General features: G+C 43.0%; 1 protein-coding gene, 6 long non-coding RNA genes and 1 pseudogene across 21 annotated transcripts; 4 read left to right on the top strand and 4 right to left on the bottom strand.

The window, feature by feature from the left end:
• The first annotated feature begins 183,838 nt into the window (after positions 1-183,838).
• Positions 183,839-192,593, top strand: Gm31096. 4 transcript variants are annotated; one of them, XR_375764.1, is made up of 3 exons: positions 183,839-184,060; positions 184,475-184,765; positions 189,011-189,363. It is a non-coding gene; the product is annotated as a predicted gene, 31096 (long non-coding RNA). The 4 variants fall into 4 exon arrangements; XR_867402.1 differs by having other exon boundaries at positions 184,472-184,765; XR_003954509.1 differs by lacking the exons at positions 183,839-184,060; positions 189,011-189,363 and adding an exon at positions 190,990-192,593 and having other exon boundaries at positions 184,352-184,765.
• A 5,854-nt stretch (positions 192,594-198,447) lies between these two features.
• On the bottom strand, positions 198,448-257,204 carry Gm30991. 4 transcript variants are annotated; one of them, XR_867400.2, is made up of 5 exons: positions 257,163-257,204; positions 256,780-257,058; positions 239,971-240,070; positions 223,907-225,439; positions 198,448-199,338 (listed from the first exon to the last, which is right to left on the bottom strand). It is a non-coding gene; the product is annotated as a predicted gene, 30991 (long non-coding RNA). The 4 variants fall into 4 exon arrangements; XR_375761.3 differs by having other exon boundaries at positions 256,780-257,191; XR_375762.3 differs by lacking the exons at positions 256,780-257,058; positions 257,163-257,204 and adding an exon at positions 247,677-247,799.
• A 20,565-nt stretch (positions 257,205-277,769) lies between these two features.
• Gm30944 lies at positions 277,770-283,428 on the bottom strand. Its single transcript, XR_375760.2, has 2 exons — positions 283,346-283,428; positions 277,770-278,149 (listed from the first exon to the last, which is right to left on the bottom strand). It is a non-coding gene; the product is annotated as a predicted gene, 30944 (long non-coding RNA).
• A 43,717-nt stretch (positions 283,429-327,145) lies between these two features.
• On the bottom strand, positions 327,146-491,354 carry Fbxw7 (F-box and WD-40 domain protein 7). Of its 7 annotated transcripts, XM_006501656.4 has the most exons (15): positions 490,575-491,354; positions 442,333-442,380; positions 442,144-442,207; positions 416,092-416,249; positions 402,265-402,843; positions 351,387-351,469; positions 347,699-347,840; positions 340,962-341,096; positions 338,781-338,904; positions 337,043-337,179; positions 335,435-335,548; positions 333,788-333,969; positions 331,716-331,941; positions 329,960-330,170; positions 327,146-329,071 (listed from the first exon to the last, which is right to left on the bottom strand). In XM_006501656.4, the coding sequence occupies exons 5-15, from the start codon at positions 402,772-402,774 to the stop codon at positions 328,803-328,805; spliced, it is 2,133 nt and encodes a 710-aa protein (XP_006501719.1). In that variant the 5' UTR covers positions 402,775-402,843; positions 416,092-416,249; positions 442,144-442,207; positions 442,333-442,380; positions 490,575-491,354; the 3' UTR covers positions 327,146-328,802. The 7 variants fall into 7 exon arrangements, with proteins under 7 accessions (XP_006501719.1, NP_001171244.1, XP_006501720.1 ...); NM_001177773.1 differs by lacking the exon at positions 416,092-416,249 and having other exon boundaries at positions 490,575-490,767; XM_006501657.4 differs by lacking the exons at positions 416,092-416,249; positions 442,144-442,207 and having other exon boundaries at positions 490,575-490,806.
• Positions 392,929-393,447, top strand: Gm46808 (annotated as a pseudogene).
• On the top strand, positions 427,886-464,371 carry Gm40080. 2 transcript variants are annotated; one of them, XR_003954508.1, is made up of 4 exons: positions 427,886-430,945; positions 452,244-452,425; positions 454,946-455,122; positions 464,267-464,371. It is a non-coding gene; the product is annotated as a predicted gene, 40080 (long non-coding RNA). The 2 variants fall into 2 exon arrangements; XR_003954507.1 differs by lacking the exon at positions 427,886-430,945 and having other exon boundaries at positions 448,799-452,425.
• A 556-nt stretch (positions 491,355-491,910) lies between the features above and the next one.
• Positions 491,911-496,559, top strand: Gm35486 (predicted gene, 35486). Its single transcript, NR_165832.1, has one exon. It is a non-coding gene; the product is annotated as a predicted gene, 35486 (long non-coding RNA).
• Positions 496,560-514,137: 17,578 nt separating this feature from the next.
• Positions 514,138-561,350, bottom strand: Gm40079. 2 transcript variants are annotated; one of them, XR_867395.2, is made up of 3 exons: positions 561,119-561,350; positions 560,947-561,014; positions 514,138-514,678 (listed from the first exon to the last, which is right to left on the bottom strand). It is a non-coding gene; the product is annotated as a predicted gene, 40079 (long non-coding RNA). The 2 variants fall into 2 exon arrangements; XR_867394.2 differs by lacking the exon at positions 514,138-514,678 and adding an exon at positions 527,856-528,054.
• Between the last annotated feature and the right edge of the window lie 15,366 nt (positions 561,351-576,716).

Genomic DNA, 576,716 nt, shown 5'->3' with positions numbered 1-576,716 from the left:
GAACAGACCCTTCGGGAATTGAGAATTGCCATCATTCAGGTCAACTCCACGCGCTTGGACCTGTCCCTGACCAAAGGATTACCCAACTGGATCTCCTCAGCATTTTCCTTCTTTAAAGAATGGGTGGGATTATTTGGAGATACACTTTGCTGTGGATTAGTGTTGCTTCTTTGGTTGGTCTGTAAGCTTAAGGCCCAAACTAGGAGAGACAAGGTGGTTATTGCCCAGGTACTTGCAGCACTAGAACATGGTGCTTCCCCTGATATATCTATGCTTAAGCAATAGGTCGCTGGCCATTCAGCTCTTGCACCCCACGAGGCTAGTCTCATTGCACGGGATAGAGTGAGTGCACTTCAGCAGCCTGAGAGAGTTGCACGGCTAAGCACTGCAGTAGAAGGGCTCTGCGGCACATATGAGCCTATTCTAGGGAGACATGTCATCTTTCAAGAAGGTTGAGTGTTCAAGTGTCCTTCCCCCAGGAAAAACGACACGGGAGCAGGTCAGGGTTGCTCTGGGTAAAAGCCTGTGAGCCTAAGAGCTAATCCTGTACATGGCTCCTTTACCTGCACACTGGGGATTTGACCTCTATCTCCACTCTCATTAATATGGGTGGCCTATTGCTCTTATTAAAAGAAAAGGGGGAGATGTTGGGAGCCGCCCTCACATTTGCCATTATAAGATGGCGCTGACAGCTGTGTTCTAAGTGGTAAACATAATCTGCACACGTGCAGGGGCAGTTTTCCCGCCATGTGTTCTGCCTTTCTCGTGATGACATCTGGGCCGATGGGCTGCAGCCAATCAGGGAGTAATACGTCCTAGGCGGAGGATAATTCTCCTTAAAAGGGACGGGGTTTTGCCATTCTCTCTCTCTCTCTTGTTCTTGCTTTCTCTCTCTCTTGTTCTTGCTTTTTCTCTCTCTTGCTCTTGCTTTCTTGTTCTTGTTCTTTCTCTTGCTTTCTTGTTCTTGTTCTTTCTCTTGCTTTCTTGCTCTTGCTCTTGCTCTCTTGCACTCTTGCTCTCTTGCTCTCTTGCTCCTGAAGATGTAAGCAATAAAGCTTTTGCCGCAGAAGATTCCGGTTTGTTGCGTCTTTCCTGGCCGGTCGTGAACGCGTGTAAGACCAACTGAGCTGTACCACCACCCAACTCATTGTCGTTGTCATTGTTGCTGTTGTTTTTGAGACAGGCTTTCTCTGTGTAGCACTGGCTATCCTACAACTAACTCACTAGTAGACCAGGCTGGCCCTAAACTCAGAGATCTGCCTGCCTCTTCCTCCCAACTTTTGGGATTCCTCTTTTTTTTTTTTTTAAATAGTACTCATGTTAGGCTTCTTGTTATAAAACCCTTAATATCTTCACATTGCCCCTTAAAGTCTGTTTACAAACTGCTTTGTTTCCCACACCATCCACAGTCTACCCCACCCACCCTACTGACCTACAGCTGCTGTCTTCCACATCATCTCTGTTTTGGGAATCTTCAAGCCTTTCTCATGGTCACACGCATCCTTGGCCCTTTGAACATGTGATTTTTGCTACCTGACTTTGGGGGTCCAGAATGACACTTTAGGGGTCCCCCTGGCAACCTGAATACTTTGAACCGTGGGAGATAGGAAGGCTGGGGAAGTAAGGTCTCTCTGTCCTTCCCCTGTCCTCTCTCTCCCCCTCCCTAGGGATCACCATGTAATATCTCTGTTTTCTCCTCTCTTCCTCAACTGGGTCATAGAAAAAAGAGCTCCTTGCCATAGAGCAAGGCCCAAAGCCCATGAAGGACACAGTCTGGGCAGCCCCTCCTCTGCCTTGAAGGTGTTAGAGTGACAAGGGTCTGTCCCACACCTCAGGAAGAAGAGTCTTGCAGAAACATAGATAAGAATCTGGACAAGTCTTCCTGAGTCTTCTGTAGCCACACTCTTTTTGTTGAATTAATTCCCCAAACTACCCATTCCTTTCATCACACTGAGCATAAAAGCCAGTTTTCCCTAGGTCTTCGAGTCTGTTTCTGAAGGCTCTGGTGCAGTGTGGAGTTTGTGTGCTGTGCTTTGCTCTTGTCAAGAGGATATAAGCTGTGGCCTCTGTGTTGGGTGAAGGCCTGATAGCTCAGCAGTTGGTGCGTTACTTTTGTTCCAAACAGAACTTAAGGAAGGAAGGAAGGGTTTGTTTGGGCTCACAGCTGGAGAGCAGAGAAGGCATGGACGCACGAGGCAGCTGGTCTCAGTGTGTCTTTAGCCAGACAGAAGCAGAGAGAAATGTATGCTGCTCACTGTCTGCTTTTCCTTCAGTCCCTGTGATGGTTTGTATATGCTAGGCCCTGGGAGTGGCGCTATTAGGAAGTGTGTCCCTGTTGGAGTAGGTGTGTCACTGTGGGTGTGGGTTATAAGACTCATCCTAACTGCCTGGAAGCCAGTATCCTCCTAGCAGTCATCAGATGAAGATGTAGAACTCTCAGCTCCACCTGTACCATGCCTGCCTGGATGCTGCCATGCTCTCACTTTGATGATAATGGACTGAACCTCTGAACCTCTAAGACAGCCCCAAATATATATTGTCCTTTATAAAACTTGCTTTGGTCATGGTGTCTGCTCACAGCAGTAAAACCCTAACTAAGACAGTCCTTGATGATGGATCCCACAGTGTGGGTCTTCTGTCTTCAGTTAAAACTTTCTGGGAAAACCATCTTGGGTGTCTTCCCAGGTGATTTGAAATTCAGCTGAGCTGGCAGTGATGATGAACAATCACAAAAGGGTAGGTCCGTTGTTGTTCCACGGTGTTCTGTAAGCTTGGTGCCATTTGCTAATAGACATTTAAAAGATTCCTCTCATTTGGCTTTTCATCGTTGTCACAAAAATGCTCGAGACAATCAGTTTAGAGAGTTCTGGCTCACAGTTTCAGAGTTCCAGCCCATAATGGCTTCACTCTTGCTTTGGGCCTGTGGCAGCACAGTGCATGGCAAAAGCATGTGGCAGAGGAAGGCTGTTAATCTCATGGTTGCCAAGCAATGAAGGATAAAAGACAAGAAAGGGCTGGGGTACCAATATCCTTTTGAAGGAAATGTTGCCAGTGATCTAACTTCTTCCCACTTAGACCTTAACTTTTAAAGGTCCCACTGCCTCCTACAAGTGCCACATGAGGGGTCTAAGCCTAAAAACACAGGCCTTTGGACCATTCAAGATCCAATTTACAGCATCTTCAACTAATCTCAGCTCCAAAAAGAAAAGTACTGCATCTTTCTTGGCAACCACTGTATCCCTTTGAACCCAGAGTTGATAGCAGGCACCTAGGAGATGCTCAAATATCTAAAGTTTGAATTGAAGATATTTTGGCAAAACTGCTCTGAAACTATAAGTTCTATATTGTGCTGGTGGCTTTTATTTCTGCTTTCTCAGAGCAAGTGGGACAGAATAGTTTATTATTACTTAAGCTTGAGTAGAATTTATTTATACCGGTGTGTCAAGGCTTTCAGGCGTTTGCACCTTGGGCTTTTACTTTATACCTGTAGAATGAAGGGTTCATGTCTCTAGGGACTTCTAGGCAGTAGCCAGCTGGTGGGTTCCTTGTGAGGCACCAGAATGTTCTGATCATTGTTTCTTTTTTATAGTTTAGAACTGAAAAACAAGGAGGCCGGCAGCAGAAGCTAAAGAAGGCAGACGAGGAGCTGTCCTGGCTCAGAAACTTTGCTTTCATTTCTTCAAGGGGAATCAGCCCAGGGACCCCCAAATGAAGGGGGCAGGGCTGCTTGCCAGAAGAAAATGGTGAAGGTAGAGCTCTGGGTAAGAAGTACCACGGCTTCTCTGAGATATCCTGAGTTCAAGGCCTCTATTGACCTTAGGACCTCGAATCCAGCCTCAGTTGCCTTATTTATAAAATGGAGATCAAGTCTCTTGTCTCTCAGGTTTATTGTGAGGATTAAGACAGATATGTATTGGGAGATTATAAACAATGAACTAAAGCAAAGGTTGTATGCTTTGAAGCTAGAGTCAAACTTCTCAGGCCATACCCAATATGCTCACAGAGATGAGTCCTAGCCAGATTGCTTTCCTAGTAGCCTACAGAGTGCCACTACCAATAAACTGACCACATGTTTGTCAGGTGACTATAAGGTGGGAAGCAAGGAGGGAAGGTCTGTTTTGTTTGTTTGTTTGTTTGTTTGTTTAAAAGAAAAAGAGGCAAGATTGAGAGAGGTTGCCTAGATCTCTAGGAAGATGTGTAAAATACGAGGACAAATAGAGGTGCCTTATTAACTAAAGTCTCACTCTTGGCTGAAACCCCAATTCCTAGGATTTATCGGGAATGGGGCCAACTAGTGGGACAGGGCCGGGGAGAGGAAGTGCTCTTGGTGAAGGTCTAATTCAGCTTCAGTGTCCTCTTCCTGGGGGGGGGGGTTCTGCAGAAGCCAGAGAGCAGCAGTGTGCACAGAATGTTAAACTGGGGGTCCTTTCAAGAGACACAGCAAAGAGAACCAAAACAGGAAGAAATGTTTCCTCCCAGTTCCCATAACAGACATAGACTCACACATTAGTGACTGGCGAGGGAGGGAGGGAGGGGGGGAGGGAGGGAGAGAGGGAGGGAGGGAGGGAGGGAGGGAGGGAGGGAGGGAGGGAGGGAGGGAGGGAGGGAGGGAGGGAGATAGCTCATCAGGAACTCTTGCTGCTCAAGCATGAGGACCTGGGTTCAAATCCTCAGGGAAGAAAGTTGGAGGTTTTTATTTTTGTCTTTTTGCTTTAAAGCTGGTGTGGCCACATGGGTTCCTGTAACTCCAGCATTGCTGGGAGAGACATAAAGCCTGCCAGGGCCTGCTGGCTGTCTGCCTAACTCTAGGTTCATTGAAAGATCTTGCTTCAAGGACTGAGGTAGACTAGAGAGCAGGACTCCAGATGTCTTCCTCTGGCTTTTGGCCCGCAGGAGTGAGCACGCCTACATACATAAGTATATACACACCACAACTTACTCATGCAATTGACTAACCTAGTGATCTCTCAGCTAGGACCCTGCTGTGTGGTTCCCTGAGTGTAGAATGATGTGAAGGTATCATACCTGGATCATCTCAGAACTCATTTCTCTTTAGGGGAACAACTCATAACAGAGGAGAAAGCAATGACCCAGGAGTTGGTGGGAGAGCCCGCAGCTTTTTGCCATGAACCTTTTGGCCTACCACCTCCCTGACAAGGACTCTAACTTCTCTCTGGCCCAGGAGTAGGAAAGGACCCCAGAGCAGGAGCACAAGAGAACTCTTTAACTCTGACCCTGACCCTGACCCTGGCCCTGACCCTGACCCTAACCCTGGCCCTGACCCTGACCCTAACCCTCTGGAAAGTTGCGAAGCACCAAACAGCATGCTTGTTTGGTCATGAAGCAAACCTTCAGAGCACAGGATAGCTTTCTGTTCCATTTCTTCCTGCACTTAACAAACATGGAACTAATTACTTTAGAAGAAAGTTAACTAACTAACTAACTAACTAACTAACTAACTAACTAACTCTCTTATTTGGTTGGGATTCAGTCCATTGGTTTGGGCTATGAGGCCTGGAAGATTATCAACCTCAGGACACATCTTTCGGTTGACCAGCCCAATACAGTGTCTCAGTCTTCAGATGTACAGCTGGAGTCTGAGAGAAGGCCCTAAATTGGACATGAGTGTTCTTCAGCTGATGGAAGGCCATTTCAGGGCCAGTGGCATTGGCACAGCCACCAAAGATGAAAGTGACAATTTCTCAATGGGTCCTGGACTTCACATTGAATCTGGCCCACTCTTCAGCTCTTTCTATACCTACAGCAAGAGGCTCTCTGTTACTGAAAAGAAGCCTCAGGACCAACAGGGCCTTCTCTATGGCACTTTCTCAATCTGTCTAACGAGCAGAGCTGCCAGCGTCTCTGGCCAGCCTCACACAGGCCTTTAAGATACCCAAGTGAGGTTTCCCCACACTTCCTGCCAAGCCCCTTCAAACTTCTTTTAAAATACGTGGCAGCCAAGTAGCTTTCAGCAAGCCCCTCTGAGCCCACCCCTGTGCTGGAAAGTAGACCCTCTGGGCCTACCCCCGTGCTGGGGAGTAGACCCTCCGAGACCACCCCCTTGTTGAGGGGGTAAACATCATCATCAAGATGCCTTTCTTTCCAGGCCTGGAAAGAAAACCCAAGACATGCGGCTTCCTTTTATGCATGAGGTATTTCTGAACAAAGGGGCCTGTGTATAGTGCCACAGCAGTGTGCCTGCATCCTGGGCATGGGCCTCACTTGCCGGCCTGGCTGGAGGGTCAGCAGTATGGCGAAGAGTGTGCAGTGGAATACAGATTGCCGCCGAGCTCTTGGGGCAGTGCCCACCGTGTGGCTGGACCTGGCATCGGCGATGGCCCGACGTTTGGCTGCCAACAGCTTGCAGGCCTGTTTGCTGCACAGCCAACATCCTGTTTGTTGATTTGACAGGAGTCTCAGGCTTACTTTGCATATCAGAACTCTGGTCTCTGGGCACTCAGCGTGGGACGATGCATCTGGACCACTGAGGCCTTCCTTACCATTGATCAGCCACTCAGCCAGCTCGGGAAGGACAGCTGTAAACTCTTGGGGAGCCCTCTGTGTGCTGCTTTCTCTCCACAGCCTCTGCCTGCAAAGCTGGCTTCATTATTCATGGGAACAAGATGCTAACCAGGAGAGCTCCCATCTTAACAAAGGCCCAACATTAGTCACAGGATTCTGATAAATATGAGGGGAAACCAATGACCTCTCTCTTATTCTCACAGCAGCGACCATCATCTCTGTAGTCCCTGATGTATGATCTACAAACCTCTTTAGAGCAGCTTTGCACTTTTTCTCAAGTGGTTTGCAAAGTAACATAGCCGTCTTCAAGGCAAGGTTGGGGGTCGCTTGGAATCCAGCCTCAGGAATACTGAAAGCAGAACAAGTAGGCCCATTCTGGTCACCATTGCTCTCTCCTCTGAGCTGTTCCCCTAAAGGGAAATGAGTCCTGAGATGATCCATGTATGATACCTTCATATCACTCCACACCTAGGGAACCACACAACAGTGTCCGCACTTGGCTAGCTCAGCTGTCTTGGGGTTCTCATCGCCCCAGATCCCTTCACATTCTCTGGTTCTCCCAGGTTTCTCTTCCTTCATACGCTTTCCTGAGTTAATGTCCCGGTAGGTTTTCTCAGACCCCTCAGTTCCTCTAGCACTCACTAAGCAAAACCCAATGAGGTACACAGGTGTCAGATTTTCGTTGGTACTTTCTGCATAATCAAGGCTGAGTTCTTTAGTCGGGGCTGCCATAGGTTCATGGCCTCTGACCTCACCTAGGTCTTTAGTGCTGTCTGTCTCTTGTTGACCTGCCCTCAGAGAGCCTTCTATCCTCAGACATTCCCCTAAGGCTCTGACTTGCTTTCCACCTCTCCCCCCTGAGCAGATGTGCCTGACTCTAACTTCAAGGCCACCAGGTCCAGCTTTCTCGGCTTCCCATCTCCACCTACAAACATCTCCTGTTCACGCCCACCCTCGCTTTCAGTCTCAGAGATGTGACCCTCTTAACCCTCGATGCCAACTGACACGTTCAGGCTGTCATCCCCTCTGCCTGCTTCATTTGTTTGTTTGTTTGTTTGTTTGTTTGTTTGTGAGTTGAGACAAGTCTCATTAAGTGGACTTAGCAGGCCTGGAACTCAACAGGTAGACCAGGCTGGCCTCAAGTGCTGGGATTAAAGACATGTGCTATCATACACAGCTACTTTTTGCCCTTTTTGGCAGTGCTGGGGATTGAACTCAGAGCTTTAAGTATGAAGGGCAAATACTGTACTTCAGAGCTATATTTCCACCTCCATGGGCTTTTTATAAAAGGTTCTTTCCTCTCCTGTTAGCCTGCGGACAGACTTGGATTTTATACCACTGTCTCTCTGGTTACAGCTAAGCCTCCCAGCACTTACCTTCCAAACTTCTGCTGCTTGCATGTCCATTCAGTTTTTTATAATCAGCTTTTACCCCTAATCATCACATGCACGCAACTGCTGTTACTGTGCTGACCAAAAAAACGTCCCCGACAATGCATTGAGGTTACTAAGTGATGTGGCATTTGGAAATATGAATCACCTCTGTTACAGTTTGGATATAAAATGTCCTCCACAGGCTCAAGTGTTTCAATGCTTGGTCCCCATCTGATGGTGCTGTTTCAGAACATTGTGGAAAATTCAGGAAGTGCAGCCTAGCTGGAGGAAGTGGAACACAGAGGCTTGGGGGTTCATAGCATGGTCCCTCTTTCTTCTCTCTCCCTCCCTATCCCCCCTCTCTCCCTCTCTTCCTCCCTTTCCCTCTCTCCCTCCCTCTCTCCCTCCCTCTCTCCCTCTCTCCCTCCCTCCCCCTCCCCTTCCCCCTCCTTCCCCCTCCCTCTCTCTCTCCTTCCTTTTCTGCCTTCACATAGGAGGTGAGAAAGTCCAGCCACATGTTCCTGCTACCACGGAGTCGTCTTCTCCACAGTGGTGACTTTATCTCCTCAAGTGATGAGCCCAAACCAATGCTTCTTTCCTTCTTTCAGATATTTTACCTCCATGACAACAAAAGTAATAAAGAAACTTAGTAGCTAGAAATAGGGCTGTTGTGATACACCTGACCTTGTGAAACTGGTTTATGGAAAGAATGTGGAAGAGCTTAGAACTGGGTGGTACAGAAGCAATCTATAAGCTCTGTTTACCTGGCCACTCTTACAGTAGCTGAAAGACCAGGATGCTAGTGTTTCTATTGCACAGTAAATATTAGTCTTGTGAAGTTTCAGAGGAGAATAAGGATTCTATAGAAAATTGAGCTAGAGGCCATTTTCTATTTTAACAAAGAATCTGGCTATTTTCTGAGCATTTGAGTGAGCTAGAAGTCAAAAGTAATAGAATGAAATGTTTGGCAGAGAGATTTTCAAGGCAGCACAACATTAAGACTGCGGTCTGGTTACTGCTTACTGCAGTTGCCTAGATTTATAGTGAAAGAGAGAATGGAGCAGAAAGATATAAACGTGCGCAGTTTCATCAGTTTCATGAGGATAAGAGCACAGATCTTTAGAACAGAACAAATGCAGACAAACTTACTGTAGTTGGTGAGCAGATAAAGTGCTTTTAAAGAAATTTTATTCTTTCAAATTTTCATGATGTATATGTAGTACTTGACACTGTTCTCTCTTAACTACTCCCAAACTCACATCAAACCCTCTTTCCCCATAGAGTTCCCTTTCTGTTAACATGTCCTTTATTTGTGGTTTCTCATTTAATTGGATTGCTTGCATGAACATGGGTAGGTATTATTTACTGGGGCATGGGCTACTTAATCAGTGGTGGCACCACTAAGGAAAATGACTCTTCTTCCTTCACCAGCCACTGCCTATAGCTTCTCAAGGAGAGGGGAGGCCTTATGAGCTCATCTCCATCCATGATGGAACATTGATAGGCCAAGTCTTGTGCAGGAAGCCACTGTTGATGTGAATCTATAGGTGTAGCAGCCATATCATGTCCAAAAGATAGCAGTCAAACAATCCTTCCCAAACTCTAGCTCTTAAATTCTTTCCACTGCTCCTTCCAGAATATTCCCTGAGCCTTAGGATAGGTGATATGGATGTTTTGATGGGATGTGTGATATGGATGTTCTGTTTGGGGCTGAGCACATATCAGTCACTCATTCTCAGTTCTTTGGCTGGTTATGAGTCTGTGTTAACACCAACTGCAAAGAGAAGCATCTCTGACTAAGGCTGGGAAGAATACTAAATCAGTGCTTTTCCGAAGAAACATTGGGCTTTACACTAGAACAGTACGAAATGGATCTTAGGAGGAAGACTTCCCCCAAAACACACATACACACACACACACACACACACACACACACACACACACACACACACCACAAAGACATGAGGATTGAATGCTCCAAAGTATAGCAATGCCAACTCATTTGAAAGTAGAGCATCTAAGGAAAGAGCCTTTGCGGTGCCCTGTTGGAAAATGGCTGCAAAGGGAATTGTTTTCCTAGGCTTTGCTGAAGCAAAGTCCTAGAAATTCTTATCTTAGGTTCAGCCATGAAGTCACAAGGATTGAAAGGGGCATCAGGCTACATCTCAAGTAACCAGAAGGCACCATTTACTTTTGAAGGCACTCAAATGCAAGAGTGAGGAGGTCATGAAGGGCTGTACCAAGGCTATAGAAAGCTTCACAAGCTAGGCAGTGTCCAGCAGGATTAGATTCCCTGCAAGGAGCTCCTGAGATGGCTCTGTAGGGAGCTGTGAAGGTGAAGCCTAAATTGCACTAGTGACCTTGGGATAGTAGAAATGTACTCACCAAGGTTAACTGTAAGAGTGAAGTAGGGCTGCCTTAAGAGAGAATGTTTGTGCCCTGGGGAACAAAGCTAGAGATGAGGGGCTACCCAAGCCTGTAGGAACCTACATGATACCACCACAGCCCAAGCTGCTTGGTGGGCAGCTCCAAGGTTTGCTGCTATTAGTCTTACAAGGTTTCAGTCTTAAACAAGAGATCTCTTGAGTCTCCGAAGAGACTTCTGAACCCTGCTGGAACTATAGAGATGTTTAAGGTTGGATCAATGGACTTTGCATTATGAAATGACCATGAGCTTATTGTGGCTGGGCTGTTATTGTTTGAATGTGAAAGATCTCCCCAGAGGATCATGTATTTGAATATTTAGTTCCCAGCTCTTGGTGAGGAGCTTGTGGAGCCTTCAGGAGAGGTGTAGGTGAAGCCTAAGCAGTAGGTCACTGGGGCTTAGGACTTGTGATTTGTTGCTTGCTCTTCTCACTTTCTGTGCCCTTCTTATTCTCCCGATCTGCGAGCAAACTCACTGCCAGCCGTGCCAGCTGCACCGTGCCAGACTGCTCTCTAAAACGTGAGTCAGAGCAAATCTTTCCTCCTTTATATTGCTTTTTGTCAGAGATTTGGTCACAGTGATGAGATGACACACTTTCACTGACGCTTCCTGATCCCTTAAATTTAATGTGCTGTGTTCTCTCTTCCCCATCACTGGTCTGAAACCATCCCTTCTCTCCCCACCTGTGATATGCCTGCTGATGTTCCCCACGATGCTGCTCTGACTCATTGCTTGTCTCGCTCCACCACACATGCTCCTCACAGCTTCTCCTGTCTCCCGGGACATGCAAATCACTCCCAGTTCCTTCTAGCCCAGCTCGTTGTCCCTAGCTCTCCCATGGGCACCACTAAGCATTTCCAAATTGACTTGGGGCCACTTCTCATTTCTCTGGGAAATTACTCCTTCCCCACCATCTATACTCTGATTAAGGGCACCATGGCTTCCATACAAGTTTAGGAGGGTTGTTACCCAAACTTTTTGCCCACTCAATCACTCTGCCTTCTCAAATATCTCTCTTATGTGAGTCTCAGGGTCCCCCTTAACTCCTTCCTAACTCTACTATCACTCTCTTTCCTGATCTAGTACATCATCCTGCTAATACAAAGCCCTCTGGACCAGAGATGTGACAGTACACATGATGTGGTTGTGAACGTCCTGATCCTGTGGCACCAGATGGCCTGTTTTGTTTCTCATCTCTCTCAGGCTTGGGATGAAAAGAGTATCCCCCTTTTCCTCTGACTACTTATCTCTTCACAGGGTTTACTCTTTTTTATCTTGTGACATCTTCTTCACTCTTGGGAGTGTTTCGAGATCCACCATTATGGGTTGAATTTTGTACCTAAAATTGATCTTTTCAATTTCTAGTCACAGTATCCATGGGTGATGCTTTATTTAGAAATGGGATCATTATAGGTGTAACTCATTAATATAAGGCCATATAGGAGTAAGGTGGGTTCCTTAATCCAATAGGACTGATGCGCCTTTAAAACAGGTAAACTTTGCATACACAGTTTCACATAGGGAGAATTACATGTAAGGTAAGGTAGAGATGCAGTCATGCTTTACAAACTAAGAACACCAAAGATTGCCAGCAACCAAAGGAGCCAGGCTGGATCGCTTCCTTGCTTCCCAGTTCTCTTAAAGAATCAACACCCTTGAGACCTTGGTAATGAGATTCCAGCCTCCAGAAGGAGACAACAGTTCCTGTTGTTAAGCTACCCAGACTGTCCCTCTGCTCTGTGCCTTTTGGAATATGTTCACCTGGACTATTGTGTCTTAAAAGTACATAATTTGCTTTTAGAGATTTTACAGGGGATTATAGATAAGAGATTGGCTTTGGCCACAAAGCAGATTTTTTATTTAGACTTTTAAGTAAGTTTTAATTCTGGAACTCTTACACCTTGGAAAGTCTTAGAAACAGATTTAATGTATTTTCCAAAAGGCACAGAATGAAGGAACAGGATCAAAGCAAGACCAAACATGGAAAGGCAAACATGAAACTCTACAGCTCCATGCCTGGCATTTGCAGCATGTTGTGGCATGAGGTAAACTCCAAAGGGTTTGGGCAGCCTACCCCTGACCTATATGCTGCATCCTTCATGTCCTTTAAGACATCCTACACCCACATCTTGCTCACTACCAAAGCCTTCCCCACTATACACTCCATGATTTTGGCATCTGTTGGTTCCTGAAACTTGCCTGGAAGCTGGAACTTTCTGCTGACTCCCTTTCTGATCAGATAGCGTGTTTTTCAAGTCTTTCTGTTCTGGGTTTTAAAATTTTCTTCTTCTCCTAATTCTCACTGCAAACCGGACTAAAATTAAGTAGCAAGAATAATGCCACTGTCTGGATGCTAAATTGCCTTGCGGTTTCTTCCCACCAGATGGATTAGTCTGTCATAGCTAAACCTCCTCACACAGTCAGATATAGACAAGGTCTTTTCGAACTTGTAACATACATGGCCTCGAGTCTAATCTTCATAGAGTCCCTATTTCCATCTGAAAACCTATCTGAGAGGTCTCTGGTGCCGACATTCCAGGCAGCACTCCAGACTTCTGATCATCCGACAGAGTGGCCAAGTAAGCTGTGTGTGAAGAGTTTTAGGGCTCCTATAGCCTGCTTATATCTCCAATCTCCCCTAACTCTCATCACAAATCGGTTCCAAGGGCCTTGGAATCACCTTGCCTGGGATAACCCCCTCAGAGACAGGATGCCCTGTGGGAAGCGGTTTCCGCTGTGCTTGCGTGGCCTAATTGGTAAACAAGCAATGTGCGCATGTGCGAGAGTGTTTTCATGCCAAGTCACGGCCCACCCCGGGGCATGGTGATGAGGCTCTGGGAGAGCAGCCAATCAGGTGTGGACACCTTTTGTATATAAGCAGCACCTTTTTGGTGCTTGGGGTCTTCCTCTTCATGTTGAAACTGGTGTAATAAAGTTGCTGCAGAAGGATCCGGTTTCTCACGCCTGTGTTCTTGCTGGCGAGACAATAGCGTGTGTGAGAATGCCCCACCCCCTCACATTAGTTTTTTTGTTGTTGTTGTTTTTGTTTTTTTTTAATCACAGTAACAGGATATCTAGGGAAAACAACTTGAAAGAGAAATGATTTATTTGGGCTTCTGGTTTCCGAGGTTTTGTCCACATGTCCTGCTTTCATTAGTTCTGGGCTGCAGTGAGACACAGCATCATAGCTAAAAGATGGGAACGTACCCTCTGACACACTCGCCTGGCTGCTCACTTCCTCCAACTAGATCCACCTTCTAAAACTCCGCCACCTCCTTGTGTCCATTCAAGTATTGAATCCATTGTTTAGAACAGAGGAGATCTAGCCCTACATGGAAATGTTCACCCACAAAGAGACTTCCAGAATGTGTTTACTGATCTCCTAGGCAGATCTCCATCTAAGCAAGTCGACAATAGAGACTGGCTATCACACCCACGTCTTACTATTTTGTTGGTAGTCAGCTGCTCAGTACTCTCCCCGCCTCCCTTAACTTTGTAAAAGCAGTAAAGGTGTCTTATCTCTCCTTTATCTCTGCTCAGTGACAATCCTTTTATCTATGCTCAGTGACAAGAATATAAAGACTAAATAAGCATTTTATGGCTGAATCAATGAAAGCTCATTTCAAACAAAGATCGTAAAAATTCAGACAACCTACAGAGATGTTTTAACTGATTTTGATTTATTTCATGATTTTTTTTTCCCCATACAGGTTACTTTTGAACTAGCTCATGTTTGCATGTTCATCTGGATGTTTGGGGTCCTTGCAGAAGAATTCTTTGTCTCCTTTGGCCCATTCTACCACCATGGTACAAGTCTTCTTGGGCAGCCCTCTCTAATCCTCAAACTCTAAGTTCTGACCACCTTGCTGTGCCCCTTCTTCCTTCAGGCTTGAGGATAGTTAGAGCATCTCACATTAGTAGTCCCAGGGGCTTCATTTCATGTCCTCTGGATTCTACCTATCCCTCTGTAAATAGTCTCTATATTCAGTGCAGGTGAACCATCTGTTTCCCGCTGGGACCCAGACAAATACTCTTGGTTGGCATGTGGGTGGGGACAGAGATGATAACCGTGGTTCAAAAATAATTACTTGCTTTTTCATGATCTTTTAAATCCCTCGCTTAATTCCCTTTGGGTTGTTTTCAAAGCTCCACACACCTAGCATTTTTACATAAAGCCTGCCATTTGACCTATGCATTTGACTAAACATAGAAAATGTTTCATTGCATTTAACATTTTATTGAACACCTGCAATATGTGAGGCGTGGTGGTGAGCTTTTGGGAATCCAAGAAGAAAAGAGAAGGACCCAGAAGCTATTAGGGAGACAGAAACCAAGAATGTGACTATGGTAACTTAGAGGAGGGCACTGTCCCTGGCTTTGGGTCAGACCCCACACCTCCATCAACATGAATATGTGTGTTAGTTCCTCCCTGAGCGAGGCCCTGCAGAGACATGTGGGTCTTTCCTTTTCTATTGTGTTTATAGAAAACCATCTTTGGCTTTTTTTTTTTAAATAGAGATGTTTCTTTTTTTATTATTATTAGATATTTTCTTTATATACATTTCAAATGCTATCCCAAGCTGGGCAGTGGTGGTGCATGCCTTTAATGCCAGCACTCGGGAGGCAGAGGCAGGTGGATTTCTGAGTTCGAGGCCATCCTGGTCTACAAAGTGAGTTACAGGACAGCCAGAGCTACACAGAGAAACCCTATCTCAACAAACAAACAAACAAACAAAAAACAAACAAACAAACAAAACAAATGCTATCCCAAAAGTTCCCTATACCCTCCCTCTGCCCTGCTCCCCTACCCATCCACTCCTGCTTCTTGGCCCTAGCATTCCCCTGAATTGGGACATATAAAGTTTGCAATACCAAGGGGCCTCTCTTCCCAGTGATGGCCGACTAGGCCATCTTCTGCTACTTATGCAGCTAGAGATATGAGCTCTGGGGGTACTGGTTGGTTCATATTGTTGTTCCACCTATAGGGTTGCAGACCCCTTCAGCTCCTTGGGTGCTTTCTCTAGCTTATAGAGATGTTTCTTATGGTCATCAGATACACAGAGCATGCTCAGTTAAAACATCTTGCTGCTAAATTCTGTTTTATTTTGTCCTCTCTTAACATGATAGATTGTTCATGTTAAAAGAACTTTAAATGATCAGTTGGCTAGCAGATCCCGGTTGGGATAATCACGAGTGTCTACTCAAAGTTTTCTGAGCCTCAGGACCACCTTCAGGAAGGTGGGGTGTTAGTGGTGGGGTGATGCCCAGAGGTGAGCGTCTCCTTCTCAAGAGAAGGGGAGTGGAATGGGGGGAGGACTTGTGTGAGGGGGTACTGTAAAGAGAGGAAGGGCTGATATTGGATTGTAAAGTAAATGAATAAAAACAAAACAAATGAACAAAAACCCCAACAAACCAAACAAAAATTTGAACACCAAAAGAAAATGACCACTTACAGACTGCAAATAATGTATCTGGTAAGCCACATTTACAATAGATAAAGAGCTCTTATAACTCAACAACTTGAATAAGAAATGAGAAAAGCACTTAAACAGACATTCCTTTCTAAAGATATATAAATGATCAATAATCACATGAAAAGATATGCAACTCGTTATGTTAGTGTTAGCTTTCCAGGGAAATAGAGCCATAGGATGGACAGGCAGACAGACAGACAGACAGATGAGAGGGTATTTATTATAGGAAGTGATTTAGGTGACTGTGGAGCTGAGAAATCCCATGATATTCTATCTGCGAGCAGGAGAATAAGGAAAGACAGTGACATAGCTCAGTCAAACTCCAAAGGCCTGAGAACCCATGATAGGAAGAATGGCTTACCAGTACTGGAATTCAAAGGCTGGAAAGCCTGAAGTGCTCTGCAAATGTGGGAGAAGATGCATGTTTCAGTTCCAGAAGACTAAATGGATTCACCTTTCCTATACCCAGTTGTTATATCTGGGTCCTCAACTGATTGGATGGTGGCCACTCACCGGGGCTGGTCTTGACTGACTTGAATGTCAGTCAGCATCTTCTGGAAACACCATCATAGACATATCCAGAAATAATGCAACTGTTTGTTAACCATCACGCAGATCACCGAGGAAATATCAACCAAGCACAGCAAAATGACTAATAAAAAAGACAAGCTAGACTAAGTGTTAGGAGAGAGTTAGGAAAGCAGAACTCTCAAGCATTGCTGGGGAAAGTGGGAAACCTTCCATCAGTTGTGGAAATCAATTCAGTTCATCTGGAAGTTAAACGGAATTACACATAGTCTAGCAATTCCATGGTCTTGCATTGTATACGTCGGTGAGTGTATGCCATGTAAGATGAGAAACGTGCACACAAATCTTCATATCAGCATATGCACAGGAGCTGGAAACGGAGACAAACCAAATATTCATGAAAGGAAGACCAAATCTCCCTCCCCGACCTCTGCACCTCCCCTCTCCAGTCCTACAGCAATGAAGCTCTGATACATGCTACCACAAAGATTAGCCTTGAAAACATTGTGTCAAGCAATAGGAGCCAGGCCCAATTCTGTGCCTTGTATGATTCTGTTGATAGAACATATTCAGAAGAGACAAATGAATAAAGATGAGAAAGGAGTTGGGTTGTTTCCAAGGGTTGGAGGACAAAGGTAATGGGTGATGACATCTAATGATTGTGGGTTTCTTACTAGGGTGATTATGTTTTAGAATTACTTGATATTGGTTACAATATCAAAGTATTAAGATTTTAAAATCCACTGAGTTGTATACTCAGAAGGGAAGTAAATTGTATCTGTAAATTATATCTCAGTTCTTAAAAATTAGGTAATTTTTAAAAATTACCCAGGCATTCAGGAACCTGGGACTCTATATCTGAAACAAGTTTTTAAGATGAATTGTAAACACAGTCACAGTGCTCTCACAGTAGCACTATATAGCTGCTGAAAACTGAAGAATATGAGACCTACTATAAAACAAAACAAATGAAAATTGGACAGCCTACGGCAGGGAAAGTGATTATTCATCAAAGAAATATTTATCTGCTGCCCGAATGCTGCAGGTAGCACGCTGGGCCCAATGAGCTGGCCACACACTCTGCCGTCAATGAGTTAGAGACAGATGAGACATAGACAAGAAGACAGCTGTGATGTTTGATTGAGTGGAGTTTTGAATAGAGTAGAGCGATTTCAATGAGGAACCCAGATGAGCCTGAAGGAGACAGGGGGAGGGACATCATCTGAGTCAAGGGTCAGGATCTTGGAAGATGAATTAGTGAGAGGTGTTGGGCCTTCCATGTAGAGGGGGCGATGTGTACAAAGTCACAAATGGCTGGGAGCCCAGTATAAAGCAACAGCAGGAGCCTGAAATAAAAGGTACAAGAGAAGAGAGCCAACAGAGGCCACTGTATTGAGAGAGAAGCAATGAGCAAGTACCTGACTAGAGTAGAGGGAGCCAGAGGGCTTTGTCCAGGGTGCTGAGGTCCAAACAAAGGCCACAGGAGGGAGGGAGAAGAGGCAAAAGTCATGTATCCTTTACTTAAAATTCTGGAGGAAGAAGAGGTTGAAGACAGGAGGACAAGACAGGGTGGAAAGAGAGGGTGTTTCATGATTGAGTGAACTTGTACTGTGCTCCAAGCTTTGTTCTGGGTGCTGAGGAGGAGACAGCCAAATGTAGAAGCATGTTCCAGGAAGGACAGCCTGGCAACAAACATCCACAGCTGGTGGTAGTGAGGGCTTTGAAGAAGAATAAAGTGGGGACCAGGACAAAGGATGACAGGGGTACTATTGTAGATAGGGTGATCAGAGGAGCTTTTGTGAGCAGCTGATAGTTTGCAGAAACTGGAGCCAAGTGAGGAAGGGAGTTAGAGTTTGTGGTTATCTGATCTAGGCCAATAGCATGTCAGGAGGGCCCAACACCAGCATAAACCTGGACAAGAGCATCTCCAACTTACTGCAGGGGCAGCAAGGGAGTCAGAGCTTTAGTAGATGGAGATGGTAAAGTGGATGAGGTAGAGGCACAATCACTCTGAATCCAGAACCTCAAAGACCAGGATAACAACTGTAGATCTTTTCTCAGTGTGTCCTGGGAAGCCATTGGGAAATGCTGGTTATGGCCCACTGCAATGGAGACGTGGGCTTAGCTGTGTGCAAGAGACTGGAGAAGGCTGTGCAGGTACTGGATGAGAGCCCCAAGAGGGGATGAGTCTTGTGATTCATCGACAAGAACCATCACTTCACTGGAGGCAGTGGGAGTCTGCATGAGTGTGGGTTTGCTTTGTGTCTTAGTCATGGTTTCTATTCCTGCACAAACACCATGACCAAGAAGCAAGTTGGGGTGGAAAGGGTTTATTGGGCTTACACTTCCATACTGCTGTTCATCACCAAGGAAGTCAGGACTGGAACTCAAGCAGGTCAGAAAGCAGGAGCTGATGCAGAGGCCATGGAGGGATGTTCTTTACTCGCTTGCTTGCTCTGGCTTGCTCAGCCTGTTCTCTTATAGAACCCAAGACTACCAGCCCAGAGATGGTTCCACCCACAAGGGGCCTTTCCCCCTTGGTCACTAATTGAGAAAATGCCTTACAGTTGGATCTCATGGAGGCATTTCCTCAACTGAAGCTCCTTTCTCTGTGATAACTACAGCTTGTGTCAAGTTGGCACAAAATTATCCAGTACTGCTTTGTAATGATGTGCAGTATGGTGCAAGGCACATGGAGACATCTGCAGATAAGGGGTAGAGAGAAGAGAAAGGGTTTGTGAAGAAGCTGAAAAGAATGTCCAGAAATGGAAGCAGAGAAGAAGGAAGGAGGAGTCACCCTGAGTGACCAGGGAGAAGGATTGAAGAACATCAATAGTTTCTGATCCTACAAATAAGAAAAGGACCAAAGAGATGCTTAGAACTGCACAGTATGTCAGGTGGTACAGGGGCTGGGAAGGCAACTGAGAAGGGGCCAATGAGTGTTTTCTCTATTTCAAATTGGTTAGCCTGTTCCAGACCCTTTACTGTCCTGCTTTCTGAGACTTACCCATGTTATTAGGGTAGAAACACACACACACACACACAATCATATATATGGTATATATACATATATGTATACATATGCATACACATATGATCATGCCAGGCAGAGAACAGATCAGAGATTGTAGTCCTGATATCTCTGCAGATACAGAGGAGGATTCTAATGAAGGCACTGACGGTCGCAGATCACTGGCTTTTTTAGGACACTTACAAAATGAGTGTAAGAAGATGTGGGGTGGGCAGCAGAAAGAGTAAAAGGCTGAGGTCTTGATGAGATAATAGAGATGACAAATTTAATGATAAACTGGAGAAAACCCAAAGTTGTGCTTTTAGGAGGTTTTACTTTGAATACGTAAAGCAAAGATGATATTCCCTGGGTTCTAAGGGAAAAGTCATTTTTGTATGTAGAGGTTAGTATCTACAGGTACTAGGAGCTTAGATATGACAGTGGTTTCTAGATGACTTAGCTAAATTGGAGGGTCTTCATAAAACAGTTATGTGTTGGTGTGTCAAGTTGACCAGGGCTCAGTTTACTAGCTGGTTCAGAGTCATCACAGAGGAAGAAGCCTCAGTTGAGGAAATGCCTCCATGGGATCCCCCTGTAAGGCGTTTTCTCAGTTAGTGATCTATGGGGGAGCCATCTCTGGCTGGTGGTCCTGTGTTCTATAAGAAAGCAAGCTGAACAAGCCAGGGGAAGCAAGTCAATAAACAACACTCCTCCATGGCCTCTGCATCAGCTCCTGCCTCCAGGTTCCTGCCCTGTTTGAGTGCCTGTCCAGACTTCCTTTGGTGATGAACACCAATATGGAAGTGTAAGCTGAATAAACACTTTCCTCCCCAACTTGCTTTTTGGTCATGGTATTTTTTCACAGCAACAAAAACCTTAACCAAGCCACCCAAGTAGTACTAGAAATCACAGTTTAAAGGTGACAAAGGCTTAGTGACTGGGGACTTGAATAATTCCATGGAGCAGAACTTTCTCTCCCCACACGGTGTGTGCCTAGCTTGCTGGACCCCATGTGAATGCCATGGAAACTCATGTTAATCCTCTGAGCTTTTGGAGTTTTGTTATAGCAACTTGGAGTGCATTAACTACCATCCCCTGCTTAGATGGCCAGCCCTGTGTAACAGCCAGCTAGTGTGTTCATTTACAGCTTGCTTTCAGCTGAAACAAGTTGTGATTTCATTTTCTCTCTTCACGGAGCCCTCACTGCATGCTTTAAAAAAATAAGCATGCTTAGTACACTCTTTATTATTTCCATTTTTGTTTCTTTCACTGCTATTGAAAAAGAGCAAGTTTCACAGAGCTCCTTCCAGTCCAGAGCGGTCGAGTGTCCGTGGCAGGGACTCAGTAAGTATGGCTCTGCTGGTGGCTGATTGTGCTGTAAGAAATGACTTCGTACTGTTGGAGATCCTCAGCTTAATTTCCAACAGAGACAGGCCAAATGTTATACAAACCTCTATCTTAAATAGACATAGCAGTTACTAGACATTGAGCGTTATGAGATACCCGGCCCCAAGAGGGCAGCTCACATGTGTTAATACTAATCTAATCACCCTGCAAGGGAGTTACCAGTATATCTTTCCAATGACTTTAAAACTGCCCCCCAGAGAAGGGCTGGAGTGCTTTCCAAGGTCATGTAGCCAGAGATTGGTGGGACCAAGGCTCTGACCCAGACAATGGGCTCCAGTGCTCACCTTTAATCTCCCTGCTGCTCCCTCCTTTTTGTGTGTTCCTTCTTTTTACTTCCTTCTTGGTTTTGCTCATTGACTTTCATGATGTACCTTAAGTTCAGCCAGGACCTCTTATTTTTATATAAGTGTGTGTGTGTGTGTGTGTGTGTGTGTGTGTGTGATAGTTTGTATATGCTCCATCCAAGGAGTGGCACTATTAGAAGGTGTGGCCTTTTGGAGTAGGTGTGTCACTGTGAGTGTGGGCTTTAAGACCCTCATCCTAGCTGCCTGGAAGTCAATCTTCTCCTATCAGCCTTTAGATGAAGATGTAGAACTCTCAGCTCCTCCAGCACCATGTCTGCCTACACACTGCCATGCTCCCGTCTTGATGATAATGGACTAAAACTCTGAACTTGTAAGGCAGCCCCAATTAAATGTTGTCCTTATGAGAGTTGCCTTGGTCATGGTGTCTGATCACAGCAGTAGAACCCAAACTAAGATAGTGTGTGTGTGTGTGTGTGTGTGTGTGTGTGTGTGTGTGTGAATGTTTGCCTACAAGTATGTATATATGCACCACATGTGTGACTCACAGCTGTAGAGTCCAAAAGAGGTGCACAGGATCCTCTGGAACTGAAGTTACAGATGTTGCGAGCAGCCATCTGGGTGTGGCTCCTGACCTCAGTGTGAGAAGTATAAGCATTATTCATCACTGAGTCATCTCTGCAGATGCAGAACCTTCTAAAGCAAAAACAGTGGAATTCAGTCCGTTCAGTGAGAAGGGCTTTAGGCTCACTTTGATAGACAGTAGAAAATACAATATTTTTGTCATTCTGGAAAACAGCTTCAGTAGTGCCCACCTTGATGTAGCAACAGCAAAAGCATTGCCTACCACCTCCTGAGAAGCCACCTGGTTCAAAGCTGAAGGCCTCTGGCATGTTTTAAGGCTCCTAAGGTCTGACACTGCATTGGAGAAGAATGTCACACTCAGTCATGTCTTGCCTTGCACAGGCCTGAAGCCTGGTATGCGTCTTATGAGTAACTGCTGAGAAGTGAGCACACCTTTAGTTACACATAACGCGTGTCTGTCGCAGGTAAAGCATACCTGGAGTGTGCTCCTCAGGGGTAACTGTTGGGAAGTTGGTGCCCAGCATAGTTCTCATAAGGGACACTGGGTTCTAGTGTGTGTGTGTAGGGGGGGTCATTAATGGCTCCTTCATGCTCTCTGCTTCCTGGCCCCAACCCGTGATCTCTCTCATACCTACCCCCACCATTGTGATCCCATCTGCCATGCAGTGGTCATCAGAGCTGAGTCCATGCCAGAGCCATGTAGAACTTCTGCAACTGTGGGATGCGTGGATCTCTTCTACGTTAGACAGCTTCAGGCATTTTAGTATAACAATAGACAATGGTTTCATATACCATATTGAGTAGGAGCAAGATGAAGACTGATAAAACCTGTTTTATACCTAGGTTTGGCTCTGAAGGAGAGAGAAAGAGAAGGAGGAAAGGGGAAAGGAGGGAAGAGGGGGGAAAGGTAGGTAGGGGAGGGAGGACAGCAGGATGGAGGAGGGAGAGTGGAATGGGGGAGGGAGAGGAGAGGGAGACCATCATTTTGCTTTCAGGCAGTGGCCATTTTAAGCTTCCTGGATCTTGGCTACATTTCAGGACTGTAGACACTTGGCATTCAGCGTTCCCATCTTACCCTGGGCATGTTTTTAAATCCTCTGAGAAGGAAAACTTTATTACCAGCCCTGAAGTCTAGGTTAAAAATCTTGGCCTGGCCACCAACTAGCTACACTACTTCTGCTCATTTTAATCAGTGTAGATATTAGACTGAGGCTATCACTTTTGCCACAGTATAAGAGGTTGCAGCAAGGCCTTTAGTGTCATTCTTGGTACGTAGAATCTCATGGGTAAGAGCTGCTTTTTCTAATGCTATGGGTTTTGTTTGGTTGTTTCAAGGTGCTGGACTAGAACACATGACCTCTTGCACACTGGACAAGTGTTGTATCGCTGAGCTACCTTCCCTGTCCACACTGTACAAAATGGCTTTCCAACCCTGAAGGTTTAACTCACCTAAGAGAAGAAGCACTTTGTCCTGAGTGCTGATATTGGTACAAAAAAACACATCAAGAGACTTGTGTCTGAAGACTTTAGAGTTCACATTCTACATCTAAATATTAAGGTTCATGAGTCTCTGAGCAAATGGCGTTAGCTCTCTGTGTCTGAGCTTGCACATACAGAAGGCGAGTGAACAGTAGAGCGCTTTCCTGTCTTCCAACTCAGTGTGCCATGAGCAAGCCTGTGTTGGCTGGAACTCACTGCTAGGCATTGGAAAGAGTGACTGGCTAGTCGTTAACCTGCTAAACATAGGAAGGTTACATCCTTTTATTAATAGACTGAGAGATACATGCCAAAAATCGGGGGCAGGGCTCCAAAGTTGAAACTCTTTGGATTTTAGTTTCTGTGGCATTTGATGAGCAGTGAACATCTTAGGTTAGGAATGAGTTTGGGGAAGCAACCTGACCTCCTGGTGCTAACCAATGTCATAGTAGTTTTATTTCCAAGGAAAGGAAAACATAATCCCGTGTCACTCCAGCCTTTTCCTTATCAGTTTAAAAGTATAGCGCTGGGACTTCAGAGGAAAATGATTACACTCATTTCTTCATTAGGAAAGGCCTCTCTACCACACTGTAAAAGATTTAAATGGGAAAAAGCGAAAAGTAAAATTCTTACGTGCTATCTGGCACCTGTTAGCGATTAAGTAGTCCATTTCCACCTTCTACTGCGCATTTTAAGATCCAAGCATGGCATTTTCATTAAACACCTTTACTGTATTCTGACACTGACTTTGCAATCATTTTAGTGGTAACATACTATTTTGTGAGGTGGATGCTGGTTGACTTTTACCATTTCCCTGCACTTCCCTTCCTTGTTAGAAGGCAGTGAAGACAGGAGTTAGGGCCACAAGTGCATAGACTGGCTCTGCTATTTCTTTTGTGGTCTCAATCCCACCATGTCACCTCTGCAGGCTTGGGCATCCTCCCTCTAAGTGCAGAAGCTATGTTTATCTAATCCCATCAGCATCCTGTCATGACCACGTGAGGTCATGTCTGTAGAAGGTACACTAGTATCTGGAACATGGTTGACTTCATTGAGCTTGGCTGCGGCTGCTCCTTAGCCTGCATTCCCCGTTGATGACCCTACTTGATTTTTATAAATATCCCACAAAGAAGTGCACAGGACTATCGGCGGTGTGACCTCACCTCTGAGGAACCTTGCTCCTCATTTGCAAAGGGTAGTAAGTGGTCAGACTTAAAGCATGACCTCAACCTGCCATCCCTGATGTGACACCATCTCTACTGTCATTACAGATGATATGGCCACTGCAGGGAAGGGACCTGTACACTGATGGAGATTGAGGGAGAGCCTGAGGGTTTGAGAATAGTGGCTTCTCCTTACAGCTAGAGAAACACTATCCATCTATCTGTCTATCTATCTATCTATCTATCTATCTATCTATCTATCTATCCATCTATACCTATCTATATACCTATCTCTATCTATCTATCTATCTATCTATCTATCTATCTATCTATCTATCTATCTATCTATCTATCTATCTATCATCTATCTATCTATCTATCTATCTATCTATCTTTCATCTATCATCTATCTATCTATCTATCTATCTATCTATCTATCTATCTATCTATCAAGGCTTAGCAGGTTTTGGTCTCAGCCAGGGTTTCATTTATCCATTTTGTGGTTCTAATGTCACTTTGTTGCTGTGATCATCTTCCTGCATGGTCACTGAAGAGTAATCTTCTGCAAAGGTCAAGAGGAGCCGCAGTGCCCTTAGGCGGTCCCTGAGGGACAGGGATTTTCTGCTCCACTCACCAATGTCGGCTTGTGATCCTCCATGACCTTCCACGGGGAGTTTTTAATTAAAAATAAGAAAGTTCTTCAGACTAATTGGATGCGTTGTCTCACTGATTCTCAAACTGTGCCCCAATACTTAGACTTCTGAGATCCCCCAACCAAGGGCCCTAAAGGGCCTCCAATGACCTCCCTTAGGATCAGAGGTGCCTCTGAGGGAAGGAGTCAGGTGCTCCTAGCACAGAACTGAAGGCTACAGAGTCAACCTGCCCTGCCTCTTCCAGCCTTGTGCTCTGAGGGGACATCAATGGAGCCAGCCTTTGCATCCATTCGCAGCGAGTCCTCAGTGGGCCCGCCTCTACACTGGGAAGGAAACAAGGTGAGAAGCCTGGGTCACATAGGTACCCACAGAGAGGCAGTGGGCTGACAAGGTCAAGCGTAGGGTCCTACCTGGTACGAAGCCTTTTTCTGCTCTTACTGTGCTGTGAGGTTTACATAAGTTACTTAGCCTCTCTGTGCCTCAGTATCCAAAGCTAGAAGAGAAGGCTCTCACAGAGGAACTATATAGAGTTGCGCATGGGAAGAGCGCACATCTCACAGAGGAACTATATAGAGTTGCGCATGGGAAGAGTGCACATCGGATATATTCTAAACGTTCAATGTTCTATAGGCTAAATGATGAGCAGCCGATACCACGACAATCGAGGGTGAGTAGATCTGGTCATCGGCATGGGAAGCCATCTGTAGCAGGGACTGTAGAACGAGACCTGACTTTGAATGTCGCCTGAGATCCGTCTTCAGTGCCGTGTCTGACTTCCCTCATCTGCTACGTGAGAACGAGTTCTCTGCCTTGAGGGTTGCTGTGAAGATGAACGGGAGGAGGCGCATGAAGGGCTGGGCACAGTGTCTGGCGTGTCACTCGTGTGTGGTTCTGTGAGCTCCTGACACAGGCCAGCTCTGCCAGAGCTGGGTTCTCACCAGGATCTTTTGAGGCGAGTGCTGCTTCTGGTGCTCCTGGGGTCTGCTTTGTGCTGCCAGGCTGCTCTTGGCAGCTGCTGGGCCTTTGTGGAAGTTTCTGTTTTCCTCCAGCAGCTCCCTCCTGTTGGAGGAACCCCTGCCTTTGCCCATGTAGCCTGTGTGTTTTTGGGTCACGCCGCAGGCTCCCTAGTGTTGGAGCTGCTAGGGTTGGAGTTGCTTTGTTTTTCCTGCAAGCCAATCAACAATAACCCTTCTGCTTCCCTACTCTGCCATGGCTTCTACCCTCTGCTTGCCTCTGTGGACGTTGGATGCTTCTTCTAGAAGCATCTCTACTACCTCCACTTTGTTAACTCTTTGTGTATGGATTGGGCCACCTTTCACCTAAAGAGCGTCCTTCTGTACCCCCTAACCCCGCTGACACCTCCTAGGTCCAGCCCAGTCTCATCATTCTCAACGAGACTAGCAGCTCACTGCAGGACCCAGAGAAATCTCACCTCTGTGTTTCAACCCCTCAGAGGAAGGAGGCTGCCTGAGTTTTTTGTGTGGTCCCTCTCCTTCTCTGGTGAGCAAGCTTTGTGAGGGCAAACAGAGAATTGTAGGCATGAACTTTTTGCAACCTATTTTTAATAAGGGTTCAACATCTCCTCTAGCCTACCACCCAGCAGAAGTAGTGGAAGCGAAACGTTTATTAAGATATTGGGGAAGTGGACCTGTTCGGTAGTTCTTCTGTGGGATTGAGCTTGATCTTCTTGGGCAGCAGTTCAGTCCCGTAACAAACACCAAATATGATTCAGCAGCTGCAGACCAGTCCTCGAGACAGGCAGACCCCAGGCAGCTGTAGTTCAACACTGAAGAAACTGCCAGACTGGACAACTGGCCTAAGGAGAGATCATGGAGGCAGCAAGCTGCCTCGGGAACCTCACAAGTTTTCTTATGCAAGTTTCTCTCAATGGCAGCGTTAGCACAAGTGGAGCTCAACAGTGCTATGTAAGGTGAAGCAATACATGCGTGCCTTTAGTGAAGAACACCGAGGCGGAGCAAACCAAAGCTCAGTGCTCACCTCCCATCATCTGCTGGGTCATATTTATACTCCTTCATCACTGGCTCTTTCACATGTCTGCTTCAGGAAACAGGAAGACAGTCTTTCCTGTGTTTGCTTTAGCAAGGCATCCTTTCACCTGTGGGCTCCAGCAAACTATCGTTTGATGTAACTGACATTCCAAAGAAACTAGAAGTTTCCACTTCATAAAAGCCCACAGATAAAAAGGGCTCTGGAAATAATGTGCTTTTAGTTGAGTTTTTATGCAATACATACATACATACATACATACATACATACATACATACATACATACATACATACAGGAGCCCAAGGAGTTGATATGAGATCTCCTGGATCTAGAATTACAGGCAGTTGTTATTGCCCGAGCTTTTGTCCCCGCCGGCAAGAACACACTCAGGACAACTGGAATCTTCTGCGGCAAAGCTTTTATTGCTTACTTCTCAGGAGGGAGACCCTGACCCCAAGAAATGTCTGTGACAGTGGACATAGCTGCTGGACCATTCCATCTTATGTGTAAGGAAATCTGGAATTATGTGATTATAATTTTCTTAGCATTTTCTTTGTAAAAAAAACTAAAATATGAACTAGTTGGTGTATAGTAAAAAGTAAAGAAATTCTGAGAGGAGTTTTATTTTAGGATAATACATATATACATATGCAGTGTGTGTGCCAGTGGTGTTAACAAAACTAATAGTGGAATTTGATCCTTAACAATGCCATTATTTAAGTTGAAGTGTTTATTAGCTCACCAAAATTGAACGTACTGTTAAAGGAAACTGGCTTCTGATGCATGAACATTTGTATGTACACTGAAAGTAGTCCCTAATACAAGTTAGATAAACCAAGCATAGACAGTATGTACCCCTGAGAAGTGTTGATGACTTATGAGGCAGGTTATACCATGGTGCCACACGGTCTATCTCCCTGACAAATCCCTCTATAGTCTTAGTGGCGATTCTCAGGCCACACTGCTTCAAGATTGACCATAACGCCACTACTACAGAGTGGGAGATTCCCATACTGCCGCTGTCCAGTCCTGACTGCAACTGAGAACCAGTCAGCAGTTCCAGCGGTGGAAGCAAAACTAAACTGAAAGGAAAAGTGCAATCTCCGTGCAAACAATCAAAAGGGCGTCTAACTCTGGAGAAATTTCAAGACTGTACGTACCTTGCAGAGCCTTACGTGTCCCGCACTTCTGGTTCCGTCCGCTCCCTTGCGCCAGTGTGATGGTAGTTGCCGGCAAGAACACACTCGGGACAACCGGAATCTTCTGCAGCAAAGCTTTTATTGCTTACTTCTCAGGAGGGAGACCCCGACTCCAGGAAATGGAGTCGCTTATATAGCCCTCAGCCATGGCATTTCAGCACCTGATATGGCATGTCAGCTCCTGATTTGTTGCTCGCCCATCACCCCACTACTACGCCCCGAGAATGGGCAGTGACTAGGAGTGAGTTCACTCTCGCACCTGCGTACAAGGCTTGTTTACTTATGATGGCGATTGCTCGCGGCACGGCTCTCCACAAGTTGTGAGCTGCCAACTGGGAACCTAACTCAGGTCATCCCTCTACAAGAGCACTAAATGTTCTTAACTGCAGAGCCATCTCTCCAGACACTCAAAAAATTGAGTTGAGTCCACAAGAAAGATGAAAAGATGGTTATAAAATGCAAACTTTAAATCTTTTAATTATTTGCTTCCAATGAACTATTCATGAGTGGTGCCCTCAGGATTTGAACCTTCCCACACACGTTAGAGACTAAGGCTCTTGTGCCTGTGTAGGGTGACTTCTCAGACTGGGGCCTATGTGAGATCTGTGGCCCCTTCTTTAGAAGGATTTCTTCTACCTGAGGCCAGGTCTACATCTGCTAGAGGCCTTCAGAGAAAAAGAGGTGTGATGGATGGTCCACCTCATCAAATCTGAAGGTCCTAAAACTCCTGCCATCAGGAATTTAGTCACCCCATGGAAGCCTTTGGCACAGACAGAGAGAATCTGTTTTTACAATGCTGCATTCATGGGGAAACATCTACATTGTTTAAAGGAAGAGAAAAATAAGGTGTTTAAGAAAAAAGAAAAAGACATGTTATTTCTCTTCCAGAAATAACAACGCTACCAGCTTCCTGGGGTCATGAAATAATGCTGTTGGCAATGACATTGAGGTGTCTGTCATAGTCTTCTGTAAACTTCCTCTCCCCCTGGGCCACACTTTAAAGTCACTGCTTCTACGCCCCGTTGACACAGACATAATGTATTATTTGTTTACATGTTTCACTTACTAGGCGAAGGTGGGAAACTAGTGAGCAGTGTTATGAGAGAGGAATGGAGTGTGTGTGTGTGTGTGTGTGTGTGTGTGTGTGTAAGACAGAGAGACAGAGACAGAGAGACAGACAGAGACATGGAGACAGGGATGTGGTAATACTATGTGACTGTAAACATTCATACTCTTTGAAAGGCTCAGGGGAATCTGATACACTCTGAGCCTCCAGCTTGTCCCAACCTAGGTGGCCTTTTTAGGAAAACCAGAGCCTCCTTGGGCTCTTGGCTTATACCCAACATGTCTGGAACCCCATAATTTCTTCTCTTTTTCTGGGAAGTGGGCTGAGCTCAGGGAGGTGCAGGCTCCTGGTGATCATGACTCCTCAACCCCTCCCCCTCCTCACCATCCTTTGGAAGGGTCCAGAAGGGGTCTGTAACAATGACCACAGTGCTTTCCTCCAGGTGACTGATCTTGTGAAAGAAATGAGGCAGATATTATTACTTGTTTTTTTATATTCACAGGAGGTCTAGAGGGGTTAAAGGGCATAAAGAGTGGATCCAGGTGTGGAGATATGGCTCATCTATTGAGAGGACTTGCTGCTCTTCCAGAGGACCTGGGTTCAATTCCCAGCACTCACATGGCAGCTTAGAGCTATGTGTAACTCCAGTTTCAGAGGATTGACTTCATAAGGCAATGCATGAGTGTGGTGCATACACATACATGCAGGCAAAACATATACACACACATACATACATACATACTTACATACATACATACATACATACATATAAAATCAAAGTAAATGTCAAGGAGTGATTCAGACATAAAGAGGCCTATAGCTTATTCAGTCACTCACAGCTCTTTGACCCTGGGACTTAAGCAAGTCACCAAAACTCAAGATGTTCACTGCTAAAGGACATAGGTACTTGCTTCCCAGGGCTGCTTCTGAAATTAGAAATTAAAAAAAAAATCAACAAGGGCTGGAATGCAACAAAAGAAAATGAACTTAGTCTCCACACTGAGACATACACACACACAAACACACACACACACACACACACACACACACACACACACACACACATGAGAGAGGGGGGGAGAGGAGAGAGAGAGAGAGAGAGAGAGAGAGAGAGAGAGAGAGAGAGAAATGGCAGGTAGCACACCTGGGAGGTAGCTCGGTGGCAGAGTGCTTCACTGGTATACACAGGACCTTAGGGTCAGTCCCTAGCACCACTAAATGAAGTTTTAAAAACGGATGTTGTCAATATTACTGGTGTTTTCAAAGCATTTTGCTCACCCCAGCTTTGGTATGTCGAAATAGGATTCAGTGGCTATTCTTTGGCAAGCTCAGAAGTAGGTGACCTCTGAGCATTAGAAACCACTGATGTCTTTTGCATCTTCACCCACATATTCAACTCCGCAGGCCTGTGTGGCACTTACTATAAATCTACATCACAGGCGAGGAGTACAGTAGGGCAGTCCATATAAGACAGACATTTTTGCGATTTCCTTGACTTGAGCTAGGGCCGGCCTTTCTCTCTCTGATAGTTGAGTTCGTGTATACTTTGGGTAAAGGCAATTAGGCCAAATGGGATTGGCAGCTTGTCCAAATTCACAAGTAGAGACAGACATTAAAGCCGATCTGAAGGCTGAATCTGTGTACTCACTATACAAAGGTGTCCCTGGGATGAGTGAGCAAAACACCTTTAGGGAGCGGGGGTTCTCTGAACCCAGCAGGTGCTAGACAAAGAAGCAAAAAATGTTCAGTAGGGGGCGGCCGAGAGCCCGGATGGTAACTCAGTGTCTGGCTAGGGGCCCGGCCGACAGGGAAGGGCTTGGAATTTAATCCTCAGCATTCCAGCCAGGGTTCCTGTGACATAATAAAGCCCAAGGAGGGATCTCCAGTGACTTGTCAGCAGAACCACTAGAGGGATGTTCTATAGATAGCCAGGGTGTGTCGCGGGCTCAGTCCCTTTAGTTCTTTCATGCCTGGGCTGGGCAGTGCGGTGTGCAGCAGGTGGAAGGGTGGGGACCCTCCAGGCGAGGACCCAGAGGACTGCAGGGCTGGGAAAAGTGTGCACTGGGTATGTGTGGAAGGAGCCCAGGCCTAAGAGGGAATTCCAAGTATGGCGTTTTGGAGAAAATGTTTTGTTATTTGCCCCAGATGACCCCACCCCACGTTAGGGAGCCGGCTGCAAAGGAGAAGTCCCAAATACTGAGCTTCACACAGCCTTTGATGTGGGCTCAGAAGATTCCGTGGACTGCGCCAGGCTCTCTTTTGGGGAGAGACGTGCCAGGAATGTTGGCGTGCCCCGTGCTGCGATTGGAAGTTGCTGGTTTTGCTGGAAGTGCGTCCAGTGCACTGTTTCCCACCATAGAGACCATTTACCTTTCCCACTTCCAAGCCAGCACCGGTCCTAGCAATAAAGTCCCATAAATACCAGCAGGGTAGCAGAGACTGTGGCCATTACTAATATATTTTTCCTGCCCTGTTTGCTGGAGGAGAGAAATTCTCAGAAGCCATGCATATATTTTACGTAAAATAATAGCTGAGCTGCCAAGGGTTTTAATGATATGACTTCATCATGGAATTATGGGCTTTTTGGTTTATTCTGCTGTCAGAACCCCAAGACAAAAATTAATTCATGTAACTGGTTCCAATTCAAGTCCTATTTTGTATCCTCCCTTATGGGTGAACTCAGCTACTCTGATTGCCCAGGCATAAATGGTTGGGGTGTAAGTTGCAGAAAAGCCTGCCTTGGTGTATTCATTAGCTCTAGAATCAATTCATTCACGAGGGGCCATATACTGTGGTCAAAAACATGCGCATTTGGGTCAAAGGGCTGGTATTTATTTGAATCCTGGGTTGGCAAAGCCGAGAAGACTAAATAAATTCTTATCTCTCACCTGTAGTAGTTGGCTATTGGCACCCGGCTCTCAGGGATGTTGGGATAAAATGTGTTTACAGCTGATGGGATGGTTGAGCTGAATACCCATAAAAGGTCCGTCCCAGGTACCAGGATGGACCGGAGATGGTTCCTGAGCCCTTTGAAGGTCCAGGAATCTTAGCCACTTCCATCTAGAAGCTTCTCTTTTTAGCCCCCAAATTCCTCAGATGCTCCACATATGTGAATTGTACTCTTCCCAGTCCCTACCCTGTCTGGAATCTCAGAATCCCCTGTGAGATTCTGACCTAGCACAGCTGCCTGTTGCAAACGATTTAGGGAACACGAAACAGAGCATACTGCAATTCCACAGCAAGGTTAAGGGTGAACTTGGATTTCGTGGATTCCTGGATCTGCTTTCTCCTGCAGTGGGACAGAGGCAAGGGTCTGACTGGAAGGATCCTGTCCTCCACATGCCTACCAGGCCCGAGACAGGGGTTCTTCACACAGCACGGTCCCGAGGCTTCCCCTTAAAGCCAGCTTACCTCTGTTCCTCTTCCAGGGGAGTGGGAGCACTTCTCTGCAGGTGTAAGTGTAGCTTTGCCTGTGAGCAGCTCTCCCGTCTGTTCATCTCTCAAAAGGACGGCTTAGGAGTTTCCCCACTCTGTTAGCTGTGACCCTGGCAAAGAATCAATGTTTCTGAACTTATTTATTTTGAAATCTGCAAGACGAGGAGAATAGAAAAAAAGTTCTGTAAAATCAATGAGTCTGTAGAGTATGAAATCCTCTCTCCAGCTTCTGGCATGGAGCACAGAGAAGCAATGCTGAGCTCAGAAGGTAGACATTGGCTAGGCAGTTGGGGTCAGGGTGGACCAAAGAAAAGGAACCACTTTCTTTCTGGGCCGAAACCAGCAAAGGTCACTGGGCTTCTTGGCAGCCTCACCCAATGTTTGGGGGCTCTGATCTGATTCCTAAATGGTTTTAGGGTTACCTCTTGTAGGTGATATTAGGGTAAAAAAAGTCTCAGTCAAGAAGTTGAGAAGTGGTGGCACATGCCTTTAATCCCAGCACTCGGGAGGCAGAGGCAGGCGGATTTCTGAGTTCGAGGCCAGCCTGGTCTACAGAGTGAGTTCCAGGACAGCCAGGGCTATACAGAGAAACCCTGTCTCAAAAAACAAAAACAAAACAAACAAAAAAACCCAAACAAAAAAACAAAAAAGTCAAGAAAAGAGAATCTCTGGCTTCAGTAGAGACCTAACATTTCAGCTGTGCCTGGTCCTACACTTGGCCAAAAGATCACTGATAGGAAAGTGGGTTCACCTTAAAACATGCTGAAGAGCATTGTCCTTTAATGATGGACTGGACTTCTGCTTCCCAGAACCCTGTGTTTTGCAGGGCTGAAGTAGTGTATGGGCCACAATCATAAAGGGTATAAGTTTTCCCACATTTCTGAATGGCTTTTTAAAGTGATTCAGAAAATTGTAACTTTTATCATTTTTTCTATGTTTTCTTAAGTACAGTTTCCCTAACACTTTAAACCCCCTACCTCCTATCCCCTCACTCCTACACCCCACTTCCATCCCCTACTCCCTAACCTACCCCCAACATTTTGTACTTCCTTGCTCTTTGTTTAAAGCCTCCCCCCACACCATGTGCCTGCTTATCTGCCACATTCCTGACCTTCCTGCTGACTTAAACTGCTCTGGGATTTTTATTTCTCACCTCCAATCTCTACCTCCAGGCAGATGCTGAGGTTTTCACAGGTTGCCTGCCTGAGGGTTTCTTTCACACTCTAACAAAATTTCTTGAGCTTGTATTTGAGTCAATTTCTAAATTCTTTTATTATTATCCAGAAGGAGAACCCCAACTTCCACTGTTTCATCAGGGCTGATGTATCAGGGCCCCAGACCTTAGCAAGGCTGACGCCATAATGGAAGTACCATCAGGCCTTGGAACCCAACAAGTAGGTCACCCCACCTGCCAAAACACGAATGAAGACCTAATCTATCACAGTCCATAGTTCTGGGAAAGTCCCTACATGTACTAACCTTTCTCTTTGGTTTCTGTAAGTCCTGCTTCTGGCTGAGTGCTTTCGATTCATGATGTGTTTTTTGAGCTTAAGAGTTCTCCCAAAGAAAGGCTCAGGATTACGCTGGGACTCCAAACACCCAGTGTAGCTGCTGGCTGCCTACTAGACAATGTAGACTTTCTATTGGCTTGAACTAGTGTCTGAGTAGTCTTCTCTGATGGCTACCTCACAATACTGAAACCACTTCAAAGGAATAAATTCCCTTGCAGGTCAAGTTCAAGCTGCAGGCCTCTCCCACCCCACCCCCACCTTCCATGCTTACCTCTCTCTTTCTGGGCCTTTCTTCCAGTGCACCAAATTAGATAATATGAGAAAAGATGTTTTCGAGTTCCTGAATATTGCCTTTAACAATCAAAAGGAGATTTTATTCTCAAAAAAAAAAAAAAAAGTTTTTTTTGGAGAGGCATGAAATGTCACAGTATTTCTCAGCTGGAACCCCCAAGATGCCAAAGTTACAGCTCATCAATATTAGAGTTCAGAGTTCCCAAATAGTCCTTGTGAAGCAATAGCTGCTTGAAATGAGGAAAGAGTGGCACATTCCACAGGTGCTGAAGGGCCTTGTATAAGATTGTTGAGACACTCAGCTGTAGCTGAGGGGCTGCAGCCTGTAATGGCGCTGATGGAGTTCTGCATGCAGCCTATAATGGTGCTGATGGAGTTCTGCAGTCTCCAGCTTTCCCTATTCATCTCACTCAGCTTTTTCCTAGGGCCATCTTCTCTCCTTGTAAATATTTTCCTCTCACCTGTGTGGGGGAACTGGGCACAGTCAGTTTTAGGAGCTGTGAATGGAGTTGAATTGATTTGCAGGTCAACTCTGCTGCTGCCAAAAGCCCAGAACAGATCTTTGGAAGGATAGAATGGCAGCTGCAGGGGGAAATAAACGGAAGCATGCTTGTTTTCATCTCTACGACAGGCACCATGCCTGGTAAACCCTGTGTGTTTCTCCATAGCACCCCATCTAGTTCTTCCCAGTGATTGACAGTCCATAAATAGTATGGTCCCATGTCAGCTTCAGGAAAAGACTGAGGGCTACAGCAAGTGGGGGCCTCTCTTTTTGGCAGTTTCTTGTTTGTAACTGACACTATCCACCACCCCCGAGGGCTAAGTATACAGAGGGCTAAGTATTCTGAGAATGTATCGATACAAAAGATGCTATATAAACTAGTCCCCAGATAGATAACTTGTTTAGACTGTGATCATCACAGAAGCTGAACCTCTATTTGATAAGCTTTGATTCATTCCCAGTACCAGAGAGACACTGACAATGATGCTGGATACCACTGGGCTGACTCTGCCTCCGTATTCTCAATGAACCGACATGCCTCTTCTAAGTCTCTTGACCTTTCTGGGTTTGCATTATATAACAGGTCTTTGCTCCTTTCATGACTTTTTCCTCCCCAAAACTCTCCCCTGAAAACCAAAACAACCGTTTTGTTCCTTTAATGGAGCAAGATTCCTATCCAATATTCAGCAATGCATTTACTATACAGAGACCTGAGCAGAGATTAGATTATCCATCTAGACAGTTTCTGGTTACACTCTGCCTGTTGATGGAATGGATTCACTTATTTAAAGTTGTATACACTGAGGTTTTGGATTTGGCCAGGCTATGCATTCGTCACCTCTAAAGCAATGGCTTTTAATTTCAGCTTCATTTGGAAGCATTAAGAAGTTTATGTGTTAGATTGCTTCTCGGAATGTTTTCTCTGCGTGATTACATTTCTCCACCCAACCAAGATTCACAGTGTTGCTTTTGAGAATTTTATGCTACAGCTTAAGATTCAAAGTTCCCTTCATCACCAGAATGGAGGTTTGCTTTGACAGCTCATCTTCTGGGGCTGCGTTTTTTTGCAGTACCAATGAACACTCGAGCAACTGTGCCACATACAGCTTGGCATAAGAGCGACAGAGCTGTGTGGTGTGGATGCCGGTGCTAATTCCTAGTTATCCAAAGGTGTCTAGGTTAACTAAAGGGCCATTTGAGGAAAGGCCAAAAGGCTACTGTTTTGAGTATCTAGCATCCTAAATGATACGGATTTTCAGAAACAAGTGATAGCTACTGTGTGTAAAATTAGCTTTTATTCACCTGATACAATTGTTGTCTCCAAGGCTTACTGCCTCAGTCTGCTAACCTAGTCCTAGTCCTGGAATCTTCTAGCCTCTGTACAGTCTTACCTAGGCCTAGAATGTTTTCAGCCTCTGAGACTTCCTGCCTCAATCAGCTCACCTAGTTCTTTCTGGGCTCTGGCTGGCTGGTTCAACTCAGCTGTCCTGGCTCAAACTCCTCTCTAAGCTGGCTGAGTCAGTCTGCCTTCTCTCTCTCTTGGACTCTCCAGAATTTCTCTGTTTGGCCTCATACTAACTTTGTCAATATGTTCTAATCTTCTGGATCCTCATTCTCTGGTTTGTTCTGCTTTAATCTATGTCTACCTTGTTCTCTGATGAGCCTGTCTCCGTAAAACTCTACCAGTAAAACTGCCTCCTTTCTTTCTCTCTATCTCTGCACTGCTCTCTCTTATAAGTATCCTCTATTTTCCTCTTATGAGAATTGAGCATATCCTAGTCTGTTAAATCTTTCTCTGATTCATCACTTTGTCTGCCACTCAATTAGACATCATCACTTTCAAACATGGATGCTTCCTTCTACAAACTAACTTTACCTTCATTGTTTGGGATTAAAGGTGTGTACTAAGAGTGTGTCTGTATTCATTGACTCGGATCCCTTTCCTCTAGCCACACAGCTGTGGCTTCCTGCAAAGTCCAGATCACAGCACGAAAGGTTAAGGAGGCAAAGTCTGACAGTCAGATTTGACCTTCAAATTTTTTAACCATTAGATAAATAAACACCCAAGTTAGGCATGGTGTCATAGGCCTGTAATCCCAGCACTCAGGAGGTCGAGACAGGAAAGGCCAGCCTGGGTTACATGGCAAAGTCCTGTCTACTCAGCTATTAAAAACAATGAATTTATGAAATTCCTAGGCATGGATGGACCTAGAGGGTATCATCCTGAGTGAGGTAACCCAATCACAAAAGAACTCATATGATATATACTCACTGATAAATGGATATTAGTCCAGAAACTTAGAATACCCAAGATACAATTTGCAAAACACATGAAACTTAAGAAGAACAAAGATCAAAGTGTAGACGCTTCGCCCCTTCTTAGAATTGGAAACAAAGATGAAACAAAAGGATGGACCATCTAGAGACTGCCACACCTGGGGATCCATCCCATAATCAGCCTCCAAACGCAGACACCATTGCATATGCCAGCAATATTTTGCTGAAAGGACCCTGATATAGCTGTCTCTTGTGAGGCTATGCCAGTGCCTGGCAAATGCAGAAGTGGATGCTCACAGTCAGCTATTGGATGGAACACAGGGCCCCCAATGGAGGAGCTAAAGAAAGTACCCAAGGAGCTAAAGGGGTCTGCAACCCTATAGGTGGAACAACAATATGAACTAATCAGTACCCCCAGAGCTCGTGTCTCTAGCTGCATAAGTAGCAGATGATGGCCTAGTCAGCCATCACTGGGAAGAGAGGCCCCTTGGTCTTGCAAACTTTTTATGCCCCAGTACAGGGGAACACCAGGGCCAAGAAGTGGGAGTGGGTGGGTAGGGGAGCAGGGGGGTATGGGGGACTATAGGAATAGCGTTTGAAATGTAATTGAAGAAAATACCTAATAAAAGATTTGAAAAAACAAAATACTCAAAAGGAAAAAAAAATATCCGGCAAGATATCTCAGTGGGGATAGATAATTGCTTTCAAGGCTGATTGGCTTAAGTTTGTCCCCAGGACCCACATGGTGGAAGGAGAGAACTACTGACTCCCACATGGCCCCACACTGGTGAGTACCACACTGGTGAAGTTTCTATGGTGACTGTAGGGTTGGAGAGGTTACCGGAGGCTGCTTCATGTGACACTTTACCTGCCACTGCCTTCTCCGGATAATTTCCTATCATATCTCCACTACCTCATTCATTGGTTTGAAGTTTTCTAGAACTTTTATGGTGCGTGAGGTGCTCTACTAGGAGTCAGAGATATTACTTCTGAGAAAACCTGAAGCTATGCTTGTTCTCACAGAGCTGATAATCTACTGGGAGAGACAGACATAAAATACGAAAAAAGCACTACACATAGAAATACAACCATAAATTGAGTTACATGCCCTGAAGAGAAGTTGAGATCTCTAGAAACGTAACCAAAGTGGGTTATGCAGAGAGAAAGCTATGGTTGTATTGTAAATGTTTATAATATTTTAATTAATTATTTGAAAATTCTCTTAATACATACAGTGTATTGTTACTGCATGATTATGTTTTTATGCCCTTGTCTCCACATGATTCTAGTTATTATCAACAGGACAATATGTTCAGATTATCTGTGCTTATTCACCAGACTAGTGTCTGCACACACGGAGACATTAAGCCATTTTTGTTTGTGTGCACCAGATTCTCATTCAGTCATGGATTCTTTGCATGCACAGACATCACAAATTCTGCTCCTCAAGGAACAGGAGTCCCTTAACCAGATCATTCCTCATCTCTGAGTGCTTCTAATAGCGACGGTGAGATTCCTCAGGAGCAATCTTCAAAACACCCAGCTTCCTGTTAGGATTCGTACGATGCTAGATAAATACCAGGTGCACTGTCCTCTGTACCCACTGATGGTCAGAAACCACTCTGCCTGAAGTAGCTTAGGTAAGCAGAAGAAAAAGAAAGAGGGGACAGTCTTCATGGTGACTGGTAGCTGAAGCATGCTCAGAGCATACCACAGCTGGACATCATGTGACCACTCAAACAGGCCCTAAGACCACTCCAAACCAGCTGGAACCAACATGGCTGATTGGGAGTACCACTGCTCACTTGCCTTTGCTTCATTGTAATGGCATGCCCACTAATAGCCTTCAGAAACAACTGTTCCCATCATACCCCTGATGCCATGACACATCAATGAAACAAACTCCCTCTCCCCCAAAGCAGCTTTATCAGAACAGCAAAGTGGGGCAGAGCAAATTGGAGAACAGTCTTTATTTCAAAAAATTCCTGAAATGTGTGAAAACACACACACACACACACACCCCATATCTTAACTCATAAATAATCTGGTCCACCATTCAAGTTTGTCCTTAAAAGGAACCATTCAAAGCCATTGAAACCCGGAAGGTGCACACCCACCTCCACACTCACTGTGAACACCTTTACTCCACAGTAAAACTCCTGCCTGATTGCTTACTTCATCTGTTCCTAAATATTTTTTATGACAGTGACAAGAACCTGAAAGGACTGGATAGAGGTCTCAGTCAGTGTCCCGTGTCACCCCCTACTCCTGCACAGTCCGTAGCACCCTGTCTGCAATTTAGACTTTCTCTCACTTTCTGGCAAGGATAACTTCCCTTTAAGCTTATCTGATGGAGATCAAACCCCATGTCCAAAGCTACAACAAGGTCCTTCCCACGTAGTCTCCGAGGAGAAGCCAGAAAGACCTTCTTCAGCCTGGTCCCCGTCGGCCCTGAGCTTGACATTATTGGTCTCTACTATTTTACCAACTCTCAACTAGATGAATGCATGTTATACCCCAGAAAGAGATGCGTATTTCTTCCGTAATGGCTTCTTGGCTATGGATATGGTCTATAGCTCTTTGATTTACATTCCCTGGTTATAGTCTTTTTATCAGGCTCCAACACTTGCAGTAGATAGTTCAATATTCTAATCCTTCTTATTTAACCAAGGAGTAATGTATTAAGGCAAGATGCTTTGTCAAAGATAGAAATGGTTTCATTTGATAGGCAGAACCACCTAAGGGGAAATGAAGAATGCAACTACCGACTGTCATGGCTTGTCTTCTCCAGGCAGTAAACAGATTTGGTTGGTGTGTTGTACAGGGCTGAGTGAGGTACTTCGGCTCCTTACCTAGGTTCAGTATGCAGTAAAGGAAGGTCTCTGCATGGTAAGTCCTCAGAGGGCAGAGATAGAGTGTTTTCAAACAGCCATAGCCCAGCAGCTACCCCAGTATGTTCACAATCACTCATAAAGGACAAGTAGTTTGCTTGTTTGCAGTACTAGGGGTCCCGCTCAGGACCTTATGCATGCTAGGCAAGTGTTCTAGCACTGAGCTGTAGCCCCAGACCTAGGAATCTGTAGCTCTGGGAGGAGGGGGGAGGGTTGAGGTCACCAAACCAGACAAGAGGATAAAAATAGGCTTCAAAAGAATCATGAAGGATCCAGAGGCTTAAGACAAAGGATGATGAGAACCAGGCCCAAGAGGATCCTGGGGCAGGACCTTCAGGGGCCTGATGTCTGTCTCTGCTCCATAGAACTAGATCCTTGTGGTGGGATGGGCCAAAGACACATCCAGAGAGCACAGTCCAAGCTCAATGGGTCTAAACACATTTGGCAAATGGACTACTCATTTTGCTAGAGAAAAAGCCTCCTGCTCATTCAAAATATTAGCACATGTTTCAATATCTTTTGCAGAGATGACACTGAACACAGTCCAAACATGTGCATCATACATTTGTCTGTCAGATGGCCTAGTTTCAGGCTAGTTCCATTTTTATTTAAATTTCATCAAGCTCTATCAGAGGATTGGAAGTAACTGAGTACTTGCTGGGGCAGATGCAGGCAAAGGACACAGGTGAAGAGACACAGCACATTTGCATAGTGGTCCACTGCCCACCAGTCACCCTCCCACCATCCTGCCCAAGGAAGTCCCTGTGAGCCATGTGCTTAATGTCGTTCATCAGCCAGAACTCGATGGTGTGAGCTAATTCACTTTTTCTATCCCCACTCCCTGTCCTGGATAATTTATGTATTTTGTCATTATGTTATTTTTATGACATGACAGTGAAATACCTTTCTAGAACTCACATTCAAATCGATTAAAGCAGTAACTACCCCGAGAATAGATTGTGTTCTTTATAATGTAAAGAGCACTCCCCTGCACCCAGTCCCACCCTCATTATGTTTCCCCACAGATGACAGCCTTGTAATTAGTTGCTGTTTTTAGTTCTTGTGGGTTTTTTCTCATCTCCAAATGGTATGTTTATGCTGCTGTGTCTTGATCACCCACCTTAGCAGACATCAGCTCTCTGCTTCCATCCATGGAGAAGTTGTGATTCATGGCTCCCACTCCCTCCAAGGTTTTCAAAGTCTTTGAAGAAAGAGAGAGACAGTTTTCTTTCTCTGTGGCTGCAGTAATGATAGAAAACCCTTTAAATTCTACCCCATCAACAGTCAATGATACCTCTGACTTATTTTCCTGCAAGACGAGAGTGTGGTGTCTGTGTTTCCTCTTCTCTTCTTTCCCTCCAAGCCCTACCTACTCTGTGACCACAGTAAAATTTCCCCGGCTTTGTTTATAGGCACATTCTAAAAACTGAAAGCCAGAGCACACTGCTTACTCCATCACAGCTATGTAAATATTGTTGATTACACAGCAAGTAGCGATAGGACCATGATTCCATGGCTGCTTCCCAGTTCCAATGTCACGACCTGCGTGCCACTCACAGCAAACTGTCCTTAGCGTCAAGCACAGCCTTCCTCACACTCATGTGGGTGCTCTGTGTAAGGCTTCATTTTAGTTACTATTTGGATTAGGACTTAGTTGTAGAACTTTCTGTTTTACCTGGAGTTTCTGATTGCTTCTTCTCCCCCCTTGTTGATAGATTTTTTTTTTCTTTATCTCCAGAACTTTTATTCATGTCCACTTATTTCTAGGAACGGAGTCCAGTCCTCTTAAAAAGTAATCCTCTTGTAATCTGCTGATAGTCTGCTTTAATTCAAACACATCTCTGCTAGCTGACAACCGGCATCCAGGAATTTCCTGGGTGAGCTTAATCCCATCTTATATTAAAAAGGCTTTCCTTTCCTGGGAGTTTTCATTTGTTTTTCTGGACTCTGTGCACTGAGCTTCTTGAGAAGGAAACCACACATAAGACTCTTTCTTAACCATTGGGGTCTGACCCTCCCATATGCTTACCTTTCAACGCTTGTTGTTTGGTTCGATAGAACATTCTAGTTTTCAAATGTTCTCTTCTGGGGACTTTCAAAGGCAACCCTCCTGCACGCTGTTATTATGGATTCTCTTTCCTTCCAGGGCCTTACTGCTTCTTCTCTTTCGACACTTGGAGTCTTCTGTCCTCCTTCTGTCCTCCTTCTGTCCTCCTTCTGTCCTCCTTCTGTCCTCCGATTCTGAAACTCCACAGTACATCAGACTGGACTTCCTTGATGAGGGTTTGGTAGGTTGGTGTTCCGAAAGCTTCCAGCCTCCTTTCTTCCCTATTCCCTCTGGTTTAGATTCCCATTGGTTTTTATGCCTTCTCTCTTTGGAATTCCTAATAGCCAGTGCCAGGATTAATTGTTGAGCGTCTCTCCATTCTCTTTCCACCGTCTTCTTTTCCCTGTGTGCTCTGAAAGTTCTTTCTCGCCTCTATATTCCATCATTTCTATTGCTTTCCTAAGTTTTCAATCATAATTTTGAAATGATTTGTATTATTTTTAATTATGGTGTGTGTGTGTGTGTGTGTGTGTGTGTGTGTGTGTGTGTGTGTATACGTACATAACTGCAGGTGTTCACAGAGGATAGGTACTTTGGCTCCACTTGAGCTGGAAGTATAGGCAGCTGTGAGCCAAACTGATAAGGTGCTGGGACCCAAACTGGAGTTCTCTGGAAGAGCAGCGGGTGTTCCTGTCCACTGAGCCATTTCTCCAGCCCTTCATCGTACAGTTTTTAATTTTTGAGGATTTCTTCCTGGTCTCTGATTAATGGAGGCCTCCCACCCGTTTCTCTCTCCCCACTCCCTCTAGGAGACAATTCCTATGGCCTTGAACTTGCTTTATCATTTCTTTCACTAGTGACCCTTTTTATCCCTCACTCCTGTAGAAATGTGCAGGGAACCAATCAGAACCAGAAGGCAATCTCAATATGGCAGCCAGGGTTTATGCCAGATGCTCTCCAATTCATATTATAGCATTGAAAGTACTAGCTAGTCTTGGGTATTCTACGTTTCTGGGCTAATATCCACTTATCAGTGAGTGCATATCATGTGTGTCCTTTTGTGATTGGGTTACCTCACTTAGTATGATATCCTCCAGATCCATCCATTTGTCTAAGAATTTCATGAATCCATTGTTTTTAATACCTGAGTAATACTCCATTGTGTAAATGTACTACATTTTCTGTATCCATTTCTCTGTTGATAGACATCAGGGTTCTTTCCAGCTTCTTGCTATTATAAATAAGTCTGCTATGAATATAGTAAAGCATGTGTCCTTATTACAAGTAGGAACATCTTCTGGGTGTATGCCCAGGAGTGGTATTGTTGGATCTTCTGGTAGAACTATGTCCAATTTTCTGAGGAACCACACCAAACTGATTTCCAGAGTGGTTGAACCAGCTTGTAATCCCACCAGCAATGGAGTAGTGTTCCTCTTTCTCCACATCCTCACCAGCATCTGCTGTCACCTAAGTTTTTAAATCTTAGCCGTCCTGACTGGTGTGAAGTGGAATCTCAGGGTTGTTTTCATTTGTGTTTCCCTGATGATTAAGGATGCTGAACATTTTTTTCAGGTGCTTCTCAGCCATTCAGTATTCCTCAGATGAGAATTCTTTGTTTAGCTCTGTGCACCATTTTTAATGGGGTTATTTGATTTTTTGGAATCCAGCTTCTTGAGTTCTTTGTATATATTGGATACTAGTCCCCTAACTGATTAAGGATTTGTAAAGACCCTTTCCCAATCTGTTGGTGGCCTTTTTGTTTTATTGACAGTGTCTTTTGCCTTACAGAAGCTTTGTAATTTTATGAGGTCCCATTTGTTGATTCTTGATCGTACAGCACAAGTCATTGCTGTTCTGTTCAGGAATTTTTCCTCTGTGTCTATATCTTCAAGGCTTTTCCCCACTTTCTCCTCCATAAGTTTCAGTGTCTCTGGTTTTATGTGGAGTTCCTTGATCCACTTAGACTTGAGCTTTGTACAAGGAGATAAGAATGGATCAATTCGCATTCTTCTACATGCTAACTGCCAGTTGAGCCAGCCCCTTTTGTTAAAAATGCTGTCTTTTTTCCACTGGATGGCTTTAGCTCTTTGTCAAAGATCAAGTGACCATAGATGTGTGTGGGGGTTCATTTCTGGGTCTTCAATTTTATTCCATTGATCTACCTGTCTGTCATTGTACCAATACCATTCAGATTGTATCACAATTGCTTTGTAGTACAGCTTAAGGTCAGGCATGGTGATTCCACCAGAGGTTCTTTTATTGTTGAGAATAGTTTTTGCTATCCTAGTTTTTTTTTTGTCATTCCAGATGAATTTGCAAATTTCCCTTTCTAACTCTGTGAAGAATTGAGTTGGAATTTTGATGGGTAGTGCATTGAATCTGTAGATTGCTTTCAACAAGATAGCCATTTTTACTATATTAATCCTGCCAATCCATGAGCATGGGAGATCTTTCCATCTTCTGAGATCTTCTTCGATTTCTGTCTTCAGAGACTTGAAGTTCTTATCATACAGATCTTTCATTTCCTTAGAGTCACACCATGGTATTTTATATTATTTGTGACTATTTTGAAGGGTGTTGTTTCCCTAATTTCTTTCTCAGCCTGTTTATCCTTTATGTAGAGAAATGCCACTGATTTGTCTGAGTTAATTTTATATCTAGCTACTTCACTGAAGTTGTTTATCAGATTTAGGAGTTCTCTGGTGGAATTTTTGGGGTCACTTAAATATACTATCATAACATCTACAAGTAGTGATATTTTGACTTCTTCCTTTCCAATTTGTATTCCTTTGATCTCCTTTTGTCTAATTGCTCTGGCTAGGACTTCAAGTACCATATTGAATAGGTAGGGAGAGAGTGAGCAGATTTGTCTAGTCCCTGATTTTAGTGGGATTGCTTCAAGTTTCTCTCCATTTAGTTTGATGTTGGCTACTGGTTTGCTGTATATTGCTTTTATTATGTTTAGATATAGACCTTGAATTCCTGATCTTTCCAAGACTTTTATCATGAGGGGGTGTTGGATTTTGTCAAATGCTTTCTCAGCATCTAATGAGATGATCATGTGTTTTTTGTCTTTGAGTTTGTTTATATAGTGGATTGCATTGATGGATTTCTATATATTGAACCATCCCTGGAATGAAGCTTGTTTGATCATGATGGATGACTGTTTTGATGTATTCTTGGATTCGGCTTGCAAGAATTTTATTGAGTATTTTTGCTTCGATATTCATAAGGAAATTGGTCTGAACTTCTTTTTCTTTGCTGGGTCTTGTGGGGAGCGGGTGTGGCGGCAGTCCCAAAGGCGCCAGGGACTGCAGCTAAGTCATATGACTTTCACCTGACTTCCTCATATAAGACACAAACATCTTGAGTGCTGCGCAGGTGTACCAGGATACAGGTGAATCCAATTTGGTGGAGATTTGCCCCTGCTGTCCTGATTAGCTGAAGCCTCGTGACTGGCGAGGGGGCGTGGCCTGCTGTGCGTGGATGGGAACTGAGAGTATAAAAGAGTGAGAGGCCCAGGGTTCGGGGGAGATATATAAACAGGGGAGATATATAAACAGGGGAGATATAAACAGGAGAGATATATAAACAAGGGAGAGATATAAACAAGGGAGATATAAACAGGGGAGATATAAAAACAAGGGAGATATAAACAAGGGAGATATAAACAAGAAGAATCAGAATTGAATAAACGTGTGCAGAAGGATCCTGTAGCAGCGTCGTTCTTCCTGGCCAGTTGAGCGCGCGCAACAGGGTCTTTTTGTGGTTTAGGTATCAGAGTAATTGTGGCTTCATAGAATGAGTTGGGTAGAGTACCTTCTGTTTCTATTTTGTAGAATAGTTTGAAGAGTATTGGAATTAGGTCCTCTTTGAAGGTCTGATAGAACTCTGCACTAAGCCCATCAGGTCCTGGGCTTTTTTTGGTTGGGAGTCTATTAATGACTGTTTCTATTTCATTAGAGGATATGGGACTGTTTAGATCGTTAATCTGATCCTAATTTAACTTTGGTGCCTGGTTATCTGTCTAGAAAATTGTCCATTTCATCCAGGTTTTCCAGTTTTGTTGAGTATAGCCTTTTGTAGTAAGATCTGATTTTTTTTTGGGGGGGGGGTTCTTAGTTTCTGTTGTTATGTCTCCCTTTTCAGTTTTGATTTTGGTAATTAGGATACTGTCTCTGTGTCTTCTAGTTAGTCTGGCTAGGGGTTTATCTATCTTGTTGATTTTTCTCACAGAATCAGCTCCTGTTTGGTTGATTCTTTGTATAGTTCTTTTTGTTTGTATTTGGTTGATTTCAGCCCCAAGTTTGATTATTTCCTGCCATCTACTCCTCTTGGGTGAACTTGTCTCCTTTTGTTCTAGAGCTTTTAGATGTGCTGTCAAGCTGCTCATGTATGCTCTCTCCAGATTCTTTTTGGAGGTACTCAGAACTATGAGTTTTCCTCTTAGGACTGCTTTCATGGTATCCCATAAGTTTGGATATGTTGTGGCTTCATTTTCATTAAGCTCTAAAAAAGTCTTTCTTTCTTTATTTCTTCCTTGACCAAGTTATCATTGAATAGAGTGTTGTTCAGCTTCCATGTGAATGTTGACTTTCTATTATTTATATTGATATTGAAGATCAGCCTTAGTCCGTGGTGATCTGATAGGATGCATGGGATTATTTCAATATTTTTGTATCTGTTAAAGCCTGTTTTTTGTGACCGATTATATGGTCAATTTTGGAGAAGGTACCATGAGGTGTTGAGAAGAAGGTATATCTTTTTGTTTTAGGATAAAATGTCCTATAGATATCAGTTAAATCCATTTGTTTCATAACTTCTGTTAGTTTCACTGTGTCCCTGTTTAGTTTCTGTTTCCAGGATCTGTCCATTGATGAGAGTAGGGTGTTAAAGTCTCCCACTAATATTGTGTGCAGCGCAGTGTGTGTTTTGAGCTTTATTAAAGTTTCTTTAATGAATGTGGATGCCCTTGCATTTGGAGCATAGATGTTCAGAATTGAGAGTTCATCTTTGTAAATTTTACCTTTGATGAGTATGAAATGTCCTTCCTTATGTTTTTTGATAACTTTAGGTTGAAAGCTAATTTTATTCAATATTAGAATGGCTACTCCAGCTTGTTTCTTGGGACCATTTGCTTGGAAAATTGTTTTCCAACCTTTTACTTTGAGGTAGTGTCTGTCTTTGTCACTGAGGTGGGTTTTCTGTATGCAGCAAAATGTTGGGTCCTGTTTATATAACCAACCTGTTAGTCTATGTCTTTTTATTCGAGAATTGAATCCATTGATAGTTAAGAGATATTAAGGAAAAGTCATTGTTGCTTCCTATTATTTTTGTTGTTAGAGTTGGAATTTTGTTCATGTGGCTATCTTCTTTTACGTTCTTTGAAAGATTACTTTTTTGCTTTGCCTAGAGTGTAGTTTCCCTCCTTGTATTGGAGTTTTCCCTGCTGGATTTGTGTAACGATATTGTGTAAATTTGGTTTTGTCATGGAATACCTTGGTTTTTCCATCTATGGTTATTGAGAGTTTTATTGGGTATAGTAGTTTGGGCTGGCATTTGTGCTCTCTTAGGGTCTGTATGACATCTGCCCAGGATCTTCTGGCTTTCATAGTCTCTGGTGATAAATCTGGTGTAATTCTGATAGGTCTGCCTTTATATGTTACTTGACCTTTTTCCCTTACTGCTTTTAAAATTCTTTGTTTTGTGCATTTGGTATTTTGATTATTATATGACAAGAGGAATTTCTTTTTTGGTCCAAACTATTTGGAGTTCTGGAGGCTCCCTGTATGTTCATGGGCATCTCTCTTTCTTTAGGTTGGGGAAGTTTTCCTCTATAATTTTGTTGATGATATTTACTGGCCCTTTAAGTTGGAAATCTTTCTTCTCGCCTATACTTAGTATCCTTAGGTTTGGTCTTCTCATTGTGTCCTGGATTTCCTGGATGTTTTTGGTTAAGATCTTTTTGCATTTTGCATTTTCTATTTTTATTATTTATTTTTTTATTTTAAATATTTTTTATTATGTATTTTCCTCAATTATATTTCCAATGCTATCCCAAAAGTCCCCCATACCCACCCACCCCCACTCCCCTACCCACCCATTCCCACTCTTTGGCCCTGGCGTTCCCCTGTACTGGGGCATATGAAGTTTGTGTGTCCAATGGGCCTCTCTTTCCAGTGATGGCCGACTAGGCATTCTTTTGATACATATGCAGCTAGAGTAAAGAGCTCCGGGGTACTGGTTAGTTCATAATGTTGTTGCACCTACAGGGTTGCAGATCTCTTTAGCTCCTTGGGTACTTTCTCTAGCTCCTCTATTGGGGGCCCTGTGATCCATCAAATAGCTGACTGTGAGCATCCACTTATGTGTTTGCTAGGCCCCGGCCTAGTCTCACAAGAGACAGCTATATCAGGGTCCTTTCAGCAAACACTTGCTAGTGTATGCAATGGTATCATTGTTTGGAGGCTAATTATGGGATGGATCCCTGGATATGGCAGTCGCTCGATGGTCCATCCTTTTGTCTCAGCTCCAAACTTTGTCTCTTCCATGGGTGATTGTTTCCAATTCTAAGAAGGGGCAAAGTGTCCACACTTTGGTCTTCATTCTTCTTGAGTTTCATGTGATTTGTAAATTGTATCTTATATCTCGGGTATACTAAGTTTCTCGGCTAATATCCACTTATCAGTGAGTACATATCATTTGAGTTCTTTTGTGATTGTGTTACCTCACTCAGGATGATGCGCTCCAGGTCCAACCATTTGCCTAGGAATTTCATAAATTCATTCTTTTTAATAGCTGAGTAGTACTTCATTGTGTAAATGTACCACATTTTTTGTATCCATTTCTCTGTTGAGGGGCATCTGGGTTCTTTCCAGCTTCTGGCTATTATAAATAAGGCTGCTATGAACATAGTGGAGCATGTGTCCTTCTTACCAGTTGGAACATCTTCTGGATATATGCCCAGGAGAAGTATTGCTGGATCCTCCGGTAGTACTATGTCCAATTTTCTGAGAAACCGCCAGACTGATTTCCAGAGTGGTTGTACAAGCTTGCAATCCCACCAACAATGGAGGAGTGTTCCTCTTTCTCCACATCCTCTCCAGCATCAGCTGTCACCTGAATTTTTAATCTTAGCCATTCTGACTGGTGTGAGATGGAATCTCAGGGTTGTTTTGATTTGCATTTCTCTGATGATTAAGGATGCTGAAGATTTTTTCAGGTGCTTCTCATCCATTCGGTATTCCTCAGGTGAGAATTCTTTGTTTAGCTCTGAGCCCATTTTTTAATGGAGTTATTTGGTTTTCTGGAGTCCACCTTCTTGAGTTCTTTATATATATTGGATATTAGTCCCCTATCTGATTTAGGATAGGTAAAGATCCTTTCTCAATCTGTTGGTGGCCTTTTTGTCTTATTGACAGTGTCTTTTGCCTTGCAGAAGCTTTGCAGTTTCATGAGGTCCCATTTGTCAATCCTCGATATTACAGCACAAGCCATTGCTGTTCTATTCAGGAATTTTTCCCCTGTGCCCATATCTTCAAGGCTTTCCCCCACTTTCTCCTCCATAAGTTTCACTGTCTCTGGTTTTATGTGGAGTTCTTTGATCCACTTAGATTTGACCTTAGTATAAGGAGATAGGAATGGATCAATTCACATTCTTCTACATGATAACCACCAGTTGTGCCAGCACCATTTGTTGAAAATGCTGTCTGTTTTCCACTGGATGGTTTTAGCTCCCTCGTCGAAGATCAAGTGACCATAGGTGTGTGGGTTCATTTCTGGGTCTTCAATTTTATTCCATTGGTCTACTTGTCTGTTGCTATACCAGTACCGTGTAGTTTTTATCACAATTGCTCTGTAGTACAGCTTTAGGTCAGGCATGGTGATTCTGCCAGAGGTTCTTTTACCCTTGAGAAGAGTTTTTGATATCCTAGGTTTTTTTTGTCATTCCAGATGAATTTGCAAATTTCCTTTTCTAACTCTGTGAAGAATTGAGTTGGAATTTTGATGGGGATTGCATTGAATCTGTAGATTGCTTTTGGCAAGATAGCCATTTTTACAATGTTGATCCTGCCAATCCATGAGCATGGGAGATCTTTCCATCTTCTGAGATCTTCTTTAATTTCTTTCTTCAGAGTCTTGAAGTTCTTATCATACAGATCTTTCACTTCCTTAGTTAGAGTCATGCCAAGATATTTTATATTATTTGTGACTATTGAGAAGGGTGTTGTTTCCCTAATTTCTTTTTCAGCCTGTTTATTCTTTGTGTAGAGAAAGGCCATTGACTTGTTTGAGTTAATTTTATATCCAGCTACTTCACAGAAGCTGTCTATTAGGTTTAGGAGTTCTCTGGTGGAATTTTTAGGGTCACTTATATATACTATCATATCATCTGCAAAAAGTGATATTTTGACTTCATCTTTTCCAATTTGTATCCCTTTGATCTCCTTTTGTTGTCGAATTGCTCTGGCTAGGACTCAAGTACTATGTTGAATAGGTAGGGAGAAAGTGGGCAGCCTTGTCTAGTTCCTGATTTTAGTGGGATTGCTTCCAGCTTCTCACCATTTACTTTGATGTTGTCTACTAGATTGCTTTTATCATGTTTAGGTATGGGCCTTGAATTCCTGCTCTTTCCAAGACTTTTATCATGAATGGGTGTTGGATCTTGTCCAGCATTTTGCATTTTCTTTGATTGTTGTGTCAATGTTTTCTATGGTATCGTCTACATCTGAGAGTCTCTCTTCTATCTCTTGTATTCTGTTTTTTATGCTTGCATCTATGACTCCTGATTTTTTTCCTAGGTTTTCTATTTCCAGAGTTGTCTCCCTTTGTGATTTCTTTATTGTTTCTACTTCCATTTTTAGATCCTGGATGGTTTTGTTCAATTCTTTCACCTGTTTGGATGTGTTCTTCTCTATTTCTTCAAGGGAGTTATTTATGTTCTTCTTATAGTCCTCCATCATCATCATGAGAAGTGACTTTATATCCATATCTTGCTTTTCTGGTGTTATAGTGTTTTCAGGACTTGCTATGGTGGGAGAGTTGGGTTCTGATGATGCTAAGTAACCTTGGTTTCTGTTGCTTCTGTTCTTATGATTGCCTCCTGCCATTTGATTATCTCAAGTGCTCCCTGCTCTCAATATATCTGATTGGAGCCTGTCCTTCCTGTAATCTCAATTGAGTCAGAACTTCTCAGATTCCAGCTTTCTTTGTGATCCTGTGATTCTGGGATCCTGTAATGCTGAGATTCTGGGTGTGTCAGAGTTCTTGCAGTCACGATTCCTCTGAGACCCTGAGATCCTGGTGTGACCAAGCACCTAGGATACTGGAGTCCTGGGATCCTGGGATCCTAAGATCCTGGGCATGTTAGAGTGTCTGGAAGAAGTACCTCCTCTACGGGCTGTGGGGCTGTCCACTGATTTTGAAACCAAGGTAGACCAGTGCCAAGGGAAGGAACCTGAGCCACTGGTCAAGTGAGGTTTCTGTGTCTGTACTCCAGCTGGCCTCAGGCACCCCTGGTTCTTTTGGAACAGATGTTGCATTCCACTCACCAGTGATCCTAAGATCCTGGGCGTACTAGGTTGCCTGTCGGGTGGAGAGTCCTCTGGAGACCTTAGGACTGTCCACTGAGTTCGGGGCCCAAGGTGGCCAGGTGCTCTCATCACAGTCTTAATCTGCCTTTCTCTCATGATTTGTGGCCTACCCTACCCCCAGCCTGAAGGCTGTTTATATGTCTGCTCTTGAGAAATATTTTTTCAGGGTGGTTTGAATATGTTTGGCCCATGGGAAATGGCACTATTAGGAGGTGGTCTTTTGGAAGATCTGTGTCACTGTGTAGGAAGGTTTTGAGATCTCCTAGTGCTCAAACTCTGTCTATTGAGGAAGAGATCCTTCTCCTGGCTGCCCACAGAAGAGAAGTTTCCTTCTGCTTGCTTGCCTTTGGATCAAGATGTAGAATTCTCAGAACTTCTTCCCACACCATGTCTGCGTGGGTGCATCCTTGCTTCCCACCATGATGATAATGGTCTGAACCTCTGAACCTATAAGCCAGCCCCAATTAAATGTTAGCCTTTGTAAGAGTTGATTGAGTCATGGTGTCTCTTCACAGTGGTAAAATGCTAAGATAGGTCCTTTGTGCACTTTTCATGCTTTCGTGTGTGTGTGTGTGTGTGTGTGTGTGTGTGTGTGTGTGTGTGTGTGAGATGTGGTGTGAGTGTATGTCACATATGTGTGGATGCCTGAGGAAGACAAAAAGGATATGGAGTGGAGCTGCAGTTACAGGCAGTCAGGAGTCTCCTAACATGAGTGCTGCAAAGTCTGGAAAAAGAGCAAGCCGGTTAACCACTAAGCCATCTCTCTAGCCTTCTTGATTCACTCTTAAATCAGATGATTTTAACTGATTTAAATGCTTATTCACTTGTTACTGAGTTACTTATCTTTTTGGCTACGGATTCAATATCAGGTGTATGACGCACGGTATTGCCTCCCAGTCTGTCTCTACTCTACTCATTGCTTCCTTAGCTACAGATTGATGGACATGGTCATGTCTATTTTCAATTTTATCAACCATGCTTTTGAGATTGTACTTAAAAACTTACCACTAAGACCAGCATCACTAAACTTTGCATTTTCTTCTAACGGTTTGTGTTTCAGGCCTTACATTTAAAGCATCACTCCCTTTGAGTTGACCCTGTATATAATATGAGACGTAGAGACCCTCTGTGTGGATGTGCAGTTAACATGGCACCATTATCAAACAGACCGCTCTTATGCCAGGCTCTGCTCTTGGCACCTTGGTTGAAAAATCTATGGACCATGCCTCTTCTGCTTCTGCTTCATTACCATAGCTCTTCTGGATATTTGGAAGTCAGGCAGTTTGGAAATGTTTCCTCTTCAGCTTTTAGAAGAGTTTGAGATGGCTTGATATTTATTCTTTAAATTTTTGGTAGATTCTTCTAGCTTTGTTCTTTTTGCTCGATCGCCTTTGGGTGGACTTTTGTGTTCATTTATGATTTCAAGATTTTTCTTTCTATTTCTCTGAAAAACACCCTTTTGATAAAAATTGCATTGAATCTGCACATTGTTGTGTTTACAATGGTAACTTTTATAATATTAAAAATGGCCTTTATTGTGCTATGGGATGTTTTTTATATATATGTAACTTCTTGGTGGTTTTATTTTTATTTGTGTATGTATGTGGCAAGTACATGTGTGTGTATGCAGATATACACACACATAAGGCCAGAGGAGGACATCAGCTGTTACTCTCTGCCTTGTTACTTTGAAGCTGGGTCCCAACTCGGTCCTCCCTTCTCCTCATCACTGGGTTACAGACACGTGTACCCATACCTGGCTCTGCCTTGGTGCTGGGGATTTAAATTCAGGGTCTCACACTTGCACAGGAAGAAGTCTATACCCACTGACACAAGTGTTTGTCATTATTGTTATGGATTTTAGTTGTGAAAGGATATCGAATTTTTCCAAGAGCATATACGCAAGCACACACCTCTAAAGGGGAGCATGTGGATTTTTGTCCATCACTTTGCTAAGCAGCATACCATATTTGTAGATTCCCTATGTTGAACCAACCTTGCATGCCTACGATAGTTATGGAAGACTCTCTGTGATGCCCTCTTTCGTTTAGCTTGACGGCTTTGTTAAGGAGTTCATCAGAGACAGTCACAAGTACGGTCTTGTTTGTTTGTCTGTCTGTTTGTTTCTAGTATCCTTGGCTCTGGTACAAGAGTGATTCTGGCATCACAGAATTAGTTCAACAATGTTGCGTCTTCATTTTCTGCAAGAGTTCGAGAAACTTGATATTCATTCTTTCAATTTTTGGTAGAATCCAGCAGTAAGCTGTGAGGTTGCATTGTTTCCTCTGTGGGAGACTTTGTTACTGTTTCGGTCTCCTTATTTATTATTGGTTTGTTCAGGTTTTCTGCTTCTTCCTGCAGAGGTCTTTGTAAATTAGGTGTTTCTCATAATTAACTTGCTTGTTTTAGACTATCCATTTTGTTGACCTAGAAATGTTCATAGCAGTGTTTTATGATCCTTGATATTTCTGTGATATTGAAATGTTCTACGTTCTGATTGGTCACCTTTTCTCTCTCTTTGTTAGGTAACTATTTTAGTCAAATTGAAACATTTCTTCCTGGGGAGGGAAAAAAATTCATAAGACTCAGGAAGTACACGGAAGTTACAAAGCTCAGAAAAGTTACACAAAAGAAGTCACAGAACTCAGGGAGACTGTCCACACGGTTGTGAGGCCACAGTGACCCCGAACAGAAGAGACTCTCTCTGACAGAATTGCATACAGATTGGCCGGGGAGTTCCAGGAATGCATCTTTCCTGAGTCAGCAAGATCCTCAAGGGAACCCCAACCCCACCCCTCTAGCCACCCCACCCCCGCCCTCTCACCCTTAGGCCAGTGAGTGACTCAGCAAACTCATTGGCTGACCCAATTGGACTTCAGTGAAGTTACTTCTCGGCTGTTTCTTGGTGCCCTAGCTGGGGTGAATATTTGTTCCCATTTTCCCAGGGAAAGTCATATAATGCCTCTTTTGACTTACAGCTACAGTTCTTTTTTTAACCCTTCTAGGGGACCCTGATCATATATCCAAGACAACAGAAGACATATGCTCAGCAGGCTGACTCCCTCCATGGTAAACCCCACCAAAATTTCTTTCATATACTTCTTGTTGGTCAGAAATTTGGTGAGGTTTGGGAAGATAGCTTAGTTGGTAAAGTATGGGATCTTTTAAAGCATGGGGCTTGGGTTCAAATCCCAGCACCCATGAAAAAAATGTTCAGGCATGGTACTGTATGCCTGTTACCCTATAACTGGGAAGTAGGATATAGAGAGATTCCTGGGGTTGCCTGGCCATAGCTTACTTGGTGAGTTCTAGGCTAGGGAAAGCACCTGTCTAAAAAAGGGTGGGTAGGGTGGACAGTCCCTGAGCAATGACATCTGAGGGCATGCTTCAGTGCATGTATAGCCCACCCATAGTTCCTGCTCTAAGAGGCCCTGTCACCCTCTACTTTACTTCTCAAGCACCTACAATCACATTCAGAGACTCTCCCTGCCTTCTGCACACACACACACACACACACACACACACACACACACACACACACACACTAAAACCTTTAAGTCATTGATGGAGCTTCTTCTCTGTGCTTTTAGCTATGCATTTATGCTGCTTTCTTCATTCTTCTGTTCTTTTTTCTTTGAGATGCCAGGAGCAAAGTAGAGTAGGCTGAACAGGAAATCGTTTTACCATTTCCCCCTTTATAATGTGTGCAACAATCACCTTTTCTGTTCATTTTTCCAGCAGAGACTTCTGGTTGAAGCTTAGCACCCGTTCTCCTGCATGTGTTCGAGACTGATCTTCTTCCCTGACAGTTTTCAGGGACATGACAACCTGAAAATGACTTAACCTCCCTTGTAGATGTAGTGAGCTCTAGCCTATAGGCATCAATGGAAGGCTCACATGGCAGCTGGAACTGTCTATCAGAGATGGTAAGTATCCAGCATTGTCTCTTCATCTTCCCTGTCCCTCTGCCAAGCCATGTCTGAAGTAGACATGAGGACTCTACATGTGCAAAGAGCTTATACTTCCAATACCGTGGAATCCAGCACTGGACTTACATGGCTCAGGAAAATTGTGGTTTTGCTTAAAGAAATACTACTTTAAGTTTTTTGTCCATAGAGCTAAGTCAAAACCTTACAAATATGATCTTTAAAAATATATCTGTGGTACCAAAAATAATCACCAGGAAAGTGATTTATAAATGATAAAGGGATATTCAAATGTCAGAGGCTATTTTTATTCCTCCTACCTAGCTAGAATTATAGCTGCCCCCTCTGCAAGGAACGTCCTTTAAATTATTCATTTTCACCATCAACAGCTGGCAGTGCATTTACTCTATTTACTTAGGGAGTGCATTTTAATATATTCAATATATTTATGTATCAAATGTATTCTAATATTTTCAGTATATTTACCAAGTAAATATATTTATAAGTAGAATTCAATATATTTACTTATTAAATAAATGACTTCAATAGTTATTAGTTCTTCTGCAAAAGAATTTCAAAATCATTTTTAAAAAAGACAAGAAAAAAAGGTAAGAATATTTTTCAGCTCATTAATCTCTGTGATAAGGAGCGTTAAAAAATTAATAGAAAAGAATGAGCCAAGGACATGGTATTGAAGGCAAAATGCAAATGATCCTTAAATACATGGACAGGTACTCAGCCTTGCTGGCAAGGAGACAAATGCAAATGAAAAGCCACAGTGACACAGAGTTCCAGAGTCCTCAGATGAGCTCACACCCTGAGGTCTGTCCCCATGCTGCCTTGGTGTGGCTGTGGGAAGCGGGTGTCCTCCCACCATGTCCTGAGAATGTAAAATGATGCTTCTTCATCATGCAGAGCCTGGCAAGAGCTCCCAAGATGCTAGAAGCATTATTCAACTCACCCAGCAATTCCCCTTCTGGGAGTCTGTTCAATTTGCCTAGTGTTTCTATGAGTGTATTTATCATAACCATGTCAAAGCAGCAGATTGGAAACGATCCAAATATTCATTGATGGAGCTATTTAAATAAATTATGGTACCATGTATAATGGAGTACTACACATCAGTGAAAGAGCATGTTTTCTTTGAATGCTAACATGAGAAGTGTTTTCTGAACTGAGAGAAGCAAGCAGATGACAGCATAGCCTGCATGCTGTGTTCTATAGAGGAAAGTAGAGACATTCAAAATATTATTGATAGTTTAAGTCTTAGTATACAGAAAATTCAAAAGGATAAAGCAGGGACTGATGAAAGTGGTTAACTATCAGAACAGAGAGGCTCGGGGTAGGAGGGAGAAGTAATATATATTACAAAACCAAACCTGTGTTGATGAAAAGGGAGCCATAATTAAAAAAAATAATAAATTAAAAACCTTGCAGGTGATTTCCTTGCTAGAGCAATGTGTAAGGACTGAACCTACTGAGTGCCTCCCTTGGCGTACAAGCACACTGAACAAGCTTGATCACACTGCTTCCAACTTAGAGAGTCAAGGACCTCAGACTGCATAAACAATCTGAACAGTCGCTTGTTTCAATTACCTCATTTTACAGATTAATAAACTGAGGCCCAGAGGCATTAATAGCCTGCCGAAGGCCACACAGTCATTCCTAAAAGCCAGATTTTATTCCAACCAGCTAGCTCCAGCCAACTCTTTTCTTTGTCCTGACTCTGTTCTCCCCCAAACTACGTCAGTCAAGAGCTATGTGATAGAAACATTCATATCATTTTGCTCAAACCTGAACTGGATGCACATACCCTGTACTAGCTGCAGCTACAGCCAAGGAGGTCTTGTCTTGTTATGCTACCCACATACCATCTCTCATGGACCCCTGTCCTCAAGGAGATAAGATCACTTAGTCCTTGTCTAATACTTTCCAGGTTCTTTCTTCTGCCTCCTAGGAAAATGCTAGTGCTTGCCTAGACTCTAGGTCAGTGTTGGGTCAACCCTTTCGGGGGTACCATATAAAATATCCTGCATATATATATATGTTATGATTCTTAACAGTAGCAAAATTATAGTTATAAAGAAGCAATGAAATAATCTTATGGGTGGGGTCACCACAGCATAAGCAACTGTATTAAAGAGTTGCAATATCTGGAAGATTGAGAACTCTAGGTCATCCAACTTGTAACCTTGGTGAAAGTTGGCCTTCAAGAAAGCACATGGTGGGTGTTATATTCTAGAGGTGCTGGTTCGGGCTCAGTAGTGATGGAGTTCAGGATATGTAGGCCCCAAATGAGACACTTTGGCATCGCAGAAAACAACAGAGAGGTCACAATCTGAAGACCCTCATGGGACAAATGTTCTATCCCTACACCTGGGGACATCCTATACCCGATAATCAAGATGAATATGAGGAAACAGAATTGCTCAGTTCCACCCAGGTTCACGTTGGTCCCCCAGTGCCCCCCCAATGGTCCCCCAGTCCTACTTCCTCATAAGCATCCATAAGAATGTAGATGACCCAGGCTGGAAGATGGCTCCATGACTAAGAGTGCCAAATGGCTCCTGCAGAGGACAATAGGTCCTAATGTCCTAGTGTCCACTTCAGGCAGATCACAACTGCCTGTAACTCTAGCTCCAGAGGAACTGCCACCTTCTTCTGGCCTCCACAGATAGCCCACACATGATTCAAGCATACACTTATACACATAAATAAAAACCAATAAATTTTAAAATAATGAATTTTCATTGAAAACAAATACAGGTGACTATGGAGCAATATGGGCTAGAATTGCTCATGTCTACTTAAAGGCAGATGAGTTTGAGGGAAGACTAGACTAAAAATCTTACAGAGAAGCCACATAACCTAGAAATACAAAATAATAATAATAATAATAATAATAATAATAAAGATGGATATCTCATGAACACATATATAGATAATAGCCTATTGTACCATTTATTTGCAAAATATGTTCACAAATATAAAAAATAAAAATGTCTTGGGGGTTCAGCAGTAGCTCAGTGATGGGGTGCTTTCATGAGATCTTGGATTGAAATTTCAGAACAACAAAACCAATGGTAATAATAGAAATCTATCAGAATTTATACACACAAATGGTAACAGATCATAATGATCACATACTTCATAGTCAAAAAAGAAACATAAGCAGACGAAAAAATGCAGGATTGTTACAGATGTGAGGGAAAGCACGGAAATCACTTTGTGGCCCCCTCTTGTTGCTATTGCTAGAAGTCAGAGATTTCCCGTTCTACGGCAGACGGTGCTGTAAGCCCTGTTCAGGTGTCACCACACCCAGGTTCCTCGTTTTCCTTGGTTCCTGATTTCTGAAGATCTCAATGCAGCATCAGGCCTACATGGAACAGCTTGCATGCTTTCATTTTGTTGGTGGTCATCGGTTCAAGAGAGTCTCAGCCAAAGCCTTGTGACGGGTGAGAAAATGAACCCACAGCAAGGCCCAGATCTGCTGGCTTTCTGCATCTGGGGGCCAAAGAAACTAAAGGCTGGATTTAGAGTGAGAAGTCATCAAGAAGATAGGGATGCAGCAGAAAGGAGGATGGGAACCATGGTTGAGTTGGGTCTGTGTCCATCAGGTAGGCCAGGGTAACAGATAGCTCCCCTGATGTCTCTTGCCTAGAACAACACATATTTTCTTTCTTGGTTGTGAAAAGCTTTCCCCAACTTTAAGTCACTCTTTGCCATGAACTTCAAGAGATAAAAACAGCTGGAGACAGCTGAACTTCTACTGCTATCTGCTTATGAGATGCATGGCAGTGAATGCCTGCAAGAAGTTTATCGAGCAGATTCTCATTACAACATCTCGAGGCTAGGTTGTAGAGAGCCTGCTGTCATCTGTGTCCTAACGTCTTCTCCCCTGGTTCCATGTTTGCCCTGAGTTGGCAGCTCAGTGGAGTGACAGGGGACCTTGCGCACCAATACTGTGGAATTCTGTGACTTTCATGAAGTGGGTGTCAGGACTCCTAAAAGATGCTTAAGGACCCGAGAAAACAGTATACCACTGCTCCGGACATTTGCCAAGAGAGAATCAAGTCCTACATGATTCAATTCTGCTGGATAATTTGGGTGGAAAGTCTGTCTTTAATCACCCCAGCCTACAACCACAATGCAAAGTTTGAGGTTTTGTTTGTTCAGGAAGTTAAGTTTATTTTTGAGTTAACATATAACCACTCTATAAATCAAGGAAAGGCAGTCTTTATTTGGTTTGAAACTTTATGGGGGATCTTTTACTGCTATGCTGTGCTCATTTATATTCATGGCTGTCACATTCACCGGTGGCGGTGGGGGTGTCACTTGGATGTGAGCATATGAGCACTTCTGCAGGCCTAGGAATGTGGTTGTGTGTGCATTGAAATCTGTGCCGTTTCCCCAGAAGTTACTGCCCTCCCTGTTCTCTGAATCAGAGCTTGGGAAGTTACTGGCTTACTTGAATCATAAATGCATATGTGGATTTCACATAGGAAAGATTAAAGAGTGTCTTAGTTAATTTTCTATTGCTGTGAAAAGACACCACAACCAAGGAAACTTACAGAAGAATGAGATTGTTTGGGGTTTATGGCTTCAGAGGGTGAGTCATGTTGGGGATCATAGCAGCAGGCAGGCTTGGTACTGGAGCAGTAGCTGAGAGCTCACATCCTCATCTACAACATCAAGCAGAGAGAATTAACTAGGAATGGCAAGGGCTTTTGAAACTTCAAAGCCTTCCCCTAGTAACACACCTCTTCCAAGAAGGCCACGCCTCCTAATCCTTCATTAACAGTTCCACCAACTGGGACTATGTAGTCAAACATATAAGAACATGGGGGGGTGCATTCTCATTCAAATCACAGGGAGCATAGTAGGTTTTTGTTTGGGAAAGAGCCATTGGGTCTGATGGCCTCAGGGTTATTCTTTATGTGCATGGTTAGAAAGTGACAGTGTGCACAGCAAGCCCACAGCTAGACAAAGCCAGCCCCAATCACAACCCAGCTTAATCACTACGATGATCAGGCTTGGGTGCCCTCGGAGCAGCTGCAGGAGATCAGGCTGGCTGCAGGCATGCACTACTCCCTGCCCTAGCGTCAGCTTTGGCTGCAATTTAAAGAGCTGGCAACTGCAATAAGTCTATAACAGATCAACTGAAGTCATTCCATTTGCAAAACACCTGGGAGAACTTCCTAATAGGCCACCATATGATTGGCACCTAACGAATATGTGTAACAGAAGTACAATTGGATAGGAGTTAGGAGACTCTGGCTAGCTCGCCTGTATTTTAGCTGGATGCAGATAGAATTACATACCTCTGGCTCAATTTCCCAACTTGAGACCTATTCCCACTCAGATATATCATCACCACCATCATCATGGTCATTGCCACTGTCATCATCATCATCAAGCACACTCTGGCTGAGTGTTTAATCACCATCTCCAGCAACAGTGCGAGAGACTGATAACTGTGAATAGGATAACTGTGAATATGAAAGTGACTATTTTTATTATCCAACTTGCTTATTCAAAGTTCAACAAATGTCTACCAAGCACCTAAACTGCACTGTGCCAGGGACTGAGCCAGGAAGGGACAGAAAGATGTGTCTGCTCAAAGGGCTTCAGATTCAGGGAAGAGGTGGACACTAATAAATAAGCACACAGTTATGAAGCCAGCTGCTTTTGCTATGGAAACAGACCAGCATTTCTTGGATACCCTGAGGGGCCCTGAACCCCTCATTTTGCATCCCCCCAAGCTTGCTGCTCCTCAGATATTCTGTCTGCATTATCTGCACAGAAGCCTGAGTCATCCTACCAATTATGTCTCTGTTGCTTCCCATCCCTGACATCCAATTAATCACCAACCACTGCTAATTTTACCTCCCGAGTGCTTTCCTAATGTGGCCCCTCTTCTCTCCACACACCCCTCTCTGTCATACCGAGAGAGCTCTGGATGGCTTCTAGCAGGCCCCTCTCTCCATCTTTGTTCCGATCAGGGCCCAACTCTACTCTCTCCACGTAAGTGGAAGGTGGTGTGGTAAGGGGTTAAATAGCTTGTGCAGTTGTTCAAAAGGCCAGAGAAGCAGGTTGAGACTTCCAAAGTGGCTTTGAAAGCCACATTGCAGGACATGGTCGCAAAGGGCCCACTACCCCTTGCTCAGCAGGTAGCTTCTGGTCAACAAGAGAAGCTATGCTTTTGCTGTCAGCTCCGGGATCACACTTCCCCCCAGAGTTAGGATGTCAGGGTGATTGGAACATTATGGCATTTAGGAAACAGACACAATTAGAAAGAAAAAAAGGCAACAGGGTTCAGCACCTTCATGAGCCAGCACAGCAGCAGCAGGAGCTCAGCGCTGCTGGCCTTGCTCTAATGTTGGGCAGGTTCTTCTGCTGGGTCTGCTGGTCTGAAGCACACACTGCACCATGCTTCTCCTCACCACAGACAACCCAGTCAAGGACTTGTTGAATTCTCTCTTACTGTATCATCCCGGCCCTTCATTTGTAACTACCTCATGACACCAAGATGTACCGTCCGTGCTCATTTAGGACCTTGACCTCTGTTCTTAATTCATCCTATACCTCTGTCTAGAGATCATCTTAACTTGACTAGTGAATATTTACTCATTTGAGTCTTGGGAAAGCCAGGAAATTAAATGTTTTTATGGTTAAATAATGTCACTGCAACCTCCTGGGTACTCCGGGGCCTTGCCACCACTGGCCCAGAGCCACACCAATGATATGACGAAGTATCTCTACTTCAGCATCTGTATAATATTCAGCCCCAAGCACATGCCAGGTAAGTTTGTCAAATAAATGACACTGAGCTGTGCCTCAGATTCCCCAAGAATGAGACCCAGAGATGGTGTGAGTTCCCTGGGGATCCATCCCTGTCAACGTAAAGGTAAAGGGGCACATGAAACAGGATAAACTATACAGAGATGTGGGTCCACAGTCCACGCTGTTGTTGGAGTGTGGGCAATACAGCTGGGCAAATGAAATGCTGAGACATTAGACTGCTTTTCCTCTGTGCCACAGATGGTGGGCTTTATGGAAGCAACAAGACACCACTCAGGGGGTGAGAAAAAGCAGCCTAGGATGTGGGAGGCCAAATCTGGGCTTCCCAAGCTCCTGGGCACCCAGTTGCCACTGGAAAACCACACAGAGGAGTTTAGAACAAAGTTGGGGACCCACAGACTGAAGGTGACGACTAGTCCAGGGCTGGGAGAATGGGAATCTCTGCTTTAGCTCACTGGCGATTGTCCTTAGCTTAGTGATGGCTGTGAGAGCGGAGGCCTTCTGTGAGCACATCCCAGCAGGTGAAGGCTTTCTCCAAGCTCTTCATGGCGGCTCTTGAAGAGACAGTCCTTGGTTCCAAAGTGTTTATTGCTTGTTCATCCTGGAAAAACAAGAGCATACCACCTCCTCAGGGTGGACCAGAGCTTAAATACCTTTTGCAGGAAGGAATGTCTGGAAAGGGAAGTGTATTGGCTAAACCCTCAGGGCCTCTAGGTACCTCGTTGACATGAAGAACACTGTTCTAGGTTATATGACCACAGGTCACATTTCCTATGTGGGAAGTGTGGCATGTATTCCAGGCCAGGAATCTGGCAGGGAGCAGGGAGGTGCCTACTGTCTCAGGTGGGTACCTGGTTGCTAGGGTCTCTGAACTTGTCCAACCTTACCAAGTATCCTGGCACGGTCTACTGTTACACAGGGAGAAAGATGTTGGACTGTGGCAGCCACGAAGAGACCTCCACCGGCAATGCAGAGAACTCAAGAAATGGTAAATTTCTTTGAAAATTTCTTGAAAATGTCTTCTTGGCTTCCTTTGGGCTGGATAGAGTCTTTCTAGCACACACAAAGCTAATCTAATTTAATCAGGTTCAAGGCTAATCTAGAGAGCATGCCAGAGTGGCACACCTGAAATTCCAGAACTCTGTAGGTGGAGGCGAGAAGTTCAGAAGTTCAAGACCATTCTCAAGGAAGGCTGAAGAGGGTGGAGGGTAAGGAGGTTACATATTCAAGGCAAAAGGGCCAGGTCTTTATACCCTTATGTAAACCAGTCACTGGGTATGGATCTGGATGTCTAGCTTCCAAAGTTGGAGGCAAAGATGACAGCATCAATCAGTTTGGTCATTAAAGAAAAACTGTGCAGACAGGCAGTGGATAAAAGGGATAGGTGGAAGACAGACAGATAAACAGATGATAGATAGATAGATAGATAGATAGATAGATAGATAGATAGATAGGCAGGTAGGCAAATAGATAAGAAGCAGGCAAATAGATAATAGACTGTTTGGGTTTAAATATAAAATGTCACCTAAAAGGCTCAGTGCCAAAGGCAATGGCAGATGTAGACTGCAGTGTCAGGAGGTGGAGCTTTTGAAAAGTGATTAGAACCCCGGGGACTCTGACTTCATGAAAACATTGATGATCAATTGATTTGAGTTTGATGGCTCTCTTGGAGGTGATGGACACATGAGGACATACGTCACTGGGCACGGGCCTTTCATGTTATGTGTCCCTGCCTCTGTCTCTCAGCTTCCTGGCTGCCATAGGTGAGCAGACTTTGTTGCACGCTGCTGCCACCAGGAAGTTCCTTCCCACCTCAAGTCAGAGTAAGGCAGCCAGTCAACTCTGGCCCCAAACTTAGGACACCACAAGTCAAAACAAATCTATCTTTAAATTGGTTCTCTTAGGGATTTATCATAGCAACAGAAATCGGAGATGACAGGTGAATGGGTGAACTGATTGATTATTGATAGATTATGGATTGGTGATATATGATTTATAGATGACAGATGATAGTTTGATAGATGATAGACAGATAAATAGGTGGCAGATGGTAGTTATTTGCTGAGACAAGAACTTACTTTGTAGCTGTCTGGCCTGAGACTCTCTACGCAGATCAAACAGGTCTCCAACTCACGAAGATCTGTTTGCCTCTGCATCCCAAGTGCTAAAATTAAGGTTTTCATCTTTGAGCCCAGCTTGGTATTTATTTTTTTAAAGAGATCTCACTAGCTGTGCATATCTAATGTGAAGCTGTTGTTTCTGTTTTGTGCCTGAACATAAAATCTGCAAGATACAAGTCAGAAAGCAAGATGGATGTGAACTGGGGAAGAACAACCTGAAGTCCATGAGGCTGAGCTGGAACCTAGGGCATGAACTAGGATCTAGACTCACATCTCTTCTAGCCACCACCTCGGGCAATGGATATGGAGCCCGGCATCACTGGAGCTGAGAGTTGTCAGTGCAAGAGCCCCAGGAAGATGAGGGAGCCATCGGCAGAGTACCGAAAGGGTATCGCAAGCGCTCCATGCAGAAGAACACAGAGCACGGCCCATTCCCTTGAAGACTCACTACACAAGAACCACGAAATCCTAACATACACATAACACAGTCAGTCTGTGCACATCAGATGATGAAATCAACTCCTACACCTGCACTTACCATGAAGTTTGTGATAGGAAGGAAGCAAACAAAGGCCATCCAGGGCTGGGGTTTTAAAGAAAGTTCCAAATGAATGACAGAAGGAAAGCCAAACTGTGAGGAAAAGGCAAAGGAAATAGATATGCAACAGAGACTGTTGGAAGTGTGCTTTAAAGGTTCAAAGACCTGCACAGACTCATTTAAAACAGCCAGCAACGTGTGTCACCTGCAAGATCTATTTGCTCTTCTTTTATTTCACTCTTAACCATTGTTTCCATGGTGGGGGACACCTCCACCATTTTTATCCTTCGTCCCCATGGTGGACATCACTAATCAAGCATGACACTCTTTCCTGAAGTGCACAAATGAGGCTCTAAGATCCTTCTTAACATTGCATTCCAGGTAGCCCAGGATAGTCCTTCATATCTTTTCCATTCCTTTATACTTATCTTATAACTTCCTCTAAAAATACCCATATCTCAGACCATCTTTACCATAGCAACATGAATGCCTGGGAACAAGGATTTTGGTTTACTCTTCTGGCCTGACCACAAGGAGGCAAGGTGAAAGGACTGGGGACTTCTATGCCTATTACTCTGGTTTCTGCACAGCAACATGTCTATCTTAGTTAGAGTATCATTGCTGTGAAGAGACACCATGACCACAACAACTCCTATAAAGGCAAGCATTTAATTGGAGCTGGCTTACAGTTTCAGAGCTTTAGTCAACTATCATCATGGCAGGAAGCCTGGCAGTGTACAGGTACACATGGTGCTGGAAGAGCCAAGAATTCTACAACTTGATTTGAAGGCAGCCAAGCTATCCAAGACTATCTTCCACACTGGGTGAAGCCTGAGCATAGGAGACCTCAAACCCCACCTACACAGTGACACACTTCCTCCAACAAGGCCACACCTCCTCATAGTGCCACTCCCTATGACCAAGCATACAAGTACATGAATCTATAAGGGCCAAACCTACTCAAGGCATCACAATGGGTCTACTTCCAAGGGATGTATTTGGGATCCAGGGCCAGCACTAGTGAGAACAATAGAGTCTGGGGAGTAAACCCATGTATGACTTCTGAACAGACACTCTTTCTTAAAGCAGATTTTGGAGAGAAGCAAAAATGAAATAACTCTATACCCCAGAACAATAACGGGAAGATGTCTGGTTTTATTTATAAGCCCCATGAAGAAGATACACTGAGAGCTGTCACTTGCTTTCAGCAGTGGGTAGATGGAATTGAGTTGGAAAACAATCTATTGGCTCTGATGTTCATCTTAGAAACCGCCACCTCTAATTTTCCCTTGAACCCTTTAATCATGCGTTCCTCTGGCCTTACTCCCAATTAATCTTCTGTAAGTAAGCACTTAAGTGTTAAGAATGTTAAGAACTCTCTTTGTAAAGGCAAATGATCCCTTTGAAGTGTAAATATCCCTCTCAGTTTATAATATTGATATTACCTGCTGCTGTCACAGACATTTATATTTTCAAAGTGCTCCCATGCATAATGGTATTTGATCATTCTTCTCGATGACTCCAAGCAAGGGGCTGCTGTTCTTCCCAAGTTCTGAAGTGGAAACAGTGAGTGTGTTTTACTTTAACCAAGTTCACTTGGCATTTCACAGGCACTTGGCACTTGACAGATAAGACACTTGGTGGCCAAAGCAGACTGTGGTTTCCATTGGAATGCACCAGGTACCCTCATGTATCTGTTTGCTTAGTATTTAAGGTGACATCAGCTGCGTCCAGTTCTCTGAGTTCAATAGAGTCCAAAATGAGCTCCTTCTTGAGGAGCCTGGCAGAGGTCATAGTGTCCTCTGTCATTGTTATCTGTCAGTCAGAACAATCTAAGATGCTTCTTTTAAAATGCAGGGACTAACCCAGGCATACTGGCTTACTCCTCTGTCCCCAGCAATTGGGAGGTTGGGGCAGGAAGATTGCTATGTGGTCAAGACCAACCTCGGTTACACACAGTGTCCTAGAATGTCTGTGCTACAGTGTGAAATGCTGATTGTCTCAATCTCCTCCCCAGAATCTATGAAGTTAGATCTAATGACACACCCCTGTAATCCCAGTCCTTAAGAAGTAGAGGCAGGAGGATAATGAGTTTGAGGTCCTCCAAGACTACAAATTGTGCTCAAGACCATTCTGGGCTATACAGTAAACCCTTATAAACCCTTATTTCAAAAGGAAAACATAAAAGAATCTCAGAGCCACCTGACATAGGATGGACCTGAATCTCAGGATGGTGGGAAAGAAGACAGGTATGTCTGCAAACTATCCAGCTAATCCAAAAACACACTAATGTTTAAGGCCCATGTGGCTACAGGACTTTGGATGAGTACATATTACTGTCATCTGCTTCCATTCCATGGCATAGGAGCCAGACTCACACCGTTCCCAGGAAGCTACATGGTTCGCTAACTACATCATTTGTTTCCAATCCATACAGTGATGGAGTGTTTGTCTACAGGAGGACAACTGCCAAGTGGATGGGATTTTACAGAAATGGGATTTTACTGCTTGCTTCCACAAAACCCAGAATGGCTTCCCTAATGCCCTCCCTTGGACACTAGCCAAGAGAAAAGGACACTGTCTTTCACTGAGCCTTGCTCCTGACCTATGAGCATTTTGAGGAAGGGCTTAGAGATCAACTTTTGCAGACTTCAGCAGTTCCATGTGGTAGGGACAATGCCAGGGCTGGCAGCTCTGTTTGTCTGTCTTGAAGCATCACTAGGTAAACTACCCACTTGCTTGCAAACTTCATGTCCTGCCAGAGAACAGAGGTCTGGAGGGCTAGCTTGGCAGGATAGCATGGCTGTCCTCTTTGTGTCACTTCTCCCCTCCTTTGCAGGAGGCCCGGGGCACAGGGAGGGACTTGTGCTATAGCCATGAGCGGAAGGAACCCAGGTCCCTAAATGGCTAGACTACCCTACAATGTAAGCTAGGCCCACCATAATTGCATACTTCATCTTCAGCCTAATTTCCTCATGGCCCCAGGTAGTTCTTGTGATCAGAGAAAATATTTTTACTGTCTGATACGCACTGTCTAGCCCATCCCCCTTCCATACTTAGCAAGCCACTTTTCCTCTTTGATTCCTGGTCCCTGAAATCTATGCTAGTTTCTACCCCACAATTAAATTTTTCTTGGAAAATGTTGACCACAATTAGCCATCAATTGAAAACCATCAATCCAATCCTATTTCTTTTTCGCCTACCCGATGACATTTAAGCTTGGCACATAATCAAACGGAAGGAAGTGGGGGGGGGGGGGGTACAGTTCTCCAGTATGAGTCCCAAGATCTGGCTCCCAAGATGCCTAACAGTAGAAGCTGGATGGAAACTTGAATGATGACACTGGTCTGTTTGGGCAACTGTTCTCTCAGTATGGCCCTGTCATTTCAGAAACCCACCTCTGTCCCTTCCGCAGGACTGTCCCAAGTCCTTACAGGAAGTCTTCAGAGACTAAGCATTGACAACCAACTGCTGGTGCCAAGGATGTTCTGCTAAACACTCAATTCCGTCCTTGCTGAAACTCTTGTGTCAAGGGAAGGAGGCCTGGTTTCAGTAGACAAGGCAGGGGGAGGGCCTCTGGCTCCATCACTCATGAGCTGTGTGACCCACCTTCACAATATGGATGCTGTTAGTGTTTTCTGTGCTTAGCTCAGTTATGAGAGTTAAATAAAGCATTGTGTGTAAAGGGCTTGGAGCCCAGACACCTAGCAAGTGTCAACAATAAATGAACTGTGAGCAGCAGTTGGACTCAAGGCAGCTGTTGTCACATCTAGAGTTCTTCTGTTCTTGTGTGTGCGTGTGCGTGTGCGTGTGCGTGTGCGTGCGTGTGTGTGTGCGTGTGTATTGACAAGGACTCACTATGTAGTTCAGGCTGACCTCAAGTTTTCAAGCTCCTGGGCTCAAGAACTCCATCTTCCTTAGTTCTTGCTGTATGTTGTTAGAGTCATAGGTGCACATCACCACGCCTGACTTGCTCATCAGATTTTGGTGACGATCCAGTTGCTACCTCTTCAGACTTGAGAGATAGGAGAGGCGTTTGCAAAGGTCTTCAACGTGCATCTCAGAGAGGTAAGACTGAGTCTCGGGCCTCTCAGTTTCACATTTCCACTGTAACATTCTCCCTGCCCCTCTCTTCTGTAGGGCTTTTCTTAAAGCCCCCAGGCTCTAAAATTGGACTTCTGGGTTCAAATTTTGATTTTGCCAAATACTATCAGGAGAGTCACAAGAAAGACCCCTGCCCTTCATGTGCCCGATGTGTCCTGGCAGACAGAGGTAAGCAGCAGTGGATACTGCCCAGAGCTATGCAGAGGACTGAAGTAATCTGTCAGTAGGGTTGTATTTAGCACACTGCCATGGCTGTCCTCACTTTGGGGATATTAGGAACTTCAGGGTGCCTCGTACCATAGCTCTGCTGATTGTGTGAGGCTCAGTGAGACAGACTGACCATGACCTCACAGTCTTTAGTGTTTCCAATGAGTTTCCCCTAGCCAATCCCGAGCAGCGTGGCCCAATCCTGCCTGCCAGTGTCATGCAATCAATCTAAAATGACTGAAAGGGGGTGAGTTAACCAGGGCTTAGCAGTTATTTCTGAGAATGGAGACAGAGAGGGGGAAAGAAAGAGAGACAGAGAGACAGAGACAGACAGAGACAGAGACAGAGAGAGGTGGGGGAAGAAGTGTATGTGGGTGGGTGTGTGTGTGTGTCTGTCTGTCTGTCAGTCTATCTATGTGAAGGCCTCTGGGTTCAAGATCTGTTCCCGTGAGGCCCCTGCACACATATCCCAGCTCTCTGATCTTCAACTTTGATCAGTCTGAAGAATTGGAACTAGAACTCCAAGGACCTTGACTTGCTCTGATTGATCACATGCAAAAAGTATTTGCCCTCTTGCCGTCAAAATATCCTGCTCCGTGCAGAAGACAGAGGGGAAGGAGTGACAGCGGGGAGAGAAAAGCCTTCCTCCATGTCTAAGACACTATTTGATGAAGGTGGGAAGGCATTGAGATACTGGGGCTAAATCCTCTTTCGTTCCCCGGAGCCCCGGGACCTGAATTTGATCCCTGCTTAAGACAAGCTGCCAGTCTTAGCCCAACTGCCTGGGTCACACAGGCAATCCCTCGGCAGCCACTCTCTGGGTTTCCTTAGAGAAAACCTTAGTCCCCACTTCTCATTGCTCTTCTGGCTCTCAGCACCACAGAGGAGTGACTTGTGACAGTTTAAATTACTCTAGCTGCCCTGCAGACTGGCAGACAGGCTATGAACCCCACAGTCCTGCCCACATTAACACCCCAAAACTGAGGCAATTGGGGGGGGCTTCTGAGCCACTGTCCTCTCAGTGGTCTGTGGCCTATGGCAGGGGCAGGAACTACCAGCGCATGTATGGCAGCCCATAGAACTGAAACAAGGCCAGCACAGGCCACCAAGGTCTCTAGCAAATGAGGCCATCCACTGTCAGTTTGGAAAGTGGAAACATCTGCTTTCGACTAGGGTGAGGTTTTCTACATGATACCTCAGCGCTGTACACAGGCCTGTGCCTGTGCAACACTCAAGTAGTTGCCCTGCTCCCCTCTGAAGCGAATACAGGTGGGATTCTGGGTGCCTGAATGTGGTCCTTTGGCATATGTGTACTTTATTGGGCCTGCCCCTGGTGACCCCAAGTCCCATCTTTTTACTCAGTGGGACAGCATCCTGATTCTGCTGAGGATACTAAGCTACATGGTCAGGCGTCAACTTTTCACCATGACTGGGGGACATAAAGACGACTGTGCTTCAGTATGTAATCTACGGAGCAGGCTCTTGCCCAGTTATCTCCCAGCTCCAGGAATCACCAGAGATTTGTAAAAAAGAAAGGGCTGACAAAGCTCAGGACACCGCCACGATCATCGCAGCATTGTTTGCCGCAGAGAGACAAGGGAAACAATCTCTCTAAAATTCAATTCATTTTTTTTCTTTACTAATTTGTTTAGCCTTGTTTATCACAGAGGCTAGGACATCAGGTCTCAGGGGACCAGGCTGTCCCCACAGAGAAATGTCATACAACGAGAAAACAAGCATCTAGACCAAGGTTACCGTCAGTCATGTGATGCATTGAGAACCCCTTGAGAAAGTGAGGACAGGCCTGCGCTGCTGCAGGGGTGCTCTCATACCCATGCAGAGCCTGTGGGGGTTATCTCAACCCCCTACAGACACCCATTTCCCCGACCCCTGCTGGGCTTCCTTACCCCACCCCCTTTTAACAGAGCACTTTGGCAATTGGAAAGCTAGAATCTCTGTCCATAGAATTTTCTGAGAATATTGTAGCATGGAATCTCTAGCCCAAAGCAGGCGAATGTTAAAGACATTAGTTAATTAAGTCTCAGAACACTCTCCATGCTGTCGATTCCCTCCAGAGGCCAAGGCACTAAAGAATGACGAAGCCAGCCAAGGACAGAGGAAGACTGGAGAACAGAACCCTCCTATCCTAGCCGTTCAGAAAAATGAAATTCCATATCAGTGCCTGAGAGTGGGCCTACCTTGGGGAGCAGCAGACTGTATACAAGACTCCAGCTGTTGCTGTGTGACCTTTTGTGAGGACCTCAACTTCTCTGATCCTCTGGTATGAAGAATGGCACCCTGAGAACTGACTGCAGAGAGCTGCAGGAAGAATAATCTCTAGGAATATCTATGGACCTGCCATTGTCATGTTTGTACCCAGAGGATGGAACCTCACAGGGGCAGGCAATCACGTTTACTATGGCATTGTTCATGAAAATCAACTTAAGGGATCAGCCCAGGGGTCCACTGACAGATGAGTGGATAGAAAAACAAACAAACAAACAAACAAACCAATGTGTTACACATGCATAATGAAGTACTAGTCACCAATAAGAAGAGCAAAATGATGTTACTCACAGGAGAATGGACAAAACTAAAGATGTTGTGTTAAGCAAAATAAGCCAGACTCAGAGAGTTAGAAAGACAAGCATGTCTCATTTGCAAAACCTAGATTTTAAGAAGTGTTCTTGGAGAGAGCTCTGTGGGTAGTGCTTTCTGTGAGGCAATGAAGACCCAGGTTCAGCCCCCAGAATCCAGCTAACAGTCTGGGCATAGTGGAGCATGGTTGTGACCACATCACTGAGGCTGAAATGGGAGGACTGGCTGGCCAACAAGTCCAGCTAATTTAGTAAGCTCAGATCACATGTCTCAAGCTTCCATAAAACAAGGCAGAGAGCCTCTGAGGAACAACACTGAAGATTATTCTCTGACCTCCAAATAGACACACAGGTGCACACATATAAACGTGCACATGTATATTCCCACATATATATGTATATACACATATATGCATACCCATATATACATGATTATACATATTTGTACATATATACATACCCACATATACATGTATATACACACATATGCATATATACATACCCATATATACATGTATAGACATATATGTACATAACACACATATATGTGCATATATATGTTTTTATATATTCCTATATGTATGTGTGTATATGTGTATGTATGTATATGTGTATACACACACACATATATATACATATATATACATACATATACACATATATACATATACATGAAAATAAAGTGAGGCTATTTGGGAAGAGGAAATAAACCAACAGGAGAGAAAGTGGAGACAGGTTAACAGGTTGATATGCTCAAGCCCATGATATACATACATGAAAACTTCATGATAAAGTCCATTATTTTGTACAATGGATGTGCTCTGGTATAGATAGATAGATGGATGGATGGATGGATAGATGGATGGATGGATGGATGGATGGATGGATAGATAGATAGATAGATAGATAGATAGATAGATAGATAGATAGATAGATGATAGACAGAGAAACCAAAGTAAGGGCGACAGACAAATGGCTTCCTGAGACTTAGTTGCCTGAATCTGTATCCTAGCCTGGAGTTCAAGATCCCACCCTATAGGAATGAACATGGCAATTGTCCCTTTAGGGGAGAAAAGAAAGTTTATTTGTCTGCCATTAAAGATAACTCTAGAGTCTGGCAAGGGTGCAAAAGTGCTCATCATTTTACATTATCAAAAGCCTGATTTCTGTCCCCCAGTGAGTTGGTGCCCCAGGGGCTTTGATGTGCCTCCCTGCAGCTGGGGACGCCATTCCCACTGGCTTGTGTCAGCAAGCTCTCTGCTCCAGAGAACAAGCCAGTGACCTGAGAGAGCACTCAAGGGGCGCTAAATGAGAAAAGTGCCATTTAGAGGAGCATTCGTGTGTGTGAATGCAGCCTGAGGACTGCAGGAGCCACCGCAGCAGTCGCAGGAAATTGATGTCCCTCTGGCTATTCACCTTCAGAGATTGGCTGTGGAAGAGGGGCCAGAGCAGTTGCTCAGGGGACGAATGAGGAGAGGAGAGTCTCTGTGACCCTGGGCTTTTGGGACTCTTTTGTGGTAACCTGCTTCTGGCAACTTTGCTGGGACCATTGCCCCAAACTGAACCACGTTCCCTCTTGGGAACAGAAGTTGTAGAGGAGTTTGCAAAGGGACACAGGACACTCAGCTGAGATTCAGCTCTCTCTCCCAGAATCCGAGAGCTGGGATTGGTGCTTGTCCCTGGAACTCCTGGAAGTGGAGGAGGTTCAGAATCTGAGGTCAGGGGAAAGGCCCCTTGCAGCACCTAATAATTTCCTGTTCCTCCTGGATTCCACCATAGAATACAAGCAGGCCCAGTAATTCAGAGGCCAAAGATGAGGCGTTTCCATAGATACAGCTGTCACATGAGTTTCTGCCTTCCCCAAACTTCAAATGAAGAACCCCTACTTGAAACTTTTGTAACTTGAATTGTTTGTAAGTGTAGGCAGGAACCAGATTTCTGCCACTGTGTTCCATAGAGACATTTGGAAACCTCTGGAAGACCCTGGCTCTCCACAGCCAAGCTCCATAACCCGGCCAGCCTACCTAAGATGCTTAAGGCTATAGGAGAGCTTTCCAAAAGATGGGATGTGTACAGCATTTCTTTCCTTCAGAACCCTTTGTCAAGACTGAGACATGAACGCCATGCTTGGATGGACGGCAGCCAGCTTACAACCATGAGTATAAAAACAGAGCCTACCACTGGATTATAATGAAATGGACAAAATGACTAATTTTGAAATCATTTCATCAGAAAGATAAAGCTTTGATGACTTCAGCGAATACTGTTACCCTTTTTGTCATCACTGTCTTGATATTCTGTTGCCTTGATCTTGGCCACATATGTCACATTTACTCCTAATGTCTATGTTATAAGTTCTATGTCCTCATAAGATTTAGATGCATTCCTGTCCTTGGATTGTGTAAGGTAGCCTTCACAATTAATTAATTAGTTAATTAATTAATTAACACTCACTAGTACTTCTCATTGGCCAGCTATATCTGGTTTCTGTCTCCTGTAATTAAACCACCCCTTGCCAAAGATAAGGATGCTTGAGCTAAGGGTACAGAGAAGAATTTTATAAGGACCAAGGCTCTGCTGAAGTCCAAGCTCTTCTGAAGCAAGAATCGGGAATATGAGCGGCTGAAAGACTGGCCAAGGGTCTAGGAATGATCGTCTTTCTCAGACAATTTTCAGATAGTGGTCGCTGCTCTAGGGGACAAAGGTGTGACACAAGTGACTTTGGATGCACAGCACCCAGCCTGTTTGGATAACCATACAGGAAGTCTTCAGAGAGTTCAAAGTACCCCAGCCTCTGCTGTAATGTTGATGAAGCTTCAGAAGGGACACAGAACTGAAAACAGCGCATGTCTACTCTTCCTTGCCCTCCTCTGAGGGCTCTGCATAGTGGCATAGAGCAGAATGGGGCCCGTTCATTGGCTTCGAGGTCTTGGAACATCTTCTGCAAGCCCTGAGCCGCAGGTCCCATCTTCGTGGTGTAATGAACCATCAGCTGAGGTTATCAACTGATGGTACTCAGGTATGACTGTCACCTGCTGGGAGCTTGGCTCAGAGAGGCAATACTGACTTGCTGCTGGAGGCACAGCTATTTGGATGTGACCCCAGTAGTAACCAGCAGCTTTTTGTATTAATACCCCTAGTCAGCCTGGCTGTGGTGGCGTATGCCTTTAATCTTAGCACTCAGGAGGCAGAGACAGGTGGAGATGGATCTCTTGTGAGTTTGAGGCCAGCCTTGTGTTCAAAATGAGTCTAGGACAGTCAGGGCTGCTTACACTGAGAAACCCTGTCTCAAGAAACCTAAATAAACAAACAACAACAACAACCCTGGCCAAGCTCCTTTGATGTGGCTCATTGTTAACAAGTTCCTACAGGTCCTGGAGAGGGGAGAACAGCTTTCCTGATACTGAAGCTTTCCAATGAAGAAAAGGTCTTTGTAGGGTGGGGGTAGGGTGGGGGTGGGGGTGGGGGAAGCACGCCTGCCATAGAGCAGTGCAGACCAACCTTCCTCCCAGGAAATTCCTTCCAGGAGAATCACTGACATTTAAATATGTCATCCCAATTTTCTGTTTGCAGCAAGATCCAACTTCTCAGCTATTTGGAAAGGGAGGTGGGAACGAAGGAAATTTGATCGTTCTCTTTTAAATGCTGTCTGTGAAAGCATTTCCTAAAAGCCATGGGTTTGTTAACGATACAGTATTTGACCCCGAAGAGAAAATTGCATTCTGATGAAAAACTAGAAATTCATTCCAAAACACTAAATTGTAGACATTTAACCAGAAAGATGTTCAGAATATATTTTTAAATGAAAAAAGTATGGCTTGCCAAACTATGCATGGAATGATCTTAATTTTTACCTAAATAGAGATAGAGGAAGAAAAATGTAAAAATGGGAAGGAGAGGAAAACGAGAAGGTGGGCGGGGCTAAAGAAGGAGCAAGAAGAAAGGGGGCGGGGAACAGGATGAGGAAGAGGGGAGGGGAGACAGGAGGGGAAGTGTAAGCTTTCATTTTAAGATTTGTTTTTATTTTTATTTATGTGTATTGTGTGTATGTGCATGTGAGCATGTGCACATGTGTGTGGGAATCCATGGCAGAGAGTGCTAGAGTCCTCGAAGCTGGAGTTCCAGATGAGCCACCTGTTGTGGGTGCTGGGAACCAAACTCAGATCCTCTGCAAGAACAGCAAGTACTGTTAATGGTTCAGCCATCTCCCCCTAAGAAACCACTTTCAATACATATTTATGTATTTACAGAAAGAATGCAAGTTTTAAATGTCAAAGACCATAGAATGTTTGTCTGGAGAAGAATCACTGTGGCTTCCAGCTCCTTCACTTTATTCTATTTTTGAAAGGTGAACAAACATCAATTTTATTAGAAGTATTATGTTAGCTGACACTTTGACATTTCTGAAGACCTCATAGTGTTGGTTTCTCAGAACATCAGCACCTACATGGGTTAGGGGCCTATCTTCCAACAACTATAATTAGTGTGCTGATAGATTTTGGTTAATTTCATACAAACCCCACAAATCTGAGAAGAGGGAATCTCAGCTGAGAGCATGCCTCCCTGATTGGCCTGTAGGCAAGTCAGTAGGGCACCTTCTTCTTCAAGGACTGATAGGAGAGGGCCCAGCTCAGCACCGCCCCCGGACAGGCAGTCAAAGGAGGCATGAGAACGCAGGCTGAGCAAGCCATGGGGCAAGCTGGTGCAGGCTTCTTGCTTCAGTTCCTGCCTTGAGTTCCTGCCCTGGCTTCCTTTTGTGTTTGGCCCATAACTGTAAGCAGAGCAAACCATCTCCTCCTCACGCTGCTGTTGCTCGTGGTATTTATCACAGCAATGGAACGACAGACATTGGTGCCAGGTCATGAGAAGTTGCTGGGACAGACCTGACCATGGGTGTCCGGGAGGATTGCGGTGGCATTTGGACTTGGGATTGGAAAAGTCATTGAGTTCACAGGGCTCAGTGGACTGCCCTGTGGGAGCTCAGAAGACGAGAGTAATGAGAACAGCATAGACAATGGAGGCTTGGCTTGTGCACTTTCAGATGGGAGTAGAGATTCCACCAGCTGTCCAGATGCTATTTTGCATTATGATTCTTGTTCTCATCAGTTGGGGCTGATTCTTAATCACAGAATTGGCTATGATTAAGAAGAGAACGAAGCCATCAGAGAAGGACCTTTGCTCTCCCAGGACAACAGATGCTGGTCAGCTGGAGCTGGGAAATGCATGGTGGGTGATTAAGAAGACACTGGCATCATAGAGGCAACATCTTTTAGGAAGTGTTTCCTCAGGGTCAGCACATGTAAGTTGTGGTCCAGAGGGGACCAAGGCTTTACTCGGTGCTGGCAGCTGGACATGATGAAGTGTAAGAGCTTCTTGGGTGATACTGGTTTCGAAGGTATGAAACAGTCATGGAAGGTCCCTGAGGCTTAGCTATGTAAGAGCCCAAGGGAGGCTATTGATGAAGGTGAAGCCTAGGTGCAGTGGAGATCCCAACATTTTTGGAGATGCCAGTGCCAGGGGATAACTATTAAGAAGTGCAGCGGGTGTAGAGTAAAGCTGGCCTGAACCTACAAGACAAGCTATGTGTGCTGTGAACGACAGAGGCCGAGAAGGAGGCTTGCCCAAATCCTTTGTCATGAGTGGATCCCAGATGTCCAACACTGAGTTTGTTATACTGTTAGACTTTGGGTTTGCTTTGATCTGATTGTAACTGTGCCCTGGTTCTTCTCTTTTGAAAAAGAAACATATAACTTATTTTTGGTTTTCTTAGGCGCCCACAGTTAAGAAACTTGAGAATTTTAAAAAGACTTTGGGTGGTTTAGAAAGGCTTTGCTTTGAAAGAGACTTTAGACATTTTAAAGAGACCAAGTTTTTAAAGTCTTTGAATTGTTAAAGACTGTGGGACTTTTTAAAGTTCAACTATTTTATATTGTGATATTGATATTAATGTGGCAACTTGGGAGTAATTAAGGAAGAAAGGGTTATGGTTTAATCATAATATGTTGTTATGACAAATTGACAAGGAGTCAGTTGTCCTGATGGTTATTAGTGTTGTGTGTCAATTTGACACAGGCTAGAGTTATCTGGGGAAAGGAACCTCGTTGAGAAATTGGGAAAACGCCTCCATTGACTGCCTGTGAACAAGATAGTAGGACATTTTCTCCATTAATGATTGACTTAAGAGAGCCCAACCCACTGGAGATGGTGTCACCCGTGGGCAGGTGATCCTGAGTTGCATAAGAAAGCAAGGTGTGCAAGCCATGGAAAACAAGCCTGTTTGAGGTGTGCTGTGGTCTCTACTCCAGCTCCTGCCTCCAGGATCCTGTCCTGCTTGAGTTCTTGTCCCAGCTCTCTGCAGTGATGTATTGTTACCTAGAAGTAGAAGAGGAAATAAACCCTTTCCTCCCTAGGTCACTGTTGGCCATGTTGCTTTATCATAGTAGTAGAAACTCTAGCAAATGCGCTTAGTCACTTGGTGCTCTGGTTTGAATTCATGGGGATGATGATTGACCAGATCAAAGCACACGAGGCATTTAAACATGTTTTTAGAGCCATGCTGCCCCTCCTCTGTGTTGTTCCTACATTTCCAGCTGGGTGAACCATAGTTCTGCTTCTCACCACTTCCCTTCCTTTTTTTAAAATTAGGTATTTTCTTCATTTACATTTCAAATGCTATCCCAAAAGTCTTCCATACCCTCCCCTACCAACTCCCCTACCCACCCACTCCCACTTCTTGGCCCTGGCTTTCCCCTGTACTGAGGCATATAAAGTTTTCAAGACCAAGGGGCCTCTCTTCCCAATGATGGCCTAGGCCATCTTCTGATACATATGCAGCTAGAGACACAAGCTCCAGGGGTACTGATTAGTTCATAATGTTGTTCAACCTATAGGGCTGCAGATCCCTTTAGCTCCTTGGGTACTTTCTCTAGCTCCACCATTGGGGGCCCTGTGTTCCATCCAATAGCTGACTGTGAGCATCCACTTCTGTGTTTGCCAGGCCCTGGCATAGCCTCACAAGAGACAGCTATATCAAGGTCCTTTCAGCAAAATCTTGCTCGTGTATGCAATGGTGTCAGCGTTTGGAGACTGATTATGGGATGGACCCTGGGTATGGCAGTCTCTAGATGGTCCATTCTTTCATCTCAGCTCCAAACTTTGTCACTGTAACTACTTCCATGGGTGTTTTGTTCCCAATTCTAAGAAGGGGCAAAGTGTCCACACTTTGGTCTTCGTTCTTCTTGAATTTCATGTGTTTTGCAAATTGTACCTTGTATCTTGGGTATTCTAAGTTTCTGGGCTAATATCCACTTATCAGTGAGTACATATCATGTGAGTTCTTTTGTGATTGGGTTACCTCACTCAGGATGATACCCTCCATGTCCATCCATTTGCCTAGGAATTTCATAAATTCGTTCTTTTTAATAGCTGAGTAGTACTCCATTGTGTAAATGTACCACATTTTCTGTATCCATTCCTCTATTGAGGGACATATGCATTCTTTCCAGCTTCTGGCTATTATAAATAAGGCTGCTATGAACATAGTGGAGCATGTGTCCTTCTTACCAGTTGGAACATCTTCTGGATATATGCCCAGGAGAGGTATTGTGGGATCCTCCGGTAATACTATGTCCAGTTTTCTGAGGAACAGCCAGACTGATATCCAGAGTGGTTGTACAAGCTTGCAATCCCACCAACAATGGAGGAGTGTTCCTCTTTCTCCACATCCTCGCCAGCATCTGCTGTCACCTGAGATTTTATCTTAGCCATTCTGACTGGTGTGAGGTGGAATCTCAGGGTTGTTTTGATTTGCATTTCCCTGATGATTAGGGATGCTGAACATTTTTTTCAGGTGCTTCTCAGCCATTCGATATTCCTCAGTTGAGAATTCTTTGTTTAACTCTGAGCCCCCTTTTTTAATGGGGTTATTTGATCTTCTGGAGTCTACCTTCTTGAATTCTTTATATATATTGGATATTAGTCCCCTATCTGATTTAGAATTGGTAAAGATCTTTTCCCAATCTATTGGTGGCCTTTTTGTCTTACTGACAGTGTCTTTTGCCTTACAGAAGCTTTGCAATTTTATGAGGTCCCATTTGTCGATTCTCAATCTTACAGCACAAGCCATTGCTGTTCTATTCAGGAATTGTTCCCCTGTGCCCATATCTTCGAGGCTTTTCCCCACTTTCTCCTCTATAAGTTTCACTGTCTCTGGTTTTATGTGGAGTTCTTTGATCCACTTAAATTTGACCTTAGTTCAAGGAGATAGGAATGAATCAATTTGCATTCTTCTACATGATAACCACCAGTTGTGCCAGCACCACTTGTTGAAAATGCTGTCTTTTTTCCACTGGATGGTTTTAGCTCCCTTGTCAAAGATCAAGTGACCATAGGTGTGTGGGTTCATTTCTGGGTCTTCAATTCTATTCCATTGGACTACTTGTCTGTTGCTATACCAGTACCATGCAGTTTTTTTTTTCTTTTTTTTATCACAATTGCTCTGTAGTAAAGTTTAGGTCAGGCATGGTGATTCCACCAGAGGTTCTTTTATCATTGAGAAGAGTTTTTGTTATCCTAGTTTTTTTGTTATTCCAGATGAATTTGCAAATTGCACTTTCTAATTCATTGAAGAATTGAGTTGGAATTTTGAGGGGGATTGCATTGAACCTGCAGATTGCTTTTGGCAAGATAGCCATTTTTACTATATTGATCCTGCCAATCCATGAGCATGGGAGATCTTTCCATCTTCTGAGATCTTCTTTAATTTCTTTCTTCAGAGTCTTGAAGTTCTTATCATACAGATCTTTCACTTCCTTAGTTAGAGTCACGCCAAGATATTTTATATTATTTGTGACTATTGAGAAGTGTGTTGTTTCCCTAATTTCTTTCTCAGCCTGTTTATTCTTTGTGTAGAGAAAGGCCATTGACTTGTTTGAGTTAATTTTATATCCAGCTACTTCACAGAAGCTGTTTATCAGGTTTAGGAGTTCTCTGGTGGAATTTTTGGGGTCACTTATGTATACTATCATATCATCTGCAAAAAGTGATATTTTGACTTCTTCCTTTCCAATTTGTATCCCCTTGATCTCCTTTTGTTGTCGAATTGCTCTGGCTAGAACTTCAAGTACTATGTTGAATAGGTAGGGAGAGAGTGAGCAGACTTGTCTAGTCCCTGATTTTAGTGGGATTGTTTCCAGCTTCTCACCATTTACTTTGATGTTGGCTACTGGTTTGCTGTAGATTACTTTTATCATGTTTAGGTATGAGCCTTGAATTCCTGATCTTTCCAAGACTTTTATCCTGAATGGGTGTTGGATTTTGTCCAATGCTTTCTCCACATCTAACGAGATGATCATGTGGTTTTTGTCTTTGAGTTTGTTTATATAATGGATTACGTTGATGGATTTCCGTATATTAAACCATCCCTGCATCCCTGGAATGAAACCTACTTGGTCCGGATGGATGATTGTTTTGATTGGATTCGGTTAGCGAAAATTTTATTGAGTATTTTTGCATCGATATTCATAAGGGAAATTGAAAAGCTCTAGTCCTGAAATGCTTCCCAAAGGTCCATGATTCAAAGACACGGCCCCAGACTAAGGTGCTGCTTCAAGGTTGTGGAACCTTTAAGACGTAGGACTTCATGGGAAGAAGTTAGGTGACCAAGGGCGTGGCCTTCAAGGTAATGTTGGGACCTAGCCATGTTTTTTAAATTTTTTTCTTAGCTGCTACCTGGTGCTCGGTCTTGTATATACCATGTGTCTCCACGGGCCCCAAAGCAATAGAGCAACTGACTGTACATTGAAACCATTCAAAACCCTGAGCTAAGTGTGTCTTCCCGCCTTGAAGTTGACTTTCTCAGGTGTTTTTTCACCGCAATAGTAACCAGCATACCAGTTACTAACACTGCTGTGGCCAGCACAAGCACCAATGTGTGTGTGAGACAAAGAGAAAATGTGGCTAACAAAGGCCTGGCTTTTCTGGTGTTTCTCTGAGAGGTAAATGAGTTCCATTCTGAAGGTCGGCTTCCACTGACCATAGAGGTTGCAGGAGTGCATAGATATTTCAAGGGAGAGAGCCTTGTGCCCAGGCCAGATATGCTAAGAAAAAGTGGCAGTAGGCACACTGGAGGTTGGCCAACCCTGTTGGATGTTCACAATCAGAGAAAGAAAGAAAAGCAGGAAAGAAATGAAATCCTAGGCCAGAGCCCTGATGGACTCATCTAAGAGACACTCAAATTCGTCCAACTGCCTTGAGACTTTTCCATGTCCCTTTTCTCAGACTCTGAAGTTCTACAGGGAGGCTAGAGCCAGGCCTGGCTAAATCATTTGTTCTTCCAGTCCCTTTTCTCCCATCGGGAAGGCATACCTTCAAAAGCAATGATCCTAGCAGGATCCAGGCCCACTGCTGCCCTGCTAACGTCCCATCTACACCCCGAAAGAGTGACCGCACACTGGACGCTGAGCTCGTTCTCGTTCCAGAAAGCAAAGATTAAAGGCTCCATTTTGACAAGGTAAAATAAATGTGAAAATGCCAGGACGTGTGGACTGCTGCTTCACCTTTCTGGCTTCACCGTTTACACATCTTTGTAATGTTTGGTCAGCATGTGGATCCAGCAGTGCCTGACCGTCATGCAGAGATGCCTATAATGGCTATTTGTGCTCCTGGAGAGTTTGTTCCCCGATTCTGCTGGGGTTGTTTATTCCCACGGGAGAAGGAGACACACAATATTGGTTCTCATGAGGTGCTACACACTGACATTTCTGTACTGCAGAAGTGTTAGGGCTCGGACAGGCACAATGAGTTCAGGAACAGCTTAGACCCAGACAAGACCTGAGGGATCTGAAATTCCCATGCATTGTTTCATCCAAGAAGTCTCTATGGTTTTCTCTGTGGTCATGGGAGTGGTGTGGTAAACTCTAAGCACTGATTTCTTACTTTTCTTTTCAAGTCATTTGGGCACTGAGACTGAAGTCCCATAAGTGCCTACCTCCATGCTGGGCTCCCCTCACCTCCATGCTGGGCTCCCCTCAGCCTTGAATCCTTCCCTGGATTTCAGACAGCTGCCAGTCTCAGAGCAAAGGGAAAGCCTGTGAGAAAATTAACTCAAGTTTCTTTGGAGAAAGTGAAAAGGCCACAGAGCTTAGGAGAATTGAGACCAGGAGCATTGCTCAGCAGTTGGATACACCCAAGGGTTCGATTCACCTCAGTCTTATTCTCTGAAAACCGGGCTGCCTTAGGAGACAAATCTCCTGCAGAGCACATATCCAGCATAGGTGGCTGTTTGATGGTTCGTGTGACATGCCCAGAAGTCTTAGGGCATTAAACAGTACAGTAAAGGTCTCCAGTCACCATTACCTTGTTGTGAGGAAACAAAGTGTAAACTATTGTGAGGAATTTGAGAGACTTACTCTTCCCAGGCTAAGCATCAGTCAGAGCAGAAACTTCAGAAGTAGATGGAGAAGCCCCTTCGAACACCAGGTTCTCATCCCCCCAAGTTGGGATTCAACCTGCAGGTACTGAAGGCCTTGGGGACTCTACAACCATCCTGCCTAAGTACAGGTCAACTTTGCCCATTCCGTGCTGGGGAAATAAGCTACCTCAGAGAAGCTCTTAGCAGGCAGATCAAATGAGCCCTTTTAGTCAAAGGTTGACACAGATCATCGTGGGGCATTTTGCCTCCAATGACAGTCAAGTGTAAGCACAGAGAACTCATAGGAGAAAACGATGGTTATTTTGTATAAGCATCTATGGTATTCCCATAGCATTGGAGGATGAAGGCATGAATGAGGACTCTACATTCAGCGAAATGAAACTCTGAGCAAAGACATGCTAAAAAGCATCCAGGAGGTAGCTGGGTATGTACAAGAAAGTAACCCTTGACCCAGAAGTCTTAGAGCTTCCAGGGATAAAGGGACAATGTACTAGATTGAATGTTGACAATGGCGATCCCTGAGAGCAGCAGCCCCCTTGGCTGACTTTCTTTCTTCCCCACTTCTGCAGGAGTATGACTAATAATACACTGTGTACAGAGATGTTTCCATGCAGATGGTCTCTGTCCACCAGCCTGCTGACAGCTCATATAGAAAGAATGCATCTCCCCGTTACAATAGAGTCTTGATATTACCCCGGTGGCAGGAACACGGTGGCTTCATTGTGCTGTCCCCTCTTACTCTAATTTCTTCAATAAAGGACCAACTATGATTCTGCCAGCTCCTCTGACCTAGTTTGATGGAATGAAATCGAGTTCACATTGGAAGTCCCCCCCTCCCCAAACCAGGCAAATCCTGCTCAGGGGAAATACTAGTCTGTGGCTAAGCTTCCTATGTTTTCCATGCTAGGATATATAGTCAGTCTTGTAAATTAAATATGATTCCATATAAGACACATGCATCTGGACATAGCTTTCACTCTGCCTCAGTTTCCTCTCCATTTTTTCTAGTGTGCTTTCTTGCCTGTCTCAGATATTTCCCCAAAGGAACAACATAGCTTGTTTTGAGAATGTGGATTTTGAAACTCAATCACTTCGTGATGTGGCACAGCTAAGTGACTTGTCCAATCACTTGACCTGAAAGAGCCTAGCTCAACTATACATAAATTACCAATTACTCCTACCTCCGTGTGCCATTGCCAGGAATATATGAGATATGCATCTCAAGTATTATACATTTAATTGGTCATCAGTGTCCAGTACCACTGCCTTGTTTCTATAGCAACCCCGGGGCCCAGGACTCGGTTCATCTTCTTTACCTGATTTTATCTCCATCAATCATTTTCTTTTACTTTCTCTTTAATGAAGAGATACTTTAAAGAATGTGAAGGAGAGGTCTTATATAGTGGTAGACACCTTTAATCCCAGCACTTGGGGGACAGAGGCAAGAGGATCTGAGTTTGAGTTCAGCCTGGTCTACAGAGTGAGTTCCAGGGCAGCTCAGACTTCACAGAGAAACCTTGTCTCAAAAATAAAGATAGATAGATAGATAGATAGATAGATAGATAGATAGATAGATAGATACAGAGATACAGAGATACAGAGATACATAGACAAATACATAGACAGATACATAGACAGATACATAGATAGATGATAGATAGATAGATAGATAGATAGATAGATAGATAGATAGATAGATGGCGTAAAGAAAACAGTGTATAAAAGCTGAGTGTTATCAGGTTTTTTCTACTTTGAAATATTAACATACTCAGTTCCCATCTATGAAAAGGTGAGTTTAGAAGGTGGCTGAACATTAAGTGACATGCTTTTAACACAAAGTTTGGATACTGAGATAAAACTGAAATAAATGATATTTCCAAATATTACACGCAGCGTTTTTTTTGATGCCATATGATCAAAGAGGGAAGTTACAAACTGGTTCATAGCAGCTTGTCATCTTTAGCATGCCTGGGAATTACATGATGCTCATAGCCAGCATGGTGCTTAACAAGGCTGCCCCAAGACTGATGACATGAGACGTTGGAGCCCTCTTTGATAAGCATCCACTTAGAAGCCTGTGGTTACATAGCCTCCTGCCCCCTTTTCGTCCTCCTCCTTCCTCATCTCCCTCCCAACCTCTGCCTCTGTCTCTTTCTCCTCAGTCTGGCTCAGCTAGGAAGCAGGTGAGGGAGAGGAGTATAATTGTTTTCCTCTTGTAAACAGTCAAGGTGAAAGTTGCGGTAGAGGAAGAAGGATTGCAGAGCATTGCTAGCTCAAATGAGAAAACCTCTGACAATCAAATGGTTTCTTTCCTGGAACAGGCTCAATCTGCAGCAGCAGACCGTCTTGGGAAACCCATTATTGAGAATCCCTGGGTCTCAGACAAACCCAGAGGCTAAGCATGGGGATGTGGGGGAGAGACACTAATCCCATTCCAAAAGGGGCCACACAAAGTAGAACTCATTCAAGCAATGGTTCAGCAGAGTTAAGGGTTTGAAAGACTTGGTGGTATCTCACTAATCTCCCAAGGCCACACTTGACACCTTTGTGTATCAGTCAGGATATGCTGGGCCACACTGCACTGACAAATGATCCCTAAAGCTCAGTAGCTTCAGACAGCAAAGGTGGATTCTCTCTACTTCATGCTGGTCTGAACACTCAGCTGGGTCATTTTCATCTTGTCACCCTAGCAAACAGGTTATAGAGTGGCCACTGCAGAAACATTGCCGGTGACCTTGAGATGAGAAAATAGAGGACTCTGAGCAAATGGTTGGACTGGTAATGTGCTTGCTACGCAAGTGTGAGGACTTGAGTTTGGATCCCTCAGCCCTCACATAAAAAGCCAGGCCTGATCACACATGCTTGTAATTCTAGTGCTGTGGAGAGATAACTGGATCCATGAAACTCATTGGCTGGCCAGCCTAACTGAACCAGTAAGTTCAGTAAGAAATCAGGGGCCAAAAGGAAAGCAGAGAGTGATAGAGGAAGACACTGACGTCAAACTCTAGGACACACATGCATCTGTGTACACATCTGGAGAAGCACACGTACACATATGCCACACATGCACACACACCCTGCACAACAGAGGAAAGGGGAGAGAGAGAGAGAGAGAGAGAGAGAGAGAGAGAGAGAGAGAGGGAGAGAGAGAGAGAGAGAGAGAGAGAGAGAGAGAGAGAGAGAGTTGAAAGTGGCCAGGAGGGTCTTGTATTATCAATTAAACTTATCATAGAACAGTATGCTCATTGGCCAGAATAAGTCATAGGATCATTGGAGTCAGAATGTAAAACACTACACAGTGTCTGTGAGAGGCATAAAGCTGTATTTAATAAGTAAACATTCCAATCGTGGGTAAAACACTGTGAGCCTTATTTTAAATTGGAGTAAAATCATGAAGCACTATTCACAGTGTAAGATGGTAACTGGAACCAGCCCGGTTAAAGCTAGGACAGAGTGAGATCAGAATTCCCCCACCCCGCCACCTCTCCTCGGTGGCCCTGACATGTTCCTGAGGACCCTGGATTCCTGGAGACAGCCTGACAACCACAGCTTCCACACTCACCAACCTGCTGCCTTACTTGATGCTGTTCTCCATTTGTGGGTAATTAACAGTTTTAATAAATGATTTTATTCTAATGGAAAGGGTATAATTAAATAGAAGAGCATCACTCTGTGACAAGCCTCACTGAGCAGAGTGGCTGTGAACAAAGCGTTCTTTGAAATATCATAAATGCAGACAAACTGATTATGAGAAAATAAACAACTTTTAAAACACCCCCTTGCTGCCACACACCCAACTCTGTCAAATGAAGCATATGCAGAAGTCAGTTTTCACAAGAAGCCAATGTTATGACTTGCATGACACTCCAGTACACTACACTGAGAGGAATAGAGCAATCACAGAAAGATATATAGTGTGAGGGTGCTCAGACCCAGAGAGATAGCCAGTGGAACAGCAGCTGTGTGTCCTGGAGGAGGAGATGGAGTGTTGGTGTAATGGTACGGAGAGGCACTGTTGCCAAATGAGAAAGTCCTGAGCATCAACTGCACAGCCAAGAGAAGATACTTTATGCTACTGCTCTGTATACTTTAAGATGGTTACAACGGCACTCCTAGGAGACACAGTCTCACAGAAAACTCCTTGCTCTCCTGGCTTTTACAGTCTTCCGCAATGATTCCTGAACTTTAGGTACAGGAATTGTGCTGTAGATGGATCAGATGAGACTAGACGTTACAACTCTGCATTTTGATTGGTTGTGGTTTTCTAAAATGATCTCCATGTTTTACAAACAGAGGTTTCTTGATGAGGAATGAAGACTACATTTACTTGTATAAAATCGATATTTAGAATGTAGTTAGGGATTATCCCAGTACATCCATAAAAATCTCACCTAAGCATGGGCTGAACAAGAGCAAAAACAATGGGAAAAGTAATGTGAATGGGGGAAAGCCTAGGAGGCCTCAACCCTACACATGACCAGTAGCGAAGGAATGCTGAGAGCAGGAGAAACAGACTTCTCCAGAGAAGAGCACACCAACTGGGCGTCCAGGACCAGATGCTCAGCCCTGAAAGGATACATACAAGCAACATTATACAAACTAAACAGGTTGTATTTCTGTGCAGGAATTTGTGTGTGCATGTATGTGTGTTTGTATACATATATGTGTATATATGTATATATGTGTAATAAATATTAATTAAAAAGAGGCAATGAATTTGAAAGAGCAAGGAGATATGGAAGCTTTGGAGGGAGGAAAGGGAAGGGGGAGTGATGTAATCAAAATCTTAAAAAAATAAAAAGAAATAATTTTTAAAACATAGGTACATTTACTGAATAACTCATTCCTAATAGGATACACATAATACAGCTTATTATCTTTGGGAGATATCCATTACTATATTCCAAAGCATCAGTTGAAGCATTTGATGTTTGCATGAAAAAGTGTTCATCATGAAAACATTGACACTGGGCTAGAAGGTGAAATCAGTGTAATAAATGCACTAATTTAATATTTTAAAAGTTTGCAATGGTGAGGCTGGGAAGATGGCTCCAGGGTTAAAGTCCTTGTCCCACAAGCACGAGGAGCAGAGTTCAAATCTCCATCATGCACATAAAATGTTGGGTAGGTGCAGCAGTCTGCCTGTAATCCCAGCACACAGGGGGATGTAGTATGATCACCAGAGCAAGCCGGCTGGCCAACCTAGCTGAATCAGCAAGCTCTGGGTTCAACCAGCCATCCTGCCTCAATACAGAAGGTGAGGTGCAACAGAGGAAGACACCCTGAGTCAGTGTCTGATATCTGCACACGTGTGGACACTGCTGCATTCTAATCATGACATATGAGCATACACCAGAAGTCCAGTCTTTCTTTGTTAGCATCTTCTCCTTTCCTCTAAGTCAAAGCGAAAGGCACAATTGGTCATTCTCACTTCATCCGGCAGGGCAGTTTCTTAGCCTAGAAATGGTTACTTTTATCATTCTGTGACCAAAGTCCCTGACAGAAACCGATTATGAGAGGAGGGTTTTATTTTGGTTCTCAGGATCAGGGGATTTCATTCTGTGCTGGCAGGGAAGGCAGAGCAAGCAGAGCAGCTTCTGTGATTGCATGTGTTTGGGTCAGGGCTTGTTCACACCAGAAAACAGAAACAGTGGGAGTCAGAAACAGGAAGGGCATATGACCCTCAAAGACCTGCCTCCCTTGGCCTGTTCCCACCAGGAAGGCTCCAAGCCCTAAAGATTCCACACCCTCCAGATGTGCACAGTGACCTACACAGCATTTCTGATTCAGGTTATAGCTCCCGGTTACCCTCCCCAAGTCTGCCCTGACTGCTTCTGGGACTTGAGAGAATCTGTGATTTCTGAGTTTTTATGGCCCATGTGGGAAGGAGACACTATTCCTTCTAGAAATGCTGGAGGTAGCCAGGAACCTTGGGTGGATTGCTTTGATGGTGGCCGGCATTCTCAGAAGCCTTGCACCTGAGAACAGCAGTAGGCTGCAGGACACGTGACAAATGATGGGTCTGGGGCACTCTGCAGAGGATGCTAAGCTATGTGGTGGCTACTGCTGTGAATGGGAGCATGAATTAGGTGATGCACAGGAGATGGGAGGGAACAGTTGTGTGATCTCAGGCAATGGCACTTACTTAGCCTTCAACCTCACTTTCCCACCCATAAAGCAGGAACTGCCTATGATCTAAGGACCTGTTAGAACTGTTCACTTGTGTCCCCTGTCTCCCCCAAATGTGGATTGAGCTGGACATTGTGCTCAGTGCTGGAAACTTACCAGCAAATCCAACAGACAAAAGTCCCTATCCTCAGAGTCAGAAGTTTTGTTTAGGGCAGAATGTTGATTGATAAATAAGAGCTGGTGAGCTGGCTCAGTGGTTAAGAACATTTGCTGCTCTGGCAGAGGACCTGAGTTGGAGTCCCAGCACCCACATGGCAGATCACAACTCTCTGTAACTCCAGTTCCAGAGGATCTGAAGTCTCTTCTGGCTCCACAAGGACACTAGGCACATAGGTAGTGCACAGGTATACATGCAGGCAAAAACACTCACAAGCATAACAAAAAAAAAATCCTAAAGTAAACAAAGAAATGAAATATATAACATGTTAATGCTGCTCTGTAGACACACTGTGTGTTAGTGTTGCTCTGTAGACACACTGTGTGCTCATGCATTGGTATAGTTTTAAATGAGGTAACCAAAGAAATCTCTAAAGAAGCAACTCTAAGTGCAAACTTGAAGGAGGCAGAGGCAAGCACACAGGCAGAGAGAAGAGAGCGGTGGCTCTGTGGGTAAGGTGCTTGCTGTGTAAGCAAGAGGACTTGCATTCAGATCACCAGTATCCATGGAAAAGCCAAGGAAGGTGTGGCAATGGTGGCTGGCCTAACTCTAGAGGGAGGTGGGAGAAGGCGAATCTTGGGGCTCACTGGCTGACAAGCCTTGCAGAAATGGAAAACTCCAAGTTCTGTATGGGACACATGTCAGAAAATAGTGATGGAGGAAGACACCCAATGTCTATCTCTAGCCACCACACAGCCACGTGTGGTAGAATACCCATGCACCCACATGTGTGTACAACACACACACACATGTCAGTGTGGATGAATTGCAGTATAGAACGTGTAGGGGGTAAGTGTTGGTAAGAAATGGAGTTACCATGACGTCAGCAGGCAGAGCAGATTGCATTGAGTATCAAAGACTTCAATAAAAGCTTGGCTTCTTACTGAGTCAGAAGAGAGGATGCTGAGGCAGGGGGAAGAGCATGACCTAGTTCCCATTTTAATAGAATCTTTCTGGCCTCATTGTGGAAAATAGAAGAAAGGGGACGGAGCAGAAGAAAGACCTGTCAGGCAGCTCCTGCGATGGTCTAGGTGAGAGACGAGAGACGACGGCAGTTTGAGGCAAGGTGGCAGTTGTGGAGTGGAGTAGGTTGGTTCTAGGCAACACCTATAAAGCACTCTGCATTTTCTGGGTCTTGGGAAGAACTCAGTGGGTGGTGATTGTGATGATATTATTAAAAATATATGTGAGGAAAAGTGAAGTTGGAGGCAAAAGACAGATATAACCTTCTGTGTGCCAGGCTTATCTGAATGGGAGAGAAGGGGGGAACAGAGCCAGGAACCTAGGATAATAACAGCCTGGGCATCAGGGGTAATCTCAGAGGAACTATTTTGGGACCAGGAAAAGAGATTGTTGTAAGCTTCAAAGGTACCACATGGGTGCCTCAGTGAAGGAGCTGTCCCTGAGCCAGCGCCTCCAGAGAAGCAGAGAAGGAAGTCAAGGTCAGCTAGGAGACTCTGGATCCAGGGACTGGGAGAGATAACCACGGGAACATCTTGTATTTTTGTATGATCCAAGATCCATCGAGCAGAAACTCCCTGGCAGCTGCAGCACTGCAGCAACACTTAATGCCATCTTTTTTATGCAGCCGTCTCTCCCAGTCGGTTTTCGAACAGGCAAGCACAGAGCCAGCCTGGCCTTTGAGGAGCCTGATGACTCCTTGTCCCTCCACCACGGAAGCAGATCCTGGACTACTGTATGAGAGGATTGGAACGTGAGCTGGGCACACACCAGAACAGCAGGGCTGTGGCAGGGCACCTACTGGAACCCCAGCCGAATGTCAGTCCCCTACAAGGAAGAGAACATAATGCTTGTGCACATCCTATATATACAAACATGTGCATACATGTACACACATGCACATATGAACATTCACAACTCCCTTGAGTTGTAAGGACTGACTGGCCTGTAGTCATGCCTTTACTTTGCCTCAGGCTCCATTCAGGTAGGAAAACAATGCTCTAAAGCAACAATGTAAGATAGACTTTGTAAAGAACACAGTCTACCTCTGAGATGAACCACACACACAGCCTCACTAGCTGCAAGTGACTGCTGAGCTTTTGAAAGGTGGCCAGTACAGCCGGTGGGCTGCATTTTAACATCATATTTGCATCAACTACATTTTCAATTTACAGAACCTCCTGAAGCCAGGAGTGACTCAAATGGACAGTATAGCTCTAATATGTTTACCAGCGTTAACCCTAATCTTCTCTACTAGATAAATAATGCCACCATTTGGCCAGGGGACATAGTTCAGTAGGAAAACATGCTTCCTTCACAAGTTTGAGGACCTGAGTTCAAATCTCTATTTCCATATAAGTGCTGGGTGCAATGGCCAGAGCATCTGTATTCACATCCCCTTGTGGGGATATAGGAGGTGAACATGAGAGAAACGAGAAGCTCCCAAGCTAGCTGACCTGGCAAATGGAGCAAAACAAGAAAGGGATCCTGTCATGGTGTGTATATGCTCAGCCCAGGGAGAGGCACTATTAGGAGATGTGACCTTGTTGGAGTAGGTGTGTCACTGTGGACATTGGCTTTAAAACCCTCATCCTAACTGTCCTGAAGTCAGTATCCTGCTAGTAGCATTCAGATGAAGATGTAGAACTCTCAGCTCCTCCTGCACCATGCTTGCCTGGATGCTGCTATGCTCCTGCCTTGATGATAATGGACTGAACCTCTGAACCTGTAAGCCAGCCTCAATTAAATGTTGTTCTTGGTCATGGTGTCTGTTCACAGCAGTAAAACTCTGAGACAGATCCTGTCTAAGAAGGAAGGTGAGAACCAGCAAACCGGAGATTGTCCTCTGCCTCTGCAAGTGTGTCAGTGGCACACACACACACATTCACAATCATAATGCTTGTACATATCCTATATATACAAACCTGAGCACACATGTACACACATGCACATATGTACATTCACAAGAATGTACATATACATATCTCTGGGTTTGGGGTCCTTGTTTTAGCATCCTATTGAACAGGCAAAGAGCTTAACCCAGTGAGCACTGAGCCAGCCTTTGGGACACCAGTCATTCTAATTGATGGTACCCCTATGAGCCTCGGGTCTTCCATCTTCCTCTCAGGACAATGAGAGACTCGAAGTACTCTAACATTTTTGAGATTCTTTGCAAATAAGACTGGCCTCTTACGTTGACTTTCTCTCAAGCCTCAAATCTTCTGAATAAAAGCAAATCATTTTACGAAAAAGATACAGAACATTCCAAGTCCTCCGTTCATTTCTAAATCCATGGGCAAAAAGAAAAAGCAAGTTGGCTTTTTGCCCATATTCTTTAGATTTACAATGGAAAACCTCAAGGCCAACCATAGACGAAAGTGGCAGAAGCTATCCCAGTGCCAAGCTCTGAAAATAGCAGTTGTAGCAGCCAATCCAAGGCCGGCAGTGCTACCCCACAAGGTGGAATGTTTTGCTGTTGTTTATATAACTTACCTAGGCAATTAAAATCACAGGAAGAGCGAATGACAGCTTTGGTTAGGTTGCCTTGCCTCTAGAGGGGAAGGCAGCCAGGAGCTGCAAGAATCCCCCTTAAAGTAAAAATGCTGCTCTGTTTCTCAAAACTGGCTGCTGAAGGCACTGGTCAGAACCAAAATCATGCTGCGGACTTCAGAGGCCAAGCTGGTGTTGGGATGGAAAGCGTCTCTCTTATGTAGCTGATAAAAAGGTGCCTGCCCTGACTGCTATGTCATCTCTCATTTTATCCCTTCAACGACCCTGTGATACGGCTATAAAGATTTCCTGAGTTTAAGAAACAGAGCCAAGGTCACACAGATGACAAATGACAGAGCCATAGTCCCAGGCCAGCTCACCTCCACCAGAGCTTTGGTCCTGCCTGCCCACAGATGCCTGGGCAAAACAAACAGCAGCAGGATTTGGGGGTGGGGGAGTATTTGTTCTTTAGTTAAGATTTGTGTCCTACCTACTTCCAAAGGACTTGCGGTGGCTTGGAGATGAAGCACGGTACAGGAGAAGGTGTCTAAGGACAGCGCTCTTGCTAATGAAAGGGAAAGAAGCAGAGCTTCAGACACCTGAATGAAGCAGATCCTCGCACTTGGGCATTTCATTTTGTCTCTAACTTTCCTGGCAGCTAAACCGAAAAAGAGAAACATATTGGATTGCATAGATTTGTGGTTTCTGACAGCATAGAGAATACATATTCATCTCTAGAGACAAAATGTTTCCCTGGAATTAAACCTAGGTAGGGATTCATCCTGTGGATCCTGGGCTAAAGAGCAAGGAGTGACACGGAGAGCAATTCATCTCATTTGTGAAATGAGGGGTGGCGTTAAGGTCACCTTGTAGTGTCACAAGTGCATGGACTCTTGCTAACCAGAGTTCCACAAAAGGGTCAGAGACATAGTGACAGAGTACTACTTTTGTTGGCCCTCTATAAAGACAAAAGATGTAATGTAAGCATAGCTTAGTGAAGGGCTTTCTGAGCATCCCAGACACTATGATCTGGGACTTTGCTTTCTGGAGTGAAGCAGAGCCTCCGAGAATACCAAGGATAAAGGATTCCATGGGCCATCCACCCTGAGAGACACGGTGTGTGATGGCTAATGGGAAATACAAGTAGCAAAGCCAATGAGGTAGCACTGAGGCAATAGGCTTCCATATACAGGCTTGAACCAAGATCTATGGATGTTTAGTGTATGTAGCCAGTCATTTAGAATGTTCAAAGTAGATGCTATTTCAAAGCTGTGTACTATGTGGAATGGGAAGAACAAGAAGCGTGCTTTCACATCTTGAGGCTTCAGACCTAATCCAGGGTGTCTTGACTGTGGGTCATTGGTGTTTAGAATTGATTATTTCTTTGCATTGAGAGGCTGTCCTGTGCATTGTGGAATATTGATAGCAGCATCCTTGACCTCTACCTACAACAGTAGTGGCATCCAAGAATATCTGCAAACACTGCCAAATATGTCCTGCCTGGGTTGAGAATCATTGCTCTATTATATAAGTGAAAGGGTAAAAAATACACATGGAGTAGAGAATTCTAATGATTGCATTGCAGTGAATATAAATGGTCACAGCCATCCAAATGCAGGGAACCTCTCTCTTATCAAGGAAGGCAATAAAGAAGCATGGAGATTAAAAGAAAGGGAGGGGACACTTAAGCTGAGCTTTGATGGATTTGCTTAGGTTAGCACACACACTCCTGTGAGGGAGAAATCAAGGTTGATCTGGAGATGGTGGGGGAAGGGCACTGAAGACCAGGCAGCAGGTTCAGAGCCTGATCCAAAAATCCTGGCAGAGCTCTGAAAGTTTTGAAAAGAAGGAAAGTGTCCAATCTGACCAAAGGAAACAGCAGACTGTTACATTAAGACTGAGTACTGCAGTCTGGAAGCATGAGTCTATCCACTTACTACCTATGTCAAATGTCAGTCCCTAGTGGGAATGGGACCCTTTGGAGGATTCTTAAAATGCAGAAGTAGAGCCCTCATGGATAGCATTGATGCCCTTAAAAGAGGAGCCGGGAAATCTAGCTTCCCTAGCACCCTATAAGAATACAGAAAAATGGTACCCTTTGCAAGGAAGAGGGCCTTCACCAAACATGGACCCTGTGGTACCTTGACCCGTGACTCCTCAGGATCCAGAGCTGTCTGGAATAAATCACAGATGCTCAGTTTTAAATATTTTCTTAGAGTCATTGGAATAGACTGAGACATGGAGTAAGAGTGAGAGGGGGAAAACGGGGAGATGCGAAGGAACACAGCAGTCCAGAGGAGAGGCTCAAACGTGGAGAGGCAAAACCCCACAGAGCAGGAGGTGATACACAGCAGGGAACAGCGTGGGATGAAAGAGAAGACAGGAAAGGAGCCTGCCATCGCCTGTGCGCATCACCTGCATGCATGAACCTATCAGAGCAGGGCACACATCACCTGTCTGCATGCACACATAACTCCGGCACCCACGCACCTCGAGAGACTTGATAAAACCCCCACAGTTGCTGCCTTTATAACTGTGGACTCTGCCATGAGATTGCCTAAGGGAAGAGACAAATGGGGCACGTTTCTTGCCCTGCCTTTGAGATAAGCCACCTGTGACCAAGACTGCCAGAAAAATGCCTGGAGGACTCTGAGTTTCTATGTGTGCTAGGTTGGCTTTTATGCTCTCAGTGTTGACCAGCCCTAGCTCCTCCTTCCCCAGGTCTTCCATTCTCGACTCTGCTGAGCATCGCAGAGCAGGGAGAAGCCTCTTAGGCCACAGGACCTCAGGCCTCAGTATCAGAGACATTTTAGGATCTTCCTTCCTGTGCATTGCTCTGTCAGGCTGAATAAATATTGACTATCCTATAAAACGCAAAGCCTCGTGTTTATACACCCCACGCCCCAGAGGCTGCTGACGCCCTGCCTCAGACAACACAGTGCCTGTGGAGGGCTGGGAGCCCCACTTCAGAGCACACCCAGCCTCCAGCTGTCAGGGTGGGGTCTGCTCTCCTGGGAGACAGCCTACAATAACAGCAGGCACAGAGTTGACAGGTGCTAAGCAAGCATGGTGCTTCTGTGTCCTTGGGAATGGTACAATGCACTGTACCCAGTGGGAACACTTTCGTTACAAACAGCCAAGACTAGGCCTGTGGAATGCCATAAAGAATTCTGACTCTCTCTCTCTCTCTCTCTCTCTCTCTCTCTCTCTCTCTCTGTGTGTGTGTGTGTGTGTGTGTGTGTGTGTGTGTGTGTGTGTGTCTTTGCTGCCCTGAGCTACAGACTTTGAATCTTCAGAATTGTCATCTCATGGTTCCAAGATGGCTGCTGGAGCACCAACCTAGAGGGAAGGGCTAGGGTGGTAACTTCTTTCTCCCTGATGGAAGCCCTTGTAGATTCACTTGATATTTTTCTGGCTATAGCATAGTCCCATGAGGAATCACAGGCATAGAGGGGAAGGAAACAACTATGACTGGCTTAGACCACCCATGGCTTATCCCCTGGACACTGGGAGGGAAAGCCCCTTGATCTGAGACCAGGATATCTTTGCCTGATGCAAATACTAGTTGTAGGATAGGTTCTGAGTGGACTCTGCCACCTGCTGCCATTAGCAGGGCCATGGGAAGGCAAGGTACCACTGTAAAGAATTAATATTTTCAGCAAGTGACCCTCTATGGAGTGTAATCACACTGTCTTTCTTCTCTCTCCTGAAAAACAGGGTGCCAGGCCTCTGAGGGGGCCTGGGGATCATAGGGAAACCCAGCTCCCACTCATCTATAGGAGGCAGATGCCGTTAATGAATGAAGATAAGGCTGTAGAGCCATCTGGGCCAATGTCAGAGTCTAGCTCTGCCATTTTCTCAGCTGTGTAGCCATAGGTGTCATCAAGTAAGGTCCAGACAGCAGACAGGGATCACTGCACACACGTTATCCAAAAGGACTTTGAATAAAAACACAGTTGAAGGGAATCAAGAACAAGAACACTGAGACAGCATGAAGACCTCTGCTTCAGAAGATGGCTGTCCCTAAGAGAGTGGAAGCTTATGAAGCCAATCCAGACCTCCAAGGGGAGAATGCTCACCAGGGCTGGAGTCTCCCAAGAGGCTCAGAAAAGCCGACTCAGTCTCTGCACCAAGCTGGTGTGTTGCTCATAGAGATCAGAAGCACAGAGAGATCCCTCAGGCTCCAGAGGAAGTCAGCCCATTCTCTTATGGTCTCCTAGCCTCCCTTTAGCACTCACTATGGGCAGTGCCTTCCAGAGAAGATAGGTTTACATTTAGAGGCAATAGTCACAGGAGTGTCACCTAGTTTGAAAGGTGGACCTTCATTGCCTCAGCTGTAAAGTGGGGGATGCATGACCTGACATATGAACTACTGCTAAATTCCGTCTGCTAAAGACGAAACTGTCCTCCTCATGCAAAATGCACACCTTCTCCCATTGCGAAATTTGTTTAAGTTCCTGAGAAATTCTCTTTGATGACAGAAATGAAAAGACTACTCTAGGATGGTCACCAAGACAAGATTATGCCAATATTCCCTACTCTATATAAACAGTGAAATACTTCTTGCAGGGGGGGTGTCTCTTAGCATTAGCTAAGGTCATTCTGTATGCCAACAGAAAAATAAAGACTTTCTCCTGATGTCTCTGAGTGCTTGATTGAATTCTCAGCTGGGGGTGGGGGGTGGTGGTGAATACTTCCCATAACCCTACAAGAAATGTGCACATTTTGTTTAATTGCCTAACATTACTCTTTAGATCCTAGGACAGGCCTGAACTACAGTGGACACTAACAAACAGAAATTGTAAATCAAGGGAATTTTTTTATTCAAATTTTTTAAAAAGGTGGAGAGGACTTGGCTAAGATAACTAAGTCTACCTATAAATGAGTACCAGGACCCAAAGTGGAGCACTGGAACCTGTTTTGTTCCCTGACAAGGACAAAGTGTGGGGTATTGGGTTTATTCTGTAGCACAGTGGAGTGTGTGCTATGAAATCGATGCAGCCATGGATGGGGAGAGGTGATATCTATTTTTCCATTGATGTTTGTTCTTGATTATCCTCACTGGCATCCCACTCCTGAGGCATCCCGGTAGTGCCAGGGTGGGGACTCAGATGCATTCCATCTGGCTCATCCCCTTTTGCCTCTGTGTCCTTCATGGCTGTCCCTAACTTCCTGTCCACTACCAGCATCAGTCTGAAGGCTGAGCCCCAACTCCTTAGGGAGATATATGTAGCTGCCTAAGAACTCTACCCACCAAACATCTCAAACCTTCCCTGTTGGCTTGGGGACAGGGTTGGGAATAAGCGAAGGGCTGAAACATTCAGAGCCTCTTCCTAGACACAGCAGTGGTATTTGTCTTTATGGAAAAGATGGGGAGCCAAGTTGCAGGGACTCACAACTAAGTCCAGTCCGGGCCAGCCCAGGCTAGCCCAGAGTCTCTGACCTGCCAGTATTGCTTCTTCCCTGGGACCAGAAGCATCACCTGAGTGGTATCTACTGGAATTCTATTCTGCCTTTTCCTCCTAGGTTCAAAATAAGGCTTTCTTGGTCCTATCAGGCTCCAACCTGCCTGTGTTTTCCCAGGCAAAGGAGCTGGAGACCTGGGGTTCACAGATAGCCTTGTATGGCTGTTTCTACCAAAATTATACATGAAACCAGAGAGGTTCATGAAACACATATGAAACCAAAAAGTAGTGTGGGTGTGGAAGGAACTGGGAAAGACTAGAAAAGAGCAAACAGACTTTAAATACATGTGTGTGTATGTGCACGTGTGTGCGTGTGCACGTGCATGCATAAGCTTAACCACCTCTGTCACCTGCTTTGACCTGGAATCCGGAAGTGCTCTTTATGACCTTATAGCTTAGAAGCAATGATATCCTAAGTAGAGGCTACAGGTGGAAGCAAGAGTCTGAGGAGAGGGGTCCTGGGCAGAATGTGATTTTAGGTCAGGCTTGAGAGACAAGGGGACATGGGAAGGGGTGGTTTAAGAGAAGAGTCAGTGCCAAGGGTGATATTTTGGACATAATATGATTGAGAAACCTATTAGATACCCAAGCAGATCTGCCTGACAGACAAATGACTGAGCATATTGAGAGTGGGGAGGGAGGGAAGATGAAAAGGAGGGAGGGAGGGGAAAAGGGAGGAAGGAGGAAGAGAGAAAAAAGGGAGAGGGAGAGAGAGGAAGAGGAGGAGGAGGAGGAGGAGGAGGAGGAGGAGGAGGAGGAGGAGGAGGAGGAGGAGGAGAGAAGAGAAGAGAGAAATCGCTGTATCATGCTGTCCTGCCTATAGTTGAAATTCCACATGCTGCGGAGATTCAGCCAGCAGGCCTGTGGAAAACTACTGAAGACTCCCTTGCACCACAGACTCTAAGTTTGAACGAAGGATTGGCTGGCTGCTTCCAAGAAGTATTTTGTGAGGACGTTGAGCGCTTCTTTCTTTTAGCTGAAGCACTTGACTTTGTCAGCAAGCCCAGATTGCATTTCTCTCACTGGGGTGAGCTCGCACCGATCACTATGAGCAGGCTCCCAAGAGGCTGAAGAGGAGACTCTCTGTTGGCCCCAAGGAGCAGAATCATCTTCCAGTCACCTCCTTGTGTCCTTCATAGATGTCCCTGCCTCCCAGACCCCAGCCAGGCTATCCTTTCTTCAGACAGACACATAAGGGAGACAGCACTCAAACTCGGGGTGTTTGGGTGAACTGCAATCAGAGAGGGGGTGGACTGAAAGGCTTAAAAGTGTTTCATTATTGAAGTATTAAACCTCTCTGAGCTGATCGGAAACTGATAGCTGACAGCCTCTATCCTGAGCTTCCCACTGGGTTTATACAGACCTCCCCATCCAGGCTGGAGGCCCCACACTTCTCAGACTATAGAAGGTAAGTGTTGGCTACAGTGAATGCCCTGAGTTTCCATTCCAGCTGTAGCTGACACCCCTTTTCCTGGGTTGGTGCCCACACTAGATGGATTGTCGGTTAAATATAGTGAGTCGTGTCAGTGGCATGGGGCATCAAGTCATGACAGTCTACTGCCAGTCTGTAACAGAGACACAGCTGGGAAAGTGCCCCAGACCCACTAATATCCCAATCTTGTCAGAGCCAGGACAGATCAAGACACCGTCCCCAGTGTCCTCTTCTTGCTTCCGTGGTGCTCCATCTCTCAGACAGGACACTCTGACCCTAGATATGTTTGGATTATCAAGTCCAGACAGTTCTGGTCTGAAATCTATCCTGTCCATTTAAGGAGACTTTGAATATATCTTCTTTGATCTAGTGTTGGCTGCCTTTAAAGTTTTACTCTCCAAGGGAAATTGTATTTCCCATTTCGAAGTTCTTAGGGATACCTCACTCTGGCAAGCCCCATAGACTGTCTACTCACAGGAGGTTAATCTTCATGAAATCCATCAGAGTTAAAGCTGCAGGGACCTTAATAATCATTTAATTCAGCCCTCTGGTTTTATAGGCCAGGTAACCAAGGACCACAGGAAAAAATGGCATGTTGGATCATTATTTATAACGGACATAATATTTACAACCAGTACAAATCACAAAGAAGACATTAATAAACTGAGCACACTGGAAAGCTGCTCACTCTGATTTTTTATAGTGACACAGACTAGTGACCTTCCTGGGCAGACGGAGACCCCTGTTCACTGAGAGGACATGGAGAACAAATATAGCAGCAAAACTCCATGAGCAGAAATCTCTGTTCTCGTCTGATAAAAAGAAGCAAAGAACTCAAAAAAGGAGTGAGAGAAGGCCTGTGAAGGCAGTATCACACAGCATCAGAGATGGTTTGGTTTAGACATGGCTCAATTCAGAGACAGTACAGTTCAAATATGGTCCAGCTCGGATATGGTCCTTCTCAGAATCTTCTTTCTAAAGCAAAGAGATAACTATGTGACAACTATTTGTCATAGTGTGGGTCTCCTGATATCTACTTTTCTTTCATAGCTGCCCATCTTCTGTTGAACAATCATCTCTGTGTTTCTGGATGATGATCTAGGAGATATGAGAACCCTGGTCCCTGACTTCCCTTACCATGTGTTTTCCATATCACCCTATTCAATTCCATCGATGCTCAGGTGAGCCTAGATTATTCTCTGTTTCTGAGAACCCAATTCCCCAACCCACAGTCCTCCCAAAGGCCCCTACTCAGAGACAGAGTCAAAACGGGCATCTGAAATATCCCTGAAGCAGTCTTCAGGGTTGAATTGATCCCCACTTATTCATTGCCAACCCCACGCCATCAGATCACAGCCACACTAGGCGTCAGGGTCTTTATAGAACTAAGGTTGAACGTGGCTATTGGGTAGGCCTCTCTCCGACTCTGTCCTTGTAAGAGTTGAAATCTGACACAGAAGGAGGGAAAATAGTATGTAAGAAATGCAAGAAGATGGCCATGTGTAAGCCAAGGAAGAGGCCTCGGGACGAACAGCCAGCCTCTTTACCTTGGACCTCTTCATCCTTCAGAACCAGGAGGAAACAGAGCTCTGTTGTTGAGTCCAGGTGCTTTGTTATGGTCACCCCAGCAGCTTGATGGATCCACATCCACAGTTGCTGCACCACCGTTTAGGGCATTGTGCCAACCAGCTTTATCAAACCAGTCGGCCATGAAGCAGCTCAGATGAGCGTGCTGTTCTTAAAATCACATTTCCTAATCAGACTCTAAAAGAAAAATCTCCCTGGTGATAAAGACATTGAAGAGGCACCAAAAAAAATTCCATGGCCAAAAACTGCCCAGCCTTCCCTCCCTTTGTCTCGTTACTAATGGACAGTGCCCAGAAAAGCAAGACAGATGGCTTCTTGGAGAAAACCATCATTTCCTAATAAATGAATGAGAACTTAGGGCCCCAGATGACAAGGAATTTTATCTTGTTCTCCCAGCATCTGCTTGGAGGAGGGAGAACAGACAAATGCAAAAGACAGTTCTCTTGTCTCCCCCTCCACACAACTTACTCTAGTACAGGGTTGGAGGGGGGGATGGTGGGAGGAGCTTCTTTCACCTTTGAGCCTCCCTCCTGTTCGTGCTTCAAGCAAAGCATCACGGGGGTTTCCCCTGACACAGGCAAGCCATTACAGAGGCCTCCTGGGGAGAATAACTCCGATGTTACCTCTTGGAAGGTCACTGGGAAGTGCTTAGGGCAGAGGGACTAGGAGCCAGTGGAGGCCAAAGGGCGGAATAGTAATGGAGCCTATCACCACTAGCTCTTAGCATAATGGAAAAGCCGTTTTCAGGGCAATGCTGGGGCAGCCTCACACAGCAATGCAATCTTCTGGAACGCTGGGTGGGCAGTGACAAGCAGTTTATCTTCCATTACTCAAAGGCCTTAAATCACCCTCCACCCCAATGTCAGCATCCACAACCAGACCCTGACTCCCACGCTGCAGGAGCGCCTAAGATGCTCCCTACCGTCCCTGGTGAATGTAACGAGGTGTGGCACCGAGGTACAGGTTGTACTGTATCCCGGAATAAAGATGCCGAAGTTCTAACTCCCAAGCAGCACGGAGTGAAACCTTATTTGGAAACCAAGTCTTAACAGAAGTAACCAGATTTTAAAAAGGTCCTGGGAGTTATTGAATATGACTTATGTCTTTATAAAAAGAGGAAGCAGAGCACAGAGCCATGCAGAGAAAGGGGCATGTAGAGATTAAGTCAGGGGTAGAGGTGGTTCTCTCTATGTTGATGAACATGAAAGATCACTAGGGAACAATCAGAAGCTTAAGGGGACCAGACTGTCCCTCACAGCCTCAGAAGGAATCTACTTTACCTGTACTGTAAGCTCAGAAATGGAAGACAAGGGCTTTTTGTTATTTAAGCCTCTTCTGTTGAGGTAGTGCTTTGCTAAGGCGGCCCTAGGGAAGGACTACACATAAAATTCTACCCGAAGAAGGAAGAAAAAGGTCTCCTCTCAGCAGAAAATAATCTCCTGGCCTGTGGAGATAGGGATGAGGGAAGAGAACGCTGACATGTTCTGTCAGTGTCTGGAACACAGGGTGGGCAGTGACTTTATCTTCCATTACTCTAAGCCCTCTAATCACCCTCCACCCCAATGTCAGCATCCACAACCAGACCCTGACTCCCACGCTGCAGGAGCGCCTAAGATGCTCCCTACAGTTCCTGGTGAATGTAACTAGGTGTGGCCTATTTACCTAGTGTCTAGACCATGAGTCTGCAAGATAGCAGTTAGCCAGGCAAGGGGAGGTACCAACTAAAATCTATCTTTCAAAAGACTTCCTGCTTTTGTTTTTAGACAGTAATGATCTGTTCCAGTCCTGTGAGAGTTACTCATGGTGTCGGGGGGTGGGGGTGGGGGGTGGGGGGGTGGGGGGGTGGGGAGGTGGGGGGTGGGGGTGGGGGGGGTGCTTCTGAATTGACTATAGATTTCCTTAGTATGGTTTCCTGGCTTAAGACATGAAATATTAGACGCCTAGGTAAACTTGAGTTTCAGACAAATGTGATGAGTAAGACTTTAGTGTATGTACGTGGATCCTCCCCGCAGAGGCAAGGGTCTGCAATTCAAGATTCTATTTTATGTGACTCTTCTCATAGAGGCCCAAAGATCAACCTTCATAGCTGAGGGTGAGCATGGGGCAAAGATGAAAGGAAGAGGAGAGTGGGTAAAGCAAGGGGCTCTTGTACTGTCAGGCAAAGCTGGCCCTACCAGACCACCAGTGGAGATGGCTTGTCAACCATGCTCGAACTCAAATGTTCATGTATGTGTGTGGACTTCCTAGTGAGAACTGCATTTGCACATTGCATAGGCTGACCAATTTTATGTGCCTTTTGTCTGCTCCTGGCCATGTAGCTGAGGAGCATGCTAGTAGGCCCTGCACACCGCCTGGCCCATGAGAGCAGTTGTTGGTGATTAAATGAATGGTCGCCTCCATAGACAGTATCTCTGATCTCCAGCCCTTGTAGGTGGAAATCCAGAAGAGCAAACAGTGGTCCTACTTATCCTAGGTGTGCTGGAATTGTCAGCCCTCTGAGAGCCAAGAACTTGAAGCAGTCTGGAGCTGCAGGTGGGTGTGCAAGCTGAGACAAAGCTGGATGGGGTGCGAGGCTGAATAAGCATTGCAATATTCATGAACAGCAATATCTGTGCGGCTTGGGAGGCTAATTTGCATGCCCAAATGGCCAAGACTTGGCATCGGCCAGGAACAGTGAATTGATGGGCCCTTTTCTCCACTGAAGAAGACTGTCGGGACAGGGAAATACCAAGAGGTTTTGAAAGCCAAACAAGCTGCCTAGGTGATGATTTCCCTTTGCATTTTTTATGAGTGGAGCACAGAGCCATTGATCTGGGGCAAGCTGCAAAAAAAATGGCAGGGAAGGTGGCTCTGCCTCAGAGGCAGCATGTGTGTGGAGGGCAGCAGCAGTTTAGACTATGACAAAAAAGGAAACGGGGAAGGGGAGAGGGGAGAAACAAGAAAGAGGATATAAGTGCAAGTTTTATCTGACCGATGCCCAAACCTGCTCTTTCCCCTGTCAACACCAAACGCCCTGCTTGGGCCCAGAAGTTCATTGTGAACCTTTTCAAACTGGTTGGTTTCTTTTGAAAGAACAAGACTGTATCTGACTACCTGGAGAAGGAAGCCTGGATAATGGAGGGAATGGGACAACCAGAGGCCGGTTGAGCGGAAACTGCTGCCCCAGTGTGCTCCGCAGGTGTTTGAATTTGTTGATTGGCTAATAAATCTTAAGATTGTGAAACACAGTTTGGACTAAGTCTACAGTGTCCCCAAGGGGCCATAGTGTTGAAGGCTTGTTGCCCAGCTGATGGCACCATCAGGATACTGTGAAGCCTTGAAGGGGTTGTGCCTAGAGGTAGGAAGTTAGGTCCTTGAGAAGAGGAAGTTAAATCTTTTGAAGGGGATTCTGGGATCTCGGTCACTTTCTTTTCTCTCTGTTTCCCGGGGTGAGCAGTTTCTCTGCCGCAGGCTCCAAAAGCCACAGGGATAACGAATCATGGGCTGAAGCTATGAGCTGAATACATCTTTCCTTCTTTTGTTTGTCTAAGGTATTTTGTCACAGTGATGGAAAACTGACTAACACAGCCCATTTTAATAAAGGCAGCTCGCTCAGCCGTGCACAGGGACCACCACCCTGTGCGCACGGGAAGTGGGTGGGGCAGTCCATGGTATGATTCCAAACTGTCAGCTATTGCCACCTCTTTAGGAGCTTGAGTTATAGATGGCAGCCTCCTGAGCAGACGCTTGCCCGGTCTAGATCAGCTTGTGTTGTCTTTCTGTTCGGCTCTGCCCGTGGTGACAGGCCAATAAAGATGTTATTTTACTCCTCGTTTTGATGTATGCGGGAACTCCCCTGGTGTACATATTATGTATGCTTCCAGACTCCTCTGTACTAGCAAAATTAAAATGATAAGATTCCTGACATGTGGAGCACCATGTCCTGTGCATCTCACTTAAGTGGGGGAGGACTAACTTCTCATTTACGGAGTGGGGAGGACCATTTTTCCATTTTGTATCCCTCAAGGTCACTACCTTGCTTGCATCCAGCCATCCAGCGAACCATCCTGGTTTCTTCGTGTTCCATTTTGTGTGTTGGGCCAACGGCTCAAAGTCATAGGATATAGATATGGATCTTCTTCCCAGCGTGTAGTGGCTTAAAGGCCACTGTGCATTACCATTACCTAGGGAACTTCTTTAAAAGTTCAGATGCCCAAGCTTGCTCTTGGGAAATTTGATGGAACTAACTGGTACCCTAGGATATTAGAATAATGGGCCCTTGGCATCAAGACAGGGTAGTGTGATAATCCAGTGATTGGTTACAGGGCATAAAAGTCCTCAAGAATTTGGGCATGGATTAAAACAGGCTGTCAGTGTGTGCTGTAGGCATTCTGTCACAACAGAAACACCCAGAAATGCAGTGACACACGATGCCAGGATTACCCCAACTCCAGAGTCCCTTCGCCTGATTATTATTCCATTTTGTCTAATTGCATTTTAAAATGCTCAGTGGGAGAAAAAAATGCCAAGGCTTTTAATAAATTGAAGGCAGGTCTGCTTTTTAACCTGCAGCAGGTTTTTCAAGAGTCCTGCTGTGGCCCGCTACTCCAAGGCCCCGGCTCTTTGCAGATGAAGGTAATTAGACCACACTTGCCTCTGGAGTTGAGGGCGGCCGAGGCGGCTGGTTGCAGGGTAAGTTCTAACTCCCTGGGAGGACACTGGTCATTACGAAGGATACCTCATGATTCAGACACTGCTTTCTTTTCAGACAACAAGAATGTGCAATAATTCACAACTTAGGGAACAACGGCATGCAGGGTTTCTGAGTGCTGCGGCAGCCTCTATGATGTACCATGATCAGGACTACTTGGCTGTCCAGCAAAGCTGGATTTAGGTACAGAGGATCTGAGCAGCTGTCTCAGTTACCCATCTATGAGGAATGCCAAGAGATTATGGGAATAAACACAAACGCAAAGTCAGTAAACTCGGGCATCAGCACATGGCTGTTGATAAGATTAGAGACATGAAAACTCCACCATGTGTCTTTGGTGAAGGGTTCAGAAATGTCTCTGGAGTTTGGAACCTGTTTTGGTGTCAACCTGCAGGATTCAGAATGTTAATCTGCTAACTCACAGGACCTGTGACAAGTTCTTTCACTTCTGTGCTTAATGAGGAAATGAGGATTTAACAAAGCTAGGTTGTACTCATGTAAGTGTGGGGTGTGTGTGTGTGTGATTGAACCCAGGACATCATGTGTGCTAAGCACTCTCACCACTGAGCTACACCCCTGTGCCGGTTAATTTTTGTCAACTGGACACAAACAAGAGCCACCTAGAAGAAGGAACTTCATTGAAGGAATGGCCTGTCTGGGGGGCATTATGGGTTCTTTGGAAAGCCAGATGCGTTGGATGGTGTTGTGCTGTGGCAGACACAGGTGAAAGGATGTTTTGCTGAAGTAAGTACGTGAAAGGACGCATGTATTGGTTCACTTTACATTGTGTTGCTGAGGTCCTTTTGTTGTGACTACATAGAGAGAAACGCACCAAAAACAAACAAACAAACAAACAAACAAAAAACCAAAACCAAACAAACAAACAAAAACTTCTGGTGGTGCTGTGGTGACTTGTAGCTCCTTCTGAGAACTCAGGCAGATTCAGACTCACATTGAGTTTTGCTAAGACAGACTCACGTGGTAAGGCAAGACCCGTGAGTAGACACATGATGTTTGAAGGGAGTATAATGACCCAGTGAAGAGTAAGGGGGCTTGCATAGCCAGCTTTGCAATGCTTCTTGGTCTCATGTCTTTGTCTTTGCTGATCTTCATTTTGTTGATGGCAGAGAACTTCTCCTGGTGTCCTTGCTGGTCTTGGTCCCTCCTGCTGACTCATGATGATTCAGTGGAGGCCTGGCTGTCTCTGCTAGGTTGTGTCACACTGCTGATTTGTGTTTGCTAACCCAACACTACGGAACGCATTGTATTTTTGTGAAATGTTTGTGAGTGGATCAAGCTGCCGCTGTTGATTTTCTGTCAACTGAACTGCTGATTTCCTGACAACACAGACTAGATTTGCTCCAAGGAACAATTCTAAACAGGTTCACTTTCCCTGTATCCTAATAACCCTTCTTTTCCACTACCTCTGGTGGGTGGTGGGCTAGAAGAGAGGTTAAAACTTTTAAGAACCATTATTAAAAATAGGGTTTGAAAAAAAACTAAGCTACAGGCATTTTGTTTTTTTTTTCCTTTTAAAAAAGGTTATTTTCATTGTGTGTATATGAGTGTTTTGCTTGCATATATGTACCATGTACATACGTAGTGTGTGTGGAAGCCAGAAGAAGGCATTGGCTCCTGGAGGAGGCATGGAGGTCCCTGTACACTAGAGGAACCAGGAATGTTAAACACACAGGTTTGTTTCTGCAAAAGAAGGGATGCATAGCTTTTTATCTGCCCAGAAGACTAAGAGCCAGGATGGTTAATAGCATGGTGGCCTTTGCATTGTCCATGTGGCTCCCAGACCCTTAGGGTGAGCTTGTTTTTCTTCTCATCATCAGTCTAAAGACCCCGTCTTTATGGAAGGCATCACAGGTAGTTCACAAAGTTTCAATGTAGTCACAGCTGCTTTTTAGTTAGTTTACGTTGTGCTTTATTGTGAACACAAGATTGAGTTAATTATCACCAGGAAGTTTTCACCAAAATATACTATGCTTAAGTGTATCTAAAATAAACTACTCGGGGGTCAGATTTTCGAAGTTTGAGCCAACACTGGCCACTTAGTTGTGTTGAACAGAACTACCTTCTTGTCTCCTGTGGATCATTGCTCCGATGGCCATGGTGGTCACACAAACTTCTCCCCTCATTCCCTGCAAATGCTGTTGACCACTGAACCATCTCTCTCTAGCCCTATGAGGTATTTTCTTAATTGCTAATTGGCAAGCCACTGTGAGCCTTTTCACCACTGGCCAGGTGGTCCTGGGTTGTGTAAGACAGCAGGCTGGGTAAGCCTCAAGAACAAGCCAGTGAGCAGCTCCTCCATGGCTCCTGCTCCTGCTTCCCCTCCCGCTCCTGTCCTGTCCTGATTGCCCTCAGTGACTGCGACTGGGATGTGTAAGCCAACTAAACCTTTTCCTCTCCCCGAGTTGGTTTTGGTCACTGTCACAGCAATGAAAAACCAATGGGGACACTCCCCAACTCAAGTGCCAGTTAGGAAGATAAAGTGGGTGTAGAAAGTTCTTGGAAAACAGCCTTGCGCATTGTAATGGTCATATCAGGGTTCAAGGTCCCTTATAATCTTTGTTACTAGCTCAGACGGTAGTCTGGTGCTTTGCCAGGCCAGGGCTCTACCTGCGGCCTGAAAGGCTGGCCCCAGAGCTGAAGCTGGCAAAGCAACCACTGCATGGCGAGTGCTGCTTATGCTTAAGGAATTGATTTTCTTTTTTTTTTTTTTAAATAATGTAAGCTTCTCATATTACCTCTAACTCAGTGGTTCTCACCCTTCCTAATGCTGACACTCTTTAATGCAGTTCCTCATGATGTGGTGACCCTCAGCCACAAAATTACTTCCATTGCTACTTCCTAACTGTAAGTTTGCTACTGTTGTGAACCGTAATGTAAATATCTGATATACAGGATACCTGATACTCAACCCCTGAGAAAGAGGCATTCGACCTCCAAACGGGTTGTGACCCACAGGTTGAGAAGCATAGGGATAAAGGATTCAGAAGATACAAAAGAAATCGGAACAAAATCAAATCCCTGCTAGAAATGATCTGTTGATGTGAGGTTTCTCCTCCAACTCTGCCTGCCCAAGCCAAATCAAACAAACAAAAAACTTTGAACCTTGACCACCTCTGTTCAATTTTTAGAACATTCTGAATAAACCTTTATAACCATGCCCAAATATGTACTGCTTTTATCCTACATGAGTAGGTAGCGGGGTATCTCTAGGGGTACTGAAAAAACTGTGACTGAAAGACTATTTTGAGCCTGGTGTGGTGTCATACACCTTTGATGCCACACTTGGAAGACAGAAGCAGGTGGATTCCTCTGAGTTTGAGACTAGCCTGGTTCTCATAGCAAGTTCCAGGTTAGCCAAAGCTATACACTGAGACCCTGTATAAATACATACATACATAAATACATATACATATATAAATTAATAAACAGATGAATAATTATTAATAAGTCTGAATGTTAATTTTAATAAGTTAACTGCTGTTCGGTATTTGTAGCAGGTTTCTGATTCCAAGCACAGTGACATGATATTTGCTAATAGAGACCTAAGATCACTTAGTATATCCACCAACTAGCATAAAGTGATAGCCAAGGATATACTCCAGAGAGTTGTCAACACACTACTGGCTTGCTCAGACTGACCTATCGGCTGCACTGAGGCCCCTTCTCCCTTCTCCCCTCCCTGACCACCAGGCACAGCTGAGCACCAGGCCAAAGCCAGAGCTGAAAGAAGTGAAGCCTCTGAAAAGGCTGCCCCACAGAAGTTATATTAGGCACTGGGCAGGCTTAAGGAGCAGTCCCAGTAATGGGTGAGATGTAAATGATAATAGTTAAGGCTCAGCAAAAAATACTTATATTTCTTTCTATACTACAATATCCTATATACTATGATATATTATCATATATTCACTAAAAAAAATCTATGATCTATTATTTACAAAAAAACCAATTTCACTTTCAGTTTTGTTTAAATATATATATATATATATATATATATATATATATATATATATATTCCACTTTAAAGGTGATACATGGTTACTTCTAAGAATGTGCACAATAGACTAGAATCTAAGTAGAAGAAGATTGACAAGTTCTAGGCCAGCCTGGGCTACATAGCAAGATCACGTCTCAAAATAAACAAATACACAAAGTGTACAATATAGAGTTGTATAGAGACGAGAAAAATCACCTGTAACCTTGTAGCCCAGACACTGTGACAGATCCTCCCATGTTTCTTTCTAGTCTTTCCTCTCTCTGTGCACAAATGTTTTCTTTTTTCTAAATATATTTATTTGTATGCAGGCTGAGATTGTTCTAGCCTGATTCTGTCACTTCACCTTATATTGTAAACTTTTTTTTCCTGCATTGCATCATGTAGAGTCCTAGCAGAAACTACATTTTGTTTTCTGTTGGTCTCCTGAGGCACAGCTGAGGGACGGAGAACTGCCGAAAGGAACCCTGGGAAGCTTCCCGTGGCTAACCCCGAGGGTGGAGAAGGAGAGCAGTTCCTGGAGCCCTGTGGGGCTCAGGAGTGAGGAAAGGTTGTTAACAAAATCTCAACTGTTCAATTTACCAGATGCTGGTGTGAAAGCCTGCTAGCTCGGAGAGGCAGAGAAAGCACCCAGCTGACCTTCTTCCTCAGCCGACCTCCCAACGGCAGAGCAAGCTCTCCTTCTTCACATTGTCTCCAAAACCCTTCAAACTGAATGGCCCTCCCTTCTACTTCCTGTGTGCCTCTCTATCCGCCCTCCTGACTTCCTCTCACACTCTGTGGTTCTTTTCCTGTGTTTACTCCCTGTCAGCTGGTTGCTTGCTCTGACCTATGGCTGGTGTTATTTAATCATGTTTACAATAAACAAAAAGCTCTTGGATTAAAGGCATGTGACACAGCACAACTAAAAACAGGTTTTTCCAGTAAACAGCATACTCTCAGAGTTCCCAGTGTGATCAAATATTCTGCAACAGCGAGTCCTGGTAGAATCCACAGCCATGAGTGGAAAAGCAGCCGGGAATGAGGAGCCTAACTTTTTTGCCTCCTTGCTGGGCCCCTCATTGGAAAAACTAAAAATGGAGGTCAGAGGGTTGAGTTCTGGAGAGTGGGGAATGATCTAAAATGGCAAAAGAGAGATTTAGATTGCGTCCCAAGGACCTATGAGTTGAAAGTTTTGTCCCAACTTGGCACTATTGGGAGATGGTAGAAACCTTTAGAGGTGGGGCCCATCAGGATCTAGTCATTGACCTATGTGAGGCAGGGGAGAAAAGGGGATGATTATGGGAACATGTGAAAGGGAGGGAGCCCCTTACTCTGGGAATCTAATCAAAGACTCTCTGGGAGTCAAGCATTTCGGCACAACTAGCATCTGTTGTAAGCGTACTGGCATAGAGACCATATTCCTTTCGTAGAGAGATATTTTAAAGTAAGAATGTTAAAATAGCAATGAACTGTGCATAGGGCCTTAGTATATATGACCTTGAGTTTGCCCTGCATCCTTCCCATACATCTCCCGAGAATCTCACAAACTAGATTATTGACGTTTGATTATGAATGAAACGTCTTCACTTCCTGGAGCCGTCCTCGGGTGGCACCTTATCAGCTGTAACCCCAGTGCACTCAGGAGCCAGCCTAAGATCTCATTTAAATTCCATAGCAGACCATCTCTGTCACTGGTGGTCTGAGGTCAGGATGGGGTTGGGTGTTTCCAAGTTCTCAGCCTCTTTCCCAGAAAACTGAAAATAAGGGCTACACAGATTTACAAAAGGAGCAAGAGAACTTTATTTGAGGGACACACTGTCAAGATTGACAGCAGGCCACATGAATGAAGGTACCCAGAACCCCAGGCTTTTTATGGAATCTAAGGCAGGAGAAGCTGTGGTCAGAGAGTCCTCTATTTTGATTGATAGATTAATTTATATATTCATTTATCTGTGAATGTCCCTCCCCATAATGTATCTCATTTTAACCACATGTATGCCTAACTATACATGCATAGGCATAATGTGGTAAAAGTAGAGGTTCTGCCCTAGAAATTCACTTAAATAGGCTGGACATGCCCTTTAATTCTTTAACATTTAGGATACATTGTGGGTACTCTTGAATAGAAACCATCTAATTCGATCATTTTAGAGGAACTTAGGGGACTGTTCAGAGAGAGGTATATGTAGTCCAATGCATATAAGGGTTAAAGAGGTTCTGAGCTTGCTAGATGCCTTATTGGGAAGGGTGTATGGGTATAATATGTGCAGGGAAAGGAACTAGACTGTCGGGTGCTTTATTACAAGAAGGGGAGAGCGGTGTACACAGCTAAAACCAACAGAGTTCCACATCCCTAAACATCTCCTATACTTGCCTGCCTCACAATTTCAGAACCCCCAAACTTATATAAATGGCTATTTATATAAAGATAACTACCTAAGCACAGCCCTCTCGTGGGTGTGGCCTATCCTTTCCCTAAATACTTCCCTTCCCTCAAGCTCAGATATGCATTAAAATCTCTCTAATATCTGCTAATTTGCTTCATATCCATCCATCTTGAAATTCTTTTCTTCGGTGAAGCCATTAATTCAGTCCTTACCCGAGTGAAGGTAGCTTAGGTTTTCTGTTGCCATGATAAAACACCATGACCAAAAGCAACTCGGCGAGGAAAGAGGTTATTTCAGCTTTTTGTTGTACTCTACCACATAGGGAAACCAGGGCAGGAAGCTGGAGGCAGGAAGGGAAGCCGAAGCTATGGAAGAACACTGCTTAACAACTTGCTCTTCATGGCTTTCTCAGAATGTTTTCTTATACCACCCAGGGCAACCTGCCCAGGTTTGGTACCTTCCACAGTGAGCTGAGCCTTCCCACGTCAATCAATATTCAGGAAAATGCTCCAAAGGCTTGCTAAAGGCCAACCTTGTGAAGGCATTTTCTCAGTTGGGGGTCCCTCCTTTTAGATGACTATAGCTCGTGTCAAACTGACACAAGCCAAGCTAGCACAGGAGGTCTCTGAGAAGAACTCCTTATACTGTTGCTGTTGTAGATTTGGTCTAATGCTGCTTATATTATGTTAATTTTGGCCCCCGAATTGCACGAGAATCCCCCCTGTCCACACATCAGATTTTGAGGGACCCTTTCCCCAGTTGGTTTTGACTGGTAAATAAAGTTGCCGGTGGCCAATGACTGGAGAGGGAGCCAGAGGCAGGACTTTAGGATTCCTGGACAAGGGGCTGAGGAGGAACAGGAAGAGACAGTCATCATGCCAGGAAAGGAGAGGAGGCCACACCTGAGAGGTGCCAAACAGAGAACATAACTGTCATGTAGGTGCACTCGGTCCAAGAGGGCTGGGTCCAGCGCAGCCAAGATGAAATATAGGTTTTAGTGAGTAAGTAATAACTCAGAAATATTGGAGGGGAGAGTGTTAGCTACATGGAGTTTTGGAAGTGGCCCAACCACTGAGCTGTTTAAGGAATATGCGCACACTCGCGCACGCACACACACACACTTCATTTGAGAACCCAGAACGTTGGGGCAGGTAGCGAGGACCTCCGTGATGCTGCCAGATCGATTTGGAAACTGCAACAGCCACTCTCACTCAGCCTTGACGAGGATTGTGGGACCCCAGCCCCCTCATCTCCCCTCTTTCCACATCCTAAGCATGAGGTGAATGGTTTTACTCTATCACTGGCTCTGGCTGTGATGTGCCATCCACAGGCAAAGCAACAGTCATGACTCAAAACCTCTCAAGCCACGAACCAAAGGAATGTTAGAGATTGACTTTTTTTGAGTCCATGTTGCAGTCACAGAAAGCCGAGCCACACATATCAAGCATGCTCTAAGTGCAAACACACACACACACACACAGAGGGAGAGAGAGAGGGAGAGATGGCTGCCTAGTGTTGCCATAAATTATTTAACCAAGTGCCTATGGATTGTTTCTTTATGTCCTTTACCATTATAACTAGCACTGAAATAAATATTCTTATACAAACTTTTGGCTGTGTCTCTGATTATTTTCTAAAAACATTTCCCAGGGTTGGCATTATTGGGTCAAGGGAATCTACATTTTAAGTTTTTCATCCACAGCCCCAAAAAGCCCTCTGAAATTATATTGTGCCAACTTAAATGATTGCAAACAACTCTGGAAGAGCCAACCTGGGAAGGCTGTACAAGTCATTCCAAAGAGAAAACATGGCCATTGGCACTGGAGGAGACTGGGAAAGCAGAAATAGCTGCTCCATGCTGGCCGGGGACACCAGGTGTGGGAATCACACCTCCCAAGCTGTGAGAACTGATCTGTTGTCTAGAGAGAAGGAGTTTCAGAGTCAGTTTACTTGAGGGTCATCTGACAAAGGCAAGCGAGGTCAAGGCCTCTAGGGTAGGGAGTTTGTTTTCACCTGACCTTCTTTACCCAAGGCCAAGTGTGAGGTGAGCAACACGGAAGGTCAGTCAAGGCTCCTCTATGCGCCGTTTCCTTGGGAGATGGTTCCAACCAATCAAGTGAGGTACATGGCAGGAGAGAGAGGGACAGAAAAGTTGGGGTACCAATGTGAGAGAAAGAAGAGGAGGAAAGGGAGGAAGAAGACAAGAAAGAAAAAGGATAGCAATGAAGGGATCAGAGAGGAGGAGCCTAGAACCAGGGCCCGAGTAGTTTCATTCCAAGCGGAGTCCCTAGCCCTAGCCCTAATGACCAGGAACAGTGAGTAAGTGCAGGAAGTGAACAAATGCCAGAGACCAACTTCTCCCTCATGGGCCAAGGAAACTAGCCAAAAGTTCAAGAATCCCACCACAGAACCAACAACAGAACCAAATGGTGAAGAGCAGCCGGCCTGCATTCATACCTTGGCAGAAATGTAACATGAGTATCTGCCTAGGGGTTCATAAATTCAATACAAGGAAATGATAGGCAAAATCCAAGAGGCCGTAGGGTATAGACTTTCAATTGATTATTGATTGATAAGAACGGTCACATTAGTGACAGCTAACTTCCAGCTCTCCCTCTGCCCCTGTGGTGCTAAATAACCTAATCCTCTTGACATATGCATGCAGCTCATATTGGGTGTCAAGAGATGGCTAGGGTGACCCACTCTGTCCTCTAGGGCCCCAATGCTAACCCCACTCCCTATGAGGTTGTTCCCATCCTGCCTCCAACTGCAGATGACAAGCCTCACACCCACGGTGCAGGCATGCAGTAACCAAAGCTTGGGCAGAGTCCTGGAAACCAGAAGGCCAAGAGAAGTACCTTTACTCTTAGTTTGCCTCTGGATCTTTCAACTTAGGGATTCCATCAGCCTGGAAGACTCCTCCAAGCTTCAACACTCCAGGCTCTCCCCACTGCTGCCTTCTCAGGGTGATCTTCCCTTTGACCCTGTATTCCCATTAGATCTCTTCTCTCGGTATCCTCTGCTACCCTCTGATGTGTACGTGTGTGTGTGTGTGTGTGTGTGTGTGTGTGTGTGTGTGTGTGTGTCTGGTGTATGCACTGATGTCTTTACTCTCTGCCTCCCCCATCACAAGAGAGGCATTGAGTCAAGAGTATGCCCTGTTTGTTTCCTGGATCTGGTTGCACCCATTCCTCAGGTCCTATCATTTAGCTTCTCTATATTTAAGAGGTTCCAAGCTCCAGCATGCAGTTTGACTTAAGTAAAAGATAAATTCCCGCATGAGGGGCCTGGGGGAGAGGCAGGCAGAGAGTCTGGAGAGTCAGCCTGGGATGGTAAGGCACGGAGCTGGCCCCAGACCCTGGTCAGCATGGGAAGAAGTGATACTATGGCAAGATATCCCTGTGCTGGACACTCTATGCTCTCCTGGAAGCTTCAATAACTCAATAATTTATAAACTTCGCCAACTGCTCTCTGCCTCTCCTGCAATATTCAGTGCCCCGGGGGATGAACTGAGGCTGAGTCACGAGTTCCCAAGTCAGCTTTCACTTCCATAGGAGGAAGGAACATTGGGAACTTTAAAACTAGACAGACAGGGAATTCCTCCAGAATTGCCGAAGGACTGGATGCTAGAAACAAACACTGGCTGGGAGCAGCTAAACAGTGCATCGCTGGAAGCCGCCCCTTTCCCAGATACTGATGGAGGCTCTGTAACACGATCTGACAGCAGGTAACATCTATACTCCGCAAGGGACTCTGGACATTCACTCTTCTGCCAGGCCTGGTACACAGCTAGTACATGTTTTTTAAACCACAAATAGGTAAAAACAAAACAAAAACAAAAACCAAACAAACAAACAAACATCTTCAAATCACAGCCACTTTTTAAAAAAAATTCTAAGCCTACAAAGAATATTCATTCCTTTTGAGACTGGAGAGATGACTCAGAGGTTAAGAGCACTGAATGGTCTTCCAGAGGTCCTGAGTTCAATTCCTAGCAACCACATGGTGGCTCACAACTATTATAATAATGGGATCCAATGTCCTCTTTCACAACCATTTGTGATGAGATCTGATGTCCTCTTCTGATATGTCTGAGGACAGCTACAGTGCACTCATATACATTAAATAAATAAATCTTTAAACACACACAAAAGTAGCCAACACCTGGAGGTCCAGCTGTCAAAGGTGACGGATGGAGAGGCCTGGGATGGTGGCTCATGAGGGTCACCTGTGAGAAATTCATGTGTGGGAGTGGAGGGATTGCCACCGGAGCCAGGAGGCAGCCAAAGCCCAGCTTTCCACTGGGAGGCTGTCACCCGGAGGGCTCTGCCTTCCTAAACCAGAGTAACCAGCTGCTTTCCTGAACACTGTCACAGTGCTTATGGGATTTGTTTCTCTTTGGCAGCCTCTCCTGAGGAGAGATCAATGAGCCCGAGTCTGCCTTCAAAAGGACGGGCTCTGTTTTCTTCTGAGGAACGGAGAAGAGACGCTGGTACATTCTTCATGCTCCTCCTGTCAAGGTTGTAGAGAATTAATGTTTCCTTCAACAGTCACCCTAGGGTAGTCCCTAAAATAAGGCGCAGGGCAATGCAGAAAACGCCACAACCCGTTTGTGGGCCTTAGTGAAAAAGAAGTCAAGTCTGTGACATTAACACACATGTCGTTATATGAACGCAGCCAGTTCCTCACCTGCTGCTCTGAGGAGTTGCTGGCATTTCTGGCTGCCACAGAAAACAGGTGATCACTGACAGAGAGCACCAGCCTAGCCTTTGGCCCCTTGCTGCCTCCATAGCCCCGCTCCAGGATGCCAGACCAAAGACCCTTAAGCCATCCTCAAAGGATAAGCCTCCACCCTTTTTTTTAAGCTCTCAGGATACAGGCTCGCCTACTCTTCCTCTCCACCACCCACTCTTCTCCGTGCAGGCTTCTGGTTCCACCCACCTCTGTCCTGAGGGAGCCTCAGGAAAGAGCCCTGGGGCCTCCTCAGCCACCTCAGCACGTGACAGGAATCTATCCTCCCTCAGCTTCCTGGCAAGAAGCTCTTAGTGGCAGTTTCTCTCTTTTTCAGGTGTCTGTCTCTCTCCCTGGGAGTCTGCTCTCAGCTCCCCTCCCTTCCACATTGCCCTCACTCTGTCTCCTCACGACTGGTGGCTCCAGGAAGAGGGTCCTCACAGCCACTACCTTTCCATCATTATCAGCCCCGACCTTAGCTCCCCAGGGACATCCTGACTCAGGTATCTCCTGCAAAGCTACAAATCAGCTGTTCTCTCTGTCCCTCCTCCACTCTCAGAGTTAGCGATGTCCCTGGTAGAGCTGTTGGCCTTATTTTTCAAATCCAACCACTTGCCAAATCTTTGCAACACCACCTTCCTTCCATCCTTATCAAATGTGCAATGTCTGCTCTTGCAGACCGTTGCCAGGTCATCTAATACCCTCTGGGGTGCTCACATCACCCCTATACTCTATATTCTGTAGTCTATTGAGGGTACTCTCGAAGTTTGCTTGGGAGACACTAATTTATCTCTCCCTGGCTCTAAAACCTGCAATGGCTCCCATGACTGATAAATTTCCTGCTGCTGAGCAGGGAATTTAAACTCTTTGTAATCCAAGGTTCTCTTTTATTTTGTCTTTCTGGAGCTGTTCTTCAGTGTCATTTAAATTCCCACTAGTCTTCCCATCTTTTGCCAAACAGGCAGTTTCTCTTATTTGCATCTATCAGCATCCTGCCTTTTCTTTAAGGCGCACCTCAAAATGCCACTTCTACCTGGAAGCCTTCCTGGGTTCTCCTAACCAAGTCCCCTTTCCCTGGTTCACTAGGTTTCGCTAGCCACGGCCACTATACACTGGCTCACCACGTCTGCTACCACGAGTGCTGGGAAACACCAGTTCAAAGCAGATACTCAGAAGCTATGGAAATGTGTTTTCTTCACACCAGGAGCACAGATCACGGGTCGAAAAAATTCAAGGGGCTTAGGAAAGCTGGCGAAGGGGGAGGCAGACTGAAGCTAGGCAGAGTGGCTGCTGTCAGCAAGGCTGTCTTCCTGTAACTGTATCCCCAGGGACCACAGGTACCTCTGCTCAATCTCTCTCTCTCTCTCTCTCTCTCTCTCTCTCTCTCTCTCTCTCTCTCTCTCTCTGTGGTCACTCAGGATATGATTACTGGCATTAGATGCAAGCACATGTTTCTGATCCATTAGTCTGAGTGAGGCTGAGAAACTGAAAAGGGGGCCACCAGGGTATTGCTGTGATTGCTGGCTGGGTTGGTCTAGTTACCACCTCAAAGAGGAGTGAGGTGGAGGAGAGGAAGGATCTAGCAGATGGGGGGGGGGGGTTACGGAAGCAGAGGGAGATGAGAAAAACACAGGGCACCATCCTGGAGGCAGGAGGACGTTCCCTTAAACTGTTATAATTGTTATAATATGGAGGGTGGAGGTGGGGTGCACATGGGTCCCGGACACACATAGGCACCCACCCACAAAGCAACCCGGAGGCTCAGGCTTCTTCTCCCCCACAGGGGGTTGGCCATCAGCCTGACAACCCTAGCGAGCATTGTTGCTCCGGTATACAGTAGCCCACGCAGCATAAATCTGTCTCCCACGCAGGAACAGCCTGAACAGGAGGCTACAGCCCGGTAATGAAGACGTGAACCGCTGAAATGCCGTGTCAGATGGCGGCGGTGACATCTGAAAGCCGTAATTTGCTGCTCGGCATATTTTTGTTCCAGGTACCAGAGCCTGCACAAACGCTGTCGCGTCTCTCCCGAGGCAGCCGCTCTGCTCTCCAGCCTGGCTCTGGGCCAGGTGGTCTTGGCCTTGCCAACAGGTTTCTTTGGTGGAGAGCTCAAGAAGTCTTTGCTTGGATCGTCTGACCAAGCAGAAACCGGGGAGTACCATGAGGTTAAAAGCACCCCTTACTCCCCAAAGTGCAGGTCGCTTGAACCGCCCGTATCCCCTCACCCCAATCTAGTGACCTGACTTCTTAAAGGGTGACTTATAAGGGATCAAAATAATTTTAGCCATGCCAAGGCTGGAGGGCTCTTAAAAAGGAAAGATTACTACAAGCAAGGCACAAGAAACACAGATCTGTTGTTCAGAGCGGCTCGCTCCTTTTTCAATCAGCAGCTTCTCCATTCTTTCTTTCTCTCTTGGTTGATACCTTCCCAGAAGCCCAGCCAAGCAGACAAGCAATTTCTATAAGTATAGGCCTTCAAATGAAAGGTTGTCCTTTGAGCCCTCACTGGCTACCTGGCACTTCAGTGGAATCAGTACCCGTGTTCTAGCCTCTGTCTGTAAGCGAAGAGGGATCTCCCACGGGCACACTCAGGCTATGCTTAAACCACAGGAACTGGGAGATTCACGGTCTGGGCCTAGAGTGGGGCCTTTCACAGCTTAATCCTCCCAGCTGGGCCTCAGCTCCGCAAGCCGCGCATACATCTGTTGACCCGCTGCTCTCTGGATGGCCTCCCTGCCAGGCTCGCTGGAGTGGGCGGAGAGGATAAAGTGACAGTGAACAACAGGAGTCTCAGCTCCTGGCCTGGGTTCCTGAGAGCACAGGCTGCAAAGCAGGCTTAACAGCCTCCAGAAACGCCCGCCCGGAGGGGCAGGGGCAGGACAAGACCTCTTTCACTTAAGTGGAGGGTTTACCTCAAGGACAGGATCTCAAGGACTCCTAGGTGCTCGGTGTAGAATCACCCTGAGACTGGGAGGCACTCTGTAAATGCTTCCCTGGAAAACTTCCGTTGGGCAAACTACTGGGACCAGCAGGTTATTCATCTCCCACAGCATGGTGGTCCAAAGGCAACAGGGAGCAGGCAACAGACTTCTCCACACCCAGAAAAGCCCGCTGTCACCTTCGCTGCTCACGGGCACACTGTCCAACACTGGCTCTTTGAACCACAAACATTTTCTCACCTAGCCAACAGCATAACCCACTTCATAAACTGTGATCATGGGGTCACGCGGAGAGATGATAGAAGACTCGCTTGTTAAATGCAACGTTTTAGGGTTGTTTTTTCCCACTCCTGTATCATTGAGATTAAATTTATGTGTTTTGCTGAAATTCACCTTTTTTATACCTCATTCTTCCACTCCTATGAACGCATGCTTTCATGTAAATTGCATTACAATCAAGATAGAAAACATTTCTACAGTCCCCAGAAGTTCCCGCACGCCCCTTTCTAATCAATCCTGACCCCTCAGCCCCAGCTCCAGGCAGCACTGATCTATTTTCTGTCCCTATGGTTTCCGCTTCTTTCCAGAATGGCACATAAATAGAACCGTACAGTATGTGTACGGCTTCCTGAGTCAGGCTTCGTTCACTTAGCATGATCCATGACTGTGTTAGTAACGTGTTTTCTCTCATCGCTAAGAAGCATGCAGGTATCTGTCACCCATTAACCAGCTGAAGGACGTCTGGATTGCTTCCAGTTTGGGGTGATTATGAGCAAAGTCAGAGTGAACACCCAAACTCGGGGGTTGGTGCGATTGGAAGTTATCATTTCAGTAAATAGCCTGAGCCAGATTGGCTGGTATCAGTGCATTCATAGCTTTGAAAAGTAACTGCCAAACTGTTTTCCAAAACAATCGCAATTTATTCCCACCGGCAGCATAGCTATGATTGTTCCATGGTCCCGTGTTTTTCTGACATGGTTGCAGCTTCTTGTTTGATTGCTATTTTCATGGGTAACTAGCTGTAATTAATTGTAGTGGTATTTTAGTTGTATATCAACAGCGATGCCAAACCCTTTTGTGTGCATACTTACCATCTATATGGCTTCTCTGATAACACATCTGTTAAGATGGTTTGCCTGCATTTTATAGAGCAGTCTGGTTTTTACTTACTACCAAACTGTGAGATTTCCATCTACACACAAGCTCTTTCCCAGATATGTGATTTACAGATGTTTTCTCCACATGTTATTTTTCTTATTCTCTTTATTTTTGGTGTTGTTTTCCATTTCCTTTATTTTTTATTTCTTGAAGAAAAAAAAAGTAAGTTTTTATCAAATCAAGTCTAGTTTATCAGTTAGATAATCTCTTTGGTTTGTATCCAAGAACTCACTGCTTAAGTCAGAACCACGGAGATTTTTCTCCTGAGTGTTTTATAGCAGTCTGTGTCAATGCTGTCTTCTCCTCTGTTTATGTTTATGTAACCCCGCCCACACCACGCTCAACAGTCTGTCCTTCCCTGTATCCAGAGTCTGCTGCCAGTGTGTGCATAGCATTCTCTGGGACTCCCTGCCCTGTTCAATTGATCTAAATGCCTGTCCTTTCTACAGCCTATCCTTTCTGCAGCATGGTTCTCATCATTCCTGTGATAAACGCCTCGGAGTTAAGAGAACGGACTCTTCACCATGAGCCTGTCTCTCATTGGTTGCTTCCTTAAGCTAATTTCCATAATGGTCTCCCAACCATCTTCATGATTTCTATTGGAGAAATGATTTGCTCCCAGGTTGGAGGAGAGCATCTTCGTCCAAGGGGAGTTCACAGTGGGTAGACACGGTGGATCTCTATTTGTATCAGTTTTTTTTTTCACCAAAATCTTATACTTAAAGCAATACAGATCTTTAACACTTTTAAAAACTTTTAATGTGTATCCAGTGCTCTGAGGGGTGCTATTGTAAATGGCACTTTAACTGCAATCGCATTTACTGAATTTCACCGGGTGAGTGTTGGGTGCTTTTGCAGAGAAATGTAGCTGCTTCGCTGGGTCGCTCCTCGATCCAGAGCTGATTACCTCCATTAGTAATTCTATCAGCATTGAAAATCGATGACTCGAAGGTTTCCGAGATCGATTGGTATGATATTACAAGAAGAGACTTTAAAAACTACGCGCAATTTTTTTTCTTGTCTTATCACACACTGCCTAGAACTTCCACAGCTGTTCGGATTTAACTTGTAGGAAGGATTCCCTCCCACCCTGTGTGTGTCTTGAGGGACCTTGCTTAGCTGCTCACCTCTGAGCATCCTGATGGCTGCAGGCATTTTCAACATGCCTTTACAGATGGGGAAGCCTAGTTTGCTGGCCATTTTACTTGTCCTTCTGGTTGTTTGCTTGCTTGTTTGTTTGTTTGTTTGTTTATCATGAATGGATTTTAAATCTATCTGCTGAGATGATCACAGAGTTCTTCCTCTGTAGTCTGTTTATAATGGAGAATTACACTGACCAGTTCTTAAAATGCTTAATCACCACTATATCCCAGATTACAATGCCTACATTCTAAGTGTTCTTGATGAGAATATATAATGTGCTATTTTAGGGGATCAGCCTGCGGAGATCACTCGGGACAGGTTAGGTTGGTAGAGAGGGTCGTCCCATCATGTCTCCTCACTGATTTTGCTCTATGTTCATTAGGCTGATCTAGTTAGTGCTGAGATGGGAGTGTTGAAATCTCTGATTACAATTACCTATCTCTTTTCATCTTTGTTAGTTTTTGTTTCTGTGTTTTGAAGTGTTGATATTAAGTTGGAGCTGCTGTCTTGTGTCTATTTCCCCTTGTTCCATCTGCTGCATCTTTGTTCTCTTCTCCCTGACACTGCATAGCTTGTCCTCCATCTTATTATCTAGCATTGACATCATTTTACTTTTGAAATTTATAGCACCGACTGGAACTAATTACAGCCTATACTCAAATAATAGAAAGCATTGCACCTAAGTGTCACAACTGTAAATATCCAGTCCCTTCAGACCTTTGTCCCATTGTTGTATGTATTGGGTTTTCTGTTTGTTTGTTTGTTTGTTTGTTTGTAATATATTAAACACACACCACAGTCCTACTGTTCAGTTTTAGGTGGCTATCTTTTGTTTAACAGAGTGACTAAAGATGATGTTTTAGATGCCTTGATCTGCACCCACCTTAACCATTTCCAGGGAGGCTTAATTTCTGTGTGCAGATCTAACTGTCTGCAGACATCCCACCCCTCCGCTGAGGAGCTCTTTAAGGCCTCTCTGGGTCTACAGTTGTGGTTGTGGATTCTCTCAGCTCTCGCTCTCTCCAGCGGCCTTTGCTTCACCTCCGTTTGTAAAGCTGTCCTGGATGAGCCGGAGCTTTGAGTTACACAGTTCCCTTTACTGTCTTCTAGAAGACACAGACTCGGAGTGGAAATCGGTTACTCTGTCTGCTGTTTCCTCTCGGGTCTCCGTCTCGTTGGGTTACAGAGGTGTGGGGTGTGAATGCCCCTCTCCTCATCTCCTTACCTTATTCATAAGTTTCCTCCCTGCCCCATCCCCATTCTCTCCTCTGCCCTGTGGGATTTCAACTCCAGGTATATTCAGCCTTTTGATATCAAGCCACACCTCTGGATTTCCTTTCTCTCTCTCTCTCTTTCCCTTCTTTTAGCATTTCATTTGTAGTACTTTTCCTGTGTTGGTAAAACAAACAAACACCAAACAAAAAACACATAGGTAAGTGCTTTATTACTGAGCTACATCCTCTGCCCCTCAGTTTTGAATTTCTGTATTGACCTGTTTCCAGGTTCACTGATTCTCAGTGGTGTTAGTTCCACTTATGAGACCTCCTATCTCTCTTCCCTTCCTCTCCTCCTTTCCTCTCCTCTCCTCTCCTCTCCTCTCCTCTCCTCTCCTCTCCTCTCCTCTCCTCTCCTCTCCTCTCCTCTCCTCTCCTCTCCTCTCTCTTCTCCATTCTTCTTACTTTCCTTCTCTTCTCTCTCCACTTCTTGTCTTTTGACAGAGGATTTTGCTCACTATGTAGCCCAGGCTGGCCTCAGATTTGATTCTCCCTCCTCCACTTCCTGAGAAGCAGGGCCACCACTCTGCCTCTGTTGCCTTGTCCTTGTTGAACTCCTGGTGGTTTTGTTTGTGGCTTACTTATGGTTTCAACTTTCTGATCAGATTCCCATCTCTCCACAGACATTGCCCACTGACTCTAATGCTTTGACACTCCCAATAGCCACTCACTGTGTGTTTCCACAACACTGTGTATTTCCAGGTCCTCTCTGAGTTTGCTTATGTTCCTAACTTCACCCGTTTTTCTTTTCCTTTTTTCCTCCTAGTGCGAAGGACTGCTTGCCTTGAACCCACAACCCTCCTCCCTCATCCTCTCAAGTAGCTGAGGTTAAGGACTGCAGGACCACACCACCCCTTTAACAATGAGTTTACTTCTCTTGCTTCTTTGTTAGTATGTATGTATGTATGTATGTATGTATGTATGTATGTATGTATTTAATAGAGCAGTAGGCGTTGTGTGAAGAATAGTAGAGTCTAAGGCAAATATTATTGATGACTGGAAACAAACACATCAAGCCTTCAATGTAGAGATTTATTTGATCAAATTAGAATTTGAGGGTTGTTTTTGGTTTTTGTTTGTTTGTTTGCTTGCTTGTTTTTGAGTCAAGGTTTCTCTGTGAAGCCCTAACTCTCCTGGAACTCACTCTGTAGATCAGGCTGGCCTTGAACCCAGAGATGTGCGTGCCTCTGCTTCCCTAACGCTGGGTTAAAAGTGTGCACAACCATTACCCAGTTGTTTTTACTATTCTTACAACTTTGTTTAGTTCACAACTGTCTTCAAATTCCTATAACACAGCAGTGTTAACCTATCTGGGCATTTCACAATGACTGAAGACATTTTTTGTTTGTTGGTTCACAACTAAGAGAAAGAGAAGAGAATAATACTAGAATTTACTGAGAAAAGATAGGAGTATAAGGGTCACTGTTGGTCATATTATAATGTACAGGGTGCCTTATACTAGAAATTCACATGATATGAAGCATTAGCATGGCAAGGTTGAGAAATCAGAGTCTAACTTTGAAGTCTATGAGCATAAGGGGTCAGCTAATAGAAGGTTGATTCTCAGTAACCCGCCCTCCGTCATTTCTTAGCCTGTGTATCCGGGGATATATTTAAGCAGTAACTATCTATGAAAAGGAAGTGATCAGTGGTTGTTGGGGACAGAGAAACTTACTCTATTGTTAGGAATGGGATGTACATATAGTGCTTCGGACTGGACTCGGTCAGTCTCTCAACCCTTGGGGAACCAGGATTTTGGTAGTCAGGTGGACAAGGAGTTGGCAGGATGATAAACAGATCTGAATGTAATTTTCAAAGCGAGCATCAGACTTATATTACAGAAGAAAAAAAAAGGAAGCTAGGTGACACATCAGCCAAGGTACATTGAAGTTATCTTATACATAATGACACAAAACAGAGAAATGCATACACAAAGACTAGCAGGAACCAGGCAGTGTTTACAAATGAGATAAGGTCAGCCCTATTTAAAGTTAGCTATTCACAGGAGCCAGGTAAAAGGGCTAAGATGCCCAGATGCAATTTTAGTCTATTGTTTGACCCACCACCAGGGGTCCCTTAGTAAATACCTAATTATGCTATTCCTCTGGGCCTAGAGAAAAACATGCACCAGAGAAGTTCTCTTCTACTAACCCTTACATGAACAATACAATACTCTAATTCCTCCTTAGACCACAACCCAATTTTCTTCTTAAACCATTGTAAATTCCTGTATATGGGAGTGACTCGGCTGTTATTCTAAGTGATTTTGTGGCAGATTTTCTTCTATTAATTAATGTAGTCTGCCATACATAACTATAATAAGAATTCTAAACTTACTTTTCTAAGCTTGCCCTGAGATTTCTAGCTCCTATCCAGTAAAATACTGCAAGAAAGCATGCAAGACCCTCCTCCACACTATCGAAAGGATAAATTTGGAGCATTCATGCTATGGATGCCAAGGATCCAGGAGACTAAGTTTCCATGAAACTTTTTGCCTCAGGACTAAGTCCAAGCTTTTGGGCCTGCCACAAAGTCTTCACTGGAGTGAGTGTGGCACATATAGCTTCATGCAGCTGTGTGTGTGTGTGTGTGTGTGTGTGTGTAGTCAGTCTTAGGTTTCTTGATGAATTGTTAGGAAAGAGTAAACCTATAGTACATAAAGATGGGGGGAGCAGGTCTTAGTTTGCCAAGTACTTATTAAATGAGGGGAGTGTGCATGTCTCAAAACAAGTAGAATCCCAGATTGCTGAACTGTTCATTATGCTTGTCTGCCTCATCTGTACCTTCAATTGGTCTCTTGCAATGTTCCTGAGTTTGTTTCTTGGGATCTAACAGTCTCAGGGTGGAGGGTAAGAAGGCACAGTGTCTTTTTTCTGGCTTCTCTTCAGTCATAGGCAAGCAAGCTCTAAATAGTGGATCTGTGCTGGACTTTTTCAGGGCTCCTCCCTTCCACCACCCCCCCACTATGGCAACCAAATTCTGTTTTGCATCTTCTGTGGATCTTGAGAAAGGGACTTCCTGCTCTCTCCTAGCATTAGGAATTCCCTGTGAGTATTGGAGAGGGCTCAGCAGTGAGTGCACTATGCCACTACTAAGGAGGTAGATGGTTTTGGGGGTTCCCTTTTCACTGATCCTTGTGGGTCACTGCTCCAAAATCCCAATCCCACTTGTCAGCACCTATAAAGGAGACTGGAGAAGAACCTAGGAGTATGTACTAGGCCTTGTGTCTGTGTGTTCTCTGTGGTCACTCTGGCCTGACCTAGTTTGCAGTTCATTTCAGGGAACTCTGCATCCATGAGAGCATTGTCTTGCCTCTCCTGATATGCTGCCATTATTGAGTCCATGTTCAGTTTACCTCTCCAGAAAAAGCATAGTTTTCCTTACATTCCAGACTACATGGATACTCTTACAATCTCAGCTCCTCGCCAGTTCAAGAAAATATTTAATTTTATAGTTCACTGTGGTTTTTTTTTCTTTTTTCTTTTTTCTTTTTTCTTTTTTCTTTTTTTTTTTTTTTTTTTTTTTTTTTTTTTTTTGCTGTTTTCAGCTGTGCATGTTCTAGACACCTTAACTGGCCCTAGGCCTATAAGACAGCATGTTCTATGGCCACAAAATAGCTCACAATGATCAGCAACAACGGAAGAGGTCAGCATCAGGCACAGTGTGCTGTCTAATGCAGCTCCTCCAGCAAAATTCCCAGAATCAGGCAAGGATTCCTAGAGCCTCAACTCTTAAAACATACGGAAAACATCAAGGAAAAAAACCAGAAAGTACTTTATATAGATTTGTAAGCAGTATTGGGTTTAGTGGCTTTTGTTCCTTGGTTTGTTTGTTTGTTTGTTTGTTTTCGATAAAACATTGACCAAAGGCAACTTTGGGACAGAAACGGTTTATTTGGTTTATACTTTTATGTCACAGTACAGAAAGGGAAGTCAGGGCAGGAGCTCACACCAGGAACCTGGAGGCAGGAACTGAAGCAGAGACAATGGAGGAACCCTGCTTATTGGCTTGCTTTCCGTGTTTTGCTCAATCTGCTTCTTATATAAACCAGGACCACCTGCCCTGCCAGAGGTTGCCATGCCTACAGAGGGCTGAGCCTAGCACTAACTCTAAATGGGGAGAAAAAAGGATAGAGGGGAAAGGAGCAACATTATTGTTAGACTACTTTCTGCTGATTAGGGGCATTGAGTTCCTTGGGCAAGTTTGATCTTTGTCATCAGGATGTCTAATTTCTTCATGTCATTTCTTCTTTGTGCATAACTACTTAACAAACCAAAATCAACAGCAATCAACTGCAACCAATCAACAACCAACAACAACTCAGCAGCCTTTCAGGAGTCCTAGCATTTATATACCCTCTGAGAGTCCCCAGAATTCCAAATGTCACACTCTAGCAGAAACTATGTGCATCTGGTAAAATCACTCCCCTGCTAGAGCACAAGGCAAATCATAGTCAGTTGCTGTGGACAGTCTGAGGCAGCCCCATATCTCATACCTGGGGAAAAAAACCATATGCTTATAATATTTCTGTTTTTTTTTTTTTTTTAGAAATGAAAATTCTCACTACATTGCTATTTTGCAAGTCGGTAAAAATAGAATAAAATCCAGTGGCTCTGTTTGAGTGCAAGACCCCAGAAATGGGTTGCAGGAAAGACAGGGGCTACTGGTACAATTCTCAGAGTCAGAAGGCCTAGCATCCCCACCTCTGGTGCTGGAAGGCAGGAGAATATGGAGGGACATCTAAGCTCAAGAACAGAGTTTTGCAAATCCGGATGTCTTGACATTTTGGACTTCTAAATTGTAAAGGAATACACATTTATGACTCATGCAGAATCAACTAAAACTTTTTTGGCATAGATATTTTGGAACATAATCCATAATGCAGACTTCTAGTACAGTTGCAACATCCTCTGGGTAGTTATATGTGAACAGGGACTATCTTGTTGAGTCTGCTGGAAGAATGGCCTACAATACTCTCTACTCTCCATCCTCGGCCATGGGAATCCTGCAAACATCCAGGAAGAAATGATCTGGGCAAAATATCCGAGATCATTCAGTAAAGTAGAGTGGGAACATAGGAATGGTCCTTCTGTGGCAAATCAGCCTTTACGATGGCCCATTACGCAGAGAAAGAGCCTCCCTGTCCCCTGTCAAGGAGAAGGTTCTCAGAGCAAAAGCAAATGCTCTGGAAACTGACCACCGAATGAAGGCTAATGATGCTTTCCTTTCTTGGTCAAGAAAATGATCTTCAGAGCCAAGTGCAGTGGCTCACACCTGTCATCCCAGCACTTACTTGGGAGGCCAAGGCAGGAAGGAGGGTGCAGTGAGGTCAAGGCAAGCTTGGGCTACATCCAGAGTTCCAGGCCAAACTTGGTGATCCAGGGCATCACTGTTAGGCTGCCTCACACACAGTACACAGGAGCTCTTCAGGCTCAGTGCCCACAACAGCACTCAGCATACACACAGGCACATAGACACATGTACACAGTTGCTTCTGGGAAAAGAAAAGCTGTCATTGAGCTTAGAAAAAAAGCCACTAACTCAGAGACCTAAGGGCAAATGCTGTGGTAGATATGAATAACATAGCACCACTAGACCTAAAGAGTCTATGTCTGATTGCATTTCTAATTTACTTTGATTTACTAGAACTAATTTGCAATAGTGACTGGCAATCTGCCCCTGGTAAGGGTGCTTCTAAATTTAAAATTCAATTTTAATTCATTTCAGCAAATGCTTATTGAGCCCTTCTAAGTGCCAGGCATTATGCAAGGGTCTGGGGACAGAGACTTGCCCAGGGAACATCGTGGTCCTCCTACAACTTAGCAAAAAGCAGATTACCTACTGACCTACGTTCCTCATTTAGTGTCACCCTCCAGACATTTTGTAGTGTTCCAACCAATGCCTTATACTTGGTTAGGTAGCTCAGGCTGTGCAATAAGGCCCAAGGGTCGTGGTGCATGACCACTGCTAGCTACAGAAAGATGCTATTTCTAAGCTAGCCAAGATGTCCTCTCACCTCCTATAGTTGAATATGACCAACACAGCATCAAAGGCTCAGGGACAACCTGCTAATGCACATTCGGTGACCAGGCAAGCTCTGCAGTTAATGTCGCAGTGGGATATTGTTCCAAAGGTGCAGATCTGTAAGGCCCTAGCAAGCACGTGACCTAAGTTTTATCCTTTTAATATATCTTTTTTTTTTCTGCTAAAATTCCTCTTTTTGTTGCTGGCAGACCCAAATTCTGACTGATATACATAGTTAGACTTCCATCCAAAGAGAGTATGTTGTACAATCCGAAATCACATAGCTTTTGGGGGTGGGAAGGGCTAGATTATGTCTGTATGGAAAGGACATAGAGTCCAATTAAGAAAGTCCTTTTAGGGGCCAAAGGGATGGCTTGTGGGTAAGAGCACTTGTTGCTCTTCCAGAGGACCCAGCCTTGATTCCCAGCACTCACATGGGTGATTCATATGGTGACACAACTCCAGTTCCTGATGGATCCCATGCCCTCAAACTGGCCTCCGCAGACATCAGACATGCACATGGTACACAGATCTACATGTAAGCACTCGCAGATACACACATAACAAAGTAAAATACATAACTAAATAAGGAAATAAAATAAAGTCCTGTTAGTCATTGGTGCTCAGCTGTAGGACAAATTCACATTGCCTCTACCAGCTTGTCACAAAGAAAGAAAAGAAATTTTCATTTTTTTCTATCATATTTGATACACGGCATTGTATCACTCATTTGCATTCATATATGTTCTTTGGAGGGGGGAGGGGGGAGGGGGGAGAGAAGTAGCCTGAGGTTGCTGAACGGTGCTTCGTGGATGAGGGCTTATTCTGTTTGGGCTGTAACTGGAGACAGGTCATGGTGTGGCTAGCATCTGCATCGAAGCTTTTGGAATCTTTCCACGTCGGGAGGGGCGAGAACTCCCAGCATGCACCGCGCCAACTATGCATTGGGAGGGCTATTTTGCAGAGCTCTGTCCCCTCAGGGTGCACGTGTCCCTGCAGGTGCCTGCCACCAGCTTTGGTGGCCACAGTATCAACACATCCATCAGCAGCCTTTCATATTAAGTTACAGAACACATACCATGGGGCCCAATTTAACTGGAGGACAAGGAAATGTTTTAAATTCTAGCGCTGCCCTGAGCCATACGAGACCAGTCACGTTGTGTAACCTTTCTTTACTATCTACCCTTCCTCTGCACCCAGCTGCTGCAAGGTACAATATTATACTTCGCCCAGACTCCGGGCACCTGTTGTAGGCGATTTGAAATAAAAACAAGTTGGTGGAGAACTCGAGAAGGTACCCGGGAGCACATTTCATTCGCTCCGAATACCCCTGCGGACTATTCCATTTCAGCAGATTCTGCAACCATTCTTCTTTGTCATCATTTGGCAGGGGGTGGGGGGATGATCGGGGAAAGGGGCAGGCAATAACACATCTCTCTTTAGAGAGAACAAATCAGCACTCTGCTGGTCCAGGGGCTGCAGAGAGCCTTGCTCATTCTCCTCCGGTCCACTCTGGTTCTCAGCTGTGCGCTAATATTTCCTTTCTGCCTTTCAATTTGTCACAGCCGCCTTTCCCCCAAAGAGCTTTCATTTCCTCTTGTTTGTCCACCCTGTACTCCCTCCCTCCTTGTTTCCATGAGACGACACCAACATTCCTGGAAGATTACAGAACGTTCGCAAATTAATGGCAGGGGTCCAGCAAAGTCAGACCCGGATGGCCCATACACAGAAAGGAGAGTCAGTATGCGCATCCTTGTAACCCTTGAGGCGTCTTGCTCTGGGCTCACCTGTGTGTTTTTCATCAGTGTGTACCTTTGGTCATGAGATTGCTTAGGGAGGTCAGTAATTTCTACTAGGAACAAAGAGAGATGTGGAGGGGCAAGAACATGCAGTTCACCCCACAAGCTTTCCAGAATCATTTACCAAGATGCAGGCTGCTTTTTTATCTGTTTGTTTCTGTTCTTAAAATGGTTGCCTGTATCTAAATCCTTCATCAGGCCACCATTAGAAGGTAGGGATGTACGGCCTTGCTTGGCCCAGAGCACACAAAAGCAAGAGCAGAACACAGCCTTACCCAGGGAGTGGGGGTGGGGCATGGAGCTGTGTAGGATTGCAAGAGAGAGAGAGAGAGAGAGTGTGTGTGTGTGTTTTGAGCTTGGCATACCTAGATTCAAATCTTAGTAGCTGGACTTAACAGTTACTGGGTTTGGGGAGGTCACTCTGCTCCCAAGGGCTCCATAGAATGTGACTCCAACTTTCTTACAGGATGCAGTGTGGATGATGTGTGTGAAATGCCCACCTCAGTGTTAAGACTGTTAAGAGCCCCTCCATGAGGCCCTGCAGGTCCTTTCAATGCATAAATCACCGTTGGAGCCGCCACCAGGCAGGCACGGTCAAACTTCAGTTGAGAAGTCAGCCCCTTCCTTCCTGTTCTCCCTCTCTTGTCTTCCTCTGCAGCTTTACAGAAGCAAGGTTCAGTGATGCTGGCTATGATTTCTAGTCTCCCTGAGGCACAAATGTCTGCTGCTCTTCAGATATTACAGTAACTGATGTCTTTCTCCTAGCCCAAAGAACACAGTCTCCCCTTATCTGAGGGGTATGCATTCTACAACGCCCACTGGATCCTAAAACTGTTATCAACACCACACCAAACCAAATATGCTGTCTTCCCCGTATATACTATCCCTGTGATGGTGCCTAACTCATAAATGAGTCCCGCAAGAGCTAGACAACAATAGCTCAGAATAAAAGAATAACTGTAACAGAGTTTGGCACCATGTGATTGACAAGCACACTAAACAGCTGTTTTGATAACTGAAAGAGTGACCAAGTGACTAGCATGCAATGTGGACCCCATGAGTGGCTCACATCCGGGATGGGAATTATAAAATCTCATCATGGACTGAGTAGGCATGGTAGCACATACACAGAATCCCAGTGCTCAGCAGCTGAGACAGGAGGATCATGAGTTTGAGGCCATCCTAGAATACAGAGGAAGGAAGATCCTGTCTCAAAAACAAAATATTTCATCACGTTCCTCCAAACAGTATGCAATTTAAAGCTTATGAATTGTTTATTTCTGGAATTTTCCGTTTAGTACTTCTGATCTGTTGGTCACTGGTACCTTAACTATGGACAGAAACCTCCGAAAGGCAGGGACTACTCTAGGTGAACCCTGAGTTCAGCACTGAGCAGGGTTGCTCCCCCATATTCAAAGCACCACTACTGCAGATGCCCAAAGTAATGTCTACCAGTGGAAAGCAGGCAAAGACAAGGAAAAAGGGGGGGTCCCTGAACTCCGCCTCCACCTGCCTGCCTGCCTGCCCTCTGACGCAGCCCTCTCCCTGCAGGCTGCATGTGGACACCCCTCCTTGATCTGGTTTGTGATTCCCTTCGGCTGAAGCCTTGCTCTGCCTGCAGCTTTCTCTCTTTGCTGAGGAGCTCCGTCTCCTCCCCATCATCTGAACTCTTGCTGGCTCTCTCCCCATTGCCACTGTCAGCTGATCTATTCCACAGATCTTCAAGCACTGGAGGAAGGAGAAAGGGCAGAAGAGAGGGCAGCTAGATGTGGCGCAGCGCAGGCGGAGAGAGGCACCCCTGCGTTAAACGCTGGCACCGGGGCTGGAATAGCTCCAAGGAGAACCGAGCCACACAGAAAAGATGAATTTCACACCTTTTTTCTGCCCGTGCCTCTGGAAGCTTTGTAATGCCCAAATGTCTGGTAAACAGAACCTCTTGATGTGACTTTACAGGGTTAGCCTGGAAACTGAAACCTGCAAAACTAGCTGTAAAGTGACCGAGAAACATTGCTCTTGAGGTAATTAGTCTATGTTGAAAGTTTCCGTTGAAAAAGGATCAATCTCTTTTTCTTCTCCTATTTCTTTTTATTTACATAGAGTCAAAGCGTGCAGTAAGTTGCCCCATAAGATGAGGTTTGGCATATAGACACTCTTGTGAAACTGTCACTGCACTCAGCTTCGGAGCGTGTGACACACACACAGGAAGACGGTTGGACTCTCCGATTGCTTTCTTGACTGCTCAGATTTATTCCATTACGTTGTCATCTTGGAAAGAACGCTTCTGGGGGTGGGGCAGGGAAAGGTAATTCTATCAGTATTTCCTGGGTCGTGTCTTCAATCCCCAACGTTCTTGGACTTCACGGATTTTTCATTTGAACCTCCTCTACTGATCACTGGGTACCCATTAGTGTTTTACTAAAACATCAGAATTCATTTTACATAGGATACAACGTAATGAAATAAATCTGAGCAGTCAAGAAAGCGATCGGAGAGTCCAACCGTCTTCCTCACTATGCATTTCTCTTGATTTTCTTCATTTAATCATAAACATCTTATTCAAGCCCTACCCAGCTGGACGGAGCTCTCTCCTCACCGGGGATGTTCCCCTCCAGATCCATTGGCTTGCTTTATTCCTCTTCCCAGCAGACAGAAACTGTCAGGTCAAGTTCCAGGAGAAGCCTGGTTATTTATGACAGGGCTGCTCTGGTGATAAGTGAACTGCCAGGTTGAACCGGAGCAGCAGGGAAGGCAGGCTGGGAAAAGACAAGGGCAGGTGAGCTTGGAAAGTTCGAGAACAGAGGGCACAAGGAAGGGATAGAAGAACAAGTTAGTTAAAGGCAACTTGGCTGGACAAGGGGAGCCACCTTACTCAAGTCAGAATACCATGACAGAAGGTGGCCTGCTGAGGGACAATCACCCAAGGTAGACACCTAGGAAGCTCTTCAGATCTGTCGTTTGACTTAATTAGAAACCAAGTCCTGTTCCTTGCCTCTCTTGGCCTCTCTACTATTCTGTCCACTCTTCTATCCCAGCTGCTCTGGATTAACTCCCGTCACCTGTCCATCAACTGTGGTTTTTGTTGTTTTGTATTGTTTTGTTTTTGTTTTTTGAGACAGGGTTTCTCTGTGTTGCCCTGGTTGCCCTGGAACTCACTTTGTAGACCAGGCTGGCCTCAAACTTAGAAATCTGCCTGCCTCTGCCTCCCAAGTGCTGGGATTAAAGGGCCACCACACCGGGCCCATCAACTGTGTTTTAGCAAAACAATTACAACAGTGCTGGTCTGTTGGTTTCTCTTCAGGACAAAGTCCAAGTCTTAAACCTGGCACCCGCCCACATCTACAGCCTTATCTTCAGCACTGACAAACTGCCACAGCTTCCTGAAAGCAAGCAAGACCATCCAAGTCACTTTTTGAAGAACTAAATCCCTATACCCTACCAGTGGCCAGGGTCACACCATTTTGTAAAGCTCCTCTGCTTTGGTTGAACTGTGGCAATTCTAGAAACTGAAGAAAAAATGGTTTGCGGAACTAAAGTGAATTTATATCTCTAGAGTTTTGCTTCCCCTGCAAGGTGACTCCCAGGAAGGCCAGCAAGGAGAGATGCTCAGCCATTACCTGACCGCCTTCATCCCACCATCCCATGGTCACTCCTAGCAACAGACAACCATGGGTCAAAAAAATAACAAACTTCTCAGACTGAAGCCCCTCCTTTCTCTGAAACCTCAAAGGAATGGCCCCTCATTCTGTCACATTGGCCTGAGCTCTCCTCAGAGTCCACCCCACACTGCTGTTCTGTCCATCTGAGGCATTAATAACTTGCCTAAGAAATTTTCCACCCAAAAGGACAGACAACGCATCTCGGTGTCCATCTTGAACCCCAACCTGGAAACCTTTTAGCCACTGCAGGAGATTCCAGGTCAGGGAGTCCAGGACGACATCTATGACTGACTGTTTTTCTAAAGATATTTGCCTGATGACCAAGGAGCAATGAGATTTTGCAGCCCAAGACAATCCTGTAGTTTGAGGAGTGTATGGGTTTGTGTACACAAAAGCAAGCCTTCATGCTTAGCCTTAGCCCAAACTGCCTTCATTCTGCCCTGACCAGAGGCTAGAAATGCTGAGGGTGGGGTGTGGAAACAAGGAGGATGGGACAAGGGTTCTGTTTCCTGCCATCTTTCTTCTCTGTTTCCACCTAAGAGAACCCCACGGTCTAGAAGCTGTGGTGCAGACATGATTGACACGAAGGGGCACCTGGAGCTCAGAGTTGAGCCACTGGACTAATGACTCCACAGGCCATTCTTCAGATTCTACCATAAGCCTTATAAAATACCCTAGACTAGCAGCCTGAAGTTACCCCATCTTCTGGGACCTGCTCCTGCCTGCTTTCTTCCTCCTGCTTACAATCCTGCAATGGACTCCTTTCTAAACTCCCCTTCTTGTCGTCTCTGAAGTTCATTCTTCAAATTCTCAAGACAGGAATCCAGAAGCTACTTACTTTGGGTGCTGGTGGCTGCTGACAGGACCAGCTCCTTAGCTCTCAGAGGTGTGCACACTTGAGGCAAGAGAACTCTGTCATTCTCAAAGACTCCCCGGCACACTCTCAAGCTGTTTCATCAGCCCATGGGGCCAGCAGCCAAACAGCAATTATTCTGTAAAGATTTAGTTTTTTGTGCTAATGTATATGCACATGGGGACTGTATGTACACATGTCTCAGGTGCCTGTGTAAGAGAGGAAATAATGTCAGGACCTCTGGAGTCAAGTTGGAGGTCGTTATGAGCTCAATATATTTGCTAGGAACTGGAGTTCTCTGGACATGCTCTGAGCCATCACTCCAACCCTCCAACCATTTATTTATTTATTTATTTATTTATTTATTTATTTATTTATTTATTTATTTTAAGAAGCAAAATGGTCACTGGGCATGGTAGTACATGCCTTTAGTCCCAGCACTCAGGAGGCAGAGACAGGCAGATATACATAAGTTCGAGCCCAGCCTGCTCTACAGAGTGAATTCCAGGACAGCCAGGGCTACACAGAGAACCCCTGTCTCAAACAGTCAAACAAACAAACAAACAAACAGAAGCAAAATGGTTTCGTTGATTCATACAAGGAACCCAAATTCTAGTAACTGATGAGCATAGCATGGCATGTCGTGGCGTTCTTTCTCCCTATATTCCTGTTGGCAGAGCCTGGGGTTTAAGGTGGTTTTCTACCCGAGTGTAGGAACACATGGACTGGAACGTGAAACACCTGGAGACACTTGCTTAAAGAACTTCTGGGAAAATTGCTGTTAAAAAGAAATACATTTGGGTTTCTTTCATTGACTGTTCCCAGGCTTTTACAGGATACTGGGAATTGTGGTGGCCATCTTGCCATCTTGCTAGTAATGCAAAAGGCAAAAGGCAAGAAAGGTGAACTAGGAATTGTGAGAGGATATTGCTGAACCAGCAAATTTACCAGCTTTGGTATTTCCTTTCGTGAGCCATGACAAACTCTTATTCAGCCATTTGAGATGGGCTGCCTGAAGTTTGAAGCAGTAAGCGTTCTGATGTAGTGACACACAGATGGACTAACATTGACAAATTATTTTAAATACTTATTTTTGTAGGCTTTAATTTGTAACTTTTATTTATGAGGCACCAAAGGCAATAATAGTAGAGAATCGCAGAGACCCACGATTTGAAATGGGGATTTAGATGTAAATCTAAGTTGTATCAGTGTAAGCATCCAATTTAGTTTATATTTAGATATGATTGTATAATACCGAGGGAAGTCTCATTCCCACAGATGAGTAACTATAAACGTAATAGTTTAAAGCTTTTTCATTTTTTGCTTTTCATTCTTAAGATAATTTTCCCTTACTAGTGATAGCAGGGACAACTTTATTCCAGTATTCAGGCTCACACACATAAAACTAGAGTGATAACTAAAGCCAATGCACTGATTGTTAAATATACATTATTCGATTACATTTAGTAACATATAGCATTTTAAACCAAGGATTCTCAAACCCAAAAGATCTTCATTGTCTCTTAGATTCCTCAGAACACACTTTTAAAACCTCTGCCTTAAGTATGATTAACTTACATTAATTGCATCCAATTAATTTAAAATCCACATTTAAAATGTGACAAACAAGATTATTTTTCTCCCGCTGTGACTCTAATTCCCAAGAATTCAAATCCAGATTTTATCTGATATCAATTGAACCTGGCAATAAGAACAACAATATTCTCTCACCCAAAGCAATGCTCCCTGGTCTGAAGGAATGATTTCCAAGATCCACCAAGGCTGTGTGAAACTGCAAGTAATGCTGAACCCTACAAATACTGTGCGTTTTTCTCTTCATGCATACCTGTAACAAAGTTCAATTTGCAAATTAATCACAGTAAGAGATTAGCAGTGATAACTAGTGATAAAGCAGATACTATGCTGTAGATCCTGTGTGCAGGCTTCTCTCTTTTGAAAGATTTAAGGTAAGCGGAAGTATGAGAAGCCAGCTCCTGTCACAAGCTACCTGAGATGCTTAGCTTGTACGAGAAAACATTTGTGTGCCCTACACTTGGAGGGGTTTTAGTTATGGCTGTGTTCATTTGAGTGTGGCAGTATATTATGGTAGGAGCACATAGGGGGCTAAACCACTCACCTCATGGCCAAGAGGCAAAAGATGAAGGGACCCAGAATGTCATAATGTCCTCCAAGGACACACCCCTAGTGAAAAATTCAACTTATTAGGGGTTCCATTGCTTCTCAGTACTCCTAGCTGGATATCAAGCCTTTTGCTGTCAACTCAGTTTTCTGTCAACTTGACACAAGCCAGAGTCATTGGAGAATAGGGACTTTCAACTGAGAAGATGTTTCCTGCCAGGGACTCCGGTATTGGCCTTACAGGCAAGTCTGTGGGAGGTCTCTGCCCATGGTGGGTGGTGAGACCCCTAGGCTGTTGGTCCTGGTTGCTATAAGAAAGCAGGCTGAGCAAACCATGAGGAGCAGTCCTGTAAGCATCGGGCTATAGCAGAAAACTTAGCATCAGATTGAAAAAGAGAGAGAGTTGAGATAGAGGCACTAGCCCGGCAGTCACTGTGTGCCGGCTTTGCATGCAGCATCATGGTACACCTTGGCACGTGGAGCAAAGTCCACTAGGAAAGTCACGATTTTCGATTTTCGGATACTCTTTGTAATCTATCATGGGAATTTTGGTTTCTTTAAAAACAAAGGAATGTCCACTTTTAAATTTGGGAAGTTTTCTTCAATAATTTTGTTGAAGATGTTTGCTGGACCTTTGTAAACACATGAAACTCAAGAAAAATGAAGACTGAAGTGTGGACACTATGCCCCTCCTTAGAAGTGGGAACAAAACACCCATGGAAGGAGTTACAGAAACAAAGTTTGGAGCTGAGATGAAAGGATGGACCATGTAGAGACTGCCATATCCAGGGATCCACCCCATAATCAGCATCCAAACGCTGACACCATTGCATATACTAGCAAGATTTTATCGAAAGGACCCAGATGTAGCTGTCTCTTGTGAGACTATGCCGGGGCCTAGCAAACACAGAAGTGGATGCTCACAGTCAGCTAATGGATGGATCACAGGGCTCCCAATGGAGGAGCTAGAGAAAGTACCCAAGGAGCTAAAGGGATCTTCAACCCTATAGGTGGAACAACATTATGAACTAACCAGTACCCCTGAGCTCTTGACTCTAGCTGCATATGTATCAAAAGATGGCCTAGTCGGCCATCACTGGAAAGAGAGGCCCATTGGACACGCAGACTTTGTGTGCCCCGGTACAGGGGAACGCCAGGGCCAAAGGGGGGGAGTGGGTGGGTAGGGGAGTGGGGGTGGGTGAGTAAGGGGGACTTTTGGTATAGCATTGGAAATGTAAATGAGCTAAATACCTAATAAAAAATGGAAAAAAAAAAAAACAAAGGAATGTTATAGGAATATGCTTTTGTTTTGACCCTAGGTATGGGATATGGGGCTGGTTCAGATTGTCCACAGCAGCTGACTGTGATTTGCCTCATGCTCTAGCAGGGTTGTGATTTTGCCAGTTGCAGATAGATTCTGCAAGCATATGATGTCTGGGATTCTGGGGACTCTTGAAAGGGTTATATAAATGCTAGAGCCCTGGAAGGGGTATGGCCTCTGCTGCTCCTCCTGCTGCTGCTGCTGATGGCTGCTGGTTGCTGTGTAGCAGTGTGTCAAGTGGTCTTACATAAAGAAACTAGAAAAAGAAATTGGATATCCTGACTGTGAAGATCAAAGTTGCCTCAGAAGATCTCCACACCTGCTTTCCCCTCCAGCCTTCTTTCTTTCCTACTTAGTATGGGGGATTGAAAGGATGGAACGGGTGGAGAATGGTAGAAAGAGGAACCCAGAAAGTAGTCAAAAGGTCCCACTATGGTGACAATTTTTTAATAGGTCCACAAATTCTTTGCTTGCCTCTCCTTTTAGAAGGTAGGATCTGCTTCTCTTCTCATTAGTTGGGCTGCATCCAGTGACTTATTTCTATAGAAATGAATGAGGCAGGGGCTACTGCGACAGAGTGACACACTACATAGACATTGAGAATCAGAACAGCAAGAGCAACATGACTTCCTTCTTTCGTTCTCTTCCACAGTCTCCTCCAGGAAAGCCAGCTGCCATGTCATGAACAGCATGCCTGCGAAAGGGAGGAACCAAATCTTCCTGGCAATAGCTAAGTACATAATCTGTCCTGGAAATGTACACTCCAAGTCCTGTGTCATTGAGCCTTCTCATGTCTTCAATCTGGAAAGCAAAAAATTAGGTCCAGAAGGGATTGGCCAAAGGGTCGGGATGTAATAACAATAATTAATGGTGGTTGACTCCAGTTAGGCCATAGAAAGTTGAGTGGCAGTCTCTCCAGCTGGACCAGCTTAGGGCTTCCAAAACAGGACATAAAGAAAAATAGGTCATACTGGTTGACTCTCTAGCGTGTCAGCTGGATCAGGTATGGGGAGCATGCACAGAATGCTTTTCCCCTTTCCCCTTTCATAAACTTTTAAACACGAGGGATACTTGAACTCTATACGTATTCTCGCATCTTATATATCTGCTTACTTACAACAGACTGAATTCTGGGTAAAATATTCTTCTAAGAAAATTGTGTCCTTTTCTCCAAAGTACCCACTCTGGGGAGGTAGGGAGGGAGATAACAAGGTGAGGAAATACAAGTCCAATGCCTGCCAGGATCAAGGGCATTGCTGCTTGCTTTCTGAATGCTCTAATTTATCTCTTGACTACTGTGTCTGTTGCTATGGACTGTTTGATTTCTTCTCCTTCAGGAGCCAAGGCTGCTGCTGGGCTGGAGACCAGAAAAAACTCAAGGCCTCCCAGTAATACAACTAGATAGGTTCTGATCCAGAACCTCCCTGCAAGGCAGCCCCCACGACTCTGGTTAAGTTACTAAGTAGGAGGTCATTTGTCATGTCATGATAGATAACTAATCACCCAGGCTCTCAGATACTTCCAGACCACAAGTGAAGGACTGGGAGGAACCAAAGCCCTTCCTGAGAATCCACATGTGAGGTGCAAGACACACTATGTTTTACTGTGGGCTCACACCTCCCTTCATAAAAACAGGTGGACCAGTCTATTGCATTCAAAGTAAATGTGGTGTGGATATGAGCTCAAAATGGAGCTACACAAGGATCTTTAAGAGATATGCCACTGAGCCCCTCCCCCATTCCACTTTAATAGTTCTGGAAGTTCTCTGAGCACTGAGATTTTTAAAATCTCTCAGGTACGCCTCGCACTGCCTAAAGTAAGGACCTGAGTTATCGCCAGGCCGGGCCCACCACCACTTCCCCTCATCAAAAATGTTCCTTCCCTCACACAGACTACCCAACAGAGCTGAGCTAGAACCTGGCAAGCTCTTATTAGTGAGGTCCATGAGGGATGAAAACACCTGTCCATTGCTTAAGTAGCCCATGGTTTCCTTAACAAAGTAAGAACAGAAGCAAAGAAGAAAGCAGAAAAGGAAGGAGGCATTTGGAAGTCCCCAGAAGTCCTCTCAGCACTGGTCAGTCTCCAGTAATCTGCAGATGTTTAGTGTGCAAAAGGACACCTACTGTTCAAGAACTAGTTTAATTAGAATATCAGCTTTGGGTGTTGATGGTAGGGGTATGTTCCTTCTTCTTGAAACCTGACCCCTGGGGTTAGGAGACAAGGAAAAGGAGGAGCCACAAAAGCAAGTGTGTTTCCCACCAGCAGCGCCATCCCTGGACAACCACTACCTCCTCTCTAAGAGCTTGTGTGCTAAGCTCTGGAACCCAATGAAGAGAAACAGGAGCTCCAGTGGAGAAGTCTCCAAGAAGTGATGTAACCAAGCAGATTTACTCAAGAACCATGGAAGCCAGTACTGTGACCAGCACGGGTTCAGCTTCTTGGGTTTAAATCCCTATTCTTCTGGTGTAGAAGCTCCACCTCAGTTTCTTCACTTTTATTATAGGATAATAATCATAGACTGAAGGAGAGTCAAAGATCAGTTTTTTCACCACTGTAATGAGTGAAGACAATATAAGCATACACGGTGGTATGTGGAGCCTATGCATCCTCAATGGAGAGCCATGGCACGCACCTCGAGAGAACCTGTGGGAAGCATAGACCTGTGCTTACCCACTTCACCACTTGTCAGAAACCAACAAGCTGTAGATGCTTCATAGCTTGGCTAGAGTCCCCCTCCTTTGTATGATTGAAGACAGTGGTGAGCATATAGAGCACTCAGGGTAACGTGTCTCACAAGGTCTTGCCGTTGTGCTGGTACCTCGAATACCAGCCACAAAGAGGTGGTCAGATCCCAATGGGATTCTTCCACTCAGCGGCTGACTCATGCTGCTGAGATGGACTGTTGCCTAGACCTCCAGATCTCATTACTCAGATGTAGACAGGAACGTTCTGGTTTTAAGAAGAGCCACTAAAAATACAGTTCAGAAGGCACATCACTGTGGGAAGTCTCCTCCATCACTGTCAAAAGGCCTCTGGATTCCAGGAGGACAATGGCCTTCTCTGAACTTCAAATTCCCAGCAAATGTCACATGAGCAGTCCATGGGCCGTCAGGGCTATGGCAACCTCTGAGAGTCTTCTCCCCCCCAAAAAATGGCTATCTTCTCATCATCTCTACCCAAGAAGGTGAAAGGTCCTTAGGTGATGTGTGGCTCTGGTGGGTGCTAGGAAAGGACACAGCAGGCTTTGAGGAAGCTGTGTGGATTACAGATGATCACATGAGCAGGCAGACAGAGGTGTGCCTCAACCCAGTCTCCATCACTAGAAACTGGTCCTCCATGACCTGTGCACATCTGGCCCCTTCCCACCCAGGCAGAGCTCTCAGGGCAGATCCACAGCAAACATGCCTTGGCCTGGGATCTCCATGTCTTTTCCTACCTACCTAGATGTCTACACTCCTTTCTTAAAGCCTCTTCCCCAAGTGTCACCTTCTTCTTGAGGTTTCTGGTCCTTTCTGGCATCCAAACTCTTTCTCTGCCACTGACGTGTACATCACTGCATAAGCACTGGACATTTTTCTGTAGGTGTCTGTCTTGCCACAATACTACATAGTCTAGGAAGTGAACATCGTCCATCTTGATTCGTCATGTGTTTTGCACAGTGCCTGGCACATAGTAGTCACTTAAAAATCCTGGTGTGTAGGGTACCTCATACACAAATCCCAAAGGGGTCACGACCCATAGGTTGAGAACAGCCGCAAAGATTCTTTTCTGCCTTTTCTCTGTTCCACTAGAGCCCCACTCTCTAGCACCTAGGCCTCTGATGGACTAGCCACACCAAAACCACAGCACATGACACTTCTGCAATGATCCCCCTCCTCCTGGGCCCAGAGGGCGAATGAATCTACTGTCTGTGAGAAGCAGGAAATCACTTCTCCCAGGTCAAGAGAAGGCTTCACTCTGGGTTCCAGTTCTAAACTTCAAGGCCATGTCTCACAACTCCTGAACATGATTTAGAAGCCTTGTGAGTTGGGAGAGTCCAGGCAAGGCTCTAGAGAAAAGGAAGACGGGGTGGCAGGAAGGCAGGAAGTAGAGCGAGCACCTCGATGAACACTGTCTGCATTTGCCACCACACACTTCTCCCGTTAGCCACACACATACTTACTGGTGCTGATGTTTCTTTTTGCCTATTTTTTAATTATTATTTTTTCCTTTTTGTCTTCATTTTCTTATTATTTTATTTTTCCTTTTGATAATGAAAGGTGTCTATCCTAGGAGAGGGAAGGGTGTCCTTAATTTAACTCTCTAAAATTCCATTTAATGCATGGTTATTCAAAGTTAATTTTACTCAAATAAGGGACTCTAGTAAGCCCTAGGTTAATCAACAAGAAAGATGTGGTTTATTAAATCACATGATTTTTTTTTCTTCAGTACAGAAAGATGTCCTTTGCAAGGCAGTATAGACAAGAATTCCAAAAGCTTATGGTAGTTTAACCAAGTGTTCAAACCAGTCCCAAGTGAAATAAATGGCTTGTTGGTATCTGAAAGAAAAGGAGGGGGAGGAGGAAGAGGAAGAAGAAGAGGAGGAGGAAGAGAAGGAAGAAAGGAAGTAAAGGAAACCTGGCATTGCCAAGAGACAGTTGTTCAATCTAACAGAGCAACGATCTGTACAAACTCTAATTTTTGTATTTGCAAAACAATGCGTGTATAATTTGTGGACTCCCCCCCCCCCTTTCTAACACAATAAAGGATTCATCTTATTTAAAAAAAAAAAAAAACTTTTGTGTTTTCTTTAGAAAATTTAGGACCAAAATGATAACACATCTCGAGCTCTGCAAACCAAAGAATGGGTCTCTGGGAGATTTATCTGGAATCAAAAGCACTTGTCATTCTATATTGATCATCTCTGTTATTCATTATCATATCCGGCCGTCATTTATATGCAGATGACACTGTCACTTACGGCAGTAGATTATGCTGGGAGAAAGCTTAATATCGTCTTCAAGCTGATTTAAATGAGCTTTAAGATCATCTGGCACAATCTAAATTACTCTTAAATATTAATGAAACAAAGATCATGTTATCTGGCTCAAAACAAAAGTTGGGGAAACTGCAAAGCTGGCAGGCAGCATGACCTGGTGAGGGCACATGCACCTCAGATTCCCCCAGACTCGGGATCTGTCCTATTTTCACCTGTGACAGATAGCGCATTTGATTGACACTGGAGGATAGAAAAATCTCAACTTCTTATTCAAGCACACATAGTTCTTTTCTTTCTTTCAAAGAAAAACTGTTTTCCTATCTCTGCAAAGCTGCAATTATGTGCCTTGGGTTCTGCTGGTTTTATTTATCTGGATGCCGCTCGACATTTGTTAGGCGAGTTAAAGACGTTTATCCTCTCTATCTGGACAGATTTGCCTTGAATTATACATCTCATAAACATTACCGTCTGTCGTCTTTTAAACAATTGGCTAAAAATTAGAAGACTCAACACTATGTTGCCATAATAGCTCCTTCCCACCAGAGCACTTAACTCTTTCTTGCAGTCACCCGCATTTTCTCAGCAAAATTTACTGAATGGGGAAAGGGGAAAAAAATGCTGCTGTGAGAAGAGCTCCTTTGACAACCAAGTACATGTGCTGTGCGAGCGTGAGAGCATGCGTGTGTGTAAAACTGTGTGCATATGTGTGTACTTCAGTGAGGAATTGTCCCACACTATGCAGATGACCTTTGACTCCCAAATAATCTCATTAGTCAATGAGAACGCCCTCACTGTGGGCCAGGAGAATGATCGTCTTGTAGGAGAGAGGAACATGTGCCATTTCCCTGGTCAGCTTCTACTAAAAATTGACACAGGATCCCTGCGAGGCTGAGCGCCCTAAAGAGGCAGCCCCAGTGAGTCATGGGATGGAGAATTCCCGAGACAGGAGCTGGAAGGAAGAACATTATGGTAGACACCATTATAGCTGCTGTTCTTGGTATTCCTTTCCTGTATCTTCCTGACTCACCAAGTGTTGGCTTGAGCCATGTCCATGGAGCTGTCATGGATTATCAAGGACCATGAGAGGGCATCGGGTCTTGGATAAGATGAGTGCTTGTGTCCCAGCTCTCATGTTTATTCTGCAAACTGCCTCTCACACAGAATGTTTCCATCTGGCCTTCTGGGAGAAGTTAGATAAAGCAGAGAAGGTCTAAGTGTGTAGGGTAGGTGGCTTGTTTGAAAGATGGTGGCAGAACAGAGCAAAGAGGAGTGAGTGCCTCAATAGACCTCACCTCTTATTAGGGGAGAGAGGAGGAAGAAAAGTTACAGCTAGCTTGAGGAAGCAGCAGAGATGATACAGGCATGGCAGCCTGAAGAGTTCCACATGTGCTAGAGCAATCTGTAAAACATGCTCATTCACAAGCAAAGCTGTGTGTGTGTGTGTGTGTGTGTGTGTGTGTGTGTGTGTGACTGCTGTTCTTAATCCTTTTCTCCAAGGCTCTGCTCAAAGCCTCTGTTTTCTCTGACACTTCTAATTCTCCCAAGAAGATTTTTCTCACTCCCTGCTCGGCACTCTCGTAGCCCTTTCATTCACACCTCTGCTATAGCCTTATGTTTTCCATGTGTTAGAATTGCATACATGTTGGAATCCCTGCTGGTCTGATTCTGCTGCTGTCTACTTAACACCCCCCGGTACTCCCTTCTTCTTGGCAGCACAAGCCAACTTGGTTCAGCATCAGCTCTCATGCTTCGGGAGAGCTCAGCCTTCGCATACTGAAGGGTGAGCCTCACTCGCCTTGTCAGGACAATATGTGCTTTGCTTTCAAGCATAAAGACTTCCATGAGACAGAAAGTATGTGGGGGAAGGGGTAGTGGGGCTTCTAAGAAGTGTTTTATGCTTTGACTATGAATGCCTCAGGCTAGAACAGGTCAAAATTACGGAAGTTAAAAAGCCCTATACACACAGAACACATCTGAATCCTCCAGGGTGGCACTGGACCGACCCAGCACCACACATCTCTGGACGTGCTCATAGGGATTGGGTCTTCTGAGGCTCTCAGTCCAAAGCATGCTGATATTTCCCTAAACCTGTATTTTCAAATTTAGTGACAGCATGGGGCTGTTCAGATGATAATCAATTTTGATTTTATCATAGCACATATAATTAAAAGTTTATGTGTTTCCAGTGTGACACTCTTTTCCGCAGACTGAGTGTTCCACAGCCCCTGTGGTGAGCCTCTACAATACAGAATTGTGGAAAAGCTACGGCCCTCAACAAGTGTACTGGTCAGCAGTGCTTCAAATTGCAAAAGTCCTCGATGATGGAACCAGATTGCTTGCTTCCATCGCTATGTCTGGTTCCTAGCAAATCACCAGGACAATCAATCAATCAATCAATCAATCAATAATGAAATGAAAAGGTTCTTTTTGGAAGAGCATGGCCCTCCTGGGTTGTGTCTACTTTCGAACGAGTGGAATACACCTCTCCATTGAAGTGATTCCTGAGTTCAGGCACATGACAATGACAATGTCTGTGGTCACAGATACTCCCTGGCTATCCCCTCCATCCTCCTGTTGTACTCACCTTCACATAGTTCCATTTTTCTTTCTACCACGTCCAAGAATCTGACTTTTTCGGACCTTACTCCAGGCCTTCACCTGCCTTGCCTCTCCACCTCTGAAAGTAAACTGAGGTGCATAAAAGGCCGTTTGAGCCAACACCTGCTCTGTTCTTCTGGACATTTTATATAAACAGAGGCCCACATACATAAGGACTCTAGAATGACATTCCAGCTTTGCCTGACATACCCAGAGGCTCACAGGGGAGTGCTCTTCACGGGTATCTGCCATTTGTCCTTTAGCCAAACATGCTTCATCAAGCCAAGAGCCAGGCAATGCTACCTCCCAGGGTGAGAGTGTGAGCTTGGACCAGCCTCCTCACACTTCCTAGGATGAGTGTGAACTTGGACCAGCCTCCTCACACCCAGGATGAGTGTGATCTTGGACTAGCTTCCTGTGCTGAGGGAAAGGTCAGAGACCAGGCAAACTTCTGCAGAACTCCCAGCCGTTCCTCCAGAGCTCCAAGTGGGGACTTGGGCCATGCTTGTGTGCTAAGCTGACAAAGTCAGCAGGTGAGCTCTGTCCTTCTGTCTCATGTCTCTGGAGGCACACTCTGCCTTGTCCCATGGCAGAAATACACCTTCCTGAGGAAGCCATAAACTGGGGTTTCTACTGTTTTCTTCATTCTGTACCTTTTTCTGATGAGGTGCCTGCACACTTGAAACAACAACTGTCTTTAGAGATTTGACTGTCATGGCTTCTGAAAAATCTCCAGACATGGGACAGCCCAACACAGCAGGCTGAGACACACACACACACACACACACACACACACACACACACACACACACACCATGGATTTTTCCCCAGCCTTTTAAACAGCTTTCTAGAGATCTTTTCCCCAACAGAATGCTCATATCTCATCGTAAACTTTGCACTAAATTCCCCAACTCTAATTATACCCACACTTCTCAGATGCACGTGAATGGCTTAGATAGGGAGGTTTAGATTCCCACTTTAGGGGGATGCTAGTGTCATATTTGGGCCCCATGGTCATCCAGAGATTGCGGATGTATTGTTCTCTCTGGGGAGTTCATGGCAACTCTGTGAAAGAGGCCTGGGATAGAGGGCTGGTATTGCTCACATCGGAGCTGCACAACCACGTGTGCATCAGAGCCCTAACCCCACTTCAACTGAAGGTTGAAGGGATGCATCATTAAAAAGTGTCCAAGAATCAGTTTCAGTTGTCCTTCCTGGAGCATGGATTATATGAGCTAGATCTTATGAATGGAGACTTTAAACTGTAAAATGTCATATGTGGAAAAAGATTTTAATTCAGAGAAGGCAGGAATAAAGTACTCATTGTGAAGAGAGCTAAATGAGGTTAGAGGAAGCACTCCCTGCCAGCCCAGCCCTCTGTAGAGATGGCCTGGCCACTGAGGTTGGGGCTGGTCTACAAGGTCCAACAGAAGCAAGGCCCCACAGCCACCTCAAATACCAGAAAGGAGCTGTGAAACTCAGCCCCAGTCAGACTTCTGGGGCCCCACAGATCCTAGGCTCGTTCACTATCTAAGGGCATGCAGTGGCCTGGCATTTTGAGCTTCTGTTTCCTCGATTCTTACAATTTAAATATGATAACAGAATCTCCCTGAAAGCTACTGCATAGATTTGACAGGAGAGTTTATGTGTGCTATTCAGCATAATTCCTGACATCATCCCAAGTGATCAATAAGTTAAGACAAAGCTCTTTCAAAATATGTCAGAGCCAGAGAGATGGCTTTGTGGCTAAATACGCTATGCAAACCTGGTGGTCTGAGCTCAATTCCCAGAACCCATGGAAAGGTGGGAGAAAACTGATTTAACAAAGTATTCCTCTCACCTTCTTACACATGCTATGGGATGCCCCCCCACACACACACAGAGAGAGAGAGAGAGAGAGAGAGAGAGAGAGAGAGAGAAATAACAATAAAGAATGATAATAAATGAATAAAATTTAAGTATACTTATATGTCAGATTACATCATTTGTCTGTGCAAACCCAAACGTTGGCTCCTGATCCTTCTCAGAGCTTCAGACGTTACGATACCCATAGCACCTTCCACAACCTGGAACCTTCCATTATCTCTTTGCTGTACCTCCAGGTGTTCAGTTTCAGGCATGTTGGCTTCTTTACTATTCCTTGCACACCTAAAGGCCTTTGCAAAGGACGACATATCTGCCCAGGACATTCTTGCCTGTTCTAAATGTCTGATGAGATCACTACCTTCTTTCCTTGAAGTCATTTAGATGAACTCATCTCCAAGAGGTCTTTCCTGACCTCCTCCTTTAAGTGTGCAGCCTGCCCCTCCAGGTACTATCATCGCTGTCTGCTCTGTTGATGTCCCTTGCATTCTCCTTCCTGTATACCAATCAATCTCCTCGTTAGTCATACTCATTGTCTATTCACTCCCACTAGATTATCAGCTCCATGAAAACAGAGACTCTGCTGTACCACCCATAAATCCTGTGCCCCAGAACTCACAGCACCCAAAACATTTCCATCGCTCAATAAGCAACTGTTGTTATAATTATTCGTAAACATGTATTGCTCAAATAGCCCACTTTGGTTTTCTGTAGGTTCCCCATTCTTTGTACCTTTATAAACTTATATTTTGTTTTTGTTTTTGTTTTTGTTTTTTTCTTGAACAGTGTTGATGCTCAAACCCAGAGCTTTTGTGCATTCAAGGCAAGTTCTTTACCACTGAACTACACTCCCGGCCCTAAACTTATAACGCTTTTGATTTAAGCTGGGAGGAGATGTGTGTTAGTATAACAATGTCTTAGGGTTTCCACTACTGTGAAGAGACACCATGACCAAGGTGACTCTTATAAAAGACAACATTAAATTAGGGCTGGCTTACAGTTTCAGAGGTTCAGTCCATCATCATCATGATGAGAAACATGGCAGCATCCAGGCAGGTATGGTGCTGAAGGAGCTGAGAATTCTACATCTTGTTCCAAAGGCAAACAGAAGACTGCCTCCCATGTGGCTAGAGAGGATTTCAAAGCCTACCCCCACAGTGACATACTTCCTCCAATAAGGCTGCACGTACTCCAACAAGGCCACACCTCCTAATAGTGCCAATCCCTGGGCCAAGCATATTCAAACCACTACATTCCACTCCCTGGCCCCCATGGGCTTGTTCAAACACATAAGTCTATCGGGACCATACCTAAACATAGCATAGTGCAAAATTTAGTCCAACTTCAAAAGTCCCCATAATCTATAGCAGTCTCAACAATGTTAAAAGTCCAAAGTTCAAAGTCTTTCCTGAGATTCATCCAATCACTTAACTGTAATCCCCTATAAAATCAAAATTAGAAAGGCAGATCACATATCTCCAAGGTCTCATGGCACAGAATATATATTATCCTTCCAAAATGTAACAGCGAGGAAATACTGGATCATAGCAAGTCCAAAAGCCAGCTGGTCAAACTCCAAACTCTGCATCTCCATGTCCAATGTTAAAGTGCTCTTCAAATCTCTAACTCCTTTCATCCTTGTTGACTGCTGTTGGCAGATCTGGTGTCCAGCAGCAACAAACTTCATTCTCTTGGGCTGGTACCACTGATAGGAGCTTTCCAAAGGCCAACAGGAGAAGACTTTCTCCTACATGGATAAGGGGAGGGTCTCAAAACCTACCTCCATAGTGACACACTTACTCCAACAAGGTCACACTTATTCCAACAGGGCCACACCTCCTAATAGTGCCGCTCCCTAGGGCCAAGCAAACCATCACAAATACAGAGCTCTATGAATAGTTCCTAACAGCATGTTTCTTCACACTCTCTCTTCACTATCATCACAAAGCCAGCAGAGTCCTGAGCCTGGACTACAGCTTGGGAAGAGTTTTTAACATTAAGCTCCTTTAGAGAGTCAAGGTCACAGACCAAATTTAGTCAGACATGAACTAGGTTGCCAAAGGAACAAGAAGCAAAGTCAAAGAATCAGAGCCTCAGAGTGGACAGGGGAGGTGGCTGGCCCTAGACTCCTAGGTTGCAGGAATGGTGTGCCAGGAGCTAAAGCATCGTGCATAGCAATAGGGACAGGGCCACACCAGAGGAGCATTTGAGTGCAACTTTGGTTTGCTGTGGACCCAGACTAAAGAAGAAGAAGCTACTGCCAAGTGGGCCCCATAAGGAGAATGGGACCTTCAAACTCAATAATGGAGCAGCTATCAGAGGTGATGAGATACCAAGTCCTCAAGCAGAGAAAGGGGTCCTGTCAGTGAGAGACAGCTTAGCTCACCCCACTCGAGGGAGCAGATGGACACATGGCTGGGGAGATAACCTCTTTAGGTCCCCCACCCTCTTCTCATTACAGTTTTGGACCACCTACATGATTTGGGGGGTACTTAATAGTGTATTCCTTTAAGTTTACCTTAGCTTTAAAGCCATTTTCCCTTTGAAAACTGTGAAGAAAAGGAGAGAGATGTGGGCTTTGTGCATGGGACCCAGTAAGGATTGGGGTATTGTCTTAGCCAGGATTTCTATTCCTGCACAAACATCATGACCAAGAAGCAAGTTGGGGAGGAAGTGGCTTATTTGGCTTACATTCCACATTGCTGTTCATCACAAAAGGAAGTCAGGACTGGAACTCAAGCGGGTCAGAAAGCAGGAGCTGATGGAGAGGCCATGGAGGGATGTTCTTTACTGGCTTGCCTCCCCTGGCTTGCTCAGCCTGCTCTCTTATAGAACCCAAGACTACCAACCCAGAGATGGTCCCACCCACAAGGAGCCCTTCCCCCTTGATCACCAATTGAGAAAATGCCACACAGCTGGATCTCATGGAGGCATTTCCTCAACTGAAGCTCCTTTCTCTGTGATAACTCCAGCCTCTGTCAAGTTGACACACAAAACCAGCCAGTACAGGTATCAACAGCAGAAGACACCCAGCTCCACTCACATCCTAGGTCTGTCCCCCAGATCTCAGTCTGCATAAAAATTGAATGGTCCTATGTACTTCTTTAGTTGGCCTTTGTGGGCCCAGGTCAGTAGAAATTATTCTGAGGGTTGGGAGAGGACCAAGCCTGGGAGTCAGGACCGCTGACATTAACCAGACACTCTCTTTTGTGAGTAACAAATTGGACACACTGACCATCCCAATGAGTCCCTGCATCACTAATGCCTCCTCATCTTCATCTATCCATTTAACCTAAACGTCCAAATTAACCTGGGAAAGCAGGGGATAACAGGAGACAGAGCAGGTGCAAAGCCAATAGACCCCTCCTTTGCACCACACTTGCTGAGCTCTAGAACATGGTGAGACATGAACCCCAGGGGTTTGGGTGACCCAGGAAGCAGAATGAAGCAGATTGGAGGAGGTTAAACACTGACATGCTCAGGAGTCAGCTTCCTCCATCAGACATGCCTGCTCTAGCTCTTTTCACAGTCATACAGGCCTGGGCAGACGGTTGGTACAAGACAGAGTGGCAGAGGCTGATGGAAGAGTTGTGCAAAGGACCATTCCACCGTGCTGAGAAGAGTGGGACTAAGTCCCCAATGCCATAGTAAATTCATAGATATTTCCTTCTAGAAGGGTTGTATTTAAAAAGAAGACACTGAGATTTTTTTCTAGTTCCTGCAAATATTCCTTCAAAAACCCAGTTGATAATTGCATAGCCTTGAAAATCTGCTGTACCCTCTCTTTCTTGTAGGTTCACCAGTTAACACCAGCAACTTAACAGCTGAGACATGAACCCAAACTGAGAACTTCTAATTTAAACCTTCATTAGTTAATCCATGGTTCCCCAAGTGCTTCCTGCAAGAAACTCTTTCTCCTTTTCAAATGGAATTAGCATCCCAAGCTCTGAAGACTCTTGGTCCCTGGAATGAAGATAATATTGGGGTGGGTTTTTTTATTTTTTATTTTTGGTTGTTTATTGGTGGGCAGTAGGACTTGGCACTGCCGTGATGCATTACACTGGAGAGAATTCAGACATCAAATAAAAAAGGAATATCATTGTCACACGGACACCTTCCTTTCCACATTAATCAATTCACTTGCCACCAAACCAAACTACTTGGGTTCAATTCGCAGGGCCCATAGGGTAGAGGAAGAGAACTGGCTCCAACACATTGTTCTCTGACTTCTGCCTGCACACCATGGGGCCACATTGCCACCACCAACACACATACACAAAGTAAATTTAATTAAAAGAAAAATGTTTAAAGGTAGCTCTCTACTCCTTTCCATCCCAGAGACAGCTTTATCTTCTCGTGAAGGTCAGGGAAGATGGATTTGGCTTTTTGAGGTGCCTCGTTATCAGAATTGCCTTCAACTCTTCTATGGCCTCTTTGACCTCAACTACATGGCCTACATGTTCTGGTATGATTCTACCCATGGTGAGTTCCACAGCACAATTAAGGCTGAGAATAGAAAATTTGTCATCATCAGGAAGGCCATTTCCATCTTCCAGACATGAGATCCTACCAACATCAAATTGGGTGATGCTGCTGTCAAATACGTTGTAGAGTCTACTGTTGTCTTCACCATCATTTAGAAGGCTGGGGCTTACTTGAAGGGTGAATCCAAAAGGATCATAATCTTGGACCCTTCTGCTGATGTTCCTCATTTGTGATGGGTGTGAACCATAAGAAGTATGACAACTCATTCAAGATTGTCACCAATGCTCACTGCACTACCAAATGCTTAGCTCCTCTGACCAAGGTCATCCTTGACAACTCTGGCATCATGGAAAGACCCATGACCACAGCCCATGCCATCACTGCCACCAAAAGACTGTGGATGGTTCCTCTGGAAAATTGTGGTGTGATGGCCATGGGGCCTCCAAGAACATCATCCCTGCATCCATTGGCACTACCAAGGCTATGGGCAAGGTCATCTCAGAACTGAAAGGAAAGCTCCCTGGCATAGCTTTCCATGCAGAGATGGGTATAGTAGCAGGCTCAGTGCAAAAATATGATACAAGTTCATGGATAGAAGTGGAGTGTTTGGCCCTAGGGTGCCTTAAGCACAGCACATGGCCTTTGCAATTGGTGCTCCCCCAAGTGTACCAGGAAACCACTCTTGTAAATATCATATTTGGTTGAGCAAATGACCTGAAATAAGCAGATGAGTCTAGATGCTCCAACATCTCTGTTCATGATACAGAACTGTTGTTCAGATTTCAGTGACAGAAAACAAACCAACACTCACAGATCACAAGGCAGTGACTGTCACATGGACCTGGGTCACATTGGTCAGTAATACAAGGAATGGTACAGTTCGCCTGTCTCAGTTGGGGTTTCTATTGCTGTGATAAAAGTCTGTGACCAAAAGCAACTTGGAAAGGGTTTACTTCATCTTACAGCTGGCAGTCCATTGTCAAAGTCAGAATCTGGAGGCAGGAGCTGAAGCCAGAGGTCACATAGAATGGAGAAATGCTGCTTACTGGCTTGTTCCTCATGGCTGCTCAGCCTTTCCTCTTAATCCAGAAACATCTGCCCAGAATTAGCCCCACCTACAATGGACTGGGTCCTCTCATGTCAATCAAGAAGAAGGTCCATGGGCTTGTCCACAGATTGATCTAGTGGGCACATTTTCTAAATTGAGGTTCCCTCTTTCCAAACAGTTCAAGTGCATGTCATGTTGACAAAACAACCAACCAGGAAATCCTACCTCTCCAGATTTGCAATGCAGAATAAAGAAGCCAGTTGACCAATCAAGATCAAGTTGCATCCAATATAGACTTTGGGTGGCACAGACCTGCCAGGAAGAGAAAGTAAGCTGTCAGTTGCATTTGCAGGAACCTCTCGAGGGTGGAGAGGGTGAATGCATTTCCACATATTTTCCAATAATAGAGCCATTATTGAATGGTCACCCTGCAGCAAGTACTTGGCTAAGCACTTTACCGGGATTATTTTATTTAATCCTCACAGCAGCTCCATGGAGGTTAAGTAGCTAACCCATAGCTCAGGGTAGCTTGAAGGGATAGAACAGCCATTCAGTACTGGTAGTCTGTCTCCAGGGTCCATGCCTGCTGTCTTTACATTCCCTCTAGAGAATTACCTTCTCATGTCTCTCCCCCAAATACTAGCTCATCTCCACCTGACTGTCCTAAAGCATTGCTTCCTGATAGACCTACCTATAATGCTCTGTAGGTGAGCTGGCAATGTGATACCTCTCAGCACCCTTCAGCTCCCAGAGTGACAATGGGGTTGGATCTAACATTGGCAGAAGACACGTTGGGCTGACAATCTCAGGTCCCAACTAGTCTTTTATGGCATCCCAGCCACAGGCCCATCTCTGAAGTCAGTGTTAGAGAGCCTCATGTGCATTTCTCTTTCTATAGAGGACCCGCCCAAAAGTCTTCTGGTAAGGGCATAAAAGGACTGGAGGCAGGCAGAGGAAGAAGGACTTGTTGCTTCCTGATTACTGATCCTTCAGCCCTACAGTAGCATGGGTCCTAGTTTCCGGCTTTTTGCCACCTTCCAAACAACGTACTTCCAAAACTGGATGCCAGAGTGCCAGGGCACCCTGCTCCAAATTCTGATGGCCCCATCAGTCCCCAGTCAGCAAGTTTCCCCAGAAGACTTCCCACAGGTCCTTATAACACCCTACCAGGCTCCCATTCGTTTCCTTTTCTCTTTCCCCAGATTAGAAATAGCAACGGCAAGGCCTTTCATTAATGAACTTCCGAGTCCCACACACTCTCAGTTCTAATGCCTATTAACCAAGTCCTTATATTTAACTCTCTGCATTACAATAATTCGAGTGATTTCTGATTGACATATCCAGTCATTGCACTGCTCCATAGAAAGATCTTTTTTTTTAATGTGTTACAACAGTCAACTTTGTGGAAGCAAAAGGTCCCAACCCCATCTTGCAAAAAGACCCTGGGACAGCACTCAGAACTGCCCAGACTCATTCGCTGATGAACACTTAGAGTCAGAAGGGGAGCTAGGCAGTGTTTAATCGATGTAGACACATATCTGACACCTAGGACTGGACAGGCAAGCTGTCCATGCTTGTTACTAACTCTGAGTCTCTGTTCATTTTGAATCCCTTCCAGAGTGGCAAGAAGTATCATCCCCCACTCCAGAGTTAAGCTGCCGCCACGCTGGAAGATTTAACTTCAGGCTTCTTTAAATATTAAAAACAAAAGTCTGGGATGACAGTTCTAGGTTCAGCTTCTCTCTTTCCTAGTAATCAATCACCCGGTATTTATGGAGCTCAGGTAGTTGCCACCCCAAAAAGCACTTCACTCACAAATGAATGTGGAAGGTCGCTTCTAGATGGACATTCGCTTCCCTTTATGGCCCTACAGGGTCTCTGCAATCGCTCAGTAGGCACTTTCCATAATCCCCATTGTGTCGAGCTATTTTTATCTTTCCTGTCTGGCTCCAAATGTGACATACTGTCCCACTGTTAAAATCCTGTTCCTGCATAGGCATGATTGCTTATTTGGTAGCTTTTTTTAAAAAAGAAAGTTTCCCTACCTCAAAACAAAATCAAAATGGTCTCATCATTAAACACTTTATACCAAAATGCCCAGAGTTGTTCAGTACATGGAGGACATATAAAACCTTCCCAAGAAGGTTGTGTCCAACATGTCCTCACAACCGAGACACACTGAAACACCCTGAGTCCCCAGCTCTGGCCACAGTTAGCCAGCTCTGTGCAGGAACACAGTAAAAGTAAACACAGGAAAAGTGAAGAGAGGCATTTCAGATGGCCTGATGAGAAATTAATCATGAGGAGAGAAGTGCTTGCCAAGTCGTGATAACTAATGATAATAATAGTGTTATTAAGTTCAGCTCAAAATCTCCCATCTTTATTAGCACAGTTATGAGCTAAATTGTGCCCTCCCACAAATTCACATGGGAAAGTCCTAATACCAGGACCTCAGAGTGTGACTATACTTAATTGAGTTAAAATGAGGTCAGTGGGCTGTATCCTAATCTAATTTGATTGCTGTCCTTATAAGAAGAGGTGATTAGGACAAACAGACAGAGGCAAGGCAGATACTGGTACATAGGCACTATACGAAGACATGGAAGAAATGGCAGCCTGCAACACGTAGAGGGGTATCAGACGAGAGTAGCCTCATCTTAGTCTGCTTGCCCTGCAAATGATGAGAAGATAAACTTCTGTTCTTTGAACCACATGGTCAGTAGTACTTTGCTGTGGCAACTTATGGGTTCTCAAAATACTTCCTAACATGGGCTGTACTTAGTCACAGCTCTTTGTGTCTCTAGGGAGTATACTGCCTTTGCCTAGCTGCCTCAACTCAACCCTGAATAAGTGGTCTCTAGACTAGTCCTCTCCCTCTGGAAGGATGAGGTGTCTGTGTGGTAAGACAGAAAAACAGTTCTGCGCCAGATATTCTCAATGAGCAATGAACTCTTAATTGCCCTTCATTAATATGGAAGAGCCCAGGCAGGAGATATAAGGCCATATAGATTCCAAACTCCGACACCATCCTTGTCGGCTTGCTCACAGCCCCGCCTTATCCGCCCCTACTGCTTTTCTCAGGGCAAGATCCTAAGAGTGTTAGGGATCCGTCTATTGCTGCTATCTATTCCTAAAACCTCCCAGCCTGGGAAAACCCAAACTTCTGTTTGATAGAAGCATTCTAAAGTTTATATATGCTCCTTATGGGCCAAAGGGAACTTCTCTCCTTGACTTATTTTTAAACTGCAAATGTTAAATTAGCATTTTGTAAGACAGCTCTGACACACAAAAGAGTTGATGTAGTCTTACACAAGTCTGTTTTAAAGAGAGGAAAATGTGTTTTCCTCAGCAAGCCACTAAAAAAAAAAAAAAAAAAGTGATCTTGAAATCTCAGTGCCGAGAGCATCCTTATAGAACATCCAGTCTAATGTTTGTCTTTGTTTTGTCTCCATTTTAAGCATCAGATCCAGGTTTCAAAAAGCAACCCTTTTGTGATGTTTGAGTAGGCAAGAGATGGAAGCTGAGCCTCTTTGAAGTGGGCAGGCAGGCCTTGAACTGCTCTCCTGGGCTCCTCCAGGAGGCCTGGGGCTCCAACGAAATCTAGAATGAAAACCACCCGCCCTCCCCAGTTGTTTACTTCCCAGATTTATCTGACAAACTGCCACGGTGAAGGTTGAGCATTTCCTAATGATATGGCCAAATCTCCTGCTCTGTGACCCATAAACTCTGTGTGTGTCAGCAAGCGGGTCATGCTAACCTCCTTTCTCTGGCTGACTCGTTGGGCTTCAGCACAGCTTCTCGCTTAACCAGCTCTCAGTGTACGATGCCGGGAACACCTGCATCAGCGTAAGCGTAAGTTATGCTAAGCAAATTCCAGGATTTTAAGTCAGACCCATGGATCAGGACAAAAGTTCTAGAGCTAAGGTTATTGGCTTTGCCAAATATCCATATATTTTGAGTTGCTCACGAGTCTCGGTGTGCTTTGGGAAGATTTCCTACGAAGTCTGGTGCAACCGAGTCAAGTACAATAGGCTGGGGAATGGTTCCTTTGTCTGTTTTGTTAAGGGTGTGTGTGAGGGGGTGCATGTTCACGCACTCTCTGACATAAAGGTGGCTCAAGGCTCAAACTTCTGGAAAACTGTCCTATCAAGCCCCACCATACACTCACCCTATCACATCCTAGACAGGAATCTCTCACAGAAGCATCCTAATAAATGCCAAAGTGGCCCGGGTGGCTCTCCTAGGAGGCTTTATGGAGAGAAGCAAGAGACAGATATGAGCAACCAAACTCCAGGTTTGTAAATATGGTTTTGCTAGAAACAAATGTGAGCTTTCTTTTTAATTTCTAACCTGGCTTGGCTTTGCAGCTCCTTGGACTCACTGCCATACTCTTTGAGCACATACCCTTGGAAGTTGGTATTGTATCTGTATCTGTATTTACTGCTTTACAAAGCAGTAAAGACACACAAAAATGGTACTGTGTACAACAATAGTTGTCTCTTAAGATAGATCATCCAAATTTGAAACAGATACAATACCAACTTCCAAGGGTATGTGCTCAAAGAGTATGGCAGTGAGTCCAAGGAGCTGCAAAGCCAAGCCAGGTTAGAAATAAAAAGAAAGCTCACATTTTACACTGAGAAGTTTCTGGATCAATCTGTGCCCAAACCAGATGTTTTGACTGGTAATTATTATGATGATAATTCATTTACTAGAAACAAAATGGGGCATGACTGTTTACTGATGCCTGCCTCCCCAGACATACAGAGAAGTAAGAAGAAAAATCTCAAAGGTTTTACTTGTGGCTAAAAGGAATAATTTTCACAATTAACCAGAAATAGGCATAGCAGTAAAATGGTTTGCCTTTACATTCCACACTAGTTGTAAACAGGGCTCCCTGCATCTCCTTGCATAGAAACATCAAGGTGTAGATAGCTGCCAGGGACCTGAAAATGCCTTCAGTTTGGGTTTCCATCTGAAAAAACAACAACAAAACAAAAACAAACAAACAAACAAACAAACAAAAAAACCACTGTTCTCAGAAATCCCTCAGGCTGTCAGTGTGGCATGAGACTTCTGGGTGCTATTCTTGTCTTCTGTCTTTCATGAGGAGCCCTTTCCAAGACTAAGAGATTATGGTGAAATGAAAGATACTTTCAGAAACTTACGTGGAGGCTTTACTGGAACAGAAGGGAACAGAGAGTTCATATCTCAGAGGACATATATAGCATGGCTGAAGCTCTTAATATGGCTAAGAATTGGCACTGATTGGTAAACATTGTGTTTGCAGCAAGTCACACCAACCAACACAAGGGGAGTCTTCAACCATTGCTGACTTGGGTTAATAGAGCCCAATGGATGGGGTGGGGCACACTTACCTGTGACACCCTCACACACACCCCAGAAAATCTATTTGTACCTAGATTTGTGACAAATATACACAAACTTAGCAAATATTATATAACATACGCCACACTGTACAGCTTAAGTCACAGCTGTATTTCTTCAACAGCAAAGCTGAAACTGTATTTTTTCATTTTAAACTTCGCTCTTTAGAAAGAGAAACTATGAGGTCTGTCAAATCAAAACCTTTATATTGTCTTAAAAAATGTTTTCTCCACTGATACCTCTTTGGACCTCCCTCATTGTCTGCCGTCTCTGCCCTTCCTTCGGGGTGGACATGCCTTTCCTGGGAGTTCCCCCGGAGTTGGAGTCTCAGCATTCCATCCGACAGGACGTTTGAATTCAGGACCAAGGACAGTGGTTCCTGCTCTCAGCTGCTCTTCCTTCAGACACATGACCTGCTCCAACAGGAGACATACAGACCCTATCCTTCCTTCAAAAACAGTAGCTCAGATGAACTTGCAGGAAGGGCTGCTTTCCGAGTGATGGTCTTCCTTCATTGTGTTTAACCAGAAAAGAACACATCCAAAGCCAGGGTCGGGGCCAGTAAAAGGGGGAGTTAATTCTACAGATGCAACAGCAGATCTGGGAAACAGGTTCTTGAGGACCTTTGTCAGAGTCTCACAGCCACGGTGACAGCCCACTGAGCGTGTCTCTAAAATCAGCTCATCAAGGCAATAAAGACCAACAACACAGCCCATCTGGACACATCTGGGCCAAGTGATGTCTCAGCAGTGGGCATCCAACTCTAGGTCGTCCTCAATGCTAGGAAACCTCTTTTTTTCACGTTCTGGAGCAACATGGGAGCACAGGCATCTCCTGGAATAATGTGCTCTTGTGAGATAGAACAGAAGCTAGAGAGGATATAAATACCCTGCAATTCTCTTAAATGCCCTTATTTATAGAAGTGAAAGTTGGAAACCAGGATTCTTGCTGCAATACGAAGAAAGTAGAAACTAAATAAAAATGAACATTTAGCATGTTATGGAAGGGTCAGAGCTCTCTTAGAAGGTGCTCTTTGCAACCACAAAGAAAGGAACTGTGTTCCAGTTTACTCCCCCACCTTCTCACACATGTGCACACATGTGCACACATGCACACACATGCCTGTATTCTTCAGCATCCTGAGGTCAAAGGAAAACAATAAGAGATTGCAACCGCTAGGTCACAACAGTTCCCTAGATTTATCTTCTTTATTTTATAGTGTTGGGGGGTTTCATGCACGTGCGTGTGTGTGTACAGGTACAGTGCACATGTATGCACTGGGAGGAGGGGTAAAGTTTGACCTCAAGAATCCTTCTTCAGGTCTTATCTATCTTTATTTTTTTTTTTTGAGCCAGGGTCTCTCACTGGCTGGGACCTCAATATATAGGGTAGACTCTTTGGCCAGCAAACTTAGGGATCTATCCATCTCTGTCTTCCCCAAGCTGAAACTAAAAATGTATGCTTCTATACTGCCTTCAGAGGTGGAGGAGGGGTGTCAGCATGTCCTCATTCTTAAGAAGCAAGAATTTCACAGTCCAAGCTCCTGCCCCCGTTTTCTCTGTTTAAGATGAAATGAGAACTGGATCTCAAGGGAATCTAGGATCTGCACCAAACCTGCCAGGGCTCAGGGACCGAGGTTCACGTTCCAGGTCTAGACAGGGTAATACAAAACCAAATAGAAAATGGTCATGCCTCAGCAGTACATGGAAGAGATTCCATACAGAAGGAACATGGTGACCTGGCCCTGTGACCCAGATAGGAATCTGCCCTAGCTTCCACATAACTGCTAAAGGCAGCCATTTGCCTCTTGGCTGGCCTCAGTGAACTCTATCTTCTTTTTCTTTCAACCAGGTTTCCCTGAGCACTTCATATGTTTAGCACCCAGGTCGTGCACTAAGAATGCAGGCAAATAAGAAGGGAGGCAGACCAGGACAACTGCATGTCACCATGTTTTGATTGTTACTTTAATAAAGAAAATAAAGAGGCTGCAAGATAGCTCAGTGAGTAAAGCCACTCGCAGGGTCTGATGATCAGAGTTTGAGCCCCAGAACCCACATAAAGTTGGAAGGATAGAGCCAACTCTATAAAGTTGACCTCTGACCTTCATAATATACTTATGGTATGAGTGCATATGGACCCAGAATCAACATGCTCCGAGCTAGATCAGGGACAGAAGCAATGGCCTTTGTCCAGACTGAGCCTCATCTATTTCTACACTCAGAAGGTCTGCCTGCTCTTATCAAGCCCACCATACTGAAGGGAGTCAGATTTTGAGCAGCATGCTGTCTGCATGAAGGGACAGCCAAGTAAGCAGGGCTGCTATGCATTGCCCGGGCCCATGATGCACAATAGCCCTTGGATTTCAGTATCGTCATAGAAAGCTGTGTTCTTGTGCCTAATAGATTCTGACCACCCCGACAGAAGAAGACCCTGTCATTCCCTTGGATTTGCTTGGAGTGATTTCTCTCAGGCTGCAAAAGGAACCCTAGGAACCGTCTCCTAGGGATGGATTGAATCAAAGCCCAATCATACTTACTTTTCCCTTCCAAAAGAAGATGTCCCCCTTGGGTCGCTTAAGGCACGATTCCCGTGCTTATTTACAGAGAGAATGTTCTGTTTCAGATAGCCAGGCGTTTTCTCTCCGAGTTGCAAAGCTGATTTCAGCCACCCAAGAAGTGTTATGAATATACAAACAATATATAAAGCTTAAAGAGCAGGCAAGGCGGTACCACACACCTCCCAACAAAGCTGGCTGTGTTGCAGAGGGGAGAGATGTGATCTTGCTCTCGGATAAAGCCCTCTTCTGCCATTTCACGAGACCTATTTCCCTAAGAACTCTCCAAAATTCCCTGTGTGGCATCACCTCTCACCTCTGACCTCAGAAGTCAGCAATACCCCTTAGTATAAAGACAGAAATTCTTTTCAGCCGTGCTGGCTAAATCCTAGGAGATTCTGGGTTGGGTGAGACCTCCTTCCAATCCCAGAGGGAATTGAATGAAGTCCTGTAGAAAAAAATTAAAATCCTGGACGGTCTCTATGGGGGCTGAAATGAACCATCCTATTCCCCAGCACCTCTCTGACGGTGAGGGTTAATTTATCACACGAAATCCAATCACTTCTTATAAAAGCAGTGCAGGTTTCATTTAGTTTGATGAGGTATATTGCAAGATTTCAGAAAATCAATTTTACTGAGAGCCATATTAAGCCCCAGGGAATATAACACTACATGTACCTCACATAAGTTTTTGTTATTACTCAGAGGATCACTGGGGAAATTATATACTTAGCCTGACGAAAGGTAATGGCTACCTTCATTGTCTTGGGTAACTCCTACCCTGCTTACCTCTGTGAAGTAACAAATAAAAATGGTTGGCCTACCTGAGCTTCCCAGAGCCTGGGGCATGATAACCACTGTGAGCAAGAGCGACTTGATTCTCCACAGAACTTAACTGCTCATAGTATGGGGCTTTACGAAGCAATGCTAAAAACAATGAGTAAGGAATAAGGAACGTAGACTGCATCTATTTTAACCCAAGCCCCGAGTTCTCTAGCTTGCACTCTCAGCAAAGCTCCTGAAAAGGGGTCCATGGTGGGCTCAAAATTGCTATCAACCAATATTCCAGGTTAATATTTCCACAGGCACACCTTTCATAGTCAGGAACTTTTCCACTGTGGCTAAGAACATTCCTAGCTATGCTCATCTGGTCTCTTGGAGACTTTTGTATCCAAGGCAATAAACCAAGCCATCTCTTTATGGGCACCCCAACTTGAAGCTAGTGGCAGGGACTGAATACTTGAGCCAACGTTTGTGATAGCTTCTTTCTCCAAAGGCCACTTCAAGCTAATAGAGGATGTAGAGTGGCTGTCGTAGGAGGGGTGGTGCTCTGGTGCCCCAGTTCTACAGAATCGGCAAGTACCAGGGCTGTGCCTATTTATCCTTGCCCTTGGACTATGTCGTCCAAGACGATAACATCTATCCATGTATAGCCATTGATTTGGCAATGGCTTAAAATCAGAAATCCAGCCCCATGGATACTCTAGTGATACAGGGTGAGTAGCCACTGTGTGGGACAGATATGAACATTCTCACCACCACACAGTGTTCTATTTGACATAGCTGTGTGACAATTCAGGTTGCCATCCTGTTCTAGGAACCTGGGAGCCATCACACAGGCGTGCTAGTCTGGTTCAGGTTGGAGTTATTTACCATTGATTCAGTGAAACATTTTCTAGCTCCTTCATCACTAGCATGAATGGAGGCCAGATATGACCTCTTTATGGTCTTTAGGTCAGGGTCGTTCTCTCCCATCCCACCAGAGACAGCCATGGGGAAAACTGAAAACTGGCTTTGGAAAGTAAATGAAGATGAAAAATATAAGCTTCGGGATAAAGTTCATAGTTTGGAAACTACAAAGGAGGTTTTCATCAACTGGACAGATACCCTATGCCAAGGGCCAGCCCCACTGTTATGGACTGGATTATGTCCCTCAATGTGTATGTTAGCTTTTTTTGGTACTGTAACAAATACCTGTGACAAATAAAATTATAAAGCAAAAAGGGAATTAGGAATATAATGATTAGGTAGGGCATGTGCTTGACATGCTCAAAGTACAGGATTCCAATATAACACACACATATTCATTCTCTCTCTCTCTCTCTCTCTCTCACACACACACACACATACACACACACACAGAGAGAGAGAGAGAGAGAGAAGAGGGAGGGAGAGGGAGAGATTTACTCAGGTTTACAATCTTGAAACTTTCTGGCTATGGTCAGTTGGTTTTTAGGCTTAGTGAAATTAGCATATAATGAGGAAGACTTTGGTAAAGTAAGGTGCTTGTCTCCTAGCCATGGAGAGAGAGAGAGAGAGAGAGAGAGAGAGAGAGAGATCATTATATCAACTAATGGATTTTCACCATTGTTAAATAATATCAAGTAAAAGGTCCTTTGGGGGACATTTCAGATCCAAATACAAAATCCTATATTAGGTCCTAATTCCCAGAACTTTGAATGTGACTATATTTGAAGTTTTTTTTTTTTTTTTAAGAAGTAACCAAGTAAACCAAGGTCATCTAGGTAAGCCACAGCCCCAAGTGACCACTGTGGCCATAAGAGGAGAGTGGGACACAGGGACACACACCAAGGGATGGCCATGAGAAGAGACAAGAGAAGCAACTAGAACACCCCACTAGCCAAAGAGAGAGGCCCTGGAGGAGTCCAGCCCTGCTGACCCCGAGATCCTGGCGTTCCAGCCTTCAGAACTAGGCTGCAATACATCCCCATCACGTGAGTCCCCAGACAGGGACACTTTCCCAGGGACCCAATATGTTTGCACCACGAGTTCTTCACAGTGTGGATTCTTCAAGGAACAAAACAGAGACCTGTGAGACTCGAGCTGTCAAGATCTCTTCAAATGCAGCGGGAGAGTTGTTTAGTTTACATTGCCCATCAACACAATTCCTACCTCAAGCATAACAAAGCAGCTGTTGCCGTGCAGAACTATTGTTCTATGCCTTTGCCTGCAGGGAAATTTGGGCTTTGAAGCAGCTCAAGGAGCCAGTAGGGCAAAAGAACGTCAGAAAGTGACAGACAAATTACCCATGAGGAAGGACAGAACATTTCAGAAAACTGTTTAAAAAATCATTCTGCCTCCATGGATACTATGCGGTGACATCTATTACCAGTTGGGGACATCAACTTTAAATTAGATCCGTTTGTTTGTTTACACATGCCGAGTAGAACTACATACAAACATAATTCACCAATTTAGCAGCTTGTATGTATAGTTGGCTCCCTTGGGGGTATTTAACAAAAATTAATTAATACTACATGCAGCCTCCCGTATATGTGGTATGACATGTGAAAGCCCAGAGAATGTGTGAGCTCTGTGTGTGTGTGTGTGTGTGTGTGTGTGTGTGTGTGTACATGCATTTGTTGCTAAGAATCAAACCTAGGGTCCCATGCACGCTACATAAGCACTTTTCCACTGAACTGCATCTCCAGTCCTCTTTTGATAATTACATTTATTTATTCATTCATTTATTCACTTTATGTGTGTCTGTGTATGTGCATACACACACACACAAACACACACACGCACACACACACACACTCAGTCCATGGTACAAGTGTAAAGGGCCGAAGATATCTTGAAAGAATTAGTTCTTACTTCTTCCATGTGGTTCTAAGGAATTGAACTTAGGTCATCAGGCTTGGCAGCCAGGACCTTAACCCACGATGCCATCTCGCCATACCCATTCCCAGACCTTTTAACATTTAATTTTTGAAACAAGTTCTTATCCAGTTGTTCAAACGGCTTTTGAATTTGTGATTCTCCCATCTCAGCCTTCCAAGAAGCTGAGATCATAGGCATATGACACTAGGCCCAGCTATGATGCAAACTTTAAAACAAAATTATGTCCTTATCATAGTATTTTCTGTTTGATAAGTTTCGTGAGAAGCTACTTTGTATTCTTACACATGATATTTAGGCAAGAGAGGAGATGAATATTGTCTATGTAGTTATACCTATGTTTTTAAATCTGTAATAGGATTTTCAACCTTAATCTCCCCCCCCCCCCATTTCTTCTGACAGTTTGGTGGTCTTGTGTTCCTGAATCCATAGAAAGATACAGAGGCAGAGGTGAGGACGGCGGGGCCATGTACCTCTGTTATATTACCTGCAGTCCGTCCCCCCTGGCTAGCTCATCCTGAGTCAAAATAACATGTTGTTCACAAAGCTTGCCCACCATAACACCTGGCGATCACAGAAGCACATGTATGTACATGGCATAGCTCCCATGTTCTAGACCTCTACCGAAAACTGCTGACAGAACAGTGCATGTCTCCCATCTGTGACTCTATTTAATTGACTTGTCAGGCTATGGGGTAACAGCAGGTTGTACTCAGCATTGATGCCCTTCCAATAATACAAGGATGGCCAGCCACTTCAGCACCTCCTTACCCCAGTAGAGCTGTTTGATACCATAGAGTGAAAAGGCTGACTCCATCAGATATCTGTCCTTGCGCACATATATGCTAGCATGTGGACTCAAGTTCTGTTCCACACGATTTGCACTCCCTACACTCATCTCCACTGACTGTGCAGAGACTTAGCATGCCTGTGACTCTGAGGAAAGATGTCCTACTTTGCTCCTGTCCTCTGCATAGTGGAAAAAGCCACTCACCAAGGGAATCTGGGCAGGTGCTTTCTTGGAAGCTCTAAATAACCCAGCTGATTATGAGTTGTTCAATCACTCAGAGAGGAGTCCCAGGGGACACGCATAAGCAACATCATCAGCTCAGAAGAGGGACACTGTGCTGGACATCAATCGTTAAGCTAGACTTTCCACAATTTTGTTTTGTGTTTCCTGCATCATTGGGCAGTGAGAAAAAAAAAAGATACTGAATATTCTCCCCTAAAGGCTCCTGTAGAAAGCAGCAAGAAACTGTCAGGACAGATAAGGCAAAGGTTATTGGTTTCTTTAAGGTCTAGTGGCTGATTTCCCTTAGGGCCCCTGCTGTGGACAGTGGGGGTCTGCCTAGAAGTCAGGCATGTGTTAATTTGCATGATTGTGTTAACTAAGCATCCGCCACTCCATCCCAGCCCCAGTATAACCTAAATTAATTCAACAGGAGCAGGTGGCTTCATTTGTACATTATTCACATTTGCTAATAAACAAGCAATTTGGGTTGTAGAGAGAATTTCCTCTTGGGGACAGAGGCCAAAAATGTTTGCTCAGGCTTTGACCAAGGGAATTCCATGCTAAGTGTGTGACCCTCATCAGAGTCCTGCATTACTTTTTACACTGAGCTGGTGTGTGTGGTTGGGGCTCATTTCAAGTTCCTCTACATGATCAACCCTGACCATGAGGGGAAGCACTGTCCTGGGTTCCAGGGTTAATATCCATCCTTACTGCTGGTGGGACCAGGCTATGCTTCTCTGTGAAAGAGAGGGACTTCTGATGACCCAAGTCCTAGGATCCTGGAGTCCTAGAGTTTGAATGAGATTTCTGATCATCAGTTTGCTTGGGATCCTTTCTGCTAAGCTTGAATGAGGCCTTGTGGTTCGACTCTGCCCATCTTTTTTTTTTTTTTTCCCCCTGAGACTGATGTCTCATGGTGAACTTATTCCTGGAGCTGAGCTCTGGGTACCAATACATCTAAGAAGGAAGTCTGCCTGCTTGGCCATGGAGATCCACCACTGCACTTCACTCCCCCATTGTAGGCAGTAACAGTGGTAAGGCTAGAGTTTGTCTATGCCTTGGAAACCTTACAGATGTTACTTTGGAGAAAACAGAAAAGCTGAGTGTCTTTTCTAAAGTCAGAGAGGAGCCACTCACAGCCATGTTTGTGCTGCTTTGTCCCCTTTGCCTATTTTATTACAGTCCAGTCTAGTGTCACCTCTTGACACCACTTCGAGATAGAGAAAATCTACCACATGGCTGGCTGGGCTGTGAACCAGGATGGATGTGAAGGAAAATGACATTGGAGAATTCTTCATGTAGCACAACTGTGAAGAACAAGGGATGGATGCTAAAGCTGGAGAGGAAGAGAGACAAGAGATCCAAGTGCCAATGATAGAGAAGTGTGCTCGCTGGACAAAATGCCTGAGAGCATTTCCCTTCCCTTATGTAGAAGGCTTAAAACCCCAGTGACATCGGTAGCTATACTCTTGGCCATGGCTCCCAGTCTTAAATGACCCGTTGAATGGATTATTGTCTGATGCCAGATAGAGAAGCAATAACATTCTTGCTATAACTTGGAGCTGCAGAGTCCCCTCAATGTTAAAGACTTAGTCATGGCTTGACACTATTGGAGGATGGTAGAGGCATTAAACAGTGGAGCCTGGTAGAAGATCTTCTAATACCTGGTTGTGTGCCTTTGAAGGGGAACAGTGAGACTTCACGTCTTCACTTGCTCAGTTCCTGGCTATAAGGTAAGCTGCTTGGCTCACACACATTCCCAACAAGTCTTTCCTCACTATTGGCCTGAAAGAAATGAGGAAACTGACCATGGACTGAAATCTCTAAATGTCTGAGCTGTAGTAAACCTTCCATCTTTATAAAGTTGATTGTCTCAGGATGTTCATCAACTTACAGTAACATAGAACTGACTAACACAATCCAACTTCCTATTAAGGATCACATCCAATGATCAAAACATGTAAGGAGACAGTTCTGAAGATGTCTTAGGAACAGTTTCAGGATCTGTTCTCTGCATATTAGTAATAAATGCAAGGTGGTGCTTATAGTGACCGCCTCTTTCAAAAGGAGCCTGAGAGCTCTGCACAACCAAATAACTTTGGGGCTTTTCAGCCTGATCTATGGCCTTGAGTTTTCATACCTTCGATATATTTATTGATTGAAGATTTATTTTTACTTATTTGGGTATTAAGGGGTATATATACTTGAACATGCATAGGGGCTAGAAAACAGTGTGAGATCTCTAGAAGTTGGAATTATAGGTGTTTGTGGCATGTTATATAGGTGCTCCAAACCCTGTGTTATGATTGTGTAGCAAGCACTCATAAACACTGAACTATCTTTCTAGATCCTACCTTCATTTTAGATATAGACAAGAGACAAGGAGGACTGCTCCATCTGACAAGCCTACATGAACTGTCCTGATATGTCTCTAAGAGAAAAATGGAGCCTCCATTGTAGTACCCTCTGCCCCTGGGTTCTTCTTAGCAATTCCTTGTAGCCTCCCTGAACCTTGAAGCAGGCTGATCCAGACTTTGACCTTGCTGCCACTAAGAAGGAGATTACCTAGGGTAGAGCCTTCTGACCTTGATGGCTCTATTTGCACTTCTCCAAGACTCTGCTTCCTGCTGAAAGGTCCTTGAGATGTTCCGGAGACACACCCTGTAGATCGCCTATGGGCTGGCTCCAGGCACCAAGAATGGGCTGGCAGAGGATGGGCCTACCCTCTTTATAAGCGCGGACTCTTCAGAGGCTTTGAACAGAAAGGTTTGTCTTGGCCTCGTTCTTTTCTTGCCATCTGATCTTTTTCAGTGTCACTGAGACAAAGAAGCTTCTGGGGGTGGGGACCGAATGTCTCTTTCCCAGAGTGACAGCATCAAGACATGGAGCTTTGTAGGTTAATTAGATCATCATTGTAGGACCCTTGTCTGACAGAATTAGTGTCATAAAAGAAGAGGCATCACAGAGTTAATTTCTGCCTCAACCCTTGCTTCCTCTAGAGGACACAGTGAGAAGGCAGTCACCTGTATGTCAGGACAATCCTCACAAGGAACCGAGTCCTCCAAACCTACCAGCACCTTGATCCTGGACTTCCCAACCTCTTGAATTGTGAGGAAATTACTTCTTGTATTTTAAGGGAACTCAGTCTATGGTATTATGTTATATGTCACCTAAAAAGACCTATACAGGAATAGAAAAACATGAAGAAAGGCAGATGACCATCATGCATCAACATGTCCTGTCTCCTCAGGAGATGGCAAAGTTCTGGTATCTCCTTCATGAGGCACATCTTCAGGAAAGACCTGTCATAGCTACAGACAGATGTAGCCACCTTTGTTTGGGGACCTAAAGAGCTCTGGTAATTCTACCTGCTGTGCATAGTCTGTAGAACCAGGTCCACCTCCTCCCTCAGCTGACTGTGAAATCTTTCCTTTGACCTGGCTAATAGGTTTGGAGAAAGAATGCCCGCTGAGATGGGTGAGCCTCATCTTTGATACTTCCCATGCTTCTTCTAGTCTATGAGGACTTTCCTCTGAACGATTCAGCCGAGACTGTAACTGGTTGGCTGGTGTCTTGACAAGGTCATGGATGTCTTCAGATCTTAGGGATCAGGAGCTCAATTTCGTGAACTCATTGAGGTTCTAGGTGATTGGTTCAAACTAATCAAACTCACGAGACACTGGCAGCTGACGAACACGTTTTTTTCTAAAGTATAAAGTATTTTTGAAAAGCCAAATTACTGGCTCCAGGCAAGGTCACAGAGCAGGGCATGGGTGGATTTTTTAATGGCTGGTGTCATCAAGCTGTAACAATTCTCTGCCCTGCTGAGTGGCACCCACCAAATGTGCCAGAGGACCCCTGGAGCCCGTGAAGACAGCCACCCATTCAGACAGAACCAGAGATGACTCTTCAACACAGACTTCTCATTTTTATTTTTAATACCTCAGGTTGAGCACAGACTCATTTCTATCATAAATCAGATGCTGTTTCCATGATTACTATTTACCTTAGATTAAATTGTGTTCAGATGAGGTCTTTGTGGTGAGTCTGGGGAGACTCTCTAAGCTTATCTGTCCTCTATTTTAAGTTGTCTCTGCAGCAGATGGCTGACACCATCCATGAGATATTAAGGCTTTGAGGCTTCAACTTCAGATGGTGCCATTTCCCAACCCTGCCTGCGTTCCACCCTCCTGGGTCACAGTGTTGAAACAGTGAAAAGTTTAATGAATCAGATTGACAGGAAAGAGACCAGTGGATGAAGATTTTCGCTGGGATTGGAGCTGACTGAGCTTACTTCACTGTGCTGTAGCTTCCAACTGGGATCTAGAAGCTCCCACGGGTCAGGACAAGTTGCTGATGGGTCTTATAGGAATATTGTTAGGGTGCCCATTTCCCACCTCAGCAGCCGCATCTACCTTGTCAGCCACTTTCTACTGTGGCAGAGAGGAGACTAAAGCAAACACACAGGTGAAGTAAGAAACCCCGCCCATTTCCTGAAGCTAAACAACAGCTACCTTCCTAGAACAGCCAATGTGTAAAAGCCCTGGGTAGATCAATAAGAGTTTTAGCTTCTGTAGGGGAGTGACCCTACTCTGGTTTCATGGACAGATGAAACCCACCTGTCTATCCCTTGCTCAAAGATTAAGCAATTACCATGTTTCCCCATTTTCTTTTTCTCTTTTTTCAAACTAGTGTTCATAGCTCCTCCCACCCCAACAATCAAATGACCTCAGCTAGGAGTTCTAGGTGGCTTACAGGAGGCCAAGTTTTAGTGGACCAGGAAGGTACCAGTTTGACTAGCTAACATCCAAAGTAAGGGTAAGATATAGGTAGAGAAGTTTATAAAAAGGAAACAGTCTAAGGACCAGATACAAGTAAGGAGTCTGTAAGAATGATCTAGAATGAGAGGGCTTATGGGAAAAGACTTGAAGTACTCAAGTTCAACCTAATATAACTCATAACACAATCAGATCCCCAGAAATGAGCATCATTAAGGGAACTGAAAGCTCTGTCATGATAGCCCTGTTCTGGCTTATTCCAGGAAAAGGTGGACATCTAGGAGTCCAAATACCTGGACTGGCACTCAGCACTAATCCTACTCCTTTGGTAGTTGCTCAGCAACCCACTCTGCTGAGCCTGCACAGCTTGCTTACAGAGATGTTAAACACCCATGCTTTCGCCATTCTGGTATTGAATGAGAGCCAAAGCGATTTCTTTCTCACCCCAGTCATCCCTGCCTCTAAAAGCCTGTCTATTCTCTGAAAGTTTAAACAGATTGAAGGATTTCTGCTCTACCATAGCTTGGAGAAAAACTCAATATTTGTTATTCTCAGATCTTAATGCCTGCTCGTGGTGACTTTCGTGTTGCTCTTTGAAACGACCATGGTGTTTTAATAATACAACATTCTTCCCGGTATTGTTGAAATAGCACATTATTCAGTGTATCCAATTGCAATGCTTTTTCCCTGCTCTTGTAGTGTGTTACAGCTGTGTACCCTTCTGCAGAAGTATGTATAATTGGAGGAGGAATTTTCCAGCCAGCCATTGAAGGCGTTTGGAGTCCAAATGTGAGGTGATGTGCCACTCTGCTCGTGGGACTGCATTAGAGGGCTGAAAGAGCCTTCCTCGGGGGTAAATACAGGTTTGGCCCAGTGAGCCCAGGGGCTCCCACCCTCCCACCTTGCCTACCCCAGTTAGCCTTACCCCATCTCTGCTGTCTGACTTCCATGTCCAACCTCTTCTTACTCAGATGTGTTGCCACACGAGACCTCGTTTGATGATGGAGTCACATTCTTCCTGAAATTTCTCCATCCTTGGAGCTTGATTCCTCAGGCCAGGACATGTTTACTACTGCATTTAACTGGATTTGTCCTTCCCTAAAACTGAACACATGCCAACCAGTGATCAACGGGTCATTTTGCTTCTGACCCAAACTGGCAGGGGCTTAATTTTTTAGTTAAAACACTAACTTTTATAGAGACATTTTGGGTTTAGCACACATGCAAGTTAAAGAGAGTTTCCCATACCCCACAGCCACAAAACATACCCAGCTTTCCCCAGTATCAGCACCTCCCACTAGTATTGTATAGAGGCTCCAACCTACACTCACAAGCATTCTGACCTAAGGTTCATAGTTTACATTAAATTCACTCTTGGTCCATGGTGTGATTTGGATACATGTATAATAAACTGCGTCTACTATCATATTACATAGTTCCACTGTCCCCAGACACTCTCTTCATTCATTTTTTTTTAATTATGGAATTTAAAACTGCTGTTCTCACATGAAAATTAGAACTTCCAGAATATATTGGCAGTTCCCCAGCTTGATGGAGGTTATTCCTATCAGAGATCACATTTCTAGCACAGGTCACCATAAGCCCCAGTGCTCCCTACTGCTGACTTCCTGGGCTTCTCTGGGTCATTATGTCTGTTGATCCTGGTAGGTATTGAGACTGTGACTCCTGTCTTCAAAGCTGAGTGAGGTAGAATCCTGAGAACCCTGACCCCAGAGTCCCTTTTATCTGAGATACACACTTAGAGAATCTTCTACCCTTGAGAGCAGACGAGACCTGTGAACACAAGAGTCTTTTTCTGATTTATGGCATATGTCATCAAGGTTCCAAATCAGTGGACACTGAGTTAATTAAAGGTGACTTTTTTTTTTCTGGGTGAGCCTGACCTAAGCAGAGGGCCATTCGAGAGAAGTAGCAGCAACGGCAGATGCTCCATGCTGGGTGGAAAAAGTAAGCTGTCTGCTCTGCCAGGGCCATTTGCTAGGACCTAGGGGCACTTCTAAGAGAGGGATTCCAGGCTGAGGGCCGATAAGAAAGTAGAAGCCACAGTCCAGCTCTCAGAGGTTGCATAGCCTGTTCCTGCTGCCAAAACAAACTATCCTGTCAAAGAACAAAATTCCAGATAATTTCATTGAGAGGACTGACTGTTACTAGAAATTCACAACTGGGCAGCATCGTATCCCTTGAGGCGAGCCGAGGAAACCGGATATGGAAACTGGAAACTTTCCTGAGTTTTAAAGTTTTGGTTTGATTTTTAAGTACACTTAACATAAATGACTCCATTATGGTTTGGTCTGATCTATTGGGATTGGGGGCAAGAGCTCAACCCACAAACAATGGGTGCCCATACATTTAAATGACAACTTATACTGAGTAATGTGTAAATAGAAATTTCTTGTTCAGAGATTTCTGGAGACTGGGAAGTTTAAGATCTACAAATTCAGTGTCTAGTGAGGGCCTAAGGGAGCCTGTTTACATTTTCCATCATAAGAGGACTTAACGATAGCTACCCTCTGTGGACCACACAGGGAGCCTTCACCAGACATTCAATCTGCTGGCCCCTTGATCTTGGACTTGCCACCTTCCAGTATGGAGAAATTGTAAGTCCCATATTTTGTTACAGCAGCCAGAACTAAGACACAATGCTGCCTCAAATGAAAGAAAGAGAGAAATTGCATACTCAAATGTCTCAGATAGATAGATAGATAGATAGATAGATAGATAGATAGATAGTGTACTGGCTAGTTTTGTGTCAACTTGACACAGCTGGAGTTATCACAGAGCAAGGAATTTCAGTTGAGGAAATGCCTCCATGAGATACAACTGTAAGGCATTTCCTCAATTAGTGATCAAGGGGGAAGGGCCCCTTGTGGGTGGGACCATCTCTGGGCTGGTAGTCTTGGTTCTATAGGAGAGCAGGATGAGCAAGCCAGGGGAAGCAAGCCAGTAAAGAACATCCCTCCATGGCCTCTGCATCAGCTCCTGCTTCCTGACCTGTTTGAGTTCCAGTCCTAACTTCCTTGGTGATAAACAGCAGTATGGAATTGTAAGCTGAATAAACCCTTTCCTCCCCAACTTGCTTCTTGGTCATGATGTTTGTGCAGGAATAGAAACCCTGACTAAGACAGATAGATAGATAGATAATTGAACCCAATAATAATTAAAAAAAAACAAAAAAAGAAAATATCTAATAAAAAAATAAAAAGCAAAAAAGATAGATAATTGATAGGTGTGTAGATGTATAGATGATAGATAGATAGATAGATAGATAGATAGATAGATAGATAGATAGATGAATGATAGGTGTGTAGATTTATAGATGATAGATAGATAATAGATAGTTGATAGATGTGTAGATGTATAGATGATAGATAGATAGATAGTGGATAGATAGATAGATAGATAGATAGATAGATAGATAGATAGATAGATAGCTGATAGATATATGGGCAAATAGATGATAGCTAGATAATAGATGTATAGATGTATAGATGTATAGATGATAGATAGATAGTGGATAGATAGATAGATAGATAGCTGATAGATATGATAGATATATGGGCAAATAGATGATAGCTAGATAATAGATGTGTAGATGTATAGATGATAGCTAGATAGTTGATAGATATGTAGGTAAGTAGATGATAGAGGGACAGATAAATAGATGTGAGAGAGAGAATGCTTTAGGGAATGAGCTACTTGACCTGAGTAAGAATGATGGACCATTATATGATAAGATGTTAGATAACATTTCATTCAATTCCACTCTCATAGTCAGATGAGGAAACTAAGGCTCAAAGAAGTTAAAAGAGTCAAAGGAAGCCCTGTACCTTGAATCATTCTTCCCCATGTGACGATCAGTCAACAATCTTGACTTATACAAAGAACCTTCACACGTGATGGGGGTGAGGATGGGAAGGTCCCCTTGTACTTCACATGTGATGGGGTGAGGATGGGAAGGTCCCCTTGTACTTCACATGTGATGGGGTGAGGATGGGAAGGTCCCCTTGTACTTCACATGTGATGGGGTGAGGGTGGGAAGGTCCACTTGTTCTTCACATGTGATGGGGTGAGGATGGGAAGGTCCCCTTGTACTTCACATGTGATGGGGTGAGGGTGGGAAGGTCCCCTTGTTCTTCACATGTGATGGGGTGAGGATGGGAAGGTCCCCTTGTACTTCACATGTGATGGGGTGAGGATGGGAAGGTCCCCTGTACTTCACATGTGATGGGGTGAGGATGGGAAGGTCCCCTTGTACTTCACATGTGATGGGGTGAGGATGGGAAGGTCCACTTGTTCTTCACATGTGATGGGGTGAGGATGGGAAGGTCCCCTTGTACTTCACATGTGATGGGGTGAGGGTGGGAAGGTCCCCTTGTTCTTCACATGTGATGGGGTGAGGATGGGAAGGTCCCCTTGTACTTCACATGTGATGGGGTGAGGATGGGAAGGTCCCCTGTACTTCACATGTGATGGGGGGAGGATGAGAAGGTCCCCTTGTACTTCACATGTGATGGGGGGAGGATGAGAAGGTCCCCTTGTACTTCACATGTGATGGGGTGAGGATGGGAAGGTCCCCTTGTACTTGAGACCTGAATATGCAGCTCATGCTCATTGCACTAGGCTTAAATGGTTATGAACTTAACAAGTATCAGTCTTGGGATATAGCTCAATGGTAGACTGCTTGCCTAATATGGGCAAGGTCTTGGGTTCCATCTCCAGAACCAAGGGGGAGAAGTGGAAGCAATTATCTGTCACCTGGGCAGCTGAGAAAACCTGACATAGGCTGCGTGGCCACTGTGCTCAGAACTCCTGCCCTTTAGGTGCACTGCTCTCAACAAGAACCCGTTGGCAATTCCGGACTCAAAAGCCACAGCCCCCATGGCTTTGCCTCTCACCACTCTGCCAGAGGCTCAGGCTCTCAGCTATCTCCACAACCAGTTCTCTCCACTCCTCACAGTGCCTAGAAGACACTCAACCCCTCCAGGTCTTTCCATCTGCTGTTTTGCAAGGACCACATTTTATACTGCAAGACAGAAGCTGGTAGAGGTCACAGAGTGGTTGTGCTCAGCAGTTGATATTTAGGAAAAGGAGAGGAGGGTCCTACTAAAAGGTGGGCAGGGGAAAGCCTGCAACAGACACTGAAGGTGTCAGAGTCCAGTGGAGGGAGTTGCAGGCATTGCGGGATCAAGGGAGGCTGGATTGCTTCTCATCACTCTCTCTCAGCCTCTCACTCTTGCTCAATTTTGCCTCCAAACTATTCACCTTATGCTCAGGGAGAACTGTTCACTAAGCACCCCAGTTGCAGACGGAGGCACACCCTGACCAACAGCAGCTGTTGCCTCCTCTATTATTAAACATCTCCAGGGTGGAGGCACTGAGGTTCCCTGGTCCACCTTTGCCCTCCGCCCCACCCGCATGCCAGCTGTCTTTCCCAGTTTCCCCAACGTTGTCATGATCTCAACGTTTCTGACCCCACCCCTCTCCAAACTTGTGACTCTCCTTAGACGCAAACAGCAATGCAACTGAGTCCATCCCATCCCCGAATGACTCCGTAGGACACTTCTCTACAGTTCCATGGTTTTCATGGACCATGAACCATCATGATCGCTTCAGGAAGCAAGACTCCCCAGCTCTCTCCAGCATCCTTCTTCCATTGATTGCTTCCACAGTGGACTCCATCCACAGAGTTCCAGCTGGTGACATGCCTTTTGTATCTAGCTTGTATTTCTTGGTGTTTCTGTAGCTTTGTGATTCAGCCTGTAGCATCTGAATGGAAGAGAGGTGTCAAATCCAAGTTAGCTTTAACCTTCCAACAAATCTCTTAGCCTGGGATCCAGCATCTTCTTCCTTCTCTTTCCTAGAGATGGAGTTGATGAACTGACAGGTCACAAAGCAGAACTGTCACCTACGCACACGTCTTTGGAGTATTTCGTGGGAAGGAAAGGGTGACTGTTTTAAGGTGTAATTAACACTCCCCCCTCCGGCCAAATGCACAGAACTTAGATATTTCCTTCACTAAGTTTTGACAGTTGTATTTTTGACAATTGGAAGAGAAGCAAGCACACCAAACGAGGAACATCCATGTTATACAAACCACTGCATTTAGGACCCTGTCTGTTACGATAACTTAACCTATAAATCTAGCTAGTGTGCCTCATACCTGCCTCTCTGCCTCCAGCCCTCTTAATCCACCAAGACCTTCCTCATCAGCCAGAGTAGGTGTTCTGCATTCCCGATGGAGGCCTAAGCCTTCCTCTAAAATCAACCCACCGGACACTTCATACATATGTCCCTTTTCTGTCCTAGTGAGAACTGTCTTTCTTTATGCAGGGGTGATGGCTTCTGACTTGTCTCACTCACAGGTTGTGGGTTTTTTGTAGGCCAAAGGAAGTGCCCTTGACACTGGGCATTTCTAGTTTCTCTTAGTCAGACATGAAAGGTAACTGAAATAACTGGCTGACTCTTTCAGCCATTACTCAGAAGTCACACCAAAATTTGTTACATCTCTTTCTTTTGTATAATTAATATTTTAAAGTATTGCTTAACAACTTCGCACAAGTATACAATGTATCTTGATCATATCTATCCTCAACTCCCTCTGGATTCCAGACACATATGCCTCTCCCACCTTTCCTGCCTGTATCACTGTCACTTCCTCCTGCCTCTTCCTCTTCCCCCTGCTGTTCCCCCTCCTCCTTCCCCTCCTCTCCTTTTTCCCCACTGAGGTCAACAGTACTACCTGCATAAGCGCAGGCAACCTACAAGCAGCCATATCATGAAGAAGACTCCTCCCGCTCCAGCAGCCAACAATGGCCCATAGCCTCTAGGTTAAGGACGGGGCCTCATGAGCCCCTCCCTACCCACATCTCTATCTATGCAGTTATTGGCTGGCTTGATCTTGTGGAAACTTCTTGGGTGCAGCTATGTTTGAAGTCTGTCTCTGTGTTACTGCAGTGAATGGTGCATACAAGGGCTTATGAATCTGAGGTGAAAAATCGCACTGCGGGGGGAAAAAACCGCTTTCTGTTTAATGTTGCTACAAAAGAACCGGAAGTGACCTGCCCAGGAAACCCTTAACTGAAAGTAATGGGTTTTGACTGAATGCCACACCTGCCGATTATGTCACCCTTTAAGATGAAAAGCTGGGTGGCTGTCATATGCTATGGACCTGACTTCCCATTGTGACTGTAATCTCTGGGTACACATCTCCAAGAGAAAGGGACCTGTTAAAATTTGCTGTGACTTGGCTGAAAATTTTTGGTTTACAAATAGAAGGGTGAAGGGTGGGACTGGGAAAGAGGAGGGAGGAGGGCTGCGATCAGGATGTAAAGTGAATAAATATATAAATAAATAAATGAAAAATTAGAAACACAAATAGAAGGTTGAGACAAATACACTAATATCTAAATAATGCTATCAGTTTGTTTTGCTAGAAGATAAAGGGACAGGAAGTCTACCCCATAGGTCTCCTAGAGTCTTAAAATCTCATAATTAGGACTTAGTAGAAAAAGAACTGATTACTGCAGAGACAGAATCACTCCTGATTTTAGCAACTGTCTAATCCTGCAGGGCTGCAGAGGGCCCTAGGGACGAGTGCATTCTGTCTTCCTGGGCCAGCCTAAGTCTCTCCTCGGGCTTCACCCCACAGCAGCCTCTGCTTTCCACCCTCCACCTGCCAGTCTACTGCTGCAAGCATTTGCTAAGAAAGGCTCCGTTCCGGTCCTTACATGATAGCCTTGGGCTGGAACCTATCTCAGCCTTGCTTCTCAGGCTCCCTTCCTGGACAGGAAGCTGCCTGAGGACTGATGGAGGGAAGTGGGGGACAGGAAGGGAAGGACAATCCTGCATGACTAGAGTTGTGCATTAGTATGGGCCCCGCTACCTTGAGCCTCCACCATGCAGCACCTGGGTGATGCGCCTAGGAAACTTCCGTTAGCCGGAAGTTTCCTATCATGCTGAGTTCCAGAGAAGGGAAGCAAAGGGTGGGGGGTGAGAAAGTAGGTGAGCATCCCCAGAACTGCCTGATTGCCTGCCAAGAGACTTACACATACCATTCTTGCTTTGCAAGAGAAAATAGATCATTGTAGTTGTTTGAGACAGGATCCATGTAGCCCAAGCTGCCCTTGAACTTGCTATATAGCCAAGGATGGCCTCAAGCTCCCAGTGATCCTTTGGCCACCTCCCTGATGCTGGAATTGCAGGCTTGTGTCACCATAGTCAGCTTATGAGGAGCTGGGGATTGCACTCAGAACTTTGGGAAAAGTAGGCAGGCAGCGACCCAGCCACACCCCTGGTCTCAGAAAAAAAAAAAAAGATAATTTCTCAAACCTCTTCTTACTAAGGATGTCAGGCTTCTGTCCCCAAGTCCTCCATCCTGTCCTCTCAGTCCTACAGTCTGACTCGGTATGTGGCTTCCACTCCGGGCTTGGTCCTTGCCCAGGCTCTAGATGGGTGATGACTTCAGCCAAGAGAGATCAGGGGAGCCTGGGCCAGACTTTACAACCCAGCTGTGTCACCTGAGATGCCCCCTTGTTCTTACAATCACGTCACCCTGTAAACTCCTGTCCTGGACTTAGGATCCTAGTCTCACTCCTATCAGATCTTCTGCGGTAGTCTATGCAGGTGAGGGTAGATTCTTTCCATGTGCACCCACTTCAGAAACCAGCCAAGACTTGAGCACTAAAACGGAGCCTATGTGTGCACTTATGTACACACACACACACACACACACACACACACACACACACACACACACACATTCACATACTTCTCCATAGTCAGACCCTGGATTTCCAAAATCTAGAGGAATTTCCAAAATTTACAAGCCCCACCAAAACCATTGAGCCCAGTGACCAAAAGGCTAGGACTCGGAGAAACACCAAACACCGACCACAGCAAGCAGAGTCCCAGGAGGGCTCCATTGTAGGAGCAATGTCATCTGGGACCACAGAAGATGCCAAGAAATAGTTCTGAGAATGACGGTAGCCAATAGCCCCTGGTTTAGAGTCAGGTCTCGAATAACCCTGGCAGGAAGATGCCTGTTGCCAGGCGTTAAAGGCAGTGGACAAAATACAGCTCCTCTACCTGGCCTCTCATAGCAATCTGACAGGGACTGCAGGCCTTGGGGCTTAGACTGGGTTGCCCCTGACAAGGGAGGAAAAATGATGTACAATTTCCCATTCCATAATGTGCACGTGCAGAGGCAGAAGAAAAGAGAGGCAGAGCCACATCAGTGTGGTTATTCTGGTGGTGAGACTCGGGTGCTTTTCGTGTTTTGTCTGCTTTTCTGCCTATCTCAAACTCTCTGTAATGAATATGTATTACCGTTGTAATCTGTAAAAGGTTGGTTTTAAAATGCATACAAAATTACAGTTTTATGGTAGTCATTTTGCAATCAAATCTATTTTGCTTACATGTGGAATTCTTGTGTTTATGAACAAGGATTCCTTCCTGCCCTTCCCCATCTCTGTTTTTTTACGGCCCTGGTTTTAATGGCTCGGTAGGCCAGCTGTCCTCCCAGCCAGGCTTTATTAGACGTGCGGGTCATCGGAATGCACAGGAGACCATTCGTATCACTTATGGGTGCACTGGCCTCAGGCCAGTGCTTCTCCCTGATCCTAGGTGTGTCCAGTCCTCCCTCTATCCCCTGCCACCCTTTCCTCCTATTCTCTGTCCAGTCTTCTCTTCCTGTAAGAATGCTTACACAGTTCAATTGACTCATCCACGCAGTATCTACTTAATATCCTCTGCACACCAAGTTCTGATCACAGCTCGAATAGGCTCCTCCTCTGCTCCTTCTCCTCACAGGCCAGCCTGGAGAGCAATTTATTAGCTCCGGGACCGGCAGCAGCACACTCCACTCGCCCCTGCACACCATCAGATCTCCATACTTTGGACATCCATGATCTGGACATGATCGGAGAGTGGCATGTTGACATTTTCAGGATGATGCTAACCGGTCACTGTGACAGCAATAGCCAACAGTACTATGCGGCATAGATTACCTAGAGTGTGTGTGTATGCTGTATATGTGTATAGATAATAAATTGTTATGATTATATTCACAAGCAAGCATTATCCTTACAATAGCTAACATTCACTGAGGATGTGCCCCACCTCGGTCTAAATGCCTTTACAAATGATCTCGTTCATTCCTTACAAAGGCCCAGGGTGATCGGCTCTGCCGCTATCCTCCTGTTACAGATGAGAAAATAGCACCAATGACAGATGTGAATTCTCCCTGAGGCCACAGAACCAGTAAGCGATGGATCTGGGTTTCAAAACTCTGGTTCAGAGCAATATACTATCTGTGGACTATCCACACTAAGAAGATTCTCCGTCATTGAGGGTAAGGGAAGGAAGTTCCACAGCAACAGGGGACACATGGGGACACTGGCCTGGTCCCCAGGACTTAGAGGACTACTGGAGTGGGTAAAGCACAAACCCAGGGAGTTGCAGATGAACATGTGTTGGTTGGAGTGACTGGTTGAACCAGCTGTGAGGTTCTGAGAAGCTGAGGTGGGAAAAGATCAAGGGCCTTGTCTGTGCTTTGAGAGCTGGCAGGCTTGCATCTGTAAAGCTAATGGGACTTTCTTTTAAGGTCAACGAAAAGCCCTGAAAGATCTGGTTTTCCATTTGAGGTACAAGCTGTAGTGCTGCCCTACACCCCAACCCTGCTTCGGTCTTCAGTTGTTTTAAGAAGAGAAAACCCAGAATCATGACTTATTGTGTCAGTGTGAAAAATGGGTTGGAAGTTTGAGCCTATAGATGCCTACAAGAGCTATGGGTCATTCTATGTCACAGTGACCCAAAGAGACAGAAGTCAGGAGTGTCACAGGGCAGCAGCCTCCAGGCTAGAACCCCGTTTCTCCTACTTGTAACATGGCTGCAATTTGGTTAGAGGGCTTGGCCATATATCAGCTTGTCCTTCCCCGTGTGACACCTCAGAGTGCCTTGTCTCCTAGCTGATTTACCTCTCAACTAAACTGGATCTCCTTTGGGGACAAGAACCCTTTTGATAAATGTAACCGTTAATCCTTGGTATAGTCCTGGACACAGATGAGCCTTGCCGGTGCTCTGAATGAATAAATGACCACATTTGCTATCTTACAAACCTTATAGTGACAAGTCTTATAATCTTAATGCATGAGTCTTGCTGAAATCAAAGACCGGCTTGAGCACATTCCTTTGGGCTTCTTTGCACTCACATGCCAAACAAAGCCAGTAACCAGTCTCCATATAATGCCCGGCACAAGGGGTCCATAAGAAGTGGAAATTATGTTGTAATAATAAATCGGTCATAATATTAGTCAAGTTGTGATTGTAAATTAATTGTATGCAAATAGATGTGTGCACACATGTTCTCCAGCATGCCTTTCTGTGCAGTGAATTAACCGGAGCACCCGGGATGGCTTCTTTCACTTCTTTCCACCTGGCTCTGCATCTAAGCTGGAGTTAGCTTTGTAAAGTCCATTTTTCTCTTCTTTAGACCTTCAGAAGGATTCATGCACCAAATAACTAAATTATAACTTGGTAGCTAAACAAATTATGCAAAATTACACTTCATGAATATTTTATCATTCTAAACCCTGAAGCCAGACTCCAGACAGTTTTATGTCTGCAGCAATCTGTATCATACTCCAATGAATTCGGCTAAAGACAAATGACTTCTTCCTAAGACCTAACTTTTTTTCCCCCTTTGTTGAATTTTTCTTAAGGGATGCCTCAAAGGTTTTATTGTAAATAACAGCAGAAACCACACTCCACCTTTCTCTGAGCCTGCTAAAGTCGGAACTGGTGCCCGGCTTAACTTAACCCTCTAATTCTGCATGAAATCACTTAAGGTAAGCAGTGGCCAAAATCTGGCTTCCCTGGAGCAAAATGAGAATGAACAGCGCCTGATTGACCATGGCACAACTGGTTTCATGCTTTTTGTTTGTTTGTTCGTTTGTTTCTTAGTTTTTGGTTGGTTGGTTGGTTTTGTCTTAGAAATTGTCTTCTATGTTGAAATTGATTACAAAGTACATTTTTTTCCCTCTAAATAATGAAGCATTAGTCACCCAGAGTTAAGAGCCTGGGAGGGTGGGGCAGCGGTATGTGAGATCTCTGCTAAAATCAGAATTGCTCACACATGTTGAAATTGGTTTATTTCTCCTTCATTCTCTGTTACCTTTGCTCGTTTCCATGCCCTGATTCCTTGTTCTAAAAGAAAGAGTTTCTCACAAGGGTCCGTGGCTTTGTTTGTGTTCTCTAAGAAGCTAGCAGAAGAAAATGATGCCCCTCTCGTGGCTTCAAAATGGCCTGGAATTCGAGGAAGGACAGATTGAGACCAGAGTCCCTCCCTGCTTTGCCTAACTGCTTTGCAAGCTCAGAGAAGAAACAGAATCGAGAGAAGACTTCTACATATCCATCCAGAGAGACAAAGAATGACAAGAAACAGAAACAAATGGTTCTACTGTGGAAAACTCTAGAGGACATTGGCTGAATAACACAGAAAACACAGAAAGGGATAAACGGATGGCGATAGAGTTGGGACAGTGGAATTCTTGGTGAGTGTGACTCCTGCCCCTCCTTTGGCTCTCTCAGTTCTGCTGGAAACACACAGAAACAAATATATAGTTTTTATAAGGACACTGCTGATTCATGGGTCTTCAATAGAGGTTATGGAATCATTTTAGTCTAATCAGCAGGCTGAGTTTCCAAAGATAATGTTCCCATCTTTCCCAGAAATGGGCAAAGAGAGGAAAAAAAATGAGCAAAAAGACTTGCTATCCTCAGGCACAGGGAGATCCCAACTGGCCCTAAGAAGCCAAAATCCTGGACACAAGCTCTAGAATGTGTCCAGGCCTGGGTTACAGTAAAAATTAAAAAGCATCCACATAGGGTGCTATCCCTCACCACCCCGTCAAGCAAAGGACGTGAAAGAGTATGGGAAGTGCCAGCTCTTGGTGGAAAGATCGAGAAGCCAGACTACTTATTAGCTGAATGACCGGTAATGAATGACTTCAGCCTGACTGTGCCTCTGCATTTTACTCTTAAGAAGGCTGTAAATATGCCTCCTTCCAGGGTTATTAGAAGATTGGGTGCAGAGCCATACCTCCTGGAATGAATGCACCTGCGCACGTCTTAGACAACTAAATTGATTAATGGCCTGAAGTCGGCTTGCACTAGATGACCCATCACTAAGGGGCTTTCCGGCAAGCCCGGCCCCCATGATTCTGTTCTTCCCAAGCGGCCCTGCGGATGCCTCCCCCAACCCCCACCCTACCCCGCATGACACAGTTACAAATATCACCTCTGCACTCTTCCCTCCTCATTTCTTTCCCTTTCTCCATTTCTGAAACATGCATGGGAAGGTATGCCGGGAGAGCTTTACGTCAACTTGACACAAGTCAGAGTCATTTGAGTGGAGGGAACCTCAATTGAGAAAATGCCTCCATAAGATTGAGCTGCTGGCAGGCCTGTAGGCATTTTCTTAATTGATGTGGGAGGGCCCAGCCCATTGTGAGTGAGGCCATCCCTGAGCTGGTGGTCCTGGGTGCTACAAGAAAGCAGGCTGAGACATGGAGCTCTGGAGGTACTGGTTAGTTCATATTGTTGTTCCACCTATAGAGTTACAGACCCCTTCAGCTCCTTGGGTGCTTTCTCTAGCTTCTCCATTGGGGGCCCTGTGTTCCATCCTATAGCTCTAGCTTCTCCATTGCAGGGCCAAGAAGTGGGAGTGGGTGGGTAGGGGAGCAGGGTGAGGGGAGGGTATAGGGAACTTTCAGGATAACATTTAAAATGTAAATGAAAATATCTAATAAATTTTTGGGAAAAAAAAGAAGAAAAGAAAGCAGGCTGAGCAAGCCAGTAAGCAACACCGTTCCAGAGCTTCTGCATCAGCTCCTGCCTCCAGGTTTCTGTCCTGACTTCCTTTAATGATGGACTACAATATGGAAGTGTAAGCCAAATAAATCCTCTCATCTCCAATTTGCTTTTAGTCATAGTGTTTCATCAAGGCAATAGAAGCCCTAACTAGGACAGAAGGTATTCCACACAAGTGGCAAGGTAAAGGTCAGGAGGCCTAAAATGGTCACTTTTAGACCGTCTGCCACCACCCATGTGGCAGGTGTCAGTAAAAGAACCTCCCCACTATGTCCCTCTTGTGACAGAGGAGCAATGCCTAAGAGGAAAGAATGGCTGCTTCTTTCACCAGACTTTCCTTGGCTCTTTGATCTTCACCTCAAAGGCTCACTGTCTCCTGTAACTTTACTAAATAAACGTGTCTGGTGCAACAGGGGTGCCAGCCATGCCATTGTGATCTGTGAGGAAAAGACACACGTTTCTCCTCTACAAAGCATCCATACTGGGGAATGGGTGCCTAATAAGTTCTTCCTTGCCTAGGAGTATTTGCATTTTAATTGAGAATTCAAACAAAATGATTCCAGCAGTGCAATCTTAGGTTTCATTCAGCTAATAAGGGAGCCATGCCGGCTTTGTTTGTTTTGTCTATTTGCAAACAAGGAACCCTTCAGTGGGTCTTAAAATCCTGCAAATATGAGATTTTTAAAAAAAAAAATGGCTAGCTGGGTGTATTAGTTGATTGCCTATTTGCTGTAATAAATGTGTGTGTGTGTGTGTGTGTGTGTGTGTGTGTGTGTGTGTGTACCACACATAAGCAACCAAAAGAAGAAAGATCTGTTTTGGCCTACAGTTCCAGGGTACATTCCATCATGGCGGAGAAAACATGACGGCAGGAACAGGAAGGTAGCTGGTCACATTGCAGGGGCAGGGAGGCAGCAGAGAACCGTGAATGCCCTTTGCCCTTTGAAAAGGGCAGGACCAGCCCCTTCCTATTGCAGTTAACCCATTCAACAAAATCCTACTCAGAACTGTCCAGAGGCCAACCTGATCTAGATAACCTTCAATGGCACCATCAGAAGCTCCCATCCAACCTGGGTGATTGCACGTGCTGTCAGTTATATAAAGTATGCCCAGGCCGCTATATCAAACAATGAGTTTATAGGAAACAGAACAGAGAAACATGATGGAGGATACTGAGGGAATGCTGCCCATATAACCCAGTGTCAGAACCTCAAAAAGAACCAATGAGAGATTCTAAAATTAGCTACAAGAGAGAGGGATGGGGCTGGAGAGATGGCTCAGGGGTTAAGAGCACTGATTGCTTTTCCAGAGGTCCTGAGTTCAATTCCTAGCAACCACATGATAGGTAACAACTATCTGTCATGGAGGATACAATGCCCTCTTCTGGCATGTCTAAGAGAGCGACAGTGTACTCTTATACATGTGTGTGTGTGTGCATATATATATATATATATATATATATATATATATATATATATATATATACTACACACACACATATATATTAATTAAACATTTATTTAACTAATCACAATGTGTGGACCACAGTTGAAGCCCAACTAAAACTAATACATTGTAAAACTGTAACATATGGGAGAATTGAAAAGTTAAGTGTCAATTTCACTTGATATATGATTACATCAAGGACAACTGTTAATTGACTAAGTGTGACAATGTTACAGTTGTTTCCAAGATCCTTTTATTTTAAATTAGTTAATTAATTTTTGTTTTTTCAAATGTTTTGTGGACTTATACGTGGTCTGTTGTCCATATCTTCGATGTGTAATCTGATATAGATACTAAGAGTTAATAGACACTCATTTTGTGAGTCTCCCTGGCTAGGCTGTGGTGCCTGGCCGTTTGGTCAAACAACAAATAAAGCATTGCTGTGAAAGAACTTTTCAGATGAGGTTCTTGCTCAATGCAGGGGAGTGTGAGGCATGCAGCCATCATTCATAGTCCAAGCTGTCCTCATGTGGGCAACTGAAAGCCGTTAGGACCAGAGGCTGGCGATAGAGAAGCAGCCGTGGTCTATGACAGTAGCAGAGACTCAGGCTGCTCTTCAGACCTGTACTAGTTGAACTTAGAACTGTGACCCATCCAGCATTTCCTGGATTTCCAGTCCCCAGTGCTGTGCTTACCAACTCAGAGGACAAAAGTCACCGGCCCCTGTATTACTCTGTTCTCGATGCTTGAGGCTTAAAAGGAGGAAAGGGAGTTTTGGGGCGTCACAAGTTTCATAGACTTCAGCTCATGATTGGCAGGCCCAGTTGCTTTGGGGGTTCATGGTAAGAACTCTATCTCTCTTATCTCAACAGTGACTGTCACTAGCAACCTCTGTTGTAGTGACAGGACATTTCCCAACCCTCTTGTGCAACCCCGGTGGTCCCTGGCTTTATCTTATTAACTGTAATCCCATCTAAGACAACCCAAAACCATACAATGATCTCACTTGTAAAAAGAGGGAGGGGACAAAAATGTCCTAGCTACTCTGGGCTGTAACTTGAGAGCCACCAGAACGGCATATATTTGGACACACTGAAGAGCAATTCTTCTTTGAGAAGCCCATGCTCACCCTCTCCGGTGTGCCTCATTATTTTCCTGTCCATTTCTAGTCTGCTTCCTATTGCTGTGATAAAACACTGTGACCAAAAGCAACTTGGGGAGCAAAGGTTTCATTTGGCTTTCACGTCCGGATCACAGTTCATTGGTTATGGACCCCAAGGTAGGAATCCAAGCAGGCCAAAAAACTAGAGGCAGAAACTAAAACAAAGACCATGGAGGGGTGCTGTTTACTGGCTTGCTCCCCCCTGGCTTGCTCAACCTGCCTTCTTATTCAACCCAGGACCATCTTCCCCACAGATGATTCTACCCACAGCGGGCTAGGCTCCCAAACAATCATTAATCAAGAAAAATCCCCCCCACAGGTTTTCCTACAGGGCAATCCGATGGAGGCCTTTTCTCAGATGAGGTTCCCTCTTCCCAGATGCCACACTGAACGGACTGCCCACATCTCTCTCTCTATTCTCAAAGGGTCCACTTCTGCTTTGTACCAGCTCACCAGGAACTCTCCTCACGTGGTGTCGCCAAGGATCCAGCTTTGCCTGAATGGCAGTCTCTGAGAAAGAGCTTCTCGGACTTCTGTGGGCCATAGTGTAGAGCTGAGCCTGCTCATCTGTCAACAGTATTAGTATTATGACGCTACTAGTAAACAGATCTCCCTCCTTTGGTGACATTGTCATGCATTTTATTTTCTTTTTAAAAAAAGTTTGTGTCTTTATCTCTTGTTTGATCACTGATCTGTCTCTTCTCTTCTAAAAGAAAAAGAAAGGGATGGACAGCTTTGGAGGTATTTTAATTATCATAATTTAAAAAATACTTGCGGCACATGCATGTTACCCATAAATAAGATACAGCATCATTACCAAGCCACTTGATAATTTGGCAAATATTTTCATATCCTTAGCACCCTGTGTGACTTACTTTGGAGGCTCCACCATGTTTTCAGGGTTCTCTGTGCTGATACACATGACTCTCCTTCACCTGTCTTCTTACACCTCAGCTGTGCCCCGTTGTGTGAATACAGCAGGCTCTATGGATCCATGCCTCCTGCCACAGAAAGTTAAGCTATTTCCAATTTTACAGACGAGGAGGGATGAATAGCCTTGTGGTTTCCTTGCACCATCAAGAGCCTTTCTCAAAGACTTTTTCTTTTCAACCCCCACCTCCCCCTCTGTGCTCCATGCTCTGTCCCTCTGAGCTCTAGGGTGACATCTTGCAGCTGGCTCACTCTCCACCATTGGTTACTGCCGATCTCTGCCTCCCCGGGCACAGTGGAGAGAAAGATAGAGTGGTTATTTAATGAGCCCAGGAAGGCGTCCCTCAGTGACTGACTGTCTCCTCCTGGGGTAACACTGTAAGAATGAGTTGGGGGAGCTTAGATATCTGAATAATTGCCCTGTCTAGACTCAACTGCCACCTCCCTGACGTTCTTGGCACTGTCCAAAAGAGGTCAGCATTAACGGAGCACAGTTAAATATAGACATCGAGGAATAAAAGGCCTAATTAAGAACCAGGAAGTTGCTCTTGGGAAATTAGCAAAGTTTGCCAAGGCATCTTTAGGTGTGCCAAAGCCCAATTTGGCAGAGAAATGCTGATGAGAGACCCGAGCTGGGAGGTAAGAAGAACAGGCTTGTCCCCCCAGTTCACTAGGGCTGGCTGGCTGGCTGCCTGGCAGTGCACCATGTCCCCCAGGCCACACTTGCTGTGATAGGCAAAGGGAAAGCACAGCTCAGAAGCTGGAGGTGCCTTCCCTCAGTATCGAGCTTCCTCCCAATTACGAAGTTAGCAGAAGAAAAACAAACTCAAGCCTGGAAAAAAACCTTTATCATTTGAGATATACCTTTCCTCCTTCAGACCTGGGAAGGACTCTCCATGAATTCTCTCGGTGTTTCATTAGTGCTGTGTGATGAATTCCTCATGCTGATCTGGCTAGGTGGCCATGTGTCTAGGAGATTCACAGGGGTTAAAAATAAGCTTGAGTTAGTGCTATAGATGTACATAATATGAAGTCACCATTTGTATCAGGTCATGGAGGCTACAAGGCAGAGTCCATAGCCCTTCTGAGCCACTGCCTTCAGTGAAGGTGTTCACGGTGACCTCTCCTGTAAAATGGGGCTATCTGCCTCCTAGGGTGCCTGGCCAGATCAATGGGGATAATGTACTGGAAAGCACTTTGACAAATACGAAGTGCAATTCAAATGGATTATTGACAGCCCTTTGTTAAGTGTTCGTTTGATTGCCGAATGTCCTTGAACGCAATGAAGCATCATTTCTTATAAACCGTTTTATAACTCAGACTTTTTTTTTTCTTTTGCAAATTCTGAATGACCTTCCCTCCAATCAGTTCAGCTCTTGTGGTTTTCTTCTAAAGCCCAGGGAGTCACTGCATGGAATCATGAGAAGTGGAGGAAAAGCTTTCCAAGTCACCTGGTGTGCCTCCGCCATCCCTGCATCCCCACAGACAATGCCTGTGCCCCTGGCTAAGAGGTTCTAACCAGAGAAACTTCTGTGGAGCAGCCCTGGACTGCTGGGCTCCTCTCCCTAACCTGTTTGAATTCAGAGAGTCCAGAGCATTTCCACCTGCCAGCTCCAAGCTGCTGTCCATAGTAGGAGTTGGCCTACCACGGCCCTCAGGTCGAATCTAAACAGAATACTGTTTTATAGTCAGAAAGCTAAAATTGATTTCTCAATTTAAATTATTTTTACATTTTTAAGGTGTAAGAACCTTTTACGCAGGGTGTGGTGGTGCACACCTTTAATCCCAGCACTTGGAAGACAGAGGCAGGAGGATCTCTATAGGTTTGAGGCCAGCCTGGTCTGCAAAGAGAATTACAGAACAGCTAAGGCTGTTACACAGAGAAACCCTGTCTCAAGCAAGGAAACCAACAAACCTTTTTTACATCTTAGGGAACTTTCATGACATGAAGCTACATTAGATTCAAATTTCAGTATCCGTAAATGAAGTTTTATTGACACTCAGTCACACCCAACTGTCTCCACGTTGTCTCTGACAGCTTTTGCTCTACAGTGTCAGAGCCCAGTAGAAACAGAACCTCCTCCACAGCCTGCAAGACCTAGTATTGACTGCCTGTATCCTTACAGAAAAACATTGCCAACCCCTACGTCAGAATTACAAAAGTAATCCTGAGCCCTCTGTGAAGTCTGAGCAATATCACTATGTCGACAGTTCTCCCTAACAAACCCTTGGAAGGGCCTCTTAGAGTCCAGTAGTTGTCCTGGGCACTAGAAGCATTTGAAAACAGCATTAGTAATACTAAGTGGTCCCAAACTTCAAGGATCCAAGACAGGTAGACAGCAGTTACGATGTAAGCAGTACTTAAGACCATAGACCCCAGAGTCAGACTGCCGAGGCTTGGAGAACAGCTCTGTCCAAACAGCAACACCATGTTCACGAGACCTGCCTTGGTCACAATTTGCTCTGTCTGAGAAGAGTAGTTGGGCATTGGACTCACCCAAAAGGACTGTTTCTGGACTAAGAGGCTGTGCAAGGGTCACACAAAGTATCGGCTGGGACAGAATGTTCAGTGAACATGCTCATCACCATCACCATCTACACACAAAGAAATATAATCAAGACTAAGACTGGGGTGGAAGTCTGCGAGTGAAAGTAGAGATGCCCAGCAGGAAGCAGAGACATCAGTCTCTTAGAAGGAGTCTAGGAAGAGCTTCATGAGTGAAAAGACCTTCTCTCTTCTCCACCACTGTCACCTTCAACTCCTCAAAACAAAAGACCTGAGGTCATCTTTGTTCCCTTTCCCCAGCAGTACCAAGTCACCTTCACCCTGCTCTGCACACAGCTTGTCTCTATCTACATCGGTTCTTCCCTATCTCTTTGCATCTCTGCCCTCCTCTAATCACCTCTCCCTGCTCTTGAGATTAGTTCCCACTTCCTGAGTGTGGTGGTTTGAATAAAATATGGAAGTGGTACTAGTAAGAGGTGTGACCTTGTTGGGGTAGGCATGGCTTTGTTGGAGGAAGTGCATCACTAGGAGGTGGGCTTTGAGGTCTAAGGATCTCAGGCCACACCCAGTGTAACACTATTCCTGCTGCCTGCAGATCAAGAGGTAGAACTCTGCTCCTTCTACAGCACCATGTCTGTCTGCAGGGCACCATGCTTCTCACCATGAAGGTAATGGACTCAATCTCTGAAACTTTAAGCTGGCCCCAAATAAATGGTTTCCTTTGTAAGAGTTGCAGAGGTCGTGGTGTCTCTTCACAGCAATAGGAACCCTAAGACACTGAGCAGAGAGACTTCTCCCTTGTCTCGCCTTCTCTCAACCCTCATATATTAACTGCCTTTCTTTCTAGAATATTCTTTCTTGCTCCTCATCCCCAGTCATCCTCAGAGGTAATGTCACTTTCTCAGGGACACCCCCACCACCCACCCCGTGGTCCTTGTGCTGAGCTGCTGCTCTCCCTGGGTTCTGGTACTTGTCACAATCTAGACTGATTATTACACATGACCTCCTGGTGTAAACTCCATGAAAGCAGAGATGTTTTTTACAAGTTTTTTGCCTTGACTGCTAATGGAGACCCAGCTCTGAAAACAAAGCTGACACTCAGAAAACACGTGTTGAGTTCTCAGCCTGTGTGTTGTGACCCTGTTGGCATATCAGATAACTCAAATATAAGATATTTACATTGCGATTCGTAACAGTAACAGTAGCAAAATTGCAGTTATGAAGTATCAACCAATTAATTTTATAGTTGGGGTCACTACAACATGAGGAACTGTGTTAAAAGGGTCACAGCATAGGAAGGTTGAGAGCTACTGATCTGGAGCAATGGCTAGCATGACATAGCTCCACACCTGCCTGCCCAGCTCCAGCGTGTTTTAAACTATGAGTTACAACCCATTAATGAGCCAGGAAATCATTTCATGAATGATCTGGGCAAGCACTTTTAAATAGCTTTGATAAAGACCAGAACTAGACAGAATAGACTAGAATAGAACAGAATAGACCAAACCAAAGCCACTTCAACCCAACAAGGGGAAGTGATTTTTCTGGAATGCTTGTTTCAGTAGCCTATGTGTGCTTATGTACAGTCTGGGTGGAGCTGCAACATGTAATTCTGGCTGTAGGCAACAGTCAAGTCTGAAAGGCACGCTCGTGGAAATGCCTTTCCAGTTCCTGTCTTTCCAGTGTGGGAAGAGCGCTCCAGGGACCTCTGAAGTTCGCCCTTCCTAGCTGAGTGCAGGGTCATATATTTGTTTCCTGAATGGTGGTAGGTCCTGGCTGTTTTCGCTGAGAACACTGGCTCCGCTCCTGTGGAAGAGCTGCCTCCAGGAAGTCATGGTTCCCAGCATCCTCTGCTGATGACTTTCTCCCACCATGGTTGAGTCTTAATGTGTTCCTGAAAATACGACAGACAAAAAAAAATGGGATGAGGAATTCTAACTCCTCTTGCTAATCCATCAAATTATGCTAATGAGTCCAAATCCCTAGCTAATATCTTCAGACCAACTAAAAGCTAAGGAACTGCGTTGTCTCCTCCTATTTTGGCTTCTGCCTGTCTCACGATGCTATTGTCTCAGATTAAGCTTCCTGCCACCCGGGTCTTGCTTACTCAAACAGCCAAGCTCTTCCATTCCTCCTATCCTGTATGGGCCTGGGGTCCTGTGGTTAACCTTACTCCAGGAGCTTCAGTTTGCTCAGTAAAATTGCTTCCTGTTTCAGTTGTGCCCCTGGAAAAACCATGCTGGCTCCTCCTGACCTCAGCCCATGTCTTCCCCATCTGCCCTCTTTCTGCAGTGAGCCCATCAATGTAAGTAAACAGCGGTGGCTTGGGACACAGGTATTCTGAAGCTAAAATGCCAGCATCAGACTTCGTCTAGTCATGCAGGTGAGAAAGTTGTTTAAACATGTATCCTGACACACAGTGGATTTGTAATAAATATTAGAATAAAAACAATAATATAAAAAATGTTTGGTCAAGACAATGAGGAAAGAGGTAGAAACCGTTAGAAATGCTCTTCCCGCTGGAGATTGCCGATTATGACTCCTCACAGGCTCTTTCCACCCTCTGGTTTTTTTTGTTTTTTTGTTTGTTTGTTTGTTTGTTTGTTTTAAATCATTCTTTCCCTCAGCAACAGCATCATGAGAGACTTCATGAAATCTAGACATACAGTTCAGTTGACCTCTGGGGACCCTAGGCCAAAGGAGATCAAAGGAGTAAAAGAAGAAACTGGGACCCACCCATGGTGGTTTGCCTTACAGCCTGTCCTGTTGTCCAGGGAGCTCATCAATTATCCAAACCATAACCTGTAGCAGGACCAGCAAGACCACCTCTATGTAAATACCAGGGCCCAGCACAGCTGCAAAAGCACCTCCTGCAGGAGGACCTAATTGAGGACTGCCTGAGAGACCAAGAATTGCTGGAGCAGACAATGCTGGCCAATCGGCAACTGCTGTTTAGAAGAGATGTTTTCTTGGGACCAATGGGGCAAGAGTGGAAGGTATTAAAGGAGCTTGCGGTGTTTCTCACTTGCTACCATAGTCTGTGTTGTTGACTCCGTGCCACCTCACTTCCAACACCCAAGGGCAAGTAGGGTCAGGCAGTGATAGTTCAGGCAGCAATAACCAATTCCTACCCCAGGTGGACAACCAGCTTCCCTGCCTGTGATTCTAAGAGCAAAATCTGTGAGCTCAACTGCCTCTCTGTTTCTAAAAATAAGCAACTGTGCTCACCAGCGTTTCTTTTTCAGCTCCTCTTCCACTCTCTGAGATTCTTCCAATTTCAACCAGTAATGACTGCAGAATCTCATTTGCAAGTTGCCTGGGTACATAATTCATTCACTGCCGCACTCTGCACCCAACTGTGAGCTCACCCATGATGCCCCTTAAAGACTCCCTGGCCCATTGTCATTTACCAATGCCCGTATTCCTAAATGCTGTTCCATTCCACCGTGATTCTTGTTGGAGCAAACAGACAAAAGTACTTACCACAGGACTCTGACTTCTCCATATAAAGAGTCTACCCATTTGCCATCCACTCAAGCCCCGGTTGGCCTCTCCCTCCCCTAATCTTGCCTAAGACCTGTTCTACTATCTTTTTTGTGTTTTGCACGCTCAGCTTCTTTTATACTTTCATCCTCCTGACACTTCTCTTGTAACCATTCCTGGTCTCATGCTTTTTCTCGGATTTTCTGCAGAGGTCTTTGTAAACTGCGCTCATTAAGTCCATCACAGCTTCTTTAAACCCTTTGCAAATTCCCTCCCAGTCTCTCATCCCTTTAAAGAGCTTTGTACTGACAGGGGGTGATGGCTCCTCCCTGGAGCACATAGTAGCCCTGGGTTCTCTCCAGACTTCCTGATAGTTGCCTTCCTTTATCGCTGGCTTACATCATTTGAAACAAATATGAAGCCCACAGTTGTGATTTTCCATTCCTTTTTGTGTTGGGACAGCAGTACACAACCAAAGCGTTGAGTAGCAAACCGACCACAGCCAGAAAAACCACACAGCTACTTAGGAACTCTGTTTTGCCTGTGTAGAAGAATCTTTTGTGTATAGTAAATTATTGCTATTAAATCTTTGTTAACTCTTATTGAGTGCTGGCTTCTGTGCCAAGCAATCACCTAGGCACATAGCATACATAAGGGGTATCATCTCACTTAGTCCCCCAACACCACTTTCCAGTATGATCTATGATAAATTATATTATGAATTTCCATTTTGTAGATGAGGACATTAAGATGTTTAGGACTAATGCAGTGTTTGCATGAAGACAAAACAATGGCTGGAACATGGGACTGGAACATGGGACTGGAACATGGGTACCCCCTTGACCCAGGTCTTGACCCGCTGTGTCCTGTGGAGGTCATCAATCCATGGTCTTCAATGCCACATACATACTGACGTTAAATATCATCTCTGCTGCCTTCTATGACTTAGGACTTATAAATGTTGTCTTGGATTCTATAAATTCCTTAAATGCTTTCATAGTTCTGCCCAAAACCTCTGCTTTCTGTATCTATCTCTATGATGGTTAATGGTACCATCCTGCAGTTTGATTGTTTGTGTATTTGTGAGCTCCTGAATATCGGGGGTTATCATGTCACCTCTGAGGCTGTTATGGGAAGGAAGGAATATGTGAATGCTGTGTATTTATTTGCATTGGCTTTAGAATGCTGAGGAGACACTTAGCTGGAGGCAACAGCACTTCTTGTTGTCTATGGTACTTGAGACTGAACCCAGGACCTTGCACCTGGCAGGTAATCACTGAATCAACCAAGCTCTATCCCCAGCCCAAGGCACCGGTTTCATTCCAAGGACTGCTTCACTGCAGGACTTCCTTTCCCAGTGGGCTGCCTGGTGGAGAGCCATACAACTCTATTGTGCCTACAGTTCCACATTGGGAGATTGTTTCTGCCTCCTGGTTTGTTTCCTTGTTTGTTTTCCTGCCTCCCGAGCCACCTAGACCTCAGTATCAGTCCTCCAAAGAAGAATGATTTCCTGGAACCTAGAACATGATACACAAAGGCCATGAGCAGAAAAGCACCAGGACTTCCCAGAGGATCCCAGAGCTGTCACTGTGCTTTTGACAGAGGTGTGGTTTCCATTAAGGCTGCCCTTGCATAGTAAAAGGAAGGCTTCAGAGCTACTGAGTTAGGCACCTGAGAAGCACTTTTGAGTAAGATGTAGGTTGATAATCTTTGAATCAGACCTTCTTCTTTAAAATTAAAAATCATTATCAAAACAGCTTTTCAGGAAGTAATCTGAAAGGCCTTGTAAAATGTAAGAAATTAAACAAAATGGGGTCAGTTCAATATGTGGTGTGTGTGTGTGTCTGTGGGGGGGGGGGCGGGGGAAGGTCTGTGTCTGTGTGTCTGTGTGTGTCTGTGTCTGTCTGTCTGTGTGTGTCTCTGTGTGTGTATCTGTCTGTCTGTCTGTCTGTCTGTCTCTCTCTCTCTCTCTCTGTGTGTGTGTGTGTGTGTGTGTGTGTGTGTGTGTGTGTGAACCAAACTGGGTTGTACTTATCAGCAAAACACTGAGTCAGGTGAAGAGCCAGCTGCACCCCAAAGTGGCCACTTCTGAAAGCCAGAGCCTGTCTCTAACTTTAGCATGGCTCCTACCCATCACTCTCCTATGTGTATTTCTGACTTCCCAGCTGTCCGCACCCAGGGATGCCATCGTCTAAGTGTGTGTTTTAGCCCTTACTTAGGCAGTTTTTTAAAGGCCTCCCTGGCCTTCCTTGGTCTGAAGACTCTCGGAAACTTAGGGCTGCAATTTCAGCTCCCTCTGCCTCAGTTTCTGAAATTGACTGTAGGTAGGAGAGGTGGGGGAGGAGGAAGTGATGGTTACATGAGCAATGTACTCTGCACTAGTCATGGCTCCATTCCGTACACCGTCCTTCCTTCCTTCCTTTTTCACTGAGATATTTTGAGGACCAATGAGGTAATGTGCTTCAAGTAGCCAGAAAAACCTTAAAGAGAGAGCTAGTGCCCAGGTCACTGGCCTCACTCCCTCCTCAGCCAGGTCTAGATAATCAACCATTCTCACTCAATGCAATAAAAATTTAATTTCTACCCCACTTAGATCACTTAGTTCCCAGCTAAAAGACACAACACTTTTATATCTATAATAAGCCTTATAAGCACTAGAGCTGGGCAGATATCAACCCTCTATGGCTATTCTCTCTACTTCCCTGTCAATAACCCCAAAATATGATTTCCCATGCTCTGCCTGGGACACTCTTACTCCAACTGGCCAGCCCCCATGATCCCTTACCTCATGGTATTTTCCTCTCTCTTCCCCTCTCTGTCTTCCTGGCCTCTGACTCAGACCCCAAGCCCAGGACCAACTTGATTGGCTGTAGGCATCTTTATTGACCAACTAGGGATAACCTAGGGAGAAAGATTACATAGCATCATTTGGTGAAAGTGAAGATTTCTCCTCACTGGGGGCAACCAGAACTTGGGAGGGTGATCCTTCGCATTACAATACACAGCAACTACCTCATCACTCACCTGCCTGTAGATCAAAGGAGTGACTTTAAAATGTAACACTGCAGCAAGTCACACACACACACACACACACACACACACACACAGCTAGTGACCTACCAGTTCCTTTTGAATCCTCAAAGCAAATAAAGACAGCAAATATACAACAATCCTGGGAAAACCCAACAATTGTATATTTAAAAGTAATAAATCGTAAATAAATAGCAACAGATAACCACTGGGTCTGTTTGTGTGCAGGAGGAGAAGGAGTAGGATTTTAGTAAGGAGTGCTCCTCTGCCCGAGGTGGGTGCCTCTGAAGAGTTTATTTGGAACTGTAGAACATAAAAGGAGAAAAGAGCCCGTTCCTCAACAGCCTCCTAGAGATCAGCTTAATTAACTGATCAATTTGGAGTTGGGGCAGGTTAGAAAAATCCATTCAAGTTTCTCTGAGGAAATTGACAAGTGAGTTTGGTGTAAATGGGGTGTGTGTGGGGGGGGGGGGGAGAGCAGATGTTCCCGAGGGGGCGGGTGCTTGGGAAGCTTCCCTTTCCAGGTCTTTGATTGGTTGGTTTTAAGGACCGCCTCCTCTCCAGCTTCCCAGACTAGCACGTTCTAAACATCTCTCCTGTCGAAATCCTTCCTTTCAGAATCTGCAAACGATTTTTGTCTTCTGTTCGTTTGTGTTATGAATTCAGAGACCGACACCAAGCAGCGCGGGCTGTGGGAACTGGGGAAATAACGTTAGAACCACTTAGATTTCTGCTTTTCATTCTACAAATATTGGGGGTAGACTTTAAATATTAGATGGAACCAATGAAATATGGATAAAGAGATAGTCAGACTGTCTTTATGGAATAGAAATTGCAGACCTTTCCCAAGTCATTCTCCTAATTGTGACTTGAATATTGAGGTGGTCCCCACACCCTGTCTTTATGGCTATATTCACTGCAGGTTCCAGGTAGGTAAAGAAGCGAGCCTGGCAGGCTCTGGCTCCGCCCTAGGGTCCTGACAGCTGGAGAGGGTGTTGTGAGAACTCCATTACAAATAATAAAGAATTGAAACTTATCAATGATTTATTATGCAGCCCTTAAACAGACCATCTCAGCATTCTGGCCATATAAGGATACCCTCTGCTCACACGAATTCCAATTTGATTTTACCTTCTTTTCCTTTCTTTCGGACCAGAGATTCGCGGGGCTGAATTAACTCTGCTTTCTAATGCCACGTGCCTGATAGCTAACAAGCCCTTCTTAAATGTTATTGTGTGCTCGTCCATACCCTGACCTCCACCCCCACCTACCTCCACCACCTTCTCTAACCCCTTCACTTCTCTTCATTCAGATATATGACTACCCTTGAATAATAGATGATACTGCTTTTGCTTTGTGTGTGCGTGCCTAATTGACAACCATTCTCATTATCCTTCTTACTTTTCCATGCTTCCTGTCATGTTCAATATAATTATGGTGGCCAAGAACTCTACCTTCCCCCAGTGGTGTTGCTTGGGATCCTGGCCAGAAACACTTCTGCCTGCAGGGACACAGGCCACTGCACAGGAACCCCTTGTACAAATATGCCCTGTGGCTGCCACCTCTCCCGAAGCCCCCAGAGATTTGTAAAATCTGTCTCTGGAGCAGTTGGATGCTGAAGTGCTGTATAGAGTTTTCCACACACAACAGTGCCAGACTCAGTCTCTCTCTCTCTCTCTCTCTCTCTCTCTCTCTCTCTCTCTCTCTCTCTCTCTCTCTCTCTCTCCACATTCTCCTCTGCACTTGATACTTCCTACAATCTTCCATTTGTATCAGTCTGATGATTTTGAAGTGGATCAAAATGTAACTTCAATGTGCAGTTCTCTGATTACCAGGAAAAGAGTGTCTCTTCATATGCTTATCAGCAGTTGGGTTTCTTCTTCTGTGAACTGCCTCCCCGTTTGCCCTGTTTTCCGGGGAGCTCCCTACCTTTCTCTCCACAGTCCATGGGAGTCCCTGGAAGCCTCCAGTCCTTATTGATTTCAAGCCCAACAAACATCTTCTCTAACTCTGTCTGTCAGGTAGGTTAACTCTTCCGAACTGAAATCTCTAATTTTGACTGTATGTAGCCAGTAATTTTTCTTTTAAAGGTTTCTATTGTTTGGGTCTCAGATAGGAAATTGCTCCAAGCTCCACAGTCACAAAGACTACACCCCTTCTATATGGCTCCTGTCTTTCTCTGTCATACACAGGGTCATTAGTCCATTGGGAATTCAGTTTTGTCCTAATTCAGAGGTAGGAATAAATGGTTTTTTTTTTCCAGAGTGAGTCATTTTGTTCAACACTAATCTGTTCAGCCATGTCAAACCTTTCCACACTACAACGCAACAATTTCATCTACAAAGCTCACACTTGAGAACCACACAATTGAATCTCTCTCTCTCTCTGTCTCTCTCTCTCTCTCTCTCTCTGTCTCTCTCTCTGTTAGTCTCCATCTCCCTCTCCTCTCCCTCCCCCCTCTCCCTCTCACTTGCACACTAAACAACTAATTTAGTGTTTACACAAATGGAAACAAACTTATAAAGCGGTCAATGATGTTAGTTATGATTCACATTATTGTTATAGTGTTATTTCATATCTTCCTATTTATAGTGTTATTTCATATCTTCATATTTATACAGAAAAGTTTCCATAAAGTTATAACCTAAAATCTTAATAATATTTCTCTCTAGAAGACAGGAGTATGGATTTTCCTCCTTCTTTTTGCCGATTTGTGTTTTTTTTTTTCTAAATTTTCCATCCATGAAAATGCATTGATCTCCTAATAAGTAGTAACAAGTTATTTTTTAATTTGTGGGGAGACGATTTTTGGGGTGGGTGTGGAGGTTAGCATCCCTACAATCGAGAGTGACCCACACGTATACTACAGCCTGGAGTATACATAAGCCGTCGGGAGGCACGGGGCAGAGTAGCACTCTGTGCTTTGTGTCTTGGTGAAGGACTCATCTGGGCGCACACAGGATGCAGGCCTGTGAGGGCTCAGGAACAAACACTCACTAGAGTCTTGCAAGGCGCTGGGTAATTTCCCATCCATTAACAACATCTGCAGTCCTGCTGAGCAGGCCAGCGCTGGGGTCATTAGAGACCTGCCTCGAAGACAGATGAGGACCTGGGAGACAGAGAGCATGCTTACCCAGTGGGGTAGCACCCAGAGCCCTGCCAGATAGGACCCTACCCCATCTTGCAGAAGAGAAGAGCCAAACTGACCCCTGGGCAGATTCTGAAACTGCAGTTGTAGGGGCATCAAGGGGCTGGTGTATAAAATGAGCCCGGGTGTGAAGTGGACCACATTAACCTCCTACAGGGGAATGTTTTTAAGTGTCCTGCACTCTGGGGAGTAGGCTCACGGAAAGATCAGGCCAAAGGACTGTGCATTCTACTGCATTGTTACCCAGTGTCACCAGTAGTGGTGACATACTGTGAAGAGGTTTTCGATCACCAGAAATAAGCAGTGCTTGTTAGAAGAGTCCATGGTTCCTCCAGACAAGCAGCCCGTGAGCAGACTTTCTGCCTTTCCTTGACGCTAAACCACATCAGGAAGTTCAGCTCTTTAGTCAGGGTAACTAATATGTCTCATCTCAAGTGTCACTAAGAAGTACAAATGTTAAAATAAAGATTTCCATCTAGATAAGCCTCAGACAAGCTCCTGTCTAGGAGACAACCCCCCTGCACCCCCAAAGGGATCCCACAGAGACTCCCTATAGTGGCTCTGAAGAACTTGCCCTGGTCACCTCCCCTCTTTGACTCATCCATCCAACTATTGCTCAAATGAGAGTCTAGGTAAATTGTGTTCTGAGAACATAAAGAGGGAACAGATGTAAAATGTGAGGGAGAGGCCAAGAGAGCTAGAAGATGAAGCAAGGGGACTGACTGGCCTGGAATGGTGTGACATGGAGACGGGGGAGTGGGCAAGGCTGTGGCACTAATGAAAAAGCTCCCGTTCACTCTCCTAGAAAGCAATCTCTCAAAGGGGAAATTGTCTGATATTAGCAATGTGCTGGTTTTCAAATTGGATGGTAGATGTGCTGGTGTCCATTTTCGCATTAGGCTTTAACACGCCTAATGTGAAGTTCGTTCTTCCTCAGTGTATTGTAGATGGCATAACTTAACAGATAAAATTGTTTGGGTAAAGCGGGATCAGCTCAGGCTTGAGCTCTCTGAACTTGGCCATGTCCTGTCAAAGACGCCCACAAGTGAGTGTATTCAGACACAGGACTATGGAAAGCCTTAGAACTTGGAAGCATCATATAACCAAAGAGTGAGAGCTAAAATCTAGACTGGAGTATTGGATCAGGATTCCTTGTCCTGGCATAATCAGCTGGGTAACTCTCCTTCATAAAACTAGATGTCTCTCTAGAGAAACTGAGTTTAGAAAGGTTACCCATTATTCCAGAAGGCATTCTTAGCTGCATATAAAGTTTGAGGCCAACTTGTACACATGAGACATGTGATATAAAGAAAAGATGAGTGAGGTCAGGGGTGGCAAAGAGGAGGCTGTGGCCTTGCAATACCAGACCTGACAACATGCTAGATCTTATGAGATACCTGGTCCACCAACATTCACACCCTAACTCACGGAGAGACCGGGAGTTTGGTTTCTAGAGAAATGGGCTGGCTGTCTCCTGATACACTAAGGACCTTTATTTTAGGGGGTTCCCCAATGAAGCCAGCAAGCACCTACTTCTTGTCTTTTGGAAAATGAAGTTGACCTTTTCATAAGCCCTGCTTCTCCACCTAGAGTCTCCAGATATCTATCTGATATCCTCATCTTAAATGTAAGCTTAGAGCCAGGAGTCAACAGACACTTAAAGTTCCCAGTAAGAAAGTCATGCACTAGAATAAACAGATGCAGGGGGAAGGAAGGGAATTAGGAACCAGACAAGACAGAAGAAAATCAGACCGATGAGCTACACTTAGTACTGATGAGGACATGGTGCATTGTGAAATAAGAGACTCTACATCCAACAGAAGAACTGGCTTTTCAAAATTTAAAACAAAGCGAACACTTAAACATTCAGTAAGAGGTATTTATTATATGACAAAGTTAAGGCCTCTTCCAAGATATAAATTAAAAACAATGGAAAATTACAGAGGAAAGATAAGGAGATATGACCAATAATGAAGATGTTCAAAATACAAACAACTGATATTTCAAAAGAGCCCCAAAGTCGAGGAGGGAGAGATTATTGAAGAGATCATTTAAATTCCCCAAATTTGTTTATTCTGATGTATGGCCTTCTTGTGGGAAGGGAAAAGGGGAGAAGGAGAGGGGAAGGAAGGAGAGGGGTGGGAAGAGAAGTAGAGGGGAGGGAAGGAGGGGAGGAGAAGAGGAAAGAGAGAGGGAGAGAGGAGGGAGGGAACACCAGGCTGGCAGGGAGGCAGGCCAGCCATCTTGTTTAGGAATTTGGAGGTGACAACTGAAAGTGGGAAAACACCCCAAACACTTGCAAGTGTTCACCTTGAGATGATGAAAATGGAGTATACATGGGGAAAATACAGCAGTTTTTATCATTTGACATATTACTATTTAATATTTAAAATCTATATTTACATTTTATTTCATGTTTTTAAGTTAAAATATCAAGACAAATCTAAAACACCCTCAACTCTAGGCCATGTTTTAACGTTAGGCATAGTTTTCTTTTCTATATCCAGAGTCATGAAGCACATTAGGGAAGATGAGAGAGACAATAAAGAAATAGACAAAAAAAGACGTTACCCAGAGCCCCACAACTCTTTACAACCATCCTAACCATTCTACGCATTTCCTTCCAGTGTCTCCATCACAAGCAAGAAGGTAGATAGGTGTAATTAGCATAATGAACATTATATGTCATCACACAATGTTTGCACCCTGAATTTCTAAGTATTATCTAAGCTTATCTCCCCAGGGTGCTAACCTGTGGGACCTATCTTAGATGAAGGGTCAGGTCCAGCGCGCACACACACACACACACACACACACACACACACACACACACACGAGAAGATTCATTCTGAGAAGTTGGTTCCTGCGTTTTTGGAGAGCTGAAAAGCCCCGTGCTCTACCATCTGCATGCTGGGACCATAGTTGAGCCTGAGATTCTTAGAGCCAGGGATTGGTACATAAACTCAGGTCTGCAGGGAGAACATGCATGGCCTGACCCAAGCAGGGGTCCAGGAAGCTGAAGAGCTAAGAGCTTAGACCGTGCCACCTTCTTCTGCCTTTTTGTTCTTGTAGGGCTCTCTGTAGGTTGGAGGATGTCCATCCACACTACAGAGGGCCGTCCTCTTGGCCTATCTACCGATTTAGACATGATTTTCATGCCTATGCACCCTCACAGATGCACCCAGAATCCAGATAACGAGAAACCTGGCACAGAATGAGCCATCCAGTCTCTTCACTTGCACACTGTTCTTTTACAATGTTTTTGAGACACTCCAAGAGGAGTTCCTGCGCATGTGCTCTTCCCAGCCGCCATGTCTCATCACCCCTCAGCCTTCTGCCTACAGACACTCCCAGGGCTGTCCGGCCCCCAGGCTACACTGAACTTTTTTCTTTCCTGGTAGTTTTCAGTCTAATCGTTTGTCTATTTCTTGGTTTGATTACTATGGTCTGTCTCCCTCAAGAGACTATAGTCTCTGAATGCAGGAAGGGGAGCCGTCCTTCAGCGTATTCTATATCCCAAGGAGGGCAAAGCCTGGCACAGAGGAAGCATCAACAAATGTTTTGGGATGAATGACTGACTGAATGAATGAATGACTACCTCAAAATAGTAAGGCCACTGAGAGAAACCCAGAGTGGAGCTGGAATAGTGGAGAGCTCTTTACAACATGACTTGGGACACCTGCCCTAGTCCAGGCTCTCTGCTAACTAGGTACATGTTGCCTTCCTTACGCCTACCTCTCTACTTTAGAATTAAGAAGGTTAGGGTGCCTCCATCCCTTCTTTCCCCAACAGGCACTATGTATTTGCCAAAGCTTTTTGTTGAGACTTTTAGAGAATAACATTGGTTTCATTCCCCAGGATGATGGATGAATAGAAATTTCCATCAGATACATCCTTTCTCTCCATGCATGCCAATAAGCAATTAGTCTCCACTTTCCTTGCCTCTGCTCTTTCTCTGATGAGAGAGGAAGACTGACTCGTTGTTCAGGTAAATGCAGCAGCCTGAAACTGAAGGACGCCTGTCTCTTGGAAATGTCCTTGGGAGTTGCTATGGTTCCTACAGTTTGGATCTCAAATGTCTACACTAAAGGCTTGGCCCCACTTTGACTATTTGAAAGTGATAGATGCTTTAAAAGGTGGGACCTAGTGTGATGGTTTAGGCTGTTTGGGGTATGCGGGATCTGTGGTGGTTTGAATATGCTTGTCCCGGGGAGTGGCACTATTAGGAGATGTGCTCTTATTGGAGTAGGTGTGGCCTTGTTGGAGAAAGTGTGTCACCGTGGGGGCTGGCTTTTGAGATCTTCCTCCTAGCTGTATGGGAGACAGTCTGCTGCTCCTGGCTTCCTTTGGATGAAGATGTAGACCTCTCGGTTCCTTCTCCAGCACTATGTCTGCCTGGATGCTGCCATGCTTCCTGCCATGATGATATAGGACTGAAATTCTGAACCTGTAATCCAGCCCCAACTAAATGCTGTCTTTTATAAGAGTTGCCTTGATCATGGTGTCTGTTCACAGCAATGGAAATCTAACTAAGACAGGACCATAGTTTCTTCCTCCTCCTTGTCCTCACAATTTTGCTTCCAGGATGCTGAGAGGTAAGCAGCTTACTTCCACCACCACCCCCTCAGCATCTTTCACCAGGGCAAGCCGTGGGACCAGCTGACTGTGGACCAATGCCTCCAATACTGAGCCAAAATAAACCCTTTACTTCTTCATTGCATCTATTTATTATGTATGTGTAGCTCAAGGAAGCATCTGCCACAGTGTGAGTGTTGAGGTCAGAGGACAACAGCAACAATTGGTTCTCTCTTTCTGTCTTATGGGTACCAGAGATAACTCGGGTCACCAGGCTTAGTGGCAAGTGCCCTTTTCCACTGACATCTCCCTAGACCTCCTGCTTTCTTCCTAAGGTGATTGCCTCAGGTGTTCACAGAGAGCTAACTAACACACTCCAGTGGAAACTAGTATATAGTAGACAGTGCTTGGAATCACATAGTCTAATGGCAAGTCTGTTCCAAACGTCTTTGTATATGAACTCGCAGGGTGCTCAGGCAGAAACCGTAGCATATACAGCAATGTTAAAGCTAAAGCTCCTGGCTTAGGTCTGCCATGCATAAGCTTTGAGACCCTCAGGCCACCATCCGAACTCAGCAGACAGTGAAGTATATAAGAAAGCATTCACTTAGAAGATTGTTATAAGGATCAATAAATTCCAAATTCACAGGGTCCTCTGGACAGTAACACCAGGAACCCAGATAGTCTCACTGACTGGGTCCACTGCTGTGGTTGGATGGGTTCTTATGAACTCTTTCTCCATTTGTTTCCTTGTTCATTCAACAATGAATATTTCCCAAGTAATCTGAAGACATATCACATTACTTCATTAAATTTTGATGGAGCTTCTGAGTCATGTTTTTTTATGTCATTAGTCTCTGACTTGGGGGGGAGGTGCAAGTGTCTCTTGCTATAATTCTCAGATATACTTCCCTGTCAATATCTCTGAGGGGGTAGGGGGGGGAGTTGCCTTCTGCATGTGTGCTCATCGCCAAAGCATTCTGGTCTCTTCTGTCCTGCTGTGAGAAGCGGGAGATGCACCCTGCTTCTTAGTGTCACCTTTGCTCGGTCCCTGCATGAGACAGAACAAGTAATGGTCGTTGTTGGTAGGAAGAAGAGAGAGATTTACTCAAAGGTGGAATTACAGGTGCCTGAGAAGGAAAAGGCTGAACAACAAAGTATCAGAAGTTATCTTATACCAATAGAAGAGGCAACAAGCAGAGATGACTTTGGGATCTGATGGGTCTCTGTCATTTCCCTTACCTCCTCTCCTGGGGCTATTTCTGGAGTTTGGACCAAGGACAGTAGGCAGAATATGAAGTTGTTTTCAAATTAAAAAAAAAATGGTACCTTGGAGGTATTGTCAAAATTGTGAACTGCATATCTGTACCCTTACACCTGGGATCCTTGAAATTTTAAGTCTGTGATTAAATAAAAGAAGATCTTGATGTTATAGCTATGGAGTAATTCCTCAACCGATAAATGAAGCCTGCTGGTGCGTCTTTGTATAGCTTGGGTCCCGGAACCCTGACTAGGACCAATGAGGGAAGAAAGAAATGGCAGACACATGATTGGGTAGTCTGGTCTGACTAAATGGAGAATCTACAATATCTCTGAAGCTCAGTGATACAGAGTTATTGCATATAGATGAACAAGGGGGTAAGGTTATTATACACACATAAAACAAGCAGGAAGGCTTACTATGTAGAGCTGAACAAAGAGGCAGGTTTTGCTAATCTCAGTAGGTGCAGTTTCTGTAAGGAAGCCATCTTTAGACAGTAACCATCAGGGGAAGAAAACTATGGTGGACGTTTCCTGCACACTGTCAGCATTCACACTCAGACCTGAGGAAAGCTTTGGCAACTGTCTGAGCCTCACCCAGAACAAGCTTGCTCAGTCCCGTGTGGCTGAGGTATCAGGACCTTTGACATGGCCACACTCATGTCAACATACACAAGACTCAAGACTCCTCTTTCTCCAGACAGCCTGTCCTTACAATAGAAAGCACCTCTCTCTTATTCTATACTAAGAATTGTTATGAGTGCCCATGTTATGACCAGTTGCCCTTAACTAGAATTTAGCAGAACTCACAAGTTTCTCCTTCAAGAACAGATGGCTTCCATATTCCCTATCCCTTATCCAAATAAACCATAAAACCTTGAGCGCTGCCCACATGCCTATTTTGTCAATGTCTCTAAAATAGACTTATCTACTTTTAACACCAAAATATCTCTCAAATTGATGAATTTGTCTTAGCTAAATAGTTATGTTTAGGATGTTCAAAGAAGTACTAAAAAAAAGAAGAAATTGTTAAACAAAGGCAGATAATGCTCTATGAACATTTAAGTGAATGGGAAGAGGAACCAATTACAAAGATCATAAACAAAAAGAATCATTACAACGAAAGAGTCAGTATATGCAATAAAATCTAGATTGGATGCAGTCACCACGGTGATTGGTGACTTGAAGGATGGTAATGAATATGAGATCTGACCCAGGCACACAGCGAGACAGCTTTCCTCAGATGATAGTCCCCTCTGTCTCATACTCTCTCTGGTCATGCATTACTCTTTGGCCAAGAGGTGTCACTTCTGTCTCCCCTGGAATCTGTACTGGCTTCAATATCTTACTTGGTCATGGGATGTGGCAAAGGTGCTGCCTGAGTCTTCCACAGCTATATCTTAAAAGTTCTCAGCCGTTTCTGACTGGGTCCCTTCAAGCATTCAATAACAGAGCCCAGTAAAATACTGTGAGAAGCCTGGCCACAGGGAAAGATCATTAAATAATGTAGGGAACAATCTAACATGGGGAACCTGTGTGTGGCTCTGCCCATTGACTTCCCCTACTGAGCTCCTGCTGGGGTTAGCATCAACTGTCTGATGCCTTGGGAGAGTCTGAGTCAGATTGAATGGCCAAGTCAAGCAAGCCTGAGATAATCACAACTGCTGCTGAGCTCCAGCTTCAGCAACACAAGAGACCAAGCAAGTCTAATCAAGCTATAGCACCACGAGAGAGACAATAATAATAAATTACTTTCCACGCATGTTGGTGGTCTATGATGCAGCACTAGATAATCAGAGCTTGTGTGCACTGAAAAGTTAATAGGAATTCTAGAAGTGAATGTGGCAGAGAAATAGTATTTAACAAAGTAATAAACATGACATATAACATATTATAATATACATATTACATATTATATGCAATATATGACATATAATTATATATAGAATGCATTATATATAATTACACAATATATAATATATGTGATATATAACATCATACATTATATTATATATCATTATATATAATTCATATATATATATATACATATATATATATAAGAACTTTCCATAATTAAGAAAAGATGCAAGATGTCAGTGTGAAAATGTACTCACAATTTCATACAAGATAGGGGAGGAGGCTCAAATATCCAACAGCACTTTCATATGAAGAGAAGAGTTTCAAAGACACACCAGCACTTATGTGTGTGTGTGTGTGTGTGTGTGTGTGTGTGTGTGGTGCATGAATGTATGTGTGCATGTCAATGTGTGCATATGCTCCTCCAAACAGGTAAGAAACTGAAGGATGCAGAAGGCACCATGTACACTCCAGGCAATTGCCCCTTCGTCTACATTTCAAGTTCCCACATCCCACAGTTATTCACAATCAAACTAGGTCCAAAAGTGTTACTACAACACAAATAGAAAGTAGGGAATGATAGAGTGCACATAGCTATAATTGATCTGTTTTATTATTTGTTGTTCTTAATCTTTTACTTGCCTAAGTAATCAAACTGTGTCATAGAAGAGCATGGGTAGGGAAAAAACAGTGAACGTATCACAGGAATCAGGCGTTCAGAGATGTGGTGGGCTTCGCACACACCTTCCAAGGCTAACGGAACCTCTAGCTCAAGTTTTCCTTGTTCTTGCTCAAGTTATATCTTAAAAGCCAGCTATTCTGCCCTGCGGAGCCCCTGTCTGTTTTGTAGAATGGATGCTGTGTGCTTCATAAATCATTAATAAAAGCCCATTAGATCCTTAAAGCTCAGTTTGTTCAAGTTCTGTTCTTTGACACCCACACAAAATACACTTTTTTTTTCTCCTATAACTCAATATCTTGGAAATGAGGGAACCTGATGGTGGATAATAAAAATGTGACCGTAAATCATCATGTCAAGTGAACACTTGGGTAAGCTCTAGGTACCAGTGAGGACACATACAGCCAGCCCCTAACTACGCATCCCTCCACAAAGCCTGAGGACCTCTGCTCTTAGAAGACTCTAGAAAACAGAATAGCCTGATGGAATGGGAGTGGATTTGGTTTCAACAAGCAGCAAGATTCTCTGAGGTGAGTTTTGAGAAAGGGCCGACCATGGCTAAGGGTTCCAAAATGGGCTGGTGCAGACTTGGAGGAAAGAAATCTCCTCAGGATATCCTGTCTCACCAACACAAAGGAGCCTGGGGGTCTGAGGTGGGCTGGAGAGAGGTGACCAGAAATATAGGCTGGGGACAATTCCTGACTCTACTCTTGTGTTTCAGGCCCTGGGAAAGATCTTGTCCAACCCCCAAACTTCCAGTAGCTTCATAGAGTGGGAGTAATGAGCTAGAAGGTTTAAAGAAAGGGAGAGAAACAAGAGGGCCTGGCTGGAGACAAGCCAAAGTGTGTGTGTGTATGTGTGGGGGGGTGTTCAGTGATAACCACAGACAGAAACCAAATCCCCATCCTGCCCAGAGGGGAGACGGGATGGATAGTGTCATCTGCTATGATCTTCCAAACCCAGCTGGGTCGCTGGCTACTGAAGTCATTTTGGAGTCATGTACAGCTTGGCAGTTTTTCAAGTTCTCCTTGGTCCTTCTAATCTGAATGATCTGCCTTTGGGAGGCCAAACAAGGTGATTATTTACCTGATCAAGACAGGATTACGAAGGTTTATAATGGACAGAATCGCCGCCGCTACCACCACCACCACCTCCAACACACACACACACACACACACACACACACACTTTTTGGTGGTACTGTCTACTCACCACTAGGGACAATTACAATTATGGAAATTAATCAACTATAAATAGGAGTTATTTTGTGGAACAATCAATATAGGTCATGAGTTCCTCTTCCTATTTAATCCTTACTTAAAGTCATTTCTCTTCCTTGTTTGTGGAATTCATTACCTCCCTCCCTGAAGGCCTTTTGCCTTTTGTCTAGGCCCAAGCAAGGACTACATCCACCTCCGTCCTTATCCGAAGCATTCTTCTTACTGTATCACTCTCTTCCAGGGCCTCTTTCTTCCTTTCTCATCTTCCCAGAATGATTTTATGTGTTTGGACTCAGCAGTGCAGAGCCAGTGTGGTGGCACATGCCTGTAACCCCAGCACTTGGGAGCCAGAAGCAGGGCGATCTGGAATTCAGGGTCATTCTTAGTTTCATAGCAATTTTGAGGTCAATCTGAGCTATGAGATCCTGTCTTTAAAAGGAGAATGGGTAGAATATTAATGAGAAATTATCTAGATCGGGTTGAGCATGTCTGCAGGAGATGAATGTAGGATGACCTAGCCCACTGTGAGAGGCATCATTCCCTAGGCCAGGCTCTGAACTGTGTGGGCAAAGAAAACTAGCAAAGTAAGCAAGCAGGCAATTTTTGTTTCTCTCTGCCCTTGACCATGAGTGTACTGAGACTAGCTGTCTCAAGTTCGTGATTCTGCGACTCCCCTGCAATGATAGATCATAGCCTGGAATTCTGAGCTAAAAATAAACCCTTTCTACCCCAAGTTACCTTTTTGTGTTACTTATCACAGAAACAAAAGTTAAAACTAGGATACCTGTAACCTAAGATAGTAGGTTACATATGCCATTTCCATTCCAATGCTCAGACAACCCACAATATTTATTTTATGAGACTCTTCCAGGCAGCACAGGTAGTGAGTGGGTAACAAGAGCCAAGAAGTGAAATGCAGCGTGATTTCATACTACTAGTCACCCTGCTCTACCTATCTCACTACATGTATATAGATCTCTTCTCACAGACACTTTGGTCCCTAGTTTGGGGATCAGAAAGGCCAATGGGTATTCTGAGGCGAGGCAGGCTTGCCTGACCTTTAGAGTGTACTCTCCCTGTAATTCCTCTTTATCCCTCTTGTAGAGAGTCTCAATGCTGTCCTCCAGGCCTCCTTCGGCATCCCATTTCCCTGGAGGAAGAAAGTAGAGAGCAGAAATGGCCGTTGCCTTGTTTCTCATTTCCAAAAGTGAAATGAGCTCGGCTTCAAACTTTCAAAGACAATAATGCATTGGATCTTTTTATGCCTAGGCAGCATCTATCAATCACCGGAGAAACATTTCCCTTCCCTCTCTGCATTCCTTAACTCAGTTGATCTTTGCAGATCTAGGGTCTCGACTTCAGGACTCACACATCCTAAGCAGACCCCTTACCAGTGAGCCACAACCACAGCCCAAGGTGATCATCTGATGGGAGAAGGAAGACCCTACAGGAGACAGAGTAATAGACTCAGGATTAGGATCAGTAGATGATCCCCAAAACAAACAATTCCTCATCTTCCACTGAAACAGTGGAGATGGAGCAGACTCAGCCCTGTCTCCCAGCCATCCGCCTTTTCTGACCTCAGAATTTCGTCTCTAGTTGTGCATCTCCAAGCTCTTGCTAGGAAGTGGGAACTAGACTTGTCAGCCCTCACATGTGTCTCTGAGTGCTTAAGCAAGCTCCTTCCCCCAGGGCTTGCCTGTCCACCACTGGAAACAATGAATCAATCTGCATCATTTCTCAGATCCCATCCAAGTTTAAAATCCCATGGAACCGAGAGGCAAGTTGGCTTCTCTGAAGCATCTGAGTCCATTAGTGATCATTAGCCCCTAGATATCAATCGCCACTAGGATACGAGCCATTGGTGGTGGTTCTGAGCACTTTTATTTAAAAGGGAAAACAATTGATCTGGCAAGATAGCTAAGCAGGTAAAACCACCTGCTGAGCAGGCCTGGCGACCTGAGTGAAGGCTCCCGGAACCTACAGAAGGGAGCCTCTGCTGCCTGGACCCTGTCAGCCCAATGCTGAAATCCAAGAACTTGGGAGGCTGGGGTGGGAGAATCCTGAGTTCAAGGCCAATCTGAGTTTCAAAGGGAAACTGTCAAGAAAAAAGTAGGAAACAGTGCCCACATCTAAACCCCAGCATTCCCGTGGCAAACTGGGAGGAAGAAAAGAGAGAACTGGCTAGAAGCACCTAGGCCACCTTAGCTAACCCGAAGCACACAAAACGGCAAAAACAAGAAAGGCTTTGCCTTCTAGCCAAAGCTACATAATGAGAGCCTGTCTCAAAAGCAATACGACGATAACTTTAAAACATAATAAATAAAATAAAGACCCTACCTTAACACAATAGAAGAAAAAATACGGCTCCCATAGTACACATGTGCACTGTTGCATACATGCACCTACACACACAAATAATTATAAGTTCAAAAATTAAAGAAAGAAAAGTACTGAGATGTATACATATGCAGTCACGTGACTGTATAGCTTGATTGATTTCCCCAAACCGAGCAACCTTGGATAGTCAGTATCCCATCCCCTGTCCATTTCTGGACTCTAGTATTGATTAATGCCTAACAAATAACAAATTTTGACTTTACAAATAACCTGCCTTCAATTCTGTTACTTAGGCAATTCATAAATAGCACACACCTGCTTTGTCGTGAACAAAGAAGACAGAATAAGCCACGTCAGGGTGCTTGGAGCAGTCCTTTACTACACAGAGGAAGGGTTTGTCAGACACAAAAGCGATACACAAGAGCACAAACAAAAAGAAAAAAGACTTAACTCACGACAACTATGGTGGGATCGCTGACATCCGTTCACTGAACATCCCGGCCTCCATTCGGAAACGTGGAAAATAACAGTCAGACATTTCCAACACATGCTTGCACAGACACACATGACACACATATGCACATACACGCACAAAGTCATGTGAGTCACTAAAGGTCACTGCTTCCTTTAGAAAAAAAAAACAGACCTTCAGGGTTTCCCATGGCAAACAAATTCTAGGGATTCTTGGAAATGAATGAAACCCATTATGTATTATGGACTAGACACAAGTCTTTGGAGGAAGGAGATAAATGGTACAGTCTGTATATAAATTGCCCATGAAGCTCAAATGTTGAAGGCTTGTTCTCCAGCTTGTAGATCCAATCATTGGGAATCGATTGGCTTTTGGCATCTCTGACCTAATTAATGGATTGATAGATTCATAATATGAAGGCATTGTTGGGAAAGGAGGAAACTGTAGGTTATGAGTGGTTTTCCATGGAGAGATAAACTTGTCCTTGGCCCCTTCCTTCCTTCCTTCCTTCCTTCCTTCCTTCCTTTCTTTCTTTCTTTCTTTTTCCTTCCTACCTTTCCTCCTTTCTCTCTCTCTCTCTCTCTCTCTCTCTCTCTCTCTCTCTCTCTCTCTTTCTTTCTTTTTTTCTGACCACAATGAAGTGAGTGGCTCTGCCCCACCATTTTGTCTCCCCCATACTACTTTAGCTCACCAAAGGCCCATAGTGATAAAGCCAAATCACTAAGAGCTAAAACCTTGGAGCCAATAGGCTGGCATGAGCCCTCCCTCCTTTGAAGTTGTTTCTCTCTGATGTCTGTCACAGCAACTCTCTAATTCAAACGACATCATCCTCACCCATCTCTACTACATCATTCTCTTGTTTGTAGAAGTGTGCCTGTCCGTAGCAACAAGTTAACTCTATCCAAATGAACCCTAGGCCTTGGCTCATCATTGGGAAGAGATGAGATATTCCTTACCTTGATCTAAAACCTGGAGCTGATGCTGCCTTTTTACTGCAATGAAGGAAGCCACGCTGTGTATCAAGCCAGCGCAAGGGAAATGCTCAGGTCTGAAAAGCCATAGAGTAAAGCCTGATAAAACTGCCTTTGAGCCCTAGGGCCAGGCCAGCTTAGCTAGGAAATCTCCTTTCTTTGAAACAGCTTGAGTTCAGTATACAAGTAAATTGCAACCCGATGTACTCTACACCAAGAGGGCCAGCATAATCATTAACTTCTCCAACGTCAATTTCCTCTTTTTTAAAGTGGGATTTTAAAAAATTGTCTCACCTAGCAGAATTATATGTCATATCTTACTTACATAGAGTGCCTACCTCTGTTTAACACTTGATAAACATGCCTTTAGTAGATGGCTTGATTCTCCATTTATTTTCTGCCTTAAAGGACTAGCCATATGTAGGAAGACAAGAGACACTTAACGGATCCAAATGCACACAGAGAAGAGAAAGAAAAGGAAATTTATGTTGTACATGCAACTCCCTGGCTGTGATGCCCTTATGTGAGAGGCCTGAGCTGCCCAGAAACAGGCTGACTCCACGACAGGCTGCAAACTGGTAGTTTGGAAGACTAGGCCTGAGTTTCTGTTTCCCAGAACTGGAAAAGTCCAAAACAAGTCAATTCCAGAAAGAAAGAAAAAAAAAAAAACCACCCCTCACAGGCAGCCAATCAGGAACTCCCAGGAACTACACTATCACCTGGCCTGAACCAAGAATAGTTAATCAACCTCAGTTCCGAAAAGACCCCCAAACTCCCCCAGAACCTTGACCAATCCCAAAGGCACCTATACGCCTGGAGTTAGAGCCAACTAATCAAGTGAAAGAAAAGTAGAAGTTACTCCTACCCTAACAAGTTTTAAATTGACCCTGCAAAGTCCACACCTCTGTCTTCCATGCTGATGTATGGTACTCCTGCATGCTAGATCTCTGCGGAATAAACGCTCACTCTTTGCTATTACATACTATTTGAGTCTGGAGTGCCATTCTTCGGCAAACCACAGGCTCTTACAATGCATGCAGATAAAATGCTCATATGTACAAAAGACAAATTAATAAATGTTTTTAAAAGAAAAGGCTTTTAAGGTGACACCCAGGGCTAGACAGATGGTTTGTCAGATAAAGAATTCACTGCCAAAGCTGCCAACTGAGTTTGACCCCTAGGTCCCTCTTGATAGATGGAGAGAACTGACTCTCACAAGTTGCCTGATTTCCTGACACTTATGGCTTTCATGCACCTACACTCACACACACACACACAGTGAGTAAGTAAATAGTAAATACAAGTAAACGATGAGTCTGAGTGTGTGTGTGTGTGTGTGTGTGTGTGTGTGTATGTGTGTGAGAGAGAGAGAACACATGTGTTTATGTTCATGTGTCTATAGATGCACACATACGTGCCGGTGTCACTGCTTGATGCCATCTACTATGAGTTTGTGAACAGTGCCTTATTCCACTTCTGCTGCCTGGTCAAGGTAGGATCTGCCTGTCTCCTCCTCTGGGTGTGAGGATTAGTTACAGACGCTCTTAAACATGCACCAAGAAGAGACAAGTATAGCAAACCCTGAGTGTCCATGGCCGGCTTCCATGGTGTGACCTCATGGATTGTGTGTCACCTGCCCAAGTTCTAGGTGACCCTTGCAGCAGATGCAAAGCATAATACAATTATCAGAAAATGTTTCAGTCTAGGAAAGGCATAGGTTCTTTTTTGAAGAGTAATTGTATTAACTCTGTCAGATCTAGAAATTAGCAGTGTGAGGAGACAACTTCTAAACTCAAACAGGCGCTGTTATTATGTCCACCTGGTCTCCCTATCCTGTTTCACAAAAGCTTCGTTATTTTAATGCTTATTGCTAAGCCAACTAACAAGTAGACATTAACTAATGGGCTGGCATGGAATTTCTCTAGAAGAAAATAAAGAGAATTTATCCACACACACACCCAAAAAAATCAGATTATTTCAGTACATTTACTGCTTCTAGAATAAAATCTTTATGAAAATCCATTATCAAGCTTTGTTTTATTGCTCTGTGTTTGATATTGTACCAGACTGTGTCAAATTTCGGTGTTGGGGATGGGAATTTGGGGCTTCCCACATGCTTAACATACATTCATAGTACAGCTGCAGCCCCTGCCCTCATTACCAAGCTTTAAAGCCTAGGAAGTGATGTGCTTAGAGTATACCCAGTGCAGTGGCTACTGGATAAACTGGTTATTAGAGAATGTTGGGGAAAGGGGCTGGGGAAATGGCTGGGTGGTTAAAGAGTTTGCCATGTAAGAGTGAAGATCGGAGTTCAGATCCCTACAACACACCTAAATGCCTGACATCGTGCCCATGCCTGTAATTCCAACCTCAAAAAGCAGACAAGGATAGAGGCAGAGTTTCCCACAACAAGTTTGCTAGCCTAGCTGTGAGCTCTGAATTTGACTAAGAGACTAATTAGCTCAATAAATATAGTGGACAAGAGAGCATCTGCGGGAGCCATCTTGGTTCCAGGACTCCAATGAAAGTAGTCTGCACAGGTGAGAGTGTGCACTACAGAAGCTAACAGCTTCTGGGACAGGCAGGAGCCACAGAGCTTCTGAGGCAGCGCCATTTTCCGGCTCCAGACATCCAGCCACATTCCCGGCCAGAGGACAGGTGTCCGCCCGGCCCGGGAGGGCTTTGCCTCAGCATCGGCAGAAGACCTCTTGGTTCTGAGACTCCGCTGAAAGTAGACGGCACAGGTAAGAGTGTGGACTACAGAAGATAACAGCTTCTGTGACAGGCCAAAGCAACACAGCTTCTGGGAAAGGACCTGTTTTGGGCTTTCATCTTTGGCCAGGAGGGAGGTCCGAACTCCAGATATCTGTGCACCGTCCCTGTAAGAGGAGAGCTTGCCTGCAGAGAGTGCTCTGACCACTGAAACTCAGAGGAGAGAGCTAGTCTTCCAGGTCTGCTGATAGAGGCTAACAGAATCACCAGAGGAACAATCTCTAAACAGAGACAACTATAACAACTAAATCCAGAAATTACCAGATGGCGAAAGGTAAACGTAAGAATCTTACTAACAGAAACCAAGGCCACTCACCATCATCAGAACCCAGCACCCCCACTTTGCCCAGTCCAGTGCACCCCAACACACCCGAAAAGCTAGACCTGGATTTAAAAGCATATCTCATGATGATGGTAGAGGACATCAAGAAGGACTTTAATAACTCACTTAAAGAAATACAGGAGAACACTGCTAAACAGGTAGAAGACATTAAAGAGGAAGCACAAAAATCCCTTAAAGAATTGCAGGAAAACACAACCAAACAGGTGATGGAATTGAATAAAACCATCCAAGACCTAAAAATGGAAGTAGACACAATAAAGAAAACCCAAATTGAGGCAACACTGGAGATAGAAACCCTAGGAAAGAAATCTGGAACCATAGACTCGAGCATCAACAACAGAATACAAGAGATGGAAGAGAGAATCTCACGTGCAGAAGATTCCATAGAGAACATCGGCACAACAATCAAAGAAAATACAAAATGCAAAAAGATCCTAACTCAAAACATCCAGGAAATCCAGGACACAATGAGAAGACCAAACCTACGGATAATAGGAGTAGATGAGAATGAAGATTTTCAACTTAAAGGGCCAGCAAATATCTTCAACAAACGTATAGAAGAAAACTCCCCAAACCTAAAGAGAGGCCCATGAACATACAAGAAGCCTACAGAACTCCAAATAGACTGGACCAGAAAAGAAATTACTCCTGACACATAATAATCAGAACAACAAATGCACTAAATAAAGATAGAATATTAAAAGCAGTAAGGGAAAAAGGGCAAGTAACATATAAAGGCAAGCCTATCAGAATTACACCAGATTTTTCACCAGAGACTATGAAAGCCAGAAGACCCTGGACAGATGTTATGCAGACACGAAGAGAACACAAATGCCAGCCCAGGCTACTATACCCAGCCAAACTCTCAATTACCATAAATGGAGAAACCAAAGTATTCCACGACAAAACCAAATTCACTTATTATCTTTCCACGAATCCAGCCCTTCAAAGGATAACAGAAAAAAACCAATACAAGGACGGAAACCACGTCCTAGAAAAGGCAAGAAGGTAATCCCTCAACAAACCTAAAAGAAGACAGCCACAAGAACAGAATGCCAACTTTAGTAACAAAAATAATAGGAAGCAACAATTACTTTTCCTTAATATCTCTTAATATCAATGGACTCAACTCCCCAATAAAAAGACGCAGACTAACAGAATGGCTACACAAACAGGACCCAACATTTTGCTGCTTAGAGGAAACTCATCTCAGAGAAAAAGATAGATACTACCTCAGAATGAAAGGCTGGAAAAAAATTTTCCAAGCAAATGGTATGAAGAAACAAGCTGGAGTAGCCATTCTAATATCTAATAAAATCGACTTCCAACCCAAAGTCATCAAAAAAGACAAGGAGGGGCACTTCATACTCATCAAAGGTAAAATCCTCCAAGAGGAACTCTCAATTCTGAATATCTATGCTCCAAATACAAGGGCAGCCACATTCATTAAAGAAACTTTAGTAAAGCTCAAAGCACACGTTGTACCTCACACAATAATAGTGGGGGAGTTCAACATACCACTTTCACCAATGGACAGATCATGGAAAAAGAAACTAAAAAGGACACAGTGAAACTAACAGAAGTTATGAAACAAATGGATCTAACAGATATCTACAGAACATTTTATCCTAAAACAAAAGGATATACCTTCTTCTCAGCACCTCATGGTACCTTCTCCAAAATTGACCACATAATTGGTCACAAAACAAGCCTCAACATATACAAAAATATTGAAATTGTCCCATGCATCCTATCAGATCACCATGGACTAAGGCTGATCTTCAACAAAAAAATAAATAATAGAAAGCCAACATTCACGTGGAAACTGAACAACACTCTTCTCAATGATATCTTGGTCAAGGAAGGAATAAAGAAAGAAATTAAAGACTTTTTGGAGTTTAATGTAAATGAAGCCACAACATACCCAAACTTATGGGACACAATGAAAGCATTTCTAAGAGGAAAACTCATAGCTCTGAGTGCCTCCAAAAAGAAACTAGAGAGAGCACACCCTAGCAGCTTGACAACACACCTAAAAGCTCTAGAAAAAAGGAAGCAAATTCACCCAAGAGGAGTAGACGGCAGGAAATAATGAAACTCAGGGGCAAAATCAACCAAGTGGAAAAAAGAAGAACTATTCAAAGAATCAACCAATCGAGGAGCTGGTTCTTTGAGAAAATCAACAAGATAGATAAACCCTTAGCCAGACTCACTAGAGGGCACAGGGAAAGCATCTAATTAACAAAATTAGAAATGAAAAGGGAGACATAACAACAGATCCTGAAGAAATCCAAAACACCATCAGATCGTTCTACAAAAGGCTATACTCAAGAAAACTGGAGAACCTGGATGAAATTGGCAAGTTTCTAGACAGATACCAGGTACCAAAGTTAAATCAAGATCAGGTTAATGATCTAAACAGTCCTATATCCCCTAAAGAAATAGAAGCAGTCATTAATAGTCTCCCAACCAAAAAAAGCCCAGGACCAGATGGGTTTAGTGCAGAGTACTATCAGACCTTCAAAGAAGATCTAATCCCAGTTCTTCACAAACTATTCCACAAAATAGAAACAGAAGGTACTCTACTCAACTCATTCTATGAAGCCACAATTACTCTGATACCTAAACCACAAAAATATCCAACAAAGATAGAGAACTTCACACCAATTTCCCTTATGAATATCGATGCAAAAATACTCAATAAAGTTCTCGCTAACTGAATCCAAGAACACATCAAAACAATCATCCATCCTGACCAAGTAGGTTTCATCCCAGTGATGCACGGATGGTTCAATATACGGATATCCATTAACATAATCCAGTACATAAACAAACTCAAAGACCAAAAAACACATGATCATCTTGTTAGATGTGGAGAAAGCATTTGACAAAATCGAACACCCATTCATGATAAAATTCTTGGAAAGATCAGGAATTCAAGGCCCATACCTAACCATGGTTAAAAGCAATCTACAGCAAACCAGTAGCCAACATCCAAGTAAATGGTGAGAAGCTGGAAGCAATCCCACTAAAATCAGGGACTAGACAAGGCTGTCCACTCTCTCCCTACCTATTCAACATTGTACTTGAAGTCCTAGCCAGAGCAATTAGAAAACAAAAGGAGATCAAGGGGATACAAATTGGAAAGAAAGAAGTCAAAATATCCCTTTTTGCAGATGATATGATAGTATATATAAGTGACCCTAAAAATTCCACCAGAGAACTCATAAAACTGATAAACAGCTTCAATGAAGTAGCTGGATATAAAATTAACTCAAACAAGTCAATGGCCTTTCTGCAAAGGATAAACAGGCTGAGAAAGAAATTAGGGAAACAACACCCTTCTCAATAGTCACAAATAATATAAAATTCCTTGGCGTGACTCTAACTAAGGAAATGAAAGATCTGTATGATAAGAACTTCAAGTCTCTGAAGAAAGAAATTAAAGAAGATATCAGAAGATGGAAAGATGTCCCATGCTCATGGATTTGCAGTATCAATATAGTAAAAATGGCTATCTTGCCAAAAGCAATCTACAGATTCAATGCAATCCCCCTCAAAATTCCAACTCAATTCTTCAACGAATTAGAAAGGGCAATCGGCAGATTCATCTGGAATAACAAAAAACCTAGGATAGCAAAAACTCTTCTCAAGCATAAAAGAACCTCTGGTGGAATCACCATGCCAGACCTAAAGCTGTACTACAGAGCAATTGTGATAAAAACTGCATGGTACTGGTATAGTGACAGACAAGTAGACCAATGGAACAGAATTGAAGACCCAGAGATGAACCCACACACCTATGGTCACTTGATCTTTGACAAGGGAGCTAATACCATCCAGCGGAAGAAAGACAGCATTTTCAACAAATGGTGTTGGCACAACTGGCGGTTATCATGTAGAAGAATGTGAATTGATCCATTTCTATCTCCTTGTACTAAGGTCAAATCTAAGTGGATCAAGGAACTCCACATAACACCAGAGACACTGAAACTTATAGAGGAGAAAGTAGGGAAAACCCTCGAAGATATGGGTACAGGGGAAAAAATTCCTGAATAGAACAGCAATGGCTTGTGCTGTAAGATCGAGAATCGATAAATGGGACCTCATAAAGTTGCAAAGCTTCTGCAAGGCAAAAGACACCGTCAATAAGACAAAAAGACCACCAACAGATTGGGAAAGGGTCTTTACCTATCCCAAATCAGATAGGGGACTAATATCCAATATATATAAAGAACTCAAGAAGGTGGACTCCAGAAAATCAAATAACCCCATTAAAAAATGTGGCTCAGAGCTGAGCAAATAATTCTCACCTGAGGAATACTGAATGGCAGAGAAGCACCTGAAAAAATGTTCAACATCCTTAATCATCAGGGAAATGCAAATCAAAACAACCCTGAGATTCCACCTCACACCAGTCAGAATGGCTAAGATCAAAAACTCAGGTGACAGCAGATGCTGGTGAGGATGTGGAGAAAGAGGAACACTCCTCCATTGTTGGTGGGATTGCAAGCTTGTACAACCACTCTGGAAATCAGTCTGGCGGTTCCTCAGAAAACTGGACATAGTACTACCGGAGGATCCTGCAATACCTCTCCTGGGCATATATCCAGAAGATGTCCCAACCGGTAAGAAGTACACATGCTCCACTATGTTCATAGCAGCCTTATTTATAATAGCCAGAAGCTGGAAAGAACCCTTATGTCCCTCAGAAGAGGAATGGATACAGAAAATGTGGTACATTTACACAATGGAGTACTACTTAGCTATTAAAAAGAATGAATTTATGAAATTCCTAGGCAAATGGATGGACCTGGAGGGCATCATCCTGAGTGAGGTAACCCAATCACAAAGGAACTCACACAATATGTACTCACTGATAAGTGGATATTAGCCCAGAAACTTAGGATATCCAAGATATAAGATACAATTTGCTAAACACATGAAACTCAAGAAGAACAAAGACCAAAGTGTGGACACTTTGCCCCTTCTTAGAATTGGGAACAAAACACCCATGGAAGTAGTTACAGAGACAAAGTTTGGAGCTGTGACGAAAGGATGGACCATCTAGAGACTGCCATATCCGGGGATCCATCCCATAATCAGCTTCCAAACGCTGACACTATTGCATACACTAGCAAGATTTTGCTGAAAGGACCCAGATATAGCTGTCTCTTGTGAGGCTATGCCGGGGCCTAGCAAACACAGAAGTGGATGATCACAGTCAGCTAATGGATGGATCACAGGGCCCCCAATGGAGGAGCTAGAGAAAGTACCCAAGGAGCTAAAGAGATCTGCAACCCTATAGGTGGAACAACAATATGAACTAACCAGTACCCAGTGGCTCTTGACTCTAGCTACATATGTATGAAAAGATGGCCTAGTCGGCCATCACTGGAAAGAGAGTTCCATTGGACTTGCAAACTTTATATGCCCCAGTACAGGGGAACGCCAGGGCCAAAAAGGGGGAGTGGGTGAGTGGGGGTGTGGGGGGGTGGGTATGGGGGACTTTTTCGATAGCATTGGAAATGTAAATGAGGAAAATACCTAATAAATTTTTTTTAAAAAGTCCTGGAATGATCAGAAATTCAAGGCCCATACATAAACATAATAAAATATATATACATACGCATATATATTCCACATAAGGTGTCACCCTCAATTATCTTCTTCAGGATATCATTAGATGTGAAGATGGTGAAGACGGTCACTCTGTCCTTGCACTCTGGCTGAGTTGCTTCATCTGGTGATGCAAAGCGAGGATTGGGATGATGCGGATGATGAGGATGGTGCAGATGATGCAGATGATGCAGATGATGCATATTCCTTTCTATCTCCTAACCCTGGGCACCTGTGTTCAAAGATCCCCTGGCATCCTGATGGCATGACCACTCTCCCAAAGGCGTCCTTGTTTTAAGGGAGATGATCATTGCTTTCTCGTACCTTTTTAAACTGTTAGGTTGAAGAGCTGCACATCTTTATTTCCCGTTCCCAGGAAGCCCAGTTGGTAAACTGGAGGAGGGGTTATATTCACTTCTATTTAAAAATGCATTACTTTGCCTCGAAATAATTTTCTGAAAGCATCATCTGGGATTTGGGACGAGCTATGATGTACTGCTCATTTCTTAATTTCCTTCTGCAACCTGCACCTGTTTTGATCTTTGATTTCCTTTAAATGTACAGCGAGGCAAATGTATTCTCTCACCATCACCTTTAATGCATCCAAAATTATACCCCTTGGAATTGTTTCGCTATTATTCATTTCAAAATGGTTTCTCAACATTTCTTGAATTTCATTTATCCAGGTAAAGTCTTTAAGCAAAAGGTTATTTGGGGGCCAGCACTGGATCCCAAGCTCACTCAGCCTCCTGAGATTATTTTCTTTGGAATCAGCCCAGGAAAGAATTCAGGTTGAGAGCTACAAAACTCAGCAAAATGGCAGAGAATTAAACAATATAGCTGGATGCATTTGCACTTTGCAGGAAAACCTGAGTAGAATACTTAGAATTTTTTTTCCAAAGACCTATTAGATGGATATGTTTGTTTATTTCATAATCTAATCTTTCAATTGCAAACTTAATATCCAATTAAATCACCCCTTTAAAGGAACGCTGGTTTCAGAGACTAATTAGCATGTTAAGAAAGGAAGTTTGCTCATTATTTGGGGTCTGTATAGAGCTGAAGCAACAGGAATCGACCTCACTAAAAAGATGCTTTCCAGGAGCCAAGTAGATGATTGGTGCGGTAATTACGTTATTTAAGGCCCTTCTCCGGCACTGAACGATGAATCGCATTTGCATAGGTGAAACAAAGACTCAAATGGGAGAAAACAAAGCAAAGTTGTTTCCCAGAAACAAAGAAATATAATGCTGCAGTGGCTTCTCTTCCTGAAGAGGAGAGGAGAGAAGCCGGTTCCCCTGCTGCGGCCCGCCCAGGCAGGCTGCAAACTGAACCCACAACCCACGGTGAGTCAGAGAGGGCACGCGGGACTGCTCCCTGAGGCTCGGCTACAGAGTAGCTAGAGTCGCTAGAGAGCTCCATCAAGTTGCACTTGGCAGGAGCCAGGTTTAAGGAGACCATAAACTGTTCGCCTGTGTTCACGGCAGCGTGATTCACGGTGGCCCAGACACGGAAGCAGCCCTAATGTCCATCCACACAGGAGCTGAAACACAAGACAGAATACGAACATGCAATTGGTAAGTGAGCCTTTAAACCGGTGGAGATTGTGACCCGTGTTAGGACACGGGTGACCCCTTGAACACATGTTGCTAAGCAGAATAAGCTCACGGTAAAAGGAGTGCACACTACATACAGTTGCCCTTTAAATGAGGTTCCTTAGGGCGGTCATCTTTTCAGGGACAGGAAGCAGGAAGGCAATTGCTAGGGGCCGAAGGAAGAAGGAAATAAGATGCTGCTGGTTTGCGGGGGCAGTTTCAGCTTTACGGAACATGAAGCATTCTGGAGATGGGTGATGGTCATGGCTTGACAACAATATTGATGGGTTTAACAGCACTGAACTGTACAGTGAAAGATAGGAAAGACTTAAGGTCTACATTGTGTGTATGTTACCACGATAAAAAAGAAAGGTATGAAGAAGATGATTTAAAAAGATCCAGACTTAAACAGATGGAAGCCCTTCTAAGATGTCATTAGAGAGTAGCATGGCATGTGTAGGGCTCCCCCAAATACCCACACCCCCCTCATTTCCCTTAGAGCTGTGGGATGGATAGACCATTTCAGCACTGCTGACATTGGGTGACGACCAGTGCCAGCCCTGGGGCTTCACCAGATGGTCAGTGACCCAGGTCTCCATCTTGAAATTCCTAGCTTTGTGACTGTTGACCTGGTGTTTGGCATGAACTCCAACTGGACAACCGAGCGAATGTAAAGGAGTTAGAACCTCCATTACCACAGTTCTGCTGCCTCCCCACTTCTCCAGGGACGGCTTCCCAGCAGCCCTCATCCTGGCTCCGTCCATTCACCCTGTCGCCCACTGCTGGGCATGTTGTTCTGCATTCTGTCTCAGGTATGGAGATGTATTGACATAGAGAACACAACACCTTCGAAGGCCACGTGTCCTTGTGGACAGACACCACGTTCCATGCTCTGAGCTATGCAGAAGCATCTGGCCCTTTTCTGAAGGTGTGCACCTGCATCCGACATGTCCCTATGCTAGAGGATGGGTCCCTTCCATGGCTGGGGGGCTGTCCTTCTTTGCCACCTTCCCAATCTGCCTGTGTTGTTCTCTTTTAAGTAGCTGCACAAAATATGAATTGTGTGATTTCAGTGATTCTGTATACAAGTTAAGTGCTAATATTTGCATTTAAATGAGGTTTTGTACAATGCAAAGATGAAAGGTAAAATCATGTTAATAAGTGGATTTTTAAATTTTTTTCTTTACTTCAATGGCACTGACTGGCCAATTTAAAAAGAAAATGTAACAAACAGAAAGGCCTAGAAGGAAAGAAAAGCTCTACCTTTTAGTACTTCCGTTAGCATTACTCTTCTCCCTGTATTTTAAACAAAGACCAGGGAATGCCACTGGTTGGGTGTGACTTTCTCACAAGAAGATGTTTCTATGTGACTGTGTTACAGTAAGGTGAGTAATAACTTTATTCTGTCAAAGGTCAGAGATAGTACTGTAATATTTTAAGCCTTGCCCCGTTCAAATGCTCTTACCACAACGAACCTCCCACTATGCCACAAAAGCAGCTGTAGACAACATATAAACACTTGAGTACAACAAGTGTTCAATAAAGTTTTATTTACAAATGAATATGGCTGTAGTCTACAGTTTACCAATTCCAGTCTTAAGAAAAAGAAAGGCTCTCTCATTTTCTCTCACCACCTTTAAACACATCAATAAGGTGCTACCTTGGGAAGTTGGTGTAAGACCCTTACCCCCAAGGAAGAGACAGAGATCCTAAGTCAAGTTTCATAGCAAGAACAGTCTAGAAAACTTGGAAGATGAAAGGCTTATTTGAGGGCTCCTGTAATTTAATATAGTGATGTGACTTTAGTGCGTGGTTAGATAGCAATGGTACAGAAACAGGCCCAACTCCTTGAAACATAATATGTGCTAAAGGCATGTAAAGATGAACTGGTTAATAGCTAGGTTAACTGAGAACTTGTATAGAAAGGAGAAAATTGAATATTTTATCCACCCAGTCACAATCAGATGAACTTCATTCTGGCTGAAAAGGCAAGGTATGGATCTTCCTGGGGAATACTAGTTCCAGTTCTGAGGTAAGAGATAAACAAAGAGAGAGTTTTGCAGATTCAGACAGCAAATGAGTAACCTCAGACTACAAAAACCAGGCAGCAGAGGTCAGAAGCCAAGTGCAGGAGATGCCTGGACCAGAGATCAAACTATGTGAGCATCAACACAACAATAGGCCAGGCCTAGTGGCATAGACTTGGAATCCCAGCCTTGGAAGGCTGAAGTCTAGGCTATATACTGAGACCCAATCTTCAAAAGCAAAACAGCAACAATAATAGCATAACTTCAATAGATTAAAATAGGTTTAAATCCAAGAACTGAGACAGAGAAGTTCATTGGTCAAATTAATGAATACTAGAAACCAACAATTTTGAACCAAACATTCATCTTACGTTGCCTATATAAACTATTCTTTATGGTAACCAAATAATTGATCAAAGGTTAAAATTACCTCATTTATGGAGCGGTGAAATTAGATCATCACCATGATCAGTCCTTTGAACCATCACCCCTCTGGGCAGCGATGGTTGGTAACCATGGGTATCACCAGGAAGACACAAAAGCCTGTCCTGCTTCTCTGCTATACAAGGGTGTGTTGACATGTGGGCAGGCCTGCAACCCTGCCCCTCAGCAGCCAGGAAGTTGAACCTGAATCTGATTGAGAGTCCAATCTAGATATAAAAACCAACTTAGTGAAATTGCAAGGCATAAAGGAACACTTTAAATAATAGAAGAGATGTGGTCAGCAGAAACCAGAGTAGGTAACTCCTGGACAGCAGGCCTCCTCAACACAGAAACTGTGAGGAAAGAGCAAGAGGCAAGGAAAAGGGACACACAGACGTTGTGGACTGTTAAAACAGAATTGATCACCCACCCCTCACTGTGAGCTCTTCAGCTTGTTTGAACTTGATCCAAAAATAGAAATTATAACAAGGCATTGATAAGGCATTGGGAGAATTAAACACTGGTATTTGGCAATATTAAGTAATTATTAAATTTTTTTCTTGTAATGATGACATTTTGGTTATATTTTTAAATAATTACCTTTTAAATTAAGTTATTTAGTATAGGTGTGTATGTTCACATGTGTGAGTGTGTATGCACAGATGTGGCGCACATGTGTGTCAGAGAACAACTTCTTGGGTAGAGCTTCTCTCCACCATGTGTGTGTCAAGGATTGAACTCAGGTCATCAAAGTTGGGAGCAGATACTTTTACATGCTGAGCCATCTCAGTGACCCTTAAAATAACTCTTTTTTTTTTAAGTATACACAGCACAAAACAATATTCCTAAATGAAGCCATATAATATCTTGAATTTGCTTCAAATCAGCATGAGGGAAGAGACAATAAAGGAAATGTGTGATCCAAGATAGGTCCTAAGGTGATCATTCTAGAATCTTGTTGTGGGTATATGGGAGTCTCTAGTGCTATTTTCTCTAATTATGTGTATATTTGAAATTCACCACAGAAAAACACTGTTTTTTTTTTTTAAGATAAATCGTTTCCTTTTGTTTACAAAAAGACCTTGCTCAATTTCAGACCAAAATATCAGCTGCAAGATTGTATCTTCTACATAGGACAAAGAAGGCACTATAGTCAAATCTCAACAATATTGCTTCTTAGACAAGACCTTAACAATGGCAGCACAAGTTAACATGCCAGTGTGGATGGGGGAGATTTCACAGAGGCTCACCCCTAAATGAAGAGCTCTATGCAATTAATAACAGCTGAGAATTAGTCCTCCCCAGGGAGGAACCGTGTATTTGTTACTTTTCTGCTGCTGTGACAAAACACCATGACTAAAGCAACAATGTATAAAAGAGAGTTCATTTAGACCGTACAGTTCCAGAGGGGTGAGAGTCCATTGCCTTAATGGCGGGGAACATGGCTACAGGGGGCAGGCTGGAGTGGCAGCTAGGAGCTTACATCTCAATCCACAAGCAAGAAACAGAGAGAGCTAACTGGAAGTGACATGTATCTTTTGAAACCTCAAGGCCCACCCTACCCCCCTCCTGGCAACATACCTCCTCTGAAAAGACCATACCTTGTAATTCTCTCCAAACTAGGGACGAAATATTCAAATTCCCAAGACAAGGGGGACAGCTAATTCAAACCACCACAACCCCCCACCAGCTGATTATTCAGTAATAAGCACATATAAGCAGCACCAAACAGACTCGGCAGGTTGTATTTATACTTTTATATGTATTACACATGTAACAATAATGATTAAACAAAAAATAAATATGTAGAAGGACAAAAATATTTTTAAAAGAAATGAAACTTTTGGGGAGATTTACATTTTAATTTAGTGTGTGTGTGTGTGTGTGTGTGTGTGTGTGTGTGTGTGTGTGTGTGGTCTGTGTGTCTGAATGCAGGCATGTGCATGCCACAGCACACGTGTGGAGGTCAGAGGACAACTTTTGGAAGTGGAACCTCTCCTTCCACTGCAGATTCTTGGGACTGAACTCCGGTTATCAGGTTTATGTAGCAATTCGGTTAACTGAGCCATCTCATTGGCCCTATTGAGGGGCTACTAGCTTTGGTATGGCAGAAGCATTCAGCAAGCACTTAATGAGCACCCTTCAGGGACTCAAAGATCAAGAGACACAAGTAGAATATATGGAGGACCAATAAGTCTAGAAGTCTAATGCACAACTTGAGTTTTAAAGTAAAGAGTGTTGGGCTGTGTTCAGGATAGTCCCTAATAAGTAGGTTTTCTTTGTTCTTGCTTTAAACACATTGAAACAGCTAACTATATGAGTCCAGTTAAGTTAATTTGCTTTGCTATAATAAGCATTTTATTATCTCTCTGTACCCCTTAGCATCACGTTGTGTATCTTAAATATACACACTATGCATTGTTTGGTGAAAGACTGTTCAAGTGAAAGGTACTGTAGAATTATCACAGCAGTGGTAGAAATTGGAAAAGAGGGGCTGTCTCTTTATTAGGGAGAATGTTAGCCACTGTGAAATCTATGCAGACTCCAACAAAGGAACACTGAGATGAGCTTTATTTAATGTCCTTGGAAGAACCAATGAGCAAACCAATTGTCTGAGCAGACAATGGGGTTCTCTATTTGAATGGAAGTTTAAGTTCTTTGAATTCTATTAGAATCAAATACCTTGAGAATTTGCATCTTTTTTATTCACTTCAGTTCGGAAACCAAGCACACCATTGCAATTTACAAGGTCTGTCCTATTATTTATAAAATAAAAGGATGACAAGGTTTCTTGCAGAACAATTAGTGGTGGTTTCCACATCGATGTTCCTGCATTCCGTCAGTCATTCCTCCACCACCTGACAGCACCTCACTCTACACTTGAGAGAATGGAAAGAGCTGCCCCTGTCTAGCTGCCTCAAGGACAGGGGCCTGCCTGGGAAACTGTGTGGAGACTATGGAACATCAGTGGCCAGAGCAGCACCTGAAAGGGACCAGTTCACTGTGGCCTCTTTCTCTGGCAAAAGCTCTCTGTCCACTGCCCCAACTCCCTTCCAGTATTTTCTGGTCAGACTTCCCTCATTTGGTCTCTTGGAGGAAGCTCCATCTCTTGACTCCAATTACATAACTGTAGTTTTTGAAGTTACAAATAAAGAAATATGATTGGTCCAGCCTAGTTTCTCCTGGTAACTTGGCAGTCTAATCAATTAGCCCTTGTTAAGCACCTATGTTTGTCACATCAGCCACAACCAAGAGTAGAGTCACATGGTGTAAAAATAATAATAATGGATGTCTATCACAGTCACACACAACACTTTTACAAGAGATCACAGGGCAGCCAGGGCTATATAGATGGTAGCATGTGCTACCAGCTCTTGATCTACTGTTGCTAATTTTGATATGAGTCTGAAAACCAATTTAAGCTTCTGTTTATTGTACCCCAAATTCTAATACAACTCAAGTGAAATAGGTCTGACTGAGAGATTGACAACCTACTCAGGAAAAGCTACTCAGGACCAGCCCCTCTACACACACACACACACACACACACACACACACACATGCGTGCACATGTGTGCAATCACACAGCAGGAAAAAAAGTATGTATCATTTTCAGTGCACACAATCTCTTTGCTTTTTAAAAACAAAGGATTGTTAATCCAGAAACATGGCTCCATTGGCAAGGGATCACATCCAAAGACCTATGTCTGGGCAATCTGGCTGGGATACAGACATGCCATACACCTTTAATCGCTCTGGCTGGAATATAGACACACCCTTAGCACATTCCTTTAATCCCAATCTAATTTAGGCTCAAAGTGAGGAATCAAACAAAGATTTGACAGAATGAGTCTCAGATAAGATAGACCCAGCTCTCAGGAGAACAGACAGGAAAGAGAAAACTTAAGAGCATCACAGAGTGAGCCAAGAGTGGAGGGCAGTTCAGTAGTGCAGTTCAGTCGAGTTCAGGCAGTGCAGTGGAGTTCAGTTGAGTTGAGTTGAGTTGAGTTGAGTTGAGTGCAGTGCAGTGCAGTGCAGTGCATGTCCGCTGGATGCAGTTGAGTTCAGTTGAGTTCTTGTGGTTCCACTCAGTTTGTGCAGCCACTGCAGTTCATGTCATAGATTTCAGAGGCAGCTTTTCTGAGCTGAGCAAGTGAAAAGCCGAGAGAAAGCAGCTTGGGGGAGAGTTTGATCCAGAACCGTTGAATTGAACCAGCCAGCCAGAGTTCAAGAAAGAACTAGAAGGGGTGAGCTTAATCAGCAGTAAGCCTCCGAGACAGCAACTACATCTCGTGAGTAAAAGTTACTTTTCTTGGGCACTGGAGAAACTCCTGGGAGCTATAAATTTCAGTATGTAACAGTGACTGAAAATATCAATAATTTTTAACAAGCTACAGCTGGCTAAAAATTTTGTTATGTATTAGCAGTGGTGGCATTTATATGTTTTGTTCAGTTTACTCCTAACAAAGAAGGGACAATCTTTATTTGACAGACAAGTAAACTGAGGCTTAGAGGAATGTGTAAGGTCGTATTATTTATTCATGATAGCTCAGACTTTGAGCCCTGAATTGATGCATTTATCAATATGTCCTAAGGTCTTCATGCTGGCTTCTGTCACTGCTGCCCTGTGACCCAGGAAGGCCACTAAACTTTCTGTTTCAGCCACTTCATCACAACTTCAGTGAAAAGAAACACATATTCTGACCACTGTCCTGTTTTTTCTGAACTTGTCTGGACATGGTAAGAAGCTCAAATAGCAGTCTCAAAATGCCCTCACTCATTCCAGAGACAAATGTCCTCAACTCGGCAAACTACTCCAAGAAACACAACATTTTCTGAAAAGGAGGCCTTAGCACGCCAACAGTAGGCAAATGTATTTCAAAATAAATTCATTTATGATCATATTAAGAAGAGTTCCAACACAATGAGGTTTTTGTGGCCCTGTTTATGACAAGGGCTTTCAGGGTCTTCCATTACCTGAAGCGGTCAGGCAGTGGGGAAAACGAGCATGTTAAACAACTATTGCACATGTTGAAGAAATGAGAGCAGGTTGATTGAATTTATTAGATATGTGTTGCTGGCATCTTAAGATATAAAGCATTTATCACAAAACGATGATTTCTTCACTTAAGCTCATTAGAAAATCACACATCAATCATGCATAATTACAGAGTAATTTCTGCTGCTCCCCACAAATCATTACCATGTTTGCTAAAGTCAAATGGACTTTTTTTCATGACTTGGAGAGGTGGATTCTTCACAGAAATCAATGGGGAGCGAAGCCACTTCTCCCTCCGGGCTCCTATCTCTGAAAATCAGTCCTAGAAGAGAGGGAAGACTCTGGGGCCAGAGAGCCACTTCAGGCACACACTGTTGAGTCTAGAGAGTATAGATGAAGAGTGATCTGTACTCTGGAGAAAATTGAAAGGGTTAAGAGAGTGGTTCTCAACCTTCCCAAGGTGTCAACCCTTTAACACAGCTCCTTACATGGTGACCCCCAACCATAAAATTATTTTTATTGCTATTTCATAACTGTAATTTTCCTACTGCTATGAATCACAATGTAAATACTTTTGGAGACAGAAGTTTGCCAAAGGAGTCACGAGCCAGGGGCTGAGAACCACTGTTCTAGAGCTTAAGCAATAGCATTGATAATAGATTGCAATGTTGAGGGGGTCTGTGAGTCACAGTAGCCAACAACTCCAAAAAGAAGTAATCCATTCCTAGCACTAGGCTCTTTGTTAGCCTCTGGTGTCTAGGAGGGGCATTGCTGCCTTTTATAGGTTAATTCCATTTTGACTCTCTAATGTTTGACAAAGGAGCCACAACCTACAAATTGAGAAATGCTGGTGTACCTCAGTTTAAGACTTTTGTTGAATCTGGACATTAACTAATAGCAAATGAGCAAGGATGCAAAGAAACCAAGTGCCTGACAACCGTCTTTTGATATTGTAAACTGTGTATTTATGGTCCACTCAGTGCTGACTTTTATTCTTTTGGCCTTTACATACAAATAAAATAATGCAAATATACAATGAAGTAATAAGATAGAGGGGGGATAATATAAGACAGAAACTGTTAGAAGAAAAATGAACTTATATAGCAAGAATCATTGCTTCATTTTTCTCAGCAATAAAGAACTCTTACTAGTCAGTAAGAAAAAAAAGGCCAATTGTTCATAGAAAAACAAAGATCATGAAAATATAGTGCATGAGAAAGAAATCTGAATGGCTTCCAACAGGGAATGTACTCATATTATTTCAAACTGAATAAATGAACTTAGAATGATAATAAAATGTAACTTATCAAACATATCAAATATAGAAAGATCAAAAACTTAAATAGTGTACTATCCAGTTTGTTCTTATTATCAACTTGACACAACCTAGAGTCATGTGAGACAACCTTAACAGAAGAGTGGCCTATGACCATGGCTGTGAGGGATTGTCTTGCTTGGTTCATATGAGAGGCTGGTACCATCTCTAGGCAGCAGGTCTGGACTGTTTAAGAGAGAGAGACAGGGAACTAGCCAATGAGCAATGTCCTTTTATAGTTAGATGGAGATCTTTATGCTCACAGATAAGGGGGATCTGGAATGTTAAGCCCAGAGTTGCACCTTAAATGGAAGGAATGCAAGACCTGTTATCTGTCCAGAAGGCTGGAGGTCGACATGCTTTCTAGCCTGGTGACCTTTGCCCTGTCTGTGTGTCTAGAAACCACACAAAACCCTCTTCCAGACCCTTATCAAAAGCTTGTTTTTCCCAATCAATCTATGGGACTTATGGAAGGTGCCACATGTACTTTATAAAGAGCTATGATGTAGTCATATCCAGTTTTTATTTAGCTTCCTTTGGTTCCCCAAAAGATTTATGAATGTTTTGTTGTACACTTGCGGTAGGGTTAATTACCATCAGAAAAGTTTTTTACCAAATTGTCTTCTGCTTAATTATGCCATTTGGGGGTCAGCCTTTGGAAGTTTGAACCAATGCTGGCTACTGAGCCATTCTGAACCAAACTGCTTTCTTGACTCCCATAAACAGACTCTCTGCAGGCCTGTGAAGGTCACACACAACACACACACACACACACACACACACACACACACACACACAACACACACACACAGACACAACACACAACACACACACACACAACACACACAACACACACACACACACAACACACACACACAGACACAACACACACACACACAACACATACACAACACACACACAACACACACACACACAACACACACACACAACACACACACACAACACACACACACACAACACACACACACACACAACACACACACACACACAACACACACACACACACACACACACAACACACACACAACACACACACACACACAACACACACACACACACACACACAACACACACACAACACACACACACACACACACACATTCCTAGATTTATTTCATCTGTAATAAACCCTTTCTTTCTGAACTGAGTTGCTTTTGGTCAGATGTTTTATCACAGCACCAGACCAGAGATCAAACTAGGACAAGCACCACATTGTTTAGATAACACTGACATAAGTGGTGGGGTGAGTTGATGAAAACAGAGGATAGAAATTGCCCATCACTTTAAGGTAAAGGACCCACAAGGCTAATAGTTTCATTCTTGTCCTTGGCCAGAAGCTGAAAATGGCTTTGATTTTGTCTGACCAGAGGCCAGGGATGCCAGAAGGGAGTTCCACTTTCTTACCTCTTTTTTCCCCGAATTGGCACCCCTACTTGGAAGTTCTTCATGAGCCCAGCCACCAATTCCTCATGCTAACAGAATGGCTTTGAAGTTGAATTTCTGGATGCTCATGGTTGTAATTGGCTATATCATCAACTTTGCCCCATATTCCAAGTTATTTTAGAGTCTCAGTTCATGAAGTTAGACTGTTAAATAGCTTCATAAGATTTGGTAACTTTGGAGGACATTCAAGATAGATCCTATACTCAAGGTTGGCTTTGGCCCCCACCTTCTGTTTCCCTGGCAACACTAGAAAGGGAAGCATCGATTGAACCTTAAAAGAAAGTAGAGCTATAAGGGCTTTGCTAAGGCCCTATGACATTAACTTTTCCTGGAAAGAGAAAACAAACATCCAACCACTCCATATGGGCACTAACAAACTAAAGTATAATTATACTGCAGGCCAGCACAGTAAGAGTGAGTTTGTGGGGGTTTCATAGATGAGGTGTTATGTACAAGAACACGAGTGACCCCCAAACCGCTGCATCACTACAAAGTCCCACCCCATCGTCGATGGTGACCTTATGGAAACTGCATTATGGAGTCCTGCTTTCTTCTTATAGAGTCTATCTAGTATTTCCCAAGATCACCTGCATCCAGGGGAGAGAATAACAACTGGGATCCCAGTCAAGGCCTCTTGACTCCCTTGGGAAGACCTGGTTATCAGTGGATTGTTCAACGCTAGTTGCCATAGCTATGGGACAAAGCCTAGAATGACATCTTGTCCTGAGCCTAGGGAAAAGCACCATACAACAAACTCATTAAGAGAAAGTTACTTCCTTCTCTCAAAAGAATAGAATTGACCTCTGGTCTTCAGTGGAGACGTGACTTTCTAGCTTGATCCAAGGATTAGAGCATTCTTACACTTATGTCTCTCCTCCGAAGAGTTCATCTAGCTGGGTCTGTCAATCACATGGCCAGGAGACAACCATCAGGAAATCTGACTCAGCTGAAGAAATGTGAAGGCGCTGGGAGGAGTAATCGTCCCCTTGCTGAGATGCTGTACTTCGCATCCTTCACGGAAGCTCTTATCCCATGTAGAGTTTCCTTTCCCAGTTACTCAGGACTTGTCCTTCCCTTGTCTATTCCTAACAGACACAGATCAAAGGCATAGGCATGCTTTCACTGAGAGTACGGCTTTCTCATTTCCTGAAGGCGTTCCTCCCGCACCTTCTCCCATGCAGCTGCTCAAGTCTAACTGGAAAGGACATGGCCTTTCCTCTTTATGGTCTATCATATCCTCCCACCCAGCATCTATTGAGCTTTACAGTTTGCCGGCTTTGTTAATTTTTCTCTCCAACTCTAATAAAATTGTCCTCAAGTTTCCTCTTGAGTCTATTTCTAAATTCTTTTTATTAACAAGGCTAAGAACTCAAAAGAGAATCCCAAATCCTTGGTAACACCGTGTAATATAATGTGCTTAGGACGTAAAATTCATCAATGTATGTCAACCTTGAAAGTGTGTGTGTCCTTTAACCCAGCAATTCCACCTGTACAAAGTTATCTCATAACTATATATATATATATATATATGTATATATATATATATATATACATACTGACAATTTAATGAAGATACCCACTCTAATATTTGATAGTAAGAGAAATGAGAACCTTCCAAATTTTTCAACAGTTAGGAACTAGTGAAAAATATTTTGCTTACTTAGCATTATGTGGCCTGAATTCTATCCTTGGTGTAGCAAAATGGGAAAAAAAAATGGAAAAGGAAATAACAACCAGAACTCTCACAAAAACAAAACAAAAAAGAGTAAGGTGTATAATATGCTATTCACTCCAGATAGGGAATCAGACCAAAAATAAAAAGATTCTACTCAAGTCTAGCCTGGTGAGGTGATGGATTTGATTAGACTTGGTTACAGAAGCATAGGAAAGAGTTTACTTACAGGAATATGGGCAACTCATGGACAACTGCACAACGGAAGGAAATTTTTCTCTCTCCATCCCAGACTATTCTTAGCAAAGGGTGTGGGTGGCTTCATGAGCTTCTCTCCCTAGCAACTATTAACCATCTATGCATATTGAGAAGAGGCTGGAGTCCATAAGCCCCCTTCCTTCTCATTGTCTAGTTGTCTGTAAATTCTTGATGAAGGACAGGACCTCATGAGCCTTTCCCCTTCCACTGAAAAGTTAATGGGCCCAATCTTGAACAGGTCTCCTTCAAGTAATAACAGCTGCTGATAGTTCACGAAGGCAATGGCCATGCTCGGAAGACAGCATTCTCAACATAATGCTAACCTTTACATAAACGCACAATAGCATATGTATGCACATATACATGAATTTATGTTCTATTACTATCGCTATGGTTAGCTTTAGTTTTCCACTTGGCATAATCTAGAATAACCTAGGAAAAGTGTATCAGTGAGAGATTATGTAGATCAGGTTGAACTGTGGCCCTGTCTATGAAGGTTACTGTGGGCCTGAGTGCCAGAGGCTTTCCACAGAGTCTCTGGCCAGGCCTGGTCTGAGGGTTCCAGTGAAGAGAAGTGAGTGCAGGCAGGTAAGTGAAGTCTCTGCCGTGTTTTCCAGGTCACTCAGTAACTCTGAGTCTGCACTGAGTCCGGTCAGGCTGGGCTGAGAGGCCGACTATCCAGTAAGGAGTGTAGTGGAGCCTCAGGTGAAGCCTCAGGCTTTGGAAGATCAGATCTCTTCCCAAGAGTTACTCCTCTAGGAACAAAAGGCTCAGATGAAGGAGTAGTTCTCGCACACCTTTGATTCCCTGGATAGGATTTATATACAGTTCTGGGGGTGATTCAGGGTTCGACAGCAGGTACCTCTCATTGGCTTGGACTGAGAGCTTGGGGGAGACCTTATGCATGTGGGAAGGCTTGGTGCTGCACCTATATGACTGATAGCCACAAACCTCTCCTGCAGGGGGCTGTGGGGGCAGTAACTTCAACAGGAGCCAGGGGCCCAGGAGACATGATTGAACACCTTCCGTCCATGTAGGTGGAAATCACCACCCATCAGGACCCTGAGGTTTCAGACCTTTGCTCGACTGGAGACAAGGCTGTCTGTGTGCAGTCCACTGCCCCACAGGATATCTTGATTATGTTGAGATGAGCAGACTCTCCCACTGTGGGTGGCACCATCTTCTAGAAAGTACTCTGCTCATGACTGTGGATGTGATATGGTTAGCTGCTTCAAATTCTTGCCACCTTGACTTTCTCACAGTGATGAAATGTAACCTGGAATTGTGACCTAAAAAACCCTTCCTTTCCTAAACTGATTTTATCTGAATATTTTACCAAATACCATATAGGATATAATTTCAATTAAAGACTAAGATTATTATTGCCCACCCCAAACCATGCCTAGAACTTATAGAATGCATTCAACATGGTTCTGAAAGCTCTTTTCCCTGTTAGAAGAATAACTTTTAAAATTTGAGCTGTGTGTGTGTGTGTATGTGTGTGTGTGTCAGACATATTTATGCATTTCTAAATAGTGTGGTTTTGGACAAACATCAAAGTGTAGTAGCCTCTACAGGAAATGACCTACGTAATTTTTTTTATTATAAACTCATCCATCGTATATTTTAAAATCAAATGTCTACAGATTATATTTTTTAAAACAGAAAACAGACTTAGCAGGGCACTCCTCATGATTCAAACAGCAAAGGGACCTATGAGAATTATTTAAAGCTGGGAAAGTCACAAGTTAGTTTGGGAAGCAGAAAAACCCTCCTTTTGGAAGGAAAGACTATGACAAGTTGAGACTGCAGTCTCAAGTGGGGACACCCCAGTCATCACAGGTCACACTGGGGTTTCAGTTGGCCTCCTAAAATAGGGAAAGTTTTCTCAGCATGTGAGTGTCCCTCAAAACCTCATGAGGTAGAGGCTGTATCCCCTGAGTAAAGCCATGTGGGTAGAAGAACTTTCTGAAGGTGGAGACTACTAGGAGGTCCTCATGTTGTTGAGGGTATGACCTGAAAGATTTCAGAGGGCACTGAAACAGATTACTGGAGAATTGGAAGCTAATTGAAAAACTTATCAAGACCATGGATAGACAGGCATGCAGCACGGCAGAGGCTCTGGGGCATCAGGCCTCAGAACAGACTGCATGGTGGAGTCTCTAAAGAAAGGGATCAGAGCCCAGAGGACATAGGTGGGGTCTCCCTTTTTGTACCCTTCTGAGGATGGGAAAGTTTCACAGCACAGCCTTCAGCCAGATCCTCTGATGCCCAACAGGAGGCAGAGACCAGGGTGGAGAGTAAGATGTGGCATCAAATACCTTCTTTGATGGAATCTCATTTCCCAAGTGAGAGATCCTGGTACTGGGTAGTCTTCACACCGGAGACTCAGCCGATGCTCAGTAGGATGGCCGTCAGCATCTGTGAAAGGAAGAGAGGCAGCTAGATTCTAACATCACATTCTCAAATGCCTTGAAGGGAATGGCACAGTTCTCACTTGCACATCCAGCCATGAGAGAAGCAGTTTTATTCTACTTTGTGCTTCCACTACAATACGCCAATGCCAGCCCAAAGCAATGCGGTCAACTGATTAAAATTGAGATCCCCAAAACTGTGAACTTGTTAATCATCTCCAGTACTTATCATAACAACTGATAACAGCATCCACTTCACCTCAACCAGGTGATGTATTAAAGATAAGGGAACCTCACTATGAAGCGCTTCTTAATGTCTTCTCTTAGACAGCTGATGGACAATAATCCCCTTCAGAGAGCTAAGCAGCCCACAGACAAAACTGTTTGCCAAGGAATTAATGCAAGTCAAAAGCCTTCAGGGAAAACTGCTTCCCTCAAAACCTCCTCAAGACCTGCTCTTACAGGTGGTTCCAAAAGCTAGAATTTCTCTTCCCTTTGCCTTAGGCTTTAAAGGATATTTGTGCTCCTCCAGCACAAAGTTCAACACCATTAGCCTGCCCAGAGTCCTGCTGGGGACACAGGTACACATTCGGCAGTCCCCATATCTTGCAATGCCCCCAAAAGAACACTGTGATGTTTAATAATGTCTGCCAATGTGACAGTATCTAGGATCATCAGAGGGACAAGCCTCTTGGCTTTTCTGTGCAGTATTATCTAGATTAGATTGGGTTAATTGAGGTGAGAAAAGCCATTTTAATTGTGATCAACGCCATTCCATGCCCTGGAGCCTAAACTACATTAAGAAGGGGGAAAGCTCACTTTGCAGTGCCAGAGCGCCATTCCTCCATCTCTGATTCCTGACTCAGTCACCACCTCAACATTCAGTGTGACCAGCCACCTCTAGCTCCTGTCTACCATGATGGGCTGGACCCTTGAACTCTGAGCCAAAATCAACCTTCCTTAAGTCACTTTCCTTGGACATTTTGTCACAGCTACAAGAGAAGTCATTATTATTATTCACATCTCCACTCCAGATGGGAACACCCCAGTTGCTGTTTTTTTCTTGCTTCCCAGGTACCAGGGTTGAGTCTTTCTTAGCCTTCTGGGCCTCCTCAAGGTTTAGAGTGCTATTATCCCAATCCACAGAAACCAGATACCCACTAGAACCTTCCACTTCAGAGCTACAGGAGGCTTATGTAACAAAACAGAAGCAGCACTTTTGTAAAACAAAACAAACAAACAAACAAAACAACAACAACAAAAAAACCCTCAACTCTCTGCGAATAGACAGGCAGCCCAAATAGTCCAATAATTCAAGGTATTTTTCTCTCATGATCGAGCTTTGCATAATGAAGCTGCTAGCCTGGCATCTGAACTGCTCAAATCTGATAATCCAATAAACAAAATCAAAAGGAGGTGGAATCGGGTGGGATCCTGAAGTCTTCTTAAAGGATAAGGTGAGCTGATCCCACTCTTCCCCTCTCCCTCCTTCTTTCCCTCCCTCCCCTGCCTCCTCCCTTCCTCCCCCCCTCTCTATTTTCCTCCTTCTCTCTCTTCCTCCCTCTCTACCTTTCCTCTTCCCCTCTCAAGTCACCAGAAAGGTGAGAGTAAGGAAGAGATTCCCTTGCTAAGAATAAGAAGTGCAGCAAATCTTCGCTTCGTTTCAGGAGCAAAAGGCAGCAGTGAACGGAGGCATGAAGCCTTCTCCTCCTTTGGGGTAAAGAATAGTTTTAACCTTCAAGTAACTGCAGAGGTTATTGCAGCTTATTCAAGGAAACTCTTCAGAAAGACAGGGACATGAATCATGGGTCGTTTTATCTCCACTTTAAAGCCCTGGAACACTCTCATTCCCTAAAGAAAAGAGAGCGGGTGGCGCAGATGATGGGATCTGATGGATTTATTAATATCCCCAGGGCCAGCCCCGGAGGTGCCTTCCTTTCTGCTGGTGACACCAGCAGTGTTTTTCTCCCCAGAGGCTGAGTCACACTTTCCCAGTCACAGGGTTGAGGTCACAGGAGAGGGGAGTGTAGGCCACACTGTGTGTGTTTTTTAATTTAATACACTCTGGAGAAGGTCCACAGAACCCGGCAATGGGAAGTCGTGTGCTGGGACAGAGTGGTTTGGCTCAGGGAGTTTGACGAATAGCTAAGGATTTCTGTTCAAAATCATTAGGCACCAGGTGGCAGATTGAGAAGAAGCAATCCAACTAAGAGCCTAAAAAGGCCGAGTACAGGCTGCTGGTGGACTTACCGCCCCTTGGGGTCAATGGTTACTAAGGACACTGTGCAGGAGATGGCTGGCCTGGCTCCCGAACACATGAAGTGTTACAGGGCAGGAGCCTTGAGGTAGGAATGTCTTTTCTCCGGGAAAGAATTGCTACATCTCCTCTTCCAGTGGCACCCATCACGGGCTGACATTTATTTGACATTCTTTCACATATTCATGAGTACAAAGTCTAAGTCCAGCGTTGTGGGACAGTGAGGGCAAACAGGATGGATGTGCCCCTGCTCTAGGGGAGCTAGCGGGCTCTTGGGAGACTCACTAGGGAGGATTGCACTGGGGTAGACACAAATATGGGGTCTCTTAGCAGCTGCCCTGTGGGTTAAAGGTGTCAAGGAAGAGGCAGTTGGCTCTAGGGAACCCAAGAGAAGTGACCTAGGTGAAGAAAGAAAGCAGGATATACAAAGGCCAGCACCCTGACAGAGGTCCTAGTCTCTGCGTTCCCCACCTTACCTTATCGTTTTGGGATTTGAGCCTTCAGGCTGCTCAGAACCTACCAAGCCTCACCACCATGTCTGTGGTATAACCCGATTTAAGCAGTTCCAGCTGCAGACAGCCCAGCTGATAACTCGTTCCACCCCAGATCAGACAGCCCCCATCTAAGCTACTACAGAAAGTTTGCTCTCTTTCTCCTCTATTTACCTCCTTCTCAAAGAAAAAGACACAGAAGGTAAGAGGCTTGCCAGGAACAAGAGCTGGTGAAATAGACTCTGTAGGTGGCTTTTACAGGAGCACATCCTATAAGCCCTTAACACCACCCCACACCACCCCTGAGGAACTGGGACACAATTCCAAGGTGTTTCTCCTTGGGACAAGAGGAAATTCCAGCTAACAGCTATCCCCATACCCCTGTCCCCACCTCCTCCTACCCCCTTATAGCCAAATATCCCTTTAGAATGACCTCCCATCAAATTGCTCAGATATTTTTGTTTTCTGCCTTGGATTCTTGGATAAATGAGATATTTTCAATTAAATCGCAGTGGACTTAGATAAAGGCCTCATCTCATTCTTTCTATTCCCGTCATGCCTCGGGTACTCATGACATATTGTCAACTGAATGAATGGATTAAAATGGCTCCTTGGGATAAGTCTGAACTTGTTCAAAGGCAAAACTCGAAAAGACAACCTCTCTCATCAGGGCAAGGTTAATTTAGTTTGTAGAAATCACAGATGATTCCCCCCACTCAGGAGATAGAAGAGAGGGACTCTAAACTTCCCTAACTCACAGCTAATGGGATCAATGCCCAGCTGCTTTCCGAGAGCAGAACACAGCCAAATTGTATCAACAAAGTAAACTCTGCCCAAAGGTATTTCATCTGTTAAAACTTTCCAAGCTCGTGTTTCTGTGTGAGACACAGAAGTGTGGGAGAGGAAAACAGAGTCACTTTGTGGTACAAATGTCTAAACCAATAACCTAGGAACATCTTGATGCTTCCTCCCAGAACTCCCCCCCCCCAACATACACCTCTTGCCTAACGTGGCCATCACTTTCGACAGATTTGTAAATCCACCCTCAGGATCTGCCACCATGACCACCACCACCACCACCACCACCACCACCACCACCACACACACACACACACACACACACAGCCTGACTTATTATACTTAAGGGAATTTGAATCTGGAATTCAATCCAAGAGCATTACACCAGGAAGATCAGAACAATCACTAGAACTATACCCACATCTACGGTATGAGGCCATGACAAGTGTCCCCAGTTGCCCAAACATTTTTTTTTAATCTTTGAGACTTCAGTGCCTTTCTGCTTGGGTTAGGAGTCAAGGAATATCCTAGTTTGGTTGTGTGGTTCAGCCTTCTCTACTTTGTGTAGAAACTGGGAGGTTGCACAGGTAACTTCTATGTTGTGAGACTCTTGGGAAGCCCCAATTTCATAATTTCTTCTCAGGACCTAGACAGTAAGCAGGCAGTAACATAGCAAGCTTGAGGTATGGAAGTCTTCATTGTCTAAGGGACCACCCATCCATGCTAGCACCTGAATGACACCACACCGGTTTTTATACAACAAGATGGGAGACACATGGACCACAGATGCTGGCTTAGAGAGCCAATCATTTCTCTTCTTTCTATCCGCAAATATCTTAGCAAAGTCAACTCAAAGGAAGAGGACTTATTTTGACTCCCAGTTTGAGGGTAAGGTCCATCAGGATGGTGTGTCCTAGTTTGCTGTCTATTGCTGTGATTAACACCATGATCAAAAGCAACTTGAAGAGTTGGTCGGGAGAGAAAGGGGTCATTTGGCTTACACACCCCAATCATAGTTGATCACTGAAGGAAGTCAAGGCAGGAACTCAAGCAGAAGCAGAGGTAGAAACCATGAAGGGGTGCTACTCACTGACTTGCTCCCCATGATGTTCTCAGTCTACTGTCTTATACCAACCAGGACCAGCTGTCCAGGGGTAGCACTACCCACAATGGACTGGGCCCTCTCACAACAATCATTAATCAAGAACAAGCCCTACTGGCATACCCACGGTCCAGTCTGATGGAGGAGTTAAGATTCCCTCTTCCCAGAAATGTCTAGGCTTGAGTCAAGTTGACAAAAACTCACCAGTGAACCATTGATTGGGGGCTAGGGGGTGTCAGAAGGCAGAAGTCGTTCCCGGCTGTGGCAGTGGGAACCTGAACATGCTTGTTCACATCTCAGAACATTAGGAAGAAAGCCCACCCCTGCAGTGACCCACTTCCTCCAGCCAAGGCCCCATCTCCCCAAAGTACCACAACCTCTCAAAACAGCAGCATTGCCTAGGGACCAAGTATTCAGACATGTAAGGCCTGAAGAGAGACATTTCACAGCCAAATCAAAACACCCCAAAAGTGAACTGTGAACTGTTAGCATGTGCAGATTCAGGGTCTCTGCTACAAAACAACCTCTCAGGCTTAGTTGTTTCCAGGTCGAAACTGACCTTCCTACCACTGTCTGTGACAGTAATGGCAGCAAGATGGGGAATGGCCTTCCGGGGAGTCTAGGAAGAGCTTCCATGCATGAGACATGGCACAATAGATAAACAAACAAACAAACAGGCCATCCAGGAGAGACAACTGGGCACTAGTCTCTGAGTCCCTGTTGAAATCACTTCTGAAGGTTGTTGTATTATTCTCTTTGAAGGAGGGAAAAGGTTCCCGGAGAAAGGCAGGAGACCCCAGAAGCACCCTTCACCTTTCCTGAAACATCTGGGTTTCTTTAACTGCCAGAAGCTTGGCCAACACCCCTTGTGTCTGTGTGAGGCTCTCCACCAAACCAAAGAAGGTGTTTCTGGATGGTAGGATGGTGCGGAACAAGGAGCAAACAGTGGCCAGGAGCAGCTCTCTAACAGACTCTCAGGTGCTGCCAAAGCACAGACAAAAGCTCTCTGCCCTTGTTGTGAGCATGTCCCCTCCCCTCTGAGGTACCTAACTCTGCACATAGGCATATTAATCACTAAAGGAATGTGTCTAACCTATCTCATCCCCCTCCAAGGCGAAAGAAGAGAAATGAGTTATCATCTTCAGTCACCTTGGATTCCTGAGGCACAAAACCTCACAGGACAGACCATCGCCAGATGGGGATGAGCTTGTACACTGGAGCAGACATGAAATCTGTAATGAGCCAGATGATCTGGCCAAGCGATAACAGCCGCATGGACTCTAGGGACAATGACCTTACAGAACCGGAAGTGAGGCAATGACCAGCCAGGCAATACCAGGGCAAGTTGACCAGGACAGTTTAATTATTTCCGTCTCACCCGTCCCCTGCTCTATTCTTCTGCTGCTTGAAGCTCATGTCAGCATCTGGACCATCTGACTCCCTTCATCTGTTCCTTCACATTGATTTGGTCTCCTCTTTTTTGTTTATCGCCCTTACTCATCTCTCTAATTAGCACATTGGGGCCAGTGACCAAGCCTAGACTAAAACTCCAGTCCCAGATCTACCATTTTACCCAATATCTTCCTGCCATCCCAACAATGCTCACTGCCTCAATATTATGCTCACCTGGTTCTGTCAATCACAAGAGAAGTAGGGAGTATGGGGAAGAAGGCAGAATGTACCTCTGTTAACATCATCTTTACAGTCCCTACACTGGGACTTCTTTAGGGATCTTCTGTGATGTACCTATGTGTCTGCTCTGGTGTTATGCAAGACATGGCCTTTATACGAGTGCTTCAGCCTTCCACATAAGACCAGGCCTTGGTATTGGAGTGTGTACCACCAAGTCCTAAGCTATCCTGATGCTAAGGAGTCCTTGTAAATTATGGCTTGAACCTTATTGATTTCAGTATGAACATACTTGGTCCCTAGTTGGTGGCTGTTTGGGGAGGCTTTGGGGCTGTGGCTTTGCTGGAGGAAGTGTTGACAGTGGAAGGATTTGAGAGTAAAAAGCTTTGCCTACTTCCAATTGCCTCTCTGCTTCTTGCTTGCCACTGAGGATGTGAGCTTCCTGCACTGACTGCTACACCTGCCACTAGCTCCCACACTCCACCATTATGCACTCTTAACCATAAGCCAGAATAAACTGGTTCTCTCAGAAGGTGCTCTTAGTCATGGTGTTTTATCACCAGAAGGCTAACTAATATACCAGTCAAGGGGACCAGAGCAGTCAGGCCAACCTCCCAAGGGCATGGAGGGCAGAGGACACATGGCCCTCTTGAGGACATCAGAGCCATGGGGATGTGGCTCCAAGTGTGCTTTTATTACTGCTTCCCACTTAGTTCATAGAGCTACCCCCTATCCCCAAATGTAACATTCTGAGAGAGTGATATCTCCCAGGTCGGGACATAGGAACACATTCCTCATCTGCCAGCTGGGACACAGCAGCCTAGGGACACACGCTTGTCAGTGAAGTCAACTCAGCTGGAAGTAGATCTTACTACACCAATGCCTGGAGCCAGAGCCCCTCTGCCAAGATAGTAAAGGGCTCCTCTAGGTGCAGCTGTCAGCAGCTGGAATCCATAGCCTCAGCAGAGAGGGGAAGCCAGGGCCTTCACATTCCACAGCCCCTGCTTTTCCCTTCTTTCTGAATGAGGACGAGCTATCAAACAGGCCTATGCTGCCCACCACATTGTGCAAAGCAGGTGGCAGTCACCTCTCAGATGTGTCTGGGATATCCTGATCTTTGTGCTGCCTGCAAGAGCTCATTCGGATTCCACTCGTGGGGCTGTTCAAAGAGTCTAAGTGAGGACTTTGTCTCTTCCACATCCTTGCATCTGGGAGCTTACTGTATCTAGCTCACATCCCTTCAGATGTAAGGACCAGAGATTTCACAAGAGAACAGAGACAGAGAGAGGCAGAAGAAAATCAAAAGGAGGGAAAAAAAATACAACTTCATACAAACCTTCACAAACATTTGCCTACAGTTAGTCAGTGTGAAAGAAAAAAATGTAAATTTGGCAGATTCCTTCTCTTCCTCAACAGTGCTTATCGAGTTTCATGTGCCAGGTCCTGTTCTAATTGTCCCCAGGTCACACTGCACCAACCAGGGCTCACTGCACAGACCTCATCAATGTGGACATCTCTAAGTTACTTTGTGACTGTTGTTCCCATAGCAACTGCCTTCCAGTCTCTAGTGGACAAAGTCCAGCCAGGCTTCCTTGTGAATGGTCAGCATCTCCTGCAAAGGTCACAATGGCCATGATTAGAAAATGGAGTGATTTGTGCCCAGCTGGAGGCTCAGAAGCATCAGAGAAGTTCCCCCAGCCCCTTTCCAGCTCTAGAAAGCTTGCTCAGCTCAGGTTCCTCCATGCAGTTCCTCATGCCCTGGACTCCACGGGCAGAGACAAAGAGCTTCCTTCAAACTAGGGCCTATACAAAGAAGCTAACTCACACCACTGTGAGAAAAGAGGAGGTGTGTGATGGATTCTAGAGTTTTAAAGGAAGGGATTTCATGATTCAGTGTTAGTTTCTGATATGTGGAGGAATCTTTATAGTGCTAGAAGAGCTGTTAACCATAAAGAATATTAACTAATTTTATAGATATCTGAGGTAAAGGCATAAAACAACTGCTAACCACCATTTTATTTCATTGGCAAAAATAAAATAAGATCTTCAATGGGTATCGTATATTAGACTCAACTTTCACAGATAACTATCTCCCCACCCCAAACCACCTACTTTACTATGAGGAATACAGAGAGAGAGCACACTCAGGCTCCGGGGAATTTCCATATTGGATGGAATGGGTTAGGAAAAAAACACTTAACAAAGAGTCGTTAAAAAGATGGTTCCAGTGGTGGTGTTAGAGTAGTGGAGACAGTAACAATGGCAATGGAGATAGTAACGATAATAAAGGTGATGGTGGTGGAGATGGTGGTGGTTGATAATAAAGGCAATGATGGTAGTGACAGCAGTGGAGGTGATGGAGATGGTGAAATCAGAAGGAAAATAAGTCACACATAATATGGGATATTTCGAAACAAGGGCTCCAAATGCAGTTCAGTTGGAGAGTGTGTTCTTAGTGAAGGAACTAAGCTTCAGTTTCCGACAAAATCACAATCACATGCTGCAACAAGTCTCAAGGGAGGTTTGTTAGAAGGGACGCAGAGGCTGCCTCTGGGGAGGAAGCGAAAGAAGAGGGAGGGAGGAAAAACATAGCTCTTTTAACGGGACCACAGCACATGCAGGAGAGGACATTTCTTCAGGGGCAACCATAGGAATGTGTTGCCTCTGAGCAGCTAATGATGTGCTTTGTTGTCAATGGTTGTCTGATGGCTCCATCGACTCAAGGCAGGGCTAGCCTGGGAGGTTGCCTGATTGATAGTGCCCTTGTCACCAGGCAGGGCTGACAGCAGAGATTGCCTGATTGCTAACATTTAGCACACTTAAGACTCTGAGTTCAACACCCAGCAGCAGTAACAAAATAAAAGTTAAAGTAGCCTTGCTTAAGAATTCAGTAAGAGAACCACAAACTAGTTGAGCCCTTCCATGTCTTCCTTCCCATTACACCCAGAGTTTATTCTCCAGGTGCCAGAGTCATTTCAGGATCTAAACTAAGAAAAGGCTCCACGCAGAGGTTGACCCTTACTCCTTCCAGACATCACCCAGGAGAGCAACTTGTAGTTTGCTAATAAGTTTACTGCCCTAGCTATTAGTAACACTTTCCTGATGATCTTGACACCCCTTTCCTCTGACCCACACAATACTAAATCATTAAGACCCAAATGCAAGCCAACTAAACACTGAAAGGGGGGAAAGTAGCGAATATAAAGAGTGTCACAAATGTTGCCTTTATTGATTATATCATTGGTAAGAGTTTCCACAGACATCCAGTCACTCAGTCAGTGAGTCTGTCAATGAAGCCTCAGTAGTCCTCGTTCATTCAGGTAGCTCCTCCTAGCATTGTGTGCAAGGGAAATAGGAAGCCAAAGACTCCCGCCTTTCTCCCAGGAACCTAGACTCTGTAAGAGCTATTTGTCTATTCTTTACCCAGTACACTGCTAGCCTTGTTATTGTAGATTGATAGTCTTGACAACAGAGAATGTTTGTTTTCCAGCTTTGTTCTTCTCCTCCAATAGCATGTTGACTAGTCTGAGTCCTTGGATTCTCCATAGAAACTTTAAAATCAGTGTCTTGGTAACCACAGACAACTTTCTGGGGCTTTGATTGAGATTATATTGAGCCTAGAGAGAACTGTGGAAAGAACACAGATCTTGAAAATATTGACTATTTATGTTTAAGGATGGTCTCTGCTTTTACATGGTTTTTGCTTGATTCAATTAATCTTGCACATTTTGTTGACTTTATACATAAGCATTTCATTTAGGATGCTGCTGTAAATAACAATAAATATTTAATTTTAAATTTCATTTAAATTTTTGATTTGTAATTGATGATAATATATTTTTGAAAGTGGCTGGTTTTTACACATCAGCCGTGTCACTTCAGCTCTAGAGGTGTTTGTTGATTTGCTAGGTTTTCTACATAAATGAGTATGTCATCTATAAACAAAGACAGGTTTTTTTCTCTTCCTATCTAATCAGTATACTTTTAATTCAGTAATTTTTAATTTTGGTCTTATGGCATTAGCTAGAGTTTATAGGAACATTTTGAAAAGGAACAGTGAGCAAGAGGGACATCCTTGTACTTAGTGAAAAAGACTCAAGTTTCTTATTTTGAGTATGATATTAGCTATTGGCTTTTTTGCCCATCTTCTTTATTCCTAGAGGAAGTTTCCCTTCATTCCTAGTTTACTATGAGGTTTTTTTTTTTTTTTTTTTTAGGAAAAAAACATGAAGAAATGTTTCATTTTGTTAGATTCTTCTCCTACCTCTGCTGGTAGAGTTGTATAGCTTTTCAGTCTTCTGGTATGATAGATTGTAGCTATTGACCTGTTCAGTTGACCAGTCTTATATTCTTAGGACCAATCTCATTTGATTATGGCTTACAGTTATTGTTTACATGTTGTTGGATTTAAGTTGCCTAGATTTAGTTGATTACATCATTGATAGTTGAGATACAGATGTTAGTCTTCCATTTTCTTTTCATACACGCCTTTTAAACATTAGTATATGTCTGGCTTCAGGGAGCCACTTAGGGAGTATGCACTCAACTGCTAGGCTCTAAAACTGTAGAGAACGCACAGTATAACATCTTCTTTATATGGCTGGTAGGATTCACTCGTGAACCCATTTGGGCCTTGTACTTTTTGTTTTGTAATGTTTTCCATTACTGATTCGATTTCGTCACTGGCTATAGCCCATTCATAGTATATGTATCTTTTTCTGTGAGTTTCTGCAGTGTGTGTCCTTCAAAACATTGGTCCTTATTACCTGGGCTAGCAGGTATTTGTATAGAAATAGTTGTCTGTGGTTCTTTTTTAAATTAACCATTTGTTGTCTGTGAGATCTGTAATGATATCCCATCTTTCATTATTGGTATTGGCAATTTATCTCACCTCTCTTTTTAGACTTATTAATCTTATGCATGTATTCAAAGAGCTAGGACTTTTGTTTGTTTGTTTCATTGATCTTTCTTTAATGATCTCCTAATTTTAATTTCTACTCTAATTCCAATCATTTCTTTCTTTCTTCCTCCTCTGTGTTCTGCTTTTCTTGTAGAACTTTACTGTTCCTAGTGTCTACAATGGAAACTCAGATAATTGCATTCACTCCTTAAACAATCTCCCTGGTAAGCGCTGTTTGGCTGCGACCTGAAACCTTTAACAATTTATACTTTGTTTCCACTTAGTTCAAAATGTTTTTAAATTTCTGTTGAGAGTTATTCCATGCCCTGTGTGCTGGTAAAGAAGAATGCTTAATTTTTATGTACTTGGAAACTTTCCGGTTGTCTTTTTGATATTGACTTCTAATTTAACTCCATTGTAGACTAAAAGTACACATTGTGTGACAGTTATTTTACATTGTCAGTGCACATTTTGTAGCCCAGGATTTGGCCCATCTTGGTGAATGTCTCATGTGAACCTGAAAAGAGGATGCACCCTGTTGTTACAGGAGGGTGTACTTCCAGACATGATCGGCAGTGTTGGAAATGAATCCTCTAGATTTATTGCTAATTTGTATTTTTTACCCTTGCTTTTATTTCCACTTTTATTGTCAAGTGTTGCCTCTTATTATTTTAATTTAATTGAACATTTCTATATTATTCCATTTTCTGTTTTTAAAGTATTTATTTATTTTCATTCATCTGTATGTATATGCATACACGCATGCATCCTCTGTCCATGGAGGCCAGAAGAGGCTGTTGGATCCCATGGAGCTCGAGTTGCAGGTGAACAGCTCAATATGGGTGTTGGGAACCAAACTTGGATCCTCTGCAAGAGCAATGGTGTCCTAAACCACTGAGCTATCTCTCTAACCCCCCTCTCCTTTCTTACTGTATAGTTAGGTTTTATTCTTTTACTTTGTAGTAACTGTCCTAAAATTTGCACTGTGCATTTACAATTATCCCCCTTAAACAACACTATTCCAATCTCAAAAACTACCACATCACCTCATAGGTTGTGTGGGTGCCTGTGATAACAAGATCTTCCTAATTCTTCTTTCTTGCTTCTTATAACATGATTTTTTTCTTCTCTCTTCTTGCATGGTTGCTTGAAATTATGAATTAGGTATACAGCTTGCCTTTGGTGCTCACTGTTGATCTAGATGACCTCTAATCCAGCACTGATACACTGTGCAATTTTTAGACGGATTAATTAAGAGTTGACAAGAGGAGCTAGTTGAACTCGTTTGGGCTCAAGGCTTTGACCTCTGGCCAGGACCAGCCAACTTTTAGCAGGAAGTCCCACCCACCAGAGGGAGACGCTGCAGGGAGAAGAGATGAGTTCTGCAGAAATGGGCCATGGCACTGCCTCAAACAGTTTCCAAAACAGATTCTAGCAATGCTGAGTCACTAAAGAATCATTTTCAAGGCTACTGGTGCCCATTCCTGGGGCTCCTGTTAGATCTTTCCTGGCCAGTCTATACACGATGATTGTTTCCTGGGCACTTTGATATTCCTGGCATGGTGTTTTTAAAGTGAATTTATTTCCAGAAAGACATTAATTGAAGATGATATTTGAGTAAAAGGACTCACTCTGGGTTTTGTTGTTGTTTTTTACTTACCAACAATGAAAATTTTTTTCTTTGTCTTTTGGGGTGGCAAAACCAAATTTTCAAAATGTCTACTCTCTGCTGGATGTACGACTCTCGGCTAATCTGAAACAAACGTCCATTTCATGGTCCATGTGTGAACTCCAAAATCACCATGATTTTTCCTTTCCCTTTGCTTATTATTTCTTGGTCCTTCTCAGGCTGCCTCGTTGATCTTGGTCATTCCCCTCCTCTGGACCCTGGCTCCATTATATTCCTCCATTCTCCGGTGACATCTCCTGCTGCTTCCCTTGTTCTTCCCCAGCATCCCTACCTAGTATCCACCCAGGACTTGGCTTCTCTTCTGTGTCTCTAAGCCATCCACTCCAAACCTTGCCTGTGTGTAAGTGACACACAAAATCCTCATCCCAGCTTGGCCCTTCCTCTGAACTCCATGTGACTCTCCATCTGTCTGTTACCTTCATGTCTAGTGAGCATCTCAAACTGAACCCTCGATGCTCCCAACTACTGACCTGCCCCTCAGGAAGCTTCCCTCTCTTCCTTAGAGCTGCACCATTGCTGTTGTTCAGGCCAATATCTTCCTCATCTGTGCCTCCTTCCTCCGGAACCCATCCCACTTGTTAGCAGCACCTGCTGGCAGTCCCTCCTACAGAGGAAGACTGTCACTGCTGCCATCATCCACTGCCACCATTTTGGTGTATAATGAACTCTTGGATGCTCCCCTGCTTCCACCTCTCACCATACAATAGGCAGGGTAAGCCTGCTGTAACACGCCAGAGATGAGTTTACTTCTCTGTTCTCTTATGGTGACCCCTGACTTTGACCTAAATGTCCTGCCAGGACCTGACCTCTAGCCTGCCATTGTGTTTTGCTTTTTCTTTACAGAATACCTAAAAGACTTGGCATGGCAAATTATCTCCTTTGCCTTGTGCTTCCCTTATCTAGAACATAAGGGTCTTGAAGGTAGAAGCTGTCTCTTTGGTTCAATGTCATTTCTCAGCAGTTAGAATGGTACAACAATTCTGATAAATTAACGAGTAGCAGGTGTTCTGTAATGTGAGTCAAAGGACAAGGACCAAGGACAAGTGAGTGATGAAATCAATTAACACATGACACATGCCTGCATGATGTTCTACTTTCAACCTTGGGAATCCAGGATTTAACCTCTTTGCTTGGACTAACATGAAGGAGAGAAGGCATTAATGAAAGAATGGTTTAATGTTTACTCTCCTTCTCTTGCCTGTGCATTTCTGCATCCAGTCCTATTTACTGATGGATGTGCTAAGCCCAAAGCACACACTCATGATCTCCCATAGGCTACAGTCTACCCAGAATTCATGCCAATAAATGACATTAGAGATGGATAGGGGTTATCTTAGTTAGGGTTGCTATTGCTGTGATAGAACACATGACCAAAGCAACTGGAAGTGGAAAGGGCTTATTTGGGTCACACTTCCATGTCACTGTTCATCATTGAAGGAGTCAGGACAGGGACCAAAACAGACCAGAAACTTGGAAGTAGTGGCTGATGCAGGAGCACAGAGGAGTGCTGCTTAGTGACTTGCTCCTTATTGATTTGCTCAGTTTCCCTGGAAATCCAAGAGCACCAGCCCAGGGATGGTCTCATACACAATGGGCTAGGACCTCCCACATCAATCACTAATTAAGAGAATGCCTTGTTGGCCTATCTATCAGCCCCTATGTTATGGAATCATTTTCTCAACTGTGGGTCCATGGTTTCCAATGACTGCATCAAGTTGTATCAAGTTGACATAAAACAAGCCAGGACAGGGACAGAGGCTGAAGGGTTTCTGAGCACCATGAAAAGGTGGGAAAGTCATGAGAGACCAAGAAGGTTTTGTCTGTGGGGTTGCAAATGAGATTGGTCTTGGAATGATAAAAAGAAATTCTTCATGGTGGCAAAGATAAAATAGAATATGTGGAAACAGAATAGGAGAGACAGAAGACAGCAGTGCACTGCTGAAGGCCGTCCAGGCATTGACACATCCTGAGTTCAGAACAAGAGTCAGAGTTAGCTCTGAGACACAAAGCTAGAGAGGCCAGCAAGGGAGGCTAGCAAAGGGCTTGCCTACAGGATAGCAGGCATGCTCATGTTCTCCAACAATGTGAAGGATTAAGTAGATTACAAGGACAAGGAAAGAATGCCATGTAAACCCATGAGTGGGATGGGAGCAGCCCTATGTGTGGGGTCCTGTCCGGGCTGGAAGCAGAAGCAGTGCCCACGCTCCTAGTTTTGAGCTGGTGGCAGAAAGGAATCAGGAAGTGACACGGCATCCCTTGGAACACAAATGGGAGAGCCAGGTGGACAGGAAGGATGAGGCTTTCCTGAGAGAGGAACAAGAGGTTTCAAAGTCGGGGTGTGAAAAGATGCGGGCACAGCTGAGTCCCCACCGCCCACATTAATACTCTGTCCTGAACCTTGAAGGGGCCGCCCAGATCCTTTCACTACTCCATATTGCAGAATCCTCCTTCTACTTGATCTCCTTTGTGGAGCCAGAGAAAAGCTGGAGGGCATCTTTGAGTGTGTCCAATCTGCCTTTTGACTCCCTTCTCAAATATCCTCAACAGTAGGAGAGAGAGCATGAACAATTTTTTTGACACTGCCCTTTATATTCTTTTTTTTTTTTAAGCTTACATTTGCATTCTGAGCAAAAAAAAAAAATACTAGCATTTGTTTTAATGTAAAAACTCAATTTTCCTTCAAAATTTTTATGTCATGTTGATCTTCCTCAGGAAGCTGCATCACCTCTGTTCCCTGCCACCTCACCCATGCCACACCCTCAGGTGTGACAGGACCTCAGGGAGCCCCCTTACAAACATAAGAGGACCCAGGGGCCAGTGAGAGGTGATGTCTGCCCAGATTGTAGCTAGGGAGGTACTGAGAAACCTGAACTTGGGCTGCAGCTCTACCTGGGCCCAGTGCTGGGCTCTGCTTATACCCGAGGCTATACTTCTCCCTGGACCCAGAGTCTCAGCACTCTCTGTGCTCAGACCCAGGCTCCCTACCCTTCCTTGGCCCTCTGCCTCCATTCGACACTGCAAATGCCTTCTTTCCTGCTGATTCTTATCTTCCTTCTGGTACCCTGATTCCACTGGCATTGTCCTGCTCTGGCTTCTTTATTCTTCCTATTAGAGATACGGGGCTCAGAGGCAGAGGGGACTGAAAGATGGGATCCTACAGGGACAGACAGTCACGTGAATGAGAGCAGGGCACAGCCTGCTTGCCAGACTCTGTGCTGAAGCATCTTGGCTCGTGCTTGTGAGGAGTGGCCCCTGGCAGCCTCAGATACAAGCTAAGGGTTATGAGGGCTTTCGGGGATGTTCTTCATTAATTAATGTCTTTGCCTCCTGAAGGCACTCAGATCTTCCTAAGGTCTGCCTGCAGTAGAGCAGAGGAACCAACTGTCCTGCCCTGTCCTAGAAAAGCCTCCAGTGCCTGTCCATCATCTGTGTCTCCAGCAGCACCACCCCCACCCTGAGTGGACATACCCAGACTTCCCTTCCACAAGGCAGAGAGCTGCTGTTTGGAAAAAGCCAGAGTCATTCTGCAGTCCCCTGAGCCAGGCCACTGCAGTAAGAATGGCTAACAAGCTTGTAGTCAGTCTGTCTTTAAAACAAACCTGACGTGGGCTTCCCCCCTGCCTAAAATCTGTCGGCAGCCACTACTGTTCCCAAGATAAAAACATCTCCTTAAAAGGAAGATTAGGGGCTCCATCTGTCCCAACTTTCTCATTCGAGACTCCACCCGCTCCTCTCTAACCACTCTGCCCACCCCAGCTTCAGAGGTCCTAACCATTTCTCCTGAGAGTCCATAGTTTGGTTGTAGGTTCTCAGAGCCCAGGACGTTCATTCACAAAATCAGGTACTCACGTTTATGTAAACCTTTGTACTGTGTGTCCCTCCCTCACGCAGAGCTGCCGGAGCCTCGTGTGTGGGGTCCACACGGGACTGGCTCATCTTCACAGCCTCTTCGTTGAACAGGCTGCCTAGAGTGTAGCTGATGCTTTTGTTGACTCAAAAAATGCAATTATCAATTAAAAAGGGACTGTGTCTTCTGAAGCCAAATATGAGTGCTCATGACCCAAGAAGACAATTTAGATTACTCCAGATTCCATGGTCTATCATGATAACAGGCCAGGGAGGGGTTTACTGTAACAAAACAAGAAAGTCGTATTTTTAAAAACCCATTACTAAATACAGTGGCAGAAACATCAGGTAGGTGGCTTACAACAAAGGAGGGAAATCTCATGGACCTTGGATGACGTCTGGGGACATTTTTAGCCTTTTAGCTGGTGGAATACAGGATTCTGTTTCAACGTTCCAAATGATTTACGTAATGAATAGTCACCAAGATGTTAGGTCACATACTGAGCAGGCCAATGAATGGCTATTAATGGAGGCTAAAGACGAGTCCAAGATAATTTGACCCAACGTTTGCAATATCTCCACTTCTACTCAATACTGAAGGTCTCACCAGTCAATCAGCCTTGCAGAAGGCTCAGTGGAAGGTGCGGTTCTTCTTCCCAGGAACTTCTGTTCAGGCTTTATAAGAAGAAAAAAATGCTTAGCTGATAAACTAGATAATGAATAAATGTAAAACTGAAGATTCGGAAATTTTCAATGAAGAACTGGTGAATGAATAAACACAACTGCCATTGGCTCAGGAAGGTCACATGACCCAGGACTCAGCTGCCATTGGTTCAGAAAGGTCATAGGAACCAGGACTCAGCTTGGTCGAGGGATGCACTAGGGAGCATGTGTTCCAGGTGAGCAGTACTTGGCGGCACCACTTTATGTTGTTTCCTGTTATGTCATCCATGCCTACCCGCCCCCATGAGTGACACTGCTAGAAACTCTCCTGGACCCCTACTTCTCCCATTGTGTCTCTTATTTCTAGTACCAGAAAACCCTGTTTACCTCTTTCCAAGACATATTAAATTCTATCAGATACATAAAATCTGATAGAGTTTGTCACCAACAAGCTATCATAAAAGGAACTTTAAAAGATATACTTTGGAGACTGATAACATAGCTCAATTGGTAGAGTGCTTGACTCACATGCACAACACCCTGGGTTTCATCCCCAGCACGAAATAAAACAGGTGTGGCAGTTCACAGCTATAGTCCCAGCTTGTGGGAAGTAGATGCAGGAGGTCAGAAATGTAAGGTCTTTCCTGGTTACCGTTTGAGCCCAGGTTGGACTCTGTTATGGATTGAATGAGAATAGCTCCTATGGGCTAATATATCTGAATATTTGACTCCTGGTTGGTAGACTATTTAATTCTTATTAGGATGTTGGCCTTATTAGAGGAGATGTGCCCTTGAGGGTGGGATTGAGATTTCAAAAGACCATACCAGGCCCACTCTCCTCTACCTCTCTGTCTTTCTGTCTCCTGTCTGCAGTTGATGACGTAAGCTCTCAGCTACAGCTCTAGTGCGCAATACCTTCCTGCCCACAGCCCTGCTTCCCACCATGACAGCTGTATACTAACACTCTGAAACTGTAAGCAAGCCCCAAGTTAGATGTTTCCTTCTGCCACTTGCTTTGGTCATGGTGTCTCTTCACAGCAATAGAACAGTAACTAAGACAGACCTTTTCCCAAAAATTTAAATTAAAAAAAATGTAAAGGATATACTTTGGGGAGGAAGAGAGAATTGTCCCAGAAAGAAAAGTTAATATGATAAAGAAACAAACAACAGCATCAAAAAGAATGAAGTTCTAGGGATAAATTTGATCAAGGAAATGAAGGCCTTTACACTGAAGACTATAAAACATTAATGAGATCAACTGAAGGCATAAACAGGAAGCTATTGCAGATGCTGAGACTGAAAGAAGTAATGCTGTGGTCCCTATCAAAATCCCAATGAAGTTCTGCAAGATAGAAAAAAACAAACAAACAAACAAACAAACAAACAAAAAAAAAAAACAAGCCAAAACCACAAAAGAACTCACGTGAAAGGAGCCCTGGTAGTTGGAAGTGACAGCATGCAGAAAAAGGAAAGCTGAAGGTATCACGATTCTTGGCTTCAAAATATATTACAAAGCTATAGTAATCAAAATTATATGCGACTATCAAAGAAAAATGGACCAGTGGAACCAACTAGAAATTCCAGAAGCAAACAGTTCATACACAGTCAACTAGCTTTCAATAAAGTCACCAAAAATTACAGAGGTAGAGAGCTCTAGTGATTTCATCTGATATATAGCTGTTCTTCATCAGGGTGATATCCACTGTGGCAACTGTATGGACCTGCCTCAAAATTTGTAAAGCATGATTGCCATGGAATCCAGCAACCCCACTACTAAGTGCACGCTGAAAGGAGAGTTGCTGTCTCCCAGGTCCACTCCAGGATTATTCGGTCAATGAACAATCTTACAAAGGATGAATATAGTACAAGCAGAGCTATATTGGCCTGTGTTGTGGGACAAGTGGAATTGTATCACCAGACAAAAACTGGGAAGGTTGAGTGGATTCAGAAACCCCAGTGAATCCTCATAACTGAGAATGGTAGGCGTTTCAACTACTCCTGAGCCAGTCCTGTCCTAGAGCATGTGACCACAACACCCCACATGGGGATCTTGACAGCTAGATAGCATAGAACACAGAGTTCTCCATGCTAATTAAATATCTAGATGGGCCCTGAGGGTTTATCCAATAAGCCTCCCTTCTCAGACATTCCTTCCTGCAAAAGGTATTTGACCTCTGGTCCACTCTGAGTAAGTCGAATTACCCATTTTCCACAATGAACAATGAATAAACAGTTTGGACAAGCAAAGACTATCTCTGTCATCAAGAACTGCCATAGAGGGAAGCCTTCATCATACAGACCCGAGCTGCCTAAGTCTCCATCATACAGAAACTAAGCTGCAGAAGGCTCCTCTGCCCTCTGGACTCAGACACTCAGTTGAGCTAAGCTGGAATCCGTGTGGTTTGGGAACCCCTGCCTCCTCGGCCTCAGCCTGCTCTGCCATCCTTTCTCCCCCGCCTCCCCGGGCTGGGGCCCCCATCTTAGGCTATACTCCACTACTTCTCACCCCCATGGCAATGGTGGTGAGGACAGAATGTACCCCAGCACTGGTTTAGTCTGCCCAAGAGCTTTTCATACACCCAGCAGAGAGGCAGAAAGCAGAACCACACTATGAGTGAGCTTTTATGCCAGGAACACAGCCATTTTCACTACTGCTGTTCTGGAATGGCTGCTTCCAGCCTCCCCCACCCCCACCCCCAGTGAATGGTAGAAAGTTATTCATCCTTGAAAAAGAGGAATGCAAGGGCTGAGGAGGTGTTTCTGTGACTGAAATGATTGCCGTGCAAGCATGACATGAACTCCGATCCCCATAGCTCACTCAGAGCCTGGTGCAGCAGTCAGACACTTATGGACTCTCCATGCTGCTTTGTCAAGATGGCATGTGGAAACAAAAGGATGCTGGAGCCCACAGGCCAGCTACCCTGGCCTGTACAACACAAACAGTAAAAGACCCTGTCAAACAAGGAGCAAGGTAAGGCAAAGCCAACACCTGAGTGGACACCCTCGTTCTACAAACACATATACATTAAGATTGTGTGGGTGTGTATGTGTGTGTGTGTATGTGTGTATATGAAATCCTTGCAACTTGTGAAAATATGAACGAGACTGAAGGGCATAATAACGTTGTGTGATAAAAGCCAGTCTCCACAATACAAACATTACCTGCTTCACACCCATGCAGCGTCTAAAACAATTGAACTCACAGGAACTCATAGAGAAGAGTAGTTATAAGCGCTCTGGAGCTGGGACCCATAAAGCTGTTGGTCACAGGGCACACATTTGTAACCCTCCTGCCTGGTGTTTCTGCCATTGTATTTTAAAACTGTCTTTATGGCCTTCACATTCTCTTACCGTGAACCCTTCATCAGATGCTTACTTGCCATGATAGACCATGGAATTTGAAGTAATCTAAATTGTCTTCCTGGGTCACGGTGCCTCATATTTAGCTTCAGAATAAACTGTCTCTTTGAGTTGGGAATTGTGTTTTTGAATCAACAAACACATCTATATGCCAGGCAACGTGTTAGGTGAGCAGACTGTAAAACCAAACAAACTCTGCATGGACTCCATCCAAGAGGCCATAGCTCCTCTATCGGGGAGCTGATGTTTAAATAATGTTAATATTTAACATGAATGGTAATGTTAATTATTATGATTGTTAGTTTATAATAATCATGACGCATTTCACTGACTGGGGGGAAATAACTTGGATCTTGTATAAACTCGTAAAGAAGCATCAAATATATAAACCAAATCTGGCAGAATTACAAGGGAGGATTGACAACTTGTTTTGTTTTCTTCAGAGTAGTAGAAGGCTTGACATGTTTATGTGAAACTTATACATCAAAGAGATTAAAACTTACAAAGGACACAGAGAATCTGACAGTGCAATGACACCTTGGTATTTTTGCTTCTGTTTTTAGACAGGGCGTCTCTATGTATCCCAGGCTGGCCTGGAACTCACTGTGTACCCCAGATTCCTACCCAAATCTCAAGCATCCCAAGTGCTGAAATTACAGTGTGTGCCCAATTTCCCATTGATCATTGTCAGAGGTGCAGCAACTGTCACCCATGCATAAAGATAGCAGTACAGGAGTCCTTCAAATCAAAGCAGGGAACAGCATCAGTGATGTTTTCTTGTCTTCTTGGAATTTTGCCTCAAATTGGATTTTCTTGTCTCTCTTTTTATGGGAAAGGTTCCTACCACATTCTGTCCACTGGAAAGTGAGATACTGCATAGGGCCAAAAAGATACATATATTTCTAACAGCTATACCAAATAATTTAGAGGAACAAAAATTTCCCTGGAGCCAATTCTAAACAGCACTATAAAACCAAGAGCCTCCAGAATGTCCCCAATGTCCCCAGATTCACAGTGACAGAACCCTATGGTACAATGCAAACTGGCAGGAAGCAGAGTGTGGAGAGCTAAGGAAAGCATGTTCTCTTTGTTGGTGGTGATATCACACACACACACACACACACACACACACAGAGAGAGAGAGAGAGAGAGAGAGAGAGAGAGAGAGAGAGAGAGAGAGAGAGAGAGAGAGAGAACCAAAGGGGTGGGAGTCAGGTCATTCCAGATAGGCTCTGTCTTTAGTACCTGACTGCCCCCAGTCAGCAGTTGGTTTCAGGTAAGTTACATTCTATGTTTCTCACCCCCAGGCTGTCTAACTCCCCCAACCCTGTTTCTTTGCAAAGAAAACTGCTAGTTATTTCTCACTTGCAGGGTTGAGTTTTGAGGACATGGATCAGTAGGTGGATTTTAAATCGGATCTACATCCTGGCACTTCTTTATCCTGAAATATAACAGTTGCTGTCCTTTATTTATTGGACTTCCTGACTATGTAAGACATTTTAATTACAGTGCCATCATAGACTATGTTAGATATGGCTCTTCTTCTGGTTAAAAATAGTGTGTGCAATGCGGCTGGCTTCAGAGATGCTGCATCTGGGCAGATGACACTGTCAGGGGGATGTGAACCAGGGAAAAGAAATACATCTGCTGATCATTGCAACCCACTGTATAACCCTTATAGCTGCACTGCTCAAGTCAAGACAGTAGAGGTGAGTCACACGGTCTCCCTGAGGCTTCGGAAAATGAGCGTGTTTAACCAAGGATTCGCACATAAGGCTGTGCGCCATGCAGAGGCTTCTGCAAACACCTGAATTGCGAAGAAGCTTGAGACTGCAGAAAGCATGAGTTTGAGCAGAAGTCTGGCCTCGGCTTGTTCCAGGAACTGCCTCTCCCCAAAACTGTCCTGTTATTCCTTCACTGCCATTGGTTGGGCTCAGTTCCTAGAGAAACTTATTAGATGACCAACCTTAAAACACTAGCAATTTCCAGAATCTGGAGAGTTCGTGTTCTGCCCATATGTGTGTCTCTTTATAGGCGTGCTTTAGGGCACATTCAAGATGCTTGGATCATGTTCAAACCTGATTGATAAAGCTCTGAAGAGAAAACACTATCTGTCTTTTTCCTTTTGAGATTAAATTAAGAGTGGCCTTTAAAATACCTGCTTTACAGACCAGCACTACCAACTTTGTATTTTCCCTTTTCAATAGTGGATTGCCTTTAGCTAGTCTCTAGTATTAATTCAGATATAAAACCTCTACCCTGGAAGACACCAGGAGGACTACTCTTTAAAACAGCATCCATGACAGATTTCTTTCTAGATTAGGCAAAAAAAAAAAAAAAAAAAAAAAAAGAAAGAAAAAAAAAAGAAAAAAATACTAAATGTTTACTATAAAAATATTGTTGAAAACAGAAAATTAGGAACAATAAATATGCCACCCACAGTCTTTCGATTTCTGTCTTCTTATCTGGGCATTAACAATTAAGATTAAATCATATGTATGCATTTGTGCATATGAAACAGCCTAAAATTTTTCATTGTGTATGGTAGCCATTTTCATACTATTAAATATTGCCTGGTATGCACCTTTTCATAGCTGTATACTACTGCATCACATGAATGCACATTAATGTTTAGGGCAGACCCTAAGTACATGTTAGTCTGCTATAAACGCCCACCATGATGAGCTCCCTCTCCACAAACCCAATAGCAACAGGACCAACCCACAATGGATGAATGAAATGTCTTAAATTATCCATTAGTATAAATCACCAAATTATAATTGCCTTTGTATGAAGAACCAACTTTGCATTCTTGTCTATGTGTATTAATTATTTAATATCCCACTGAGTTCAGTTTTCCAGAACTTCATTTTATTTACAGTGTCTACATCTGTGGATGGGCTGTTCCTAAAGCCCACAGGGAATGCTGCACACAAAATGACTGAGTTCCACATCAAGGAGAGAGCCGACTCAGGGAAGGCGATCTAATCCAATGGCCTTAGATCCTACAGGGAAGCAGTCTCAGTACCACGTGTATTAATACCGTGATTGACGCAGGTCCTCTGAAGAATGCAAAACCAAAGTTATCCGATTGGCATTGGGATTAGGACAACTGTTCCATTATTGTATGTAAACTCCTGCTATAAATAACCTGACAGTATCCATCTGCATGGGATGCAGGGAAGGAGGAAACATGCAAAGTGAAGACCAAAATAGACCTGGGATCCATCTGGTGTACTCTTTCCATGGAGCCCCAAACAGATGGTCCAAATTCCCAAGATATACCTGCCTAATGCCATGGGGGGGGGCAGTATAGAGGGGCTGGGGCAGGATTCCTTTCAGCAAGTGGCCAGTCCAAAGAGAAAAAAAGGAAAAGAAGGAAAGAAAAGAAAATCCAGTCACTAGTTTCTTGAACATCTGACATGTTCCAGACACTGTTCTGGAACCCAAGAATCCAATCATAAAGATGAAAGACAAGTTCATGATCTAGAGGAAGCTATTAATTTCCCTTCCCATTTTGCCAGTTTTTCTTCCTCCCTGACCTCCTAGCTTTTCTCTGACCCCTAGTCACATTGCTCAGACAGAGTGGCCTGCCTTTCCCTGTATTGGGACTTGAGTCAATGTCCTCAAAGGCCCAGTTATTGAAAGTCTGGCCATGTCATTACTGATGTGAGATTTTAGCCTTGACTGTGGTGGTGTCATATTGGATGGAGAACAAGTCTGGTGGTGTGGGACAGTTGCCAGTACTTGCTCATGGATTGTGCCACCTTTGAAACCTGTCGAAGAGTGTGACCCTAGTAGATACTACAGAGTTTTAAGCACTATAGTGACGTGGTCTGTCCTGAACGAAACTTTATACTTGAACACAGACACTGCAAGTGGACGTTAGCGCACATGCTCTGTGGTGTGCAGAAGCCCGGCTGGAGGCTAGCTGGTCAGGACAGCGAGGGTCAGTGGAGCAGCTGTCTGACGGTGGGTTCTGATACGCTAGAGTTACAGACTGAAACATGGGGCAGTCAGCATCAGCAGCCTTAAGGTGGTTGTGACCTTCCTGTGCTTGGGAATCTTAGTGGTTTCCTTTCCTTGTCATGGGTAGTGTGGGAGCCCCGGAGTGAGTGAGGAAGCTAAAACTTGGGGTGAAAGGAAAGCCCCACAGCTTATGTCCTGGTGTCTCCCCATCCGAAGGGCCGAGTCACTCTGGGTACCATGCTCAGGTCTCATGTTTGTGTTTTTAGGAAAAAAAAAATCCTGCTAATAAATAGGGGATCCTTTGCAAAACAAAGAAAAAGAAAAAAGAAAAGAAAGTAGCTGAACTAGTATGGGAGACATCCAGCAGGAGGAAGTTATGTCACTGGGGGTGTGTCCTTGAAGGTCATGTTGGACCCAATTGAGAAGAAGTTAAGTTTTGGGGGGTTCCTTGAGGGGCATGTTGAAGCCCAGGTCCTGCCTCTTTCCTTCTTAGCTTTACTCTACCATGTGGCCCTCACCACAAGGCCCAAAGCAAGTGATCCAACCAGCAGGGAACAGAAACCCCTGAAACCCTGAGCTGAAATAAACTCTTCTTATAAGTTAGTAGGTTCAGACTGTGTGTCACTGACACAAAGCCTTCCTTATAAGTTAGTAGGTTCAGACTGTGTGTCACTGACACAAAGCCTTCCTTATAAGTTAGTAGGTTCAGACTGTGTGTCACTGACACAAAGCCTTCCTGACACACACTTCTTTTTCTAGGCCAGTCTACAACCTGACTGGTCAAATTTCACTAGTCTGCAGGTGTCTTCAGCTTGGTTCTTCATCCATTACACTTACTGGTCAATTTTAGAAGTCACAGCTATGACCTTTTCATCTCTGAACCCCCTGAGCACCTCCAGGGTCCTCAAACCATGTGCAGTGCTCAGCAGCAGCCAGTGAAAGATTTCAGCCTCTCGGAAGAGGCCCATCGTGTCTGGAACACTCTAGAAATTGGCATTGTTTTCTCTCCCAAATCCCTTCCCAGAAGGTTAGAAAATCTAATAAAACGCTCTTTGGGAGGTCTAGGCAAGGATAGAATGTGTCACCTCAGGTGTTAGGTGGGCACTGCAGTATCCAGGCAGTGCATTAAACTCACAAGGGCTCTTTCCTTCTCGTGACTCTCGTTGGCAGGTATGGAGATGTATAAAGACAGACAGATGGAAATATAGAGAAGAGCTAGAAGATAGAGATGGATGGATGATAGAGGAAGTGAAAACTGGCAGGGAACACCATGCATTATGGTGAAGAGATGAAGGATGAGAAAGCAAGACTGATTGTAGCTCAAAGAACCAACGCATGAAGTGATGCCCAGAGGGGGAGGCTTCAGGGGATTCGGCCATTAGCACTCTCCTTAGGTGTTGGCAGGGTTGAAAGGGTTTTGGTTTTGTTCTTGTTTCTTTAATTATTAATTTTATAAACACTTAAAACTTAAAAGAATTGTATTACATTTGTTTATTTATTCTGTATGTTTGTATGTATGCCTGGATGCCACAGTGGATATGTATGGGTCAGAGGGAAACTTGGCTAGAATCACTCTCCCTCCTTCCACCATGGTGGTTCAAGAAATCCAAAGGAGGTCATCAGGCATGGGGGCAAATGTCTTCACCCACTGAGCCATCTCCAAGCCTTTTATTTATTTATTTTTTTAAAAAGCAGGGATTCCTCACTTTTGGTGCTTGTGACAAGAGAGGCTAACGAAGGGTGCATGGTCCATACGTGCTTTTGACTAAGGCAAATGTAGACATATTCCCACATGCACAGAGATTTGAGTCACAGATACAGCAGACAGGTGGCATGGGTCATGCATTTCCACTGAGTTCCAGCTCTGGGTGTGTCTTAAGCATATGCAACAACAACAGTAATGTATTGTAGATGTGTAGGATTCCTGCTGAAATCAAGCAAGTCAGCGCCTTATGGCAGCTGGAAACCTGCGGTTCTCGGAAGAAAGGTTTGGAGAACCGAGACTTGAAAGGCGGAGACGTGCCTATGTTCTGCCCTGCAGGTGCTGTAGTTTTCCAAAGGACACTGGAGTGAAGAAGAAGCCACCACCTGCCCTGTGAGCAGGTAAACAAAGAGAAGACAGAGCAAAGACCTGGTCCAGCATCTCTGGGCTGCATGGCCAGTGTGACTCATGAAGAAACAAGACTGGTAACGGAGAACAAATCTGACTCTGAGTGTGGTCCTAATCCAACACTGCTGTCAGTGCCAAGGATAAAAATCAAAAAGAAAAGTTACCTGCTTCCCAAACTGCAAGAAATAGCTAGTTGTTTGTCTTCTTGTAAAAATGCCAGATATGGGATTGGCTTTTCTGTTTTCACTTTCCATGAAATTCATCTCCAGATATTCAGTGCTGTATAGGGTAGGCTAAAGAGATAGGAAAGTGTGGACTAACAACTGTACTCAACATCCCTCTGGTAATGTTTGCTCCAAAAAAACTCTAGCCAGTCTCTGGATCCATGGAAAGTTCTTCCTTTAGCGGTTGAGTCTCCCTTAATTCCATCTTCCCTGTCCATGGGATTAATAGGCACCATGTGTTGGTATCCAAAGAATAAGGCACCAAATGAGAGATGGGCACAAAACAAGTATTAAATGTGATCCAGTGGCGACATGTACAGAAGACATCAGACTCCATTTCCATCCACACCCTCATGAAAGTGATTTGAATGGCCTTATTGTGGAGCATCACCACAAGTGTCAGTCCCGCTATTTCACCTCAAGATTAACAAGGCTTTCTGAAAGTTGCCTGCACTCACCTGTCAAAATGACAGCTATGGTGGGAAGTCTGTGATGTCAGACCCGGGTCCCTCAGCTCTGCAAAGACTGAAGTCCCGTGTCAGGTCTAAATATATCCTTAAAGAAAATGGCTCAGCTCTTTCTTTGGCAAGGAGCTGTTGGCTGGCTTCTTAATCCACATAGGGGTGTGTATAGATCATAGCGATGCAGTCTTTTCTCACTCTGAGACGAGCCTGCCAGCCGTGTGATTCTGTGAACACAAGCATGAAGGAAGGATCTGATCTATGGCCTGTGGTCTGTTCCACATGACTGTTTGAGTGACTGTCCCGGGAGCTTCAGCGGCTGGGTCTCTGTGGAGAATATAGAGCCAGATGAGGCAGATAGGAATGTGTGGTTTTCCATCAGTTCTCAGCTGATGCAGGTAGCTCCTGCCCATGGAACATATGTCTTATGAGGATAGCAAACGCAGACCCGGAGCTAAGTGTATTCCTTACAGTGTCTCATTCCTCACGAGGTCGTCCAAGGAGGTAGGTGCTTCTATTTCCATTTGTGTAGATGGGAGAAACCTAACCCTGGGTGGGGAAGGGGTGACTACATGCCTTGGTCAAAGTTACCCAGAGAGTAGATGTGATTGCAAGGATCTAAGCCTGGCATTCCAGATCCTATTTTTCCTATTATGTCCTCTGCACAGTCCCAGCCACACCAGGCTTCTGAAGCTTTCGTTGGTGAGAAGGAGCAACCTACTGATATGTAGGTTGGGACTAGCACACAAGGATGGCTGGAGGACAGCAAACAGGAAAGGTATCAGCCAGTGGTAGCCTATGCTGATCTCAGTTCAGCTCTCTCCTGCATCCAAGTCCAGATCCAAACCCAGGAGAGTCATAGTTCTCTGTGAACAAGAGATCATCAAGTCTCTATAACAAGGTCTGCCCCAGATAAACACAATGAAAACAGAAGTCCCCCAAGTGTGGGGAAAGGAGTGTGTGGGAATAAGATAGGAGGGTGTCAGCTTCCTCAAGAGAGGTGGAGGGAAGCAATCCTCCCTCGACACCTCTCTTCCTCCTAGACCTTGGACACCCTCATTAGACTCTTGTTCTGCCAAGTTGGGCTTTCACCTCCTGGTGTCATCCACCATTTTAAGCTGGAGTCTTTTTGAAGCAAAAATAGCAAAGGGGGAAATTATCTTCCTGGCCTGGCTTAAAAATATCACTGAAACTGCAGTCAGTGTGAACATCTATGGTTCCATGTCCTGTGAGAAACTCAGGAGGGTTGCCTGATAAGACTTCATAGTAATCAAAGGGACCTTTCTAATGGGTTTAAATGTCACACAGGCTGGAATTCGCGATTGCAGCTTAAGATGTATGCACCAGCCTCAAGGACAAAGCAAGGTGGCATGGTGGCCATATTTATATAGGGAGTTGAATGGAGATAGGGAGTTGAATGGAGATAGAGTTTGAGGTGAGGGAATGCCACTGGACCTCGCAGAGCGAGCAAATTATGGGCTCACTGATTTGTTTCAGTTGAAAGTGAGATATTGCAACATTGTAAAAATGGGCATCTTGCCAAAAGCAATCTACAGATTCAATGCAATCCCCATCAAAATTCCAACTCAATTCTTCAACGAATTAGAAAGGGCAATCGGCAGATTCATCTGGAATAACAAAAAACCGAGGATAGCAAAAACTCTTCTCAAGGATAAAAGAACCTCTGGTGGAATCACCATGCCGGACCTAAAACTGTACTACAGAGCAATTGTGATCAAAACTGCATGGTACTGGTATAGTGACAGACAAGTAGACCAATGGAACAGAATTGAAGACCCAGAGATGAATCCACACACTTATGGTCACTTGATCTTTGACAAGGGAGCTATAACCATCCAGTGGAAAAAAGACAGCATTTTCAACAAATGGTGCTGGCACAACTGGCGGTTATCATGTAGAAGAATGCGAATTGGTCCATTTCTATCTCCTTGTACTAAGGTCAAATCTAAGTGGATCAAGGAACTCCACATAAAACCAGAGACACTGAAACTTATAGAGGAGAAAGTAGGGAAAAGCCTCGAAGATATTTGTACAGGGGAAAAATTCCTGAATAGAACAGCAATGGCGTGTGCTGTAAGATCAAGAATTGATAAATGGGACCTCATAAAATTGCAAAGCTTCTGCAAAGCAAAAGACACCATCAATAAGACAAAAAGGCCACCAACAGATTGGGAAAGGATCTTTACCTATCCCAAATCAGATAGGGGACTAATATCCAATATATATAAAGAACTCAAGAAGGTGGACTCCAGAAAATCAAATAACCCCATTAAAAAATGGGGCTCAGAGCTGAACAAAGAATTCTCACCTGAGGAATACCGAATGGCAGAGAAGCACCTGAAAAAATGTTCAACATCCTTAATCATCAGGGAAATGCAAATCAAAACAACACTGAGATTCCACTTCACTCCAGTCAGAATGGCTAAGATCAAAAACTCAGGTGACAGCAGATGCTGGCGAGGATGTGGAGAAAGGGGAACACTCCTCCATTGTTGGTGGGATTGCAAGCTTGTACAGCCACTCTGGAAATCAGTCTGGCGGTTCCTCAGAAAATTGGACATAGTACTACCGGAGGATCCCGCAATACCTCTCCTGGGCATATATCCAGAAGATGTCCCAACCGGTAAGAAGGACACATGCTCCACTATGTTCATAGCAGCCTTATTTATAATAGCCAGAAGCTGGAAAGAACCCAGATGCCCCTCAACAGAGGAATGGATACAGAAAATGTGGTACATTTACACAATGGAATACTACTCAGCTATTAAAAAATGAATTAATGAAATTCCTAGGCAAATGGATGGACCTGGAGGGTATCATCTTGAGTGAAGTAACCCAATCACAAAGGAACTCGCACAATATGTACTCACTGATAAGTGGATATTAGCCCAGAAACTTAGGATACCCAAGATATAAGATACAACTTGCCAAACGCATGAAATTCAAGAAGAACGAAGACCAAAGTGTGGACACTTTACCCTTTCTTAGAAATGGGAACAAAACACCCATAGAAGGAGTTACAGAGACAAAATTTGGAGCTGTGACGAAAGGATGGACCATCTAGTGATTGCCATATGCAGGGATCCATCCCATAATCAGCTTCCAAATGTTGACACCATTGCATACACTAGCAAGATTTTGCTGAAAGGACCCAGATATAGCTCTCTCTTGTGAGACTATGCCGGGGCCTAGCAAACACAGAAGTGGATGATCACAGTCAGCTATTGGATGGGTCACACGGCCCCTAATGGAGGAGCTAGAGAAATTACCCAAGGAGCTAAAGGGTACTGCAACCCTATAGGTGGAACAGCAATATGAACTAACCAGTACCAGGGAGCTCTTGTCTTTAGCTGCATATGTATCAAAAGATGGCCTAGTCGGTCATCACTGCAAAGAGAGGCCCATTGGACTTGCAAACTTTATATGCCCCAGTACAGGGGAACGCCAGGGCCAAAAGGGGGCAGTGGGTGGGTAGGGGATTGGGGGGGGTGGGTATGGGGGACCTTTGAGATAGCATTGAAAATGTAAACGAGGAAAATACCTAATAAAAAAAAAGAAAGTGAGATATTGGTTTTACTCTTCTTGGGTCACTCTGTTGAGAACTCCAGCTAAGTCAAAAGAGCAGATACTTCACAAGAAGATGGAGTCTGGTTCACAGTGAGGTGCTCTTGGTTTTTAGACTCTACTCGACGTCTAGAAGAGCTACAGAGGTCAGCAAGACCCTCCTGGAAGATTCCAGAGATGCAAAGAACAGAATTACCCTTCCTGGTGATACTGCCCCTCTGTAGTCTGCAACAAGGCAATGATCATGGAGATAATGGACAGAGGATGATGGGGAGACTGAGACACTTAGAGAGGAGTCTCCTAGGGGCAGACCCAGTGAGCCCTGTGGGCTTCAGAGGCATCCTTGCTTTTCTGTTGCTGTGATAAAGTATCGTGGCCAAAATCAGCTTAAGGAAGAGAGGGTTGATTTGAGCTTCCAATGGGTTCCAAAAGGGTTCCAGTGGGATGGAATGTAGAAGGCATGGGGACAGAAGCCAGAAGCAGAGAAAACACAGTTTGTCCACATCCGGGAAGCAGAAAGAGAACCAGAAGTGGAGCAAAACTATAAAGCCTCAAAGCCTACCTTCCGTGACATGTTTCTACCAGCAAGGCTCTACTTCCTAAAAGTACCATAACCTTCCCCAACTAGCACTGATAACTAAGGACCAGCATTCATATATATTAGCCTGTGGGGACATTTTTCAACAAAACCATCACAATGCCAAATTCCTAAGAACATTTGGGAACCTGCCTCTCCCCAGCCACAGTGAGCTGTTCTTGCTGCTTTCTGGAAGGAAAAATGGGGGAGGGTGAAAACTGGGAAAATCACCTGCCCTGTGATTTCCTTCCTTATACCCTTACAAGAACTTGCCTCCCTAAATCCTACAGGAAGGAGAGAGGCCCACTGCGCTGTGTGAGAAAGACTACCTACAGATGAAGCAACGCTATCAATCACAGAGCTTTAGCATTCTGGAACTCTGCTTTGTGATAGTTTCTTTCTAGGATCATTCTATTTTCCTAAATATTTCTGAGGGACATTAGTTCGTAGTATCTGATGTCTGAATTATTGTTTGAAGAATAAGGGCGAGACACTGAGCCATGCATGAGCTAGCTAGTTCTATCTTTTATGAAGTTTGCAAAGTTTTCTTCATAGGGGATCACACATATTTCCCCAAAATGAAGTGTTTCCAAGTGATATTCTATTTCATGAATTGTTTACTTTGTCCAAAGACAGGATTCAGGATGCTGGGCCCTTGATGGCGAGCCGGATATCTTGAATCCATGGCTCAGGGAAGCTTACAGTCTAAGCTTATTGCTAAGTGGGACTCGGTGATTCCAATAAACATGGTAAGTGTGGGGTGTTAACAGAGCCAACAGGCAACCACAGTCCAGCAGTCTAAGGGTCTGTGAAGTCTCTCCACTGGCCTAATGTGTCGGGTGACAATTTGACTCCTAGGTGGGAGAAGAAAGGTCTTTAAGAGAAACCGTGCGGTTTGCTCCTCACTTTATTGTTCTGGTTAAGCAACCCAAGTGCATAGGAATGTTGGTTTTTATAAAACTTTCTTTTACGTGGACCTTGTGTGGAGTTAATGCTTTAATTCTAATAAGTTTTGCTGAGTATCTCAGGGCTTTACAGGTTAACATGCTATATGCAAATCTAATATTGTTAAATCGTACATGTAAGTTTCAATTTTGTCTAACATCTAGAGACAAAAAACATTGGAAGAGTTAGGAAGAGAGAGGTGGCTAGGTTAGTGAAACACGTGCTGTGTAAGCTTGAGGATGGGCATTCAGAACCCAGACATTGAGTAAAAAGGCAGGTATGGTTGCCAGCCCTACAATCCTGGCACAGGGGAGGTAGATACAGAAGGATGCCTAGGGCTTCCCAGCCAGCCAGTCTCAGATCCCACTGAGAATCCCTGCCTCAAAAAAAAAAAAATCTTACCAGTGGGTAAAAAGAGATGGCACAAGCCAGGCAGTGGTGGCACATGCTTTTAATCCCAGCATGCAAGAGATAGAGACAGCCTGGTATACAGAGCAAGTTCCAGGACAGCCAGGGCTACACAAAGAAACCTGTGTTGAAAAAACAAATAAAATAAGAAAAACATAGATGGAACAGTGGATGAGAGTGCCTGCTGCCAAGCCTGGTGGCCTGTGCTAGGTCCCCAGAACCTGCAAGGTAGAAGGAAAGAACTTCACGTTATTCTATGACCTTCAAGCATGCTGTGGTGCGCACATGTACCTGTGTGCATGCACACACACACACACACACACACACACACACACACACACACACACACACACGCTTTATTCTCTGCTACGTAATCTGATATGTCCTTCTTTTTGCACTAATGATCCTTAGTCAAATCTCACATATTACTCATGAGTTCTAGTATATGATGGTATGTTCTCCATACTTCTAGCTTACACACACACACACACACACACAATTGAAAAATTATGGGAATAAAATAAACTGGAGTCTTCCTTCTTTTATGAGAGGAATCCATGACAGCACAATCCAAGTGGGGGTCATCCCCTGGGTACCACAGGAAGAGCCATTTAATTGATGGCTGTGGTCTCTGAAATGTAATTCAAAGCAAATTCACAAGAAAGTCGAAGGTTTCTTAGCACAATAAGGGTTGGAGCTAATGTTATGTAAAAGGCAAGAACAATGCACTCCTAATAGGAAGAACGATATTTCCTTTTTCTAAGAACGTAGAAACCTTCCCACGTGGTCATAATCTTCCATTCCATCTGCGATGGCACACCCAGCAAGCAACCGCTGCAGAGGACGCCAGTCTGTTCCTCACCAGCCCCTCAGAGATTCTACTAGCATCTATCTAGTCCCTTTCCTAATGTAGGCAGTAAGGCACATATGAGAACAGGGTGAGCCCTTGACCTCCCATAGAAAAGTATGGGATCTTCCCAAGGATGGTGAAGATATGAGACAAAGGACTTGGAAAAGTGATATCTATATGTGAGGGTATCAAGGATAGGAAGGGTAGACAAGAACAAACATCTGTACCAATTTCCCTTTTCCAAGGCTCAGGTTTTGAAGGACCTTCCCTTGGAAAGGATAGTGGAGCTGACCAAGTTTATAAAGTTCCAGTCTCTGGCCTCCTATACTGCTTAATTTCCAAGGACTTGCTGACCCTTCAAGGAAGGCCTTCGTTTACCTTCTAGGTGCTCCTTGTCTTGTCTGAGGGGTGATGAAGTATGGTGGGTCTACTCATGAGCCCTGGTTGCACCATTCCTTGCTGGAGACACCCTTTGTGGTAGAGAAATAAGGGTCCCTGCTGTAATCCACCCACATGAGCCTTGAGTGTATCAGAAAATAACAGACACAGGAGGGACCCTAGAAGAAACCATAAGACTGACAAAGGCCAGCTGCATGCCACGTTTAATGGAACCCTGGCCCCTGGGTAGGGAAAAGGCCTTTTTCTGTTGCTATGATAAATTGTTCCGATAAAATCAGCTTCAGAAAGGAAAAAGATCGCTTTGGCTCACAGTTAGAGGGTGCACAGTCCACCTCAGTGAGGAAGTCAAGGGAGCAAGAGCTTGGAGCAGATGCTTACATGGTCCCTGCAGCTAGGAAGAAAAGAGCCCAGCTACCCTTCTCTCTCTTATGTAATCTAGGACCTAAACCCAGAGAATGGTGTCGCCCTCCTTTGGGATGGGTCTTTCCACCTCTTGCGGATAAAGGCTTATGAACATGCTCAGATGCTAACTTAATCTAAATAGTCCCTCTCATGTATACTTGCCTCCCAAGTGATTCTAGACCTTGTCAAGTTAAAAATCACAACACCCACAATCAATAATCAATCCATTCCAGAGAAGCCAGCCATTCTCAAGTCTCTAGCCTACTGATACTCTGGGACAGAAAGGTTGGGAACTAACAGCTTGTTCATCTCTTTTACGTCCTCACAATATTATAGATTTGGGCATTTGTGATTCCATTGTTACCAAGAAAAGACAGAGAATCAAGCTGATTGTATCAGAATCTGTCAGTTGCCAATCCAACATCCATGTATGCTCTGTTCAGCTTTCTAATAAAACCCAGATTTCACTTGGTATCTAGACTTCTCTGTATGGTTGTGCACTTCAAGAGTCCCGTGACCAGTCCAGCAGGGAGGAGGGGAACACTGTGGTACATGTCAGTCAATCATGATGTCCTTGGCCAGACTGGTTAAGAAATAAACAAGTGATAGATTTCTAGAAAATGGCAAATATTATGGTTTCATCAAGAAGTTCTAGAAAATATTTTCTTTCTGATAAAAGAAACAAATCCTCTACACCTGATGGACAATGTTAAGTCTGCATGGGATTTCTGGAAGTCCAGGCAGGAAGTTTTTAATCATGAGATTACTGGGTTATAAGTGCAGGGAATCCACTGAGGAAGACAGACAGAAACACGAGAAAGAAGAATCTCTTCGTGGGCATTGGTGTTCTTCTCAGTGTCTCTGGAGTTATTTTAAATCGCAGCTTTTTAATATGAAATGTAAAATATAATCTTATTTACTTAGTGACTGGGTTCTATTTCTCTTTATTGCAGCTTCAAACACCCAAATAGGTAGAAGTGCAATTTACTTGCCTGAGGTTGACCCAGTGGGAAGTCATGAGTAGAGATATTCACAGAATATATTCATAGATATAGATAGTTTAGAAATTCAAGTTCTAGCCAGGTGGTCGTGACACACACCTTTAATCCCAGCACTCAGGAGGCAGAGGCAGGCAAATCTCTGAATTTGTGGCCAATCTGGTCTACAGAGAGAGCTACAGAACAGCCAGGGCTACACAGAGGAGGAAAAAAAAGCTGTCTCAAGAAACAAAACCAAAATTCAAGTTCTGTGGGATTAATGCCATTTTACACTCTTCTCAGCTGGGATAGATAAGAAACTAAGAGCAACTTCACAAGTTCCAACTTTCTCACAGAAGGGCCTCTCTGCTAGGCAGATGTCAACTACCTCATACTAAAAACAAAACAAAACAAAACAAAACAAAAACGTCCCCAATAAAGATTTTTAAAGAATACAAAACAATTTCCTTTCCCTTCAGTATTTTTCCTCTCTGAAACATCACAAGTGATTCTTATTCTGCCCACGGTGCCAAGATAACAGGATTTAATTACCAAATTTATATACCACCAGCATGACATAAATGCATTGGCCTAAAATAAAATGAATGCAGTTATTTTAAAAGAGAGAGAAAAGAAAAGCTGCATCAATATGGTGACAGCGGACACTGAGATGACAGTTTTATTTGCTTTATCTCCTTGCAGGAAGCAGTTAAGCTATTTCAAAGAGATTATTGGGTTTTAATGATCCCGAGCATTAAAAGACATCATCACAGCAATACTGACACTGTACCTCGGGTATAGAGGCAATAATTCAAGAAATAATGGACTGGGTTTTCCCTCCTCTTTCCCTCTGACCCTCAAAGGAGGACTCCATCCTTCTACTCTTCAGTGAGTGTGGGCAGTTGACTGGGGAGTTGAGGGCATGGCGTTCTGTCCTCCTACCAGTCCAGGGAGATCCTTCTAAGCTGGGACTCTTCAGAGGGCACCAGCATGGGTGTGGGGCACTGCCTGGAGAGCCACAGAAAAATGAAAAGGAGGAGAATGGGAACTTTGGAGAAAGGGCAAGGAAATCAGGCAAGGAGACCTCTGAGTTTGTGCCAAAGAGCTCTGTTGCACCTCGATACTTAAGGTCACAGTCTAACATGTCTGGATAGCTCCTCTGGGCTTGGAGCAAAATGGAGGACTCCCTTTTCTTAGTGGCAGTTTCACCTCTGCCTGATCTGGGGAGCCTGACTCCCAATCTTCTACTTGAGGAATGTCACATAGGCCTTGGCAAACCTACAAGTTCAACTTCCTCTTTCCCTAGTAAGAACCAGCCCAACACATACCTGGGGTTTCTGGAATGCCTCTCCATAAAAGTCAGCCATTCACAGTACTTTAAACTCTAGCCAATGATTTCACATTGACCCTGAAAACTCCTTTCCACTCTCTAGTGTTCATATACAACCCTTGGTCACTCTAAGTTTCTCTGAAGATCATCAGAGAAGGCCTTCATTTAAAAGAGCTGTACACTAATATCCTCGGAGAAGACTTTCTGGCCCCTCCTGCCCCTCCTACCTCTCCAGCACTCCCTCCCAGCCAACCTAGGATCTTGCAGATCCCACCCATTTTGGTCTCCACTTCATCCTTCCAGCCTGGACCTAGACACCCTGAGGAAGGAAATGGAGAACACAGAATGACAGCTAGCCTTCCACACACACATACCACAAGTGCCAACAACAATGCCTCATGGCTGCCCCAGCCCTCCAAGGTTTCAGCCAGCCTTCATCCTGATTGATGCAATTGCAACAATCAGGGTCTCTTTTCACTCTCCCAGGCCGATGAGATTCTAGAGGCCAGGTGGGGAGATTCTCTAGATCTGATGATCCACAGAGAACACATCTCTTGGCCAGAGAAGTGCCTTTAATTTTTTTAGATTCTAGACTGTCATAGAGGATTCCTTTAAAGAAACAGTAGTCATAATCATGTATGTACACAGGTACTAGTGTGTCAGAGATCTAACCTAGGCACTAAGCATACAACTACCACCGAGCTACACCTCAGTGACAATCTAAGTTTGGGGATTAAGGATGAAAGCAAAATCTTTATTTTGTGGAGACTAAGGACCAGAGACTGGAAAGTTAAGGCTGGGAGGCAGTGGAAGAGACATATGAAGCCAAACCAAGTCTCCCCTCCCTGGTTGCTCCTGAATTATTCTTGAGGAGAATATGTCAATCATCCCTGGAAGGGGCTAACTTTGAATAGCAAGCCTCCAGACCAACAACGGTGTTAGTCAGCCCTTGCCCTGCTCAGGCATGCATCAATGACCCCCTCTTCCCAGATGGAGATGGCTCTTGCATCTTTAAAGATTTGATCTACATTCCAAATCAAGTTTGAGCCAAGCGTCCACATAGGCCACAGCTCCTGATGTCATATTCAAGAGTTCCACTCTGGAGATGTTTCTCTGGAAATGTGAAGAAAATAACAACTTGGTTAACCATTTTCCTAATAACCATTTTGATACATAGTTGAGTTTTGCAGTTCTGAGTACTGTGTTTGGACAAGCTTCAAAGGTCATGACCACTTGAGACCATTTTACCAGCTAGTATGGATGGGCTTACGTTCTTCACGTCTCCTGGGACTCTTCAGGGCTATACAGCTCAGAGAGTTCTCCCAAAGTCTTGATCTTTTGGGAATTTAGAATACCAGCTTCTGGGGAGTTGTATGCTTTCGTCTCAGCGTGGACCAGAGGCATAGCAGCTGTAAACAGACTGCATGGTAATATCGCAGAACAAGGAGAAATATAGCTTGGAGCTAATGGGTGAGGGAACGGTGCCCTTGTTCCAAAGGCAATGAGCACTTCCTAGGTATACAGGTGGAAGGTAAGGTAACTTCTGCAGAATTGAAAGGTCTCCATGCACCAGGATGCAGGGGAGTACTAAAGGCATACAGGCACTAGACCCACAAAATCCCAGAGAAATAAACTGTTGCTTGCCATGTTACTGCTATTTGGAGATTTATATCCTCCAAAAGTCCATGTATGGGATGAAGGCTTCACATGATGCTATTGGGAGGGAGGAGAAACCTTTAAGAGGTAGGGCCTGGACCTGAAGAGATGGCTCATCTGATAAGAGTACCAGCTCTTCTGAGCTCTCTGAGCTGGGGTCCCAACACCCACCCAAGTCCAAGGATTTACAGTAGCCTGAAACAACCAACTCCAAGGGATCCAATGTGCTGACCTCTTCAGGCAGCTGCACATGTGTGTGCGTCCTGACCAACAAACATGAGTAGAAATTTTAAAAATAATTTAAATCTCTATGGAAGAAAATAAGTTGGGTCTTGGTGGGAGGTCCTTAGGTTACTGGAACACCCCTTGAAAGGCATTCCTTGAAATGGCTTGTGGCAGGTGGAGGGACAGCCCGGTGGTTAAGAGCACTTGTTCATGAAGAGGGTCTGGATTCATTTCCCAGATGGCTGCTAACAATCACCCATAACTCCAGGGTACAGCCACGTCTGCTATCAAGCATGCATAGGGTACACATGCATACATGCAGGTAAACACTCGGACACATAAAATTTAAAAAATTAATCTAAAATAAATAAATAAACAAAAAGGATCACGGAACCTGGTCTCTTCTTCCCTTCCTGAACTCTAGTCTATGAATGCACTGCTTGTCCACCGCACATTCCTTACCTTGATGGGCTGTGTCCCCACAGGCCAGAAGCAACAGGAGCCACCATCCAAAGCCTTAAGTCTCTAACACTGTGAGTCCATCAAGCCTTGCCCATTTACATGTTAATTATCTCAGGTATTTTGTTATGGTCGTAGAGAGCTGACTAAGGTACTATGTCACTGCTATTTGCAAATAAGCATGGTGGTATGTGGTATGAATATGATAAATCATGTTTACCATGCAGATACAGAAACAGGTATCTCAAAGAGGTGACATAGTGAACCCTCAGCTATAGCAGAAGAGAAGGATCCCCAGGAAGTCTGCCTCTCTAAAGAAGGTGGGTCAAGAGCAGAAGGTGTTTCCCAGAAAAGCTCTGCACTCCATCTCAAAGGTCCTCTTGTGCTGTTGCCTTGTGTGTGTGTGTGTGTGTGTGTGTGTGTGTGTGTCCACCCTCAGGAGAGAGCTACTGAGCTTCCACCTCAGGGAAATGTTCAAGCCCAAGCCTGATAATCAAATGCTGATGAGAGGCGCTCATGCTAGACAAGGCTAGGACCACGAAGCCTGGACCTGGAATGTGAATGTTAACAGCTCAGCTGTTCAGGGCTTAACATACAGCCACCGATTTCAGCCCCCAGTCCTGACACAAGGCAGACACTGCTTACAGCTCCATTTTACAGAAAAGAAAACCGAGGCTCATGGATGAGCACCCAGGCATGGCCTCGAGCCTTTTCATGATGCTATAACAAAATGCCTGGTGCTGAGTACTTTATAAAGAAAGGAGGTTAATTTAGCTCACAGGTTGGAGACTGAAAAGGCCAAGGTGAGGACTTCAACTGTTCACCTCTAGTGAGGACCATGTCACAGCATAGCAGATAGCATCACATAGTGAGAAAATGTATGTGAAAGGAAGGCAGATGGCATGCTCTGCAGAATTTGTTCTCAGAGTCACTAATCCCTGTATGCAGAGACCTAGACCACACTGGAATGAGCTCATTATCCCTCTATAGGCCTGCCCCTTAGTGGTCCCTTGCCTTCAATACCACTACAATGGGGACCAAGGTTCTAGCATATGAAACTTTAAGGGACACACTCAGACTGTACCCTACCCACAATGGTCCCTCACCCAGAGTTGCTCAGTCATTAGACTACTGAACCAGAATCACAATTCAGGCACCTCACGGCCCCTGAACCTGGGAGCTAACCACTGTTCTGCACTCCCTAGCCATTCTTAAACACTTGTCCTGCCTTCATGAACCTCCTGGTTCTGGCTTCTGGTGACAATGATGGGAGCATGGGAACCTGAGAAGCCAGCGGGACAGGCAGGGTGCCAGGCTGAGGAGCAGAGCAATCACTTAACCATGGCATCCATTGGGTGCTGACTGGAAGTGCCTCAGGCTATCCTGGATGGCTGGTTTCTTTACCTGTCTTTCTGTGTAGCAGACTCCTCAGCACCTGCCAATGGCACCTCCGTGTGTCTTCCCTGTATACCCAGCCTCTCAGTTGGCAGAGTTACACCAGCCACCCACTCCCTAAGTCCCCAGTTTCTGGTCCTCAGCTGCCCTTCTCCAGCCTGGCGGGGGCGTCCTCCTCCTCCTCCCCTTCCATACAGGGATCTGAGTCACTGACAGCAAGTGGGTGAGAAGAAACAGAGAAAGCAAAATCAAAAAATAAAAACTCCTGAGGGCAGTAACAATTAATATTTAACTTGAAATTTCCTGGGAACAGATAGTGTAGGCTATTCATGTGCAAATTGTATGCAAATAATATGCAAGCATTCTCCACGTTGGCCCGTTGTTATTCTGTAAACCTGCTGGGCAGCTCTGAGGGCAGCTGGAGAGTCCTCACACCCTGCAGGTGCACAGCACCCCAAAACAGGACTGGCCAGGGCTCTAGATGAGATCATTCAGGGGATACTAGCTGGCTCCCAAATCCTCACATCAGACAATCCCTTCCAATTCTCAAGGTCTTGTGTCTTCTGCCTGACACAGTGTTCCTAAACCCACATCCCTGCCTCCTTGTCCCTCCCTAGAATTCCTGCCTGAGGGTAGCTTTTGGCCTCCTGGTGACTAAGCTCACTTCTCTGCACTGCCCTAAGGTAACCAGAGGCAGCAGAGCTTCTGCTGCAGACCTATTGTTGTAGCTGTTCTGTCTACTTGCTTTCCTGCCCTACCCTTCTCAGGTCCAGGGTCAGGGATAGCTTCTCTGGGCCAATATCAGCCTGGCAGCCAAATGCACACTAGGTAGAAGCATGGATCTTTCTGGAAGATGAGATCAAACCCTGCCCTGCCTGGGCTTCCCTTTGTTCTATCTGTGGCAGGAAAACAATTCCGTACCCCAGTTCTCCCCAGGTTATCCCCCAAGTCAAGAGGAGCTGGGACCTCAGATTCCACAGTCCAGGTCTGAGCCCTCCAGCTGTAGACAAGAGTTGAGCTCAAATGTGTCTCTGTTCTTCAGAATTGGGAGCTCCCTGGGAGGAAGCTGCTTGCAAGCCCAAACTCCCCACCATACCTGGGCTGACTCAGCATCTGCAGCAGCATCTATGTTAGCTGCAACCAGGCTAAGGGAGTAAGCAACAAATCCAAGGAGGAGCCTTATTCCCCGAGGGAGGAAGCTTTGATGCTGGTGCCTGTTCATCCTGATGCATCCTTCACTCAGTGCTTCTGTGTGCCCAGCATCCCCCACAACTGAACATACAGAGGAGACTCTGCAGAGGTCAGCACAGCTGGCCGGTCTGCATTGCCTCAGTGGCAACTGCCCTCTATGATAACTGGGACATGGGACAATTGTTCCGAGATCCAAAGAGTTTATGCATTGACCCTTTCTGCTGTCTTCAAGTCTGGAGACACATATGGGAAGAGAGGAGCCACTCAAGGCCAGCATCATGTCACCACCTTGTCTAGATCAGGTAGGAAGGGTTGATGAAGAGGAGGAACAGTCCTGCTTTTGTGTCCTGCAAGACTTCTAAGTTCTGAGGTTACCCCACAAGAAACTGAGGATCATGATAGTATGGAATGCAGGTGAGTGATTTGGTATAGGGCGGGGGTTGGAGGTGGGGAGTAGGGTAGTGGAGATCTTGTGTATAAGGCGACTCTTTAAGAAGGCTGTCTCAAGGTAGGAGATTGAGCTATGATTTAAGTGTTGGGGTGATTGTTTTAAATGGAGGAAGAAGAGAGAGTGCTGAGGCTGGAGCTGTCTGGCCCTGCATCTGGAAGCTAAGTTCCCAGATGGATACAGCTCAGTCAGGGTTCTCCACTGTCTAGCTCTGTATGACAAGGCCATGATTTTAACTGTAGGTTCTTTCCATGAGTATGTCATGAGCATTCACTGCATATGTGTCTGGCACTGCTGTGGGCATGGTAACAAAACCTTTACTCTGGGGCTTCAAGACCCGAGGAAGAAGTTCTTCCCGGGATGGATAAAAAACTTAAGAAGAAAAGAAGTAAGATGTTAGCCATGTTCAACATTAACAAGAGGTAACTTGCGAGATTTAAAAGTAAATCCCATTTTTCAGAAATATTAAAATGTGAAGGAAAGAGGGACCTGAGGTCTAGAAGGTTAAAATATTATTTACTGTAGCATAACAATAGGAATTAAATATGTAATATAGTCGTATAATGATAAAGGGTATTTATGTTAACTTCAACTCCTCACAGCTCACAGTAGCTGAAGTAAAAGAATGAAAGGTAGTTTATGCCATTCAAGGGGGAGATAGGTACGTGGTCTCATAAGTACCAGATCGGCTCTGAGAATGGTGGCGGCCACTCTCTGTGGTGTCTTTCCATCTCCTTTCTCATTTCACACTAACTTCATACTTCTTTCTACCAGCAGCTTCGCTTACTCCACCACACCTTCTGTTGGGCTGGCCCCGCCCCTAATCATCACCATGATGAGTCAGTTTCCTTGCAGCTAACTGCCAGGTTTCTGCTTGTAAATTGCAGGTTTTGTTTCAATCTGTTCAATGATTGTCCAGATATCACGTGACTTACGGCAACAAGGAGGCACCCAGGAAACCACCAACTCAAGCGTAACCAACGGTTCTTTCTCTCCTGCCAAGCCTCGTGCTCTTTCTGCGAGGGCACTTAGCACCAGCGCTCTTTCCAAGCTTTACTCTGTGACTCTTCTGGTGTGGACTTTGCTCACACGGCTCATACCACAGCCACACTGCAGAGGCAGGACAGAGGCGCTGAGCAGGAATGAAATCAACCCAGTCAAGAACAAATTACATTTATTTGGAGTTAATTAGGATTGCGATCGGGGGAGAGCACAGACTCACAGAATCCTGGAAACAAGCTGAAATTCTGATGTTGAGCCTATTGTTAGCTAAGAATTAATGTAGGTGCTGTAAGCCTTAGACTATCTTATCAGAGGAGAATCGAATCCAGCAGTCTCTGCTTCCAGGTGTACCCAGGGTCCAGTGTATCAGAGGGTAGCAAACGATGTTTAAGCAAACTGTAGTTTGGTCTATCCCAGAGAATGGTTTGGCTCAAAGGCTCAGCAGAAGACAGATTGAGATGTGCTTAGTAATGACCCCTAACTCCATTTCAGGTGCCCAGAATCAATGTTACTCCATTTTGATTATGATCATTGTTATCATAGCCTCCATTCCCATGACTAGAATTTATTCACGGGACTAAGCCTAGTTTGAAAGAAGCACAGAAAATTACATCCTTGTTCAGTAGACAGCTGGCCATCTATTGTCTCTGACACAAGTAGGCCATGGTGGCAGGAGGGAAGGAGGTACTACCTCAAGCAACTGTGCGGACAAAGCCTACCTGGTTCACGCTACCCTGGCGACTCCATATCTTACCTTGCACTACATACCACAGTTTCTGTCTCCTTAGGTAGATGACAACTTGCTGTGGGAGGTTGGGGAGATGAGTGGAAGCATGTGTCTCACAGAGAACCAGCATTCAGCCAAGGGAGGAGTTCAGTTGTTAGACCTGAGCGTCCAAAGGAGGAGCGGCCAATCCCGAGGAAACAGCTCTGCATGCTGCTCAGTCCAGACTCATCCTTTGGCGATCTTCCTTTGCCACCTCCAGTTCTTGGGGAAGCACTTCTTTCCATCTTCCACACCTAAAAATGTTGATCATGTTTTGCCTGGGACAGAACCCAGGAGTCTGCTTTTTTTAATGCCAGAAAGTTTGGGGCCCATAAGTAAAGACCTATACTCTGAAAAATAGCATAGAAGAAATAGTCATATCTTAGGTCACTTCTAAGTACAACCATCAAGCCTGGACTTGCAGAGATTTTCACTCTGCTCTTCTTGGTTTTTCCAAGGAGCTAGAAGATGGGATGGGATCCATAGGACAGAACATAACAGTGGAGGTGTTTGGTCTTGAAATTTAATGTGGAGCCCAGTGGTGACCTCCTGTTAGAATACCAGAGGCCTCTTAGGCAGCATCTGTGTTCATCTCAGTTACCAAAAAGTGCACACTGATATGAGCCACTATTAATAGTGGCACTAGGTTGGCCAGAATAACACATGTAAAAATGCCTCCTCAGGGAGATAGTTAATCCCTTGAGAGCCCAGGTCATCTCAGGCATGACTTGATCCCCTCAGACATGACTGCCGGGATCCAAGAAGTAAGACAGGGGACTAGACACAGAAGGCCCAAGTGCAGTCCTCCCTGCATTCCCCTACTCTCCTGCAACAAACTCAGAACAGCCCTCAGTGTGTGAAGAACACTGACTGGATATTATATAGTTATAGAAGAAATATAAAATTATCTTAAGTGGTTTTTGAAGATATAGGAAGGCACAAAAGAAAAACAAAAGTCACCTGTGATCCTGCTATCCAGAAATAACCATTATTATCATTTTAGAGTAACACACTACTAGTTTTTCCTATGCATATATTTGCATAAAATAGCATACATCAAACCTGGATTTCATCAAATTCCCAGCTCTGTAACCTGCTTGCTCCACTTAACAATACATACCATTTTCCTGCATCATCAGCTGTTCTCTGACAACCTCATTTTTAACAGCCACATCCTAGCATGCGGGTACACAATGGCTGGAATATTTTAGACTACTTCTATTTTTTTGTTTTGGTTTTATTTTTGCTTTTTCTATTATAAATCTTATTATATGTCAGTAATGGTTTTCTCAGAATCGATTCTGAGACACTAATTCTGAGGTCCCTAAAATACACTTGTTAAAGCTGTAGCCACAAAGCATCAAATTACAAATATCAATTAACACTTGGGTAGGGTATGGTGAAGACTGGGGACCTGGGTCAGGCGGCAGGGTGTGAGGAGGGTGGTGCTGAAGTGAGAGCTATCTGTCCCAACTTCATCTCCATCACCTCTGAATATTAGGAGAAGCTTGCCTTCCCATCCCAAGTCCCCCAATCTCAAGGACTGTCTTTATAATCACAGATATTTCTCTTCTGTGATGATATTCAGCCCATTTTAGGAATCCTATGCAAATCTTTATCTGGCCTACAGCAATTATTTCTGAAAAACCAGACTTTTGACAGAAGTACATTTAAGTTTTTTTAAAAATAGCATTTTTTTAGTGCATGGTATTATCATTGTTACTTATTCAAATGTGTTGATGGTGGAGTAGGTGGAAGGGTGATGCTTGCATTGGCATGGCAACCAGTGACTAATTGAATTCTTCACAGCCCATGATGGCTGCTGTGACTTAGGTGGGGCCAGAAATGGATTTTCCTCCCTCTATGTGTCATGAGCTTATGGTAGAGAAAAGGTTACCCACTCATGATGGAGCCCCACTCATGATACAGCCCTTTCTTAAGCTATTTCTATTTTCAGTTTGTGCTACTTCTTGGGGTGAGAGGTTTAGAGCATCTCTTCCCACCCTGTGGATACAGGGCTTCTTCTGATCTGCAGATACCTCTTTGGGGTAGAATAGGACTCCTGGTTATTGTAATAGCTAGCACACAGTGGGCCTTTCCAATGGTACCAGACTCTCCTCGAGGCACTTTGTGTTTTTCATTTAATCCTTAACAAGCTGTGTGATGTGAGTACTGTTTTTGCCATCCCTCCTCTGGTTTTAGTTCCATTTTGCAGTGCCGAGAATTAAAGCCAGGTCTATATGTCCACCAGGCAAATGTTTACCACTGAGCTACACTCTGACCCTCTTATAATTAATTCTTGTTGTTTTCATTTGTTTGTTAGCTTGCTTGTTTGCTTTTGCTTGGGGCTGCTGTGGGGAGGGTTAAGACAGGATCTCATGTAACCCAGGCTGGCCTTGAATACCCTCCTACTTCAATGAGTGGTCACATTTAGGACAAGTCTTCCATCTTAACTAACCTAATCAAGATAATCCCTTACAGATATAACCAGAATGTTGTCTCCTACATCCTGTAAAGTTGACTATACTGTTTTATAACCTACTTTAATAAAGGTTCAACCTCTCCTTTAGCCCATCACCCACCAGAGATAGTAGAAAAGTCAGGTTATGGGGGAAGTGGACCTGTTTGGGAATAGCTCTTTGAGGGCCAGCTCAAATCCTCTTTGCCAGCATTTCAGTCCTGTAGCAAACACCACACACACAAACAGGCAGCTGTTCTTCAATCCTAAAGAAACTGCAAGGCTTCACCATCTGGCCTAAGGCCGCTGAAGAGGCAAACAGCTGAAGGAAACTCATGAGCAGTTCTTTGGTAAGTTTCTCTCAATGGTGGCATGACCACAAGTAGAGCCCAACAATGCTATGTAAAGTGAACCAATACCTGTGTGTCCTTAACCAAGAACAGCAAGGCAGAGTAAACCAAACCAAAGCTCAATGCTCGTCTCACACTGTCTATGGAGTCATATCTATATTCCTTCATCACATGTCCTTTCATGTGTCTGCCACAGGAAAACATAGCAAAGCCTGTGTCTGCTTCAGAAAAACATTCTTTTACAGGTCTGCTTTAACAAGACATCCTTTCACCAAGCAACTGATCTTTAGTAACATGTATCCCCCTTGCTACATTTCGTTGTTCTATTTTTGTGGCTTCATGCATCCACCAGGACAACCATTGTGATTGTTGACTAACTTCTAGAACAGCTGATACCACTGCACTGTGGGAAAACTCTGCTAGTTAAGGTCAAAGTCTACCATTGTCCAGATAGTGCTCTGGAATTAGGTGCAATATGGAGAACTCCCTTCATTGGTATGACTTCTTCTTCTTCTCTGACCTTGTCTGGGGAGTTCAACTCCCACTATACCTCTACCTGCAGAATGTCACCTACCTTTGATTAAGATTACAGGTCCAACTTCCTTTCCCCCAATAAGAACCCATTCAGCTAGTACCTGAGATTCCTGAAATGCTTCCCCATGCTAATGAGACATTTTGGTACCCTAAGCCCCCAGCCAATGAACTTTGCCCATCCTGGATGTTTCTACCCCACACATACCCTTGTTCCCTGAAATTATGTAACCTTGAATCACCCCATGTAAAGTTGATTTGCCTCCCTGCAGCTGGTCCCAGGCCAAGGACCAGCCTCAGCGTTGGGGGAAGGGGTGCATTCCTGAGAGAAGGGGTTTTTGAGAGCAGCAGAAAAAAAATCTTGAAGTCAAATCATGGGCTACAAGCTGATGCCCTATGTTCTGCTCGAGACAGTTTTCCAGATTGTTCTCTTTCTCTCTCTCTCTGTCTCTCTCTGTCTCTCTCTCTCTCTCTCTCTCTCCCTCATATATACAATTCTAAAAACTCTGAATATCATTTCTAGCAGATCAAAAGCCCAGTCTTTTATTTACATATCAATTCAGCCATTACGCCAGATTCCCTTTTGATTATTCCATTAATCAGCAGCCTATGACCTAGACCCTTGATTCTTAGAAAAAGATAGCAAGCACATTTTTTTAACATTGCAAATGAATTCAGAGGTCTGCCTACCTTTGTAAGCACAATGAGCTAGCTCTGTGGGATCCTGTCTTGAGATTACCATTTCCACCACACCCAGGCCCAAACTAGCTCTGTCCCAGGCTGACCTTGAACTCAGGAATCTGCCTGCCTTTGTATCTTTCTGACAAGCTGGCTCATGGTGCAATTGCATCTGTTCTTTTAGATTTGTGAAGCCCCTCATATAATCCATATTGCATCCTTATATTTTGCATAGTTGAGAAATTATTATTATTATTCAACTCATGTGTTTAGAGTTCTTTTCCACCTGAAGGGCTAGTCTGAAGGTCTCAGTGTTTCCCATTTCTCTGAGACATAGACATAGCCTTGGCTCCCAGATTAGTGCTATCTCTGAATAGCATGGAGTCATTAATCTTGGAAGAGAGGACATTTCCCCCAATAACCTTGGTAGGGAGAATATTTTCCAAAGGAGGAACATGAAGTTTATATATATAAATAAGCCCCACACCCAGCAACTATCACCGCTTGTGGAGGCCCATGCCCTGGCTCTGTTCCAGGGGCAGGAACCATGTTGTGCCACCCTGTGCTTCCACATGGCTATGCAGGACTCAGCAGTCCTGGTGTGTTTTCTTCATTCTACACACACTCACAGGGCTCCCGACACCACCCCGTGCCCCTACCCCATCCCCCAGCTCCCACCCCATCGCCCTGCCATCTGTCGTCTCTGCTCCTTTTGCCCATGAGGACTGATATCAGCCTATGCTCCATGAGGGCAGGGATTGTCACACTACGCCATCCATTTTTTTCTTTTGGAAACAAGAGTTTGTATTTCGCTTTGGAAAAACATCCTTTTCCATTCTGAGGCCCGAAGTAGAGGTGGGGCTAGCTCCATTCTAACTCAGGCCTTGTCCTGTGGCCACAGTCATTGGTTAAGAGATGAACACATGAACCAAGCTGTTCTCATAGGAGCCATACTATGTTCTTTTTACTGGTTACTGGTTTGGCCAAACTGATAAATTACAATGCTGGATCCGCTGTAGGCAATGAGATAAAACATGCCTTCCTGGACGTCACCATCAGCACTAATAGATGAAGAAGTCAAGCCTGGGGACACTGTATGTCACCTGGTTCCAGCCATGCCTGAAACTTCTCCACTTTTAGCTTTTCCAACTAAATGAGCTAATAATTCAAACATTTTCTTTTTATTCTTGCTTAAATTATTTTTTTTAAAATGGATTTCCTATTCCTTGTTTCTAAGAGTCAAATGCTAACTACCCAAGCAGGGAATTCCTCTAGTCAGAGTACTGAAAAGAGGGTGTTTGTTCTCCTCCGAGTGTGTAAATGAAGGCAGGTACACACCAACCAACACAAACGTGCACACACATGTACATGTGAGAGTGACGTGCATGTATTTTCTCTGCTTGTACCTGGGCCCTGTTTCTAAATGCTCTACTTTCAAAAAATTCAGGTAGACAGCACCAGAAAGTGGGAAGAAGTCTCTCTTCCGCACCCTTTCTGTTGGCTAGTCCCCACCCCCCATGTTTGCAAAGGAAGTTATAGATCTTGAAAAAAAATTAAAGTGTGCAGAGGGACTCTTCATAGCTGAATGCTTATGACTGTAAGACTGATTTTCCTTGGCAAAATTTGAAACCACGAACAACAAAGACTATAGGGGAAGTCACAAAACAAACAACATTCTCCAGGGTTCTTGGGGGCCGGCGGGTGGGGGTGCGGGGTGGGGGGGCGCTTCCAAACAGGGCCAAACATTGGCACAGCTAATGCAGGTAAGTGCTGACACACAGGTACATTTTCCTCACCGAGAGGAGAAGGGAGGAAAAATCAATAAAATATGCAAATAAGGCATCAAACCTCAGAGCATGGAAATGTGGGTATTTTAATTTCCCCTGATACAGACAAATGCAGCCATGAGAAGTTTCTTCGGGAGTTTTTGTCATCTGCCATTTGTAGAGGGAGAGGGGGAGTTAGGAAGCAGTGAGCAGAGGAGAGAATTACCCAGAAGCCAGCAAGACCCTTTGCCCACAATGCAGTAGGCGCAGTCATCCCCAAAGGGCCTAACTCCTCCCAGAAGCCACTTCAAAATCACCTCCATGAGGATGAAATTGTCAAACCACACCTCGTTCTTTGGCAGCCAATGCTGCTTGGAGAGAGGCGGAAAGAAGCGCTTGCAGTACTGGAAGCTTCCTTGTGGCCTGTTTGGAAGATGTCTCTTTCTGTGGGAGAACACAGTTGTGCTTCTGAGCCCTGCTTCTGACAGGCTGCTGCTTTGGGGGGCCTGCCTGTGCTACGGCAGGGCAGAACGGCAGCCTTGGAATCCCAGCAGTTCTGGCTGACTTCACCACTGACAGCTTGTCGTCGCTATGGAGGCGGCTGAGCCTTGGTTTCCTTATATATGAGCTGTAATAGAAACACCTGCTCTAAAGCTTGGTGGTGGTGCACAGTAAAACTAGCGAAAAGGCCAGGCATGGTGCTGCATACCCTCAGCCCCAGCATTGTGGAAACAGAGAGAGCTGGGTCTCTTTGAGTTAAAGTCCAGCCCTGCTCTGTAGAGCCATTCTAGGCCACCCAGGGCTGCATAGTGAGACTGTCTTTAAAAACACAAAACAAAACAAACAACAACAAAAATAAAACCTCTAAAAGCTAAAAGGATCCACTAGTGGAGGCATAATTCTGTAATTCTATGGTCAGAAAGCTGAGGCAGGAGAATTATGATTTCAAGGTCAGTTTTGTGGCTGTCTAGTAAAATCCTGTGAAGAAAGTAAAGGTAGGGAGAGAGGAAGAGAGGGAGGGAGGGACCGAAGGAGGAAGAGTGGGAGGGAGGAAAGGAGGGAAGGAGGGAAGGAGGGAAGGAAGGAGAGAGAACATAGACTCATGATCCCTTCACAAACACAAATAAGCTATGGACTTCACTGTGTACCCTTAAGTTTGTGCCTAGAAATCACACAATCTCTCTCCTCTCTCTCTCTCTCTCTCTCTCTCTCTCTCTCTCTCTTTCTCTCTCAAGCAATCGAGATTAGAGCAAAAACATAATGGATAGACTTCTACACTTTGGGACTCAGCCACTGAAAAGGAGCAGGAAGGGACTAACTTTGGAATAGGGACCACAAAAGATGAGTCTCTCCTAGCACTGGAAGGACAAGAGGAACTTCCTGACAGTTACCTGATGCTCCTGGGTGAGGGCAGCTGTAGAGCAGGTCTTACCTGGGCCAGAACCAGCAGCTGGCCCCTTGCTGGTGGGAGCCACCCTGCCTGCCTCTGAGCAGAGGCAGGGTGATCGTCAGGCAGGGTCAGGGAAAGCCTCCCTCCCTGTGCCTGGCAAGAGACAAATGTCAAGAACAAACTATTATCTGAAGAAATCTGGATTCCAGGAGCGTTGAAGAAAGGTAGACTTTACAAGGCAACAGAGAAAATAGACACATAAAAACCGACCACGACCTGTCAACAGATTACGCTGTATTCTCTCTGCTTTCAAGGTTAGGGACACCCCTCTTTCCTTCATTACCACCTCAACAGCACAGTGCTCTGGATCTACAGAAACAGACCTTGCAGAAATGAGACCTTTAAAGCTGTTTCCAACTTGGGGGATTTCGGTGCGGGTGGCTCTGGTGTGATGATCTGCATTAAACAGAGAGCTAGGGCATCTATGCCCGGTGCCCAGGCTAGGAAAATGTTGGTTCACACTAAAGGGCAAGCCAGGAGGCTGGCAGAATTCCCAGATCCACTGAGTCAGGTCTTTGCACTTCTGCCTCAGAAGCTGTTTTAGCTTTTTGGAGGTAGTTGAAGCTGTTTACCTCAACGTTGGTACTGAAAAATAAGAACTGACTCTGGGATTGATGGTTCAATTTAACTGGCAGCTTGATGCATTTTAGAATCGCATAGGGGAGAGTTTCAGTGAGGGACTGTCCAGATCCAGTTGGCCTGTAGTCTTCATGGATTGTATTGATTACCTTATCTGAAGCGAGATAGCCCAGCCTAAAGCCGTGGGCAGTTCCATACCCTAGAAGATGAGCTGAGTGTGCGCATGCATGCGCTCTCTGCCGCTGACGCGATGTGTCTCTGTTTCCAGCTCCTGACTTGATTTCCTCACAGTGATGCACTGTAGCCTAGAATGGAGGGTAGAATTATTCCCTTTTACCTTAAAGTTGTTTTTTTTGGGGGGGGGGGCATTTCTATCACAGCAACAGAAATGAGAATGCTAAACGGGTTAAATGGGGGATATTTCGGAGCCCCCACAACTGCTTCTAGGATATGATCCGTGTTCTGGCTGAGCAGCATCTCCATGGCTGCTTTCTCACTATAGGCATGGCTGCAGGAGCAAATGGTGTGAGCCTGAGGAAGGGACAGATGATACCATAGCTTATTAACTTGCTGTGCATGGCGCCCAGCACAGTGGCTAAACTAACAGTATTCCATATAAACCGATACATTTTAGATTCCTCCCTCCCACCGCACCCCCCAAAAAGAACGACTTTGTAGGCCTGCAAGATGGCTCAGTGGGTAAAGCCCTTTTAGTGAAGCCCTGACAACCTGAGTTTGATGTTTTTGTAAAGATGGAAGGAGAGATGCCAGACTACAAAGTTGTCCTCTGATCTCCATATGTATGCTGCGGCCTGTACACACTGCTACACACATCATTCACACACTCAATAACAATAACATGTTAATTTATAAGACAGCTTTCCATACAGCATAAATATCAACCGGTTGAAAGCAGCTGTACACAATTAGGCAAACGCACCCAACTAAAGCACGAATTGAGAATCTATTATGTGGAGCACCCTGTGGTGAAGGCTGAAGAAACAAAACATGAGTGTCCCCTTCCCTGAGGTCAGTCTGACGGGAAAGCATTCAGGTCTACAGCCACAACACCTGGGCACGCCCGATGTCATCTCAGGGAATGAACCCAGCTTTGGTCAAGGCTCTTGCTTGCAGACAATGCACTTCACTCTAGTTCGTTTAAACTGAAGGGATTAATTGAGGTTTATAAATATCTCAGAAAATCACTGGGAAGAAACAGGCTCTTGCCTGAGCGTCCACAATCCTGCCAAAATAGCCTGCCAAAGACATGCTGTCTCTGCCACAGACAGGAGCCTCTGAATCAGGAAGCCATTGCCACCACAGCTGACTCCATCACCCGTCACTTCTGCCATCATCCAAGCCAGCAGAATAAATGTCCCATGGCCTTCTTCTTTTCCCATGAAACTTACATCCGAATCCAAGTACCTCATGAGTATATCTGGCTGTCAAACTATAAATATAAACTATTAACAGCCCCCACACAGGAGGGGCTTCTGTGGGAACTTGAGGTGATTACCATAGGGAACTATCACAATGTGGAGAAACTGCTGAAAATCCTGGGACTTAGGGAGGACCACTGTCCCTTCAACGATGAAACCATACTATGTCAAGTGTGACTGGTGTGTCATGCTGTGGAATCCCAGAGACTGCTTTAATAACCTAGCATGATAGAGGTGTGGAATTAATTGATCTCTTCCTCTTGACCTTAACTGAGCAGGGGCTCCCGAAGCAACGGATTGTGGGAAGAAAACATTCGAAACATTCAAATAAGTTCAGGAACCCATAGGTTTCCTATCATACATAGAGGACACAATTTGTGATCTAAGAGACCATATCTTTTAGATGGTCATCTTTCACCTCATTGAGCCTCACAGTTTGGAGTAACAGGAGAAAAGCTAAAAGAATTTGCCAGAAGGTCAATGATAGCTAACGTGGACAAGGGCTTGGACAAGGGCTACTCACAGGCCTGCGTATAACAGGCCTGGGTGTCACTCTGGAAGACTGTTGGGTTGGGGGCTGGTGGGACCTGTAGGGGTGAGGCTTACTGACGGTTAAATGACTGAAGCTTTGAGGGGCGGTTTCCTCTCTTGTCTTGACATGCCATCCAGCCACAAACTCAAAAGCAACAGGCCAACCTGCCATGGATTGAATGTTCAAGAACTGTCTACTAACTTGGATATTTGTTACAATAGCAGTCACCTGAGTAGCCCTGGGATGGGGGTGATAGAGACAGCCTTGTCTGTCTTTATAAGGTTTCTGCCTTTATCCTAGATGTTAGCAGGCTAAGCCATTTGCCAGCCAATGTTTTCTGAGTTGGTAATTAAGCACAACTTGGCCCGAACTGAGACAATAGTGGCTGCCAACACTTGATCCTCTCTCAGGACTGAGATGGGGTATAAGAGAGGACTGATAAGCTAATAGATGGAGGAACGTATAGAGTTCATCTGAATATCAGAGTCGGGAGCTACCAGGGACCACAAGAGAGCAAGCTCTGTACAACATGGAGGAGGGGGAACAGGAACAATGATCTGCTGAAGAAGGAGGGGCCTACTGGGAAGAAGGAGGGGCCTACTGGGAAGGCAGGGACAGCAAAAGCAAGGCAGAGTGGTTGAGTCTCTGCCAGCAATGTTAGGAGAGCCATAAACTCTTGATAAGAGAGCAGGGAAGGCTGGCCCAACCACTTTTTTGGGGAGGGGGGGATTCAGTTGTGGGCTCTGCTCTATGGTTACTGGTTCCTATTATTTTTTCATTCCAATCTTCAAGGTTCCCCTAAGCACCCACAAATCTCTTGATGAATGGGAATTTGAAAGGTCTAGACTCCATCCAATCACCCACTATGGCTGGAGAAATTTGTTTTTAATGAATAAGAAAAAAAAAGGAGGTAAATATTGGTTGGTTACAGTTTAAATTTTTATTTTTTTAATAGTTCATTTGAATCTATGTATATCTATCTTAGCAAGATGCCATGTCACATTTACTGATCGGTCGGTGTTGCTACGGAAATGTCGATAACCAAGATGTAGAATCACAGATGCTCTTACCCACCCACCCACTCCAACGCCCCTTGATTCCCACCCCTACCCCACCCCACCCCTGCTCCTAGGAATGAAACCTGTGTGCGTGAGGGAGCCAAGGTCACCAGAAACACATCCACAGGAATGGATGTTTTATTTTGTCATTTTTAAGGAAGCCTAGTTTACATTCAGAACAGCGCAGTCTTCCTCTCATGCCCTCAGCGATCAGTAATCGCTAACCACATCCCTGGGACTCCTAAGAGCATATTGACCGGTAACGTTTCAAATCAAAGGCTGTTTAAGGAAAGTTTGCTGCTGTGTGAAGTTTTATTGAGAAAGAAAGGCTGCAGGTGCCCTCCTAAGTAGGGTGGCTGGATCCCATTACTGAAGCTTCTTTCTCAGAAATCGAATTTTACTTCCCCTCTGCCCTTCTCTGTCTAACTCCCACCCCCCATCCAAACTGGCCCAGCAGCCCCAGAGTAGGATCGGGAGACTGTTCCCAAGGGGAGCCAGCAGCGGAGGGGCCAGGCTAAGCAAGGAATTGGAGAGCATGAAGACACAGCCAGAGCTGGAATGGGGGTCGTTTGTAATTCATTCAACTCACTCATCTGTTCTTCTAGCCATTCAGCAAATATTTCTTTGGAGTGGAGATATAAGTCTATAAGACTCAGTCCCTGTTTTCAAGTAGATACAGGGCCCAGAGCTGTCAGGTACTGTAAAGTGGTATGGAGGTGCTTAGAAGAAGTCTAACCATCTCGAATGTGCCCAACTCTAATGTGAAGTATGTTGGGGGAGTGGGGAGCTTGTTCCTTCATGGAGTGCAGCTCTGTCCTCCAGGAGCAAGTTAGAGGAGACCCACAGCAAATAACAACAGGACAGGTAGTGGAGACCCAGCAGGATATCAATGGGGACCCAGGCAGAATATTAGTGGGGACCCAGGTAGGATATCAGTCTGGCCAGCTGGTTATCATTATAGGTACCTTCTACTACTGTGCTATTAACTAATATGACTTTTATTGAGCACTTACTATACACTAGACATCACAATAACTGCTCTTCTTCATTTTCCTCATTAAATTCCTACAAAAAGCCTTCAGGGGCAGATATTTTACAGGTAGAAACACCAACCCATGGGGTATGGTGAGGTAATAAGTCAGGGCTACCAGACAGAAATATAAGGACAAGGAGCAACTCAGAACAGCAAGACTCCCATTGCCACTCCCCAAACCCAACAACTCTGGTTTCTGCCTGGGGTGAGGTACATGGGCACCCTGGCAGCACAGCTGGATCTGACCCTAAACACAGCAGCAACAGCAACAGCAACAGCAGCCCTGATAAGAAGGACGGACTCAGACAAGCTGGTAACTGTAGAATGTCAAGGGAGTTAAATCTTGAGGCCACACCTTCCACCTAGAGTCACTGTGAGATGCTGTGACTGTCCCTGAACAGAGCCAAGTTCAGTAGCTAACCACCAAACAGGGACCTAGGTGGAGGCTGGAACCAGGAAGGTTGTTCCAGGGTGTCACTACTGAGAGGTTGTCTTTCAGCAATTACAATGCCAGAGTAGAGGCTGCAGTTGTCAAAGATGGCTGGGCAGAGAAGGTGAATCTTACTGAATGAAGCAAGGCCAAGGGGTGGGAAATTAAAGAGTCATCTGTTGGCTATTAACACAAAGAAGCAACTGGTATGGGGAGTCAAAAGAAAAATTCCCTTGTCTTCCAGACTAGGGAAATGAGCTTCAGAATGTCTTACAATGCTGTTGGCTTTACCCCAGCAATGTCTGTATCCACCAAGCCTTTGTTCTTCTCTCCTGATTCTCTGCCTACTGGGGGCACCTGCCTGAAACCTTCTGAAAAGATACAGGCTCATTTGAATAACAGTTAATATTGTTGTGAGAATTAGTCTTTAAACTGGAGACTAAGGGGCCGGTCTATCCTGTCTGTCACTGTGGGATGTTAGCTTCTCTGTCTGGGTTTTCTGTCTCCTTCTTTCCAGGCCTCTCCTGGCAGCGTGGCTCTTCATGCAATCAGTGTGTTCATGGGGTCTTATTGTCTCGATGCTAGTGAAATGCTAGAAGAACCCTGAATTACTCCCAAAACTACTTCCCTGCTCGTCCATGCTGTCAATTGATTTTAAAAATCCACCCAGTTTTGCAACGCTCAGAACTGAACTCAGAGCCTTGTGTATGCTGAGCAAGTACCACCCAAGCCCGAAGCTATCAATTTTTCCCAGCCCTCATTTCCATTTCTGACAAGCAGATGCTGCTGGCTGAAGACAGCTAAAGGACAGAGCAAGAAGCTGAGTACATCTCACCCCCATCTGTTTAGATCTGGGTAACAACTGGATGATTCTTTAAAAGGAAATGTCACCAGAGCCAGGATGATGGCTTGATGCGAGGCAAGCACAGTGACCTGAGTTCAACTGTCAGAGCCCATGTTTTAAAAAAAGAAAAAAAAGTCAGGCATGGTGCTCATGCTTGCAATCCCAGTGCTGGAGATACAAAGACAAGCAAGTCCCTAGAGTTTGCTGGTCAACCCAGCCTCATTGGTAATTGGTGAGTTCCAGGCCAGAAACACTTGAAGAATGGAATGAAACCCAATGATACCCTCTGCGCTTTCTCTCTCTCTCTCTCTCTCTCTCTCTCTCTCTCTCTCTCTCTCCCTCTCTCTCTCTCTCTCTCTCTCTCTCTCACACACACACACACACACACACACACACACACACACACACACACACATCATATTTACAGTTCAGTGCCCCCCTAAAAGATCTCCGGGCTTCAGATAACAGCCTTGGTGAGTACACTTCCTGCTAGGGAAATGCCCTTATTGGGCCCCATCTGAACCAGAGAAGGCCAGGAGATGAGATGCTTAGTTTCAGGTTTGCATCAGCCACAGTCCCCAGGCTGCTACACCTGTCCCGGTCACTCCCTTTTCCTGATACCCAGGCAGATGATGCTCAAGAAGTCACCTGAATGAGTTCAGCAGCCACACTCCAAGGCTCCCTCTGGAGCTTTGTAGGGACAGAGGCCTCCTGTGCACGTCTGAGAGCTTCAGGCTGGCTTCTCCAGAGGGGATGCCCCTCACTGCTACCACCTGCTGCTGTTTGGATTACCCAGTCATTCAGCTCCTGGGACTACCCATCCTGAGTCTTCTATTCCATTTATGATTGTTCAGAGAGAGAGAGAGAGAGAGAGAGAGAGAGAGAGAGAGAGAAGAAAGGAAGGAATCTCTTACACAGTCATTTCCAGGAAGCTTTGGGAAGCAGGGGGTCTCTTGACAGATCATATTTACATATATATGTAAAATGCATGTTAAGGTAGCAATCTGCTTCCTGTTTATCACAGAATTTTCTAAAGCAATCCTTCTGCACTCCCTTTTCTCAGTAAGCTCATTAGTCTGCTGTACGTATCTTATCTACAGCAAAGGATTCCAGGCTAGGGAGGAAGAAGACCGGGGAGTTTCGGGAAGGTTCTTTCCCACATCACATTTTGAAGGAATTACACATTTATCTATGCCAAGGACACCATGAGATACGGAGAACATTGTGGTAATAATATTTATCGGAGGAGGTAGATTTTGTGCAGTTTTTATTCATGCTTGGCTTTTGTGCTTTGTGATCAGAAAGACATACCCGTGTCTTAATCATCAATCCTAGCTCTCATGGCCTTCAGAGTATGGGTGTGTGGGGGAACTGTGGGTGGAAGCTAAAGTGGATGGGTGTCCATGTGGGCCAGGACAGAAAGGTCTAAGGAATAGGGTTGTGGTGGGATTCTGTGGATCTGTGACTCAGACCAGAAATGAAAAAAATTAGTATTATTTCCACAAATGGAAACCGGCCTTCACTGATGAAAGAAAGAGATTGGCCCAAGTCTCAGTTTAGGGGAATCAGGGCTTCTCCAAAGGCAGGTGTGTCTTGCATTCAGGGCTCAGGGCTCACCTCTATTCTTCACAGGAACACTTCTGTATCTGAGCAATAAGGTCTGGGGCTTCATGACTTTGCTGAACCAAGCTGTGCATGGCATCCCACTATGGAGAGGACCTGGGATTTCTTCATTTTCCTTCTCTATGCCTTCCCTACCTCCCTCCCATATCAATACAAGAGGCCCTGTAGCCTCACTGCCTTCTGCCTCCACTGTAAGCCCCACCATCCTTCAGGCTCAGGGAATCACTCTTCCCCAGCATTCCCCAGTCTCCTCTGCCTGATTCTCCCTCCTTTCCCCTGACTACTCCATACAGCTGGCAGAGGGTGTCCTGCTCAGCAGGGTCTGGGATTCAGGCTTCCAATGCACTTATTTAAGGAACCTTTAAGGAACCTTTCTTTGATTCTCATACTAACCAGAAATAACCAGTTAAGAATGAAATGACCACATATTGAAACTGTGTTCTCATTTGCTGCCTTTGAATCAAGATGTTGAAGTGACCTTGTGTGGCACCATGGGCACAGATACTCAACTATGTAGGGCTAGAGAGAGCAGTGATTCTCAACCTGTGGGTCACAACCCCTTCTGGGGTCACATATCAGATATCCTGCATATCAGATATTTACAATTCATAACCATAGCAAAACTACAGCTAAAAAGTAGCAGTGAAATACTTTTATGGTTGAGAGTCACCACAACCTGAGGAATTGTATTAAAGGCTCACAGCATTATGAAGGTTGAGAACCACTGGACTAGAGAGTATAAGCTGACATGACGTCGCCTGACATTTTGCCAATGGTAGAGGGGCTTTCAGGTGACATCTTAACACTAGAGCTAGCAAGTGCACTTCGAATAATAAGTTGTAAGGAAAGAGAGATGCCCACAAACCATCTTTTATGCAAAAGTGTTCATTGAGACATTATTTACAATAAATGTTTATTTTGTCCATGTTGGCCCCAGGTTTTGAAACTGTAGGAAGAAAGGACAGGCAGGCAATTCATCAGAGGGGACAGGTTTATTTGGGGATAAACACAAAAAGGGCTCTCATCAAGAGAAGACAGGAGAGCAGTGAGCCAGAGAGCGAACCTCTCTTATAGGCTGGGGTTTCTGTGGGGCTTGGGAAGCCTTGGTCTTGGAACTGAGGTTTTCTGGAAGGGGCAGGAATGATGTTTGCTATTTTGACTCCAGGAAGCTGAAAGTCTTAGCAACTGGACAGAGGAGGTGGTTCAGGCCAGAATCAGGCTGCTTTTGATAAGAGGGTCCTGTTCTTGTTCTTGAAGCACCCACCCCAACCCTGCTTCAGCCTTTGGGGTGGTAGGGTTCCAGGCATGGGCTACCACAGCAAGTAATGTATCAGAATAAAGAAACACCAATGGAGATTGATGCAGGATGCAGATAATAAAGACAACAGAACACTGCGGAGCAGCCATGCATACTCTTGTAGACAGGTAATGACTCGGAAACCGGTTGGGCTTTATTGTGAATCAAAATGCTGTACGAACACCCAGCCTGCTGCAGGCACAGCCCTTTCCTGGACAACTGTTTATCAGTGGTGGTGGTGGTGGTAGTGGTGGTGGTGGTGTGTGTGTGTGTGTGTGTGTGTTGGGGGGGTTGACACTGCTCTTCACCCAGTGCTTTGGTCTGTGCTCTAGAAAACAAGACAAAATCAGCGTTCCTCAAAGCAGATTTTTTTTTCAATTGCAGTGAAAGAGAACTCAAATGAAAAGGGCTTGGGAATCAAAGGCGTCCGACTGGCTAAGAATCCAAAGGCAGGGTTGGTGGCAGGTGAGAAGCCATCTGGCAGCGGCACTTTGTCACCAAGGACTTGGTTTCCTTCTGGGGAGAGAGAGATTCCTCCTCCCCACCCTTTTCCTTATGAGTAGTCTCTGCGCATTAAAGGACAGAGACAATCTGTTGAATGGCAGGAGGGCCCCTGGAACCCTCACTTCCTCCTGTTCCCATTGGGTGGAGTCTGTACTGACTAAGGCTTCTCTGCCCTCCAGCAAACTGATGACCCAGTTAGGCTCTTACACTTTATGGCTGCAATAACTCTTTCACATCTCCAAGAAGAGGGCAAGGAAAGGGTGGGTCCCTCTTGTGCACATTCTGAAATGCATGCTCTCATATGTCCAAATGCTTTCCCCTGAGCCAAGCAAGGGGATTTCCTAATTGGCTAGAACCGGGGAGCCTGAGAAGTTATCACAGGACAAAAGGGCCTATCGCACAAGTAATACAGATGATACAGGACAACAGACAAATTAATACAAATAAGAGGGGAGAAGGGAGAAAGGACTTAACTTTCAGTATTTCACATAGAGCACACTTTGAAAAATCAGTACTAAGAAAGATAGGAGTATAAGCAAAGGGACCATCCACCCCCATCTTTCTAGCCTCAATTTATCTCTTTCTCCAGTCTATTATTAGCCCTTTCATCCCCTAATTTAAATGACAAATTATCTGGTCACTTCTAGTGACTGGAATGGAGAATAGTGAGTCATGGACCCTTCTCTTTGAGGGCTATGGATTTGAGACTTAGGAAAAGGGGAACATAGGACAATTGAGACAGAAGAGCTAGAATATCGCCCCTGAAAGAGAAAGATGGGTTCGACTCAGAGCCATGTGGATAGGTTGGACTAGGAGCCTCATGGGTACGCTTCCCCAAGAATAGGGAAGGTGATCACCCACCATCCCGTGTACCCCATTTCCTATTGTTAATTCAGTTGCTGGGATACCCACAGTGTCAACTTACTGTCTAAAATACTTGCTCAGTCTTGGCTCCCAGAGCTCATCTGAGCACATCTGTGTTGCCCAAGACTGCCTTTCTCAGTGTGGCTCTGAACTCTGTCTGCATGTGGGAATCACTGTTGGATGTTCTAAGATACAGTGGTTTGTTTGTTTGTTTGTTTGTTTGTGGTGCTGCAATGGTTAATACTGATTGTTCACTTGATAGATTCTAGAACCACCTTGGAAGCAAACACTTGAGAATGTCTGTGAGACTTCCCCGAAATGCTACTCCACGGTCTGAGGTCCTGTACTGGATCAAAAAAGAGAAATTGAGCTGGACACAAGGATTCATGTGACTGTGATTCCTGACTGCAGAAGCAATGTGATCAGCTACCTCATATTCACACTGCAGTGCCCACCCCCTATTAGGGACTATGTCCTTCATCTGTGTGCTAAAGCAAACCCCTTTGCTTTCATATCAATGAGAATGTAGCTTGCACTGACACGGTTTCCTGAGCCCAGGTTGAACTTGACCTCGTTATGTATCTGAGCTCCTAATCCTTTTACCCCCACCTCACAAGTTGTCAGAATCCTAGGGCTGTGCGACCATGCTCCCCTGCTCCAGACTTTCTGTTTCCAAGGAAAATATTATTTCATATTGATAGCTTCAAAATGTAATTTGCTCATCTAGATGATGAGATTAAACATGTTTTACTATCATCTCCTTTGTTCCTTGTCATACTTTCTAAAAATATCTGCAATATTTTGTAATATGAAAAAAAATATCCCCGCACAAGGAGGTAGAAATAAGTCCGTATGTGTCTGGTGAGTTGTCAACAATGACCAGCTGATTCAATAGGAAAAACAGGAATTCTTCAACAAGTATGTTGACGTGATTATACACACAGCAAGAAACTAATGTTAAATCCCTATCTCACAGCACACACAAAATCAACTCAAAAAGGATCATAGACCTACAGGTTACCGCTATAGAACTCTCAGAAGAAAACCTGAGTGTAAATCTTGATGATTCTGAGTTCCAAAATGCTTTCATAGATGTGACAGGAAATGAACAGGAGGGAGGAGGAGAGAGTTGGGAAAGAGGGAGAGAGGGTGAAGAGATGGAGGAGTGGAGAGGGTTAGAAAACACATATTGGAGTTCAACTGCATTTAAAAACTTTGAGCTATTGTGCTTCAAAGGACATGGTATATAAAAGGGAAAAGGCCATCCACAGAATGGGGAAAGTAGTTTCAAGCTGTATGCCTGATAAAGATTATGTGTCCAGAAGGTTTGTAGGTCAGATCATAGCAGAGGGTATCACAGGGTGACACAGACTAAGCAAGACAAGTTTACTTTGATATCAAAGCCACTCCATTGATAATTAACTTGTTAATCTATGAATTAATTAATCCATTTATGTGAGCTGGCTTGGAATTCACGATGTAGACCAGGCTGGCCTCAAATTTATGGTAATCCCCAAGCCTCTGCTTGCCAAGTCCTGAGATTGTAAGTGTGTGCTCCATACTGGGTGCCCAGCTGTCTCTTAAAAGCCCAGCCTAGTCCCACCTCTTAATACATCACTATGAAGATTAAATTTCAACGTGTGTTTTGATGGGGACACTGAAGCCATAGCAATAGAAACAAGCAGAGTAGTAGTTGCCAGGGGATCAGGGCTAGAGGGCATAGCTGCGGAAAGGCGTGGTATTCCTGCCTAGGCTGACGGTCATGTTCTAAGACGCAGCCATGGTGATGTTGTGAGATCTCATGAAAGACAACTGGGTCATGTACTTTTAGGACTGAGCTTTTAGGTATGAGTATTAATAAGCAATAAGCAGAGTCCCGTGTGAGGAAAGTGAGGGTGTGGGCAGCTATGCTGAGGCGGGATAGTTGAGGAGTACAGGGATGAGGGGTCCTACCTCCTCTGGTCACAGCCTGCTCAGTGCTCCATCAAATTCTTGGAATTCTTTCTGTTACCATAGAGTCCTAGACTTTCTTTTTTTAATGCAAAATTAACTGGGAGGATAGAGGAGGTAAGTAATTCTTCTAACCCACCTGTCCACCTGTTCTTATTATTTTATATAATTATATTTTATAAATTTTAGAATATATTATATATTATATTTATATCTTTTATATATTGTAACAGAAACTAGTCTAAAATACATATAAATATAAATTCTCTTGACTATGTTCAAGTACAGGGTAGTTTTCAATTTATTACATTTTTAAATGTAAATTTAGATTTATAGAAAAATTATAACAGCTTCCTCATATGCCCTAATTCACCAGCGCCTGCCATTAGTAATAACCTCCATTAGTATAGTACATTAGTTACAACAAATGACCCCAAAATGATGCATTAGGATTAACAAAAATCCATGCTTCATTCAGATTTCCTTAGTGGTTGTCTTTTTTATTTTTAATCTAATGTGTTTCCCACCACAAGATCCTTTGCAAGATACCACATTATGTTCAGTTATTGTGTGTGTGTGTGTGTGTGTGTGTGTGTGTGTGTGTGTGTGTGTGTGTGTAAGCTCTTATTGTTGGAAAGTTTCTCAGACTTTCCTTATCTTCAGTGACCTTGGCCGTTTAGAGACATACTTGGCACATGTTTCACATGACCCCACTCCCCATCCCCACACCCCAGTTAGGTGTACCTGAAGTGCTTCTCACCGTTAGACTGGTGTTGTGCAGTGTTGGAGGGATATCAAAATGATAAATGACATTTCAGTCATATGTCAAGGGCACATTTCAGCAAAATCCCTTTCCGCTGTGGATGGCGGCCTTGTCCACTGGGTTGAGATGGGATTAGGTTTCTTTATTCATGAAGTTCCTGGTTTCTCTTGTTTTCTCCTCTTTTTTTTTTTTTTTCATATTTGACTCAAGAAGCATATTAGTATGAACACCCACAGAGGCAAGCTGCAATGTCACAGCTAGAATTTAGATCTAGAATGTTCTCCAAAGACTTGTAAAAGGCTTGCTTCTGGGAGGTGGTAGAAACCTCAGGAGGTAGGGACTAGTGAGAGGTCTTTAGGTCATTGGGGTGTGGCCTTGAACAGGACTGTGGGACCTCAGGTCCTCTTCTTTCTTCTTGGCTTTGTGGCTCATGAAATGAGTTGTTTGGCCGTGTCCCACCTTGTTATCATAGAGTACCTTCCCACTTGCCCAAGACAGCAGAACAAGAATAACCCTTTGTTTGGGGTAAACAATTGCCTCAGAGCGGCCAACTAACAGAACCTACTTCTTTGAAGGAGAAATATTTGCACCAATTGTCTGGAATTCTTCACCCAGAAAGATTCTCTTTCCCACAATGCCCTTGCTTATCCCATCATGAACACACCTATTTGTCTTCGGTGCTCGGTTATAAGCTAATTCTCATTTTTGTTGTTTGTTCCAATTGTTCCACGGGAGTCCCTTTCTGTCGATCACTAGAGTGGGGTTGGTCATTTGTTGCGTGTTGCGGTTGGGGGTGCCTTGCTTGATGAAAGTATAAGCCCTGGTTTTTGTTTGGTTGGTGTTTTTAATTACATACAAAAAAATTTCAGTCACAGCATGAGGATATCTCACACACCTATCTGTTTGGCCTAATACCTGCTAACACTTTTTGGGGCATATCTACCTATATTTTCATTTTCATCTGTCATGGATAACTATTTTTAATTAACCATAATATCACTATCAGGCTGTATAAAAGTCACAAAAAATGATTCCTAAATACTACATGTTATAAGCTGATGATGAATTTTTCTTACTATCAAATGTTCCTTTACTTGCTTGTTTGTTTATTTGTTTGTTCACTCGTTCATTCATTCATTCATTCATTCATTTAATTACATTTGGGTTGCTCAAATCAGGGCTGCCCTGGATTTGACTCACTGTGACCTCATTGTGCCATTGTGTGCTCTCCTGTCAATATTCCTTCTGAACTACAATTAGATCTAGAAGTTCATGACCTCCAAAGGTAACAACGTTAACATGGAAGCCCACATCCTGACTCAGACTTTTAATTCTGATGGATCATCTCCCTCCAGGAAGTGACTGTCTTCTGATCCACATTCACAAGGAGAAAGCCGAGTTTTAAGCCTAGACTTTAAAGCTGCCAGGACTTCACTCCTGTCCCCCTCACTGACATATGGAAATGCCAGGAAAGAGGCAACTGGGTCCATATGTGTTATAAGGATTGTGATTAGTTTTTGCTGGTACATAAACTCTATTTTCACTATAAGCTCTATTATTTTTCAACATGCCATTTTTAGCAAAATATAGTGACATTAGGTCGGAAATGTTGATACATTTTTATTAAAAAATAAAGTTGAGAATTTAGACAGTCCTGGGGATTTCAGAATACTCAGTGTCTTTATTTATGTCCCAGGCCCCTCCAATTGCAATTCCAGGTCCACTTAGTGTCCTCACAGAGGGGCCCAGGCTGGAGACTTAGTTTGCTCCTGTGGCACAGGTCCCCACTTGCATCTACAGCCTCTCTGGCCCCTTCAGCAATGCTAAGTTTGTACTCAGAGCTCCCAACCTTCCAGCAGGAAGTTGAACTGCTTGCTTTCTTCGATAGAGTCTTGGGCATCAGTGGGATAGCAAGCTGAACTCTCTCGTCTGCCACATACAGAGAGGGATGTTGCTTTGTGATGAGGTGGGACGTGAACAGGTCAAACCCAGGACATGCTGTCATGATAGGCTTCCACTCCCAGGCAAGGCAGCCTGTATGCCAGTACTGAGGAACTACATGAAGTAATTTCTTCACAGCACCAGGAGAAGACTTTCCATTTCTTCTGTTTCCCTTTCACTCTCTATCCTGCCCCTTAGTCACTTTTCAACAAAAGATTAAAAACTTATGGGTGGGGATGTGGCTCAGTTGGTAGAGTGCTTAGGTAGCATGATTGGGGACCTGGGTTCGATTCCCAGCTTCAAATAAACCAGGCTTGGTGGTGTTAAAAGCAAGAAGATCGGAAGTTCAAGGTCATCTGCAGGTACACAGTAAGTTTGGGACTAGACGACACCCAACTCAAAGAAAGAAAAGAAGTCCAGCCAGATTTAGGAAAATTGCATTAATATAAATTCAATACATTTCAATGCACATCTTATAAAAGGAAATGAACAAAATCCCCTTTCTGTGCACTTAGGGGTGTTGGGTGAACCCTGTCTGGAAAGTTCTGACACTGTACCTTCCCATTAGGGTGCCTCCATTACCCCAGCTCCAAAGGCCCGTGGGACACTGACAAGAATCCCCTTTGGACAAGCCTGCAATCCCACCAACAATGGAGGAGTGTTCCTCTTTCTCCACATCCTCGCCAGCATCTGCTGTCACCTGAATTTTTGATCTTAGCCATTCTCACTGGTGTGAGGTGGAATCTCAGGGTTGTTTTGATTTGCATTTCCCTGATGATTAAGGATGTTGAACATTTTTTCAGGTGCTTCTCTGCCATTCGGTATTCCTCAGGTGAGAATTCTTTGTTCAGTTCTGAGCCCCATTTTTTAAGGGGGTTATTTGATTTTCTGAGGTCCACCTTCTTGAGTTCTTTATATATGTTGGATATTAGTCCCCTATCTGATTTAGGATAGGTAAAGATCCTTTCCCAGTCTGTTGGTGGTCTTTTTGTCTTATAGACAGTGTCTTTTGCCTTGCAGAAACTTTGGAGTTTCATTAGGTCCCATTTGTCAATTTTGGAAGGAGTTACAGAAACAAAGTATGGAGCTGAGATGAAAGGATGGACCATGTAGAGACTGCCATATCCAGGGATCCACCCCATAATCAGCTTCCAAATGCTGACACCATTGCATACACTAGCAAGATTTTACTGAAAGGACCCAGATGTAGCTGTCTCTTGTGAGACTATGCCGGGGCCTAGCAAACACAGAAGTGGATGCTCACAGTCAGCTAATGGATGGATCACAGGGCTCCCAATGGAGGAGCTAGAGAAAGTACCCAAGGAGCTAAAGGGATCTTCAACCCTATAGGTGGAACAACATTATGAACTAACCAGTACCCCTGAGCTCTTGACTCTAGCTGCATATGTATCAAAAGATGGCCTAGTCGGCCATCACTGGAAAGAGAGGCCCATTGGACACGCAGACTTTGTGTGCCCCGGTACAGGGGAATGCCAGGGCCAAAGGGGGGGAGTGGGTGGGTAGGGGAGTGGGGGTGGGTGGGTAAGGGGGACTTTTGGTATAGCATTGGAAATGTAAATGAGCTAAATACCTAATAAAAAAAAAAAAAAAAAAGAATCCCCTTTGGAACATAGTATCACCTAGACTGACATAGCACTGAAACTGCCTAGGGGGTGTCTAGCGAAGAACCCCAGGCTGCAGTCTGAGGTTTGTCTCAGGCCGGCTACTATCCCAGCCCCAGGCTGCATGATGGCTGACTTCCACTTTGCAGATGGCCCTGGAGTGGCTTGGGCCACATTCCTGTCATTCTACCCTGGCTGTGATCCTAGGAGGGCTTGGGGGTTCTCTTTTTTTTTCTTTTTTTTTTTGGTTTTTTGAGACAGGGTTTCTCTGTATAGCCCTGGCTGTCCTGGAACTCACTCTGTAGACCAGGCTGGCCTCGAACTCAGAAATCCACCTGCCTCTGCCTCCCGAGTGCTGGGATTAAAGGCGTGCGCCACCACGCCCGGCTGGGCTTGGGGGTTCTTAACTCAAATGAAGTTGAGTGGAATAGAGTGCCACCTTCTTATGTCTTGAACTCACTGGCCACTAGCTTTCTTCCATCACTAGCACCTGCCCTGGCCCTATCTCCCTTTTAGAAACCTGTTGTTTTGCTTGCTTGCTTGCTTGCTTGCTTGCTTGCTTGCTTGCTTGCTTGCTTGCTTGATTCTTTCCATGCCTCCTGAATCCCTGCTTTCTCCATTTTTCTGGACATACTTCCTCCCTCCCACAGAAATCATGTCCCAAGTCTGTTCCTGTGACATGTTTCCGAGTCAAAAAGCTTTCTAAATCTAGACAAGGGCTGGAGGCCTGTTTCTGCCATCATGTATTTGAGTCACTTTAAGCAGATGGCAGGGTGTACATAAGCCATTAAGTGTCACTGGTAAAACAGAGTTCAAGTCAACCTAGTCTTTTTAGGCTCCCCGTTGCATCAAAGTCAGCTTGACAAAAGGCATCTGTGATGGCTGCAGTGTGATCAGTGTCTAACCACTGTGTCCAGATGCTTGCTGACAGAGGTGCCATCCCACAAAGGTAGACTGGAGGTTATGGGGACCCTGGGGAATCTGTCAAACCAGGACCTCCAGCCAGCTTGGAGTTTCTTGTCTCAGACCTTCTAGAGAGTTTTCCAGGGGTCTGTTTCACTTGCTCGGGCTTCCTATTGTGTGCTGGCTGATCCAGGGGACCCTCTGCCCTGGCCACTCTGTCACTGCCTTCCAGTCCCCAGGCCAAGGTGAGCCTTCTTCAAACTCTTGTTTCAGTTTTCCAATGTTTAACTCATGAAGGCTGAGGAGTAAGGAGATGTAGGCCCCAGGTATAGGCAAAGCTGGCTCTCTTGGGTTTATGGTTCAGCTGCCTACAAATAGTTTTACGGCATTATGGGGACAGACACCTGGGGATTTATTCTTTGGGAAATGGGCTGCGAGGTCAGCCTGTAAGACTCCGATGAGGTCCATCTTCCTCTGCCAGTTCAGGTCCCTTAAAGCTGTAATGCAGGCTCAGGGAAGGGTGAGTCGAGCCACAGAGAAACGCATGCCTTGGCTTTGGACAAGCAGAGAACAATGCTTTTTCTCCCAATCAATTGTGCTGAGGGATGGTATGCCCTCCCACGCCCTGGCCACCCAGGAAGCTTTTGCCTTGTGAAGCAGCCATTGAACAATCACTTGATAAAAATAACTTTTTTAATTTATTGGCTGACAAAATGCTCTATTTATCAAACCCTTCTGAGGCCCTCCAAAGATAACATGGAGGCAAAACCCAAAAGGAAAACCAAAGCTTTCGTGCAGGCTTGCAGCCTTCTGCTCCATTTCATTGTAAATAGAGGGCTAGAACGCCACCTCAGCTGCAAACGCAGCAGTGTGATTTTCTTTTGTACGAGAGACGGATCCTGAGGTACAGGATTTCTTACCTACAAGAAGCCTGATGGTGGTGGATGGCTCCCATGCACTAACGATGTCTTCCTTTATATCTTTGGCTTGAACTCTAATTTGCTTACAGTTTAATGAACATCAGTTCTTGCTGCGGAGTGTCTAAGTACCTGGGAGATTGAACACTTAGGCAGTCAAATGGTCTCGCGCCCACACTAATCTTCAAGCTCTGCATTCTAAAAAGACCTCTAAAGGAGAGTGGCTCTTTCAAGTCTTGTGAGCCACTTCTGAGGAGTAACAGTACACTCAAATTAAAAGCCGTGATCTGGATGGAGTCTTGGGTTGTGCTACAGGAAAGGAAAGGGCTTCTGTTCTGTGGGCAGTAGTGAGTTTCCGGCTGCCATCATTGCCAGGGGTCGTTTCATGGCTGTTTCCTTCCCTGACTTTGGTTTGCTCAACAGTTACTCCTGGCACTTCCCTTCTTCGGGCATTCTCTTCATCTCTGAGAATTTAGAAACAGGAGGTGATGACGTCAACGGAGGCAACGGAAGAGGTTTCCAGGGTGGCCCCTGTGCTCGTTTCTGAGGTCCCTTTACTTCAACACTGTGCTCCCAGAAAACACTGGGGTTATTTGATAGGGTCATCTAAAGGGACATTATTATCTCCAGCAGTCACCATACACTTCACTTCCCACGACTTCCCACAGCTCAGTGTGTTTGGTGACATTCCATCCATAGCAAGGGCCCTGAGTTGGGCAGGGGTTCTACGGCAGCAAGTCTGGGATCGGCCCTGAGATGCCGTGTTTCTGGGGGAAGTCCCAGCTGAGATTTCCACTGCCCTGGTTCAAGGATCATTCTTACAGTAGTCCTGAAGCTCCTTTGCCTGGGTGATCTAATTACATCGTCCTTACAACCTGTGAGGTAAGGAAGGCTGCGGAGGTGCAAAGAGACCCGTTCACCTGGCCACTGAGATGAGCTGAGATATGAAGTGGGAATTTGATTTCTCTGTTTCTGACGTCACTGCCTAAGCAGAGCACTACTGCGCATGCCCCTTCCTCCCATTTCTAGAAGGCGCTCATGTGCATCAGTTGCATTTCTCATCTGTGTGGTTAAATACTCCTGACCAGAATGTTTAAGGAAGAAAGGTTTATTATGGCTTACAGTTTGTGGGGATATTTTTCATTTTTTATTTTGTGTATTTGTGTGAGAATGGTGTGTGTGTGTGTGTGTGTGTGTTTATATACAAGCACATACATGTAGGTGCCAAAAGGACAAGAAGAAGATACTGGGGTCCCCTGCTGTTGGAACTACAGATGGATGTAATCAAGCTGACATGGATGCTGGGAACTGAATTCTGGCCCAATGAAAGAGCAGCAAGTACTTTAACTGCTTTCCTATCTCTTCACTGCCCCCAAACATACATTCACTGCTCACCCATCTCTCTGCCCCTCAAAGATAAATTCTATACATTCTACAATGGTAGGGAAGACAGGAGAGCAGGAGCAAGAAGGCTGGCTGGTCACATTGTGTCAACAGTCAGGAAAGAGAGAGAACAGAAAGTGAGGCTAGTCTATAACAGATCCAGGCACACTCCCCACCCCACTCCCACCCCACCCCCGCCCCCACCCCAGTGACCTACCAAGGCAACGTGCTCACTTCCTCCTGCAAAGCCCCACCTCCTAAGAGTTCCACCTCACCTAATTGTATCACCTCCTGGGGACCAAGAGTTCAGACACATGAACTGTACACGGTGGTTCTGCATCCAACAGTAGGGTAAGAAGAGTGGCACACTGTTCTTCGTTCAGACTTATTTTTAGTGAGCCTTTGTTCAAAACAACAAACCATCTCAGAATCTGCTACATTGCCCGTCAAGGTCATTGACCAGACAGGCATGGCCATGTGGCCATAAGAAGAGCCCAGATTCAGGAGACACCCCCTGAGTTCCTAATACAGGTCAACAAGAGTTCCCAACAAGACACAGACAGCCCCTACAGAAATCACTTTTTCTTCCTTCCTTCCTTCCTTCCTTCCTTCCTTCCTTCCTTCCTTCCTTCCTTCCTTCCTTTCTTCCTTTCTTTCTTTCTTTCTTTTGGTTTTTCGAGACAGGGTTTCTCTGTCTTGGCTGTCTTGGAACTCACTTTGTAGACCAGGCTGGCCTCGAACTCAGAAATCCGCCTGCCTCTGCCTCCCGAGTGCTGGGATTAAAGGCGTGCACCACCACACCCTGCTCCAGAAATCACTTTCTCTTTGATCATTTCGGGTCTCTTGACTTTGAAGTGACTGCAGAGGTAAATCTGCACCTCCCTTGAAGGTCGCAAATGGCACAATGTACTCTCAAAGCGACCTTCTCCACTGTGTTGGAAGACTCCTCTGTTCTTCTGCAGCCTAGGCCTCAGGCACACAAGGTTAAATGTGTCAAACCCTGGCTGCTGCGTGTGTGGACAACTTGCACACTGCCTGTGCCTTAGTCTCCTCGGCTGTAAAGAACAGGGCAGTTGGTCATGGTATCCACAAGATTACTATGAACACTGCATGAATGAGTTCACATGAGGAATCTTGCCATGGAATAATCAATCTCTCTCTCTCTCTCTGTCTCTCTCTCTGTCTCTCTCTCTCTCTCTCTCTCTCTCTCTCCGTCTCTCTCTCTGTCTCTCTCTCAAAACAAAACAAACACAAACAAACAAAACAAAACAAAACAAAACAAAAAATCAAAATGGATCCAGAGATAGCCCAGTGAGTAAAAATTCTTACTGCACCAGCATGACCTGAATTTGGGGCCTTAGCGCCCATATAAAAAGCCAGGGCACAAGGCTAGAGGGACAGCCCAGTGGTTAAGAGCATATATTGTTCTTCCAGAAGACCAGAGTTCAACCCCCAGCATCCACATCAGCCAGCTACTTGTAGCTCTCCCTCTAGGGAAATCTGATCCCTCTGGTGTCTGCAGGCTCCTGCACTCATACGCACATGCCCACACACATGTACATAATAAAAATGAAAAGAAAAACCAAAAAGCAGACATGGCTGCATGCGCCTGCAACCCCAAGGCTAAGGGTGGCAGAGACAGAGGGTTCTTCAGCTTGCTGGCCCGCCAGCCTATCTGATGAGCAGTGAGCTCCAGGGTCAGCCAGAGACCCTGCCTCAGAGAATAAAGCAGAAAGTGATAATTTTCTCAACTGGCTTCCACATACTCACATATACCATATGTGTGCACATGTACACACAGATAATATTTTAATTTTAAGAAAATGTGAGTTTTATATGTATCAAAACCCCACAAATAATCCAATTTTTAAAATGGGGGACATATTTAAACAGATTTCTCAATAGAAGTATCTCAAATGGCTGAGAAACACTGGAAAAAAATTTTAACATCCTTAACCAACAGGGAAATGTAAATCAAAACGACTCTGAGATTCCATCTTACACCTGTCAGAATGACTAAGATCAATAACACAAGTGATAGCTCATGCTGGTGAGAATGTGGAACAAGGGGACCACTTCTCCATGGCTGGTGGGAGTGCAAACTTATATAGCCACTATGGAAATCAATATGACGTTTCCTCAGAAAGTTGGGAATTGATCTACCTCAAGACCCAGCTATATCACTCTTGGGTGTATACTCAAAGGATACTCCACCATACCATAAGGACACTTGTTCAAGGACACTATGTTCGTGGTGCCTTTATTAATAACAGCCAGAAACAGAAAACAACCTTGCTGCCCTTCCACAGAAAAATGAATAAAGAAAGCGTGATACATCTACACAATGGAGTATTACTCAGCTGTTCTTGTTTTTGTGTTTTAAATGGCATCATGAAATTTGCAGGCAAATGAATGGGACTAGAGAAATAATCATCCTGGATGAGATAACTCCCCAAAAGATAAATATAGTATGTATTCACTTATAAGGAGGTAGTAGCTGGTAAGTAAATGATAACTGTTACAGTCTAGAGGCCCAGCGCGGTTAGGTAAAGAGGAGCAGTCTGGGGAATGCAAAGATCCCTCTGGGAAGGGGACATAGGGTAGATTTCACAGGCAGACTGGGGGTAGAATAAGAGGAGGGAATCAGGTGAGGGAGAGGTAGGGTGGAGGGAGAGGATGTGGGGAGGGATGGATGGAATTGGGGGAGTGACATGGGAACCTAGCACAGTGGAAACTTAGAAATCTTAGACTCTTATGTAGTCTTACAGAGGTGATCCTAATGAGTACTCCCAGTAATTGAGGATTTGGAGTCTCAACTGGATGTCTCTGGTAGCCAGGCAAGACTTTTAGAGGTGGAACTAGATTACATTTAATTGAATGGTTGGCCAAAGGGGTCCCATGGACATCCCCCAACTCCCTGCTGTTGCCAAGACAACAGGTTTCTCTCTGAAAACTGACAGTGGGGCCCCATTGCTGAGGACAACACCCACACAACTCATTGAGCATGGAGAGGTGGAGCGGTGCCCACACGGAGCCTCACTCCTATGTCCTCCTCTCTTTGGTGTGGGAGGTCATCAGCAGGTTACCAAAAGGGAAACATGACCACCAAACCAGCCACAAAACCTCTGACCTACAATCTGTTCTGCCTGCAAAGTATGCTAGAGCAATGGTGGCACAGAACTTGTGGGAGTAACCAACCAATGTCTGATTTGACCTAAGGCCCACTCCATGAGAAGGAACCCACACCATACCCTGCTTGGGTAACCAAGAACTAGAGTCTAGACAGCCCAGAGATCTACTATAAAACCAAACAATACTGATCTAAAACAAATAAATCAACAAAATGATTCCTAATGGTATTCTACTATACTGGATCAATGCCTTATCCAGTCTTCATCAAAGAGACTTTCTCTGGCAGCAGATGGGAAGAGGTGCAGAGGCCTGCAGCCATGATGCCTGGAGAGAGGCTAAAGAGGAACTGTCCATCACCCTCCCTTCAGAGCTCAGAGAACTCCACAGTAGAGGAGGTGAAAAAGGTGTAAGAGTCAGCTGCAGTGGAGGACACCAGGAGAACATGGCCCTGTGAATCAACTAAGCCAGGCACATATGAGCTTACGAGACTGAAGCAGTAAGCACAGGGCTGACGTGGCCATACACCAGGTTCTCTGCCTGTATAGTACAGCTATTAGCCTAGTATTTTATGGGACTCTTGACTGTGAGAACAAGTGGGTCTCTGACTCTTGTGCTTGCCCTTGGGGCTCTTTTCCCCCTTTTGGATTACTGTATCCAACTTTGTTTTCATTGTATGTTTTGCTTCATTTTATTATATTTTATTTTGTCATATTAAAAAAAAGTGACTATCTATTACTAACAGTGGCCTGAACAGACAACGCTGCAGAACGCATCCATGACACATGGGTGAAGTTCTTTTGGGTTTTGTTTGTTCCTGTATATTTTAGGGTAAAGGAACTAATTGTATTGATTCTTCCCAATAGAGAACAATGGGAAACTTCAGGGAAGCATTACTGATAATCCAAGGCAGAGCCAGTGAGACAGCTCAGGGGGAATGTGTGCTTGCCACCAAAGACAACCATTTATATTCAATTCCTTGAGCACATGTCTACACACATACACACACACATGTACATGCATGCTCATGTGTATGTACACACACACAAAGCAGAGAGAGAGAGCGCAAGAGTTAGAGTCCACCTCATTCCTTCGTGTATTCCCCCCCCCCCAGTCTTGGCGCTATTTAAATGAAGAATATCTTGACTAATAGTTGTGGTGGTGACAGTATGTGGTGAGTCTGACTCCAGAGCTACTTCTTGGATGCTAGCTGTGGATGGGCTATGCATGCTGAGCCTAGCTCCTCTCTACCACCACAGGACTGAAAGGCAAACACGCCTTTCAAATGGAAACACACTTTTATTTCCTGAGGGCCCTCTAATCAAGGCAAAAGCTATTACTTGATCGCATAATTAACCTTAGGAATAGAAGTGTAAACAGCACAATTCATGAAGCTGTTAATTGGTCTTCCCCGCTACCAATATTAGCCCAAGTTGATCTGTTGTTTCTCCTCCGTTGAGTATTTTAAACAGGAAGTCTTCTCATTTGGATTTTTCCAGCACAGCCAAGGGGGCAAAGAGGAAAGCCTGGTATTTCCAATAGTCGGAGGATATTTTGTAGGTAAGAGCTATTTGTTTTTCCTGGAGGAAGAGCCCATTGGGTATATTTGGATCTGACTCTAGTCTGCCCTTCTGTGCTCTCACTAGCCGTGGGTTCCTGATGCAGGAGACCAGACCCCTAGGCAGCAGAGACATAAAACAGCCAGTAATGCTCGTGTGCAGCCATGCTGCCTGGACTTGGAATCTCAGTCTCATTTAGCAGTGATTTATTTGCATCACTGCAGCAGGTCCTTGACTGAGTGGGAATAGAAATACTGGGGAGTGTGCATGCTTGGGGCCTGCAGGTGGGGTGCCCATGCACATGCATGTGTGCATCTGTGTGCTGGGGGAAGGGGCGTGCTCGGGGGAGTCCAGCACAAGAAGCACTAGGAAGCTTCCTTTTGTTTGTTTGTTTTTAAAGATCTTTAAATTTTTGATTGCGGTATGTGTGTGAGGATGTGTGAAACTACATATATGTGTATACCAGTGCCATTGGAGGCCAGAAAGGGAGTCTGATCCCTTGGAGCTAAAATTACAGGCATTTGGGAGCCCCTTGACATGGGTTCTGAGATGTGAATTTCTGTCCTCTGGAAACAGTGCAAATGTTCCTAACCACTGAGCCATCTCCAGGCCCATAGTCCCCGTGAATTTTAAAGAATCACAGTTGACCCAGGTGTGATAAGTGGACACTTGTAATCTCAACACCCAAGACGCAGAGGCCAGAGTTCAAGACCAACTTGGGAGATGCAGCAAGCACTCAAAAAAGAGAAGGAAGGGAGACAGAGGGAAAGAAGAGGAGGGGGAAGACAAGACAAGCAAAAGGAAATAGTCGTATTCAGCAAAACAGGAGATACAAGTTCTAACTCAAGACACGTCATAGCCTCTCTCCTTTTCCACAAGGCACACCCATGTGGGAAGTTGGGCAAGGTCCAGAGGTGGCAAACTACACTTAAGGGATTCTTTCATTGAAACTCTGAGTGGGGAACCTAGTCATTTCGTTATGTTAGACCCCGAGCCTCTAAGAGCTGCTTTAACTGTGTGTGTGTGCACTAGGGTAGTAAGTAGCATGAGCCTTAATCTATTCACAGATACTTTAAAGAGTCTGAAGGCTTTCGTGAGCCATCACGGATACTTCAGAAAATTAAGAAGCTGCCTGCTTCAGCAAACAGGCAATTTCAGTTGATAAGTAATGGTTACAAGGTTCTCTAAGTCAGATAAAATTGTTCATGATCTGTCTTTGCTTTGAAACCTGTAGTCATTTTGCTGTATATAAGTCTAGGCCACTGACCAGAAAGCCACAGTGTGGCATACACAAATGGTTAGCCAGTGACTATAGGGCTCACAAACCCACAAAGCGCAGACAGGCCATGTCTGTGGTTTAGGGACTTTAGAGCAGGCCAGGGTGTATTCAGAAGGATCAGGTGACAACTATTTGCCTGTTATTTAGACTTTGGGATTTGGCCTGCACAGATGGCTGACACCAGTTAGCCTTCTACACTGGCCGCCACACCCTGGGCCACAGTGGCTCACTGGTTCTAGAATCTTCAAGGAGACCAAGCCAGGGCACATGAATTCACTCAGAGAACAACTGTGACTCTGCCCTTGCAAATGGAAGATCAGCAGTAGCCCATGGTACCAATGTCCACCCACTCATTTCCCTTGCCACTTCCCCGAGGACAAACTGCCTTTGGTGTCAGGGACGTGTGCATTTGCTTTAAGGAGGCCACGTAGTTAGTACGTACCCAGAGAACTCCTTCCAAGTGACTGCCTTTACTTCTCTACTCCGGCCTTGTTGACGTTTTGCTGTAGGCATTTTAAAAGGAACAACAGAGTTATAAAAATGGATGCTCTAAACTCGGGTTTCCAGAAAGATCAGTTATTTACACTTTCCAAAGAGTACTTCCCAATACAGAAAGACAAAACAAAACTTAAAACTCTTGGTAAGAAAACCCGAAAACTATAGCCCACTATGAGTTAAGAAGACATAATGGGGGTATAAACAGGCGGATGAGGCGAGAGGGGTTACTGTCCTTGAGGCTCCAGGAATAGTTAGTCCTCTTCAGGAAGCGCATACAGGCTGTTTACCCAGCTCCATGTACTTAATTCAGAACCTGGAGCCAAAGCTCCAAGCCCACGGAGGTAAGCACCTCACTACTGCCTTACAGAAAGTACACACCTAGAGCTTCATCATTACAGATTAATAATGTCTAATTATCAATAAGGAATGAACTCTCTTCTTCCATTTCTTCCTCCACCATCTTATCAAAATCATTATGTAAATTTTATGGCTTTGTGTATATTGTATATTTTAGGGCTAAATAGTGTTCTGTGGCTGGTTTTTTTTTCATCTTTTTGCCTCATTTTACCTATTGCATAGCTTTTCATGTACAGGATCTTTCTGTTTTCTAAATGTATTGTTTGAACTTCTGAACTTGGAAGAGCTTCTTTCCTATCATGGTGGGTGATTTGTTGTTTTCTTCTGAACTCTCGGAACCTTTCTTCAGGGGCCCTCCAGGCTCCCACTTCAGCTGATTCCTAAGTACAGCTGCCCATCATCTATCATCCCTGAGCCCTTTGCTCAGTTCCTGGGCTGGCATTCTATTTTCTGCATGACACACCATCTTAGTCAGGGTTCTAGTGCTATGAGGATGCACCATGACCATGGCAACTCTTATAAAAGAAAGCATTTAATTGGGGATGGCTTACGTGTCATTATCATTATGGGTAGGTGTTGAATCCTAAATTAAAACTAAACCACTGTACTGGCTAGTTTTGTGTCAACTTGACACAGCTGGAGTTATCACAGAGAAAGGAGCTTCAGTTGAGGAAATGCCTCTATGAGATCCAACTGTAAGGCATTTTCTCAATTAGTGATCAAGGGGGAAAGGCCCCTTGTGGGTGGGACCATCTCTGGGCTGGTAGTCTTGGGTTTTATAAGAGAGCAGGCTGAGCAAGCCAGGTGAAGCAAGCCAGTAAAGAACATCCCTCCATGGCCTCTGCATCAGCTCCTGCTTTCTGACCTGCTTGAGTTCCAGTCCTGCATCCTTTGGTGATCAACAGCAGTATGGAAATGTAAGCTGCAGAATAAACCCTTTCCTCCCCAACTGCTTCTTGGTCATGATGTTTGTACAGGAATAGAAACCCTGACTAAGACAACCACCTATGTAAGTATGAAGGTCCCTGGCATCTACCACTGCTACTGAGAAGTCTAAAGTTTCAGTTTTCCTCGTTCTCTTCTTTTTGCAGTGTTGGGAATGTATAACCAGGGGGCTCACAGATCAGATGGAGCTTGGTGTCTTGTACAAAAGAATTGAAGCTGCCCACACAGAGAGTGAAGCAATAAAGAATTTTACTCAGAAGCGAAGAGAAAGCACAGAGTGGATGCACACACTTGGCAAGGGAGCCGCCTGTCCTGAGCAAGCCCAAAGCTCAAGAATGCCTTCCTGGTTTCCAGGAGGAAGGGCTTAGTTGCTAGGGCCAGTGCATGGGTACTTTTCTGGCTTAGATTATGTAAACCTCTTTTTACTGAACATGTTCTTTCCCATGTTGTGCCTGCTCTTAATCATATGCACATCCATCCGTGCATAAGTATAAGATGCAAATTCAGTTTAATCCCAAAAACCTTAGAAGACATGGTTGGCCCTACTGCGCGTGCACCTAGCCACTGTAGGCTGAACTGAAGCATTGCCTCAAATCTCAGACTATGTTCCAGGATGTGTCTGGTCACAAAAAGGAAGTAACTAGGGGTTGCTAAGGCACAGCGTGATCAGCTACATTATCTGGAGACAGGTTTGTGTATCACTTGTTGCAGGTGTTGGGTGGGAGGGTCCCAGGTTACTAAGTTATCCCTGCAAACTACCTGTGTCAGCTGGAACCCAGAGCCTTGTACATGTCTGGTGAGAGCCCTGTTAACACAGTTATACCCCAGCCCCTCTAGCTCTCTTTTTTAAATCTCTGCTTTTCTTTTTCTCTCAGGGTTTAATTTGTTTTTCTCAAAGGCACCTCAGCAGTCCTTCCAATCAGCTTTCAATTCTGTTCATTTTCTTGTTCCAGTCTAATCTTCTAATTTTTTTATTTTTCCCTACTTTAGCTTTCCATTTATGTCTTCTTAACTCTTTTAATTTTTATTTTGAATAGATAATTTTTCTCCCATATTTCAGTTTCCATGAGCTCTTTTTAAAAGTTGCATTTTACCCCCTTACACGATGCAGTGTTTTCTCCTGTGAGGGTAACATGATTCTTTATAAGATTTCATATTCTTTGTGTGTGTGCACAACAGTATAGGTGTCTACAGAGGCATCAGATCCCTTAGAGCTGGAGGTGTAGGCAGTTGTGAGTCAGCGTGGGTGCTGGGACCCAATGGTGGTCCTCTGTTAGAGCAGTATGTGCTCTTAACCACTGAGCCAGCTCTATAGTTCCATATTATAGTCCCTTACCAAGGTTTCTTATGGTATTTGGGTGGGGGGTGTTACTCTGAAATTTCACCCTTTTTCCAAATGCTCAGCCATCCTATCATATTTAAGAGACTGACAGTGAAAGACCAAGAAACCTGGGCATGATTTTGCATGCTTTCGATTCCCAAGTGCGGGCTAAGATGGAAGTGGGCTAAGATGGAAGTTTCGTCTCTCAGGAAATGAGACTCCACTGCACACTATATTCCCAAAGGGAGACTTTCAGATCCCTGGCACATTTGGGAAGGCATTTTGAATATTGTACCCCGGAAGTCTTATTGATGAGTAAGTCTGAAAATGGTCACCAAGACACTGTTAGTGGTAGTGGCAGTGACGACGATGATCACTGCAAAGTGAATTAGTCACACACTCTGGCCTCCACACATGTAGGATGCCACCGTGTACATGTCTCCCAGTAAATAATAAGTGTAAGAAAAAATTAAAACTTGTAGAGTCACACAGGTGGCTGAAATGGAATTTGGATCCGGTTGTCTCTCCTTCCTGATGATGGTAATAGCACTCGGCTGCTGAGATGTGTTGAGGATTCACCGTGCACGCCTTTACCTTCTGCATGGTCTGGCCTCCTTTCAAGCCTCAGAATGCAGAAGCTTGCTGTTCCTCTCTTTGGATGGCTGTTTTTGGCACACAAGTAGACCAGTAACATTTATTTTTAAAAATTCTTATGTAACTGAAGTATTTAACTTCTGTAGCAATTCCCTGCCCCCCTGCCCAAGGACCTGAAAACAGACCTTCTTTAAAAATTATAATTACATTTATTATTCCTGTAGAGGGAGGGAACAGGCATGTTGAGGTCAAAGGGCAACTCGTGGGAGTTAGTTTTCATCTTCCACTGTGTGGATCTCAGGGATTGAACGCAGGCTGTCATGCTTGATGACAAGCACCCTTCTGGCTGAGTCATCTCGCCCGCCCTAAAAAAGGTGGCTTATGACTTTCCCAACACAATTTCCCCACTCCTCCTGTATTTCCTCTGCTGTGCGGAGCTCAGAGAACAAATTGTTCTCTAGCAACTCTTTTGTTTTTGCAGTTGGAGAGATTGAGGGGATCCCAGCACACAACACTAGAAAACTGACTCGTGTTTTCTACAGTTCTCTCCAGTTGAGTTAAGGCTCGTGGTTGTTATATCTTCCAAATTGATAGGTCAAGAATGAGGATCACTGGTATGATATGCACACACACACACACACACACACACACACACACACACCCTCAGGTTTGCAAGACAGTGAGATATTCTGAATGAGATATACATAGTGCATAGTGGTCCATACCTTTAATCTCAGCACATGGGCAGCGTAAACAGATATAGCTTTGTGAGTCTGAGGTTAGCCCGGTCTATGTAGAGCATCCCATGACATTTAGGGCTGCATCATGAGAACTTTTCTTTAAAAAAAAGGCGGTGGGTGGATCCCCTAATGCAAGTTTCTCTTCTTGTGTGTGTGTGTGCTTGGCAATAAAATGAGATTATCTGTAATAAAAGTGTTTCATTACACAAGTCAATTACAAATATTTACAGTCCAAGTGTACAAGGCAGCTGAAGTTAGAGTAGTTGTTAGGTCTCAAACCTGGGACAAAGAGCTGAGGCGCTGATTTAACTGGATCAAACTGGATCTGGTGGCCAGGTTCTCCCAGCATCCCTCAGTCCCTGTTACAGGGTCCTCTTGGCTGGCATACTCTGCCCTCTACCCTAAACTTCTGCAGCCCAAGGGCTGGGCTGCCCTTCCCCTAGCTGCTCTTCCCTATAGAATCCAGCCATTTTGGCTACACCAGCCCTTTTGGCCTCTTGCTCCAAGCTCCCTCCTCTCTATCCCTCTTCTTCCTTCTCACTTCTCCTCACATGATCCACCTCAGTCTGCTGGTCATGTCCACTATGGACTCTCTCCCTGATGCCTCTGTCTGCACTCTCCCTCCTATCTACCATAAGACTTCTCCTCTACCGTACCTAGTATACCATGCCCTCCTTTTATTCTTTTTTTTTCTTCATTCAGTAATAACTACAAATCCTTAATGACTACATGTCAAGCCCTATACTAACTTGACCTACATTGTGTCATGTTGTCCTCATATTACCTCACCTACAGATGAGAAGACTAAGTTGTGAGACTGGCCAATTCACCTTGAAACTGAAGAGGCTACATAAGGGCAATGAGTTACTGGAAGTTGTAGTACTTTAAGATGGGCATGGGTTGCTGGGAGTTGTAGTCCTCCTGATGGGCAGAGCCATGCCACAATGAGATGCACTTCTAATACACAAACCTAATGATCTCCTTAAACATATCACAAGGAAGGGACCCACATTTACTACTTTGTTGTATGGTTCTGATTCTAAGCACTCACTCTGGATCCAGTTTTGACAAGTCTAAGTTAGTAAGCTTCAGCTCTCCCAAATCCGTATCCAGTGTTTACCGCGGGTGCTCTTCGTTGCATCCTTACCTTTTTGGATCCTTTTGGTGTGTTTAAACTACCACCTTACTTTATCGGGAGTGTCATCAGATTGATAAGCTCGCCTTTTCTGATTATTACTTAGTATGGTGGAAGGACGGTTTGATGAAGTCTTATGAACTTCATTGTGAATCTAAGTCTTGTTAGCAACCTCATACTGAAGAGTGCTTTGCAGTTTCTTTTGTAAGCTGTGAACCTCTTGGGGAAAAAGTAAATTGGCAAAATGTTTTTGTGGCTCATAATAGTGGAACCTTTGGTTTGCAAGGATCATCTCTAAGTAATTTTTTGTTTCTTGCAGACCAGAGCTGTCCAAGTGAAACAAAGTCCACAGACAAACAGAAGAAATAGGTTTTGGCCCAAGATGTTCAGGAGAGTCAGCAAAATATGGATCCCCTCAGTGGTTCCTTGTCCTCCAGAATCCTGGGAAGAATCAGATCTGAAATACAAACACTGCTATTTTTATACTCAATGGTAAACTGGGAAGTGGCCAGGTGTTTGCAGCAAGGAGCGTTCCTAGGAGTTGGAGCTAGACTTCTTTTGTACTCTTCTTCACTGGGGAAAGGTACGCACGTTCTGGTGCTTTCAGCTCGGTGCCTTCCCTTTCCTGAAGAAACTTTCAAATTACCTTTTGATAGTGTTCTGTTGTTAAGAGATGGCAGTTGGCAGGGGCATCCCTCATCTGGGCCTCACAAGTATTAATTGAGTGGCTACTGAGACATGCTGGCTGGTGACAACGCCAGATCATGCTATGTTTGTTTACAATTCAAAGCAATGACTAAGAGAGCCGAGTGCTGCCACTTTGGATCTAACAGGACCTAGCTTGTAGGTGGCAGAAAAGTGCCAAAATGAAAGATTATGTACCAGCTTTTCAGACTGCCATATGGTTTACTTAATGCAGGAGTCCAGAACAGTGAACACCCATAACCACCTCTCATATCCAGTAGCCAGTGATCACTGAGGCAGACACGGGGGTCTCCTTAGTCACTAAGCCTCTTTTCAACTGTTTGCCTTTGGAGGCAGGTCTCATGAAGCCTCGACCTCCTGACCCTCATACCTCCTGAGTGCTGGAATTACAGACAGGGACATCTAGCCTGGTTTTTGTTTTGTTCTGTTCTGTTTTCCTTGCTGGGTGAAGGAGGAAAAGGAACAAGGGAATGCAAGGATGTCAACACAGAAGAAACTGATTCCGGTAGTCTCTGTGTATGTAAAGGTGCTTGTGCATCCAATCTTCAAGATGCAGCAAATGCCAATTCAACCTGCCTTATCAGCAGTTGTTCTCATTCATTCATGGTTTGGCAACACAGAGCTACTTTACCCTTAAGAGTTACACAGCTCTACAGAACAGGATGCCAGGATGTTCTCCTGAACTAGCCCTAAGGCATGGCAGGTTAGAGCCTTCCTTGGCTGGTGAACCTGAGAGAATACAGGCTGCAGTCTAGACCTTTAATGGGGACGAGACAGGCCTAACAGAGAGAAAACAAAAAGTTCTGTGATGGTGGACTGAGACGACGTCAAAGCTTTCCATTTTCCTAGGGAAGGAACCAGAGGGGCAGGGAATGCAGTGGACATCTGTCCCAATAGGCAAGCAGCAGGCCTTCATGTTTCCGGAACACAAGTTCCAAGGCAAGGTAGCTGGGCAGGCTGAAGGCTCTGCTCTTCTGGAGCCCTTATTTCATGAGGTGTGGTGGGGTACCTTTAGGGAGAAGGGTCTAGAAGGACTGGGTCTCAGAAGCTGCCTGCAACTGCTCACTCCCTGGAGACAGGCTCCAAGGAGGTTTCTCCTGTTTCTACTTGACTGTATTCTCTAATCCATTCAAGGAAATAGACATTATAATAAACCTAGCGGGAAGATTGAGAAAATGGCCCACAACAGCTGATACAAATAATTAGATGTCAATTGCTTTCTTTCTTTATGGGAAATTAAACAAATAGGTTGGAATATTCACATAGCTTTTAGGTAGGCACTAGCTGTTCCAGGTTAATGAAAGGACCGAGACAATTGAACTGTTAGGGGGCTTGGGAGTCAAAATTATGAACAATTTCAGTAAGAAATGAAAGCCCAGTCCTTTGCCACATCTGATAACACCACTGAACACCTGTCCTGGTCACCTTTGTGCCCTAACTGGAGCATTAGGTTTTGTTACAATGTTATAAAAACATAGTTACATAAAGCAGCAAATTCCTTCAGCAAAACTGATTTAAAAAACAAAACAAAACAAAAAAATCAACTACAGTCAACTCCTTACTTTCTTTACAATAAGACAAACACATTCTCTTTCAGGAACAGGTCCACTTTTTTTTTTTTTTTTTTTTTTTGACACATGGTCTTTTGTATCCCGAACTGAAGTAGAACTTGCCAGGGGTAACTGTTGTCTCAACTCTCTGAACGTTGGGGTTACAGCAGGAATCACAAGGGCTGGTTTATGCGGTGCTAGGGATTGAACCCAGGGCTTTATGCATGCTGGGCAAGCTCTCTACCAACATCCTCAAACCTTATATATTCCTAGAACGTTTAACACCCGAGTAGACACAGTGTCACTGTTAGGTGCTCAATATTAGTTTGTATTATATTTTTCTAAAACTGCAGAATCTATGTGACCTGACTTAAAGTAAATACACACATATAAATAAAAACTCAACATATATACCTATGCCACTTTCATTATATACCTGAATGAGCCATAAAAATAATTGTCAAATACAGAACATTACAATGACCTGGTCTGTTCTTTTCAAAACTGAAGTTGTGTGTGTGCATGACAGGGGCAGGTGTGGCATTCACATGCCATGGTGCATGTGGGGAAACCGAAGAATAACTTTTGAGAGTTGGTCCTCTCCTTCCATCATGGATCCTGGGGACAGACCTAAGGGCAGCAAGCCTGTGTACCATGCCATATTGCTAGCCCTGTGGGAGGTTTGTAACATTCCATCCAACCCTCATGGTAACCTTGGAGATGCTCTGTTCCACCTCTGAATGTGAGGACAGATGAGGTCGAATGATCAGAGATCTAGTAACTACCAGAAATGGGATGCTGATTATCTGCAAAGCCAGTTAGCTCTTATTTTCTGCCATGTTTTAAAGGTGGGTGTTTTCTTGAATTATACCGCAGTGCAGCAGCATCATATATGTGACCCTTTGAAAATATTAATTCCAAGAACTGTATCAGCCCATTATTTTTGTTGAGCAATGTCACCACTGTGAACAGCAGCAGTGGCTCTGGTATTCTCAGAGCTGCCACAGCCCGCAGAGTCTGCACCTGTGCCTTGCTCTCTGTCATGTAATACTCCAGTCTGCACTGTTGCATGTCCCATCTTTCTTACTGTGTGCTTGCTGAGGTCCAATGAACCAAAAGGAGTTCCTTCAACAGTGTGGAAGACAGTGCCTCTTTATGCTCAGGGTCCACTTTAAGATAGAGTGTGACTTAGCCTTTGAGCAGTGTCGCTGTGATAGTTTGTACATGCTTGGCCCACAAAGTGGCACCATTAGGAGGTGTGGCCTTGTTGGAGTAAGTGTCACTGTGGGCATGGGCTTTAAGGCCCTTGTCTTAGTTGCCTGGAAGCAAGTCTTCTCCTAGCAACCTTAGTTGAAGATGTAGACTCTCAGCTCCTCCTGCACCATGACTGTCTAGTCGCTGCCATGCTCCCACCTTGATGATAATGGACTGAACCTCTCTGAGCCTGCAAGCCAGCCCATTATAACGTTATCCTTATAAGAGTTGCCTTGGTCATGGTGTCTTTTCACAGCAGTGAAACCCTAACTAAGACAGTGGCTCTGTGAATAAAGAGGACAGATGCTGTGGCTATGAGAACCTCATTCTCTACAGAGAAAGACTCCATGTTTATTTAAGATTTATTTCCTATAGCCTGGGTTATTGAGATTATTAGAGATGTATGCCTTTCTAGCCTCTATAAAAGCAGAAGAGTAAATACTATAAAAAACAAAACAAGACAAGGCATTTCCCCTCAAACCTTGTTTTAGTTTGCTAGCATTTCATCAGAGGCAGCGTACACTCAGCCTTTGGGAACGAGTTCAATCCTGCCATCCCGCGACTTCATCTAAGGCACCACCTAAGCTGTCTGAGCTGAAGCTCTCAGGGCCATCTGAGTCAAAGGTGACAGAGGCTACTTCTCTCAGCCTGAGAGAAGAATGGTGCGAGTGCTTTGGTGAACACTTGGTATATGGGATTTGAAGGTGAACTCATTATTACAAGGCTTCTAGTTGTAATTCCAAGTTTTATGACTGAAGAAACGAGCTTTCATGTTCATACACACAATGCAAACAGAAGAGTGGCCTCCCTGACAGCTCGGGGTGCCATCTGCAGTGCCTCAGCTTTGGCTGAGCTCGGAAGTGCTGGTTTCTAAGTCACAATGCAGGGGATGTAAGAAACCCAAAACTTGACTATTTAAAATATCTGACACAAATACTATATAGTTATAATGAAACAGTATTATCTAGTGGAAGAAACAGGCGCAATAACATGAAAAAACACATTTTATTGCACTTAAGTTATAAGAAAATAAAATTTCTAAGTGAATCAAACCATAGACACAATCCCTTTACAGGTTGTTTCCTCCATCACGTCAGGTTGTTACATAACTAAAATTAACCAACTTGAATCTGATTGTTTTAAATCAGACTATAAATAAAACAAACAAAAAATAAACAGGAGGAGGAAAAAAAAGACGGCCTAGGATACAGTGTTAACCACTTTCACAGTTCAGCTTGAGTTACGGCTCCTGGTGAATGAGGCGGACCATCTGACTCCCGCTCTCTTGCTCGTCGAGCTGGTAGGCGAGTGACAGACAGCGTCACTGCAGAGCGAATTCCTCTCACGTCAGTCACTCAGAGCAATGAAACTGTAACAGTTGTTTTCCCCAATACTGTAAGATGCTACGACTGACCAGCAACCTCCTTTTCCTTTGTGTTTTATATATCTTTAAAATATCTTGTCAGTTTTGCTATGTATGTTCTTCCATTCACCACAGCCCTCAAAAAGAAGTTTCTCCACAGAACAGGCACCTCAGGCTCTGTCCCAAGGAATGTGTTTTAATTTTTGCCCAGATAAAAGAAAATAAGCTTTGCACACACTCTCAATTCTTTATTTGCAGGCAAACTTCACTCTTTATTATCTGAAACTTTTCCATTCTCAGCCTCTTAGAGGCACAGATGGCTCAAGTTTCAGTGGCAAAAAAGTCTTTTTTTTCTGTAACCAAACTAGAGCAAATTTGGAATTCAGTCTGGGACTAAAACGTCACAGCAGAAAAAAAATAAAAAAAAAATAATTTGCTTTTTCTTTCTTTCATTTAGCAGCATAAATAAGTTTGGCCACTGGGAGTACAGTACAGGGGTGGGACAACGACCCCGGATTTGAAGACCTACTTCTAGCACCAGCATCAAGAATTATATCCATCTCAGGACTCACACAACCCAGGACAACTTGCCACCTTTGAGCAACATATGCATTGAAGAGTAGAAGCAACAGTAAAGAGATAGATTAACAGAGGCTAATACTGTGATTGATTGACATTGGCAATGGTTGGCAAAAAAAAAAAAGAAAAAAGAAAAGAAGAGAAACAGGAAAAAGAGAAAAAAGAAAGCTTCATGATAACTGTACAAAAACAATTCACAGTAATTGTTTTAAGCTTTTCCACTTCAGAAAAATGACGGTTTGTTGCAGATGCTCTGATTAGAAGATAAGCAGCCCGTGTTTGGATATTACTGCCACTCCTTTCTAGGTGACGGTAACAACGCTGATGTAGCTCTGCTCAATGACCACTGGAGAAGAAAACAAAGAATAATTGCACCTGGTTGGATTTAGAGAGTCGTCTTGCCAAGCTGCCCCTCAGTCACAAGTGAGGCCTTTGCGAGATGCGACAGCTGCCGCCTCCTGTCAGTTACGGTCTCTTGTCTCTTCTTGCCTTCTTAGTCTGTAGGTCTTTTCAGTCTGTTGTCCCAAGCCAACATCCTGCACCACTGAGTACAAGGGATTTTTTTCCTTTTCTTTTTTCTCTTTTTTTTTTTCTGTTTTTTTTTTTCATTTTTTTGTTTGTTTGTTTTTGTTTTTTGCGCAGGGGGAAGGGTAGGGAGTATATTGTCTACACAGTTGGACAAAATTCATCATGTCTGCTTTTCATTTCATGTCCACATCAAAGTCCAGCACCAGGAGCTTGGTTTCCTCAGTTCCATTCCGACTCCCGACTGCACACACCAGCTTTGTGTTTGAGGCCCTGATCCGCCACACAACTCCCCCGCTCCCCCCACTCTCCAATGTGACGAGGTTTCGGATAAATTCACCCGTTTTCAAGTCCCAGAGTTTGACCGTTCCGTCGTCTGAGCTGGTAATTACGAAGTTCTTGTTGAACTGTAAGCAGGTCACAGCGCTCTGATGCTTGCTGGGACCTAGGCAAAGGCAAATGCGGGTTACTGCTTAGGAAGGACGTTCAGGGCTTCTGCGTGGGACTTGTGCTCTTCTACATTATGGCATACAAGAAATGCAGTATTTAAAAAGCTGCACAGTTAGCAACCTTGCTGTAGTTTAGGACCAGCTTAGATGTAAGGAAATCTGGTGGCTATGTAACTACAGTACCAAGTCTCAAGAGCTCCGGCTCCCAGTGGCCCTGGTCAGCCAGTGTACACATTCCACTGCTGGAAAAGGGAACGTGCAGGTTTGTCACTCTGTCACTCTGCCACACTGAACTGATCAGTCAAAGAAGGAAATAGAATTTGTGACTACCCCAAACTCCTAGGAACAGTCACAATTAATGAACAAAGGCTGCTATGTGCTGCCTCCTGATGGCTTCACTCCAAACAAACAAACAAACAAACAACAACAACACCTTCTAAGGGCTGTGACTAAGAGAAGGAAGTTACTCATGGAGAAGCCAATGGTGCTATACCTAATGCTAATGCTTCTCACTCTACCTTCCCCTCAGAGAGCACCATTACTCCTTCCATTCCGACTGAAGGAATTGACCAAGCAAGGCCAAAGTCATTTCCTATCAGAGATGCTTCAATTCAAAATAAAATGATCACTCAAAAAGAACGCTGCCCTATGAGACAGCCATGTTAAACAGAGTCAACAGAACACACAGGAAATGATTAAGAATTTTCACATTAAAGACACAATTGAAAACCATTTCTCAAGGTGGCTTACTTTTGAAAGCCAAACATTCACAAACTCATCAGGAGTAAGTACTCTGCATAAGGTTAAACCTCTGTTCTCCACAGGTTCTCTCTTGAATAGCAATGATGTTTTTAAAGATAGGCTAACAGAGGGCCAGGACTTACCTTGCAAAGTTTGTAAACACTGTCCTGTTTTGATATCCCAGATCTTAACTGTAGAATCTGCATTCCCAGAGACAAGAATATTGTCTTTGAGTTCCATTCCACTCGTTAATGACTGGTGTCCTGTTAGCGTGTGAATACAATTCCCTGTCTCCACATCCCAGACTCGGATTGATGTATCAAGAGATCCACTCACCACATGGATGCCATCAAACTACAACAGACACAGAGTATTAGAACAGAAACACGGATTCCTGTCCTATCAGCTGTTGACATTACTCACAATAGGGAGAGGGTACAAGCAACACGTAGGCCAGAACAAAGAGCCTACTGGGATAAACTTGCAGGTAAGCTGATGTGCATGCCATGAAAGTCTATAGATCATGTCTTCAAAATACTTCTTTCATAAATTCTCTTAAAAGTTAAAAAAAGAAACAAAACAAAACAGCCGAATCGTTCAAACAAGGCAGAAACAACTTCAAGAAGGCAACAAAGCACCTGAAATAAACAACATTTTTTTCAGACCACCTGGTCCCAGCTGGAAGCTACATCCCAGGTATTTAGTAGGACTATGGAGCCTGACTTGTCTAGAGGAAGCCAAAGCCACTGCCTGAGACAGAGACATGTTTATCAGCACCTGAGGCAAGGGAATAGCCACAGATAACTTTCATGATGTTCAATAGTAAATTCCATTAAAAAGTGTTTGCAAAATGAAGTTGTTTACAAGAAATTAATGCTAATTAGCAAATATCCCAAAAGAAAACTGTATCAGGAATTAGAAGAGGGGGTATTTTAGAAACAAACGCAATCTATGTAGTCTCTCTTCTTCAGCTTCCCAAGGACACTAAAAGCCAATAAGCATCTACCAGTCCCCAGAAGGTCTCTATGACATGCAGCTATCTATTCTGAGATCATTCTCTACAGTTCTGAGCACATCACAAGCAGCAGCATTAGCAACCAATTCCCGCCCCTTGGAAGCCATCCTCTTTTCTGAAGCAATCAACATCTTTATTATATATCAATACTTCATTACTTGGGCAGTATCATCAATTAAGAATCAAATGCCCTAAGAACGGCAACATCAGCACTGGGATTCTGTTCTACTTTGCTCATCACTAACAGGCAGTAGTAACTGGGAAGGAAATTATGTAACAGGAAATATTTTAAGATGGAAAATGCTGCATTTCCAGAAATAAAAGTATCCCACGTTTTATGTCTTGTTACTGAAGATCTTGAACTATTACAGTCTATTAATAAATATCAAGTTCAAATCTAAAGGAAAACAACAGGTTAGTCAAATTCATCTCTCTGTGGCTCCCAGTCAGTGGCTCTGGGCAAGTTAAGTACAGAGCTTTCTGCAGAGAGGTTCCACAGCTACTTCAAATGGGGATGAAATCACAATTACATGCTCCATCAACTTTTAGCTATCAAGGCAAAGGGGCAGCTTTTGGTCAAATTAATCCTCAGCTAAGGAGTTTATTAAAATCCAAGTTATTCTCCTATGAGATTATCTAAGTATTAATTAGTGTAGCAAAATTTATAATCCTGAAGTATCAGGTTCCAAGACAAATATTTGTATTTTAAAGAGAAAATGGATCACAGAAATTTAAATCATTAAATCAGTTAAATGATTTGAAATTTGTGTTTCTTCATGCTAATTTTAAGGTACTTATAAACAGCAACTTGACAGTAACTGAGGAGAACAATCTTATGAGTCAACGGCAGAGAATCAAAGGGTGGGAGAGACACGGCCTCTTACCTGTAATGAATAGACTCTATTAGTGTGTCCCTGTAACGTGTGTAGACAGGTCTCAGTCTCTGGATCCCACACCTTCACCATAAAATCATAAGCTCCACTAACAACCCTCCTGCCATCATACTGAACGCAGCGGACCGCTGCTACGTGACCCATCAGGACGTGTAAACACTGGCCGGTCTCAATATCCCAAACCCTGAGAGTGGCATCTCGAGAACCGCTTACAACCCTGCAGAGCAGAACAGAACACAAGAGTCAGGAAATGAATGCACAGGACAGGTAAACCATTGCTTTCTCCTCTTTTTCTTAAACAGAAATCCTTTCTGAGAAACTCTACCTAATGCCTTCAAATGCAAATTCCAGCTCCTCTGCCTGGAATGGGAAGTGAGGAAGACTTGGAGATCAACTGGCCATCTGATTGGTTCCCTGACTTAGGGACCCTGGTTCCACCTCAAGGTTCCATGGCACAGTCTGGAAAGCACTGCATTCAAGAAGCAAGCAGCTCTCCAATCACACAACAAGATCCTGATTAACAGTAAAATGGAAATGTGGCATATGCATAAATCCTCAATGCACCTCCAGGTGGTATGAACTTACAACAATCCAGAACTTTCCTTCTTTATGATCTTTGTCATTTCACTACACTGCAATTATGAACTCCTATTAACTATTTGAGTAAGTAGACATTTCAATACAATTATTTCTCAACAAAATAGAATTTTAAAGTGAATTTGGGACTCAGAAAGCCATAGTTGTTTCCTTATACTTCACAGTCAGGGAAAGTCAGTTTCAGACACGTGCTCATAGCTGGTGACTCAGAGATTCTTAAAGATATTCCTATAGCAGTAACACAAATGCCTAAAGCAACTGTCTCAGTGCTATAAAATGATACTCTTCTGAAAACCAGAGCGAGACAATCATGCAGTTACCGCTAGATTACTAACCAGGCACCTTTACATCATTCTCAAGAGATAAAAAAGCCATTCTACATTAGACAGAGCAGAGTGCTGACATGTGGGAGAATGAACACAACAAAAAACGGAAATGTGGTGTCCTTTGAAACCCATCCCTAAATTTTAATCACAGAACACACCGTGCAAAGCAGGCTCAAATTTATGAGTGAGAGGAGTCCCTGTACAATGATGGCTGTAGGGAAGGTCTGCTTACAGCAATGATTCTTAATGAAAAGCAGTCTGGACAGAGCTGTAGGTCGTGAATGCTGTGGATTCCACAGAAGGACCCTTCTAAGCTACAGCGTCAGAGGAAGGCTCTCCTCTAAAAGCTGGGAACTCAGTATCCACCCATGTCTACCTTTTCAGTGCAAAGATTAGCAGCATGTGTGTGACACGTCAGACCAAAAGTGACAAAGAAGTAGAAAACACAACTTCTTAGCTGGGTGCAGTGAAGAAGTATCAACACAAGGGCCTGAGGTCAGCAGAAGCCTGACATAAAGGCAGAGGAACTGGGAAGGAAAGGGCAAACAGGCCAGACTTGGCTGAGACTACCTTGAAAACGGGACTTTAAGTTCTCCCTTCATTTGGTGGGCAGAAGTAGGGCAGCAAGCCATCCTAATATGAGGACGCTCTGTCAGCTGTGCAAAAGGCAAGAGGACCCCATATTTGAGCACTCTCAATAGTTTGGATGACTAGTACTGACATTAAGTTAAGGCCCCTGGACCTTAGCTGTGTCTATATGCAGGGATGTGATGGAGTGGGGGCAGAGTGGGTGTGTCACTTAAGGACTCAGGCAACAAGGCCTGGTGACTGAATTTGTTGTTCTTACACAGCATAATACGAAAATCAAGAAAGGAAATGATTTTTGTTTAAAGATGATGAATCATCAAAACATCAAAACAGATTAGAGAGCAGAGTTTGAAGAAAAACAGCCATATATCAAATGAAGAAGGAAATTTAGACAATCCTCCACTTTTAAGCCAATATAACCCAATTTTCTTAATTTCGGACCATCTGCACTATATCCTTAGTGTCCACTCCAAGAGCTCATTAGCACTCTATGAATCCCAGAGTCACAAGGAACAGTAATGCGAGCCCCAATCATAATGGCACATCCTTTACCTTTTTTCATGGAGATGCATACACCGTACAGTAGAAGTGTGCCCATATAAAGTATGTATACACTCTCCAGTTTCAGCATTCCACACTTTGAGAGTCCGGTCAGTCGATCCACTGATGATGATATTGTCTCTCATCTGTGATGACCACACTCCACCTGTATGTCCCACTAACGTTCTCAGACACTGGAAAAACACTTCAGATGATTAATTTTAGGTAGAAATGCAAGTAAGTCAAAGACTACACTAACATCCCATTAAAATCTGGAATAAATTTTACTTATTCAACTTTACTGAAGCACTAGGAAAGCATTTTTGCACACCAATGCTATCTGACACCATCACTACCTTTAGCTTATTTGGTAGCAGAATATGCTTATACAGGGATACAAGACTGAGGAACAAGTATGGAGAAAGGAAACATGGTATAAACCGTAAGATTCATAGGAAGGGACTGGGGAGATGGCTCAGTGATTTAGAGCACTGGTTGCTCTTTCAGGAACCTGGGTTTGAGCTCCGGCACGCACATGGTGCCTCCCAACCACCTGGAACTCTAGTGCCCAGGGACCTGACACCCTGTTCTGGCCTTGGAAGGCACCTGATATGCATGTGGTGCACAGACATACATACAAGTAAACACTTATGCATATAATAAAATGAAGTAAAGAAAGTTAAAGAGAATCATATGCTACAAAGCATAAGACATGCCAGGAAGCAACCATACTGTGAGCAGGCAAGTTCCACAACTCTAGCTTGGCCGCAGGACTAAAATACTGCTGAGCTGTAGGGTGTCTTCCAGGACGAGAAGGAAGGCAAGAATGCAGGGAGCGTTGGGTGTGGCCACATACCACAGCTCTCCCCATCTGCCTAAAGGCAGTAGTTAGGGCTGCCTATGCTACTTCTAGACATGTAAAGACAGACGCTGAAACTCCGAGATAAACCCAAACTACTATTATACCCTGGAAATATATAGCTGCTCTGAACAGTTTAACATCTAAGTTGAGAATTTGTAAGACTCTTGTCCAAGGAACAACACAGCAAGACATATTTTCTAAAAACATAAGCTTTTCACATACTTTCTTGTGTTATTTTTATAAATGGTCAATTACTTAGTTCATGAAAATGTTCTCTTTTGAACATATAATTCAATATTCACTAGAGACTGGTTAAGGAACGGTCCATGGTGTATGAACGGTGCAGCCGCTGCTTCAACTGCTTGGCTCTTCAGCCCTGCTTCATTCCCTACCACTGATGTCTGCGACAACCTTAACAGGATGTGCCTGGTTTCTAAATTGCAGACAGCTCAGCAACAAAGCAGCATATAAGGGAAATTGCACATTTCTCCGTCATGTTTTGGAAGGCGTTAGGAAGTAGTGATTCTAACTCGCATAGGCAAGGTGAAAGGTGCTGAGGAAAAGGAACAAGGATGTGCTCCTGGGACATCTTAGACTAAGTGACAAAGACACGAGCTACTTAAATGAAGGAAACCCTACTGCTGCCAGCATGCCAGGGTGACACTCATAGCTATCAGGAAAAGGGACGTGTTTCTAAAGGAGGCCTGATATTTGCTATTAAGAAACACCCACTTTACTGTGACTACACACACAAAATGGTGACTCCCTGACATATAGAAAGAAGTGAGTGAACTTACCTTGCCCGTGACCGCTGACCAAACTTTTAAAGTGTTGTCATCAGAACCACTAACTATGCGGTTGCCACAAAACTGTAGGCATGTGATCACATGGTCATCATGCCCTTTCAGCACCTATAAGAAAAGTGTACAGATCACATGGATGTTACTATATCACATTCTTCAGAATACAGTGACATACTGTAGAGATGGCTCAGATATACAGGACCTAGGGCCAAATCTCTCCAACTCATAGAAAAACTGTGTATGGTCACACAATAACCCTGACACTGAGGGGCGTGTTGCTGGGGCTTACAATTGCTAGCCTAGCTCCAGGATCAGTGAGAGAGACTATCTCAAAAAGTAAGTCAGACAGAGAATGAGAACAGGAAAACTGACTACCTCCTCTGACCTGTGTGTGTGCGTGCACACACATGTGCATACATCACACACACACACAGTGAAAACAAGAAGGAGCCATGCGTCAGAATAGTAATCTATAATCTATTTTTAGAATGAACTTTATATAAGACACAACATCTTTTTCCTGGATGATAAATTAAACATTAAATATTTCCATATTCCTTTGCCCACTATTAACATTTTACTATGCCAAAACTTCATAAAGATGGTTCTAACACAAATGCCTAATCTGTTTAAGTCAAAAGAAAAGTTACTTTATTTTAGTAAATACTGTTGACAAAAACAGAAGAAAACCAGGCCTGATGACTGTTGTTCTCAAGGAGGACAAAACAGAGGGTCCCAGGGTTAAGGCCTGCCTGGGATACCAAGGTGAGCTCCAGGGCAGCCTGGATAACTGAGCCAACCTCAGCTCAGTAGTAAAGGAGAAGAAAAGGAAGAGAAAGAGGTGGAAGAGGAAAAGGAGGAGAAGAGTGGGTTTTAGATCCAACTTTTAGCACTCCAGAGAAGAAAAATAAAGCACCAAGAAACAGAGTAATAGCAAATAATGGTTTTTTGTTTTTTTGGTTTTTTGTTTTTAACCTAAAACTTATCCCAGGGCATGCTGGCATATAAAATTATGCCTCCCATAGCTGGCTCACTTTTTGTTATTAAAGTATGTATTTAGTATTTCTACCATTTACACATCTGAAATAATATTCTAAGACAGAAAATGAGACTTCTGCTTCAAATCATTAAAAACAAACAAACACAAAAAAAAATCCATTTGGCCTGTGAGGCTAGAAGGCTGCAAACTCATAGTGAGAATCATGGTAGCACAGTATCACACACTGTCTCAACTCACCTTTTTGGGGAGAAACATTTTTGAGACAAGGCTTCATACTATAGCTCACGTTGGCCTAGAGCTCAGTATATTGCTCAGGTTGGCTTTAACTCATAGTAATCCTCCTGCCTTGGCCACTTGAATACAGGGACTACAAGCATGTGGTACCATGCCTGAATCAACTCATCCTTGATTACAATAAAATTATCAGATTAAAGAAATGAGAAATAAAAGAACACTGATCTTAACACTCTGAGTTAATTTTGAAATAGAGCTGCTTCCTTTCCATAAAAGATAGGCACTGAGTTACACTGCAGCCAACACATGAAGAGAGCAGGCATTGTTCCTGAAGAAAGGTTTCTGTTAGTATGTCAAGAGTCTGTTACCTTAGGAGATTTGAGTTCTCCTCGTCTCCAGTTTGTATCAATTCTGTGCTGTCTGATATACGCACTCTTCCATGGGCTGTGTATGAAACCTGGTTTTATTATTTTTCTTCTCTTGATGTGCAACGGTTCATCAATCCCTAAAGTATCAAAGAGTTCAAGAGAATAATTCTTTTCACCACTAATAAAAATTACACATCTTATAAAGTTCTTGTTTTCTCTGCTTGGCCCAGATACTGGGCTGTGCAGCACTGAACCTCCATTTGTTCTATCTCCATTCTCTCTCACAGTGACTGTGGGAGGTGCTGGTATGAACACGCAAAGATGAGACTGTATGTGCACTGCTGTGGAAATTAGCACAGTGACTCCTAAATACACAAACGCAGTGCAGGATGCAGGACTTTCACTTCTGCATGTATATGCAAAAGGATGAAAAGCAGAGATGTGAACGGCTGTCCATACAAGTCACCGTGCCTTTCCATAGATGAACACCAAATGCAGCAGTGCACCCTGAAATGCTGCTCGCCTTAACAGAGGACACGGGGATACACGCTGTGACATTTTGCTCAGTGAATAAGGCAATCACAAAAGGACAAATGTTGTATAATTTCACTTATCATAGTTTCCTACAACAGTAAACTTATAAAGCATGTAGGCAACAGGAATGGAAGAATGGGGAGAATATCACTGCATCCTACTCAATAAAATGGCTTGAACTCACTATGGAGACCAAGATGGCCTCTAGCTTTCAGCAATCCTGTCTCTGCCTCCTAAGTGCTATGAGTACAATGAACCCCATTACCTCAGGTTATTATCACAGTCTGGACTGCCCTGGAACTTGCTATATAAACCAAGCTGTTCAGAATCATTTTTACGAAATATAGTTTTTTAAGAGGACATTTAAAAAGAACTCTTAAGCTAGGTATGTGGCATACCCTTTTAATTCCATATCCTTTTAATTCAGGAGGCAGAGGAAAGTGGATCTTCATGAGTTCAAGGCCAGCCTGGTCTGTATAGAGACACCCTGTCTCAAGGGGAAAAAAGATTCTGAGAAAGAAGGTAAGGCAGAGTTGATTCACCGTGGTTTACATAAAACAAAACAAAAAACCCGCACAACTTAAGAAGAGGATCTTATCAGTTAATCTAGGAACAGCCAGAGGTTGACTGTAGAACCAGGCTCAGCAAGAAGCACCTGAGATCCTACCCTGGAGTCTTCCCTCCTCCGCCTCACTCGTCAGTGCTCTCTACCTGGTCACACGGCTGCCAAGGGGCCTGATCTATAGAACAGAGCATTACCATTCCCCCCTCAAGCATTTTGCCCCTCAGAAACAGCTATTTTTTTCTAAATGATTACTTTTCTAGATACCTGTTTACAAAACAGAAGATTCTCCCTTTGAAGCCAAACTAAACTATACTTAATAATAGAAGGTCCACAACAGGGAGACTAGGATGAAGCAGTGCCATGTCCCCAGCATTTACAAATGTTCAGCTCACAGGAGGTGCACAGTAAGTGTTTATTCGAGGAGTATATACAATACTCAATTCTGTGGGTATTTAACTGCAGATTTGTGGCTTCCTTTAAATCAGGTGGCCTCCTTTCCTGTTGGGATCAAGGAAGTGAACAGACGCAGACGCATTCTGGCAGGCACCTGAGCCAGCCATCTACTCTCACTCACAGCCAAGTTATTCTGTTAACTTGTTTCCAGAGTAGAAACACATCTGTGTGTGATTCTGAACTTACCCTCTTCTTTACATTTCTCTCTCCAGAGAAGGTTATCCTCAGCCAAAATTCTCCAGTATCGACAAGTCTGAGCCGCTTGCAGCAGGTCTTTGGGTTCCAGGAATGAAAGCACATAGAGTGCCAACTATGGAAAAGGAAATAGGGAAGGCATACTCACACTTCAAAAAAAAAAAAAAAAAATCACAGAAAAAAAGGTTACTCTACCCAGGCTGAGCATCTTGCTAGGACTACTGCATTTCAGTGGCTGAACAAATCAAGAAAAGCAGGATTTTAAGAGCAAAGAAAATGCTCACTAATCTCATATTAGGAATCTGAGGCTTTATTCTGGGTGACCTGTGATTTTATTGGTATTTACTTACAAGGTGAGAGCAATGCCACTTATCACAGGTTTCTTGTGTGAGCCTAGTGCTCAAGCACTTAGATAACCTAAATAAATGTTGATAAAGAGACTTGAAATTGTTCACACCAATTATCAAAAATATATATATATACAAGTACATTTTGTGTAATAAATGGTAATAAAGTTTTAAATAACATAATTCCCTATAGGGTTAAGCCTATACCATTATTCTTCCACATAGACATAAAGCACTTCCCAAGTGAAGAACACCCCAGTAGCAGGAAACAAAACACCATAGCTGATATGCTAAGCCAGGGCTCTCTCCTTCCGAACATCTTTTTTCCTCAGGAAGTCTTTGAAAGAACACCGAAGGCAAGAGAATCTTTTGGGGCTTTGCCTTTTGTTAATCACCTGTGCTTACTTCTTAAATTCTAAAACACTTTCAAATTCTGGAGCTTGGTGATGACTCAGTCAGTAACATTTCATGTGTAATGATGAAGATAAGGGCTTGGATCCCATCTTGTAAAAGGCTAGGCATGGCAATTCTAGCTACAGTCACTGCTCACTGGACAGCTGCCACTCTAGCTGAATGGGTAAGCTCTCGATTCAGTGGTAGACCACATCTGCATGTACATATGTACACCCACTTGAACACATGAACATACTACACATATGCATATTCTAGAGGAGGGTATCGGCCATGTAAAATAATCAAGATGAATATCTACTTCACTTACAAAAAATGTCCCCTATTATTTTACGCCCCGATGGAAGCAAAGGAGATCTCATGTTACTTTTCTAAGTTTATTCAAAGAGTTCTGCTGTAGAAAAAGGGCACAAGAATAAACACTTTTCTTCTGGGACAATGTCATTTTTAAAAAGTACTCCAAAAGGGAAAAGATACCGGGGGGGGGGGGGAATATCAATTTTGCTTTTCCCCAGAGTTGTACTTCACTCCACTGATTTTACTCAAATCTAATGCCAGATTATATCTAGGACTATATTTAACACCACTAGGAATTTAGAGTAATTATCTAAGAAAAGAGCAAGCAAAACTCTTTCTGTTCAAATTTGAGGGTTCAGGATCATTGTATGAATGATGTGTTAGTTTTTTGTGCTATTTAACTGATATTTATTACATGTATATAGTAATTTTAAAAAATATAGGCTATGAGGATACTATTTAATATCACATTATTCCTTTCTTTTGATAAAAATTAAGCTATTAAGTCTAATGTCAATACGTGCATTATATTTAAACTATAAGCCACACATGGCTATATGATTAAGAGCTGTAAGAATCCAATTTTTATGTCATCTCTCTCTCCTCTCTTTCTCTCTCTGATGGATGATGATTAGTAGAAATGCCAAAAAGGAATATAGGTAAAATTCTATATGTTAAAAAAATTGTATAATGTAATAACCAGAGAAATACAACAATTATAAAATTTCTGATTTGAAGGGGCATTAGATAATTAACAAAATAAAAACAAAAATAATGTTGCTGCTTAATGAACCCAGAATTTTGAAAACATCCACTATAAATAATAAACACAACTAAATAACTAAAAAAATAACCAAATAACTAAAGCCAGCCTTTAGATAACCTAGGGAAAAAATTCTTGAAGAAACTCAGTGACTCTCACACAAAGCCTTACTTTATCCAAGTGGAAGGAAGTAGTACCATGGTATGAATGCACTTTATGTGACAACTGTACCAAAAGGCTATAGCAGTTTGTCCAAGTGTCAACCATAATGAGCAGGACACTGCTTACAGGCTGTGGTTATGCACCCATAACCACTGGACAGCACCCAGCGGGATGCGGTTGACAGCCCCTTACCTCTTTAGGAAGCAAGGAGATGAAGTCTCGCTGGAACTGGGGCTCTATCACTTGCATCATATGCTTCACTTGTGTTGGTTCACAGCTGTCAATGAGCTCATCTAAAGCCAGCAACTTCTCTGGTCCGCTCCAGCTCTACCAAAGAGGAATTGGACACATTACAAATTCATACAAAAGACCCGCAAGCCCCTGCATGGCCATGTTTGAGCAGTGGAACCATGGACAGAAGCCACTGAAGCGACTGCAGGTTTTAGTTTCAGCAAGTTTACTCAGTAACTTTCCCAAAAAGCATTAAAAATCATGACTGGCAAACAAACAAACCAACACAAAAACAAAAAAACCAAAGTCTGCATTTATTTTTAATTATGAGAGTTATGCATTCTTCTAACACCAAGACATTGGGAGACACGAAAATCTTGTCCTAGAAACATCCATGTGGGTTACTGAATAAATAGGGAATTTTGATAGGTCATTTTTCTCTATATATTCTCTTTAGTGGACAGCCATAAAATTTTATGGCTTGAATAAGGTTTTCATCTAAGAGCTAAGAGATTTGCAACATAAAAAAATTAATAGTTGGTTATTCTGCATATCTGACAAGTATCTTCTACACACTTTAAAAATGCTTTACTTTAAAAAATGGCAAGCAATAGAAAATATTAGCTGAGTTAATACTGCAAAATTTGAATATAATCAAAGCCCAAAATGAATAAAAATGCTGTACTTATGAAAAATGAAAACACATATACTTCAAAAGTATGGGTTCCTTTAAAAAATTCTTCCCATTTGTTTGTTTTTAATATTTTCCCTCAGTGAGCATGACTGCTCACAAAAGCCATGGCTGTTTAAAGGAACAAATTTAAGGCCATATGAATAATTTAAGATGTTGGAATTTTATAATAACCATGTAAAACATTTAAGTAACTTCACAATTGTTACGTGAAAACATATCAACACAGGCCTCTGATGAAGACACCTCTAGGGGCTAATGCACCATTTTGGACATGGATGGGTAAAGAGTAACAGGCAAGGTATGGCTCTTCCTCTAAAACTTGCACTCGGATCCCATAAGATGTAAGAAACACAAAGGCTTGCAGGAAGCGGCACTCAGAGTAATTCAAGAGGTATGTATTCCCTTAGACTCTGCAGTGATGTGAACAACTATGGAACTCGGGTTAGCACTGAACTATGTCCGTGACCTACTCTACTTTGCCAGTGTAAGGAGGGGGGGGGGCTCCAGTAAGTCATGTGCTCTCCTTTCTCTTGCACATACAATGTAGAAAGCATTCACTTGTCCTCAGGGCTCTGTGCTCAATCTCTACACAACACAGCTTTGAAATGCAACACGAAGAACGCCCCACCCAGGAGCCAAAGCACTGGATTGGTTGTCTGATCCCAGAGCATTCAGGCATTGCCACAGATTCTGCCCATCTGACAACATGGTCAAATTTGATTCATCACTGACCATAAAGTATAAATAACTTAAAATTACAATTTATTGATTCACGTCCCTCACAGAATTTGAATTTTTTAAAAAAATAGTATGTTGGTTATTTTACCTATCCTACATTATAAGAAATCTGTAGACAATACCATAGCCAAGGCCATTTTGGGAGATGAACAACTATGCTAACTCAACAAAACTGCAATTTTAATTAAGCATTTGAAAGCAGAATGCAGATGCAGGAGGCTCAGAGACAAATTCAAGAAGTTCAAAACATATCTAAGACTTAGTCATTACTGTACCAGCTAAGCTACCAGCACTTCTTCTAGATTATGATATTCAGATCTCCAAATGGTCTCTCAAGCTTCCTATCTTTACTCTCCTATTCTATTTCCCAGGCAAAGTCCCTCTTCTACTTACAGCCTTAAGCCTCCATAATAAGAGACTTTTTCTGGCACAGTGATTTCCCCAAAACTGGCAGGATCCCACAGTTTACTCGAAGGAGATGCCCCACCCCCAACCCCCAAGAAAGTGCTTCTCTGGCTGTCATGAACTCACTTTGTAGACAAGGCTGGCCTCCAACTCATAGAGATCTGCCTGCCTCAACCCCTAGAGTGCAGGGATTAAAGACATGTATCAACATGCCCTGCTGATTTCTCTCTCTCTCTCTCTCTCTCTCTCTCAATGCAGGTGATTCATGAATTAGCACGAGGGAACACTAATAGAGTGTGCTTACTGTTCCAATCAGGCACAAGGTTTTAAGACCTTGGACAGCACTGAGCCTGAACTCCCATGATAGAAAACTCACTTCTTTAGAACCTAAGCAGGGCAGTCAGTCTACCTGACTGCTGTTTTGAGACACCATCTTGCACTGGAGATCACAGGCTTAAGCCACCACACCCAGTTTCCCCATCTCTATTTGAACAGTTCTTGCCCTCTCCTGTGGGCAATTCTTCTTAGTTCAAACAGCTTCATAATCCAACTCAGAAAACGTGATCTAGGTATTCCTTTCCAAAGAACCCAAGGCTCAATCTGTTTCTATTTTGATGTAAAGACTATATTAAATACAGAACTTTCCTCTAGTCTTCCCTGACTAAATACACAAAGTTCTTCAACTTCGTTACACAAGGTTTAATAAGCTTCCTTAACCATGCTGTAACAAAATTTCAAAGAAACAAAAATACTGATCTTGTTTTGTCACCTCTCTTATAGCTTTTAATCTTCTGTTACTAACAAGACTTAAATTAAGTAAAACAAGTCAGAAAACATGTGTAATTTGACTTAGCATAGAACATGGTAAATCTTTAAATATAGTTTATTCATTATAAATATCAAAACAGAAGTATTTTTTCTAGTCCATTGTTTTTAGTTGACATTTCTGTTTTTCATTAACAGGCTGTTATCTACAGTGGTGTATCGTTTGTTCTTACTCAATTTGCAAATGGAGTTGAGAGTACTTTACTAGGACAGAGGAGGCTGGACCAAGTGCTGTAACACTGCCTTAGGAGCAATAGGAGGGCAGGAAGAGGACAAGAGCTCCCATTTTGCTTGTTACACAACAGGGAAGTCACCCTCAAATGCCTCAATCGCAGATTTGTACAAAGATTGCCAGTGTACCCCTCATAGGTCAGCTCATACCACCCTCCTTTGTTCGGGAGCTAGGGCTATCTATAAGATTGGCGCTGACGCATCATAAGCCTCCAGGCAAGTGAGTCAGTTCTAGTTAGTTTGGCACCAGCCTCGAAACAAAACGAAACAAAAACAACAACAACAACAACAAAACCAGGGTTGTCTTGGCTAAGGTTTCTATTGCTGTGACAAACCAGCAAGACCAAAGAGCAAGTTGGGGAGGGAAGGGTTTATTTAGCATATACCTCCATATTGCTGTTCATTATTGAAGGAAGGCAGGACAGAAACCTAAACAGAGCAGAATCCTGAAGGTGGGAGCTGACAGAGGCCATGGAGGAATGCTGCTTACTGACTTGCTTCCCCTGGCTTGCTCAGCCTGCTTTCTTACAGACCCTCAGAGATGGCACCACCCACAAGAGGTTGGGTCCTCCCCAGTGATCACTAATAGAGAAAATGCCTTAAAACTGGATCTCATTGAAGCATTTCCTCAACTGAGGCTCCTTTCTCCCATGACACTAGCTTATGTCAAATTGAAACAAAACTGGTTAGCCAGTAGAACAATGTGGGAAATGGCTCTGATAGACTCAGGTGTTTGGATGCTTGGCTATAGGGAGTGGCACTATTATGAGGTGTGGCCTGTTGGAGGAAGTGTGTCACTGTGGGTTGGGCTTTGAGGTTTTATCTATTCAAGCTATGCCCAGTGTGGCATGTAGTTTCTTTCTGCTGACTGCAGATCAAGATGTAGAACTCTCAGCTCCTTCTCCAGCACCATGTCTGCCTGCATGCTGTCATGCTTCCTGCCATGATGACAATGGACTGAGCCTCTGAAACTGTAAGCCAGTCCCAATTAAATGTTTTCCTTTATCGTGGTCACGATGTCTCTTCACAGCAATAAAACTCTAGCTAAGACAAGGGCAGTGTATGGCAACGAGTCCTGGGTTATGTCAGAGACAGACTTGAAGCTCAGAAGATCAAGGCTGGATCTACCTTGTCAGGTTGACGTTTAGTTGCTACAGAATGTCTTGGGTCAGGAGGATTACGTTTTCTACTTGCACAGATAATTCTACATTGTTTCTATGAACTAAAAATGAGCTCTTTCCAGTTATTCAGGACTCACATGAAGATCAAGCTGACTTCTGCTACATGTGTGTGGTGGGGGGTGTAGGTCCAGCCCATGTATGCTCTTTAGTTAATGGTTCAGTCTCTGAGAGTCCAGGTTAGTTAACTCTGTTGGTCTCCCTGTGGAGTTCCTATCCCCTTCAGGGTCCTCAATCCTACTACACCCTAAAGCTGTTGCTTGTCTGTGGAATATGTCCCCAACTCAGCTGTCTTGCCTGGCCTCAGTGGGGGAAGAAGCACCTAGCCCTGCAGAGACATGATGTGCTGGGTTTTCGGGGGGGAGGGGGCACTCCATTTTCTCAGAAGAAAAGGGGAGGGAGGTGGGGAGAGACTGGGGGGGGGCAGCAATCAGGATGTAAAGTGAATAAATAAAATAAAAGAATGATCTCTCACTGCAACTACTCATATAAAAGACATACTTTTCTAGGACCAAATGGGTTTAGAGACTCACAGTTGGGTGTTCTGATTTTACTTTTATAGTTAACATTTCTAAAGCTGAGCTGTAACAAGTATAACATTTGGAAATTTTATTAAATAACCACTGTATAAAGGGCTCTCTAAAACAGCCTCATGAGAAGAAAGCATTAATACCCCCACTATTGCAGATCAATATTAGAAAGAATTCTCTTAATGAACATCATAAATGGTTTACAAAAAATATTTTGGTACATTAAAATGCTGTAGGAAAAATGGGCCTAACCATATATAAAAAACCTTATTTGGAATAGCCTGCTAATGAGTGTCTTTTCCAGTCAGTTTTGAGGGCTGTGGAAATGGGCACTAGAGACACCATGTGGTTTCAGCACCCAGGTAAGACCCCAGGGCTGTGTTCTGGGTGCTGGCTTGTGCACATGTTCATGTGCATGCAGAACTCATTGTCATTCCTCCCGTTTCCCTGGCTTGGTCAGATATTAGTATTTTAAATATTCCTTTAAGAGTATATAAACATGTCTAGATTTTTATTTCAAGCCTTATTTATTTCTAAATGACTGGACAGAATAAAAAGTTCAGAATTTGCAGGGCATAGGTAGGGGGAAAATGTCATAAATTTGAGGTAAAAGAGTGGGGAAGTAGTAACCCTTACAGGAAAGGTGAGTTTAATTAACACATGTCTATAAACATTAAAAACAGGTTTTTTGTGGTAGTATTCATTTTCATAAGTAAAATGTAACTTCCATTTGTTTAATCCCAAGACTCTTAACCTTAGTACTATAATATTTTGTGTTGGATACTTATTTGCTTTTGGAGGCTATCCTTCATATTGCTTTTGCACAGTAAACATCAAAAGGCTCCAACCCCTTCCTTATTATTTGCGAGGCAAAAAACAAACCCTACTGAGAACCAGGGCTCCACACCTGTCAGTTACAGTAGCTAGATCTGCCCCATCCCATAAAGTAGTGTTAAAACTCACCTAAAAAGACATCACTTCAAGAAAATTTTCTAGCTATAGTTGAAACAAACACACACAGCACCTAAGTATTTAAAATATTAGGATTTATACAATGGGACTTCTTAAATATTTGAAATGACAAAGCCAATGTATCTTTTAAATTTGTAATTTTCTTATGTGTGCATTATGTACCCAACAATTCAAGCAGACAAGAGGTAGTGAAATGTGTTCATTTTATATTGGTGTGGTGGCTAGCTAGCATCAGGCATGTTCATATTTTTATTAATTACTGTCTGGAAAGAATTGTTAAGTAATTCATCTATGATAGCTGTGTTGGTATGTTCTTGATTTAGTCTATCATTCAGAATAAGAAGAGATAAGACAATCTAACTAACTTAAATTAAAAAAATCCACAGTATTCAAGGCAATCTTCCCAGTAAATGTTCAAAGAATTTAAATCCTACTAAAAGACAGTGGTTGGAAGTTGAGCGAACTCAAGGCATCTGCAAGCAAGGCAATGAAAGAAAGCACTGAGTCACCTCTACCGAGAAGCAGTGAATGCTAAGTTACCAATCCCAGCGACTCACTGATGGAGTTCCTAAACTAACCTCACATTCCTAATACACAGGAAATGTGCTCCAAAAACAAGAATACATTCCACAACATAGAAACCCAAACACAAACAAGAAAATAAAGGTACTATTTAGAAAACCAATAAAGCCATGCAAATATACACTTACACAAAATAAGCACTGTGCTTCGGTTTTAGAAGATGCATGCCGTGTAACAGGCGTGCTATTTAAGTGTACACCTAGGGGGGTCCCAGGATGCCTGTCTTTTTGGATGACCACGACTCTACCCAGTTCTAGAACACTTCTGTCACCCTTCCCAAAAGAAACCCTACATCTCTTAGCAGGTAGCCCCAGGCCTCTCTGCTTCCTACATGGCAACCACTAACCTACTTTCTGTCCCTTTTTATTAATAAAATTTCCGCTTACATCTGGCTTCTTTCATTTAGTCCAATGTTTCCAATGCTCATAAATGGTAGAGCATCAGACACACTACTTTTTTTGTTAATGGCCAAATTCTTCTGTACTCCCACCCTGACCCCAAGCAAACGAGCGAAGCATTTCAACAGTGTGTTCACGTAGTCACCTGAAACATTTTCAGCCACTCTTGAAGGCCTGTGGGTGGTTGGACAGATGTAATCCTCCGCCGCTGCTGCCCTTGCCCATTGGCTGCTCTCAGGTCCCCAAAAGTTGTTGGTGTTGCTGAACATGGTACAAGGCCAGTGGTACTAAAAAATAAAATAAAATAAAAAGTATGAAAGTATTAATGTTACCAATATTTCAGAGTTAAAAATTTTGGATTTCCTGCTTATACGTAAGACCTTAAGCTTGCCCCAGATGTATTTAAAATTATTTACAATATTTTATCCATTGCTAATTTTAATTTGTTATTTATTAAGCTGAGCCTAGGTGTAAGAGTGGAAGAAAGGTCTTAATTAAAAACTATGAACTCTAATTTACTCAGAATAATGATCTGGTGTTCTTCAAACATCAGTAGAGCAAGCCCTTTCGCTTGCTACTCTCAGGGCGGGGACACCCAAAGCCTGCTTTGCTATTCTTCTTTTTCTCTTGCTCTGCAGATGGTCTTGTTGTGTCACCCAGGCTAGCTTTAAACTCATAAGCTTCCTGCTTCAAACTCTTCAGTGTTAGAAATACAGGCATGTGCCATCACATTTGGCCTCCTTCTTCGTCCCCCTCTTCCTCCTCCTTCCTTCTCTTCCTCCTCCTCCTCCTCTTCCTCCTTGTCTTCCTCTTCTTCCTTCTCCTCCTCTTCCTCCTCTTTTTCCTCTTCCTCTTCCTCACTAAAGTCCCTTCCTTATCACCATCCAGCAATGCTACTGGCAACCAAATGACAAAGCTCTAAGTTGCTAGTGTATTTGCTTAGGGCTGCAGGTGCAATCAGTAATAGAACACAGGCCAGGTCCAGCCCTAACCGTAAGTGAGCACATAACTAAGTATGCAGGCAAAAATACATGGCTTTAGAACATACAGCTCCTACTTCCATGACTCGTCTTCAAGCACTCAGTTTAAGTTTAGATTTTCTTTGTAAAAATAAGTACGAAAGTATTGTTACCAATATTTCAGAAAAAAAATATTTTATATTTCACTGGTTATACATAAGTTCTTAAGCTTGCCCCAGATGCATTGAAATTATTTATGATATTTTATCCATTGCTAATTTTAATTTGTCATTTATTAAGCTGAGCCTAGGTATCTGGTAGTAGTCAGCCTCGATGAGACATAGTTTTTCAAAAAAAGTATAGAGAATTTCAAACAAAATTAAAAGAGATAACTAAACATTCTTATCCAATAATTTAACTGAGATAATGAAAAACACTAAATAAATGAACTCAGAACAGAGTATAGTGCTTCTGCTCCAGCCCTGAGACTGTAGCAGACACACACACAGACACACACACACACACACACACACACACACACACACACAGACACACACACACACACACACACAGACACACACAGACACACACACACAGACACACACACACACACACACACACACACACACACACACACACACACACAGACACACACACACACAGACACGCTGGTGGCTCCTCTAAGCTGGTTCAAGCACCTCAAACCAGGTAATGTGAGCATTTCTGCCTTACAGGTGGTATTAACGTTCAACAAAACTAGACCTGTGGAAGAATCCTCAGCTCACTGAACTATGATAATAAAGTATCTTAAATCCAAAGAGCAGACAGCTCACATCTGTTATCACAGCACTTGAGGATGAGGCAGAAAGACCATTTTAAGTTTGAGGCAAGCTACATAGTGAATTCTAAGTCAGGCTGGGTTACAGTGAATTTGTTTACAAAACAAACAAAAAAAAACCAACAAAAAAACCCCAACAAAACAAAACCAAAAAGAAAAGAATTAAAAAAGAAACACAAAGAGCACATGTAACCTGTACCATAACAACTGATTTTCAACCTCTGACAAATCGCTAATGAAGAAACTCTTAATTTTTTAAAACGGTACATAAATCACTATTTTATAGAAAAATCTTTATGCCTGCACCCTTTGAATTTTTTAATATTTATTTACAACAATCTCTAATATTCAACTAGCAAATCAATCTTTCCTTCATTCAAATCCAAAAGCAAATTCAGTTTCTTTTTCTCCAAAATAAAACAGGCTGTGTTAATAGTTAAAGTCTCCTAAGGAGGCAGGAGAATACAAAATGAGTTTTATCTTATTACCTGTCAAAAAAAAACCTGTCAGAATCATTACTGAATATCAAACATATATGTTACTAACTGACAAAATTGTGTCAAAGACATGGAAATAAATATGTATTGACTCTAATTCTCCTTTAGTAGGATTCCTTGTTAAAAGGCTGTTGCTGTCTTGATATAAAAAGTAGGCAACAAAAATTTTATGAGAATGTGTTCTGTACCAAAAGTTTTATTCTAAAACAGCTGATCATTTAATACTTTTGTTTTGGTATTGTCTTTAATAGAAGACCAAAATAATGTGAACAGACTGAAATCTGTGCATTAAAAAAATTACATTTACAATTAGTTTAACATCAAACAACTTCCTCATCTGAGAAATATATCATCAAGGTTAGAAGGAAAACCAAAATGACGTGAATATTTGCGGTGTCTCTCTATCCCTCCACACCCTCTGGTGGAAGCAAGCGCCCAACAGTGAAATTGTCAGACAGCAGAGGGGAGGGGAGAAGGGCTGTACAGAGAACGAAGCTTTCTTCATCTCTTTAGCATCATCTTGCCAGAGCTTTCTGTATGTAAAGTTATCCTAAGCAGTATGATTCCTTGATTACCCAGGAGCATTAAATATATTTCCACAATTGAACAAAATAAAAACAAACTGTATGTATGGGGTGTGTGACAATTTGTAATGATGTTTTAGAAAATCTTGTATCTAGGCAATGTTAATTTTATTCTGTTTCACAGAATAAAAATAACTAAATCAAAATTTTTTTTTTTAAAAAAAGATCCTAACCATAATGTCCTTGGAATTTCTACTGTTCACTCTGACCAGTTATTCAATAAAAGTGACAGTTATACAAAAGTGGGGGAGGGGACCACAGAGTTCTTAGATACTTTTGTCATTTAAATGTTAAAATTCAGCATTTCAAGTGACATCCAAAACCATGTTTAATTGGCTGGGAAATGAGATATTGTGCTTAAGTTAGTCTAATTAGCGTGAGAGTGGGCAAAGTTTTATACTGACGCAAAATCCAAAAATGATGGAGTGAAGAAGGAAACAAGACTACAATTGTATTTAGTTGTTATGGAAACTATTCTACAAGTGTAGAAATGTATGTGTTAAAACATAAAACCCATCATGCCAATAAATGGGGATTTCTAATACATTCATTCCATGAAGTAAGTTTTAGTAACCGGGAGATTTACCTCACTGCTAATAAATTTATCTTCGATTTGGTATATGAAAGTAGCTACCCTAAAACAGCAGTTGCTATAGTAACCAGAGACATTTCCTCGCGGTTTACTGTTTAGAAGTCCTTAAAATTGTGACTTTGCAATCTTGTTTAAAGAACTCCAGCATGTGTCTCCCATCAGAGTATCAGTGAGAAAGTCCAAGATGGACAGTGCCAGCCCTTCTGCTTGGGTTGAGCCTCATGCCCTTCCCCGTTTCTGTAATGTTAAAACACATTTCAACAACCAACAACACTGAATACAGTAGCACTATTATTCTTCGAAAACAAATTCAAAGAAATGTTTCCAGATGACATGCCCGCCTACCCCTCTATTCAACGTTACCTGGTATAATCTGAGACTTTGCATGGTTTCTTTCCCAAAGAAAAGGAACGAACTTCAGAACCATGGTCCAACTTTCTTTTCATCTATAAAGTAAAACAGATAAAATAAAAAAAATTACTTGGTCCATTATCAGACTTTGAGTTTGCATGCTAATATTTAAAAACTGTTAAATTTTCATGTGTCTAAAATGATGATTATTAGTAGGTTAATCAGAAAATATATTACGCAGTTTTTCCTATTTGCTTTACTCTTATGGACTGGATAGGTAATGTTCCCTTAGTATTCTACTGGGAAGAGCAGTGTTAGGTGAGGGACTAATATTTACCATGCCCTTAGAATGTTATATACTTTTCATTTTTCAGTTTAATAACAAGAAAAAATTTATTAGCACACATAGAAAATAACTGTATTTAGTATGTCTTCCTTACTAATCATTTTTCTTTAAAAATAGTAAGATAAAAATTTTAAATTTCACAACCAGAAATATGAATAACTGAATTTTAAGCATTCATATCATTATACAAAGGTAGAGAGCAAAATAAGCTAATCTTGAATAGTGATTAAAATAAAGAAGAGTTTAGCAAGGATAACAGAGACAGTTAAAAAGAGTAAATCCCTAATAGCAGGCAATCTGTATCTGCCACAGTAAAGCTGAAGGAAAAAAATCATCAACTGCTACATACAGAATACGCAGGAAAAAATACTCTTGAAACAACGAAATGATTGTAAAAGAATGAGTTATGACTAAGACATATGATATATGAGACATGTCTAACATGTACATCTTAAAGGTTTCTCACTATTCCATGTTGTGCTATCAATACATTCAAAATTGCATTTGTCAATGTCAATATTGAAATATTTATTTTTGTATTTCACTATCAATTAACGTAGGTCATCTGAGTATATGTATACAAAATAAAATCTGTTAAGGTTCAACTTTTCCTATTTCAACAGCTTCTCTTGGATTTGCAGGGTCTCACTAGCTACTGTATTACTGCATGTTATGGGGAGATAGCTATCTTCATTTTTATAGTAAGCTGGAACCCCTATTTTGCAGTAGGCTCATTTTCCTACCTATTGCTTCACACAGGAACACATGGAACATAGTATATACACTGTAAATACTAAAAGGCATTAAAAAGATTCAAACTCTGGGATGGGATAGCAAGGACTTGTTATCGTGAAGAAAGTGTCCCAGTCAACACTGGGTCATCTGTGGCTGCGAAGGTTCAAGAAGCTTATGCACAATTTATACTTTAGTGAAATACCTACTGTGGGAAACAGAATTGGCCTGCTTTCTTCCCTCTGGAAGTTTCTATACTCACTTCATTTTTAAAAGATAATCTCCAAATATATTATTTTTTCTCTTTGTAAATAATCTTATCAGAAAACAAAAAATATAGAAGCTGTAATGCACAGGGAGCCATGTGCTTCCACGTGTAGAATTCAGATACTCAGACATGTACCTACACACAAATGAATCCATCAGGAAGGGCAGCCAGTACAGAGCTTGGTAACTTTCGCAGATGATTTTCCTGATCATTATGGGAGTCTCTGACACTCATCTGAATTAAGTCAGTAATGCTGGCTCTCAGAACTTCCCAGAACGCCTTGTAAATATGCTGGTACAAATGACATCTAATTGCCACTAAAAGCAAACTTTATTTCCATCTAGAATCTTTCAATGAATAAAATATTTAAAACATATATCACAGAATTCACTGAGAAGGGTTTATGTTTAAATTATTTTACAAAACAAAGCATCTTCTGAATGACTGTGGAAATCTTTTAAATACTGTAATGTTAACTGAAAATACTGACTTTATAACCAAAAATTAATTGGGTAATTTTTTTAAGATACCACAAGTAGTCCAATCTCTTCAAACATAAACCCTACACGTTTCAGTGACTACACTCCAAGAGTTAACTAAGGAACACATACGTATGACTATGGTACAGGAAAACTGAACAGAAAGGTTCACGGAAAGCCAAGTGAGGCTGAGTATTTCCAGGTCAGCATTTAACGGAGCTACATTTCTGGAGTCTCAGATACGTTTTCAGTGAAAAAATCTCAGATGGAAATGTACATTTTATTTTAAAGCTTCCCCCAGCTCACACCATCGCTCCATACTTGCTTACAACAGTCATGAAATAAAGCAGAATACCAGAATCCAACCACCCACCAAAATTAGAGGATGCTGCAGCCATCTCTGATGATACAGATTTTCCTTCTCAGGCACACACACACACACACACACACACACACACACACACACACACAACCACACAGCACAGGAAGAAAACAGATTACTTACTTTGTAAAAAATCATTTTTAATGTGCCGTAGAAACCCATATTTTCTGTATTTTTCCCCTTCAGGGATTCTGTGCCCCCGTGTGTCCGGCTGCTTGGCAGTCTCTGACAATATAACCCCTTTTCAGGTAGGTATGTCACAGATTCTAACGTGGACATGCTCAGGCACGCCAGAAAAGGAAGATTAGGCAGCGGAACCGGCAGCAAAACTCCCCAGCACCAGCAGACGCAGCTCAGAACCAGAACGCTGCTCGGGACGCACACACGCATGCAGCTCCACTGAGGAGAACTCGGGGAATAATGAGCGAGAACCCACAAGATTATTGGAGGAGACTATGCCCTGTCAAAGCCTTGACTGAACAGATTCCTCCCTCAGCAGCAGAGGGATCAGATTACATCTTCCCTTGAACACAGAATGGTGCAGTCCAGGGTTCAGCAATGCAGACTGCACATCAATTATATGGTGATCTGCTCCAGGGAGCCCGTAAGCACACAACGCACTGAACAGAGGGCGGACGTGGGCAGCAGAGACCGCCCCCACACCACAGCCCCTCTCCCCTTCCAAACTTTCAGGAGATTATTTTTGTGTTTTGTAAAACCCACATTTTTGACGAGATTTAAATAGCAATCAGCATTACCACAAATAAGTCCTTCCAGAAAGAAACATTTTGGAAATGAAATGTATTTGGGTAACCCCCACCCCCAACAGAGGCGAAGCAGGCTACTTTCATTACTGTCATCCTACTGGATAGACTTGGCAGAGGCTGACTATATTCTTCAAGTAGCTTGGGCAGTGTGATATGGGCAATTCCAAAGGGAAAAATTAAGTATTCTTGGGGGAACTGACAACAAAGTAAACCAGTTTGGAGCAAAAGGTTCTTTTACAGAAATTATGTAATAAAAGATAAATTTCACCTGATTGTCTCTTATATTATGATTTAGTAAAATTATTTCTTAAGCTTTACCACACATTATTTTAAAATATAGTTTTCAAGATAACTGCCAGTGATTCTCGGGAACAAGAAGGGTTACCCTTAAAGATGAACCACTTCTACCTAATGCATGTTTGTATCAAGGCTACTTTCTCCATGTGCTCCGTGCTCACTTGGGAATCCCCTGACATTCACTCACCCTGGGCCAACAAGAGGTGGTAGACTTTTACCTCAAAAATGATTGTGGCAATGCACATTGCTTAGCATTAAAAAAGAATTTTATGTAATAATAAAGAAACTAACTTTGCCTAAAGGCAACCTTTCTCATAGAATGATTATGTACAAATTTAGGTATTCATCTTGCAACTTGCTACACAACTGCCCTTGGAAGTGGTGATAAGACTTCTTGGATAAGAAAGCTATTATCTAGTGCCCAGTTAATTAACTCCTATCCTCCCCACTAATGTTCTTTATTACAAGTAAGCTATGTGCCCATAGTTACTTAGAGCACTTAGTTTCTTTAGAAAATAGATTCCTACTATTTGAACAATATATTTTAGTAGTTCTGCATGGTAATGGAATATTACATGAAATATCAATTTTTAAAATGTTTACCATTATAAACATGACATTCAATGTAATACTGTTTACTTCCACATGTAAATTTTATGAAGATGCACATCTTAGATTCTCTCCAAGAAATTATGTTCTACTGTCTATTATCTTCTCAAACATTTACCTAATTCTTATGTCACCCCCCATCAGACACAATATGTACATACATGCTCAACAAAAGTTATTTTTCCTATCAATCAATTCACTCTCTGCAAAGGGAAGTTCTTTTTAAATTGAAACTTCTTGCTTTGGGGGCGAGGGTGTGTCCAATATTTGGGAAAATATACAGACCCTTATTAACTAGTTGCTTCAAGATCAGGGGTTGTGGGGTGGGGGCAGCAAATATGGAGTTCTTGCTTGTTCCAGGCTACTGAAGAATATTAACAAGTAGTTGGACTCTCCTATAGAATTTGTATTGGGTAAGCTTAGTGGGGTGCCAGAGATAGAAATACCTTTATTCAAAGGAGTTCTCATGGTCACATAACTGCTGATTATGGTCATGAAGTTACAAGGAAACTTGCTCATAAAGTTATATGAAAAGGATACACTGGAAAGTCTATACCATCCCACTTCCTTCACTTCCTTCATCTGCCAAGGTGATCACTTAGGAGTGGCCCCTATTAACTTAGCCCTTTAAGTGAAAAATATGTATGGTTATAATTACTAATGATGACTTCCATTTACCAAATATTTAAACAATTCTCCCAATACTTAGTTTACAATGCTAATTTAACTGTAAAGAACTAGCCAAGCAAAACTAGTTAACCAATTTCCTAATCAGATTTCAAAGTAACAAAATAAAAATAAAGATTTTTCCAGCACTCTTTTTTTAAGTAGCATCACTGAAAACCATGCGTCGTATCTCCTTACTACCAGACTCTACATATGACCCAGGCAAAGCAAAGCATTCACATCGTCTGATTTCTGGCTGTCTTAGCTTACAGATGGTCTCAAGCATAAATCATATTTAGGTGTTTTAGTAATATATTTTAAATACTTTTTTCTATCTATATTACACCTGGATGGACAGAAACATGGGACTTTAGCCTATAATCTATGTAGTTCTAAGCTTACTTTGTATTTTATGTCTTATGCTGTAACATCAAGTAGAAGTTCATCAAAAAGATTAGCTGGTGAGTTTCTACTATAGATAAATAAATGCTAATGTCAGTTGTACAAAATTTTAGAATATCTCAACATAGTAAATATGTTTTCATTATAATAAAATAAATTTTCATGCAATTCCAGGTAGGCAATAATTTTCCCATTCTTTTGAAATATTCCTTGTACTAGCAATGCATAAGCATTATTTAAATTAAAACCTATTAGCAAGCTTTAGAGTTGGTTGTATACAAGTGGATGCTGGCTCCAGAAATAAGCAGCACAAAGATGTTTTGAACCAGAGCCCAAGCTCTGGGAGATAATGGCATAGAATGGTTAACCACCGCTAGTCTAAGCAAATGACTCGCTCTGAGCAAACGGCTGGACACCTAGTTGGTTATATACATAAACAAACCAAAACAGTCTACTGTGGATGATGCAAGTGAAGTATGCACATACAGCGAATTGCATCTATCCTCCTTGGCATGACCTTCAGACTCCTGGCTTCCCTACAGCACACAATTACTGTTCCAAGTCATTACTAACTAGTCTTGGTAGTCTTCTGCCACAACAACCTAATGTTATCTCTGTACAACTTTCTCTCTAATAATTACTCCCGGAAGGTTCATACATCACTCAAGTTATCTGTAGGACATCCAGAAAAACATTTATGTAACAAATAACAGTTTTAAACAATTGGCCTTTCAAGCAAGCAGTACAACCATAAGAGTAATTTGGTAATTCAGGCATATGTATGAATATATAAAGTATATGTTTCTTAATATCTACTATACTTAGTATTTCCAAGTTTACTGTAATAGGATTGGTTGTACCATGAATATTATTTTCTTAGTTACCTTGCTAACAGTTAAAAATACATTTCTACCTTATAATAGTAAGAAGATGTGTTTGTATTTTGATGTCAGTGATCTTATTATCATGACAACATTCTACTCTGGAAAAGAACAGGAAACTACCTACCACAGTTAGCTGTCTTGCCCTGAGCAGAATTAGATTAGAGACAGCTCAAATTTTCTACATCAAAGAAAAGAATGCCAAGCATGTGAGGCTGTAACAAACTTTTTGAATCATTACTAACTCGTTGTCATTAACTTTCCTATGGAAAGGCTCCTGACTAAAGTGGAAAGTCAGTGGGAGTGTTCTCTTGCAGGTGCTATCAGCTGGGAAGGAGGTGTGCAGCTCAGCACCCATGCATGCACTACTGCAGTAGGCAAGGCACTGGCTAGTAGGGCATTTCCTACATTCATTAGGAAATTAGCCAGCTCTTAAAATGTGTCAAGCACATGATAGTATATAATTTAAGACTTTTTCTTCGTCTATTAAATGTATAGTAAAATAAGAAAGGACAAGGGCATGGACACACACACACACACACACACACACACCCCACACACAGGGTGGGGAAGCGGAGCTTTTAGAACCCATAATAAAATTAGTTTTAAAAATATCGAACTCTCGTTTTCCAAAATACCCTCCAACTAAACCAACACTATAGTATTAATGCATAGCTACCCAACATTAAACACAATATATAATTTAAAATAAATATGAAAAACACAAAAAGATTTTATACAAAAATTGTAACCATAGTAAATCAAACTGTAAATGAACATAAAGCTCAGACTTTAAAAGTTTTATTTAACTAAATATAACTGTAAAAATAGTATTTATTTATTTTTCTGTAAGTTCAAACTATCTAAAAGCCTCTTTACAGAGAGAGATGCAGCCTCTGGTAATCTGGCACAATCAATTACAAAGTCAATGCAAAGATTATAATATGCACATGTGCACATGTATGTGAATGTACAAAAATATAAATGTCCACACATTCAGAACTTACACACAATAATGAAGGTTAGAGTTTCATTTAACACAGTCACAGAAGAAAATAAAGCTAGAAGTTTTATTTGCTTCTAGGATATATATTTCTGTAGAATTGTCAGGGATTTGGTAGGAAGTCAGCATACCTCACAATATAGTACACACCTGTGCACTAGGCCAACAATCCATGCAAGCTACCCTCAATCTACTAACAAGTATTGCGTTTCTCTATCTCACACTTTAGATCTAAAATACAATACCACTACCTTAAATGTATGTGTTATTAGTTGTTTCCTCTTAAAACTGTACTGTAAACTTATTCTTATATTTTCTGTAAAGAAAATGTCATAAAAATATAAAAGGTTGACTTTAGGAAAAACAAAATAGTAACTAATACACAGTCAAGATGAAATTTACTTTCCTTCAGTGGAAAGCTTACAGCCCAATTTACTATTTTCTTCATCCACGTCTATATTTATTGGAGCTGGCTATGAAGTTCAAATCTACTTGAGAAAAGTTTTCATGTATATGAAATCTTGTGTGTGAATACCAATCTTGTATTCACTTACAAATGTTTAAAATCCTGGAACTAATTTCTTAAATTAGTGATTAGTCATGACAAAGAGGCATCTAAAAAAGCTAAAAACTAAGAAATAAAAGGAGTGTTTTACCTATTGAACCAACAAAACACTTGAGTACCAGGAAGCCATCCATATACCATGGAGTGGACCTGGAGCCATCTAATCTAATCTTTCTTTGTGATGAACTTGAGGCGCAGACTCTGAGGAGTAACTTTGGCTCAAACGTCAGTGTGCCTTCGGCCACTTGGCACATGAGTTGTGTGGGGAATGAGTGGTAGTACTCCTCAGATACTTACATACCCTAAGGGACTGTGAGGACTCTCCGAATGTCTAACAGGTATTAAGTACCCTACAAATGGTAACTGCCATTAATGGTGACAATAGTAAGAACAGGTGTCCTGCCAGGATGTGGGCTCTGTTTCCAGAGCTCAACTTCGCTTTCTAGTTCCCATTACAAGGTAGTGGGTCAAGCTGACAGACATTGCTTTAAAAAAAAAAAAAAGGTGCTCTGCTTTCAGAGGACTGGTTCCCTGGTCATTACAAGCATGCCTCTACTGCAGGTAGGAAGTCTGAGGCAAGTGGCAATGAGGAAAGGATGGCAGACACTGGGTAGAGAAAGCTAGGTTAGAACCCCACCAACTAAGACAAAATTATGCTGGGGAGGAAAAAGGTCCCCTCTGTGAACCAAAATGTAAACTTACAGCCATTACTAACCTGCAGAACTAATAATGGTAAGACTTCTCATCACTGCTCTTAGAGGGTTCATTACATGGTAATCCATGTACTGCCATCGACTGACTCAATTACCTAATGTGGAAGTTACAGTGTTCTTTAATGTATTAGCCAATCTATCTTAATTCATGGGAGAATCCCACAAGCCTTTCTATACAAGGAGAACTTACAGGAATGTATAAGTAGGCATGAGGACTGCTTTGGTTTTTTTGTTTGTTTGTTTCACTTTAGTAATGACTAGTAAGAGGTCTTCCTGTTACAACATACACTCATACCAGAACTGATACATACAAGCAAGTTGTGCTCTTGAACACAGTAGTGGGGGAACAGTCCAGAGAAATTTCCCAACCATTATTAAAATGTTATACTCCTCAATGTATCTCAGGGAAGCAGAGGGGGAACATGACTAATTGATTTCCACTAACAGGACCCTTACTATTCATAAACTCAGTTTGTTTTGAATTTTTTCATCCTGTTCTACCATCAGCCCTTAACCCCATGCCTCTCTCCCGTTTACACCTCCAAACCTTTCTTTCTAAAACACGTACCACACTACTGTTCATTACATATCAAACTGGAGGAGGACTACTTTGAAGTTCAATAATGGCCCCTTTAGGAAGAGAGAAGAAAAACCTAAATATAAAAATGTTAATGGTGGCAGTCTAAATTGCTCTGTAAGCTTTCCCCTTCTTTCCTCACCTGTCAATAAATAAACAAGCTTGATGCATTTTGAGCACTCATTTGTGTATGCCTGAGCAGTGTACTAGGAAACAAACACAGGAAGCTCCTATCAGCGCTAAGACACAGAGCGGGGTGCTATGAAACAAGTGAGCAGTTACAAGGATAGAGGAATCTGGAATGGTAGCACCTAGGAGACAACTTTTCAGCCCAGGTTCAGGTTCAGCAAGGATAGGACAAGTTTGTCTAGGCTGAAGCAATGGTAAAAGGTCAAGATCAGAACACTAAGGATCTTGCAGACCACTATCAAGAGTTTGAAAGTTGTGAATCATTAAAAGGCTTCTAAAATGGAATGATTAACACAATTTCCCTGTATACTGTCTGCCCATATTCTTCCGTGTATTCTCAGCATTGTAAAGTTGAAGATCATTCACAAAGCAATCATTACTTTTTGAAATAAGAGATACAATTAGGTCTCTGCTATGCAAGCATTGGCCTGAGATTGGATCACCAACACCTACATAGGAGTCAGGCAAAGTAGACTGTGCCTATCTGTAACTCTAGTGTTGGGGGAAGAGGGTGAAGAGAGGAAGACCCCAGGGCTTGCTGCCCAGAGTGCCTAGCCAAATCAGCATCAGACTAAGTGAGAGACTGAGTCTCAAAATTTAAGATGGAAAGCTATAAGGCACTATGCCCAATGTTGACTTCTGGCCTCTATTCATCTGCAGGCACATGTGCACATACCCACATGAAGAGACATGGTAAAAAGTATAAACAGTATTTGCCTTGTTTTCAACATATATATTATTTACCCCTTCATCCTGTCATGATTTACCACACCCTGAAACCAGCTCTCAATCAACCCCCTATTTCAAAGACCACTAAACTTGGACCAAGAAGAGAACTGAAGAGCAGGTAACCCCCAATCCCTAAATGCTGTGCACCACTTGTAAAGCACCATTTGAGGTTCTGCTAACTCACTTCCGGTCCACCATTACAGCCCTTATCTCACTGCTCTTCTGTTTTCTACATTCTCATCTGACTTCTGCATTTGATAATTTACTTTTTAAAAGAGCGACTGGGCTCAGATGACCAATGACTATTATGGTATTGCCAGTATTTGTTTTAGCAAATGTCTACTACAATAAAAGATGCACTTAGTTTCAGTTATTGGAGCTGAAAGGACATTTCATCGTGAACTATTCTCTGTGACCATAAAAGAACACAGAGCATAACTGCAGAGCCTCCAAGTTAAAGGAGACCTTCAACAAAAGTGCACTTGCTCTGGCCTGGTTGACATGGAGTCATCAGATCAGCCCTAGAACTCTCTGACTTGCTATGTGTTGCTCAACTGACTTTGACAACTGTATTCAGGTGACAATATTTGGATGGTAGATACATAAAGTCAGATTCAAACACTAAACTTTTAGAAACTGGCATTTCTTTTTCACCAATTCAGTAATTATATAAAATTTAAAATAACAAATAATTTTATTCAATTTCCTTTTTTTTTTTTTGAGACAGAGTCACACTACACAGCCCTAACTGACCTGTTAAAAATATTTTTGAAACTCTAATCATTATAATGACTGGGAATATAAACTTACTTCGCTTGAATACCTACTCTGCATTGGTTGTACGCTAATAAACAAAACACCACACTCTTTATGAATGTACATCAGAGTTCTTACTTGCTCTTTTAAGTATTCAAGCATCTAATGTAATGTCCAAGTGAGCACGGAAGAACCCAGTGATCACCCCATTATGTTTAAAAAGAAAGGTGCTAAATAGTCATATCAAAAGCACCACTTTACATTTAAAGCAGTTACTGAGTGTGTATAATTTAACAAATTGCAAGAATTATGAGCAGCATAATGTTTACAAGATCCCCTGCTTATTCAGGAGATTTTAGAATCTCCTCAATTTGAATACAAAAGCATATTGCTGGAAACAGACATGCCATTAGTAGAGTTACACATAATCTTTTGTTATAGTCCTTTTGTTTATTCACTTTAAAACAAATAAGACATGCTCTAAAGATATCTAACAGTAAGACCTTGGGGACCCCAAATGTCTAAAAATTAACTTTAAATGTTGTTTAGATACCTAACTTCAAAGGATTATTTTTCTGCACTGGTATTGACTTTTCCACACGAAGGCGTAGAACGGAAGGGCAGACTAGGGGCAGATGCTGTGGAGGAGCTGAGACCTGCTCTGGATCTGGACAAGAAGGACGCTAGAACATTTTAAAACTAAATTCTAAATTTTCACAAATTTAAGTTTGCAAGTCACTACGTGTGAATTTTACAAGAAGAATAATCACATATTAGATGTAGCTAAAATTCAAACTTAAAACTATCAAAAAGATAATTAACTTCAATATAATCTTAAAATAATTTATTTAGGTATCTGTCAGGTCTTAAGATAAAGACATACACTCACAGATAAATAATTTCTTCTTCATGGTAAGCCTTTCCTTTAAAAATTATTTTATAGAGAGAAAATAGCACATTAAAAAATCTTAAAGATATTTCAAAATAGATGATGACTTGATAATGAACATGATCACCATCAGCAAAGATGAAATTAAATGGTTCTTTCTAAAACATTTTCACTCTCCTAGTTTTTATTAAACAATTGCAACAAACAGATTTTGCCAGGCCAAGTTATAATTTACCTTACTACTCTACTCATTTGAAAACTCGTATTTTATGGATCTACTAAACTGTTTACACACAGGTAGCACAGGAAACGGTGATAACTAGGAATCATTTACAGAGTGATCCTTCATCCGTAAACTCTACTGCAATAGGATCAACTTCAGCCTAACATTCTCAGTCATACAATGGGTTCTTATGTTCTAAACGATGAAGGAAAAGGTAGAAAATTAATTAGGAATTAAGGGTTTTTTGGTTTTTAAACATCTACCACATTTGAGAAAGTATTGAGCCAAAGTCAGCAAAATTCTAGCTATCTAGACATTAAGCAAAACAAGATGCAAGCTGATCAAGATGGAGCTGTCTCTATCCTAGAAGACCTCCCACATTCTCAAAGAAGAGTAGGCTGGTCAATCAGAGAAGACAAATGGGCATAATTAATAACTAATATTCCTCAGCTCATATGATGATAATGCAGTTAGGCATGTGATAATATTTTACTCTAAAACAATAAAGGGAAAATAGTCACTAGATTTTAATATGATTGAGTGTCCCTTCAGTAGCCACAATGAAAGAGGCTATATATGTATGTTATTCTTTTTGAGTCTGAATAAGCAATTCATTTACCCAAAGATGCCCTTTTAGGAAAATGGTATACACTGGGAAGAGAACTCACCAAGTCATGCCTCTTCCAGCTGCTTTTGTTCATTGGGTCATGAAAACTGTACAACAGCCTTATGAAGACAGTGCTATGATGATAACCTCTATTTTATATGAGGAAAGAGGCCAAGAGTTCACTAATTTTCCCAGGGCCAGAAAAACATGGTAGTAGAACCAGATCTTGGCCTCCAATTATAGAATAAAATAGAGTTCTCTAAATTGAGGTAAGACATATTGGTATTTCGGATATTCTAGGATGTTTTCTGAGCTGTGTCAGCATGCAAAGGTATCATATGTGGATGGAATCTGCACCAAAGCCAAGGCAGACACAGAGAAAAGACAAACTAGCTACCAGGGAGCCAGATGTGTTCACTGATGAACTGCGTGTATGAATTTACCAAAAGAAGCAAGAGTTGATACACAACTGCTAATTTCCCCTTGCTAAGAACAACTTCCTTTATCCTTGGTATTACATATATTAAGACTCAGCAGTTACTAGTGGGCAGAGGAAGAAAATATAAAATTGATCATAACACATTAAGTTTGCTTCCTTTTTCTAATCCCTCTAAGAACTTTAAATTTTTCAAAATGTTATCTATTTTCCGTGTGTGTGTGTGTGTGTGTGTGTGTGTGTGTGTGTGTGTGCCCCTGCTCATTTCCAATGTGCATCATGAGTACGCAAGCATCTGTGGATGCCACAAGAAGGTGTCAAAGCCCCTAGTCTGCAGTTACAGGTGGTTGTGAGCCACCAGACGAGGTTGCTAAACACTGAACCCAGGCCCTCTGCAAGAGCAGCAGGTGCTCTTACCTGCTGAGCTGGTTCTCCAGCCCTTTGAAGAACTTAGGTTCTACCCTCATTCCTTCATGGTCCTAGACTTTATTTTCTATGGAAATACTGAAGGATAGTAGGGACCAGGACACACTGAAGATCTCTAATGAAACACCCATTCAAGGAAGCTGCAAGGCTTTTATCATCCTTACTACAAGGATCTGGATCCCAAGAGCAACTGATGGAAGTGACAAACCCTACTACTGAACCAAAGAAAACAGCTTTAAGTGCTATTCATTGACTCCACCAATCCAAATACTCTTGGAGATTGTAGCTTCATCTGATACTAAATATTTTCAGTTTCAGATACAATCTAACAATATAAGTAGCATATCCAGAGTCACAGGATTTCCTCTATGGACTCACATAGGACATTTAAGTACAAGCACAGTATATAATATGGCTACCTCTTTGTGTTTGCTTCCCTCCTCTGCAACTACCCACCTCCAAGGCTTCACTATGCAGCCCAAGTTGACCTGGACCATGCTATGCAGTCCAGGCTGGCTTGGAACTCAGGATCCTTCTACCTCTGCCCTGCTCTCTCTCCAGTACTAGACACCATCACACCTGGATCTGGCCCTGTTTCTTGATTTTATCACATAAATCCTTTTTCTAGGAGCCAAACCACATTTAACAGATGTCAATCTGACCCAGGCACATTTGTCCCATTCTAATAATAGCAAATATCATTGTTAGTAAATATGCGCCTCTGTAAGTTAAACCAATACTTCATTATCCTCTCTGTCTCTACCTCCATCCTGCTAGGCTGTATAATTTTTACCAATAGACTTATATGGCTATTTTAATTTCCAACAAACATTCTCATTCATTCAGTATGCATTAATTTTATTACCTACTCTGTATTAGCTAATTAAATACTGGCTTTCATGGCTTGAGATTATACTGTAGGAGGGTGAGAAAGACAACAAAGCAAAAAGAAAGGAGAGGAGATAGAGAAAGGGAGGGGGATGCTGTATGCAGTAGGCTGTAGTGTTTGAAGAATGTGTATGTTAAGGTTCCATCTAGTCCGGGGGTACAGAGACTGCTCAGGGAACAGCCTGCATGACTAGTGGCACAGAATAAGGGTAGAAAAATAAGGAAGGACTAGATTATGGAAAACTTTGTAAATAATTTTTATTTTAACATAAAAGCAATGAAAAGTTATGTTTAATAACATAAAATCCAATGAATATTGGACTTCTGTAAAGCAAGATGTAATCAGACAAACTTTCCTAAAAAATGATTTTAAATGCAAGGTTGAAAGCAGGTAAAGTGACTGGAAGAGGATATGGGCAGGCTCCAAGAAGGATTTGTCACTGGACAAGCAAGAAGCAATGGCAGCTTGGACTAGCTGGGTAGCAAGAGATACACAGGGATCAACAATTGAGGTGTTTGGACACAAAACTGACTGGGCATACTGGTGACAGATGATAGAAACAAAGGAGAGGGCAGTATCAAAGATGGCATCAAATTTCTTATTTGTTTGACCAGACAGAAGATAAACGACATAACAAGGATTGTTTTGTTGCTGCTGTTTGATTGTTTTCTGCTTTCTAGAAGACAGGAGGAGGAACATGACAGGATTCCAAGATATCCAAAGACAGATGTACCATGTACCAACTGGCTCTGAAGCTCAGAAGGTCTGGGTTGAAGAAGAGATGGTTTAAGTCATCTGCATACTGGTTATGTCTCCCATTCCAAAGCTGTCACTCAGTCAAGCTGGAACCTAGGTACACTGTAACACATTATGTTTGTCTGTCCTCCCAATGAGAATGTTAAGTTACATGGGCAGCAGTGACTACAGTTGATGCTTGTGTTATCTTAGTTCTTCCCAAACTTGTTGTACAAATAGCATGTCAACAAAAAATATTGACAGGAGACTATTGGCAATGTAAGATATACTCTACAAATATATATATATATTATATATATATATATATATATATAAATTATATATATTTTGTAGAGTATATATACTCTCTCTCTCTCTCTCTCTCTCTCTCCCTCTCTCTCTCTCTCTATATATATATATATATATATATACACTCTACCAAATAAATACAGACCTACAGAAATAATTTTAAAGTGTTGGCTATTTATATGTATTCTATGTTATTTATAATTTTATCTTTTATGTATTTTCTCACTAGAGAATAGTTATGTGTCTCAGAAATACATCTCGGTATGTGATGAGATGCAATGGAATGGCTGAAAACTCCCTGGAACTTTAAAAAGCCAACTGAAAACAAACCTTCACAATAAACAGAACATACTCTAACAGTGTTTAAAGGAAAAAAAGTATAACTGTTAAAGTATTTAACAGTATAACCTTTCCTGAAAATCTCATACAGGCTTGTTTATTTGTTTATTTACAGGCATTAACAGAATTTTGTGCCTCTACTAATCAAGAAAATAAAAAAAAACAAAACACAAAATAGAAGCATTAAAGTTTGTAAGCAAACATGCTCTGACCATGAATCCTGAAATTAGCTATGTATATTTTATATGTAATGTGTGTTTATATTATTTAATCTCCATTAACAAAATAAGAGTTCTATTTGTGGGCTGGTGAGGTGGCTCAGAGGTTAAGAGCACTGACTGCTCTCCTGGAGATCACGAGTTCAAATCCCAGCATCCACATGGTGGCTCACAGCCATCTGTAATGAGAAAAAAAAAAAAAAAAAAAAAAAACAACAACAACAACAAAAAATCAACCAAAAAAAAACCCAAAACCCATGGACCAGATTGAGCCGGAGCGGAGCAAGCAGGGCCCAGAGCGAGTGGATGCTGGATCAAGAGGGGTGGGGGGTGGGGGAATAAAAGAGTTCTATTTACATTAAAATTAAAGGGGATACTGTACATTTTACATACGACTGCACAGCTGTATTTTGCTTTAGCTGTTCTTTTTAATCATCTTGTAATATGATATATAAAAAACTACAGTTAATTAAAAGGGTCAAAAGGAGTGAGAAGCCACTGAAGAATTTTTTCTTGTTATTTTTCTTCAGTCGTGGTACACAGTCTTGGCTAGGCTGGTACTCACCAAGCAGCACAGAGTAGTAGCAAACTGTCTCAGCCTCCCAAGTCCTGATGCTACAGTTGTGTGCTCCCTCATCTGGCTAAAACTTTTTAAAAAGCAAGTGTTGGCAGTTATTTCAACTCAACCTCATATGTTTTTATGGGTATAAAAAATTAAGCACAAAATATTTTAACAAAAGACACACCCCTGTCCATACCATTTCTGTCTAACTTTACAATGATGTGTCACACACTTCAACTTAATCTTCAGAATGCTCAACACCAGACACAGTTTTCCAATTCTTCTGCCATTTGATCTTCTAATAGTTTAACATTATATAGCAAAACTGAGTGCTACTGTATTTTTTCAAAGCATATACTTTTGTATATAGCTTGAAATTTTTAATAACTTTAAAATTATGCCATCATAAAGTAATAAGAGAGACTAATTGATAAGATTAATGCTTCTTAGATCATGTCAGAGAAAGATAAAATATACTAAAATAAAGAAAAACTCATTAGATGTTTCTAGTTGTTGCTTGCCACTGGTTACATTTTTATTAATTAGGGCTCTGAAAAGGTCTGTTCTGCACAAAGCTGCACAACCTCGAAAGCTCTAAATTCATGACAATGACCTTGGACTTCCTCAGAATGATATTTAACGCGCACTGTCATTAGTAAAACCTGCTCAAACACATGCCCCATCTGCCAGCACCCCATCTGCAAAAGAGCTTCTTATTCTTGTAGCCAGTACAACTTCTGCCTGCTTCCTCCTCGTCTCCACACCAGCTGTATGGTAATGAGCGTGAGCAGCTGAGAAATACTGCATGGTAACAAAGCTAATATGAAAGCTTGCAGAACAACCCTTCCCCTCCGGGGAGCAGGCACAGCAGGAACATAGCTGATAAGCTATTAAACAGGGTGCAGACCTGAACAATGCTTCGCCCTGTGTGTGCAGGGCTTCATACCTATAAGCATGTTAAAGCATGGTTCCTATACGTCTAAAATGTAAAAGAATGAAGAAAGCAAGGTATAGCAAAGAACGGCCTAAATGTTTAAGTATATTTGCTAACAGATGAGAAAGCTGAGTTCTTCAAATGCTTTAGTGTCTCTCTCTACACAGTAATGAGGACCGCTTTGATCAGAACATTTTCAAAGATGTCATCAACTGTGTTCCACTTCTTAATTACCAAAGTTAAGGGGCTGAAAAAAGAGAAAGGGTTTCAGAATTTAAAATCATAAATGGAAGGGATTGACTAGAGACAGTGAAGCAAACGACAGAACACATGAACCAATAAACTCTTTTCAATTCTCATTTAGTACTTGTACAAATTCTACTTAATGGGATTCTAAGCCAACACACTTATTCTAAACATGTGGGAATCTGCAAACAAAATACAGAGATGTCACCTATCATTTTCTCATCGATATAGACATAATGGGGTTAATCTTTACACAGGGTAGTCACACTGAATGAATCTACATAATGTGAGTCGAACCAAGCCACATTAACTTTCTATAGGCAGGGATTATCAGTCATTCAGGAAACTAAAAAATAACTGACTATTCAAAATGGATGCTATGCATTTTCTCTCACAATTTAAAAAATATTCAAAACAATAATTCTAAAAATAGTAAGAATTATTACTATATCAGAAGTAAAAGTAAGATATACTGGTATTGAGAACTCATCTCGCTCTTTAGCCACATGGGCTTGAGGACGTGAGCTCTTGTTAGAGCCACACACACTTCCTATGGACTCTTTCGTTGCCACCACAGCAACCCTATGAGATAGTAGTAATCTCTCCATTTACTCAGCTGATTTACTAAGGCTCACTTAGTAAAGGAAAGAGTAAGAGCTCACGCCCAGGTTTGGACAGCACCACCATCCACATACTTAATCTCTCTGCTCTTCTGACATGAGCCAACAGTGAAGCCTGGGTTTGCTTTGTTCACTGTTGATTCTCAGTGTGTCAAGTAGTCCTCAGATCACAGGAAGAAAGCATCGAGAACAACAAATACATGGGAAACAACTGCTCAGTTCTCTCTCACTGAAGTCAGAAAAAAAAAAAACCTGCAAAAATCTATAACAAAGTTTGTAATAATCTCACTACTTAAATATTGAAAAATAGTATTTATCAATTGAAGAATCTTAAAGTAAGACTATATATTATTCTAGGTTTTGTTTGCTTGACAAGTTGACAAAAAAACCTCTCACATTCTTGAAAAGTTCTTATAAAGCAGTTAAAAACAAACTGTACTGATTTTAATAGTTTGCAATTTTTCATGAATTAGTTACATTTTGTTGTCTAACTACAGATGAATTTTACCCTTTAAATTAACATTTCCTTGACTTCAAATACAAATTAAGGACTCTGTAAAACAAGAGTTTTGCATAATCCACATAAGAACCTGAATTGGACTTCACAAAGCAGGTGCAACCATGCATTTAAAAGTCAGATAGATTGTTATCATTTGTCCAAGAACAAGGCTGCAACTGCAACTGTTTAAAAATCCTCAAATTCAGACAAGATTTACAAAAACGGTGCAATACTGCCCCTATATGTTCACTGTAGTAGTAACAATGACATTTTACATCTAAACTGGTAAAGATTTCTGTGGATGATTGAAAAGCTGTTTGGGCTTAAATTGCTCACAAATAAACTATTATTATGAACCACCCACACACAAAAACGTAAATAAGCACAGGAATAACAAATTTCAATTTCCACACTCAAGACCTGTAAGGAAGAAATTTAAGGTAACAGTGTTATTCAACATTTCTATATTTTTTTTCTTCTCAAAACAGAACTGAGTACCATCATATAAAGATATCACAACCCAAAACTAACTGTCCATGTCCTTTTAGGATCAGTATTTAACCTTTTCTGTCTTGGGTTTCTTTTGGCTTATATCCATTTATCTCAGATAGGTGATTGCTATTATCTCAGTAGAAAATTGTATCCTACATTTCAACACTCCTGGATTACTTGATTATTATTTAACTGGCCAGTGTGCTGGGGACAGTAAGTTAGGCAACTTTCGCACAGTCAGGGAGAGGGAGAGCAGAGGACTTGATTCTGACCCAGAGATGACTCAGAGGCAAACCACTGGGATGTGACTGACAGGACACTAAAGACTCTCTAACAAAAAAAGTCTTGCTGTAGAAACATGAGTAGAGGAAAATCATGTATATTTTTTTAAAATAGAATTCAAACTGTATTTTCTGTACTAGAATTTCTGAGAACAGATTATATATTTTACTAAGGGCTACAACAATTCAAAGTGTGTCTGTCCATGTATGTGTATATACTTGTGAAGAAACTTTAACATAAAATACAAGTGTATAATAAAAGAGGGCTGGGAGATGGCTCTGCAGCTAAGAGTGTGTGCTGGGTTTGTGGAGGACCTGAGTTTGGCTCTAAGCACTCATTAGGTGGCTTACAACAACTTGGATCTCCACTTCTAGGTGATCCAATATCTCTGGCCTCTGTGGAGCCCTGTATACATGTACACACACACACACACACACACACACACACACACACACACACACACACACAAAGTGTCTGCTGACACATTGTATTTTGGCACAACCCAAATACAAATGCATCCTGTAACTATAATGGTTATCTTGCTTATTTAATACCTATCTGATGAATGAATGAAATCATGTACCTATGGTTTTGTTTTTGAGACAGGGTCCCACTAGGCAGCCCAAGTTGAGTTGAGATCATATATCTTCCAATCTTAATTCCAAGTGTTGCATCAGTACATAGTATCCAGCTTGTCCTTCTGGTGTTTTTGACATATGACTATAGAACGATAACAGGAGATACATCTCTCAAGAGACAGAAAGGCCATCAGTAGTTCCTTATGGGAGGCCACTCTGTCTTATCCATCTACAATACTAGCAAAATGCAGATAACAGACATAATCTGTAATGGAAGGTTAAACTTAATTTAGCTTTGCTCTTATTTTAATGTGCAGACCGTCAAAAGTGGCTGGGGTTCCTTCCCATCATTTAATGTATATATCTGCCATATTTTAATCACTGATGAAAATATTTTAACTGCAAACTGTCATTATACTACATTGACCTATCTGTAACTAGGTAATAGATTTAGGTGTTTATCCATGCAATGTATGCTTTAAATTCATACATACACAGAGACTTAAGAGAGAGTTCAAACCGTCCTGAAATCTCCAAGAGTCTTCAAGTTTTACATATAAATGATAGTTATGAATGTTACAGTTCAACAGGCTTGGTTCTCTAACTCTGAAGACAGCTGCATTCATGCATGCGCATTTTGAAAGATAATGCACTTATGTGCATTTTGATGTGCACTTCAGAAAGATAATACGGCACATAAACTACATATTACAAAAACTTCTAGCACATTACATTATTTCTGCAGCAAAATAATCACTTAGATAAGTATTAAAGGAGGCCATCATACGTCAACTTTAAGTCTTTTAAGTCTTAGTTTCTAGGACTTGTTAGATTTCTGGTGTGCAGGCAAGGGGCCGTGCAGACTTATTTCAAACAATTTACTCTGCCAGGAACTTACTTCCAAGTTTATTTTTAGAGTATTTTTTTATTTGTTGTTCACTCTACCAGTCTTGACATTCAACTCATTTCTTAAAATGCAAGTTGCAGGTGTGAGTACCCTGCCTGTTGGTATTAAGGCTACTTATCATCTGTCCAGCTTATTGTGGGTAATAAGACATGACTCAGTGTTTCCTCAGTGTGATTTGTATAGCACGTGCTCATTTAATTTACTTTATGTCTAGATTAACAAAGGAAGCAAAACCCAATACTACTAAGATCTGATGACAAAAAGGTCCAGAAAGCAATGTCATAATTACATACCGAGATCATCCTATGTGAAGAACGTTAAGGACACAGGTTTTATGAAGAGGTCTATTCAAGGCTCTCAACTCTGTTCCATGGACTCAGGGTCTTTGAGTGGCCATTAGTGGCATCACACCAAAGGCAAGATCAAAGTGATACTAGCAGCAGTGCAATGAAAATCCACTCTACTGTGATTAGGTTACTAACATACTAGTCCCACGGCCTGACGACCTCATTCAAAAGTAATTACTTATCTTCTAGTTTTAAGACAAGTTCTTAAACCCTCCTAGGCCTCAGATCTCTCATACAAGTGAGTAGGAATACTATAACTCAGTATACCTCATGAGGTCATCTTACGTACTATACGAGGGTATTTTTGAGAAATACTTATAAAGTAGTATCCCATCTGCTTATCCTTATACCAAATTAGATGTTCTCCCTGCCTCACTTTACTGTCATCAAAACAGGAGCATCTGTAGGAGTATTTAATCTGTGGGCTCCAGAAGAACACAGAATTCTCTCTAGTCCTGTTTAATCCAAAGGTTAGAGAAAAACTCTCAGTTTGGTTTTGGGTATTGTGTTTATTGGCACAATGTAGGTGGATATCGGCAGCAGGACAACTAACAGAAAGTAACAAGATGTAAACACAAGCAACAGTCCACATGCCTTGCCATTCTCAGATCAGCTGGTCAAAAACAAAGATATCTCAAGTTCTTTTTGTTTTTACTTTTATTTAATCCTCCCTCTCCCTCTCTCTCCCTCTCCCACCCCTCTTCTGGTCCACCCTCCGACTGTTCCACATCCAGTACCTCCTCCCCCCATCTCCACAGAATGTCCCCAACCACCACCACTCCACCAGGCCTCCCCAACTCCCTGGGGCCTCTAGTCTCTTAAGGGTTAGGTGCATCTTCTCTGACTGAGTCCAGACCCGGCAGTCCTCTGCTGTATATGTGTTGGGGGCCTCATATCAGCTGGTGTATGCTGCCTGGTTGGTGGTCCAGTGTCTGAGAGATCTCAGGGGTCCAGGTTAATTGAGACTGCTGGTCTTCCTATAAGGTCACCCTCCTCCTCAACTTCTTCCACCTTTTCCCTAATTCAACCACGGGGGCCAGCAGCTTCTGTCCATTGGTTGGGTGTAAATATCTACATCTCACTCTTTCAGCTACTTGTTGAGTCTTTTAGAATGTGGTCATGATAGGCCCCTTTTTGTGAGCACTCCATAGCCTCAGTAATAGTATCAGGCCTTGGGACCTCCCCTTGAGCTGGACCCCACTTTGGGCCTGCCACTGGACCTTTTCCTCAGGGTCTTCTCCATTTTTGTCCCTGCAGTTCTTTCAGACAGGAACAATTATGGGTCAGAGTTTTAAACAGTTGGATGGTAACTCCATCCCTCACTTGATGTCTATCTTTCTGCTGGAGGTGGGCTCTATAAGTTCCCTCTCCCCACTCTAGGGTATTTCATCTAAGGTCCCTCCCCTTTGAGTCCTGAGAGTCTCTTCACCTCCCAGGTCCCTGGTATATTCTGGAGAGTCCCCCACCCCCACCCCCATCTCCTACCACCCAAGGTTGCCTGTTTCCATTCTTTCTGTTGGTTCTCAGGGCTTCAATCCTTTTCCCCCACCCAATACTTGGTCATGTTCCCTTCTTCCTCTCCCTGTCCCCATTTTCACCCATGTCCCTCCCTTTCCCCCCCACCCCCATGATTGCTTTCTTCTCTCTCTCAAGTGGGATTGAGGCGTCCTCACTTGGGCCCTTTGGCTTGTTAACCTTTTTGTGTTCTGTGGACTGTATCCTGGATATTCTGCACTTTTTTTGGCTAATATCACTGATGAGTACATACCATGCATGCCTTTTTGGGTCTGAGTTACTTCACTCAGGATGATATTTCCTAGTTCCATCTATTTGCCTGCAAAACTCGGGATGTCTTCGTCCTGAAGCCCTTTCTTAACTGTTGGCCTCTTTGTACAGTGGGCCTCTTAGGCATTTCCCCTTTTGTATTACAATGAGTTTAAGTTTTACCACAGACGGAAGATGCTTAAAAGGTTGTAGGGTTTTGTTTGATTGCTTGTTTGCTTTAAATTTTTGTATAGACCTGTATAGGAGCTTCTATTTTTAGCCAGTGCCTTGCATGTTAGAGACTGTAGTTTCCCCAGGAAACTCCTGATTTCTACTCTCTTCACTCATGTCTGTACAAAGTACTCAGGAAGAAAAAGACTGGTAGGACTTTAAATTGCATATTACGTGGTAAGCAACTTGCAAAAGACAATGTTTCTATATCCTCACTCAATGCTGTTTCTAGATCAGCTCCTACCACAATACTGACCTTCGTCTTCCGAGTATTAGGTCTTTGTCTCTTTTAGCCTTTTCTGGCATTTTCAAGCCCTCATGCCTCCTAAATGACTCTTAAAAGTACCTCCTAAAGGACTACACTGAGTTTTTGTTTTAGCCTTTACTTTCAAAATTGGTAAGTAGTAATTACTTTTAAAATTAAGTGTCAAACTATATCTGAGTTTGGTTAAATTTAGAAAATGAAATATTCAAAATCACAGCTGCATAGTCATTTGAAAACACAGTAAACAAAAACATGCCATGCTCCTAAGAGTACGAAAACTCCTAGAAGAGACTCCAACTTTAACAGCTTTTTCAACAAAACCAGTCCTACAAATCTGTACACTACCTTTCTCCTGCGTATCCCCTGCAGCATAAAAAGTATTGGAGTCAGCCCCTGTGGTCTGAGTGGATAGCCCAACTGAAGCCACCAAGTGTTTCTACAAAGTGTCACACAGCACCACTGAGCAGCCCAAACCAGGCCACGGGCAATGGTAGAACAGCGAGTGCACTGGAGTTAAGGATAATGGACGAGGACCACTAGGGCACAAAGAAGCACAGCGCCTGGAAGAAGGTGCAGCCAGCCAGCCAGGCTCCACCGTGAGGTCTTGAAAGAACCTGGGGACAAAAATCCATGCGTAACACAGGGGGGATGATGTGTGTTAAAATGTTTTATATTTATCTCTGCTGAAGAGATACTCGTGTGTGTTTATATATTCAGCTGAACATTCTGGAAACAGACACTGAACTGTGTAGAAACCAAGTTGAATTGCAGTTGGCCACCTTAAACAAGAAAACTGCTGAAACTAAGATAGTCAAGTTAATCATGGTGGAAATGGAACTCAGCAGAGAGAGGGAGGAAGGGTAAGCCTAGAAAGTGGCTAATGGGCAAAGCTATGGCAGATGTGACCTAAGTAACACTGGGTAAGAAGCAGGCAAGTGTCTCCGGCAGCTGCTGCAGCTCGCAGGAGAAGGACTCTCGTAGTGGAGATTATTAATAGCAGTACACTTTGGGAGAGGCCACCATTAATACTATAAAAATATCTCACTAAAATCCAGGAGTGTAAGAGTATAATATGACATAAAAACCAAGACATCTATCAGAAGACCAGCAATAAACAGACAATGTTGAATCAGAAATACATTTTTAAAATCACACATGTGGACAATCTATTTGGACAAAGACACAGAAACATAGCTATGAAAAGAGTAGAAAATCCTTACAGTTGGAAATAATACAGGTGACAAGTCTCTGGCAAAGGTCCTTTTCCACAACAAAGATCATCACTATGAACAAATAATTTTAGATTTCTTCTTATGCTTTCTTCATGGAGTATGATGACATGTACTTAATGGAAATATTGGAACTGACATCACCTAAGTGTAATGTCCCTAAAATGTTTACATAGGAATAAACAGACATATATGTTTTACAGTAAGGTTAGATGGGCCCTGTGGTATTTTAAAATTGGTACAATTTTCGGTAAAACAATTCATTACTACCTACCAAGAACAGAATAAAGTTAATTCTTTACCAAGTAATCCTACATCTACAAATCTGTGCATAATAATATGACTAAAAATTTTTTGTATACACATGGCCAAAGCATGTCACTATTCAAATTAGCAAAGAAGAAGAATACTGCCACATTCACGTGGCAGATCAGACACTTACCAGTACTCACAGTCTTGGAGAAACACAAGCAATACAGTAAGAATGGGTCTAACTGCCAATTTTGCGTAAAAATAATTAAATATTTAAAATTATTGTTTTGGTTGTTTCTGAGCAGTAAAATTACTAATAATTTAGGAAGTTATAAAGAAAGTATTTTATTTTGCATACAATAAGCATGTCCTATTTTTGAGATGTAAGTTGTTCAATGAAAATAAAATTTACTACATAAGCTACTCAATCCAGATAATTTGGGGAGATATCACATTTCTAAATTCAGAATTCATACTTTTGCTTTACCAAGAAAGGCCTTCACGATTGTGGTACAGTTTTTAGTAACACACACAAAAAAAATCTCTATACATATGAAAATTTTACTATAAACGGGATCATTAGACATTCTTCCTAAAAACAAAACAAAACAAAAAAATAAACAAACAAAAACCCAATACATTTTCTTAATAATTATGGCAGGCCTTTTCTGAAAAATTAACTGGCTGGTCTAAAGTCCACTAAAAGAACAAGATTAAAATTATATACAACCTAAACTAACTGAAGTCTATACATACAAAACCAACAGCCCATTAGGTTATATTTGAAAAAACACTAAAAATTTTAATACAGCTTTGTCTCTATTAATGGCACAGTGATTAAGAACAAATCCTAAACCAAAGCAATGTTGCTGAAGAGGTGCTGTGTCACTTTGTCCTTGTCCAAAGCACTGACTGAGGCCGTGGACAGGAAGGACAGTGCGCCAACGTGAGGGAGCCCTGCCTGTCTCAATGGCTGCCAGGTGAACTCAGCTGACTAGGTGTGATCCCTGGCTAACAAGGCAACAGAGAACAATCCAACCACTGACATAAACATTTCAAAATTTCAATGAGTAAAACTGTCTCAATGTGTAGCTTAAGTTAAAAATCTTGAAGGTGATTATACAAGACATTTTAAGCATATTACAAATGGACTGTAATATGCTCCCAGACTTATCTTCCAAACCTAATTATCACAGCAGCTGAAAAGTGCCAAGCATGTTAGGAAAAGGTGTATGTAGATAGACCACAGAGATAGTGGAATGCCAGGAGGTAAGATCACTGCTCAGGATCACCACAAAAACTGGGAGACTCACCTGTTTGAGTCCCTGGTCTACAGCATTCAGCTCACACTTAAGTCAATAAGGACCGAAATGGCTCATGATAGTAGTCACCCAGTAACACAGTTCCTAGGCTACTTACTGGGCTCTTTAAAGTCAAACATGGTGATACACACAACCAAAGCCTGCTACTAGAAAGGGTACAGCAGAAGAATTTCTAGTTCAAGGCCAGCCTGAGCTGTCCAGTAAGACTGTCTCAAAACATAAACACAATGAACAACAGAGAAGGACCTGTGAGTGTTTTCCCACACTCACTGCCTGCGCCCAAGCCCTACCCCACTTAGTCTTCCACGCTGAATGAGCACACCAGATGTTTAAGAATCTGATCTAAACCAACAACTGCCTATCAAAAGAGTAACACATAAGAGAAATTCTACAGGAACAGTCTAGATACTTGAGTGTTCCAAAGCTGGAATGAGTGAATAAGTGAGATTTATACATTCTAATATTAGCTGTAAGAATGGTTTTCTTCTAATATACTAACAATAAGATTCACCAATATTTCTCTTGCTAAAAAGAAAAATCAATTCTGCATTCTTATTTTAGATGTGACCAAAATGTAGAAAAATAATGAAACTGGAATTTTAGAATGTTACTGATGGTACTACCATAATTAAAAGCATTCCAGTTTCAAGGGAAAATAAAGCAACTCGTACATCATTTCTGTTCTCCTAAAGGATAATCAGAGCTTCTTAAAATTATAAGTTAAAGCCCCAAATCTTCTTTATATTAAGAATTACCTATGGAGTTTATTTTTTAAGATTACTTTTGCAGGTAGAGGTGTGTGTGTGTGTGTGTGTGTGTGTGTGTGTGTGTGTGTGTGTGTACAGGGAGTCTCTGAATGTGAATGTGGGTTCTTATGAAGTCCAGTAGAGGGTGCCAGTGGGCCATGAACTACAGGTAGACTGTGCACCATCTGACGCCTGGGGACCAAACTTTTGGCCACTATTATGAGAGCAGTCTGCACTATTAACAATGGAGCTATGGCTCCGGCCCCCTAAGGAACTGATTTTTACCAAATATTCTAGCTGATGGGTTCCTTAATGCTAAAGTACTCAATAGTGACTGATTAGCAGCTAGTTTATTATTTGTTATTTACTGTTACGAAAAACTTTAATCTTCACACACATTAGGTGAGAGCCTAGAAAAACTGATAAATTAGACTACCCTCATAGTTATGATACTTTGATAAGATAAACACATTTTCTTTTAAAGAGAGAGAGAGATGAAAGTTAAAAAATATAGCTATAATTATAGTTTTAAAGAATTTCCCACAATTTTCATAGGTCATGCTTTCGATTTTGTTCAAAACAATAGCTCCCCACAAATAGCAGCCGAGTCAGCACCTCTGGAAGGGATATGATGCTCTCCAAGACATCTGGCATAAAATAAGAGCAAACTATATGGTACTCCAGAAGAGTTCTCTCATAAACACTTAAAATATCTAAACTAACAAAGATAATGAAAATCCATTTAAAGTAACCAAATGTGGAAAGAGAAGGTCTCCTAACTCTGAGGTTTCCAGGAGTCAGAGGCAATGAGTCATGCCACACTCAACACTGTTTTTATAAAACAAAGCCTGGACATTCTGATTAAGACTGTTTCAAATCGTTAGCCATGTTCTTTATTTCTAATTTTCTAGTACAACTTTTATTCCCATACATAGTTTTATCTTGGCACGCAGCTGCACGGCCGTAACCTAAGCAATGTCAGAGCAGTGACATGAGAAAACCTGCAGGAAGCCCTCAAGGTCCTCGGCAATGGGTCCTTCAGGATCAGCTTCTGTGCAGTTTCCAAACAAACGCCCTGTGACATAAAGTCTCCTGCAAGCTAAAACTCCGTATGTTCTTTACAAAATAAGAACAAGAGAAGAGAACATTATTAACTTCGCTATTAATACTTCAATTGTTTAATATGTTTTTATGTTTGCTAATTTTTGTCTTTTAAATTATTTGTGTTGGTATTTTCTTTTACAGAAGGAGTAAACTAATCGCTTATTTTACGAATGACATTACAGCTGTCAGAGGCTTCTTGTAAAATCTCAAATGCGAGCAGTGACCTCACTCCACAGCAGCTTTCAAACTGACAGGTGAAAGACAAGGAAACCATGAAGACAGAACAAATAGAAAAGGAAGAAGAGAAGAAATAGGACAAGAGAGCACTTTGGGTTCTTGTTTCAAAATTTAGAAGACATTGTTTTAACTTCATTTTCCAACATGGCTGCCACTTATTAAGATAGAAGTTGAAATCACTCAAAAGGAACTAAGCTAATTAGAAAAAAATTACAAAGCTTTCCTATATCTCAGTAAATGCCACTATACAGACAAAAGTGTTTTCTAGTGATGTGGATTATTCTCCTTGTCCCCTGCAGTTAAAAAATTAAAGTAACTATAAGAGATGTAAGAACAGAAAACATTGATTAAACAAGTTCTCATTTACTTCCAAAGAAACAGACAGACAGACATAGACACACAAACAAACTTATGTGTTTGGGCCTACTGTGTTCAGGACCATAAACATATTTCATATGTATAAATACATGACTCTAGTAAATAATTCAAAATGGCAACAGCAGCTAGGTCAGAAGAAACACATATTGCTAATACTACAGCCCCAGTGCGTCATACTGAAAAACACCCTTGGACCTTATGCTGATTATACAGTAACACGAGTGCTGCAAAGTCCAAGACATTCGGGATATCACCCAACCATGTGCCGCTTCTGTTTCAGAAAACAACTGACATCTCTTCTAACCCATGAAGTTTTAATTCATGAAAGAGTTTGTAAAAATAGCCCAGCTTTACGGGCCCAAGAAGCCTACAGACCTGCCTGGAGTGTTCTTTGCACTAGATGCTGCGTTCCCACATGTAAGGAACATACCAACAGCAGTTTGGCCTCCCAGCAAAATAAAAGCTACACAACTTTCTAACATTTATCAGCATATTTCAAGACATACCGTTTTCACATTTACCAGTTTGAAATAAGTTTACAGGATTCTAATCTCATGAAAAACAGAGGAGACGAAAGGCAGAGAGGGTGCCCCTGCCCGGCTCTTGCTGTGTAAGTTTTCCCTAGCCACACAAAGCATCGTTAGCTCTCCTCACAGACAACACACAGGCGATCGGAAGCAGTGCTTTACAGGAAGAGAAACAGCACTTAATAAACAGTCGTGCTTTAAATGTTACAGACTTACCCGTCTTCGACAAAAAGGCAGACCCTGGGCAATAATGCTAATGCTAAATATCTTCATCACAGTCTGATGTGGCAGAGGGTCTTTTGCACTTTTGAGATCAACAGGAACCAAGCCATGGTTCACAGGAGCTTTTCCAGGTTTTGACATTTTAAACTCCTCTTGGTTGATGAACACTCTCAATATGTACTACAGGCACATTACTAAAACACTCACAACCAAACTGAAAAAATGACTAGTAGTTTTAAAAGGCTGAGAATCCAAGGCCTGTTGCCGTTTTTGTCTTCCAACCTTCTCTTTGCGAGTGTCCTGACCTGTCTGAGGCTTGGTGAAGTGCAAACTGTCCTAGAATAGCCAGGAATTATAAACTCCTGAAGTGAGCACTCCTGCTCCTGCCAGTCAAACAGCTGGTGAGCTCCCACAGCAAGTGAGCAGTGCAGACAGGAGCAAAGCAGGGCTGGGCTGCGGGGTCCTGGGAGCGTTCCAACTAAATAACCAAGGTGCTCCCTAGAAAGTGGAAAGTAAGAGTTCCTTTTCAAAATTCAACACACACACAACTCTATGTTCTCTTAAGTCTTCCTTTCTCAAACGTCACCATAAGTGTCTGAAGAATGCTTTGAGTCTATTCAAACTTCAGGAGTGTTGATGCATGCTGAAAACAGCTTGCTTGTTCAGCCTCCTCTGCATCAAGTGACTGACCTTACAGACCAGTCTCCTGCTCACCAAGACAGCAAACATACCCTACCGCTCTCTCGCTGTTAATAACCTCAAATTATCTTACTAGAAATTATCAATCTCAGTTCCTCTGTAGTTCTGAAACAGTTCCTGAGTCCATTATAATAGCCACATGACTGACTGAAGGCACATAAATTGTTTATTATTTATAAAATGAACGATGATAGGCAGTGATCACAGTACGATGTCACTTCTCAGCAGAAACATGCTCTAAGAAACCCATGGCAGTGTGTCCCTGTCACCGAGTACTCTGACACAGAGGTGACTGAAATGTTGGATGGTAGGTGGGGATTCTCTGTGCTTAACCCCTCCAACATATCAATTAGACAACCCTTCCTAAAACGCAAAGGACTGGGCTATAACATCTACGTTTAAAGAACTTTCCATTGCTCCCTAACGCCCAAGGTAAACTTGAGAGGCAACGACTCTACCTGAAAGTATTCTCAAACTATTAGTTGCAGTGTAATCTTAAATATTTCCTTAAACGAACCACTCAGGTCGACCTCGATCCTGCAGCCAGAAATGACCTGGAACTGGTGATTCTCCTGCCTCTAACTCCCAAGTGCTAGAATTACAGGGTGAGCCACCTTGTCTGGCTTCTTCCCCCAGCCCCTCCCACTTTGGAAAGCTCAATGTTACTCTATCGTAAGTAGACTAATGAGCAGAAAAGACAGTTTGTACACAAGAATTATTCCTAGCCCGATCCGGATGTTATGTTCTTAAACCAGGTCTTTCTCTCTAATATCAAATTTGAAATGTAGCTTAAAGTGCAAACTTGCTGGCAGTATGTAGGGGAACTGGAATATGATGGAAAACACTGTAACTGCGATGGGAAGTGGTATGGCAGCTCCCCAAACACTGCCCACAGTCAAGGGGTCACTCCAAATTTCCACTTCTGGACATGGACATGGACATACACACGATTTAAAAGCAGGAACTTGACTAGAAGTACCATGAGTGTAGCAACATTATTCACAACAATCACAACATGGAAATAATCTAAGTAAGCTAAGTGCTACACACACAGAGTTGAATACTGTTTTGCCTTCAAGAAGAAAATTCCAGCCTTGACACATCATTGACAGTTGAGGCTATCATACTAAGTAAAACAAGTGCATTACAAAGAGACAGGTGTGGCATGACTCCACTTATAATCAAACACTTAAGCAGTGTGTGGGGACAGTTCAGTTCAGAGACAGAAAGCACAAGGGTGTGGAGATAAGTATGTTTAACTGCTACAGAGTTTCAGGGGAAAAAAATGGGAGAGTTCTGGAGAGGGAAGGTGGTAATTGTTATGCAATATTCTGAGTGTACTTAATGCCACTGAACATACGTGAACAAGGAAAAACATTACTTTTTATGTTATACCTGCTCAACCACAGTAACAAGTTTAAAAAGTAAATGATAGTAGAATATAACAACAGTCCTTAACACTGGGACTGGAGACTTGGCTCAGTGGACTTCAGGGCTCTTGCTGTTCAAACCTGAGGACCTGAGTATGAAGCTTTGCACACACCCACAAAAAAAGCTGGGTGTGGTCCCGTGAGTCAGTAACTGTTGTACAGGGAACTGAGACAGGAGAATCCCTGGGGATTGGTAGCCTCTACTTAGCTCCAAGAGACTGTCTTGTATCTCAAGGAAATAAGGCAAGGGGTGATTGCACAAGTCATCAGTGTCTTCCTGTCTCTGCATGGGAGTATGCAGACAGACATCCACATACATTCACATTCAGATACACACATACACTTATTTTCTTATAAAATAATTTATGAAGGACCATGATCACAGTCACATGTCACTTCTAAACAAGGACATGCTCTAAGAGATGCATGGCAGTGCATGCACAACATCATTCCCAACAAAGACCCAGGGGTAGGCCAGAGAAAAGACAGCATAAGGACACTGGAAATCTATAAATTATTATGGCCAGGGCCAGGGGCGGGGGGGTGGGGGAAGGTAATAACTGATAGTTAAGAGAAACATGTCTATGGTCCCACCAGCCTCTCCAGAAGAAATGTCACCACCTCCCAGTCTGTGTGTGTCCTTTGACACTCACTTTACTCTCTAGAGGAAGACTGATATTTTGTTCACATAATTATAACCCTCACTCATATTCTGCCCGTCTTCTTAGAATAACCTTTTTGCTAATATATCTATCCCCAGATATAAATACTATCTATTTTGCTAATAATATTATAATATAATTTTATACAGAACGAGATCTTTATTCTTAAAATAATTTATTTCAGTGATAATCTCTGAAAACAATTAGCACTTCTAATTCCTTTCAGAACTATAGGGAAGATATCATTTAAACTAAATGATATCTCTGTGCTTAAACAAAAACAAAAATGAAAGACAGCCGTATATTCTGTGAGAATATAATTTATTTTGCATAAAAAACATACCAAACAGGCCAGTTGCAATTTAATTTTTACTCAGCCCACTGATTAATTAAACAGCACAATAAACACTGTCTGTTCTCACATTTACACATAAAAGTCTCAGAGACCTGTAAAGCCGCCTTGTTTATGTGTATGTTCTGTTAAGATCCAGGTTCCCAGATAAGCCAATCTATGCGACTTTTGAAGTCTGATGTAAGCGGGGAAGAAAGACGGGATCTAAAGGAGCTGGGACAGGAAGAACTTTAAGTGAACATAAGGCTTTCTCCTTCAGTTCTTAAAGAGCTAAACAATTATTACGAAGGAAAAAGGAGCTTTCCATGTTCCCATGATTATTTGTGACAATAAAAAACACAGGAGAGAAAGTGAGCACTGTTGTATATCAGAAACTGCATTTTCAGAAGCACCAAGTGGTAGCATTCTAAACTCTTTTAAATTGGTAAGTAGCTGCCCTCAACTGGATAATATGAGCACTGCAACTCCAGCAAACCTAACACTAAATGAAGTGTCCAGCCAAGCCTTTATAAGGATAAAGATATAAAGTAGCTCTTCAGTGATGATCAGTGCAAGCTACTAACTTCCAAGTGTCTGTACTTTGTGGAACTCTTATTCTAAAGCCATGTTGTCAATCTAGAATGGAAATGTGAAAAATTTCAAACCCTTCAAATATCCAAGAAAGCCCTGATGAACGAAGCACGAGCTGGACAGTGGGTGTAGAGCCTCACAACCACGGACATTAAGCAAGAGCCTGGTTCACGTGATTAGCTACTCAAGAAAACCACACTCCATGAAGGGCATTGTGTACAGTATGCATGGCTCCTCAACTATTAGCACAGTAAGCTAGTTTCCTTACAGTGTCCAGACTAGCCTCAAATTCGAGGCCTCAAGCAGTCTTCCCTCCAAGAATCCTCTTGCCTCAGCTTCTACATGCAAAGTGACACTGCACCAGCCTTAAGAAACTGATTTTGTATAAGTTTTCACATTTTTTCCAATGGGAAAAATATTGGATCTCAGTATTATTCAGTGCTTCTGTGAACTTAAAGCCACTTTTGTTAACACCACTGTGTTCTTGGTGAAACAGAAAATTCTAGATACTTTTAATAGCACTACTGAAAGTTAAATAAGTCAGAATAACTATTCTTTTAATATAGAACATTATATATAGAATATTGTCAACCTGTGCTAAATCAATTTTCGGTCTTTCATAGCCTAGTGCCAAAGAGAAAGGACTCTTACACTATTGCCCGTTAAGAAATTTATGCATAAAAATGGAGAAACTGAAACAAACAGGGAACAGTCACAAACCAATAAACTGTCTTCTTGTATTAATAATACCTCAACTATAGAAAAAACAATTCAGCATAAAATTAAATTTTAACTATACAGTGTGGCCCCTATACCTTTAGTATTCATAAAACGAAATCAAATGGAAGAACTGTGTTTATAAACTTTAAAGTCCAGGCTAAGCAGTGGTGGCACATAGAAGACAGAAGCAGGAGGGACTGTTTGAGTTGGAGGCCAGTCTGGTCTACACACTGTATTCCAGGATAGCCAGAACTACACAGTGAGACCCTGTCTTAAAAATGAGGGAGGGTGAGCTAAGGTCCAGTCCAAAATGATTTCCAGAGAAGTTCGACACATTTAAATGCTCAGAGTACTTGTCAGGAAGTTTACAATTTCAAGTTACAGTTTCTAGGGCATCCCACCATTACTAGTGTACTAGCAATACTACAATGTATTCTTGAACTTCCTAGGTTAAGTTTCGATATCTAAGCACAAAGAACAACCCAAAAGCACTAAGCACATAAGCAGACAGTAGCTTGGATTCTGAAACAGTACCGAATGTATACGGGCATTCTACAAATAGACCTAGCAGCTACAAATTCACAAACCCACAGGGGTTGCCTAAGACCATTATAAATTTACATTATGTTCTGTAACAGTAGTAAAATGATAGTTGTGAAGTAGCAACAGGAATAATTTTATGATTACCACAGTACAACTATATTAAACTATAGTTAAAGGAACTATTTTAAAGGGTCCCAGCATTAGTAAAGTTGGGAACCACCGCTCTAGGCTAAATTATCCAAAGCTGACAGGCAACTGCACAGCACATAGATTATCAGGTGAATTTTAAATTCTAGGGTCAGTGCCACCATGAAACAAGGAACTTTAGGCTGGCTGCTTATCCCACACTTCAGATTCCCTAAAGAGAAGGATGGGACAGAAGACTGACGGTGAAAACTTTACAGTCTGGAGTGTATACTGTAGCTTTCTTAGTCTCATGTGCGTGTCTGGACTATCGATTTGTGAGCCTTCTTTATCACGAGTTAGTAAAGTTAGCTTTACAAAACATATCCAAGGGCCAGCAACATGGTTTAATGAAAAAAAAAAAAAAAAAAAGGTGCTTGTTGCCAAGCCTGACGACCTGGGTTTGATCCCTAAGACTCAGATGGTAGCAAAGAACCAACTCTTAAAGGTTGTCCTATGACCTTCATGTATATGTCCCTCCCCCTCATAAATAAATAGATAAATAAGTAAATAAATGTGATTTATAGAAACTTTAAAATAGAATACATCTAAACAAAACTCACTGTTTCAATCCAGTAGTGTATATTCTACACGTTTCTTTTTGTTTGGTTTTCATTTTTTTTTCTTTTTTGTTTCGAGACAGGGTTTCTCTGTGTAGCCCTGGCTGTCCTGGAACTCACTTTGTAGACCAGGCTGGGCTCCAACTCAGAAATCTGCCTGCCTCTGCCTCCCAAGTGCTGGGATTAAAGGGGTGCGCCACCACTGCCCAGCATGGATACTCTTTCAAAACAGGCAATCGTGGCAATGTGTTAGGTAGTGTAGTTGAGTTGTATACAATGAAAATATTTTAACTGGAAAGAAGGTATAGATGTAATGAAAAGTTTTAAAAATTGACCAAAAGATGAAATTCAAAAAATTAACACTACAAAAAATCATATATTTTTATTTTCTTTTCCTATCCACCATAATGACCTAGGCAATAACATACAAAGTGGATAGATGATAGATTTAATTTTTCTAATGTAAGCTTTGAATTTTAATCCAATATTTGTGTCTATGAACTATTTACTTCAAAACAAACTTCTCATTCTTTTATCAGACATTTAAAGAAAGATTTGCGATTATAAACTAAAGTCCAACTTTCAGATTACGTTTTCTAAGTGTCTCAGCAGTGCCCAGGATAGAGTCCTCTGTGTCTGTAACAAATTTTACTTCGTGACTAAGTTTAACTCTCATGCTTATGCCGGGATACCCCAGCTGTTAAACTGGCCTTACACAGCTGCTCACCAAGAATTCAGCTGGTGATTAATATAGCTATACCTTTAAGTCAACTATGGCAAAAATGTCATTGTAATTACAGGTATTTCAATCATGCAAGAATTCCATCCCCATGTGACGACAAAGAGCCTCCAACAACTTCATCTTCCACAGTATTCAAAATAAACAATTAAAGTCTGCCCTTTACTTTTATAAGCAAGTTTTAGCACAACTCACTCATCAACCTTTCAGCTATTTCTCCTGCAAAAGTCTTACAAATCGTTTGCAGGCCAGGAAATCACACTACTCTGTGCTTCTGGGGACCCTGCAGGGAAGGATATGTGCGTACACACCTTTAAAATAAAAATAAAAAAAAATTAAGTACAAAAAATATTTACTCTAAATAAAATACTTTAAACATACAATCAAACTATAGAAAATAATTTAGACTTTCATTCCTAGATAAACTGACAGTCTCATAAATTTCAACATTAATTTTATAGCAGATGTCTGAGTTTTCATTTCTTCAATAAATAAAACACTAATTAGCTATCAAAAAAGATAAATTAACTCAACTTCTTTAATCCCAAATGTGCTTGTGTAGGAAGATCTTGAGAGTTAAGAGGAAGTGAGTGAGAGGCTGTGGAGATAGAGACATAAGGGTAAATGCTTGCTATGTAAACATGGGGACCTTGAGTTCAACACCCAACTCCCATGCTTACACTTGCATGCTCAGTGGGCTCAAGCATCTACAATGCTAGTGCCCAAATGGAGAAGAAAGGGTCCCCAAAGCTTGCTGGCTAGCCAGACTAGCAAGCCTCGGGTACAGTGAGAGGCCTGAGATGGAGAGTAATTAAGACACCAGCTATTTATCTCTAGCCTCTACGTAAGAAAAAGGAAGCAGGAAGGAGACCATAGATATTACAACATCCTACAGCATATACATTTTCAAAGATGATCACTATAGTATCCCTGTCTTTAAGAAAAGATTCCTTTTTGCAGTAGGACGCTAATATTGCTTACTCTGAAGGGTGTACGCTACATTCTCTTCACTTAAAAAAAATGGGCAGACATTTCTGTTTAAAGGAACATCCATTTAGGCTGTCATTAAAAAAAAAAAAAAAAAAGTGGAGCTTGCTTTTCACACTGCTGTGCTGTTTCCAAGTGATCTGCAGTCATAGAATAAAGCTCAGGGCAGCTCAGGTAGAAGAGCAATCTGGGTAAAGCCTAAGACTGCATGATGGGAAGGCGACTAACCAGCCTCCGCTGACTCAGACCCACGGCTTCACCTCAGGCTGCACTCTGACTTGTACAGGCTGAGTGTTCAATGTGCCGGGGGATGACAAAGTATACATACAAATAAAGGGCTCCGAGTATACAGCTTCCCTGTGATACAGTGCCTACAAAGCCTTCACTGTGAAATGGCACCTACACAGTCCTCACTACCATATGGCATCTATGTAGTCTTTCCAAAGAGTGTTAATTTCAATTTTTAACCACGGTGAAAAGGGCAAAAGGTGATCCAAGATGGAAAGATTAGTTGCTATTCTGAGGGTGGAGATTATTTGGTAACACTTTCCCACTTTGATAACTACTAAAAATGAACCAATTTAGCAAGACTTTGGCTATTTTCAAAATAAAATATAAAACTATAGAAAATGTATGGCTTGGATTTCACCTGAGTTACTTTAATGTAAGATTTAAAAAATTAGCTCACTTTTAAATTTTCTGTCATCATACTTTCAACTTTGCTTCGTGAATACTCCACTGACCACACAGTAGTAGACAGGTAAAAAGAAAGAAAGTGAGTGTGAACATGTGGGCATTCTCTCCAGCACGCACGCAGCACGCACGCAGCACGCACGCAGCAGGGACAGAACCTGCAGGAGTATCGAATGGATCCTCCTTCCAGTTACTGCAGTCACTGAGTCCACAGCACCATAGCATAGCAAGAAGACAACCGAGGTTTTCATCTCTTCTCAGCATTCCCAAGTGGCCCCCAGTTTATTAATATTTTAAGTTCCAACTCTTTCTAGTTTCAGCATTAAGCAGTTAATTACAAAATGAGTACTTCATGGTTAGTACTAACTAAACTTAAATAACCTACAGTTCAACTCCAAGTTAAATGCCATAATCATTTAGGTAGAAGTCAGAACAGTTTCAATGCACCAGATGACCTCTTAGAAACCAACAATGCTTTGCATGACATCCCAGCAAGCTAGCTTTAGCACAAACTTGTAACTTTGAAATAATTGACATTATGAAATACAATCAGCTAATAGCTGCTGAAGACTCTCAGGACTCGTCCTGGCTACCTTTCAGGCTTCAATAAACACTCTCAGTGATACTATGTGACAGGTACTACCAGCATCCTTAATATCATCAAAGAGTTAACAGTTTGGTCTTGACTAGCTATCTAACTGTAAAGTTCAGTGTTTCCTTAATGCACTTATTATACATCCAAGGGTACAATCTGCTAAGGTACTCATGAAACCCAGTAAGAGAGAAAGACATGCAGAGAGAACAGACACAGAATATTTGGTCTTCATTGAGAGGGCTGTGTACACTGTCCTCAGTTTTATGGCACCACTCTATGGACAACCAGTGTGCTACGAATGTTAGGACAGCTCCCTTAAATGCATACTCCAGCTCTAGAGTTTGGCTAAGTAGTTCTGAGGTAGACTTGGCCGACCTACATTCCTAATTAGCACTCCAGATGTTTGAGGTGGTGTAGGGTCACACTCTGAAGAATACTGGGATTCAACTTCAGGAATGCCCAGCCTGGGGATGGTGAGATGGCTCAGTGGGTAAGAGCACTCACTGACTGTTCTTCCAGAGGTCCTGAGTTCAAATCCCAGCAACCACATGGTGAATCACAACCACCAGTAATGAGGTCTGATGCCCTCTTCTGGTATGTCTGAAGTAAGCTACGGTGTACTTACATATAATAATAAATAAATCTTTAAAATAATAATAATAATAATAATAATAATAATAATAATAATAATAATAAAAGAATTGCCTTGGTCATGGTGTCTGGTCACAGCAGTAAAAAACCCTAAGACAGAAATGCCCGGCCTACGTGCTATTACCAGCTTGCCCCAACTCACTGTAGATCGTTCCTTTCGTCCTCTCTGGCCTCAGCCTCACTTCTACTGCATTATTCCCATTGCGCTGGTTCTCACATATACTCCATTTTACCATGCTACTCCGAAATACAGACCACCTCAGATTCCTTGTGCAAGCTGGGATACATCCTTTAAATGGGATCCCATGCGGGCTGGAGAGATGGCTTAGTGGTTAAGAGCACTGATTGTCCTTCTAGAGGACCTGGGCTCAATTCCCAACACACACATGATGCCTCATGATAAGCAACAATTCCAGTTTCAGGAAATATGACACTGACTTCTGGCCTCTTCAGGCACTAGGCACACATGTGGTCCATAGGCAAAACACTCACACACAAAAGAATAAAAACAAGGATAATCATGTCGATAAAGAAATTAGATCACCTGGCAGTTTAACATCTGAAAATAATCTAATTGAAAATGAAAACAGACCATATAATACAGTTGTGGCACTCAATGCTATGTTTCTATCCAACTGCTATTAATCCTATTTGTTGGATGAAAACTGCTTTGATTTTGCAATGAGTGAGAACAGCTACTTTTCTCTGTGTATGATGTAAATGAAGGTGGCGCTCTGGAAAACAGAGCCATAGAAAGGCTTTACGGGATACCGATCCCTCTTCTCGTTTGGATTGCGTTATTAGCCATTTAAGAATTTAACTTTCACCAACATAATAGATGAGGTAACTAATTTCATTCCTGGAGCAAAAGGTGTTTAGTCACTTAAGCTCTGCTCACATGACTCTGCCAGAACTAAGCATGTGTGTATTCTGCAGAAGAACAGCAGCGGTACAGAGCAGTGAGTGTGTGGTGAGAGCACACCAGCCGTAACCACACCACGAGACACCACTGTTTATCCATATCGACTCTAACAACCATGTATGGTCAGGGACTAACCTGCCCAGAAAATTTAAATTGTCAACCTAAAAGTGGCTTAATAATGACAGCTCAGGTGCAGAGGCTCAGGGATGTGGTGGTTTACCCTTGGCAGTCTCAGAGTCCAACCCATCCCTTCCCCACGTTCACAGTGTAGCTAAGGCACGCCCACTGTGTTCACCATCCTTGACCAGTTCTTAAAAACAGCATGAACACTGACTAGTGAGAATGTCCTACGTCCCCCAGAATACAAAAATTAAGAATGAGAAGCATTCTATCAAATAAACAGAGGCAAGAAGTTGACAATTTCAGCACGATTCTGATCAGACTCTGAACTTTCACAAGTAGTCATCCATATTCCAAAAGTCTAAACAAACTGTTCCTGTTCCTCTTCACACAGTCACTCTACTTTGTTAGGGCCTAAACATTATGGTTCAACCCCACTACCAAACTAAGAAAAGTCAAGAAAATTAACTGGTCAAGCATTCTTTACTTCAAGATGACGAGGCGTCCTCAGCCTACTGTAGTGCTAACGCCAGGGACCTGCTCTTTTTGCACATATGCTGAGGAAGCCCAGGGCAATCACTGGTCATGGGAGGTCTGCTGACTGAAGATTATATGCTAATTCTTAAGGACTTTTCAAAATGTACTCATCCTTGAGGAGAGAGTGAGTTTATACACATGTACAAGATGCACTGAATATTTTTGTTACTATGTGTCAAAATAAGAAATATGCTAGTTTCTTGACTTAAAAAATACAAAAATATTATATGTCAATATAAACAACTTCCCTTAATACTTATTCCAAATTGGAGCAAGAAATAATAGGCAGACACTAAGATATTTAAATACATGAAAACAGCACCATTAACAAGGTACTATATGGCCCTCTAGTGTTCAATGAAGAAACTTTAATGATTACATGTTTCACTGCAAAAATCACTTTCTCCAACTTACTAAGGACACTGCTAAATCTATTAATTGTAGACGTCTTTAAAACTGAACATTCTTATCTCTTTTGTAGGTTTTCATTATTGCACTGTCTTTTGAGTTACTATCCATATGCTGAAAATATAATAAAGGAATTCTAAAGTTCTAAACACGGGAAGGCAGATAAAGGAATTCTAAAGTTCTAAACACGGGAAGGCAGAGCAGAAGCAAAAATGCTCAACACTGTTCCAAACAAAATCCCAGCAGTTACTCTGCAGACACTAACAAATGCTCCAACATTTAAATGTTACGGTAGAGACTTCAAAGGGCCCATATAATACTGAACAACCTGGAAAGATTGACACTAACCTATCCTGAAGTCTTTTCACAAAGTTACAGCCATCAAGAGAGCAATTGGGGAACAGATAGCGCAACAGGACTGAGGACCCAGAAATGGACCAACATAAATGCAGTCAACAGATCTTTGACAGAGATACAAAGAAAATATAATAGAGAAAAGTTAGTCTCCTGTAGATGGTACCACGGCACCTGAACCTCTACATCAGCATCAACATCATCACTCAGAGACCTTACACTCTTTTCAAAAATTATCTTAAAGCAGACTGCAAACACGCAAGAAAAAAACCTAAGCAGATAACCTTGACTGTAGTTACAACATGAAAGGCATTGTCTATGAATGAAGTAATAGAGAAGATGCACATCATTAAAATTAAGCAGGTTCTCTGAAATACACTATGACTAGAATAAGAAGACACACCACAAACAAGCCAAAAATACTTGTAAAATATTAACAAATAACTTTTATTTTTAAAAAATCCATAAAACTCTTGAAAAACAACATTGCTAAGAAAACAGTCTAGCCCCAGTCACTGAGCCGCCGCCAAGGACTCAGCTGCCTCCCCCTCGAGCCCCCTCGCTTCCCGACGCTCCGCCCCCCCCCCCCCCCCCGCCCCGCCACCCGCCTTCTCCCGCAGGCCATTTCCACTGAGGAAAAGGAATCGTACTGTATGTCTGCTATCCAGAACCTCCACTCTTTCGACCCCTTTGCTGATGCAAGTAAGTAAGGGTGATGACCTGCATCCTGCTGGCTCTGAGGATTATATCCATATAAGAACTCAACAGAGAAAGGGCAGGAAGACCCTTACCACTGTCCAAGGGATCGCTGATGATTACGATAAAAAGAAACTAGTGAAGGTGTTTAAGAAGAAATTTGCCTGCAATGGTACTGTAATTGAGCATCCAGAATATGGAGAAGTAATTCAGCTACAGGGTGACCAGCGCAAGAACATGTGCCAGGTCCTGATAGAGACTGGGCTGGCTAAGGACGATCAGCTGAAGGCTCATGGGTTTTAAGTGCTTGTGGCTCTCTGAAGCTTAAGCGAGGATTTCCTTGCAATGAGTAGAATTTCCCTTCTGTCCCTTGTCACAAGTTTAAAAACCTCACAGCTTGTATAATGTAATCATTTGGGGTCTGCTTTTAACTTGGACTAGTGTAACTCCTTCATGCAATAAACTGAAAAGAGCCAGAAAAAAGGAAAGGAAAAAGGAAAGGAAAAAGGAAAGGAAAAAGGAAAGGAAAAAGGAAAGGAAAAAGGAAAGGAAAAAGGAAAGGAAAAGGAAAAGGAAAAGGGAAAGGAAAAGGAAAAGGGAAAGGAAAAGGGAAAGGAAAAGGGAAAGGAAAAAGGAAAGGAAAAAGGAAAGGAAAAAGGAAAGAAAAAAGGAAAGGAAAAAGGAAAAAGGAAAAGGAAAAGGAAAGGGAAAAGGAAAAGGAAAAGGAAAAAGAAAAGGAAAAGGAAAAGGAAAAGGAAAAAGAAAAGAAAAGAAAAGAAAAGAGAACAGTCTGAAGATGCACATATGCATGTACCCGACTGGAGACGTGCACATGCCCACAGTGGACAGCAACACAGCCCAAGCAGCCCAAGCCAATAGCCCTGAGGATGCCAAGCCCCAGGAAGAACAGAGCAGTCGCTGACAGTGAGAAGAACGCAAAAACAGCACAGGCAAGAGAAGACACCCTGGCAAATAGGTTTCCTTTTCGAAAGGAAATATACAACTACACTACTCCTTGTCTGCAGCTCACGGTTGCCGAAGTCTAGGAAACCAAAATATTCCCCATTAGGTGGATGGATAGATAAACAGACAACAAAATATTATTCAACAGTAAAAAGTGAACTTTCAGGCCATGAAAATACACTAAAGAAACTTAATGGTACTAAAAAGGCAAGCTAAGAGGACTACAAACTATATGATTCCAATTATATGGCACTTGAGAAATAGGAATGTTGTGGAAATAGTGAAGAGACTGGTGAGCCTGGGGTTGGGTGGATGGAGACTGAATAGGCTGATCTTGAGGATTTCTAGGACAATGGACAATGGAAACTATTTTATATAATACCACACTGGTAAATACATCATTACACATTTGTTCAAACCCACAGAATACATAACACCAGGAGTGAAACCCGATGCAAGTGTGGCCTCTGCCTTATCATTTGTAAAGCATCTACCATTCTGGTGAGGGGCTTATTGTGGGGTATGATATGTGTGGATGGAGACAGGAAGCATACAGGAGCCTCTGTGTTACCACTCAATTTTGCTATTACCTTGAAAATAAAAAGGTTGTTAATTTTTAAAAGTTACAAAGAATGGCTAATGTAGGAAAGCCCCACCCCATCCACTGTCCCAAAAAAGCCATTTCACAAGTCTGGAGAATCAGTTGTTAACTCAAGGACAGACTTCCTTTTGAGTGTACGCCATTTCTTCCTCTACGGTTAGAGGACTGAAGGGCCAGGGTGAGCGCACCGATGAAACATGAGATTAAAGTAAGTAGGAAGAATTTATGCTAATGAGCATAATTTCAGTTGGGTAAGGAAGAGGCCAATTGTTTAAATAATCAATTGTTTAGACAGGCTATCAAATTAACTATGTCACCAACACAGTAATTCAGGGACCCAGGGGATCCTCAGGCTTGCGCTATGAAACTGTGTATTTAAACTTGCCACAGTGGGGTGACACTGAGGACCTGAAAGCAGATGTTAGGTTTATGGTCATTCCATAGTCTGCAGATCCCAAAGTTGGAAATACTGCTTCACTGGGTATTTCAGGGAGAACAACCTGGGCTGAAGTGAAATCTCAGCTCAATACCATCTCTGCTACCAACCTGAGGACAACTGAATTCCTGCTCATAAGTCATCTCAGACACGAGGCTGGCAACGACGAGACTCAGCAAGGACATCCACATAAGGAATCTATTGGTACCCCAGAAATGTGTTCAATAAATGACTTATCCTTATTTGCTTGTTTAACTGAGACAGGGTTTTTCCTATGTTCCCCAGCCTGGTATTGAACTTAGGAGCTCAGATGATCCTTGGGAAGAAAATACAAAGTAGCTGGGACAAAAGCAACGTGCCACACACATGGCTACATATCAATCATTACTATGGCTATCACCATTACGTAGTCCATCTTCCACTGCACTGCTGAGGACCAGAATAAGGACAAAAGATGGTGTGGTCAACTGCCCCTCAGCATTAGCATGCTGAAAAAAGGGCATGCCATTTCAAGAGCAACTTATCCAGAAGAAAAAAAAAAAAAAAAACAAGGAAAACAACAACGAAAACAAACAAACCAAAAACAGGACGTTGATTCAGAGAATACACCAAATACATTCCTTATAACAGCAGTCTTCTACTGAAGACTACAGAGATGTCAGTACTCTACATGGAAACACAATGACCAGAAAGAGGTCAGTTGGTGCTATTTTGTTTTTTACTATTTTATTGGGTTCTTTTATCTCTACCTCTCTTCCAACCCTTATTCCACCCTAACCCCTTCCAACCCTGAACACTATATAGGAGAAAAGGTTAGAGGGGAGAGGGGTGAAGACCTCTTTCAGCCAACAAAATAGACTACTTCCTGGTGACTAGGGATGCTGGATTTGGGGGGCAAGTCCAATTTTCATCAGCAAGATTTCTCCAACTTCTTCTCTTCAAACTACAACAATATCAACCAGGAGCAGGAGAAGGAGCAGCAGCCTTCTTGGGGATCTGGCATTTATACCTTCTCTAGAGTCCCCAGAATTAAACTATCTGTAGCTGGTAAAAAAAAAAAAAAAAAAAACACGCCCCTGGTAGTGCACAAGGCAAATCATAATCACCTGCTGTGAAGCAGCCTCTGATCCCACACCTGGGATTAAAACAAAAAACATAGTCACACAACAAAATTGAATTTTTTTTTAATAAACCAAAATTCTCACTACAGAGGTTAACATAAAGAACTGTTAAACATAAAGCTGAGTGATGACCTTACATTTGGAGCTGATGAGCCCAGTCTCCTTGTCAGTTTCCATTACAGAATAACTTATAGTAACAGGTCTATATAAATGGAGAGTCGGGAGCAGGGAAGGAAAAGGAGAGTACTATTGCCTTCCTGCTAAAGCATTGGGCACCTCAAAATTATTTTAAAAACAGGATTCTCAAACTGTGTCCCCTCCACCCTCCCTCAATGAAAGTTATTTATGTTTCATGGTATAATACTTGGAACGAGAATGAGCCCCACTAGTTCATATATTTGTATGTTTGGTCCTGTTTTATAAAACTGTTTGAGAAAGATTAGGAGGTGTGCCCTTGTTAGAGAAATTAATCGTGGGATGTGGGGGTGGGGTGAGGGTTCAATGCACACACCACCAGACCTAGTCTTTTGTGCTTGAGGGTCAGATGTGAGCTCTCAGCTACTTGCTCAGTGCTATGCCTGTCTGTCTGCCTGCCACCACACTCTCTACCATGATGTAAGCAAGTCCCCAACTGAATGCTTTCATTCATAAGTTGCCTTGGTTATGGCATCTCTTTACAACAATAGAAATGTGACAGACACATGGAGAGCCAGAAGCTTTCAGGGCCACACTAAAGAATTTGTTCAGGAAACTACATACTAAAAAACTTTTCAGCTTAAGAAATGGCTCAGGAGTTAAAGCACCTTCTGGTCTGCCAAAGATCCTGAGTACTATTCCCAGAATCCCCACCAGGCACCAAGGGCTGTCTTAACTCCAGCTTCAGAGGATCTAGTACCTGTTCTAAGTTCTAAAGTACCCACATGCATGAAGTACGCACAAACATAAATGAAATAGAGCCCCATGCTAGCCAAACTCAGAAAGCAATGGAGTCAGCTGACCTAGCTAGAATTTGCCAGAGCTCCAAGTGTGTCTGAGATGTGGAATCTGATCAAGGCCAGACAGCAAAGCACCCACCCTTCCCACTACACAAGTGAGTGACACTTTCTAGTCTCACTTCTCTCCCTCCTTTAAGGGCATGTGCCAGTTCTTGGGAAGAAAACCTTTTTCTCTAACCCTCTATTATGCATTAGAAAAGTTACACAAAAGCCTAGGTAAAATAAGTGGTTCCTAGCAGTTACATCTATATTTTCTGATACTAACAAATGCCTGCTATGATACTTAAGAATACTGAAGTTATATATCAAAACTAAAATGAAATTCATCCTGAAGACTGCATGCTTATTCTACATACCATCTTCCTTACCACCAACAAAATAACATTAAAAAGACTGCCCTTGTAATTATACATATAAAGCGATCTGCCTCAAAAACATCTTGGAATAACTCTGCTTGGTACTAATACATATTTTAGAAGTTTATCATTTGTACTCAATGATATCATTTGTACTCAAGTTTTAAAATTCCCCATTCTGTTTTTGTTTTTGAGACACGGTCTCATCAAGTAGCTATGGCTGGCCTAGAGAAATGCCTGCCTCTGCTTCTCAAGTGCTAAGGTAACATGTTCTATAGGGAAAATATCTTTAGTTTACAGAGAAAGCTCTTAATTAAGATATTCTTTTCACTACTTTCAGTGAATGGAATATAGATTAAAAATAATCTGATTCACATATATATATTGAGCAAATATAGTTTCAAACAATGTTAAATATTTTAAAAACTGTATTAAGAGAAATTAATTAGAAATTTACCACAATTTGACATTGACTTTATCAATCAAATGCAAGGATTACAGAGCATGTAAGCAGAAACTTTACAGTTAAAGTTTGGAAAAAGTACAGATGCACTGACAAATTCTACTCCAAGTAATAGCTTATAGCCTGATGACTGACAAGATCTGGCAACACTTTGATTAGAGCTTATATTCTTTTTACTGAAGCCCAGTTTATTAAGTTCAACTACTTGCATGCATTTTGTTAAAGTATTAACCTATTTTCTGCTTATTTCTCCATATCTTTTGTATGTTAGCAGTGACATAATGACTGAACACTGAAAATCACAAAAAGATATACGTGTTATAGAGAATGAATTGTATTTTAAGGGAGAGATACAAAGCCAGGTCACCGGCCTATGGGAACACACTAGCCTCGTTTCTCAGGCATCATGCTACCTACTTCATATATTTGATTTTACTTAATCCTTGAAAAACTTCTAAAAAAAGGTAATCATTGTACAGATAAAGAAAAGTTCAATAAGGCTATCTATCACACATGGTCGTATAGTCAGTGAAAGAGTCAAGAGTCCACGTTCAGGCACCACAAGCTACAGTTCCCCGTGTTTAGGGAACCTACCTCATCCTTCACAGCCTGCCTTTTCCCTGCCATCATCTCCCCCAGATTCTGAATCAAATTAAGCAGACCTCACCATGTTTCCATTTCTTCTCATTTACAAGGAAAGGACACAGCCACTCACAGGGCTGTGCATAATAGCAAATGTTATATAAGACAACTGCTCTCTGGACATACCTAGACCTAATACAACTTGGGAGTTTAGAGTTATGGACAGAACTAAGCCATGGACTTTCTGAGGAGAACATCATTCTCTAGAGTATAACCTAGCTTCCCTTTAAGTTTCAGCTGTTGGTCACATTATTATATAGAGTTTTCTGGTAGTTCCAGCTCCAGTAGAGCCCCCACAAACCTGTTTACTTTAAGTTTATGGTCTAAAGCCCTTCTCTCTGGTCGCCATGACTATAGGCACTTGCAACTAGACCCTGCTCATCCTCTACTGTTTAGAGCTCAAAGACACAATGTATTCTCTATCTACTTTGCATATGTATTCATGTGTATGCCTGTGTATATGGAGTTCTTCCTAGAAGCAAATGGATAAAAACCATCACTAGGAAGAATCTAATAATTAGAGATAAAGAATGGAGTTACTACAGAAATGACTTCTCAAACATGCTTGTTTTCACGAAAAAAATCAAGAGGATAAAGACCTGACCTCTGTAGCTCCATTTGCTTTTCCTGTTAGCTGAAAGTGAGCTGATAAAGATAAAGCAGAAGCAAACGTTAATAATCTGTATTTTAAATTATCACATGCCAAAGATTCAATATGATCTGAGAATCTCTTGAGAGAATAATTTAGGGAAAAAAAAAGATATAGTAAGCTGGCACAGTTAAACCTGCAAAGACAAACACTCATAACTGGCAAAGCAAACTGACTCTAGAACTTGGTGAAGACTTGTCACACAGAGAAAAACAGCTAGCATAGAATAGACTCCAGAGCCTCCAATTCCTTTTTTCCTGATCCTTCCTTCCTCTTACAACTTAGGTCTTGTGGCCTCATATCTTCAATAAAGTCAGGTTAACACCACAAGAAAAGCAGCTAGCTGAGTTCTCAGGGGGTTCATTATCAAACTTGGAAACTCTGCTGTACTGTGTGTTACATCCTACCATAGGGGGCAGCATAGCACACGGAAAGAGAAAGGGTTCTTAGAAAGTCTTGTTACTCAGAACATGCACAGGTCTGTGCCAGATGGGGTCCCAGCACTGAGAGGAAAAGTAGACAGAGCCCCATTGCAAACCTAGAAGCTATTTGCAATTGATAATTACTTTGTTCCAACAGAGTCTCACTGAGGAAACAAACCACTCTTAAGGGTTGGTCCAGTGCCCAGCAGTAGATGATCAACACAAACAAACTACATGGCATCCATGGAGGTTCTCTGTCTCACAATGTTTTGTCAAAGCTTCATCTTTTTAACCCTACAGACCCTATGCATATATACTATGGCTTCCAGGTCTTTGTTTTTATGGACTCCTATGTGTATAAGCGTTTATGTCTCTACATCTGTATGTGTTACTCATGCTTTGGCTCTTTTGCTTCTGTTTGTTTGCCAGTTATGTCTATTCTTATTCATTTGGATTTGTTTTATCATGGTCTATTATTTTTCTTTACATGACAGAAAGGGTGGGGTGTACAGACAGGAAGGAGGTGAGAAGGATCTTGGAGAAGTTGGGGGGGGAAGCATAATCAGAATATATTGTATTTAAAAAAAAACTATTCTCAAGAAAAGAAAAATAGAAAAAAATCTAAACATGAGAAAGAAAGTGTGGTGTGGAGTGAACCATTGGGCTCCCTATAACCTGTTTACTTATCTATTCAGGAACGTGTAAACAGTTTGTATTTAATAAGCAGCAATTATTGACTACAATTAGCCTTGACACTTAATATTAGAATTCCCGATCTGTTTATCTAGTATCTAATATACTCTATACTGCTTATGGCATATTCCCTTAAGAACAAAACTTAATGGCCCCAAGAGGAAACATGGCTTTCTTATAAAGAGCAGAGACTGTTCCCTATAACTAAGAGTTAGTCCAAATGGGTCTGTCAGTCACCTGGACAGAAAGCACCTCAAAAAACCTGTCAAGAGTTCAGAAATTTTAAGAACTAGTACAAGTCTGCCTTGAACCACTGGCCACTGTTATACTCAGCACTTAAGGGTGCCCACTTCACAGTTAGGTCAAAACTGCTGTCCGTCTTCTCTACACTCACAAAAAAGGAAAGCTCAATGACCAAGGGCAGGAAACTGCCCTTAGTCTGGACAGTCTCCATTGTGCTCTGTAGAGTAAACCAATGCAACAGAGAACACACGCCTTTTCTCATTAATGCAGAAATGCTGCAGAATGACACACTAAGTGGAGCTGCGGTCAGGATTGCTGGAGACTTCTACAGGGACATTTTTAAAGCAAACTGAGAACGTGGAAGACGTTTTCTTCCTTTCAAAGATAAAAGTCTTCTGAACAGTCCATCCCAGACTCACACCCACTATACAGCCCAGGCCAGCCTGAAATCTACAACAATCTTCCTGCCTTAAGTGATGAGGCTGCCACACCTGCCTCTCCAGTAGGATTCCCATCTCAGCCCTACTCTTCTCTAAGGCCCCACGTTGCGGACTGAAATGAAACTGCAGCCTAGGATACTGTACAATTCTGTTGTTTTATAATGATCAAAGATGTAAAGGCCTCCAAAATAAAATACTGAATTAGTATAAATTTCTTCTTATTAATAGATTTCGATATGTGAAGTCTTAATACAGCTACAGGTAACTTTTAAAACGTCTTTTAAGCAATTGAGAGAATGTCTTGCCTTGAATTCATAATCTTCCTGCCCTGCCCTCCAGAGTGCTAGAGGATTTTCTAAACTGCTATGACGGAAATAAAAAGAACGGCAAAACACTAAGAATCAGCCCAGACCAAAACCCTCCATTTTGAGAAAGTTAAATGGGAGAGAGCCATGACCTGATGCCACTTCCTTCCTAAGCCATGCCAGCAAGTAAATAAAACAACGTGACCAGGCTCTGGAGATTAGAGGTACAAACGTTCTCTGAGACAGTTTGTTTTACAACCTAAAAACAAAACTGATTCAGCAAATTGAATTTTAAGCCAACTGTATTAGATACTATAGTTAAAGTCAAACCATATTGAAAGAGATACTGTTAAATTTACAGGTATTTACAGACTAAATCCAATGATTCATTGTTAAATTTAAAAATCAGCAAATGAGTAAAGGGATGTCTGATGTGGACTGTTTGTTTTTATGTGTGTAGAACAAGTGACCTGTCACTCCATGCAATCCCTAGAACAGGTTAACTGAAAGCTAGTCTACTTAGACATCCATGAGCCACGGTTAACTTCTGAACAACAACGCAGAACTATTTGCTGTGACTTCCACTAACTTACCCATTAGAGTTAACGCTGGTGAAACGACAGACAGTGACTACATTAGCTACTCTGCAAATAAGATTCTTCATTACTTAATTTACACACATCATATTTCACACCAACCCTGCACACTCACCCAAACCACTCTGGCAGCAAAGGTGAAGCTGGTGATTTTTTTTTTTTTGGTGGTAAACAACATCAATCCGCACCCCCTAGTTTTGCAATTAAGTTGACTTCTTATTAGTATCTGTATTTCTAACACTAAAGCCTTTAACAAACTAAAACTGACTTACTAAAGTTGTTCTGCATGTGAAGATTGCAAGGATGACTTCACTATAACTGAACTAGCGAGGTAGCATACCAGCTGGAAGGGGACTAAAGGTACTCACTTTTGTTGTCTTTGTATAGAATGGAGAGGAGAGCTGGTGAGCGGGCAGGTCCGAGACACTACTGCAGTTTGTGACATTGCTATTGTGCGTATGTTCATCTTCTCTGCTACTGTCATCAGACGGATCAAAATCATCACTCTCCTGGTCCATCTCCTCCTCCTCTTCCTCTTCCTCCTCTTCCTCCTCCTGTTCCCCAGCATGCTCTTCATCTTCCTCTTGCTCTTCCTGATTTCCCGAAGAGTCCTCATCTACTGAAATAAAGCGGTTATTATTTTCCTCCACTTGTCCTTGCTGGGTATCGTTCTGGTCTCCAGGCCTAGGGTTTGCACCCACAAGTTCACCATTCCGCGCAGTGTGCTCCTCCTCTTGATGTCTCGCTTGCTGCTGTGGATCCTCCTCAACCACGCGATTCATCTGTCCCTCATCAACCTGGCTTGAGGAAGCATTCCCTCTCAGAGAGCCTCCAGTTCGTCGTCTTTTGCTGCCCACAGAGAGCAGTTCCTGATTCATTTCCAAAAGCCAGCTTGCTACTTCTTGGACCTTGGCTAGACTATCAGAAGATGCAAAGGTTTTCACATTCTGTAGGAGGAAAAGGGGGATAAACAAGATTTGTACAATCTTTGTTACTGTCTATTTTCGTGTCATTTGCCTATAGTCTAAGTATATAATTAAAGATTCACGCGCTCGTTAGTAATAAATAAGTTTTAAATTAAGTAAGTTATAATTTTTTTCAAAAAAAATCATACTAAAGACTTTTAACTACCTTTTCTCATAAATCTCTAAAAGCTTGGTGGTTTAGTTGCTTGGATCAATAAGATATAACTTAGCCAATAAAATAATTCCTATATAAATCATTCACTAACTATTAAACATATACAAACAACAACAACAAAGCCACCTATAAAGTGACCAGCAAGGTTCAGGGATGTTGGCATAAGTCCCCTTCAAGGAGCTTTATTATCCTGGCAATTTCCCAAGCTTCCTGAACCATAAAACCTTACCTTCAGATAAGAAGCACAATCGCTGTAATTTTTATCTTCTACAATGAATATAAATCAATTAACAACAAATCTAAATATTGTAGGTAAAAACACACAAAAGTCCATACTCTCTAACCCAGTAACTCCACTTGTGGTAGCCTATCCTAAGGATCTGAAAATAGGAAAGGGAACTTTATACAGAAGAGGCTCACTGATGGAAAGGGGGTGGGGAGAATGAGAATAAAATCCAGATGTTTAGTATACAAGATACAAGAGCCCATGAGTGGGGCTGGAGAGATGGCTCAGCAGTTAAGAGCACTGGCTGTTCTTCCAAAGGACACAGGTTCAATTCCTAGCACCTGTATGGAGGTTCACAACCATCTGTAACTCCAGTTACAGAGGATCTGACACCTTCTTCAGGTCAGGTATATACAGACATATATAGAAACAAAAATACCCACATACATAAATTAATTAACTAGTTAATGAATTTACAAGAACCTAGTCCATGAGCTAGAATTTGTAGCCAAGACATGCTGTTGCATTTTAAAAGCATTATGAAGATTGGGTATTTATGGAGGCTTTCAACTTATTTCTCAAAACTTACATACTGAAAATGTTTTTTTCTGTGTGCTAGCATATGGTCTAATATTTCATGTTACATTTTTCAGTCTGTGTATTTTTTAATTAGACATTTTCTTTATATACATTTCAAATTTCAAATGCTATCCCGAAAGTTCCCTATACTCCCCCCCGCCCTGCTCCCCTACCCACCCACTCCCACTTCTTGGCCCTGGCGGTCCCCTGTACTGGGGGATATAAAGTTTGCAATACCAAGGGGCCTCTCTTCCCAGTGATGGCCAACTAGGCCATCTTCTGCTATATATGCAGCTAAAGACACAAGCTCTGGGGGTACTGGTTAGTTCATATTGTTGTTCCACCTATAGGGTTGCAGAGTCCTTCAGCTCCTCGGGTGCTTTCTCTAGCTTCTCCATTGGGGGCCCTGTGTATATCCATCCTATAGATGACTGTGGGCATCCACTTCTGTATTTGCCAGGCTGGCACATAGCCTCATACAAGACAGCTATACCAGCGTTCAGTCTGTGTATTACAGAGAACGTTCTTTGCTGATATTTGACCATGTTCAAGTTTTCCTAAAATAATTTCAACACATTACATACATTTTTTAAAAAAGCACCTAGAACTTGAAACTTGATGCAAAAAGGTTAATAATCTCCCAAGAATACACATTTTGCTTTACAAACTAATTCTGAACACTTTAGAGAAATATTTGTATGAATCAGAACACTTATATAAAACACAAACATATAGTATCTATTGTTTTTTAATTGAAATTTTCAACTTTAACATTTTTAAATGCTCTACTATTTCATAGCAGAAGTACATGATGTCAATATTTATCAGGTACAAAACTTATGTTTCTACCAATATCTAATGAGACTTAGCTAGACTTTAGAAAAATGAAATCTGACAGCTAATGTATTTTTAACACTACAATTTTCAAAATACTGAACTCTTTCTTCCACAACTGGACATGCTGAGAATGTAAATGATACTGACAAAACCGCACAACTTTCAAACTGGAAATATTTCTAACTAAACACTAGACAACCGAGGCTCAAAAGAATTACACTTGCTAAGGATGCTGCCTTCAAAAACAGCCCAGGTTTAAGAACTTGTAACTGCATGTTCTTCTTGTGCCTTAGTCTCCAGGAAGCACATGATAAAACCCTGACAGTAGTATGTGCTAACACTTATATTGCCTGTTCTAACATCAGAATCAATGCAGTGTTCACACATTATTATTCTAAAACAAGAACCTCCTTCAAATCCACATTAATATTCTGGAGAGAAGTATTTACAATTGTTTCTTTACCTAATCCCAAGTCTCACCAAGAATAAATTATAAAACAAATTCTAGCCAGGCAGTCGTGGTACACGCCTTTAATCCTAGTACTTGGGAGGCAGGAGCAGGTAGATCTCTTGAGTGTGAGGCCAACCTGGTCTACAAAGCTAAATTCTAGGACAGCTAAGGCTACACAGAGAAACCCTGTCTCAAAGACCCCTAAAAAAAAACAAACAACAGCAAATCTAAGACATGTTTCTGCTTGTGTCAGGCCTTTCTGACCAGAACTCACAGTAAAATAGGATTTCACATGCAAGGCTACAAGGAAATATTAAACGTAACTGAAACAGTAGTTTCAGACGGAGTGGGGATAATAAAACATTCACAATACCTAAAATCTCTATAGGTCACCACCATTAGTTAAATGTAGTTAGTTCTCTTAGTCATGACCAGAATGTTTGGTGAAATTGGTTTACCCACTGAATTAGTAAATCCCAAGCCACTGCTCTTGAAGAAAAATGCATCTAGACCACAACACTGTTGACCTACCAGCCAAAAGGCATCTTATTCAATGTACAGTATTGACTCAACACTGAACTCATGCCCAAATAATACAACTCAGGTCGGGACGAGACTTAGCTAAACTGCAGTATTTTTTTCACATGGCAGTATCAAAGCATTTTGGAACTTACAAATATTAGAGGGCAATTTGGTTGTATGACTGGGGATCATTTTAAACAACATAATCAACAACAAAAAGAAAACAAATATGGGCAAGTATTTCAGTATAGACATGAAAAGGACACTTGTTTATGATGTGGAGCTGAAACAAGAAGGTAAAGCATTGCTTATTAACACATGCATGCCAATTGGGTCCAGTTTTTTTGGGAGGGGGGAGTCCTGTACATGTCCACAAATAACTGCCAAAAGGTCACAGGTAAGCTCATAATATGGCTCAGTGGGTAAAGTATTTGCTTCACAAGTATAAGGATCTCAGGTCAGATCGCCAGCACCCATGTAAAACTACAGCATTCCAATCCAAGTCTATGAACCCAGAGCTGGGCAGGGGAGCAATGGTATTTGTTAGCCTGCCAATCTAGAGCACCCAGTTTTCTGAGAGACCCTGTTGCAAAATATACGTTGTAGAGCAATAGAGGAAGACACCCAGCATCAACTTCAGGACTCTGCATAGCATACAAACCTGCACAAACATACGTACACTCTCCCACTAGTCCACTAAAATCAGTAAAAGCCCCTGCACTAAGCTCCCCTCTCCCCTTGCCCTGCCTCTTCCCATAATACTAAATAAATAGAAGCACTAGAATAAGCCTTGCTGCATAAGAAGTGCCTATGGATCCACAAGCCCACATTTATATGTATGGCCTTCCCCCACTAGATGTGAGGCCATATCAGAAAGGCACTGTCCTTTCTTACTATGTCATCCCAGCACCACAAAGATAAATGCTTTCTAAACTCTGAAATTTATTTATAAATTATATTTAGTTTTTTATAAAGCATAAAATCATGAAATATTTTTCCTCTTTAGCAAATAGTTTAATAGCTCATACCTGTAATCCTAGAACTCAGAAACTTGTGAATTTAAGACCAGCCTAGTCTTCATAATAAATACTGTCTCAAAACAAAATAGACAAAAAAATAAATCTTGTCATCTTTAGTACAGACTACTAATACTATAACTAAAAACTTTTATTTCAAATTATTATTGCTCATTTTGCTTTTTAGTAATTTTGATTCTTTATCTCCCATGGCAGGAAGTAAAAACTTTAAGGTAAAAAATCAAGAACCACAAAAAGAGCTGAAAAGATCCTCAGTGATACATAGCTGTAGTGGTCTGAATAAGAATGGCCCCTACAGGCACCTATATTTGAATGCTTGGTCATCCCAGAGTAGCACTACTTGAGAAGGATTAGGAGGTGTGGCCTTGCTGGAGCAGGTATGGCCTTGTTGGAGGAAGTGTGCACTGGAAGAGGTAGGGGTTTGGGGGGGTGGGCTTTCAGGTTTCAGAAGCCTAAGTCAGGATCACTGTCTGTCTGTCTGTCTACCCTCCCTCTCCCCACCCCGTGTGTGTGTGTGTGTATGTGTGTGTGTGTCCATCCTCGTCCCTGTCCCTGATACCTGAGAATCCAGATATAGAACTCTCAGCTAAAGCTACATATAGTACTCTGTCTACTATCCACTGCCATACTTCCCCATGATAATAGACTAACCCTCTGAACTGTAGGCAATCCTCAATGAAATGTTCTCCTTTAAGAGTTGCCATCATCATGGTGTATCTTCATAGCAACAGAACACTGACTAAGAAACATATTAACACGGACATAAAATGGGCATTCCAGAAGAGTGAGATAATTAATCATCATCACTGTCAACTTGACTGGATTTAGGATCACTATTAAAGTATGTATCTCTCCAGGTAAGTCTGTGGTTGCATCCAGAAATATGTAACTAAAGAAGAAAGGCTTGCCTTACATATAGATGCCATCCTATGGGCTAGGCTCTAGACTTGAAAGATGAAGGGTGCAGAAGCTAGCCTGTAACATATTTATTGTCTGTCTCTGTACAGCATCAAGAATATGGCAGCTGTTTCTTCCATCAGCTGAGGCTCTTGGATACAATGGGAATATAAGCTTTTGACAAGCAATGCATTCTAAGAGGCCACGGATGATACTACCACTGCTACGGCTTGAGAGCAAAAAAAAGGGGACCAGCAAGTGCAGGTGCTCCATCTCCTGTCACAGAGTAACTGAGAAAAAGCCTATTCCCGACCTGGCCAAATAGAAGCCTGACTTGATATGGAAGCATAAGCATTATGCCAAGTTTTCAAATTGCATACCACAGGAGCCTTTCTAACTCAGCAGCAGTGACAAACAAGCTCGGCCTGGCCTTGTCACTTGAGGGTGAGACCTTCCAACTAACCCACCTGGCCATGTGACCCACATTATTTGTGTGGCAGGAAATAAGGGCAGGTGAAATAGTTTCTATTCACGAGGCTCAAAAGTATAAGGCAGAGATTGGGAGAGGAGGAGCCATGTAAGAGCCGCACTGCACAGGCTCCGTGGGCAGGCAGCACTGTTTGCTCAGTCCTATAATCACATCGAGTCTGGTTATCTGTTCCTGGTCCCTGGGGCACCACTCTAAGTAACAGAACTATGCAATACTATCAATAAACTGTCACGCTACAAATAAAATTAATCAATCAACTTATGGCCTTTATTTAATTTAAGTCATCTAAGCCGAGATTCTGAAAAATTAAGCTTCGTTTTGGCTCAAACTAGCTAAACCTATTTTATTAAATTTCTTGAGTTTGAAAATTTTATGAAAAGATAAGGGATTGATTTCAAAGACCAAACACTGAATTAATTACCAGGGAGTTGCAACCTCCCCCCAAAAAGATGATTTAAATATGACTTTTTATTCTTAATAAGAAGTGTGTAAGAATTATTCTGGCACATTCCAGGCCAGCAGAAATCTATGATAAGATCTAATGATGTAATAAAGACAATGTATAATGTTTAAAAAGAAAAAATGGAATCTCTATTACTTGCTTTAATAACTTTAGTAAGAGCTGATACTGTTTGTGGGGTGAGTGCAATAGAGAAAAAGAGGTTTCAATGAGCACCCAAAACACAGGGTGGGAGACAGAGCAGCTTCTGATCAGACACTGACTGTCAGGAACTCAGGGACCACGCTAACTTACTTACCATGAGCTGTGGATAACCATTGCCATGCAGGTGTTCTTCCTGTTGTTACTGCGTGTCTGGGTATAATATGCATGTGGGCATGTGCATGCTACAAATGATACGTGGTGGGCAGAGGACAACTTTGTGGAAGCAGTGCCTTCCTACCCTTCTATGGATTCTGAGGCACAAACTTACTGTCAGATTTGCAAGGCAAGCACTTGAATCTTGAACTAGCCAGATGTTTTAAAGATGTGAATGTTTTTATTCTCATGTAGACAGACTGACAATAAATAAAAGTGCATCCCTGCTGATGGACCTAATCCCTAAGCAGCAAGACAAAGGCAGCATCATTTCTCTGGCACTTCTGATACTGAACCACTAGTAAGGCACAACTAGAACCACTACTAAGGGAACATGAGGCAAGAGTTACTACTGTACAGAATCAGAAGCACCTCCAAGTGGTGAAAGGGATGAAAGTAGCACATGAGATCAATGAACTATTCTAGAAGCCTAACAAATGCAACACAAAGTCTTGCAGTCAATCTCTCACAAGACACATTAACCAGATAACTGGTTAACTGAAAGGAGGTCTGGGAAATGCCATATTGATGCCAACATCTTTGCTTTTATATCTATACTGTCATTATGCATGAAAATGTCCTATTCATACAAAATGTACACTGGATCGGAGACACATAGCTCAGCTGGTAAAGAACTTGCCAGTCAAACTGAGTTTGGTACCCAGAACTCATGTAGGAAGCTGGGCATGGTGGCATGCACTTGTAAGGCCAGTGCTTGTGAGGTTGTGAGGCAGAGGCAGGCTTGTCTGTAAGTTCTGCACAGCCTAGCCCCAAGTCTCAGTAAGAGACTGTGTGACAAGAACAGGGTAGAATGAAACCCCAAAACTGCCTTCTGTCCCCACATACAAATGCATACACACACAAACCACAACCAAACCCACCCACCCCCAACACACAAATGAAAACAAAATGGAAGGGTGTGGAAAAGAAAGGGGCGAAGGGAGAAGAGGGAAAGAAGGAACAAAGGGCAGGTTTGGATGAGACAGTACATCACGTTGGTAACTTTCTACCAAATGACCAGGGCAAAGTAAGTCCTTAGTGCTTGTGGTGGTGTGAATGACAATAGTCCCTTGGACCTGAGTACTTGGTCCCCAGTTGATGGAACTGTTAAGGAAGGGTTGGGAGGTGTGACCTCGTTTGGAAAAGGGCCCCACAGCACTCCCACTTCTCAGTCTCCCTATCTGCCTCATGCTCCTAGAGCACATGTAAGCTCTCAGCTACTGATCTGATCCACTGCAGTACCTTCTTGCCACCATGTTCCTTGGCATGATGATCATGGGCTCAAAGCCTCTAGAATTAAATGTGTCCTTCTGAGTGCCACAATCACTCTCAGATCCCTATCCCTGCTTAATAAAGCAGACAAGTCACACACCTGAACTCAGTTTAAGTAGTATCACTAGTCATTTCTACCATGTATCTCTATCACTCTTGTCTACCCTTTGAATCACTGCAAGAACATGAAATGCCAATACCTTGGTGGCAGATTAGAAACATTTACATGCTTAACTTTCCCCCACAAATGACAGCCAAGACAGATGGATGCCTGGGGTTTGCAGGCCAGCCAGCCTAATCTATTCACCAAGTTCATTGTGGGAGGGGGCAGAGACAAAGAGTTTACTTGGGTTTTCTGGCCTCTAGTCCAGCTTCAAATTGGGTGAGAGAGCATGTGTCAAGGGAGTTTGGGGGGAAAAGGGTAGGATGGCCTCTGTGCATGCACAGGAATGTAAATGCATGCATATCCAGATGCAAAAGAAATATTGTAAAATTCCACTGACAATATTTTTTTTAATTTTAAACTATTTACAATGATGTAAGACAGTACAGAGTTTTTCTAAGTGTGATAGTGACTGAAATGGGGCTTAAAAGAATTTGGGAGTAAGGCCTGGAAAGACTGACTCAGTGGAGTTAAGAGCATTTGCTGCTCTTCCAGAGAACCAGAATTCAGTTCCCAGCACCCACATTGAGCAGTTCACTAGCTGTAACTCCAGCTCCAGAGGATCCAACCCCCTCTTCTCCTCAGATACTAATACACACATACACATAAAATATATCCTTAAAGAATTTTCTAGGGTGATAATCTCTATCTTGACTGATGTGTTGGGTATATAAGTGTATGTATTGTTCAGAGCTTAACTGTGCTTTCAGTATTTAGTTAGAGTACTTTGGTTTAAATCTATATTAAGTATTGGGTGGGGGGAGTCTGTAAAACTGAAGATAATACAAAACTTCTCTATCTGTTTTTGACTCTCCTACTGTCTGCTGTTAAATTCAAGGACGGTGTTGGCCTTGGAGCCCGTGTCCTCAGTGGTAAGGATTCCCCTACAGTACCATCAGATAAAAATCTCATCAGGGAATCAGAATAAAGACTCATGGTTTCCCAATTCAATGGGCAAAGTGACAGGCTTTCTCAAATGCACAGCCCCTACAATGCAGGTGTGTGCCCACAGCTCACTACTAGTGACAGAATATGAGAGGGTCATACAAGCAACAGCCATAGGTGAAGCATTTGAAACCTCTAAGAGCCAGTGAGAGAGTGAGAGAGAGAGAGACAGCCTTGCTCAGCAGCATCATAAGGAACTAGAAAGTAACCACTATGGATTCAAATCCTTTTAGATTTTCTTTCCACTGTGCCTCACTATCATTTTGCAGGAACGTTCTGAACTTCAAAATAAATCTTTCACTGCAGTATGGAAAACACATTATTTGTAGCAACCAGTGAGGAGTCTGTTTCTTTAATGGGACTCCCAACTTAGCTATCATTTTAATTGTTAGCTAATCATTTAACATTATTTTTGTGAAACAAAAAAAGAAAACTGTCTTCGTATAGTTTGCATCTTGGAACCGAGAAGTGTATCCTCTATAGAGCCTACCTCTCTGCTCATCTCCTGAGTAATCTTTGTCAAATATGAAGCAACAAGTGGCTAGCTCCAGGCTGCTCTTACCTCACCTACTTCCCATTTTAAAAACTCCTGTCTGGATTTCTCTCCTTACTCGCTGTACTGTGCGTCGACTTGACAAGAGTTAGAGTCATCCGAAAGGAGGCAGCCTCAGATTCGGAAATACCTCCATGATATCTAGCTGTAGGGCATTTTCTCAGTTAGTGATCAACGGGGGAGGGCCCAGCCCATTGTACGTGGTGCCATCCCTGGGCTGGTGGTTCTATGAAAAAGCAGGCTGACCAAGCCATGGGAAGCAAGCCAGTAAGTAGCATCTCTCCATGGCCTCTGTATCAGCTCCTGCCTTCAAGTTCCTGCTCTGCTTCAGTTCCTGTCCTGCCTTCCTTCAATGACCGGCTATGATTGGAAAGTGTAGGTCAAATAAACTCTTTTCTCCCCAATTGCTTTTGTCAAGATGTTTCATCACAGCATTAAAAGCCCTAAGACAAGTTAGTACCAGCATAGTGGGCTATAGCCAATGGATTGACTGGATGGTCAAGGACCTGGAAAGATCTGGAAAATTGTTGAGAAAGACATCTGGGGAAGAAGTATGTGGATAAATCTCTCCAAATGGGCAAAGGATGTGAAGATATTTGTGTCCCATGTAAATGCTCACCAAAAGGTGACTTCAACTGAGGAGGAGTTCAATAATCAAGTGGATAAGATGACCTGTTCTGTGGACAGTCAGCCTCTTTCCCCAGCCATCCATGTCGTTGTTTAATGACCACTTGAACAAAGTGGCCATGGTGGTCGAGATGGAGGTTATGCTTGGGCTCAGCAACACAGACTTCCACTCACCAAGGCTGACCTGGTTACAGCTACTACTGAATGCCAGATCTACCAACAGCAGAAACCAACACTGAGCCCCAGATATGGCACCATTCCTCGAGGTGACCAGCCAGCAACCTGGTGGCAGGTTGACTACATTGGACCACTTACTTCATGGAAAGGACAATGTTTTGTTCTTACTGGAATAGATTCTTTTTCTGGTTATGGATTTGCCTTTCCTGCACGTAATGCTTCTGCCAAAACCACCATCCACAGACTCACAGAATGCCTTATCCATCGTCATGGTATACCACACAGTATTGCTTCTGACCAAGGAACTCATTTCACAGCCAGCAAAGTGCTACAGCTCTTACCATGTTTCCTATCATCCTAAAGGAGCTGGTCTGACAGAAAGATGAAATGGCCTTTTGAAGACACAGTTACAGCACCAATTAGGTGGCAGCAGCATGGAAGGCTGGGGCAGAGTTCTTCAGAAGGCAGTATATGCTTTGAATCAGCATCCAATATATGGTAGAGTTTCCCCCATAGTCAGGATCCATGGGTCCAGGAATCAAGGGGTGGAAAAGGGAATAGTTCCACTCATTATCACTCCCAGTGAACCTATAGGAAATGTTTTGCATCCTGTCCCCACAACTCTAGGTTCTGCTGGCCTAGAAGTTTGGGATCCAGAGCAGGGAGTGCTCATACCAGGAACCACAACAAACATTCCATTGAACTGAAAGCTCAGACTTCCCCCTGGTCATTTTGGGCTTCTAATGCCCTTAAACCAACAGGCTAAGAAAGGAATAACAGTGTTAGGAGGGGTGATAGATCCAGATTACCATGGGGAAATTGGATTGCCTCTCCACAATGGAGGTAAGCAGGATTATGTGTGGAATGTAGGAGACCCCTTAGGGCGTCTCTTAGTACTACCATGCCCTGTGATTAAAGTCAATGGGAAACTACAACAGCCTAATCCAAGCAAGGTGACAAAGGATGCAGACCCATCAGGAATGAAGGTATGGGTCAATCCTCCAGGAAAAGAGCCAAGACCTGCTGAGGTGTTTGCCAAGGGTGAAGGAAATACAGAATGGGTAGTAGAGGAAGGTAGTTATAAATACCAGCTAAGGCCATGTAACCAGTTGCAGAAATGAGGATTATCAAGTAATGTAAATGCTTCTGTCTTATTTTGTTTAGAATACATTTGTTTTTCTTCCAATTTCTTTAACATCAATTGTTATTTAAGTTGAGACACTAAAAGAATGTTCTCAAGGGACATTGCCCCATTGTAAATTTACAAATGTGTTTGCAATTGTACGACGGATAGTAAGTATATCATGTTAGGTGTATTCTTGGCTTTGTTATTGTTTCATGTGGACATGAGATGTTATCTGTATCAAGTTGACAAGGGGTGATTGTAGTGGCTGTTTCTGGTAGTCAACTTAACTATATCTGGATTGAACTACAATCCAGAATTGGAAGACTCACCTGTGATCCTAATCTGGGAGATACAAGTTTCTGACCTGGATCTTGGCATGGAGCTCTTGAGGCATAGTGACAAAGCAAGTCCCAGATCCAGGCGTGAGCCACACACCTTTAATTTGGGCCACACCTTCTGCTAGAGACCAACATAAGGACATTGGAAGAAGGAAGATTTACTCTCTCTTCTTCGCCTGATTGCCTTGTGGGACTGAGCAACTGCTAGATCCCTGGACTTCCCATTCACAGCTACTGCTGACAATTGTTGGAGAGTTGGACTACAGACTATAAGTCATCAACAAATTCCCTAACAATATAGAGACTATCCTTAAGTTCTGGGTCTCTAGGGAACCCTGACTAATACAGAAGGTTATTGCTGTAAGAGACCTGACATGTTTTAGGAAGGATTGTGGGAGGATGTAAGAACTTTGGGCTAGAAGAACCATTGAGTGTTGACACCTCAGTGGGATGTTCTGAAGGAACCTGTAAGATAAGAATGTAGAGGGGCGGGGGTGGGAGGGATGGAGAAATGGCTCAGTGGTTAAGAGCACTGACTGCTCTTCCGGAGGTCCTGAGTTCAAATCCCAGCAACCACATGGTGGCTCACAACCACCCATACTGAGATCTGATGCTCTCTTCTGGTGTGTCTGAAGACAGCTACAGTGTACTTACATATAGTAAATAAATAAATCTTTAAAAAATATTAAAAAAAAAAAAAAGAATGTTGAGAGCAATAAAGATGGAGGCCTGTCTTGTGAAGTTTCAGAGGGAAGATTAAAGACTATCCGGGCCATTTGTTACTGTGATTTAGACCCTGGTTCTGGCCAGCTGGGGCTAAAGAACCAGCTGTAGCTGTGACTAACAAGACACCAGAACTACTTAAAGTGAAACCTTTACATCCCTAGAACATTTGTTGCTGGTTAGCTGGACCTAAGAAATTAGTGCCGATTAAAGAAAGACCAGTATTAATGAAATAAAGTCTTCTGAGAAGTGTTTTCTGAGAGCACAGAGAAGCTGTGCTCCAGAGGCAACAAAGGTTGTACCTCATGTTGGCAGCCGGACATAGGAATATATGAGTCACCCAGACGATACAAGTTTTAAAGATATAAAGGGGTCATGGAGAGCAGCTGAGGTTTGGCACTGGGAGCGGCCAGAAAAGGCCATTGGTGAGGGTGCCGCCTCAGTGGCAGTTGAAGGCCCAGAACTGAAGGGGCCTTCACAGAAGTTGAGGCTTGAGTTTTGGAGATGCCAGTACCATGGGATGACTACCAAGAACAGCAGCAGTGGAATGGAGCCAACCAGAGCCTAGAAGACAAGCTGTGTGTACTGCAAAGGGCAAAACTGAAGAAGTGACCCAAGCCCTATGAAGGTGTCCAGAAGATTATGAGTAGATCCTAGACACTGGACAGTTGGAGTTTGATTTTGATTTGACTGTGACTGTGCCCTGATTTTTTTTTTCCTCTTGAAGTAAAAAAGTATTTTACTGGAGTCTACAGTTAAGACTTTGAATCCACAATTCAGACTTTGTCTTAAAAGACTTTGGATTTTAAGAAACTGGCTATTTTAAAGGGACGGGAATTTTAATGTGTTTGAATTTGTAAAAAATGAGGGAGTTTAAAGTTATAGATCTGGAGATGATTAAGAAAGGAAAGATTATAGCTTACTAGTGATGGATGTATGTGTCAAGTTGACACAGGGTCAGTTGTACTGACTGGTTTTATGAGGTAAGAAATGGTAAGAAATACTGTGATTCTCTTACAAAGAGTTCCATTTGTGTAGAGATAAAATAACAGTGTCTTAATGAATCATTAAAATAGATCCTGTTTGTAATAATCTGTATTTTTCACACAAGAAATTTTCAGAGTGTTCAGGTTACAGAACAATACTTCTGCACCAACCTAACAAGGCAGCACTTGTAAGCACTCTCCAACTTGGAGGCACCAGTTTCCATACAGACAATGCTGTGTTGGTCACAGCTTGAATTCAGTGGAGGCTGCAGAGGATTTTATCACTAACCTCAGCCACTTGTGTAACTAAGAGGACAGTAGGGGTGGTCTCTGGTTTCCATGTGCGTTCGAAGGATTGATTAGTGTGCAGCTCTTTAAGTTTGAGTCCATTTTCTTCATTCCAAGTTACTCCTTTTGTCTAGGCAAAAATCCAAGCACTAATTCAAACTAAGAAAAAGAAAAGACAGAAAATACTATCCATTACCTACACTAGCAATTAAGGAGTTATGGAACAGAAAATACTATAGATCCATTTCCTTAATCTACCAACCAAGATACTAAGAATACAGAAAATATTAGCAGGTACAAAGCCAGTTTTATGTTCCAGTTGGTAAATGGGTAAAGATGCTTCCATTTAACCAGCAAGCAGTCAGAGTGCCCACTCTAACACTAGGGGGCACATTCACCTAATCTAGACTCTGAGATAAGTATTCCCAGGCAGTGGAACAGGAAACAAGTTCTTAGGGCTGCTGGTCCAGAGGCTTAGCTGGTGCAGGTTATTTCTAAGTCACTCGTATAAATCTGTCTTCCACCACAAACAAGACATAACTTACAACAGCAAATAGTACCATCTGTGACTACTCCTTTTGTGGAAAAGCTCCCTCCTAAGATTAAGACAGTGACAACTTGTGATGGTTTATATATGCTTGGCCCAGGGAGTGGCACTGTTTGGAGGTGTAGCCTTGTTGGAATAGGTGTGACCTGGTTGCAGTAGGTGTGTCACTGTGGGTGTGGGCTTTAAGTCCCTACTCCTAGCTGCCTGGAAGTCAGTATTCTGCTAGCAGCCTTCAGATGAATATGTAGAACTCTCAGCTTCTCCTGCACCACACCAGCCTGGATGCTGCCATGTTCCTGCCTTGATAATGGACTGAAACTCTGAACCTGTAAGTGAGCCCCAGTTAAATGTTGTCCTTCTGAGAGGTGCCTTGGCCATGGTGTCTGTTTACAGCAGTAAAACCCTAAGACAGAAGTTGGTACCAGGGATTGGGGCACTGCTGTGATAGGCTTGACGATGCTTTTGTTTGGAAGAATGTGGATTTGAGACTTTGGGTTTGGGAAGCCAAGGAATGCTTTAAGTGGGGCTTAATGAGCCAACCTAGTAAAATATGGAAGACTGGTGCTGAGGGTCATTTGAACTGTTTAGGCATGCTAGCCCAAGAGGTTTCAGTGGAGAAGAACTTTAATATGTGGTGAGAGACTGTTTTGTGTTGTTTTGGTGAACGTGGCCATTGTCTGAAAAGACTGCCTAAGACTAAGACTAAAGAGATTTATAATAATTGCATTGACAAAGGAAGTCCCAACAAAGCCCAACAGACTTTGTTCTCTGGTTAAGTCTGATGAAGAACATTTGAACAAATGTAGCAAGCTGAGAAAGGAAAAATACAAAATATAAAGTTTGAGTACTAAAGGGACACCAGGAAGTGAAATGGAGCTGAATCCTGTGCTCAAGGAGATTAATTTGAATTAAGGGAGAAGTGACCTTGGGGCAAGATTCCACCCATCTAAATTTAGGTCCAGGTGTGGTAGTACAAGCCTTTAATCCCAGGAGGCAGAGACAAATAGATATGAGTTGAAGGCCAGCCTAGAACAGAGCAAGTTCTAGGTAAAGAAAAACTTAAATCCAGGCTTGGTGGACCACACCTTTAATCCCAGTGTTTAGAAGAAAGGCATGCAGATCTTTCAAAGTCAGTCTTGCACTAGCAGCCTTCAGATAAAGATGTAGAACTCTTAGCTCTGCCTGCACCATGCCTGTCATGTTCCCACCTTGATGATGATGGACTAAACCTCTGGACCTGTAAGCCAGCCCAATTAAATACTGTTCTTTATAAGTCTTGCCTTGGTCATGGTGTCTGTTCGCAGCAGTAAAACCCTAACTAAGACACAACTCTCTTCCTTAGAACTTGTATCAGGACTAATGAGTTTTGGTAATTTGTAATTGTGCACACCCCAAACTCATGCATTCATTCTTACTGCACTTGGTAGTGGTGAGAGTCAGATGTCCCCTTCTAGTCTATGGCATGTGAATACTTGGCTTCCAGCCGGTGGCCCTGTTTTAGGAGGCTTGGGGAGCAGTAGCCTTGCTGGAGAAAGTCACTGCAACTGAACTTGCAGAGTTCAAAAACTCAGGCATTCCCTCTTTCTGCTTCCCACTTCTGGTTCAGATGTGAACTCTCCGCTGCTGCTGCTGCTGCTGCTGCTATATCCTTACCTTGTAGAACATAAGTCTAAATGAACCCTTCCTTCCATCAGTTGCCTTGATCGTGGTGCTTTATCATAGCAGCAGAACAGTAACTAATGCATGCTTCCTTACCAGTTACAAAGAGTTTTTAAAGCTGCAGATAAATTTTAAAAAGCACTGTATTACATAAGTTATAAGTACTTTGACATCTAAAATTACTTTTAAGGCAAAATAATGAAAATAAAATTTTGAATTCTAACACAAACACATCCAACTTTCTTATTTTGCTGCCTTCTAATTCCCCACACAACTAAAAAAAATAACAATTATCTCCAACTGAACCTTACATTATGCCAGGTGCTGTACAGTTAAAGCGTAATGTTACTGTTAGAGTAAACCTCTGACACACACGCTGTATCACAAGTGAAATAATTTTAAGCACTGACCACCTGCTGCAACATATTTGCCTGAATTTCACTCCCAAGGCTGTGGAAGTTATACAATACTGTGGCCACAGCCAGGCCATTCCAATTCCAGCAGAGCTGTTTTATGTTGAAAGTAAAAATAAATAGGAACAAAGGACATGAAAAATATAAACCTTGCTGGATGTTATTAAAGCATTGGATGGGGAAATACACAGCTACATAACACCCAAGCTATAATCTTGGTGGATAAGAGGCCCGGATTGGTAGTGAGGAGCTACAAACACAAGTTGTGCCAGCATCTACCTACAAAACGGGACAAGTTATCCAGTGTCTTAAAACCTCAACTGTCTAATCTGCAGAGAGGATTTCAAATGATTGTACTTTGTCTTATAGAAGTATTAAAGATTAAATAAGAGTGTACATATACAGTGCTGACCGATATTTTGGCACACAGCATTTAACATGCTGTATGCTGCATATTCCTTATTTCAAAATCTCAAGAAGTCCAACTGTTCCCAAATCAGAAACTTTCTGTATGCCAACATGACAGTCAACAATTTTGGATTCTGGGGCATTTCAGATTTCAGTTTTGTAAATTAAGATAATCAATAACGGCTATGGGAAACTCCATCATCCTGTTTGCCTTTGATTAAAAAGTTCTAAGAGATTTCTCCTATGAAAATATAGAGTTGAAAATCAGGGAGCCTTCTAGTGTGGTCTCAGCACACATTAGACTTGCATTTACTTGGCTCCAGACACTAGTGGTCTATCAGTAGAAGCAGCAACTCCCACTTTACAGACAGCCCTCTTACAATGGAGGTATAAGGGAAGAACACTGTAAGGAACCGTGTAATCTGGGGGTTGCTGTGCCTGACTCCCACAGCTTCCCTTTGCTTTTTTTCTGCTAAGACACAAATCCTACACAAACCCGTGGTAACCAAACACCAAATGCTGCAAAACTAGACTGGCAGGCAGACTGTAAAGAGCAGTGCTTTCCAGAGACACTGTAGTCTGTGCAGGAGCTGCCATCCTTTGGCTCAGGTAACCCAGCATGAAGACTCCTCCTCTGACACCTCTGGTATAGTAAGCAGCAGTCACATGAGGGGTAAAAGCCAATACAGACGGAATCTACACATCAGCCTCTGTACTGGCTAGTTTTGTGTCAACCTGACACAGCTGGAGTTATCACAGAGAAAGGAGCTTCAGTTGGGGAAATGCCTCCATGAAATCCAGCTGTAAGGCTTTTTCTCAATTAGTGATCAAGGGGGAAAGGCCCCTTGTGGGTGAGACCATCTCTGGGCTGGTAGTCTTTGTTCTTTAAGAGAGCAGGCTGAGCAAGCCAGGGGAATCAAGCCAGTAAAGAACATCCCTCCATGGCCTCTGCATCAGCTCCTGCTTTCTGACCTGCTTGAGTTCGAGTCCTGACCTCCTTGGTAATGAACAGGAGTATGGAAGTGTAAGCCGAATAAGCCCTTTCCTCCCCAACTTGCTTCTTGGTCATGATGTTTGTGCAGGAATAGAAACCCTAACTAAGATAGCCTCCCTGCCTCCACAGCAGGTCTTCATTTGGCCACCCTTCTCAGCAAGCTGAACTTACCATCATCAGGCTTCCACTATTTCTACTCACAATGCAGTGAAATACCTAGTTCTTTTAGGTAAATTACTTCTGCTCTCCAGTTGTAGTTTAAATAGTTTCTTTAGGCTGACTGATCTGCAGTTACTGTGTGCTGAGTCTGAGAGTGAGTTTACTTGTATTTATCCTGACTGACATTCTCTGAGCTTTACATATGTATACTTCTTCAGTTTTTAGTAGACTCTTCCCCATTCTTCTGTTTCTTTTTAGAAGGCAAATGAGAGGCATGCTAGAACAAGGATTTTTCTTCAATTCACTTGTTGTTGAAGCTTCACTGTCCCCTGGAATTTTACCTTGGAGCTTTATAAGAATTCTTTGTGTCTTTGGTGGAATTTATACTGCTTCAGAGAAAGTTAAATTTGCTTGAGCTAAGCTGCCTAGGAATAGAATCACCTGATCACCACTTTAAAGCCACTGCTCAAGAAAAGATGACAGCAAAATGCAAACGATGATGAGATCTGTCATTCTGACAAGGACTCCCCCACAGCTTCATCAGGTCAATGTTATCTGAGTTACTTTTATTCCAAGTTGTTACTGCATGGGTAGAAGTCACAGTCAACAGTGGTGGAAGGGGTCAGGGGGTAAAGCTGCATTGTTTAATCTCAGCTCTGTGGCATCAGGAGATCAGAGCTGACAAACAGTCATGTGATCCTATCATCAGGACACCAGATCACAAGCAACTTAGCAATGAGTGCACACACTGGGAGAAGATAAAAACAACCTGTTTTATAGAACCCTGGCTCAAGGAGGGGAGAGGAAAAGGGGTGGGAGGAAGGGGACATAAGTAGAGGACATGGGGGGTGGGGGTGGGGGGAGAGGCAAACCTCATAGCCTGAGAGCTGTGGGCCATCCCTCTTGTCAGCCCTCTCCTAGCTGTCTGGAGGAACTTTTACTGTAATAAACTGCTTGCTCAGCTCTTCTGTAAACCCATTTGAAATTCCCTCAGATGGCAGGCAAGAGCTAAGGGAGCCGGATAACAAGGGTAAGAATGAGATACAGAAACTGATAGAGCATATCGCCTGTAAAATGGGTGATGTCTGTCCTAATGTGTCTACTGAAAACTACCTGGCACAATATTCCCATTCATCTTCAAGTCAGTTAATTTACTTTAACACACCTCCTTATTCACTACTCAACCAGTGAGGGAGGGGGGCTATTATGAGAGCCTATAGGCATTCAAACTGTAAGGTGTCAGAAAATCATTTCTACTTGTGCTTGTAAATAAACAGAAGACTTTTCTAACTTACTAAGAAGTAGGGCTGGAGACAGCAACCAGTAAAGTGCTTGCCACGCAGGAGGACCTGTGCTCAATGCCCAGACCCCAAGACCCGACTAGTGCTTCTGATCTTAAAACCTATTTGGAAATTTAAGTCTCCCAGCAGGAGACAGAAGGAAGGTCCCTGGAGCTCACTTGTCACAAAAACAAAACAAGGTGGACAGTGTGTGAGGAATAACTTCAGAGGCCGACCTCTGACCTCTACGTGTATGTGCACACAAAGATGCAGGGACACACCAGTATGTGTACATAATACCATGTCTGGAAAATCTGATTCCACTAGCATTTGGAAAGTGTTAATACTGTCAAATTAACAGGACCTACAACCACCCAGGAAAGCAGATTTTGCCCTTGCCTGTACCTGTCTCCTCAATTAGGTTAACTGATAACTTAGGCTCTAAAGACCCACCCTAAAATTAGGAAGTAGCATTCCTTTACAGGCTGGGTCCTGAACTGAACAGAAAGGGGAAGCATTGCTGGGCAGCAAGAATGTAACCTGAATGTCACTGGAGGGTCCCCTCATGACAGCCCATCATCAACTGTGAGCCAAAATCAGCCCTTTCTCTTAACAAAAAGTTGCTTTTGTTAAGGGCGTTTTATCACAGCGACTGGAATGAGGTGACATGCTGACCCTCTTATTCAGCAGTCACATGGTAATTTGTCTTGTAAACATATCTCACCGCATGTCCTCCTTTGGAGTAGTGCTTCAGGGATCACGTGCCTCACTCAGAAAGGAGGGGGAAGTAAAAACTAGAGCTGCAGAGATAGCTCAGCCTGTCACGTGCTTGGTGTTCAAGCATGTGTTCCTGACGCCGATGCCCGGTACCCACGGGCAGGCCAGGGGCAGCTCCCAGCACTGGGAAGAAGACAAGAAGATTCCTGGTGTTTACCGGCCATCTAGTCAGGTCCAGCCAGAGACCCCGTGTTAAAGACAAGGTAGGCTGTTGCTGTGTCTGAGGAGATACAACAGCTCAGGTTGTTCTCTGGCCTCCAGATGCACGTGCAGAGTTAGGTGTGCCTACACACACATGCACATCTGCGTACACACATTCACGCTATATTAGTAACCACTGGCAAAAGCTGTGTAATGGGATACAGGCATCTTTATTTTGTTTAAAAAAAAAAAAAAAAACTTATGTGTATGAGTTGAGTCTACGCTGCATACGTGCAGTGTCTACAGCGGCCAAAAGAGAATGTTGGATCCCACTAAGCAGCCTCGCATGGATGCCAGATGTTGAACTCAGGTCCTTTGCTAGAGTAGTATATGCTCTTAACTGCTGAGCCATCTCTCAAGCCCTGGGTTCTTTTGAGAGCCATTGGTTCTGAGAACACACTGTCATTCTTAACTTGTTCTGCATGTTGCATGCAAGTTTTCCTTTTCTTAAGGATTGTTTTTGTAAAGAATCCGTTTTGTAAAATGTAAAATCGTGCTTCAGACTGTTGATGGTGTTGAGATAGAATAAGCAAATGGTTTTCATTTTATCCAACCACTGTAGATGTCTGCTACGAGGGCGATTCATATGCCATTCTTGTCACTTACTTTGTTAGGTTACAGTTAAATTCCGGTGCAACTGGAATTACTGAAACAGAAAAGGCAAAAACTGCCCTGGAGCAGCTGCTGGGCCCTTTAGGAAAGCCAACACTGAAGAGCACAGGTGTGGCTGATGCTGCTTGAGGTTCTTAAGCGCCCTTTAATGGCTTTGGAGTGGGGAGTGTGCGAGCCATCTCGGAAGACAGCAGTGGAGAAGGAGCCAGTGGTTTTGTTTTTGCCACAAGTTCTAGGAATCTGCCCTGGAAGCAGTGCCCTTGCTCCCATGGGATGGCTCATCTCGTTGAGTTTTAAGAATCAGCCGTGTTGGTGGCAGCGGATACGGTGAGAGCAGAGTGGAGAGCCTGGGGAAGGCATGCAGGGCAGGGAAGCCAAAAGCAGCAGCTTTGCAGGGACGAGTACTGGAGACAAGGAGCTAAGTGTTGCGGAGCTGAATTCACGAATTGGCAGTGGGTGCAAAAACAGTGTTTAAGGGAAAGGAGCCGAGTCAGAGCCGTGACACTTTACTTCCAGCTTCAGACATGACTAGTTCTTGTTTGTTTGTTTTGTGTGTGTGTTGTCTTGTGTTCAATTCACACAGTTACTCTGGATGTTATGATAAATTTCCTCTACACATATATAATACTGAGTTGGCAAGAAGAATTGGGAAGTGGCTTCCATGGGCACATGTTAAGAGCAGTAAGTGGCATCCTCTAGAATCTAAGGTCTGCATTTGTTGCTTCTGTGTAAGCTAAGCCACCCAAAGAGGCACCCTTTAACATGTGCCTTGTATCCAGGTTAACTTTAGGAGCAACTTGAAAGTCCTTAGTTACTCAGAGGTTGGGAGTCAGGACACTACAGCTTTTTCTCAATGTACACTTTAATACTGATTTTTGCTTTTCTAACATTTCATTCTATTATTAGGGTTTCATTAAAAACAAAAATCAAAGAAATGAAAAGAAAATCAAATTAAAAAAATTAAATCTGAATAGTCAAATTGGTACAAATTCTCTCCTCTTTGTGAGACTTCACCATTCACCCTGGTCTGTCTTGGCATTTAAGTCATAGACTTGTGCATAGCAGAGTGACTGAGGTTAAGGAGGTAGAGCTTTTGAGCAGAAGGGGAATGAACGGTTGGTGGGTCTAGTTTCTGGTGTGGGGAAGATATTCAAAGGAACTGATGTCATTAGTTTGTAAATGATATGGGAAAAGAAAGGAGTTACAAAAAACCTGAGTTTTGATACTGGCACATCACCCATGTTGACAAGTACCCAGTTCTGAAAACTCCAGTCATCTTAGTTAAGAGTTAGTTTAGTAGGATGAGTTCTAGTTGTTTATAAACATTTTATTCTGTGCAGATTGTAGTTTTGATTTTTATTAGTGTTTTTATCCAGAGTGGAAATTGCTTTTAATTACTGATACATATTTATTTTTCTGTAAGAAAGATATATGTTTGCTTATTCCACATTAATTTTTTTGCAGAGACCAGATGTGGTGTGTTTCATGTCATTCATGCCAGCACTGGGAGACAGATACAGGTGGATCTCTGAGTTCAAGGCTAGCTGGTCTATATAGCAGTTGCAGGATTATACAGGGTCACACTGTGAGATCTCAAGAAACAAAAAAGAAGACCACACCACTAACAAAGAAACCATGCCCCCCAAAAGAAATATACATACATATATATGTACATACAAACATATATATTATACTATATATTTATTATATTTTATATATGTATACATATAAAATTTTTAACAGAAAAGACGTATGCCTTATAGTGAGGCTTTGAGAAGTTAAATCATGTAAATGTAAGCAATGAAAAAGAAAGATGGAGTTTGGGAATAGTTACTAACCTTAATCCCTAACCCAGAAGCTGATTCAAAATGTTAGAGAAGAGGGCTTAACTTGACAGAAAATGGTATGAATGACAGTTCCAAGGCAAAGGAAATCCTGTGCAGTGGACAGGATGCAATCTGGGCAGGCAGGTGAGCTGGGAATGTTTGGTGCGTGGGTACGTCTTCTCTTCAGGCTGCTGCCCCTCGTGTGTTCTGAAGTGCTACACGCTTCTTTCTCTCTTATTTCTTGATTAAGTGATTCCAGTTTATAGCAACACAAATGGTACTTTTGAAGTATATATCTTAATGATTTACTTTTTAAGGATTTATATCATCAAAGTTATGATTTAGATTGGATGAGGGAAGTATATGTAATCAATAGATTTAAATATTGAAGTCAACTTTATTACTTTTCAGCTTAGTTAAAGAAAGAATTGCCTATAACCAGGAATGGTACCCATAACTTCTCATTGGTAATTTGTAATTTTCATGAAGAAAATAATTTCAATTTCAATTTTGTTCTGCTAAAGGCAGATGGCTCCCAAGAAAATATATCATTTTAATGGATAGCCTTTTTTTCTCATATGGGATGTTCATAAAGTCGATGAAACTGACTCAGATTTTGTTTTGTTTTAATTTATTTATTTATATGTGTGTGTGTACACTACACACACACACACACACACACACAAAGTATACTGTCACTCTCTTCAGACACACCAGAAAAGGGCATTGGATTCCATTACCGATGGTTGTGAACCACCATGTGGTTGCTGGAAATTGAACAAGACCTCTGAAAGAGCAGTCAGTGCTCTTAACCACTAAGCCATCTCTCCAGCCCCAGACTTTGTTTTGAAAAGTAGACAGCGTATACAAGAATTTAAATTTAATTTGTTTTAAAAGGACCACAGATCCTAGCTCTATAATTAAATCTGTATTTCTAGTGTTTTTTCTTTTAATATTTCATTCTATCTCTATTAGTGTTTCTTAGACTACAGCTGAAATGGACACTATTTGAGGTTGACTGAACATGATGAACATCAGGAATAAAACTTCATCTCAAGGAAGATGGTATTCATTCCACAGTAAAGCCAGGTCTAAATGAAGCACTGGCTATCCCTGAGATCCTTGAAAGCTGTAACACAGGCAGTTCTGTTACATATGGTACAAATTGAATGGCTTGGTGGGTAAAGTGTGTCCGCATGAGTGTGAGGACCTGGGTTTTGAGTCCCTGGTATGTATCTGTAATCCCAGGACTAGAGAGATGGCGATAGGAGGATTCCTGCGGCTTGCTGGCCAAAATGTGTAGCTAAATTGGTATGATCAGTAAGAAACACTGGCTTGAGCCAGGCATGGTGGTGGTTGCATGCCTTTTATCCCAGCACTTGGGAGGCAGAGGTGAGCAGATTTCTGAGTCTTAGGCCATCCTTGTCTACATATTGAGTTTCAGGACATGGAAAGCTACTAATAGAGAGACTTTATCTCAAAATATAGAGGTAAGATAGACTGAGAAAGATACTTAATACCCTCCATGCATACACCTGTGTATACACATTCTATACATATCCATACTTAGATAACACATGTTCCACATTCACACAAATAATAAACAATCTGTCTTTCTCTGAAAAAGAAGGAAATTCTGCAAGATCAGGTTCTGAAAATAGGTATGTGGCATTCAGAAGGTTCTGAAGACAATTTCAGGAGTCTCTCTGAATTTCTTTCTTATCATGTGGGCTGTAGAAAATGAACTCAGGTAATTGGGCATGATAGCAAGTGTCTCTCTGGACCTTCAGTTTTATTCTTAATGCCATTATATATTGATAATACCCTCTTTGTGAAAAAAACTTACTTCTGATGGTGTGTTGGCTAATTTTCATGTCAGCTTGACATAAGCTACAGTCTTTGTTTCCACAGGATTTATTTGTAGATAAGTCTGCAGGGCATTTTCTTGACTGATATCTCAGTGCCTGGCTTATTGCTGGTGATACCACCCCAAGGTGGGCCTAGATGGTATAAGAAAGCCATGGAAAGCAAGATAGTGAGTGGCACTTTTCCATGGCCTCTACATCAACTCCTGCCTCTATGTTTCTACTTTGAGTTCCTGTTCTGACTTCCCTCAGTGATGGACTGTGATGTAAAACTGTAAGCTGAAATAACCCCTTTCCTCCCCAAGTTGCTTTTGAACATGGTGTTTTATCACAGCAGTAGAAACCCTGAAATAGATGTATTTACATTACTTAAGAACATGGGGGACTGAAGTGACTTTACCACTATACCAGCTAAATCCCTCAGTGAGGAATGCACAAACCAACTCACACTACATAATAGTTTTATAGAAGGACAAACTGTACTTTCTAGTCCCGTTGTTTGTTAATTGATTCTTCACATATTAACATGAACTTATATTTTTCTTCTGTACAATTAGTAAATGCCAAGCTTTTCTGTCATTCGAGAGAGAAGCAGTTGATAAAATCTAACCCACACCTGAAAATTCACTCATAGTACAGGAAGTAGTTTATGGATACATGAGTATCTTCAGACATTTGTTGCCATCTCTGCAGTTACGCTTAACTGAAAGAAAATTCTTTTAAAGTGTAAGAAAATATAGTGTTTTATCACATTGTTGTCAAAGAAAGTATTTTAAAGTAGTGCTTCAACCTTAGTTATTCTATTTCCTAGTTATCTGATTTTAGGAATGAGACCTTTGTAAGCCTCAGTCTCTTTGTCTTAAAAATACTCAGAGTTCCAATCTCACAAGTGAAATGACTGACAAAGGAGTCCTCACTAGAGAGCAGCATGATCCAAAACACAGGTTCCTGAAGGATGAGTGAGTCGGCACCACATCCCCATCTCTGGGAAGGCAACAGTCCATCCTAAGCCGCAAAGGCAGGCGCCTCCACAAGCTTACCTGCCAGGTGCACTTGCTGGAGCACTGGAAACAACAGTGCCTTCCCAAACTCTGACCACTGAAAACTACCATGTGAAATACTGAACAAATGACCGAACAACATTATTATCATCAAATGCCTAGGGAAAAAAAAATCACGTGTCAGAATTTAGCCCTAGGTCTGGTCTTTTAAACGCTACTACAAATATGCTATTTAGAGAATATTAGATATCAAAAAGATAAAACAGTAGTCTCAGCAAAAAGAAAGGCATGAATATGGAAAGGAGTTGTCCCTACAGCATGCACACTGATTCTTTCCATTAAAGTCCAACTTCTACAGCTTCCAACCCCAGTGCTAAAGGGACAGGACACGCCCATTTCTTTCTAATGAGGATTTTAAGGGAGCTTATAGTGTTCATACATATGTAACTGTGTCAAGATCATCAAATTCCTTTGTAACAAAGTCAAACAAAATCCAGGTGTTTGATCTCGGGCACTTTGGAAGAGTGTGCCCAGCTGGGGCAAGGACTTCCCAGGATACATCTCCCACTTAACCCTAAAGGAAGCCCTATCATATTGAAGATGTAACAGTGCCCTGTGTCTTTCACAATCATTATTTTAAGAAGCAATCACACACTGGGACATATTTCTGTTCCAATTTGCTCAATCAAGTGTACAATGCTGGGGGAGGGGCTTTAATGAACACTACCATAGTGAAATATTTATCAGTAATTGATTTGGTGATGGTACATCATTTAACATTTTCAATATTGAACTTAGACATGTCCTTGAACAAATCTCAAATAGTAATAACATCCTTATGTACACATTACCAATGTATACAGAGGGATTTCTGTTGTTGGCAAAGAAGAATAAAGACTACAAACTCCATGTTGATATTGCATCATTATTAGCAACAGAACACATAACTATAATTACCTTTTTAAGTATCTGGATTTGGCCAAAGTATGACTGTTCATATTTTCACCTTTCAAGAAACACCAAGCCTTCAAACAGTTTAAGAACTAGCCTCTGGGCTTATCAGAAAGGGAAGCGCCTCACATAGCATATGCAATGGCAGAACTCTTCTTGATTCTGCAAGATCTAATTTTAACTGTTATGAAATATAGTAAGGCTAACAGGAAAAATATATCTAAGGACTGACAGAAAAGTCATTTTCCCTGTGTGTGTGGTTCTGTACAAAACACTATTACATACTAAGCACAAGAGTTGGTGGTTCTGGCAAGGAAAGGAGTGAGGGAGGGAAAGCGTGTAATTTTTTTTTTCACTAATACAACAAAGCTAAGCAAAAGATCATTGTAGCAAAATCTCAGCAGCCAGGATCTCAACACAGGGTCTCACATTCCTACAACAGCAGGTGCATTCCGCATCAAGAATGAGCTCTGTACACACATATTTGTAACCAATTATTTGCTTTAAAGGCACAAACATTATTAAAACATAGCCATTTTATAAATTTTGGATATTAAATAAAATTGGATACCAAGTTATTAATTTGTAGTATCATTAAACATTACACTTGCCCTTAATGTTCTTCTGGATATTTCCAAGAAATTATACAGTCCAGATTTGCTAAATAAACTACTGAGAAATCCAAACACAAAATAAAACACAAAACAATTTTCTAGTAACTCTCTGGACCAATAGTTTCCTCTAGTCCCAGTATTACCATACAGATAAGAGTTGAAACATGATGAGATTTGCAGGTGTTAAGAATATTTTCCTTAATGCAGATAATGTACAATAGTTAACAAAAGCTTATGTTTTAGACATGTGTCCTCATGGTCAGCAGCACAGTATGTTGATGCTGAGCTCAGAAGTAGAGAGAGAAGAATGTGTTTTGTTATACTTAATGTTAGTCAAACCGATAAACTTTTTATGAACTGGTGAGTGAAAAAGAAAATCGTAATTTCTAAGACTTCACATGAACACATGAAGTAAAACTGATAGCACAGAAAACAAACAAGAAACTCCTAGTACTCTTGTGATTTCTAAAGTAAACGCTGCTACTGTGGGTGGCCAGCCACCTCACTTCAGCTCTAGGCTGCAATCACACAGTCATTAGAGTGCTGCACACTCAGAGCAAGCAAGTGGTTCTCAGTGCCGCTGGTAAATCACCTGATCCTATTACAAAATCAATTACTGCAGTACATTTCCACTGCCACAATCTGATGATGACAAAATGATATTGGATAGCTACTGCAAGGTCAAGAAAACTGCTAAGAACATCTTAATTGGTCTTTTATGTTTAATCATTTGGCCCAACTTATAATGCAGCCATTTTAACTGTGTATTCTTATTTGAAATAAATCTATGTAGTTACCTTTAGTTGCCTGGGACATTCGATGGAAAATCTCTGCAACTGTTCTGATGTATAGCTACAAGGGAAAAGATCGGAGCAGCAAGTCGAACGGTTCAACCTCTTCATTAAAAAAGAAATAATGTTGCTGCAGCCACAGCCACACATTGACTTGATCATTAAAAGAGAATCTGGCTTTAAAAAATCACAACTAGTAATGTCCCATATATACTAAAACTGGCTAACTGACTCATTCTGCAGCTCTCTGGCTGAAAGATACACCACTAAAAGCAAATTAAAAACAAATGAAAAACCAACTTTACTATAGAAGATAGCAGCCACAAACTCATCACCAAGAAACTGTGAAAAGCATAAGTCTCCAGGCTACTACACAAAGAATGTAAAGTGCTTTAATATTTCAATGTGTTTATATTAAAGCTCAAGAACTTAGCAAAGAAGCAAGCTCAAGACACCCCAAAACATACTAACCACTCTTTCTGTCTTCCATCAGTTTTGGATCTGTTTGCCTACGCCTTCAGCTTAGCCTATCCAACCTGTTCTCTCTGTAAATGGACGCTTTTTCAACAGCCAACCGGAAAGAGCCCCACCCTCACTGTTCTACACTGTTGAAGAAAGCCTCAGGATCTGGAGAGAACCGCTGCAGCACTGCTCTGAGAAACAGCGGGAGCAAATCACTGGACAGCCTCTAGCTCACCACTCAGAACTGAGGACCTCTGACTCTACACTTAAGACGCCTGCCTGCCAAGCACGCACAGTAAGAATACCCACTCGCTTTATTTCTCTATTGCAGTTACAGGCAGAACTGTTCTCAGTCAGTCACCCTAAAACCCAACGAGAAACAGACAACGTGGGCTTACAGCTTTTTTAAAAATAATAAAATGTGGAGAGTAGCTAGCAGAAATCTTTGAATAGTGGTGGGAGAGGCAGGAGGATGACTGAATACAATGTTAAAAGAAATTCCCTCTGCATGCTGAACTTGGACCTGAGGGATAACAAGAAAATCTACTGCAGAGTTTCACTACAGGTAAGAATGAGACAAGCAGCAAGGTGAGCTGTGGAATGCCTGCTGTCATAAGTGTTCTGAGGTTTACGGAGAAGAAAAGGATGTGGCTATGTGCTCTATTTGCAATAACTAAAAGTCATCGGAACCTAAGCTGACGAGGCATCTTTCCCTTGGTCATTTGCATTTCAGTAGACAGACCCGAAAACTACACTGAAAACATAAGCAAACACCACTGAAGGTATTAGTCATTCCCTAACAATTTTATACTTAAAAGATTCTACCTTTCCTGATAACAGTTACTTGTATCCAGTAATTATAATTCTTTCTGAATTCCCAGAATTAGAGTCACATTAATACAAACATGTTAGTCTTCTTAAATAATCATATTCAAAATAATTTAATGAACATTCAGATACCAATGATGTCAACTCTTTTTAATACACCTTTAAGAAAAAGAAAAAGGAAACTAAAAATAACAAAATACCTTCTATAGAAGAGCCTATGTTTGAGGCATTGAAAGGCTCTGTGTATGTGTGTGTCTCACATTCAGTCCCTTCCCTGCTCTGCGTGTGTGTGTGTGTGTGTGTGTGTGTGTGTGTGTGTGTGTGTGTCACGCTCAGTCCCTTCCCACGCTCAGTCCCTTCCCTGCTTTAGAGCTAAAAAGAGTCAGTACTCTTTCTGCCTTCACCTTGCACTGTCCTTCTAGACTTAACTCATGTTATACTTAAATCAGTTTTTTCAGAATACCTAGAAACAGGCATGTACTTCACAAGGGGGGAAAAAAGTTCTATAAATAACGACTGTAGAAAGAAACAAGCAAAATAATTCAGTAACATCGTACTCGCCTGCTGAAAACACTGTATGCTAAACAGAAGATAAATTCTCATCTGTAGATGCATTTGAGCTGGACTGCCGTTAAGTCTACCTTCCTGTGCTGCTGCCAGACAAGCCAAAGAACACAGTACATGGAAAATGCAAGGGACTATCAGACTAAGTGTCTAAAATGATTTATCAACAGAACTTGTAAAAGCAAGCTTTAGCCATGTTGCTACCTTTTGAGATGCTCATCAGAGACATTAGGGTACAGTCTTAACTGCTGCTAATAAACCTCTCTAGCAAATATGGGAAGTAGGGGAGCTAAAGAAGGTAAAATAAATAAATAAATAAATAAATAAATAAATAAAGTATTGTGCTAGTGTAAGAACAGGTACCAAGCATTAACATCTAACATAATTTACTCCGCCAATAAGTACAGAATATGCTCAGAACATACATCACTGTGTACAAAATAAAGCAAGAATCAATTTAAAGTCCCCAGCAAATATATGCTGCTCTCAATGAAAGCCAGGTATCTGACCAGCCTCAGCATCACTACTGCTTCTACAAAGGCCTAAAATAAAAGATCCACACCGGGCGTAGTGGCGCACGCCTTTAATCCCTGCACTCGGGAGGCAGAGGCAGGCGGATTTCTGAGTTCGAGGCCACCCTGGTCTACAAAGTGAATTCCAGGACAGCCAGGGCTACACAGAGAAACCCTGTCCTGAAAAACAAAATAAAATAAAATGAAATACCCAAAAGCATGAAATGCTTCATCAGCCTCATTCCCTATACCATCCCCAATATCCCTTGGCTCTTAAATTAGTTCTAACAAAAATAGAATGTAAGCAATAATGGTTATTTCATTATTTATCATTTTTCTTCCCTGTTAACTAATTCAATGTAATACTGATCACTATGTTGCATACAGACAGAACTTGAAGACTAACCAACAGAAGTAAACATTTATTAACTATCAGAAAAATGAGCATAATACTGTTCTGGAGGGAAAAAGACAGTGCATATTTAATCAAGTCTACCTACAGGCCCTTTTAAAAAGTAGAGAAAACATTATTTATTAATAATTTATCAATAATAAGTTAAAAGTATGATTTTTCTTTCCTGTGTGATGCTAAGGATGGAACCCAGGGCTTTAAGCATGGTAAGCAAGGAATATACCGTTGTCTTAGTTACTGTTCTACTGCACTGAGGACATAAGGACCAAAACAACTTTTTAGAAGAACTTAACTGGAGGCTTGCTTAGTTTCAGGTGGTGAGCTCATAACTACTACAACATGAAGCATGGCAGCAGGCAGGCATGGCCCTGGAAAAGGAGCTGACAGATTATATCTTGTCAACAGGTTTGAGGCAGAGAGAGACACTGGTCCTAGTCTTGGCTTTTGAAACCTCAGAGCCCAACCCCTAGTGACAGCTCCTTCAACAAAACCCACACCACCTAACCCTTCCTAAGCAGTTTCACCTACTAAGGACCAAACTTTCAAATATATGAATCATTGGGGGCCATTCTCATTCAAGCCATCATAACCACATCCCCAGCCCTCATGATTACTTCAATAAAGTAACTAGTTTCCTTCTTAACTATAAGTAACTCAATGTCAAATTCTTCCTTTGAGAAGTTAAATACTGTATGTAGTAGAGGTCTTGAGTGTTTGCCTAGCATGAACAAGGGCCTTGGTTAGATCTCCAGCTCCCTCCCCTGCTCCCTCCATCCACCCATCTGTCCATCAGTCCATTCATCCATCCTCAGAAAACTACAAACACAACTTTGTGGCAGGACATTCTTTGGCCCATTTTTATCTGTGTAAGTAAACATAAGGTACTGTCAACAGTCTTTAAGAAAAATGTCTCAAATATAAATTCACCAAACCGGTTCTAGTATATCTTTAAACAATGATTCTTCCATTTACAAACATAGCATGTTGTTCATAAACAGTATCCCAGTGAGAAATTATTCACTCCAGCAACATGGAGGGTTCCCAGGATCCTTGCATGGAATCTATGAGACCACAACTGTTTTCAGTACTCCTAGGATGTTGCTTAGTCTGTCATTCTCAATCTATGTTATAAGAAGACACCTGTAGTTATTTACCTGAGAAGTTTCCTTACACTTTACAGCCTGTCTCTCACTTGGCTAAACACAAAAGCTAAAACATATTTCAAGCCAGACCTTAAATACATTTACAAAAATGAAACACAATGCCATCCTTCTTATTTTGTTTAAGGAGAATATAGTTATTTTGTGTGTGTGTGTGTGTGTGTGTGTTAGTTAGTTAGTTAGTTAGTTAGTTAGTTAGTTAGTTATTCAAGGCTAGAGAGATGCACTGGCTGTTCTGTTCGTCCAGAGGACCCAGGTACAATTTCCAGCACCCACATGGCAGCTCACAACCATCTGTACTAATCCCTTCTTCTGGCCTGCATAGACACCAGACTCAAGTGGTACATCATACAGATAAATAAGTACAGTCATGGCAACACAGGCAGGAAGTCCTGGAGAGCTGAGAGGCTGAGCAGGAGGACCGCTTCCATGTTAAGTTGGAAATCAGAGTAAGATTTGCCTCAAAAAGTCAGAGAACATTTTGAAGACAATTGGAAAAGCACAGCACAATAACTTAGAGGAATTCCTGTTGTTGGGACTATGCTGAATGTATGAAATATCAAGGTTTTAGAGTGAAAAAACAAGAGGTGGTGACTTACTCTTCCAAATCTGTACATATTAGCCCACATTTTTCTCCAAAGGTTAAGGTTTCCATAGCCTCATAAGATTCAAAAACATTCTCTTTTGCTCTGTCCTTGACCAAACTCCATGTCCTTGGATTTCTAGAACTAATTCCCATTCTCTCAATCATTGAAATATTTATTAAGCATCTAATATGCTAGGCAACTAAGAGTAATGAAGGAGCCGGGCGTGGTGGCACACACCTTTAATCCCAGCACTTGGGAGGCAGAGGCAGGTGGATTTCTGAGTTCGAGGCCAGCCTGGTCTACAAAGTGAGTTCCAGGACAGCCAGGGCTATACAGAGAAACCCTGTCTCGAAAAACAAAACAAAACAATTGTAATGAAGGTACTGCAACAGAAACAAATCTCTTCCACCAGAATTAAATTTATATTCCCAAAACAAAGACAAAATAAAGTTTAAAAAAAAAAAAGACGTAACAACCAGAATAATTACTATGATCAATGGTGACAGATAACAAGAAGAAAATACAAAGGGAAAGGTTAAATGGTTTACAAGAGCCTCATTTCTGCAACAAAAATTTAAGTAAAGCTCTCCAATATCTCAGAAGACTTGTAAATGCTAGGAGAGGATTTGTGGTACCAGGAAAACAGTCAGTAGGTAAAAATCTGGAATTTTTACATGAAAAGTTTCCAATATACATTAAAAAAACAGTATATTATTTATATTTTATATCTATTACACCTATATTCAATTCAAAATATCACCAATATTGCTTTGACTTTTCTTCTTCCTTGCAGATATTTTAAATTAAGTCCTATATACCATGCCTACTTACTACACACACACACACACACACACACACACACACACACACTTCACAAGTGCCTCTCATGTTCACAGAATCACCACACAATTAGATCACATTAACCACATTTCATTAACACCAGTCAATAGTCAAATTTTCCACATTGTCTCAAAAACATCTAAAGTAAAGAAGTCCGCGCAGATGAATGGAGTAGCACTCCGTTCCACCGGCTTCTTCCTTCGCCTTAATCCACCCCGCTGGGTGCCTAGATGCCCTGCCCAGTCCAGCAGAAACATGCTGATGCCATCAATTGTACAATGCCTGTGTTTTTCACTGTGTTACTTGCCTTGTTACCCAATCTCCCATATTACCTACAAATAACTTTTGGCAGTGAATATTCTAAATTCAACTATTAAAGAAATACTAACAATACAATTGGTACACAGTTTTCTGGTCAGCTATTTAAAGCTAAGCATGGTGCAGTAACTCTGAAGTGACAGAAGAGGGAACTGTAATGTTTAGTAATTTCATACTAAGTAACATTACATTTTACTTTAAACCTAGACACTGAATTTCAATGTAGTAATGGCTAAAAACACAACAATTATATCCTTGCATATGATTCCATCAAAAAACAAGCAAACAAGACCACACTGTAAAGGATTTAAAGGTAGATAAGGGCTGACTGTATAGATTTTATAATTCAAATGTACTCACTGCCATTATCAGAAGTTACCAATTAAAATGATCCAAAAAACAATGTACTTCCAGTTTCCAAATAATTTTCCTCAATAAATAAGCTAATCTAAGTAGACTAATATATTAAGCTAAATAAATTTCTATCATAAATTCAATTTTTAACAAGGAAGTTCTGAAATTTGCATTAAACTGCACAATGTTCATGTGTTCAAAAAGAAGTGACAAAGTCTTTATGGTAACTCCTAAGCACACAGGGTTAGGGAAACACCTCAGTGGTAGAGCTGGCAAATCCTCAGGTTTGGTCCCCAGCTCTAAAAGAAGTTTGTTTCAAGTGATACTGACATTTTATGAAAACTATAAATTTAGGGGCTAAGGGGATGGCTAGGTAGGCAAAATGCTTGCTGTCCAAGCATGGAGACCTGAGTTCAGCTCCCCATGTAAAAAGGCTAGCATGTAATGGCAATCCTGGGGCGATCCCAGACTAGGAGGTAGAAGCAGAAGCATGAGGGGCTCACTAGCCAGCCAGTCTAACCCACTGGGAAAGTCTACATTCAGTGAGGCCCTGTGTCCTCCACACGTGTGACCCTCACCAACCTTTAACATTTACATCTCCACCAGCAGTCTATTCATGAGCATTTCATTGATTCCTTTAAAAAAAAAAAAAAAAAAAGCTTTCTTCTCTTTAAGTATTCTTATTTACTTATTTGTGTGTGAGCATGCTAGTGCTGTGCATGTGTGTTTGTATGGGCAGATGCATGTATGTCTTAAGGGGCACTGAGAGGAGGGTAGAGGAAGTTTCGAGCTGCCTAATGTTGGTGCAGGGAGATAAACCCCAGTCTCTACAAGAGTAGCAAGAGTCCTCACCTCTTCTATCATCTCTCTAGCCCCAATTCCCGCTTTCTCTCCCAGGTTCCCTTACCTCCTTCTGAGGCCTCAGCAGCAAAGCTTTTATATTTCTGAAGAATCAGTCACAAACTGAGAAGAGTCTGCAAACAGCTGTCTGAGCAGCTCGTGTTGAGAATTTACAGCACTCTCATGGCTCAGACAGACGGTCTAATAACACTTAAAGAAGAGGAACTACGGGATTGTTGCTTACTGGGAACAGAGTTTCTGGCGGGAGTAAGGAGAAAGTTCTGCATACAGGCAGTGAAAGGCATATGGACTGCAGTGTAAATGCAATCAACTGAATGGCCTACCTGAAATAATTACAATGTCAGATTTGTTAGAAAATTCTCACATTTCAAAGTGACAATATGCTATTAAACAACCTGAAATTAAATTAAAGACCTAGCAGATTTGAGATGTTGAAAGACTAAATATCATTTAACATCCACTTGTCATGGTATATCTTATTAAAGAGTCTAATAGGTCATTTCTCAGACATTTCACAGGAGATACATTCAAATAAGCAAAAGCACAATAAAAATCCTCAACGACAACAAAAAAATCCAAATTTAGTCAAAAAGAAACAGTATAATTTGATAAATGTTTTCATTAGTCAACAATATAGTATTATAGTTAGTCATTTTTACAGTAAGGAAATCATATAGCTTTTTATAATTAGAAAAATATAGTACATTATGTATTTACTAGCTTCGATATGACTTCTGGGGCTATTTCCCTTCAAACCAATCAATTTCCTATAGAACTGTTCATAAGTGTGGTGGGATGATAGAAAACCCCAGTGTTTATCTGAACATGTCTTTATTTTACTTTCAAATTACGGTAACAAATTCGCATCTTTTAGGTTTTCTTTCAGCTCACTGAATGTCTAGTTCCTCAACTAGCCAACATGATAACTTCTTTCTCTATTAGTGCTTACAAGATTTTCTCTGCAACTAAGCAGCTAGACCACTTACTTAGCTAAATGTGGACTCTTTTATGTTGATTCTGCCTGAACTTCCTGCTTTTGTAGGCTGACACTTCCCCCTGAATTGAGTCTGCAGCCATTATTTATGGTCCTGTGCCATCACAGGCTAGCAATCCTCTCGCAGGCCTCTGACTTGGACTCTTCATCCTCCCATCCTTCCAGTTGATGGCTTTTATTACTCTAAGCTAATTGACTCTCCTCACTGCTAAACACTTGTTTTGTTACTTAATTAACTCTCCTTCCAGACAGCCCTAAAACTCTCTCCTGCATCTTTAAAGTGCCTCTATGCTTTATCTATTCACTCCTAAGTATTCTTCTTGAGCCCTTTGAAAACAGAATTCCTTATGTAAACAATGTAAGAGTCTATCTGGACTTTGCTATAATCTTTCAGAGGAACTTGTGGTTTTAGTGTTGTGAATGGGAACACCAAACTGTCCTTTGCAGCATGTAGCTACTGCCTGTGCTCAGCTCCTTCACCTTTGAGCCACGCCTTCCTATTTATCAGCCTGATACCCTGGCACCTGAGTAGTTTATGGTAGTCAGTGAAAGAACTGGGCAGAGACTGTACTCAGATACATGGCTCACATCCTCTGATGCCATCTTGCCTCAGAGCTTCTTCCCAGCACTTCTTCTATCAGCTTTGTGTTCTGTGAGGCTCTCAGAAAGCTTCTGGCCACATGCCAAATCAGAAGAACATTCTCAGCCAAAAAGTAACAAAGATAAGTCTCCTATGAATCTATTTTCTTTCCAGAACAGAAACCAAAGGCATGCAAAGAAAACTTCAAAAACCCCAGTACTTAGGAAGCAGAGATCTCCAGGATCTGCCAGAGATGCACAAGACCCTGTCTCATCTCAGGTGGAGGGGGAGCTATCATATACAACACAGACTAATATAAATAAACCAATCTCATATAGGAACTGTAGCAGGACCAGCGGGGTCACCTTTATGTAAATGCCGGGAGGGGGCAAGGAGCCGCAAAAGCATATCCTGCAGGAGGACCTAAGTGCGGACTGCCTGAGAGAGCAAGGATTGATGCAGACAGTGCCAGCCAGTCAGGAACTGCTGTTCTTGGGACCAATGGGCATGTGTGTGTAGAGGGTATTAAAGGAGCTTGCAGCAGTTTTCAGAAGAGCTTGCTGCGGTGTTTCTCACCTGCTCCTGGAGCCTGTGTTGTTGACTCTTTACTACCTAACCTCCAACCCCCAAGGGCAGGTAGGGTCGGGTATTGAGTAATCACAGAGTCAAACATAAGAAACAAATGCATGGGGAACTGAAAGACAAATACAGTAGAAATCCTTCCCTTTGTGCTCTGGCCGTCAGATACAAGAAATGCCAGTGTTCTTTATGGACTTAGGGTGAAGCCTATTACAGACCTAAACTATCAATAATGACTTATTTTAAAATGAACGTGTAACTTTGTGCCACACGCAAAGCAAAATGAAAGCTGAGCTCTATCAAGATTAAAACCTTTCACTTCATTCTGCCAGGCAATGGTGTCACGACCTTTAAACCCAGCATTCAGGAGGCAGAGCAGTTAGATCTCTGAGGTCGAGGCCAGCCTGGTCTACAGAGTGAGTTCCAGGACAGCCAGGGCTACAGAGAAACCCATCTGATAAAATGGGTCATTTCTTCCAATGACTTTTTTTTTCAAACTAAAAGGATAATCCATAGAAAAGAAGAAAATACTTGGAACTCTCATACTGAATAAACATCTACTACTCATAACACGTAAAAAAAATGATCACAATTCAAAATTAAAAGTATTTGCTCTGGAAAATGAGCAAAATACTTGAATGGCTCTTTCTTCAGAGACAACAAACGGCCAGTAAGCACCCACAATGAAGTGTCCTTTCACACCAACCAGGAAGACTAAAATACACACATGGCTGCCCATGCGGATGTGGAGACTAGGACCCCAGTGTATTGCTATTTTGACCACTACTTGAAAAGAAACACAAAGGATTAATTCTCAACCCCTCCCCATTCACACATGCTCAAAAGAAGTGAAAATATATATCCACACTAGTTCACAATACACATTACTAACAACCAAAAAAGCAGCTCTATCAACTGATGAAAGGATAAGTAACATGTGGGATACAAAGGAATACCAAGTCATAAAAATGAATTAAGTACTGATATGACACATATCATATGATGCTAAAAATACTGTGCTAAGTGAATGAAGCACAAAAGAACAAATACTAAGTGGTGCATTTTTATAAATAACCAAAACAGGCAAACTCTCGAGCAGAAAGCCCATTACTTGTTGCCAAGAGAGGGAGATGAGGTTAGACAGTAAGGAAAGCCCCCTACGCCTGAGTGGCTGTGAGGAGTGCATAGCTGACAGACTCAGAATCCTGGAAAGTACACAAGTGTGACGTTTTCTGGTGTGTAAACTGTAAGACAATAAAACTGTCACAAATACATTTAGGATGAGATATGCTCCAAAAGCCTACAATGATGACAGCTGGTTCATGTTTAGGAGAGGGCCAAACTAGCCCCTTCTGTGTGATATACTCCAGAGATGAGCCACCACAAGGCACACAGAGTGGAAATCTTCACAGGCATCTTTGCTCTATTAGTTGTTCCTGAATATGCTACAAATTGCAGGTGTATGCTAAACAGAATACTGTAACTGCTGCTCATGTAAGCATGTGCTATAATTGCTATAGAAATATCTTTTGGTTGAAAACTGACTGTTTCAAATACAGATGTTTTTCCCACTTCATATATCTAGAGACACTCCTTTAGCGAATGAAAAACAAAACAAAACATTTTTGTGTGGTTATATTAAAAACAACCATAAACTATACCACGGTACTTGATTATTGGATATCTCAGCACTTATCCCATTTTATAAAACACTTAATCCTTTTGAATTTTTTTCACTAGTAAAAAGGAATGCTTTCAACACTGTTAGTATACATATAAGCTGGTATAAGTACTATGGAAATCAGTACAGAGGATCCTCAAAAAAACCTACAACTAGAACTCCTTGTGTTCCAGTTATTCCACTCCTAGACACATAGCTAAAAGAAGCAGCCAGCACAGCACAGTGCTGTGCACATGAGTGCTTGCTGCAGCACTGTTCACAGCCACCATGCAACAGATGAATGAATGGATGGAGAAACATGCACACATAAACTATGAGGGGGTCTTTTCCCCTCAGCTATTAAAGAAGAATAAAAATACATTAAGAAGATAGATAGAAATGAAATCATCATGTTAACTAATGATTATGCTAAACTCAGGGAAGACAAACTATCACCTGCTTTGCTTTCCCCTATGTGCAGGATATGCATCATACATGTATGGTGGATGCATGGATGGACAGGCAGGAACCAGCCTAAAAGAGGCAGGGACAAGAGATGGGCTGGGGAAATGGCTTCTGACTAACGGTGCTTGCTCTGCAAGCATGAGAACCTGGGTTTTGATTCCCAGCACGCACATAAAAGGTAGGTATGGCCAAGTGGCCCTGGAACGTCACCACTGGGTTGAGGGACACAAAAAGCTGTTAGGGCTTGATGGCCAGCTAGCTCGGCCAAAAGATGGTGAACCTGAGTTTCACTGAGACTCTGTCTCAAGAGAAGAAGGAAGAAGGTGACAAAGCAAGACACCTGACATCCTCCTCTGGTTTCAGCATGCATGCCTACATACATACCTGTACTCACATGTGCACACATACATACACCGCATACACATACTATGTACACAAGGGGCTAGTAGGAGGGGATAGCTTACCCTAGTGAAATGATTAACTTACCAAATTCTTAATTAGAGGCAACTTCAAACAGAAGTTTTCGTTTTAATATTAGAACAGAGAAATTAAGGTAATTCAGATGGGAAACAGCATAGACACCAACCCACAGGACCGGTCGGTGCTTATGCTCATACATTGTAATAAACAAGACTTAATACATTAAGGAACAGTCAGCAACAAACAGTAAACAACATCATCATCATCTGTTTGTTTTGGCAACTAATAGACAATTATTATAAAATCTCAGGTAGAAAAAGTCTTATTTAATTCATAAATTACTATTCCTACTTACTAACCTGATTGTCTAGACACAATGTGTAGAGGGATCACAAAAGATATAAAGAGAAGAAATTCTCGTACCTAGGTAAAAATGAAAACAAATATAATTCTTATTGTAATTTAACTTACTGCTGTCAAGAGGGGTTCATGTAGCATATACATAAATATAAGAAACATGCAAAAGTACACAGAAATCAAGCACTTACCAAATATTTAGAGAGCCTTTTAAAAGTCTCCTTGATAGCTGAGATTTCCTGAATAATAGAAAATAAAAATAATTATTCAATGTCAGAGTTAAACATAGTCTGCCTAAAGTTTTTATGATCTTAAAAATAACTTGTATACATAATGCATGGAAGAGATAATAAACTACAAAAACACATGCAAAGTTTAATATATATATAATATATATATATATTAGTAGTTTAAACCCTGGGGGGGGGGGCTTTTTGTTTGTTTGTTTTTTTCGAGACAGGGTTTCTCTGTGTAGCCCTGGCTGTCCTGGAACTCACTTTGTAGACCAGGCTGGCCTCGAACTCAGAAATCCGCCTGCCTCTGCCTCCCAAGTGCTGGGATTAAAGGTGTGCGCCACCACGCCCGGCTTTACTAAAATATATTATCCATAGCAAAAAGATATGTATAAACTGGCAAGTTGATTTTACTACTTATAAAAATTAGATTTAAGTCATCTTAATAAGAACAACTAGAGTACAAATCTTCTCAGTCAGGTTTCAACTTTAATTAGGTTCAAAAATTCAGGAATAAGAGTTATAAACTCACTATTTGTCAGGTTCTTCACTTGGGCCTTTACAAAGCATATAGTTATCTTTTTGTTGTTAAGTACTTCATGCCTAACAGCGACTAAGTCACCTGCTTACACACAGCAGCCACACCAAGATGCACAGTTCGTGTTCTCACTACCATTATAAGCTGGGTACAGGTTCCTAGAAGTACACACAGGAAAATCAGGAGTTCAATAGGAAGCTCAAGGCCAGCCTGGGCTAGAGACACTACCTCAAAAGAAAACACACGTCTTCTATCACCACCATTACTAGACTCAAAAGGATGTACTATAATATAAAGTATAACTGGCTGCCTCTTAATCAAAGTGGAAAAACTTTTAAAATTCCTTTTACAGACTCACCAGATTTAATTAACAACACAACTGCTACCATCTAAAACTTATACAAAAGCAAAATGTTTCTTTTTTTGTTTGTTTTGGTTTTTTTGTTTTGGTTTTGTTTTGGTTTTTGGTTTTTTCGAGTCAGGGTTTCTCTGTAGCCCTGGCTGTCCTGGAACTCACTTTGTAGACCAGGCTGGCCTCGAACTCAGAAATCCGCCTGCCTCTGCCTACCAAGTGCTGGGATTAAAGGCGTGCAACACCATGCCTGGCAGCAAAATGTTTCTTGAGCTGGCAAGATGGGTCCTGAGGTAAAGAAGCCAAGTCTGATGACCTCAGTTCATCTCTAGAGCCCACGAGGATGAAGGAACCTATCCTGTTGTCCTCTGACTGCCACATGTATGCACCCAGCACATACATACATGCACACCAAATTAAATAAATGTAAATGATATTAAGTCATATCAATAGATTTCCTCTCTCTACTTGTGCTAAAATCAAGAGCAATTAGATTGATAGCATCTAACCCCAGACCGTGGGAAATATAGAAAGAAAGGGGGCTATTAGAAGCTTAAACAGAAAATTTAGGACCATAAAGTTTTTAGAAGATGACCAGAAAAGGTTATAACTTTTTCAAATTGGGCAAAGATTTCCTAACTGGCACACGTGGAAAAAAACTAGATTGGTATAATTCCATATTCATTATGAAAAACTGAAAATGCAGGCTAAGGATACAGTACTCTGGCAAGGCACATGTACAACCATGATTCATATCCAAAACATGCTGAAAACAATTTCAAATCATTAAGAAAATGACAACTGGGCTGGTGAGATGGCTCAGTGAGTAAGAGCACCCGACGGCTCTTCCGAAGGTCCAGAGTTCAAGTCCCAGCAACCACATGGTGGCTCACAACCATCCGTAACAAGATCTGACTCCCTCTTCTGGTGTGCCTGAAGACAGCTACAGTGTATTTACATATAGTAATAAATAAATCTTTAAAAAAAAAAAAAAAAGAAAGAAAGAAAATGACAACTGATGCTAGAGAGACAGCTCTGTGGTCAGGGCACTTCCTGCTTTTGCAGAGCACCTCAGTTCAGTTCCCAGCACCCACGGTAGCTCAGTGCCCCCCCCCTTATAACTCTAGCTATGAGTTCCATATCCTCCTGTACTCACTCTATGAGCACCTGCACTCACATGCACAACCCACGCACAGACACATATATGTATATACATAATCAAAAGTGGAATGGTTTTTAAAATAAAATGGCAATCTAATTTTTAAGATAGCCTAAGAATCTAATAAAAATTCTAAAGATCATATTCAACCTAATCAGGAAGATACAGATTGTTATCACAGTGAGATATTACTGCATACCAAAATATTTTGTTTATTTTAAAACTACATAATATTAATTGCAAGCAAGCATGTGCTGCAACTGTAATTTTTATCCTCTGGAAAAAGAAACATAAAATGGTACAGAGATACACACTCCTACTGACCAAATAACACCTCTCCTAGGCATCTACTACCAACAGTGAGTGAGAGCATACAAAAAGATAGGAAGATGAACTGTCATAGCAAAATTATCCTTATGAACCCCACACTGTACAGAATCCAAGTATCAACAGCAGCAGGGGCCATAAACTGCAGTATAGTCATATAACAGAAACTAAATTAAGAATATGAAATAAGAACCTAAACAAGCACACACTTAGGATCTGGCTATTTAAAAAAAAAAAAAAAAATGAGGCTAAGCAAAGTATATCTCTGATAAAGTCACAGGTGATTACCTCTCTTAGGAAGGAGCTACTATCTAGTGAAAGGCACAGGAGTCTCCTGAAGAATGGATCTCCATCTATCTAGGCTGGGTTTCACTTTGTGAAAATATAGCAACAAATAAAAAATAGAACGTTCAACTATAGTTCCATTTTTCAAGTTTACTTTCCTAAAACAGACTTGACAAATTTGTTTTCAATAAAACAAGTTTAGACGATATATCAGACTAGTGACATAGAAAACTCTGATCTGAAAATCTGGCAGCCTGGTAGGTATCCTCTCTGTCAACTCTCCCTTAGCCCCTTAAGACAGGGTCCCTCACTGAACCTAGAGCTTGCTACTTTTTTGGCTAAACTAATAGGCCAGCAAGCCCCAGCCATTCTTCTGCCTCCAACTGACCTTTGCCCCAAGCACTAGGGTCACAAGGGTACACAGACACTACTGGTTATGTTTGTGCTATAAGGCACTCTGATCCACTGAGCGACCTCCCTAGCTCTATTTGTCAATGGTTTCTTGTGGGGACAAAGTGAACCTAGGATGCCATGTATGCAAGGCAAGCACTCTACAGCTCTACCACTTAACACCAAATTTTGCTAATACATTTTTTAATTAATTATTTATGCCCCATATCTTATCTCCTCCCTACCCCCACACCCTTCCCCCAGGTCTACCTTAGAACAGGTTCAGGTAAAATCCACAAACATATGGGCCATTAAGATAGCTTAGCAAGTGAGAACTTTACTAGCCTGGCTTATTTGATCCCCAGAATCCACAGTAGAAAGTTAGAACCAACTCCTGAACATTGTCTTCTGAGCTCCACACAAACATGCACTGTGGCATGCACATATGCACACAAACAAAATTACAAATATATAATCCAGCACACATATAAAGAATTAGCAGTGAACAGATGGTGGTCGTGCCAGGGACCTGTAAAACCTTTAAAGAAAACTACCCAGTCCTATTGTTTTACAAACTGAATTTTTTCTAACCAATGTCTTTTTTAAGAAAGTCTTTTGGACCTGCTGAAGAATGCTTTACAAAAGAAGATTCTGATATCCCTAAAATTCTACATAATATTGACAATAGTATCTTCTTTATTTAAAATATAAGCAGTCTCATTTCTTTTTAATTACTTTTCCATTTGTCTCTTAATGTAAACAATTTCTATTTCTCTCTAAACTAAATTAGCATCCTGATTCAATTTGAAGTTTTTAACACATTTGAGAAAAAAAGCCACCTACACTTTGTAATTCACAACAGCAGATTGCCATGGACTGTGACACGTTTTGCTTTCTTTTAACATTTTGTTTAATGTGTGCACGTACATGTATACAAATGCACACAAGTTCCACAGATACACATGGAGATCAGAGAACAATTCCCAGTGTATATTCTCTTAGTCCACCATGTAGGTCATATAGATTGAACTCAGATTGGCAGACTTGGCAGCAAGCACCTTTAACCATTTACAAACCAACTTGTTTGAAAACCCAGTCCTTAAAGATAAGCTCTCTCAGCACTCCCCAGATGCTGAGAAACTTAAGTTTCTCCTAAGGCCAGCATTCATTAGAGGTAGACTCACCAAAATGTTACAAGAATATAAGAATTTGACCTGTAGAGAAAGCTCAATCAGCCAGGAGTTATGAGGGTTCTGTGAGAAGACAAGACAGCCACACAATACAGATGCCAACACTTAGAGCAAAGCCACAGGAACACTTCCACTGCATCAATTCCTAAGTCAGACTGCATTCCCCCTCCAAGCATGAACCATACTGCTTTAAAGTTGTCTCTCAATTATTAAGAGAAATATCAGCCTCCTTTAATGTAAATGTTAATTGGAGAGGTATCTTATAACAATAAAGGGGAAACTCCTTCATAATAAGAGATTTGTCATCCTGACTGAACTCTTACACCAAAGAGATCTATCCTTCAGGAAGGAAGAAGGAAGGCAGGCAGGGGAGGGGAGGGGAGGGGAGGGGAGGGGAGGGGAGGGGAGGGGAGGGGAGGGGAGGAAGGATGGGGAGGGGAGGATGGGGAAGGGAGGGGAGGATGGGGAAGGGAGGATGGGGAGGGGAGGGGAGGATGGGGAGGGGAGGGGAGGGGGAGAGGTATCTACTTTGAAGTTTGAAGTTAAGAGTCTACAATGACCAAAGGCAAGAGAAAAAACAGATCATGCATTATCTAAAGAGCCCACAGAAGCAGATTATGGGTTTGTTAAGGAGTAAGTACCCAGTTTTATGCTTTCTGAGAACACAGAGAGATCAGAAAGACTGTAAGGATGGAAGAAGCATGGAATGTCCACTAAAGCAGAAAATCACAGTTACCTAAGCAGCTACACACTGTTCAACAGTAAGTTCATGAGATTCTTCCTGCATGGTAACCAGCAAACACTGATACCTAAGCCAGCACTTTCCCAGGCTCTAGCTCAGAGCTAGAAGTTCCAGTGCTCTGCACAGTAGCCTAATCATTACACAGAACAACATTATAACCTATTAAAAAAAAAAAAAAAAAAGCTAGATTTTGAGTTTTTCACTACAAAGAAATGGTAACTGTTTATAGAGGTTGATGCATTAACCTTACCATAAACATCACACAGTGCATATATGTATCATAACATCTCATGGAACTCCATAAACATATGTACTTTTTTAATTAAAATTTCTTCTAAATTAAAAAAAAAACTTAAAACAATTCTATTTTCTATTTTTAAAAAGTTTTAGTATATCACATTTAAATGGTACTCAAAAATTGGTGGGTTTTTTACTTATCTATACATGCACATTGTGGGCAGGGGTTATCCTTGGAAGCCAAAAGAGTGTTGGGTCTTCTGGGAATGGAGTTCCAGGCTGTTGTGAGCCTGATATGGATCCTGGAAACCTCACTCTGGTCTCCAGAAAAGCAGTATGTGCTCTTAACCACTGAGCCCTCCTTCTTCCCAGCTCCCACTTGTAGGACTCTAAGGAACAGAAGCAGAAGTACTCAAGATAATCCAAGTCAAACTTCAGCTAAGTTTAAAACCCAAAAGCCACAGAAAACACAATAAAGTAAGATCAACTGGAATGACTGAAGTAAACATTTAAAAGTTTTTTTTTTTCCACCTTTAACTAAAAATACAAAAGACAAATAAAAAATGGGTAAGACAAAGCAAGAAACGAATTAGGAGCTGATTCTCGTCCTGTCAGTTTTAGGCCAACTTGACACAGCTGTAATCATCTAAGAGGAGGGAGCCTCAACAGAGAAAATGCCTCCAGAAGATGGCTTGCTGTTGGCAAGCACTGACAGGGCTTTCTGATTAATAGAGGAGGGCCCATCCCACAGTGGGTGGGACCAGCTCTAGGCTGGTGGTCCTAAGTTCTATAAGAAAGCAGACTGAGCAAGCCAGGGGAAGCAAGCCAGCAAAGAACATCCCTCTAAAGCCTCTACATCAGCTCCTGTCTCCACAGTTTCTATCCTATTTGAGTTCCTGCCTGGGCTTCCATCAGTGGACTTTGATTCAGAACACAAAAGCCAAATAAACCCTTTCCTCTCCAAATTGTTCTTAGTTATAGTACTTCACCATGGCAATTATAACCTCTACTAGGATAGCCTTCTCCAGGAAAGTAAAATTAAGAAAAATATCATGAGTTAAGAATAAAAACATGAGAGAACTGAAAAATATGAAAAGTAGAGAATAAAAAGAAATGAGGAAAAAATAACAACCTGACAATGTAGAAAAACATCCATAATACGCACAATTGAAAATTATGAAAGTAAAATTTAAAAAAAAAAAAAAAAAAAGAAAGAAAACCAAAAAAAAAAAAAAAACCTAACAGGTAAGTTACAGTTCAAGGACCAAAAGGGCGGCTCAGTGTAGATGAAGATGCTTGCTGCCAAGCCTGACAACCTGAGTTCAATCCCCTGGGTCTGCATGATGGAAACACAGAGCCAGCTTCTCCAAGTATTGTCCCCTGACCTCCACATAGTCATGCCCACGGACTCATAAAACAAATAGGGAGATGTGCCATCCTAGTGGCATTACATTGTCTCCAGTTTAATAAATCCTGTATCTCATATTACTCTTTGTATCCAATAGCACTCAGAGATGTACCAACAACTCAACTATTACCTTAACTCTATTAAACCACCTCATTAAAGCTGTTGTTTTCAGAATCAATTAGTAAGTGTTGTAGGGTCAACTGTATTAAGACTGGACAAAAAAGGATGAAATTCCTAATGTTAAAGGCATGCCTAGCTCCTCACACCTCTCTATGTACTTTAATCTATTTGTAAAAACTTTCTAGTCTCTGCTTAAGAGCAGGTCAACAGCTCTCACTTCACTACTCTAGCATAACCATGAATTGAAATAAGGACCCTTAGCTCTTCTCATCGACAAAGCTACTAATGTGCCTCAGCCAATAAAGCTACTCCTCTATTGCTGTGGCTGCGGAAGCAACATTTGTTCAACTTACATCAGAAGCTTCAGGGACTTCAATTTTGAAATGTTTCTCTGTTTTATCATATGAACTTGAGGTTTTCTTTAAGGCATTTACTTTAAAACCTCACTAAACTCAAATCTTCTCTCTACAATACATCCAATTATAAGAGATGTTGAGAATTTAACTAATATATACTTTATTCTGTTGTGGTTACCCATAAGACCAAAGTATAAAATCCATGCTACCTACTAAATATCTCAGAAACAACACAACACAAAATCAAAAGCATAACTGATCACTTCCAATCAGCACTGTCAGCTTCAGCTAGCACAGCACAGAAAATACTGCCAAACTAACTCCTCTTCGACCTCAAGCAATTTATTCTGGAGAATAAGATGTACACCTAGGAAAACTAAAGTAAATTACAATATGATAATGTTAACTACTAAATATGATTTAACAGGTATAATTAAGCTTGAACAAATAGAAGAGACTAAAGAAAGGACACTGTAAGTTATGTGAACAGCATATATACAAAGTAAATATAAAATATATAAAATCAAATGCCACAACCAGACTTTTAATACATTAGTAAGACTAAGTGTAACCATCCATATAGGGAACTAGCTTTAGGAATTATTATATTGGAAAATAGCTGTTGGTTCATGAAGAAGTGTCTAGTTACTCTAGAATCTGGACGTGGTTTCAGACAATGGGCAATTAACTACATGGTTGTAAGAAGCACTATGGTTTGTTATTCAGAAAGGTCACTGCTGTGAACCATCCCCAGCACCCCCACCCCCAAAAGACCTCTCAACTATCTGAACTACCAAAACCTCTCCTTTTCTTTTATGATTTTAAAAGGTTTGTGTGTATTTATGTATGTGGTTGTGTGTGCACAAATGCAACATACACAAGTGCAGGCACCCTGAGAGGCCAGAGTTATGTTATGAAATGCACCTAGAGCTGGAGTTACAAGAAGTTGTGAGCCCCTCAATGTAGGTGCTACAGTAGAACTCCGACCCTCTGCAAGAGCAAACGTACGCTCTGTAACTAGTGGGCCATCTCTCCAGCCCTAAAGGCTCTATTTCCAATGCCTTCAGAAGGCATAAAGACCTGGGGAAATGAGGCACCACTGGTACGTGAAGAACATGAAGGCTGGATTTTTAAATGCAATTCATGATCAATATGACTACTTGTTTAATACATGAAATGACTACAATATCAGGTATCTTCAATCCTTCAAGTTCCTGAGAACTGTAAGATACAAAGCTGCTACTTCTAAATTCAATAGAAAACACTGAGTGTTTTATTTTATTATATTTTATTGTTAGAGGACACACAATGGCAAGCATGTGCAGGTCAGAGAACAACTCTCAGGAGCTGATTCTGTTCTAACACTTTATGGGTTTCAGGAGTCACGTCACCAGGCTTGCCAGCAGGTATTCTCACCTGCTAAACCATCTTGCCAGCCCAGCACTCAGAACATATAACCTTGATCATGGTTACCTTCCTATAATCTTACTATGAATGTCCATGGTACTGGTACATGTCTACTCGTTAGCTATTTTTAATAAATTTATTATCAATTTTCTTGGGAAAACTCTATGGACATGTTTTCACATCCACTGGGAAAGTGTCTTCTCCAATCACAAGGAGGGAAGTTGTAAATCAGTGTGACAACACATGGTAAGACATGGATTAACCTTGAAAGCATTATGCCACACGGCTATAAGCCAGTCATACAGAGACAACCACGGTATAAATGCATGTATATGTGCTACCTGGAACCCTCAAGTTCACAGAGACTGCACAACAGAAGTCACAAATGGCTGTGGGGAAGGTGTGAGGAATTATTCTGCTGGTAAAGCATTCTGCTGGGAAGAATGATTATAAAAATAATTACATAAAAGTGATTGTTGCAAAATATAACTGCCACCTGACTGTCTACATTAAAAATGTTTAAAATCCTCGTTCTTTTTGTTATCCCATTCAGTAACCCCTTTTAGGGACCAGCTTCCCAACTGATCCCTAAACCAGCTCTCTACCAGGAACCCACAGTCAACACAGACGGCTTGGAAATCAGGCTTAAGGATCAATGTGTAAAAGAATATGGAAAGATCATAAGAGCCAGAGGCAGTGGGTGACTCCAAGGAAACAGCATCTTCCAAAATAACAAGGCTGATAAAACATATGAGCTCAGAGACTTAACAGCATGCACAATGCTCACAAGAAGTTGGACCCAGACAACACTGGAGCAAAGAGAAGGGGAAGTGACCCCACCCTTAACCAAGAAGATAGTTACAATTGATATATAACCAAGCCCAGGAGTAGTTGGCCAACACAAAACAGACTTTACAGGCTGGTTTAGGGGTTTGGTTTGGATTTGGGGCAATCCTATGCTTTTTCTTTGCTTTGTTACTTTTTTTATCTTACTGGGTTTTATTTGACCATTTGCTTTTACTTTCTGAGAGAGAGAAAGAGAGAAAGTGAGAGCATGAAGTGAGGTGGGAAAAATCTCAAAGGAAAGGATACAATCAAAATGTAGTATATGAGAAAAAAATTTAAAGGAACAAAATGGCTAGTTCTGCCAACATTTCTTCAATACATGCTGAACACTTAAAATTGGGAACTTTGCATGCCTCATTAAGAAATAGTAATAATATTATGCTCTCCAAGTCCTAAAAGACAGAAACTGTTAGTATTCACATTTCATAGATAAAAAGTGAATATCTGGTAAAATCAAGCGACAGAACTGCTTTGTTTTTCTAATTATGTGCAAGTGTGTATGTTACATGCAGTTCTATGCAGGTGCCCACAAAGGCTAGAAGAGAACATTGTATCCCTTGGAACTGCAGTTACAGACTGCAGTGAGCTGCCTGATGTGAGTGCTAGGAACCAAAGTCATGTCTACTGGAAGAGCAGCAAGCGCTCGCTCGGAACCATTGAGCCAACTCCAGCCTGAACTGTGTTTTGAATGAAGGTAATCATAAAGCAGATGTCTGTGGTGTTTTGTTAAGTGACAAAAGCAAATGAGAGCTATAGGCAAGATAGGGTTTGTGGGGGAAGAGAGTTATATATACATACCCCAGCATGAAAATGCACTGTAGTTTGAGTATGTAATGCCTCATCTCCCCTCCCATCCCAGTCTAAAGTATTAGGGGCTTGGTTGTCTGCTGACAGATTTTCAGAAGTGTCTGGATTCTGAGGGCTCTGACCTAATCAATGTATGAATCTCCTGATGGATTCATCTCGTGACTGTATTGCTGAGAGGTGGTGATGAGTAGGAGGCGGGTCTACTGGAATAAATCAATCACTGGAGTGTGAACCTGGGGCTATCACTTGCCCTTGCCCCACTGGATCTCCTTCTATGTCCTTCCAAGGCTGTTGTGATGTTCATGCTTTGCTGTGCTATACCCTCCTCATCATAATCAACACAAGTCTCTAAAATCAGGAGCTGAAATAAAGTGTAGTCATATACATACATACATGCACACACATGTACACATATACTTACACACACACATACAGAGAGATGTGTTCCTTACTTGCTTTTCTCAAGAACTGTTCACTAGGATGTAAAAAGCCTGAGTAGTAGCAATACTAGAACAGCTCTGCCTCTGCAAACTCAAGTCTTCTGGAGAGAGCATGTAATTGTATTAACCACTTGTCTCGTCCCTCGCCCTGACAAAACACCTGACAGAAACTACACAAGGAAGGACCTACTGAGCGCACAATTTAAATGGTCTGCATGCACTGCTGCAGGAAGGGTGGAGATCCCCATGCACAGCTGCAGGAAGGGTGGAGAGGAGTTCCTGTCGGCAGAAGCCTGTGCCAGAGATTCCTCACATTACAACAGACAAGGAAGTACAAAGTCCCAGAAGCAGAGTCCGGGCTGTAACCTTCAAGACCACTCCTAGTGACCAACCTCCACCGATCAGGCCCATTTGCCATACAGCGCCAGCTTGGGAACAGGATTTCAAAACATGAACCTGCAAGGGTCACTTTAATTCCAACCATAACTGTGATAAACTATGAAAGGGCACACCCTAGTGAATGTTCTAAATCAAGAGCAGCTTTCCCCCATGGCAATGACCTTTCAACAAACATACAGATGTTTAAAGCAGAGAACAGGGTGGGCAGGTTGGAACATACCTGCATTCTAGCGCTTAAAGCAGAAGGACTTCAACTTCAAGGCCAGCCTGGGCTACACAGTAAAACTCTGCCTCAAAAAAAAAAAAAAAAAAAAAAAAAACAGCAAAAAGGGACTGAAGAGTAAGGAGTCAGTATAGAAGCCTAAGAGAAAGGAATTTATCATATGAATAAGGTTATTTTTATTGAAGAATATAAATGCATGCACGGGTATTTGTTGTTTATATCTTTATAACATTTGACCTTCAAAAATCTTAAGTGGAAATTTCAAGCATCTTTGCCGCCCACTCCCAGTCATTCAACTATTTTTATAATCACTAGATAAATCATCCATACCAGAAAATACACACATATCTTAGCTGTCCAACAAATAAATATACCCTGTAACGCATGCACGCGCACACATATACCAGTCAGACACTGAACATTTGTATCACTTTAGCAAACATATCCAGTCAACTATCCACCACTAGCATAGTTAAACTCAAAGGCAGTCAGTGGTCATAATTTTTACTTTTTATCGTAGAGTAGCTCTGTCTTATCTAAAACTTAATATAAGAGAAATTATAGAATTCTGTATCCAGGTTCTTCTGCTGAGTGTGTCTGTGCTATTCATCTATGTCTCTTTTTACACTGGGAGTTCCTTTTTATTAATGAGTAGCATTCCACTGCAGGAAACTCCAGCCATTAGCTACTGAAAGATATTTGGGTTGTTTCCAGTAGTCAGATATTCTGAATAAATCTAGTACGCCTTCCTTTCAAAGAGCTTCCTATGAATGAGTGTTTACATTTCTCTTTGGAATACATAGGAGGACAATGTCCAGTAGTAGTACATGTTTCAATTTGTAAGAGGCTGCCAGAGGTGTCATCTAAAAGGGTCCTGGGGTATCTTCCCAAGGAAATCTCTGTTGTGAGTCCTTGGAATTTTAGCCCTTCTGGCTATTTTTTGATGGCTATCTTGCAGGCTAAACTTTCACCTCCCTAATGACTGACATGAGTATCTTTTTCTACATTAAAAATATAGTACATGTAGAGCATAAGGCCAGAATAGTTATAAGAAAGAGAGAGAGACAGACAAGACAGACAGTGAAGCCCCATGAGAATAGGCTGAGACAGTAGGCTAAAGGTGAAATTATGTGAGTGAGGACTGCTAACTCAGATTTAGACTTGTTTTGTCTGATCTACTTCTAAGATAGCTGCATGGAGTCATGATATTGCGAATGCCTGGAAAGAGAAAAAAAAAAATCAGGAGAGAATAGTCTAGAACCAAGAATCAAGCAAATTTAATTTTTTTAATAACTAAATTGAAGGAAAAAGCTAAGTGAAAATAACTTTAACTTTGGCTTAACAGTGAAGAATGACGCAGAGCAGCAGAGCATGCCCGGCTGTGGAGAGGAAGGGAGCCTATCCCAGTAAGAAGGAAGACACTAAGGAACACCACGGAGTCCTGTCTTCCCTAGAAAGTGAGAACAAAACCTTCTGTAGAAAGAGACATTGTGGGAGCCTACAGAGCCCAAATGACTGAATGGTAGGTACTGGGGCCAAGGGAAGCAGTCAACAGAAGAAGCACTGCATCAGGCAGCCAAGCTATGCCAACATCTACTTGTTGATGCCCATGAATTTATAGCAGTTTCTATAATCTTAAACTTACAAAAATATACCCAAGTACACATTTATAATCTAAAGTTTAGATGCATACATACATACACACACACATGTATGTACATATATACACATGTGTATATGTGTACCCATTGGGGTGGCTTTCTACTGCAGCATTTAAGTAGTATAAAAGTAAAGAAAACAAGTTAAAATAGGAAAGGGAAACAGAGCAAGCTAACGCACAGAAAGTACAGTAGCTACAGTGGCAGCAACTAACCTGGCTTCCTTGAAAGACACAGTGATTAACTAGGTGTAACAATCTTTTTTTTTAAATAAATAAAATCTTAAATCTTATTTTTTATATATATGACAAGTACACTGTAGCTGTCTTCAGAGACTCCAGAAAAAGGCATCAGATCCCATTACAGATGGTTGTGAGCCACCATGTGGTTGCTGGAAATTGAACTCTTAACCTCTGAGCCATCTCTCCAGCCCCTAGGAGTAACAATCATTAACATAATTTCCAGGCCAACCAGAATAGGCTGCAGAGGAGGGGAAAAAAAAAAATCACAGAAAGTAAAACCCAGAACACTAGCTAGTCATCCATGCAAGTACTAAGCCAAGAAGAGTTACTATAGGGCTGGAAATGCAGTTGTACTAGTATCTTTCTAGAATTTAAAGAAATTTCCAGAAAGGCAGTAGGTGGCAGCCCATAGACGGCCAATCCCAGGGATCAGACGCTTCTGAATGCCTTCTGGGAATTACTTAATTCTAGTAGCCATTTAGATGGTAAGGTATGATGATACTTCTACTGATGAAGGAAACAGCATGAAGTATAAAGTGGTTTATCAAGTTATTCTCTTAAGCCATGTTATAACAAAGTATAAGACAACTCACACATCAAGAAGGATTCAGGTTACCGTAAGCATCCAAACAGAGTAGTTTCAGTTACAGTAGTTTCAGTTACAGAAATATATTAAATACTGAGTACATTTCCAGTTCTGAATAGCCTCCCTCAGAAGCCCCATTAAGAAGGGATATGTGTGTGTGTGTGTGTGCGTGTATATATATATATATATATATATATATATATATATATATATATATATACACACATATATATATATCAAAGCCATTCTTATAAATTAATCTTTCAGCTGACATGAAAGTGATCTTCACATGTCAGTACAACTAACAAGACTACAAAGGAACAAAGTGTCTACCCTATAAGAGGTTGCTTGTTGGAACTAGATATTTAACCTTTATAAGGACTATAGTTAAGACTTTTTGGTCCTTAAAAATCAAATCTACCTCTCTTCCACACACTAGCATAAAAATGACCAAGAACAAGGAAGGGCTTCAATGTTGTTAGTACAAGAAAAATTAAAAGGAACAGACTTGGGCAGCATTAATGCAGCATTTGCTAATTATAGGCTTATCAACAGAGGATACCCGAAAGAACCTATTTTTTGAATTAAAAGTTTTGGGGGGGACAAAAATGGGGAGGTGGAACTAGAAATGGGGCATGGTGGCAACACCTATAATTCCAGCACTTTGGAGGCAAAGGCAAGTGGATGTCTGAGCTTGAGGCCAGCCTAGTCTATACAGCAAGTTCTGGGCCAGCCAGAGCTACAGTAACAAGAGTAAATCTAAAGATTATGTCTATGAAAGCCATCAACTGTACCAGAAGACATTTAAAAGTACATAAAGGAACAGATGACTGTTACCGCACTGAAAACTGTAAATTCAGTGAGGTTCCAATCATAATTCCAAGAGTTGTTAGAAATTGCTTGATATTAGATTATTTTGGAAGGATGTTTGAAACTTGATAAGCTGACCTGAAAGTTTCAGAGAAGGTTCACTTTATTAAATTTCAAAGACACATTAGAACTGTTCTCATTTAACAGTGTGATTCTGACATGAAGGAAGACAAACCAAATCAGCCCAGAGAATAGAAACAACACAAATAAAACTCACGGTCTTAACAGGCTTTTTCCACCACTAAAAATACATGGCAGAAATCATTTTAAAGAGGGATTCCCTCTGACTTGGGGCAGGAGGACGTGACACAGGAGAGAAACTCTTATCATGGTGTCATATCAGTGGTCAGGAAACAGAAAGACAGGATGTCTGTCTATGCCAACAGGCTTCCCACAGTACCTCCACCCTCAGGTTTCCGCCCCCTTCTTGCTGGAGTTGGGTGAAGTGCAACTCTAGAGATCTAGCCCAAGGCTGCACATGCTATGCTAACACTCTACCACTGGAGTACATTCTCAATCCCCAAAATTTGAAAACAGGGCTCTTCTGTGTAGGCCAAAAGCACCTTTAACTCCTGACCTCCGGAGTACTGGGATTACAGCTGTGTACACCTGATTTTCGTTCCCACATTCACTTTATCTGCCTCTCAGTCTCTGAATGGTACAGTCCACAGTCAGGGCAGCTCTGCCCTCAGTTAATCCACTCTGGAAAGAAACACCCAGAAGTGCTTGTTACTGAGGTCCTAGGCTTGGCTCAATCTATCAGGCTGACACTCAACATCAACTATAGATACAAGCAACAAACTAAAACACTAACAGAACTGAGTGTAACAAAGATTAGAAAAGTAATTGTAATGCTTAGTTCTCAAAACACTAATGCACAAACTATAAAAAGTGCCAGAAATCAATATAAAGGGAAAATACAAAAAGTAAATGTAGAGCATACGAAGAAAAGATTCAAAGAACAGGATATCAGAGTGATGAAAGATGCTCAACTTCACTAGAAATTAAAGTAATAAATAAATTTTACATCAAACTCACACAGGCCAACTGGAGGCCACTAGATAAAAATTAAGGGAAACAGGGTGGGAGGTATCAAGCTGTAACTTTTGGACCCCAAAGCAATACCTGAACCTAGATCCTCTGAGCCCCTACTTTCTGGTGCCTATCGCAAATCAACTCACACACTTGATTACGATACCATGTGCGAGCATTACGCACCACTTGCCAAAGACAAAAAAGCCTAGTTATCTCTCAGCAAAACTGACTCTTACTCAACATGCAAAGGTAACAGAGGCAGTAAGAAATGAACTAAGTTTTTTATGTCAATTGGAATGCATCTATAAAGCAATGAAATGTAAAACTGTTCAGGTCATTTTATGAACATCTCAGACATAGAAAAACAAGAGTGGAATGGCCAAAGGACCTTAGGCCACCGGGTACCTAGTAACAAAGGAAGACGAGCTGAGAAGGAAAGAACTTGAAAGGAAGAAGAGCCCCTACAGGTCAGGAAGAGACTGGAGGAGGATCATCAGTTCAGAGCATCAGATGAGGGATGCAAAGGAGGACAAAGGTTGTTAATGGCTCCTTAACCCTGACTTGGGCACAAGAGGTATGTTTAGTACCTTCTGGATTTCTACAGTGTGTCTGATTTACTTCATTATTTATAGAGTTATAATGGTATTTAAAATAGTAAGCTTGCTGAGGATGAATACCAAATCCAAAAGTTACAATGAAAGGAACTTGGAGACAAACAGGTTTTTGTCAAGGCAAAAATCACAAACCATTACAAAGACAGTAAGTAATTCAGATGGCGAGGCCATGACCTCCTAATGAGAGCAGATCTGAGTCTCTGTAAGGAAGAAGGAAATTGGACATCCTGGACAGGGTGCTAAGGTGAATCAAATGTAGCTAGCTTGTTATCTCAGCTCACTCGGCCTGGCTTCACTGTGATTTTTCAGGTGACCTTGAATCTAAACAGTGCATTCTGCCTGGTAATGCAAGAGACAGAAAAGCCTGTTAGCAGCTCACTGGGAGCTTATCACTAGTGTGCCACTAAGATGCATACAGAAAGAAAAAGCAACACTTCACACCTAGACAACTTCGGCTGGCATTCAGGGAAAAAAAGTGCCAGCTGGAGGAAAGGTTTCCTAACTACAGTGGAACTGAAGCTGAGGAGGTGAAGGACAAACATCAAAACAATCCAAAGGTGCAAAACACACACCAAGCAAGAAAAATGGTGTCAAAATGTAAACCTCTGGGGAAGGAAAACTGTGAAAGATGTGCTTGGCAATTTTTAAGTCTCAGAAAAATAAAATATTTACAAAAATCTATAAAACCAGGATCTAAGTTGCAAAAAAGAACTTGTTAAAACATGTAAGTAACTCTCAGAGAAAGCATCCACTCACAGGCTGTACAGCAGAAAAACAGCAAAGTCATCAAATGATCCCCATAACAGCACTCTAGTACCACAAAAGCCCAGGGAGCAGGACAAGGTCACTGGCCCCTCCGCACTGCTGCCCCACAAGCTCAGGGTCTCAAGCCTCAAACTACATGAAGCAGCCATTCCAATCAAGAGCTGTTAGCTTGCACTTCTCTTTGGGATTTGTATCTTATGCATCCATGTAATGCACAGTGCCTAGACCACATGCCTGTATCTTATTGCAAAGGATTCTGTGAATTATAGCCCAGTATGATAGTATCCCAATACCAATAAGCAATCTGAAATAAACAATCAAAAACATGACCCAACACACACAATTATTTTTAACAATAAACTCTAAACAAAATTCTCAAGATGACAAACTCTAAGACTTGTATAAATCTTCTGCTCCTCACAAAAACGTTAAAAAACCAGTCCCACCAGCTGCTACAGCAGCTCCAATAGCAGAAATTCTAGGTGATGACCGTTGCCTGGCTTTTCTATAACCTACAGACTAAATTACAAAAGGGGAGTAGGAATGAAAAGAATGAGGGAAAATGTATTAGCACATAAGCATATAAGAAGGAACTTAGTCATCCCTCTAGCAGATACCCAGAGGCCAAGAAAAGGGTCACAAACTCAAGGAAACCCTGTGTAACTTAGATACTACCTTGAAATACAATCTAAAAAAGTAGCAGGGCTACTTGTCTATCGTGCTCAAAGACCTAGGTTCAATCCCCAGCATTAGGAGGGTGGGGCATGGGACAGAACTTAACAGATTCTAATGGGCTGCCCTCCTATTTGAGATCTAGGAATTCTACCATTTTACAGTCATAGCCAAGGAGAATTTATGCAGTGTTTCTTTGACCATCACACTTAGCATGTTTCCTTATGAAATGATGCCTATCTTTCTTACGGAACTGAGAGCATCTAGAATCCTATCAGCCCTTCCTCCAAAGAGGGAAAAGACACCCACAGCAGCAGTCACAGTGCCACAAAGGTTTTTATTCCCACCTAGGTAAATGCAGTATGTTCAAGATCATAAGTGGAATTTTCTGGAGAGTCAGGAAGATAGCTGAATGGTCAACATGATAAATGGACTTCATCAATCCTGTTTTGTTTTAACTTTTTCACTTCCATTAAACTGTACCATGAGTTTCAGTTAGTGCACAGCAATACCAAAATCAAAAGGGCAAATAATTAGAACTATTTGAACTAAAACACTGAAACTAGAATCTCTGTAAGTAAATCACATTAACTCATTCAGCAAAAATACAAAAGCATGTTGTCTATTCGTACGTGGTTTCACCCCTCTTTTTTTCCTCCCCTCCCATGTTTTGAAACAAGTTCTATACATACGTATAAAGTTTTTGCAAGTCTTAAAACACACTACACAATCCTCTTCTTCCCAATCTAAGTAGATGAGGGGGTTGTAGGACATAATCTAAGTAGATGAGGGGGTTGTAGGACATAATCTAAGTAGATGAGGGGTTGTAGGACATAATCTAAGTAGATAAGGGGGTTGTAGGACATAATCTAAGTAGATGAGGGGGTTGTAGGATATAATCTAAGTAGATGAGAGGGTTGTAGGACATAATCTAAGTAGATGAGGGGGTTGTAGGACATAATCTAAGTAGATGAGGGGGTTGTAGGACATAATCTAAGTAGATAAGGGGGTTGTAGGACATAATCTAAGTAGATGAGGGGTTGTAGGACATAATCTAAGTAGATGAGGGGTTGTAGGACATAATCTAAGTAGATGAGGGGTTGTAGGACATAATCTAAGTAGATGAGGGGGTTGTAGGACATAATCTAAGTAGATGAGGGGGTTGTAGGACATAATCTAAGTAGATGAGGGGTTGTAGGACATAATCTAAGTAGATGAGGGTGTTGTAGGATATAATCTAAGTAGATGAGAGGGTTGTAGGACATAATCTAAGTAGATGAGGGGGTTGTAGGATATAATCTAAGTAGATGAGAGGGTTGTAGGACATAATCTAAGTAGATGAGGGGGTTGTAGGATATAATCTAAGTAGATGAGGGGGTTGTAGGACATAATCTAAGTAGATGAGGGGTTGTAGGACATAATCTAAGTAGATGAGGGGGTTGTAGGATATAATCTAAGTAGATGAGGGGTTGTAGGACATAATCTAAGTAGATGAGGGGGTTGTAGGATATAATCTAAGTAGACGAGGGTGTTGTAGGACATAATCTAAGTAGATGAGGGGTTGTAGGACATAATCTAAGTAGATGAGGGTGTTGTAGGATATAATCTAAGTAGATGAGGGTGTTGTAGGACATAATCTAAGTAGATGAGGGGTTGTAGGACATAATCTAAGTAGATGAGGGGTTGTAGGACATAATCTAAGTAGATGAGGGGTTGTAGGACATAATCTAAGTAGATGAGGGTGTTGTAGGACATAATCTAAGTAGATGAGGGTGTTGTAGGACATAATCTAAGTAGACGAGGGTGTTGTAGGACATAATCTAAGTAGATGAGGGTGTTGTAGGACATAATCTTGGCTCCAGTTAGAGGTCTGGAAACATAAGGACTGTGGGAACAACTGCTCACTCTCTTAAGCAAGATTGTATCAGGTCTTCAATAAAGTAGACAAAGATGGGTGTGGTGGGATGAGGCAGGAGGTTCACTAGGAGTTTAAGGCCAATCTGAACTGCATAGTAGGTTCATGAAGACTTATGTGTCAACAATCCCCTATATTTGAGCCACAAGACAGTTCAGCAGGTCAAGGTGCTTGATGAAAAGCCTGATTACCTGAATTTGATCCCCAGGAGGAGGTAAGAACTGATTCTTGGAAGTTATTCTCTGAACTCTATGTATGTGTTCCCAAAATTAAAATGTAATAAAAATTAAACGGTAACAATTTCTTCTATTAAAAGAATGTTATTCCAGCACAGTGAATAGTAGAAGGTCCACAGAGCACATGCAAAGCCCTAGATCCCATCCCAAGTGCCACCAAAGAGAGAACTGATTACAAAGATGATTGTAGTAAACATAATAAAGCCAATTTAGAGCATACATTTTCTTAAAATTAAATCAGACCATCTTTTTCTACTAGGCTATTCCACTCTTGTGCACTTGGTGTTAAGAGCCACTTACTACTCACTAAGTATTAAATTAAGGTGCTCAAATTGAAGAGCCGGTGAATTTATGCCTCTAGAGGGCAGCATTTATCACAGGACAGAGAAGCTTGAATGAAAGAATTCCATTGTCCAAGACACTTAAGAAATACAGGATAAGCAAGCTTTGGTAAACTTCTTTTTCAAGAGATGGCTCAGAACCCTTAGCATATTAATGTGCACTATGAATCTTAATAGGCTATAGTTACAGTATATGGTGTTTCTTCAACTTAATCACAAAACTCTCTTCAGGACCAGTGGTCCTAAAATTATTGTCACAGAATTCATTACACAAACAAACTACTGGACGAATTCTCTCAAAAGAAAAGCTTACAGGATTGCTCAAGTGTCTCCTCCTTTTTTACATGGGCTTATTCCTCTGACTTTAAAGCAATTCTCTGGGCATCACCATGTATTGTGCAAATCCTAACAGTCAGCGGGATAAATGCCAGCAGAAATACTCCTTATTCCTGTGGTCATCAGACATGAAGAACTTAATGCTGCTGGACTTAATCAAAGAAGAGAAAGAAAGTCTGGTGTGGTAACTACTCCAGACACATCTACCTCTAGCTTTAAAAGTACATTACAGAAGACGCAAACTTTAAAAAAAAAAAAAAAAAGTGTATCTACTATTGGGATAATCTTTCTGTGCATTGTGTAAAGGTTGTCTTTGTATTATTCAAATGTACTGAATTCTCATATTGGTATTTTTATTCGATCATCACCTGCCTGAGTATTTTGTAAACATTCTTCTCCGCCACCTTCCAATTGGTTTAATAAAGAGCTGACAGCCTATAGCTGAGACAGGAGAGGAAAGGGGAACTTCCAGGCAGAGATAGTAGCTATGGGAAGAAAAGAGAAGTGAGGGAGTCACTAGCCAGACACTGAGGAAATCAGACTTAGTGAGAGGTAAGGAGCCACATGGCAAATGTAGATTAGAATAAACAGGTTAATTAAATTATATGAGCTAGTTAGAAAGTAACAAGCTAAGGCCTAAGCTTTCATAAATAAATAAATAAATAAATAAATAAATAAATAGTCTCCGTGTCATTATTAAGAGCTGGTGGGTAGAAACAGTCAGATGATAATCTACTCAAAAATCAAAATATTAAACATTTGAGATCTATTAACAATCTTCCCACAATAGAATTTAATGTGTAACTTAAATATTTGTTCTAAACTTGAGACCTTTATACATATACATATATATTGTGAAAAGAGCTATTAAATGAGATTGTTCCTGATTTATCGTCTTTTCTAAAATGTATGTGTGTGTCTGTCTGTCTGTCTGTGTGTACATGCACACACAAACACAAACCACAGCACGTGTATAAAGGTGAGAGGAAAACTCATCTAAGTGAGTTCTCTATCAGATGAGTGACAGGGACAAGGCTGGGTCATCAGACTCAAACTCAGGTCATGAGGCTTGGTGGCAATCACCTTTCCTGCCATCCTGCCAGCTTATTACATAGATTTTTACCCATGAACAATGTTTGAATTATCATTTCTTTTAATCCTTCGTGGCAGTGAAGCATGCTACAAAGAAAATTTTAATACTGAGCAGCTCTTCCCGGGGCTCTTGATTAAAAAGTTCCCTGGTACTTAATATTCCTATGACATAAGCCTTTTCAAAATTATACATAAAAATAGTACTGGTCTTGTCAGTATCCACTAACTATTTCAGTTGAAGTGAATGTTTTTCAACTTTCAATATAAAGTTTAATGTATTTACTGAAAATTTTTTACAATACAGGTTGTGAGGATGCCTATATAAATTACATAAATCTACACAGAAGTGGATGCTCACAGTCAGCTAATGGATGGATCACAGGGCTCCCAATGGAGGAGCTAGAAAAAGAACCCAAGGAGCTAAAGGGATCTGCAACCCTATAGGTGGAACAACATTATGAACTAACCAGTACCCCGGATCTCTTGACTCTAGCTGCATATGTAACAAAAGATGGCCTAATCGGCCATCACTGGAAAGAGAGGCCCATTGGACACGTAAACTTTGTATGCCCCAGTACAGGGGAACGCCAGGGCCAAAAAGGGGGAGTGGGTGGGTAGGGGAGTGGGGGTGGGTGGGTATGGGGGACTTTTAGTATAGCATTGGAAATGTAAATGAGCTAAATACCTAATAAAAAATGGAAAAAAAAATTACATAAATCTTAGATGGTTACTAAATTAAAATGCCTTTTGATTTCTATCTGAATTATTTTATTATCTTTTATACACAATTTAAAATTATACTCTTCTAAGGAGTGGATACAAAAGGAAGCAGCTCAAGTGGCAATACGGCTCAGCTGGCAGATGCCACTCAATTGGTAGAATGCTTGCTGAGCATACACAGGGACCTGGGCTTGATCCAGCATCGCATAAGCAGGTATGCTGGAGCAAGCCTACAATCCCTGCGCTAGGGAAGTGGTGGCAAGAGGGCCCAAAGTCAAGGCCACTCTCGGCTAGTCTGAAGATGTTTTGTAAAAATATCAATAAACTCAAATTTTGAAAAATTACTTCCTTCAGTTTTAAATGAGTCAAATGACAAGGGCACTGCCAATCACAACTTCAGACAAGTTCAGACAAGTTCTGAAAGAACTTCCAAATAAAAGAAATACTGTCAAGATGCTGCTTTTTAAAAAATTAAAATAAGCCCTTCATGGTGACACAGGATTGTGATTCCAGCACTCAACAAGCTAAAGCAGGATTGTGAGTTGGATGCCATCACCAGCTACACACAGACCCTGTGTCAAAAAAACCAAAATGGTAATAACCAAGTAATAACTACTGATAATGACATGGACCTTACTAATTTTTCATATATGTCAAAAAATAGCAAACTAAAAATTAGGTTTATCAAACCAAGTGTTCTATGCTAGAAATATCTAAGAAGAAAGCAATATTTCTCTTGTAGCTTTAGTCCCTGTATGACACACATTGAAAATGCTCGTGCTCAGTTTTCTGAGACAGCCTATGAAAGATTGGGGATACAGTTCACCAGCTGTCCAGCGTGTATGTGCCAATACAATACAATAGTGATCCTACCCAGTCTGTGGGAATGAAAACAAAATACAAGTCATTTAAAGATCTTGTGCTCTCTCCTCACTGGATGAATAGTAAAAGAATTTCGTAGAAATTAACCCACCATTAACTCTAAACTAAACAAAATGTGTTTCAATATTCAACAACAACAAAAAAAGTGTTTACTTTCTCATATCTCACTGCATATGAACACACTGAACTGAAGCATCCAAAAGTCAAGTTTAGTGTGAGCTAGCTACCCAAGTATAGACACTAATGATGAAATTTAATTTCCATAACACAATCAACAATCAAAATTTATACTTTTTAACATAAACCCATAAACAAAAGCTAATTAGAATTATTAAGCAAATCAGCTGCAAAAAAAATGACAAGAAACAGCTGAAAAACAGCAGACTGATGCAGAAACTTAAGAGCTGCTTTCAACAGACAGAGAGCATGAGCTGGCACGCCTGTTCCCAGTGCGGTCTGAAGCAGTCACTAGGAAATGCATCAGTACTCCTCCAGCTTCAGAACACATCAAGAACGCCTGGAGAAGTGAGCAAGTACACTACTCTCTGGCTGCAGCCAGGAACATCTGTGTGTTTGTGCCCATTCGGAGTTGAGGTTGACTCTGCCATGGCTGACCATGGGAAAATACTTAGAAATAAAACTGGGATAAATTAATGGGAAGTATGGATGAATTTTGTGAAGCAAACTGACACAGCCCAAGTACAAGGGGGCACTAGTTAATGCCTTGCTTAGCTAAAAGCACAATGTCTGGGAAGCTGTAGCTTATAAACCATGCTCCATGATGTTTTCCTTGTTTCCAACTTTCCAGGCGTTGCAAATTTCAAGCTGCAGTTTACAACAGAGATAGGAAATAAATTGAGAACAAACATTGCTTTAAAAACCAAAGCAGCAGGACGAAAAATGAAATCTACTGTAGGCACTGTGAAGCCTGATGTAAAATGCACTGCAGGACTTGGGAGCCGGCTCACAGAAAGAACACTTGCTGTGCAAACATGAGGACCTCAGCTAGACCACTGGAAGGAGGAAGCAGGAGCTTACTAGCCAGTCAGCCTAGCTGGAATGCCAAACTTTTGGCTTACGGAGAGACCTTGGGTCAACATAATACCGCAAAGAGCCAAAAAGGGAGGCACTCAAAGACTTCCTCCAACTTCCACATACCCGTGCACAGGCATATACACCTGCATACTCATGTGCATGCATCATATAAATATAGCTCACACCATCCCAAACCACACACAAAGGCAGGCAGGCAAGCAGACAGACAGACAGACAGACAGACAGACAGACAAATGTATTCTAGAGAGTAAGCCATCTCTGACATGGAAGTGAACTAGAAGAACGTAGAAGCAGTTTAAACTTTATTGAAAAACTGAAACTATCATAACATCATAAATAAATAAATAAATAAATAAAGATAAATAAAGAGCTATAAACATTTCTATACTATGTGATATTAGAAGGAAACTTTTAGAAGAGCTTTTTAAATTGTTATTACCAAACACAGAACAAAACCAAAGAAAAATATCAGTTGTTTCCATGGAGTAACATGTGAGCAATGTTAAGGTGTAAAACTCATCCATGACTAAATGAGTGAACCTGCTGGGAGACAAAGTCTATCACAAGACAACCACTGGCTATGCACTAGTATTCCTACAGCAGGGTCATATGTCTGTGCCATCCAAAGTCATTCTAACACAAACGTTTTTAAAGATGCTAATGGAGAAAAAAATGGAAAAAACTCAACCCACAGTAAAAATAAACAAATAACTCCTTGGTGAGATGGCCAAATTGAAGGCTAGGGAAGAAAAAAAGGGACAAGATAAGCCTGGGACAACTGATGCTGCTGCTATAATCTGTCCTCAAAAAGTGATTGAGACAAGATGAAAGATTGAGAGAGTCCTGAGGACCAAACCTCAGATGACCAAAGCACCAAAGGAAGAGAAAGAAATAGATGAAATCCAGAGAATAAAATCTGAGTCTACAGGATAGAGAAAATATTCATGAGTCTATTTTGATACACTTAAAGTACATACCTCAGAGGAGATAGCTCTTCCTTACAGAAGAAAGAAAAGAAACAGAAAATAACACTGGCCAAACACCAAAGTAATAATATTCATTCAGATACAAATTATCACCAGAATTTGAAATTAGAAACTAAAAGCATGATGAAAATAAGGTAATTAACATAATCACAAGATACCTTCCCCATAGGACACTTAATTGCAAGGTTAGCATGCAACTGGTACAAAGCCTAACATCAGCTTACCAGTGCTGGTCTCACCAGATGAATGGGCATACTGACACTGTGTGCCATCCAGTAAGAGTCACAACAGCATTTCTGTAGTACTCTTACCCAACAATTGTCACCAAAACATTAAACAAAAACTGGAGGTATTCAACACAACCAGTACTTTTCCAAAGTAATAATAAAAGGCAAGAATTTTAGAAATGTTTCAGACTGAAGAAAATTAAGGACACTGGTGATTCGAATGAAATGTCCCCCATATTCTCAGCTTTTTAGATACCTGGTCCCAGTTGCTGGTACTGTTTGGGGAAGTGAGTTGTGGCTTTGTTAAAAGAAGTTATGTCTCTGGGGGCGGGATTCTGGGGCTTAAAAAACTCACACCATCCTCAGGCCACTTTCTGTCTCATGCTTGTGGCCCAAGTTATAAAAGCTCCAACTGCAGCAGCCACGCCTGCCTGCTGCCATGCTGCCCCACCATGACTGTGAAGGAAACCCTATGCTCTGGAACTCTGAGCCCAAACAAACACTTTTCAGTCAGTTGCTGTGGTGTTTTATCACAGCAATAGGAAGTTGCTAATACAGCAGCAAATAAATGTGACTCGTGAGTGGTTCGGAGTTAGACTCTGGCCCAGAGAAAACACACGCACAGAGACAATAAACAGGTAATGCGTTTTACACAGTTTGAGGTGAACTTGAGCAATCACTGCTTCCTGGGTAGCAGAAGGAAAAGTGGCATCAAAAGAACTGCTGAGGCTGAGAAGATAGCTCCGCTGTTGAGAGCCCTTGTGCTCTTCCACAGGACCTGAGTTCAAATCCCAACACTCACATCAGGTGGCTCACAACCATTCCAGTTCCAGGAGACTGGATACCCTCTCCTGGCATTCACAGGCACACAAATAAGTAATAAATCTTCTTTTTTAGTTTTTTAGGGTGAGACATTCTGTTACATAGTCGTTGCCTAAGGTTCTCATAGCAACTGGGAGTCCTCCTTTAGTGACTGCTGGAGCTGCTTTCTGAGGCAGAAATTACTTACAATGTGGAACATCATCCTAACAGTGCAAGAGGTAGAAGGAAACTAGGACACACTCAGTGAGTTAACACAACCCTTCTACAGCTCTGCAAAGGTGGCAGTAGTCAGCAACAGTGTGCCTGCTACCCTATGAAGCAGCCAGACAGGCCCAGATATGCAGGACCCCCTGCTCAATAAAATGCAAAGCCCTCTAGGTTACATGGCACAACCAGACACCCCAAGTTCCTGCTGCCATGCCTTCTACACCATGACAAACTTGTATCCATTCTTAAATGATGAGCCAAAATAAATCTTGTCTTCCTTGGTTTTCTTGAGTATTCTGTCACAGCAGTGAAAAAACAAGTCCTCTTTCCTTCATTTAAACAGACGCACTATGCCAGGTAAAGCTACGAATGGTGGTGCACACCTTTAATCCCTGCACTCAGGAGGGAGGCAAGTAGATCTCTGAGTTCCACAGTAGCCTGGCATACACTGTAGTTCCAGGACAGACAAGGTTACGCTGAGAGACAGGACAGGAACACCTGGGAGGGCACAACAGACCCTCACATGGTCTTCTGATTCTATAAACAAAGTAAAAGAGAACTCTTGGCTTCCATTTTCCCATTTATTCTACTTTACCTCTTTTTCTGTGCCTGAAAAGTATGGGTGAGACAGGAGATAGCTTCCCTTAAGCAGTTAGGGCAGCACTCCTTAAAGACACAAGGATAAGGAGTCGAAGACCATCTTCACCTACATAGTAAATTCCAGGCCACCTTGAGCTATAAGACTGTTTTAATTTTAGTAAATTAAAACAGATTTCTAATTCTATTCAGGAAACATTCAGACTATTGTGAGAATACCACAAGCAGACCTGTAGTGAGTACAACCCTGAGAAAAAAATACAAAACTTTAAAGATCTAGCAGTAAAACAGATGCTAACAATAAATGTCTTAATATGTAGAGTAAGATCAAAAAGGAATTCATTTCTCTTTGATTTAAAGTGAAACACTTAAAAGAAGAAAACTCAGCCCAAGTTTACCACTAGTTAACTCTTGACTGAGGAAGCAAGTTTCTTCCCAGACCCCACCACCTCTTCAATAATGTCATCATCTGTATAATAAACATGTATTACAGTATATTTACCTTCACAAAATTAACCACAGAAACCTTCTGAGCTACCACCCTAACCTACAAGATAATCAAACATTTACTCAAAGGTGGTTTCTTAGGGAGTCATGTAATGTTACATAAAAGAGAGAGTTGCTTATCTGGAGCATAAGCACTGTCTAGTGGAGGGGCCAGTAGATAGCGAGCACCTGCTATTACAACCTGACCAGACTCACCTCTGGGCCCCTGGGACGGTGCAACTGTCTACGGCCCCAACAGGGCAAAAGGATGAAGAATGAAGCGTCTGAAACCGGCTTTTGTTACCCAGGGGACTCAAGGCCAATCTAAGCTACATGCCAAAGAGGGAGGAAAAAGAGAAGGAAGGGAGGGAAGCAAGGAAGTGACACTACTGTGTAAAGGATAAAATATGCACAGGAACTCAAAGATTAATATTAAAATAACACTACCTCAATAAGTTTTCTTAGCTTAAATGCAGAAGTAATAATATTTGGATATATTATACAAATATATAGTAAACACATTTTAAAAATACACTAAAATTACTACTATCTGTTTCAATACCATTAGTAGAAACTTTGCATTCAGGTATACAGCATTGATCAACACTGTCTCGTTGACAGTTGACAGCTTTTAGAGGGTCTCACTGAGTCTCCTCTGAGCTCTCTTTTTCTTCTGCTGCAAGAAGCAAGGCTTCCTAAAACCTTCCTGCACTGCACAACACTGCATTATACAAGGAGCAGGGGGAGGGGGTGACAGTAAGTGACTACAAGGGAAACTGTTCATGTCTTCTAAATTCACACTGTGACATGAACTGTAACAACAGAAAGTCTGAGGTGAGTATACTCTGACTTCTCTAGAAGGGTTGGGTTTCCAGTAACCAGTGAAAAGATTCACTACTACTAGAATTTCTAATGGGAAATTACCTGGTTTGGGCCTTAAGAGACAGTAACTGGAACAGTAGATGAGGAAGCTACCTATTTAAATCTATCTAGCTTTGGAGATCTAACAGAGAACAAGAGCATACTGCAACTATCTTGAGAAAATACAAGAATCATTTTACCACATCCCAAAACCATAAAGCATTATCTGATAAAGGATTATTTTGCCAAGAAGGAATCTGAGGAAAGCGTAAGTTAAGAGTAATATGTATCGGACCTGGAGAGATGGTTCAGCAGTCAAAAGCACTGGTCACTCTTCCAGAAGACCCTGGTTTAACTCCCAGCACCCACATGGTGGCTCACAACTACTGTAACAGTCCAGGGGATGTGACACCCTCTTCTGGCACCAATCATGCCTATGATGCACAGAGTTCCACACAAACAAACACCCATAGGCGTAAAGTAAGATAAAATAGTATTTAAAAAAAAAACAAAAACAAAAACAAAAAAATGGAGGAATAACCTTTCACCATCTCCTCTTTTTTCATCATGCTATTTAAAATACCAAAGTAAAACTAGGCTAGAGAAAGCAGCAATGAGTGTCAGAAGATGAAGTTATTTCAGGAGGGACTACCAGACTGGACAAGGAACCATCTTTAAAGAATGATGAAATGTCTTCCCTTGTGGCAGTGTTTTCATGACATATACATATCTCAAATCTCTTCAAATCATACATTTTAAATAGATGAGCTCATTTCATATAAATTATGCCACAGTAAAGTTGACTGAAAGTACTCAGGGAACAGCAGCAAACAAGCACATGTGACAGTGCCATTTGCCATCCCAGTGCACATATACAGATGTTTCTATCACTAACCTTTGATTCAGATCTATACTGGTGGGAGGGCCATGTGGCAAGAACACAGACAGGCCTCTGAGGAACTCAAAAGGATCCCTGACTTGTGGCTTGCAAGAAAACAGAGACATCAGCCCTACAACCCTAATTCTGCCAACCAGTAAGCCTCTAAGACAAGCAGAGCATTAGGAGGAGAGGCAACAGGCAGATGAACTTCAGTTAGCCTGGGTGTTCCCTGAGGAAGGACCCAGCGGAAGCAGATCCAGACTCCTAGGCAGACTCTCAGGTGCTGAGTTTGTAATCACTGTTTATGCAGCCATGAAAAGCAGGTGACTTCTCAGATGTGAAAAACTATGACTTGTTTCTCTTTAATGATGCCAATCTTGATCACTAACCCAAATTCCAATATATCACATTAGCATAAGTGACAATTCAATCTCCCCAGTCAGTTAAGATACATACTTAAAACTTCAGTTTAAAAAAGGATGTAACTTGGAAGGCTGTGTTTCCTCCATCAACTGTGTGCACAAACTAGATTATAAATTTAGTGTGCATCTGTCTGTCTTCCTAAGCAACTGGGGAAATGAAAGAATTGGGGGGGGGTGTTATAAAGAGAAGGAAAAGGAACGAAAGAGAATGGAAGAAAGAGGCAGCCTCAGTTCTCATCCACGCCTACGAGAATCAGTGAATGGTTAAAAAAAAAAAAAACTCTGCTTGAGATCCAGCATGGCCAATTCAAGAAATTTTAGGAAATATCTTGTTATTTATATATTATTCTATTATAATAGACAGATAGATAGATAGATAGATATTTTTATACAAGTATATAAAGTCTGAAACTAAGTAATAGGAAAAACAGGGCCAGCAAGATGGTGATTATTCCCAAGGCTGACAACATGAGTTTGACCCCTGGAACTCACCTGGTGAAAGAAAGGAACTGCCTCCCACAAGCTGCCTCTGACTTCCTTACCTACATTGTGGGCATGTGCCCACAGGCCTACATACACCCACAGGCACCAACACACATGCACACATGCACGCGCATGCACACATACAAAGAAATAAATCAATGTATAAATAGTGAAAATCAGTAAAAGGAAGAATTATGCATGTGCTGCCAAACTTAGAGAATACATAACTAACTGCCCCCGAAAAGAGACCCCCACTTCTATGCATGGGCTGGGCTGGGTTCTATTAAAAATACATAAGAAATAAACTGGCAAACAGTGCAGGCAGTAAAGGGTAGCCATTGATGTCTCCTGCACATGATCCTAGGTCAACTCCGAAGTCAAGGTGAAAATGTAAACACACACCATCTTCACACCTAGCTTGCACTATGAAATAGGAGTATGTGAGAGGTGGATAAACACTGCAGTATCTGGCATTAAACATTCAGCAATGTTTCTAGGAATGGATTTCTACAATACCAATACTAACAGCCACTTTAAGAAAGAAACCTGTGGTAGAAAGGTCAATAATGTCCAAGGACGTGAAGAACTTAAGACTCTGACTCTCTCTGCCTCAATCACTCAACTAGCTTCCATAGCTGAACTCAGCACCATTTATGCATTTTTAAAGGGGATGTTACTTTTTTGCTGTGGGTATGTATATATGATTGTATGCTACTGTACATATGCCACAATATGCATGTGGAGGTCAGAGGACAATCCTGGGGGAGTCAGTTCTCTCCACCATGTCAGTTCTAGGGATTAAACAACGTTGCAAGACCTGGAAGCAAGTACCAATTGAGAATCTCAGGACCAATTCAGACCTTCTTCCCCACGTATTTATTTTATTTTTCAATGTGGTGTAGGGGCATGTACACATGAGGGCTGGTGCCCCAGCAGAGAGATATAGGTTATGAGCTGGGGGTAGGAGTGCTGAATCTAGGAAAAGCCATACATACAAGCTCATCTGTGGAGCCATCTCTCCAGCCACCCCATTTTGATATTTTTTAATCTTTAATAAATCACTAGATACTCTACTCGTGCATGTAACCTCTGATACATATTTTATAAAAGCACAGAATTTAAAGTTCTCAAATCGGTGAAGTCTTTTACTAAAAAGTGGTGGACTGCCCACCTAGCATGCACAGGGCCTGGTTTTGAGTTCCACCACTAAAATAAATAAACAAAATATTTTTTAAAAAACAATCTCCAGGCTTAGCTCTTGTAAGGAAAAAGAATTAAAATGTGAAACTTTTAAGCCTCCCAGTTAACATACAAAGGCATACTAGGGGAGATATCAGAAGTACTTCTTAAATGCATTGTCAATAATATACTGAGTAGGGACTCATGCTAAACAAAGTATAGAATAGAAAAAGTGACATACTTTAATTGACCAAAAAGAAGTAACATTAGGGAAATATTCCACAGAACCACACTAACTTAAACAACATATTCAAGAGATTAACAAGTATTAATTCTCAAATTTCTGCTATGCTTCACATATATATCCAACCATAATTTTCAATTCATAGATGATATTTCAAAGTTTCATCTCCTCCTCTGAAAACACCAGTGCATGCCTGTAATCCCAGCAGTGGGGAACTAGAGGTAGAAGGATCAGGAGTTCAAGGTCAGCTCATACTGCCTGAGACCTTGTCCTAATTAGTTAATTAATATTTTTAAAATTATGAATTGAATATAAAATTGACAAGTCCCTTCACTCTACGCCCGTCCTGGCAGTGCTAGGTGCCTGGTACGTGCTAGGCAAGCACACTACCACTCAACTGCACCCACTGCATCCCTGCTTCAGGTTTTAAATATATTTTACCTTAATAAACTCCTGCAAGTGAAGCAAAATGTCTTGGTAACCTGGCAAAAGTGACACTGAAAACTAAGGCTCATGGAAAGTCATTCAAATACAGACTTAAATTTTACAATGATTGGGAACTGCTTTCCTCTGAGCCTGTAATCTGCTTCTAAGAGTGAAATCCTACAATGTTTGCTCCTGTGTAGTGCAGCTTACAGAGCTTCTGGGAGTTCAAATTCCTAGCCTTGTGTTCAATGCTCTCAATGTTTCCTCTTCCTACAGCATGAGATAAAGTAAGAAGTAAACTGTAAACACTGTGTGGGGGAGTCCTTAGCACAGTGACTGACACACAGGAAGCACTCACTAAGTGCTAATCATGACTGTGGTGACAAATATCAAATTATTCATTTATTAGATGATCAAATCTATATGCCTATCCCCTAGATTCACATAATTCTCCCTTCCAGCTAACTACCTGTAAATTACTTGGGCAAGTCTAAGGCTAAAATCCATCATCAAAAGGAAAGAGATGCAGTGGCGACTTCCTTACTTCAAGCCTCAATACCTCAGCTATGGCCAACATTTGAAAAAACATATTCACTTGGTTTGCCTTCAAGTTTCATTTAGTATTATTATTATTTAATAACAGCTCTTATATAATGTAAGGCTAATAAGCAACATTCTTGTTTTTTCAACAAACACAACACCAGACAAGGACCATGAATAAAAAAGAAATCAATCAAGAGCATCATTTCAGCCCATTTTAGATCAGTTTCTTAAATGGGTCATTATCCCATCGGGGATTACACAGCTCAGCATGCAGGCTATGAAAAATTTGGCAATGGTAAAAGTTTCTGAACAGGCAATATCTGAAAGATAATTAGAAATCTAATCTCTTAGACAAAAGGCAGATGTTTGTTTGTTTGTTTAAGATAGATTTATTTATTTACTTGTTTTATGTGGATCAGTGTTTTGCCTATATGTATGTTTGTGTGGGAGTGTTGGCTCTCCTGGAACTGGAATTACAGTTGTGAACTGCCATGTGGGTGCTGGGAATTGAGCCAGGTCCTCCAGAATAGCAGCCAATACTCTTAACGACTGAGCCATCACTCCAGCCCCAGAAAGGCAGACAAGTTTAAAGAAAAGTTTAAACTGATTGTGTTGTCTCAAAATCTTCCTACTAAATCAAGAAAAGCCAGCATAAGGCACATTCTCCCAGGGGTACAAAGCTGTCTTAGTACTACATGCTTCCTAGAAATGAGGAAGAAGGAAAGTCACACAGAAAATATCTACTATGAAGTTTTCCCTCTCAGGCTTACTGGTTAAGAGTGCTGGCACCTCTTGCAGAGATCCCCAAGTTCAGTTCCTAATACCCATGTTGGGTGGGCCACAACCGTCTATAACTCCATCCCCACAGAACTGGATGCCCTCTTCTGGCATTCACAGGCACTAACACACATGTGGCATTCACAGAGACATACACATAGGTGCAAATAAAAAAAATATATCATATGAAACTTGCTTCTAATTGACCCAATAAAAATTTTCAGAATACCTCTACAGAAGGCACTACTAAGCACCTGAATAGACAGATAACAAGACAAAATAATCTCTAATCTCTTCCAGTTTAGAGATTATTGAAAAGATTTTCTGTGTGTTCTCTTCTGATGTTTGTTCACAAGCCATACACATCCTATGTAGCAGTAATGTTAAGGTATCTGGGGGAGGGAAATTCACTAAACAAAGTAAATAAGACATGACCCCTATGCTCAAAGAGACTAGAGAAAAACAGACTCACATCTGATTCTGTAAACGCTAAAGACACTGTAAGTAAAAAATAACTCACTCTACTTAATCAGGGCACGTTTCCTAGGATGACTTTTTAAGTAAGATCTAAGAAAAGAAAGACTCCTCCAGGCAGAGAATAGTAGGGTACAGAAGCAAATATACATGAAAGTATAGCTGGCCTTTAACATCTATGGGCTCCAAATCCACAGATTCAACATCCTCAGTTTAACTGAAGAAACACTAAAGATAGAAATAAAAAGTTAGCCTTTGAGGTCAGCCTGGACTACAGAGCAAGTTCCAGGACAGCAAAGGTTACATAGAGAAGACCTGTCTCAAAAAAAAAAAAAAAAAAAACACCAAAAACCAAACCAACAAACAAACAATAGTCTATAAAGTGATGTTGTACTGGAAGAGATGGATCAATCAATACAACAGTCTGCTATGCAAGCATGGAGACAGTTCCAATGCCTAGGAGGAATGTTAAACACTAGTCATGAAGCCCAACCACAGTAGGAAGCCAGAGGCAGGCGGGTCTCTAGAGCATCCTGGCAGTCAGCCTATCCCAATGGATCAGCTCCAGACTCAGTGACAGACTTGTCTCAAAAAATAAGAAAAACATGTAAGACAAAGCAGATGTCAACCTCTGGCCTCTACCCACACATATGCAAGAGTAGACACACACAAAGAAAAGTTGCTTTGTGCAACTGAATACACACATTTTTTTTTTGTCCTAAACATAGGGTTTTAAATTGTTTACATCACCATCACCTTCACACAGTATTAGTTAGAAGTAACCTAGAGACAAGGTATTCAAAGTGATGCAGTTGGTTAGAAGCAGTGCTGCAGAGTCTAGCAGCCTTGGGAGATTCTAGAACTAATACTGAGAGACAACTATATACACACATATATGCGCACACATACACACACACACAAAGTATGCATATGTTTTAGACACCTGAAGGTACAGCCTGTCTTTTGCATACAAAGGATAAAATTCAAGTGAATGACAAAGACTGAAATTTATGTCCCTACTTTCTTAGCACACAGGCGACACCAAGAGAGAAACGTCTGCTCCTCCCAACTCCTAAAGCTTTAGACTTTAGGCTGATAGTCTCCCAGGAATTAGAGGATGATACAGGAAGTCTGCATGTAGATAGGATCTGCACCAGAAAGGCTACCAGCCCAGTCCCCTGAGGTGAAAATGCACAGAAAGGACAAGAGCAAAGAAAGGAAAGGCTCCACAGGGAATAGCAAGATTTAACTTTAAACAAGGAGAAAAAGATAACAAGAGAAGACAGACAGTAAAGTCCTTTGCTTGTCAAGTAATAAAACAAGACAAGGAGAGAAAAAGAACACACAAGGCAAGTTCCCCATCAGGTCACTTCCGTAACCTGGATGTGTGCTTTTCCTTTCAGTGTCCACGTTGCTCGCTTTACAACACACGAGTTCTGGCACTCCTCTCTCACAAGCCCTCAGTTCTCAACAGACTTTTACATGAGCAGATTAACAAATAAAAAATTAATAAAACCTTCAGGAATATGGCAAACTTTCCCCAGGTTCAGAAAAAGCCTTTTAAAAAGTTTTATCTATTGACTTCCCTATTAAGTCTTTCTTAGAATGAATATTAAATAAGTCCTATCCATGTTTATGCTTATCAACAATCAATTCTTAAACAGAATCTAACTGATAAAATATATTAAAAAAAAAACTGACCTAAATGAAAGAGTGGGGACTTAATTACAAAGCAGGCTTCCCGATACTGGCATTAATGGTATTTTAAACCAGATAATTTTTTGCTTTGAATAGTGCCCTATATATCATTTATAGCAGTTTCTATAGTCATTAGATCCCAGCAGTGAGTGAGTTAATTCATTCCTCTCCTCCTTCTCCCACACTGTCCCCTCTGCTCCTCCTGTCTTCTCTCCACATAGCTGAGACCATCAGAAACACCTCCACTGTGAGAGATTAGTTACTACATCCAGATAGTGTTGTGATCTCATTTTTCCTAAAAGCATCCGTAAGGTAGGTATTAGTTTCCCTAACATATGGATACACTGAAGAGAGAGAAAGGAACTTGCCAAAGGTCTTACAATCAGTGTGAGCACCCACATGATGGGCCTTGAATTCCTGCTTTATAATCATTGTTACATCATCATATTTTCATGTGATTTTTGAAAAGTAACATTGTATCATTTAAAAAAAAAAAAAAAAGAAACCTAAAACTGTGACCCATTAAGAAAATGGAAGTGAAACTGTAAGCTCTCCTAGTCTAGGTGCGGGATGACAGACACAAGGGCTCTTGAGCACTAAGGCCAGAGCTGCAGCAACCCGAGTGGCTACATAACTCTCAGAAAACTCACAACACTCCTTGGAGCAAGTATTATCCTTTCTTCCTAAGTTAAGAAAGCTCGGAATGGAAAAGGTCTGTAACCTTAAAAGATTCACAACTGAATTGACGATACAAAAAAAAAAAAAAAAAAAACAGGATTTTTTTTTTCTTTTGGTTTTTCGAGACAGGGTTTCTCTGTGTAGCCCTGGCTGTCCTGGAACTCACTCTGCAGACCAGGCTGGCCTCGAACTCAGAAATCCGCCTGCCTCTGCCTCCCGAGTGCTGGGATTAAAGTCGTGCGCCACCACCGCCCGGCTAAAAATAGGATTTCTTAAATGAGACTGGCAAGCAAGCTAACTATCCTAGCTAAAGAAAATGAAAAGGGAGGAAACACAAAATGGGAAAATGCTGCTTAAACATGAAATACATTTAAAAAGAGGTTTTCTGTGAACTGTCTCTTGAGTGTGACAGAGTTGAAAGGCCAAAGGTGGGACACTGGGGAGAAGCAAAGCCAAGACTCAAACAGAGGTGGAGGACTGGAAGACAAAGGCTGAGCTAGCCACCGTAAGCAGTAAGCCAAGGCAATGCTGAAAGCCTTGAGGCTACCTTCCACGGAAGACAGACAGCTGGGGACAGGCCAGCAGGTGCTTCCTAAATAAAGCAAAGCAACACAAGCAGGGGAAAGACTAGCAGGTTTCATTAACGGTGGTTTCCAATACACAAAATCTACCAGCCCAATTTCTTTCTTTCTTTCTTTCTTTTTTTTTTTTTTTTTTTTTTGGTTTTTTTTGGTTTTTTTTTTTGAGACAGGGTTTCTCTGTATAGCCCTGACTGTCCTGGAACACACTCTGTAGACCAGGCTGGCCTGAAACTCAGAAATTCAACTGCCTCTGCCTCCCAATTTCTGTTTTGCTTTATTGTGTGTGTCCTGCCTCCTCCAACCAGAGATAAGTTTCAGCAATCAGGTATTTTTATGCTTTGTTCACTTAGATCAATGCCTGACACAGTAGGTATTCAGTAAATATCTTCTGCTGAATAAAGACAGTATTCAAAATAGGAACATATTCAAAAGCAAAGATCACAAATGACATCAGTTTTTGAAAACAGAGCAACTTCACAAATACAACAATAACGTAACACTGCACTCTGTATTACTACAGTGACTAGCACTTAGTGGGCACTGAGCCAGATACTGCTAAAGGCTCGCATGCGCAATGCCAGTCTTCCTAATACCATAAGTGCTGTAGGTACTATTATTATCATTACAGTTGTACAGGAAGCACAATGAACTTGAGCAAGCAGCTCAAAGCTTGCCTCTTAGCTCCTTATATACAATTATTAGCATCCCTCTTACAGAAATCAGAAATGTAGGGTAGATCAGACCTTTTGTCCAAACCTTCTCTTATCAGGTATAGTGGAAATTCTACCACCCGAGGACACACTGATTATGTAAAAAGGATTAGAAATTCAACGGTTTAATGAATCCAGATGTGGAAAAGCCAAGAACAAAAATCAATCTTCTAATCAACATTTCAAAGTATAGCAGATAACAACCGGTAACACCCCAGGTCCACAGCCCAAAGAAATAACAGGGTGTGACCTCTGACTAAGACTGACCTCAAAACTTCCGGAGACAGGCTCCCCCAGTTTATTTTTCAGCCCTCCCTCTTCTGTCCTGCTGTCTGTCCCTTCCCTGTACCGTCCACCCCTCCCCCTCCCCCACAATGAATTTTATAACAAGTTTAAATGTTTCCTACTCCAAATTTCTCAATCCAGTAAATTAAAATCTTATCTTCCTTAATGAAAACAACACCACTGTGTAATGATCCGTAGAGAAACGCCCTGCACTCCTGCATCAAACCCACAGCTCAGAGCTACTGACCACACAGAAGGCTAGGTGACTGCGTTCTTATAGAAATCAGCATCCTTTTTGAAAATAACTGAAGTGGAAAGAAAACTAGAGATGACCTAGCTATAATTGCTACCAAAAAGAAAAAAGTTTAAAAATTGAAATTTTTAAAAATTAGATAGTCATCAAATTGACAATCTAACAAGAGATCCACGTGCAGATAAGCAACCTGATTTTGCATTTAAATCACAATCTAAAGGAAAGCTGCCGACAAAGGAGAAAATAAAGCATGAAGAATGGAGCATAAAGCATAAACATCATCACTGCTAAGAAATGTTTCCATCTTTTATCCTGCCTGTGAGCTTTTATAAATTAAATGTATAATTCTGTCAAGTAAAATGTAAGTAAAAGCATAACCAAGTGGTCCTCAAACCAGAAAAACCTTCCAAATTAAAAAAAAAAAAAAAAATCAAGAGTCAGAGATGGGTTGGATGTTAAAAGCAGACACTGCTCTTTCTGAAGACCCCAGTTTGTTCCCAGCACCCACACTGGGTGGCTCACAATCCCCAGAAACTCTAGCTCCAGAGGAGCTGACACCTCTGGCCTTTCCAGGCACCTGCATAAGTGCACACACCTATGCACAGACATTCAGATCTATACACAGAATTTAAAATAACATAAATCCTCTCTTTAAACCATTAAGAAGCAACTATTCCTTGTAGATGCTGTTAAAACCGACTATTCTACACTTGAAGAAAAAGCTATCTTGTATTTAAGGCACATTACTTACACACACACAATCATTTTATGAAAATAAAATTAGGTATCAACTAACAATGTGTTCACTAAATCAAGGTATTTCAATCTTAGTCTGAATAACTGAGAAAGATAAATCTTGCATCCAGCTTTACGATTTTCCAAAGCTTTGTATTTCCAGTGTTGAAGGGGCAGTGGTGGCAGTAAAGTTATCAGTGAACTGAGAACTGAATCGCATCCCAGGATTTGTCCTGGACAACTCAAATCATCATCACTAGCAGAAGAAGGAAAAGGAAAACACTAATTGTTCCAGAATAAAGAGGAAACCTTTCTGTTCCATGCACCACTTGAGGTCTTTGGCAGTTAACTACAAGTCCAGTGATATTTGATTAAATCTTTGTCTATAAATAGTTCTGTCATTTCCCTAGTTTTTAGGACTTTTTAATAAAATGTTAATGAAACATATATTCATTTTTGATGCTTATGAAACAGGACTACAAGCTCAAGTGCTCATTTAAATGTTGGATAGAATCAGCCAGGCAGAGATGGCACACACCTGTAATCCTGGCAAAGGCTTGAGGCCAGCCTGGTCTACAGAACTAGTTCTTGGACAGTCAAGACTACGCAGAGAAACCCTGTCTCGGGGGTGGTGTTAAAGGTGAATTGTAGTTAGTGGTCTGAATAGGAATGGTCCCCATAGACTCATGTATTTGATTGTTTGGCCCACAGTAATGAGTGTTACTATTAGGATGTGTGGCCTTTTTAGAGGAAGTGTGTCACTATGTACGTGAGCAGGCTTAAAGGTCTCAAATGTTAAAGCTAGGCCTAGTGTAGGACTCACTTCTGTGGTCTATGGATCCAGATGTGGAACTCTCAGCTCCTTCTCCAGCACCATGTCTGCCTGCACACTATGTTTCCCACCATGAGGATAATAGACTAATCCCCTAAAACTGTAAGGCAGCCCCAATTAAATGTTTTCCTTTATAAGAGTTGCCTTGGTCATGGTGTCTCTTCACAGCAATAGAAACCGTAAAACAGAAATGTTGAGCAAAATAATGGCTGACTCGGGCCTTCTACTTACATTACATATTAAAAGGCATGTCCTTTAGTAAATTAACATTGGTAAATCATATATATGAGCTTCTCCCAGCAAACCTTGTGGAGAGCATGCTTTCCCCAGTGAGTGGGTACTGAGGAAGTAGCTTGTTCAAGGTGAGGAAGCTAAGAAATGGGTTCTCAATTACCTGAGTATTCTGCCCCCAAAGTGTGATTGTGTGTTCGTAGGTAAATGAGAGATGAGCTAGCAACTTGTTGCTGGTTCCAGGAATACAACCACTGATTGTAGTTAGTTATAAATTGCTCAATACTTTTGGTAAAGCAAATTCATAGACCTAGAACACCATGCCAAGTTCTATCTCTTCTTAAACTCCTAAAAAAACAGACATCCTAAAAGAATCAACCAATTGTAAATAATCATACTGATTGGTGTTACCAGTATTGGCAAGTGGACTCTGGCGGCACAGACCTATACTCCCAGCACTGATAGCACTTGGGAAGCTGAGACAAAGGGCTCTCAAGTTTGAGGCCTATACAAATGACTTAGTGAGTTCCAGGCTAGTCTGGGCTGAGAAAGCCCAAGGTAAACACAGTGTGTTCATAGAGACTTCTCAGAGGGAAGGTAAAGTGTAAGTGTGTTAGCCTGATTACACACTAGCTTTTAAGATTTACAAACATCAGAGAAGTCTTACAGCACAGAAAAAAAGTATTTATCATATTATACCAGTACACAGATACACAAACAGGGAGGGAAAAAGAACTAGCTCTTTCCAAAGCCACCCAAATTTCTAGTAGTTGTTCTTCTTCAGGTGGAAGCAAAGGGCAGAGGCCACAAATTAGCAGCAGAGCACACAGGACCTACCTGACTGAAGCACAGCTATGCTTTAGGAGAAAGAACAAATAATAATAGCTCATCTCTTGAGCATTTCCACCTACACACAAGGAAGATATACAACACAAATATTGCTTCTCATCTTCTCTTTTTTAAGCTTACTCTATTAGAGAAATTGAGTGTACTTAAAAAACGTAAAGGAACATTTTATAAAACTTTTCTTTTAAATTAATCATTCTACTGTCCCAGGGCTCAGTGAGAATTGCAAATGTTTCTCAAGGATTTCACAATCTCAAAATGTCTTAGGAATAATTTTAACTATATTTATATGTAAACATGTAATTACTAGAATATGTATAAATGTCATATGCACTTAGGAAACATACTCCATTTGCATACATGAAAGGTATTACAGAAACTATCAGTGAGGTAACATCAGAAAACTGCAAAAAAATCTAATTGTCTATTTTCAAGCCTACCAGAGAATGATTTTATACTAAATGAGAAGAGTCTCAAAATAGAAATATGTGATGGCAAGAGTTCACTATTTGAAAACAAATGTACTCATCTATTTGCAATGGTAATGAACACACACCAAAAAGCTCACCATTCCTGGTCTACTAAGTGTTGCCAAAGTAAAATATTTCTACTTGAAATCCCTGCAGACATGAGAGTGCCAGTGTCATTTAACTTCATCACCCATCTTTTGATAAAATTATTTTTAAAAGCAAAATGTTTAAAGTAAGATTTTTAAAAGACCAAAATAAAACCAGGCATAGTTATAGATCCCTATAATCTCAACACTCCAGAAGATGAGGCAGCAGTATCTCACACTGAAAAGCAGCCTGGGCAGGAAAGACTGTCTCACAGAATTGCATATGCATACAAACTAAAGAGCCTACACCCCACCCCCAAAAAGAAAAGTATTGTCAGATTATATCATCTTTTATTCAAAGAGCAAAACAGAAACTAAAGTATCTACTATATACACAGAATAAACAGTTCCATGTGAGTTCTATGTCTACAGACTCAACCAACCAAATTGAAAAATATCCAGAAAAAAAAGTATAACCTAATAGATTTTTGTTGTTGTTGTTGTTGTTATCCCTCCACAACACAGCATAACAACTGCTAATGTGCTACTTTATTGTATTATAACAATTATTAAACACTTTATTATATTTATTACAAGTAATTTAGAGGTGAATTTTAAAGTACACAGAAAGAGGTATGTAGATATACATGTGTGTATATACATATATATGTTTATATATATAAGCATGTTATATGTAAATACTTTTATTACATTATTTATGGCAGGGTTGGCACACTATACACTGCATATATGAAGGCCAGAGGACAACTTTCAAGAGTAAGTTATCTCCTTCCATCATGTCCATGGTAGGGATGTCTGAGGGATGAAACTCAGGTTCTCAGACATGATGTCAAGCTGTCTCACTAATTCCTTTAAATATTTCTTTATTTTACATAAGAGACTTAAACATCCTCAGATTTTGGTATCTGCAGGGGTCCTATACAGAGGGATCACTATAGTTAATACAGTTCTGAAACTAACTAAAAAGGGATCACTATTGCACTGTATTATACAAAAAAAAAAAAAAAAAATTGCAGTACCATGAAACAAAGTTTGTAAAACCAGGGTAAATATACTAGCATCTAATACAGGTTTCTGTTGACATATGAAACGAAAGTTTTAACATTAAGCCAACATTAAACATTTCACTAAGTGAATAGCTAGTTCTTTCTAGGTAGTACATTTATTTGTCTATATTAGTCTTAAAGATAGCAATGTTGTTTAAAGTATACATTCAAGTGGTTTAGGTAATTTAAGATTTAACAACAAAATGAAAATTCTGTACTGAATTCTTCACACTGATTTAGTATGAGATTATGATTTTAAGAGGTAGAAGCATTAAACCTTAACTTTCCTTGAGTCTGACTTAACATCTTTGTCTGATTCAAAACAACTTAAATGCCTTTTTACTTTCACATTAAAAGCAAATGCTTTATACTTTGTTTTGAGAACCTTTCAAAAGTAAGCTTATACCATAGAGAGATGCAGCTCAGTGGGAGAATGCTTGATTAGCAGGCCTCGAGCTTCTCGGGGCTCCTATCCCTGTAGCAGTGGGGTAGAAAGTTAACTTCTTCCTTAACAGATTCTTTTAGCCATAATACAAAACAAGTGTATCCCTACATACCAATGTGATGGTTTGAATGAGAATGGCCCCCACTGGCTCACATATTTGAATGGTCTCCAGTTGGTGAACTGCTTTGAAAAGGCAAGGAGGTGTGTCACTGGGGTAAGCTTTCAGTTTCAAAAGCCCACACCAGACCCAGTCTCTCCTGCTTGTGGGTCAGATGTGAGCTCTCAGCTACTTCTCCAGTGTTATGCCTGCTCACCCACAATGATGACCAAGGGCTCACCCTCTGAAACTGTAAGCAAAATTAAGTGCTTTTTTTTTTCAGTAAGTTGCCTTGGTCACATATTTGTGACAGAAATAGAAAAGTAACTAAGACATCAATTATGGCACCTTCTGGTAAGATGAAGGTCTCTATTTTTCAGATCTATTTACAGAACATCAAGTCTCTGCTTCTTGATCCATAATTCTCATTACTATAAAGGCAAATCATCATTACAATGGCAGTCCAGAGAAGCACATCTCATCTAGAAAACAAAATCCACCTGAAATGGCCAATCTGGCTTTCTAGTATAACTAGCTTACACTAGTAGATGCTGGTAGATTTAGCTGTCCTCTGCCAGGGAGCTATAAACCTCCGCCTACAGGCCAAATCCCATCTACTTCTTGTTTTTATGCATGAGATCTGACTGGAACAGTTATAACACACTTCCATATTATCTACAGCTGTTTTCACATGGCAGAAACAGCTGAAAGTTGTGACACAGTATGCTGACCCACACAGAAAGGTTGCCAACCCATTCTTTACGTCGTCCCACAAGACTTTTCAAAGAATCATTTTCAAAGTATATCTAAATGAACTGCTGATAACTCACACAGACTCTGGAGTCCTCTGGTACTAAGACACACAAAGATACAAAACTTCCAGCCTCTCATATAAATAGCATAACTATCAAGGCAAAGAATATTGATGTTACCATTCTCCATCAGAATCCCGCCATATTAGTAAATCACGTTAATCCTAAAAGGCTGTCTTTTAAATACACTTAAGCATGTCTTCACCCATGGAAGAAATGGGCCAAGTAGCAAAAGACCCCTATATTGCAGATATTCCAATCCCTATCTACTCACCCTAAAATAATTGTAGACCCACATCCTTGTTTAAAAATATCTATTCCAAGAGATTACTGCCAACTGGATGCTCTCTTAAGAAGCCAAAGAAAAACAATGAATTCAAACAAAGGATCATAATGATTACGTGTTTTTATTCACAATCTTTTATCCTTATCAAAGCCAATACCAAAAGCTAACCATAAAGATGCCTGAATAGTCTTTTTTGTTCGTTTTGTTGTTGTTGTTTTGTTTGTTTTTTTCAAGACCAGGTTTAGCTGTGTTGCTTTGGCTGTCCTGTAACTCACTCTGTAGACTAGGCTGGCCTTGAACTCAGAGCTACCTGGGTCAGATTAAAAGGCATGTGCCATCATTATCTAGCTTGGGTTTGTTTGTTTGTTTGTGTTGTTTAAATATTCCTAAATTGTAGGCTCTTTTTAAGTTTATACAAAAAAGTATCCCTAATACTTCTGTACCAACACAGGGATGTCCCCCCTAAACACACATTGTAGGGACACAAAGATGCACATTTCTGAAGTAAGAGAAACAGCCTTCCCTTTCATCAATGTTTAGCCCCACTTCATTAGTATTAAGACCAAGCTTAAGATTATAATAATGAGCCAGGCAGTGGTGGCGCACACCTTTAATCCCAGCACTCAGGAGGCAGAGGCAGGCGTATTTCTGAGTTCGAGGCCAGTCTGGTCTACAGAGTGAGTTCCAGGACAGCCAGGGCTACACAGAGAAACCCTGTCTCGGGGAAAAAAATTATAAAATGCAGGGAAACTGTAATGGCCTTCCATTTTATTTATAAGTTCCCTAACAAGGTCCTATGTTTTCTGAACTTATCTATCTCAGGATCTAAATGTGCTATTGAAAACCTTTAACTACTTCTAAAACAGAATCCCATGTCCTGGGACTGAATGGTCATTATGTTACAGACTGCTCCTCTTTCCAACTGTCATTCCCACTCACCTGCGAAGCTGATCTTCTGGGGACTGTCTCTCCTTTTGATAGCTGTGCTTATACCAACACAAATCTGCTTCAGGTCCCAAAATTTTAAATTCATTTTTCAGCTCTTAATTTCGTATCAGTAATCTCAGAAATATAAAGGCTTAAAAATGACTCCCATCTACCTACACTGTCAGCATATTACTCAAACTATTTTGCAGTCTTGAAAGCTGCACGGGGTAGGTCCTAAGGATGTAGCTCAGTTGGTAAAGTACCCGCCTAGCATGCACAAAGGCCTAGGTTCCATCCCCAGCACTACAAAACAAGAAATGGCAGCACACACTAGTACATTTAGCATTCAGGAAGTCCAAGCAGGGTGGTTACAAGTTAAAAGGTACACAACAAGTTCAAGGTCAGCCTGGCACAAGAGACAGAGACAAAAGAAGAGAAAGAAAGTGGAAAAAGTTTTAAAGAGAGAGGGAGGAAAAGAAAAACAATGAGCTAACACATGAACTGTACAGATACCTAGCTCTTAACCCCAAATTCAACATCCAAAGCAAAGCCTGCTACCCTGTTTCTGATTTACTCATAAGAAACTAGCATCATGCTAAAAAACATTCAAAACATTTCCTTTTTCGTGTCTCCTTCTGTGCTGCCCCCTAGATGACCATAATATAAAAATGTTAGTCTCCTAATGAAACAAAATCCTAAAGCCAGTATAATGTCTGTCCTAAAATATAATTTCTCCCAATATCCTGAAACTACCTTCTTTGGAACACTGTTTTCAAATTCTCTTATACAAGCACAAACTGACCTTAACTCTAGTCAGGAACTTCCCTCCCTCAGTAGGCATTCCTACCAAGCTAACTTCCTAATTAGATCTCATCTTTTACTTATTCTGACGCTAAGCCCTTAACATTTTGTTTGTGTATGTTCTTTTCTTCCTGAAAGAGCCTTTCCAAGATTTGGCTCAGACACTCCAATTATTCCTGGGTCATCCAAAATCAGTATTTCCCTAATAAAAATGTGCAACTGCATTCCCTGACACAGAGTGATCTTATGAGTAATAATGGTAATATATGTCCCCTTTCCTACATTTTTAAGAAATGTATTTCTTTTTACTGCTACTACACTACTACTACTACTACTACTACTACTACTACTACTACTGCTACTACTACTGCTACTACTACTGCTACTACTACTACAACTGTACTACCACCACATGTCCACACATACGACACAGGTCAGAGAACAACTCTGTATGGTTAGTTTCTCTGTCCACCTGTGGTTCTGGGCATTAGACAGACTCCACGTCCTTAGACTTGCAACAAGCAGCTTTACCCACAGAGCCTTCCCACCAGTTCAACCTTTCCTAAAGTTTTGTGCAATTTGTAGTTGGTTGTCTCTGTCACCCTCAAAAGACTGAAAATAGCAAATGTCTTGTTATTACTACATTCAGTAAAGTACTTCCATAATTTAAAACCAATTTACACACAAAGCAGGTCCTCTGATTAGATGCAGTACAAACTCAAAGTACCACTCTCCTCCTTTCCAAGAAGCAAACTATTAAAGTCTAAGTTTCTCAAATATCATCTTTTTCAAAACTGGAATATATGACTTTATCAGGGTAGCAAAGTAAGGTTAGCAGATCCAAAAACACGTTTTATTCTAAATCTAAAGTTAAATTTACCATTCAATATTTTCATACTAATTCCCACTTAAGCAAAATTTAAAGTGTCTCATGAAATCATATGAAGAACAAAGTATCTAACAAAAAAAAAAAAAAAAAAAAAAGGCTAGGAGATCCAAAAAGAGGGCAAAGTTATCCAAAGAAATGAGGGTTGGGGGAGGGAGCTACTCAAAAAAGCTGTGACGTGGCTGGCAGTCAGGGCACATACCTTTTAATCCCAGTCAGCACTCAGGAGGCAGAGGCAGGTGCATATCTGTGAACACTAGGCCAGCCTGATATACAGAGATAGTTCCAGGACAGCCAAGGTAACATAGAAAAACAGTCTTGAAGAAAAGAAAAGTTGGGACAGATGATAGTAGAGATTAAACAAAATCTATAAAAGCAAGGTAAGGTAAATTCACAGTGTTTTAGCATTCCTCAAACAAACTGTATCCTGAAAGATTGAGAAGGCTGGTCAAAGAGAAATACATTGCTATATAATGCAGAATGATAAACTTGGAGGTTCATTATTTAAAAAGAGGAGGGGAGAACAGGTCCCAAACATGAAATGTGAAAAACTTTCAAACAAATTTAATCATGACCCTCAATGGAGAAATTAAGATGGATGGATGGGTAGATAAATTGATACTCCCAAGTTTCTAGTCATTTCTACAGAGCATCTTTATTCTGCCCACATTTAGCTGTCTGGATAGACCAGAATTCCAGTCTTAAACTACTACCTATGTTCCTTGCTACATGAAATCCTACAGTACGTTAAGCCTTAGGATGGTCAGCTTAACCTACATATGTGAGCATTACTTTTCTATACCTCTAATTTAACACTCAGAGTGCTAAATGTTTTCCTAAAAGAGTATAAAGTCTCAAGGTCGACAAGTAGAGCCAAATAAAAACAGCTGCATGCATGCCCTTCCAGTCCCTAGTAGAAACCTAGTAAAAATGTGCTACCACTTAAAACATATTACTCCCTCTCTCCCTCAACACAGAGAGAGAGAGAGAGAGAGAGAGAGAGAGAGAGAGAGCGCTGCAGCAACTTTTACGAAATGGTAATTTATTAAGTGCTCTCCCTGAAATAAGTTTCAGTGGGTTGTGCATCTTAGGAACTCGGATTTTCCTGAGCCAACTGAAACATGCAAGCACCCTACACATCGGACTCTGTAGACCTGGGAAATAAAGCGTTGGGGGCACCAAACTCCCCTATGCACTAAAATGAAATCTGGTCTTCCCATCCAAGGCAACTTCAAAAACAATAGTTAGGAAAGGAAAAAAAAAAATTAAGGGTTGATTCAAGTGATTCCCACGTGGGAATCCATGGGAGTTTCCCTGAAACAAAAACCACTGCCAGAATAAGGTTGCCAGGAAAAGGCATGGGACAGAGCTGGCCATAGGCTTTCTCAGTTTAGTGTCCAAAAAGGTGCAAGTGTCCACTCTGGAGACACAGCTGCTCTAAGAAAAAACTCCGAGTACTTGCATTACTCCTGCAAACTGACACTTTCTCCTATTGGTAGAAAGGAAAGGTTTCCACTGCCAACCCTCCCGAGGAACAGCCGAACTCCAGCATCAAAGCACCCACCCGCTCCCACTTGTCACCTTATAATGTCCCCCTCCCCCGGGTCCACTCACGCTTCAGAGTCGAGCGGTGGCGCTGACAATGTGGCTGGCTCCCTTCCTCCTTCGGGCTGAGGCGGGCAGCTGCGGAAGGCTGGCTAGGCGCGGAACTGAGGAAGAAGCGGTGCTAGCGTCGCTCCACCAAGCAGCTACCCGGGTCTCTTCCGCGCTGCTGGGATAGAGGCGGCGGTGGCGGCCCCGCTCGCTCACCGCTTTTTCTCTTCCTGGGTCCCTGCAGACTGTGGTGGCTTCAGCCCGTCCTGGGCCACTTGTCCCGGGACAGTCACGATCAGAAAGCTCGAAGATTTTGTTTGGGTAAAGTTTCCTCTGGGCGGAGGCTGCAGCCGGCCCCCCAGGTTCCCCCCCGGCCCCACCGCCCTGGGGGGCTGGGGCGGGGAGGGGGCGCCGAGAACTCCTGGAGTCCCGCCGAGGAGCCGGGGTGCGGCGGCAGGCCCAAAGAGAAGCCCCCCCAGAGGGGGTGGAGGGGAGGGGAGGGGAAGGAGAGGACAGCGGCGCCGGGGCCGCTCACCACGCCGCCGCGGCCGTTTCACATCGGGGTCCCCGCCCCCCCGGCCCGGAGGTGGCTCCTGGGCTGGGGGCCGGGGTTCATACACTCCGCTATGGGATGCTACGGCCCCGGGCGGCTGGTGTGGACAGCGGCAAGGCTGGGGACCCGGCGGGCTCGGATCGGCGCCGCCCCCGCTCCCGGCTCCCGCATGTGTCGCGGCGGCCGGGACCCCCTCCCTACACCTCGGGGGGTCCTTCGTCCCACAGTCCGGGACGAGGCAGAAAGCCCAGCCCCTCGCGGGCGTCCTCTCCCGGCTGAGCAGCTACGAGTCCCGACCCGCGGCAGCCGCCTCCCTGCCCCCCGGCCGCGGGCTCCGGCTCGGGCTCGGGCTCGGGCTCCGGCTCCGGCTCCGGCTGGGGCTCCGGCTTCGGCGTGTGCAGCAGCCGCTGCCGGCCGGGAATGTAAGGGGGGGAGCCGACGGCGGCCGCGGCTCCCGATGGCCCGGGCTGCGGCAAAGGTCTTGGCGGCGGCCAGTGCACGGATGCCGGGTCTCTCGGATGCTCGCTCACTCACTCGCTCTCACGCTCTCCCCGGCGGCGGCGGCAGCGCCCGAAGCTCAGCTTCTGTCTCTCTCTCGCTCTGTGCGGGGCTCTCGCCTCACTCCACAGAGGGGCGGGAGGAGAGTGGCGCCCAGCGATGACGTAAGTCGCCTAGCAACCGCTCTCCTCCCCCTCCCTTCCCCTTCCTCTCTGCGCCTTCCTCTCCGGGCCTCTTCTCCCCATCTCCAGCCACCCCGCCCTGGGAGGCTGCGGCGCGTTCTGATGACGCACCAAGGGAAGAGGAAGTCGCGATCTGCGAGCGGGTGGGTGCGCCTCGGGCCGCGGGACTGCTGCTGCTGCTGCTGCTGCTGCTGCTACCGCCGCCGCTGCCGCCGCCGCCTCTACGGCCGCGTCAGAACTGAAGAGAGGAAGGGGAGGAGCCCAGGCGAGCCTAAGCTACCGCCTGATCTTACCCCTGACCCTAGGGCGGCGCGGAGAGGGAGCTCTGTCGCCGTTCCCTCCGGGGCAGGTGCGGACTGCTCCTCTGGGAATGAGGAGGCCCGGGATCGGGCTAGGGCGCGCAACACCCGAAGGTGAGGCTTTTGGCCCGGAGCAGATCCTGGAACCGAGAGACGGCTGGAAAAGTTAACCTACAGCCAGTGGCTGCACCTGCTCCCGGGAGCGAACGTCCCACCCTTCCCTTGGCGTGGGGTGAAACCTTGCGCCGCATTGTGTGTAGTAGTGCACTACGAAGGTTTGATGAGTGAATGAATGAATTAATGCCTCTAGCACAGCAATAGCGGGACTCAGAGGTGATAGTGGAAGCGCACGCGTTTTGTAAGTTGAAGCGTAGAAACAAGTTGTACTACATCTCCCTCCTCACCCCCACCCGCCCCCTGCCACGAAAGAAAAAGGATGCCGTTTCTTCAGAGTCGCAACTTCAGAGTTTTGTGGGAAAGGAGGCGAATTGGCAGGACTGGGGAACAGGGCTGAAAGAGAATCAACATCTAGGATATTATTTAGGGGATTTCTATGTTTTCAAGGGGCGAATGTAGTCGAGCCCCCTTTTAAAAGTAATTCTTGCTTGTTTGGATTTTTTGGAGCTTTTTAGATTTTGTCAACAGAGTGCCCCTTAACCATCTTCAAAAGAGTTTGGCGCCTCTCAGGTCTTTCTTCAAAGCGCTCTCGCGCGCTCTCTCTCTCTCTCTCTCTCTCTCTCTCTCTCTCTCTCGTGTGTGTGTGTGTGTGTGTGTGTGTGTGTGTGTGTGTGTGTTGTGGGGAGTATGTTATTAATAAATCTATTGGGCCGTTTGTCCTACAGATTCTGGGCTAGGAAATGTTTAAGGAAAAACTCATGAAATGTAAGCTGTGGTTCTCTAATAAAAGAATTTTCGAGATAAAAGAACTACAGCGCTCAGAAATCTGTTACGAACTTACTTGCCCTCCTTAGTGGTGTGACAGTGAGATTAAAGCAGCAGCAAAGATGAAGGGAAACAGTTGTGTGGCTGGACCCCGTCCCTCTGGAAGCTACAGCGATGGCTATCATAAGTGCTTCGGGTCTCTCCACCCTTCTTGGGAGATTGGACCAAACATGCTCTGTCCGCATTTAAGAAGCAAGCCCAGGTTTATGCCACGGCTGCTACCACTTCGTGCAAAGTAGATCAAGAAAATGCCTATGTTGATAAATCAAGGGTTCATTTTTGTTCAAAGGCTACAAAAACAAGAGTGAGTGAAGGGAAGAGGAGGATGCCACAAAAGCAAGGAGAGACAAGTTGCACCAGGTCCTTCTGAAATCCCAGGAGTCATATAACTTGCCCTAAGTACCCTGGGTTTGACTGTCTACAGACAAGATCCATTCACAGGCTGTATTCAATAAGATTCACAGGGAATCAGATCAATTAATAAACAGTAGGCCAGCATGGCTCCAACCTAATCCTTTTGTTGAACTCTCTTCCTTACAGTAGGAAGTAAAGAAATAAAATACAGGTGTATAGGGGTTTGGGAAGCTGAGCACCTCAGAGTCAGAGCTGTGCAGCCAAGGATGCTTTCGGAGGAGTGCACCATGCAGAGTGTCAGATCATCGCTGAGGGTCAGAGTGGCACTCACAAGAGCCCTGAGCAGCCTGCTCAGGAATTAAACTTACTGAGTAAGGTCATTCACGTCCCTGTCCTGCCTGGTAACAGGAGCAAGCAGCTGTTCTACAACTGGCTGCTGGAGAGGACAAAATTCCTACCTCTCCAGTTTGTTCTATATCCTTTCAGATCCTTGTGTTGTCTGTGAATCTAGAGGAGAGATATATCCGTTTAATCATATTTCTGAAAAGTAAGTCAGAAAAACTTATTTCAGGTAACCCAGTTCTTCTCCTGACTCACCAGTTTATCACCAAGATCTGTATACTGTGTTAAAGTGGGACAAAGGGATCTCTGTGTAAGGTTTATAACTTTTCCCTTGAAAGGGAGCTTGACGGACAGTGTTGGTGCATGCCTTTAATCCCAGCACTCGGAAGGCAGAGGCAGGCGGATTTCTGAGTTCGAGGCCAGCCTGGTCTACAGAGTGAGTTCCAGGACAACCAGAGCTACACAGAGAAACCCTGTGTCAAAAAAAAAAAAAAAAGGAAAAAGAAAGGGAGCTTGTTTGAGAAACTACTCAATGTTTTATTATCCCACATCACTGGTTTCTACTGTCAAACTATATAACAGATTAACAGGCAAAATTTCTAAAAACACACTATAGCATATCAGTTCATTTTAAGCATTATTGTGAAATATACTTTAAACATGTAAGACAATTGTGTGGTGTAATTATCAAAGAAACTACCATGTAAGCAGTCAAACAGGCCAATAAATGGAGTTTGCTAATCCTCCAAAGCCCTGTAATGGCCTTCCTAAACAAGTCTCCCTTCTGGGAGAGTGGACATTCCCTGGCATTTGTGGTACTCGTTTCCTTGCGTCCGTCATTGTTCTGTCACAGGTGTTCCTCCCTAAGCAGTACATTGTTTAGTTTTTCCCTTTCTTGTGAATGTTCTATAGAGGGAATGATAATGTGTAATCTGTTATGCTTACCATATTTGCTCAACCTGACTGTAATCCATATGTTGTTCGGGTTCGTATAGCTGTAATTTGTTCCCTTTAATTTATGAATATTCAGTGTTCCATTGTAACAATATATAACAGTTTGTTTAGCCGTGTTGCTGATAGGAGTCTGGGTTCAGTTCTAGGCTGTTAGAAATACTGTTGAAATTTTCCTAAGACTTTAATCCATCTCATCTACATAAATTTCTGTATACTGTGTACTTGGGATTGTATGTCATAAGCTTGAATAAATCATGCTGCGTGTCGTCTAACATTCTAGGTCACATTTGCTACATGCATGCCATTGCTCCACACCTCACAACGCTTGGCAAGAACTCAGTCTTCAAATCCTGCTGAGTGTTGAGCAGAACTCACTTCAGTGTTAACTTAGGTTCCCCCTGTTATTGACTCTGTTGAGGGCCTTCTTTCTAGAGGAACAGAACTTAAAGAAGGGGGCTTTATTAGAACAGCTAGTCAACAACCAAAGAGAGGTCCAAGAATCTAGTAGTTGTTCAGTACTAAAGGCTGACTGCCTCTGCTGGTTTTCAGTATGTGTTAGAATGCCAATTAAGGAGACTCTAATGCCTATGAAGGAATGGATTTACCCTTGAGAGCAAGAGCTAGCATGCAAAGAGCAAGCTTCCTTCTTCCACTTGCTTTCTATAGGCTGCCAGTAGGAGGTGTGGCCCAGAATAAAAGTGGGTCTTCCCACTTCAGAAGGTCCAATTAAAAGCAGCTCTTCCCACTTCAAATGATTTTTGATTAAGAAAAGTTCCCTTTCAGATGTACCCAACTACTTGGGTTTTAGTTATGAGCCACCATGTTGTTGCTGGGAATTGAACTCAAAACCTCTGCAAGAGCAGTCAATGCTCTTAACCGTTGAGCCATCTCTCCAGCCTCTCGAGTGTCTTTTTGTAGTCTATGTTTGAACACCAAATTGGACTACAGTAATGCCATCAAATGAGTATATTCAAAACAGATTCTTTCTAAAATAAGAGTCTAGCCTACCTAATTATCTTTATGATTTGATCATAAACTGTTTAAAGTAGGATATACACAAACACACTATACATATATTCCTTACAAAACAATGCATTTTCAACTATTAAAAGCATAACATCTTAGCTTTATTTTCCCTCAGTTCATGAAGGCAGTGTTTACTCTCAAAGCCGTAAGAATAAGATCTCTTGTGGCTCTGTATTTTTCTCATAGACAGTTATAAGAAGTTGTTTTCCCACCAGAGCTTTTGAATTTCATTTCCTTGGTTCATTGATTTTATAAAAGTCACAATGGCTTATTCTTTCCTACACAGTCCCTACTGAAGTATAGGGAATTATTTTTGTAATTTTATTAAGTAATTTCACATATACTGTGACATACCACCCAATATACTACGTTTGGCCATTATTTTTTCTTATCTCAGCTCTTTGTTCAACTGGGTGATATTTTAAAACTGGAGGAAGCTGGGGCCCTGAGAGATTGATTTGCCAAGAGTCAGGAAAGCAAGTGAATAGGAAAGCTGAGCTCCACCCTGCGTCTTCAGAAAGAGACCATTCCACTCTATCCCACTGACTCGGTCTTCTGCAGCAGCTAAGCAGAGTGATTCCCAGGCTCAGTGGGACACTGTTCAGTCCCACAAAGCAGAGCTCTAGTGGAGTAAGTTTTCTTCTGGCCTACGAATTTTAGGACCTGTGAAAGAGGAAGCCTTGCCAGGAAGGAGACGAGTCTAGAAAGAGAGTAAGGAAAGATAATGAAAGGAAAATGTAATCAAATTGCATTATGTATGGAATTGTAGACAATTACTCTTTAGATTAATGACATTTTTAAGATTAATAATGCTTAAAGGGAATTAAATAAAAGGAAACTTGCTTTCAAAATGAAATGTTGTTTTTTTTTTTCTCCTCTGTCCTTCAACTTAGAACCAAATGCCAGGTGTGGGACACGGGGCTGCTTCAGACTGTCCACAGCAACTATGATTTGCCTCATGCTCTAGCAGGTGCATGGTTTTGTCAGCTGCAGGGGGTTTCTGTGATGTTTGGAATTCTGGGGACCTGTCAGAGGGTATATAAATGCTAGAGCCCCAAAAGGTTAGTTGTTGTGGATTGTTGGTTGTTTGCTGTTGGTCACAGTTCTGTTAAGTAGTTGTGTGCACAGAAGAAAAAAAATTAGGTATCCTGATGGTGAAGATCAACCTTGATCCAAGGAGCTCGACACCCCGAATCAACAGGATTCTATCCTTTCTATCTCTATTTAGTGTTACTGGGTTGAAAGGGTGAAGGGTGGAAGAAAGAAGAACCCACAAAGTAGCAATCACTGGCTATGCAATCCACTATATTCTCTGATACATATACAAAGACACGGATAAAAGAAAGTAGTAGGTAATGAGTTTCAGGTGTTACAGGAAAGGTCATTGATGTGGTGAGCAAACCCCTAATGGTTTCACTGTGCTGTTATGGGTGTTGGAGGATGTCAGAATTTTTCACATTTTTAGAGGATGAAATCAGCCCAGGGAACCTGCAGACCAATAGGACTCTCTGGGTTACAATTCTCATTTGGGTTTGCAGAAGAGCTCAGCTCTGAGATGTAAGTGATAAGGACCACTGGTTTCAATCTCTAAAACAAAAGTAAAACAGCTGAGTCATCTGTAACCACCCATAATCTAACCTTAAAGCCTCCAAGGCATCTCTTATATAGGATATAACCACCTGGTTTTACATTGGTGATGAAATATGTAATAAAATCCAGCCATTGGGGTTTTTTTATTGTTGTTGTTTCTTAGGGTTTTTTTTTAATATTTTCTTTTATTACATTTCAAATATTATCCCCTTTCCTAGTTTCCCCCTCTGAAAAACCCCTTCTCCCTATCACCTCCCACCTCCCTTCTCACCAACCCACCTACTCCCGCTTCCTGGCCCTGGCATTCCCCTACACTGGGGCATAGAACCTTCACAGGACCAAAGGCCTCTCCTCCCATTGATGATCGACTAGGCCATCCTCTGCTACATATGCAACTAGAGCCATGAGTCCTACCACGTGTACTCTTTGGTTGGTGGTTTAGTCCCAGGGAGCTCTGGGGGTACTGGTTAGTTCATATTGTTGTTCCTCCTGTGGAGCTGCAAACCCCTTCAGCTCTTTGGGTACTTTCTCTAGCTCCTTCATTGGGAACCCTGTGCTGTCCAATGGATGACTGTGAGCATCCACTTCTGTATTTGTCAGGCACTGGCAGAGCCTCTCAGGAGACAGCTATATCAGGCTCCTGTCAGCAAGCACCTGTTAGCCAGCCATTGCTTTTAAAATATTGATTAAAAACATCTTAATAAGCGTATAAAATATTAAGGTAGGCTTAGATTTACTTAATTTGTGGCACATAGGCTTTAGCATGTCTAGCCTGCAGTTGAAAACTTAAGCTACGGAATTAACAGGTGACGGTAAGAATGCTAGTTGTGCCAGTATTAGTAGTGTCTGCTTACTTTTACTCGAAAATGTCATGATATGCAGAAGGTAGAAGAGAGTATTGTAAACAGGATTTTTACATTCACATCACCATTCATTTGACAAAAATCACACTTCTCTCCTACTTCCTAGCAGATGACTAAGTGCAAAAGAGAGGCTGTGTGGTGAGGGGAAAACAGGGACAAGAAGAGGCTGGGCTGTGGGGAAGCCTGCTGCCAGGCCTGGCAGCCTGACCTCAGTCCCTGAGACCACAGAGTGGAAGGAGAAAATACCCACAAGTCGCCCTCTCTCTAACCTCTGAACACACAAAACAATAATAAATTTAATTTTAATATTAAAAAAAAACAGGTTTCACACTTTCATTCGTGGAGTTTATAGCCCAGTGCCTAGAATATGCCAGAGTGGATAATTGACCCTGGCTACTACTGGTTTAAACTGCTGTTTAAGCTGGGCTTGGTGGCACATGCCTTTAGTCCCAGCACTCTGGAGGCAGAAGCAGGAGGATCTCTGAGTTTGAGGTCAGCCTCATGTACAGAGCAAGTTCCAAGCTAGCCACAGCTACGCAGGGAAACCCCATCAGGAGGTTGTGGGGAAGAGACCTGCTGGTTAACGTTTTCTGATGTGTTCTCTGGGTAAATAAATTCTAGCTTCTGTTCTCTTGATAAGCAAAGATAAGAGCAGAAATGTTCCCTGTGATTTTTGAAATTTATGTCAATTTCTAAAACTGCAAAGGACAAGGGAAATATGTCTTCATATACTTTCCACCTAGATTCAGCCATTAACATTTTGCTGTATTTGCTTTCTGAACAATTTTAAATAAGTTTTCAGGCATTCTGACATGCAAGTTTCAGCAGGAAGTTCTCAGGAAGAGGATACACCTGTAACTTACCCTAACCTTTGATCCTAAGTAAAAAAAATTAAAAATTAAAAAAATAATCTATGTCTGACTTCAGTTAGTATTTAATTTTTCCTGCCCTAACATAGTTTTCTATGGCTTATAACCCAGCCTGGGTCCAATCACGTTTCACACAAAGCGTTCTCCGTTTGTGTCTTAGAGAAACTGAAACTGCCCTCTCCAGAACTACAGAGCAATGCCTTCTACCTGCCATCCTTTAGTTACAACTTGTCCTTCAAGCCTGGGAAGCATTTTGAACTTTTGGTGCAAGTATCTCTTGTCTTCAGTAGATTTGTGTGTGCCTTCGACATCAGTTAAAGAAGCTTTAGATGTAGAGAGGAGTCACTGAGCACCCCTGTTTTCTGAAGGGGATCTTGGACACTGCTTCCTTCGACCATGTACCAATACGCTTTCCCTGGAAGACCCTAGGTTCTTCTTCAGACGCACCCTTATTACTTCTTCCTCTGTCCTTGAATTGTCCTTCCTACGCTCCTCTCAAGAATGCCTCCTAACCTAATAGTTCCCTTATTCACTTTTGGATGACCAGAGCAAAATCTGCAACTGATTCCCCTTGACTGTGTCCCTTTATCCTTTATCAGGAAGCTGGCCACCCCAGCCGCCCGCCACCACCATCTGCCACTGTGGTTTCATCTCAATGACATTCTGTACCTGCCTAATCCCTAGGAAAGAGGAGAGAAGGAAATAGCATTTATCAAAGCTATACTACCTAATTTTCAAAAGTCTCACAAGTAGATGAAGAACCCACATTCCTACTACCAATTTCAAGCCACATGGGAAGGCTCCATTCCCCAACCTTTGCAGTTAGCCTGTGTCATGTGGTTAGCCTTGCAAATAAGATGTGGGCAGAAGTATAACAGCTGCATCCCTAATAGTCTTCTCATGAAGTACTTTGTGATGTCTTCCTGTCTCTGATGCTAGAAACAAAAGACATTGAAATAGTGCACCACATGATGGCATGAATCCAGAATCTACCACTGTTTCATCGGTGCTGACCTTGACCTCAGTGATCCGAGCAAATTTTTAGCAGGCTTGCACTTCAAGACATAAAGAGTAACAAATAAGTGTGAGTGCCTTAGCCTAGCTCATGAAGTTGGGTTACATCTGCCTTTGTGATGTGATATAACAGTGCTACCCACCTTTGTAATGCTAGGTTTACCCACCATGAATTTCAAGTTCTAACTTAAACTGTAAAAGAACCTATAGACACAACTCAGGAGGTAGAGCTATAGAATCCCGCCTGTGTATACAGTGAGACCCTGCCTTTAAAAAATCGTAAGGTTGGCTCTTCTGTAAAGCAGGTGTCATGTTAGATCAGCTCCCTTTCAGGTAAATACTTGATGGATGTTTTGTTTTCAACCAATAAGCTTCCATTTCGAAGATACACAGCCTTGAGCTCTTCCAACCTTGCACTCCAGGATTAGCATCTCCCTTACTAGCCGAATAAAAGTCACAGCCTACCATTTTATATAAGTTCACATGAGAAGTTCGGTGCCAGCTGTCTGCACCATGGCTGCCATCCCCAAATTGTTAAATGCCTGCACACAAGCCAGACACTACTATTCCTTCATTTCATAAGCAAAAACTGTTCTACCTAGCAGCCTTTTAAGTTTGGACTTAAAATAACAGTTATAGTACGGAAAAAACAAAAAACACTTAGAGCTTAAGAAACATCTTCTAAATCCACATCAGAGAGTCTGGGAGATAGATGTTACCGTGGCTAAAACATTTGCCAAATTCCCAAAACCTGTGTAAGAATGCCATGAAGGTATGGAAGCCCACCTGCAGTTCTAATGTTCAAAAGACCAAGAGTGGATTCCAGGGCCAAGCTAAGTAGCCATGCTGGTCATGTTGGCAAGCCCTGGGTTCAGTTGAGAGACCGTGCCTCTGTGAATAAGGCCCTAAGTGACCAGAGAAGACTCATGGCCTGCTACAACCCTGCACACACACCTATACTCACAAACATGTAAACATTCTCACAGATGATAAGGGAAATCCACATCAGAAACAATTTTCATTTAACTGTTAGCCAACTGCTAATTTAGAGAATTTCTGAGCAACCCTATCTCATTTTTATCAGCTTCTGATGGCATGACACTTACTGCTGCAACCCTCACAAACTCCTCAAAGCTCACCAAAGTGGTCTTAAACACAGACTCCTTTCACTGTATTGAGTGAACAATTTCCAACACTGCTGAGTCTCTACTTTTCTCACACACAAACACAACAACCACATCAAACTCATAAGTAATGAATGGTGCAAATAACAACACAACTGGCAAGAATAGATTGAAGGGTTACTGTTTCTCTCCATAGAGTTCAGCTGAGAACAGGCATAGTTAAGCAGTCCTATAATTCCAGCATTCCATAGGTCAAGGGCAGCCTGGACTATATAGTGAAACTTAAAAAAAATAAAAAAGAAGAGGGGATGGGAGGGGGAGGAGGAAGGAGAAGTAGTAGTAGTAGTAATAGTAGTGGCTGACAGGGATTCCAAAGTTGATACAGATGCTCTCTGATACCAACAGGTACCCGAGTCTATGAGTTTCTTTTGTCCTCAATGTAACCATACAGCAGAAAGAAACACTTTAAGGGAAGAATTATGGCAAGATACAATAGTTGAGCACTTCTGGCAATAGGAGGTTCCAGTGTGGCTGGTTCACATTTTGACAGATTGCTCAAAAAATTTGACAAGAACCAGAGCTGGCCTATACTTTCAAAGAGCTGTTCCCCTTGACCCGCCTCAGGGTAGCCAGGTGTCACCTCCTAAAAGTTCCATAACATCCTAAAATAGCACTAACAGCTAGGGACCAAATGTTCAATCTCGAGAGCCTGGAGGGGGCAGCGGCAGCGTTCCATATTCACACCTAAACCCAGGCAATGTCTTTTCCTTTGGCATTTGTTTCCTGTTGCCTCTTCAGGGTTTCTCTGTATAGCCCCGGCTGTCCTGGAACTCACTTTGTAGACCAGGCTGGCCTCAAACTCAGAAATTCGCCTGCCTGCCTTCCGAGTGCTGGGATTAAAGGCGTGCGCCACCACGCCCAGCTCCTGTTGCCTCTTATCATCTCTGACAAGCAACAAGAGACTGCTAATCCTCAGAAGTGTCATCCACGGAGACTCTGTCTCCAGTATTTCAGGAACGCTCATTTAGACCTCATTGGCATGATGTCTTGAGTCAATGCCCTGCTCCAAATACAGCCGAGCAGGGTTTTACCTGAGCCCAAAGGTTAGAGTGAGGTTGGAGGTCTGTAAATGAGGAAAGTGGAAAGTGGAGAGATGGGTGGAAAATTACCAGACACACAAAGGACCGAGATCTTCCCTAGACATGAAATGCTATTGTCTAAACCCTAGAAATGCTTTTGTTCTGCATAGCAGTTTTCTTTTCTGTGCTTTACACAGAAATTATGTAGTTGGAGAAGCCACTCTTTTTTTTTCTTTCTTTCTTTCTTGTAGTTTCAAAACGGAAATTTTAATTTTAGGATCATCTTTTAATAAACGAATCTGTGATCTCCAGATGGCTGACTTTTACTCTTTTGTATTGTTATTGAAAAAAACACATTTTATTACTGGAATTTTAAGCTCTTTTTTTTAGGCTCAAGTAAAAGAATGTTTATATCTGCCTTTCCTTTTCAAACAAAAAGAAAGCTTTTTTTTTTTTTTTTTTGCTTATTTTGAAGCAAAAACTTAGAGTTGCAACTGCAGCACAGACTGCTTTATCTTGAACAGTTTGGGAATAAGTTGTCAACCTCATGCCCTCTTGCTTAAAGAAATCTATGTAGGGATCTATGCACCAATAATCACAATTAACAATCAGACACTTGCAAATATAATCCTAGGACCTCGTTAAGTACAATTATTCCCATCATAGCCTGTGCCTTATAGCAAGATAAGGAGCCACTTCCGAATGTGTTAAATTTCTTTTCAGTCCTTTACTCTCCCTTCTAAAATACCTTTGGCCCTCATGACCTTGATCTTTTCAAGATGACAACAAATAACTTTGTTAAGTATCCCTCAACTTCAAGCCATTTGTGTTTAGCAAGAATATCACCAAAGTAACACCATATTCCTTGTGTATCAGGTGACAATTTTAATTCAGCCTAGTACTGATGACATCTGTTTTTCAGTCACTGGATTGAAATGGTGTTTGCCAGGTTCCTTCACAAAGAAGTAGCTCCAGAATGAAGCGCAGAGCTTCTTAGTTGAAATCAGTAACTAATATTTAAGTAAGTATTTTAGCACTCTATCCATACTATATTCTTCATCAAACTTTCAGTTTATTCTTTTCATTTTATCAGGATGGAGCATCAGGTTTTTACTTTGCTCCGTGCTATAATCTGTTAGTGTTAATGATTCTTTTGGTGCTCCAATTGGCCCATATTTAGCAAACAGAATTCCATTTAACATGATCATTTGGACACTTTATTCTCTGAATATTTACTTTAAAAACTTATATTTACATGTATGAGGCTGGGGTGCATATGTATATGCATATGTTGTGCCTGAGGAGGCCAGAAGGGACTGGACTACCTGAAGCTGGTATTACAGGCACTTTTGAGCCACCTCACATGGGCACTGGGAACAGAATTCTGGTCCTCTGCAAGAACCTCTTAACTACCAAATCAGCTTCTCAGGCCTCTTCCTACATTCTTTTACACTGTGTGTGTACAAATCTAGCGGACGTGTGCAGGCCAGAAGAACATTTGCAGGAGTTGGTTCTCTCTCTACCACGTAGGTCCCTGGGATTGAATTCAGGACACGTGGCTTGCCGACAGGTGCCTTTACCCACTGAGCCATCTTACCAGCTCTGAGTATTACTCACTTCCTTTATAACACAACAAAATATTCCAAGCTCATCTTGTACTTTCCTCGTCCCAGGGATGGAACCAGGCATTTCTCCAAGGAGTATTTTGTCAAGCAGAATACAAGATAATCAGACAAACTTGAATTCCAGATGAATAGTAAATAAATGTTTAGTATAGCTATGTTTCATGCAATGAATTTATCTGCAAGGAATGTTTACTATTAACTATTAATAGTCGTAGCTAGACCTGGCACCCAGTGGAGGAGTCCTAGTTCCTCTCAAGTGACAAATGGTACTTGGATGCCAAGGCCTCTGCTGCAGTTTGCGTTCACAAGGCTTGGACAGCAGAATGGGGGACACATGGACAAAGACATCCCCTGAACAGGTGTCACAGAAGCATTGTAACTGTAAGTTCACAGTGGCAGCTACTTCCCATTCAATAGTACATTGTTTTTTCTAGTTCTTTCTCTTTTCATATTTGGCTCCATGCTCCTAAAGTGAGAAATCTGGCAGCAGTTATCCTTAATACTGGTAATTTCCTTTGGAGGCCACCACCCTCCTCAGCCTGACCTCTGTGGCCAGGATATCTCCACATGACGACACCTTCTTACCCCCCAGTTTGGGCCTTACAGCTCACCGAACTTACCCCAAGAGTGTAGGAACCCCTTCAACTTGGGATACGGCCCTTCATGTCAGATGTCCCCTGCATAGGTCTCTTCCTCTTTCGGTCTCTGCCATCCCACACTAAGCCATATTCTTGCAGAAGCCGTCTTTGTCCTGCTCAGGATCCACAGAAACATCACCAGAGTGACTGGCTGACACCTCCTCACCTCACTCTGCACACAGTCTTATATGAGTGATACTTAAGTGTGTGCCGTTACATTGTCCTTCACACCGGATTTCTGTATAATGAAGCCATCGAAGCAGCAGCTGGAAACAGGGCTTCTTAGGGAAACTCTGATTCATTTGAACTGAACTGAAATAAACCAATATTTATTGACTAAAAACAAAATTCAAGGGAAGACAAAATTAGAAAAGTAGGCTCCTGGTTAGCAACCTGTGTCTGTTTACACTTCCTCCCAAAACCCCCTAAGGTGACAGTAGAGCGATTGTTTTTTAAAGCTGCAAAATGTAAAAAGGGAACAGAAAAGGTAGTGGCTGTAGATAGTGAGTGTTAGAAAAATCTCAGAGCTAGAACATGGTGGACATCAGGAGAGTCTGCCTCAAGAGACCAAGAAGCCATGGCCTGAGCTCCCACGAGGATCCAGCAACACCATAACAGTCCATCAGAACACACGCAGATGTCGGAAGCCAAAGTACCAGCAGCCACTGAAAGTAGAAACTAAGCCAAACAAGGACAACACCATTTCATGTGCTAGTGTGGGGAGGAGCAGGAAGCTCAGGAGGCCTCAACCACATACAAAGACATACAGGCATCTAAGGAATGCTGAGAGCAGGAGAAATGTCTTCCCCAGGGAAGAGCACACCCCATGGTTACCCAGGACCAAATGGTCAACCCTGAAGACATCCATACACATAACATTATATAGACTGAGCAGGTTGTATTTATGTATTTACAAGTGTGTGTGTGTGTGTGTGTGTGTGTGAGAGAGAGAGAGAGAGAGAGAGAGAGAGAGAGAGAGATACATGTAACAACAATGAAAGGAAAAAGAGGCCATGAATTTGAAAGAGAGCAAGGGAGCTACCTGGGTGGGTTTGGGAGAAGGAAAAAAGAAGAGAAACTATATTGTAATCTATAAATAAAAATAATAATTAAATAAATAAACGCCATCAATGGTCACCAGATATTTGAAGAATGTCTCATATGAAGGTTGAAAACAAAAAGACAGTATGGAAAGGGGAAAGGCAACAAGATTGTGACAAATGTATACTAAACAAAAGGAGGGCTGGGGCGGGGCTCAGCTGGCAGAGTGCTTGCTTAACACGCACAGAGTCCTGAGTGTAATGCTAGAATCAGAGCTCAAAAAGTAGATATGAGAGGATCAAAGTCCAAAGTTATCCTTTCCACTACAAGATGGAAAAAAAATGTTCAAGAATGGGGATAATCATAGGTCCTGAGATTACTAAAGGTTCACCTTTAGCAATGGGAAATTAATAGATGAGGTCCTGATGTGAAACATTAGGACCCATCTGTATAAGCTTATAGATGCAAATACGAAATGGGTGTCCTTCAGTTGAAAGTGGCCCCTAAGGAAACCACAGTAGATGAAGGGAAAGGTGCTCACGGATGCTGCAGATAGCACATGTGTCTCTATTCATAAAGGAGGGGAAAGGCAAGGACTATTTTTTTTTTCTTTGAATGCCCCTATACTGTTTTGATAAAAAGCACAATTTAATTAAAATATATCCAGCTGAATATGTCTTAATAAAGCATGCATGAGACTGGGCAGAGAGGAGTTAGGGGAACCCAGCATCAGCACCAGTTCTGCCATTCACGGCTTATGTAGCTTATGTTTCCCCTAGAAGCTGCTTCATGTTTATAAATGCAGTCTTTATACTTACCCTGCTACATTAGTTTGCTAGGGTTTCCTTAACAAGTACCAGAGGCTAAATGGCTTGGACAACAGAAACTTGTGTTTTCATAATCTTGGTAGCTAAAGCATTGGGTCCAGTGACCACAAGGCCTTTCTCCTTGGTTTGCAGATGACTGTCTTCTCTCTGAGCTCTCCCTTATGTGTGTGTCCCTGGCTTTGCTTCCCCCTTTGAGAAAGACATTACTACTACTGGATCAGGGGCCCCAACAGACTCGTTCGAACTTATCACCATTTTCAAAACCTTATCTGCAAATACAGTTATATTCTGGGGGGGGGGGGGATTTCCAACATAGGAATTTTGAGGGAACACAATTCAGGCTACAACATCTACTTGTTTCATTTGTTTATTTACTAAAATTGATTGCTCTTCTTCCATGTGCCAGCCTGTGCTATGAACTAAGGGTTGAAATTAAGATCGGTCTGGGATATTAAAATATGCATTTGAAAATGCTTTGCTTGCAGGACAAATTTAATTGAATGAAATTAAATCAGAAGATGGAAATTTCCCAAAGAGGAAAAGGTGGGAAGCATGGGCAAATCAGAATATCAAGTGTTATTAAGTCAGCACCTGGCATATGCCCGGTCTGAGGAGAAGATGTACATTTATTACATCATGTGTTCATCATTCCTAAAACTGTGTGTTAGAAACCTCAGAGATCTGGGAATGTGGCTCAATCAGTAAAGGGCTTGATGTGTAAGCATGAGACGCTGAGCTTGGAGCCCCAACACCCATGTCAAAGGCTGGGAACAAAGGACATAGAATAAGGAAGCTTTGCTCTCTACCTGCTTGCCCTCACTATGCTAGCACATCCATTCCTTCCCTGGCACTGGGCCCTACTTCTTCAGGATTCCAGCATATTTAGAAGACTAACTGAGGCATCAAACCTTGTGGGATTGAGCAACTATTAGATTCTTGGACTTTCTACTCACAGCTAGCTATTGTTGGATTAGCCAGACTGCAGCCTGTAAATCATTCCAATAAATCGTGTGTGTGTGTGTGTGTGTGTGTGTGTGTGTGTGTGTGTGTGTGTGTGTGTAGATGGATGGACAGATGGTTGGTTGATGGATCGATAGAGATTCATTCCATAAGTTTTGTGACTCTAAACAGTACTAACAAACTATTCTTTACTATGAATCATAACTGGTGAGAAATTGTGGTTAGACACTATTTCTTTAAATTTTTTGGTTAAAAATTAAGTACAACCCAAAAAAATTATAATCTGTATGCCTAGAGTACACCAACAAAAGAAGCACCCATGGAAAGACCAGCTGCCATGAGAAAGAATGTTGCTGATGCTGGTTCTTGTTTAAGAACCACCCTTCATCACCCTCTGTATCCCCCTTCTCTGCCCCCATCTCCCAGAATTAACAGTTTCATGAACTTACCTGTCACTCATGCAAACACACATTTTTATTTTTCATGTTTAAAAAAGCACAACAGATAATTATGTGCTTTTCTGAGATTCCTTTTTCACTCCTCAACATTAGGCCCCCAGAATTAACTTGGGAGAAAATGTGGCACTCATCGTAGCCTCTCTGTTGCTGCTGGTTTGCTGCCGCCAGCCAGGTCTCTAGAGTAATTCTCCCCACTGACTCTGGAGCATCTCTAACCAATCTTGATCTAAGGCAGACACTTCTGGGCTTCTCAGAACGCAAGAGGACATTCCTCATCATTTAACAAAAGGCATGTCCTCTGGGCCCTACTAAGAAACACTGTTTGCTGTCGAGATCTCTGGAAAGAAGCACATTCTTCATGTTTTCATTAATGTATTCATTTATTCACTTTACATCCCGATTGATTGCAGCCCCTCTCCCTCCTCTCCTCCTAGTCCTACTCTTACAAATCCCACTTCTCTTCTTCTCAGAGAACCCCTCTCAGGTACCACCCCACACTGGGACATCAGTCTCTCTGCTGGACTAAGCCCATTCTCTCCCACGGAGACCCAACCAAGCAGTCCAGCTGGGGGAAGGGGATCCAGTGGCAGGAACAGAGGCAGGGATAGCCCCTATACCAATTGTTAAGGAACCCACAAGAAAACCAACCTGCACATCTGCTGCCAATGTGTAGGAGGCCTAGGTCCAGTCCCTCCATTCTCTTTGGTTGGTGGTTCAGTCTCTGTGAGCCCCCATGGACCCAGGTTAGTTGACTCTGTAGGTCTTGTTGTTGTGTCCTTGACCCCTCCCGCTCACTCAATCCTATCCTGTACTCTTCCACAAGACTCCCAGAGCTCCACTAGATGTTTGGTTGTTGGTCTCTGCATCTGCTTCCATCAGCTGTTGGATGAAGTCCCTCAGAGGACAGTTATGCTAGGCTCTTGTCTGCAAGCATAACAGAGTATCATTAATAGTGTCAGGGATTGGTTCTTGCCCATGGGATAGGTCTCAATTTGGGCTGGTCACTGTTTGCTCATTCCCTCAGTCTCTGGTCCATCTTTGTCCCTGCACTTCTTGTAAGCAGGGCAAATTTTGGATGGAAGGTTTTGTGGGTGGGTTGGTGTCCTTATCCCTCCACTAGGAGTCTGCCTAGCTACAAGAGTTGACCACTTAAGTCTCTATATCCCCAGCTTCTAGGAGTCTCAGCAAGAGTCATTCCCCATAGACTCCCCAGTCTCAGGTCTCCAACTAGTCACAGAATGCCCCCACTAATCTCTGTCCTCACTCCCAGCTCTCTCCCACTCAGCCCCCCCCCATCCACTGTCTTTTATTTCCCCTTCTGAGTGAGATTCATAATCCTCCCATGGGCCCTCATAATTACATAGCTTCTTTGGCTCTGTGGATTATAGCATGGTTATCCTGTACTTTATGGCTAACGTCTGCTTAAAAGTGAGTATATAACATGCCTGTCTTTCTAGGTCTGGATTACTTCATTCAGGATGAGATTTTCTATTTCCATCCATTTACCTGCAAGTTTCATGATTTTTTTAAATTCATGGTTTTATTTATTTTAAATAGTTGAATAATATTCTATTGTGTGGATCTACCACATTTTCTTTATCCATTTATTCAGCTGAGGGACATCTAGGTTGTTTCTAGTTTCTGGCTATTAACAAATAAAACTGCTATGAACATAGCTGAGCTGTGGTATAGTGGGACATCTTTTGGGTATATGCCCAGGAGTGGTATTGCTGGATTTTAGGGTGGAACTATTCCCAATTTTTTTGAGAAAACACTAAATTGATTTTCAAAGTGGTTGTACAAGTTTGCACTCCCACCAAAAGTGGAGGAGTGTTCCCCTTGCTCCACATCCTCACCAGCATGTGCTATCACTTGAGTTTTTTTATCTTAGTCTTTCTGACTGGTGTAAAATAGAATCTCAGAGTCATTTTGATGTGCATTTCCCTGATGACTAAGGACACTGAACATTTCTTTAAGTCCTTCTCAGCCATTAGTGATTCCTCTGTTGAGAATTTTGTTTAGCTCTGCACCCTATTTTTTAATTGGGTTATTTGGTTTGTTGGTGTCTTAATTTCTTGAGTTCTTTATATATTTTGAATATTAGTCCTCTGTCAGATGTAGGGTTGATGGAGATCTTTTTCCATTCTGTAGCCTGCTGTTTTGTCTTGTTGATGGTGTCCTTAGCCTTGCAAAAGCTTTTCAATTTCACAAAGTCCCATTTGATCTTAGTGCCTGAGCTATTGGTGTTTTACTCAGGAATTTGTCTCCTATGTTTAAGACAGTTCCCCACTTTCTCTTCTACTAGATTTAGTGTGTCTGGTTTCATGTTGAGGTCTTTGACCCACTTTGAGTGTTGTGCAGGTTGATAAATGTGTCTATTTGTATTCTTCTACATGCAGACATTCAGCTAGAACAGCATCATTTGTTGAAGATTCTTTCCTTTTTTCATTTTATGGTTTTGCCTTCTTTGTCAAAAGTCAAGTGTTCATAGGTGTATGGATTTATTTCTGGGTCTTTGATTCTATTCCAATGATCAACCTACCCATTTCTATACCAATAACATGTGGTTTTTATTACTATTGCTTTGTAGCACAGCTTGAAATCAGGGATGGTGATACCTCCAGAAGTTCTTCTATTGTACAGGTTTGTTTTAGCTACTCTGGGTTTTTTCACTTTTCCATATGAAGTTGAAAATTGTTCTTTCAACATCTATAAATAATTGTGTTGGAATTTTTATGGAAATTGCATTGGATCTTTTGGTAGATGTCCATTTTTACTATGTTAATCCTACCAATCCATGAGCATGGGAGATCTTTCTATCTTCTGATATCTTCAATTTATTTCTTCAAAGAATGGAAGTTCTTGTTATATAGGTCTCTCACTTGCTTGGTTAGATTACACCAAGGTATCATTTGTGGCTGTTGTAAAGAGAATTATCTCCCTAATTTCTTTCTCAGCCTGTTTATCACACTCTTACTTCTAATCTCTTCCAAGTTTTGACACCTTCCTCATCTCTCCTCTAAGAAGCTCCAGCATCTACTGTTACTTTCAACTTCAAAAGCTGGCATGTCATGTGTTAAGTATACTTCTTGACATTTTACTGGGACATTTTGTCCCGAGTTACTAGATAATGCACCTATATTGGTATACTTGCCCTGTCAAGCCTTATTCTCTGCCCTTGTTGGTACTTTAAGATCCATTCCAAGGTGCATTTTTCTGGTTCTTGTTGGTACAAACCTGCCAGGTTCTGCAGTGTCTTTTGGTAAATAATCCCCTTTTAATATAACAGTATTTCCCTGTGTGACTCTCTCTCTCCCTCTCTCTCTCTCTCTCCCTCTCTCTCTCTCTCTCTCTCTCTCTCACACACACACACACACACACACACACACACACACAAAGCTAATTATTGGTCTAGAATCTGAAGATAGATGTAAGAAAGTACAAGCAAGCATTATCCTGCAATGCATCTGCTCTAGACAAGGCCTCTGTAAGGCTTCAGGCAATAGAAACCAGGCTTTGGTTAGTAAGGGAAAATTCTAGAACAGTCTAAGAGAATATTAAGAGGAATCTGGAGATTCAAAGACCTTAAGTCTATCACCCAGATACCCACATCAGAGAGGTCTCAGGGCCTTCTTCCTAAGTAAGCCCCTGACTTTAGCTTAAGAAATCTGCTGGGCTCCAAATCTTTACAGTTCTGTTTAATTTACCATCAAATCTGACCCTTATTTTTCAGATGGCTCTACTTGCTGACTCTACATCTACAAAAATGATGTCATGGGAAGGTGTCTGGCTTTTAGTTCATGCTGGCTTCCTGACCTGAGCCCATTATTTTCTTCCTTCATTGTTTCTGTATCAGTTAACAGAAGCCAACTTAGCTCCATAAGTCTTGTAGTGAACATTGCTCCCCCCAGTACATTTCTCTTAACATCCGCCCTATGTACTTTCTTCCACCTGAACACAATTTCAGTAGTGGCGAGGCTACAAAGGGCTCCATTCATTGATAGATGCTGTGTCTGTCTTTATTACCATCCACTATCTGTTGACCAGCCAGTGATCCAATTCTAGAGCCTCATTCTGAGTCTCCTTGCTTGGACTTACAGACTCTAACGGTAAGTATTAGGGTAGAAGTGCAAATGTAGACTCTATAAAATGTGGTACCAGGGAGAAATGAAGGTGTGAAGAGGTGAGACAGTGAAGGGAAGGGCCAGTCCAGAGGTCTGTAATGGCCTGCACACCACTGAAAACAGCCGAGGATCAATCCATACCTCCCGGAGACACATGGCCTCAGAGTCCTCAAGGGAGAAAGGAAAGATAACGTGGTTTGCCCTGCAGCTCCCATTTGTTCTCAGCACAGTCTACCTCAAGAACAGATTGAGGGCCCAAGGCCACAGAAAAGAGAACACTTAGCAAAGCTAGCTTGTATCAAGTCCTTCCAGCATGCCTAGGGCACCGAGGGCTCTCGACGGCAGACTTCCAAGACTTCCTGTCGCAAATAGCACAAACACTTCTTTATGCCACAGTTCTGTTGCTGTGAAGAGACACAACCAAGGCAACACTTATAAAAGAAAGCTTTTACTTGGAGCCTTGCTTCCAATTTAGAGGGCTAATCCACCATCATCATGGCAGGGAGCAAGCATGGTGGCATGCAGGCTGACACGGTGAGGGGCAGAAGCTAAGAGCTGCTCCTGATCCATTGGCAGAAATGAGAGACCGAGACAGAGAGACAGGGTTAGAGAGAGGTGCTTTTGAAATCTCCCAGGGATATGCTTCCTCTAATAAGGCCACTCCTAATCCTAACCTTGTCAAAGATTTCCACTCCATGGTTACTAAGCATTCAGCAATATGAGCCTATGGGGGTCATTTTGTTTTATTTTTTCCAATAATTATTCACTCTACAACCTGATTGCAGATCTCCATTCCTCTTTTCCTCCTAGTCCCATCCCCAGAAATCTCTCCTCTCATCTTCCTATCCCTCCCCCCTAGAGAAGAGGAAGCCCCTCCCACCCCCACTTCCAGGTACCACCCCACTCCCTACCAGGAACAGGACCAACCAGGCAGTGCAGCTAGGGGAAGCTGATCCAAAGGCAGGCAACAGAGACAATCATACCACCACTCCCTCACCCTCCAATCTCCAGGGGACCCATCTCTCCAGCCCGGGGGGGGGGGCGGGGGGGGGAGGCTAGTCTTATTCAAACCACCACACCTTCCGCCCTCACCCCCTTCTCTCTAGCTGCGTTCAACTTCTCCAGTGTAGCACTTGCACTTGACATTCTACCATGTTTATTTGCTTAAGCTTTATGGTTCCACTAGAATACAGTGCAGAGACTTTAGCAGTCGCTTCTGTCTCCGACCAGAAGAAAAGAGCAAAGACACAGCATTCTTCTCAAAGCAGTTTATTCAGGAACCTTTCAACATGCAAGCAGGAATCTCTCTACATGCAAGCAGGAATCTCTCATAGCCCCCAATCGCAATCCCTTATATAACCCCTCAACCATGCCCCATCAGCCCAGTCTGCATAAATCTCAGTTCATTGGCCTTAGTCAAATGGCCTGATCTTGCATCGTGGTGTGACTGCGCAGCTCTCACGATGGACGTGGATTATTTTCAGGTGTATGAGGAAGTCAGGTTCAAGTCATAAGACTTGGCTGCAGTCCCGGACACCATCTTGGGACTACCACCACACCCGCTCCCCACATTTCCCCCTTTTTTCTTTTTTGGCAGAGAGAATGTCTGTCTTAGGTTGCCCCCTGAGGTAATGCCCCTTACCCGTCATTAGGAGACAAACAGCTTTGGTTTGATCCCTGTCTTAGGTTGGTGACACGCCCAGGGAGTCTTACCCGTCATTGACTACATCTCTAGCATGCCCAGCCACACTTGAGGAGACTGTCCTGTCTCCACTGCTACAAAAGCCTGTATCATCAAGGCTTGGGTTCTGCACTGATGAAACTGTATACGGCAAATGCACCAAAAGGCCAGGATGCTGATTAATATCAGACACAGGGCAAGTCCACCAATTCTGGCCCACTCTTTCAAGTGGGAGACAGCTGGCCAGTCCTTAAGGTACTGAGATATCTGCAACACCCACGGATAAATTACTCACAGCCGCAGCAGTTTGTACCACAGAGGTAAGGGATATGGCTGCAGCCGTGGCTGTGGTGGCAGAAATTGCTATAGCAGTGACAATGGCCGCAGTAATGCCAAAAATCCCTCTTAGGTCTAAACAAAGTCATAGCAGAAGGAGCTTGAACAGGCCAAGGTACAAAGCGAGGCATCCTAGTCACAACAGCTAAATGATATTCAGATACATTCCAGCACATACTATAATAACAAATATCACTACTATAATTAACAACATTATTCTCATAACTACCATTATAAACAATAAACACAAAAGGAGGCCACAAACAAACAGGTGTAGCCTTAAAGGAAGCATTGAACCCTCCAGCAAGTTGAGATACAGAGGATTCAAACACACTAGACCCATTCCAATAAAAACTTGCATTACCCCATGCCCCCCCACTAGCATACTCAGAGGAGAAAGATCTGTGCAACTACCATTCACACCACACAACAACCACACATTTCTGAGAAATATTTTGAATCATTTGAAAGCACAGCAATTCCCTCAGCTGAAGCTGCATTGGTTCCTCCACAGGCACTATTTCCCCATCCCATGGTAAAAAGGGTAACTGCAGTGAAGCATTAGATGTGAAAAATTGAGGGAACACTTGTGCTGAATTCGTCAACAGCATGGGTTTGGGAAGATTCCCCAACGTGGATCTTCAGTCATCACCAAGGGAAGTATCCTCAACAGCAGGAACACCCATGCCGTCCCCACTCTGCTCATTTTGGACTGCTCTGGTCAACCGCAGCGGCTGTCGATGATCCTGAGGAGACACACAAACAGACCCTCTCACCCAAACCAATTGAGAGCTCTCCTCTCTTACCTGATTCAACGCCTCATTACCTCTCTGAAGTTCTGCGCCACATCTTTCTCTATCTTCTATGCAATTTCTCACTAACTTCCAGACTGGCAAAACCCCTTTTGGTAAAAACCCCTGTTCCTCTGCAAACCTCAAGTCCCCATGGTGCTTGGTGCAACTTGTCCCCAAACTGGGAACCTTATAGTCTCAATCCGAGAACTTAACTTGTCCCAAAACCGGGAACCTTATAGTCTCAATCTGAGAACTTAACTAGTCCCAAAACCGAGAACCTTACCAGCTAGCTGCCCTGACTGCGATGAGTTCTGAACGAAGAGAAGGTTCCCCGTATGGGCCACCACTTGTCGCTTCTGTCTCCGACCAGAAGAAAAGAGCGACAATGGCGTTATTCTCAAAGCAGTTTATTCAGGAACCTTTCAACATGCAAGCAGGAATCTCTTAACATGCAAGCAGGAATCTCTCATAGCCCCCAGTCGCAATCCCTTATATAACCCCTCAGCCACGCCCCATCAGCCCAGTCCACATAAATCTCAGTTCATTGGCCTTTGTCAAATGGCCTAATCTTGCATCATGGTGCGCCTGTGCAGCTCTCACAATGGACATGGCTTATTTTCAGGTGTATGAGGAAGACAGGTGCAAGTCCTAAGACTTGGCTGCAGTCCCAGGCGCCATCTTGGGACTACCGCCACACCCACTCCCCACATTTAGTTGGCTTATTATTCCTACTGTGAGAAGAAAAAAAAATCAGACAAGTCTTTTTTCTGTTGTTTGGGGTGGTGGTCCTGGCTTGTTTCACTTAGCACAGTTATTGTGAGGGGATTTCCCCCCTCCAGTGCCAGCCGTTTGTTCTTGATCATTGCGGAGCTCCACTGAGTCACCATAGCACAATCTCCTTATCTATGTGTCTGTCTATTGATGGATATTTGAATTGTTCTCAATCGGGAACTATCACAAATCAAACCACTGTGAACATTTGTAGATGCATTTTTGATTTGTTATTTGCTTCCATTTCGCTTGGGGGGAGAGAGAGGGAGAGAGGGGGAGAGAGAGAGAGAGAGAGAGAGAGAGAGAGAGAGAGAGAGAGATGAAGCTTGAATGACTGAATGGTCTGGAGGATGTAAATGTACTTTTCCAGAAGCTGGTTCATCTGCCAAGTGTCATGTCCTGTCCCCTCTTGCACCCCCACCAGCTATCCATGACAGTCTCAGGCCCTCCGTATCCTCACCAAGTACTAATACTGTCAGTCTATCTTTTTAATATTATCCATCCCATCAGGAATCTCATTGTGGATTTAATTAAAAGCCTGCCTTATTGATTTCTTGTTATAGCCCATGCTTCTTGTGTTCGATCTGAGAAATCTTTGCCAAAGCCAGTTACTGAGATCCCCCTACCCTGTTTTCTTCTAGAAATGCTTTGCTTTTAGCTCTTACATTTAGGCTTATGATCAAATGTAAGATCAAGGTTTTTATTATTATTATTATTATTATTATTCATGGTTAGAGGCAAAGGCCAAGATTCGCTGCTGCTTTTTTTTCCCTTTTGAATCAAAGTTGGAGTTTATTAAGAAAAACACATAATTACGTGCAGGTTTTTCACACACACACACACACACACACACACGCGCGCGCGCATGCATGTGCAAAACAGCAATTGTATACATCCAAGGCTGTGTGAGGCTTCTTAAAAAAGAGTCATTATTTAAAGTCGTCTGCTACTCCTCTGGCAAGAGGCATGAATCTTAAACACCAGGACAATACATTTTACATTCTAAATGCCTCCCTGTGGAAGAACTTAAAAACATTTTTTAATGCACTCTCCAAACCAAAGGGAATAAAATAAAGGATTCCCATCAGCGTTCCCCTGTCTGGTGAATTCAGCAGAGGCATTTCACAAGAGGGTCTTACTTGGCTCTTCTCACCTTCTCTTACTGGCTGCCTCATGCACACTCCTTCCTTCCCCAGATCCGTGAACCTGCCCCGTGTTCTCAGAGCAGCAGGCAGCCTGCACAGCCTGTGGCTCAGCCATGTTTTCCTCACACTGTAGAATGTTGAGATGGCTCCACTGCACTCCAGACCCCTTCTCCCTTAGCTTCAACAGACAGAAACACTCTATGGGTCACTTTGGGCTTCCCTGCAGGTCTTGCCGACCACTCCCCAGAAACCAGGTGCATCTGTCCCTCTCACCCACTAGGTCCTCCCTGCAGGACAGGACATGACATCCTTTTCTGCTTGTATTCTGTCCTGGGAATACTTTTCAGAACTAACCAAGAGGGGCCAAGTGAGGCACTTCCTTAAAGTGGAGAGGTGGGAAGCCAGGGACAATGGTGTGTGACTGTAGTTCCAGTTACTGAGAAGGCCAAGACTACTGAGAGGGTCACTGGAGCCCAGAAGTTCTGGTTGTCCTAAGCAATGAATATAGTGGCACTCTTCACCAAAGATATGACTAATTAAAATGTTTGAACATTGAGACAATATATTACTATGTAACCCTGACTGGCCAAGAACTTGGTATGTAGACCAAGCTGGCCACAAATTCACAGAGATTCATCTGTGTCTGCCTTCCCAGTTCAGGGATTAAAGGCATGTGCCACTATATCTAGCTAAATAAGTATTTTAGAGGAAAAAAAAAAGCCTCACTAGTCAAATGTTTTCAAGTCACTGTTCAAGGTAGTTTCAGTCATTGAGCCTGGCGGTATCCGTTCAGTTGCTTTTTCTCTGTAACATTCCCTGATTTTTCAGAACTGTAGCTTACAGGATATATCATGTCCTGTACCTATATTGAATGGCTCCATTCTCTAATTTTAAAGAACAGAGTATAGTTTGAATAAGTGTCATTAAAAATTAATGCAAATAATAATAATTCATAAAGAAGGAGGCCATGAATCTGAAGGAGAGCAGGGAGAGGCACGTGAGAAGGCTTGGTGGGAGGACAGGAGGTAAGAGAGAAATGCTGTAGCCAAATTAAAATCTCAAAAATTAAGAAGAATTAAAAAATATAAAAACAACTGGAAGCAAAATACCAACAATTTCAAGATAGGATTATTGTAGCTTTTTCCATAATTGCCTGAAAACAAATATCCACTCACCTGTATACACTTGGCGCCCCCCCACTCACCCAGTGTGCCCTGGGCATCCCCCACTCACATAGCATGCCCTGGGTAACCCCCACTCACACAGCATGCCCTGGATACTCCCCCCTCACCCTGTGTGCCCTGAGCACCCCCCTCACCCAGCGTGCCCTGGGCACCCCCCACTCACATAGCAGGCACCCTCCACTCACCCAGCGTGTCCTGGGCACCTTCCACTCACCCAGCATGCCCTGAGCACTCCCCACTCACATAGCATGCCCTGGGTACCCCCCACTCACACAGCATGCCCTGGGCACCCTCCACTCACCCAGCGTGCCCTGGGCACCCCCACCTCGCCCAGCGTGTGCTTGCACCTGTCTCAGACAAGCTCTGGGTACCCACTCTGTGGCCTCAATTTTCTTCCTCTAGGTTTCACTTCTCTCATTAAAAGGTACAATGGAAAAAGCAGCTGTGATTAAGCCATCTAAGCAGAGAAGACTTACAAAAGAAGCCGTGCACAACAGGCTGCTAGCTACAGAGAACTAGGACTGTGGGTGAGGCAAAGAATTTCAGATTACAAAGAGGGAAAGAAGCATGATAGTAAATATTTCTCATTTTAAAACACTCTTTTTTTTAACATATCCATAATAATCATCTTAAATAACTGAACCCATGGTGCTCATTTTTCATAAACATGAACATTCTAGATATAAAATTTAATATATCATATATAACCTATAGGCCTAAATTTTTTACAACGTACTTTTAATAAGGGTTCAACCTCTCCTCTAGCCCATGACCTAGCAGAAGTAGTGGAAGAGAAAAGCTATTAGGATGTGGGGGAAGTGGACCTGCTCAGAAATAGTTCTTTGGGGGTGAGCTCGATCTTGGACAAAAGTTCCGTTCTGTAGCAAACACCAAATACTACTCAGCAGCTACAGACCAGTCCTCTAGGCAGGCAGACACCATGCATGAACCAGCAGCTACAGTCCAGTTCTCTCAGCAAGCAGACACCAGGCAGCTGTAGTTCAATCCTGAAGAAACTGCCAGCCTTGACAACCGGCCTGAGGCCAGGCTGCTGAAGCATCAATCTGCCACAGGAATCGGGCAGCTCTTGGGTGAATTTCTCTCAATGATAGCATTATCACAAGTTGAGCTCAACAACGCTATGAATGGCAAACCAAGACATGTGTGTCTTTAGCGAAGAATAGAGAGGCGAAGCAAACCAAACTAACGCTCAGTGCTTGTCTCCCGCTGTCTGTGGGGTCATATTTATACCCTGTAATCAAGCATCCTCTCACATGTCTGCTATATCCAAACATCTTTCACCTGTGTCTGCTTCAGGAAAACATTCTTTCTTGTGTCAGCTTTAGCAAGACATCCTTTTACCTATGTGCCCCAGCAAAACATCCTTTGGTATAATTAACTTTCTGAAGAACTAGATGTTTCCACATCACATAACCCCTTTCCAGGTTTTCCTTATCACTCAATTATAGATTTCTTTCTTGCCGTTTAGATGGAAAGTATTATCTGTTTGTGGGTGTTCACGTTCTCTGACAGAATAACCGTTTTTACAGTCCTTCTTTTTGGACCTAAAACTTTAAAATAAAATCCATGAAAGTGTTCATTGACAAGTTCAGGGTCTCAGTATTGCTTTTGCATTTGTGTATTAATCAGAAATTCAATTATTCAACACTTCTTTGGGCATCAAGATATCATCCTATGTAGTCTGTTTTGTAATCTGGTTTAAACGGCTTGGTTATCAGGACTGTGGAGATATGTAATGGTACCCAAAGCCTCCGGGTTTAAAGGGAGAAAAAAACCACACAGCCTGGAGTAACACTGCATTGTTTGCAACTGTATATGTACAATTAGTCTGCTTTGTAATATATTCTATTTTTACCATTATCTAGTCTTCCCAGAAGATAAAAATAAGCAGACTGAAATAGTTTAAGTATTCCCTATGTAAGAGGAGAAATTCTTGCCCTTCAAATTAGCATAAATTATGCCTCATGTTCACTGTGAATTTAAACCACCATTAACAGTGATCCATTGCCTTAGTCCCATCGTAAGTGTGAACAGAAATGGGGGGGAAGTATAAGACATGAAATTTTGTTAAATGCCATAGATGTGGTTGCAGTCTCAGAGCAGGTGGTAGGTGTCTCTCATTCATCACCAGGACTCTGACATATATAAGCTGTAGCATGACTATCGTGAAGGGCGAATACATCCATAGATGGGAAAGATACTGTGTTTCCATTCTCATTGGCATTGCAGGTGATTCAGAAATTACCTTTTGAAAACATAAGTGCAGTTATAGATTTTATTGCTGACAGTAGGCAGAAATGAATTGGAATGTATTAGTTACTTGCTAGGTGTACTGGCTAGTTTTGTGTCAACTTGACACAGCTGGAGTTATCACAGAGAAAGGAGCTTCAGTTGAGGAAATGCCTCCATGAGATCCAACTGTAAGGCATTTTCTCAACTAGTGATCAAGGGGGAAAGGCCCCTTGTGGGTGGGACCATCACTGGGCTGGTAGTCTTGGGTTCTATAAGAGAGCAGGCTGAGCAAGCCAGGAGAAGCAAGCCAGTAAAAAAATATCCCTCCATGGCCTCTGCATCAGCTCCTGCTTTTTGACTTGCTTGAGTTCCAGTCCTGACTCCCTTTAGTGATCAACAACAATGTGGAAATGTAAGCTGAATAAATTCGTTCCTTCCCAATTTGCTTCTTGGTCATGATGTTTGTGCAGGAATAGAAACCCTGACTAAGACACTAGGAAAGAAAAGGGCGCAAAAAAATACAGAGTGAGAAAAACAGCAAAAGCTAGAGAGTTCCTTTTGTGTTCTAATATTCTGTGTATCTGTGTGTGTGTGTCTCCCTCCCTCCTTCTCTGTCTCTCTCTGTCTCTCTCCTTCCTCTCTCTCCTTCTCTCCCTCCCTCACTGGATGAAACCCAAAGTTCATATACATGCTATGTATGCATGCTAACACACATACACACACACACACACACAGAGAGAGAGAGGGAGAGAGAGAGAGAGAGAAAGAGAGAGAGAGAGAGAGAGAGAGAGAGAGAGAGAGAGAGAGAAAGGAGGGTAGGAGGGAGGAGAGGGAGAAATTGAAATTCCTCAGGAGCTTAACTTTTTTTTTTTTTTTTTTTTTTTTTTTTTTTTTTTTTTTTTTTGAGACAGTCTCTCGCTGGCCTGGAGGATGCCCAGTAGACTAAGCTGGCTGGCCATTGAAGGCCACAAATATGGAATCTTCCCCTTTCCAGCTTTACTATTACAAACATTCCCCACTGCAGCAGGGTTTGGGTATCAAACTCAGAATCTTATGCTTGCAAGGCAAGCACTTTACAGACTGAGCTATCACGTTGCCAGCCCTGGGCAAAGCCTAATAATGTGACTTAATGCTTTAGGGTCCAAAGTCTTAGCTCTACTACTTATCATCCAGAAAGGTCACATAATCTATCGTTTTTCTCATCTCTAATACAGTATGAACACGTGGGCTGTAATAATTCCCATCCTTCATAGAAAACAGATGTAATAAATGATAAAATGAGACACGGAGAAGCAATTTGTAACGTCTCATTATCATCTGTATTCGTTCATCCCAGGAAAAAATACAGGTTACCCAAGAGGTACCCAGGGAAGCGCGTCGGTATTTTCAAGCTATAATTCAACATTAGATGTGGCCTTGGACAACTGTAACTATGAGGATTTGCTTTCAGTCTAAGCATACAAATGTTGGCTGTGCACTGCACTACAGGGTCCAGCATTCAAGCAACAGGATTAATAGGTAGAGAATTTAGATCTTATTTTGTAATAAATAATATATAGTATACAGCATATATTTATTAGTATGCAGTAAAATTATAAATGGTAAAGTGAATTAGAGAGAAATATCCAACCATATGGGCTGTTTATTTTCAAATGAATAAATTTCATAAAGGAAAGCAATTTCCTTTCAAATGATAAAAGATAGATACAATTCCTAAAAAGAAAAAGTGTGTGAATTTGAGCATGTCTATCCCTCACTTATTTTGAAATGTGTGCATTTATGCTACAAAGAAACTATTGAAACATAGAAAGTTCAGCCTTCATGCCTCAGATCAGCCACAACACAGCTGTGTCATAAACACAAACTCTGGACCAGACCTTTTAAGAGGAGAGGAAGTCTCTGCACTGTGCAGATGAACGTCATTCTTAGCAGGAGAGACTGTGACCTGGAAAGGGGAGATCATGACATCACAGGCTGAGTGACCCCGGGGCAAGACCCTCCTCTGGTCCTAGCATCCGGATATCTTCCAGACGTTTCCTCTCATACAGTATATGCACTTCTAATCAATCAACAAACCAAAGGAACTTTTCTTTTAATTGGAAGTTATCCTGACTGCCCTCTGAAAGAGTAAGTAAATGAAAACACCAATCTTAAAGACAAGGTGGGGAGCCAGCTGATTCAGATACCAAAACATTCTACAAAACAGTGGTGGCAACAGACAGCAAATTGAGGGGACAATCCTCTCAGAGGAACACAACAGCCTGGGAATGGAATAAGTAGGCATAAGATAGCATGTTGAAACCCAAATCACAAGAGCTGGGGCCAGACCTTCAAGGTAGGGCATGTCACATGTAAGCAAGACTGGATTTTGGAGGTGGCTCAGAGGATAAGAGCATCTGCTGCATGACTGTCTAGATCAGAGTTCAAATCCCCAGCATCCACATAAAAACTCAGGGATGGCCACTCACGCCTATAACCTCAGCTCTGAAGGAAGTAGAATTCAGAGGATCACTGGAGCTTGTCAGCTGCAAGACAGCTCCAGGTTTAGTGTCGTCTAAAGGGAATGAGATGGAGAATAATAGAGCAGGACATGTGACATTATCCTCTGGCCACCGGGTACATTCACAGAAATACACAAGCACACACACGCAAATACACATGCATACACACACTGAAACACACACACAAACATACAAACACACATACAAGCACACACACAAATACACATATGCACACAAACCAAACACACAGACACAAACACACAGAAAACACACACACACACAAACACACAGAGAAACACACATATACACAAGCACACACACATACCTTCTCAATCTCCTTATGAGGAAATATATACATTAAAAACAATGACACATAGTCATGGATTATAGAAACCAAATCTGCTGGTGTCTTGATCTTAGGCTTCTCATTCCCCAGAACTATGAGAAATACTTTTCTACTTATTAAGTGCTCAGCTTATGGTATTTTTCTATGGAAACATGGAGTAAGATATTCTACAAGTCTCAAAAAGCCTAAGGTTTCTTCAATTCCTTTTTCTTCCTGGGATTCTACTTTTCAAGTCCTCTCCTGACCCTTTTACGCACACAGACTTCTCAAAGGCCCAAAGGCATCTTCACTGGGTGGTTTGTTTCGAGTTTTACCTATTCTTCACTTATTTCATCTCTACTGAATAGATGACTTTATTTACTCTTTAAAACATTTTCATACTTTTAAAAAGTGTGTGTGTGTGTGTGTGTGTGTGTGTGCACATGCATGTGGATATCTACAAACGCCAGAAGGTGTCTGAGACGCTAGACTACAGGAAATTGGAAGCTGCCTGATATGGAAGCTGGGAACCCAGTGCTTGTCCTACGGAGGATCTAACAGCTGAGCCATCTCTTCAAACCCTTAAAAATTTAAATGCGTGTTTTTCATAAGTAGTTACTAGATATCTGAATATAGTGGATCCTGGATCTAAACAAAACAGCCTTCCTGTTTTTAATTTATAGTTTACTGGGAGAAACAAGCAAAAGTTAGTAAACGAAATAAGCATCATTCAGTTAAGTTGTAATAAAGTGACGAAGGGGATTCCCTGCTGCAGGGGTCAGGGAAGACCCCCACTGGAGAAGTTAGTTGTGAAGAATGAAGATAACTGTGTGGGAACAAGAAAACTCACATCTAACTTGATGCCTTATATGCCTGGGATATCACAAGCCAAGGCTCAATCGTATGAAATAAGATGTATATTGGTTAGAAGATGCTAGATCAGAGGTGGCAAGTCAGCTTCCTGGGTTAAGGCCCTTGTCACCAAGCTTGAAAACCTGAATTTGATTCCCAGGACCCACATGGTAGAAGGAGAGGACCAGATCCTGCAAGTTACTCTCTAACTTCCACGGTACAATTACAAATAACAAACAAACAAATTAGTAAATAAATGTATATACATATGTGTATACATATACATATCCAACAAAGTATGGCCTTACAGGTCCTGGCTGGCTTTTATCTAAAGTCCAACTTGACATTTGAAAATTTTTCATCTGAAAAGTGACACACCTGACATATTCTTACTCATCTTTTCATTTTATTTACCAATTTTCAAAATAATAAGGATTATTTGGAGACTTCCGGACCCAAGTAATCATCAGTTTGTGGACAGTCACAAAATAGCTGGGGGCAGCTTTTGAATGTTATTCCTTTCCAGCCTAATAATGTCTTCACATCTGCAATGTGGACGAGCTCTGTGTTTAATCATATCTTTTTGTCCTTTGTTGTGATTTGAATGATAAGTGTCTCCCCTGGACACAGACACTTAAACATGTGCTCCCTGGTTGCGGAGTTGTGGCCTTTCAGGAGGAAGTGCATCACTAGAGGCAGGCTTTTGAGAGTTTAAAAAATACCCTCCAGTTCCAGCTCACCTTCTCTGTGTGTGGTTGAGGTCCAGCTCACTCTCTCTGCCTGTGGTTTATCCACCGTGCACCGTTTGACCACCGTGCTTTATCACAGCAGCAAATGGATAGTTAACACAGCCTTCCAGTGTGAAACAGGTCCTGCTGTGTGGCCCTGGGTAGTGTCAGAGCACTGTAGGAATTCTTCCCGCATCTGTTGTCTGGGACCATGGCTGTGAACTACTCTGCCTTTGTTAGTTCTGTGATTCCTCTCATCAGACTTTTGTGGGTTTCCTCATCTACATTTCTGTTAGGTTTATAACCAAAGGGTTTTGTTTTGTTTTGTTTTGCAGGTTTGTTAGTTTGTTTTTGTTTTTCCCTATTTTGGCAGTAATATAAATGTCATTGTGTTTTAGGTTTTAAATTCATTACATATATATATATGGAAGCAATTGGCCTTTGTATAGCAATTGTACTCCATATTGCTATAATCACTAATAAGGCTTTTAAAATAATTTGGGGGAGTATTTCCCATACAGTTATTTAATTCAGTTTTTTTGTACTCATTAATGTGTGATAATGTTGTTTCTGTGTGTATATGTGAGTACACATTATTAATATTAATTATTGTTATTATCTGTATGTGTAGGTGCACATACCATGGTGTCTTAGTGTTTTACTGCTGTGAACAAATACCATGACCAAGACAACTCTTATAAAGGACAACATTTAATTGGGGCTGGCTTACAGGTTTATAGGTTGAGTCCATTATCATCAAGGCAGGAACATGGCAGCATCCAGGCAGGCATGGTGCAGGAGAAGCTGAGAGTTCTACATCTTCATCCAAAGGAAGCCAAGGAGCAGACTATCCTCTGGCAGCTAGGAGGAGGGTCTTAAAGCCCACACACACAGTGACACACTTCCTCCTACAAGGCCACATCTCCTAATAGTGGGTCCCTGGGCCAAGCATATTCAAACCACCACACATGTTTACCATGTGGTGATGAACATGCAACTTTATGGAATCAGTTCTCTTCTTCCGCCTGCACACGCAGTCTGGGAACTACATTTGGGTCATTGGGCTGGGACAGAAGCACCTTCACCCACTGCACTATCTCGTCAGCCCTCAGTATACGATGTACTTTGATGAGTCACAGTCTCTTGCAGTTACTGACATTGAAAATCAATACTTGAGTTCTCCTGCCTTTCAACAGGGCCCTCTTCTAATTGCCTTCTCAGTCTTCTTGACATGACCTCAGGAGCCTTGAGTTGCCTCACTGATATCTGATGTAGTAAGATTTTCTGAGCTGGTCATGTACAATTCTTGTCTCCTCCAATCTTTTACAATTCTTGCCCCAAACTATAACCACTTTATTCTCCAAGGAGCCCTGCTTCTTCTTTTGGAAAATAGGAATCAGTAGTCATAAGTCTGGGTATTATTTGACAACTCCCTTTGATTTTCTGTAAAGGCTGAGGCTGGAGGGAGCTAAGTAGATCTGGAGGAACAGGCTAGGGATATTTGGTCATCCAGGTGAGACGGTGACTCCTGCATTGTGCTGTTGACAGAGGACATGGGATGAGGAGGCAGCTCAGTAGCACCCTTTCCTGTCACAGACATTAAAATTGTTTACTATATGTGGGGAATGAAAGACACGAATGGCAGGCTGGAGACATGGCTCAGTAGTTAAAGCACTTAGTATACAGGTACAAGGAACATAGTTCAGATTCCCAGAAACCCACGGTAATGCCAAGCAGGCATGGCAGCCAGCCTAGAACTCTAGCCTCGGGAGACAAAGACAAGGAAAGCAGGTTTGATACCAATAGTAGCTGTGTTGTGAGCTCTAAGTTTGACTGAGAGACCATGCTGCAAGTAAAAGGTGGACATGTAATTAAAGAGGATTGATAAACCTCAGGCCTCCATGCACAGGTGCACACACATCCATGTGCACCTACATAGGAGCCCATACACATGGAAAAACCATGCATACACATACGGACATCACACATATACACACATGAACACACACATATACACACATACACACACACTGGCCAAGAGAGAGAGAGAGAGAGAGAGAGAGAGAGAGAGAGAGAGAGAGAGAGAGGAGGAGTCAAGAACAACTGTGTTTTCAGGGGAGACAAATGAGGTATATAATAATCAGAATAATCAATAGTCTGGAAAGGATGTTCAAAAACCGTATCTCAAAAATCCCAGCGGCTCATTTTTTATTTAAAAGACATTGTTGGGGATCCGAGGGTATAGCTCCATGGTAGAGGACATGAATGAATTATGAGACCCTCCACTACTCAGTAGCTGCCTTGTGGATTCCTCCAGCCCTTGTTGACTACATCTGTATTTTAATAACTGCATGTAACATGTACCTATAGTTTCATAGTCTGCATTTTTCCATGTAGACAGTTTGAAGCACTGACTTAAAAGCATTCATCCAAGGTGCTGAAGAGATGGCTTAGTGGTTAAGTATACTTATTGCTGGGCACTAGATAGGTGGCTCTGTGGCTAAGAGCACTTGCTGTTCTTGCAGAGATCCCAACACCCACAATCGGGTGGCTCAAATGCCTGTCACTCCAGCTCCAGGAATCTCTGGCCTCTGTGGCACTCGTAACTTACATGCACATACCTATGAAGAGACACAAATAACTATACATAATTAAAAATAATTAAAAAGCATTTTTGAAAACAAAAAACCCTACTGCTCTTTCAGAGGGAGATCAAGTTCAGTTTCCAGAATCTCTGTCAGGTGGCTCACAAAACTCTAACTCCAAGGGATCCAGTACCTCTCACCCCCACCTGCACTCGCATGCACACATTCGTACAAATACACTGCTTGGAATGAAATAAATCTTTTTAAAAAAATTAACCATGTTAATGTGCAATAATTTATTTAAGCCTTTCATTATTGGGGAATAATATCGAGCTGCTTTTAATTTTTAATTCTTGTGTCTTGTTAAGACTCAGTTATAAGCAAGAAAAAGTGATTTGGCTGGGTGGTGGTAGAGCACACCTTCAATCCCAGCACTCTGGAGGCAGAAGCAGGCAGATCTCTGCAAGTTCGAGGCCAGCCTGGTCTACAGAGGAAGTTCCAGGATAGCCAGGGTTACATAGGGAAACCCTGTCTCGAAAACACACACACACACACACACACACACACACACACACACATGGAGGGGGGTTGCGGGGTGGGGGGGGGGAGAAGAAAAGAAAACGTGATTCAATATGCTTTAAATTTAAAGGGTGCTTTCTTATAAAGGTAGAGGTTATATCTCAGAATCACCCAGAAGATAGGCAGCTGTGAGTCTGGGAGAAGCCCACAGAATTGTGTAGCTCTTCCTGCATTCTTTCTGTTTCCTTTGGTGAGTCTGCCCCACTCCTTTTTCTCTTGCCAGAAATGCCTGTCTTTGTGGGGAATGGAGAGGCCCCAGAGCACAGTACTGTACCTCCTTTACAATAGAGGAACCATCATCCTCTGCCTCCTCTCCACACCTGAGCTGTGGTAGGTCCATCTCTGCTTGAGCTGTAGGTAGGGAGATGAGATCATATGGGGCAAACATGGCCTCTGGGGATTTACCTGTGGATGCAGAGAGAGAGGAGCTCTGAAGAAGAGGGGCTGGATTGTGATCTTAAAAGATGTTACATTTTTAATGATGCTGCTACAGGCAAGTGTGCGGGTGTTGCTTCTTTTCTTTCTTTGTTCTAGAGCACATTCTTCCGAGTGGACTGAGAACTAAGTCAAGAAACTATCCCAAGTCCGGCACCATGTAAGTCTGAGGACCTGAGCAGAAGTAAGAGTGTTAAGAAATACTGGTCTGGCAGCTCTCATCTCCCTGATACAATTGAAATTGTTGCTTCTTCTATACTCAGTGAGTCCTAGAAGCAATATGTTCTCTTCCCATATTTTTTATCCCAGCAATATTTATTAAACAGAAGAATGAGAGAACAATCCAAGCCAATGTTCATGCAGTAGATCATATCATATTTTCTTTCTAAAGAGAAAGGTTTTGGGTTTTTGTTTTGTTTTGTTTTGTTTTGTTTTTAAAGATGGTGGTGGTGTTGCTGGGGGGAAAGTGTTTAAGTAACACATTTTAAAAAGTATATTATTTTATTTTTATCCATATGTATATGTGCATGTATGTGTAGATGCCTCAGAAGACTAGAAGAGGGTACTGGATCTCCCAGAGCTGAACTTACAGGCAGTTGTGAGCTATCTGACATGGGGATGGCAACTGAACTCAGGCCTCTGCAAGAGCAGGAAATAGTCTAAACCACTGAGCCATCTCACCAGTCCCAGGACCTCATTCTGTGGTGGTGGTGGTGGTGGTTGTTTTAGTTTTTTTTTTTTTTAAAAAAAGATGTATTTACTATTTTTATTTTATGTGTATAAGCATTTTTCCTGCTTCAATGTGAGTGTACCATGCGTGAGCCTGGTACCAATGGATGGTGAGGGTGTTGAACTCATCAATGGATGGTGAGGGTGCAGTTCCCCTGGAACTGCAGTTACAGATGGTTGTGAGCCTCTGTGTAGGTAGGCAAGGGGAATCAAACCCATGTCTTCTGGAAGAGCAGCAAGTGCTCGTAACCACTGAGCCTTGTCTCCAGCGCCAGCATTACATTTGTAAAGGGAGTTATGAAGTTACACATTCACATGTTCTTATAAATAAATACTCTACGCCTGTTTGCCATTCTTATCATTCCCCCTTTCCAACACTTCTGAATGTTTTCCTCTGCCACATTCTTCCTAGTTTATCCCCTTGCAGTAAGGAGCCAAAGAATTCCTTCCTGAATATAAAGCAAAGAATAGCCATCAGCACGAACCACTAACTCCTCTAAGTAAGTGACAACTGTCAATAATATTGATTATCTAAACAGTTCACATTTTTCACAATATTGCATTGTTTCATTTTGTTGTTTTGTTTTTCTTTAATCAGATCCAGAATGGTTTGTTTTGTTTTTGAGACATGGTTAAAAAGAGTTTAACCATGGTCCAGGCTGGCCTTGAACTCGGTGTCCTCCTGCCTCAACCTCCAGAATTCTGAAATTACAGATATTGCCAACATACTTGAATTTATATCTACCTTTGGATTTCTTAATCCATGAATTCAAAAGTTGGGCAGAAGTCTGGTACGAGATTTCAGTAACTAAAGGGAAAAGCAAAAAGAATCAACGCCAACCACATCCCATCTGGCGCCATCCAGACCCGTATGGGTGTATGAGCCAGACCCCTGAAGGAAAGGAAGTGAGATTCCAGCAACAGGAAAGTCAGTGATAGTCAACCAGCATCGAAGAAATGCCAGAGCATGGCCTCTGAGCAGGCAAACCTGCCCTGCATGAGAACTCAGACTCCTGAAAATGCAAACACAGTCAGGTGGGGATGAGAGGTGTGGAGGAGGGGGACCAGATGGGGGTCAAGCATGTCAACAGATCCAAGGAGTACCTGAGAAACAGCCCAGGGGACCAGAGGACAGAGGAGAGGTCTGGTCCCATTCACACAGGAAAACATTTAACATGTGGTTCTAATGCATTTATGTTGCCAGAAAACTGTCCTGTCTTGGTTCTATTGTAATGTCCCATATTGCTTTATTTAAAATTGTGTAATTCACAGAGGCCCAGGCAGAACAAGGCTCTTGTTTCTAAATCAGCAGTCTCTTCTTTCTGTCTTGGTTTTAAATGTAAGCACAGAGAGATGCATTAGCCTGAAAGGCGTGTTCTTGTCCATGGCAAATAAGAATTCCTCAGGTGCCAGTGTCTGGGGGTGCTGCCCAGGCAGGTGTGACATTCCCTGGAGGGTTCCACAGATTTGCTTAAAAAGTTCCTCCACACGTCTACAGGAGGAGAGAAAACTTCTCCTGCCTTCTATTGTTTCAGACCTAATTTAAGGGTTACGAAAGGGATGGCTATTGGTCTGTGAGTTTTCAGTTTCTGAGAGCCAGCAGCGAATAAACAGTTAGGAAATTGTCTTGATGCTTATGGAACAAATGAGGTATTCACTGGTAATAGACGGACTTATTCCTGTTCTGGGAATACTTGTCCAGTGCCTTGGAGAGATGGCTGGCTGCTTGTTTAAAGAATTCAAAGATGAGCCAACGCTGCTAGCTGTGTTAGGGGAGTAACTGGGCAAACATCCTGAAGGGGTGGGTGGGGCCAGGTGGATGACCACCAGCTGCCTGCTACCCACTGTACTGGAAAACAATTATTTTCCCCAAAATTCCTGTTCCTACCTCCTTAACCTGTTTTCAGACTTATAAACTAGGATTTAAAAACAGTGCAAAGCTCATACACGCCACAGCCTGAACCCTTTGCAAAACCCAGGGAAGGGTTTGGCATGTGTTTTCAATACATCCAAAGTTTTTCCAAAAGACTCTTTTCTCCTCCTCCAGAATGACTAGCTCCGTGGTGCTTTATTTAAAACTGTACAATTCACACAAAGACTAAGGCTTGTTCCAACGTATGGGCCAAGTCTCTGCTGTGATGGAGGTCTGATTGTGCTTCTGTCTTTGTTGGTGACTCGCTCGCTCCCTCTGAAAACTTAATTCTTAATAAATATTAAGCAATGAGGTTGCTTTTGTGTCCTTGGCTTCAGATCACGTGGCCAGGCACATTCTGAAGTTTTGTCCTTTGGGCCTCATGTGTTCTCAGTAGTAAGGGAGCAAAGTGGACTTACAGTCAGGTACCTTCTTGGATTCAACCTTGAAAGGGAAAGGTTCTTAAGGTGTCAGAGGATTAAAGAAACATGATGCCCCAGTAGACCCGTATCAGATGAAATCTGCAGGACAAACCGGAAAGTGCTCTTTTTACCATGATCTCCAGAAAATGTTAAAGGGGAATATTTTAATAGAGGCTATGATTAACAACTTTACAAAAAAAATTCTTTTGTTCTAAGTTGTGCAAGATAACCTGAATCCAGCAAAATGAGCATGTGGGGTTAAAATTTAACTAGACAGAACTATAATTTCTCAAAGCAGCAAACTCCAACTCGTGTTTAGTAAGATTTTTTTTTTTAAACTAGGTTGCTGACCTAGTTTCAGACACAGAGTCCCAAGCTCCAGGTCCCTAGAAGACTAAGAAGAAAAGCTTCTTACTTATACTCTGTAGTTTATTACACTAATTTATGGTCCTTCAAGTCTGGGCAGGGGATGGGCTGTTCTTGTTTTATTGAAGAACCTTTTTGTCCTTTGTTGGGGACGTTTCCAGCTGTTTAACAATCGACTCTAATAGAATCTTATGAATAAAACTAATGAAAACATGAAGAAATGAACTCTAGAGAGCAAACATACAGTAGCTTATTGTTCCCTCTCTGGAGAATAGAAACGCCTTCTCTAACAAGGTACAATAGTACAAACAGGAACTAACACTCAGGTTTCAATACACAAGGCATTCCGGGGTCAGGAGGAGGCCAGTGCTGTTGGCCTTAATCGGGCCAGCCTGACAAACTCAAGAAACAGGACAAACAGAAAGGTAAATGTGTTTCCACTTTGGGTTGTGTTCCTGCGGTTATTAAAATTGAAACAAATGACCAGAACCAGCCCTTTGTCTTCTGGCCCAACTCCACGGACTTTCAGAATCTATGTAACAGGTCATGTTCTCTTTGTCATAAAGGCCAACCCTTATGTGGCTCATTCTCTCAAATCTTGTGGGGCATAAGGAAAACTGGAAAGTTGGTACAACTCAAAAACCTAGAGGCTCTGTTTGTTTTGCTGCGATTGCACCAAAGGGCCCCCTGTGCACGCTAAGCTATACACCCAGCCTACATGGTTCTAATTACAAAATTACTTAACACCACAGTTTTTTTTTTTTTTTTTTTTAATGGGATTGGGAACTCTGTGGCCAGTAATTCCACTTGCCTGGTGCTCAGTGATGTCCACCTACAAAATGAGGGGCTCACAGAATCAGTGTATGGGTCCATGTGGGTCACCTCGCTATGACACTGGTGGTACACAAGACGGTTTTAGGTGGCACACGGACAGTTGCTTTAGTTGGTTAATTAATTTATTGATTGGGCCCTCATGTTGCTTAGGCTGGACTCAAACTTGCTCTTTAATGAGGATGAACTTGATGTTTTGATCCTCCTGCTTCTAGCTCCCCAGTGCTGGGCTGACAGGCATACACCACCATATGGTCAAGGTGGTACTGGGAATAAGATACGGGCTTCACGCATGCTCCGTACTCACTCTACCCACTGAGTCCCAGCTCCAGCCACAGGCTTCACGCATGCTCTGTACTCACTTTACCCACTGAGCCACTTCCCCAGCCACGGGCTTCACACATGCTCCGTACTCAACTTTACCCACTGAGCCACATCCCCAGCCCATTTAAAGATTTCTTTTACTAGCTTATTAGGCCTATGCTGTTTCTGAATATTACTGTACATTGGATTGTTTGTTTTTTAAGAATAATCAACACAGAGCAATGTATCAAGCAAGTGATAAACAGATAATAAAATAAGGACATTTTTGTTAGTAACAGAAAACAGACTACGGCTGGTGAAGTGGCACGGTGTGTCATGCTTCGCTCTGTATTCACGAATCTCTGGGTTCAATCCCCAGCACTTCAATAAAACAAAACAAAACAAAACAAAACATAACAAAACAAAACAAACTAAAAGCTCAAATCAGACTAAATACTCCCCAAGTCGGAGACACTTATAGGACTGTTAGCCATTCCTCCAAAAACTCCTTCAGCCTCCACAGAGGAGCCAGCACGGAAGAGAAAGTGCTGATAGAGCTCTCACAGTGGTAGCCACGCAGGAACGAAAGCCAGCTATGTAGCTAGCTTGATGTCGACAGGATTGTACTGCTCTCTAAGCAACAACTTCTTTCACTATTTTCCTAAAAAGTTTTTTTTGTTTTTTAATTTCTTATCTTGAGGTATAAACTCCATGCCTGTGCTCCAAGTGTTCCTATGCTAGCCACTAGCACTGGGTCTAAAGGAGTTGTGGGTTCTAATTCGGTTTCTCTGGAGCTGCTATGAGAAAGACTGTAACACACATGTTGGTTTCATTAACTGAGGGTCCATCCAGCCTTGGAGTTTATGAACTTTATTTTATGTAATTCTCACAACAATCCAAAATAACCCATAACTTTCTCCATTTTCATATTTAGAAACTAGCAGTTGCTAGCTAGCCCAAGGTTCACAGCTGGTCTGCGATGAGCATTTAAGAACGCTACCCATGCCCGCTTGGTGTCTAGGCGTTCATTTTTTTTCCTACATAAAGTTTAATGTAAGGCTTTTAAAGAAGTACTCGCTTTCTTCACAGGGATTGAAGAAGCCTTTAGGCTAGGGGTTGGAGGCGGGGAGGTTTCGGCTGGATGTGGTTGGTGGCACATGCAGGCAATTTCTGCATTTAGCAGGCTGAAGCAGGAAGATCCCACGTTCCACGCAACCCGAGTAACATAGGGACAACTTGTCTTCTTCGACGTGAAACATAAAAAAGGCGAGGAAGCTTCTGGAAGCTCAGACTTTTAAAGGGAGGTCAGAGGCTCAGGCTGAAGTGCTAACTACAGGGTAGGTCATTTCAAGGAAATATGAGGTTGCCCTGGAGCTCTGCCATCTGCCTGAACAGTTTGATGGCACATTCTCAGATCCCAGGGTGAGGCTCTGCCCTGCAGATAAGCACTCCAGTCCAGGACCAGTGCTGGCATCCTGAACTGCTGAGGCAGCCCTCATCTCCCCCATAGCTTATCTGTCTATCTCTGCCGACCAGGAGCCTCTGTCACTGTCCTCCTCCACACCCCACCCCCAGCTCTTAGCTTCAATAGAGGTGACGACACCCTCCTTCCCTTTTCCTCCCTATATTAGTCACAGTCATTGTGACAAAATGCCTGAGGTAATCAACATTTTTTTTCTTGTTGTTTTGCTTTGTTTTGTTTTGAGACAGAGTCTCATTATGTAGCTCTGGCTGTCCTGGAACTCGCTCTGTAGACCAGACTGGCTTCAAACTCACAAGAGATCTGCCTGCTTCTGCCTCCTTAATGCTGGGATGAAGGCATGAGCCATCAATGCCTAGCAAGGCAATCAACTTTTAAAAAGAAAAGTTTACTTGGTTCACGGTTTTAAAAAAAATTCAGTCAGTGGTCACATGACTGTGTTGCTTTGGGCCTCTGGTGGCATGGGACCAAGAATAAGAATAAGGCCAATGGTTGAGTAGACTGTTCACCTCCTTCAACCAGGATGCTGACAGAAGGAGGGGAGGAGGAAGAGGAGGAAGAGGAGGAGGAGGAGGAGGAGGAGGAAGACCTAACTTGCTCTAAGCAAGTCCCCACCACCCAGTAGCACGATATAGAGATGTTTGGTCTGTGTAACCCTGGCTGTCCTGGAACTCACTTTGTAGACTAGGCTGGCCTCGAACTCAGAAATCTTCCTGCCTCTGCCTCCCAAGTGCTAGGATTAAAGGCATGCACCACCACTGCCCGGCTTAAGAGTGCCCGGCACTCTTAAGAAGGAATCAGGCCCACATTCCCATTAAGAATTCTGCCACTTAAAAAAGGAGGGAAGAGCCAGTCAGAAATTCCATCTGAAAGTGTAATCACAAACTCTCTGTTTAACAAAAATTCAAGAAGTAGGGGTTCTGTAGTCGTTTGTATGAGACAGGGTCTCACTCTCTAGCCCAGGCTGTCCTAGAGCTCACTGTATAAATCAGTGTAGCCTTGAACTCACAGAAATCCTCCTGCCTCTGCTCCTTCGGACAGGATTAATGAGAACAGCCACATCTGGCAAACAAAGAAATGTCTTACATTGTTCATTCTTCTTTCGTTCATTCCTTCCTTCTTTCCCCCTCTCTTTTTCTCCCCTCCCTCTGTCTTGATCTCTTTACTTTTAGTCTTGCAGTCTTGCTATGCAGCGCAGGCACGTTAGGAATTCATGATCCTCCCACCTTAGTTTACCAAATGCTGGATGACAGTCCTGCTCTCTTGATTCATGAATTAGTAATAGGAGCACAGGGCAGTGTGACCTTTTAATCCCAATAGTCTGGAGGCAGAGGCAGGCAGATCGCTGCGAGTTCCAGGCTGCCCAGTGCTACAAGGTGAAACCCTGTCTTAAGAGAATAAAAAATATATGTGGAAGGCAGGGTGAGGAGAGGGGAGATGAAAGGGAAAACAAAACAACCCCACCCCAAACCCAAACTTAACAGATGTGAAAACGAAACAACCAGAAACCACTGGCTTCAGAAAAAATATATAAAAACTAAGATGAAAGAAACATCTTGCCGAGTGGGAAAATAAAAGCAAAAAATATTTCTGGTATGTGTAAACCAGTCTTGCTCACAGAGATGCGCAAGCACACGAGAAGCAGCTGACATGGAAGCACAATGGTTTCAGCTCCAGGCAGCTACCAGGTACTAAGCCCCATTGCTTGAAAGCCAGAGTCCAGCAAAGAAAATACAAATGTAACCCTTGGCTTACCCCAACCACCATGTGCCTCTGTTACCAGCTTCATCAATCTGCTGGTACAGCCCTGAAGAAGGCATCCCAGGAGACTCTGCCAGTACCATATCAGACTGATACACCGGCTGGCAACTCTTATAGGTCAAAGAGGACAAACACCAGCTATCCCAGCTGATTCACACCCTCTTCATCACAGGAGTAAGGATGTATAACCTCTTGATGGTTCTACCATGACCATCACAGTCTTGGGAGCAAACGTTCAGAGAATGAGCTATCAGGATCAGAAGTGAAGTACTATCTTCAACTTAGATTGACCCCTAAACTTCAGCTGGGCTTGTGCTCTGCTTTTTGGCCCAGTGCTTTTGATAACATATTAAGGAGGGAGTTTTGACACCAGAAGGACCAAGTTAAAAGGGAGGAGACAGAAATGCTCCTGGGGGAATGTCCATATGTTCTGGACTTCAGAGGGCTTTGTAGTACATGTACCCATAACCAAAGCAGACCACTCCACCCCTTCTGTGGCAATAGATACTTTCTATTCTATTTGCTTTTTTTATCTCATTAATAAATGCTGGTAGATACTCAGCATACATTTTATGACCCACACATGAATGTAGTGTAGTTTGAAAGTGACCACTCTCTTGGGAGGACGCCTGCTGCTTAAATCTTTAAAATACAAATGGAAGCTTATTAAACTGGCCCTCTGGAGAAGGGTGTGCCTGTGTTCCTGGATGTGCGATGACCTTGTCCCCTGGGCCTGCTCTTGTCCTTTGTCTTAACATTCCGAACTTGGCTGACAGTGGTTCAGCTTTCCCACACTGTGGGCTCTGCCTCGCTCACCACGGGCTCTAACTTCCCCCGCTTGGAGCAGGACAGCTGTCTTTGGCCTTTGGCTTTGCTGTCCTCAGACTGTGGTCTTTAGCTCCACCCAGCCCTTCCTGGCCAGAGATTCCTGTAAATTGTGGGTATGGTCATGGCATGAAACGGTGACTTCAGACACTCATTAGTTTGCCATTTTAGTAATTCCAAGTTTTCATACATCCATGAAAATGCAAGATACAAGCAGCATGCTCACATACCAGAGAGTCTCGGCCCCAGTGCCCTAACTAGCCATTATGTCAGTGATAAAGAGGAAGAAATGACACAATTACACTTCCCAAGTGTAAAATTTTTTAGTGTCCATCTTATTCCTCAAGATGTATTTAGGTCAGAATTTCTTCTTTTACTCATACTTTCTATTTAACTGGTGGCTATTCAATTCGTCACAGCCTCCCTCAAGTTAACCCGAGATCAATAAGAGCTCAGGCCTCTTCACCAAGTGGCTTCTGAGAATAATTTCCTGAATGAATAAAAGTAAGTGAGTTGTTTTTGTTTTGGTTTCGTTTTATGAAAAGATCATACTGGCCTTTTATTTTAAGGCTTGTCCCTTTGCCTTTGTAAGATTCTCAGAAGAATAGATAGAAGAAATCTTTTTTGTTTTAAGGGTCTCATTTAGTCAAGGCTGTTCCTTGAACTTGTTGCGTGGCAGAAAATGACCTTAAATTTTTGGTCCTTCTGCTTGCACCTCCCAGATGCTGGGGTTACAGGCATGCATTGCTATGTGTGTCTTAAGAAACAAGGTCTTAGCCAGGTGTGGTGGCGCACACCTTTAATCCCAGCACTCAGGAGGCAGAGGCAGGCAGATTTCTGAGTTCGAGGCCAGCCTGGTCTACAAAGTGAGTTCCAGGACAGCCAGGGCTATACAGAGAAACCCTATCTCAAAAAAACAAAACAAAACAAGGAAGGAAGGAAGGAAGGAAGGAAGGAAGGAAGGAAGGAAGGAAGAAAGGAAGAAAGAAAGGTTTTCACAAAACAAGGAAGGAAGGAAGGAAGGAAGGAAGAAAGGAAGAAAGAAAGGTTTTCACACCTGCACAGGGGTGACAGGCATGTGCTACCAGACCTGGCTGTCAGCTCTCTTTAACACTTCTGTACTTTTTTCTCCCACCAAGGCTTTGAACTTCCCTTCATTCTTTAAAAGCTAGAACACTAAATCTTGTTCTCCTTGTCTTTGTAAAATTCTCAGAATACAGAGAAATATTTTTATGTTTGTAGGACCACACAGAAATTTGTTATGGTTGATATTACTTACTGGGCTACAGCAACCATGTCGCCATGGTTGCCACCTCTCCACAGTAAATCCACGAGGTGGGAACTCTCATGATCCTCCACTTTCTAGGAGAGGAAATTGAGGACTGAGGTGAGGAAAGGTCTTTTAATGCTGCACCCTGCCCCCTTTAATGCAATTGTGTGTTTTGCCTGAATGCACATCTGTGCACTGCATGTTGGTGCCAACAGAGGCCAGAAGAGGGCTTCAGGTCCTCTGGAAGTTGAGTTAAAGATGGTTGTGAGCCACCATGTGGGTGCTTGGAATCAAAGCCATCTCTCCCTTAAACTGTCATTTTTACTTCAAAATGCCTACTCTCTTAAGGTTTCTATTGCTGTGAAGAAACGCCAGGACCATAGCAATTTTTATATAGGGAAACATTTAGTTAGGTTTACATTGCAAGTTCAGAGGTACAATCCATTATTAACATGACAGAAAGCATGGCAGCATGCAGGCAGACATGGAGCTGGAGAAGGAGCTGAGAATTCTACATTCTAATTGGCAGGCATCAGGAAGGGGTGGGGGTGGGGGGCTGGCCTGAGCATCTGAATCTTCAAAGTCCACATCCAGTGACATACTTCCTTCAACAAAGTCATGCGTACATTAACAAGGCCATTCCCTAAGCATTCAGACCTATGAGCATAAAGGGAGTAAATCTTATTCAAACTGCTACACCTATTCCTCTGGGAGGTGGGTACAGGGTATTGAACTCAAGGCTTTAGGTGTACTAGGAAGCCTTCTTTCTACCACTGAGCAAACCATTAGCCTTTAAACCACTCTTTTCAAAATACTTGTCATCTAAATTCTAAAAGGATGTCTTAAGAGGAACGTAGCAACGCATGGATAGCAATGTTTTAAAGTTTGAAAGTGTTCTTAAGAAGAACATAGCGGGGAGGCGGCCTCAGCCTCAGCAGCAGCGGTCGCCATCTTGGTTCCGGGACTCAGCAGAACTTAGGAAATTAGTCTGAACAGGTTAGAGGGTGCGCCAGAGAACCGGACAGCTGCAAAAAGATCCTAACTCAAAATATCCAGGAAATCCAGGACACAATGAGAAGACCAAACCTACGGATAATAGGAGTGGATGAGAATGAAGATTTTCAACTCAAAGGACCAGCAAACATCTTCAACAAAATTATTGAAGAAAACTTCCCAAATATAAAGAAAGAGATACCTATGAACATACAAGAAGCCTACAGAACTCCAAATAGACTGGACCAGAAAAGAAATTCCTCCCGACACATAATAATCAGAACAACAAATGCACTAAATAAAGATAGAATACTAAAAGCGGTAAGGGAAAAAGGTCAAGTAACATACAAAGGCAAGCCTATCAGAATTACACCAGATTTTTCACCAGAGACTATGAAAGCCAGAAGAGCCTGGACAGATGTTATACAGACACTAAGAGAACACAAATTCCAGCCCAGGCTACTATACCCAGCCAAACTCTCAATTACCATAGATGGAGAAACCAAAGTATTCCACGACAAAACCAAATTCACACATTATCTCTCCACGAATCCAGCCCTTCAAAGGTTAATAACAGAAAAAAACCAATACAAGAACGGGAACAATGCCCTAGAAAAAACAAGAAGGTAATCCCTCAACAAACCTAAAAGAAGACAGCCACAAGAACAGAATGCCAACTTTAACAACAAAAATAACAGGAAGCAACAATTACTTTTCCTTAATATCTCTTAACATCAATGGTCTCAACTCCCCAATAAAAAGACATAGACTAACAAACTGGCTACACAAACAAGACCCAACATTTTGCTGTTTACAGGAGACACATCTCAGAGAAAAAGATAGACACTACCTCAGAATAAAAGGCTGGAAAACAATTTTCCAAGCAAATGGTATGAAGAAACAAGCTGGAGTAGCCATCCTAATATCTGATAAGATTGACTTCCAACCCAAAGTCATCAAAAAAGACAAGGAGGGGCACTTTGTTCTCATCAAAGGTAAAATCCTCCAAGAGGAACTCTCAATTCTGAATATCTATGCGCCAAATACAAGGGCAGCCACATTCATTAAAGAAACTTTAGTAAAGCTCAAAGCACACATTGCATCACACAATAACAGTGGGAGACTTCAACACACCACTTTCACCAATGGACAGATCATGGAAACAGAAACTAAACAGGGACACACTGAAACTAACAGAAGTGATGAAACAAATGGATCTGACAGATATCTACAGAACATTTTATCCTAAAACAAAAGGATATACCTTCTTCTCAGCACCTCATGGTACCTTCTCCAAAATTGACCACATAATAGGTCACAAAACAGGCCTCAACAGATTCAAAAATATTGAAATTGTCCCATGTATCCTATCAGATCACCATGCACTAAGGCTGATCTTCAATAACAAAAAAAAAAATAACAGAAAGCCAACACTCACGTGGAAACTGAACAACACTCTTCTCAATGATACCTTGGTCAAGGAAGGAATAAAGAAAGAAATTAAAGGCTTTTTAGAGTTTAATGAAAATGAAGCCACAACGTACCCAAACCTTTGGGACACAATGAAAGCATTTCTAAGAGGGAAACTCATAGCTCTGAGTGCCTCCATGAAGAAACGGGAGAGAGCACATACTAGCAGCTTGACAACACATCTAAAAGCTCTAGAAAAAAAGGAAGCAAATTCACCCAAGAGGAGTAGACGGCAGGAAATAATCAAACTCAGGGGTGAAATCAACCAAGTGGAAACAAGAAGAACTATTCAAAGAATTAACCAAACGAGGAGTTGGTTCTTTGAGAAAATCAACAAGATAGATAAACCCTTAGCTAGACTCACTAGAGGGCACAGAGACAAAATCCTAATTAACAAAATCAGAACTGAAAAGGGAGACATAACAACAGATCCTGAAGAAATCCAAAACACCATCAGATCCTTCTACAAAAGGCTATACTCAACAAAACTGGAAAACCTGGACGAAATGGACAAATTTCTGGACAGATACCAGGTACCAAAGTTGAATCAGGATCAAGTTGACCTTCTAAACAGTCCCATATCCCCTAAAGAAATAGAAGCAGTTATAAATAGTCTCCCAGCCAAAAAAAGCCCAGGACCAGACGGGTTTAGTGCAGAGTTCTATCAGACCTTCAAAGAAGATCTAATTCCAGTTCTGCACAAACTTTTTCACAAGATAGAAGTAGAAAGTACTCTACCCAACTCATTTTATGAAGCCACTATTACTCTGATACCTAAACCACAGAAAGATCCAACAAAGATAGAGAACTTCAGACCAATTTCTCTTATGAATATCGATGCAAAAATCCTCAATAAAATTCTCGCTAACCGAATCCAAGAACACATTAAAGCAATCATCCATCCTGACCAAGTAGGTTTTATTCCAGGAATGCAGGGATGGTTTAATATACGAAAATCCATCAATGTAATCCACTATATAAACAAACTCAAAGACAAAAACCACATGATCATCTCGTTGGATGCAGAAAAAGCATTTGACAAGATCCAACACCCATTCATGATAAAAGTTCTGGAAAGATCAGGAATTCAAGGCCCATACCTAAACATGATAAAAGCAATCTACAGCAAACCAGTAGCCAACATCAAAGTAAATGGAGAGAAGCTGGAAGCAATCCCACTAAAATCAGGGACTAGACAAGGCTGCCCACTTTCTCCCTACCTTTTCAACATAGTACTTGAAGTATTAGCCAGAGCAACTCGACAACAAAAGGAGATCAAGGGGATACAAATTGGAAAGGAGGAAATCAAAATATCACTTTTTGCAGATGATATGATAGTATATATAAGTGACCCTAAAAATTCCACCAGAGAACTCCTAAACCTGATAAACAGCTTCGGTGAAGTAGCTGGATATAAAATTAACTCAAACAAGTCAATGGCCTTTCTCTACACAAAGAATAAACAGGCTGAGAAAGAAATTAGGGAAACAACACCCTTCTCAATAGTCACAAAGAATATAAAATATCTCGGCGTGACTCTAACTAAGGAAGTGAAAGATCTGTATGATAAAAACTTCAAGTCTCTGAAGAAAGAAATTAAAGAAGATCTCAGAAGATGGAAAGATCTCCCATGCTCATGGATTGGCAGGATCAATATTGTAAAAATGGCTATCTTGCCAAAAGCAATCTACAGATTCAATGCAATCCCCATCAAAATTCCAACTCAATTCTTCAACGAATTAGAAGGAGCAATTTGCAAATTCATCTGGAATAACAAAAAACCTAGGATAGCAAAAACTCTTCTCAAGGATAAAAGAACCTCTGGTGGAATCACCATGCCTGACCTAAAGCTTTACTACAGAGCAATTGTGGTAAAAACTGCATGGTACTGGTATAGAGACAGACAAGTAGACCAATGGAATAGAATTGAAGACCCAGAAATGAACCCACACACCTATGGTCACTTGATCTTCGACAAGGGAGCTAAAACCATCCAGTGGAAGAAAGACAGCATTTTCAACAAATGGTGCTGGCACAACTGGTTGTTATCATGTAGAAGAATGCAAATCGATCCATACTTATCTCCTTGTACTAAGGTCAAATCTAAATGGATCAAAGAACTTCACATAAAACCAGAGACACTGAAACTTATAGAGGAGAAAGTGGGGAAAAGCCTTGAAGATATGGGCACAGGGGAAAAATTCCTGAACAGAACAGCAATGGCTTGTGCTGTAAGATCGAGAATTGACAAATGGGACCTAATGAAACTCCAAAGTTTCTGCAAGGCAAAAGACACTGTCAATAAGACAAAGAGACCACCAACAGATTGGGAAAGGATCTTTATCTATCCTAAATCAGATAGGGGACTAATATCCAACATATATAAAGAACTCAAGAAGGTGGACTTCAGAAAATCAAACAACCCCATTAAAAAATGGGGCTCAGAACTGAACAAAGAATTCTCACCTGAGGAATACCGAATGGCAGAGAAGCACCTGAAAAAATGTTCAACATCCTTAATCATCAGGGAAATGCAAATCAAAACAACCCTGAGATTCCACCTCACACCAGTCAGAATGTCTAAGATCAAAAATTCAGGTGACAGCAGATGCTGGCGAGGATGTGGAGAAAGAGGAACACTCCTCCATTGTTGGTGGGATTGCAGGCTTGTACAACCACTCTGGAAATCCGTCTGGCGGTTCCTCAGAAAATTGGACATAGTACTACCGGAGGATCCAGCAATACCTCTCCTGGGCATATATCCAGAAGATGCCCCAACTGGTAAGAAGGACACATGCTCCACTATGTTCATAGCAGCCTTATTTATAATAGCCAGAAGCTGGAAAGAACCCAGATGCCCCTCAACAGAGGAATGGATACAGAAAATGTGGTACATCTACACAATGGAGTACTACTCAGCTATTAAAAAGAATGAATTTATGAAATTCCTAGCCAAATGGATGGACCTGGAGGGCATCATCCTGAGTGAGGTAACACATTCACAAAGGAACTCACACAATATGTACTCACTGATAAGTGGATATTAGCCCAAAACCTAGGATACTCAAGATATAAGATACAATTTCCTAAACACATGAAACTCAAGAAAAATGAAGACTGAAGTGTGGACACTATGCCCCTCCTTAGAAGTGGGAACAAAACACCCTTGGAAGGAGTTACAGAGACAAAGTTTGGAGCTGAGATGAAAGGATGGACCATGTAGAGACTGCCTTATCCAGGGATCCACCCCATAATCAGCATCCAAACGCTGACACCATTGCATACACTAGCAAGATTTTATCGAAAGGACCCAGATGTAGCTGTCTCTTGTGAGACTGTGCCGGGGCCTAGCAAACACAGAAGTGGATGCCCACAGTCAGCTAATGGATGGATCACAGGGCTCCCAATGGAGGAGCTAGAGAAAGTACCCAAGGAGCTAAAGGGATCTGCAACCCTATAGGTGGATCAACATTATGAACTAACCAGTACCCCGGAGCTCTTGACTCTAGCTGCATATGTATCAAAAGATGGCCTAGTCGGCCATCACTGGAAAGAGAGGCCCATTGGACACACAAACTTTATATGCCCCAGAACAGGGGAACGCCAGGGCCAAAAAGGGGGAGTGGGCGGGTAGGGGAGTGGGGGTGGGTGGGTATGGGGGACTTTTGGTATAGCATTGGAAATGTAAATGAGCTAAATACCTAATAAAAAATGGAAAGAAAAAAATAAATAAATAAAAAAAAAAAAAAAAAAGAAGAACATAGCAATGCAAGCCTGTTACCCCAGCATTGCAGAAGTTGGAGCAGAAGGGACAGGAGGAGCAGGAATTTAAAGTCATCCTCTGCCACATAGCAAGTACAAGAAACAGCCTTGGTCAAAGAAGACCCTCAAAACAAATGAGAATATTTCTTCTCTTCAATCTAATCTTCTGAGAGTCTTACACAAAGGCAAGGAGAGCAAACTCTAAAATAGAGTTATTTCAAAAAAAGGTAGAGAATCTCAAAATGGGTACGTCCCTTAAGTTTGATTAGACTCATTTCTGAACAAGCCATTGAAAAACAACATTTGTGTTTTTCCACTGAGTATGGTGGTACATGCTGCAGTCTCAGCATGCAGGAGGGTCACGAGTTCAAGGTCAGCTACATACTGAGACCGTATTTCAAAAACCAAACTAGGAAATAAAAACTAAAAAACAAGCAACAATGACTGATCTTTTAAATAACTACTACTGGCTGGTTTTAGATGATACTCTTTGAAACTCAATGTACTATCCGAGTAGTTGAAAAGTCACTGGTTTTATTTATTTTTATTATGTTCAACACAATATATATTTTATACCAATCTTTAAAATGATGGACATATTATTAAATGAACATAAATAAAGCTTTTTGTTTGGTTGTTTGTTTTGTTTTTAGTAGAGCTTAAAATCTTGGCTCTTACTGTAGTACAAACCCAAAATAAGAACAATTTTGAGACATTGGAGTTCATTGTAATAAGGCTGTACTTGAATGTCCCTCATGTCACCAAAGGGTTTTACCTCCGTAGTAGCTAGGCTAAGAGTTGACAGTTCTGCTGCACCAAGGAATGAATTGTAGGCACGATTATTTGGATACAGATTTCCTGCTATGGTCAAAGCTATTTGACTTGAGTGAGTGTCATCATTCTTAGCCCACAGGGAACAGGTGACATTCATTTAAGAAATGGTGTGTGTATTGAGATGGTCTACCCATGAGGTCATTCACCAACTGTTTCAATGAACAATGGTTCTGCTTGGAGGGTGACGTTAGGTGAGGGTAAGATTCTGGTTCATTGGCTGTAATGATTTTGAACAGGATTCATCTCAGAAAAAGAGTAACTTATAAAGTCCTCTTCTTCAAAATTGATACAATAATTATAAATATCAAGCAAAACATTCAGTCTCACTCTTTGTTGTTCTCTTACCAGCCACCTCCCAAATTAATTGTCTAATTGGCTATATAAATAATTTTGAAATATGTAAGCTGTTCTGAAAACCATAGCATAGTGTAAAAACATCAAATAAACAATTCTACTAATAGAGAGGCTGAGATAGGATAAGCGTGATTTCAAGACCATTATGTGATACACAGCAAGAAATGGTAATGTACAAACAAGCAGAAAGTATATATGGATTGTACAATATTGGACCTATTTCTCCAATTACCAAATTAGAGAGACCACTGGATGACAGCCAACAAATTTCTTATTATTCATATTTTTTAATTTCAATCCATTAGGTTGGTAATATTAATTTTCATATTAAGAGATATTAAGGAAAAGTGATTGTTACTTCCTGTTATTTTTGTTGTTAGAGGTGGAATTATGTTTGTGTGGGTTTGTTGAAAGATTACTTTCTTGCTTTTTCTAGGGTGTAGTTTCACTCCTTGTGTTGGTGTTTTCCATCTATTATCCTTTGTAGGGCTGGATTTATGGAAAGATATTGTGTAAATTTGGCTTTTTTGCTTTTTGTGTTTTCTTTGACTGTTGTGTCAATGTTTTCTAAGGTATCTTCTGCCCCTGAGATTCTCTCTTCTATCTCTTGTATTCTGTTGATAATGCTTGCATCTATGACTCCTGATCTCTTTCTTAGGTTTTCTAACTCCAGGGTTGTCTCCCTTTGTGATTTCTTTATTGTTTCTAGTTCCATTTTAGATCCTGGATAGTTTTGTTCCTTTCCTTCACCTGTTTGATTGTGTTTTCCTGTAATTCTTTTGTTTGTTTGTTTGTTTGTTTCTCAAGACGGGGTTTCTCTGTATAGCCCTGGCTGTCTTGGAACTCATTCTGTAGAGCGGGCTAGCCTCGAACTCAAAATCCACCTGCCTCTGCCTCCCAAGTGCTGAGATTAAAGGCTTGCACCATCACTGCCCAGCTCTTCCTGTAATTCTTTAAGGTATTTTTGTGTTTCCTCTTTAAGGGCTTCTAGCTGTTTACCTGTGTTCTGTATTTCTTTTTCTTTTTTCTTTTTCTTTTGTTTGTTTGTTTTTGTTTTTGTTTTTTGTTTTTTGTTTTTTGTTTTTTTCGAGACAGGGTTTCTCTGTATAACCCTGGCTGTCCTGGATCTCACTTTGTAGACCAGGCTGGCCTCAAACTCAGAAATCTGCCTGCCTCTGCCTCCCAAGTGCTGGGATTAAAAGTGTGTGCCACCACCTCCTGGAAGTTCTGTATTTCTTTAAGGGAGTTATTTAAAGTTCTCTATCATCATCATGAGAAGTAATTTTAGATATAAGTCTTGCTTTTCCAGTGTGATGGTATATCCAGGACTTGCTATGGTGAGAGAATTGGGTTCTGATGATGCCAAGTAACCTTCATTTCTGTTGCTTATGTTCTTACACTTGCCTCCCATCATCTGGTTATCTCTAGTGCTACCTGTCCTGGCTATAACTGACTGGGGCCTGTCCTTCCTGTGATCCTGGTTGTGTCAGAACTCCTCAGAATCAAGCTGTCTCTGTGATCCTGGGATTCTGGGATCCTGGGATCTTGAGATTCTGGGTGTGTCCAAGCTCCTGGAAGTCAAGCTGCCTCTGGGACTCTGAAATCCTGATGTGACCAAGCTCCTGGGATCCTGAACATGTTAGAGTGTCTGGGAGTGGACCTTCCTCTGGGTGTTGTGGGACTGGCTGCGGAGTTTGCACCCAAGGTCTGTTCAGGGCACCAGCACAGACAGACAGGAAGGAACCTGTGCCACTAGTCTAGTTACTCCGGTGCTGGGACAAATATTGTGTCCTCTTGACCCCTGATCGTATGATCTTGGGCATGTTAGAGCGTCTGAGAATGGAGCTTCCTCTGAGTGTTGTGGGGCTGGCTGAGTCGCTGGCTTTAAAGTAAAACAAACAAAACAGTGAAAAATTGTAAGAAACTATAATTTGACTATGGTAAAGGATGCAAGGGGACCTCAACAGCTTTTTGCATGCATTGCTATGTTCCTCTCAAGAAACACTTTTAAAACCCTGAGGAGTACTGCAAGCGGCTAAGGCCACCCTTGCCAACACCGAGGTCAGTGAGGATGGCCTGCTGCCTCTCCGATTTTCCTTCTACCCCATCTCATCCTTGTGTAATTTCACCTGACTCAGGATCTAAATCAACTCCATCTGCATGCTCACCAGACTGGTGTTCCATGGCAACAATGGAGTTATGTGCCAATAAGCCCACGGTAACTTGAAAAGACTTTTAAGATGAAAGGCGTTAAGCATAGCTAAGTAAATGAATGGCATAGTTTAGCAACACAACCTACTGTAAAGCCTCAGCTATTTGTCTTAATGACCAAATGACTGCATCTCATTGCCTCTGCTTGGGATCATGACAGAATACCGAAAAGACCAAAAGTCAAACCTCCTCCAATGGCTCCGACTATTCTCAAGGTGAAAAATCACTGAAATGAAATATATAAATAGGAAGCTGTCAGTAGTTAAGTATCATAGACTTAGTTGATAATTTTAAGGCAAGCACCTTATAAAATCTTTCCATACCCCATACAGTTGGGGCTTGGACAGCTTTCAGGGAAGTCATGGCAATCCTGCCACCAAGAGTAGCAAAGCAATGGGGTCACAACAGTATGTAAGAAACAGATGATGTTAATGTGTGGGTCTTTGATGGTGAGCCCTATGTGAAGTGGTTAGGGATGGGGAATGCTAGGGTGGACGTTCCTGAGATCAGCCATTTCAGAACACCAATGAACAGTGGGAGAAGACAATGAGGGAGCACCACCACTGGGATTCCCACACTGACTCACCAGGTAGCCTGAGGTCATTCACAGCTTATCTCATGGTCTCTCATCTGTTATAAAAACAAATGTACACCTGTTGAGTAGAAACTACAGATACTAAGGTTCCTTTATAGCCAGGTCATGGAAAACAATTTTTCTTTCATTCATATGCTAATCACTTTACTATCACCGTGAGAAAATAGTTGAGATGAATGAATTCTAAGCAGAAAGGGTTTATTTTGGCTCATGGTTTCAGGTGCTTTGGTCCATGGGCAGTTGGTCATTGCTTTTTGACCCTGTGTTGAGGCAGAACATATTGTGGAGGAAAACTGCTTACCCTGTGGTGACCAGAAAGGAGAGGGGGGAAAAGAGGAAGTCTAGGAAGGGATGAAAAGAGAAAGTAAAAAATGAATGAGAGAATAAGGAGCTTGGGTCCCAATATCCCCTTTACAGACATATTCCCAATGACCTAACTTCCTCTCGCTAGGCCCACTTTCTACATGCACTACAGACTGGTGACCAAGCCTTTAGAACAGGGATGCATTTAAGACCTAAACTGTAACAATTTCTTTTAGAAACAAATGCTAGGGAAGCACTATAACCACTCTAATTTTTAAAAAGCTATGCATATATCCTAACTCTCACAAGACTTCTTCAGTTTTCTTGCTACCTCCTACACCAATGGTTCAAATATAGTCGTAGTTATAGTGTACATACATTCTGTACAGAAATATTTAACAGTAAATAAATCCACCCACTAGGACAAAAACATGGGCTCTTCCCTCCCCGATTATTGAAATGCATTACATGTGTTGCCAAGCCCTTCCTATTATAAGTGCTGCACGAGAGCTTTTAGCTTTTATTGTCTTTTTCCATTAGTAAGGGATTATTTTTGGGGGGTGGGATTAGACATTTTGCTTGGCTTTGGGGCTGGTGGCTCTCATGGAGCCTTTTCACATAGACTTAACTTTATACACAACTGGGCCAAAGTGTCTACATTAGCCAGTGTTCTATTGCTGTGAAGAGACATCATGACCACAGCAACTCTATAAAGGATTTAACTGGGGCTTGTTTACAGTTTCAGAGGTTTAGTCCATTCTCAATCATGGTGGAGAACATGGCGACACACAGGCAGACACGGTGCTGGAGAAGTAGCTAAGAGTTCTACATCTGACTCTGTAATCAACAGAAAGAGAGAGATCCAGGGGACCTGGCTGGGGCTTCTGAAACCCCAAAGCCCATCCCCAAATGACACATTTTCTCCAACAAGGCCACACCTTCTAATCCCTCTCAAGTAGAACCACTCCCTAATGACCAAGCATTCAAATATTTGAGCCTGTGGGGCCATTCCTATTCAAACCACCACAGTGTCTAAGCATTTGTCATGCTTCTCTGTGTCTTCTTTTTCTACCACTCCAGTGAAGGTCTGTCTCTATGTAGCTGGGATGACTTAGAGTTCCTGACCCTCCAGCTGTCACTCCACTGTGCTGGGGTGACAAGTGTGTGGCACCAGAACTAGTCTGTCTCATAGTTTTAAATATTTCCCCAAACCTGTTCTCAGAGTTCCTGTGTGCCCCTATCCCCATCTACTGACCCTTATCAAACTCCTTCCCCACTTCTACTGAAAAAAAAAAAAAAGATGCTTTTGTCAATAATCACAGGTGAGCCACAGAGGGAGAGACTTGTAGGAAGTGACACCGTCAATTGTGTTAGCCAGTGTGTTCTTGATCAAGCAGCTACAACTCAAAAGAGTCTCTTCCTTCAATTAATTAAGAAGAAAGATGAAGAACAGGGTTAATAAAGAACTATTTGATGTGGCCAGTGATGAGTGAGAGGATTTTTATCATCATGAAACTGATTCGGCTAAGGAGCTTAACTGTCCAGGGTTCTTCACAATTGGGATCTGTATTGGTTCATAAGAATACGTTGCTGGAAAACATCTGGTTTAGGGCCAAGCATTCAGGGGACAAGTGCTTGCCTACCATGTGCCAGGGTCTAGGTCTGATTCTCCAACAATAGGGAAAAAAAAAAAAACCCAAAACCTTATTTGAATTTCTTGTCTGTTAATTTGGTTGGTAGTTAAAATACTAAGGGGTATGAATTCTCTAGCAATTGTTTGAAGTGTTTCAAGAGGAATAAAAAGGGCTTAATGAATCAGTACAAAACCAAGAGTAAAAACCAAGGTAATTTTATAACATCTATTTTCTGTAAAAATATAAAATCTGGCCGGGCAATGGTGGCACACACCTTTAATCCCAGCACTTGGGAGGCAGAGGCAGGCGGATTTCTGAGTTCAAGTCCAGCCTGGTCTACCGAGTGAGTTCCAGGACAGCCAGGGCTACATAGAGAAACCCTGTCTTGAAATAAATAAATAAATAAATAAATAAATAAATAAATAAATAAATACTGGAGTTTTTGGTTCAGGAGTTTAGGAAAGCAGATATGCACAGGGATGCTATTGTGTGATTGGCTATGTGAGTATCCGTGGCTAGAGTGCTTCCTTTAACATGTGCCAGATGATGAAGAGAACATAGAGGTCAGATACATCAAGGTAAAGAAAGAAGAGTGGGCTGAGAGTTCAATAGGCCTTCCTAGAACTCTCTGCTTTTCCTTGAAATGGAACAACCCCCCAAAGCAGGCAGGTGTAGAAAAGGGAGACAGGAAGGGAGAATAAGTGTGTGTGTGTGTGTGTGTGTGTGTGTGTGTGTGTGTGAGAGAGAGAGAGAGAGAGAGAGAGAGAGAGAGAGAGAGAGATTTGGGTGTAGTTACTCTGCCAGGTTAACTTACTTGGGTGTTGCTGTGGGTGGTTTTGTGACTGTGTATTCAGATGCTGATTTCTATGCCCAGACATCTAGTTGTAGACTGGACATGATCAAGTATCTTTGGTCTCAATGGGCCAGAATTCAATCTCCAAAAGCTGAATGATGGAGAAAGCTAACTCCTAAAAGTTGTCCTCTGACACCCCCCCTACACACACACACACACACACACACACAGCATACAATGAATAAATGTAATTTTAAAAAAGAATCTAAAGACCTAAGTAACATAGTGAAAGTCTGATCCTGAACCAAAAGAATATAAAGGTTGCAAGAGCACACACACCATGCTAGGAGCAGCTGAGCAGAAGGCGCACATCAAAGGCTTAAATAGAGCTTGGGAGTACGGCTTTGCTTTGTCTAGTGTGAAGCCCTAGTTTCTATCTCTAGCATTGCAAAAAGCAGGGGATAGGCTGGCACAAATAGGTTGACTTGGCAAGCATGAGGACCTGTAGTCTGAACCCCAGGACCCACCTAAAAATGCTGAGCTCCAGCCATCATCAGAGGCTTCCTCTAGCAGAGACCCACAGCCAATCATTATGTGGAGCTTGGTGAACCTCCAGAAGGGGAGGAAGGATTCTAGGAGCCAGAGGGACGCCGGGTGAACAGGGCCCACAGAATCAACTAGGCAGGGTTTATAAGGGCTCACAGAGACTTAAGTGACAGTCACAGAGACCACATGGGTCTGCACTAGGCCCTCTGCATACATGCTAGGGTTGCTTATTTTGGGATTCTTGTTGGACTCCTAACACTGGGAGTAGGGGTTCTCTGACTATTTTGCTTGCTTGTGGGACCCTTTTCTTCCTACTGAATTACCTCAACCAGCCTTGATATGAAGGTTTATGCCTAGTTGTATTGCATCTTGTGATTCAGTGCTCATATCCCTGGGAGGCCTGCTCTTTTCAGAAAGGAAACAGAGGAGCAGTGAATCGGAGGGAAAGGAGAGATTCGGGGTGTGGAGACTGGTAGGGATGTATTATATGAGAAGAAGAAAAAAATGCTGGGCTCAAAGGCACCTGCCTGTCATCTCAGTGATGAGCATGCAGGGACAAGAACTCTCTGAACCCCACTTGCTAGCCGGTCTATCCTGGTTCCCAGCCGATGAGAGACCCTGTGTCACAGGAGTTGCATGGTGTTCTTAAGGATAACATCTGCAAACTCAGGTGTTTATATTAGCCTTCTCTTTTGGGAAGAATAAGAAGGTTTAATAAAGAAACTAGCCACTCTACACACCCTCTTGCCTCCCCTAAGGGCTTAAAAGAACATCTGAACAGAGAGCAAAGAATCAGTTGAAGGAAGAGACTCCGCTGTGTTGCAGGTGGCTGCTGTAGGCACTTGTGCTGTGCATATGGACAAAGGGGATACCCACCTGCTCCCCACATGCACTTCTGTGGTCCAGAATAGAAACAGGGTTCTTCATGCAAGCACTTTGGGCAAGTGCAGATGCGGAAAGAAAATGGGTAAAGGCTCATGCAAGCAAATAGCCAGTCCTGTGACCCAGCCTGGATGCAGGATGGCAGGCAGCCTTAGAGAATTCTTACTAACACCAGAGGAGAGAAAAAAAAATCTGAGAGGACAGCACTGAGACAGGGACCTTAGTGAGAGGTGACTAAGAATTACATCAAATCCTCAGTAGGGGATCAAAAGTTAATAGCAAAATTATTCCATAGCTCTCTGTGTTAGCTCATATGCATTTTGATTAGGTTAACTATTTGGCTCACTCTCTATTCTTTCCTAATAAAATTATTCAATCAAGCCAAACTTCTTTGGGAGTCTATGTGCATTTGTTGGTATGCATGTGCCTATGCAGGTCAGGGGTCAATCTTGGTGTCATTCCTCAGTGTAATGTCAGGGAAATATTAGTGATCCCCCCCAAAAAACAGACAGGAGCCTATCCAATGTAATCACAGTAGGGCCTTTTTATTTTATTTGAGCTAGCTCAGGCCCCTCAGCACACAGCTGTCACTCAGGATGATTTTGTTGATGAGGAGCTCCAAATATCTATGGGGCAAGGCTTTATAGGAAGTAGCAGGTGGGGGTGGGGAGTGTGCAAGCATCTAATTGGAAAGCTACTTACTATGCCTTTAACATAGTTGGCTGGTGTTGGGAATCAACCTGTAAACTTGATTTCTATTTCCTTCTGTATTGGTGGTTGTTAGGCAGGGGCTGGGCTTGTAACCTGGGGATGCAGATGGATGGGGTAATAAGCTGGAGACACAGGTCTTGTCGGGAGTGAGACTGGAGCTAGGCTCAGGTTTTTGTTGGGGGGGAGTTACTTGGAAACTAATGTTAGGTACCGGCCTGTTAGTTTACATGAGGCCTTGGCCTGTCACTCAAGAGCCACTACCTTGTTTGTTTTTGTTTGTGGTGTGTGTTAGATGTGTGTGTGGACTTGTGGGAGTCTGTTCTCTGCTCTCACAATGTGCGCTCTGAGAGTAAACTCAGGTCATTACACTTGCTGGCAGGTGCAAGGCCCCATTTAAGGACACACACACAAAAAGAGATTAGAAATAGGTTCTTGTTTGTTTGCTTGCCTGAGTGTACTGTATCCATATCTGATACCCACACAGGCCAGAAAACAGCATCAGAATCCCTGAAACTGGAGTTACAGACACCACATACGTGACGGGAATGGAACCTGGGTCCTCTGCAAGGGCAGCAAGAATTCTTACTCGCTGAGATGTCTTCCCAGCCCTTAGCCTTGGTTTTGAGACACGTGACTCATGGGATCTATAGCTCACCTAGCAGTCTACAGATGGTGTACTGGCTAGTTTTGTGTCAACTTGACACAGCTGGAATTATCACAGAGAAAGGAGCTTCAGTTGAGGAAATGCCTCCATGAGATCGAACTCTAAGGCATTTTCTCAATTAGTGATCAAGGGGGAAAGGCCCCTTGTGGGTGGGACCATCTCTGGGCTGGTAGTCTTGGTTCTATAAGAGAGCAGGCTGAGCAAGCCAGGGGAGGGCAAGCCAGTAAAGAACATCCCTCCATGGCCTCTGCATCAGCTCCTGCTCCCTGACCTGCTTGAGTTCCAGTCCTGACTTCCTTTGGTGATGAACAGCAGCATGGAAGTATAAGCCGAATAAACCCTTTCCTCCCCAACTTGCTTCTTGGTCATGATGTTTGTGCAGGAATAGAAACCCTGACTAAGACAAATTGGTACCAGCAGAGTGGGGTATTCCTGTGACAACATGACCATGTTTTGGGGAGGACTGTGGAAGGACTTTGGAACTTTGGGCTTGAAGATCCATCCGTTGTTAAGAGCTCTGTCAGATGTTGTGTAGGAGCTTGGAAGATAATGTTGAGAACAGTGCAGAAGATGGAGGTCTGGTTTGTGAAATTTCAGAGGGAAAATTAAAGACTCTTTTCAGAGCCATTGCTGTTTTGATTGTGAAGATTCTGTAGTTCTGGTTAGCTGGGGCTGAAGAATCAGCTGTGATTAACAAGATACCAGAACTACTAAAGCAAAAACTTTGCATTACTGGGACTATTGATGCTGGTTAGCTGGAGCTAAGAAATTAGCGGTGATTAAGAAGAGACCAGCATCATTGAGGTGACATCTTCTGGGAAGTGTTTTCTGAAAGCACAAAGAGGCTGTGTTCCAGAGATGGCCAAGGTTGTACTCCTGCTGCAGCGGGACTTGGTAATATGTAAGGGTCACCCAGGTGGTACTGGTTTTGAAGGCATGAAGGGGTCACGCAAAGCAGCTGAGGCTCGGCACTGTGAGAGGCCATGGAAGGCCATTGGTGAAGGTGCAGCCTCAGTTGCAATTGAAGGCCCAGGACTGAAGGGGTCATGCAGTGTTTTGGAGATGCCAGTACCATGAGATGACCACCAAGAGCAGCAGCAGCAGTGGAGTACAGGCATCTGGAGCCTAGAGGATGACGCGTGTGCTACAAAGGGCATGGCTGGAGAAGTGACCCAAGCCCTTGGAGGAGCCCAGAAGATCGTAAGTTGGATCCCAGACATTGGACAGTTGGAGATTGACTTTTGCTTTTGATTGTGACTGTGCCCTGATATTTTCCCTCTTGAAGGAAGAAACTGTTTTAGTGGAGCCCACAGTTAAGAGACTTTTAATTGTAAAAAGACTTTGGATTTTAAAAGAGATGGATATTTTAAAGAGATTGAAATTTTAAGAATATGTAAAGACTGTGGGACTTTTAAAGTTATTTAGATCTTGGGGATGAATAAGAATGTAAGGGTTGAGGCTTACTAGTGATGTGTTTGTGTGTCAAGTTGACAAGGGGTCAATTGTACTGGCTAGTTTTGTGTCAACTTAACACAGCTGGGGTTATCACAGAGAAAGGAGCTTCAGTTGAGGAAATGCCTTCATGAGATCGAACTCTAAGGCATTTTCTCAATTAGTGATCAAGGGGGAAAGGCCCCTTGTGGGTGGGACCATCTCTGGGCTGGTAGTCTTGGGTTCTATAAGAGAGCAGGCTGAGCAAGCCAGGGGAGGGCAAGCCAGTAAAGAACATCCCTCCATGGCCTCTGCATCAGCTCCTGCTCCCTGACCTGCTTGAGTTCCAGTCCTGACTTCCTTTGGTGATGAACAGCAGCATGGAAGTATAAGCCGAATAAACCCTTTCCTCCCCAACTTGCTTCTTGGTCATGATGTTTGTGCAGGAATAGAAACCCTGACTAAGACAGATGGCTAGGCAGTAAGCTCACGGGACCCACCTGTGTAAGTACACACCATCACGCCTGGCTTCTTACATGGGTGCTGACGATCAAGCTCGGATCCTTATGCTTGTGTGGAGAGCACTTTAGCTTCTGGAGCCACCTCCCCAGCTCAGATCTTTAGAGCTCTCAGTTAAAAATAAATACTTTAGAATATCAGTTCTCAACCTGTGGGTCTTAACTATTTTGGAGGTCCTCTATCAGATATTCTGTGTATTGGATATTTTCACTACAATTCATAACAGTAGCAAAATCACAGTTATGAAGTAGCAACCAAATAATTTTATGATTTGGGGGTCACCACAATATGAGGAACTGTATCAAAGGGTCACAGCATTAGGAAGGTTGAGAACCACTGGCCTATGACAGCCATCTGGCCTTTGTGAGTTTCCATCCACATTCTCTGTGAGAAGCCCACATCAGTGGTGTTTCTCGGAGCACTTCCCTCAGTGGGAAGAGGGCCTTGTATCCATCTCTGTGGGCTTCACGTCATGCTTGTGGGAACTGATCCTAATGGCATACAGGAGCGTCTGATCCTGAGGGGGGAGGCTGAAGAGGTAGAGAAGGACAATGGAGGTCTCACCCTTTAACGATTTCTTTATTTTTCTCTTTCACTTCTTCCAAATTACGTACTCTCCTGAAGAACGGTGGCTGAGGCAGCAGCTCAGGTAGCCTCTCTCCCTAGGACTGCTCTCCCTGGCAAGACTGAGAATCTCACCTGGGCTGAAGCCTCCTTCCAAGAAAGCCACAGCCAGCTTGCAAGGGTCGGAGGCTGCTCGGCTCTGCTTGCTCTCCTAATACCCTGTACTTAAATCTAATGCTTTCCAAGTCAAAGCTCATGCTGACTTCGCCAAGAAACCATCTCAGAATCTCACATTCCCTCTGCCCACCAAGGCACTAATCTCTGTCTCTCTATTCTCTCTCTCTCTCTCTCTCTCTCTCTCTCTCTCTCTCTCTCTCTCTGTCTGTCTCTCTCTCTCACATGTTCTTATGTGCCAAGTGTGTGTGTGCTCACAAATGTCAGGTGTTTTCTTTAATTGTTTCCCACCCTACACCTTTTTTTTTTTGGAGACAGGGTTGCTCAAGCAGGTTGAGCCTGATTGGTCTGGTCGAGCTTGCCAGCAAACCTCAGGGATTTTCCTCGTCCTCTGTGCACTGGGATTGTAGGTGCACACTACCACAGCACTGGCATTTCTGTGGCTGTTGGGGATCAAACTCGGGTCCCCGTGCTTCTGCAGTAAGCACTTTTCCTACTGAGTCATCTCCCCAGCCCAGTATCTTTCTGCCCCTCCTTGATTGTGGTTTCCTCAAAGGAGGAGCTAAATCTTTTTTGCCACAAAACCCCCATCGTTTTTGCTGGTTGAGTGTTAAGTTGTTTGAAGAACATTATGCTCACCAGGCTTCTAGCAAACAAACACAACTGGGGTTAGTGGAAATGAATTTCTGCTTGTGTTGTTTAGTGTGCACAGAGCACATCCTAAGTATTTTTAAGTGCACTCAGTGAGATGTGCTTCGTGAGCTACACAACTGACCATTAAAAGGGTGCGGGCAAATGTTTTTACTGTGTGTTTTTATTGGGAAGCCCTCTGAGCAATCTAACTTTAGAGTATTTTCTTTCTAAAAGAAGTTCTATCCCCCGATTAATAATACTGTCCATTCCAGCCAACCTACCCCTAACCTACTCTGGACCTGTACAGATTAATCTGCTTGTCCAACATTTCACAGAAATGGAAACATACAATATATGATCTTCATGATTTAAATTTCATGCTGATGAAACAGTCTGAGATTTGTCTTTTGAAGAGGTCAGCTCCTTTAAATCAATCTTTGGCAAAATCCACTGTAGGAGGGAAAGATCATCAATCAGGCAGGAAGAACACTGCCTGACCTTTCTGAGGACGTTTGTGTTTTAAGGTGGAATAACAACACCATCGCACAAATAAATGGCTCCTGTTTAAAAAGCAAACGTTTGGGGAGAATACAAAGCATGACACTGGACAGCTGCCCTCTCCCAGGCTGACTCTCACCGATGGACTCTTCTGGTCTCTCCACATGCCCTGTGTGGAGAATTATCAAGTTCTTGGAGCAGGCCTAATGCACCTTCTCTTGTTCATAGAATGGGGGACAGCTTTTCTAAGAATTAAATCCATCCTCTTTTAGGCAAATAACCACAAACCTTCATGACCAGTATTATGCTTAAATTTCTCTCCAACTGGGATGTGACTTAGAGTCTGCTAGCCTGCCGACAGCTATGCAGAAGTTGCCACTCATGGGCGTGCACTACTTCTGCAAGTTCCCGGGTCATTTACCAGTCCATCTGCATGTGGATCCTGTGATTTGACACCACCCTTCTATACAACCCATTGCACCAGACATCCTGGAGGATCATATGATCTGAAACTAAGTCACAGCCATGAGATAGTGCAGCTTCAGGGTAAAAGGCCGTTCAGAAGACACAGCGTCTGCATGCTAAAAAGCTTTAGGAATAGGTTTCCACTCCCAGACATGAGTTCCCTTCTACAAAGTGGGTCTTAAGGGCAAACAGACAGCTGTTGATTACCCCGAAGATATTAGTACCACCATTACACTACTGGGATCAAACTGCTAATTGCTTTATTGCCGTTTCACATATTTTATAGCTGGGTAGGACCCTGGCTAAGTTTTCTCCCTTGGAACGCTGCACAGCACTTCTGACACTATGAGAGCTTCTAGGTCAGTACCAGTTTGATTTCTTGAAGTCTGGTGAGCAAAGAGTGTGTTGTCATCGGCAATAAGATCTTACCCCCAAGCCTGGCAGCCAACCAAGAGCAATGGCAATAGCCTGTATCATTTTGAGGGGTCTCAAGAACATGGACACGAATCTGTGACTGGAGAGACCGCACACATGTCCTAGAGGAGAACTTACTACTGCTATCATAGTCTTGCTAAGTGGATATAGCACCCAACCATCTTCCCAATGTTTACCCTCATACCCTGTAAGTGCACCTCTTGCCCCTCATCAAAGCATCCCCTTTTGCAGCAGATGAAGGCTACTACAGAAAGCCACAGCTAGTTAATATGCAGAGGATAACTCCTCCCCTAAATAGGATATCTATAACACAACTCCAATATCCCAAGACTCATGGAACACCATGGAAGAGGAGATGGAAAAGTTACAAGGGCCAGAGCCATGGAGGACTTCTATGAAACAGTCTTCTCATTTGACAGGAATGTTGCTTCCATGAACTGTCAACAGGTATGGTGACCAGCACAAGGCCATAGCAGTCAACATTCTAGCATGGATGGGGAAGGGTTCACAAGGCCTCAGCTATAGGCAATTGAGGGCTCCTGGGGGAGGGGGTGTCAGTTTTCTTCAAGGATGAGCCCCTCCAAAAAAGATTGCTCACTTCCCAGTGGCTAGCCCCAACCTATGTGCATATAGGCAACTCCAATTGGACTTAATGTTTATGTATGAAAGATAATTATAGAAGAGGACATGAATTTGAAAGGGGGCTAGGGTGTATGGGAAAAGTTGGAGGACAAGGGGCAAATATGATAAAAATTCATTGTACTTGTATATGAAATTCTTAAAATGTGTATATAGATAAATAAAAATTAGAAGTTTTAGGAATGTCCTAGATCCAAATTTCCTTATTTTTCCCTTTTTCTTTTCTTTCTTTTTTTTTTTTTTTTTTTTTTTAGGATGTATTTATTTTATATATGTGAGTACACTGTTTCTGTCTTCAGACACACCAGAAGAGGTCACCATATTCCATTACAGATGGTTGTGAGCCACCATGTGGTTGCTGGGAATTGAACTCAGGACCTTTGGTAAAGCAGTAAATGCTCTTAGCCGCTGAGCCATCTCTCCAGCCCCAGCTTTTCCTTTTCGATGTAGCTCCAGCTCTCCAGAAACTCTCTATGTAGAACAGGCTGGCCTTGACCTCACAGAGCTCTGCCTGTCTGTCTCCAGGTGTGTGCCACCACGCTCAGCTCAATTTTTCTTTCTTTTTATGTATGAACAGGAGTGAAGCATGAGGTGAGATGGCTCAGTTGTTGAAAGGTCCTCTGTTCTTCCAGAGGACCTGAGCTTAGTTCCCTACACCCACACTGGGGAGCACAACTGCATGTAACTCCAGTCCCAATGGACCTACCACCATCTTCCGAACTCCTGGGGTACCTGTTAACACATGGCACACACACACATGCATTCACACATGAATAAAAATGAATTTTTTTTAAGTGAAATGCAATTTTAAAAATCCATGACTAGGCTCAAAAGAGCATCCCAGGACCGATGACAAATTAAGAAGCCCTGAGTTCAAGCTTACTTGGCAGGAATCTGTGTCTGTCTTCATGGGCGCATTTAAAAAAAATAATAAAGGATACTTTTTATGCTTAAATTTTGCATCTTAAGGCCAGCAAATCCCTGCTGTGTTGTCTCATTCTACATCCCCTGGGAATCTGAGGAGGAAGAAACCAAGCAGGGATCTCGGAGATCCGAGCCAGGAAAGCTCAAAAGATGAGCCCCAGTTGAAGAACCGCTAAGGGGACATCTCACACCTGGTGCTTGTATTGCGAACAGCAACAACAGACGCCACGACAGAGACAAGCAAGCTGGGGTACAGAAGATTCTAGTGGGATTCCTTTTTCCGAACGCTGGCAAGCAGCCCGGAGACAGCTCTACAAGCTCCCGGAATCCGCTGGAGGATTGCAGAACTCTATAAACTATACGCTGACATCACCCTTGTCTGGGCAGAGACAGGAGCAGCGGCTGCCCAAGAAGGGCTTTTCAGCATCCCTAATGAAGCAATCACCATAAACCAGAGTGAGAGAGGGAGTGTGTTCACCCTGGCTCCTCCACCCAGGAGTTCCACGTCCCAGCCACCAATTAACTTTAGAGTTCCATCTGCCTTTTCTGCCAAGCTCTCCCATAAAGGAATTTATCACCTTCTGTTCTGCTTTTCTTCCCAAATGTGAATCAGAAGTGCGCAGCACTGTTTAAAAAGGCACTTTCAGCAAATCTGATTGCTCTCCAAGCACCTTCACACAGAACTAGCAAGCTCTTCTGCCCGCCCTCTCGTGGCTTTATTAACGATGCTGCCTCAAAGCTGGCTGTTACACTGAGCCAATAAGAAGCCCTTGTTTCCGAGGCGAGACAGGCACTCTTCTTAGGGACTCTTATCTCCTTTCTGAGTCCTCAAAGCAATCCCTCAAGATCCTTGCCCTTACTTCTCCCGTGTTCCAGATGGAGAAACTGAGGCATAGTCTGAGTTAAGAAACAGACCCAAAGTCACTCACCTCCAGGCAAAGAAGTTGGGGTGGTAGACCCAGGCTAGTGGCCCTCGTGTGAGCTTTGCAGTGCTCGGCTGTGAAGAGAGCAAATTCTGCGCTATAATTTTACTTTGCTTTATTCTTAGTGAAGAACGGGAAGCCCCCACCCACCACCACCACCCCTTACAGGTTTTATCACCTTTAAAAGCTGTCATTTGGTGTAATAAGGAGTCAATCAGAGAAGCCATGGTTGAAATGGAACCAGGCACTGCCCTTATTGGTCCTTCTTCCTGTCCTTGGGGACTGGGGAAGGGAACTAGGGTACGATGTGGGCGTTGGAATCACAGCTGGGAAACCTCTACCTAAATGCCTCTTGCTATTGATGAGTTACCCAGGACCTCAGAGAAACATCTGGGTTCCCCAGGCTTCCAGCTTGTCAGGGCCAGAGCTCTGTTCAGGGGCAGGCTCTGGAGACACGCCTCTGCTCGCTTCTGCTGGGCTCGCTGGCCCTGGCCCTGGCTCTGGCCCTGGCCCAGCCCGCTGCCTCCGCATGTCAGTTAGCGCCTGCAACTCTGTCTTAATGAGGACAAACAAATGTGCTCATCGCAACTGAGCTCAAGTGTGAATGAGGTGATGGGGTGCACGCCCCTGCCGCGCTGCCCCTGCTCAGGGGATCTAGGACAACAGTGCTCAGCTTTGTACACACGCCTCTGGAGAACCGAGGCAGGTCTCGGGAAGGACCCGTAGCGTCTCTGTACGTGAAAAATCAAGTCTCAACGTCAAGAGGATTTTCTGTCCAGCTATTAGCTCGTCCTCTGGGGTTGTTCCATCGCCTATTCCTCTAACCTACAATAAGGTCTCGAAAATCCAAACCACCTGAGAGTATCTGAAAGGCTCCTTCAAGTTGGTATTAGCTTTTTGTGAGAGCATAAACCCCTGGCTTCTGCCTGGCTCACTTTGTGTGCAGGGGGCACACAAAGTGGCATTGTTTGGAAAGTATTGCGGCTTTAAAATGAATCTGTGTGTACTATCCCTCGAAGCAGGCTCTATCAAGACTTTTTCAGAGGGCTCCAACCAGACCCGCCGAAGTGATCCCAGAGTAACAGTCCCTATAATTACGGCTCTGCCGTGTCTGAGTTCACGAAGAAACGGCCTTTTGATTGCAACACTTGGCTTTGTGTTAACTAAAGCTTTACCACCTGACACGGAGTTTAACAACTTTTTCATAACTCAGGCTGCACTCGAGAAAATTCTAGGCAGACTTGCCTGTGTTTCTGGCCTTGCCTGATGGTGTTCTGGTAACTTGGAGAGTGCGATACTGTGTAGAACAGGCGAGTAGGGAGGATACGGTTTTTGCTCAATGATAATTTTTAAAACGTCCAGTTTCCTCTGAGCTTTCTATTTAGGCCCAAGTACAATTACAGTTCTGTGTCTCTGGGTATCTTCTGATATATGTGCCTTTGCCTTTGTAGACTTGGCCAAGTTATTTATACTCACATTGAGTTTCTCTCTGGAAATAATGGCAGGTCAGTTATTAAGAACCTGGATTCTCCCTTGCTCTGACCATAGACAGAGAGCACCCCACATTGTAGGGGAAAGAACTGCACATATAACAAACAATGCGGGCACAGAAGGAAGACCACTCTGCTTTGTGTGAAGGTGGTTATCTTCCTGGCCCTCGCTCAGCTTGGGAGTTCGGCTCTAGGTTCTCATGTATGATAAGAGCTCTCAGGCCCAGGTCTCACCCAATTCTTAACGACCCGTCATCTGGGGCATTGTCTTTTTTTTGCATTTTTATTAGATATTGTCTTCATTTACATTTCAAATGCTATCCCCAAAGCCCCCTATACCTCCCCCCACCACCACGCCCTGCTCCCCAACCCACCCACTCTGGCTTCCTGGCCCTGGCATTCCCCTGTACTGGGGCATATATATGATCTTTGCAATACCAAGGGCCTCTCCTCCCACTGATGTCCGAGTAGGCCATCCTCTGCTACATATGTAACTAGAGACAAAAGGTCTGGGGGCGGGGTACTGGTTAGTTCATATTGTTGTTCCTCATATAGGGTTGCAGACCCCTTTAGCTCCTTGGATACTTTCTCTAGCTCCTCCATTAGGGGCCCTGTGTTCCATCCAATAGATGACTGTGAGCATCCACTTTGTATTTGCCAGACATTGGCATATCCTCACAAGAGAGAGTTATGTCAGGGTCCTGTCAGCAAAATCTTTCTGCCTCACACCAGTCAGAATGGCTAAAAATTCAGGTGACAGCAGATGCTGGCGAGGAAGTGGAGAAAGAGGAACACTCCTCCATTGTTGGTGAGATTGCAAGCTGGTACAACCACTCTGGAAATCAGTCTGGTGGTTCCTCAGAAAATTGGACATAGTACTACCGGAGGATCCAGCAATACCTCTCCTGGGCATATATCCAGAAGATGTTCCAACTGGTAAGAAGGACTGTTCATAGCAGCCTTATTTATAATAGCTAGAAGCTGGAAAGAACCCAGATGCCCCTCAACAGAGGAATGGATACAGAAAATGTGGTACATTTAGACAATGGAGTACTACTCAGCTATTAAAAAGAATGAATTTATGAAGTTCTTAGGCAAATGGATGGATTTGGAGGATATCATCCTGAGTGAGGTAATCCAATCACAAAAGAACACACATGATATGCACTCACTGATAAGTGGATATTAGCCCAGAAACGAAATACCCAAGATACAATTTGCAAAACACATGAAACTCAAGAAGAAGGAAGACCAAAGTGTGGATACTTCGCTCCTTCTTAGAATGGGGAACAAAATACCAATGAAAGGAGTTACAGAGACAAAGTTCGGAGCTGAGATGGAAGGAAAGATCATCCAGAGACTGCCCCACCCAGGGATCCATCCCATATACAACCACCAAACCCAGACACTGGGGCATTGTCTTATATTAATGGAAATAGCTTACTCAGCTCTGTTGCCAGGGTGAAATACCTGAGGTAATCAGCTTAATAGAAAAAAATCTCATAGTTCTGGTCCTTAACTACTTGTTCCTATCATTTTAGGCCTATGATAGTTCCGTACGTCATGGTTTGGAATGTTGATTAAGGAGGCTTCTCCACCTCATGGTAGCCAGAGCTACTGCACCTGATGGTGCATTCCATAATCCCAGCACTCAAGAGAGAGAGAGAGGCAGGGGACTCTGCATCAAAACCAAAACCAAAACAGAACAAAAATCTCCTGCTAGCCAGGAAGCAAATAGGGAGAAAGAACGGGTTGAGTCCCCAAACTTCCTTTAAGAGGACAGGCCCAGTGACCTAAGTGTCTTTCACTGCCAGGCGTGTCCAACCTATGACCCACAGGATGCATGAAGTCAAGGATAGCTATGATCAGCTAGGTGTGGTGGCACTTGCTTTTAGACCCAAGACCACGGGGGAAGCAGAGGCACGTGACTCTCTGTTAGTTCCAGGCCAGAACCTGGTCTACACAATAAGTTCTAGAACAGCCAGGGCTATGTGGAGAGATCCCATCTCCAAAACGAAACAATAGCTATGAATGTCCACCCAACACAAAATAACAACCTGACTTAAAGCAGGAGAGTTTTTAACAATTGTTTGTAACTCACTTGCACCCTTTTCCTATATGAACCCGGAGACTTTGTCAGTACCGTGCGACCATGCATTGAAATGTCAAAAGATTTAGAGTGACTTAAGAGACTACATCCTCCCTCTAAAGGTTCTGTCTCCTGCCCAAAGCATCATGGGCTGGCAGGCAAACCTCTAATGCCCAGGCCTTTAAGGAATAGTCTAGATGGAAGCAACAGAGTTGGAATTCAGCCATACAGAGATCACCCACCTAGTGAGCACACAGCCCTGCACTGTTTTTCCCCCACTGTTGGGGGGGGGGGAAGGTGGGAATCCAAATGAAAGCAGCAACCAAGTATGAAAAAATTAGAAATGCCACCACTTTAAAAGTATTCTACTTACAATAAACCCTAGTAGAGTGGTCTTTTTCCCTCCAGGGATTTTTTTTTTAATACAGTCACTGTGCAGTGTGCTCATGAATAGTAACTCCCCCCCCCCAAAAAAAACATGTTGCATGACCCAAGAGTTATTTGAAAAAGATCCATGGGTTTTCTGTTGTATTTATCCTGTCAAAGAACAGTTATTCTTGTTGGTTTAACCTGTTGTGCATTAACCAAAAAGGTAGTTGAAACATTTTCGCAATATGTTGTAATCTACTGACTTGATTGATGCAAACATTCTTTTCTTTGGTTAAAACATCTCAATTCCAGAAGCCAGTTTGAAGGGCAAAATGGGCAACAATGATTCTTGGGATAAATGAGATGGATTGGAGCTTGGGAAGCCCACCAAGTGCTGTTTGAAGAACATACAGTCCATGTGGAGTAAATTCACTTCTCTTATGCCCTTATTGAACGCCTTGACATCAAGCTGGCAGGGGACAAGGGTCTCTGTACCAGTTAATGCCAGCCTGACCACTGTCAGTGATAGGATCTCTTTAGACTAGAGAGCCAGATCTGGGCAGATCCAGCAGGCATATAACCAACGTGTGGAGGTGGACCCTTGACATTTTGAGGGGAACTGGACTGAAAATTAATGGGGGTGTTTGTCTTCCAAAGCTTGTGTCCCGCCAGAGCTCAGTTCTTCCTGAAAACATTCCCACACATACCTGGCATGGTAATGAGACAGATCACTATCTCAGAGTGTGAAGTACCAGGGTGACAAATGGTTAAAACACACACACACAAGACAAAAGAGATAGGTCACATTACACTTAGGTCAGGTTGATATTGTATTTTCACATGCTTCTTAAGCCATTTTACATACACAAAGAGCATTTCCCTTTGGGTGAACTGACACCCTCTCAATATGGCAAAGCTGGAAATAAGGAAGAATCACAACAGGTTAAATATGCTTGGAGCTACAGTTTACTGTGTGCAGATGCCCGTCGTGAGTAGCTTGTAAAATCAGCCACTGTGACCAGTCCCGCGCTGTCTCTGCTGATTTTACAGATACTTAGCAATGCGGCTGCCTCTCCAAGGGCAGGCTCCAGCCTGACGTTTGCACAGCCAGCAGAAATCATTTCTTGTGGGAGATAGAATTTCGTCGTTTAGCAATATTCCATCACTGAAAGCTGCACCCTCAGCCGCACACGCTGTCTATTACAGGGGGAGGTGGCTGCCCTTCCCCAGTCTGCTTCCCTTCAAATTAGGAGGCAGCCAGCAGGTAAATCAATGCCTTTTATACAGGATAGCAGGGCAGATGCTATAGGGCTCTTTAGTGGGAATATTTATCATTTGAGGTGGGTCACAAGGTTTTTACAAGATTTATTTATTTTTCTTGATTATCAGAGGGAGTCATGTTCAACAACAAAAACATTCTGAAAGAATTAAGAAAATCTGGAAAAATATTTATTTCAGTTATTCAAAGATAATCACTTTGACTTTCTAGTGAGATCTGTACCTTCATTTTTTTTCCTTTTGGTTTTTCGAGACAGAGTTTTTCTGTGTAGCCCTGGCTGTCCTGGAACTCACCCTGTAGACCAGGCTGGCCTGGAACTCAAAAATCCACTTGCCTCTGCCCCCAAGCGCTAGGATTAAAGGTGTCACCACTGCCTGGCAGATCTGTACCTTCTTATACAGCTGATGTACCACACAGCTGGTTCCTCGCCTGATTTTATATTACAGATATTGCACATTCAGCTGCCTTCTTTTGTGGTTTAACTGATATTTTTCTTTTGTGTTTGTGGATTTTTTAAGTATATGTAAGTGTGCCTGAAATGGCATGTTCATGAGTGTGTGTAGATACAGAGATAGATAGATAGATAGATAGATAGATAGATAGATAGATAGATAGATAGATAGATAGATAGATAGACAGTTGAATAGATATATGTACACACACATTGTGGCACTAAAAAATGGTGTTGTAGGTTAATCAGAAAACACACTGCTGTGCTTGTTGGTTGTATGCCATCTGTCAGCAGCATTCTCGAAGCAGTTCTTTTTGATATGAAGGTAGGAAGCTCTAGAGAGCAGACCATGAGATGAAAAGAACCACAGCATCTTCTCCCTCCTCCAGATTTTCATCCCTCCTCTGCTGTCCCTCCTCCTTTGTGATAGTTAATATTGGCTTTTAGCTTGGCTTATTAGCGATGCTTAGCAAATGGACAAGGCACACCTCCGGGTGTGCCTGGGAGGGTGTATCCACAGTGAACTGAATATAGAGGGCATACCTAGAAGGCAGCTCTATCATCCAACAGACATGCACCAGGACTGCATTTCTTCGTAAGGTTAAATACTATACCATTGTGTGGAAAAACTACATTTTGTTGATCCATTCAGCTGTTGTTGGGCACTTATGCTATTCTACTTTTTAGCTTTTGTGACTGACACTTCGAGATTAGTATGCAACAGCTGTGGCTTTTCCCAAGGTCACAAACCCTGTCCAATATCCGTTCCTGTGCATCTGCCCGCAGTTGGTTCCAATGAGCCGTTCTTTTCTATGACCCTTTAGGACCAGGCTGGTGGTTGCTATCTAGTCTTGCTAACTTGAGGCATAGCACCACTCCGTGCAGGTCTCTCCACGCCTTTGTAAACTCCTCATTCTGAATGTGCTGTCTATCTGGATTGTGACTGTCATCCAGACTTTGCTGTAAACTACACTTTCAGTCTGAAACAGGGAGTACCACTTCAGATGCACTTGGGAACATGGCCTGTGCACTCCCCTCCACAGACAATGACAAGCACCAGCAAGTTCAAAACAACTCAGATGACCAGGATCACTGCCCTTTGAAAATGTTGGTAGCAAATGCACCGCTGCTTCTTCAACTCCATGACTCCTGGGCACAGAGGCAAGGTGTAGCGTTCGGTCTGTTTTAAGAACTTGGGTCAACACTTTTCAACGGAAGCTGATGCAACAGTATTTGAAAATTAATCACAGGTCATTGAATCACTTTCTACATGGACTTTGCTTCATATTGTGATGTCTTCAAAAAGCCATCAGGCTTGTAGGAAGAATAGAGAAAAACTCTCATAGACATAGATTTTTCTTCTGAGCTTTCAATGTCTTGTTCATTTTTTCTCCGGATGTAATTTTATTCTACCCAGATCTTTTAACAGTTAAGATTCTATAGTAGCATAAAAGGCTGAGGTTAGGACTAGACCCAGTTCAGAAAGTGCTTGCCATATCAACATGAGAACCTGACTTCCCCCTTAGAGCTCACATTTTGAAAAAAGCCAGACCACTCTGGCACATGTGCATCCATACACCCATATAACATGTATTTACACACACACACACACACACACTGAGAGAGAGAGAGCCAATGCTGAGCATCCACCAGCATCTCTCTTTCATATCTTTAAAAGTTTCTTAACACTTCTCGTGGTTCATTTCCTGAGCAAGACAAATAGAGCTGCCCTTACATGTACGTCAAAAGCCACATTAGGCGTAGTTGTATGACCAGTACCTCCTGATCTGAATGAGAGAGAGAGAGAGAGAGAGAGAGAGAGAGAGAGATATGAGTGGGGAGCTGAAGGGAAGGAAAGAGAACAGTCTTGATGTACCTCAGTTCTTGGCCAACGGCAATGCTGAATTTAGAGTATTGCCTCATCTTCTGCTTGTGACCTCATTTGTATTATTAACCTCGGAGGTGGAAATTTGGAGCAATCCTTTTAACTTCTCGAATCTGTAAATTATGTTTAGAAAAAGGAGAGAGAGAGAGAGAGAGAGAGAGAGAGAGAGAGAGAGAGAGAGAGAGAGAGAGAGCACATATTTAGCTGTACTGAGATGCATATAAAATCTCATCAAATTTAATCAAGTTTAAAGTTCTTGGGTTCATGGGTTCTATATTGCAAAAGAGAAATGAGACACACAAGGATCTAAATGACAGCTCCAAGCTCATGTCACAATAAAGAACGAACCTCCACATCTAGGCCACCTGGTTCTTAGCTTAGTAGATGGCCCAGAATAAAGACAGACAGGAGGTTTAGAGGAATTTAATTGGCAATAAAACAAAAGCAGCAAGAAAGTGAGCCAACAGACCCAGCCTATGTTGTGAATGCCAGACGTCCCCTGCTGGTGACACTGTGGTCACCATGGCTAATGCAACTCTTAGTCAAAGTTCTAAAAAGTACAAAACACAACTGCAAAATATCTCCAACTTTAAGTGAACTGGACTGGGGGAGGACAATGAGGAGGAGACCGTGTCTAGTGAACTATGGTACATAGCTCAAGGCAACCAATGGACAGCAACAAGCTCAGGTTCAGTGGCCATGGTCTGACTGGTGAAAGGCCCGCTGTGAGTTAGTCACAGAACTACAAAGTGTCCCTTCTGGCTTTTGACGATTCCTCCCCTTGCCACCTATCAATAAACCTCCCTATCCCCGCCTCTGCAAAGATGAGTTGAATGATTGATTTGTCTGCCCTGCCCATAGGTCTTAGATAGGTGTAGTGGGGACATCTGTAACTCCAGCACTTGGAGAATGGAGGAAGGGACTAGCAGATGACTCAGTCATTCTAGTGCTTCCTCTGCAAGCTTGAGGTCCTTCCTTTAATCCCCAGCAGCCCTGGGAGGCAGACAGAAGGTTCCCTGGGGCTCCCTGAAGAGCCAGTCTAGCCTAATTGGTGATCTCCAGACTAATGAGTGATTCTATCTCAAAGAGAGTAGACAATTTCCTGAGACTGACATTTGATATTGTCCTCTGGCCCCCACCTATGCTTAAGTACATATGCACATACAACACCCTCCTTGAATAGCCACACACACACAGACACACAGACACACACACATGCACACATACACATACACTGAAAAATGTATTTGTGGTTGCTTAGTGAAAGAAAGGCTGGAGGGTTCTTGGGCTTGGGCTACAAAGCAAGACTCTCAAAAACAAAACAAAGTAAAAAATTAGCAGCATGCACCTTTCAAGTACTGTTCTCAAAACTCAAGACTTTGCCCTGATGTTGACTAAATTGTTTTCAAGAAAGCCCAGACTGTGAACTGCAGGCAGAGAGAGCTTTTGCTGTTTAGTATCTCAGAAGGTCTTACCTGTTTTGTTTTGTTTTGTTTTGTTTTTAAGAATCTGAGCCTAACACATTTGTAATCATATTACAAATATAGCAAGCTGGTGTTTTGAAGCAGAAGAGGGTGAAATAATAGAACTGACTTTCAGCACATAAAAACAACTCGTATTTACTTCAAACTTTAATTCCTGGGGAGAATAGAAACACACACACACACACACACACACAAATATAAGTCAGCAGCCTCCCTTACTGGGCACAGCTTAGGATACTGTGTTGTGTGTGTTTGGGTGGGGGAGGGAGCATGCCAGACTTCACTTCTGCAGTGCATGTAGCTTCTGGGCATTATTGATGTGTCACTAAATTTGAAGTAATTTACTGGCAAGCCACACCCTCACATTAAGTTAACTGTTGGCGTCCGCTCGCTCAAGGTACAGGAAGAAGTGTCAAGGCCGCCTGAACAGCCCGTGCATTTCTGACTCCGTAGAGCAGCAGCTAACACAGGAGGACTCGCCCGGAGCTAATTGGATCACACTGGGAGCCCTTTAAGGCTGCTGTTGCTCACTTATGATGAATATCTGCATCCAGCATTCCTTCTATGCGTTTGTCAGTCTGGCTCCTTCCCCTACTCCCTCTGCCCCCTTTAATGGGATACCCTGATTCAGTCCAATACGTGGCTAATGGAGATAAGAGTGAGCCGGTGTTGACAGGGCATGAAATAAGCATTGGAATGACTAGCCCTGATGCTCTTCTGTGAAGGAGATGGAAGAAACAACTCTACTTTTGCTCCTGGATCTGCAGGCCTGGGTGATGCCAGGGTGTGTGTGGTGTGATGTTATGATGTAGGGATTCTACTAAGAGCATAGGGTAGGACCATGGCCCAGAGCGCAGAGCATAGAGGGTTGAATTCTCTCTGTCTCTCTCTTTCTCTCTGTCTCTCTCTCTGTGTGAGAGTGTGTGCACACACACGCTCACACACGCTCAGCTCACTCCAGGGAAGAAGCTGATTGATCCCAATAAGGAGCAGTCAAGGGCGGGCAGGACAGACAACCTCTTCTTTCCATGGCTTCCTTGAGTGTATGGATTATTTTGGTATCCCGTGACCAAAATACCTGCCAGAAACAATTTGAGGAAGAAAGGTTTCCTGTGGTACTTTCAGAGGCATTGTAGCCCATCATGGAGGCAAGGCACAACGGCAGGAGTGGCTTGATCTATGGGAGATTGTGTGCAAGGCTGTTCACACGACTCAGAGTCGGAAGCAGAGAAATCTAGATTGGACCATCGAGCAGACTTGACCTTCAGAGGCCCCCTAGTAACGCCCTTCTGGCATCTAGGCCCCGCCCACTAAAGACTAGACAGCCTTTAGAGTAGCGCCTCCAGCTGAGCGTAAACCTTCAGTCATGACTCCTGGGGTGCAGAAGTCCAGATTTGTATCATAAGCTTGCCTCAGGCCAAGACTAAGAGAACTTGGGGGTATCTACTTTCCAGACGGCCCGAGAGCCTGAGCCTCTCGCTGCCCATCGGGGCTCTCTGGGTTGCATTGCTCACCTCAGCCCAGGTGTGCCTCATCTGGGAGGAATTAGAGGCGGTCTGTCTTAGCATGCGCTTCAACCTCAAATTAGAGTCCCAGAGGAACACAGGACACTGGTACACAGAGGATGCGCCTCTGGCTGCCAGCCTGGTGGCAGACAAAGGGTAAGGAATGTCAGGTCCCGTCAGTGTAGCAAACATCCAGACAAACGACTTCTAGGGTAAAATGTTTATTTTGACTCTCAATTTCAGAGCTTTCAGCCGTAGTAACTTGGCCCTGTTACCTTGGCAACAGAGTAAGTACGAGGGGCCAGGAGCACATGTTGAAGGAGCTGCTGACCTCCTGACAGTCAGGAAGCAAAAGGAGAAGATGGAAAGGCCTAGGATCCCAAAGTCCTCTGCAGAAACGGGAGCCCAGTGATCTAACTTCTTCCAGTTAGGCTGCATTCTCTAAAGGTTCTAACACCTCCTAATATTGCCCCAGGCTGAGATCCAAGGCTGTATTTATTTGACATGTGGTTGCTTGGGCGATGTTCAAGATCTAAGCAGGTGGGAAGAAGAGCAGAGAAAAGAACAAAATATGGCTGTCACCCAGCTGTGAGCGAGCTGTCGCCTCTGGAGGAAATATCACATCCTTGTTTCCTCTCAAGAGGGAAAACCATCTGAGGTGGGGCTTTACGGCCACCCAGCCTTTGTCTTAGTTCGAAATAAAGCAGAGGTGACTCTTCCTTTGGCCAAGCTTAGACAGCTGACCTTGAGGGTATGTGGGGCTCCTTCCTAGGACAGGGGCCAGCAGTAGGCGGCACCTTCTTCTGGTAGCATATTTAAGTAATTAAGGATCCAGGAGGCATCTCAGCGAAGCCTAGCATGGACAAATTATACAGATAGTAGGTTGAATTATGACTCCCCAAATATGTCCGTGCCCTCAGCCTTGGCACCAATGACTTTGACCTTACTCGGAAAGACGTGATTTAAGGACATGGAGGTGTGTTATTCTGATATGGGTGAGGGAGCCTCATGTCCAAACACAGCGTCCTTATTAGAAAAGAAGACATGAAGACCCAGAGGAAGGCTGCATAAAGAAGTAGGCAGAAGGAGTTGGCTTGGTTGTCGTCAACCACTCAAAGTTGGGAGAAAGATACAGATGAGGTTTGCAGAGGCTCTATGGAGATTAGTCGGCTCAGCGCATTGATTACAGACTTTCAGTCCCCAGAACTGTGAGCAAATAATTTTCCTTTGATTTTTTTTTTCCTTTTGGTACCCAGTTTGTGGTAATGGGTTAGGAAGCCCTAGGCCTTCTGTGTCACAAGAGACACTCAGGAGAACCACACAGACTTCCCTTGGGACTAAGAGCTTCTTCCACCAGGTCCTTGGTGAGTACAGTACCACATGTTCTTGGAGCCTGGGCTTAAGGTCATGCTGTTGTAAAACAGCACAGTTGTAACCTTAGGGAGGGTAGCTTATTGGAATCCGCTCCTTGTGCTGCCTTCAGGGAGTCTGGATCTGAAGTGCCCTTTGGCTGTCATTGGGAGCTGAACTGTCTGGGGAGAGGCAGCAGCCTGGTGAGTTTGGTTCTAGCTGATTCCCTGCTGACTTCCAGAGGCCATTACTGTGGAGCGTCCTGCGAGCCTGAGGAAACTTACCCACTAGACCACTGGACTACGCTAACACTCCTCTCCCTCTGAGCCTGCCCCATGGGAGGCTTTCTCACATACCTGACTGCTGCTTACTCTGTCGGGGGAAGCAGAACTTTGCTAACTCGTTGTCTTGGGTTCTCCTCGGTCCCCAGCATTTATCTGGACCTCCCCCTCCACCACACAAGTGAGGTTTGGCATACACTTGTTGGTCCCCAACCTTTTCTCAGCTACCTGAGGAAATAAATCGCCATTGGGCCAGTTCTGACTAAAGGGACTCCCAGGAGTAATGCCAGGGCTTGCACTGCACACATGGGACAGATAAGGAAGCAGACAGCATTTAAAAAGTTAAAAAACCAAGAAAAACAAACAAACAACAACAACAAAACAACCTGCATCCACACCTGTTTGTGCTGCCCTTTCCATAAACACCTGCCAAGCCTCTAAAAGAGAATTGCCAGGTCCCCACATGGCACAGCTGGCCAGAGAGGAAGGACAAAGAACCTGAAACAGGTCCTCTGCCCATAAAAACAGCATGCAGTTCCCGAAGGCTGGGCAGAGCCACGGGCTCCTGACGTGAAGGATGGCCTTTTAGGGCGGAGGAAGACATTCCAAGCTACTTCATTTCCAAATGGGTAAAAACAAATCAGCGGCCTTTCCTTTTCATTTGGTGCGGGATTTTCTTCTCATAGCAGCTCTTAGCAATGGGCTTCATCCCTCCTGATTAGTGCTGCCATTAGAAAGAAAAAAAAAAAAGCGATTCCTCAGCACAGTGAGTCGTCTCAAATCCTGACAACTGTAACCATTCCAGATGGCGAGAACATCAGTGACCATAATGGCCCTTCCCGTCAGTGTTCGCCCGTGGATTGTTCTCGGAACCGCAGGGGACACACACAGGCTTGTAGCCTGTGGAGAGTTACAAGGGGTGGCGGCAATGCAATGACACTCATTCTGCAAGCCCCGTGTGGAAATCAGTTGCCTTTCTTTAGAGTCACATCTTACAGGAGGGGCAGAGCCCAGCTCCCACTGTGAGAAGCAGAGAACAAAAAGACTCGAGCAACCCAGAAAACACCGAGCGAGCGAGCGAGCGAGGGTAAGGAAGGGCCCTCAGATGCACAGTCAGCATGAAGACGGCAGATGTCTTTCTTGTCACCTGCAGGCCTCCGGGTCCAATATGGGAAGAAAAAGAAGCAATCTGCTGTCGCTCGTGAAGAGCCTGAACAAGTCCCACATCTTCACGGTTCACATTTTCCGAGAAAGAGATGCCAAGTTAAAGGGAAAGAAAGCCAGTTTTTTAAAGATTTGTGGAAATGACTTCCTGAGGCTGCTGGTTAAACTAAAGCAAGCTTCCCCTCCCCCGCCCCACCACCTGGGCGTCCCCTTCCTCTGTTAGGTTCGAGAGCATACTAAACACAGCTGAATTAATCCAACCAATTTTGAGGCTTGCATTATTTTGAAAAAAAAAAAAAAAGAAGAAGAAGGAAAACAGAAAAGAGCAGGGCAAAAATCTCATCATCGTTATGGTAGAGTGAAGTGCCTGCTGCACAATGGCTTGTTTAAAGTTAATGGTAAATCAGCTGAGCAGCCACTAAAAGCATGATACATGGATTTAATTCCAAGTTGTTACAGAGGGAGCAGCCGAGCTGACATACACACAGAGAGCTGGCAGACGGCTCCTTTTGGTGAGAATATTCATTTTTATGAATTACTCATTCATCTTTATATATACCTCCTCTTTAGCCCTGCCCCCACTTCTCACCTTCACGGAGTCTAAGTCCCAGGATGTCAAAGGTGAAAGAGAAAGGGTAGTGTGCATTTTAATGGGGGTGGGGGTGGGTGGCAAGGAGATTCCAGTTTTGGAAAGCCCTTATAAAAATAGAAGAGAGAGAAAAACGAAGAGAAGACCAGGGAAACTGGGCAGAGGCAGTAATTGGTCTCAGAAGCGTCAGTCAGCTAGTTATTTACTGAGTCTACACCCTGTGTGTTTTCATGGTACGTTTGTTTCAAATCCAGGCTGTGACTCATCCCAGCTAAGCTATCTTGCTCACCTCCTGCAGGAAGGAGCTCTAGACCTTGCTTGTCTAATGAACCAAAGAATAAAAACATACACACTGGAGCAAAGATGCACAACTCTCAGAAGAAAACGCAGCAGAATCCTGTCATTTCCTGGGAGAAACCAAAACCCCCTGCGTGCTAATCCTGTGTTCTGCTGGGAGCCATACCCCAGACCTTGTGAACAGTTGGCTTTACAGATTCTGGGAGCACCCTTTTCAATTGCTCTTCCTCTTTCTATGGAAACAGAGGCCTGGTGGGTCTGATCACATCGTGAAGAACTCCCAGCATTTTATCTGCCTGTCAAGGCTATTACTACCTCAAAGTACATTTACTCATCCCTCCTTGGGTCCCAGAACAGAAAGGCAAATGGGAAGGTCAAGAAAGAGATGGATAATGATGACCCCTTTGGGGCTATCGGCTACTGCCCAGGAACCCTTTAACTCCTGAAGTCAGAGGTGAAGCAATAAAACAAAGTGGCTGAGAACTTGGGCTCCAGAGGCAAGCCACCTAGCCCTGGACCCTGGAACTCCTGCTGACTGCCTGTGGCCTTTGGCAAGTTACTCATCTCTCTGAACTCCCCTTTCTGGGAAAGGGATACAATTCTATTGTCTCTCTCATGGGTTTGTTATGGGTTTAAACAGAGGCAATCGCTTTAGTGCATAGCCTAGTGCTATTATCTGGATGCTCCTGTCTCTCTTAAATCCATATATTGAAATGCAATCACCAAAATGATGGCATTAGAAGGCGGGGCCTTTGGGAAACCATTAAGTCACCGGGGCTTCTCCATCAAGAATGGGATTCTGCTCACGTGGGCAGCAGACCTTGCATTGTCCACACGGGGCAAGGTTTGCTGGAATTCGGGGTGGAAGAATTCTGGGAGCGAGGAGGATTCCACAGGAAGGCTAAGCAAGCAGTACAGGTAGAAACACAAAGCGTTCCTTTGGGAAGACCGGAAGTCAGCCATCTCCCCAACCCCCACTCCCACCCCACCCCCCGAGTTTTTGGCGTCACACTGATTCTTTGGAGGCTCACAGTGTGCTAAGCAAGGGTTGCTGAAGGTACCCATGGGTCAGTCAAAGCATGCTCCAGAGTCTATTCCACAGGCAGTTCCTGCGCAGGTAGCAAAAAAGGCTGTGAAGGTCAAGTTGCAGCTGCAGTGGAAAACCGTGAATGCAAGAGATGGCCCAGGTGCGTCTGGGTGGCAGTTAGCTCACTCTTGAGTTTTACCAGTGCTCTCAGATCTCCTGAGTCTCAGGGGAGGATCTAAACTTACACTTTTTAAAACCTGTTGATTATAGGAACTCTCACATTGCTTCTATTGCTACCTTTTGTTGTTGTTGTTGTTGTTGTTTTCTAAAACGAACCTCAAAGGCCCATGTATTGATTGATGGCTTGGTCCTATGGGAGGTAGTAGACTCTTTAGACGGGTAGGGCCTCATAGAAGGAAGTTAGATCATTGGGGCCATACCCTTGAAGGGGATATGGGGACACTAAACCTTTTCAGTCTCTCCCTCTCTCTTTGCTTCTGAGCCTCTATGAGATAA

The sequence above is a fragment of the Mus musculus genome, chromosome 3 (genome assembly GCF_000001635.26).
Source record: "Mus musculus strain C57BL/6J chromosome 3, GRCm38.p6 C57BL/6J".
Taxonomy (NCBI): domain Eukaryota; kingdom Metazoa; phylum Chordata; class Mammalia; order Rodentia; family Muridae; genus Mus; species Mus musculus.
Note: the sequence above shows the minus strand (reverse complement) of the source record. Positions and strands in the feature narration are given on the sequence as shown.

Coding starts and splice junctions, on each gene's coding strand:
- Fbxw7 (XM_006501656.4), bottom strand. CDS start 402,774: ATGAATCAGGAACTGCTCTCTGTGGGCAGCAAAAGACGACGAACTGGA. Junction 335,549..337,042: donor GAGAACTCAAATCTCCTAAG/GTAACAGACTCT, acceptor CTTTTCTTATAG/GTGCTGAAAGGGCATGATGA. Junction 329,072..329,959: donor GTGTTTACAAACTTTGCAAG/GTAAGTCCTGGC, acceptor GCCTTTGCCTAG/GTCCCAGCAAGCATCAGAGC.